Source organism: Motacilla alba, chromosome 21 (genome assembly GCF_015832195.1).
Source record: "Motacilla alba alba isolate MOTALB_02 chromosome 21, Motacilla_alba_V1.0_pri, whole genome shotgun sequence".
Lineage (NCBI taxonomy): Eukaryota > Metazoa > Chordata > Aves > Passeriformes > Motacillidae > Motacilla > Motacilla alba.
Genome location: NC_052036.1, coordinates 6,678,392 through 7,226,806, shown reverse-complemented (window position 1 = coordinate 7,226,806; position 548,415 = coordinate 6,678,392). Strand labels below are relative to the sequence as shown.

At 51.3% G+C, this 548,415-nt stretch overlaps 32 protein-coding genes and 1 long non-coding RNA gene across 59 annotated transcripts; 20 read left to right on the top strand and 13 right to left on the bottom strand.

The window, feature by feature from the left end:
* Positions 1–10,927: 10,927 nt before the first annotated feature.
* Positions 10,928–29,374, top strand: FHAD1 (forkhead associated phosphopeptide binding domain 1). 4 transcript variants are annotated; one of them, XM_038159610.1, is made up of 28 exons: positions 10,928–11,245; positions 11,446–11,652; positions 13,555–13,834; positions 14,902–14,990; positions 15,264–15,488; positions 15,807–15,930; positions 16,287–16,417; positions 17,149–17,214; positions 17,610–17,702; positions 18,094–18,183; positions 18,552–18,635; positions 19,377–19,529; positions 19,858–20,053; positions 20,377–20,447; positions 20,755–20,892; positions 21,725–21,832; positions 22,024–22,113; positions 22,299–22,512; positions 23,004–23,058; positions 23,452–23,567; positions 24,212–24,371; positions 24,694–24,802; positions 25,997–26,132; positions 26,412–26,539; positions 26,888–26,983; positions 27,579–27,799; positions 28,206–28,371; positions 28,640–29,374. In XM_038159610.1, exons 1-28 carry the CDS (start codon positions 11,150–11,152, stop codon positions 28,721–28,723), a joined length of 3,726 nt encoding a protein of 1,241 aa, XP_038015538.1. In that variant the 5' UTR covers positions 10,928–11,149; the 3' UTR covers positions 28,724–29,374. The 4 variants fall into 4 exon arrangements, with proteins under 4 accessions (XP_038015538.1, XP_038015537.1, XP_038015536.1 ...); XM_038159609.1 differs by having other exon boundaries at positions 15,261–15,488; XM_038159608.1 differs by lacking the exon at positions 10,928–11,245 and having other exon boundaries at positions 11,256–11,652.
* A 959-nt stretch (positions 29,375–30,333) lies between these two features.
* EFHD2 (EF-hand domain family member D2) lies at positions 30,334–35,020 on the top strand. The gene is made up of 4 exons (XM_038160003.1): positions 30,334–30,546; positions 33,483–33,630; positions 33,753–33,887; positions 34,026–35,020. The coding sequence occupies exons 1-4, from the start codon at positions 30,350–30,352 to the stop codon at positions 34,158–34,160; spliced, it is 615 nt and encodes a 204-aa protein (XP_038015931.1). The 5' UTR covers positions 30,334–30,349; the 3' UTR covers positions 34,161–35,020.
* A 685-nt stretch (positions 35,021–35,705) lies between these two features.
* Positions 35,706–37,320, top strand: LOC119710657 (chymotrypsin-C-like). Its single transcript, XM_038160002.1, has 8 exons — positions 35,706–35,776; positions 35,893–35,984; positions 36,062–36,159; positions 36,242–36,367; positions 36,484–36,620; positions 36,703–36,848; positions 37,008–37,160; positions 37,248–37,320. Exons 1-8 carry the CDS (start codon positions 35,737–35,739, stop codon positions 37,263–37,265), a joined length of 810 nt encoding a protein of 269 aa, XP_038015930.1. The 5' UTR covers positions 35,706–35,736; the 3' UTR covers positions 37,266–37,320.
* An 11,864-nt stretch (positions 37,321–49,184) lies between these two features.
* LOC119710663 (chymotrypsin-C-like) lies at positions 49,185–51,393 on the top strand. Its single transcript, XM_038160012.1, has 8 exons — positions 49,185–49,383; positions 49,500–49,591; positions 49,669–49,766; positions 49,849–49,974; positions 50,061–50,197; positions 50,280–50,425; positions 51,075–51,227; positions 51,325–51,393. The coding sequence occupies exons 1-8, from the start codon at positions 49,200–49,202 to the stop codon at positions 51,340–51,342; spliced, it is 954 nt and encodes a 317-aa protein (XP_038015940.1). The 5' UTR covers positions 49,185–49,199; the 3' UTR covers positions 51,343–51,393.
* Positions 51,394–51,410: 17 nt separating this feature from the next.
* On the bottom strand, positions 51,411–59,116 carry CASP9 (caspase 9). 2 transcript variants are annotated; one of them, XR_005259597.1, is made up of 11 exons: positions 58,686–59,116; positions 57,698–57,917; positions 57,255–57,335; positions 57,062–57,093; positions 56,350–56,526; positions 55,579–55,668; positions 54,768–54,915; positions 54,233–54,412; positions 53,945–54,054; positions 52,890–53,322; positions 51,411–52,747 (listed from the first exon to the last, which is right to left on the bottom strand). XR_005259597.1 is itself a non-coding variant. In XM_038160011.1 (10 exons), exons 1-10 carry the CDS (start codon positions 58,815–58,817, stop codon positions 53,230–53,232), a joined length of 1,263 nt encoding a protein of 420 aa, XP_038015939.1. In that variant the 5' UTR covers positions 58,818–59,116; the 3' UTR covers positions 52,797–53,229. The 2 variants fall into 2 exon arrangements, 1 of the variants encoding a protein (XP_038015939.1); XM_038160011.1 differs by lacking the exon at positions 51,411–52,747 and having other exon boundaries at positions 52,797–53,322.
* Positions 59,117–62,806: 3,690 nt separating this feature from the next.
* Positions 62,807–74,399, top strand: DNAJC16 (DnaJ heat shock protein family (Hsp40) member C16). Of its 2 annotated transcripts, XR_005259562.1 has the most exons (15): positions 62,807–63,057; positions 64,198–64,264; positions 65,119–65,449; positions 65,694–65,878; positions 67,019–67,123; positions 67,716–67,874; positions 68,220–68,350; positions 68,581–68,764; positions 68,939–69,121; positions 69,343–69,419; positions 69,661–69,741; positions 69,828–69,926; positions 70,363–70,533; positions 70,943–71,854; positions 72,079–74,399. XR_005259562.1 is itself a non-coding variant. In XM_038159600.1 (14 exons), exons 1-14 carry the CDS (start codon positions 62,807–62,809, stop codon positions 71,337–71,339), a joined length of 2,421 nt encoding a protein of 806 aa, XP_038015528.1. In that variant the 3' UTR covers positions 71,340–74,399. The 2 variants fall into 2 exon arrangements, 1 of the variants encoding a protein (XP_038015528.1); XM_038159600.1 differs by having other exon boundaries at positions 70,943–74,399.
* A 136-nt stretch (positions 74,400–74,535) lies between these two features.
* AGMAT (agmatinase) lies at positions 74,536–79,005 on the bottom strand. Of its 2 annotated transcripts, none has more exons than XM_038159602.1 (7): positions 77,431–79,005; positions 77,110–77,312; positions 76,303–76,351; positions 75,972–76,167; positions 75,456–75,635; positions 75,110–75,194; positions 74,536–75,002 (listed from the first exon to the last, which is right to left on the bottom strand). In XM_038159602.1, the coding sequence occupies exons 1-7, from the start codon at positions 77,799–77,801 to the stop codon at positions 74,929–74,931; spliced, it is 1,158 nt and encodes a 385-aa protein (XP_038015530.1). In that variant the 5' UTR covers positions 77,802–79,005; the 3' UTR covers positions 74,536–74,928. The 2 variants fall into 2 exon arrangements, with proteins under 2 accessions (XP_038015530.1, XP_038015531.1); XM_038159603.1 differs by having other exon boundaries at positions 75,573–75,635.
* Positions 79,006–79,135: 130 nt separating this feature from the next.
* On the bottom strand, positions 79,136–88,704 carry PINK1 (PTEN induced kinase 1). Its single transcript, XM_038159601.1, has 8 exons — positions 88,379–88,704; positions 86,192–86,491; positions 85,146–85,249; positions 83,342–83,524; positions 82,807–82,970; positions 81,717–81,844; positions 80,733–80,969; positions 79,136–80,326 (listed from the first exon to the last, which is right to left on the bottom strand). The coding sequence occupies exons 1-8, from the start codon at positions 88,448–88,450 to the stop codon at positions 80,066–80,068; spliced, it is 1,449 nt and encodes a 482-aa protein (XP_038015529.1). The 5' UTR covers positions 88,451–88,704; the 3' UTR covers positions 79,136–80,065.
* Positions 88,705–90,033: 1,329 nt separating this feature from the next.
* On the bottom strand, positions 90,034–92,375 carry CDA (cytidine deaminase). The gene is made up of 4 exons (XM_038159999.1): positions 92,147–92,375; positions 91,760–91,871; positions 91,446–91,503; positions 90,034–90,799 (listed from the first exon to the last, which is right to left on the bottom strand). The coding sequence occupies exons 1-4, from the start codon at positions 92,319–92,321 to the stop codon at positions 90,686–90,688; spliced, it is 459 nt and encodes a 152-aa protein (XP_038015927.1). The 5' UTR covers positions 92,322–92,375; the 3' UTR covers positions 90,034–90,685.
* A 2,104-nt stretch (positions 92,376–94,479) lies between these two features.
* Positions 94,480–96,154, top strand: FAM43B (family with sequence similarity 43 member B). The gene has a single exon (XM_038159998.1). The coding sequence runs from the start codon at positions 95,054–95,056 to the stop codon at positions 95,942–95,944; it is 891 nt and encodes a 296-aa protein (XP_038015926.1). The 5' UTR covers positions 94,480–95,053; the 3' UTR covers positions 95,945–96,154.
* A 1,153-nt stretch (positions 96,155–97,307) lies between these two features.
* Positions 97,308–100,741, top strand: MUL1 (mitochondrial E3 ubiquitin protein ligase 1). Its single transcript, XM_038159997.1, has 4 exons — positions 97,308–97,468; positions 97,567–97,654; positions 98,556–98,676; positions 99,387–100,741. Exons 1-4 carry the CDS (start codon positions 97,349–97,351, stop codon positions 100,105–100,107), a joined length of 1,050 nt encoding a protein of 349 aa, XP_038015925.1. The 5' UTR covers positions 97,308–97,348; the 3' UTR covers positions 100,108–100,741.
* A 2,172-nt stretch (positions 100,742–102,913) lies between these two features.
* CAMK2N1 (calcium/calmodulin dependent protein kinase II inhibitor 1) lies at positions 102,914–105,423 on the top strand. Its single transcript, XM_038160042.1, has 2 exons — positions 102,914–103,239; positions 104,072–105,423. Exons 1-2 carry the CDS (start codon positions 103,080–103,082, stop codon positions 104,140–104,142), a joined length of 231 nt encoding a protein of 76 aa, XP_038015970.1. The 5' UTR covers positions 102,914–103,079; the 3' UTR covers positions 104,143–105,423.
* Positions 105,424–115,780: 10,357 nt separating this feature from the next.
* Positions 115,781–137,425, bottom strand: VWA5B1 (von Willebrand factor A domain containing 5B1). The gene is made up of 20 exons (XM_038159598.1): positions 137,270–137,425; positions 136,696–136,918; positions 136,376–136,518; positions 136,009–136,140; positions 135,610–135,734; positions 132,485–132,661; positions 129,545–129,655; positions 128,881–129,083; positions 127,005–127,119; positions 125,289–125,474; positions 124,872–125,067; positions 123,723–123,910; positions 121,240–121,459; positions 120,741–121,058; positions 119,987–120,124; positions 119,302–119,430; positions 118,759–118,833; positions 118,328–118,397; positions 117,982–118,105; positions 115,781–117,775 (listed from the first exon to the last, which is right to left on the bottom strand). The coding sequence occupies exons 1-20, from the start codon at positions 137,412–137,414 to the stop codon at positions 117,065–117,067; spliced, it is 3,729 nt and encodes a 1,242-aa protein (XP_038015526.1). The 5' UTR covers positions 137,415–137,425; the 3' UTR covers positions 115,781–117,064.
* A 10,718-nt stretch (positions 137,426–148,143) lies between these two features.
* LOC119710610 (ATP-dependent RNA helicase DDX19B) lies at positions 148,144–160,582 on the top strand. Its single transcript, XM_038159893.1, has 12 exons — positions 148,144–148,288; positions 149,239–149,287; positions 149,653–149,706; positions 150,560–150,695; positions 152,498–152,590; positions 153,186–153,288; positions 154,231–154,345; positions 154,502–154,679; positions 155,674–155,911; positions 156,904–157,066; positions 158,135–158,326; positions 158,747–160,582. Exons 1-12 carry the CDS (start codon positions 148,232–148,234, stop codon positions 158,806–158,808), a joined length of 1,440 nt encoding a protein of 479 aa, XP_038015821.1. The 5' UTR covers positions 148,144–148,231; the 3' UTR covers positions 158,809–160,582.
* A 130-nt stretch (positions 160,583–160,712) lies between these two features.
* On the bottom strand, positions 160,713–166,463 carry UBXN10 (UBX domain protein 10). Its single transcript, XM_038159894.1, has 2 exons — positions 166,404–166,463; positions 160,713–163,638 (listed from the first exon to the last, which is right to left on the bottom strand). The coding sequence occupies exon 2, from the start codon at positions 163,631–163,633 to the stop codon at positions 162,779–162,781; it is 855 nt and encodes a 284-aa protein (XP_038015822.1). The 5' UTR covers positions 163,634–163,638; positions 166,404–166,463; the 3' UTR covers positions 160,713–162,778.
* A 3,030-nt stretch (positions 166,464–169,493) lies between these two features.
* LOC119710609 (phospholipase A2, membrane associated-like) lies at positions 169,494–172,240 on the top strand. The gene is made up of 4 exons (XM_038159892.1): positions 169,494–170,054; positions 170,745–170,889; positions 171,112–171,218; positions 172,089–172,240. Exons 1-4 carry the CDS (start codon positions 170,018–170,020, stop codon positions 172,232–172,234), a joined length of 435 nt encoding a protein of 144 aa, XP_038015820.1. The 5' UTR covers positions 169,494–170,017; the 3' UTR covers positions 172,235–172,240.
* A 1,427-nt stretch (positions 172,241–173,667) lies between these two features.
* On the top strand, positions 173,668–177,833 carry LOC119710607 (phospholipase A2, membrane associated-like). Of its 5 annotated transcripts, XM_038159890.1 has the most exons (9): positions 173,668–174,233; positions 174,622–174,674; positions 174,946–175,090; positions 175,201–175,307; positions 175,384–175,918; positions 176,319–176,375; positions 176,543–176,669; positions 177,150–177,256; positions 177,369–177,833. In XM_038159890.1, exons 1-5 carry the CDS (start codon positions 174,100–174,102, stop codon positions 175,506–175,508), a joined length of 564 nt encoding a protein of 187 aa, XP_038015818.1. In that variant the 5' UTR covers positions 173,668–174,099; the 3' UTR covers positions 175,509–175,918; positions 176,319–176,375; positions 176,543–176,669; positions 177,150–177,256; positions 177,369–177,833. The 5 variants fall into 5 exon arrangements, with proteins under 5 accessions (XP_038015818.1, XP_038015817.1, XP_038015814.1 ...); XM_038159889.1 differs by having other exon boundaries at positions 174,175–174,674; positions 176,555–176,669; XM_038159886.1 differs by having other exon boundaries at positions 174,175–174,674.
* A 1,948-nt stretch (positions 177,834–179,781) lies between these two features.
* Positions 179,782–182,005, top strand: LOC119710608 (basic phospholipase A2 caudoxin-like). The gene is made up of 4 exons (XM_038159891.1): positions 179,782–180,301; positions 180,446–180,593; positions 180,833–180,939; positions 181,495–182,005. The coding sequence occupies exons 1-4, from the start codon at positions 180,274–180,276 to the stop codon at positions 181,635–181,637; spliced, it is 426 nt and encodes a 141-aa protein (XP_038015819.1). The 5' UTR covers positions 179,782–180,273; the 3' UTR covers positions 181,638–182,005.
* A 1,512-nt stretch (positions 182,006–183,517) lies between these two features.
* On the bottom strand, positions 183,518–193,590 carry OTUD3 (OTU deubiquitinase 3). 3 transcript variants are annotated; one of them, XR_005259584.1, is made up of 9 exons: positions 193,355–193,587; positions 192,530–192,678; positions 191,651–191,763; positions 188,029–188,151; positions 187,136–187,261; positions 186,468–186,564; positions 186,047–186,228; positions 185,294–185,716; positions 183,518–183,795 (listed from the first exon to the last, which is right to left on the bottom strand). XR_005259584.1 is itself a non-coding variant. In XM_038159883.1 (8 exons), the coding sequence occupies exons 1-8, from the start codon at positions 193,528–193,530 to the stop codon at positions 185,543–185,545; spliced, it is 1,140 nt and encodes a 379-aa protein (XP_038015811.1). In that variant the 5' UTR covers positions 193,531–193,587; the 3' UTR covers positions 185,056–185,542. The 3 variants fall into 3 exon arrangements, 2 of the variants coding, with proteins under 2 accessions (XP_038015811.1, XP_038015812.1); XM_038159883.1 differs by lacking the exon at positions 183,518–183,795 and having other exon boundaries at positions 185,056–185,716; XM_038159884.1 differs by lacking the exons at positions 183,518–183,795; positions 186,468–186,564 and having other exon boundaries at positions 185,056–185,716; positions 193,355–193,590.
* Positions 193,591–194,978: 1,388 nt separating this feature from the next.
* Positions 194,979–198,952, top strand: RNF186 (ring finger protein 186). Its single transcript, XM_038159885.1, has one exon. The coding sequence runs from the start codon at positions 197,242–197,244 to the stop codon at positions 198,157–198,159; it is 918 nt and encodes a 305-aa protein (XP_038015813.1). The 5' UTR covers positions 194,979–197,241; the 3' UTR covers positions 198,160–198,952.
* A 1,680-nt stretch (positions 198,953–200,632) lies between these two features.
* Positions 200,633–239,689, top strand: TMCO4 (transmembrane and coiled-coil domains 4). 6 transcript variants are annotated; one of them, XM_038159836.1, is made up of 15 exons: positions 200,753–200,831; positions 203,408–203,465; positions 203,573–203,757; positions 204,159–204,333; positions 208,208–208,235; positions 210,092–210,224; positions 215,159–215,256; positions 215,779–215,922; positions 216,425–216,544; positions 217,860–218,024; positions 218,511–218,647; positions 220,114–220,198; positions 223,788–223,905; positions 226,776–226,893; positions 238,106–239,688. In XM_038159836.1, the coding sequence occupies exons 3-15, from the start codon at positions 203,579–203,581 to the stop codon at positions 238,436–238,438; spliced, it is 1,833 nt and encodes a 610-aa protein (XP_038015764.1). In that variant the 5' UTR covers positions 200,753–200,831; positions 203,408–203,465; positions 203,573–203,578; the 3' UTR covers positions 238,439–239,688. The 6 variants fall into 6 exon arrangements, with proteins under 6 accessions (XP_038015770.1, XP_038015764.1, XP_038015767.1 ...); XM_038159839.1 differs by having other exon boundaries at positions 200,754–200,831; positions 203,411–203,465; positions 238,106–239,689; XM_038159840.1 differs by lacking the exon at positions 200,753–200,831 and adding an exon at positions 200,833–200,851 and having other exon boundaries at positions 238,106–239,689.
* On the bottom strand, positions 208,248–246,724 carry HTR6 (5-hydroxytryptamine receptor 6). 3 transcript variants are annotated; one of them, XM_038159843.1, is made up of 7 exons: positions 243,906–246,724; positions 242,225–242,383; positions 239,701–241,964; positions 227,721–238,039; positions 209,520–210,195; positions 209,323–209,405; positions 208,248–208,595 (listed from the first exon to the last, which is right to left on the bottom strand). In XM_038159843.1, the coding sequence occupies exons 1-3, from the start codon at positions 244,626–244,628 to the stop codon at positions 241,572–241,574; spliced, it is 1,275 nt and encodes a 424-aa protein (XP_038015771.1). In that variant the 5' UTR covers positions 244,629–246,724; the 3' UTR covers positions 208,248–208,595; positions 209,323–209,405; positions 209,520–210,195; positions 227,721–238,039; positions 239,701–241,571. The 3 variants fall into 3 exon arrangements, with proteins under 3 accessions (XP_038015771.1, XP_038015773.1, XP_038015772.1); XM_038159845.1 differs by lacking the exons at positions 208,248–208,595; positions 209,323–209,405; positions 227,721–238,039 and having other exon boundaries at positions 210,071–210,195; XM_038159844.1 differs by lacking the exons at positions 208,248–208,595; positions 209,323–209,405; positions 209,520–210,195; positions 227,721–238,039 and adding an exon at positions 238,940–239,073.
* Positions 246,725–249,930: 3,206 nt separating this feature from the next.
* LOC119710632 (neuroblastoma suppressor of tumorigenicity 1) lies at positions 249,931–262,896 on the bottom strand. The gene is made up of 4 exons (XM_038159960.1): positions 262,712–262,896; positions 252,638–252,832; positions 252,345–252,456; positions 249,931–251,188 (listed from the first exon to the last, which is right to left on the bottom strand). Exons 1-4 carry the CDS (start codon positions 262,732–262,734, stop codon positions 250,934–250,936), a joined length of 585 nt encoding a protein of 194 aa, XP_038015888.1. The 5' UTR covers positions 262,735–262,896; the 3' UTR covers positions 249,931–250,933.
* Positions 262,897–274,043: 11,147 nt separating this feature from the next.
* Positions 274,044–290,697, bottom strand: MICOS10 (mitochondrial contact site and cristae organizing system subunit 10). Its single transcript, XM_038159858.1, has 4 exons — positions 290,585–290,697; positions 279,236–279,283; positions 278,552–278,661; positions 274,044–274,289 (listed from the first exon to the last, which is right to left on the bottom strand). The coding sequence occupies exons 1-4, from the start codon at positions 290,649–290,651 to the stop codon at positions 274,281–274,283; spliced, it is 234 nt and encodes a 77-aa protein (XP_038015786.1). The 5' UTR covers positions 290,652–290,697; the 3' UTR covers positions 274,044–274,280.
* LOC119710589 lies at positions 280,430–290,210 on the bottom strand. Its single transcript, XR_005259576.1, has 2 exons — positions 288,686–290,210; positions 280,430–288,549 (listed from the first exon to the last, which is right to left on the bottom strand). It is a non-coding gene; the product is annotated as an uncharacterized LOC119710589 (long non-coding RNA).
* A 9,567-nt stretch (positions 290,698–300,264) lies between the features above and the next one.
* Positions 300,265–359,305, top strand: CAPZB (capping actin protein of muscle Z-line subunit beta). Of its 2 annotated transcripts, XM_038159482.1 has the most exons (10): positions 300,265–300,407; positions 314,955–315,044; positions 326,182–326,303; positions 332,883–332,996; positions 345,665–345,806; positions 346,323–346,439; positions 354,170–354,235; positions 355,303–355,379; positions 356,485–356,597; positions 358,444–359,305. In XM_038159482.1, exons 1-9 carry the CDS (start codon positions 300,405–300,407, stop codon positions 356,585–356,587), a joined length of 834 nt encoding a protein of 277 aa, XP_038015410.1. In that variant the 5' UTR covers positions 300,265–300,404; the 3' UTR covers positions 356,588–356,597; positions 358,444–359,305. The 2 variants fall into 2 exon arrangements, with proteins under 2 accessions (XP_038015410.1, XP_038015411.1); XM_038159483.1 differs by lacking the exon at positions 356,485–356,597 and having other exon boundaries at positions 300,266–300,407.
* On the bottom strand, positions 358,697–367,442 carry SLC66A1 (solute carrier family 66 member 1). The gene is made up of 8 exons (XM_038159481.1): positions 366,975–367,442; positions 366,373–366,560; positions 365,602–365,731; positions 365,125–365,212; positions 363,953–364,101; positions 363,094–363,186; positions 362,505–362,690; positions 358,697–362,223 (listed from the first exon to the last, which is right to left on the bottom strand). Exons 2-8 carry the CDS (start codon positions 366,540–366,542, stop codon positions 362,125–362,127), a joined length of 915 nt encoding a protein of 304 aa, XP_038015409.1. The 5' UTR covers positions 366,543–366,560; positions 366,975–367,442; the 3' UTR covers positions 358,697–362,124.
* Positions 367,443–367,513: 71 nt separating this feature from the next.
* Positions 367,514–371,627, top strand: AKR7A2 (aldo-keto reductase family 7 member A2). The gene is made up of 7 exons (XM_038159464.1): positions 367,514–367,777; positions 368,577–368,764; positions 369,276–369,380; positions 369,894–369,990; positions 370,083–370,182; positions 370,492–370,621; positions 371,156–371,627. Exons 1-7 carry the CDS (start codon positions 367,552–367,554, stop codon positions 371,315–371,317), a joined length of 1,008 nt encoding a protein of 335 aa, XP_038015392.1. The 5' UTR covers positions 367,514–367,551; the 3' UTR covers positions 371,318–371,627.
* Positions 371,628–371,988: 361 nt separating this feature from the next.
* Positions 371,989–374,546, bottom strand: MRTO4 (MRT4 homolog, ribosome maturation factor). Its single transcript, XM_038159465.1, has 8 exons — positions 374,480–374,546; positions 374,112–374,170; positions 373,907–374,010; positions 373,753–373,834; positions 373,472–373,539; positions 372,989–373,140; positions 372,489–372,565; positions 371,989–372,287 (listed from the first exon to the last, which is right to left on the bottom strand). The coding sequence occupies exons 1-8, from the start codon at positions 374,505–374,507 to the stop codon at positions 372,138–372,140; spliced, it is 720 nt and encodes a 239-aa protein (XP_038015393.1). The 5' UTR covers positions 374,508–374,546; the 3' UTR covers positions 371,989–372,137.
* EMC1 (ER membrane protein complex subunit 1) lies at positions 374,169–386,636 on the top strand. Of its 2 annotated transcripts, none has more exons than XM_038159463.1 (24): positions 374,169–374,254; positions 374,623–374,780; positions 374,895–375,019; positions 375,219–375,284; positions 375,835–375,928; positions 376,542–376,670; positions 376,787–376,913; positions 377,236–377,385; positions 378,056–378,223; positions 378,556–378,627; positions 379,027–379,086; positions 379,283–379,405; positions 379,622–379,718; positions 380,398–380,514; positions 381,346–381,545; positions 381,775–381,924; positions 382,265–382,426; positions 382,612–382,731; positions 382,941–383,078; positions 383,405–383,578; positions 384,135–384,345; positions 384,821–384,905; positions 385,403–385,532; positions 385,716–386,636. In XM_038159463.1, exons 2-24 carry the CDS (start codon positions 374,680–374,682, stop codon positions 385,893–385,895), a joined length of 2,979 nt encoding a protein of 992 aa, XP_038015391.1. In that variant the 5' UTR covers positions 374,169–374,254; positions 374,623–374,679; the 3' UTR covers positions 385,896–386,636. The 2 variants fall into 2 exon arrangements, with proteins under 2 accessions (XP_038015391.1, XP_038015390.1); XM_038159462.1 differs by lacking the exon at positions 374,169–374,254 and adding an exon at positions 380,859–380,867.
* Positions 386,637–387,221: 585 nt separating this feature from the next.
* Positions 387,222–470,274, top strand: UBR4 (ubiquitin protein ligase E3 component n-recognin 4). 5 transcript variants are annotated; one of them, XM_038159457.1, is made up of 107 exons: positions 387,222–387,406; positions 391,409–391,506; positions 392,356–392,459; positions 393,104–393,233; positions 393,337–393,476; positions 393,809–393,911; positions 394,443–394,584; positions 394,671–394,795; positions 395,489–395,613; positions 395,834–395,893; positions 396,019–396,209; positions 396,445–396,544; positions 396,652–396,789; positions 397,255–397,372; positions 397,790–397,977; positions 398,555–398,714; positions 398,841–398,926; positions 399,906–400,075; positions 400,677–400,959; positions 401,555–401,687; positions 402,122–402,201; positions 402,672–402,800; positions 403,253–403,435; positions 403,607–403,729; positions 403,816–404,045; positions 404,675–404,799; positions 405,239–405,336; positions 405,460–405,617; positions 406,308–406,517; positions 407,054–407,155; positions 408,027–408,127; positions 408,318–408,516; positions 408,642–408,830; positions 409,325–409,388; positions 409,589–409,780; positions 410,364–410,434; positions 410,560–410,707; positions 411,161–411,388; positions 411,565–411,735; positions 411,830–412,012; positions 412,883–413,041; positions 413,648–413,800; positions 414,103–414,330; positions 415,107–415,264; positions 416,352–416,523; positions 416,675–416,876; positions 418,212–418,375; positions 419,237–419,453; positions 419,828–420,044; positions 421,382–421,414; positions 422,503–422,566; positions 422,980–423,114; positions 423,431–423,605; positions 423,836–423,973; positions 424,407–424,528; positions 425,107–425,218; positions 425,726–425,856; positions 425,993–426,170; positions 426,360–426,464; positions 426,933–427,088; positions 428,265–428,433; positions 429,258–429,354; positions 429,751–429,858; positions 430,337–430,453; positions 432,131–432,340; positions 433,041–433,190; positions 433,825–434,052; positions 434,145–434,223; positions 434,921–435,163; positions 436,042–436,210; positions 436,711–436,855; positions 437,504–437,589; positions 438,070–438,157; positions 438,664–438,857; positions 439,922–440,161; positions 441,518–441,656; positions 442,160–442,285; positions 442,442–442,570; positions 443,976–444,319; positions 445,027–445,117; positions 445,476–445,560; positions 445,703–445,830; positions 446,561–446,690; positions 447,177–447,334; positions 447,807–447,916; positions 448,444–448,585; positions 449,295–449,376; positions 450,286–450,459; positions 450,863–450,984; positions 451,843–452,040; positions 452,171–452,251; positions 454,447–454,534; positions 454,919–455,046; positions 455,463–455,570; positions 456,219–456,338; positions 457,013–457,203; positions 457,509–457,682; positions 458,158–458,257; positions 459,062–459,280; positions 459,522–459,635; positions 460,635–460,777; positions 461,047–461,172; positions 462,120–462,314; positions 464,085–464,309; positions 468,132–468,222; positions 469,045–469,207; positions 469,868–470,274. In XM_038159457.1, exons 1-107 carry the CDS (start codon positions 387,276–387,278, stop codon positions 469,930–469,932), a joined length of 15,540 nt encoding a protein of 5,179 aa, XP_038015385.1. In that variant the 5' UTR covers positions 387,222–387,275; the 3' UTR covers positions 469,933–470,274. The 5 variants fall into 5 exon arrangements, with proteins under 5 accessions (XP_038015385.1, XP_038015387.1, XP_038015386.1 ...); XM_038159459.1 differs by having other exon boundaries at positions 387,223–387,406; positions 426,957–427,088; XM_038159458.1 differs by having other exon boundaries at positions 387,223–387,406; positions 426,951–427,088.
* An 11,718-nt stretch (positions 470,275–481,992) lies between these two features.
* On the top strand, positions 481,993–524,992 carry IFFO2 (intermediate filament family orphan 2). The gene is made up of 9 exons (XM_038159911.1): positions 481,993–482,735; positions 510,152–510,212; positions 510,564–510,659; positions 513,236–513,376; positions 515,358–515,500; positions 517,944–518,064; positions 521,860–521,949; positions 522,564–522,694; positions 524,425–524,992. The coding sequence occupies exons 1-9, from the start codon at positions 482,134–482,136 to the stop codon at positions 524,528–524,530; spliced, it is 1,491 nt and encodes a 496-aa protein (XP_038015839.1). The 5' UTR covers positions 481,993–482,133; the 3' UTR covers positions 524,531–524,992.
* A 7,666-nt stretch (positions 524,993–532,658) lies between these two features.
* ALDH4A1 (aldehyde dehydrogenase 4 family member A1) lies at positions 532,659–546,173 on the top strand. Of its 2 annotated transcripts, none has more exons than XM_038160004.1 (12): positions 532,659–532,872; positions 534,240–534,333; positions 534,588–534,680; positions 534,785–534,832; positions 535,546–535,701; positions 537,925–538,074; positions 538,157–538,231; positions 541,154–541,341; positions 542,957–543,030; positions 544,431–544,627; positions 544,951–544,998; positions 545,664–546,173. In XM_038160004.1, the coding sequence occupies exons 1-12, from the start codon at positions 532,838–532,840 to the stop codon at positions 546,156–546,158; spliced, it is 1,653 nt and encodes a 550-aa protein (XP_038015932.1). In that variant the 5' UTR covers positions 532,659–532,837; the 3' UTR covers positions 546,159–546,173. The 2 variants fall into 2 exon arrangements, with proteins under 2 accessions (XP_038015932.1, XP_038015933.1); XM_038160005.1 differs by having other exon boundaries at positions 532,666–532,872; positions 545,697–546,173.
* Positions 546,174–548,415: the final 2,242 nt, after the last annotated feature.

The window sequence follows — 548,415 nt, the reverse complement described above, 5'->3', positions numbered from 1 at the left end:
AGGCACCAGGTTCCTAGGATAAAGGTGCAGCTTTGGAGCATTGGCAGCCTTGTAGAACTTGGTTGCTGAGTTGAGGTCCCAGATGGAGACAATAATTCAAAAGTTACAAGTAGGAGGGAAAAATTTTAAATCTCTGAGAGAAACTTGTATTCCTTACAGGGGTCTGGGAAAGGGGCTCAGCCTGGAGCAAAGGAGGCTCAGGAGGGCCCTTCTGGCTCTGCACAGCTCCTGCCAGGAGGGGACAGGCTCAGGCGGGTCAGGCTCTGCTCCCAGGGAACAGGGACAGGAGAAGAGGGAACGGCCTCAGACTGGGCCAGGGCAGGCTCTGGGTGGACACCAGCAGGAATTTCTACATGGAAAGGGAGCTCAGGCCTTGGCAGGGCTGCCCAGGGAGATTTGGAGTGTCCATCCCTGGAGTACCTGGACATGGTACTCAGTGCTCTGGGCTGGGGACAAGGTGGGAATCAGACACAGGGTGTACTCGTTATTCCTGGGGGGCTTTTCCAGCCTCAGTGATTCTGGGATTCTGAGACCAAAAACTGGTTTAAGTTCAGAACACTATTAAATGATATCTTTTATTCAGGGAAGCCCCAGACATGAAACACCTTATATAAGCAAAAAGCAAGTAAGCAAGAAGTGTATTCTAAAACCAAATCTACCACAAAACCCAGCAATAACATTTAAAAAATCCAAATTATTTCTAGCTTTTATTTCCTATACAGCATATAAACATGTGCAGATCCTTTCTTCACATTCTTGCCACCAATAAATAAAACAACAGGCAATGCTTTCATTTCAACGTGATTCCAGCACTGCAGTTTGGAATTCCTTCCTCCTAAAGGGAGTTTAAAGAATCTCAATACACAACCAGGGAAGATTTCCTTTGCTCCTCTACACCCATTCCCTAATCAGGACAAGGAACAGGCTGTTTTCTGGCTGTCAAAGTGTTCCTAAACACCAGGAATTCATCTTGAGTTACTTGTTGCAGTTCTGCTACAAACTCAGAGGTGTCCCTCAGAGGGAAAGGGATCCAACCCACTGGGAATGAGGGCTGAGAAAGGGGATAGCCTGGTGCTGCTCTTGTGTGTACAGGAGGCCAAATCACAGACAGGTATTCAGTCTTAGTTATTAGACATTAAATATTAGCTATTAAGTATTAGATATTAATATTGCCTACTAAAAGGTTGCAGAGGTACTGAGTTTCACCCAGTGTATTCAAACCCAGGCAAAACAGTGGGAAATGAAACCCAGGTCATTTCCATTCCAGTGTCACCCAACTCCTGCAGCACTGGAACCTCTCAGAGGAGTCACAGCCTCCTTGTTGGCAGATCTGCTCTGCTGGGGGCACCTGATCCAAGTGCTGCAGGACTGCAGGAATGTCCCCATGAGCTGGCAGCTGCAGTTTGGGTGCAGTGGGAGATAGAGCCCAGAAAATTTGATGGGTGAAAGTACATGATCCCACTATAGAAATGCACAAACTTCCCAGCTGGACATGCCTTGCGTGGGTTTTCCCACCTTCTCAGAAACAGATGGTGCAGGCAGCATTGGCACAGATCTCACACAGGTTGACCTCAGCAGCCAGGCCTGTCTGGGAGGAAGGAGGGATTCAGCCGGATGCCAGGAGAGCAGAGCCACCTGCCAAAGCATTTGGACACTCCTTTCCACTCCTGTTTTATTATTTTGAAGTCCCTTGAAGGTACCTCTGCTCTGTAAAATTAGCTCATGCTAAAACTGGCTTAAGGAATTAAATCAAAGCTGAATTCATTAGGATGGGAACGTCTGAAGGCAGGAGGACAAGAGGACGGGGAGGATTTCTTCCTAAAGTGTTCCTTCTACTGGACAATAGATAAATGCAATACAATAACATAAAAAGTAAATACTGCAGCAGCAGCAGGCCGTGGCACTTTGGACAAGGGGGAATGTCTTAAGCTGAAGGAATGTAAATTTAGATGGGATATTGGGAGGAAATTCCTCCCTGTGAGGGTGGTGAGGCCCAGAGCAGCTCCCAAAATCTGCTTCCAAGTGCATAAAAATCTGCACCTACAAAAAGGTGCCAAACACACTGGAGTTAAAGGTGCTTCAGGCACAGGTTCCCTGAACTGCAGGGTAACTGTCCCAAGCCTGGCTTTGGGCTGCTCCCCCTGCACACTGTCTCCTGCACACCAGCCACGCTGTGGGAGCGATTTGGGAGCCCCTCTGGGACCCCCCAGCCCCAGTGCCAGCCAGCAATGACGCTGCCAGTGCCTGCAGCCCCCACCCCAATCCGGTTCGCTCAGCAGGTGGTTCCTGAGGTGGCACTTGGGGACATGGGTCGGGGTGGCCTCGCCCGTGCTGGGGCAGCAGCTGGATGTGATGGTCTCAAAGGGCTTTTCCAACCTCAGGGATTCCGTGGGGCACTCAGGGACTGACCCAACCATACAGACAGGCACAAGAAGCAGTTACACATTGTGAAAAACACGTTCACTCTCCTGTGAAAATTTAAAAAGTTTAATAAGGACAATAGGACACAAGGACCATAGAGCAAAGGTTATTATGGCCAAGTGCATCTTGGCATCAGCCAAAGACCATACTGTCACCTTCAGGGATACCCCTTAAATACCTTTTCCCTTACATCAGCCTATTGCATAATCATAGATCCATATGCATATGCATAGACTAGTTTACATATTCCAGGACCTATTTTACATGGCCTCTCCTTGGGTCTGACTTTTTAGAGCATGTGTGTTTCTTGGCTGTGGTTTTGGCTCCTTCTCCTTATCACTTCCAGTTTAGGCCTTGGTCCACACACTCTTCAGACGGTGAGTGCTGATGGTTGGCAGATCTGTACAGGTGTCCTCATCCTGTGTTCACTGGATGTTATCCCATCCAAGCAGGCATTTTAACACAAGCATAGCTATTTCACTACTATGTCTAAGCTTAATTAACAACAGAAATAAAAATTATATCTTTATAACAAAGTAATTTTAACACCACACCTGTAGAATCCATTTTAATATTTGTGAAAAGCCAATATTATAATATGTATCTATAATACTCATAGATTATACTGCCATGAGCCAGAGCACCTCAGGGCATCATTAAGAGAGCACATAAAGAAGGAAAAACACACCTAGTTACACCACTCTGTGGCTTGCAAGTGGGGCATGAACACCACTTCATACTGATCTTGGCAGCCCCAAGGAAAGCAAGTATTAAGGAGGCACTGACGATGCCATTTGTCTGACACTCCTGCCCCAGAGCCGCAGCCCAGCAGGTCTCTGTGGCACTTTGAACTATTTGTGTCATTCAGAAGCTGCACGCCCCTAAAGCTGCCTTGGGAACACACAGTTTCCCACATGCCTTTTATAGTCCAAGCTGTATTTCCAGCACATTCCAAGACAGTTTAAATCAAAACGAGGTCACTGGGAGACAACACAGCATTGAATCAGGCACATCAGGAGACTTGCCAGGTAACATTCGCTGTGGGCCCTTGATGCCCAAAATCTAGGCAAGAACACAGTACCCCATAGGAGGCCTACAGAGCAGGCATTTGTTTATTCAATGCTGGGAGTGAGGGGGATGGCTCCACCACAAACTCACTCATCCGTTCTTCGCACAGCACTAGCTTTTATACTTTTTTTACTTGTGTGCACATTATACTTTCCTAACCTTCATAATGTAACATATTTTCTGATCACATGATTATGTAAGCACATGAGCGGTTTCTGCATGAGGTGATTGTCAGCCTCCTGTGGTCGTTTTTGATGAAGGCTCAGAAGTCTTCCTCAGGCTTGAACTTTTCACCTCTGTTTCTACACATGCTCTATAAGATTTTCTGCTCAGGTAGACAGTGGTTAGCTTTTTGTAGCTAGCTTGTTCTACTAAATTTGCTGATTTCTAAAAAGTGCTTCATTCACATACCCATTGTTATAAATACTTATTATGTTGTTGGCTTTTTGCAAATATTAGGATGAATGTTATATGCATAATGTTAAAAGAAATTTGCTTTTATTTCTGCTATTTACAAAAAACTTAGACATAGTAGTAGTGGTAGCTGACATCGTTCTGAGTGAACTGTCTCTTTGGTCAGGATAACATCCAGTAAATATGGAATGGGAACCCTGCTACTGATATGCCAGCTATCAGCATCTGCCGTCTGAAGAAAGTATGGACCAAGGCCTAAACTGGAAGTGATAAAGAGACCAAAACCACAGCCAAGAAACACGCAAGCTCTAAAAAGTCAGACCCAAAGAGAGGCCATGTAAAATAGGTCCTGGAATATGTGAACTAGTTTATGGATTTGCATACGGGTTATGAATATGCAATGGGCTGAGGTAATGGAAAAGGTATTTAAGGAGTATCCCCAAAGATAAAGGTGTGCTCTTAGCTGATGCAAAGATGCGCCTGGCCATAATCTTTGCTTTACTGTCTTTGTCTCCTATGGTCCTTTATTAAACTGTTTAAATTTTCACATGAGAGTGAACATGTTTTTCACACCTGTTACAAAGTAACTTCTTTCTGCATAGCTACACCTTTTTGCATAGCTCAAGCATTATCTTGTTGCGTCGGCACCACTTTCCATTCCCATCACTCCGTCTGCAGCCCCCTTGTTTCTCGCACACCTTGTTCTGTTCCAAGCGCTCCCGTTAGAAATGGATCGCTGTGCCCGGGATAAATCCCCTTTCGCCATTGGCCTGCAGGCCGCACCACCGAGAGCAGCGGGGCTGCGGCCCTGCCACCTCCTGTCGCCGTCTGTCGCCGCTCGCCTCCGCCTGCCCACCCGCTCCGGCTGAGCCACCACCCTCGGCCCCAGGCTGGCAAGCACCGCAGCAAGATCGTGCTCCAAGCTGAGGTAGGGGCTGGGTTCAGGGGGAAAGATGCCTTTCTGAGGAGAGAGGCTCCCTTCTGAGGAGACAGGCTCCTTTCTGAGAGAGGTTCCCTTTCTGAGGAGACAGGCTCCTTTCTGAGGAGAGAGGCTCCTTTCTGAGAGAGAGAGGTTCACCTCTGAGGAGGGAGGTTCTACCGCGATTCTTTGGCCTTCCCCAGGAGCCAGCCTAGCCTGCCGCCATCTCGGGAAGGACGGCCTAGTTCGGCCGGCTGGGCCGCCATCCTGAGAGTGGTGCGGCGTCATTTCCTGTACAATGTCACCATCTTGAGTGTGGCTCCGCGAGGGTTTTTTTTGTTTTGTTTTGTGGGGTTTTTTTTTTGGTTGGTTTTTTTCCCTTTCTTTCTGATCCGCCATCTTGAGTGTTGTGACACGTGATTCCTGTCGCGGCCGCCATCTTGAGAGTGGAATGACGCCAGTTCCTGCAACGCCGCCATACTGAGTGACTTGTCACGTGACTTCTTGCAGCGGCAGCCCAACGCCACCTGGCAACCGCGCCGCGGCTCCGTGGGCTCCCTGCAATCCTCGCCCGACACTGCCACCACAACCGGGACCCGCGCCTGGTGCTCCCACGCTGTTCCCGGGCACCACGCGGGCGCCAGGGCCGGTGAGAGGCGGCGGCCCGACGAGTCACTGCGCGTGCGCGTTTCTCGGAGTTGCGGAACCGCTTCAGAGCTGCGGCTAAGGCCGGAGAGCCGTTTGAGGTAGCGCGCATGCGCGCCTGCCTTGCGGCAATACCGCCTTTGGCCGGCAGGTGGCGGTCCCCAGCCGTCGAACGCGCCGCGCATGCGCAGTGCCCCGCGGCCGGCGCAGGCGGCAGCGCTCGAGGCCCAGCCGGGATCCCGGACTTGGTGATGCGCAAAAAGCTTCCAAGCACACAGAGCTGCTTCTGTTGCCTTCGTAGAGGGCATCTTTTCTCCTTTTGCAGGCCCTTTATTGTCTAATTTATATGTACAAAGGTTATATTTGTATTTTCAAATCTTATATCTGTCCATATTTAGAATTCCTTATGCTCTAAGATCCTTCGTATAAAACAGTAGATACGGGATTATACCTGGAAATCAATTCTTATATTTTTTTTTCTGCGTATATATAAAGAGATAAGAAAAGTTACCTTTTTTTTTTTTTTTTTGCACACGATTCGAGACAGACACCCACAGGTGAACACAGCGCGCACAGACAAAAGCAGCGGTGTGACCCAGAGACATAAAAACCTGTCTTGACAAAAAAACCATAAAAACCATAAAAACCATAAAAACCATGAGCGCAGCACCAGCGATGTCACCGGGGCCCAGCAGGAGCAGGGGCTGGGATCACCCATCCCCGCTGGGCAAAGGCCGCCAGGAAGGGTTAATTCTGGCACACGGGACAAGTTCCTGCAGCAAGGCTGCTCTGTCACCTGGGGACACTGCCACTGCCCCTGGGACACCTCCGGAGGAGCAGGAGGAGGAGGAGGAAGAGAGAAAGAGAGAAAAAAATGGAGGGAGGGAGGGAGGGAGGGAGGAAGGGAGGAAGGAAGGGAGGGAGGGAGGCAGGAAGGCAGGAAGGAAGGCAGGAAGGAAGGCAGGAAGGAAGGAAGGAAGGAAGGAAGGAAGGAAGGAAGGAAGGAAGGAAGGAAGGAAGGAAGGAAGGAAGGAAGGAAGGAAGGAAGGAAGGAAGGAAGGAAGGAAGTGGCGGAAGGAAGGAAGGAAGGAAGGAAGGAAGTGGCGGAAGGAAGGAAGGAAGGAAGGAAGGAAGGAAGGAAGGAAGGAAGGAAGGAAGGAAGGAAGGAAGGAAGGAAGGAAGGAAGGAAGGAAGGAAGGAAGGAAGGAAGGAAGGAAAGGAAGGAAGGAAGGAAGGAAGGAAGGAAGGAAGGAAGGAAGGAAGGAAGGAAGGAAGGAAGGAAGGAAGGAAGGAAGAAGGAAGGAAGGAAGGAAGTGGCGGAAGGAAGGAAGGAAGTGGCGGAAGGAAGGAAGGAAGTGGCGGAAGGAAGGAAGGAAGGAAGTGGCGGAAGGAAGGAAGTGGCGGAAGGAAGGAAGTGGCGGAAGGAAGGAAGGAAGGAAGGAAGGAAGGAAGGAAGGAAGGAAGGAAGGAAGGAAGGAAGGAAGGAAGGAAGGAAGGAAGGAAGGAAGGAAGGAAGGAAGGAAGGAAGGAAGGAAGGAAGGAAGGAAGGAAGGAAGGAAGGAAGGAAGGAAGGAAGGAAGGAAGGAAGGAAGGAAGGAAGGAAGGAAGGAAGGAAGGAAGGAAGGAAGGAAGGAAGGAAGGAAAAGATTGGTGCAGTGGGAAAGCACAAGTCTAGGAATGGGACAGAGAAAGGCAGAAAAGACAGGGACAAGAAAAAGGAACAATGAACAGCAATGGAGGGGAAGGGAGGAGAGTAGGAAGAACCCCAGAACCATTTAGGTTGGGGAAGAACTCTGAGATGATCCAAGTCCGAGCATTAACCCAGCACTGCCAAGTCCACCACCAAACCACCTTACATGAAGGCAGCATCACCTGCCCCACCTGGGGAATTGTGCCTGGAAGCACAGGAGGGAGCAGGACAGGCAGAAAGAGGGTCAATGCCATGATTTGCACTGTAAGTGAAGTGCTATTTATATTCCTTTTTCTTCTTCTTCTTTTTTTTTTTTTTTTTTTTTTTTTTTTTTTTTTTTTTTTTTTGGTGTTGAAAGATTTGGGAGAAAAAAAAAAAAAAAGAAAACAAAACCCGCCCTCGACCATAGGTAAATGCACCTCAATGCACACACACAAAGAAGAATTGTTCTGTGACAAGGCAACACCAACCATGCTTCCATCTCAGGGTAGAAAATGTCACATACCTGCATGTGGTCAGGACAACGGGGCCCAACCTGGATTCTTGTCAAATACCGAAGCAAAAATTTTCACTGCAATATTTCCTATGCGTCACATGCCTGGGGGAGAAAGATCTCCAGAATACAAGAAGTAATTATTTTTTTAAATTAACAACAGAAAAGCAAATTCAAAGGCTTTAAAGATGCAGACATTCCCTAATTTTAGACATAACAATGTATTTACTGTCAATTTAAATCTTCTCCCTACTTACCCTACCTTCTACTTAACATCTCTTCTTGTTTGTCTTGATGTAGTTTTTTAGGAATGTTGTTTTTAGGAATGTTTTACTGCTGCTTGTCTGAAGTCAGAAGCCTTTTTGGAGTTCTATAAATGGAACACATTTTAAATTTTAAATTCATAATTTAATGTCGAGAGACATCAAAAACTATCAAAATTTAGTGCAGCTACTTGCCTGCTCTTGTCACAGGGAGGACAATGTGAGGGGAAGGAAAGGACAACAAATGATTTGAGGGAGGGAACACCTCTGCTATAGAGGCGGGACCAGAGAGTTAGGGTTGTTTAGCCTGGAGAAGGGAAGGCTCCAGGACTTCAAATTCACAGAATCACAGAACTTTTAGGTTGGAAGAGACCTTTAAGATCATCGAGTCCAACCCATGTTCCAGCACCTCAACTAGATCATGGCACCAAGTGCCACATCCAGTCTTTTTTTAAACACATCCAGGGATGGTGACTCCACCACCTCCCTGGGCAGAGGATTCCAGTATTTGACCAATAATTGGTGGCCTCCCAGTGCCTCGTGGGGCTGTGAGAGTTGGAGAAGTGCTTCCAACAAAGGCAGGTAGTGATAAAACTAGGGAAATGGCTTTAGGATAGAAGAGGTTTGGTTTCCATTAGATATTGGGAAGAAATCCTTTACTGTGGTAGTGGTGAGGCCCTGGCATAGGCTGCCCAGGGAAGTGTGGCAGAAGAAACCCTGGAAGCATTCAAGGCAAGGTTAGATGGGACTTTGAGCAACCTGGTCTAGTGGAAGCTGTCCTTGCCCATGGCAGGAGGGAGGGGCTGGAAACAGGTCATAGTTCGGGTCCCTTCCAACTCAGGGATTCAGGGATTCTAGTGTGAAAACACATTCACTCTCCTGTGGAAATTTTAAAAGTTTAATAAAGGACAATGGGAGACAAAGATAGTAAAGCAAGGATTATGGCCCAAGAGCACCCTGTTATCTTCGGGTATACCCCTTAAATACCTTTTCCCTTACATCAGCCTATTGCATATTCATAGACCCTTATGCATAGTAAACTTTTCCCCAAACTAGTTTACATGTCCCAGGAATTGTTTACTCTATCTCCTCCTTGGATCCCCCTTTTTAGAGCATGGGTATTCCTTGGGTGTGGTTTTAGTCCTTTCTTATCGCCTCCAGTTTTTGGGTCTTGGTCCAGGCTGTCTTCAGACGGTGAGTGCTGATGGCTGGCAGATCTGTACAGGTGTCCTCATCCTGTGTTCAGTGGATGTTATCTTGTCTTTTAGATTTCCTGAATGTGGGAAATCACCTAATTATTTCACACCATTTTCCGAGTTAGTTACATGAAAAAGCATTTTAACATTTCACAGTATCTATTATAGTACTGTCTAAGTTAGTACATATCACACTGTGATTTAGAAAAGCTATACAGTGTATACCTAAACTGACAGATTATACTATATCAAAAGCAGTAATTACAAGTTGTACTATATCAGGATTTTTGTGATCAGTAATACCTTGCAAAACAAAAGTTGATGCATAAATGCGAAAGCCAATAGCTATATTTGTTATTTATATCAGTCATATGATACAACATATTGTTATAAACGTAATTGCCAATTAAATCGAATCAATAATTTGCGAAAGCCAAATTATGATAAAATAACAAAGTATAAAATTTATTTCGTGTTCGAATGATAAAATCTGGGTCAGCCACTAATCGATTATACAGAGTCTAGCCCGGGACTAGGCTCTGGGTGTCACACGTACACAGCTGTGAGCCCCTGTATGTGTCAGTGGTAGTGGCACACCATAGCCCTGTCCGAGTCCAGTTCTTACACTCTTTTTCTTGCCGCAGGCCAGGATGTCCTTTGTCCTTTTCTAAATCAAGTAAATCCCAAAGCTCCTCGGTTCCAGGATAATGCTATCAGATGGAAGACGGTCCAGTTCTTGGGAATAATTCATAGGCTTCTTGTCTCCTTCTAGACAGAACTTGAGAGCCGCGCTTACACTGCACAAAACCCATGTCCGGGAAGATATACAAGTTAAACAGTCCCTTAGTGGTAGTTCTTTGCATGTTAAGGGATTTCTCAGGAACGGACTATAGGCTTGAATGGATTACCATGGATATGTCATTTCCCCTGGCTATCTGTAGCCAGGTGTGCCACTAATGGCTTATTCTTTATTTAGTTAAAATTTCTGAAATCCTGTGCTGCTTCTCCTTCTTCACATGTAAATGCAGCAAGACTATGTGGTATGTGTATGACAACAGGTTTCCCAACACCTGAAAGCCGCTTTTCCTTAGCTTTGGGAACTTGCCTGGGCAAGCCTCCTGTGATAGTAAAAAAAACCCCAATCTTCTCATTACCAACCTTACCTTATTCCACTATGTTCACATATATAACTATATTACATTAATCATTTTATTCACCTACGAATTTTGACACATTTATAACAATATCATGTTATATCATATCAGTAAAATTTGACATCAGTTTCAATACAGATTAATACAAGAGCACAGAGCGACAGGACAAAAGGGAATGGCTTCAAACTGCTAGAAGTTTTCAGAGAAACTCTGATTTGCCAAATGTGTTACTTCTACTTCATAAAGGAGCACGATGAAATCTTGTAGGACTGGTGAGGGCAAACTGGGGGTAGTTGGTGGCAAGTGTTTTTTTTTCCTTTCTATTCTGTTGAAAAAGGGGGTGTGGCAGCCTAGGACCAAGGAATATTGATGGCAAAGTGCTGATGGGTGACAGCATCCACCTGACAGCAATGTTTATCCCCTTCCCTCAGGTTGCAAGACCTGTTTCTGTGTGTATGTTAGCATGACATGAAAAAGTAAAATGAGGGCAAAAAGTCCTAGCAGGAGGCAGGGCCTCTGTGGGGTTTGGGATATGCATTCCCACGTGTGTCCCCAGCTGATGGGATCGCTGTGGCCACGCCGGCGCAGAGCTGTGTTGTGCTGCCAGGACAGTTGCTTGGAAAACGAAGGGAAAAAAAACCTAAACAAATCGAAGAGGAAAAACTCACCCAGGCAGGCAGCAGCAGGCTCCGGCGTGGCCGAGGTTTCCAAGGCTACTGCAGCCACACTGCCAGCTGGGACACGGCTGCTTTTGAGGTCGTTTTGTACAATTTTTACTGTTTGAGTTGGTAGAGACACTCGTGGCTCAGGTTGTGTGTTGGGGGGGAAATTGCTGACTGAGAACTTACTTGTTTGGTGCAAGCCTTGCAAGTGGGGGGTTTGGGCAATGCGAGCTTTCCTGAAGGGCTCGGAGGGGTGTTTCCAGCTGAAATCCAACACCACGACCATCGGGAGCCACAGAGGGGCCGACATCGTCCTGCAGGTAGGGCCGAGGCAGCTGAGCGTCCTAAACCAGGAGGGGGATGGAGGGGAGGGAAGGGGATGTGCTGGAGCCCTCCGTGCAAAGTGTGGAGGTACCAGTTTGTGCTGGGATTGACGGCCAGAAAAGGGACTTGGCAAAGCAGGGATGAACCTGGAGCCACCTCCAGCAGCGTTCCCTGCCTGTCCCTCGCCTACTCCCAGTCTGCAGGGGTAGCAGATTGCCATGCAGCCCTGGAATTCTCCATCTCAGACAACAGCTTCATCCTTCAGGACTTCAACTCCCCCCATGGCACCTTTGTCAACAGCTGCCAGGTCCAGAACGCGGCCGTCAGGGTGAGGCCGGGAGACATCCTGAGCTTCGGCACCGCGGGAGCGTCCTTCGAGCTGGTGCTGGATGGGGCTGCCCAGGTAGGGGTGGGGATGTCCAGGGAAAGGTGCCCAGGGAAGGTGGGTGGGTGGGTGCTGCTGCCCAGGGAAAGCTTCAGAAGCAGGAACTCGCTCCCAGCTCATCTGGAGATCCTGAGGAAAGGTGCCAAAGGTGAGTGTCAGGAAAATCCACAAACGCAAGAAGTTTATGTCCAAAAAGGAGACAGAGGAGTCCTTCACCTTTATTTAGATAAATAATTCTCCCAATTTATCTCCCAGATAAATTATTCTCCCAGTAAAGGGAGAGAGTCCACTGGGGCACATGCCCCTGGGGTTTTCTCTCTCTCGGGGTTTTGGAGGGCACAGCCTCCTTTTATCCTAACACCTGGCCGCATGGTGCCCTCTTCCTTTTCCCACTGGCCTAGGTACCAGGAAGGTACAGCCTTCCCAAACCACCTACCACATATTTCCCCCTTGAACCTACTGTTTTACCCCAAAGTTCAGGAGTTCAGGCTTGTGCAGACACTTGCCTATCTCAGGAGCCAAGCTGTCTGGGCTCTGCAACAAACCTGCTGCCCAAAGTCAGTAGAGACATTAAGACCTATTTCAAAGACGTCAACACCCATACCTTCACCCATCAAACTGTTTGTAAAGACAGTAGCTCACATCTTTCCTGTCACAGGGGAGAAGGAAATGAAAGCTGGAGCTCCCTCTGCTGAAGAAACTCAGGCAGCTCGGTAGGAAAATGGAAAAGCACGGGACAGAGATGCATTAGCAAAGGAAGACCTGGAAAATGTCCTTTCCCTCTATTTGTATTTTATGTTTCCTCCCAAGCCACTTAACAAGAGAGAAGCTGAGTTTCAAATAAAACATAGAGGAACTGATAATCCCCAGAAATATTTTTATTATTTTGGCTCTTGAAGAATCCAAGATGCTGCCTAGGTAAAGCTAGATCACTGGAGCAGTGAGCAGTTGAATTCCCAAAGGCAGGTGAGCAGCTGGATTCCCAAGAGGAGATGAGCACAGGATCAGGTCTGCACAGCGATGCAGAGCCTTTTCCTCGCCTGGGATCCTCCTTTGGAGGGACAGCTTTGAAGCCTGACCCTGCTGCCTGCAGAGAGGGAACCACCTCGCTGTGAAGTGTCTGACAAGGGGAGGGATCTCTGCTCTGAGTCTGAGAGGAGGTGCTGTGCAGAGGAGCACACCCAGCTGGGAATCGTGTCCTGCCGTGCCCAGACAGGGGCTCTGTGCCATCCAGACAGGTTTTTGTGCCATCCCGCTGGGAGCCAGCACCATGGGCAGCAGAGTGAGCAAAGCAGCAGGGCTGGGATGTGCCCTGGGAGAAGGGAAGGTGCTGGAGGTGCAGGAGCCTGCACTGGGGTCTGGGGCTCTGTTAACAGCCAGGGGTTGAAGGACCCACACCCAGGTCCAACCCCGCTGGCAGATGTTTAATGCAGCCCTTGTCACTGAGATCTTGGTGGTGGCTTGTCCACACTGTCCTGGAAAGCTCTGCTCTTTAGGAGAACAGCACAGTGTCCTAATTCCCAGTCTGACAGGCCCAGCCGATGGGAAGACAGGAACACCATGAGAGGCTTTGGTTTGCCTGAGAGAACGGGAGAAACAAATGGGATAGGAACATGTGTGGGCCAGGAGAGCTGTGAAAGAAGTACTCCTGGATTGTGCAAATGATGTGCAGAATTAGGGCATTCGGATGCAGAGGGAAAAGCTCAAAAAGCAGAAAACCCCAATAATTACCTTCTGTTTCAGCAAAGCATCTGGATGCCCTGATTCAAATCTGATCCTTGCGTAACGGAAATGGGAAAAATCTAAAATTGTGCTTCTGCTTAGATCTGTGCCTGTGTTTTCCACAACATGGTACACATGAATCCAGGGCTAAAATATTTCCTAAAATCTTGCAGATAACTTGATGCTTTCCCACCATAGATGTCCTGTCCCCCTTTGAAACGTCGCATGGGGTGGAGTGGGCAGCTCCAGGTGGTTGCAGAGCCCAAACCCTGGACTCCTGCATCTCCTCTGTGCCTGCCCTTGCTGCAGGGGCAGCTTCCCCCTGACTCCCTGGGCAGTGGGGCCCCCAGAGCCCCTGGCCACGTGCCCCATCTGCTGCTGCCAAGGCGACCTGCGAGTGCCCGGGACAGGAGCACAGCCAGAGCCACCTCTCTGGACACCAGTGCCACCTCCAGCAGGACCTCTGCGGTGAGGCCAGGTACTCCATGATGCCAAAACCAGACATTTGTGTCTTGGTGTCCTCACAGAGCAACTTGATGGGAGCGGAGCGGAGCAGTGACAACCGTTGAGCTACTGGGTGCGAGTCATTGTCCCCTGGAGCTGTATGGCCCATGGATGGTCCTGGGTGGCATTTGGGTCAAGGAAGAAATGAGCTGTGCCATCCCAAGGGGAATGCTGTTGCCCTTGCAGAGGGACATTTCCTCTTCCTTTTTCCTGATGTGTGACCCAGAAGGGCCATGACCAACTTTATCTGCACCACTCCTGACTCCTGCACCTGTTCTTGACTTCTGTGTAAACTGGGTTTTTTCCCTCCTTCAAAGTGGCTGTCTCAAGTGAAAGCACATTAAAATAGATCTGTATCCAATGCACCCCTGGAAATAAAGTATGTGATAGAGCAGGGCAGAGGTGAGGGTTTGGGCTGGAGAATGTGACATTTGCCATGGATGTTGTGGCCTGGTGCACAGTGCTGTGCATTTCCTGCTGTAGGATTGGGATTTTTGAGCTGCCATAAGCACCACAAAGTCAGCAGTGAGGCAACACCATGCACTCCCAGTGCTGAACTGGAAACCTCAGTGAGGGCAAAGGCAGGGACACACACAGCCAGGGTAGCACAAACTCCTCTTTTTGAGAACAGCCCAAAGGATTTCAAATGGCAGTGAGCAGAGCTGATCCCATGTGGAAAGACAAAAAAGCAGAGCTTTCTGGGGGGCTGACCAGTGCTGAAAAATAATGGCAGCCTCTCTCTACTGTGTCTCTGCTCTTTTAGGCTGTTTTGGTTCCCAGAGGTGAATTAACTCTCTTTTCTGTACTGTTTTGGTTCCCAGAGGTGAATTAACTCTCTCTTCTGTGCAGACTGTTTGCAGTCTAAGTTTTTTTTGCAGTCTTTTTTTTTTGTTTGTTTCTCTGCTGGTTGTGAAGTGAGCTCATGCCCTGAATAGTGGCCACTGCCCTTGGAGTAGTTTTGGGACAAGGGAAAAGGGTGCTGCAGGGAGCATTTTTGCTGCCTGCAGCCACATCTCATGCTGATAATTTGCTTTCTTCCAGTCTCAGCCAGCTTCTCAGGTGATGGTGCAAGCCAAGGGAGAGCCCCTTCCCTGGGGCCTCGCAAGGTGGATCTCCTCCTGCAGGGGAAGGTAATGCTGGGAAGGGAGAGGGAGAGGGAGGAGCCAGCCCTGGTCCTTGGAGGAGCAGGTGAATCCTGCCAAGTGTCTGTGTCCCACCAGGAGTCCCAGCAGGGTGTGGGGGCTGCCACCAGAGCGGGTGGATGGGGACAGTGGGTGGCTGGAGGATGCACCAAGCCAGGGACAGCAGGTCCCTTGCTGATGGCCTTGAGTTGGTACCCCTGGACACGGGTCTGGAGTTTCTGTGGCTGCAGAGTGACCACTGGAACCTGGATCTGCCAGCAGGGTGAGAAGCTACTGGAGAAGGAAGTGGGTCACCTTTTTGGTTTGGAAACAGAGTTAAAGGGGAACGATGTGGTGATGAGAGACCTACAGGAGGAGATGGCAGCCATGGCAAAGAAGCTGGCCCAGGCAGCAGTGAGGAACGAGGCTGAGCTGACCCAGAAGCTGCTCACCTTCAACCAAGAGCTGGGAGCCCAAACAGAGGAGATCAAAGCCCTGAGGGAACAGGTACTGGAGGCTTCCATAGGCACCGAGCAGGGAAAAACACCTCTCAGGTATAGGTGTGTTTGTGGGGTAACACCCAGGTTTGGGCAGGAGAGGTTTGTGTGTCTGAAATCAAGGGAAATGAGGGAGAGAGGTTTTCCTTCCTTCCTCATGCCTCTGGCATTAGGATTTCAGCAGGAACAGCCAGAGCACATTTAGGATGGTTTTTGAAGATGCTGAAGAGCAGTCCAACCAAACCACAAGTGCCAGATGACCCTCTATGAAGGGGTAGCAGTCAGTGAATGTTCTGGTGAGGAGCACAGGTAAATCTGTGTTTTGCAGATCAATGACCTGCAGAAAGGCTCAAACCAAGTTTTCAGCCATTCCCTCCATGAGAGAGACCTGGAGATTGGGAGGCTGCGGAGGGAAAGTGAGAAGTTGAAGAGGGACCAGGCTTTGACTGCAGGTATTGTATCCCTGGAGCTTTGGGTCAGGGCATGAAGCAGATTAGGACTGGCTCTGGATGAGGAGCAAGCATTGGCCAAACTGTAGGGGCAACAAATTATTCCTAGTGCCTTGTGGGAAGGGACCCTAAAGAGCACCTCATTCCACCCCTGCCATGGGCAGGAACATCTTCCTCTGTCCCAGGCTGCTCCAAGCCCCATCCAACCTGGCCTTGGACACTGCCAGAGATGGGGCAGCCACAGCTTCTCTGGGCACCCTGTGCCAGAACCTCCCCACCCTCACAGGGAAGATTTTCTTCCCAATATCCCATCTTAATGTCACACCTGGGTGACTTCTGACCAGAGTTGTTTTCCTCAGGTCTGGTGAGCAACATGCAAAGGGAACTCCTGCAAAAGGAGCAGAAAATCCAGCAGCTCCAGCAAGAGACTGAAAAACTGAGTAAGGAAAACCGAGAGAAGGACATTCAGCTGGCCGTGGTTTCAGCCAAGGTTGGTAGCACCAATTAGGGGCTCAGTAATTTATGACCCCTTGCTTGACATGGGGATTAAGATGGGAAAGCAGGTGAGAAGGGTTGTGCTTCTCTCTGGTGAGGGTGGTAGCAGTTGTATCACTGGGATATAGTGGTGATGGTCCCATGACCATGTCTGGGTGCGCCAGGATGCCCACGGATCAGGGTCTCCTTCCCCAGCTGGATCTCCCTCCTTGCTCTGCATCAGGTACTGTGTGCCCTGGGCTCCTGTGAACAGAGTAGCTGTTTGTACACACAAAATATTCCTGCCCTGGTCCTCCCGAGGAGCCATGTCACTGTGCCAGCGGGCTCCCTGTGGCCCAGCCTGGATTTGTCCTTAAAGAAGGTGGCTTGTGCAGCAGCAAGTTGTTCCTCTGCATGAGCAGCTCCTCCTCAACTGGCAGAGCTGCATTGGGAGCATGATAAGGGCAGAGACTGTGTTGGCTGCAATGTACCAGGAGATCACAAGGATTGACTTGTGAATCCTAGAATTGCTGAGATTGGAAATGACCTGTAAAATCACTGAGTCCAGCCATTACCCCAGCACCACCAAGGCCACCACTAAACTATGTCCCCAAGTGTCTTTTAAATCCCTACAGGGATGGCAACTCAACCACTGCCCTGGGCAGCCTGTGCCAGTGTCCCATTCACAGCTGGAGCAATGGTATCACTGCCCTGATGGTTATTTTTCCTTGGTTCCATTCCTTCTAGTGCTCAAGAGTTAAAGAAGAAACAAAGCATGAATTCAGAGAGCAAGAACTAATCTCCTGCAGAAATGTGAGTCAAAAGTCACTTTGGGTAAGCAGTGGCTGCAGGAGCACATCAGCGAGGGAATAATTAACTGAGCATTGTAAGGGAGCTGTTTGGAACTCAGCTCCTGTCCTGAAAGGCACATAATGGGCATAAGACCTGGAGAAGTCCTGGATCTGCAACACTGGTTTACAGTGTGAAGGGGAGGGTGGGTGTGAGGGGGCTTGGGGGGGATGTGATCAGAAATCAGATTGAATTCCTCTTTTAAGCTGATATAACCACAGTAAATGCAGGTTAGAAGAGAATTCCAGTAAACAAAGCGAGTTAGATGGGCAGAAGATCTTGCTGATTGGTGGAGGTCATCCAGAGGGGCAGTGCCCAGCTGCCCTGGTGAGACCCCCACCCTCCCCGGGCTCTTGCAGCACATCGAGGAGCTGGAGCGGGACCTGGAGGGGCTGCAGGGGGAGATCCGGAAGCATGAGAGCTTCCAAAAGCAACTGGCTGAGAAAGCCAAGGTACCGTTGGTTGCAGGGGACACACAGAGGGCAGGTGCCATCATCCCAGGGGAGTGGGACAGGGACCAGCAATCCCTGGGAGCACAGGCTGGATGGGCAGGGCATCCAACTGTCCTGAGCTCTACCATGAACCCTGATGGATGAAGAAAAATTGATGGCAGAATGCCTTGTGTGGGTGAGGAAGTCAAGGATGGACAATATCCCAGGGACAAAACCCAGACAAAAAGTGCCGTGAAGGGTCGATGCTGCAACCCCACTCCCTGCACCAGGATTGCTGTCTGTCTCCTGGTATTCCAAAGGCACATTTGGATTTGTCTGATGGGAACAGTGGTTGAAATGCCCATGGCATGGTTTTGGATGTCACTCTGAGATGCCAAAGCTCTCATTGCAGGCAGAGGAGGAGCTGAAGGCAGGGCAGCTGCGGGAGATGGGGCGCAGGGAGCGCCTGCTGCGTTCTGACCTGCAGCGAGCTGGGGAGCAGGTAGGGATGGCAGGAATGGGAACATCACCACTGGGGCTGTGGGCAGCACAGGGATGCAGCTTCCCATGGAGAAGATGTGCTGTGGAAACAGAAACCCTGAGTCCTGAGCACCAAACCCTGGCACGAGACTTATCTTGTCATTGGGTGACATATAAAAGGCTTATCTAGAATTCGTGTGGGCAGCATGGACAATGTAGCAGTTTAATAGCATACAGAAAAGGAATCTCTAATCTTAGTTATGCTGTCTGGGAGCCACACCAACCTTCCTCAGTGCCCGGGTAATGTGCCAGATACAGACCTTTAGTGATCAGCAGAGTGGCTGTCAATGATTGGTGGTGTTTGTTTCCATGTGTGGATCCCTGCTGCAGCTGGAGTCCTTCAAGACCCGAGTGATGCAAGCGTGTTCTCCATCAGCAGCTGGCAGCAGGGAGAAACCTCTAACAGAGCAGCAGGTGAGTTTGGACACCAGCTCACAGAGGTGTTCGGAGCCTGCAAAGCCCGAGTGGCTCACGGCAGCTGCTGCAGAACAGCCGTGGTGCCTGCTCCATGTGCAGTAGGGCTGCAGCACCCAGGCTTCTCCAGAGGAGGATTTGTGCTGTGGCTGTCCCTGGTTAATGGCACTGCTCCATTGTTACAGCAAACCAGCCCCTGGCCGGGTAATAATTGGCACAGACTCCATGAATTCACAGAAGGCTGATCAATAATCTTTATTAAGAAACCCATTGCTCTTTTTATACCCTAGTTTGCTACAGGTAGCATTGATTGGTCTTTTAATTAAAATACCATCACCATTGGCTAATTAAGAAATCACCCTTTGGTAAACAAATCTCCACAGCACATTCCACATGTTCACAATACCAGGTGCAGCAAGTTAAGATAGGAATTGTTTCCCATTTTTTTCTCTGATCTTCTCACAGACTTTCCCAGAGTGATGCCTGGAAAAATTGTGTGTTTCTTTCTGTGGCCAGAGCTGCTGCTACACTCCATGACATGAAGGGGACACAGTTCTTTTTGTCTCCCAAATCTTGGAGTGGGAGGGAGTCAGTAGTCTGCAACAGGGACAAGCCCAGGAGTCTGACGTGGCTGCCAGTTTGCAGCAAGTCTCAGTTGTTGCTCTCTGAGACAATCCCTGGCCCCTCAGCTGGAAAACAGAATGAGTCTTATCCTCCTCTTTCTTCACCCACTTTTGCTAGGTGATAGAGAAGGTCAGGCAGATCTCTGATGAGAGCCAACAAAGTCATGAGAGAGAGAAGAGTCTGCAGAAGGAATTAAGCTCCAGGCTTGCAAAGGAAAGGGAGATGTCTGCAAACATCGAGGTGTTCAAGAACTCCCTGCAGAAGCTCCAGGTCAGCCCTTTAAATACCAAATGGCAGCTGGGAGATAGTGGCACAAGGTGTTTTGTTGGCCTGAGGAAAGGTCAGAGTAAGGATACAACCCTGAAACAAAGCATCATCCCTAAGTGTTCGTGTTCCCAGGAGTTTGTCACAGATTCTCCATAAAGCCCATCCTGTTCCACCCCTTGCCATGAGCAGAGATACCTTCCACTGGACAAGGTTGTTCCAAGCCCCATCCAGCCTGGCCTGAGATGTTCAGAAATGTTGTGTCATTTGCCAGTCCCTGAAGGCCACTGACAGTGGAGACTGGCTTGTTCCCCACTGGTTCCATTTGTTCCAGGCTTGCCTGAGGAGCCCCTGCAGCAGTGCCAGCCTGCGAGGGGAGCTGGGGCAGCTGGAGCTGTTGTGCCTGGATCCCTCTGTCTCAGCCATCAGGACAGCAGTGGTGGACATGGCACGTGGTCCCCTGTCCTGGCTGGAAGGTGCAGAGCAGCTCCTGGACACCATGGGGATGGACCTGCGCACCTCTGGCAAAGGTCTGTGTCCTGCTGGGCATCCCTGGGAATGTGGGATGTCCCGGCAAGCCAGATGTGGAGGAGAAAGTCCAGCATGAGCCACTCCTTGGGGAGAAAATCACAGAATCATGGAAATTTTAAGGCTGGAAAATACCTCCGAGGTCACCAAGTACAACCATGAAGCCTGCACTGTTCCCAGGTGCCACAGCCTAACATTTTTTGAACTTCCAGGGATGGTGGCCCATTCCAGTGCCTGGCCATCCTTTTCATGAAGAAATTTTCCTGGATATCCATAATATGGTGTGTGAGCACCCCACACAGTGAGGCTCTGTTGACTTTTGCAGGGCTGTTGGCTGGTCTCGGGAGCTTGTTGGAAAAGAGTCAGGAGATGGCACAGAGGAATCAGATGTTGCAGGTACAGAAATATTTATGCACGTAAACCAGGTGGATTTGAACTCTTTCTATGGGTAAATATGATGGCAGTCCCAGGCAACACAGCATAGCACCTGGACTGGGGATGTGCAGCAGCTGAGATCCCTGAGTCTACAGGAAATGTAAGGTAAGGGAGACAGAGCCCACTGTCAATGTGTCCTTATCCCTAATGCAGCAGGATGGAGAGGAGATCTCTTTTGTGAATTTTTTGTGAGTGAACACACACAGGAGGTTTATTTCTTGCCCTGCTGCTGACACACTTCTTTTAAAACCTCCATGTCTCCCTGTAGGAGCAATTAGAGAAGCTCGAGGAGCTGCAGGTAGAGCTGCTGCAGGAGCACACAAAGGAGCTGGAAGCAAAACATGAGCAAGACTTACAGATAAAAATCCAGCAAATTATCCTGGAAAAGGACAAGGAGAGCAAACAGGTATAGTGACATGGTTGGTGTTTCAGAAGAGGAATGTTATGCAAGAAAAATGGATGTCTGTAAGAGTGTTGGATAACAAGAGGAGGAACCTCTAGCTCCAAACTGAATGCAGTCCCAAGGAACTGGATATCCTCCCATATGGATCCAGGTGATGTAAACTCACAAAAGTATCCATGGTGGAACTGGGAAGCACCTGCAGGTAACACCAGGATGCACAGTTGCCAGTCAGTCACCAGGGGAAAGGAGAAAGCAAGGAGCATCGTGGTCCACAAGCTTAGGGAAACGTTGCATTGCTTCTTCTCAAGCCTTCTCTCCCTCCCTCCCTCCCTCCCCATGCTGGGGTCCTGTTGGCTCCTTTTTGGTTGGAAAAGGATATTCCTGTGGAGCAGGGGAGCAGCAGTCCCCCTCAGCCCCAGGGAGGCCCAGGCCATCACACCAGTGGCTCTGGTGTGGGATGCAGTGTCAGTCAGGGTGTGAATGGGTGTTTTGCCATGTGTGTGTTGTGATCATGGTGGCCTTGTAGGACAGTTTCCAGTCTGCTTCTGTGTCTGGCATCTTGGGAATGGTGCCAGAAACCACCTTGGGTCGTTTTCTGGTGTTCAGTTTTCTAAGGATTCAGGCAAGGAGCAGCCAAGCAGCTCCTGCCCAGTCTCTCAGCTGTGCTTTTGCCCAGGTGCACCCATCCTCTATTTCACTGAGTTACCTCGTGTCCTGCCAAGTTTTTCTCCAATCACCTGCCCCTGCTCCGGAGCAATGACCCTCCCTGCTGCTTTCCTCCTTGGAGCTGAGGTCTTTTTTTCCTGAAGTGAATCTGTGGTCTGTTGATTCACAGATTCTGGAAAGCGCTGTCACTGAGGAGAAGGACAAATGCAAGAAATCTGTGGAGGAAGAACAGAGGAAGATCCAAGAGTTGGAAAGCCACCTAAAAAGCATGGCTGAGGTGAGCATGGGAGGTGAAGCAGAACAGCTCACTCTTGGAATGAAGAAAAGGGAAAGTGTAGTGTAGTGCTCCAGGGGCTCAAATCAGTGGACGAAGGGGTTTCCCTGCCCCCCCAAATACACAGAGAGCAGCTCTGCAGAAAGAAAGGTGGATTCCTGGCTAACCTAATTACTGCAAACTTCCTCTGGTAGACAACAGCAAAGAAGGCAGAGGAGCAGGAACTCACAGAGGGAAAACTGAGAGAAGCTTTGCGTGAGCTGAAGGAAATCACTGCACAAGAGGTACTTGCACCGACCTGTGCAGGTGGAGGATGCAGTGCTGGAGAAGAAGGCTTCCCCCACCCCTGCAGTCCTTCCCTTCCCTCCCCTCCATTCTTGTGACCACCATCCAGGAGAGATGATGCTGATGGTGATCCCGAAAGAAAACCCCAGTGCTTCCAACCAAGCACCCACATCTTGTTTCCCAGGCTGTGTTACAGCAGCAGAACCAACAGCTCAGGGCTGTCCAGGAGGAAAATGAATTGCAGAGGCAGAAACTGCAAGAAGAGGTAGCAGGATATAGGGAGCAAAGCAGGCAGCATTCCCTGACCATCTTGGCTTTAGAGGACAGGCTGCTAGAGGCCACTCAGCAGCAGAAGGTGCTGGAGGAGGAAAAGGCAGCACTTGTGGAAAAGATGGAAGGTAGGCAAGGGTTGTATGGGATGTGCCTCTACCAGGAACTGGCTGGGTTAATATGAAATGTGTGTGGAGATGGAACAGTGAGTTTGCTGCTATAGAAAACATTGGGAAGATGTTGAATGAAGGTTTATTCCCCTGCAGGACAAGCTCTGTGAGACCCTGCAGAAGGCGTTTCATTGTTTGGTGGTGTTAGAGAACACTTTTTCATTGTTTGGTGGTTTTGTCAGGGCTTTGCCACTGGAAAAGGGCTCTTTGCCCTCTAAAATTACAAAACTGGTGTGCTTTGGGCTTCTCCAAGACAGAAGCAATCCCAATCAAAGCTGGATGTCAAGAATTGTCTGGTTGGCCTTGCAACTGGGCTCTCGGGGGCATGGGTGTCCCAAAGAAGCAGTCCTTAGAGCTGCCACATGAAGGAAATTATTTGTGTAGCAGAAGCAACAAGCATGTAAGTATTACAAAGAAGTCATAGGCCTTACTTTCTTGTGTCCTTTCAGCATCAGGAGATTGGCTGGAGATTTGTCCTGACGTGGGGTCTCATGTTTGTCTGAGGTGAGCAGCACTCGCTGATGGTGATCAGAGATGCTTGGAGAAGGGCAGGGACCACTCGGGAAAGCCTAAGGAAGTCCAACACCACTTGTCCCAGGATCTTTTTAGTCTGTGATAGGACTCGAGTCCCTTTGCTGGGCTGAAGTGATCCTAAGGGCATAGAGCATCCAAGTGATGCCAAATAGCACATGACAATCTGCCATCCCCTCTGGATGGCTCCAGGTGAGAGCAAGTGGTGTGGCCAATCCCACATCACAGGGTGACCACAGAGGACCAAAAGGCAGGTAAAAAAGAATTAATAAAATATTAAGCAGGAATGCAGCACAGGAAGGCATGCATGGGCTCCCTGCAATGAGGTTTCCCAATGGCTGTGATATCTGCCCTGATCTTTCCCAGGAAACTGCAAGAGGAGCTGGCAGTAGTGCAGGGCATGCTCCTGGAAAAGAAGGCAGTCATCAGCAGGCTCAGCAAGGAGCTGTCAGAAACCAGAGCCAGGATGTCGGACATGAGAGGTGGGTGATATGCACTGTGTGGCTGCCATCGTCCCCATCCTCCTCCAAGCACACACAGATCACAGGAAATTGATGTCACAATTCTCAGGCAGTGCTTTGTCCTGCTGGGGGCAAAGCAGGCAGTCTGTTCCTTTTGGGAAGGTGAATTTCTCCCCATCCTTGGCTATGTAATAGCAGTGACAATGAGAGAGCAGGGTAATCAGGGGGAGAGCAGGTAGACAAAACTGAGCTCAAAATCACACTGGTGAACATCTTGGAGCTGAAGATGTTCTAAGCCAGTGGACTGGGAAAGCCTTGCCTGGAATTCCTCCATGGGCAGGGCTGTGAACATGAGGACAGAGCTCATGAGGAATGTGTGGAGTCAAAAAATGCAAGTCAGAAAATGCTGGTGACCTGTCCTTCTTCAATCTGAAGGAAAATTGCCACAGCAAGGAATTGCCCTGGCTTGTACCTCTACAAAGAGACTGGCATTTAGGAAACTAGGATGTCCTGTAGGCATGGCCCAGGATCTGAGGGCAGCTGTCAAGGGCAGGACTCTGCAGGGATGAGTCCCATTGCTGCTTCCATGAGGATGCACCAGCTGCAGATCCCCCGGGACTGGGTGATGAGTCAGCCAGCATCCCACGAGGCTGTTCTGTGCTTAGGGGAGCTGAGTGAAGAGCAGAAGGTGGAGCTGGAGCACAGCCAGAGACAGCTGAAACACCGGGAGTGGGAAGTGAACCAGCTCAGGGAGAAGCTATCCGAGATGTCCAACCTTGTGGAGGAGAAGGATCAGGCCCTGAAAGCAGCAGCTGAAGAATTAAGGTACACCCTGACATCACCCAAGGCTTCACAGATACCACTCTGTGTGTCCATCACAGCGGCTGATGGTGTTTAGGGTTCTCCTCAGAGCAAAAGGCATGTGTGAGAGTATCAGGATGGAGCTCAGCTCTGAATCCATGACACAGGAACTGAAATGGGGCTTTAGTGGCCAGTAGATGTGTAACTCAGGCACTTGTATCTAAGTGAGTGTTCCCACCCACACCATGGTAGTCATTGGTGGGTGCCCGGGGTGCTGCTCTCCACAAGCTGTTTGGGTCACCCTCATCCATCATGGGGTCCCACAACTTCTTGTCTCTCCACACAGCCAAGCCCAAAGACGCTGCCAGGTGCTGAGGGATGCTTCCCAACAAACACTGGAGAACAAAGAGGATGCTCCCAGGACAGCAGTGCAGCTGAGTGAAGCCTCCCAGAGGGTGAGTCCTCATGGAGAGCACTGAGGTGTGGGTTTGCCAAGAGCACTGATGGCACGTAGCATCACGGTGAGAGCCAAGCCCACAGCTGCTCCATGCTGGCCCGAGGGTGGGATGGCCAGGCACACTTCCCGAGCTAGGTCTGCCTGTGATCTGGGGAACCCACAGCCCCCACCAGGCTGCTGCTGGTTAATGAGCTGATGTTTGCACAGCACTTTTGAACCACCAAGTGTTGTGCGTGCTAATGGCTGCGTTAATTGCCAATTAGAGGGGATAGCAACATGCAAGCATGCCTTCCTTTTCCCAGCTTGCTGAGCTGTGGATGCTGGCTGTGCAGGCGGTGCAGAACCAGTTCTAGGGTTGTATGTGCAGAAGTAGGGGCAGCTTGTTGCACAGGACAGGAAGAAACGCTCCTCCTGAGCCAAATCCCTGTTTGATTTTCCCGAGGCTGGAAAAGGGAAGAACTCGCAGGTGGTGGCAGCAGCAGATGGAGGGACTGTGGGAATTGTACATTCTGTACGGAGATGGTGGCAGCCAGCAGCGTGCCAGCGAGGCCGGCTGGCTGCGGGGGCCGGCTGTGACTCACAGCCAGCTGATGAGGGGCGGGAGGCACTGCCCATCTTGCTCCACATTCTGTGATGGGGAGGGCGAGATCCCAGTGCTGGGGGTGCCATTCAGGAGCGGGATGGGCAGAGATGTGGGGTGACGGCAGCCAGACTGGAGCTGGGGGTCTGCAGCCATCATCAGCCCTGTGGCCCTAGCTCCATCACAGATTTTTGGATGTTTGTCATAATGCGGGGATCTGGATGGGGCTGGGAGAGGCAGTGCACATGTCGAGAGTAATGTCCAAGTCTGTGTAGGGACACAGTCTCTGAAGTGCACCAGTGTTTGTGTGTAGATGGCAAATGCTCTCTGGTGGTGCAAAGGACAAGGGAAAAACACCAACGTGGCTGTTCAGAGCTGTGGAGCAACCCTCTCCTGGCTCTCCAGAGCATTTGCAGGGTTCATATCCTGACCATGGCACAGTAGAGCAGGAAGGAGGTATCTGACAAGTCTCTCATACCCATCCCAATCCATGGAGATGCTCCCCAGACTTTGTTCTTGTGCCAAGAGCCCAGTGTCCAGCAGCAAGGCTGTGTTTACGTTGAGTTTTTGCTGCGCCAGATGCAGACTGGGCAAGAACCTGTCTTCTTTCAGGAGCCACCATCAGACTTGGCTGAGCTCGGTGCAAAATGCCGAGGCCTCAGGCACGAGGAAACGATCCAGCGCCAAAAAGAAGGTTTGGCCGAGCTCCGGGAGAGAGTAAAGATGCTGGAGAAGAGACAGTGCTCAGGTGAGCAGGGCTCTCCTCGAACTATAGAATGGTTTGGGTTGGAAAAGAATTTAAGGACCATCTTATTCCACCCCCTACCATGGGACACCTGTCACTATCCCCCATTTCTCCCAGCCCTGTCCAGCCTGGCCTTGGGCACTTCCAGGGATAAAGCAGCTACAGCTTCTCTGGGCAACCCGTGCCAGGGCCCCCCCACCTCACAGGGAGGCTGGGAAAGCTGGGCAGCCTCAAAGTTGTGTGGAGAGTGGAACAATTTGGCACCTGCTTGTTTGTCTCCAGGTGCTGTGAAGAGCGATTCAGAGCCACTGGTGGTCTGGATGAAAGACTTACCAGAGAAAATAGTCCGACAAAGAGGTCTTGAGCTGGAACCTCCTCCTGTGTTGGGAAAAAAACTGAGGGCTGGCAAGGTAAGGAGGCAGTGTGTGGTTTGTAATGCCTGTGACTTTGTTTGGAAAGTGTGCCCTGGGAAAGGGAGAAAAGTTTTCCAAGATGCTACATAAGAAGTCGGGTTAGGAGATGCAGCCTGATGGATGGCAGGCAGTGCTCCTGCAGAGGGTGGCAGCTCCATCAGGACCAGGACATTGCCTGGTGCTGTTGGAGTAGCACCAGGGATGCCATGGGCTGAACGGGGTGGGAGGCTTGGGACCACAGCAATACTGGGGTGGTTTTCCCATGGGGTGAAAGGGAGGCACAAGGCCACTTGACCAAAAACTAGGCCCAAAGTGGGCTCCATGGGTCTTTCCCTGTCTTTGCAGGTTCCTGACTATGTTCCTAATGGGAGCTCATTAAGGATCACCAACAGCACAGTGAGCTTGGAAACGGCTGAGGCCGCAGACTTGGGTGAGAAGATGGTACGTCACGGATAGATGTGGTAAATGGTGTAGAGTGTATGTACATGCCCAGAGTGTATAGAGTTTAGATGTTTTTTGAAAACGTTTCAGAGGTATGTCACATCAGGATGCTGCAGGAATGTTGAAGATTACCTGCTCTGTGGTCAAGTTAAAGACATCCCTGTCCATGGCAGGGCGGGTTGGTTTGATGACCTTTAAATTTCCCTTCCAATCTAAACTATTCTATGGCCCAGAGCACACTGTGTGTCTGCCAGGACATCCTGGCACCCCAAAACATGCCGTGGTGCATCAGAGAGGCTGGGGAGCAATGGAGGGAGCCGCCAGGGAAGGGGTCCACAGGTAGCACAGCTGGTGGGTTGTGCAAGGGGGTTTCTTGCCTCCAAAAATGCAGGGAAACACCCAGCAGGGAAAACAGTCATCTTAGAAGAGGAAGCAATCCAATCCCAGTGAGCTGTGCAGCTGGGAATGAGATGCAAACCTACTTTCCTTGGGACACTGTCGTGTCCTCAGGAAGGCAGACAGAAAGCAGATGGCTGAGCAGCGTGATGGAATGCAGCAGACCTGGTAAATAATGCATTCACTCTTCTTCCCACAGTACCTTGATGTAATCGGTGCTCTGGGAAGCCTGGTGGAGATGAAGGAGCTGTCAGGAATGCAGCCTCTGCAGCACCTTCCTCAGGAGAGAAGGGCAGAAGTGAGACTGCAAAGACAGAAGGCCCTGGAGCTGTTGTACAGAAAGATCAGGAACCTCCAGGTTCGCCTGGAACGGAAAGAAGAAGTGCTGAAAGATTATGAAGGAAGTGTGGAGCAGCTCAGGTATGGGAAGTCAGGGTTCTGAACAAGACCTGGTCCTTGAATGCCAAGTGACAGGATGCTTGGGGCAAGAAGTGACATGACACTGCTGAGTCCTGTGTCGTCTGAAACCAGTCTGTGTCTATGGCCATGGTACAAAAGTCAAATGTCAAGAGGAGTGGGGAAAGGTCCTCCCAGTTCTCTGCAGTGGTACCTTCTGCAGCCTCACATAGCTGAGCAGTGTCAGAGCCAGGAAAGCCTTGACACGTTCCCTTGTCCTGGGTGGCTGGAGCCTGGGACAGCAGCAGAATCAGTGGGGGCAGAGGGACGGTGCCAGCAGGACCAAGAAGGCATGGGAGAGCACAGCTGAGGGTCAGGGTATTGGTAAGGGCAAAAGACTGACAGAATCCTCCCCTCCTGTTTTGCCCAGGCAGAGCCAAGCTTCCCTGCGAAGGTGCCAGGAGGAGATGTCCAACCTGGAAGATGAAGCCCACAGGGAGGCAGAAGAGAAGGCTCTGCTGAGAGAGGCTCTGGAGAGGATGCAGCTCCAGCTGGACCAGGAGAAGAGGCTGCGGCAAGCAGCCAAACGGCACAAGGTGAGAAGGCAACACCCAACTCCTGCTCTTTGAACAACAGCCAGCTCCACCTGTTGGGAACCATCCACGGAGTCCAACCATCCCAAGAGGCTAGAGGCTCCAGGTCCCCAGTGCTCAGCCCCATCATCGTGGCTGCATCCCTTGATGAAGTTGGAGGAGGTGCAGACACCTGTAGCGATGGGTTTGCACCATGTATGAGGGCGAGGGAGAAGAGGGGTCGTGCTGAGCTCTCGTGGTCAACGCTGTGTCTGTTGTCTCTGTTCTGCAGCCTGGAGCCACAAAGACTCTCTGCTTGGGCAAGCCGAAGGCCAAGGGGTGCATGGCAGGTGCTGTCAAATCAGGAAGCTCATAGGAGCAGCACCACGGGGACCTTCACTAGGTGGTGGTCTGTAGTAGGAACAGTCATCGCTGTGGACTCTGTCAGGGTGGAGGTGGCATGAGGTGAGGGTGTATTTTGAGGAAATCCAGTTTGTATCCTGTAGCTCCTGGGCACACTGGTGTGACTGTACAATGTAGGACCTTACTTTCCCACAGTCCATGTCCCATAGAGTGTGGCAGGATTTATGGCAGTGGAAAAGGTGGTGAGGATATATCCAGTGTACACGTGTGTGTATTTGTGTGTGTGAATACAGCCCAGTGACGAGTGAAGTCAGTTGTGGGGGGCATGTCCTGTCCTTGCTGAAGTGGCCTCAAGCACATGAAGCCAACATGGCTTGAAATAGCCCTTTGCAACTCCTGTGTCCTCCAGTCTCTGTCATGCAATGGGGAAACTGGAACACAAGGCACGATGTAGTACAGAATTCTGGAGTTCCTGGAACACCCCAGGAATGCTGGACCTGCCACCTGGGAAGGGGGAAGAAAAGGACCACGCCAGTACTGCAGCAGCATGAGGACAAGCTGGGGAGATGAGAGCGACATGCTGGTGGGGTGATGGCACAGACTCATTTACTGATTCATATCCTTAGCAAAGGTGAGAGCAGACCCTGGATTTTGGGGAGCAGCAGTGTTTTGGGGAGGGGGTCCCTGCAGGCAATAGGCAGCTCCAGCACATCATCCCTGCAGCCGCTCTGCCTCAGCACTGCTCGGAGCAGTCCATGTGCCAAGTCTTCTGCAGACCCCTTCAGCTGAGGATAATCTGGATGTGAGCAGAGCCCCACTGCGGTTTCTTGGTCTTTATTTTTTAATAGGAAGCAACACAGAGGGCTGCAGCGGGCTGATGCAGGGCTGCATCGTCTCTGGGCATGCAAAGCACCCACGGATGCACAGTGGCTGATCCCTAGTGGGCTCTGGGCATTGGTGTGGCCTGGTTTTCCTGCTCCCTGTGCTGGGAGAAGCTGGATGCTTCCCTGTCTGAATACCTGGGTTTACTTTGGGACAAAGCATGACCTCGTATGCTTGAGTAGGTTAAAGGTGCTGCCGTGGGCATCCTCTGCAGGTGTATCTGAGAGATGTTGGGCTGCTCCATGACTCTGTGTCTCTTCTCCATGCCACCCTTGGCAAACTCTAGGTCAGGAATGAATGGAGGTGGCAAGAGTACAGGTGGTTGTGAGTGCACCAGACTCCTCGTACCCTCCTTCGAGCCTTTGGATTCATAGTATCATGGGTTGGTTTGGGTTGAAAGGGACCCTAAAGATGGCCCGGGGGGATCCCAGCGGGGTCTGGTGATGCCGGTCCCTAAGGATCATCCCAGGCTGATCTCGCCGGGGGACTGATGAGCCCTGCCGATGCTGCCGGTGGAGGGGAGGGGGTCTGCAGGGACGGTGATGGCTGGTGGAGGGCGGCGGGGAGGGGACCCCTCCGGGGCCGGTGCAGGAGCCGGGCGGGCGCAGGCGGGCCGGCGGGGCGGCCCCAGGGGACGGCGATGTGCTGGCGGGGGCGGGCAGCCGGAGCCCCCGGGGTGGGCGCGGGAGCCGGGGGGCTGCAGCCCGGCCCCGGGGCGGAGCGGGGCGGAGCGGCGCGGCCATCCGGGCACCGCACCATGGCGGCGGCGGCGGAGGAGCCGGAGGGGCGGCGGGGCCGGGGGCCGCGGCCGGGGCCGGCGCCGGGCAGCCCCGCGGGGCGGGCGGTGGGCGAGGGCTCGCCCGGGGGCAGTGGCCGCCGCGTCTTCAGCCCCGCTGGAGAGTTCCGCGAGTTCTCCCGGCGGCAGCTCCGCGACATGGAACGGCTCTTCCGACAGTGAGTGTGGGGCACAGGGAGAGGGGGGGTCCCCGGATGGCAGCGCCGGGGGGGACGGGGCACACCGGGCATCCGGCGCCCAGGACATCCCGGTTCCTGCATCCCCGGCATCCCGGCTTCTGGCAGGGCAGATGTCCCAGTGCCTCCCGCCCCGTGCTTGCGGGCGGGACCCCCCTATTCCTTTTGAGAGGGACCCCCATGCACCCCAGCCTCCTGCGGGAGGGATCCCCCCGGCTCCTTATCGGAGGCTCCCCCCGCCCCAGACTTGTGCAGCAGGGATGCCAAGGCACCTCCAATTCCTTGCAGGAGGGATCCCCCTCCTGCCCCTCTCAGGAGGGATGCCAAGGACACCCCTCTCCTCCCAAAACCCCTCCCAGGATTGGTGCCGAGGACACCTTCTCCCAGCTCCTTGCAGGAGGCGTTCATGTGCTCCCCTAAATTCTCGCAGAAGGAGCCTCCTCTCCCCCATGAGGGGGTACCCTGGTGCTGAGGCCAGAAAAAGGGGTCTGAAAGAGGGGATCAGGGACCCTCACGTTCCTTCTGCCGCATCACTGAGGGATCCCACATCCCTGCAGCTCCTGGGGCCGCAGAGGCCAGGCTGGCGTGTCCTCAGCATCCCTGCCCGCGCTGCGTGGCGGAGCGTGACTCGGAGCACGAGCTCGGCCCCCGGCCCCTGGGAACGACGGGGGGGGGGCGGCTGGCACCGAGCCTCCAGCCCTGGAAATTTCCAGGGGGAGCCAGAAATCGGGGTGAGTCCAACCCTGGTCACGCTGGTATGCGCGGGCGAACGGGACAGCCCGGAGCATCCCCATGGATCCCGCGCTGGGTTGCTTTGTGCAGGAGGCGTGGACACAGCGCGACTCTGGGAAAGCGCGGAGATGTAGTACAGGCGGAGGCATGGCTGCGACATGCCAATACCCCTGAGCCCGTCTGGCACCCGGGGAGCATCCGCATCGGCGTCCTGGATCCTCTCGCTCGGACCCGAGCGAGGAGGCGGAGGAACTGGGGAATTGGAAGCGGTGATCCCCGTAACAGAAGGCTGGGAGGCTGCGTAGGGTGCAGGCACACCCTGTCATCGTCCCTGGCGGTGCACGGAGCCTCCCTGTTCCCCGTGTCCTCGTGGGGGGCCGCCACCCCCCGCAGCACACGGCAGCGAGCCGGGCATCGCAGCAGAAGGGAGCCTGCGGCGGGGGCAGCGGGCTCGGGGCCCGCGGGGGGACGGTGGCCGTGCCGGAGGCGCCGGTGGCCGTGCCGGGGTGCTCCGGGCGCAGATGGCAGCGCGGGTGTCGGCGCCGCGCAGGCGGGAGCGGCGGTCGGAGCAGGAGCAGACGTGTTTGCTCTGACAGCTGCGGCGTCTCGCTGCAGCGAAAGGAGCAGCGCCGGGGCTGCGAGCCACTGGGGAGGTTTGGGAGCTGGAGGGTTCCCAAGGGAAGGATGCTCTGGAGCAGAGCCCTGCCATACTGTCCTCGCTGCTGCTGCTGTCCTCGGGACGTGACATTCCAGCTGTAGAGGATGAAGTGAAGCAGGGAAGGGTTTTGGCTCTCCACAGGGGAGATGGTGCCCTTTGGGAGATGCAGGATGCTGGTATCCCAAAAAAACAGAGAAGGGGATTGAGAGAACGGAAGTGCTCTGCATCTGGGGAGCTGGTATGTGGGGGATGAAGTGGCAAAGTCAGGCCAGCCGACTCGCCCCTTGCAGAGAAACTCTGTGAGATGCAGGATGGAGAAGGACTTTGGACAAGGGCACGGAGTGACAGGACAAGGAGGAAAGTCTTCAAAAGTGACAGAGGGCAGTGTTAGTTTGGATACTGGGAGGAAGTTCATCCCCGTGAGAGTGGTGAGGTCCTGCCACAAGTTGTCCAGAGAAGCTGTGGCTGCCCTATCCATGGAAGTGTCCAAGGCCCAGTTGAACAGGGAACAACCCTTGGAACAACCTGGGAAGGTGTCCCTGCCCGTGGCAGGGGGTTGGAATGAAGTGGTCTTTAAAGTCTATTCTAACCCAAACCATTCCATGATTCCGTGATCCTATGCTCCAAGCGGGGTACTAGAGGCAAAAATCATGTGGGATCTGTACCCACAGCCCCACTCTGAGGGTGATGGCAGCAGTAGGCAGGGGTGAGCAGGACCAGCCCCATTTTGGGGTCCCTGGCAGATCAGGAAGGTGCTGCTGGAGACACGGACGGAGCCGACAGCAGCAGGGGAGGTACAGATGAGTCACGGACCTGCGGCATGGGGAGCTGGGGCTCTGCGTGGCTGCTGCAGTGACAAGATACCAAAAAAAAAGCCTTGTCACAATGGGTGCAGTGTGTAGCTGCCCACCTACAACGTGTGGAACTGTACAAAGCGTGGCTCTGTGCTGGCTCCCCGTGGAGATCCTGCTGTGCCACGCCAGCACGCTGCTGGCACAGCCCACGGTGCGCAGGCAGTGGGCAGGGGAGAGAACAGCAGGGTGGCTGTGGGGAAGCCGGAGGGGACTGTGACATGGCCACAGGCAGGAGTCTGAGGAGGGGCGTTCCTGACAGGTCTGTAGGTAGCATCAGTGAGCAGAGCTCACTGTGACTTAGGGAGCAGTGCCCAGTGAGCTTAGCCCCATGGATTGTTATCCCATGCAGCCAAGGGGAGCGTGTGCTCAGGCTCCTGGCACAGGGAGCTGGCAGCAGGCTTGGCAGCGTCCTGGCAGGTTCTCCTGCCAAATGCTGCACGGAAACAGGAATGATCCTGGATAATGCTCTGGGGGGTTATTAGCAGTTCAGAGGCAGCTCCCTGTGGTCTGGAGAGCTGCCGGAGACCATCAGTGCCCAAGTCCTTGCTGAGCCCTCTTTGCTTCCCAGCCAGTGTGAGAGCACACAGGGGTCTGCTGCTGGGGGTTCAGTGTGGGGGGCTGCGTGGGCTCCACACCCCGTGGTGATGTGTCAGGATTGTGCCGCCATCCTGCAGGTACGACGCAGGGAAAGACGGCTTCATTGACCTGATGGAGCTGAAGCTGATGATGGAGAAGCTGGGGGCTCCACAGACACACCTGGGACTGAAGAACATGATCAAGGAGGTGGATGAAGACCTGGACAGCAAGCTCAGTTTTCGAGAGGTGAGGGGATAGGAGGCTCCATGCTGGCAGGGAGATGTCCCCAGCCACTGTTCAGGCTGGTGAGAAGGTCAGCAGTGGCTGTGGTGGCTTTGGGGAGCCAATGCTACCATCTCCCCTTGCAGTTCCTGCTGATTTTCCGGAAGGCAGCAGCGGGTGAGCTGCAGGAGGACAGTGGGCTGCACGCCCTGGCCCGGCTCTCTGAGATTGATGTCTCCACAGAGGGGGTGAAAGGCGCCAAGAACTTCTTTGAGGCCAAGGTGAGGTAGGGCTCAGGAGGTCCGGTTGCAAGATGGCGACGCACCAGGGCAGTTTGGTGCTGGGTAGGGAGGAGGTGGAGATGTTGGGGTGGGCAGGAGAGCTTGGCAGAGGTCACAGCTGAACATTTCCGTCCACAGGCACAAGCCATCAACGAAGCCAGCAGGTTTGAGGAGGAGATCAAAGCAGAGCAGGAGGAGAAGAAGAAGCAGGCAGAGGAGCTGAAGCAGAGGAAGGCAGCCTTCAAGGAGCTGCAGTCCACCTTCACACAGTGACAGGGCCAGGCAGGACTGGTCAGCGGTGCCCAGACTGGCAGCGCTGCCTGTGCCACGTGCCAGCCGTGCCGGCAGCGACGCCCGAGCCGTGTGCCACCCGGGCTGCCGGCAGCATCCCGGCACGGACTCGGCACAGCGCCCACCTTGCTGGCAGAGCCCCATCAGCCCCAGCTCCCCCCTCCCCTCTTGCTGTGGTGTCTGTAGGTGTTGTTCGTGCCCCCCACCTCCCCAGCGTGCCCCCCACCCTGAACAGCACCCTGTTCTCTGCCCGCAGCTGCACTGGGGGTTGCTGCTGCTGAGTCCCAGGGGAGCTGTGTCCACAATGTCTGTCCCTGGGACACCTGTGCCCAGATGTTTTATGTTGTGAGTGCATTGGGAGGTTTGCACGTTGGGGGCTTGCGCACGTGGCCATGGTGGGTGTTTTATGGCCATGCTGGCTCAGCGTCTGTTGGTATTGCTATGTCTGACACCAGTGACAAAAGCCATGGCAAGGCCAGGTGCTGCTAGAGGGGCTCTGTGTGATTGTGTGTGTGTGATTGTGTGTGTGTGGTGCTGGGGGTGTGTGCCCACCTGGCCGAAATGGAGCCCCTCAGGAGCTGTGTCTCTCTTTATTTTGGTCAAAGACATACAGAAAGGCAGCTGCTGGCTTATGGGGCTGTATTATGGTTTTTTTATGTTGTGTTCAGCCTGGCAGGATGAGCATGGTGGCCACAAGTGGTTGCCATTGGTCACTGAGGCTCTCGTGTTTGTGGGTGGCTGTAAAAACCCACATCTGTCCCACGGTGTCCCCCGAGTGGCGGTATAGGGGGTGTGTTATGTTTTTTTTTAATTTAATCCCAAATAAATATTATATTTCTAAAGTGCTGGTTGCTGGGGTGCAGCTGTGGGATGGGCACGTCTGTGGCAGGGGCTTGGGTGGGGGGAAGGAATCTGGGGAGTGGGGTGTGACCGTGGGCCCGCAGTTCCCACTGCAGATGGTGGCACTGAACAGGGATGAGTCGTGGCTCATTGTGCCACCTGTATGGCACAATGGTTTGGGAAGCAGCAGGGGCCTGATCCAGGTGTGGGGATGTGTACCAAAGGCCATCAGCAGTGCTGCTGATACCTGCGCCTGTCCCACCCTATGGCACCTGTGGGGTTTTGGCTGGTCTTAACGATATCAAGAGTGAGATAAGGAGACCTTGTGCCTGGGGGGTGGTGGGGTGAGGGGGCAGTGTCCTGGGGGAGTGGATGCTCAGGGCTGGGGGGCAGCAGGACTGCCCAGCACCTCACTGGCAGCATCATGGGTGAGGGGCTGCCCAACAGCTGTGCCCCAGAAGGGACCGTGCCCCTTCCCAGAGCAGGGCCAGGTGTCCCCACCATGTCCCAGCATGGTGCCAGCACATGAGGGGCAGATGTGGCCATTCCCAGGTGAGAGCGATAAGAGCAAGCAATGGGGCTGAGGAGCCCCTGTGCCCACGGCGTGGGACAGTCCCCACGTGTCAGCAGCAGGCAGGGACACTCCAAGGTCTCCAGCAGGCTGGACACTATAAGAGGGGCGAGCGGCCCCACCACGGCACCTTTGCTCCGCACAACCATGCTGGGAGCCGTCTGTCTCGTTGTGCTGCTGGGCTATGGTAGGTGCAGGGGATGGGGAAGGGTCAGGACAAGGGAGACAGGACCATGGGGCCTGCCCTGGCCCTGGGCACGGGCACAGGCAGCCTCTGATGTCCCTTTGCCGGGTGTCACACAGCCTACGGGTGCGGCCAGCCGGCCGTGCCACCACAGCTGAGCTCCCGCGTGGTGGGCGGTGAAGACGCTGTAGCCCACAGCTGGCCATGGCAGGTGAGGGGGCACAGGGACGGGCATGGGGACAGGGATGGGGACATTGCTGCTCTGACCCTGTGCCTCTGCCCTCGCAGATCTCGCTGCAGTACACCCGCTTTGGGTCCTGGTACCACACTTGTGGCGGGACCCTCATTGCCCCCCAGTGGGTGCTGACAGCTGCCCACTGCATCAGGTGGGTGTTGGGGTGCTGGGGAGCATCTGTACAAGCAGGACGAGGTATTTGTGGGGACTGACACCCCTTGTCTCCCTGTCAGCTCTTCCATGACCTACCGTGTGGTGCTGGGCAAGCAGGACCTGTCAGAGGATGACGAGCCCGGTTCTGTGGCCGTGGGTGTGGAGAAGATGATCGTCCATGAGGATTGGGACTCCTACCTCATCATGTAGGGGATGGGATGCATCAGGAGTGGGTCGTGGGTGGTGTGGCCATGGACTCTTGTTCCCCTGGCCAGGGGCCCTGTTCTCATGGCCAGGGACCATGGTTCGTGTCTCCTTGCAGCAACGACATTGCCCTGATCAAGCTGGCAGAGGAGGTGCAGGAGACTGACACCATCCGTGCTGCCTGCCTGCCAGCTGCTGGCAAGATCCTGCCCAACGACTACCCCTGCTATGTCACCGGCTGGGGACGCATCAGGAGTAAGCAGAGGGTCCCGGCCGGGTCCCCTGGAAGGGGATGCAGGCACAGGGTGTGAGGTATGAGCTTTGGCTCTCATTGCAGCCAATGGGCCTCTGGCTGACATCCTGCAGCAGGCTCTGCTGCCCGTGGTGGACTATGAGACCTGCTCCAAGAGGGACTGGTGGGGCAGCCTCGTGCTCGAGACCATGGTGTGCGCCGGCGGTGACGGCGTCGTCTCTGGATGCAACGTGAGTGTGGCCACTGCACATGGTGGGTGCCCAAATGGTGTGGAACCGTGAGCACTGGAAGGAGAGGGGATGGAGCCATGGTGGTGGATGGCCAGGAGGGATGAGGGGAGTGTTGGCAGGTTGCCCAGGAGCAATGGCCCATACTGTCTCTCCACACAGGGCGATTCTGGGGGCCCCCTGAACTGCCAGCGCGATGACGGCATCTGGGAGGTCGAGGGCATCGTCAGCTTCGGCTCCGGCCTGGGCTGTAACGTGGCCAAGAAGCCAACAGTCTTCACCCGGGTGTCTGCCTACATCGACTGGATCAACGAGGTGGGTGTCCCTTCCTCTGCCCCCACACAGGGGCTGTTCTTGCCCCACTGAGGCTCTTACCGTGACCCCCCTGTGTCTTTTTGGCAGAAAATGAGCACGAACTGAGGACGCAGCATTGTGGAGATACCACTGTTGACCAAGATAAAAGCAAAAATGCTGAGCTGGTCTTGCTGTTTTTTTGGGGGATGGGATGTGGTGGAGCTGGGGACACACATTCAGGGCTGGGTCTGCTGATGCCAAGGTCCTGCTTGTGTGCTGGGGAAGGTGTCCCTATTGTGCAGTGGGGCTGGGCAGGACTCTGGGGAGGCTGTCGGGCACATCCTGCAAGATGCTTTCAGTCCTCCAGCCATGGCTGGTGCAAGGGGCTTGAGGATTGCAATTAGTTTGATGGGAGAGGGTCTGGGGTTTGTCCAGGTTGTTCAGGGGAGCTCCAGGAAACCCAGCTGGCCCTTGGGGACAATCTGGAGCACTTGGTAGCTCCGAGGGTGCTTTGGGGGACCTCACTGGCACTGCCTAGATGAGGGCTGACTTTCAAATGGGGCTCTTGAGGGCAATGGGTTGGCCTTGGGGAGCTTGAGAGTCTGACTGGTTTGGGAGGGGTCAGGGGTGCCTGCAGGAGCTCCCTTGGAGACAGAGGCCTTGGAAGTTGAATGGCACTGCCAGCTCCAACGACAGGACATGTGACATGGCCCAGGAGCAGAGCATCTTACCATGGATCTCCTTCTGTGGTAGCTGGAGGAACAAGGTGGGTGGTGGGCAGCTGACAGAACCCCCAGCAGTGGGGTTCCCAGGAGGAGCCCGGGCTGCCCTGGAGGAGACAGGGAAGTTTTCCAGGAAGAAGGCAGCGTGTTGGTGGGAGCAGGTGTGAAGGAGCTGTCTGGGAAGTGGTGGTGGGTGCCGCGCCGCCAGCTCCCCAAGCAGAGCCATCCATCACGCCATCATCCCATCGTGGCAGCTGGAGCCCAGCCGGGATCCTCACGGGGTGAGGAGCAGGAGGAGAGCGAGCAGGGATGGACGGCAGCAGCTCAAGCTCGGTGGGGGATGTGGTGGATGGTGCCTGGTTTAGGAGCCATGGTGCCGCTGGACCATTGAGCAGCACCATCACCAGCCCAGAGAGCAACACTGGCACCTACTCCGGGGCCCAAGAGCACTGGCACGAGCCCTGACACCGTGTGAGCCACCTGGGGACTCTCCAGGGACCCCTGGCAATTGTCAGCCTGACAAAAGCTTTAGCAGGTGAAGAGGGATGCAGGGTGGGAAATGGTGTGGATGGACAGGAAATGTGCTATGGCAAAGGATCACCCCAAAGGCATTTAAAGGCCTGCCAGTCAGATGATCTGTGGAGGTGGCTACTCTGCACAGCAGGATGGGGCCAGGTGCTTGGGACACTGGCGCGGGATTGCCAGCAGGATCTGCTGGCTTGGATGGAGAGCTCCAGGCTGTCCATGGGAAGCTGGGCAATGTGAGGTGCCCCTGTCTCCTCCGCATGTACCCACATGTGCCATGGGGACAGTTCTTTGGGCTGGGAGTGCAGGACCCTGGTGTCACGGCCTGTTGTGTGTGTACTCGTTGTGTGCCATCCTCAGAGGGGCTTTGGTGGACAGAGGAGCCCTGGACAAGGTCCCAGAGTGCCACAAGCCTCTCTGCTGGGGCGTCAGCCCTGCCTCACCCAGCCAGGCATGGGCACCCCCCACAGTGTCACCCCAATATCCTGTGTCCCCTTGCCCAGGAGGTGGTGAAGAGTTGTGATCCCTCTGGGTGAAGAACTTTTTTCTAACATCCAGTCTGTCCTTGGCCACAGCTCCAGCCGTTCCCTCGGGTCCTGTCCCTGGTCACAGAGAGCAGAGCTCAGAGCTGCCCCTCGGGACAGGCTGCAGCCTCCGGAGAGGTCTGACCTCAGCTTCCTCCAGCTGAACAAACTGGGTGACTTCAGCCTCAACTGCTTTTAATCTCTATAGCTGCATAGAGCTTAACGAATATTTGTTACACTTACATGTTAATTGTCAATTATTATATTCTGTTCATACAATTTATAACTGACACAGTAATTCTGCAGGTTAACCTAAAGAAGTGTAAGCTTTATTTTTATTAAATGTGGAACATCTTATGTACACTCTATAGGATGTGTCCATTATTAAGTATTTAACAATATAGGAGAATAAGGGGAAGTTTAAAAGAATACAACAAAACTTTGTGAAGTTCATAACTTTTACTCCACTGTTGAAATATAAGTACTCAGACAATCACTTATATTAAAAGTATGTGTTAAAAGTGATCTTTACCCACTCCTGGGAATGAGAGCTCGAGACACCCAGGGGCACATGAACAAACTCCCTTGACACTGAGCAGCATCCTGATGCTGATGGCACAGAGATAGGGAAGCACTGCCCTGACACATGGTGCCAGTCCATAACCTGGGCTCCCCTCAGGGGCATCCAGCACTGAAACACGAGGAGGAGGAAGAAGAGCAGTGGGGCCCATGGAGTAAGCTCAAAAGAGCATTTCCCCATCTCTCCCTGTGCCCTCACTCTCCTCCAGCTCCACCACACACTCCTGTGCCACTGCAGTGCTCCTGCTCTGCTCTCACCTCCACCAGGGATGTCCCAAGAAGAGACAAGGCACTGCAGTCCATCCACATCGTGGAAGAAGGAAAAGGACGAGACGGAGCCATGTGGAGACCCTGGGGGGCATTCCCTGGTCTAGGGAGACACAAGAAGCTTCCCTCAAAAAGCGGTTAGACCCCATTGCTTCCTTCCCCTGTTTCTATGTCTGTTCCTAAGTCCCCGAGCCACTCCTTCCCTATTCTCTGATTGGCCCTCATCTCTGTACTGCCCCAAAACCAAGGCAGCCCCCAGGCCCCTGCAGAGAGACGGGTGACCCTCCGTGTGTGTCAGTCTGGGGCTGCTTCCTTAGCCTGGACTTAGGCTAGCAGCAACGCAGACTGCTCCAGAGCCACCTCTGCCCAAAGGCAAGGACCAGCTCCCTGCGCCCCAGCCCACGGGACACCCCAGTCCCAAGGCTCCCTTGGTGAGAGAACTGGGGAAATAACCAAGGGGAAGTGTCGGCGATGAAGAGAGACGGGGAATTCTGATTTGGTGATCAGAATCTGATTTTAATAGATACAATTAGTGGCATATGAAAAATAGAATGGTGATTTAAAACAATGCGTTATCAATTTCTTAAATATTGTACTATTCCTTAGAGTCTATAGTGATTGGCAAGCTTTATTTTTTGAAGTGAGAGCTTTGAAAATCATTCCCGGGTATGATTTCACGTTCACTTTAAAAGGAGGTTTAGCTATTTTAAGTCCAAATTCAGCAAGTCAAAATTACTTGAGTATAGATTTGGTGTAGAAAAATTTCTCTACCAGTTAAGACCAGGACTTGGCCAAGTGTCCAGGCTTATAACTGGAAAAAATCTCCTTAATTTATTTTAGAAACCTCTTAGTAATAGTAGTTAGAAAAATAATATATGTCTTAGATATAGCTATACAAAGATATATGAAGGTTTGTAAAGTAGCTGGTTTTGTCATTTAGCATTAGTTAAATAGTTAAACATAGACAAATAGCAAATGAATGAAGTAATGCTTGTTATAAAAGTCAGTGAATTCACATCATAAGATTAACAGCATAATCTGGGTTACTAATAAATCAGTCTTTAAGAAATTGAGGTTATATTTTCCTAAACATATATGACATTAAAGCAAAAAATTAAAAAATAAAGCATTAAATAACTCATAACTAATAACATCATAATATGGAGACTCATTCTCTAGTACTACTTATAAAATAAAATAGCAAAAATTGTTCTTATTGCTGTAGTAAAAAAGCTGTATCTTGTAATTTAAATGAGCAAATTTTGACAAAAATTCATTTAGGCTTTATGTCATTCACTTGTATAGCAAAGGAATTATATCTTGTAATTCAAACAGGTATACTTCAACAAAACTTAAAATCAACTTCATTAATACTTAACCTTAATAAATATATCTAAAAGAACTTAAAGTTAACATCAATGAGACTAAACAAAAATTAATCTTAACAAGAATTAACTTATTTAAGCTCTATTATTACAAAAACATTATTGAAAATTTGTCAAACAGTTAAGCATTGTGAAAAATGCATATTATATGATTGGCTCTTTGCAAATATTAAAATGAATACTATATGTGTTATGTTGGAAAGTTATGCTGTATTAATCTCTCATAAGTAGTGTGGTAAATATAGTTTTTCAGCTATAGCATAATATTAAATAGAAACTCTGTGATGTAAGATACTTTTTGTAACTAGCTTAAAGGAATAGAAAAGATAGAGATAACAGCAAACAGACAACAAGATCCCAAGAAAAGAATTATTGCCTCCATAGCAGTAAGGCCCAGACTTTGAGGAACTAAAGAAGATTGATTTACAAGATGGGGGGGGAGCTGAAATTAAGCAGAAACACCCTAGTTTGAAAGAAATGTTTGAATCATGTACGAGATACATGAATATGCAATATGCTATTGCTTTTACAGGGTAATCCTTTGTTAGCAAGGTGTGCCTTTTGGCAGAATGCCAGTCACCCAGACATCTGTAATCCTTTGCTTTTTATTGTCTCTTATTGTCCAAATTTTTATTACTATTTTCATTACTATTTTATTACTATTAAACTTCTAAAATTTTAACACAAGTGAATGGCATTTTCCACAACATCAAAGTAAACAACATGCAAGTAAACAACTGTACTGAAATATTTACAATAAAATTACCTTGTTAGAACTACAGAGTAAAAAGCAAGCACTTAATAAAGCTGACAGTGGAGTTAAGTCTCAAATAATAACTGCAGATTTAGTTCAAGGTTTGTCTTGAATGTGAGCTAAAGAATCTTGAATTTACAACTTACCTAATTACTCTCAGTGAGCTATGCAGGTTTGCTGTTACTAATATGCAAGAAGACACCACCTCTATACAAACACCTTTGAATTCTTCTAGTAACTATCCTGTTAAAAATCACAAGTTGCAAGTTACTAAAATTAGAAGATAAATCTCAACATTGGCTGGTGCCAGGAAGGGGTGGCTGCACCCCCTGCAGCAGCTTTAAAGATTGCTTGTAGGACAGATTTATGTTTGGCTTAGTAAGAGTAATGGGATATAGAAATTGAAGGCTAAAAAAAAAAAAAAATTTCGTTATTGTTATGAATATATCAAAATTCATAGGTAGATAAAATGTTATACATTGATCTAATATAGTAACATTATAATTATAGTATTTAGAAAATAGATGGTTTGGTTATAAGGTTATTGTGAATGAAATAAAGCTGCATGAATTAAAAAAAAATGCAAAATGCTCAGGGAAAACATGCCCTGACTAGCTAACTAAGGCTGGGGGAGTGGTTCTTGTCTGAGGCTGGCAGGATTGGGAAACACATTCCATCTATCCATCTATAGTGTAGCCAGATTTACATATGAAGAAGTGAGGGAGGCTACACAGAAACCTGAAATCTCAAATTTAATCAGAGAAGGTGAGACATCAATGGCACACCTGGCCCCTGATAGCTGAAAAGATAGAATATTTTATGATAATCCTCCTAGCCGATAGTCCGTTTTCGGGAAATCCACTAGCATGTAAAAGGACTACCTGTAAAGGATTGTTTAACATGTATGTTCTCCCGGGCGGGGGCTGTGTGTATTGTAATGCGGCTTGTGAACACCCGTGTGGCAAGAACAAGGACCTAAATGAATTATTCCCGAAGAGCTGGAGACTGGACTGTTTGCACATCTGATAGCATTATCCTTGGACAGAGAAGCAAAAGAGACTCTTCTGCCTATGAAAAACACAATGGACGTCCTGGCCCCGGGCTAGAGAAAGAGTATAAAATCTGGACTCGAACATGGCATATCGTGGCACTGCCGGTCTGGAGCGTCAGGGAACCAGAACTGCGTCAGTCTGTCACCCAGAGTCAAAGACCCGGGCCTTGACTCTGTTCTTTCCAATTCGCGGCTTGCTAAAACTTGTTAATTCGATCGCAAAATAAATTTTGTATTTTTTATTATTATAATTTGGCTCTCTCAAATTATTATTCAGGCTTAATTGGCCTTTCATTTATAACAGTTATTTAGTACTAAATAGCTGCACCAAAAAATTCACAACGAAATGCATTGTTAAAAAACCACAAGCGACTGGTAATATACCAGTTTGACCAGGGCTAGGTGTCCCTCAGGGCTTTAGATCTGTATGAACTGTGGCTTTTGATAGCTGGGCTGCTCCTTCCAACGCTTCAAAGTGCCTGGGGTGCTTCAGCCAGGGACCATTGTGGGGGTGTGTGTGTCCCTAATGACTCCGATACAAAATCTGAATGCATAAAGATTCCCTTTAACGCATCCCTTCCCCACAAAACCAGGGGGACAGACAGCACAAAAAGTTTAACTGTGAGTATCTGCCCATCAGGCCCTGTTATTCGCTATTCCCACCCACGGGGGAGAGCTAATGGCCAATCACTGGGCCACTGGCTTTTTGAGATAACCGTCACACTGGCTCTTGTATCAGTGAGTCCTGTTAGGAGTGTCTCTGCCTTTCAGAGTCACTTTGCATTGGCACATGGGATGCTGAGACCTCTGGAAGCAAAAAATCTGCAGGACCCCTGTAGAACCAAAATCCCACCTCCCTCTGTTCAGTTATCAGGGATGCAGATAGGGGTGCTACCAGAGAGAATATGAGTTGGGCTATCGTAAATATTTTTCCCGACATCCAGGAGGAATGAGGAGGAGGACTCCATGTTGTCAGAAGGCTAATTTATTACTTTATTATACTATATTATATTGAAGAATACTATACTATACTAAAGAAAACAGAAGAGATACTTACTGAATGGTAAAAAGACAATAATGAAAACTCGTGACTCTTTCCAGAGTCCTGACCCAGCTTGGCCCTGATTGGCCAATGAGTCAAAACAACTCACACCGGAGTCCAATGAAGCAATCACCTTGGGTAAACAATCTCCAAACACATTCCACACGAGCACAACACAGGAGAAGCAAATGAGGTAAGAATTGTTTTCCTTTTCCCTGAGGCCTCTCACTGCCTTTCAGTGGAGAAAAACCCTGTATGAAGGCACCATGTTTAGAGAATGTGAATGCCACATTGGGCTATATTGCTTCCGACTGGGACTACATAGGGCAGCTGGGGAGTCCATGCCAAGAGTCAGAGTCAACAGCTCCAGGGGGAACTGTTGTGGTGCATTATTTAATTTGTTCTAGTTGAGTTGGTATTTCCGGGGTTCTCCCCTAGTTAGGTTATGGTTCAGCCTGGGGTTTCCTGCCTTCCCTACCGATTGGCCTCCTTCCCCCTCCCCTCTAGGTTGTCAGTCATATTCCTCCACCCCTGTTGCTATTGTTTTCCACTGATTCATTCTGTTAACCCCTCCCAGAGCCCCTGTCCGTCACCTGGTGGACCCGCATTCCTTTCCAGAACTTCTCCGCCGGGTGATTGGATCAGGGGCCAAGGTCCCTCCCCATTTGATTATCTATTCACTGGCCGGGACATCAGTTATATCTCTACCACCCCTCAAGTTCTCCATCATTGGTTTGTGCATTTATCCACCCCCAGGTTCCACCCCCTACATAAGTTACTGTTCCCTTCAACCTGGGTCCTTTGTTTGGTTGATTCCCCTGGAGGAATAAACTTCTCTGGACTGCATCCCCGACTCTGGACCATTCTTTTCCTGCCTTGCTTCCCTCTCCACGCCCCCGAAACTCCTGCCGAGGTGCTTTAAAGTTTTAAAACAAGTGATTGGTGTTTTTCACAGGCCTCTCCCTTTTCGAAACAGTCCTTTTGCAAATGCCATGATTTCCTGCACACGAAGAAAGTTTTGAGGTCCAAGTATTTTTCTTTAGTTGCATCCATTTATCACAAGGGTCAGGAGGGAATGGATCAGTCTCATAATCGGAGTCTATCAGCCCAGGATCGAAGGGCTCCCCCTCCTCACTGCTAGAGCCCCGGTCAGCAATATAAACTGCTACTGACTGTGAGAAAGGATGCCTCCCCCTCCTTTGTCTAGGCAGGGGTGCGGTTGATGGCTGCAGCTGCTCTTCAGTAGGAGAGGTGCCAGTTTCAAGCAGCAGAGCGAGGAGAGACAGAGCAGGGTAGGGCGCCGGCAGCATCCAGCCACTTTTGCTTTTTCAACGTCTTAAAAAGTATTCTGCAGGGCAAGAGTAAAAGTGACTTAAGGTCCTGCTTTGCCATGGGGGAGTCATGCCTGCCCAGAAGGGTGACCATGGTTCCATAGATGTCTCTCTCTTTGGACATTTCCTTTCTCATTTTTAGTTCCTTTTGTGATAAACAGGTGCGATTCGTGCTGATAAAATTGAAACGGTAATCAATATTGATACGGTAATCAATATTTGGAGATAACAAAATGGTTAAAAAGTAAAATGACAGGAAAACGGAGGGGAGGGGTCCGCTCCCCCCCTTTTCTCCTGCAGCTGTTGAGGGCAGGAAAAGGAGTAAGATAAAGCTTACTAAAATTATCTGAAAGAGAGGGAAAACTTGGGTGGAAATCAGGAACATGCTAATTTTATGGGATTTATTGCTTTAATGGTACTGGCTTATATAACGTTAGTTTTGGCTCATATTATACTAGCTTGGTACGCATGTGTAATCCAAAGGTGAAATAAAGGACACCTGAGGAAGAGGAGAAGCCCTCCTCAGACGACCCCAAAAGAGTGGTGCGACCGCCTAAAAAAGATGGTGGTGCGTGCGTGATGAAGAAGATGATGAGGGTGGAGATACAAGTGTGATGAATCAAAACTAGGAGGAGATGCTGATAATATACAGTATAAAAAGGGGAATTTTGGACTTGGCAAGCTTGTACGTGAGGTGGCAGGGGTCCCAAGGCCCTTGCACTCCATACCCCATGGTGAATTTTGCTTATGCATTATTATCAGAACCAGATTATTCCTCATTTTAACCAAATTATACTGCCAATATTTTGAGTGTATTCAATTTTATATATTTTAAACTACTTCATTAAAATTACTGCTACATCTAATTCTGTTTGGTTTTTTATTTGTGATTGGATAATTGGGCAAACATAACACTTTTTTTAGTTCCCCTGGCTCACCTGTCAGTCACAGCAGACAGGTAATTGTGGGCCCAAACGTGTTCTCTCACCACCACGATCAGTTCCAGGGGCTCGCCGACTGCCACCAGTCAGGCCGGTTCATTTCCTCACACGGAGGCACCAATTGTCGGCAATGGAGAGAGACAGGGAAGACTGATTCAGTGATCAGAATCCGATTTCGTTGTGGGATACAAACGCTTATATACTATGTTATAAATATATCAAAATTCATGTTTGAATAAATATGATTGTACTTAGGAGGGATATAATATATTAGGATACGTGTCCAGTCATGTCACCAGGTCTGACACAAAACCACTGAGCTTACAAAATCAGCCACAGGGATTGGGAAACTGGTTACCTCATACCTCATGGAAACACGGTATCCACAGGTGCACACTGAAAAGAAGCCAAAATTAGCAAGTGAAGGAGAAGCTGTGCTGCAGCGGAACTCCTAACTAAATCACGGAAGCCCGAGACACCAGCAGCCCATTGCGGCTGCTGCTAACCAGAGATAGTGTTATTCCTGATAATCAACTAAGCATGAATAGTCAGTTCCGAGAAGCTCACTAGCATGTAAAAAACCCGATTCCTGCAAACCCTATTCAACAGAGAAGCATTATTCAACATGTATGTTTTCCCAGACGCGGTTTGTGTATTGCGACGCGGCTTTTGTCCCGGGGGAGACCGGTATCTCCACATGCCAAACGGAGAACAAGAGGACTGCACAAATATTCCAGAGACTCTGGATTCTGTACTGTTTGTCCATCTGATAGAATTCTTCTACACCGGAGGAACATCGGGAAGCTCGTCAAACTAAGAAAAGGACAAAGGGAAAGTAGCTCCAGGCAAGAAAAGGAGTATAAAACCTGGACTGATTTGAACAAACTTCATGAACTCGCCAGGTCTGATGCGCGAGGGAGTCAGAACTGCGTTCACCCAGAGCCGAGTCCCAGGCTCGGGCCTGTTCCTTTCGATTTGTGGCTGGCAGAAATTGTATTTCGATACGCAAAATAATTTTTTTTAAATTATTATTATAATTTGGCTTTCACAAACTATTGATTCGGCCTAATTGGCATTTTACCTATAACAACTATTTTAGGCATACTAGTAATGTGTACTACAATGATTAGGTTAAAATCACATACACAAACTTATGCATGAAAAATGTGTGGTTTATGATTGGCTTTTTGCAAATATTGAAATGAATATTGTATGTGTTATGTTAGAAAGTTATGCTGTATTAATTTCCTTAAGTAGTGTGTTAAATATAGTTTTAGGTTATAACATAATGTTAAAATAGAAACTATGCTATGTAAGATACTTTTTTTAAGAGAACACTCGCACCAAGATAGCAGCCATAGGACACCTAAATCTTTCAGAGAAAAATAATTTATTGCTCTCTTATTGAATTCTTCCTGCCTCACTCAGCCCTGAAGACACCGTAAGGATTCAGAGGAAGAAGATGACACTGACCAGACAGAATCCTTTGTTTGAATGGAATTTATGCATCATGTATGAGGTGTATGAATGTGCAACAGGCTGTTGCTTTTAAGGGTTAATCCTCTGTAAACGTGGGTCCTTTTTTGGGCTTATTTTGCCCAGAAAGAGGTACCCAGACTGTCCATAACTCTTTGTTTTTATTGTCTCATATTGTCCTAATCCCATTTGTTCAAACTTTTATTAGTCTAATTATATTACTATTTTTATAACCATTTTATTACTATTAAACTTTTAAACTTCTGAAAAAAAGTGATTGGCGTTTTTCACATATGCATAATAAAACATCTCTTGCTTGCAGACTTTAATGGGATTTTCTTTTTCCCATAAACCCTGATCTGATGGAATCTTACTGCAATTTAGGTCTAATTTTCATAGTTCCCTTTGCTTTTGCCAAGGCATCCTGTTATCAAATCTCTTATCTTAACTAGGTCTGAAGTCCATCTTCTTGTCTAGTGTCTCCTAACATCCCAATAGGGAAGAGTACAGAGTCACCTTTCCTACAGGTAAACAGGTCCAGGGGAGATGGGATCAGCCCCAGCACCATGTGAACACCCAGGTGCTCTGTGCAGAAGTAGCCAACAGAGAACAGGACAACCCAGAATCTCACACTGCAGGGCCGTGGGGAAGGGGACACGTGCTCCTGAGTTCTTGGAAAACCTTGGGCAGAGGCAAGGCCATTCCAGCCACATCCTGGCTCCTGCTGGACCCCCTTGGGGTGCTCTGGGGGTCTGGCTCCCTCTGGCAGAAGTAGCCACACATGTCCAGGTGCTCTTCTCCATGTCCAGGTGCTCTTCTCCAGCCACTTGTGGGCACTGACTCCCACCACTGCCCTGAGGCACCAACCACTAGCCAAAGATACAAAGATACAAAAAGAACCCCCAAAAAATAAACTACTACGGCTTCAAACCATAAACACAACAACCCAAAATGACAACATAAAGCAAAGAAAAAGCCATCCAAATCCTCATGCATGCACTTGGCACTTGGCAGTCATACATGGCACAGCCACACACCCCCAGGCTTTCCTGAGCACAGAATGTACCACCGGCACTCATGATGATGCCACAGCCAAGGCAGCAGCCAGTAACAAGCACCCAGACACGCCAAGGATGGGCACGCAACGTGAACAAACACTGACAGGGACTCAGAGACACCCAGTGATGAGCATTTCAGGAAAGGGAGCACTTTATCCCTGGGGACTGAGGGGCTGCGGGCAGAGAGTGTCCTGGGGGAGTGGATGCTCAGGGCTGGGGGGCAGCAGGACTGCTCAGCACCTCACTGGCAGCATCATGGGTGAGGGGCTGCCCAACAGCTGTGCCCCAGAAGGGACCGTGCCCCTTCCCAGAGCAGGGCCAGGTGTCCCCACCATGTCCCAGCATGGTGCCAGCACATGAGGGGCAGATGTGGCCATTCCCAGGTGAGAGCGATAAGAGCAAGCAATGGGGCTGAGGAGCCCCTGTGCCCACGGCGTGGGACAGTCCCCACGTGTCAGCAGCAGGCAGGGACACTCCAAGGTCTCCAGCAGGCTGGACACTATAAGAGGGGTGAGCGGCCCCACCACGGCACCTTTGCTCCGCACAACCATGCTGGGAGCCGTCTGTCTCGTTGTGCTGCTGGGCTATGGTAGGTGCAGGGGATGGGGAAGGGTCAGGACAGGGGAGACAGGACCATGGGGCCTGCCCTGGCCCTGGGCACGGGCACAGGCAGCCTCTGATGTCCCTTTGCCGGGTGTCACACAGCCTACGGGTGCGGCCAGCCGGCCGTGCCACCACAGCTGAGCTCCCGCGTGGTGGGCGGTGAAGACGCTGTAGCCCACAGCTGGCCATGGCAGGTGAGGGGGCACAGGGACGGGCATGGGGACAGGGATGGGGACATTGCTGCTCTCACCCTGTGCCTCTGCCCTCGCAGATCTCGCTGCAGTACAGCCGCTCTGGATCCTGGCGCCACACTTGTGGCGGGACCCTCATTGCCCCCCAGTGGGTGCTGACAGCTGCCCACTGCATCAGGTGGGTGTTGGGGTGCTGGGGTGCATCTGTACAAGCAGGACGAGGTATTTGTGGGGACTGACACTCCCTGTCTCCCTGTCAGCTCTTCCATGACCTACCGTGTGGTGCTGGGCAAGCAGGACCTGTCACAGGATGACGAGTCCGGTTCTGTGGCCGTGGGTGTGGAGAAGACGATCGTCCACGAGAAATGGAACTCTCTCCTTGTCATGTAGGGATGGAATATATCCAGGAGTGGGGGGGGGGGGGGGCAACAAAGCTGGCAACCACTTCCTCATGGTTCATGTCCCCCTGTAGCAACGACATTGCCCTGGTCAAGCTGGCAGAGGAGGTGCAGGAGACTGACACCATCCGTGCCGCCTGCCTGCCAGCTGCTGACAAGATCCTGCCCAACGACTACCCCTGCTATGTCACCGGCTGGGGACGCGTCAGGAGTAAGTGGGGTGTCCCCGGGAGGGTCCCCAGGGGTCCCTGGGCAGGGAGTGTGCAGAGTGTGAGGTGTGACTGTCCTTGCAGCCAATGGGCCCCTGGCCGATGCCCTGCAGCAGGCTCTGCTGCCCGTGGTGGACTATGAGACCTGCTCCAAATGGGACTGGTGGGGCAGCCTCGTGCGCAACACCATGGTGTGCGCCGGCGGCGATGGCATCGTCTCTGGATGCAACGTGAGTGTGGCCACTGCTGGGTGGCAGCTGCCCCCAGCCCTGAGTAGGATTGAGAGTGGTGCTGGAGCAGTGCAGGGCAACAGGTTCCATGAGAAGCACAGGAGGGGTGGGGAAGGAGCTGCGGTGGCGTGTTGGAATAAATTAGCCAAGACTCCATGTTCTTCATGCAGATAGCCAACCCTTTATTCACAAAGCTCATATTTATAGGAAATATCAGAAGGCACTGTGTTAAACCTAATTGGTCAGCAATACAGTGAAATTCAGGTCACTAGCTGGTAAGCACTATTGAATAAGTCTACCAAATTTTCTCTCTCTAGATATGTTTCCGTCTTTCCTTTGTGGGTTCTCATGGGACAAATCTTATTGTTTACAGAGGTGCATTATTTGTTTTTCACCCTCAGAATAGATTGTTAAATGAACTTCTCATTTGCAAAATAGCTTCACATGGGAACTTGTAAATCACTTGTTAGCTGTACTGAGAAGAAACGACAGGCCAGCTTTGGCAATTTTAGCAGAGCAAGGTCCGATTTCCTAAGGCCTTTCTTTTATAATTCTTCTACCTGTCTGTGACAGTGGTGGGTGCTGTACAGGATGTGGGGTGTGCCACCAGGGTGCTAGGAGCAATGGCCCATACTGTCTCTCCACACAGGGCGATTCTGGGGGCCCCCTGAACTGCCAGCGCGATGACGGCATCTGGGAGGTCGAGGGCATCGTCAGCTTCGGCTCCGGCCTGAAATGCAACATGATAAAGAAGCCAACAGTCTTCACCCGGGTGTCTGCCTACATCGACTGGATCAACGAGGTGGGTGCCCCTTCCTCTGCCCCCATGCAGGTTGGCCACACTGCCCCTGCCCTGCCAGCAGTCTCACCATGAGCCTCCCCGTGTCTTTCTTTGGCAGAAAATGAGCGCTAACTGAGGACACAGCATGGAGCACAAGTACTGAGTGTGATAAAGGCAATAGTGCTAAGCTGGTCTCATGTGGTTCTTTTGAGGGGACGCGGTGGGGCAGAACCAGGGGGCTGTACCTTGTGGTCCTGGGCTTCTGCCTGTGTGCTGGGGAGAGCCCCCACACTGTGCAGTGAGGCTGGGCAGGCCCCTGGGGAGCCTAAAGTGGGCAGAGATCCCCCACAAGTTACTCCCAGCCAGGAGTAGATCCATAGCCATCACCAAGCCAAAGGGTTCAAGGCTTGACTGGTGGTTTGATGGGATAGTGGCTGGAATCTGGCCTGGTGGTCCTGGGGGGCCTCTAGGGAACTTGAGATGGGGCTATAGGGCACCTAGTTGGCCCAAGGAGGTTTTAGGTGTCTTGGCCGGTGCTGGGATGTTTCAAGGGATCTTGCTGGTAAATGGGCTACTTGATGGCAGCAGATTTATAATGGGGTGTTGAGGTAACTGGGTCAGTCCTGGGGGTCATTCCACAGCCCCACCACATTCCCTCCACCACCTGTGCTGCCGGAGCGCTCCCACTCTGTTCTCACCCCTGCCCTGGGGAAGGAGCAGCCACTGCAGTCCATGTTACAGAAAGGAGAAGGACAAGGCTGAGCCATCTCTACCCAAAGTCACCCCTATCCTAGTCCCAGTGCTTTCTTAGTGAGGGAAGCAGGGAAATAAACAAGGGGAAGAGTGTAGGGTGACCTTTCCTGAAGAAGAACAGGTCCAGGGGAGATGGGATCAGCCCTGGGATCACCTGCACACCTAGATGCTCTGTACAAAACTGGATAACATGGGACAGGGCAGCCCAGAGCCCCACTCCCCTGGGGGATGGAGAAGGGGAATAGAGAAGGAGACAACCATGAGCTCTCACAAACACCTGAGCACAGACAAGGCCATCACAGCCACACCCCAGCTCTAGCTGAACCCTCCTTGGGGTGCTCCAAGCTGCCCTGGCTTCCTCCTGCAGCACCCTCAAAGCACCTGAAATGCTCCCACAGGAGCATGGAAATACTCAGTAATTGAAAAAGCAGATTGGATATTCCCAAATTCCCTGGGAATCCCCAAGCATCCCTCAGCACAGACCTACCCTAAAGCCTCTGCACCTCCCAAGGGTGGCTCAAAGGATGCCCTCTCCCCTCAAAATCCAAAACAGATGCAGGATTTCTGACCCAAGGCCATCATGGTAGCAGCTCCTTAAGAACTTTACCTCTGCACTGGTATTTCAATGAATCCTCATCAGTTTTCTGCTGTAACTCCCAATTGACTCCTTGAAAGGATCAGGATGCTCCACAGGCTAGCACAGCCACATTGTAAATGACCAGACAGAGCAGCACAGACATGAGTGAAGGCTCCTACTCCTCCCACTTCAGAGGAGCCTTCAGGAGGTGCTGAAATGGCAATGAGGAGATGAAACAGACAAGGGAGTACAGCTAAAGATTTGCTCCTTTACCTGCATTTATTAGAAACACTGACTGCAAAACTCATCCCATTTCACTTGAACATCAGACCCTGGTCCCCTCAATCAGTTACCTGGATGGCACAGGACACAAGTATCATGATCAGCAAAGAAAAACACTCTGAGGCCAAGCATGGCCATGTCAGGATGAGTCAGAAGCGCTCTCCTCTGGCTCTGTTCTCCAGCAAAGGGACTTCCAGGTACATCCACATTTCCCATTGGCACAGCACAATCTCCATCTCATCTCCACTCCATCGCAAAGACAGCGCTTGTGGATCACATTTCTCCAGACAAACATCTGGACACACAGACAAAATCCCCAAGGAGCACTGACACCAAGTCATGGTGGGCACAGATTTCATTCAGCCACAGGAAGAATCTCCAGTCTTTGGCAGGGGGCTCGGAGCCCATGTGTCAGTGGCACGTGAAGAAGAATTTTTTACGGAGGAAATTGAAACATCCTGGGATCTGCTTGTACCTCCCCTTGGCAGAGACAGCGTGTGCCACCTGGGAAAAGAAGAGAGGCTGAGCAATGGGATGCTCTCCCCATCCCTGGGAATCAGTGGCTGCCATGCCAAGGTGGCCAAAGAAGCACCGCAACAACGAGGAAACAACAACAAGGTGATTCTGTAAGTCCTCTCTCCCTCCACACTGGATTTTCTCCTACCCATGGAGAACAGAAGAAGTATCTGGAGCACCTACACTTGTACACAACTTTGGTAATATTGAGTCAACAAGGCACACAAAGGAAGATGTTGATCAGCCAGACTCATTCCATATCCCTGTGCATTGTGCTCCTCCACCCCCAGGACAAGCTCACAGGAGCACCCAAATCTCATCAGCTTGGATAGGAAAGCCATGACATTTTTTAGCAATTTCTTCTGAAGGATTAAAGCCTACATTGCCAAGATTACTTCTCACTGGAGAAACCCCCAGTGATTTTTGGCAGATTGAGGCCAGGCACTTTCTTTGTAATTAAACCTCTCTGCAGTACCTCCAATGAGCCCATCCCTAAACTCAACACTCAATATCCTCACTCCTTTTTTGAGTGTAGGCCTCCATGCCCCAACTGATCACATCCCTGGCTATTTCCTTCATCAGCAAAAAGCAGAACAAAAAGGACATCTACCCTCACTAACATGCTGAGCAGGTCTTCTGAGTGGGCGTATTGCTCCAGCACACTGTCCAGCGTTTCCACATACCACGAGCCACTTGACTTCTCCCTCCAGGAGACAAAACCTTCAGAGAAAGAAGGAGAATATTATGCCAAAACCCATCTGCTGTTCTCATCCCAACAAGTTCCTGGCACTCCAACAGAGCTCGGTTGTCCTGAATTGCCCCTATCTTTGGCCATGAAGCTCCGACTGTTTTGCTAATTCCCCCACGCTCAGAAAAGGATTTGCACAGGCTGTTTCACCTGGAAAAGTTGAATAGGAAACCAAGATGTCGCTAGGTGTGGGCAAACTGGCAATGGCATCGGGCTCATCCATGTTATCCGATGAAACCCGAAACGGGGTCGCGTCCGACTCCAAGGAACCGCCAGGAGCTTCCTCTTCAGGCGAATCACAATCCACTACAAAGCCTTGATCCCTTTGTTCTGAAAAAAGCAGCAACAAGACAGCTCCTGACATTCATCCGAACCAAGAGATTCACAGTTATACATCTGACATTAAGAAAAGATGGGGAGAGAAAAGGAAAAAGGCCCTAGAACAAAGTAAGGCTTTTTGGCCATTCGGCTGCACTGGTTGAGTCAAAGTCATTGATAGTTTATACAAAATTCCTCTCTGTGTGTGAAGAGCTGGAGCTGCCTCTCAGCACATGGCAAGAGAAGAGGCAGCTGGTGTGAGAAGAAGCTGGAGAGAGGGGCAGTCGATGAACAGAAAGGGAGCCAAAGCCACAGCCTGACCACATCTCCGCAGCCCAACGCTACCGGAGCCAACACAAAGATTCACCTCCACCACAGGCCTGGATGAAGAACAGTTTGGGTTTTCCTCTCAAACTCGGGCAATTGGACCCATTGAAATAGTTCACAATCTTTTCTATGGGAATGGGTTTTCCATCCGTTCCGTAAACGCCTCCAGGAAACTGAATATGGCTCGTCTGCAAGAGGAAAATGCAGGAGCTAGTGACAGGGAAGGCAAGGCCAGTTCTAAGAGAGCCCATTTCCTGTCAGGTGCTTCACGGCATAAAGGTGCCAGAACAAATCCTGGTGTTTGTGGGAATCCCTGTGGCCAAGTCAGGGTGAGGGGACATCCAGGAGACATCTGAAATGCACTAAAACCCAGCAATCTAACTTCTGTTATCCAACTCATATCCCACATCCTCCAGCAAAGGAGTTCTTCATCCTCTGGTACAACGGGCACATACCATACACCACTTTCCTAAGAATGCTTCTCCTCATCCTTTAAGAACTGACTTGGAATAAACAGGCATTATTGCTAACAGCATTCCCTAGTCAGAGCTGGAGAACGGGAAGGACTGAATCACCACAGTGTGAGGCTGAGTGGGACCTCCCTGCAGTTCCAAATTATTAGCCCCAACTTCCAAAATGGAAAACACTTGTCCACCGACACCACTGGATCAGACCAGAGAAGATCCTGTTTTCTTTAACCCAGAATAAGGGTGTAACTCTTTGAAATGTACTGCAACGGCAGAACAAGGTTTTGACAGACCCCTTCCTTCTCACCCTGTGTGAGACCACAGGACAGGGAATGAACCCCTTCCCACAGCAAAGGAACAAAGGGTGAGATAGGACAAACCCACCTGACAGCCATGGGAAAGGATGACCACAATGCAGCAGTCCAAAGCACTGTGGTCCTGCCGAGACAGCTTCAGCAGCTCCAACACCATTTCCTGTGTGGAAAACATCACAATGAGGGTCTTTTGAACCATATGTCAGCCACAGGTTACTGCCAGGCCCTGTTCTAACTGCAGTGCCATGGATCCTGTCAACCTCTGCCACAGGATAACATGAGCCCAGAACAGCTGGCAGAAGACATTGGTAGAGAGTGAGTATTTCTGCATCTCTGCCCTTATTTAACACTGGATGCTTTAATCACACAGCTTTCTCACCTCTCTACACTCTTTACAACACAGCATCACAAACCAAAGGACATTTCCACATGATTTATCTGATGAAATCCACTGCTTCTCACTGGGAGCTGACGGGTGAGCAGAGAACCATATTTTACTTTCAGATGATCATGTTCCCCCTGACACTTCCAGTAACAGCCAAGGATGGCACAGATAGACATGACACAGCTGTCCAAGCTATCTCAAAAGCACAGCCTCACCAAATCCCTACAAATCCCAATGAGAATTCAACATTCATGCAGAAGGATGAAAATGTGCAAGGTCCTCTCCCCTTCTGCAATGGCAGCACAACAATAAAGCAAGAGGATGCAAGTGGTTAATTGTTTCTTTGTGGGAGGTTTTTGGTGTGCTGCCAACACAAGACACATCCCCTAAAGCATTCCCATTGCTTCCAGGGCTCACCTCTCATCCCTTGTGTCAGCAGGACACACCCAGCCTCACCTGAGCCTTCAGATCCCGCCGGGTCAGGACAGTGAAACGCAAGGCCTTGAAGCGCCTCTCCAGCTTCTCACAGTCAATGTCAGAGCCTTCTCGGGTGGACAGACCCGAGTCTCTGGAGAAACTGACGTTATTGAGGATCAGGCAGTGTCCGCAGGGATCCGCTTTCATCTCGTAATTCTGGCAGGGACATGTCACAATTAAACTCCCTCTTATCCCAAGTGCTTGCTGGCTAATCCAGCAGGACACAATGCCAGTGAGGAATGGGAGTCCTTAAAGTAGCTCATTTCACAGCTTTTTAATTTCTCTAGTCCTAGGATGGGTAGAAGCACCCTTTCTCCACATACATCTCATCAACAGCTGGGAAAAATAAACAACCCATTAAACTGGGGAAAGCCTTTGTGGAAAACCAGCTGCTGCTTTATCTGTAGCATGTCCAACAGCAAGTTGAAATTTCTGGGAAATTCTTTTAGGCATCATCATCAAACCTCACCAATAGGAGCCAAGAATTTGTGTTATCACTGTGGTAATCTTAAGGAGGATCTGGCTAATGACTGATCCATTCTGAGACCATCAGCCCTGTGACAGCCTTGGAGCAATTGCTCAGGTAAGACAAAGTGAGAACCAGCTCCTCCAGAAATATTGTCTGGAGTCACCCATGAGGCAGAGAGCTTTTGCCTAGTAGGGAACACCTTCAGCCTTCTCAAACACTAACCTGGTCACGGCTTCTCTTGTCAACAGCAGAACCTACAACACAAAACAGGCACAGGATTCAGTTCACCACACTCCACAACAAGATCACACTCCTAGAGTTCACATCTTTCCCAGCACATATGAATTTCCCCTTCCCACCACACTGGAAACGAGCCTTTGGCATGCTATGGCTCTAGGAGTGGAATGTGGCTTACCCCGGGCTGGCACAGGAGGCATTTGAGGTCTTTCACTCTCAGCTTGGACTGGGATAGACAAACGTTCATGAGGGGTCACATCTGTAATGGCATGGGACAAAAATACAGAGGATGAGTCTGAGCTCAAAAGGTTCCACTGCTGAAAAGCAGGACATACAGGCTGCCCCGAGAAGCTGTGGAGGCCCCATCCCTGGCAGTGCTCAAGATCAAGTTGGACAGGGCTTGGAGCAACCTGGGACAGTGGAAGGTGTCCCTGCTGAGGTGAGCTTTAAGGTCCCTTCCAACCCAAACCATTCTAGGATTCCATGATTCTTCCTACAGTCACCTCTACCAGGATAATAAAAATCATGACTTCCCAGACTCTTGCCCACAGTGAGAGGGATTCCAGCTGCCACCCCCCCTGCTGCTGTTTCCCAAAAACACACTACACTCTCAGCACTGACTTTTACGCTGTTTTTCCTCCCGCAACTCCAGCTCCACAGGCCTCAGGTCTGGCAGCTGTGATGACACCGGCCGGGACTCGCACTCCTGGATCAGCATCTCAGCAAGGTCGCCCTGCCCAGTGTCCTGCAGGATGGAGAGGAAGGCAGGGAAAGCCTGCTTCCCGCGAGTCTCCAGATCAATGATCAGCTGCCGGGCTTGCTCTCCTCGGCTGCCAGTGCTCTGCAGAGGAGAAAACCCAGAACAGGGGTTCGTGCAGTGCCTGGGGAGCCCTTCCAACCGCTCTGACAGGACAACGTTGGATCCACACCCAGGACATGGACACAGGGTAAATGACAGCAAAACAAGTGGAAATAGCCAGAGACCCCCACCAGACCCCCAGCCCTGACTCCCATAACAATGGTCACCACTGAGACACCCAACTTGATGAGGGGTCTAAAGGTAAAGGGGGAGAGGGAGCACCCCAAATCTGGCACCTGGGGACAAACAGGCACCCCTGGGCTGTCACCAGTGTGTAAGATGGGGTATAAACAGCCCCAGGCCTGTCACCTGTAACCAAGGGGGGAAAAACAAGAACACCTTAAGGGTGTCATCAGATTGCGATAGGGACACAAAGAGAAACCCCTATACCTGGCACTGGCTGGGGCTGGGGACAAGAAGGGACAAGCGGGGGGGGGGGGGGGGGGGGGGGCAGTTCTCGAACATCTCATCTGCATAAGGACCGTCCCCAGGCCTTGTCATCAGAATGAGGGGACACAGGGCCATCCCTCTGGGCCTGTCACCAGGACTAAAGGGACATGGAGTTCCCCTATGAGCTTGTCACCAGAGTGAGGGGACCTTGGACTCTCCCTTGGACTAGCGTCACCCTTCAGTCCTGTCACCAGGACTCAGGGGATGCAGGAACTACCCCGCCATGTCCGTCCCCTGCTCTCTGGAAACACGGACCCTCCCCGGGCCGCCCCGGTGCCCAGTGTCCCGCTCCCTGCCCACCTGCAGCTCCTCCAGCATCGGCCGGGTGAAGAGCCCGCGCTGCTCCAGCGGCTCCCAGAGCGGCTCCACCCGCAGCGCCGCCACCAGCCGGGCCCGCCCGCGCCGCAGCGCCCGCCGCTGCTGCTGCTCCATGGCCGCGGAGCCTGGGCTACCGGAGCGGGCTCTGCCGGGGCCGCCGCTCAACGCCCGCACCCACCGCCGATCCCTTACTGAAGCCGCCGCTCAATGCCCGGAACCGCCACTCAGTGCCCGGACCCGCCGCCGGGCCTTCCCGGACTTGCGGCTCTGCCCCGCACCCGCCTCTCTGCCTCGGACCCGCCTCCGGTGCCTTCCCGGAGCCGCCGCTCTGCCCCGGAACCGCAGCTCTGCCCCGGAGCCGCCGCTCTGCCCCGGAACCGCCGCTGTGCCCCGGACTTGCTGCTCTGCCCCGGAGCCGCGGCTGTGCCCCGGAACCGCAGCTCGCTGCCCGGAACCGCCGCTGTGCCCCGGAACCGCAGCTCTGCCCCGGAACCGCAGCTCTGCCCCAGAGCCGCCGCTCTGCCCCGGAACCGCCGCTCGCTGCCCGGACTTGCTGCTCTGCCCCGGAGCCGCCGCTCTGCCCCGGAACCGCAGCTCTGCCCCGGAACCGCAGCTCTGCCCCGGAGCCGCCGCTGTGCCCCGGAACCGCAGCTCTGCCCCGGAACCGCAGCTCTGCCCCAGAGCCGCCGCTCTGCCCCGGAACCGCCGCTCGCTGCCCGGACTTGCTGCTCTGCCCCGGAGCCGCCGCTCTGCCCCGGAACCGCAGCTCTGCCCCGGAACCGCAGCTCTGCCCCGGAGCCGCCGCTCTGCCCCGGAACCGCAGCTCTGCCCCGGAGCCGCCGCTCTGCCCCGGAACCGCAGCTCTGCCCCGGAACCGCAGCTCGCTGCCGGGAACCGCCGCTCTGCCCCGGAGCCGCCGCTCTGCCCCGGAACCGCAGCTCGCTGCCCGGAAGCGCCACCGCTTCGGAGTTCCAGAGTCACACACGGAGTCAGGCTGGAAGAGCCCTGCTGTGGTCCAGAAGGGTCATTCCAGAGCAAACGGAACAGGATTCCGTCCTTCTGTGTTTTGGTGTTTTGTTGGGGTTTTAAAAAATATCTCCAGGGATGAACACTCCACGCCCTCTCTAGGCACTGTGCCACCCTCACAGCAAAGTTCTTCCTCATGTTCACATGGAACTTCCCGTGCATCAGTTCCTGCCAGTTGCTCTTGTGCCATTGCTGCCCCCCCGGAGCAGAGGCTGAACCCTCCCTGCAGACAGGGACAGACAGAGACGGGGATGAGGACCCCTCTCAGCTGTGTCTCCTCTCGAGGCTGAATAGCCCCTGCTCCCTCAGCCTTTCCTCAGCGAGGGACATGCTCCAAGCCCTTCCTCACCTTCACTGGCAAGGACCCCAGGGTTGGACACAGCACTCAGGTGTGCCTCCCAGGGCTGGGCAGAGGGGCAGGCTCACTCCCTGACCTGCTGCCAGTGCTCCTCCCAGTGCACCCCAGGGCCTCTTGGCCCCCAGGACGCTCTCCTGGCTCTGGGACAGCTCATTGACCATGGGACCCCCAGGTCCTTCCTGCAGAGATGTCACGATCCACCCTCACAGACAGGATTGTGACGGTTCGTTATCTGATCTCAGGGTACAAAACGCCAACATGGCAAGGGGGTTTGCAGTAACAATCAAAATCAGTGTACTTTATTGAATAATCACAGCAAAATGCATTGGAGGGGATTGGGGAAAAGAGAGAGAGAGAGAGAGAAAGAAAGAGAAAGAAACCCTGCAGGAAAGGAAAGGAAAGACAGAGTAGGTATATCTACCAACATAGAGGCGATGTAATTCTTCGAGGTCCAGCCCAGTCGATGTCCAGTCGAGGAGCTGCCTTCACGTTGGGGAGATCTCGAGTTAGCTAGCTGACTCGAGGGTTTTTATTAGAATTTTCTACTGAAAGTTGGGAAGGAGGGGGGAAAGGATACAATAGTCTCATGATCTCAGCAGTGGGGCAGAGTCATTGTTTCCCTGGTTCAGTGGTCACTGCCTACAGGCAAACATTTCAGTTTGATCAGCTGTTCTCCCACACACACACTGCCCTCCTCCTGCTCCCAGGTTACAGGTTTCAGTCCTTGAGGAGAAAAGGAGTCTTTTCCATATAGGGGTTTTATGTCTCAGGCTTGGAGGGAATGGCTTCTCCCATCTCAGTCCATCTGCCACGGTGGTTGTACAGTAGATGAAGGGTCTTCTGTGGAGACCACCAAAGGGTAATTCCAGAAGAGAGTCCAGCCAGGCTTGGGGTGGAAAACTCCAGGCCATTGTCACAGCACGATGCAGGCGAAGGAAGGTCAAGGTGCCCCTTGTCCTTTCACTGGGAGCAGTGTAGCGTGAGGTGGACAAACGCACCTGGGAACAATAACTCAAGTTCCAGTCCCGGGGCCTTGGCAAGCCCCACCAAACCAGGATGTGCCTCTTTCGGTGGTCTGTTTTTTCACGACGATCGTGAGGCAGATGAGAGAGCAATTTTGGGCAGAGTCTTACAAGAGATGCTCCAGCAGGTCACCCATGCCTGTGCTGGTGCTTGGGGCTGTTCCTCCCCGGGGGCAGGACCCGCATTGCCCTTGTTGAGCATCATTAAGTTTCTCTCTGTCCGATTCTCCAGCCTCTCAAAGTCCTGCTGAATGGGAGCACAGCCTTCAGGTGGATCAGCCAGTCCCCCAGATGTCACCCAGCCCCCAACCTTCAGATGGATCAGCCACTTCCCCAGTTCCATATCATCACCAAACCTGCTGAGGGTACATTCCATCAGTCTGTCCAGATCATTGATAAACAAGTTGATTAAGACTGGGCCACTGGACCCAGTATAGATCTTCAGGGAAGCCACTGACTGCAGACTTGCAAGCGGATGATGTCCTCTGAGCTCTGCCACCCAGACAGCCCTTGATCCACCTCACCACCCATTCATCCAAGCCACATTCCCTAAGCCAGCTGTTGTGGGTTAAGCTGAGCTGGAAATTAGGCACTACGCAGCTACTTGCTCAACTCATCCCTTCTCTTCTCTTCCCACCCCGTGGAATGCAAAGGAGAATCAAAGTAAAACTTATATGTTGAGAAAATAACAGTTTAATAATTGAAAATAAAGTAAAATACAGTAGTAACGGTAAATTATAACAACAACAACAACAACAAAACAATAACAATAATAATAATAATAATGGGGAAAACAAGTGATGCACAATGCAGTTGCTCACCACCCACTGACTGATGTCAGATCCCCTTCCTGAACGCAGATCAGCTCCTTCACAGTCACTCCCCTCAGCTGATACACTGGGCATTCCGTGGAATATCCCTTTGGCCAGTTCAGGTCACCTGTCCCATCTGTGCTCCGTCCCAGTTTCCTTTGTGAACCTCCTCACTCCCAGAGCACGAGACAAGAAAGAAGTCTTTGACTTTGGATAAACACAACTTAGCAAAAAACCAAAATAGAATCACAGAACATGCTGAGTTGGAAAGGACCCACATGGATCATCGAGTCCAGGTCCTGCAGAGGACACCCCAAGAGTCACATCATGTCCCCTGGAGCTCCTTGAACTCAGACAAGCTCCGTGCTGTGCCCATTCCCTGGGGAGCCAGTTCAGTGCTCGAGCAACCTCTGGGGGAAGAACCTTTTCCTAACATCCAACCTAACCCTGCCCTGACAGAGCTCCAGCCATTCCCTGGGTCCTGTTGCTGCCACCAGAGCAGAGAACAGCGTGTGGCTCTCCTCCTCCCCTCCGAGGAAGGTGTGACTGGGATGAGTCTCTGCTCAGTCTCCTCCAGGTGAACAGACCAAGTGCCCTCAGCCGCTCCTCCTCCCCTCAAGGCCCTTCACCAGCTTCACTGTCCTCCTCTGGACGCTTTCTAGCACCATAACATCTTTCTTATATCGCGGTGCCCACACCTGCCCTCAATATCGCAGATGAGGCCGCCCCAGGGCAGAGCAGAGCGGGACAATCCCCTCCCCGGCCCGATGCCCCCCAGGACACGGCTGCCACCATCCCCACTCCGAACCCGCCCCACGGCACTTGCCACAACTCCTGAGCCGCCACGGCCTCCCCGCGGGCCTCGCCCGGAAGAGCTCGGTCTCCATGGGGACGGCGGGCGGGCGCGCCGGAAGCGGCGGCGCTCGGTGCGGGAGGGCGGCACGTCCGCTCCCTCCGCCCGCGGCCCGCCGGACCATGGAGCCGGGACGGGCCGGCTGGCTCCTGCTCCTGCTGCTGCTGCCGGCGCTGGGAGCGGCCGCGCCGGGCGAGTTCGACCCCTACCGCGTGCTGGGGGTCGGCCGAAGCTCCAGCCAGGCCGACATCAAGAAGGCCTACAAGCGGCTCGCCCGGGAATGGTACGTGCTGCCCTTGCACCCCCTCCGCCCGGCCCCGCCAGCGGATCCCGGCCTCGGTCCGGTGACAGCGCCGGGCCCCGCGGCCCGCGGTGGCATGAGCCGCCCCGCCTGGCTGTGCGCCCTCGCAGGCCGGCGGTCAGCCTGACACACGTAGATAGATGCTCCATGCCAGCGATACTGCTGTAAAACTCTCTGGAGTCTGGCTGCGGGGGGAGAAGTTTGCTTAGAGTCTGCTTACGAGGGGAAAAAGTTCTCCCAGAATCAGGCTACAGGGGGGAAAGTTCTCCCAGAGTCTGGCTAGGGTGAGAAAATTCTCACGGAGTTTGGCTACGGGTGGGGAAAGTTCTCCTGCAATCTGGCTACAGAGGGAAAACTTCTCCTGGAGTGTGGCTGTGGGGGGAACATTGTCACAGAGCCTGGCTACAGGAAAAAAGTTCTTCCAGAGTCTGGTTACAAAGGGAAAAAGTTCTCCCAGAATCAGGCTACAGGGAGAAAAGTTCTCCCAGAGTGTGCCTGTGGGGGGGAAAAGTTCTCCTGCAGTCTGGCTGTGGGGAGAAAAATTTCTCCCTGGGAACTTGTAATACACAAGGGTTGAAGTCTCAGCTTGATACCTGGATGTCCAAGGGCCATTCAGTCACTGTGCTGTGGAAGGGAAATGTGTTGGATGTGCAAACATCACACCCCTCTTGCAGGTGGTGTGTGGTGAGGAGCAGGCTTACGGCATAGAAACAAAATTAATAAAGCAGGCTTACCTGCAGCTTTTAGAGCCCATGTTGCTCTGTGTGAGACATCCCCGAGGCCATGGCAGGAGGTGATTCAAGGAAGAACCCAGCAGTTATGTAGGGCAGCAGCCAAGGGAGGCATTGCTAGGAAAGAGACACACTCCGTGTCCTGGACTCAGGCTGCTGGGGACGGAGCAGGCAGAGGGACAGATCCACAGGCACACGGCCCACATCCCACACGGCCCGCAGTGCTGCATTTTGGGATGGAGTTTGGGCAGGGACAGCACGTGCTGGGTATAAATCTGATCTCAGACTCAGGGATGTCAGTTCACACCCTTACTGCCCATGTCCTCCTCACCTCCAAACAGAGGCCACCAGCTCCCCCACTGACCCCTTTTCTTCTGGTTCTGCCCCACAGGCACCCTGACAAAAACAAGGACCCGGGAGCAGAGGACAAATTCATCCAGATTAGCAAGGCCTACGAGGTAACACATGCTTCCTGTGAACTCCTGGTATCATTAACATCAAGTGACCTTAGTTTTCCATACATGGCTTTGTGTTTTTCCAGTGAATTTCTGTGTGGGAAAGGTGCTTGACTCTGTGGAGGTGGACATTACCCACCCAAAAAATTTGCTCAGCTTTGTTGACAGAACCAGTGGGGTCACCAGCATGGTTTCTGCAGGTCTGCCCTGCTCTGCCTAAAAAGCCTCAAAGAAGGAAGGAGTGGGTATTCCCTAAGCCCTGCCCAGCTGACCAGCGTCTTGACTGTGTCACACATACATAAAAGCATTTCGGGGTCATGTAAGCAATGTTCATCATCACAGGGATTTAGTCACCTCAAATTATTCTTAGCAGTAGTTATTTGCATGTTCTGGAAATTGGTCGCTCCAGTTTGTGGCAGCCAAGCCCATGGAAATAAAAATAAATCCTTATTTCCCTGCTAAAAAATGCAGTTTCTCTGCAGGACTTGTGGCTGCTCAGTGAAACTTCTGTCATTTTCTGAACCCTCCAGATTCAAAGAGACACCAACAAAAGCCACTCCAGAAAAGAGTGTTTGTGCTCAGAACACAGGCTGTTCAGACCCGAGGAGCTGTTGGTGACAGAAGTGGGTACGGCAGCCTGGATTTAGGGGCTCCTTTTCTTTGGGCTTTGAGGGTTTTTTACCCTTATTTACCACAGTGAGCTGAGAAGGATGTGATGCTTATTTTTTCCACAATATTTAGCTGTCTGATTTGCAGCAAAGACTGCACATTCCTTACGTTATTTACTGAGGGATTACAGTCAGGGCAGTTCCCCCTCATGGTTTCAGGCAATCATTTTTCCATCATTTGCTTTCCAGATTCTCTCCAACGAGGAAAAGAGGGCAAACTTTGATCGCTACGGAGATGCTGGGGAAAGCCAGGGCTTCTCTCAGCAGCAGCATCGCCAGTTCCACCGCTTCCATGATGGCTTTTATTTTGATGAGTCCTTCTTCCATTTCCCTTTCAATTCCGAGAGGCGCGACACCTCCGACGAGAAGTATTTGCTCCACTTTTCCCACTACATCAATGAAATCGTGCCAGATAGCTTCAAGAAACCTTACCTCATTAAAATCACCTCAGACTGGTGCTTCAGCTGCATCCACATCGAGCCTGTGTGGAAGGAAGTTGCTCAGGAATTGGAGGCTCTGGGTAAGGATGAGGTTGTTGGGGTTGGGTGTGTGTCCCTCGCCCGGTAATGCTGCAGTGGTTTGCCTTCAGGTTTGGGTGACCCAGTTTAGACCTGTGGATTTCCTCAGGGTTTTATCCTAATGCTCTCCCAAACATTCCTAACTCCAAAGCAGGGTGCTGGGCAAAGGAGCAGGTCATCATTTTTGCACTGGGCATTTGGGTTGTGGGGGATCTTACAGGTGAACCTGGTGCTCTCCTTTTCCAGGAGCAGGAATTGGTGTCGTTCACGCGGGGTACGAACGGCGCCTCGCCCATCATCTGGGTGCCCACAGCACTCCGACCCTGCTGGGGCTCATTAATGGGAAAATAACCTTCTTCCACAACGCTGTCGTTCGGGAAAACCTGCGGCAGTTCGTGGAGAACCTTCTGCCAGGGAATCTTGTTGAAAAGGTAGGTTCTAGCAGGGGTGTCAGATGCTGCTGCTCTTCTCTACCTGGAGATCCCTCTCTCCTTGGCTTTTTTGGTGGTTAATCTGTTTAATTCAGGCTCCAAGCTGATCTGTGCACAAAGCTCCAAACCCTGGAGCTGCCAGAAGCGTTCCCACCCTGCAGCTCTGTAACACTAGTCTTTGAAAAGAGGATTCTGCTACTACATGGTCACACCAGTGATTCTAGTGGCAGCTGACCCCAGCTGTGACACCCCACAGCTGCCAGGGCTCTACCCAAGCTATCCCTAGGACAGAAACCTGCTGGATTTCACTTCTCTCCTGCTTTCTTGGCATTTCACCCAGCAAATTAGGAACCACTTGCTACCTCATAGGTCACATCTGCTAAAACTCACTGACAGAGTCCCGTTTGTTTTGTCCAGTTTTCCTTTGGACCTTTGAAATGAGCTGGCAGCATGAGCCCTTTCAAAGTCATAAGTAAAATCTCCTAACTGATAAAATATTCCTGTGTTTCAGCCTTCTGGTGATTTTTGACAGAGTCCTAAAATGCCCACCACCCCTGTGATGTGGCTGGGTCAGCCCCCACAGCACTCTCACCTGCCTGGCCTCTGCTCATGGCCTTGTTCACCTCACATCATTTTCCCTTGGGATCTTTACCAGCGGTCACCTTCCCCAACGGACTCTTCACTTGTCTTCTGGGTATTGGAGTTATTTGACTTCTTGCCCAAAAAATAGGGATTATTTCCCCTTCTACCGTAACTGAAGCCATTTATATCCTTTCTGAGAGGTAGCACCCTTGAAACAGAGCAGGTTTAGTGGAGCTCTCAGGTGTCTTTTAACCCTTGGGTTCCCATTTTTATGTATATATAAAGAATATGGTCCCAACAAACAGGAGAATAATAGTGATGTTGGCATTGACTTGGAATGGCATCAGCAGAGGCTGCAGTAAGTAAGATGGCTGAGGGAGGTCAAGAGTGACGGTTTTAATTCACTCATTAATCAGGAGTATATGTTGGAAAGACCAACCCACTGTCTCGTTCCTGCAACACCTAGAGAGCCTTTTCAGGCGCAGCCCTCGTTCAGACGCCTCATTGCAGTGTTGCTGGTGTCTGACAGTTCAGAGGTTAAACTGCTTCTGTCTAAAGATTACAGATAAAAACTACATCCGCTTTCTGTCCCACTGGAGGAAAGACAACAAGCCCCACGTGCTGCTCTTCGATCACATGCCAGTTGTGCCGTTGTTATACAAGGTAATGTCATTTCTTTCACTGCATTGTTGATTTGCTTATAAATCCAGATATTCCAAATTACAACACGCCACTGCCGTGAGTAGAGGTGGACTGATGCCTCCAGACACCACTGTCTGGTTCAAGGAGATAGCAAGGTGATTTGTGCAGGTTGTAAATGATGTGGCCAGGTGACCAGCTTTGTAAGGAGTCTGTTTCTTCATCCTGACACAGTTACCCTTCATTGGTGTGAAGGTGCAGTTGTGTTTCTAAGGTAGCAGCAACACAGGTGCACAGCCTTTGTTGGGAATGGGAGATGTTTGTGGCAAATCTAATTTGGGTTGCTGAAAATCCCATTTCCTAAGAAGGCCCTGCCACCCTGCAACGTATCAGGCTGTAAATAAAGCTGTGGATCCCTGGAGGCTCCTGGCACAATGACTAAGAGGATACAAAATTTGGTTCAGTGAGGGAGAGGAAGGGCTTGTACCTCTCACAGCACATCTGATGGCATTCAACCAGCAGGATGTATTCTTGGAGCAAAGTCACCACAGGCACTTGGGGGAGAAAATGCTTACTCTGTAACATAAACATGTGCTGGGGATTTCCTCCCGCCCAGCTGACGGCCTTTGCCTACCGAGATTACCTGTCCTTTGGCTATGTGTACGTCGGACTCCGAGGCACTGAGGAGTTGTCCAGCCAGTACAACATCAATGTCTACACTCCCACCATGATGATCTTCAAGGAGCACATCGACCGGCCCGCTGACGTTGTGCAGGTATCACTCAGCTCCAAGAGCTTAGGGAAAACAGGCACGGAGCTTTTCTGACCGAGCTGGTGATGAGGGGGTGGTCAGTGGTGCAGTTTGGAGGAAGAGTATTTGTTCTCAGCTTAAACTCAGGCTTTGGAGGAGGAGAGAGAGTGTTAGGACAAGGGAAGCTTGGGGCACTCCAACCTGTTGGGAGCGGGGACACGAGTAACTTCCCGGTCTTGGGGCCTCAAAGCATCTTGGGTGATTGCAGGGATGACCACAAGGGCTGGCAGCCTTCTCCAGGAACATCCAACAGCTTTCCCCTCCTCTTCCTGCTCATTTCCGACTTCTGCTTTTCTTGGTCCCTGCCAGGCACGAGAAATGAAGAAGCAGCTCATTGATGACTTCCTTTCCCAGAATAAGTTCCTCATGGTGGCCAGACTGACCAGCCAGAGGCTGTTCCAGGAGCTGTGTCCTGTGAAGAAGTCTCACCGTCAGCGAAAGTAAGTGAGATGTTCCCATTTGTTTCCCAAGGCTCTGGGGCTGCTCCTAGAATCACTTCTGGTTTGATTCTGCAGGAAAAGAGCAGTGACTGCATTGGATCATGCTCAATATCCACACTGTCAGAGAGGTTTGGGGCTCATCAGGATTGTTCTGCCAAGAGGAAAGGGGTTGGTTGTTCCCTCTCACCTCCAGACTGGCTCTTAATCCCACATCTCGTTGTGTCACCCAGGCACTGTGTGGTCTTGCTTACCGAGGAAGGAGAGAAGTTTGCCGAGGCTTATGAGGCATTTTTGACTTTTGCTGTGGCCAACACAAAAGACACGCTGAGGTTTGTGCACATCTACAGTGATCGGCAGCCGGAGTTTGCAGATGCCTTGCTGATGGATGAGGAGAAGTATCACGGAAAATCAGCTGTGAGGGTTTCCTTTTATTTTATTAATCCCTTCTTCTCTTAGCCTGTCATTTAATTGATGCTGTACCTTGATCTGACACCTGATTCTGGGAAGTGGTTTGAAATGAATCATATGTGTAGAAGAAAACAAAAGCCCCTTCCTCTCTGACACATGCCATGCTGTTGGCTCATCCAGGTGGTCATTCTGGAGAGACGCAATAATGCAGGGAAGATTGCCTATAAAGCCTTGGAGGAGGCCTGGCAAGGCAGCAAAGAGGACAACTTCATCCTCCTGGATCTCCTGGACCAGCTGAGAACAGACCCCGGCCTTCTGTCATCAGAGACCGTTGTGGCAGACCTGAATGATGAGCTCGCTCCTGTAAGTGCACAGCCTTTCCAGATGCCTGACATTCATGTTACCTTTGTGGATAATCCCATTATGGTTGTTCAGAGGCATTATTTATATTTTAAAACAATAAGGCAAAACTCTTAGAAGATTTCTTGCTTACAGAAGGAATCTCATGGCATGCTGTGAACCTGTTGGGGCTCTTTATAGCAGTTTTGTCATTTCATTTTTTGCTTTTCATTCTTTTCAAACAGACGTTCCTTATCCGATGGTTCTACTCCACCGTGGACTACATCTCAGACTGGTGGGACAGTTTGTTTCACAGTAACTGGTACGGATTGGGCATCCATTGTTGGTACTCACTATTTCCTTGTCACCTTATTTTAAAACAGATCCAATTTTAGCATCCTTTTGGGCGGGAGCAGGACAGTACTCAAAAACATGATGGCCTTTAAGACCCAAGAAACAAGCTGAGTTTCTGGGAAAGGCACACAGTGTTATCTGATATAGACAGGAACTGAAATTGAGGCAGAACTCACAGACCTGACTGCTGCTTGCACATCTTCCCTCAGGCGAGAAATGATGCCCCTCCTGTCCTTGCTCTTCTCTGCACTCTTCATTCTCTTTGGCACTGTTATTGTTCAGGCTTTCAGGTGAGTGTGCACCAAAATGCCCTCAGGGACAGCTCTTCAGTCCAGCCCCAAGGCCTTAAACACACACAAAATTACTTTCTCTGCAGTGATTCGAGTGACACAAGGGATGCTCCACCCTCGGGGAAAGAAGAAACGGCTGCAAAGACGGAGAAGAATGATGCGAGCTTCAGCAAAGAGAGTAACAGGTTCCCTCTCTAAGTTTTCCAGAATGTCTTCTGCAGAAGCATTGCTCAGGGAGCACCTGTGCAGGGAGGGTTAGTGAAGAGCAGAGAAGTGCTGAAGTTGCACATAGTGCAGTTGTTGTGCAGGGCAGTGCAGGCACAGCAAGGAAGGAGGACCAGTGCACAGCCAGGACTCAGCCAGCAAGGACAAGGGGACACTAATCTGCTTATTAGACAATTCCCACGAAGTTTGCCCATGACAGCATCCTCAGGGAGAGCTAAAGGTCTGACCCACTCGTTGAGAGAGGTGCAAACCAAGCTATTGCACCAGTTACATTGGCTTTTGCTACAGAGCACGGGGATGGCTCAGCATAATAGGCTGGCAAATGCACTCACAGTTTCTCCATCCTCAGTTGCTCCCAGTCCTTTTGCCCCCTTTCACTCGGTCTTTTTGTTGCAGCAGGATTCCCAAAAAGAGCTTTGTTGAGGTGACTGAGCTAACAGACATCAACTACACCAGTAACTTGGTGCGCCTGAGGCCAGGGCACATGAACGTTGTCTTGATCCTGTCCAACTCCACCAAAACCCCCCTGCTCCAGAAGTTCGCCCTGGAAGTCTACATGTTCACAGGGTAGGCTGGGCCCTCTCCCAGGCTCCTGTTGCTGTATTAACCACTTGTGTGATGCTGCTCTGGTGACACGTGAGGAGCGATGGTGGCTCCGTTGCCAGGAGTGAATGCCTCTGGTGATCGAAGTGGCCTCTGCCCTCATCAGTGGCAATGAGCCACCAAAAACCAAGCGGCTGTTCCCAGCCAGACTTGGTGGTGGTAGCCAGAGGGGTTGGGTGCTGGTGCCACTTTGACTGTACCTGTGTTTTGACAAATAGAAAGCACGACAGTGCTGCATACACTGAGCTGAAAAAGGAGCTGCGGCAACACAGCACTGCCCTGTCCTTGTTGACAATTCCTTACCTGTCCAGTAGGAATCCAGCCAGACCAAGGACACGTGCTAATCCCAGTATCTTCTCTGCTCTTCCCCCAGGAGCAGCTCTCTTCACTTCTCCTTCCTCAGCCTGGACAAGCACCGAGAGTGGCTGGAGTATCTGCTGGAGTTTGCGCAGGACGCGGCCCCCATCCCAAACCAGTATGACAAGCATTTCCTCGAGCGTGACTACACGGGCTATGTCCTGGCTCTGAACGGCCACAAGAAATACTTCTGCCTCTTTAAGCCTCACAGATCAGGGGACGAGGGGGGAACCCTGGGATCATGCGAGGATTACGATGCTTTACAACATGCGGAAGCCAGAGGGAAATCCTCCTGCAGCCCAGGATCTAGATCCATTAAAAACAAATTACACAAATTGTCCTTTTGGATGGAACGCCTTCTAGAAGGTTCCTTACAGAGGTTCTATATCCCCTCGTGGCCCGCACTAGACTGAGGAATTTTACAGAGATTCTAAGGGGACAAACTTTTTATGAAGATGACAAGGGACAGCTCTTTCCAGGAAAACTCAAACAAGCTTGATGAATGGACCTTAGGTTTTAGATGAACTTTCCTGGGGCCGGCAACTAGAACGCACCTCCCGTGTCCGGAGCCCGGGCACGCAGCCAAGCGCACCCATGTGCCCTCCACCGCCCCACCGTGCGTTTGGACGCTGTGCAACCGAAGAGCCAAGAAGTCCGTTTTGCCCCTCTCGTCCTGCCACGTCTGCTTCCCGAGTCACCCCCATCCCACCTCTTGTTTTACCTCGGTTAAGAAATCCGTGACTTGCCCGGGTCTGGACCAGCTGCGGCCGGTGACGCAGGCCGGGTCGCGGTACTCCCTCCCCATCCCCGTGTGCTTAGCCCATGGTGCATGGTGTAACTCTGGCAAGACCCTGCAGACCCTCCAGGCCCTGCCCTTCCGAAAGGCCTCCTCCCACCAGGCAGTGGTACTCTCTCGGCTTTCCCCATGGTAAGTGATGCAGAATCCGGTTAGGAGCATCTCCCTTGTAGCAAACCTTAGCTGGGATCCCCCCGTGGTGGTGTGGGCTTGTGGGCGATCTGCATGTTTCATGCTCCTCGTGTCATGGTTCCACCTGCAGCTTCACTGGCTGAACCATAACAGGGAGGGAAAGGGCACGGCCGTAAAATACTGTCAAAGTGTTGAGTCATTTAAATGTCACGTTGATTTTTCAGATGCCTTTTCTGCTTCTGTCGATTTTAGACGATGTATCCTAGAGCCATAACTTTACCTGCGTCCTCAGATTGTAGGCGTGAGCTGCTATGAGCCAGTAGATGTGTAAAAAACTCTACGTAGCTGCCAGGGAGTCACCTGGGCTCCTTGCAAACACCTTTCCAGCTGTAGTACAAACCAACCTTCCTTTGTATCAAGGAACCTCATCCGTCAACGATTGTATTCTTGAAATGTTGCCCCAGAAGTGCTGTATCATCAGACTGTTGCGTGTGTGTGAAGCTCCTTTGGTTTAGTTGGAGGTTGAGATGTTTGGTTTCAGCCTCTCACCCATTTCCTTCTTACCCCAAACCTCCATTTCTGCACGCTCAGGCTGCTCCCGTGGCTTTGTGTTTGTTTGCTTGGGTATTTCTTTCATCTTTTGGAGGCATTGGGGCTGTGTGAGGGTAGAGCAGCTGCACAGCCCTGTGTTTGGACGTTGCTTTGTGTAGCAGTGCCCCGACAGCTGCCTCCAGCACCACAGAGAAAGGGTGCCCCTGGGTATAGCAGAGGGAGGAAAAGCAGCAGCCTGGTGGCTGCTTAACACTCCTCAAGTTACCAAGTGAGGCAGCAGGGCTTCTCTTTGTGGCAAGGACTGAAATCCTGTGAGGTTTATTCTTCCTTTTCACTGCGCCGGGGCTGACACTGGCACCCAGGCCTCCTCGTTCCACGGATCTGGAACCCTGTGGCACCATCAGGCTCTAGCATTGCCAGATCACAGGGATGGGGGCCAGTGGCCTTTGCCACAGGGCTTGGAGCACAGAGCGCCCAGTGAACACATGGTGTTAATTCCAGACTCAGCCCTTGCCGCTTTAGTTACCATCTTAGCAGAGCAGCCAGTCAGTAGGAATAACTGCCAACCCCTGAGCTAGCTGCTGATCCCGCACAGAAGCTGGGAATGCTCCAGTCATTGCACTCCCTACATGCCCTAATTGCTCCCAAAGCCTTGCCTCATTGCATTTCCCCTTCCTGGGAGCAGACTGGCATGCTCCAACCCCCACAGGTACCTCAGATCCCCTGTAGAGCCTGCTTCAAATAAAGGCTGTGATGCTACAAACTATCCCTATGTGAGATTAGTTAATTCCAGCCCAGTGCACTCTGGGCCACAGAATGAGGCACTAAAGTAGAGGGAAGGAAGGAAGGAAGGAAGGAAGGTGATGTCTTCTTCCTGCCCGGGAGCTCCTGTGGAGCTCCTGTGAAGGCGCACAGGGCAGCGCTGACAGAGAGCAGAGAGGGAGTGAAATACCAGCCTGATGCTTCTAGACTTCATCTCCACCTGGCTGGAGCAATCACTGCAGCACTCCTGCACTTTCCCCACAGCTTGCCATGCAGGATGTGGTTGGAATAGTTTTTAGCCCAGAAGAAGGCTCCACATAACATCTTAAACCTTTGCAGTAGCAAAAGAATGCTCTCTGTCTCTCTGCTGTTTCTTCAGCTGATCAGAAACAAGGAGAAAACCCTCAACTCATGAAAAAAAGTGCCTAGTTATGCTTCAGCAAAGGAATTCAGCCCAACCCTGAGGAAGGGGAGAAGGCTTTATGGCCTTCACATCCATTGTGTGTTGCATGCTGCCAGAATCATTTGGTTTATTTTCTTTATAGCACAGGTAACCTCCCCTTTCAGCCAGGGACTGCTTGCATCAGTCCACCGGTGCTGGCTGGGGCTGGACAGGAGCACAGCTCCTGGATTTTTATGGAAATTTTGCCGAAGTTGAAGCAAAAGCCAAGCTGCTCTGCCCCCTGGTTTAGTTGGCTGCAGTGCCAGCGTGGCACCCCGGGTGTTTGCTGTCTTGAGACCACGGTCAGAGCTGCTTATCCCGGGATCTGCCCTCTCCCAGCAGCCATGAGCCATCACCCCATCATTTTCTGAACACTTGTGATTCTGTTCCACACGCGATGATTTGTAATCCAAAGATTGAGGAGATTGGGTCCTAGTGCACTTTCCTAGTGAGATCTGAGCGATGGCACAGTGCTCAGAGCTGAGGCAAAGGGATACAGGCCCCAGAGTGGAGATTGTTCCCAAACTCCTCCCTGTCCCTGTCTCTGCCCTTCACCCACAGCAACCAGGAGCCAGGACACGAGCGCAGCCTGACAAGTAGGACTGAGAACTAGGTACCTATTTTGCACTTTTGATACTGGGAGTGGGGGAATTAACTTATTTGGCAAACTTGTCTTTTTTATTTTTGGGGGGGGTTGTTTTGTTTTTGTATTTGTGATCAGGCACTGATGTCATTTTGTTTTAAGACAATTACAGTTTCGCAACCAAAATAAACTATTTTAATGTGTGATGAGGTGGCTCTGTGTCTCCATGTACAAACTAACCTCACCTCCATGTCCTCTCAGAAATTTCAGGAGCGTTAAACTGCTCCTGCCATAGGAAACTCCTGGTTATTCCACCAGCAGGCAATCTAGTCAAATATCTCCCTACTCTTACAGCAGGAGGCTCAGGCCCCCTTCGTGTCCTCCCTTCTTCTACATTCATTGTCCTGCTGCAACATCCTAATGGGACAAACCTTTCACCAGTGACAGTTTTTCCAGGAGCCCTGTGAGCTGGGTGAATCATTCCAGAGGCAAAATGTTATTAGCCTCATCTATGCCTTTCCTAGGCCAGCTCCAAAGCTCCAGACCCCAATTAAATGGGGTATCTAGCCTGCTCCCTACAGTTTCCCAGCTAAAAAATACCTTTTCTGGTAGTAAATGGCATTTATTTCATGCTGCAAAGCCCATGCTGGCTGCAGCTGCCTGAAGGGAAGGGGACATGGAAAGCCTGGCTGAGGGCACAGAGAAGCGTTGCCTCAGGGCAGGTGGGAACTGCCCTCACAGTGTCTTCACTCCTGGGAGGACACACAGCATCTCAAACAGTAGGTTTGCCCCTAGGAGGGCTGTATTGCCTAAGAAAACAAGACAAAAAAAAGGAAATCTGTGTGTATCCAACAGCTTTCACCCACAGCCACCTGTGCCAGGCACCTGTCTTGCCCTCAGGCACCTTCAGACTCACCCGAGACATCGTACATTGGTGCGACTTCCACAAGGTCACACCCCACTATGTTCAGGCCTTTGCAGCCACGAATAATCTCCAAAGCCTAGGGGAAAAAATGGATTTGGGATCAAGAAACACATCTGACTTAGCAGACCAGTCCAGGCTCTGCTTTCCCCATATTCTAGTAAGGAAACCCAACCTCTACAGACCAAATTATATCAGTTCCACATTTTCCTTCCTCATCACCATGAGGAAACACTTCCTGGCCTCCCTAAACTTCCACTTTGCTGTGCTGGTGAAACGACCTCCTTTAAAGGGAGCAAAAGAGCCTTTTCCCCCTGGGCAGGGCAGCATGTCCCCTCACCTGCACAGGTGTGAGCCCAGCTATCTCTGGGGTGCCGGTGCCCGGAGCGTAGGCAGGGTCCAGCCCATCGATATCGAAGCTGATGTACACTGGCTTGTCCCCCATCTGTGCCCTCACCTCCCTCATCAACGGCTCCAGGGACTTCATCCAGCACTCCTCAGCTGGGACCACGCGGAAACCCTGTGGGAGCACAGACACACAGGCACCTGCTATGGGAAAAGGGGGAGATGAGGAGCATCCCCTGCCCTACTGGGGAATATCTACCGGGAACAATCCTCATTCCAGGGCAAAGCTGCAGAAGTGCACCTGGAAACACCTTCCACTCCACACACACACTTCCTAACTCCCCACTCAGCTGACATTCAGTGAGCCGGGAGTGCTTGTCCTGCAGACAAGCCGCTGGCATGGATCAAGAGGCAAAAAATGCATTTCTTTCCCTTCTGAAGCCAAGTAAACGTCACTGACGTGGTATTTATGGCAGGGGGAGCACACAGCTCTGTGTGCGGATCAGTTTACCTGTTCCCGGCAGTACTTGTGGGGATCGGGGTCATAGGAGGAGCCTCGGATGCCGATCTGTACCACGCGGCCGCAGTCCAGCAGCCCTTCCTCCACACAGCGCCGGAACGGGCTCCCGTGGTAGATCTTCTGCCCCAGAGCCGTGTCTCCGGTGTCGGTGTGAGCATCCACGTGCACCAGTCCCACGGGACCGTGCCTGGTCGAGACAGGGTGGCCACGCTAGTCCTGTCCCGTGCATGGTGGCCCTGCCAACAGCAGGGACAGCAAACCAGGAGCCTTGCTGAGGCTCTTTCCCAGGTCCTTTCTCTCCATCTCCAGACTAGAAACTTACTTTGCCACCAGGGCCTGCAGGATCGGGTATGTTATGCTGTGATCTCCACCTGCAAGAAGACACAGGGAAGAGGGGGGCATACACTACAGGAGCTGCTCAGTGCTCATTGCTTTTGCTCCCAAGTAATTTTTTCCCTCTTTGCATTTATCTTGCACTTATTTATGCAGGGCTTCATTGCCAAAGGAAAACTAACACTCCTGTGCGCAGGTTGCTACCTCTCCTGGGTTCTCTCTTCTCCTGGTCTTCCTTCTAGGGAGGACCAGATATGCAGAACTGCCAGCAGGGGCAAACTGTGGAGCAGGATCCTTGATTTGGCTTATGAAGAGACATTTGATCAGCTTCTAGGATGCTGTAACTGGTGACTTGCCCCTCATTACTCCACACCCTCACTGGCTTCAGCAGCACTAATGCCTAGCACTAACAGCTGTGAACTTGAACATGCACCCAAATCAGGCCTTGTGCAAAGCCTGGCGCTCGCTCAGCTGGAGGGACACAAGGGACAAAACCTGCTCTTGCTTTGGGTCCTGCTCAACAGGACACCAAAAACACGTCACTGGTTTTATTTGCAGACAGACCCATCCTCCTCATTTTTGACTCAAAGGAAGAGGCATCACAGAACGTTCTGTTCAGCGGAGAGCCTGTGAATTCACCCATGATACAGCATACAATACACCCATACAACAGCCCAGGCAGGAAACAGATTCATCGCTCGCCTTCTAGCAAGCCTGGATTGAATGACAGGAGAAGCAGAGGGAGTCTGACAGAACCAGGACGCAGTGGCAGGACAGGGAGACACGGGCTCCTTACCCAAGGTGAGGGGCACACAGCCAGAGGCCACGATCTCCTGGTAGGACTCCCGGATGAGGCGGCAGCTGTCAGGCAGGTTGTAGAGGTTCACGTTCACGTCCCCGATGTCGGCTACCCGCAGGGAATCGAAGGGCGCCGCCCCGGTGCTGCCGTTGTACCTCCTCACCATGGCCGACTCGGCACGGATCTGACGCGGGCCGAACCTGGGCGATGACATGGCTGGGAAATGCCACCAGGCATTGTTCCCAGCACCCCTCTCACCACAGGAGAGCTGTGCTCGATGGCCAGAGGGAAGCATGAGCTTCCCTGGCTGGCCCTTACCTGGCTCCCGGACGGTTGGACGTGCCTGTGTCCAGCGGGACACCGACAAATGCCACGTCCAGTCCCTCTGCAGACGCCTGCACGGGAAGCCTCATCATGGAGCAGACCCCCACAGGCCGGGCCACGAGCAAGGCACTGGGGGGCACGTTGAACTGCGAGCTCCAGCAGCTAGGGGCTCTGCTCCCTGGGACCAGGGGCTGGAGGAACCCTGCAGACACACTGGCTGGGGAGCTGGAGGCGGCCAGAAGGGCCAGAGGCCGCAGGCTGTGGTGTGATGCGGTCACCAAAGTGGTCACAGCTGGCTTGGAGGCGCAGAGCCCAGCTCCCCGGGGCAGCAGCTGGCTGCAGGCAGCCCAGAGCAGAGGCCTCATCCTGACCCACACACTCCCACCCTCTCTTCCACTGGGAAGCAGCGAGGCGTGCTGTGGAGACCGTTCCCAGCTTGGGCAGAGTGCCAGCTGCCTCTAACAAGCCTCCCTCCAGGGATCAAAGTGCACCGGACACTCCACTGCCCAGGGAAGGGCAGAAATCCAGCCCAGTCTCCACATTCACCCTCCCAGCCACCCCCTTTCCCAATGGCATAGTCCTGGCAAACACTGGGAACAAACACAGCAGTGAGGGGCAGGAGCCTGTGCAGGGATTAGTGGGACAGGGTGGGAGGGACATGCTGGGAGATGTCCCAGTTTGCTCCCCTTGGGCATTTGCAGACAGACAGCACAGTAGCATTTGTTGCATTAACAGCCTGTACTTTTAACCTGCACTCCACAAAAGCACCCAGAATGCTGAAAAACCATAAAAATGTCTCGCTAGTGGAAGGCAGAAAGGAAAGAAAACAAAAGGGAAGTCTGACCTCAGCAGAACCACAGGGGGAGCAAAATGCAAGCAACAGGGGAAGCATTAACAGGGATTTAAGAACCCGAGGGACAAGCTGCAGGACAAGCATTTTAGGCCATTTTTGAGGACAGAATTGAAACGGTTTCCAGGGAAAGCAAGTTTCCAGTGAGTGCAGTTCATCAGTGCAGATAAAACCCTGCTTGGGCATATACAAACACACTTGATACAGGATGGCTCCAGCCCGTAATTCCACTCCCTACTTGTATAGAGACTGGACCTGGGAGGGAGAGGGAAAGGCACGGGAATGACGTTCATGGCAGAAACGGGGCTTAGAATAGAGATCCACCACACGGCAACAGCATTTACTCCTCAAAAGGCTCTGCAGTGTCCAGGGCATGGGACTCACTTCCAGACTCAGGCACACACAAAGCAAAGGCAGCAGAAACATACTGCAAGAGCTCAGTAATGTAAGAAACAGCAGCAGACACTTTGTTCGGTCAGATCAATGTTACAAAGGTCTTTTTTTGCAGCTTTCTCCCCCAAGAGCTCATTTCCCCCAATTCCCCAGGCTCTGTGCTCTTTGCTCCACTGGAATAATGTGCAGAAGCCTGAGTGCAGGTTATCATGTAATGATTAGGGGCATCAGCCACTGTCATCCACCTGAAAACTGCAGGAGCAGACAGTGATTTACCAGGCAGCAGAGTACGAAACACATCCCCACAGCAAGGTCTGTTCCCCTTTGGGAAACACCCCTTGGAGTAGAACACCGTGTTCCACAGTCAGCACTGGAAAGACCTGAATTTGCGTTTAAGACACCCTGGAACCAATGCTCCACAGCCAAAACTGGATTGAGAGAACCCACACAGCCACAGCCACATTAAATCTTTAATTTATTGTGCAACAAGCATAAATATATAACTTTCTCCCCAAGTTCCTCCAAACACAATTACAGCCATGATATTGAATGCTGTTTCATAAACATGGCTGTTGTTATTTAAAGATCGATGTCTCTGTCCTCCACACCAAAGGATATTATTTCATTGAAGGAAACACAGGCAGGTAAAAGAGCACAGCATCAGAATGAACTCTTTAAGCAGGGGCTGCTGCTCAACCTCACTTTGTTTGGCGCATTATCCCTAACTGGAGAGTCTGACTCAGCCTTGGACCCTGGGGCAGCCACCACCACAGAGCTACAACAGTTAAGAACAACGATAAGCGGGATTTGAGGATGATGTGCTTCCACTATCCTGCGTACAACTGCAAGGTTTTTAATGCTGCTGACGCTCACGTTACCAGGCAGCACCTCATCAGGAAGTTTTCAGGCTGTCATTTCACAGCTCAGAGGAAAATGAGTTTCCAACCACTGTGGTTAACCCAAGAACAGAGACTGCAGTTCCCTTTGTCAGCTTGGATTTCTGTGTGTTAAATTGTTTCTCTGTAAAATGCAGCCAGACAGTGCCTCCTCCCACTCACCTCTCTGAAAGGAATCTGCTTCACTCAACCCACAACTTACAAGTCAATTAATTCCCGAACGGGAGCAAAACCAACCACATACCTCTGGACACCTGCAAGGTCCACACTCCCACCCCCCAGAGGGTAAGGAAGCAAGGGCATCTCCTCTAGCAAGGACAGAAAAGCAGCGTGGTTAACACTTGCTAGAGAGAAACTCAAGCTCCTAAACACAGGCCTGCACCTTGTTCCCTAAAGCACTACAGGACTGCAGACAGAGAGAAAGGACAGGCTCCTATGTGCATTTAGAAAGTGCCATTTATGTGGGATGCTCATATTCCAGGTGGTTCCTTCACCCAGAGTGGCTTCTCCACGCCAACAACAGGAATATTGCTGCCCAGAGGTCTTCAAACTCGAGATTTGCCAAGAAGCACATCTTCATTTTGGTTTCTACCTGGCTTTTCTCTGTCAGCCTGTTGGTGAGCAGGGTGGCTGCAGACTGGCAGAGCAGCCAGGCAATCATCTGGTCAGGTTTCAGGGTCCTGGATGCTACAACACTCTTACCCCAGAGGCTCAGGTGCAGCACGTTCGCAGCCACTCTCGCAGACAACCTCTGCAAGAGGAAGGGGAGGGGAGATAGATTAGCTGATCCTGCTACACTCAGCCACATCACCAGCACAGAGCATGGGCACCTCCAAAACTCCCTGCCCCCACCCCGCAAAGGCAACACCCTCTGAATCAGAAAGCTCTTTCAGACTACTACTGTGTATATATATATATATATATATATATATATATATATAATGTGTGTAACCCTCCAGTGTGAGGTCTGGTCCTGACACAAACATCTGAAACAATTCAGCACCACTCAGCAAAGACTTTTTTGGCTTTGATCCTTATGTTGTCCTTTGATCCTGCAGTGAGATCCAGACTAACCCCTGCACCCACAGCCCTCCAAGGCAAAATGATCTGCCAGGGATAATCCCAAAGAGGATATCTTGAAGGCAACAGTTTCTTACCTTGTTGGGATCTCTCTGAAGCAACATCTTTATCACCTGCCTCACCTCGAGGGGCACATGGTTGGGCAGGCTTGGCAGCTGGTCCTCCTGGTAACTTCTGCTTTCCAGAGTGGAGTCCCCGTGGCCATAGAAAGGATTGGCCAGGCCCAGGATTTCGTAGGCAATCGCTCCAACAGCCCAAGCATCGGCTTTACTGTAGTTGATCACCGTGCCTGGACCAGGTGACGCTGTGATCACCTGCCACAGAGAGGGGGCTACTCAAATAAACAGCTCGAGTGCAGCCTCTGTGCTGAATTTCGATTTTTAATGCTCAAACCTGCATTTTCCCTGTAATAAACTTAGACACTGAACCCAAAGGTGGGTTGCATCTGAATCTGTGCTGTAAATATTCCCTATTGGCATGCTCTGAGCCTCTGGCACTGCTCAGCCTACTGGGATGCTGGGAGGAGTCCGAACACTGCACTGAGGCTTTAGCCGTTGCCCCTGACCAGCATTCCCAGAGTTCCAAGGGCTATCTCCTGCTGGAATTATGGAGACAGGAGACCTGCAGATGAACAACCAACACCACGGCAAGGTGCTCCAGGTCCAGCAGACAGTTAAGGGTGTCTTGGCTTTTATTATTTCTTATCATCAAAGAAATAAAAAGGAACTGTAAATAATTTCACAACCGTCTTGAACTTTAGCCAAAAGCTACTGTTGCAACTGCTGCATAAAACTCTTAATAGTTACACGGAAAGGGGCCTGAATAAAGATTAAAGAGTAAATTTGGGGTGGGGGGGAAAAGCTGATTATGCCTCTTAACACCAACTGATTACGTTTCACATGTTAGAGCTCAAGGTGCCTATTTGACATAGTTCAGCACAGATGTTTACCAAGCCTAATTCAAGATAGGACACAAACCTTCTGTGGCACCAAAACTTTTAGCCTCAACACCAGGACAAGCAGCAAACCAGCAGCACAAAACACTGCTACAGAGGGATTTACCTCAGGTGCCATAAGGCAGCCGTTGCCACCCCGATCCACGTAGGAGCTGGTGAAGGGCAGCCTCAGGCCAACGTTTTCATCCGCCAAACAGCAGCCAAAGTCAGTGATGACCAGCCAGGGGCAGCCAGCTGTGAACAACACAGAGCTGCCAGAGTTAGGGTTCAGTTTGGGAGGACCTGGCAGCACCAAACACCACATCATAGCAACACCCAGCTCACTGTCCTCTGCAAACTGACTGAGGGGGCATTCGATCCCTTCATCAAGATTGTGGGCAAAGACATTCAGCAGAGTGACCTGGTCTAGTAGGAGGTGTCCCTGTCCCTGGCAGGGGGGTGGAATGAGAAGAGCTTTAAGGTCCATTCCAGCCCAGGCCATTCCATGATTTTATGATTCTAAATCCTGAGCCCTGGGGAACAGAGAATCCTCTGTCGCCTCTTGGGCTGGTCTCCAGGAAGGCGGGGTGGATTCCAGTGGTCTCTCTGTCTTTCTCCCTGATACTCTTCAACCAAATTCTTCCACTCCTAATCACACAGACCCGCCTGCCTTCTAATGCTCCTGCCAATTTGAATCTCAATCACACCAAAAAAAGAGCTCAGGTAATTAAAACTGCTGTTAGAGGCTGACAGGAGAACATGTAGAAAAAAATGCTGCATCCCTTCCCTCCAAACCCATGTTTCATCATCCCAGGGTGCAGCACCATTAACCTGGCCAAGGGGTGGGATTTTAAGAGGCTCCCTGTACTCTTTGGCTTGAAAAAGATGACAGAACCAAGAGCCTGAAGCAAAGGCTCCTGCAGCATCCCAAATGTGGTGTTCCCGGATGCTCCAGTCAATGTTGGCTGTACTCATGCAATCCATCATCTCAGCAATACACTACGTCCATGTTAATGATCCGAAACCTCAGGCACAGACAGGATCGATGACTTGCTGCACTCACAGCAAATACTAAGCTAAAAACTAAACCTGAGATTATTCAAAAGGTTTGATGCTTCTTTCCCCAAACACGCAGCCAGGTGAGACTTCCCCGAATACCAATATGACCGAATCACTTCTGTGAATCAGCTGGCATTTATCCTCAGGGATCTATGTACCAGAATCAAATTCAACCAGGATGTTGTCAGACTTGAGGTCTCTGTGTGCTATTCCATGTCGAACAAGGTGGTCCACGCCTTCCAAGAGCTGTAGAATCATCACTGTGGAGAGGCGAACATCCGGAGTGTTCTCCTGCAGATACTGGCGCAGCGTGAAGGGGTAGCTAGGCAGAACAAGGAAAAAAAGGGGAATTAGCATCCTGGAGGCTTATCACCGGCAGTTCAACCTCAGTGTTGGCTCATCTCATTACTGATTCTACTCCATCTCTAGCAGTGTGAGCAGACTAGGGGTGAAGTTCAGACTTAGAAGGGCAGACAAATGGGGACAAACTCCACATTTCTCATTTTAATTTGGGGTAATTATTAAAAAGAACGGTTTGTCTTCATTGTGGAAGCACAGTCAGAACCTCAAGGACTTGGAACAGGTCCTGGGAGGCGTTTCCAAGAGCATACTCTGCTCTTTGGCAGCAGCCCAGACCTAAGCTTTGCAGGGACAGAGTGCCCAAGTCACGTTAACCAGCTTCTCTCCACTTACTTCTTCATCACCAAGAAGAGCGTGCGGCTGTGACCGATCCCTCTGGGGTTCAGGCTCAATGGAAGGACGTCGGGATAGTCAGCAAAGGCTCCAGGCAGCAAAGGGACAGAGGATGTGAATGCTCGGATCACCTGGATTATATTCGGATGAGGCTGCAGCTTCTTCCTCCCAAGGACAGGTTTTCTGTGCAGAGGAAAGACACCACAGATTGCACCAATCCCTCAGTTGGTTCTGATGGATCCCAGGCACATTGCTGTTATTGCTGGAACTACTTTTCATTATTATGGCCCGTCCTCCACACCAAAGGGTTCCCCAGCAGTGAGAAAACACGTTTTTTCTGCACTGGAAGCCTCATCAGAGAGAGATTAAAGCTGCACAGGGTGGATTATAGGACTGCACATTAAGCAAACAGTCAGACACTCACATCTTGGAATCCATTCACTGAGCAGGAGCATGGGCAGCAGTTTCATGGCCCATTTCTCAACCAGCATCTCAGCCCAGCACTTCCCAGGTGGATGCAGAGCACCCACAGCCTGTACAGACCCACTGCAGCCACGGGCATCTCCCAGCACCTTCTCCAGAGCTCAGAATCCACCCCAGTGCCTCCCAGAGCAAACTGAGCCAACCAAGGTGTCACAGGGGCTCTTCTGTAACTGGATTTCCCTCTTCACAATGGCCAAATAGGAAATAAGGTGCTTTACCTGCACTACAAACAGAGCTTTGATAAAAACCCTCACACATAACACGCAGCTTTCATTTTACTCAAGCCCCACTAACCCTTCTATGTTGCTAACACAGGCAGAGCCAGGTACAGGCTGCTTCTCCATTCAAAAAGAGCTACAGCAGCTCTAGAGAATAACACCCAACTGCAATTACTTTCTTAGACATAATAAAGGTCAACTTCACACTGGGAGTATCAATTTAGAGCCTCTATTTTATGGCAGAGGCAGGAAGCTCTCCCTACCCTGAAAAGCAGGTTACCTAATTGTCTGCAACACAGATCTCTCATCCCCTGAATGTCAAATATCCCTTTGGCTGCTCTACTGCATTCCCAGCCAGCCACGGGCACAGCATTCATTATTCATTTGTATTGGCAGCTGGGATGGATTTGAATTTTAAATCAGACAATCTGGGCTATGGACTCCATTATTTCAAATGGAAAAAAAAAAAGATGCATTTCTGAACAAAAAGATAGCTAACTTGAGGTAATTTAGAAGTTTCCGTGAGATCTTCCACCTTCATGCTGTTTGCTCACTTCCCACTCAGATCAAAGAGTTTGAACTAAGTCATTTCCACTTCCCGTCTCACCAGTTTTCCTGCACTAAAACAGTTTCAATCTCCGTCCAGCACGCATCTTACCTCAAACCAGTTCTCAAACCTCACAGTCAAATTGTATTACAGTGAAATCATTTATGTTTAATACACTCAAACTGTTACTGATTGCGGTGGTGCAATCAAAAAGCATCACAATGCACATTTAAATGGTGTTCAACCAGTGGCTCCTCCAGCCTTTACCTCAGCAAATGCCAGCACATTTCAACACAGGGAAGCTAAGACACTGTGAGACTAAGACCCACTAGACTCTGGTGGGAACCCAAATGCCCCCAAATTCTTGGTGCACCCTTCCAACCCCTTCTGGACCACATATTGAGCAATGCAATTCCCAGCATGACAACAAACTTAACAATCCCCAGGTTAACCTGCTTCCAGCAGCTATTCTAGAAAGCCCTGTCCACCTTCTTAACAGTACAAATTGCTGCAAAATTAATCAAGGGATAAAATCAGCACCTTGCCACCTCCCTACCTGCGGCCAGAGACAGCTCCGTATTCCCCGGACAAGGCAAGGCCTGTGGCTGGGACAAGCTCTCGGCCCATGGCATCAAGGATGGCTTCACTCGAGGAACCAGCCTGCAACAACAATCACACCCCATGTTGGTTTCGGCTCCGAAATCAGCCGGCACCAAAGCAAGCTGAAAGCAGATAATCCTGATGCTGGCACCATGTCTGGAGCTGGGTCGACTGAGACCAAATTCCAGGACCTCCCTCCCTTGAAAATCAAGGAAGGCAATTAACTACTTAAAGAGTTCACTAAGGGAGGCCACAAGGCCTTTATTTGCAGAAAGAAATCGATTTGTCACTTCAAATGCACCCTTGACCATCAGCAATCCAAACTACACCTTAGCACTCACTTTCAACTTCCAAACCCAAGTGGAAGAGCCCACAGCTAAATGCCAGCATACAACTGGAGACCAAGGGATTCCAGACGTTGGCATTTTGGAAGATTCTCTTGAAATATTCACTTGTCACATCAATGGGGAAAGCCACGTGGATTTTTTTAAACATGGAAGAGCCACATTGAGGAACTGGGTCTCCAGTCACCCAGGCTGGGAAGCACTGGAGCAGATCTTGGATAGTCACTCATGGCAAGGCGACACAGCAGGCAGGTTACTGTGCACCCTGAGACCACTGATTCTTCAGGAAGAAAACCCACCTCTGTCCTGACACTGACAGGACACCAATTCCTAAATCACTGGCAGTAGTGGCTTTCCCCTTCTTAGACCTTTCCAACAGAGCCAGCCTCAGAAAACCTTTTCTTCCCAAAACATCACCTCCATACCCAACAGCTCCAGCAGCAGCTCTCAGTGCCGATTCCAGAGGATGATGAATGCTAATTACCTCGCTCTGGGACTCTACACTAACACTCGACATCCCCAGTGTCACCTACCAACAGCTTTGTTGTGACACACTCATCCTGCACTCCATAATTAGTGCTTTCAACACCTCAGTATTAAACATTCCAGCCAGAATTCCCCAGCAACAGACACGGGGGATTCAGCGCCGACTCCTTACCGAAATGTTCCACATCATTTTGATAGCTAAGGGAAAAGCCCCTTTCGGTTGGTGCTTCACTACAGGCTCCTCTTCAGCCCCCTGGGAAGCTGAGGCATGGTCCTGCTGCGGGGCTGGGAGAGGGCTGCTCTCGGCAGGATCCCGAGGAGCGGGGCAGAAGGGAATAGCTGCCTCGTACACAGCGGCACTGCAGCCCTTCCCGATGGGCTGGCCGATGAGATACTCCTCCAGCCTGAAGCCCTGCCAGCGGAAGGAGCTCAGGGGATCTTTCTGTGGCTTGTTCTTCCCAACAAACACGGTCTGAAAGGAACATGAACAGAAAAACCCACCCAGTTATCCCAGACTTCCCTGGAAGCGAAGGAGAACTTGGTGTGCCAGTGGTATTACACGTCCTGGTGGGATGGTCCAACCTGAAAGTCTCAATCAGACTCTAACCACTGGGCTCAAATCACTGTAACCACATGAAAGATCATCTGTGGACCATACATTTTTGTGTGACACAGTTTACCCCGAAACCAGTCTTTTCTAAAGGTGCTCTTTTTGAGGGAAGAAGAGGAACCAGGAGGGGGAGTCATTTGCCAATCTAGAATATAAATACATTTTCTCAGAGAAGCTGTGGCCGCTCCATTCCTGGAAGTGTTGGATAGGGCTTGGAGCAAGCTGGGATAGTGGAAGGTGTCCCTGCCCATGGCAGGCGTGGAAAGGGATGAGCCTTAAAGTCCCTTCCAGCCCAAACCATTCCATGATTCTGTGGTTGTATAAAGAAAAGTTTAACTGAACACCTCTGAAAACAGATGCATTATTACACTTTTCTCCCTCTCCATAAACAAGTCAGGCAAACAGCATTTAAAAGAAAGTCCAATTAAAAGCAGCAACAGGAAAAGCAATGGCCTTTTTGTGGCAGTTGACTGTGAGGAAGAGTGAATCTAACATGGGAGGGAACTGGGGGAGGAAATCAAGAGATGTGGAAAAACAGCACAGAGGAGGTTGTTCTGGAGTTTCATCACAGTTCATGATCCCACAGGTCTGGTGCTGCCCCAGCTGTCACCATACTGATACAAACGAGTGGCCTTCCCCGTGAGCTGCAGCCCCAAAGCAGCAGTGACACCTTAGGGATGTGTCATCAAACACAGACCAGGGACAGCAAATGGAACAACCCCCAGCAAGGACAGAGTAGAGAAAGCATCCTCTTCAGGAGAAACATCAGGGAATGTGTCTGCTGGTCAGTGGAGCAGGTGACAGCTGGCTCTGAGCACCAGAGGTCTATTTTTACCCAGGAAATAAGTTCAGTACCATTCGTCCCCCATGCCCTGCCAGCACGGCCTGGCCCAGCACCACAGTGTCCCCATGGGGATCAACATCAGTGTCCTGGGACATGAAACCCCCATCACCAGGGCCCTGAGCCCCTCCCTCTGTGGAGTGACAGGGAGTGAGGGTCCCTTGCTTTTGAAAGTACCTGCTTTAGGGTCATGAAGGGCTGCTAAGTGAGAGGTTTCCCCAGGACGCTATTTTTGGGGAGAAGGAGGTGCCTGTAGGTCTGCTCCCAGCACCCCTCCTTTGGGGAGGTGCCTGAGGGCTGTTCATTGCAGCACCCCCCACCTTCCTCAAGGAGAGATGGGGAGATGTCTGGAGGGCTCCCCAGTGTGCCCTTCACAGGGGCTCTGGGGGGCCCCCCACAGCAGTGACCCCCCTTGCCTTCATGAGGGGTGTCTGAGGGGCTCCATAAAACAAGGCTGTCCCCTTCAGCAAGGGTGTCTGGGGAGCTCCCCACAGCAGTGATCCCCCTCCTCCCCTTGACAGGGGGCATCTGAGGGGTTCCTCACAAGAATCCCCCTCCTGTTTTGGATGATGTCTAACGGCTTCTCCAGAGCAATGACCTCCCACCACCCGTAGTGGGGGGTGTCTGAGGGACTCCCCAACGCAAGGACGCCCCTACCCTTCATGGAGAGAAGGGGTCTACGTGGCTCCCCACAGCACTGACACTCTGTGCTGTTCATGGGGGACGTTCAAGGCGCTGCACACATCAAGGACCACCCTCTCTCTCATGAAGGATGTCTGGAGGACCACGACCTCCTGTGCCCTTCTTGGGAGGTGACTGAATGCCTCCCCCGCGGCAGGGCCCCCCCCCCTCCCCTCACAGAGGGCGCACTAGCCGCTGCACAGGGGGACCCCCGGGCCGCTTCCCACCTGGATGTGGCGACACGCCGCCTCAGCCCGGCGCTGCTCCTCCAGGCGCGGCTCCACCAGGCCCAGCGCCATGGCCAGGGCCAAGCAGACGCCGCCGCGGCCCCGCCGCGCAACGGCCGCCAGCCCGCCCGCCGGGCCGCGCAGGAAGAGACGGCGGGCGGCCGGCAGCCAGGCCAGCCAGGGCCGCCATGGCGCGGGGGGCGCGGGGGACGCGGCGGGCCCGGGCCCGGGCCCGGGGCGGGGGGGCGCGGGGCGCGCAGGGCGGGCGGCACCGCGGGAGCAGCCGCAGGGCCCGGGCCAGCAGCAGCCGCACCGCCATGGCCAACGCGTCTGGGCAGGGGGCGGGGCCCAGAGCGGGCCAATGGCGACAGGCCGCGCCCGGAGACACGCCCACGGGAGCGCGAAACCACGCCCCCCGCACGGGACGGGGACGGAGCGGGAACGGGTGGGGAACGGGGCAGGGAATGCGGCATGGAGTGGGGCAGGGAACGGAGCATGGAGTGGGGCAGGGAGTGGGGCAGGGAACGGAGCATGGAGTGGGGCAGGGAGTGGGGCAGGGAACGGGGCATGGAGTGGGGCAGGGAACGGGGCATGGAGTGGGGCAGGGAAAGGAGCATGGAGTGGGGCAGGGAAAGGAGCATGGAGTGGGGCAGGGAATGGGGCACGGAATGGGCATGGAGTGGAGCAGGGAATGGGGCACGGAATGTGGTATGGAGTGGAGCATGGGAGTGGGGCACAGAACGGGCATGGAGAGGGACACTGAGTGGGACGGGGAATGGGGCAGGGAACGGGGCACAGAGCAAAGTGTGGAAACAGGCATGGAATGGGGCATGGAGACAGGCAGGGAGCAGGGCACGGAGTGGGACATGGAATGGGGCACAAAGCAAGACATGGAGCAGGCATGGAGTAGGGTACTGAACAGGGCATGGAACGGGAGATGTAGTAAGGCATGGAGAAGGATATGGAAGGGGAGATGGAGTAGGGCATCAAGCAGGGCATGGAGTGGGTCATGGAGCAGGGCACAGAGCACGGTGCAACCAAGGTAAAGCCTTGTGCAATGCAGGTCATGGATGCCACAGCTGGGAGTGCCTTGGCATGGAGCACGGCACTGCCCTGCAAACAGCCAGGACACATCCTAGTGTGTGGAATTGGCAAATCACAGAATCACAGACTGATTTGGGCTGGAGGGGACCTCAAAGCCCATCCAGTCCCCTGCCATGGGCAGGGACACCTTCCACTATCCCAGCTTGCTCCAAGCCCTGTCCAACCTGGCCTTGGACACTTCCAGGAATCCAGGGGCAGCCACAGCTTTTCTGCGCACCCTGCGTCAGAATCCCTCCCCTGCTGCCCGTGCTGTGGGATCAGCTCCACAGCTGAGGCACATCCAGCCTCTCATCCACCAGCATCTCCCAAGTCCTTCCCAGCTGGAGTGTTCTCCCTCCCCCAACCAGTAGGGATACTGAGGGGCAGCACCCTGCACTCGGCTTTGTTCGTGAGGTTCCCAGGGCACATCCAGCACCCCCCCAGCCCTGCCTGGGCTGCAGGACAGCCCCAGGACCCCACTCCCTGTGTTTCATCACTTGCTACAACAGCAGGAGATAAACCAGAACTGCTTTTATTTCACTTGAGCATGGCAGAAATGCTCAACCCAGTGCTGGCTGGGAAATGTAATGAATTCATTTATCATTGTATCAATATACAATCAACAAGCGGCATTACCCTGGAGACACAAAACCCTCCAGAACACCTCAAAACTCCTTGTCCTCTTCTTCACCCCAGACAGAATAAAAGCAAGGAAAACAAGCTGGGAAGAAAGGAGCAAAGGACACGGTCAATGCAATAACCATCCTATTCCAGCAATTCACTTAATCTGGATTGGGTCACTAATTACTTCTGGGGCTGATGGACCTTTTCCCTCTTGCTTTCACTTCTTTTTAGAGCTGAAGGATCCAGAACTTTCCCAAGCAATGATTTTGCATTATTCAAGAGTGATTTCTGTACCAAAGCCTGTTTGAGTTCTGCATCAATCCCATGTCCTCTCTCGCCTACAGGGATGTCTGGACATTTTTTTTACTAATAACAGGGAATTTCTATGATTTGATTTTGCCATTTCCTCGGGGCAAGGTGGAGCTGCAGTCTGCAAATCAACACTGAATTAGAAGATGAGACAGAGGAACAGGCAACTTAACAATATAAACACATTTCCCACTGCGTTGTTCCCAAAAAAGTTGCTTACAGGCTGAGAAAAATCGGGGAAAACCAATGCCCTCTGTGCCTAAGTGCAAAGGCTGGTGGTGGCCACGCTGCTCAGACCTTCTTCAGGTCCTCAGGGCCAAAGGAGAGTGGCAGCAGCTCCTCCAGCCTCTTGACAATGTAGGTGCCATCTGCTTTGGTCAGGTAGACATCCCAGTCTGTGCCAAACTGGAGGAGGAGAAAGAAGAGCCTGATGAGGGAGAAGAAGAAGGGAAGAACCTGCATTTCTTCCCCAAATTACTCATATACCCCTTTTTTTTCAGGTTCACAGGGAGCATCCCCCTCTATTACATGTATTTTGGGTTGGCTTATCAGCGTTAGCTCCCCCAGAGGATATTTTGGGCTCATATCCTGTGTTTTTACCCCACCAGTGTGAGCCCCAGTGCCTCTGAACCTGCTGAATCTGACCCTCGAGCAGAGCCCCGCGACCCATTAAATATTAACAACCCCAAAACAGGGTGTAGGGTCTGGGATTCCCAGGAGGAGGGAGATGCGAGCTGGACAGGATCTGTGGGAAGCTCAGCTTTTGCAGGAAACCCCCCCTCGAAGGCTTGCCACAGCAAGAAGTCAAGAGCAAAACCCTGCCCCTGGAAGGCAAGCTAATGAATTCCCCGTGAACACCCACCCAGAGCTGGAATACCCCTTTGCCAGGAGACAATGAAATCTGAGGAGCCTGGAGCCAGCCCTGGGGCTGAGGATGGGGGGGTTTGCACCCTCCTTGGAACCTCCAGGTGTTTTAGGGGGAGAGGCCTGGGGTCAGGGGATGGTGTCTGGGATCAGGGAATGAGCCACAGAGCCCCACGTGAGCTGTCACCTCTCTCATCACTTGTCTGCAGGCGCCACAAGGTGTGATGAAGTGGTCCCTCATGTCACTGCCAAAGGAGAAGGGCACAGAGTCCTGAGGTCAGAGGAAGGGAGAACACCTGCAGAAGACCTTCATGCCCCGATATCTACAGAGCCACAACAGACTTGCCCCCCAATTCCTCCAAAAACACTATGCAAAAAGTTTATTTCCCTCCCCAAACGATGGGGCTGCTGCAAAAGAAGCTGTCCCTGAGGAGCAGTGGGGGTTCCCCTGCTGGTTCCCCACCCCATCCCTCACCACTCCAGCTCTTGGAGTATCCTCACCTGGCGATGGCCATGGCCTTGAAGCTGGTGTGCCCCTCGGAGATGGCTTTTTGGATGGCACCGCGCTCAGCGCACATCCCCAGGCTGTAGCATGCATTCTCCACATTGCACCCTGCAGGGACAGCGGCGCCATCAGCCACCCCAAACCCCACCAACTCCTCTCTTCTCAGGGAATTGACACAGAAAAGCCATTTTCCCTGCTTCCCCTAATTATTTTCCCATCCGCTGTGATCTTTGGCTCGGTCCAGGATGGCTGCTGCCAAGAGGCGGCGGGGGAGGACACACAACACCAGCACCCCGGGATGACCCCACTACACCCCCACATGTGACCCAAGGCTTGCTGGGGGCTCCCCAAACTCCCCAGGGGGGTCTCAGATCCCGTCTTACCCGAGAAGATCTCCCCGCCGGCGGTGAGCAGTGCAGCTCCCACCGGGAACCGGCTGTACGGGCAATAGGCGCAGTTTTTGGCCTCCCGGCTGCGGCGCAGCAGGAGCTGGAGATGGTCACCCTGAGGCTGGCCCGGGGGGACAGCAGGGAGCGGGCGCTGCCCGCTTCTCTCCATTCCTGCAGCTGCCTGCCCTGCCCGCTGACGCCGCGGTTAAATATTTCCTCGGCTGGAAAATAGGCTGGCCCGGACGCCGGGATAACGCCCCAGCACGCAGCTGAACTCTGGGAAGCATCCTCAGGGGCAGCCCTGGCCCCCAAAGCACCGTGTTCAGGGATTCCCACTTCCTCTCCCTGCCTGCTGCCTCATTTTTTTCCAATTTCTCCTGTTTTTGTTATTTACTTCCTCCTTTCTCTGTCCCGGCAGGACATTTTTCCACCGCCATCCTGGAGGTTTTTTTCTTCCTCAGTTCAAAACTGGTTCTGTGGCTACAAAGGAAAATGTCCTTAAATCATTCCTGGGGGGAAAGAACAACAGCTCCTCATCAGTGAGATCAAAAGAAATAAATTAATGAGATTGAAAGCATAAAAAAAATTATCATAAAAAATAGTATTTTCCCAGGTCTTCTAACTACAGGCAGCAGGGGAAGCTGGCTGAAGACATAGGTGGTCAAAAGCCCAATTTTAGATGCCTTCATGCTGCAGCCCAAATTCAGTTTGGCTGGTGCTTCCATGGGAATCAGCCCACACAAGGTAAAGGGCTCCCAGGTGATCATCAAATTGCTTTTTAATTAAAGATTTCTCTATTTTTCCCCATGCCCAAGGAGCTTCCTGCCCCATTTTCTAGCTGCAAGGATGGCTGCCACAGCTCCCACGGTTTTATCACTGGGATTTTTGTCCAGTTGAATTTTGGGAGGATTTTGACCTTACCTGCTGGTTTTGCCATCAAATCTTGCTGCTGGGTCACTGCTGAGGAGCCACAAGAGGCTGGGAAGCAGGATCCAGATTGGGAGTGGCTTCTGATGGGGCTGAAACTCCGGGAGCTGAAACTGAGTATGGGACAGTGAGACCACCACAGGCACCCCAAGAAACCAAAGCTGGGATGCTGAGATCTGTATTATCCAAGGGATAACCAGGAAATCCACCTCCCACACACTGCCAGGGTGCTTGTTCACTCTGGAGCCCAGCAATGACAGCTCACTACTTGCCAGGGCAGTGAGTGACAGGAGGGGTTGGCAGCCCTGAACCAGCCCACAACTCTTTTTCTCAGCTTTCAAGTGCAAATCCAGGGTGTTTTCCCCTATATACAATGTGGTGCAGAGTCTCCCTTGCCCCCCAGAATCTGGGAGAAAAAAGGAAAACCAGTCCTCGGGTAACTTGTGGGATCAAACCAGTGTAGAGGGACACCACAGCTCTCCCCAAACCCCAATAATGTGGGATCTATAAATAAAGAAGCTTCCAGGGTGGGTTCACACCTGCCCTCTCAATATAAACACCAAGCAAGTAAACACAGTCCTCAACTCAGTCAACAAGAGCAAGAATAGAAATTATGAAAGACAGAGGCTAGCATGGGTAGAAATCTCCCTCATCAGCACTAATTCCCTAATTGCCATCTCCCCAAAACCACCCTTGCACTGCGAGCAAACCATACAGCCCATGCTTGCATCAGAAAAGCTGAAAAAAACAGACAAATTCATGCATTTTTTATTATTTTGGCTGCAAAATCCTACAAGGCTGTCGAGGCCGCGGCAGTGAGAGAGTAAGGCTGGTGCTGTCTGCCTGTGAAGCTGCTATTTTAAGGTTGTATTTGCTTCACTCAAACTGCAGAAAATCTGGGAAGCTGCTGGGAAATGGCTTCCTGTTCCCTGCAACACCCCACTCTGATTTTCTTCTCCAAGCAGACTAAAAGTGGGGGAACATGGTGTTATTCTACCCCTTTCTCCTCCCCATTTTTTAACCCCAAAGCAAATAGAACATCCTCAAGCCCAGGGGTCTCCCTGCTTTACGTCCAGGTGGCAAAAAAAAAAAAAAGGTGGAAATCAGGGTTTGAGCCAAAGGCACGGAATCCTGAGCAGCCCCAGACTCCACTGCAGGGCTGAAACCATGCAGTGCTCCCCAAAAATCCCCCCCGAGCTATGCCATGGTGAAATAACATTCCATTTCTCCTGGAGAGAAGCTGTCCTAGGGACTTGGCCAGAGATAAAAGCAACAGGTTAAAAGCCAGCTCAGACCAAAAGGAGAGGAGCAGCAAGGAGGTCTGACTGGCTTGGAAATAACAGGAACAAATGGGAGGTTTGGAGGAAAAAATGCCAGCAAACCTGCAGGATCTGCAAATCCTGGCACACATCCTTGTGCAAGGTACTGATCTGGGGGGAAAACCCCCACCTTTCTGTCGTTCCGATGTCAGAAGCCATCATCTGACCCTCCCAAAATCATCCCCCCACTCGAGTGGGAAATGAGGAATTTCCCCTGACGCCGGTGGGTTTCGGCGCTGAGGGTCTGGCTGCTGCATGGGGATGGGGGGCTTGATTCCCCCCCGGCTTCCTCTCCCTGCCGGGGCACGGAGCGGGCGCGCTCGGAGCCGGCGGGGGCCGCTCACCGGCGAGGGCCGCTCACCGGCGGCTCCCCGCGTGCTCGGGGAGGTGGAGCAGCCCACGGAGAGCCGCGTCCCCGCAGCCGCCGCCGCTCCCGCAGCATCAGGCGCAGGCGGCACCCGGAACGCGGCGGCTCCTCGGCTCCGCATCCTCCGTGGGCAGCCGGATCGGACACGGGGCCGCGTCCCGCTGCCGGGGTAGGGGACGACACCCCCTGCGCGGGGGGTGCGGGGACACCCCCCAAACCGGCTTCGGGGCTTGGGGGGGTGGTCCCGCTGCTTGCGAGCGAGGCCGGCATTAGCGGAGCGGAGCCGAGATGCTGCCCTGGCGCCGGAGCAAGTTCGTGCTGGTGGAAAATGAACGTAAGTGCAAAGGCAAGAGCCTGGGGCCGGGGCTGAGCTACGCGGCGCTGCTGGCCGGCTTCCTCCGCTCCTGCCCGGACCTGCTGCCCGAGTGCCCGCTGGAGCGCCTGGGCAGCGTCTTCCGCGGGAAGCGCCAGAAAGTGGAGCTGAACAAGGAGGACCCGACGTACACGGTGAGGTACCTGGGCAACGCCGTCACCCTGCACGCCAAGGGCGAGGGCTGCACCGAGGAGGCGGTGGGCAAGATCTGGGCCAAGAGCGAGGCGGGCGCCGGCGGGGCCAAGATGACGCTGACGCTGGGCCCTCATGGCATCCGCATGACGCCCTGCGAGAAGGGGGCCCGCCGGCCGGGCCACGCGTACCTGCTGCACCGCATCACCTACTGCGCCGCCGACCGCCGGCACCCCAAGGTGTTCGCCTGGGTGTACCGGCACCAGGTGAAGAACAAGGCGGTGGTGCTGCGCTGCCACGCCGTGCTGGTCTCCAAGGCCGACAAGGCGCGCGCCATGGCCCTGCTCCTCTACCAGACCTCGGCCTCCGCCTTCAACGAGTTCAAGCGCCTCAAGAGACAGAGCGATTTCCGCCACGTCCAGCAGCAGCTCCTGGGCGACGCCATCGTGCCCTTGGTGCCGCTCCGCAGGCTGCTCAACGCCAAATGTCCCTACCGCCCGCCGGCCGAGCGGGCCCGCTGCGCCCCTCGGCTCAGCTCCATCCTGGAGGAGGAGGAGGAGGAGGCCTTCGGCGCCGGGACGCCCTTGGGGGACCCCGAGCGAGCGGCCGTGCTGCGGCTGGCCAGCGACATGCGGGGGTGCAGCCTGCGCGGGCCCCGCGCCGCCGCGTGCTGAGCGCCGGCCGAGCACGAGGCGCCCTCGCCGCGCCCCGAGCCCGTGCTGGACCCGCCTCGGGGAGCGATCTGGACCAGACGGCGGCTCCGTTTGCAGGAAGAGCCATGGTGGGGGTGGGTTTGCGCCCCAGGGACCCCCCCCGGCCCCGCACATGAACCTGCTCTCGTGCCTCCTCCACAGCGGCCGTAATAATAAAATGAATGTGTGTTTTCTGCGGTGTGACGGCGCCTGTGTCTCGCCCGGACCCTGGTGGACGACAGAGTTAAGCTCGGCTCTGAGGCGGTTTGGGGGGTTTATATTGCGTTCACCCCTCGAAAGGCAAGCCAAGGAGGGGGGGCTGCGGGTCCACGGTGCTTTCCTGCGGCACCGAGGGCGGAGGAGAACTGCTCAGCGTAGTCATAGCAACTTGATTTTTTAAATGTAGAGCTGGGGGGGCGGCTGTGCCACCCACGTCGGGGGAGCAGTGATGGGGGTTTGGCCCTTTGGACCCCACTGGAGAGCACAACTTGCCTGCACCAGCACCCCCCCACACACACTCCAAATTAGCACCAAGGGCCTGAAGAGCAATAATTTACAAAAAATTGCTATTTTTTTCTTCCCTCTGCTGCTTTCCCAGAATAAGTGATGGTAAGGAGATGGCGGGGTGGGGGTGGGGGTGGAGGGGGTTTGTGTGCCCCCCAGCAGGGACATGCCACCCTGCCCTAGCCCTTTGAGGGGTGGGAGAAGCAACTCTGCAGGGTGGGGCTGGGGGCTGCGTCCTGAGGCTGAGCCCCCGCAGTGGGGGCCACGTGGTGCTGCTGCCCCACAGCCCAGGCAGGGATTGTAAGCCCTTCCCCAAGGTGCTGTAGGGCTGGGATTTGGAGAGATAAACCCTTCCAGCCACGGGGGGACAGGCTTTGGTCTGACCACTGTCCCCCCAGCCTTAGCAGAAGGTGAGATTTGGGTTGCCCCCCCAGCCCCAAGGTGGTAGGGGGGTACGGGGGATGCTCCCCTGCTGCACCCGGGGACATTAGGATTTGGGGCCAGCTGCCAAGATCCTAAGGGATGGCTGGGATTTGGGCTAATCCCCCTCAGATACTGGTGAGGCTGGAGTTTGATGTACCCAAGACCCCAGGGTGGAGGTGGGGGTAAAGGGGTGGGGAGGCTGCCACCTGTCCGGCCCCCCCAAACTCCCAAGGATGGGGTTTATCCCCCTAATGCTCCTTGGGGCCGGGATCTGGCCCGCCTCCCCTGACTCTCAGCCTCTGTGGGGGGGATGCTCTGTGTTGCCCCCGCGCCCCGCCCGGCCTTGGCGGACCGCGCGTCTCGATGGCGGCGCTGCGCCGGCCAGAACGCCGCTCGTGACGTCATCGCCAGGCGCCGGCGCGGCACGCGGTTGCCGTGGTAACGGCAGGCCCGGCGGCCATGGAGGGCGGCGGGCGGCCCTCGGCCGCACAGGCCGTGCTCTTGACCGCCAGCACCGCCCTCACCGCTCTGCTCTACTCCATCTACCGGCAGAAGGCTCGCGTGGCCCGCGGGCTCGAGGTGGGTGTGAGGGGTGCGACGGGGGGATGTACGTGCCCGGCCCCCGAGCTGCGGCCTGGTCTCGCCGGCTGAGCCGCGGCCTCTGTTTGCTCCCGCAGGGCGCCCGGAAGGTCCGGCTGGACGGGGACCTGCGGGCCGTGCTGCTGGAGGCGCCCGGACGCTGCGTGCCCTATGCGGTCATAGAAGGTAGGGTCGTGTACAAACACCAGAGGTTTATGTCCAAAAAGGAGACAGAGGGGTCCTATAACTTTATTCGAACCAAGGGAGAGGTCATGGGCATTTCCCATGAGATCTCTCAAATTACTAGAGGATGCAGCCTCCTTTTTATTCTCACTTCCCGTCTGCATTTCCCTCTCTCTTTCCCTATTGGCTGAGGCACTTGAGAGGTGCAGACTGCCCGAAATACCTGATACCTAAGACCCTCTTCTAATGTATCATCTCAACCCCCCCTTCCTTTCCCTTTTGTCAGTCAGTGGAATTCCTGTGGAATTTATGGTTCTTACCATTGTTTCTTTTCTCTCTCAGTGTCTAGTTTTATCTACCAGCAGACCCACAGTTTGTTTGTAAAGACAAATCCCTCATTCCTTTCAAGCAAGACCTGAAGTAGTGCCCCAAACTGGGGTGGGTGACACATCCCATCCCACAGCTGCTGCTTACCTGGAGATTTCATCCCCAGCTCCTCCTCCTGTGCCCATCAGGTCATTTCCCCCTGCCAAGCAGCCACAGACTCCTGACAGCAGAAAACACAGGCTCGTAGCCCCTTTGCCCCCATCTTAGAATTCTAGAATGGTTTTGGTTGAAAGACACCTTAAAACTCATTCAGTTCCACCCCCTGCCATGGGCAGGGACACCTTCCACTAGCCCAGGTTGCTGCAAGCCCCATCCAACCTGGCCTTGGACACTTCCAGGAATGGGGCAGCCCCAGCTGCTCTGGATACCCTGTGCCAGGGCCTGCCCACCCTCACAGGAAGGAAAGGATTTCTTCCTAGCAGCCCATTGAAGCCGTTCCCCATGATGCTGTCACTGCCAGCCCTTGTGCAGGGTTTGTTTCACGCGCCCTCAGCTGGCCCTTGGGTTCCCGTTGCAGGTGTGGTGCGCTCGGTGAAGGACACCCTGAGCAGTCAGTTTGTGGAGAACTGCAAGGGGGTGGTCCAGAGGCTGACCTTGCAGGAGCACAAGATGGTGTGGAACAGAACCACCCACCTGTGGTATGTGCTTGGTACCCTCAGACTCCTGTGGTGCCCTTGGGGGATCTGACATCCCGAAATGGCCTCAGGCACGGCCAGAGTGACCAAGTGCCTCAAAGCTGGGTCCCAAAGTAGCCCCCACAGTGACAGGTGCCATAATGGGGGGTCTGGCTGATTTTAGGGCTATCACAGAGGGGCTGGAGGAGAAGAGAGCATTGAGTAACCCAGCATGGGCTGAACTCTGATCAGCCCTACCTTGTTACCCCACTAGAGGATGGCATTTCCAAAAAAACCCACTTGCAGAACATGAATTAATGGGATATGGGTGATCCCCACACCCAGGGGACCCGAGGGGGGTCCCAGAACTGCTGAAACAGAGCCCACTGGTGCTGTTTAAGCATTTGGTAACACTTATCAAACTGGGATGTGTGACGTGTTGCTTCTCCTCACGGGATGGTTTGTGGCAGCTGAGAGTGCCACAGGGAGGTGAGGAGAAAGTAGGTGGGGATGGGGGAAGTGCTCACAACTTGTGGAGCACTGAGGTGAGGGTGGAGCGGCCTCGTGCACCCCTGGACAGTGCCGGGAGGGGAAAGGTGTTCTCCAGAGACCCCCATCAAAGAAGCTGCACTCAGGGCGTGTCCCATCAGGCAGTCCCCAAAACCAGCAGGCCATCCCAGACTGTGTTTCCCATCGGGGGCAGTCAGTTCACTTCCCCCCTTCTCCGTGCCCAGGAATGACTACGAGAAGATCATCCACCAGAGAACCAACACCACCCCCTTTGACCTGGTCCCTGCCGAGGACGGCGCCGGCGTCACTGTCCGGGTGATGAAGCCTCTGGACGCTGCCGAGCTCAGCCTGGAGACGGTGTATGAGAAATTCCACCCCTCTGTCCAGTCCTTCACGGACGTCATCGGCCACTACATCAGCGGGGAGCGTCCCAAGGGCATCCAGGAGACGGAGCAGATGCTGAAGGTGGGCACGGCCTTGACCGGGGTGGGAGAGCTGGTCCTGGACAACGCCACCATCAAGCTGCAGCCCCCGAAGCAGGGCATGCCCTACTACCTGAGCTCCCTGGATTTTGAGTCCTTGCTGCAGAAACAGGAGTCCAGCGTGCGGTTTTGGAAAATCCTGACGGTGCTTTTCGGCTTTGCCACCTGCGCCGTGCTGTTCTTCCTGCTGCGGAAGCAGTACCGGCACCACCGGGAGAGGCAGCACCTGCGGCAGATGCAGGAGGAGTTCCGGCAGGCCCAGGAGCGCCTGAGCAGCGCTGAGGGGGGGGAGGTTCTCAAAAACGCCTGCGTGGTCTGCTTGAGCAGCACCAAATCCTGCGTTTTCCTGGAGTGTGGCCACGTCTGCTCCTGCCACGAGTGCTACCAGGCTCTTCCCAAGCCCAAAAAGTGCCCAATCTGCAGGCAGGGCATCACCAGGGTGGTTCCCTTGTACAACAGTTAATCTTTTGTGGTTCTCGGGGGGGAGATTTTGGATTTACAGCTGCCACTGGCAAAGGGGTTTTGTCACCTCGCTGCTTGGGTGGTGGGTTTTCGGGAAGGGGAGGGAGCTTGAGGGAGTGGGTGCTTCACCAGGGGGGCAGAGCAGAGTCTGAAAAGGTGACTCTGCAGCTGATCAGGGCTCACGCTGTGCTCTGGAGGTGTTTTTGAGAGAGGTGATTCTTTGCAAAGGTTGAGGTGCTCAGGGGAAGATGCAGCTTGAGGCTCTTTTGTTAAGGTTTGGACTCACAAGGTTTGTGTCATGGTTACAGAGCCTGCAGCCCCTTACCCAGCTGATAAAAACTTTGGGAAAACAGAAATAAAATGCATTAAGGGTTCTGGGAGGCTGCAGAATCCCTGTGAGGCTGCCAGAGGGCTGCAAAGCCTAACAAAGCAGGAGGGGCTGTCAAGAGAGCTCGTACCAGGGGTTGTGAACACAGGTAATTCTGTGATTCCCCCCCCCAGAATGGCTTTGTCACACCGGGGTGTGAGGATGGGGATGTGAGAGTGCTGTGGCTAATGGCTGATGGCTGGGCTTGGCTTGGCTTGGTTTGGGATAGCAAGTGGGGTGTGAAGTAATAAAATAGGATGAAAAGTGTGTCTGTGTCAGATTATTGCGGGGAAGTGGTGAGGTTTGTCCTCCCTGAGGTGGACACGGTGAGCCTGGATCATCCCGAGCCATGAAGGAGGTTGGCTGAGGAGGGAACCTGTCCCCCTGCACCAGACATTACAGTCACTGCTGTCCCCTCATGACACAGGTGGTGCCAAACCCCCAAACTGACACAAAAAAACCCCTTCCCTGACACTCCTGTTTTGCCACAAATCCCATATGCACCCAAGAGGGTTAATGGACCCAAAGTGCTGCTGGAGTTAACATTTGCTGGGGAGGACAATTAAACATTCCAGGGGAATGAGGGAGCCTCAAGTAGGAGCAGTTGAAAACCCCAGGACTGAGGCAGTCCCAGGGCAGCCCTGCTCCAGGCAGAGCCATCCACATCCCCCAGGCACATTTAAAAGGAAACATTCCCATCGACTGGTATTTAAAAACCCCTGAATTTAGAGTGAAAATGATGGGTTGTTTCTCATTAAACATTAACCAGTGCAGCCGGGCAGTGTCCGAAGGCCATCCTGGCTGTGGGGCACAAATCCACGGCTGGATTTTGAGGAGGAGAAGGTCCCTGGTTATTCCAGGAGGAGAAAGGGCCGTGTGCCACCAGCTGTAGATGGCGGTGGCTGCCTGCAGGGCGAGGCAACCCGCGGAACAGAATCCCAGAGGGAACAGCTGGAACACAGCTCAAAAAGCCACACTGCAGCCCCAAAAGGCAGAAGACAGATTGAAACGGCAGAATCCCGTCTGCTGGAAGAGGTGTCTCTCCTCTTCAGGGGAATGACCACCCCAAAAAGCCTCATCCCCTCCCTGGGGACAGCGAGGAGGTCAATCCCCCTCAGACCAGTGCAGGACACGGCTTTGAGCCTCGGTGTTTTGCCCAGGAATGGAGCATCAGGCAAAGCCTAAAAATGCGCCTTGGAGGGGCTGTGCTTCCCCACTACCCCTCGCCTGCTGTTTCCAAGCTTTCCCTGAGATATCTTGGGCGTAGCCGCAACCTTATGTAAGGAGCTGACAGCTCGGGGGCGGGCAGGAGTGCAGGGGAGAGGGGCTTGTGCAGCTCTGGGGGCTGAGGATTTCAGCAGACGAGGGCTTTGGAGATGGGAGCAGCCCCGGGACAGCGCACCCCCACCCGGGCACCACCAGGCACCCTGTCCTTCCTTTCTGCTCAGCCCCAAAATGAGCCAGGCTCCCAATTCCAGAGAAATCCTGTAACTCACCCTTGCTCAAACAGGTTCTTTGCTGCTGTTGCTACCGTCCTCCTGCTCCCTTTTGTGGGAGATGCAACCACAGATGCCTGAACACCCCAACATAGCTGTGGTCTGTCCCAAAATGTTATCCCCAGCCTTCCCATCACTCGCTTTGCCAGACAATAACCCCAATGACCCACCCTGTCGTGGTAACTGCATAGAAAACCCCGTGGAAAGCTCAGAGACTCAGAAGTCCTCCTGCAGTGCCCCAGGAAAGGCTCGTGCAGGAACGCGTCCTGGGAGCCCCCAGCCAAGCACACCTAGTTCCCCCCGCTGCAGCCCCCCAGGAAGTGCCAGAGGCCCCCAGATGGCTCGGCAGGGCACGTGAGGCTGTGCCCAGGGCTCCTGGGAACTGGCGTTGGGTTCCCCAGGGGTGTGGAGGGGTCAGTTCCAGACTTTCCAGGAGTGGCTGGGGAGGGCTCACTCTGAACTCCCTAAACGTGTCTGTAGGGTAGTCTACACTCCCCAGATGTGGCTGTAGGGCAGCTCTGGGCTCCCCAAAAGTGCTGTGGGGCCACCTAACCTCTCTGAGGGTCCTTGTAGGGCAGCTCTGGACTCCCTAGGGATGCTGAGGGGCAGGTTGGGGTATCCAGAGGATGAAGCGGGGCAGCTCCAGGCTCCGTAGAGTGTATCTGCTAGGCAGCTCCGGGATCTCCGGGGATGCTGTGGGACACCCGGAGGATGCTCCGAGACATCTCCGTCCTCCGCGGGGAGCCTGCGGGACAGGCCCGGGCTCCCTGAGGATGCTCCGCGCTCCCCGGGGACGCTGCGGGGCAGGCGGCGGGGCAGTCCCGGGGATCCCCGGGGTGCGGGATCAGCCCGCGGGGCGGTGCCGCCGCCGGTGCCGGGGGCCGAGCCGGTCCCGCCCCGCCCCGCCCGGTCCCGCCTCCCGCTCCTCTATCGCCGCCGCCGCCGGAGCCGCCGCCGCAGCCGCGGAGCCGCGAGCAGCGCCGGCCGGGCCGGGATGTGACGGGGCGGCTGCCCCGCGCCCGCTGCGCCGCTGCCCCGGGCCCGCGGGCCCCGCGCCCCGGGAGGCTGTCGGGGGGCGGCGGCGGCGGCGGGTCCCCCCCCGCCGCCCCCATGTCGGAGGGGCCGCCCTACGGCGAGGGGCAGCTGGCGGGGGACGCGGCCGTGGGGCAGCTGCCCTTCCCCGTTCGCCTCCGCGGCGGCGACGGGCTCCTGGCCGGCGGGCAGGGCAAGCGGCCGCCCAAGCTGGGGCAGATCGGCCGCAGCAAGAGAGGTGGGTGCCGGAGGGACCGGGGCGCACCGGGAGCTGCCCGGGATGCGGGACACGGCCCCAGGGATGCGGCGGGATGCAGCGGGTATCCCGCGGGATGTTGGGCATGGTGTACCGGGAACCTTCTCCGGGGATGGGGGACACCGGGGACCGTCCTCAGGGACGGGGCACGATGACCGGGCTCCCTGAGGATGTCGGGCATCGCGTCCCGGGGACCTTCTCCAGGGATGCAGGGCACTGGGGACCGTCCCCAGGGACAGGGTATGGTGCACCGGGCTCCCTGAGCGATGTTGGGCATCGTGTTCCGCGGATCTTCCCCAGGGATGGAGCATCGAGCACCTTTCGGGGATGCAGGGCACCGGGAGGCGTCCCCGGGGAGGGGGCACGATGCACCAGACTCCCTGCAGGATGTCAGGCATCACGTCCCAAGGACTGTCACCGGGGTGTTGGGTAGCCGGGACCTTCCCTGGGGACAGAACATTGTGCCCTGGGCACTTCACCGGGTATAGGGCAGCAGGGACTTTCCTTAGGGACAGGGGACATTCCTTGGGGACCATCCGGAGGGCACAGAGGTGAGGGAACCTTCCTTGGGGACATGTCCTTTGCCAAGCGTCCCCAGGGACAGGGCACCAGCGCCGGGGCGTGCGATACTGGGGACGCTCCCTGGGGACGGGACACGGTGCCAGGTGCCCTGCGGCGTGTCGGGGCCGTGTAGCTTTGCCAGCAGCCACGCCGGGGATGTGGGACCCCTCCAACCCCCCCTCAGGGTGACCTTGGGCGGGGGGACCAGGGCGGCAGAAAATTCATCGCGCTTCTGTTTCTTTCTGCTTTCTAGTGGTTATTGAAGATGATAGAATTGACGATGTGCTGCAAAACCTCTCCGAAAAGGCCCCTCCCGGTGTTTAAAGCCTCCCTGGGGACGCTGGGCCGAGGCCCGGGCTGGGGTCGGTTTACAATGGCACAGGTGACCGGCAGAAAATAACCCCGAGCGCCGCGAACGCCGTCCGCGCCCGCCTGCGGTCCGCGGCTCGTCCTGCCCTCCGGAGGGCGGCGAGCGAGCCAGAGCCCAGCCGTGAATTCAAAAATGATACTAAATTAAAACATATCAATGTAATCGGGAAAATAGTCACCTGCTTGAAGCCCCCCACCCCGAGAGACGGACGGAGGAGGCGCGCCGCGGCTCTGAATCCCTCGGGATCGCTTCTCTCGGGCTGATGAACCTTGTGCCGCGCTAGATCGGGGGGTAAGAGGAGAGGGGGCAGCGGGAGATGGGGGGAGCGGGGGGAACAGCCCCTGGAGTCTCCCTCCGGCCAGGGCTGTTCCCAGCGGGCACCTTGTTTACATGATTTAATCTTGCAAAAATGAATCCGTGCACTTGGATGTACCACGCTATCCCCTTCTGTATGAGTTTCTTTTTTTATGTTGATGTCTTTGGATGTTGGGAAATTATATAAAATAGATATATATATATATATATATATTTAATTTTAGTCACGTTTTAAGGTTCTCGAGGGGAAAACCCAAAACTTTTATAAAGGAAAGGCCTGAAGGAAGAATTGCTGGTTTATTTTTTAAAGCTTGTACTTCTTGGTTGCTGTGAGCCAAGGGAGAGGTTTTATATGTACGGGCGGGGGGGCGGGGGGGGGTCGCTCAGCTTTTTTAACTACCATGCAGTCTGTAGTGTGGGTGATCTTGTTTTTTGGGTTTTTTTTCCCCTTATATTGTGGCAGTTTCCTCTCTTTAATAGACTGTATTAAAACATATATATAAAAGAAATTATTTAATGTAATCACAAGAGTGCCAAACACTTGGAGATGCTGGAGGGCAGCGATTCCCTTCCCGAGACGAGCAGCACTCGGAGCTTTCTGCTCTTTCCAGGGCTCGGTCGATCTCTCGTGGGGTTTTCTCTGACTTCTCTTTTCTAATCTTTCTTTTTAACTATTTTGCATGACGTGCATAAAAACAAAAGGGGAAAAAAAAAAGGGGGGGGGGGACAAAAAGCGCCTCTGGTGCCCGGGCTTGGTTCTTGTTTCTGTTTGCGATTGACTGACAGACCTCAAGGCAGGTTTTTCTTTCCTCCTTTTCTTAAATATTGTGTATGTTGCACTTTTATCCACTACACAGGGCTATTTCTGCAATGTCCAAATAAAAAGAAAAATGAAACAAAATGGAAAAAAAAATTATAAATGCGGATCTGCCGTGTTTTCCCATGGGCTGCCAGGGCCAAGCAGCATGAACATCCGTCCCTGTCCCCCCAAATAATCCCAAAATAAGTAAGGAAAACCTCCCCACTCTCTAGCACAGACCCCTGTTAATCTGAATACCTAATTATAATTAATATTTATTTGTGGGATTTTTTTGTTTGATGGGAAAACACTTCAGGAGCACAAATTTAATGGAAAAATTCAACGTTTGGTCCTGAGAGTGGCTGTTGGGAATGGGGAATAAAAGGTGGCTTCCCCTTCACTGGTGGGAAAAGCTGTGGAAAATGGGCATTTCCCTTCCAGTGTTGCCTCCCTTCCCCCCAAACCCCAAATACTGGTGTTAAAAAAGGCTATTATCCCTTCTGCCCACGCCACTGAGGGCACGAGCCAACCTTTGTGCCCGGGGAACAAGAATATAATCACAGATGGGAAACAGGTCCAGGGGTGGGATTTTATTGCAAAGAAAATCATATATTGCAATAAAAGCAGGATGTTGCTGAGCTGGGATTTGTACAGGATGACCTGGGGGGAGATGGATTAGTTTGGGGTGGCACAGGGAGCTGGGGTGTGAAGGCTGCACAATTCTCCCGTCCCCACCACCTTTGCTATTTATTGCTCCATTTTAAGCCCACACAGGCTCTCTCACATCCAGGATAGGACGAGGAGCTCTGTTAAATTGCTCCCTTGAAAAATCCCCAATTAGTTTCAATGTTTCCCCAGCGAGTTCAGCTCCGAGGTCGTGGCTGTGTGGGTTGGACACCGCACACACAGTTTTGGCGCCCGGATTTTCTGTGCTGGCAGACCTGCTGCACCTCCAAACCACGAGATGGCCCCCAGAAGGAAGGTTTTTTTCTCCCAGACTAATGGGTTTTGCCCCAGTCAGCATCTGGGGGTGAGCCCAGGGCTCTGGAAGAGCAGACATAGCCAGAGAGGAGCACAGCATCCCACATGTGCCAAGGACACAGCGCTTGGGAGCTCGTTAGACACAAAACCATGGGCTGGGTGCAGCACTGGGGTAATTAAGTTCACCAAAAAGCCCCTTTTATTTGTAAAAACCTGATCTATGGCTCTGCCAAACCCAACTTCCCACTTTATTCCATACATCAAAAGAACTCTGAGCACTTAAACCACCCTGAAACTCAGACCCGTCTATGGGTGCTCCAAGGACGGGACACAGGCACAACCCCTGGCTCCCCCCAAAAACACCTGGATGCCTGGGAGAGGCCGGTGATGATCCACAGAAAGCCTGAAGCCAGAGGGGGAAGGGAGGCTGAAAGAAGAGGAGATTCTGCTAAATTATGAACCGCTCTTTTATATGCATCTTTCATGCACGGCGCATAAATAATGGAGCAGGAGAGCCCGGCGAGATCGCGTACGGGAGGATGCGGGATGGAGGGGCGAGGAGAAGGGGATTCACGAGGAATGGTGGGGAAAGATGCGCCCAAGAGCCCGAGCCGGGCATCCCGCACGGCCGGGAGATGGTATTCTGAAGGAGGATTTAAGGATTAAGCTGGCCCCGGGGCAGGAGTTTATTGCATACATTATTTAACAGATGGCCCAACGCAGGCGGCGGCTGCCTACGGTCTCCCCGGTGACCTTGGCTGGGAGATGCCGGAGCCGGGAAGGGAGCCTGGTGCCATCACCACGCTCCGGTTACAGGGATCAGAGGGGAATAAAAAAACCAAACCAAACCCCAGAAGCCAGCACCCAGCAGCTCCAGAGCCAAATCCCCATGGAAACCGCAAAAATCCCCACCCAACCCTGCCCATATGGGCTGCTTGTTTTGGCAGGGGTGGGAAAAAAAGGAGGAAAAAATAAAATGCATAGAAAAGAGCCATTTTCAGGTTTATTTACCAGAGGAAACTTGGCACCTTTGGAAGAGCAGGGTGCGGGAGGGACGGCCGAGGTGCAAAGGTCCCAGTGACACCCAGAGCACTTGAGAAATCCTACTCCCATGCCCAAACACACACTTTAATCCCATTTTCCCAGGGATTTTGGTGTTGGGGGAAGGGGCTAACACAGTTGCTCCTGCAGCAAAGCCAACCCTGACCGCTTACACCCAGACCCAGGTGTATCTTCTTTCACCTCTAAAGCTGCTCGTATCCCACAGGCTTTGAGGCGTCAGCCCCTGGAAGCCCCCTGGCATGACACCAGTCCTGGGGGAACTCAAAGCAATGGATAACGATTCTGGGGCTGGATCAGTGTCCCCACCGCTCATTTCCCACATCACCTAGGCAGCAACTCAGAAAAAGAAACCAAAATTGAGGGCAGTGTGTTGCAGCCAGGGCAAAGCAGAGCAGGGGGAGTGGGTGAGTCCCCCAAAGCTCTTCCCAAAAGGACGCCCATGAAGCAACTGCCCAAAATAAATATTCTCTTTTTTTTTTTTTTTTCTTTCCCCTCCTCCATCAAAACTAGGGCATGTTAAACTAGGCCAGCACTCCTAAAGTAATTTATTTATCATGGCGGGGAGAGAGGAGGGACAGCATGGGCTGCAGAAGGGGATGCTCCATCCTGCCCCCAAATGCCATGGGTTTGGGGAATAAAATGGGTCAGTTCTTCCCTCTTCCCTTTTTGAAAAATCACAATTACTCAGAAGGAAGCAGCGTTAGTGACCTTTGGTGGAGACACAAAAATGGTCATTTCAGCGGTATCAAACCCTTTTTGATCCGTTGGCTCGACTGTTTTCACCGCTGGGGTTCATGTTTTGTACTGTGGCATTAGACAGAAAATACACTTTAGAAAAATGAAAAATGGAAAAAGACATGAAAGAAATTTTACCTTCCTTAAAAACTTGGGGTTTTTTTCCTGCTTTTTAACACAAGAATGAGAAAAACTCAGCGGCTGCCCAAAACCTCTCCATCCATCCCTGCCAGGGAATGGGATCCCCAAGAGGGATTTGGGATGCAGCACCATCCTGCTGGCTGCTCCCCCATCAGTCATGGCCTTGGAGCTTTTGGGGGGCTTTACATTTGCCTTTGGATCTCCCCATGGGAAGAGTGGCTTCTGGTGGGATGGACCCCCAGCGTTGCTTGTTTGGGGGGCTTGGGGGGCTGCAGGTCCCCCTTTCCTGGATCTTTGTCCCACAGCCACTAGAGGCCACTGAGGCTCTGTGCTCCCGGCTGATTTCCTCAGGCAGGACATTTGGACACACATTGGCACCCAAAAGTCTAAAACGGGCAAATCCCCAGAGGCAGCCAAACTGGGGAAAAGCAGGGCAGGGAAGAGCTGTCCCTGAGCTCTGTTGGTATCTCCGGGGGCATCCCCACACCAGGACCCCTCAGGGAACAGGGGCGCTTTTCCCAAATCTGGTCAAGCCACTCAGCTGCCCAGACTTGTGCTGAGCGCTGGCAGGAATTTTGTGTCCTACCCCAAGCTAAATATCTCCAGAGGACAGGGAAATGCTGCCTCACATGCAGCATCCTTCCTGGGCTCGCCAGGAATTTTATGAGGGGTCAAGAAGACACTCTCATGATATGGCATTCCTCACCTTGAGAATATTCTGTAAGAAAATCCCTGGATCCCTGCTGCTGCCGCCTCGGGGAGCCTGGGAGTGGAGCTGCCTGCCTCCCCGGGCTCCTCATTTTCATTTTGCCTGGAGTTAAAATTTTCTAGGATATTCTAAACAGCCGTTCCCACTTAGTAGGGAAACATCAGACATCTTCATTTACACACCGCTCCAGGTGTCAAACTGTTGCATGACAATAACAAGTGGGAGACACCTCACCCAAAAAACGAGAGAATTTCCAGCTGCAGCCAAACGCAGCAGCAGGTGCTCAGACAAAACCCAAACCTGAGAACAGCGCCAGGCTCTGCAACCTGGCCAAAGCCTTCCCAGATCAACAGTCAGTATTGAGAGGGGTACTGTATTTTTGGGGAGGTTGGGATGTCTGTGCTGCCTCACATTTGGGTATTTTCAGACCCTTGGTGAGCAGGTGAGAACGACCACTGCCTTCTCAGGGCTGCCTCAGTTCCCGCCTCTCTGGCTTTGGAAGAAGATTCCCTGCCACAGATTTTTCCAAGACAATTCCTCCCCTGAGTTTCGGCAGGATGTGCCTGCGATAGCAATTGCCCTGTTAAATTCGTGTTGGTAATGCAACACCAAGAACATGAAGGAGTACAAAGAAAACCGGAGGAATTTGGGCTCCCCTCCATGCTACAACACCTCAATTATTAATATATATAGTATTACATTATATAATACTATATAATATTATGTAATATATATGGTATTATATAATGCATACAATGGTGTATGTAATTATATATAATTTTTGCAGAGATAAATGTGACACCCCCACAAGCCCTTTCCTTTGCAGGAGTCCCACCCTGCTCACCCTTTCCCAGGGGCAAAGGGGAGCAAAGTGGGAACATCTCAGAGTCCCCGGAGCTTTGTGTGCACACAACTCAAAGCATCAGCCCCTTCTCAGGGTGGGGGGAATAAAAGAAAATAAAGGAAAATAACCAAACCACAAAAATAAATCCCCAAACAGCCCATGTGACACAAGACTCTGAAATACCCGGCGGTGAGTCACGGGTGTGGAGATGGGGCTGATCCAGCTCTGACTCAGCCCGGGCAGCCGGTGCAGCCTGTTTGTGTCCCCCCCACAACTCCTGTTTCCCATTTTTGCTCCAAACCTGCTCAAATATAAATAAATACTCTGTGACTAAGAGACGCGTGGTGGGGCTCAGCCTGCAGCAGCCCCTTCAAGCCCCCCTAATTCCTGGTGGTGCCACAAGGGCTGGACGCACCAGTATCCCACAAAAGCCAGGCCTGGGGACCACTGAAGTATTTAAAGTGTTTGTTAAAATATGTATTTTTGGAGGGGGAAACACACACACACACAGGAGGTTCTTGCTGATGCCACGTCAAGGAAGCACTTGGGATTTTCCAGCTAGCTCTAATTAATTAGTATTTTCTCAGCTTAGCATCATTTTAAACATGGAGCACCAATTCCCATCAGTCACAGACGAGGGAAGCCAACACAGAGCAGAGCCTGCCCAGGGTGAAGCCGCGCTCTGGGACACCACATTGGAGGGCAGAGGGTGCTGGTGGAGCTGGGATGAGACTCAGTTCCCACCTGGGTGCAATCCAATCCCAGCCCTTTCGAAGCCACAGCATCCTACAGCACCCCCAGAGGGGTGGAAAATTGCAAGAGATGGCTGGGTTTGGGGGAGGCGCCTTAGGAAAGCTGCTCTTGGGTTATTCCCACTGGATCTGGACAAATGCACGGGGGTGGAACATGCCTTACTATTTACAGCTGGGTTTAACCCCCCGGGATTCTCCAGGTTGATCCCAGCCTCATCCCAGGTTAGAGAACCATCCCTGTGCCGCAGGGTAAGGAAAGGCAAAAGGCAGGATCAGGAGAGACCCGGGCAGCATCCTCAGCATCCAGAACTAGTTTCCATAGCAACAGGTTCAGCCCCAGATCGTCAGCAGGTGCTGGGAAGCAGGAATAAAGAGGGAGCTCGGGGGGACCCCATGAGCAGCAAAAAATAGGGTTTGGTACTGAAAATCACTTTGCAACTCAGCGCCTCGGGAGCGAGGGGAGGCTGAGGCTGAGCTGTGGCCCGACACAAACCTTTGCTCCAGGACAGCCCTTTCAGGGACACTGGGGAGCTGCCCCCATCCCACCGCCCCTGCTCAGCACGGATCCTGTCCTGCCCCCATCCCACCGCCCCTGCTCAGCTCGGATCCTGTCCACCCATTCCAGGGGCGTCAGCTTTCCCAGTTTAATTCCCGGCTGGGCAGCCAGGAGCTCTGCTACACCCTTCCCTGGCTCTAGCCAGGAGCAAACAGCCACGAGACCCCAGAGCATCCATGCTACACTCCTGAACGCCGGGAAAACGCACACCCGGGGAGCGATCCGGAGGCAGAGCCCGGATAGGGATGCTCCGGGCGTGCGGATGCCGGCGGCCCCTCGCCCCCACCCCCGCGGCACAGTTACACAAGGCTCCCGGCGCTTGCATAAGCGGCAGTGGCGAGTGCAGCCTCAAGGAGAGAGGAGAAGCGAGCAGGAACCCGGGCCCCGAAGCCACGCCTCGGGATGGGATCCGTGGCCAGAGCCCGTGTCCCACAGGCGAGTCCCGTGGGTCTGGAGCAGGGCATCCTGCAGCCACTCCTAAACGAGGTGACACAACCCCCTGCGGCAGGACTGGCCGCATCCCTTCACCATCCTCGTGGATAGACCGAAAACAGCAGGAATTCAACCCTTAACAGCCGTAAAAAGGCTGTCAGAAGCCCCAAAGCCAGCGAGCAGCCTGCACACCAGCCCTGCGGGGTCCAATATTCACCTGCTGCCACTCCCAGGCCTGGAAATGGGGTTAGTCCCAGGAGAAAACAATTTTTAAAGCCTTTTAACCAAGCAGGTGCTGGGGAAGCATCTTGTGGGGCTTGGGCTCCCAGGGAGCCTCTGTGGAGCAGGACACCCATGGGTCAGCATCAGCCCTCGGCTCCCAGTCCTGCTCTGGGGGAACAAGCACTGCCTTCAAACCAGCACCCAACAGCACCCAGGGGTGCCTTTGGCCACCCCTGGTAGTTTGACTCAGGGCAGCTCACCCTAAAGCACGTTGTTCATGCCCTAAAATACATTGTTTCTGCCCACTGAAGTGCTTTGGATCTGGCTCAACTCCATGGCTGTCAAGGAGCATGTGGACAGAGAAGGTTTTAAGACCCTGCAATGCCAACCAAGTCACCTTTCCCAAGGGATTTACACCCTTTACAGGCTTCCTTTCCAGGATTCCTAGGTGCTGTGCCTGCTGCACTGAGGCTGATGTTTTGACTCCGATTCCTTCCCACCTCTCAACCCACATGCTCTCACTACCCATACCCTTTGTTTCCCTGGCTAGTGCAAAGAAAGGATTAAAAACCACAACAAAAAGCTAAGAAATCCTCTAATTTAATGAGCAGAGAAGCCCAAAAACCTCTAGCTTGGCTTTTTAAGTATGAACAATATCGTATCTGTGTCTTGAGGAGATTTAATAATTTTAACAATTAAAAGGGACCTCCCCAAGAGGCTACACGTGGAGGGCACAAGCACCTGCAGGACTCATGTGCATCCCAGCCCGCACAAATTTCCCATGGCAAAGGTAACTTTACAGGTGGCACAGAAAGAGAAAACCAGAAAAGGTCATTGCACAAGAGGGGCTGATTCTCCTGATTTAAATACAACCCTCCAAACCCACACTGCAAACCACAGGCACATCCAGAGCTGAAGCAAACACTCACCAGTGACCCTTGGGCAGTGATGCTGCTTCCTTGCAGGCAAGGGGAAAAACTTCCATCCTCCTTCTTTTTATAGGGAATGACTCTATGGGGACAGCAGCCACCCCAAAGGCACAACACTGGGACAACCAACTGGCAGGGTCAGATACCCCAGCTATGCACCCATCCCTCCTCTGAGACACCCCCCAAGCCTCAGCCTCAGGTCTTTTATTGCCTTCGGGATAACAAATCCCAAAATCTCAGTGCAGCTGCCCTGGGAGGGGAAACAACACAAAAGGACACAAGCCTCAGGTGCTTAGAGAGCTCCAAGCCCCAAGGTGAGCGTGCAACCACCTGATTGCCTCTGAAAAGCATTGTTAAGGTGATTCTCAGCAGAGGACACGTGTGGCACCCCCGAAGCCCCCCCAGAGTCTGTGTTGTGCTGGGGTGAGGCAGAGCTGCGGGAGGCAGCGAGGGCGATGTGTGAAATCGTGGGGCGGCCGGCAGCTATTTCTGCTCTGTGTCAGCACCCACTGACAGCACCACCCTGGGAACACAGCGAAGCTCCAGGCATCTTTGTTCCGAGTGAAATTCACCTGTGCATAACTGTACTTCCCCATCAACCCCCAGCACTGTGAGCTGTGGAGCTCGCTGGTTCTGGGACCAAAGCTGGGGGCCTTGGGGTTGAAGCGAGCTGCTGGCACCCTTGACATCTCCATTTAGGCTCCTGAGATTCCCCCTTATCTGATGGGCAGAAGCTTCTACAAATCCCTTCTCCTTCCTTCTGCTCGGGGTCACTCTATTTTTCCCCTTAATTTCTTGGGACTTGGAACAAGACCCGGGCAAACGCAACTGATTGTGTAACGTTTTGCTCAGAAAGCTTCTTAAACAGTCACATATTTCTATTGGATTTCCCTTGCCCTTCGCTGCTGATTACTGGAGTATTTATATATAAATAGAAGCTGTCTTCCCCATAATCTGCTTGTTTCTCCTAATTAACTCAGGGCTGCTCTCCTTGGGTTGCTCAGCCCTTGGGTTTTGGGGGTGCCAGCACCCAGCAGCACCCAGTGAACCCAAATGCGCCGAATTTCTGCTGAAGTTGCTTTTTTAGCTGGTTTTAAAGATGCAAACCCCTCCTTTCCAGACTTTATGTGCTCAGTATCTGCCCCATCCTCCCAACCCCCAGCTCAGGGAAGCACTCAAACGTGATTTCTTCATCTTCCTCCCTCCTCACAAAACTTTCTCCTAATTCAAGGAACATCTCGATTTGATAATTATTTTAATCATTATTACTCATCTTTCCCCTTTCTTCCCCCCCTCAAAACTTCGTATTGGGCCTGTCAATCACTTTAATAGCTGTTTACAACCTATCATCAAGTCTTGCATAACATCCACATGACTTCACTGAGATGCCTCGACACCCAAAAGCTGCCCCTGGGCTCTATTTCAGGAGTGATGGAGCCCACGGCACCAACTGGCGGCATCCCCCGCCAGCACGCCCGGGGTCCTGGGATGGGGAAAATCAAAGCCAAAGACATGCCCGAAGCAAAACTATTTTGTAGTTAACACAAGACAGCCCCACGCTGCTCCCCGGTTCAGGTTTTGGGGGTGAGGGTTGGTTTGGTGGGCTCACACCCCTCCCCAGCACCGCAGGGAGATGTTGCAGCAGTTTGGAGCGATCGGGAGCTGAAGGCATGCAGCATCCCACCCTGCATGGCAGCGGGTGCTCCCGGGGGGCTGCGGCTGCAGCGCGGCCTCTGCCCCCGCACTCCCCTCTCAGCGCTGGGACACACGCACACCAAACATGGCAAATTCTGTTTAAAATGTCGCTTTCTAGCCAAGTTCTCCACCCCGCGGCATCGCCCGTCGGCGGCGGGTTGGCGGGCGGACGGGGCAGAGGCGCAATCTGCGCTGGAACGGCTGCCAGCCCTTTTCCTTCGGCAGGCGACGGCTGGCTTGTGGGGCGGGGGGGGACACGACGGCTCTTTTTTAAGCTCTCCCGTCCTCCTCCTCTCCCTCAGATTTCATAACCCTTCAAAGCACGAAAAGGCTCCTCCGGTTCCCGGCTAATGAGCCCCGGCGGAGGAGGAGCGCGGTCCCGGCAGGAGGGAAGCTCGGCAGCAAAACCTCCCCACCGCGGGTGGGATGGGGCGGGGGGCACACGGAGGGGTCCCTGCGGGGTCCCACCATAACCCAAATTTGGCCAGTTCTCTCCCCAAAACGCCCCTTGGCACGAGGGTGCCCGGGATGGGACGTCTCTCCCTCCCCGTGCAGACGCTGCATGCAAATATTTATTTACACAGCATCAAGGGGTTATTGATTAAGCCACGGCTGACAGCTGTATTCAAACTAATTTCTCTTAATAAGGCACTTGTGGTCACCCCGGCAACAGCACCGGAGCACCCTTCTTTAAGGAAAATACTGACTGGGGTGAAAATCCCCTTGGGGGACAAGAGGGTGCTCTGAGGGGGCCTCTGGAGATGCTGGGGCTGGAGACACCAACCCCCTTCTTGGGAGATCTGCTCCATCCCCGGAGATGGAGTCCAGAGGGAGGAAACTGGGCTAGAAGTGTCTATTTTTTGTGATATATGTATAGATACAGAGGTCACCAAAAGCAGGAGGGCATCCAAGGGGGTCCTTGCTTGCCAAGGGGAAAATAAGGGATGGCAGAGCTCCTATGTCCTGCTTTGGATTGGAAAACACAATGGCTGCTTTATCAATTCCTGTAATTACAACACTAATTAAGGATGGTGTGGGATGAAGGCAGGATTTCTGTTTCCTTGCATTGACCAAGGTGACAGGTTAAACTATGCAGAGACAGACAGCAGATTTCTCAGCTCCATCTCTGCCTCAGAGAATAATCAAACCAAATTTCCCCTGGGTTTTAAAATCCTGGATGCATCAGTTTACCAAATGCTGTGCAATCCAGAGTTTGCAAAACACAACTCCCCAAAACTGGAAGGAAGCTCCTCATCCCCTCTGAAACCCAGACTCACACACTAAATCATCACAGGGTTTTTGGGGGGAATTTTACTGAACAGTGCTCCAACCAGCTGGGGTGACCCCAGGGAAACCTACCAAGAACCCCCCCCCCAAAACAAAGGACTCACACTGGGAAGTAGAGCAGGCGGTGATTTACTGGGACAACAACAACAACACTTCTGCAACAACAGAGAACACGACTGTGCCAGGCATGGGGCCGGCAAACCTGCAGCACCACTGAGCATTGCCACACCGGGGACCTCGGAGAGGTGACATCAAAGCAGACACTGGAGGGGTGCTTGAGGTTCTGGGGAACCCAGAGAGCTGACACTGAGAGCAGAGACCAGAGGGAAGCTCCTGAAGACCCAAGAGAGGTGAAACCGGAGCAGAGACCAGAAGGATAATCCTGGGGACCCCAGAGAGGCCACACTGAGAGCAGACACCAGAGGGATGCTCGTGGTCCTGGGAACCTTGGAGAGGTGACACCAGAGCAGAGACCAGAGGGGTGCTTATGGTCCCCAGCACTGGTTTCCCTCCTGTATCACCCCCAGACACACAGACACGAGAGAGAAGCCTGCTGGGACAGGCAAGGCTGCTACATGCCAAGGGAGGGAGCAAAAGGCAGTGGGTTCCGGACGGGCTCCACGGGCATCGCAGCCACTCTGGAGACAGTGGCACGCAACTCCCTCGTAGGCACTTGATCCTTCAATCCCGGGCACCCTGACTCTGCCCGTGAAGCTCCAAAGGCACACGTTGGCTGCAACGGATCTCACAAACTCCTGCTGGGATTGCAAAGAGCCTGAAGGAGCCCAGCACTGTGTGGATGGGATGGGATTTGGTCCCAGCCTCCAATTGGCCTGGCTTGTTTGTGCGTGGCTGGGCTCGATCTTCCTGGCTGTGACAGCAGGGCTGCTCTTCACGTGGTCCTTCCCAGCCCAGATTCCTTTTTATCCTTTTTAGATGAGCATGTTGTCAGACCTTTGCCTTCTCTGAAAGCCATGTGAGATGGCAGGAGCCAGGCAGGAGCCTCAAGAAAGCGGGGATTTGGGGTTGAGGGGCTGCAGTGGGGGCTTGGCAGTGATTCAGAGCTGGGAACAGGCATCTAAGCAAGGACAAGGAAAGTGGAGCAGGCCACAAGATCTGCCCTGGAAACTGGGCTTGGACCAGAAGAAACCAGAATCAGAGGGAACTGCTGTAGCTGGAAGTGCTGATCTAGTTGAAAATAAAAAGCATCTACTGCAGGCTACGGTAGATTCCCTCCCAGGGCAAAATCCTGACTGCTGAATGCAGGATTTTGCCCAGGCTGCTCTATTTGCAGGGTTTGCTCTAATAAACACACACATCCCCGCAGCAGAGGAGTTGAGCTCCTTGGAGGCATTTCCTTAAGGATGGATCCCTGCTCCTGTGCCCTCAGTAATCTGCCCAAGCCTCCCTCCTCCTCTTACACACTGCCTGGGTTGTAGCACAGCAGGTTGAACTCCAGGTTCTCATCCCAGTGACGGAGCAGCACAAAGAGCTGCTGGGCTGCAGCTTTCACCGTGGCCAGGCTGGATCCCTCCGGGAAGTCCTGCCCACACAGCCACAGGCTGGCTTTGGCAGCCACCAGCTCCCACTCGATGAAGTAGGAAGCTGAGCTGTGCTCCAGCCAGGCCAGGGCCACAGCCGTGGCCCACAGCATCCCCTCAGGCTCCGTCTGCTGCTGCAGCTCCACGTCACAGAGCAAAGCCTGGAGCTCGGAGCCGTCGGTGTCCCAGCCCCGGCCGCTGTCGGCGGGGGAGGAGAAGCTGCGGATGGTGATAGCCGGGGGGCACAGCTCCTTCTCGGCTTTCAGGGCTCTGGAGACGCTCTCGGCCGCGCTGCCCGACAGGTGCCGAAGGCGGCCGGTGTTCTCCAGCACTGCTCCCCCAGCCAGGTCTCCAGTGGTGGGGCCCTTCCCCTGCCCACTGGGGACCAGCAGCTGCTGGGAGCAATTCAGGGGTTTGTGCTCTGATGAGGAACTGTTCTTCTTGGTGCCGTAGGAGCCGGAGGGGCTGAGGGACAGGCGGTGGCAGGCGAAGGGTGATGTCCACTTCAGCTTCTCCATGGGGATGTTGACGGCGTCGCAGAAGGCTGAATTCAGAAGGAAGGCTCCACAGGCCAGCTGCTGGGCCACCTGCAAGGGATGGCGGGCACAAAGGGAAGCTCTGGCACCAACCACTTGTAGGTAGCTCAGGAAAAAGGATGAAACAGCTCTCCATCTCTGAGCAGGTCACTGGACGTGATTGTTAGAGACAGCAGGAGGAAGATTTGGGAGGATCCTCCTCTGCTCCCTTGCAGTGACCACACAACCCCAACAAGACCCAGGGAGGAGCTGCTCACCAGGGGAAGGTAGTCCATGCTCTCACTGTCACCCTCAGAGCTGGCTTTGCTCCCTCTGCTTGGAGATTTACTCATGAAGCCTTTGGCAGCTCGAACCAGCAGCATGGTTTTATTGAGGGTCAGCCTGTGAAAGGATGAAAAGGTGTCTGTGACCTCTGTGCTCATCCTGACACCCACCCTCCCCTCCAAAACCATCCCTGCTCCCCTGACACTGGCACCACGCTTGGCCCCAGTTCCAGCTGCTATCCTTGGGGGCCCCTCCTCTCCCCCTGGCTTGTGTTCACATCAGACCCACACGAGTGAAAGGCACCTGCTAAGGTCAGAGAAAGGTCGAGCTGGATCATACCTGGCAGCAAAGAGCCTCTCAATGGATTTTTGGGCTTGTGCAGAGGAAGCAGACAGGCTGTGGAGAGGCCCTGAGGAGAAACACAGTGCTGGGATTAAAAGTTGCTACAGGGGAGCAAAAGGGAGCAGAGTCAAGGTCCTGGGACATGGGCTTGTTTGGCTGCTGAATCTTCGGCAACACTCCTCCTCTCCCCTTGCCTCATTTTTCCTATATGGATAGTAAAATTCCTACACCTCTTAAAAATGAACCTGGAGGAGATTAATACCAAAAGCCACATCAAGTTCCATCCTTTGCATCTCAGAATGAGTCAGGCCCTGTGCTCACAAGCCTAGTTAAGGTCATACATTTTTATAAAATTCCCCAAAACTCAGCAGAAGGCCAAACCATGGACTCAGTGGAGTCGCACCAAGTGCCAGCAGCTCATTCCCTACCTTCAGGGACACGGCAGCGCTCCCAGGCAGATGAGGACTGGGTGCTGGAGGGTGAGGGGCTGCTCTCCTCAGCATCTGCAATCAAGGAACCACATCAGCAACAGCACCCAGCCAAAACCAGCACCTTCCCTCCCATGGCACGATGGGGTTAATGAGCCTCTCTGGGGCTCTGTTAATTCAGCTCCGGCTCTGACAGTGCCAGACAAGGTCCGATCCAACTCGTCTTCATTAGTGGAGGATTTGGTGACAAGTGAATGTCTCACATCCCCCCTGCCTCTAATTACACTCGTTTCATCCTTCGTGTTACCCGCGGTACGGCTGCCAATTAACTCCGAGCGCTGTCAGCAGCACCAGCTGCCATTTCGGGGCTTTGGGGGACACTGAAGCTTCCTCGCCATTGAAGGAGATGAGCCCCAGCCTGACATGTGTCTGGTGAGCACCGTATGCAAAGGGGAAGACAGAATTTAAAAAGACCAGAGAAGGTGTGCCAAACCACTGAGATCTCTAACACCAGGAAGGAGATAAAACCCCAGGCAATCTTACTCATGCTGTTAAATCCATAGTCTCCATTCTGGCCACATGCTGACTGAGCATGTCCAGGGGAGCAGCCACGATGCCTTCTGTTTCCTGAACTCTTCTGTTTCCTCTGGTTGCCTTGCTTGGATGTTGCCCCTTGGCACAAGAGAAGAGAATGGCCAGTGTTAGAGAGGGACTGGCACACGCAGGGTGGCAATGAAACCACAGAATGAGCTTGGTCAGGAACTGGAGTGACAGGACAAGGAGGAATGGCTTCAAACTGGATGAGAGTAGGCTTAGATGGGCTATTGGAAAGAAATTCTTTGATAAGAGGGTGGTGAGGCCCTGGCACAGGTTGCCAGAGAAGCTGTGGCTGCTCCCTCCCTGGAAGTGTCCAGGATGGACAGAGCTTGGGGCAGCCTGGGGTAGTGGAGATGGTGGCATGGGGTGGAATAGGATGAGCTTTAAGGTCTCTTCCAACCCAAAACATTATGTGATTCTCTGGTCACCTCTGGGTATCCAGACCTCAGAGGAGACCTTTTCCCTGGCCATGGGAAGAGGTTTGTGTCACCAAGAGCTTGGCCACGGCCTTGGGTATGGATCTGGTGCCAAATTGTGCTGTGGCTTCATAGGGATGGCCCTGAGAGAAGTTTCCCAGTGACACCTTTCCTGCCAGGACAAGGTTCCTCCCCCTGTGCCAGCCCCACATTACCTGTGTGGGTGTACTGGACCAGGGTGGGCAGGTAGGAGCCAGTGCTCAGGTCTATGGGCACGAAGGCTGTGTACTTGCTGATGATGTTACAGGCCTTGCTGGTGTGGACAGCGTTGAGCTGGAACCGCCGCCCAGACCCTGCCACGGGAGGGACAGCGGGGTCAGAGTCCACAGGCCCCAAGGGCTCCCCCACCCCTCACGCCCAGCTCCCAGACCCACCTCCATCCCTGGGGATCCATGCCCAGCAGGGGCCATAGCCCTTTATCTCTCTCAACTCTGCCAACTGCTACTCCTGCTCTTATTTTACAAGCCCAGATGCACTTCATGGAAGACAGGGTTGACACGGCCCAGGGACCCGTGTGGCCCACGGCAGTGATGTGTGGCTGCCGCTGGAGTTGGATGCCACTTCCTAGCTCCAAGTGACCAATTCCTTAAAAATAACCATGTTACCTCATGCATGAAGCAGAGGAATCACAGAATCATGGAACACACTGAGTCACAAGGGACCCTCAAGTCCAACCCCTGCTTCTGAGGAGTGGGAAAGAACATGAGCTCAGGAATGATCGTGTGCAGCAAGGCTGCAGAAGCAGAAGAGCACAAGGCAGCTGAAGGGGGCTGTTATTTGGGAGTTGTGTGAGACATTCCCTAATATTTCACCACCAGCAGCTTTTGTTTTCCCTCCAGAGGCTGCTGAGACTGCTGGAAAGCCCGCCTGAGGCTGGGCAGGGTCTGCCTGCAGCCAGCTGTGCATTACCATGCTCGATTTCACACTCCCTCTCGGCGAGCTGCTCCAAGTCCCGGATGAGTGACTTGGCTGCCAGGTGGTGGAAGGTCTCACTCCACAGGTCTGTGTCACCATCCTCCTGGCTCTCCCGCTCCCAGAACAGAGGGTGGATATCAAACGTGACTTCCCACTGCACAGGCTCAGTGTTCCTCAACCCCTTCACCACTGCCTTGCAGAGGGTCCTGGGCGAGCGCGGGGAGCCGCAGGCAGCGCCGATATCCAGGTCCTGGGGCTCCCAGTCGGAGGAGGTCTCTGTCTCAAAAGTGAGGGATGGATGTTGGGCAGGCTCTGCAGAGAGGGGAGATGTGGCTCATTAATCACCTCCCTGGGAGCTGAATTCCCCACTGGCACCACAAAACTGTAATTAATCCTTCTCAATTTTCACACGGTGGCATGGGGCGCTGTGCAATGGCACCAGACCCCGGCATGGACAGGTGAGGCTGGCCATGCCTCCCCCTCTCCCACTTACCCAGATCCCCGGGGCTCCGGCTGTCCGATGAGGAGTGCAGGCTCCTGATGGCATCGAGTGTTTCCAAGCCCCTTGCCGGGGCTTCCTGCAGCCCGTCCGGCAGTGCCGGGGGGGTGGCGTCGTGGCAGAAGGACACACAGCTGTGCTGGAGCAGGGTGGGGCGCCGGGCGCCTGTGCCACGGATCCTGGTGGCAGAGCCCTGCGGGATGGCCGGGAGGGGCTGTGAGCAGAGCAGAAGTTAGAGCTGGATCCCGCTGCAGCCAATGGCACAGACCTGCTCTGTGTCCTCTGATCCTGTCTACTCCCTGCTCAGATCTGCTCTGTCCCCTCTGATCCCATCTGCTCCAAGAATGGACCTGCCCTGTCCCCTCTGATCCCATCTGCTCCAAGAATGGACCTGCTCTGTCCCCTCTGATCCCATCTGCTCCATGCATGGACCTGCCCTGTCCCCTCTGATCCCATCTGCTCCAAGAATGGACCTGCTCTGTCCCCTCTGATCCCATCTGCTCCAAGAATGGACCTGCCCTGTCCCCTCTGATCCCGTCTGCTCCATGCATGGACCTGCCCTGTCCCCTCTGATCCCATCTGCTCCCTGCCCGAGCCCTGCAAGGGATACAATCACACAGGTCAGGTCCTTCCCTCTGCCCATCCCTGGCTGGGATCTGTGCCCAGACAAAGCCCTCCACCAGACCTTGGGGTGTCCCCAAGGGACTCTGGCCCCAGGGGCTCCTTCCCCAGACATACAGAAAGTGAAATATGAGTTTCATCCCTCCAGACATTTTAATGACTTCACTTGGGAACCAAAGAAAAGAAGAGAGACAGAAAGATCAAGGACCAGTTGCTTAGTAACGAAAGGAAAGAGGTGCAGGGGATGGGAGAAAGGAATTTTTATCTTTTTTTATTTTTTTTTTTAATGCGACTGTTTCTCCACTTTCAGGAGACATGAATCCCTCACTCCAGCACCTCTGGTGCCACATTCCACAGAGATGCTCCCCTCTGCAAGGTCTGGGTTTTATCCCTGTCCCCAGGGCTATGGGAAGATCCATCTAAAATAGACAGACTCTATATTCCTAGGACATCACCAGCAAGGAACAGAGGTGGTAGAATGTGGTGCATGGAAGGATACTATCTCTGAGTGACAGACATATATGACCTCCACCACCACCACCTAAATTTTGTTGTTCTATGACATCACCAGCAAAACTGGGAGCCAGGTGGCTCCAGGCATGATTTACCAAGCTAATATTGACACATCCTGCCAGACCCTTTCTGTTCCAAGCCTGCTCCTTCTCCTGCCCGAGCTCTCCTCCCTGCCAGAGGAAGCCAGCTGGGAATGGAGCTGGGGGTTTAAGCTGCCCGTGGCTGGTGCTGACCTTTCCTTCCCAGCATGGCAAGCGTGGAGATGAGCTGAGGGCTCGGCTTCACACCCCTGAAAATGTCAAGCCCTGGCAGCAGGACTGGGAGCTGGGAGAGCTGCTGGGAGCCCTGGCAGCAGGAGGGATAACAAAACCAGGCTGCATTTAATTAAGAGCAGGCTGCATGCTGTTAACCATTTACTGCCCCCCAGAAGGGAGTCAGTTCCACCCCTGCCCACACACCAAGGGCAGGAGGATGCTCTGGGGACCTTCCCAATATAGGGAATGTTGCCAGAACCCTTAAAACCTGCTTGTTCTTGGTCACTGATGCTGTTCACCACCCTCACTGCTATGGCCTGAGGGCAGAGGTCTCATCCCTCCCTCTGGAGCCCTGGCCCTGCTTTCCCCTTTGCCCCCTGATCTCCCCTCCCAGCCCTCACCCAGTGATCTCTAACCCACAGCAGAGGGGAAATGAAAGTCCCCGACATCCCCGCTCAGAGTTTCCATGGGAACACAAGTGCTGCTAGTCCTCCCAGCCCTGCAGATGCTGATTGCAGAGCAGAGCATCCCAGCGATGCCAAGGATGAGAGAAAGCTATCCTTACCCTTCCCAAAGATCAGCTGAAAAATCTGTCCAAATTCCACCTGCTGCAGGTAGGGGACAAATCCCTGTTCAGCAGATGTATCATCACACAGGTTCACATCTCAATGCTGTGTAAGGCAATGGATCCAGCTGGGAATCTGCTTTGGCACTGAATTCCTTTTACCTGCCAGGCACAGAAGTGCCACAGCCATGAGCAGGTCTGAATCCTAAATTGTAGAGAGGTAAGAAGGACCAGAGGACCAGCAAGGTGAACAGGCTGCTGATAGGAAGGGGAGCAGGGAAAAAGCAGGCTCCCATGGGGAGGGACTGCTCTGGGATATCAGGATGGCACTCTGCTCCCTGCTTGGCTCGTTTCCCCAGTGTTGTGATGTGCTGCAGAGCTGTATCTATTATCCATACCTACATCAATATTTTAGGGCTAGTGTGAGTCAGGCCCTTTCCTTCAGGCTCTTATCCACCTGATACTTTCCTCCTTCTCCTTTCTGGCTTTCACCTGCAGGCAAAGCCTCTCGGGGGATCACCTACCTGGAAATCCACCTGCCAGGGCTCAGGGCTGAGCTGCTGCAGGTCCTGCAGGTGGGTTTTCCGCAGGGGGTTTTTCACCAGGGCTGTGCCAGGATCACTGGCTGTGGGCACCTTCCTGCGAGGCTCGTGCTCGGAGATCTGGGTGGTGCTGTACGCCCGTCTCCTGGACGGAGCCTTCGTGTCCATTCCTGAATGGTGGGAGAGAGGATCAGCTCCACTCCACAGCGGGATCAGCCAGCAGCACCCCTTGGCTCGCAGTGCGAGGCAGGGAGCCCTCGCCAAGGTCCTGCCAAAGCTCAGGGGGCCACACTCAGCCCTGCAAAGTTTTAAGCAAAACAACGAAACCACAGAAGGAAATAGAAACACAAAATTCCTGGGGATGTCAAGAGAGCAGGTTGGGAAGGTTTTGTCTGAGGAGTTTTCAGCCAAAAAAAGCCTGACTGCATTTCTCCAAACCTCCCTGGAGAAGACAAAGGGTTTACTAATGAAATTTAATTAGTGCAGACACGCTCCTGTCAGAGCAAGACTTAAATTTGCCTTGGAAAGACACGATTTCTCATTGCTTTTGACAAGTTTGAGGGGATGCACAGTACAGATCCTCTTGGAATAAAAGGGAATAACATCCCATGAGTAACAGAGGTTTCCCCAGCTCCAGGGTGCAACCAGCTGCTTTATGCCACATGCTGCTGAAACAAACACCCAGCCAGGCTGTGGTGGGGAGGAGTGACACCCTGGGGAGAGGGCTTTGGATCCATTCTCCCCCTCTCCTGACTGGGAAGCTGCTTTGCAGGTACAGGGATGGTCTAGCAGAGTTACCCATTCGCTCACTCCACTCCTCCTCACATCACTTGGGAAGCTTGTAAATAATTTTGTGGCCAAAGCTAAAGCTGCTTTGAAAATCTCCAGGGAACCCAGCTCACCAGGGCTTCCCTTGATTTCCTGACAGGTTTGGATAAAACATCCAAACCAAATAGACTTGCTCAAGCCTCAGGAGATCTGTCATCTCTCCTGCAAACTCCTCCAGCTCTTTGCAGCTGAAGACGTGTAAATCAGGGAAAAAAATTGGGGAATTGGGGGAGCAGTGACAGGAGCTTGATTAGAGAGACACGGGCATCGCCCCCCCCCGGCATGTACAGAGGAAAATCTGACCCGTGTCCGTGTCCGACTCTCCCCCAGGATCTCTGCCCACGCCCAGGTGGTCGGGGGAGCGCTCGGCGGGGCAGGACCCCTCCGAGTCTCTGGAGTGGTTCCAGCTCTCCAAGCCTGCTCCCTCCTCCTGGGAGTGAAAGAAAACAGAGCTGCCCGACTCCTGGGAATGCATCGTGCTGTACTGCCGCCTCTTGTCCTGCGGGGAAGCACAGAGAGGGAACCGGTCCCATCACCGTGTCTGTCCACCAGCTCCCAGCTGAGACAGGCTGCACCTGCATCCTTACTGCTGCCCCACAAAGTCCCACCCATCACCTCCCTTAAGGACACAGCTGGGAAGCAGGAGACACCCCCTGACCATGCACAGAGCCAAGACTCTCGTGTACACCCCACCAGCCCCCGCTCCCGGGACACACTCACAGATCTGGGGTTGGAGAGGTACGGGGAGGTGTCGCAGATGACACCATAGCTGACCAGGCGGTCACCAGGGAACAGGCAGCTGCTGCTGACAGGGGACACCAACACCTCAGTGCTCTGAGGAAAGACCCACTCCACGGACACATCGCTCAGGGCCGGCGCCATTGCCTTCTTCAGTGACCTGATCATCTGCAAAGGGAATGGGGAGAGGTTCAACACCAGCTAGACATGGTGGGAGCCATGGTGCACGTGCTGTGTGCCACAGGGAAGGGGAACATGTCCTCAAACAATCCCATCAACTGATTCCTACCCTCTCCTGACAGTCTGCTTCCTGTTAGTCTACTCTGACATCCATCCCAGCACCCCCATCTCCTTGGCACAGTTATACTTGATAGAGCTGGGTTAACGGTTGGCCTTTTCCAACCTAAATGACTCCATGATTCCACGATTTTTTACCGTGAGCAGACCGTGATGGAGCACAGGGCTGATCTCAAGCATGCTGCCAGGCCAGAGCAAGGAGGGAGCAATTGGCCTGAGGGATCTTTCTCTGATGTGAGGCAGCATCCCTTGCTCCCCCTCCAGCACCCAGGAAATGCTGTCAGCCTTCACTGGTCAGAGCCCTAGCCCTGTCCCGAGCCCAGCACACACACACTGATATTTTTGGAACAGCTCATTGCTGGCACAAGCCACTGCCAGAGATCAGCAATGCTCTGCCAGTTACACATGTGGCAAAGACCAATATTCGTGAATACCTCATGGACAAATCTCCCACGGAGCCATCTAAACGAGCTTCCCTGCATGCCAAGGGATCTGAACACCAGATTTAGAGACAGAACGGCTCAAATATTCCCTATTGTTCCCTGCTTTTTCACAGGCTTGGGAAGACACACCAGGCTGTGTTTTATAAGGCCATTAACTGACACCTCAGACTGCTGAAGGCACCGAGCTGCACAGCCTGCAAAGCTCTTATTAATAGCTCTTATTAAACACCTCTCTCTTCACTGTCTTTGCTTTTAATTTACATCAGAAATGGTGATGCCATTCTGTTTTAGAGAGGTTTTTGTGTGCTCCAGGCTCCTGCAGAGGGTGGAGTTGCCGAACTCCTCCTTGAGAGATCAAGAAGGTAGGAGCTGGCTTTTTGGAAATATTTAGGAGCTAAAGACCCAATTCTCTCTGGGCTTAGTCAAGCAGCAGGTGACAGGCTGGGCTCTGCATTCACCAGGGGACAGAGCCATCACTATGCCAGATTTCAAGCACACGGTTTTACTCTTCATGGGGAGAGAGGGAATGGAGAGGCTTTAAAGTCGGCTTAATAAGCAAAGCCATCACAGCGCATTCCTCTCGCTCCAACCCCGAGTCCTTCTCGCCTGAGCAACGCCAGGGCTGAGCCCGACTTCAAAACTAATTGGCTGCTTTGATGCCGGTCCCACCGCCCTCGCCGTATCTGAGGCAGAGCTGCCTTTGAAGGCAGAGCTGCAGCATCGCGGCTATCGCGGCCCCCAGCCCCAGGCGGAGGCAAACACTCCCTCCGCTCCCTCCGACGGCGGCCGGACACGGATTTGCTCTCTCATCCCTTCCCGCTCGCCCACCTGCTGGAGGGAGTTGGGAAGGCAGAGCCAGAATGGGGAATGAACCCGCTGGGAGCCGTGGCCTCCCCCTCGCTGAACCAGAGCATCCTTACAGCCCCACGTGGTGGCCCCCGGGGAGTGGGGGCTGTACCTTGGGCTGCAGCCTCTCGCCCTCCTCCAGGAACTCGGAGACGCCCCTGGACACGGCAGCCAGACCCCGGACCAGCCTCCTGCAGGCGTTTGGCCCGACGCCGAAGCTGTAGCACCTGCAAAGGGACCGGGAGAATCAGGATCCAAAGGAAAAGCCACCCACCTGCCCCACACAGCTCACACACTCCCTCAGACAGAAACTCCCTCTGACTTTTTGCCACTGCTGTGTCCAGCAGAATAAACCAGCCCCTCTTTTAGGTACGTGGCAGGAAGGTTGAGAACCTCCCAGTGCATAAAGGGGCTCCAAGAGAGCTGGAGAAGCACTTTGGACATGGTCATGCAGTGACAGAACAAAGGGGAATGGCTTTAAGCCAAAAAAGGGCAGGGTTAGACTGGATATTGGGAAGAAATTCTTCCCTGTGAGGATGGCCCTGGCACAGGGTGCCCAGAGAAGCCGTGAACTGCCCCTGGATCCCTGGAAGTGTCCGAGGCCAGGCTGGAGGGGGTTTGGAGCACTCTAGGCTATGGAAGGGGTCCCTGCCCATGGCAGGAAGGTGAAATGAGATGGGCTTTAAGGTCACTTGCAGTCCAAACCATTCTGGAGTTCTACAAACTGCCAGCCCCTTCCTCTCAGCAGACCCCAAACCCCTTCCTCAAAGACCAGCCTTCAGCAGTGGCACTCAGGGGTTCCCAGCAGGATCTCAAGCCTTCTCATCCTCTGCAAACACAAACAAGCTGCTTTGCTCTCAGTTCAGCTCTTTTCCCTGCTGGCTGTGGTCAATAGCACTAATGATCCAGTAATTATCTCTGCTTGCAATGAAAATAAACATTTTCTCAAGGAAGGATGATCAAGCCAGGTGAGGCTGCTCCCCCCCACTTCCAGGTCTGTGAGTCAGGATTTGGTTTGGGCTGAAGGCTGGAAGTCGAGCTGGAGCCCAAGCAGGTAGGGCAGTGCTAGGTGGGGATGGATGTACCAGGAAGCCAGGGAATGGGAACGGGTGGGATTTGGCATTCAGGCAGGGCAGTGGACTGCTGAGAAAGAAAGCACCTTCAGCAGCAAATGGCATTTGCACAAGGGGCTTTTCTCTTGGAGGGTTTTAATCCTCAGCTGCCTGCAAATCCTAGGCCAGTCTCACACCCCTCCTAAATAAGGCTCTGATCTTCTTTTAAGATGGGCCATGCCCAGCACTCTCCCTTCCAGGGTCACCCGAGACCACGCTCCCGCTCTGATTGCATTTAACCTTCCCTTCCAGCTCTGCAAGAGCGAGGGGTGGAGGGGTGGGATGCCCTCTACACTAGGAAACAATCAGACCTCTGTGCAGTTACAAACCCACAGAGCAGCTTCCCTGATAACGCCAAAGTCTGAGAGATGGAAGAGGAATCAGGATTTCTTACATTTTTCTCATGTTTTGTGCCCCTTAAAGAGGCAGAGGAGAAACCAGAGCAGCCTGTGATCAGGGCTGGGAAGCCAGGCTGGGAGCTTGTGCACAATTAGCTGCTTTTTACATTGCTGCCTTTCAGCATATTCAATTCTGCACAGCCCCATCCTGGAAGCAGCTGGGGCCAGCCCCAGATGTGCTTTAAAAAAAATTTAAAAAAAGCAAGGAAGATTGTTGGCGTGTCAATCTCTCCTAGCAGGAAGCATCAGCCGAGAGCTGTGAAGTTGTCAGCTCAATTATCCTGCTTTTGATTGTTTAAAAAGCATCTGAACTTCTGGGATTCGTTCCAAACCCTTTGAGGTTCTCCCATGGCTCATAGCAGCAATCTCTCCTGCCTCTGTCTCTGAAGTGGGGACGTCTGTGAGATGGAGCTGTGCTCAAGGGGAGGCACATGCCAGCCTGTGCCAGGTTTCTGGCCCTGCAGGGGTGAGTCTGTACCTGGTGGAGCAGGAGTGGTCCCGCAGCAGCTCCAGAACCTTCCCAGTGTTGCTGATGGCCCCGGCCGTCAGCAGAAAGAGCAGCCGGGGGTGGCCCCTGTGCATGGGCTGGCGGATGAGCCACTGCAGGGGGGACAGGAGGTTGATGCTGCCCATATCAGCCTGGATCCTCCTGATGCTCTGGCAGGCAACGAGCAGGCTCTCCTGCCCAAAGGAACAGTGGAATCATCAGCACCAGCACCCTCTGAGCACCAAGGAGAGCCATAGTAGAGGCTGAGGGATTTGAGGCTGCTCATCCTGGTGAAGGCAAGGTTTTGGAGAGACCTTAAAGCCCCTTCCAGTGCATAAAGGGGCTCCAAGAGAGCTGGAGAAGGACTTTGGACAAGGGTCTGGAGTGACAGGACAAGGGGGAATAGCTTTAAGCTGAAGAAGGGCAGGGTTAGATTTGGTACTATAAGGAAATTATTTACTATAAGGTTGGTGAGGCCCTGGCACAGGGTGCCCAGAGAAGCTGTGGCTGCCCCTGGATCCCTGGAAGTGTCCAAGGCCAGGTTGGATGGAGCTGGGAGCACCCAGGTATAGTGGAAGGTGTCCCTGCCCATGGCATGCAAGATCCCTCCCCACACAAACCAGTCTGTGACTCTGTGAACTGTGGGTTCACCCACCTCACAATAGGCCTGGCTGACAGGAAAGAGGGTCTTGAAGGTGGATCCAAACCCAATGATATTGAAGAGACACGCTGGCATCAGGCTCTTGAGAATGACCAACAGGGCATCCTGAGGGGTGGAAAGCAAACAGACAGGAGGACACCTGGATCCTCCCTGGCTGCCCCAACTTCACCAGTAAAAGCTCTGCCCAGAGCCATGCCATCTTATTCCCTCTTTCACCTGACAGCAAACCAACTGGTTTTTTCCCATGCCTCCATATGACCCAGCTTGTTTCAAAGTCCCTTGATGATATTTGGGACCTGAAGCAGAGAGGAAAATGGGGAGTCTTAGGAAAAAAAAAGATAACAAAGAACTGAACAATTTTTTCTGTTTGTTTTTAAGGGATTCAATTTGTGCTGGCAACACAGTGCTGCAGCACAGAGCTGGTGGGTGAGAAGCAGAGTGTGAAATTGAGAAGTGTGACACGCAATGCATCTCAATGCCTAAACTTGCAGAAAATAAACAAACAGCTTAAAGTTACACAAAAGGAAAAGCCTCCCCCATCCCCAATTCTCTTGTATTCATAGCTGGCTTCAATTAAAATAATTGGGAGACAACAGATTTAAGCTATTTTCTTTACCAGAGGTGGTTATCTAACATGCCTATTCCTGGACTTTACATAAGGCAAGAGCAACTTGAATTGCCACAATGATATTGTGGACAAGTCCAGGACAGAGCTTGTGATCACAGCAACTGGGCAAGAGCTGCTTAAGGAGCTCTTGAACTTGTAGGAGCAATTATGTGGCAGGAGAGGAGGCCCATTTAAAGCAAAGTGTTTATTTAAAGCAAAATGTAAAGCAAAATGTTCAGGAGCAGCTCAGTTCTATTTAAATGCTGATCAAGGCAGACTCCTGCCAGTCTGCCGAGGGCAGCAGAAAACCTCTAGCCAGCCCCTGGAGGAGCTGCCAAGGTCAAATGAGCAAGAATAGCCTCCTTGAGTTGTCCTACCAGTGACAAAGACCAAGTGACCACAGAGGGACACAGTGAACTCCCTGCCTGGGTCCAGCAGAGATCCCAAAAGCTCCTCCTTACAGGCTCACAAAGTCTGTAAGACTCAGCAAAAACAGAGCTGGAGCACTGAAAATCAGAGGAATAATGTACAAGAACAGGGCTGCCCTTTAACAGGCTTGGGAGTACTTGAATCCAAGCTGTTATCTCAAACCTACGAGGATATATTTATACCACTGCTCCCAGATGGCTCCCAGGATGCTGGCTCTTCCAGATCTCAGTGCTGACATCCCATCTTGGAACTCATTACAAGGGAAAAAATACAAATTTCCAAATATTTCTCTTAAAGCACTTCCCAAAATGGGCAACCGATGCCTGCTTGCTGTTTCAGCAAGCAGAAAGATTTATTGCTTCTTATGGTAAATATTGATCTTGATCCTGTTGCACTCCATAGCTATATGGCAACTCAATAAGGAGGGATGTTTGCTTCTAGAAAAGTCAATTCCCAGTTATTAGTGCAGTTTTGCCAGAGAGCACCATCACAGCCTGGCTCTTCTCCCTGGCTGCATCAGGGTGGGAAAGGAACTTGCTGCAGGAAATTTAAATCCCTGAATTTCCCACTCCAGCTGCTTTGGACAGGTGCCCTCCTGCTCTGCACAGGCCCTTCCACCCCATCCCTGAGTGCATCCTGAGCCTGCACAGCTCCAAGACCTGTCACGCCATGCATCCAGCCAGCTGAGGATGATGCAGAAGGTTCCACCAACCTAAAATCCACCCAAACCCTCTCAGAACAGCTCCTGCTGTGAGGTCCCTGGCGTCTGCGAGTGACAAACAAGGACAGGTCCCTCAAAAGAGGGACAGTGGGTTGATATCTCCCTTGAGGTATCTCCTCCAGAATCTCCCTCAGAATATTTTTTCCTGAAGGGGAACAGCCTTTTTCCTGTTTCTACAGCCCTCCTGAGATGGGGTTTCCATTTCAGGACCAATCAGAGAAGGGCTCTGATCCTGCAGGTCCCCATCCAGCCTCCACAGAGGCTGCAGAGACTGTGGTGCCCAAACCCAGCCATACTGGGAGTTGGAATGAAAAAAATCTACCCTGGGAAAAGATTCTCAGACTCCTAAAGATGCTGGGGGAAGGGGGCACAAGGCAGAGATATCCTGTTCCCCTTGGGAACAGCCTCCCTATCCCAGGGGATGTGCTGCAGCCATCTGCACGTTCTCCAGCATCCCAATCCTTGTGCTGAAGGTGTCTGTCCTTCCTCTGCAGTTCCCATGGAAACTGGAGACAAATGGGAAGAGAGATGCACTAGAAGATGGACAAGTTCAGGAGTGGGTCTGTGGGAACCTCACAAGGTTCAGCAGACCAAGTGCAGGGTCCTGCACCAGGGCTGGCTCTGGGTAAGAGCCACATCTGACAGGGGAACCTCAGACCCACAAAATATCCTGACAATGCTAGTTTTTATTCAGAGCCCTCGACACAACTCCCATAACTATCCACCAAGCTGCTGGTGGTCATTTGTGTTTGGAAAAGGGATGTCTCATATTTAAATAATTTCTGTAGGTTCACAGAGATGCCCATCAGCAAAATCTCTCCTAATTCATGGTCAGCACCTTGCTCCCCTTGGAGCTCCCTGGAGATTTCCTCCTAGGCAGCCATCACCCAAAGCCCTTCTGGAGACAGGGAGAACTGGAAAAAGGATGCACAAAACATGCCAGCAAGAGAGGGAAAGAAAATAATTTTGCATTTTATGTGCTGATAGGAAGAAGCAGTAGAGAACAGGGGAGAGTAACCTTTGTTGCAGGTATCGAACAAGCGCCACGGCTGAGATATATATACAGCCTACAATTACTCCCCACGCCCTGATAATGAACACTTATGCTCTCAGCACCCCCACTGCTCTCTCTCATTCATCCCTGTTGACAGGCAGGTGCTTCCCCTCCTGCAGGTACCTTGACACGGCTGATGTTCACACCACTCATGCTCCTACTGCGGTCTACCAGGAAGATGAACTCTCCCTGGGCTTTCCGGAGGCCTGGCTGCACAGTCCTCAAGTCAGGGCAGAAGTTGAGCATGATGACAGGGTGGTGGGGGATGTCCTTGTTCAGTCTCTTCCTGATGATTTCCATCTGAAAGAAAGCAGGAGACAGCTCCAGAGGTTGATTTTGAGAGGTTGATTTCTCCACCCCATTTCAATTTGAGGGGAATCAGAGCAGGGCTCAAAATGCAAGTGCGTGGCCTTTTGTGGGGCAGAATCTGCTTGTTCAGAGGTGATAACACCAGGGTGGGCCAATATCCGGGTGTCCTGTTCTGTCCATACCCACAGTATTCACCATCCCTGCAAGTGTCCAAGGCCAGGCTGGACAGGCTTGGAGCAAGCTGGGATAGTGAAAGGTGTCCCTGCCCACGGGAGGGGTGGGGCAAGATAAGCTTTAAGATCCTCTCCAACAAACCATTCTGGGATTATATGGAGAAACTGCTCACTCAGACAAAAGCCTGGAGAAGAAATCAAAAGACCTCGCCCTACCCAGCACCTTGCAAATCTGATTCTCCAAACATTTCATTACATCCTTCCCAAAAACCTGGTTCATTAGCACAGCTTAGCATCCCACCGAGGCACACCAGAGGTTTTCTCCATGGTCACTCACTAATGAAGTGTGAGATGCAGCCCTTGATCTGCTGCATTCAGCACTCCAATTCATTCCTGCCACCTCTGGTTTGCTGCTTTTTCTGCCCATTTCTTTTATCACTTTTCTTTGTAGAGATTGAAAGGCTTTGGAAAGCTGAACCGTTTGCTCCGGCCATGGCTCGATAGGAACCTGCATGATCTCTGCACTGCACACAGCTCCAATGGCTCTCTGCATTTTCTCTCCTTCTATTTCAAGTATTCATTACAAATGGGATAAAATAAAACTGGTAAAAACCTCTTGTGATGGGTTTATAATGTGCTGTTACGTGTGTATCAAACAATGATGGGTTCATGGCCTCAGCTGCTTTGGAGGGAGCTCCAGGACCCCACATCAGCCCAGCCATGGCCTTTCATCCCTGGGTCTGAGTGTGGAAAAAACTCCTCAACAGCAGCTCGATCCTCAGGGACTTTGTTTGCCTCTTTTCTCCTTTTTCTGACTGCTTTTCCCGTTGGTTTCACAGGGAGTAAATCAAACCCCAGATAACTGGGCTTTTTTTCTCCAGCCATGAGTCACATTCCTCAGTCCATGAGCTGACGACCAGCCTTTGTTTTCTAAAACTCACCAGCTCCCTGTGGCTCAACACACACACAAGCTCTGCTTTCAGCTCCTCTGCCTGAGCGCAGCTTCTCTGACCCAGTGAAAAGACAGGTCCCACTCAGAGGAATAAGCCAAGCTCCCACTCATCCTCCTGCCTTTCCCTTCTATGCTATGGGGCATAAATTAATCAGCTGCTGAGAAATCAAAGGACTTTTTCCATTTCCATTTCCCTCCAGCCATATAACATTATTTTCTTTAACAACTTTTCCAGTTTATTGCATTCCAGACTAGAGTGTTCCTTGCTGCCTCTGTACAAATACGGAATCGTGGCCCTGGACCTATCCACAGAACTCCCTGGAATGCTCTTGGGTATCCATGACATAAATTTCCTGTGTGATCAGGATGAGCCCATACTTTGGGATTTCTCATTGACTGGAGGGAATTTCAGAGGCAAATCTTCAGTAAACAGCTTCAGTGGAGCTGCTACAGGTCAGCCAGAAAAGAAAACATCTCCTCACCTCCCTTCCATTCCCCTCCACCCATTATCCAGTTACAGTAAACTAATCAGATTTTGTTGAGTAAAGTTGATTCCAGTGTGCATCTATCCCCACCAACCTGCAGCTGAGAGCATCCAAGCCTTTTGCATAACAAACGGAGGGAGGAGAATCACTTATCATTTACTGCTGAAATTTCTGGGCTAATTTAATTTAAGCCAAGAAATGGCCAGTGTCCTGCTCTGAGCAGCAGCAATTCCAGCCCATCATCTACCCCAGGTATTCCAAGCATTTTCTCTGCTCCCTGTAGTTGTTTCCCAGTCCTCCTGGGGCACAGGTGGCTATCCTGCAGGGAAATGTCTCCAGAATGATCCCCCCTTAGATAATTTGACATGCTAAATGTGCAGAAATAATTAGGGAGCCATCCGAGGCGTAGCGTGGGAGTTTCATCTCGTTCCACCTGCCACACGCTGAACACAATTAGAGGAGACGCCTGCGGAGCCCCAGCCCTGCCAGAGAGAGCGGAGGGCAAAGGGAAGGGAGGAGAGGAGGGTTGACAAGTCTCTGGTGAAAGGAGAAATCTTAGCAGCATGGGAGGCACCCCTGCAGCAGGTCAGGGATGTCTGCCAAGAAGGACCCAGGATCGGACACGTGGAAAAGGAATTTAGGGGGAAATGAGCACAGGAGAGCCCTGGCTGTGTAAAACAGGAGCTGACACTGTCAGCCCCAGCTGGGGCCACACAAGCACAACCTGTCCCTTAGGGGAAGACGCCCACCCTGGAAATCCAGAGGGCTCTGAGCTGTCTGCTCCTCTCCGCTGATCCCAGACACACCAAAGAGTTGGGCTGTCACTCATTCCTTCAGAACTGCTGGAAGACGAGGCACAAATCTCAGCACAGATATTTTTCTCTTTGCTGCTCAGCAGAACAAAGAGAAGTCTCTCCTACCTTGTCTTCAGTTCAGCTCATTATTCCCAGGAAGATCACTTCTTTCTGTCTGACAGCTACCCAGAAACAGTAAACATTTACCGAGCAATTAAAAGAATATTTTATTCTATGTCATTGTAATAATTATAATACCCTTAATGCTATCACAATGCACCTCTCTAATTATGCTATGCTAGACTAGCACTAATTATACACACAATAACCATCTCAGAGCTCCTTCCCCTCTCAGTTTATCAGCAGCACTGCTGAATTTTCCCCTCTTCCTCCACACAAGCCCCTCTCTGAGGAAGGATGCAGCAAGTCTCATTGGGACAGCGTAATATCTGATGCTGGAAGCAGGGAATCATCTTCCAGCTCAGCTCCAGTCCATGGAAAGCCTCAGCTAACACCTGCAGCTTGTGTTTCTCACCTTTTTCTTGGCACTGGGGTCTTTCTTAGTGCCTTTAATGAAATCATTCTTCCCCTTCAGGTGTCGTTCGTACTCTGCAGGAGTCATGTCACCCTCTTCCATTAAGACGTGGGGCATGTGGGGCTCTGTAAATGCAGAGAATTGTGTGAAGAACAGCTGTGGTTACACTTTGGGCCTGGCAGAGATGCAGGCACCCTTGGTTGGGAAAATAGCAGTATCTGCGAGCTTGGAGAGCTCAGAAAACCCTGAGGGGGTTTTCAGGGGGGGCCAGGATTACCTTCTGGGAAGCCTAATGCTGACAATATTTGCAAAACCAGCACTAATCCAGCTGTCTCCAGACTACAGATGAGGATCCCAGGAAGGGGCAAGACCAGCAGAGGGGAAGCAGAGTCCACCTACCACTTGGATGGATCAGGATCTCCACGGGTCTGTCGAAGGTGTGTTTGTTGGCCAGCGTGATCACGATGCTCTTGGCAGAGCGAGCCGAGGGGTCGGCGTCTGCTCGGATCTCGTGTGTGGGGCTCTCAACTCCTGCCGGGGAAACCGAGGTGCCAGTAGGGATTGAGGATGGGGGGACACCAGGGAGAAGGGATGATAAGGCAGTAGAGGACGGGAACCCATGTTAGCATCAATCCTGTACTGGTAAATCCACCCCAGCACAGTTAAATTGCCAACACAAATTTACATTGAGGAGGAGGAGTGTGGACATTGCCTTGGGGAGGTGATAAATCAGCCTTGTGCAGCAGGACAGCCCCAGTATTCCTACCTGCCAGCAAACATGGCCCCCGGATCTCCAGGTGGAAGCTGAATTCATACTCAAAGGGGTTGGTGGGTTCACTGTCCAGCAGCTGAGTCAGGCAGAACCTGCTCCCTTGCTCCGGGCTCCCCAGTCTGCAGGGGTGCTTGTCCCTGATGGTGAGATGAATCCAAATAAACCCTGTTAAGATGTTCTATCCCCCCAGGAACTGCAGGTCTGCCAGAGGTAAAGCCTGCAGCCACTCTCCAGCCTCCTGCAGCTCCTGCTCATTCAGCCCTGCATTCCCCAGGATCAATCCCAGACAGAGCCCACCCCCTGGTTTTCCGTACGTTTTGAGCTGGTGGCTGGAAAAGCTGCTGGCATTCTCCAGGCTGGGCTGGGGGACCCTGGGGACACACACAGCTGGCAGAAGGACCCTCACCACCCCGCTGGGCAGTGTCTGCAGCTCAGAAGAGGTGCTGATGAAGATGGAGACACTTTCCAGGGGAGGAATCATGCCCAGGTTGGCCACAAAAACAATCCTCTCCAGGTCCTCATCCATCATAAGCCTTCCTGCACAGAGATTGGACCATGCCAGGCATTGCAACCATGGAAAATGCTCCTTTCCAGGCCTCCCACATCCCCCAGCCCTGGATCAAATACCCAATGTCGTCACCACTGCACACATCAGCTTTCTCTAAAGAGCCCCAGCTTCTGCATCACTCCTTTGGCTTCCCAGAAGGAGCAGTGCTTTCCAAGATGGATAAGACTGACACTTTTGGCATGAGCACCACAACCCCTCAGCCTCCCAAAAGGAGCCCCCTTGGTGCTGCAGCATACACCAGCCAGCCACCAGCCACTCCCTGTCACCTCCCCACTCCCCTTCTCCTCCTTTTCTCCCTAAAACACCCTCAACCCCCTCACCACTTCCATCACCAGCTCTTCCAGGGGGGAGGCTGCAGCTGTTGAAGTAGGTGTCATCCATCTTGGCTTTGTCTTTGATCTGCACTGTCATGGTGCGCCGGGACACGGCCGCCTCGAAGCCCACGACAGTTGTGCCCTCATCCATGGGGTACACAAAGAGACCTGCCAGTCAGGAAGGGTGTCAGCAACACCCACCTCTTCCCTGGACCCACCAGCCAGGTCCCTCTTGGCACATCCCAAGTGAGAAAAAAATTCAACTTGTGGGATTTTTCACACCTAAAAAGTTGTAGACTTGGACACAATACATTTGGTTGTGCTTCCCACCACCATCTAAAGGTTGAAAGCATGCACAGAAACCCAGCACTGCCATATCCTGACTTTAAAGTTCCCATTCCAAGCTTCACCCCTTAAAACTTGCCTTCCAAAGCCTGGGGGTCTGGGTTGTGGTAGGTGAGCAGGGCTGTCATCCCAAAGGCATAGCCACTGACGCAGGATGTCACCTCGGATGCAATGAGGGGCAGGCGGGAGAGGGTCACCCGGTTAATCAGCCCTGGCATCTTCCTGGGGGTCTCTGGGTGATGGTGGGGAGCTGGAGAGAGAAAGGTGAGAATGGATGTGGAGCCTCGAGCGCCCAAAATGTTTGCATGGCTCTACCACCTCATTCTGAAGCCCTGAGGACAGAAAGGTGAGTGACCTGGGACAGGATGAGAGCTGGGTTTGATGACTGCAGTGATGGGGATGGGGATGAAGCAAGACCCCGATGGGGAGACACAAGGCAAACCCTTGCCCCGAATCTCCATTGGCGCAAGGGAGGAAGTTCAGATGAAACCTCCCTGACTGGGGACAGACAGCCCTGGAGGTGCATAGTCCCCACCTCCCACACTGCTGGAGTCTGGGCAGAACAGGTTAACATCTTTTTCTGTCCCTCTTTCTCCTCATTATCCTCCAAACCAGCAACTTTCTCCAGGATAAGACTATGATCATGAGAGTTTTCCTTTCTCCTGGGGAAGGAAGAGTAGGCAGGCAGAGCCATAAATGTTCCTGCCCTCCCATGCCCTTGCCCATCCTCACCCTTGCTGATTACAGGGAACTGCCATTGCTCTGCTGTCCTGCATCTCCAGATCCTTCCTGCACAGGCTGACTCATCCCTCCCTGTGCTCAGACACATTCAGATGCAAAGTGACTCCTTATGCCAATTACATTCCAACTCTTTTCCCTAAGCAGGTTTTCCTCCATTACAGCTCCTCTCCCCCAGGCCTCAGGGTTTTAAAGGAGACTTTTCAGGTGGATTTTAGGGCCCCATCCCACTCCCCCAGGGAACCGGGAGAAGTTGCTAGGCAGCAGTTCTCCCTGGCTGGCTCTGCAATGCTTTATGCAGTGATTTACGAGGCCCGGGAGAAGCCAGTAGCACTGAAATACATCAGTTTCTCATTCCTGCGTTATTAAAACCCACCTATATATGCAAATGCCACAAAAGACATCAAGGCCACGAGCTCGATAAGTGCTCGATGCTCAGAAAGGACAAAGGGAGAGCCAGGGAGAGCAAGAAGGGCTGTCCAGGATGGGGGAGAGCAGCCAGGGAAACTGAGCACAGGAAACAGCAGCGAAGATGATGATGGAGGGCAGTAATCCCAAGGCACACCCCTGAATCCCGGCCAAAAGCCTTCAATTCCCAATTTAATCCACCCCTCCTTCCAGCACAAATGCTGCTCATGCCAGGACCTGCACATGGAGGTTGGGGATGCATCCACGGGGATGCAGCCCCCACAGTCAAGAGACGGATGGGGTTCCACCTGAGCCAGGGGAGGCCATCCAACACCAGGATGATCCAAGCCAACAGGGCCTGGGAAGTCAGGAGCTGGCAAGGGTTCACCTGCCACAGGGAGAGATAGTGATAGTCCCCTCACTTCAAAATGTGGCAGAGGCCATCAAGGTATCAGGAAGTGATTAAATACCAGGTGGGGGAGGAAGGAGGGAGAATGATTTTACCTTAGGGAAGAAATAATAACAGGAAGAAGCTCTCTAACAGCTTGGCACAACAGGAATTCATTATGGGACTGCCAAAGGGGTGAATTTGGGCTCCAGGAGCGCGACTTCAGCTTGGAACTGGGGACTTAGTACAGAGCCATAGGTGAGATCCAAGCTCCTCACATTTCCTGCCCTCATGGAAGATTGGGGACATCAGCTCTCATGGGAACCACTTGCCAGCAGGGATTTCTTCATCACCTGGGCCAGAACAAGCACTAAGGGACCCTTGATGAGATGCACAGCCCAGTGCTATGTCCTGTTTAATCCAGCCAGGAAAGTTGCACCTCTTCTGCAGCTCTGAGGTGGCTCAGAGGAGCCTGCCACCAGCTCTCACTGGTGTGCCAGCCAAAAAATCGGCCCCACAAGGACAGGGAGGGCCCAGAGGGCTCTTCCCGGCAAAAACCCTTTGATAGGGGATGCTGCCAGCAGAGCCATGGGGCTGCTCCACACAGCTTGTGTCACCAACGCCATCAAGTGACTGCAGCATGCAAAGGGAGAGCAGCAGAAAGGCTGGAGTGAGGGAGAGCAGCGGAAAGGCTGGAATCTCTCCCCTGTGCCACCCAGAAGCTCAGCACCGGCCCCTTGCCTGCTCCTCATCCGGCCTTTGCTACTCTGGGATGTGTGCTTGGTCTCTGTTCAGGCCACGGGGCCTGGACTCTCAGGATGGGACCTGGCAGGACCCTGCATCCCAAAAAAATTACCAACAGCTTAATGCTGCACAGGGTACCCCTAGACACACCCAGTCCTCAGCATGTCCCCTCACTGCCACCAAACGTGTCCTGCCTCCCACACACAGCAGGCATGGGGCAATCCCACAGACCTGGCGAGGTACCTCCCGACCTTGCACTGCATCTGGCATCTGAGGAAAAAGGGAAACCACTGAGGGTTACTACCTTCAGCCCTCAAAATACATCTGTAATCCCATCAACTGGGGAGCACCTCAGGGCTGGGGACAGACACTGTCCCTTGGCCAGCTGCACTCTGGACCTGGCACACCAGGCTGCTACTGAATGGATATTTTTCCCCCCCATTCCTTTGTAAGCATCCTTTCCATGGCAATCCACTGCTCTTCCTGGCCACGGAGGGGAGGGAGACACGGAAGTGTGATCATCCCACTCCAGACAATACCTTTGGCCAAACCCTGTGCCCGACTGACAGGGAAGGTGCTGATGCTGCTGCGATGTGCCCGTGACACGCAGGGAGCACAGGGCTGCGAGCCGGAGCACAGGCTCCAGCCCCTCACAGGGCTGCAGGTGTCTGTCCCAGCACTCCCAAGAGGCTGGGGCTGGATTTTATGGGATGGGAAAAGGTGTTTATGTGCCTGAAAAATGGGGGTGGTGCCTGAAGCAGTGCTTGGACCTTCCTGGGTGTCCGTCTGTGTCTCTAAGCACTGATGTGCCCTCAAAAAATCTGTCTGAGCACATGGAGTAAAGACAGGGGCAGAGTAATGCACCTCTGAGGTGTATTTTCACACATTGAAAAGGAAAATAGAGCAAAACTGTGAGCACACAGCCTGGCTTCTGGCAGGACCCGACTCCCAGGAGTGGTGTCCCAGCTGTATCACTCCACAGGATCTGTGGCATCCACAGCCGACAACAGGATAGGGAGAGTCAAAGCAGGAGCTGGGATAAAACCCAGCCCTGGGATAAAACACAGCTCCACCCAGCCCTGCTGCCTGAAGGGCAGAAATCAGTGGCAGCCCGGCTGCTTCTGCCCCCCAGGACAGGAAGGCTGCCGAGTCAAGCCCAGCCCTGGTGTCACACCTTGCATCTGACACATTTCTGAGCAGCTGAATCACTGTCCTGCCCTGCTGTAACCCCTGACCTGCCACAAGCGGGTTCCCTTGGAGATCTCGCCTTCCAGGTCGAGCTAGACCTGGGGCACATCCCTACTGCTCAGAGGACGCCTGGTTTTCTGCAGCTGGGTAAAATATTCCTTCCACGTCGTCTGTCTCAATCAACACTGACATCCAGTGGCTCGCCGGGATGACGACAGCCAGAGCACCCTGTGGAGATGTACAGGTGGACAGAGCTGGCCAAGGATGCCTGTTGCACCACAGCCTCACATCAGCATTCCTGGGAAATCTCCACGGGGAAACAAACTCCCCCCTGTTTACAAATCCAAGACAGGAGAAGCTTTACACTTCCCAAACTTTCAGGGCTCTCAAGTAGAGTCACCCCTGGGAATTCTCCCTGGTTTTCAGGGGCAGCAAGGCTCAGGGAGCTGCTGAGGGACCCCTGACTTCACCTACCTGATCCACATCACTGCAGGTCATGACTAAGACATGCAGGAGCCCTCCAGCTGCTTTCCCCCAAAGCACAAGGCTCAAACCTGGCCAGGAAATGGGATCAACCCCCAAAATATCTCTAGGAAGAGGAGGAAATGGTGTTTGAAGGAGCACCCATAGCACTGTCCTATCTGGAAGAGCCATGGATCCACCATGGCAGACCTGTGAGACACTCTCAACAAAAGCTGCAGGAACTGTTCTCCCATGTTCAGCCTCCCCTTGCCTCAAACTGCAAGCAAAATATCCTATTTAATGGAAAACCAGGAAAACAGCCACTTGCAGACCCCCAAAGGTGACAAGGGCCCCCACTGCCACAGCAGTGACAAGGATTGCTGGCCCCAAGGACACCCTGAGGCCTCAGATATGGAAACTGGGGAAAGGCTGGGAAGCAACTTCTTCTGCCAGAGCCCAGTGGATGCAGCCAGGTCCCCCTTCCCGAGGTGACACAGTGCCAGGCTGGGACATGACTGACAGCCCTGGCAGAGACAGACCTTGGGGACTGTGAGCCATAACTCTGGCAAGTGTCTTGGACCACCAGTCTGGCCCTAGAGTTGGGTCTCACAGACTTGGATTCCTGTCCCAAGCTCCTTCCTAGAGCTATTAGTCACACATTTCTGACATAAAGGTTAGTTAATGCCCACTTTGCCAGGCTCACAGCTGGGGGGAAGATCCCTGGGCTGAGCCAGAGGTGGGGTGTTAGCCCAGACACCCCTTAGCTAGGCTAAACCTACCAGGCAGCCTGCTTCCTGCTTGGGGTGCATCCAGATCCAAGGAGACACACAGGGCCCCCAGGAGCAGCACAGCCCTTCTCCATCCACCCCTGTCCTGCCCTGTCCCAGCCAGTGTGGTGGAGTCCAGCCAGGTCTCAGTGTTTTGACCCTTACCAGGGGGATCAGCCCCCCTCGCCCTGCCAAGGTCACTCCTCCTTCCCCTAACAGTGTGTCCACAGATGGGTTATCCCACTTGGCTGCCCAGGACAGCAACAGCCCATCACCCAGCATCATCCCCGCGTCCATCCCTGTCCTCTGCCTGCATGGAGATGGACACAATCACTACTAAAGTCTGTACAATTTTTGGGGACGGATGGGATGTTTCAGGACTCACCATCCAGCTGGGAAAAAGCAAGGCTGGGAAGCAGCAGCTTGCAAAGTGTGGGCTTGTGCCTGCACAAATATTATGACAGGGATCTCTTCAGCGAGCGGCTTTATGCTGGGATCGTGCACAGCCTTGGGAAGTGACACACACACACCCCTCACACCCACCCCTGCGGAGCTAAAAAGGTGCAGGAGCAACTGGAGAGTAGCCACTGCTTTTCTTACCTTTCCTGGGAGAGAGGAGGAGGAGAAGGAAGAAGGGGATGGGGGGGTTGGAGCAACTTCACCCACTCTTCCAGCCCCTCTGCGGCTGGGCTGAGGAGGGCAGGAGGGGCAGGAGGAATCCCGAAGGCGACAGGCGCGGCTGCGGAGCGCTGTCTCTGGAAGACAGAGGGAGAGGGAGATGAGGAGAGAGGGAAAGGGAGGGAGAGAGGGAGAGGAGCAAGCGCCGGGGCTTGGGGTGGGGGAGCGCTGCACCACCAGCCACCTCAGCAACCGGTGGCTTCACCCCCCGGACCCTCCCCACCGGGCAGCGGGGCTGGGGGAAACCGGGGAGTCCGGGGGATCCCGGGGGGGCGAGGAAGGGTCTTACCGAGCCGGCTGCAGCAACACGTGCCCCGGCGGGGAGGCTCTGCCCGGAGCCGGGAGGGTGTCTGGCTCCCCTGGGATGGGGGGCTTCTGGATCCCCAGGGTGGGTCTCTCAACCCCCACCACTGACTCAAAGTGTCCGGAGCTGTCTGGGTGACCATCACCATCACCATCACCATCACCCAGTGGAGCCATTTGTTTTGTCAGGGAGGTAACCATGACAATCCCCTCGAACACCCTGGCGGTTCCCCCTCCCCTCGCTCCCCTCCTGAGCCCGGGGGCTGCGGGGGAGAGAACGGGCGAGGGGCGAAGCCCATCCGGGCGGAGGAGATGCCCCTGAGCTGGGCAGGCGGGTGGAAAAAAAAAAGGCTGAAACTCCCCTTATCCATCCCCACGATTTATCTCCCCGGGATTTTCCGCAGCAGCTGCCGGGAGGGGAAGAACCCACTGCAATCACCTTTGTCATACCCTTTCTCTTTCAAAGGAAGGAAAGCACCCTAAAGCCCCCCAAAATCAGGATGCATCACTGCTCACTGGCCTCCTCTGCAGCCCTAGGCTGGATCTCTCTTCCAGCCTTGTGGTTGTTCCCATTCCCATCTCAGCTCCTGCACCCTCTCCTCCCCAGGAACACCCAAGCCCCTCAACCACAGCCCCCACCCATGGGGGTCTAGAAGGACCCTCCCCACAGGAGCAATGCTGTTGCTGAGGGATGACCCTGGTGGGATGCAGTCCCTGCCCTGAGCAACTTACATTTAAACCCAGGAAAAACAACTTGTAGAAAGGGGAAACTGAGGCAGCTGGGGGGACGCAGACTTGGACATTGTCCCAGAGCAGAGCTGGACACCAAGCCTGGGTCAGAGCATACCAAGGGTAAAGCTCCTCTTTCTCCCCTGGCCTCCAAGGACACATCCATACTGCAGGATCAGGATGATCAGACATGTGGCACCCCTAATAACCCATCCTCTTCCCCACGAACAATGTGTTTTAGAAGAAATGGCAAGAAACTCCACAAACAAATGCCTGTTCAAGAATTTTTTCCTAAGCCCAGCTCCCAGGGCTGACTTCAGCCCTGTACCTCCAGAATTTATGGTTCTTGCCAGACAAATAAGTCAGCCATGGAAAAACACAGGTCCCGTGTTCCCAGTGCCTGTAAATGTTTGTTTACCACGGCTTGTGGCTTCTGGGAAGAAAATAATATAGGCCAGAAGAAATCCTGGGATTCAAACCAACAAATGTGGTAGCAGCAGGGTATTTGTTTAGAAGATAAAGCAGCATCTGACATGGTGGATCAGGCAAGTATGAGACCTCAGGAAGACACACATGGAGTTGTTTTCAGGGGAATTAATATTTAGTGCTGATGCTGAAGCTGGATCACCACAGTGATCAAAAGTGCTGCTCAGAACAGCTCACAGGGGCCTCCAGCTGGTGTTTGCTCCTCCTCATCTTCTCCAGGCTGGCTTTGCCCAGGACACGCCACCATCGATGAGGGCCAGCCCCTCCCAGGGAGCAGCAGTGGGGAATGGGATGGGTATAAATGAGGCAAAACTGGGGAGGGGACAAGCTAAAAGTAGCATTTGAGGTCACCTAAGTGCCATCTTGAAGCTTGTGGCTTTACCCACCTGGGGCCGGGCAACAGCAGCACCTCTAACCACCACAGAGGAATATTTCCAGTCCTGGTTCATGCCTGGGTGGATTCTGGGACTGGCCAAGCATAGGACAGGCCTTCCAGGGCCATTATCCAGCTCACTCAAGTGTGCAAGTGTGGTGCTCTTGTGCTGGGAGATTCAGATGGGCTCAAAACTTACAAAAAAAAAAAACCCAGAATAAAACCAATACTAAACCAAATCTCCTGCTGGATGGACAGCAACAAGCACTTCCCATGATCTCCATGTGTGCTCTGTATGTAAATGCCATTTTCCTTAGCCTGGAATGCTCTGAAGGAACAAATAATCACTCTGTTGGGAGACTGTGATGATTAAAAAGTGATGACACAGGGCTGGGCAGGGATTGCCTCCTCCTCCTCATCTTTCTCCTCCTTCTTTTCCTCCCTTTCTTCTTCCTCTTCCTCTTGCTTGCAGCAGGTTTGTGTGTGGGCAAGGAAGACTCTGACCTGTTTGGAGTGTAAGGACCAGAGGTAACTTCAATGAAATTCCACCGTGCAACCTCCACCATTGTGAGCTCTCTCATTCCAGCACAGCCAAAGTCTGCTGGTTTAAATAAATAAGTGTTGTTATTTTATTGTAAAAGTTCTATACGGTTGTTTTTTTATCACAAAAGTTTTATACTTTTCCAGTGTTTTTTCATGGGCTGCTCTTCAGAGCACTGACTCTTTTTTCTTTACACAGTAGCCAACTGACTCAAGTTCCCTTCTCAGCCAGCTAACCCGCTCTTTCATGGCACTCTTCCTCTCACTGGTCACAGCTGTGGCCTGTTAAAGTCAGGCCTGCTCCTAATTTTTGGTAGTTGGCCAAGCTGCAACTCTTTAGGGGTGAAATTACTTTCTGCACTATCTTTATTTTCTTATATTCTATCCCCCCCACAAATAAGCATTTATTTAAACTAATCTGAATATTTATCTCATGTTTAAATGAATAAATATGTAATTGTATGACAGCAGAGTCTCCAGCAAAATCAAGCACCCTGCATGGAATGCACAGGAAACCCACACCTCCAGGAGCCCATCCCTGCTCCAGAGACTGAGGAGAAAAGTCCTTCCTCATGGACAGAACAGAGAAACACCCACCACAGTCACACCTCACTGACAGGCTGCACAGCCCTAAAAATCCCAAGGAATGATTGCAGCCAAGGTCAAGGAGCAGAAAGGAGGTGTTGGATGGATCTGCCCCCAGCCAATGTTGCCTGATCACAGTTGTCTTCTTCTCAGTACCTCTGTTTTCCCCTCTCTAAAATGGGACTAATCCAAATTAAATGTGCTTATGGGAGGTGTGTTTGCAAGAAAACATTAACCTGGAAGCATAAGCCTGTCAGCCTCTGGGATTTCCCACATTCATATTTATTTTTACCCTAATTAACTAATTAACGTCTCAGACTTGCCTTTGGCTGCCTGCTCTGTTCCCATTGAAAATCTCCTCGCGTTCAGCTCCAGTGTTCAGCATCCTCCTGTTGCCATGGGAAAAAACCACCATGATGTCACCTCTACAAAGTTCACCTGTGGGCCTGGGGAGGGATTCCCACAGATTGAGGGACGTGGGGCTACCACCTCCACGCAGGAAACTGAATTAGATGGAAAAGTATCAGGTTATGATATTTGATAACAGGGTTTAGTTTTAAGGAAAAAACCAACCACGGTTGGTGTGAAGAGAGAATAGTGAAGGGTCCAGCCCCACATGGGATAAGATTTCTCAGCACAGAAAGAAATAACAGCTCAGTTGGAAGTTTTAGTCTGTGGGAACAAATGAAATGTCGCCATTAAAGGGGAGGGGGAATATTGAGTCAGGGAAATAATCCTTGATTTGGGAACTTGTGGCTGATGCCTGCAGGCTTGGCCATTTTACTGGTTCTGCTGCATGGAATAAAAGCAAAAATTCAGACCATCCTTGAGAGCTGCTCTGTCAAACAAGGCTCAAGGAAGGGAATAGCAGCCCAGCGAGGAAATCCCACAGGCTCTTCCCACACTTCTATCATTTCTACTTTCCCTTTTACTCCTCTTTATTCCAGGACCTTTAAAGAACAGGTTTGATACCAGGTCTAAGCTGGCTCCTGCCCTACAGCAGGAGTCAGGACAGAAATGACTCTTGCAGCTCCTGTCACTTCTAGACCTCCATGACTCATTCCTCTACCTTGTTTTCACCTGCACCCCTGTTCCACAGACAGAGCTGCGGTTCCCTCACAAATGTCACAGTGTCTGTGTGATTTTCCCCCAGCCCTGGCTCCCAAAAGGACTCCATTCCATGGGAAACAGAAGCTGCAGCCTCACACCAGATGGCATGGCAGGGCCTGACCCCCAGCCCCAAACCAGACAGGGGGAACAGCCCCACCCCACCCCACATGGAGGGCCCACCCCCCAGGGATGGCCACATCACACAGGGGACTGAGCCCTACACCACGTGAGACACAGGCTGACCCCCAGATCATACCAGGGTCCTGATCTCAGCCCCACAGCACTCAGGGCACCAGGCCCCTGGCCACAGTGCCCCTCAACATACAGGGAACCTGACCACCCAGCCCCACACTGCACAGGGCCCACAGCCCCACACAGAGCACACAGCCCCACAGGGCACACAGCCCCACAGCCACACCCCACACAGGGCTCACAGCCCCACACAGGGCACACAGCCCCACAGCCACACCCCACACAGGGCTCACAGCCCCACACAGAGCACACAGCCCCACACAGAGCACACAGCCCCACAGGGCTCACAGCCCCACACAGGGCACACAGCCCCACAGGGCCCACAGCCCCACACAGGGCCCACAGCCCCACACAGGGCACACAGCCCCACACAGGGCACACAGCCCCACACAGGGCCCACAGCCCCACACAGGGCACACAGCCCCACACAGGGCACACAGCCCCACAGCCATACCCCACACAGAACACACAGCCCCACAGAGCTCACAGCCTCACCCCACACAGAGCTCATAGCCCCACAGAGCACACAGCCCCACACAGCACAGGGCTCACAGCCTCACCCCACACAGGGCACACAGCCCCACACAGCACAGGGCTCACAGCCTCACCCCACACAGGGCTCATAGCCCCACACAGCACAGGGCTCACAGCCCCACCCCGCCCCGTGCCCACCTCTCCCCACCTCACACACCCCGATGTCACTCCTCACCCCCCGTCCCCTCTCCCCGCCGCCCCCGGAACGCGCTGCCCCCGGAACGCCCGTGCGCGGCCGCGGTTCGCGGGGCCGGGCGGTGCCGGGGCGGTGCCGCGGGCGCGCAGGCGCCGCTCCCGCCCGGCGCCATCGCGGCTGCTGCGGCCACCCCGGGCCGGCCATGGCCACCGACTCGTGGGCCCTGGCCGTGGACGAGCAGGAGGCGGCGGCCGAGTCGGTGAGTGCGCGCCGGGGCCTGCGGGCGCTCGGGATGGCCCGGCCCGGCCCGGCCCGGCGCAGCGGCGCAGGGTCCCCCGGGCCGCGCGGCCCCCGCCGCCTCCTCACAGAAAAGAGCGATCGCAAAAACCCTTTTTCGCCCCATTTTCTGCCATGGGGGCAGGGAGGGCCCGGGGTATCCGATTGTCCCTGGGCTTGGGTTCTTCCTTTATAAGCAAAACGCCCGATTATTTTATTTATTTATTTATTTACTTGCCATTATTTTTTAAGTTTCTTCGCCTTCATCCATTTTTTGCCTATCCAAAGAGCAAAGACGTCCCTGCGGTCGCGCTCACCCTCCATCCAGACACTGCACCGCTTCAGGCACTCTCCCACCCAACCCTCAGCTCTGTCTTCCAGCATCCAAAAAATTCCTCTTTCTCTCATATATATATTTTTTTTTTTATTTAATGAAAAGATGTAACTTTGTACCTCAGAAAAGTTGTTTTCTGTTTTTTTTCTGTGCTTGGGCACAGAACACTCACTGAGGATGTGGGGAAGACCCTCGGGGCTGCTCTCCCTGCATATTTCAGATGGTGAAACAAACTCATCCTGGGGCAGCTTGTGCCGGCCAGGGCAGTGCACAGATCCTGTTTCCATCCTGGAATGCTGATTTTCTCCCATTTTACATCAGCAGAGTTACTGGGGAGTGGAGGCTACAGGACAGAAAACAACCCCTTCCCTTTGTTGACATTACAGTTTAAAAAACTTGTATTTCTGTTAAAACTCCTGCTTAGAAATAGTTGTATCAAAACTCTTGAAATCAAGTTCTTCTTGGGTCTTCATCCCTTCCACTTGAGCAGGGTTTGTGCAATACTTGATAAATCCAAAACTCAGGTTTTCCTGGCTGGAATTAGAATATAGGGAGCTATATTTGAATTGCTCTGATTTTGTGTTTTCCCTCATTTCTAGTTGAGCACTTTACACCTGAAGGATGACAAAACCAAACCAGATGCCAATGGTGAGTTCCAGCTGCTCAGATGGGCTTGGAAAGGGGGGAATGTTTCCCTGCGGGGGTTCAGAGCACTGCTGCCAAAGTAAATTCCTGATAAGTAATGAGATTCCAGAAGAGCTGAGATTAAACAGCAGCACAGATTAAATATTTTGGTGTCTCAGGGAGCTGTGTGAGCAAAATCTGTTGGTGTGGTTGCTAAACTGCACCCGGAGCTGGTGCTTGGGGTTCCTCTGCACAGCAGTGGAGCAGGGCAGTTCTGCTCAGGAAAATGAGCTGTTTGTAGCTTTTCCCTGGACGTTCCAGAGCTCTGGGGCTGAGGGCTGCCCCTGAGGCCTGAGCTCACCTGTGCCCCCATACCTGTTCCCATTCAGGTGCCGTTGTCAAGGCAGATGACAATGTGGAGAAGACGGAGGATGAGGAGAAGGGTAAGTGCCTTCCCGAAAAAAGCTTTGGCAAGGAAGTTAATTTAATTTCATTATAATTACCTTGATTTAATATATACTTAAAGTAAGTCTGCCTTAGGTCTCAGGACCACTGATCTTGTATCCTCCCCCAAGGACTTAATTGTAAGACATGTCCTTCCTCCATCACGCTTTTAAAGGCATTGTGTCCTGTAGTAACTTGGGAGACTCCTGGATTAGAGTGGAGAGAAATAAGGGGATAGCAGTTATCCTCAAGGCAGGACTGGATACAGGAGCAGTTGGATAACCTGGAGCTGGGATTGCTGTAGCCACCAACAAGTTGCATTTATGTAGTGGCTGCCCAGAGGTGGGCAAAGGCTCACATTCTTTCCGAAGGTGGTTTTAGGAGAAGATTTAGTAGCAAAACCCCAAAGTGCAGCAGTTTAACCTTGTTTGGATCTCTCTTATCCTCAACCCTTGTGTTTCAGCTCTGAAATCTTTTAAAGTACCGTTTATCCTCAAACCTTCCTTAAAACCCTGGGAGGTGTCTGCCCACATGTCAGAGTGAGGTTTGAGGAGGCCTTATCCTGCCCCAGGTAGATGCTAAACTAAAAGAATCTTAATAAGCAGAGATCTGGATGTGTTGAAGTCCCCCTTAGAACAGTGCTCACTTGATTTGTCTTCCTGGGTATCAAATGTGGGAATCTCTGGGACCTCTCAGTGTCTCCTTCAGAAGGTTTGGGCTCTTGAAGCCATTACACTCTAATGAAGAATTTCAGTATTTGGAGGGATTTTGTCCCTTTTAAGGAGTTCAGTGGGAGCGAGACCTGGAACAGGCTGTGACTGATGGATTCATGTTTTCCACCTCCTTTCCCAGAGGACAGAGCTGCCCAGTCCTTACTGAACAAGCTGATCCGCAGTAACCTGGTTGACACCACAAATCAGGTGGAGGTGCTGCAGAGGGACCCCACGTCACCCCTCTACTCTGTCAAGTCTTTCGAGGAGCTGCGCCTGTAAGTGCCTGCTGGGATGAGCCAGAGCCTTCTCTTCATGGAGCTGCCAAATCCTGGAATCAGATCTATTAAATAGGCTCCCTTATAACTGTGTTTTTCAGTTTGTCATGGGGAGCCTTGTTCTTAAACTCAGAGAGAGAGAAGTTTTGCTATAACTGCCAGAGCAGATGTGAGTTTGGAGCCCATCAGGTAGTTGGAACCTCATGTTCTGAAAAATTCCCTGGTTGCATAGGAAATACCACTAAAAAGTACATGGGTTTGTGTATCAGGTTACTGCCAACCTGTCATTCATAACTGAGTGTATCATTTGTATTATGTAAATGCAAGGAGAGTTGGTTTATCTGGGTGCCTGGTGGGGGTTTCCATCTGAAACAACAGCAGTGAACAGCACAAAGGGAACAGCTTATCTTTTCCAGCAACACTGGATTTATATACTGGAGACACCAGTATTTTCTGACTTCCTTCCCTTTGAAAACCTCTACCAGTGCAGCTTTCAAGGGATGACAACTGTGTTTAAGGCATGGTTGGTGGATATATGTATTAATATGCTGAAGAGTGCATTCTGTTGGGATTGTTGTGCCTGCATTGATCTCAGGTTTGTTGCTCTACAAGCTCTGCAGGAAAATGGGAGCTAAAGAGCTTCTCCCCCTGAAATGCCAGGATGTTTTGCTTTGTTAGTGTTTGTGGTTGAATGTCTGCAAAAAGAAGCTGAGGTCCTGCAGTGCCTGTTAGACTAATTCATTCCTGTGTTTCAAAAGGCAAACAATCCCAGGGAGTTAATGACAGGAACAGCCAGCCTAATTGAGTCTTCATTTTGTTATGACTCGGGGTATCCTTGGCAACTGGTGCAGAGTTGGGCTTTGTCTGTCCTTGCTTGGAGCAGCACAAGGTTACATTGTCAAAGAGCTTTTGTTCCAGCCATCATTGGAAAGTAATACAGGATTTTTGCAAAATTATGTTGTGTTAAATGGGAAGTTACCCTAGTGGGAAATGTGGGCAGGAGACCTGTAACCTGCTTGGAAAGGAGAGCCCTTCTGAGAGCACTCACAGCATCCAGGGAGCGCTTGGGGGTCATCAGCTGAGAATTTCCAGCACCATAACCCAGATTTAGGTTATTCTGGAGTCTCCTTGTCTCCACAAGTGTCTGCTGAGAGTAGAAAGCTCCCTGGAGAGAAAGCAGCACTTTAGAGTTTGCTGGCCAGCAGTGTCACCGCACAGTTCTGGGTGTGAGGGCTGGCTTGCAGCCACACATCACAAGGTGTAGTCACAGCAAACGGAGCTAATTATCCGTCATTTACCTGAGCCAGCGTTGCTCAGCTGTAGTACAGAATCCACACGACTTGCTGAAGTCCTTGCAAGAATCTCATGATCCCTTCATCCTGTTCCTCGTGCTTTGTCCCACGTTTGAGTCATCGGGGAGTGATAATTTTGGCACCAAGATTAGGCATGGCTAGAGAAATGGGACTGGCCTGAAGGACAGGATTAACACTTTCTGCTCAGTGATTCCTGGATTGTCTGAAAAGCTGCTTTGGAACAAGCCGTGCTGGCCTTAGACACAGGCTTTGCCCTCGAGCTGGGACAGGCAGGCTGACTTATTAAATCCAGGGGTTTTTGCACAGCTTCCTGTCTAGACTTCCTGCTGTCACTTATGGTTCCAGATGCTGACCGCAGTTGTTTCACGGGTGGGATTGTAGCAGAGACAGCTCTAGGATGTCTTCTTGAGGGTTTTTCTCACCTTTTTGTACACAAATGAAAACTAAATGGACTTAAATAGGTCATGATATAAAAATTTCTCTTTTCAGGAAACCACAGCTCCTGCAAGGAGTCTATGCCATGGGCTTCAACAGACCATCTAAGATCCAAGAGAACGCCCTGCCCATGATGCTTGCTGAACCGTATGTACACATTCTTCCTACTCTCTACCAGAATAGAAGGATTTGAAAGGTTCAGTGTGCTGCTCCTGAATTTTGGGTGGGAGGAGGGTGATGGAGAAACTCATGGTATGGAGAAAGGGTTCCCATGTCACGGTGTTTCTGTGGTTATTAACTATGTGACAGCAGGCCTGGATTTGTGATTTGGCTTTTCCTAGGGCTGGTACTGAGCATGCAGTGCTGTGGGGTTTGGGAGGTTGTTGCCATTTTCCTCATTAGTTTGGGAAGAAGTAATACGAAATGGCTCAGAAATCCTGGGTGGGTAGGAGTAGCTGAGGTGCTGATTTTCCTCTCCACAAGCCTTTGCTGGAACCTGTGAGGTACTGAGACACTGGGGAAGACGTGTGAAATGGGAAATTACTGAGAGATAACCACGGCTCTCTTCCCAAATCTCCATAATTGAGAAACGTCGAAGGAGAGTGTTGGGCAGGAAGTAGTTCCTGCCCCATGGAGTGTAGCTGGTCAGGTTGGCCGTGGATCCAGAGCAGGGGTAAATGTGACAGGATTCAGGTGCCTCCGTGGTGCTTCACCCTCTGAGCTGTGCCTGCTGTGCCCCCAGCCCGCAGAACCTCATCGCGCAGTCGCAGTCCGGTACTGGCAAGACAGCTGCCTTCGTCCTGGCCATGCTCAGCAGGGTTGAGCCTGGGAACAAGTATCCACAGGTAAAGTCTGTGGGATGTGGCTGTTCCAGGGCGTGTTTCACCCTGGCCGTGCAGTGCCATCTAGTGAAGAACCTGAGCTGCTGGGGGGCCTTCGGATGTAAATTCATGGCTTGATGGAGCCGTGGTGTTATTTCTTCAAACTGCTTAAAGGGGATGGAGGTTTGGGGATTTATCAAAATGCCTTCAGTGCAAAAGATTGCTCAAAGCTTGTTCCTGTCAGTCCTGCCCGTGCAACACACAGGATGCCATTGCTCTGTGAGTGTGTGAAGGATGAGATAATACAGATGTTACAATTCACGCTATCACAATCAGAAGCTAACTCTTTCTTAATTACAATACATTATAAGCATTTCTTAGTTTATCAGCTTTTATCACACCATACTACAAATACTTTAAAACTAATATTCTAAAATTACCCCTCATAAGTCTTACTACAATGTATCTCTCATAGTTCTATTTCTCCAAAATATCTACTCTATTTATTTATAAAGTAATTTTTTAAAACTTGTTTCTCGTTCCATTCCTCTCTCAATGTCTATCCTAGTTTATAACATTTTTAAGTCAACATTTCTTATCTCAAAGTTTACATACAAATGTATACTATGTGAACCTTTTATCAAACTTTGAGAATTTTCTACAGATCCATTTCCCACATGTGAGGAGTTAAATTTTTCTGGGAGGACTTAAATCAGAGAAATAGTGCAGGCTGAAGGGGGGTGGGTGAGTGGCTTTGGGGTGGAAGAGAAGGTAACTGTGACAACAGAGCAGACAGTGCTGAAGAGGGACTTTTAAAATCAGATTTCCTCATGAGATGGTTGAAAAACTGTTCAGCCACTTGCATATTTGTCTTGAAGAAAACTTCAACAAGGATTTTAAAAAGCAAGTGTGATACTGTTTCCCTGGATGTTGATCACCTCACTCGTTATCCTTCTGTTCCTCCAGTGTTTGTGCCTTTCCCCAACATACGAGCTGGCACTTCAAACAGGAAAAGTGATTGAACAGATGGGAAACTTTTACCCAGAACTGAAACTTGCGTATGCTGTCCGAGGCAACAAACGTGAGTAAGGGGAAACACCAGAAACAGGAATGAGGGAATGATGCTCCTCGGGTGCACCAGAGCAGTCAGGTGGTGAAATGGCTTGGTCAGAGAGGGCCGAAACATTTCCCTGTCTGCAGAGCCACCCTAGAGCAGCCCTTCCTTCTGTCTCGGCAGTGGAGAGAGGGCAGAAGATCTCGGAGCAGATTGTAATCGGCACACCCGGCACCGTGCTGGACTGGTGTTCCAAACTGAAATTTATAGATCCTAAGAAGATCAAGGTGTTTGTGTTGGATGAGGCGGATGTGATGATCGCCACCCAGGGCCACCAGGACCAAAGCATCCGCATTCAGAGGTACGGAGGGACACAGGGACAGCAGGGCTGCAGTTGGAACCAGTGTCCTCACCAGTGAAGCAACAAGACTGAAATGATAGATTAGCTCTAGTCCAGGGGATTCATAGAGGCACTGTGTCAGGGGATGACAAGCAGTTTCATTTCACAGAATCACACAGAATCACCAGATTGGAAGAGACCTTCAAGATCATCGAGTCCAACCCAGCCCCAGCACCTCAACTCAACCCTGGCACCCAGTGCCATGTCCAGGCTTTGTTAAACACACCCAGAGATGGTGACTCCACCACCTCCCCGGGCAGCCATTCCAGAACTTTATCACCCTTTCCATAAATAACTTTTCCTAATATCCAACCTATATTTCCCTTGGTGCAGCTTGAGGCTGTGTGCTCTGGTTCTGTCAGTGCTGCCTGGAGAAGGAGACCGACCCCACCTGACTACAACCACCCTTCAGGAAGTTGTAGAGAGTGATGAGGTCACCTCTGAGTCTCCTTTTCTCCAGGCTGATCACCCCCAGCTCCCTCAGTTGTTCCTCACAGGGCTCGTGTTCCCAGCCCCTCTCCAGCCTCGTTGCCTCCTCTGGACGCGCTCGAGCGTCTCAATGTCCTTCCCAAACTGAGGGCCCAGCGCTGGACACAGTGCTCCAGGTGCAGCCTCGCCAGGGCGGAGCACAGGGGAAGGATGACCTCCCTGCTCCTGCTGGCCACGCTGTTCCTGATCCAGGCCAGGATGCCACTGGCCTTCTTGGCCACCTTGCAGAATAAAAATCCTGTCCCTGGAGCAGGGTTTATTCCTTTCTAAGAAGTTAAGTCTGGATGCCTGTGGTCCATGAGGGAGTGATCATGGGTGGGTAAGATTGGTTTTAGTCTTTCCAGCCAGTGAAATAACTGGTACCAGGGTTATGGTTCTCCTTTGCCTGTAGCATGAATTCTATCAGGATATCAGGAGATGACAGTGTTGTGTGGGAACCCTCCCTATGTCTCTCTCTCTCTTCCAGAATGCTCCCCAGGGACTGCCAGATGCTCCTGTTTTCAGCTACTTTTGAGGATTCTGTGTGGAAGTTTGCTCAAAAAGTTGTTCCTGACCCAAACATTATCAAACTGAAGCGCGAGGAGGAGACCCTGGACACAATCAAACAGTATTATGTCCTGTGCAATAACAGAGATGAGAAGTTCCGTGCTCTCTGTAACATCTACGGGGCCATCACCATCGCCCAGGCCATGATCTTCTGCCATGTGAGTGCTTCCAGGGAATGTTAGTCCTAGTGACCCCCTCAGACTCTGCAAGTGCTAAAACCAAGGTAGACACAGTTTCCAGAAAGGAACTGAGAATGAAGTTGCCCTTTTTGGCTTCTCTGGCTCCATCTTTGAGTGAAATCCTGAAAGCCACATTAGCCCTGGCTGGTTTGTTTCCCTGGGTTTGTCCATCCAGGAGACAGCATTGGACTTTTTTATTCCTGAATTGTCATTGTTGTCCCTGAAGTGCTCTGAAGCAAAGGTCAGAGTAATGAACATACTTCCAAAACTCTAAACTGAAAAGAAAAAAAATGTAGGGTTGGAAAATGGATGAAAATAGGACATAATGAGGGTTTGGGAAGTCTTTTGCTTCTCTAGCTAATACAGAGCTGTTCCTGAGACTTCATTTCCCTCAGGTGATTGAGGATACACCTCTGGGATCTCACTGTGCATCACTGAGACTTGGTTTTCTTTTTCCAGAAGCTGCCATAATCATTTTTAGGGAAAAATCAGTGCTGACAGCACCGAACAGCCAGGCAAAGTGAGCTCAGACAGGATGAAAGTGTTCGGAATCTGCCACAGCAGTTTGCTTTTAGGCTGTCTCAAGACATAATTTGAGCTCAAAAATCTGTTTAATTCAAGGCTGTGCAGAGCCTCTGTGGGATTTCACAACTACATTCAGGCCTGACCCTGCCATTTTCCAAGCTGAGTAGTTGTGGTTTTGAGACAAGTTTGATGAGTTTTCAGTGTACACATGTAGTGTCAGTCTCCAGCAGAGTGAAGTCCAAGGAGCAGAGGACAAAGAAAACGTGTCTTATTTGATCAGAGGCTCTTGTGGTGGCTGAGGTGCATTGTCCTCCTTCTGATACAGTTTGTAAGGGAGACAAAAACTGAGTGGCCACAGAGCTTCCAGTGGGCCCTCAGAGAGGGTCATTGTCACTTTTCCAGCATTAAAACCCCCTCCCAAATGTGGGGCTGGCTGTGTGTTGCAGACTCGGAAGACAGCGGGGTGGCTGGCGGCAGAGCTGTCCAGGGAGGGCCATCAGGTGGCCTTGCTCAGCGGGGAGATGATGGTGGAGCAGAGAGCGGCCGTCATCGAGCGCTTCCGGGAGGGCAAGGAGAAGGTGCTGGTGACCACAAACGTCTGTGCCAGAGGTAGGATATGGAGGAATGGGGCCAGGTGATGCTCTAGGATTTTAGCTTTCATATGTTTCATGTATTTGTGATCCTGCAGTTCTTTACTGTATAACTCTAAACTGCACATACAGTGTTAGCTACTGCTTTCCTGTTTTGGGCAGACACAACAGTTCTTCTCCAGGCCTGGCAATCAGGGACACCTCACTGCCTCAGGCTTCAGGAAATTAAACAAAAGGGAGCTGGGGGGAGCAAGCCTGGGGTAAATGACTTCATTACCTGAAGCTGTAATTGAAAGATTAACCCTCAATATGCAAATGAACCAAATTTATAAAAGTGAAAAGTGAAAACCCGTGATCTGTTTTTGAGTGTGGCCCCTGGGGGGCTTTGTCTGCCTGAGATGTACCTGAAGGCCCTTCAGTAAATACAACCACTTTTATGCCCTTTATTTTGTCTGGCCTCTGTTTTCAGGTAGGCTGAAAAGGCATCCCAGAGAGGGCTGGAAGCAGCACTTCCTAAGATAACACATACCCCTGGCCAGCTCACAGGAACAATTCACATCCTCAGGTGTTCCAGTTGGGAGAAATTGGTGTCCTTACCCTGTGTGCCTGTGGGCAAACACAGGATTGCTTTTGGCTTCCTGCTGCTTGAGGTGGAAGAGTCCATCCTGTGAGAGTGGCACCAAGCCTGCCTTGTGCTGCAGACATTCAGGCTTTGCAGTGAACGTGTGCCCAAGTACGGAAAACTGAAAAACAGTGAAATCCAGTTTACTATCCCAGTAGGAACTTGTGGTGTAATTTGACATCCTAGAACAGTTAAGACAGGATTGTACTTGGAAAAAAACAAGTGGTCTTTAGAGCTTTGCAGGGAAGGAGAGTTTCTGAAATACTTAAGTGCTGGTACAGTTTCCAGAATATTTAAGTGCCTTTGCCTGTTTCAGTGGGACTCTCTTCCCTAACAGCTCCATAGTTTTTATTGCCACCCCGTGAGGGTATTGTGGAAAAGCTCAATTTCAGAGTGTGAGGAGGCTGTTCCTGCTCTAAAAAGATTTAAGTGAAGTTGTGTAACCCGATGTTTTCTTTTTGTCAGGGATCGATGTAGAGCAGGTCTCTGTTGTTATCAATTTTGACCTGCCTGTGGATAAGGATGGAAACCCAGACAACGAGACCTACCTGCACCGCATCGGCCGCACCGGCCGCTTTGGCAAGCGAGGGCTGGCCATTAACATGGTGGACAGCAAGCACAGCATGAACATTCTCAACAGAATCCAGGAACATTTCAGTACGTGCCCTCAGGCTTTTTCCTTTCTCTAAGCTATTGAATCACTGCAGAATTTGATTTGTTGGATGCTGAGCAGGTCTCAGGGTGTTTGTTGAGCCTTAAACGGGTGGCAGAGGTGCACAGCGGGAGTGTTTGGTGTAGCATCACTTGGGATTGTGACCTGCTGCCTCTGACAGGAGCAGAATAAATCAGGCTGCATTTGCTGTCTGCCTGGATAGTCCTTGAAGTGGATGTTCCAGGGGTGGGTAACACTGGAGTACCCAGACGGGCCTTTGATAAAAAGAAACAAGTTTTCATTTGTATTTTTAAAACCTGACTGAACATTTCCTGGTAAACCAGAACTCAGGTCCAGCTGAAGAAAGCAGCGTTCCCTTCTCTGCTCAGAGTTACGAAATCTGACCTATTTCTCTTCTTTCCCAGACAAAAAGATAAACAAATTGGATACTGATGACTTGGATGAAATTGAGAAGATAAATAACTGAAATAGCTGCTGGAACTGGTGTGTGCCCTGCTGTGGAAGCTCTCCCACTACAATTGGATCAGCGTTCGGATTGGCACAGCCTCTCAGCTCGTCCCGAAAAGGACTCTTCAAGATATGAGTACACAAAAATTACCTCATGTTCAAAATTGCAGTTGGACTTCAAATTGTGCAACTATGGGGAGGAAGAGGAAATGTTTACAGAAGCTTTTAACATTTCTTAGTTTAGCCTTAAAATGGGATGATCTTTGGAATTCTGAGAAATACACTTGCCAAAAGAGAGGCAATAGGGAATACCTAAAATTTTAAAAGGAAAAAACCATTATTTTCTTTAATTGGAATAATGTGCAGCATTTACCTGATCAGTTTAAATTCAACAGCTGAATATATAATGGACATAAGGAAAGGAAAAAAAATAATAAAAAAAGAAAACCTAAAAACCCCAAACAAGGCAGCTGGTTTTTGGCTAAATACTTAACTTGTACAAACTAGGATGTCGTTCTCTTTGGCGCTCCCCTGAGCTCTTTAAGACTCGTTTCTGGCTTTCTGATGGATTTGCCCTGCTTTTCCTTACAGAAATGGTCCTGAGGATGTCTCCAGTAGCTCCTACTCGCAAACACAGGTGCCGTGTCGCTTTGCTGGGCAGTATTTTCTTTTCCTTTGTCCTGGATTTGTTGGGATGGCCGCTCTCTGTGACGCGGGTGGTGGTGACACTACAGAAGTACGTCCCAAGTGTTTAACCTGGCTGCGGTGTGGGTGGGTGGGGTGGGAGGGGCAGTATGAAGGGAACTGTACTAACGGATTGCCTGATTAAATTCACCTCTGTGAATGAAATTCACCATGTCATTAAATGCACCGTGCTGTGAAGCTCAGCATGGGTAATGTACAGAGCTGTTGGGCTTCACCCATCAGATACGGGATTAAAAGAACAAACAAATCATGACAGCCTGGATTGACCAAAAAAATGTACCCTTAGTACACCAGATTTACCCGTTGCAGTACGTTTCAGTACCAGAGTTTTGAGTCAAATTGCTCAGTCAAATTGCAGGTGGGAAGTGCTCCATAGTGCAAAATAGGTTGTTGGTCCCTGCCCCGGGGTGTTCCATGGAGAAGGAAGGATTCACAGCTCCTGGAGAAGGAAGGATGACGCCTCCTGTGTGTTGGGACCACTCTTGTGCACACAGCTGGACACTGTGGGCATTCCCCCAGCCCAGTCTCCAGGAGAAGGAGGCTCCTGAACCAGAACTTAGGGTGCACAGCTCTTTGTTGGGGGGAATATGGGACATGCATGAGCAGCCATGGGCCTGCTACTCAGCGTGGGAATCATGTCAAAACAAATGTAAAAATTGTAAATTTAAACTGAATTGTTTTCTTTGCAATTTTGGCCATCATATTCTGTTCAAAGACAGGAATACGGATCCTTTTACCAAGTAAAAAAAGGCTCATTTAAAATGTACCTAAAATTTTAGGAAATTGTGCACCCTTTTATCAATTTGTATAAAGGCTTTAGTGAAGAAAAAAAAAACAGCTTAAAATTAAACTTTTTGTATTCTGGGGTGTATCTATTTTTATTCTGTTGGAATCCTATTTAAAGTGGCAGGTGAGTGAGTGCTTGCGTGTGGAGTGGAAGACTTGATTTAATCACCTACTTTCCTAGTACAGTTGAATGACCTGGTGACAGCAGAGTATTGGGTTGAATTGTCATGGAAGCTGCTGCTGGTCCTGTGTGCTGTTTCTAATGTACTTTTAATTGGAATTAAAGAATACATACTGAACAATCCCTTTGCTGACTTCTTGCTTTAATAACTTTGTTGGTGTTTAAAAGCCTCAGTAAGGACATTCTCAGCCTAAAGTCCTGATAAGTTTTATATTTGTGACAGAATGAATTTTAATGCTGAAATTCTTAAAAGATTCCCACAAAGAAGTTTGTTAAATTATGCCACACAATAAATTAGATCAGATAAATATTGTTCTTCCCCCTGTGCTTCAAGTTGCTGGTAAAATCTCCCCAGAACAGTTCTGAAGGGAAGAGAAGGAGAACTGAGGGAGAAAAGAGGTGTTTTCCCTGCACTGTGCTTGCCTAGATCAAGACTTGATACTTTTTGCCCATCTTTGGAGATGCTGTAGCCTGGGTGAGGTGATTAGAACCAGACTCATCCAGCTTTATCAGGAGGAACATCCTGCAGCACGAGAAACCCACCGTGAGCCAAGTTACTCTGAATTGTCTGGTTGTTCTGTTCTGGCTCAGAGCCCCTGTGCTCTCACAGCTGCCTGGTGGTCCCCAGCTCTGCTCACAGCTTGTCACTGATGAAGAGTGCTTCCTCCTTGGCTGCAAGCTTGTGTTGAGCACAGGCCGCAGATACAAACTTCAGGAAGGTGGTGTGGAGGGCAGCTGACCATCCAAAGGCTGATTTGGGCGGCCCCTGAGGCATTTGCCATCAAATCAAAGGTTTCTTAAGAGCAGGTGTGATGGATAAACCTCAGCTCATGTAAATCATTTCAAGTTCAAGTTTCAGGCTAAAAGGTTTTATTTAACACAGGATGGAAATACTCTGAAATACAGGAGTAACACAGTATGCTCAACAGGCAGAAATAGGGAATTAACTACCTAACCCTGAAGGAAACATGGAACACGGTCCCTTTTCCTGAAACCAAGTGAAATACTTTGTGGTTCCGATGAAGGCATCCGTATGTTTCCATACTGGGACTGCTGCTGAGTGATTCCCATCACCAACAGCAGCAGGGACCACTGTTCCATCAGATACTGGTTTACAAAGCTGCAGGACTCTGAACACTTGGTTTAGCATCAGGTACCACACTCACAGCCAGCACCAGCAATCAGCTTTCTGCTCCTGTTGTGTTTGTGCTCCTGGGCCGAGTTGGTTTGGCACTTATACTGAGCTTCAAAATAAATTTGGTTTGCCTCAAAACATTTAAACTCGTTCATCTGTGTGGCAAGTGGTCCATTGTTAAAAGAGATTAAAAACTACTGCCTTTGAAATTCCATTAGAAACTAGAAGATATTTCTCTTTTTTTAGCACAAGCACATTGTGTTTGCCTAAACCTGCCAAGTCACCCAACCAGCCTTTTAATGATGGTTTAGTAAAAGATGGCTTACTCCTTGAGCCAATTCCCAGCCAAATCCCATTAATATCTTATTTAAAAATTCTCAAAGCAGCACTTGCTCCTTGGACTAACTTCAGTGTAAAGGGGTTCAATGGAATGATCTGTAACATCCCTTCTTAACTATCCACCTCTTCTTACCTATGGATCACATGAGCCAAGTAAGAGAAGGAAAACTAAGGAGAAAATCCTGTTGCTCCCCAAGACAGCCAAAATAATAATTATTTGTTCTTAAAAAGATGATTTAAGAACTGGACTGAGGTTACCCAGAAAGACCGGAGTCCTCACAGCTATTTTACAATCAGTCTTGCAATTTAATACTTCACAATAACTCATTCATGTGTTATTACTGTTATTTCCAGATGGGTTTGGGGTTTGATCTCCTTTTCAGTCTCTTGAGAAGACATTTAGGATATGATAAGCTACTGAAGGTGGTCCTGAAGCTAAGCCAGTTCTGTGTCTACCTTCCCAAATGGTGTTTCTGCATTCAGAGAAGTGGTACTTTCCCAAAACAAAAAAAGGACAAGGGGAGAGGTCTTGGAAACCTGAGTTTCCAAAGAACATCAGGAACTTCAACAAACCAGAAAGGCTGAAGGTTGGTGGTGCTGAGGCAGAAATTTGTGATGGCACGGGTGACACAGGCTGTTCTGTGTGAATCAGGTTTATGCATCTGAAATACTATTTTCTGAAATACTATTTCAAGTGCTATTAAATATCCACAACTCTGCTTCCTGGGGACTTTGTGGGAGATAGAAGATTAAGAAGTAGGTGCAGGAAGCATCAGACTCTCGGTTTTTTGGAAGAAGCAATGCACCCCACTGAGCAGAAGGACCCACGGCGTCTCTGTGTGCCTAAAGATCTGCTGCATCGTGCTGCTCGTCCTGTCGGATGCACAGCACGGACTTGGGGAGGATCCTGCACTCCTGAAGGGACTTTGTAAGGTCAGAGAAGCTCCTCCGGGGCACCTCCGTGGTTTCAACGCTGCAGTGTTGGTAGTTGGCCAACAGTTTCTGTCCTGCCACAGCAAGGACCGTCTGGAGGCTGTCGGAGGGCTTGAAGTGGTGCTCAAATCTCTGCCCAGAGGGAGATCGGACAGCGAGCAGCACGTGCGGCTCTTCCGGGCTCGCAGGGGACACCCGGGGGCTGTCCTGCCTCACCTGCCTTCCCCCCTGCTCAGGGGCACAGCGCACGTGCGAGCTCTCTTCGGTGGGAATGCCACTTCTTGACAGTGTGCTGGCAGATCCCTGTCCCCCAGAAAAAGCCTTGATGGCTTTTGGAGCATCCTCCTGCCCCTCGCTCACTTCCAGCCGGTTGGTCCGTTCAGCCAGTGCTTCCACGGCGCTGCTCCGGCTGATGGAGGGGAGCACCCGGTACTTGTTCAGGGAGGAGGAGCTCTTCAAAGGCACTTGCTGCAGGAGCTTTGGGATTTTCCCAGGAGACACCTGGGCAGGTGGGAACGCCGCTTTTGTGAGCGGTGCTCTCCGGCTCTTCACCAATTCCTGGGGAGAGGCTGCCGGCGGGGAACACGGCACGTGGCACGGAGAGGCTTCCGTGCCCTGACGGTGGCTCAGACTTGGCCTCTGTCCCTTGGCAGATTTGGGCCTGGAGACATGCATGGTGATGGTGCTGGCCCACAGCAGAGAGGCTGTGCCCAGAGGGAAGTGGAGCTGAGCTGGTGCTGAGTCCTGGAAAGCCGCTGTGGCCATCGCACCTGTGGACAGGAACAAAGGGAAAAGTAACAGGAACTGGCCAGGAGATGTCAATCTCCCCGAGGCTCCCACGCTGTTCTGTGTGAGGTAATGACAGAGCAAATCTGGGGCATCACTGCGTGGGCATCACTGCAACCCTGCAGTGCAGTAACGGCCGAGTCCCAGAGTGTGGGAGATGTGTTCTTGGTAGGGACTGGCTTTGGCAGGAATTGTGTAAAGTTGACCCAGAGCTTTGGGGAGTTGTGCCCTTTGCCACTGAATGTAAGTTTTTGATGGAAAGAACAATTTCTTTCTTCTGAAGCTGGAAAGTCAGAGCAAATGGAGATGGGTGAAGCTCAGAGCACAGCTCTGGCCTTCTCACTGTTCCTGCAGTGGCAGATTCAGTTCCCGTTGTGGGATAAGACTGACTTCATATTTTAAAGGTATCTCAAGACCACTGAGATTGAAAAACCCTGATTCAATACACAGAAACTTGCTCTGACTCTCCAGTGACCAAAAGTTTGGTCCAAAAGTGTCCAAAATTCTCTGCTTAACAGAGAATGATTTACCTGAGGGAATGCCTGGAGCTCTGTCAGGGAGGTGTAGGTTGGATATCAGGGAAAGGTTCTTCCCCCAGAGGGACACTGGAAATGGGCACAGCACCAAGGCTGCCACAGCAGCATTTGGACAAGGCTCTCAGGGATGCACAGGATGGGATTGTTGGGGTGTCTGTGCAGGGCCAGGAGCTGCACTGGATGATCCTTGTGGGTCCCTTCCAGCGCGGGATAGTCCATGATTCTGTGATACAACCTCCACTGAGGAGGAAGCCACGTTCTGCTGCGTGTTTCCCAAAGGAAGCTGTGCCTGGAGCTCTCAGCTGTGCCAGGACAGCCAGCTCAGCCACTGGGTCACAACCTCACACCAACGTTTTGGAGAAGTGCCACAGGGAACCTCCTCTTCTGTTCCTGTGAGTTTTGTGGCAGCACTTACCAAGGGGGGGAAAAAAGGTCACCTTGGATTGCTTGGCATTCCCCAGAAATGACACAGTCACATTCAGCTGCTGTTTGTCCCCAGCAGTGCTTTGCTCAATGCAAACCTCAGGAGCTCAGCAAAGCCAAGGGCAAAACCTTACACCGGGCTGGGGCAATGCCAGGCACAGCTGGGCTGGGGCAATGCCAGGCACAGCTGGGTGGAGGAGGGATGAAGAGCAGCTCTGGGAGAAGAACGACCTGCAGAGCTGCCTCCAGCTCACGAGTCCCCCCGCACAGGAAGGACCTGGAGCTGCTGGAGAGAGTCCAGAGGAGGCACCAGGATGAGCAGAGGGATGGAGCAGCTCTGCTGGGAGGAAAGGCTGAGAGAAATAGGATTGTTCAGCCTGGAGAGAGAAGGCTCCAGGGTGACCTCATTGCAGCCTTCCAGTGCCTGAAGGGAACTGATGGGAAAGATGAAGAGAGACTGTGGGCAAGGGCCCGGGGTGCCAGAACAAGGGGAAATGGCTTCCACTGGCAGGGGGCAGGGTTACATAGGATCTTGGGATAAAATTCTTCCCTGTGAGGGTGGGCAGGCACAGGCTGCCCAGAGCAGCTGTGGCTGCCCCTGGATCCCTGGAAGTGTCCAAGGCCAGGTTGGACAGGGCTGGGAGCAGCCTGGGACAGTGGAAGGTGTCCCTGTCCATGGCAGGGATGGAACAAGATGTTCTTTAAGTTCCCTTCCAACCCAAACTCTTCTAGGATTCTATTCTAAACCAAACGGAGAGAACAGCCCCTGAGGACTTTGCCAGGGATGTGTTTGTTATTTAACATTTCATTTCTCCTCCAGCTCAGCACGGTCAAGGCAGAGTCCCAGCACACCCTGCCCAGCCCCAGCTGAGACAGACCTGTCCCTCCTGAGCCTCCAGCGGTAAGGGACAGGGACACTGGCCCAGGAGACTCATCCCAGCTTCCCAGGAGCCTGTGGGAGGGACAGGGGCTGTTCCTCCCCGTTGCTGCCGCTAACAAATAAACTCCAAGGCAACAACGCACTGAGGCGGAACTCCCAAGCGCCCGGGAGCACTTAGGAATATCCCCAGCGACTCTGCCACTTCCAAGAATGAACCCCCAACTAACCAACCAACCAACCAACCAAGCTGGCAGAAGCCCTGGCGGGGCCTCCGCGAGTGCCTGTACGCCCCAGCACGGCGCACGCCAGAGGGGACAGGCTGAACACACGGGCTCTGCTGAGGGCTGGCGTGGGGAACCACAGCCAGGGAGGGCTGCGCCCACGGTGCCCCCAAACGGTGCCCCCAGGGCCTGGGGGGCTGCGCACTTCACACCCTGACCCGCAGCACGCGGTCCCAGCTGGCCAGGCTGGAAGGGACAACGGCAGCTCATCCGGTGCCACCTCCCTGCCCCAGCATGGCCAGCCCAGAGCGCAGGGCACAGGACTGTGTGCGGACGGCTCTGGGGTATCTCCGGGAGGGACACTCCACAGCCTCTCTGGGCAATGTATTCCAGGTGTTTCAAGAAGTCCTTCCTCATGCTCAGGTGGAATTTCCTGGGCATCGCTCCCTGCCCACTGCCCGTGTCCTGGTGAGGGCCGGCACGGCCCCGGGCAGAGCCCTCGGTGCCACAGCCCGGCCGGGCCCGCAGCTGGGCCTGGGGCTGAGCCCACGGCCGGGCCCGCGGCAGGAGCGCAGCCCCGCCGGCAGAGCCCGGGCCTCTAGCGCGGCTGCACAGCGCCAGCAGCAGACCCGCTCCCTCCCCCGTGCCCGTGCCGGTGCCGGTGCCGCAGCGGCCCCGCTGTCCCTCACCTGCCCGCGCCCGCCGCACCGCGCCTCACCGCGGCCACCGCGGCACTCCCGGGAGCCGGCCCCGCCCCGGCCCCGCCCCTCCCGCCTCCGGCCACGCCCCTCCCGTCTCCGGTCACGCCTCCGGCCACGCCCCTCGCGAGCCGGCCCCAGCACCGCCCGGGGGAACGGGAATGGGAACGGGAATGGGGATGGGAATGGGGATGGGAACGGGGAAGGGAACGGGAACGGGGAACAGGGAATGGGAACGGGGAATGGGGATGGAAACGGGGAATGGGGACTGGGAACGGGAACGGCAATGGGAACCAGGATGGATGGGAACAGCGATGGGAATGGGAAAGGGTACAGGGAGGGGAACGGGGATGGATGGGAATAGAGATGGGAATGGGAGAGGGAATGGGAGAGGGAATGGGGATGGATGGGAATGGAGATGGAAACAGGCAGGAGTGGGGCAGTCGGGATGTCCCAGGGTGGATCCAGGGATGGGAATAGGGCTGGGACAGTCGGGATGTCCCGGGGTGGATCCAAAGATCGAGGGATAGACAGCTGGGATGTCCTGGGATGGATCCAGGGACGGACCCAGGGATGGGACTATCTGGGATGTCCTGGTGTAGATACAGGGATGGGCACGACCAGGCTGTCCCGGGTGGATGGAACCGGGGCTGGGAACGGCTGTGATGTCCCAGTGGGTCCTGGGGGTTGTCCCCAGGCTCAGGGACAGCTGTGCCCTGCTGTGGGCTCCGCACAGGGCTGTGACACAGCCTCAGGCCTGGCATGGCACAGGAGCAGCCCCGTGACTTTGGGAAGGTTCTGGAGGCTTTGTCCGGCCGGACAAAGGGAGGACAAAGGAATGGGGGGAGCTGGGGGTGGCTTGGGGACCTCTCACAAACTCCAGCCAGAGGTGACCCTGGTGCTGGGGTGTCCCAGCCCTCCCGCAGGAATTCCCATTCCTCCAACTCACCCAAAGCAAAACCACAACGGTGTCACCCTGCTGAAATACCCAAATCTTTGGGGGTTAGCCCTAACATTTTAAAACCAAGGTGCTACAGCCTGTCCTGAGCAAAGGCAGCAGGATGGCAGCACAAAACTGGGTTTAACCTCCCTGTGATTCAGTGACCACTGAATCAAACCAGACAAATAAACCTCAAACTCATGAATTCTGAGGAAAAAACCTTTTTAAAATTACACTTCACACACAAGATCACAAGGGGACCTAAAACACTTTTGCGGGAGTTTCTTTGCGCTGGGAAAGCTGCAGCTGGGAGGGAGGGGGACTTGTCCTGATCCCCTCTGGCTACAAATGATCCCTGAGTCAGTTTTCCTTCTGGGAACACCCCACATAACACCGACCTTTTCCATCTCCCCCCATTAATCCCTTTCTAAACCCACTCCTACTTAAGCAGCTGCTGCTCCCACTAACAGATGCCCATCGAAGGCAGCAAGAAACAAGCAATAAATTTCCACCATAAACTTGGGGTCTCCACCCTGCGGGGTGGGAGGATCAAGGCGAACCTGTGCACTAAAAAGAAATAAATTAAGGAGGGAAATAGTTTCCTATCAGCTCACCCCAGCCCAGGATGTTTAGCAATGCTGCAGATCAAAGCGCACGGGGTATTTGCACTTCAGTAAGGCCCTGAGCAAACAGATGGGTGGGTGATACCCAGCTCTCCTTGCTCCATAGAAAGGCTGAAAAGTTCCACATTTCCAATGGAGTAATAACTTCCACAGTTGGTTTTAAGCCCTCGTGTTTGTGGGTTAGTTAAAGACAGGGTTTAGCTTCATAGGGGCACTCCCCTGAATGGGTTCTCCAGAGAGAGGGAGGGCTTAAAATGAGGGGATTTGGTCAAAACCACATGTGGATCCCAAATCCACGTGATCCCAGCTCTCTGTTCTCCATTTATGTCTCTGGACAATGCTTTCCACACAGATTTATCAAAACTCTACAGCAAAACCCCAGATTTCTCCCCCCAAATCCAAGGGCCTGCAATGCTAAAGCAGGAGCAGCACAGACAGCAACTGCCACAGTGGGGAAAACCTTCTGCAATTTTGGAAGTATTTTGTGGAGGAGGGGGGAGAGGGATTGACTAATTTATTATTAGGGATGCCCTGGTTTTAAAAGTCAGGTGGGGAAAGCAGGGGTTGGGGTATTTTGGAGTGGTTTCTTGTGCAGATGGCAAGTGGGGAGGCAGGCGAGATGTCACTCCCCATCCTTAACAGGCCTGGATGGGGTTTTATTCCATTTGCAGCAGGAAATAAAGGGTCAGAGGGAAGGAAAACCCTGGGACAGACAGCTCTGCCACCCTGGAGGGCAGCTGAGAGGTGACATCCCTTGCAGCATCAGCTTTGGTGGCTCTCAGGAATTTCAACAAAGGTTTCTCTTCTTGACTCCAAACTAGTCTGGAGGTCATTTCTTTACAATTCCCAGCCCCAAATTCCCTTCCCCAGGAGCGTGGTTAATCCCTGAGGGTGGGGCCCTGCATATTGCCCGATACCTGCATCTGTGTCTGTGTTTGCTCTTGGCCCCACGGCTTCAAGGGAAAACAGCAGCTTTTGTTCCTTATCTTCTCTGGTTTTCTGTCTCCCTCGTGTCTCTGTATCATGTTTGGGTTATGGTAATTAAATAAATTGTATTCCCAAAGCATTCCAAGTGGGTTCTCATGGCTTTTCCAGCCTTTGCTGCCAGTGGTTTAAATTTCACAGACCCCTTGCCTTGAAAACCTGAGGGCAGAACAGGAAAACTGCAGACCCAGGAATTGCAATCCTGGCGTTTGCTGTTCTCCCTTGCAATTTGGCACAGCTGGATTTGGATGCAGCCATGGATTTGGGGGTCAGTTGCAAGGAAGGAGACAAGAGAAACCATCTTTGAAGCTTCAGGGGGTGAGTTGGCAAAACTGAGGAAATACTCAGCCCAAAGTGCTGTCTCTACACCTGGAACAGGGATTCAATGGCCTCTGAGGTGACATCCTGAGTGTAAATCACTTTTGTCCCACTTCTCCAGCCACCAAATCCCATGGATTTTAAAACCTTGGCCAAGGCCTTGACTGGCCTCATGCAGGGATGGAGATGGCCTCGTGCCCAGAGATGAGCAAGATGATAGAGGAAGCGTTGGTGCTCGCTGCAGTGGGAAAACTCATGTTTTTTGGGGGAGAGAAGGATGGGAATCAGCTCCCTGCTCCAGGCAAGCCTGGCTGAGGACAACTGACACCATCAGCACAGATAGAGGAGGGGGTGGGCCGCACAGGGATATAAACCCACCCCGCTGAGCTGGCAGCGCTGGAGCTGCAGGTCCAGGCAGGGTAAGAAGAGGGGATTTTACTGCCCTGGGGCTCATCAGGCTGCTCAGGGCGTGGGGGGAAGGCTGCAGGTCCTGAGCTGCTCCAGCAGCCCCAGGCAGGCCAAGCCACTGCATCCCTGCCAAGCCCCACATCCCCAAACTGGGACACAGAGCAGTCAGGATTCACTCGGGGATGCCTTACAGTGCTGCGCACCCACAGTGACAGCAGTGTCACCTGAGGCACTGCCCAGGTGCACCCAGGTCGTCTGGGCACTGAAGAAGCTTCTGTCCTGCCCTGGATCATCACCCATCCTTGTTGTTCCCTCTCCAGGGCAGCCCCAGGATGAGGAATCTCCTCCTTGCCGTGCTCCTGGCTTGTGGTAAGTGCTCTGCTGTCCCTGGCCAGGCCAGAATCCACCTACAAACCCTAAGTCTTTGTGCACAATTCAGGTTTTTGTTTAAATCTGGCAGTTTCTCTCTAGTGCAGTGCTCTCTAGCAGTGTAGAACTGCTGCAGTCCTGGAGGGTTGCTGAAGGGGAGCCTTTGGGATGCTGATGTCCATATTTCTTTTGGGAGGCCCTGGAGCCTGTTGTCACCTTTCCTGCCCGTGCCAAGCCCACAGCTGATCCTGGTGACGGGGGACTGCAGTTTGCAGCACGGCAGAGCCAGTCCAGAGGGCAGAATATCTTGTGTCAGACCAAATCCAGAGGCTGTAAAAGCCAGACTGAAGAAGCCATCCTCCCTGAGAGGAGGCTGTGGCTGTGGCTGCCCCAATCCTAGAAGTGTCCAAAGCCAGGTTGGACAGGGTTTGGAGCAACCTGGGATAGTGGAAGGTGTCCCTGCCCACGGCAGGAGGTGGAACAAGATGGGCTTGGCGGTTCCTTCCAGCCCAAACCATTCCGTGATTCCGTAATTCTGGAGGAGGGGATAAAGCTTCTCGTGGTTCCCATCCTGAGGGCACACGTTTCGGGCAATGCCGACCCAAGGCGATGCCCGTGCGTGGTGCGAGGCGCGGGGATGCCCGCGGGCTCCCTGCCCCGCTCCGGCCGCAGCCGCTCCTGTGCCCGCAGGGCTGCTCCCGGCCGGCGGCAGCGTGCTGGAGCTGGAGCGGATCATCCGGGCGGCCACGGGCAGGAGCGCCCTGCTGTCCTACAGCTGGTACGGCTGCTTCTGCGGCATCGGTGGCTCCGGGACCCCCGTGGATGCCACCGACCGGTGAGTACCAGAGCGGCCTCACCGCCCCCAGCTCCCAAAAAGCCAGCCCTCGCTGGCTGCCTCCCGGTGCCGGGGCTTTGCACCGTTCCCCAGCCAGGTCCCGCTCTTGCCTTGCCACCTCCTCTTGCTGGTCGCCTTCAGTTTGAGGCTGGACCTTCCCCTGGCGGCCAGGTGTGCCGAGGGAGGCTCTGGGGGCCGCGCTTTGACCTGGTGTCCCCGCAGGTGCTGCCAAGCCCACGACTGCTGCTACAGGAGGCTGAGGGAGGGCAGGTGCAGCCCCCTGATCACCCCGTACAGCTTCACCTCCAGCGACGGGCACGTCACCTGCAGTGAGTACTGAGCAGGCAGTGGGCAGCAGCACTGCCCCCAGCCCCAGCCCCATCCCAATCCCCAGCCCCAGCCCCATCCCAATCCCCATTCCAATCCCCATCCCAATCCCCATCCCAAACCCCAGCCCCATCCCAATCCCCATTCCAATCCGCATTCCAATCCCCATCCCAATCCCCAGCCCAATCCCAATCCCAATCCCAATCCCAATCCCAATCCCCAGCCCCATCCCAATCCCAATCCCAATCCCAATCCCAATCCCAATCCAAATCCTCAGCCCCAGCCCATCCCAATCCCCAGCCCAATCCCCATTCCAATCCCAATCCCCAGCCCCAGCCCCATCCCAATCCCCATTCCAATCCCAATCCCCAGCCCCAGCCCCATTCCAATCCCAATCCCAATCCCAATCCCAATCCCAATCCCAATCCCCAGCCCCATCCCAATCCCCATTCCAATCCCAATCCCCAGCCCCATCCCAATCCCCATTCCAATCCCAATCCCCATCCCAATCCCAATCCCAATCCCCAGCCCCAGCCCCATCCCAATCCCCATTCCAATCCCAATCCCCAGCCCCAGCCCCATTCCAATCCCAATCCCAATCCCAATCCCAATCCCCAGCCCCATCCCAATCCCCATTCCAATCCCCATCCCAATCCCAATCCCAATCCCAATCCCCAGCCCCAGCCCCATCCCTGGAGCCGGGCGCACACAAGAGCATCTCCTGGCTGAATCCAGCCCCGTTCCCGCCCGGCTGTGATGATTAGATGAGCATTGAGGGTGAGGGCAGGCTGGGGAGGGCAAGCGCCGGGACTCGCTGCTCTTTCCCTGCCCCCGGGGGAAAGGCGCCGCAGGGCTCCGTGTTTGCCCCGCAGGTAAGGAGCAGAGCTGGTGCGAGACAGAGACCTGCCTGTGCGACACCGCGGTGGCCTCGTGCTTCGCCAGCTCCCTGCACTCCTACAACAATTCCTACCGCTTCTACTTCAAGCTCAAATGCCAAGGCAGCAAGCTCCAGTGCTGAGGAGGGGGAATCTGCACACAGAGTTCCAGGGCTTGCCTGCTTTTCCCCAGCAAGAAAAGCTTGGGCTGGGGGGGCACTAAAGGCAGAGCCCCCAAGGCTCCTTGTGAGGTGCAGCTCGGGGTGAGAAGGGCACACACACCATGGATGGAGACCCACCAGTTCCTGGGAAGACACACCAGCTTCCTCTTTTTTGTCGCTTCCTCCTCTCTTGATTTAGTTTCCCAGCAAAGAAAACAGATACAATAAAAGGGATGCAAACTGTTCTCCATGGTGTTTTTCTGTAAGGGCTGCTGAGATTGAGGCACAGCAATGGTGGCTGCTGAGTTTGGGGAGCACTTCTGCATCCCACACCTCAGCCACACCATCTGCCTGACACCCCAAAACTTCCATGGACCCGACAGGGCTGTAATTCCCACATCTATCCCAATGTGGAGATACAAGTTTGGGGAACAGGCTGTCCAGAGAGCTGTGGCTGCCCCTGGATCCCTGGCAGTGCCCAAGGCCAGGCTGGACGGGGCTGGGAGCAGCCTGGGACAGTGGAAGGTGTCCCTGCCATGGCAGGGGTGGCACTGGATGGGCATTGGATGGGCTTTAGGTCCCTTCCGGCCCACACCAATCTGGGATTCTATGAATTTCTAACTCCTAGCTCAGAGGGCACATCCAAACAGCTTTGTGAGGAACGCTAACAAAACAGTCCCACCAATACAATAAGAGGCTTCACATCATGGGGATTTTTAAGTTGTATGTCATTTTTCTGTTCCTCTTGTCCAGAGTCAGGACAGCCTGAACCACAGCTCAGCACAGGGAGAAGCTCACGGGAGTATCCCCAGTATCTTCTGGGACGTTTGGCTTGGGGCACATGAGGATTTTACCAGGAATGACACAACTGCTCTTTTATATCTATTTCCTGCTATAAACAATTCCATAGAAAGCATTTCACAGAAACACATATGCAAACACACTAAAAGCAGGAAAACAATGTGAGGACATAAACTGATTACAAATGATTAATGAGGCAGTAATTAGCCAGAGGAGCATTAATGGGCTCTGAGCAATTCAGATAAGCACAAGGCACATGCCAGCCAGGGAGCATCACTCGTGACCCCAGAGACAAAGCAGAGCTGGAATCAGGGCTTGGCTGAAAACTTTGTCAGTGGAGGACAACAAAAAACTATTTTTCCAGCACAAAAGACAAAAGATAGACAAGTCACCTTCCTTCCCTAATGTCTCTCCCAAACCAAATCAGTCTGGGATTCCATAACTCTTGGAAATAAGGGTTAGAGAATAATCATCCACAGAGGACAGAAGATTTCAAAGCCTTGACCACATACACGAAGCAAGTGCTAATTTAGGAGGGCAGTTGATGACAATGGTTTCTGCAGGAGTGTGTAATGAGGGGTGGAAAAACCACAAGGAGATAAATAAAGGGAAGTTGAACTTTCTCACCTCAGAATACTCATTTTGCTTCTCTGTTTTCTCATGGTGGCTGAGGGTATAATCATCCAGTGTCTGCCCAGCCTCATGACTTTGGGAACTGCACCTGTGGAGATGCTTTCAGTGTTGCCCATAGACTTTGCCCAAAGAAGTGACAACTCTCCTTGGGCCACCTTACACCTCCTTGAAAGCCCCAAACTTGCTGTGTCCATGCCCAGCCTGAACCAGAGCTGTTCTTTTCCCTCTGATGTGGCTCCTTGGTGCTGGGAAGGGCAGAGGAGGCATCTCTGACTAAGGCAGAGCGTGTTTGCTTCCTCCTCAGGCTGGAAGTGACGCTGCTGTTCCACCTCATCCCACCCAGCACCAACCCTGTGCGTGGGGTACGGGGCTGGGGCATCAGGGGATTTCTGACATTCCTCAGAAGGGGAAGGATGGCACCTTCTCCTTTGCAGGGAAGCCCAGTCAGCAGATTTGGGTCAAAGGAGACCCAGGAAGATGAGAGCAAGCTATATAAAGCAAGCACAGCTGGCTGCAGGGCACTGCAAGCCAGCAGGGCTTTCTCAAGGTAAGTGGGGATGGAGGATTGCTTTCCTTCTTTTCCTCCTTTCACCAGAAGCTGTGGTGCAAGTGGGGAGCAAATGCCATGCTAGGAAGCAGGATTGAAGGAGATGCTGCCTGGGATGCCAGCCCAGAAGAAAAGCAGCAGTGCAGCCCTTGGCGGCTGAACATCCCTCCAAATTTTCTCCCTTTCTCCTGATTATGCTTTTTCCCACCTCTCCCCCATCTGATTCCCATCCCTTCCCATCCCTGATGCTTTGTGCTGAAACAAGGGGACATCTTTACCCCCTCGTTGCTATTAGTCCCCAGAGAGAGGGAGAAGCTCTGCTCCTGGATGATGAGGAAAGAAAGAAGGTGCTTGGTATAACAGAGAATGTTTTGGTTTCCTCTCCCAGAGCCATCAGAAGGATGAACTCTCTCCTCTGCCTCTCTGTGCTGTTTGTGTGGGGTAAGTGTCCTCTCTCGGTCCCAAGGCTCTCTGTGCAGTTACATCCATTGAAATTAGGACCAGGCTGGTGATTTCTCCACCTCTCCTCATCACCAGCTCTCCCAGACATGCCACAACTCTCCTGTGCCAAGCTGGGAACACATTTCCTCTCTGTTGCATTATAATTTCTAGGACAGCACCACCCTGGTGCCAGCTTGGGGGCTGGAGGGATGGAGCTGCTGTTGGAGAGGGCAGGGAATCAACGTGGTCCCCCTGATTTCCCCACCTCCAGACTTGTCCCCAGCCCACGGGAGCCTCTGGCAGCTGCACCAGATGATCTCAGAGGTGACGGGGAAAAATGCTCTTCTCTATTACGGCTTCTACGGCTGCTACTGCGGGCTGGGGGGCAAGGGGCAGCCCAAGGACGCCACAGACAGGTGAGAATCCACTTAAAAACCCCCTGCACAGACACGTTTTTGAATATTTTTAAATTTATGGGGTGAGAGGGAGAAAACTCCATGCCCTAAAGCTTTGATCTCCTGCGCAGATGCTGCCAGCTGCACGATACTTGCTATGAAAACCTCCTGAGGTACCACTGCGCTGCCAAGACACGTCCCTACCGCTACAACTGGCACTACGGCAGGCTCTCCTGCAGTGAGTAGGGCCCTGGAAAAGGGGGTGCCATCCCCCCCAAAGCCGGGGCTGACCCTGGGCTCCCCTCGTCCCGCAGGTCAGCGCTCCCGGTGCGCCTTCTTGTCCTGTGAGTGCGACCGCAGCCTGGCGCTGTGCTTGAGGAGAAACATCAGGAGCTACAAGAAACGCTTCCAGTTCTACCCCAACACGCTGTGCCGATGACGGGAGCCGGGATGCGGGACCGGAGCGTGCGCGGGTCGGCGCCGGGATCGCCCATCCACCCTGCCTGCGCTGACCACACCAGAGCCGCTGTCAATTAAATCGACGCGCAAATAAACAATGTTCTTGTTCAACGTCCCCGGCCTCCTGAGAGCCGCTGCTGGGCAGGGAGAGAAATCCCCGTAAATAATCAACATCTTCCCTAAACTTTCCAAGAAGTCGGTCTCGGCCGCTGCGTCACTCGAGGCTGCGGCCCGCGGGAGAGGAGAGGGGGGCTGGCCGGGGGAAGGGGCGTAGCACTCCGTGGGTTTGGGACTGACGATCCTTTTGGAGCTTCCAGTTGGAGCTCGCGGGCTGGACACGGAGGGCAGGCTTTCCCCGGGAGGACAGATTGACAGCGAGCAAGATCCCCGGTGAGCAGCCCCCCCCTCGCTCCGCTGCTCTGGAAAGAAAAACACGGGGAGATGTTGGGAGGAGGCAGCGAGAGGCCCGTGCCTGTAGGAAAAGTGTAATCGCTTCCCAATGGAAGCAGTGGGAGGCTGCGCTGCGCGGGGAGAGCTGCACTGGGTGCCAAAAGCGGTGCGACGGGAGGTGAGAAATGCTGGAGGGGTGCGACGGGAGGTGGGGGATGCTCAGGCGGTGAAACCGCTTGCTCTCGGCCAAGAGGCAGCAGCGCTGATGCGAGGGGGCACAGCTGCTTTCCTCCCTCCAGGTTTTGGGGGTCGATCCGATTTCAGAGGAAGCTTCTCACAGCTGCTCCTATCAAACTGGCCACGCTGCCTGGCTGAGCCTGTCCCCTGATTCTCCTCCTAGGCCCAGGTGAGAGGAAGATGAAGGTCCTGCTGGTGCTGATGATGCTCTTTGCCTGCAGTAAGTGCACCCCCGACCCACAGACGGGAGCCAGGCTCATCCCCAAACTCCTGTGCACTCCTCAGGGGGACTCCCAGCAAAGCCTCCTTCCCTCCCCAGTTCCCCAAGCCTCATTTCTGCACATAACTTACAAAAAAAAAAATAATCCCATTTTACGGTGACTCTAGGTGTGTTCACAGCTCATGGGAAGCACCCACGCCCATTCACACCAGGACTCGAGGGAAGCACCGTAGGAAACCTGACTGCCCATGGATGCTACAGGGGATGGGGCACCTCGAGGGCTTCAGTGGATCGGTACAGGCAACGCTGCCCCAGAGGGCCAACGCTGGTCCCAGAGGGCTAACGCTGGCTCCGGGGTAACCCCGGGGCTCTGCACCACCCCAGCAGCCCCCCGAAGCTTTGCAAAATGCAGACTGGGTGCTTGGCAGCAGCAGGAAGGAATCAGGTTTTCGGGAAGAAGGGAAAGTGATGCCGTGTTCACCCCTAACTCCATCCCGGAGTCGGCAGGGTGGTGCCAGTGACAACTGCCTGGTCCGTGGGATGATGGCATCAGAGGAGGGGGACGTTCCTGAAGCCAGGATGCGGGGCAGGGCTTGCACGGGGAGGCAGAGGCTTGGCGTGGGAACGGGCAGGACAGAGAAGCTTCTGGGCGATCCAGAGCAGGAGGAAGCAGAGCTGGCAGCTCTCCCGCCCGGCTGGCAGAGCCTGTGTCAGCTGGGGCAGCAGCAGCCGGAGCCGCATTCCCGACGAGCCCGGGCTCTCCTCCTCCCGCAGGTGCTGCCTGCTCCGAGCCTGCTGCTATGCCAGGCTGGCGGCGCGGCGCTGCCGCGTGGGACCCGTCCGGCCCCTCTCCGTGCCCCGGGCAGGGATCCCCACCTGCAGTGAGTGCTCGCCCCGGGGCTCGGGATGCCCTTTCCGCACCGTGCCCTCCTTCGCGGCGCCCTTTCCCGGGCTGCCCGGGGGAGGTCTCAGGGGCGCTGTCGGTGCCCGCAGGCTCGGGGACGCGGTGCCAGCGAGGCGCCTGCCGGTGCGAGCGGGCGGCGCGGCTGTGCCGGGCTCGGCTCGGCCGGGCTCAGCTCCGCCGCGCCGGGTGCCGGGGACGAGCCGGGCGCTGCTGAGGCAAGAACTCCCTTTGCGAAACCATCTCCGGGCTGATCGGCGAAGGGACGAGGCCAGCAGCGCTTCCCAGCCCTGGTGAGTCTCCTCCTCGGGGCCTTTTGGCTTCGAGGCGAGGACAAGAACCCTCCGGTGAAGTCGCGTCACGGCACGCGAGGAGGGGGAGCAGCGCTCGCTGATGTCCAGCACAGCAAAACAAGGAGGAGCGGACACCTGCCCCTCGTCCCGCTGAGGGGCTGGATGGGAAGCGTCCCCCTTGGCAGCCTGTCCGCTCCCTCCGCTTCCTGCTTCGCGGCAAATTCCCTCCTGTTGCTCCAAAATAAAACCAGAGAGCCCAAAGCACCGGTTCCCAGCGTGCAGTGACTCAGCTGAGCCCGGCCACCACCCCTCACCCTCAGACAGGTTTCCTGTGGAAGTACTCAGCAAAAATGACATTTGAGAGGTGACACGACTCGCCCCCGAACTGCCCCAATTCAGCTCTAAACCTTCAGGCTCTGAACATGTCCCGTTTTTCTGAGAGATGGAGAATGAGGCTGGTGGAAGGGCTGAGGGCAGGCACGATGGTGTGGGAGGGCCGGGCTTGGACTTCGATGATCCTTGTGGGTCCCTTCCAGCTCGAGATATTCTGTGATCCCCTAAATCTCTGCTGTGACAGCATGGCCAGGAGCTTGCCACACCCCCAGTGCTGAGCAAAACAGAGTTCTCACCAGAAAAGAATGTTTTGGCCCAATTCTGCAACAACCCTGAGCACATTCCTTAGGAAAAGGCAGCTCAGGCAGCAGCTGCTTCCCCCACTTCAGCATCCCCAGGTTTTGTGCCTTGGGGTGCTGACTCCGTCGGGTCTCCAGGCTCCAAACCGCCTTAGGGGGGCTCAGCAAGGAAATAAAGCCACAGAAACAGCAACAAAACACTTTCCTCAGGGGCTGATGCCCAGCTGGAATTCCCACCCTGGATTGCCCCATAGCTGAAATCAATGGCACCAGGAAATAGCCCTGAACTCAGGATGCTTCTGCCAGCTGCCACCCGGGAATCAGGGAATCCCCCCTGGAGGAGAGGAGGAAGGAGCCCTTTGCCCAGCAGCTGATAATTGCAGGGCATAAATCAATGATCAAATCCTCACCGAGAGCATGGAGGTCCCAGACAGATTGCAGGCTGGGACAAACTGAATCACACTCTCCCTTTGTAAATTCTGGGTGAATTTTAACCATCCATGAATTTTCCTGCTTGGACATCCAGCTGTACAAATCCATTCATACAAATCCTCTAAATGCTGATGTTTTGGCTCAGATGCTGCACTCCCTCAGAGCATTGCAATAAACTGGGCTGCAAGAGTTGTGGTTTTCATACTAGGAAACAAAATCCACAGCTTCCCAGGAGGCATTTGGCTTGGGGGGGCTTATTTCCCATTTGGAGAAGGGATCCTGCTAACCTGCCACAGGTAGAGGGGCTGGGGTGGAGAGGCTTCCAGTGGAGCTCAGCCAGTTTGATGGACAAGAATATCCCTTATTCCCCTGTGATAAAACTGGTTGTGGACTTGGAAAATCCTGAATTATGGCAAATTCTGGTTTAGCCAATTAACACCATCCCAGGGGACTACTTAAATTAGCCCAGAGAGCTGATGAGGCAAAGGGCCCATGCCAGAGGGGGAAGAGATTTTGCTGAGCTGAGTTCCCTTCTCTCAGTCAGCATCTCTCTGATTCCCACACAAGTTGCATCCTTGTTCCCTGCCTCAGTTTCCCTGCCAGGCCTGGGGGATTTCCTCCCCTGCCTCAATGCCTGCCCATGCTGGGGTTCCCCAAAAAGCACCACAAAGCAGCTGCAATCTCTGCCAGAAGCTATCTGCTAACTGATTGCTCAGTACCACCAATTTAATCAGACTCTCTCTGAGCAAACAACACAAGCAGCCTCTTTTTCCCCACCTTCCATCATACATCACTTGCATGTTTTATTCCCTGCCACTTGCTTTATTTTGCTTCTAACTAAAGGTGAACCACACACCTCATGCCATGAGGTATTTGAGAGCAAAACACAGTGCCCAGCACACATGGGGAGAGGGATGGAGCATCCCCACATGCAGGGGCATCTGAGCACTGAGAAAGCCCCACTATCAAGAAAGCCACCAAACATGGCCTCTGCTCAGGTCTATCTCCAGCCACAGCCATTCTGGGACCATGGGATCTTCCTCCCCTCCCAGTGCTGCATCTCACCCACTCTGGGAAGTTGACAGGGGAGGATACTTTGCACTGGCTGCATTTTCTCCCTGCCCAGCTAAGTCAGGATGGAAACAGTAAGACACAGAATGGTGTTTTCTAGACAAGGCATTAAAAAAAACCCTGTCATCCAGGAAGAAAGTGGATCATGGAATCACAGACTCCTCAGACAATCTCATTCCACCCTCTGCCATGGGCAAGGACCCCTCATACTAAGTGGTTCCTGTTCTCCCTCAAGTTCTCTCATTTTACTCAGGGAAGCACTGGGAATGCTGAGACACCCAGAGCCACGCACAGACTCAGCCCCAGGCTGCTCCACACACATCCAAAACCTCCTGCCAAGACCCCACACATCCAAAACCTCCTGCTGAGACCTCCACCATATAAGGCATCCCACAGCCTCCAGCAGTGCCAGGACACCTGCACAGCAGCAGGACCAGTATGGTGAGGATTGTCAATATTTGCCCACTTTGGGCTCCCCAGAGGAGGGGCCCTGCTGAGGGTGCACAGCCATAAAAGGTGTGACCAGCAGCACCTTGGGCTCACCAAAGCCCAGAGCCGCCACTGCCAGAATGAAGCTGCTCTCGCTGCTCCTCTTCTGTGAGTACCCCCCACAGCTTCCACCCCGGGAAAGCTCCCAGGCCCTGTCCATGGCCAGATGGGGATGGTGAAATTCCCATTTCTGCCGTGGAACGGTGGGATGGGAGGTTGCTTTTCCTGGTGCTCTTAACCCCCCTTCTCCAGTCCTAGGACTGGCCCTTGCCAGCTGCAACTTGGCCCAGTTTGCAGTGATGATTAAGCAGAAGACCGGGAAATCGGCGCTGGCTTACAACGGGTACGGCTGCTACTGCGGCTGGGGCGGCTCCAAACAGCCCCTGGATGCCACCGACAGGTACGCTGGGACAGGGATGAGCAGAGCCCCCGGCCCTCCTCACCCCCCTGGGTACAGCAAGCACAATCTCCTTCCTGCTCCTGAGGGTGGAAATAGCAACGAGAAAATTGTTGCTTATCCTTAAAGCCTCTGTAGAAGCGGTTCAGCAGCAGCAGCCGACAGCAAAGATGCTCGTGATTGATGTTTTACCATCCTGTCCCAACTGTCCCCTGCCCTGACCTCGGCTCTCACGCCCCCAGGTGCTGCCACGCTCACGACTGCTGCTACAAGAGACTGGTCGCCTCCGGCTGCAGCCCCAAAACGGCCACCTACAAATACATCTTCCGAGGAAACCAAATAACCTGCGGTGAGAGCGGGGCGGGGGCAGAGCTCCAAGCGGGGAGGCACAGCCACCCGCACTCGGGGAGCTTGACTGCCAACATCCCCTTTAGATCATCCTGGCCTGGAAATCGCACACAGTGAAGTGGGTGGAAATACAGGAAAAGTGCCAGGAATAAGGCAAATAAGTATCTGCTGGATTACGGTGAAGTTTAGAGCTTGGAGACTTCCCTGGGCAGGGGCCTTGTCCTTCCCAAGAGGCCGAACGCCAAGGGTTTGAGAGGACCCTCCCATGCTGGATGGGGACCTGGCACAGCTGCCCTGACTCCCCCAGAGTGAACTCCTTGTTCCACAGACCACAGCAAAGCACATCCCAGAGATCCAGGCAAATACCCACAGACACATCAGAGAAGGTGAAGTGAATGCTCCCTCCAGGGCCAGGTAGCTCCACATCCCAGACACAAGACCACCTGAGACACCCCAAACTCAACAGAGGGGCTGTGCACGCTGTGGGGACGGTCAAAAAACACCCCCTGACCCTCACACCCTTCACCTGCCTCCGTCCCCCCCAATTTTCTTCCAGGAAACGGGAACTCGTGCCAAAAACGGACGTGTGCCTGCGACAAGAAGGCGGTGGAGTGCTTCCAGAGGGCAGCTGGCTCCTACCGCAAAGCCTACAGGAACTACCCCAACTCCAAGTGCAAGGGCAGGACACCGTCCTGCTGAGCACTCCCGCCACGCTCCAGCTCCAAACCTGGCCATCAAACCATCAGAGCTCGGGGGCTCTGCCTCCCCTGTGGCCAGGCAGGACATGGCACAGCCCTGTGGCACCGAAAAGGTGTCCAGCACCTTTCCCCAGAGCCTTAGCACAGGGAAAACCTGCTTCCCACAGTTTAATAACTCATAAAAATGAGGTAAATCCTGCTAATAAAGATATGTTTCAAAATTGTGGCCAGTGTTGTGTTTTGGGACTCAGTGATGGAAGTGGTAGGTAACAGCATGGAGCTTGAGGGCTGATTTTTGAAGAAAATGTTCCTTCCTGCATACATTTTTTCTTAAAAAACGACCAGAAGTGACATTTTAGCAGCCAACCAGTAAATTTTAAGAGCTCCAGAGGAAAAAAAAAAAAAGCCCACAGAAACAGCAAGTGGCTGCTGCACCCCAACCCCAAAGCAGGCTCCAAGCCCAGCTTCTCTTCAGGAGCTCAGCCTCAATCCACAATCCAGACCCATCCCACTTCCAATGACTGTTTAAGCAATTAATGCTCACTGGAAGCACAGGGGAGCCCAGTGGTGGGGTCTCAGAGCCTTGGGTGGCTCTTTCTTGCAGACAGGTGTGTCCTTAAGCTGCAGCTCCATGCAGCCACCTTGTCCCACACCACAGCTGCACATGATCCCAAATTAGCCCTAATTACCTCTAACAAGCCAGGGCTGGCTGTACCCTGGGCCTTGATGGAGGCACCTCCAACTGTAATGCTGCCTCTGAGTTGTGATCTGCCTAAAATAAAGGCGTTTTAAGGGTAATTTATTTGGTTTCCACATCAGTGCTGAGGGCTCCTGCTTGACTTGGTTAAGTGTTTCACCACAAGCAACAGCACCCCTGCCTCAAGCTCCTACAGTAAATGTGGTATCTCTATAACTCCAAACCACTCATTTCTTCTCATTTTCTACAGGCAATAAGGATTCTAGAAGCTGAGACAGAGCCAATGCTGCTTTCTATGGCTGGTGCTTGCACCCAGGAAGCTCCAAGGAACCACCTCACAGCTCAATATCAGCACAAACCATCTTCTTTTATCCCACACTGGATTATGGGTCATTCTTCATGCCCAATTTCTCTCCCTTTCTGCAGCTCCCAAAGCCCTGCAGACATGGAGACCATGGCAAAGCTGTGAGATAAACAAGAAGGCAGCTCCTAAGTAGGAACAAGGGAAAGGAAACATGGAGCAGCAGAGAAACAAGGGCAGAAAACCCTTCCCATACACAGACGTGCTTATGGAGGTCAGCCAGAACCTGCCTAAATGCTTAAAACTTCCAGTTCAACTGAATTCCTGACCTGCAGGGGCAGGATTTGGGAAAATAAGTCCAGGGAAGATGATGGTGGGAGATAGGAGGCAGGGAAAGTGCCTTGCTACATCTTCCTGCTGTGTATTCGCCCTTGAGAGGCTCACAGTGGCCCTGCTGCAGCAACAGCCAAAACACCCTCATATTTGTCAGCCAGCTGCTAAGAACAAACAGTCATCCTCCTCAAAGCCCAAGGGAAGATCCAGGGCTTATTGTCCATCCCTGGCCCGTGGATTACGGAGCACTCAGCTCCACCAAGGAGTAAACACACACGATGTATGAATCACGGTGTTGTTCTGTTCTGCTTTCTTGCCTCCCTTCCTCCTCCCAGGAAAACCCACCATCAGTTTTCAAAGCAAATTCACTGCATAAACTAAGTTCTGTGAAGAATGTTGCACAAAGATTCCCTAGGGGGAAAAAAAATACATTGGGAAGGTGGGAATTTCAGTGGGAAAAACGTGAAACAGACAAAATCAGTTTTAACGTGTATGGATATGGAATGGCTGTGCAGGCACAAAGCTACCCTGGCAAGATAAAGGGAATTTGACTGGTTTGTCAAGATTTATGAGCCCAGCACACTAAGAGTTTATTTTAATCATATTACACTTGGAAATGAAAGCATTTTCAGCCCCAGATTTTGTTCAGGTATCAGAGGCCATGAGCTGTGGGCCAGTCTCTCCCTCTGCTGTTGGTGCTGCTGCTGCAGACCCCCCTTTCATGCTGCACACGATGGGGTGAGGTTTGGGTCCCCTCCTCGGCCTCCAGACCAACTCCCGTCACAGCTCTCAGGCTCCAGGCAACAACGAATGTCTTATCAGCTCTGGCTGCACAGGACAAAAACCCAATTCATAAAGATCAAACCTCTCACAGTGCACAACTGCAATTTCTTATCTTTTCAAACCTGCAGAACACACCTGCCTTTCAGACCAAAACACAGGACAGGGCAGGACACAGGTGACACAGTCACCTGCACTGCCTTGCCAAACCTGCCGTCACAACTTATCACACCCTCAAAGAACTTGCACTTTCTCCCCACTAAGCTGTGACTCACCTCCCTTTCCACTACAGTAAAAATGACTGTCTTGGAGAAAAAGGAATTCCTACACCACCAGTTCTTACAGGAGACCTCCTTTCTTTTTATTCTTCAAGTAACAGCAGCAGACCACACCAAGTACCAGCCCAGTTCTTGGCAGTTCAGTAAAAAACCCATAAATATTTCCATGCTGATTTATAAACTTTTAAGCACATAAAATTTTTCAAATGCAACACTCCTTCCTTTTAAAAAATCCCTTTCACCTCTGCCCTGGCTGCTGAGCTGTCTCCTGTGTGTAAGTGCACATGTGCTTTCTTCAAGCTTAGTGCTTGTTACAAGCCCAAAAACCTGAGTGGAGCTGAAGCACTGTGAGCTATAAATCAAAGGCTGATCAATCCCACAGTCATTCACCTCAATCCAAATTCTCAGTCCTACAGTGGAAAACATCACAGGAGTCAAGCTGTGCATCCTACTTGGTGACCTCACTAAAATGGAATTTAAGAAGAAGAAAAACCTACCCTGGAAAAAAGCTTGATTTATGATTTGAAATAGGCATGTTTCCCAGGGATCACTGCTGCTTGGGAGCTTCTTCTCAGGACTCGGTCCTTTGGCTATACTAATTTTAATTGGAGACTAATACCCATCCAGCTCCTGACTTGGACTAAAGCCCTGGTGTAACCCAAAAACTCTGGAACAGGGCAAAGGGGACAACTCTGCAGGTGTCCAAGTAACAACTCATCAGAAACTTCAAGCCTGCTCCTGTCACATTTTACTAGATTAGAAGAATCAGCTCTGCATTCTCATGAGTCCACTGGGATTATAGTTTTGGGGTTTTTTTCCCCCCTCCAGGTCTCATCTTAAAGGAGCTGATCCCAAACCTCAGCAAGCATGGATGCAGCAATCGCCATCTCCCTCCATGTATTCATCACTTCTGAACCTGCTCAGTGCAATGCCAGCAGCTCTAGTGAGATTAAAACTTGTCACTGCATTCCTGCATGGCAAACAAAAGAGGAATGTCATGTTTGAGACAGTGCTGGCTGACACACTTTGCTTTGGAAAGGACTCTGCGACTCTGTTTTCTCACTTTATTTGAATTTAAATAGAAAAAGATCCACCAGAAATATTCCTGAGTTGAGATTTGTTAAGAGATTGTCTGATACCCAGCAAGGTAAAATAAAGCTCCTCCAGGCATAACCAAAGAAAAGAAAAGAAAAAAAACCCAACAAAACCAGGCACATAAGAGATGTCAAAACAAATCTGACACCGTTGTGTGAAGAAAAGGTCCTCACCTTCTCGTAACTCCAAGATTATAGACATAAGTCTCTACTTCCTGTTAAGTTTAAACAACTCTTTTCACCACAGGTTGATGCAGAATCAATGAGCAACTGTCCTCCCCACAAGCAAAGGAAGAGGAAGTTCTTTTGTGTTTGGAAATCCCAGCAGAGATGGATTTTAAGATAAACATGGGTGCCTGGAAATTCTCCTGGGGGAATTCTGTCTTCATCAGTTTTATTTGCTTTTCTCATCAGAGCACTGAGTCATATGTTTAGGGCTGCCATGGCTTTGACCAGGGTGACATGGCTGGCCGGGTCTGTCTCTGTCCTGGTGTCTGCACTGTCCCTCTTGGTGGCCAGGACCTTCTGCCGGTGCCTCTCCTCCTGCCGCTTCTTCTTCTCCAGCCGCTGCTGCTCCTTCCTTTGCTTCTTGGCCACCTGAAAGGGAAGGATGACAACAAAAGTTCAAACCACACGTGCTCTGCTCAGCTGGGGAAAAGTAATAAAGGAGACAAGCAGATACCAAGGCAGCTGCCAGAGGACATTCCTAACTATTTATCAGGACTTTATTCCGAGTTGTTTAGGGAAGAGTGCTGCATGTCACCAGGAAATGTTTGTGGCAGAGCACTCACAGCTGCAGCAGTGACAAAATGCAGCGAGCAGAAGCTCTTTTTAACTGAAAGCAGAAGAGAGCTGCTGAGTAAGCAATGCTAAGGCACCCCCCAATCATCGGAGGGTGCTCACGTTGCTGCCAAACCCCTCACACACCTTTGGGTTTCTGCTGGCTCGGTTCTCTTCCTTGGATCCAGCTTGTCCCGTGTTGTTCTCTGCTTCACCTTGATGCAAGCTCTGATTTCCAAAGATTCTTGAGCCAGTTCCGTTCTCTTCCCACAGTGCCCTGCTGCAGGGGTTCTGCTCCCTGCCTGGGGGCTCCTGCTGCTCTTCAGTACCTGCCAACAGCAGAGGTTTTCCTCAGACATGCTCTACACCCAGGAGCTGTTGCATTGTCAGCCAATTCTTTTTCCCAGAAATCCTGGGGCTTTTTGGAAGCTGGACTGAAGCTGCCCTCACAACCTTCCTGAGCACAGAAGGCTGAAGTGGCAGCACACAAACCCCACCTCTCCTGCTCCTGTCCCCAACACCAACATCAAGGTCACCCGGAGCCCCAGGTGACAAACTGTGCACTCACCTATTCCTTCCCCTTCCTTCACCTGCAAGATGGCAAATATTGCAGATTCCACGTTGTAGTCCTCCACCTCAAGAATGTGGCTTACTAAATCCATGTCCTGTCCACAAGAGGGGAAGGAGAACACTGAAGAAGTTCAAATCTCTGACTTACATACACTTAACAACACCTGCACAACTGAGAGGGGATCATTCAGTTTTTATGCTTTTATGATCATTCAGTTGCCCTGTGCTTCATTTCTGAAAGGGTGAGGGGGAAAACCTTAAATTCCTGAAGCTATCAGAAAAAAGGAATATGCTGTTTTCAGTGAAAGCTTCCCTCTTAGCCCATTCTGTTCTATGCACCTGCACAGTGCCAACAGCCAAGAGTCACAGATTATCCAGTTATCTGGCATCTTCAATACCCCCAAAGGATTTCAGAACTTACAGGATTTGTTTCCAAGTGAATTTTTATGAGAGCCTCAAGACAAACCTTCCAACATTATCGGGCATCCACAAAAAAGTTGGTATTTCACCTGCATTTAAGAGTTGATTCTAGGATGAGATGCACCCTGATTGATGGCCACAGTACTCAAGTTTGTACAAGATGAGTGGTTTTTAGAATTTTTCCCAGGACTATTTCAATGTATCAAGGTTTGAACATTAGGCCCAGAAAGGCTCCTTGATACTTACTGAACACCCAGTTGCACTGCACACTTTTTGTACAGCATCTTCCATCTCCACCTCAGTCTCCTCTTCAGAGTCACCCTTCTGTGGCTTCACTTCCTCTGCCTTATTCGAATCATTCTTGCAAAGCATCTGAAGAAGAGCAGAGCCCAGCAGCTCACACTGATCACACACCCAGCAGATCACACAAGCATGCAATCCAACAAAGTCTGACATCCTAACAACAGTAATTATCATGGCACACTTTCCTCAGGAACATCCTGTGTCAAACCCTCTTGGAAACTGTGTAACTTCCACCATGGCTGAGAGCTTCCCACATCTCCCGCACTGCAGAACAAACTCCAGCGCACTACAACATCATGAAGCACAACAAATGAGCTTTTAAATGGAGTATTTTTAATATAACACCACACCTCAGCTGTGTGCAGAGAGCCTCAAGCACAGCACAACTACTCCTCAACATCAAAAAAGAAGATATGAGGAAGACAACTACATCTAGCTGTTGCATTTCCAGCACTTTCTTCCCTTCCCTCTGTTTTTCCATTTGAGATGCACGATTACATCATTTAGATGAGGTTGCTTCCAGACAGCCCACATCACAGCATCAGCTTTAAATTCACTTCCAGCCCAGAGGCTGAAATCCTCCTTCGCAGCCCCTCCCGAGAGAGCCAGCCTTTGCTCTCCCAGCACAGCACAGCAACCCAGCTCAGGGCTTTGCTCTCCCAGCTCAGGGCTTTGCTCTCCCAGCACAGCACAGCAACCCAGCTCAGGGCTTTGCTCTCCTAGCACAGCACAGCAACCCAGCTCCTCCCTCCATCCCAAACGAGAATGGAAATCAACTGGCAGCATTCCCCAGCCCTGTGTGTCACCCACAGCTGGCTCATTCCATCACAGCCCACCTCCATCCGAAGGTAGGCTGGAGCCTCCGAGTCATCGCTGAGCCTCCTGACGCTGTCGTAGTGCTCGCCGTGCCTGTAGGCGACGTGCAGCTCCCTGGCACCGCTCCTGTCTGTGCCCCGGATCTCAACAAAACAAACAAACTGCAAATGAGCATTTGCAATCGGCTTCAGCGCCTGATTTGTCAGAGTATTCGTTTTTTGCAGCGATGGCAAACACCGGGAAGGAAGCAAGTACATGGCTGCTGGAGCATTTCAAACAGGAAGAGAAGAAAGTATGAAAGCCAGATGTAAAATATTGGGTAGCTACATCAGAACAAACAAAACGTGGAATGAAAATATTTTTGTGGAAAGCTCAGAACTATTTCCTGAACTTTCCACAGGAGCTATCTGTTTTCTGGTCATCTTCCCAGAACCAGCTTCAGCAGAAGCTCCCAGGGAATGTACAATGTCAGTTTACTCTCAAATACGAGGGAAGAGAGGCCATTCAGTGATAGGAATAGTGGAAACAGTCACTCAGAGTAAATTTTGATTTGCAGGTGGGACAAGACGCTGTTTTAACAGCATTCCAAGCAGCTGTGTTTTGTTTTTAAAAGAAAGCAAATCCATGAAAACGTACTAACTCCATTCAGGAGCACTGTTAACAACCAACTGTTGCTTGGCTTTGTCAACACCAAGTTACAGCAATTTCCACAGAAAATTCCTGCTCTGTGTATTATCTGTACTGATGTGAGAATAGTTCCTACCCTGATTATCAGTGTCTCAAACTGTTAGATAAGAGCTACACAGCATTCCAGCTCCTGCCAGGAATGCAGAAAATCCCACTGCACTTGCAGACCAGCTTGGCTTGACCTGCCAGCCCAAGTTCACCCAACAGCTCTCCAGACGTCAGCAAGCAAAGGACCAGAACTCCTTGCTTTAGGGCTCCAGAGTTTCCCAACCCTTTTACGTCTGTGAACTGCCTTATCTCAGCTCCCAGACCACACACCAAGCCAACTTTCAGCCCTGTCTGCAGTCTGTGCTGCACTAATGACTTCAGGTTTTCCAACAAATAATTCTCCATTCATCTATTTTATACTTGCTCACCTTTAGGTTCCAACTCAACAATTGGTCATACTTAACTCCTGCTTTCTATTCTACTAAATTATTCAACTGCAGAAACGTGGTAAGATTTATTTTAAACACTTCTCTGCCAGAGCTTGAATAGGTATCTACCAAATCCCAAAGCTCTTGAAAGATTTGAACATTAGCCAATTTAGCTCTCATTAGGGAAGCCTCTTTCCACTCTGGAGTGGGCCCAGAGGAGGCCACCATATTGATGGAGAGGGATGGAGCAGCTCTCCTATGAGGAAAGGCTGGGAGGGAGAACTGGGATTGCTCAGCTTGGAGAAGAGAAGGCTCCAGGGTGATCTAAGTGTTACCTTCCAGTGCCTGAAGAAGCCGACAGGAAAGATGGAGAGAGACTGTGGGCAAGGGCCTGGAGTGCCAGGACAAGAGGGAATGCCTTCCCACTGCCAGAGGGCAGGGTTAGATGGGATATTGGGAAGGAATTCTATCCTGTGAGGGTGGGCAGGCCCTGCCACAGAGAGGCTGTGGCTGCCCCTGGATCCCTGGAAGTGTCCAAGGCCAGGCTGGACAGGGCCTGGAGCAGCCTGGGAAGTGGACACAGTGGAAGGTGTCCCTGTCCGTGGCAGGGGGTGGCATTGAATGAGCTTTCAGTTCCCTCCCAACCCAAACCAACCCAGGATTCTCTGATTCTATGAATACACTGAAACTGGTAAGTAAATTAGAGCTGCAGATTAAAAACACAGGGAAAAAAGCTAGCCTGTTATCAAAAAAGACAATTAATAAATAACCTACAAACCTCAGCTAACTTGAGTCTACAGTTAGACTCCATGATTTTAAAGGTCTTTTCCAACAATTCTATAACTTACAGTCACTATTAAAAAAGTTAAGGGGTGTTTAAAGACCAAAAAATTCCATGCAGAGATGCCGACCTGCAAAGAGCTTTTCATGATGGTACAACTACTCACAGTTCTCCTAACTCACAGCATTCTCAAGGGCCTGAGACAAGCCTTCACTAACAGCACTGCTCAGGCAAGGCAGAACCTCGTCACCAACTCTGTACTGACACCCTGGCATGGCCACTGAGAGGACATGAAATCAAGGACACCAAAATTGCAGTCAGTTATAACACTGAGGAACAACACATGAAAACCATCCCTGTGACCTCCCCTGAAGGTACTTCACCCACCTGTCCCTCTGCCCATGGCTGCCCATAAATGAGAGTTTAAATTGTTTGATTTTAGGAATCCACGTGAGGCTGTTTTAAATGTAGTTAAGACGTTACTGACAGCTTTCATCTGTTTTTTTATCTTTATTGCCCTGTTTAATCTATACACTTCATTGGTTATGTCTGTAAATAGAGGCCAGAAACAATCCTGACTTGAACACAGGTTCTCACTTGCTCAATGACCAGGCTGACTGAGCATGGACCCATTCCACTTGCCATGGAAAAACAACAAAAAAGAGAAAACAAGGCACCTGATGGATTACTTGTTTCAGTGCCCTCTGTCAGAGGAAACTACAGCTCTTTCCAGGACCTGATTAAACACCACTTTAAGGTTTTAAAATGTATTTAAAACCTCATTTCTCTATCTGTCAGAAACCTTGGCATTCCACATCCCACGCAGCTGGGAGATGTCAGATGGAGCTTCACTCCAACACAGTGGATGCCCTGCTACACCTTCATTTCCACCTTCCTGAATCTTATTGTACAGGTTCCTTAAGCCTAGCCCAAACCCCAGGGGCAGTGCAGCCCTTCAGAAGGACTCAGCAGGTTGGAGAGATGGGCAGGGAAGAACTGCCTGGAGTTCAACAAGGGCAATGCAGGTCCTGCCCCTGGGGAGGAACAGCCCCAAGCACCAGCACAGGCATGGGTGACCTGCTGGAGCATCTCTGCAGGAAGGACCTGGGGGTCCCATGGTCAATGAGCTGTCCCAGAGCCAGGAGAGCGTCCTGGGGGCCAAGAGGCCCTGGGGTGCACTGGGAGGAGCACTGGCAGCAGGTCAGGGAGTGAGCCTGCCCCTCTGCCCAGCCCTGGGAGGCACACCTGAGTGCTGTGCCCAGCCCTGGGCTCCTCAGGACAGGGGAACAGGGAGCTCCTGGGGCAGGGCGAGTGAAGGCTGCAGAGATGAGGAAGGGCCTGGAGCATCCCTCTGCCCAGGAAAGGCTGAGGAAGCTGGGGCTGGGAGACAGGACCAGATGATCTAGTGTGGTGCGCTCCAACCTGACCCGTTCCGGGATTCCTATCGGAAAACTCAGCTCAAATGCACTCTGACCTTCAGGAGACAGAGCATGGCACTGAAGGTCACAGCTTAAAACCCAAGTAAAATACTTTGCTGTGCCCCACATACCCATCTCTCATGCACTCACTATTTTCTTTCGTTTCCTCTCCTCCTAGCCAAAATCTCGAGAGTTCCCCCTCTTCAAAAACCAAGCACAGCTCTGCACCATGCCCAGATCATGGCAGCTAATGCTCTTTTTTAATAAATCAGGAATTTTCCACAGTACTTATATCCCTCAGGTAAAAATTAAGCAAAAATATAGAAGCTTTGTGTCTCACCTGCCACAGTGGAGTGTTGAGCTGATGAATAACCACATTTATTTGATTGTTCCTTGCAAAGGCCACAATAGCATCGTTGCCAGCAAAAGTACCAGGCTTGGCCAAATTGGCAACTAAAGGAAAAAACATTCACAAGAGTTGAAACCTAATTTCTGATACTTCCAAAAGCAGTGGAGGGACAACGAGGGGTGAGATTTCAACATGAGCCCAGGAAATTCTGGAAGGGAAATCCCACCTATGAAACAGTGAGTGCTGAGGCAAGAATTTGGCTGCAACATGAGGTAATGCATTTAAAGGACCACAGAAATCTCTAAAAAAGGCACTACACCCTTAGACCAAGCAAGGCCACTGGCTCTGATAGCTCAGAAGGAGGAGTGCCATGTACTGCATGACCAAACTACCTTTGTGCATCATCTCCATGGTGCCTGGCACATCAAAGGCTATATTTGTCTCTGGTTTGGATCTTCCCCTCGCTTCCCAGGAGGAAATACTGAATGCCAAGGAAGAAGAAACCCAAAGAAATCAGCTATTCACCAAAACAGCCAAATACCGACCAGTGTTTAAGGAGAACGAGATAATTTTTCTTAAGTTCCTTCTGAAAACACCCTATTTTTACACCTTGCCTTTTTGGTCTCTCTTGCCTTCTCCCAAAATTAAAGTGTCTCCCAAATTTAAATAATGTCTGGGACAAATTCAGTGTGGATTAAACAGCTCACCTTCCCACAGCATCACAACAGCAATAAACGTCAAGTCCCTGTTTCTAACAACTAGAGAGGAGCCCTAAGGTAGTTCTGGGATGAGGAAGTGCTTAGCAAGGAGCTGCTCTAAGGAGCTGCACGACACAAGGATGGCTCCCAGGACGTCCCACGGAGCCCATACCGTGTTTGTCAAAGGGCACATCGTCCTCCACGAAGGGCTCGAAGTCGCCGCGCTGCCTCACCATGAACTGCACGGTCTCCTGGCGGTGGCGCAGGTGGTTCCGGGAGTGCCCCTCCAGCTGGTCCCCCAGCGCCCGGAACAAGCAGTTGCTGCAGAGAGGGAAATGAGGAGCGGTGTGTCCGAGGCAGCAGAAGGAACACAGGTCACAGGGAAAGGGGCTGTGCTCATTCTGCCCAGTTTAGCAGGGCTGTGAACGCAGAGGAGCGCTCATTCCCGCTGCTCGGAATGGCTGGGTCTGAGTGACAGTGCCGTGGTAAAACCGCTGGGCTAAACTGTCCCACACTGACACCAGACAAGGGACATAAAGCAACGAAAGACAAACAAATGCCCCACTGAGCAACTTCTCAGCAGGAACGTTTACTACCTTTTCACCTTCTAGAAAAGAAGGGGGTGAAAGTATTCCATGAGAACATTTATGGACCTTCCTATGCTCAGTTCTGCCGGACACGGGAGCCCCCGGCCCCCTGGGCACCAGGGCTGGGACTGGCCGAGCCGTCAGGCCCTGCAGAACCACAGAGACCAGCAGAGATCCCTGAGGGGTAGAGCGGGGAAATCCTCACCCCTGCGGAGCGCAGGGCCCACTTCAAGCGGGAGGGGAAAATCCTCGGCCGCCGGGACACGGGCTCACCGCCCCGGGAGCGACGAAAGGCCTCAGCCCCGGGGACACGGGCTCACATCACCCGGGGAGGAGGAAGGCCTCAGCCTTCAGGGCTGGATGTCGGGAGAAACCCCGGGGTTGCTGGGGACACCCGTCGCGGCGCTCACCCATCTCCCGGCACCTCCCGCAGCTTGAGGCCGAGGGCCCGGAGCTGCCCGGCGAGGCCGCCGCTGTCGCCCGGCGCGGGGCGCGGGGCCGGTGCGGCGGGGGAATGCCGGGGCCGCCGGCCCTTCCTGGCGGCAGCGGCGGCGGGCCGGGCCTTGCCCGCCTGTTTGCGGGACATCCCCGCCGCGCCCGCGCCTGCCGCACCGGCGGATCACGTGACCGCGCACCGGGCGGCTCACGTGACCGCGGCGCCGGGAGCGGGGCACGTGATTGCCCGCCCGCCCGGGATCGAGGAGGAGGGCACGGGCACCGGCACCGGCACCGGCACCGAGCGGTTCCGAGGGGAAACTGAGGCTGCGGATGGAAAAGCGGCCAAGGGAAGAACGGCGCAGCCAAGCGCCGGGAGCGGCGTGTCCGCGGGGAAAGGCTGGGGAGGCTGCTGAAAGCAGCGCCACAAATCACCTGTGTTGTACCCAAAAGCTGCCGGATTCCGGCTAATTGGCCTCTGCTGCTAATTGCACTCCCCCGCCAAAGAGCATTTCCCTGCTGCCCGGCACAGCTCCCGGCCTGACCTCACGGGTGGGCGCTTTCTGCTGCCGCTCTGCCCCGGGACACGCCACCGCAGACCGTGTCTGCTCGGCCGCAGATCACCGCTGCGAAATGGAACTCGCAGCAAACCAGGGATGTGAGCAGATGGACTACCCGCGAGGTGGCACCAGGAGAACAGGCGTGACAGCAGCGGCAGGGCCAGAGCGGAGCAGAGACAGCAATGATGAATTAAATGTGATAAGCGTAATAAACTGAACCTCTGTGTCTTGCTTCCCTAGCACTGAGGGAGACGCCTCACAGGATGCTGGAAAAGGAGCACAGCAAGATGGGTGATTTGTGTGGAGCAGGGCTCTTGGGGAGGATTTCCTGCCATTGTCTTGCTCTTTGGCTTTTCCACCTGTCCCACAGGAACCAGTTAAAGGAATCACCCAGCAGCAGCAGCCACCAGGGCATCGCTGTGCCCGTGACTCTGATTTCCTCTGCTGGTGTTGTGGCAGAAACTGCCCGATGCTGTCAGAACTGCTGCACATCAAGTCCACAGGAGGCCAAGATGAGCAGAGGGCACCTCTCCCATGAGGGAAGGCTGCGAGAACTGGGATTGTTCAGTTTGGAGAAAAGAAGGCTCCAGGGTGACCTGATTGCAGCTTTTCAGTACCTTTCTCATCCGGGAGCTGACAAGATGGAGAGAGACTGTGGACAAGGCCTGGAGTGTCAGGACAAGGGGGAATGGCTTCCACTGTCAGAGAGCAGAGATAGATGGGATATTGGGAAGAAATCCTTCCCTGTGAGGGTGGGCAGGCCCTGGCACAGGGTGCCCAGAGCAGCTGTGGCTGCCCCTGGATCCCTGGCAGTGCCCAAGGCCAGGCTGGACGGGGCTGGGAGCAGCCTGGGACAGTGGAAGGTGTTCCTGCCACGGCAGGGGGTGGCACTGGATGGGCATTGGATGGGCTTTAGGTCCCTTCCGGCCCACACCAATCTGGGATTCTATGAATTTCTAACTCCTAGCTCAGAGGGCACATCCAAACAGCTTTGTGAGGAACGCTAACAAAACAGTCCCACCAATACAAGAGGCTTCACATCACGGGGATTTTTAAGTTGTATGTCATTTTTCTGTTCCTCTTGTCCAGAGTCAGGACAGCCTGAACCACAGCTCAGCACAGGGAGAAGCTCACGGGAGTATCCCCAGTATCTTCTGGGATGTTTGGCTTGGGGCACATGAGGATTTTACCAGGAATGACACAACTGCTCTTTTATATCTATTTCCTGCTATAAACAATTCCATAGAAAGCATTTCACAGAAACACATATGCAAACACACTAAAAGCAGGAAAACAATGTGAGGACATAAACTGATTACAAATGATTAATGAGGCAGTAATTAGCCAGAGGACCATTAATGGGCTCTGAGCAATTCAGATAAGCACAAGGCACATGCCAGCCAGGGAGCATCACTCGTGACACCAGAGACAAAGCAGAGCTGGAATCAGGGCTTGGCTGAAAACTTTGTCAGAGGAGGACAACAAAAAACTATTTTTCCAGCACAATAGACAAAAGACACAGACAAGTCACCCCCACCCACTGGTAGAACACAGAGCAGATAGACATGGAGCATAGATTCATCCCAACTAGTTCCAAACGTTTTATGTTAAGAGTGTAGTTGTCCCTCTTGGTGTCTGTTCCAACCTCCAATTGTCCCTCTTGGTGTCTGTTCCAACCTCCAACATCTGCAAGGTGTTTTTATATTGTTCTAGTAATTACAAATCAGGAGATTTTAAGACATTTCCATTTTGGACATGGGAACTGACAGAGCAAATTTGAAATTTCTAAACTAATGTAATAGTAGTAAGTCTGTTTTCTACTTTCCTGAGTCTTTTTAACAGCATGAACTTGGTTACAAAGAGTTATATGAAATGCAAAAGAAAATTTTCTTTTTAAAGATAAATGAGTCTCACAGTTCACCAGCCTACTTCCAGACATTCCTGCACTTTGATACCAGCTTCTGCAACTGAGAGATACTCAGGCTCCTAAAATTTGGGGTCATCCAAAAGTCCATCAAGCACCACCTCGTGCCACATCAGCAGAAACACAGCAGTGCTCAGGCACTTTGACAAAGTTTGCTTACGACAAACTTTCTGTTCCTCAGCAAATGAGAACAAGTTCTTCTCACCTCATCCCCTTCCAGCGAGTTCATGAGATTAGAGCCTTCCTGAACTCCTTGCCCTCCTCATCTGCAGTTGTTTCATTTCTTTCTGCTGCTCCTCTCTGGGAGGGAGGCATTGGGACTTGGGGGCACGGGCAGTGTGAGCATTCAGGTGCACTTGAGGCTACCAGTGTGGTACTGTGTGTCTTCTGCTGCTAACATTGACCTCATCTGGCTTTTTGGGATCAGTGATCTTTCCCTTCTTTCATTCCTTCCTTCCATGGGACTCTTGCTAAGAAACCATCTGTATTTTACTGCTCAAATAAAAAGGCTGAAAGAAATTAGAGACTGAGGGATTTTGTTCAGGCGTTTTTTTCAGATGAGATGAATATTCACAAAATCACTCAAGAAGGGCACAAGTGCACGAGGTTGTTTGGTGAACACCACAGGAGAGAAGATGGTCCCACCCTCTAGGACACTGGTCTTGCTTTTAGTTTTCTGATCTCTTTCATGGACTCCTGAGAGGCCCTGTGTGGGCCTCAGTCATGCTTTAGTTTGTACTGGAAACCTTCTGATGACTAAAACAAACAGGACAAAAGAGTTATCCTAGGCTGAAAAAAGAGATACCCTAGGATAAAGGAGCTAATAACAATTGGACATTCAACAGTCAAATTAGTAATTTCAGTGTCATTCTTCACTTCATGCTGTCCGGTAAGAAGTGTTTTTAAACCAAGAGCAAACTTCCTACCCAGAGAGGCCAAAACTGGTGATATATGTACTTTAATCAAAGCACTGCATTCAGCACACCAATGTCAGAAACAGGTAATTCCTCCAAGCCTGTCACTATCTAGCAGAGCACTGTTTGGAGAACGATGAAATTGCTTTCATCTAAGAGACTTCTAATTTAATAATAATGGTAGTGTCTGGCTGTCAGAGTGGTCTGCTAATGCCATGGAGTCTGCTTCCGGACAGGTATTGCCCACTGATATTATCAGTCATTGTAAACTGTCTTGGCTGGGAAGTCAATCATTAACTCTGGTCCCCATGTCATAAAAACATCATATTGTAAGAGCACGACTGGCTTAAGGCTCTCACCAATCAATCAGGCATACAGCAGGAATACAGCAACACATAAAAGGAGCCAGAGACTCAGGAAATCCTTCAGCTAAGGGGAGACAAGCTGCATTGAGGTTTATCTCCATGGAGAAATCCACTGACAAGCCAAACAAGGAAAACAGATTGTCAGCTGGAGTACTGCAGGCTGAGGCAGACAGTCCAGCGCCCGTGGCAGGAGGTGCTGCAGAAATGAGCGGAGCAGGATCTGTAACACAAAACTCAAAACGTGAAAAGAGAGTGGGATTCACTGAAGAGTGTACTGAAGAAATGGAGAAACCTTCAGGAGCAGAGAGAGACAGTCCTGCTGCCTTTAAACCAGCAGTTTTGCAACAAGACTCTCCAAACTCAAGGCCGCTTGCTGTGCTAACGGACACAAACTTTCCCGAAATGAGCACGTTGGACCTGAACCACCAGTGCTCAGACACAGCCACCCCGGACATGGACTGCATGATCTGCTTCAACAAGTACAGCATCTACAGAGTCCCAAAGCTCCTGGACTGCCAGCACGCCTTCTGCGCCGTCTGCCTCAAGCTGATCCTCAGGAAAGAGGAGAACAGCTGGACAATCACCTGCCCTCTCTGCAGAAAAGCCACCTTCGTGTCAGGAGGGCTCATCCGCACGCTCCAGAATAAAGAAGATATCCTGGAGCGCTTGGAGAACCTTGATTCAAACCCTGAGGTGTACATCTGTGCCCTAGGGCTGGACGGCAACAGCTGGACCCAGAGCAGCCAGGACATTTTGCACACAGAGGAAACCAGCCCAGCACACAGCAGCCTGGCTGTGCAGAGACTCCTGCTGCTCCTGCTGCTCGGGGTGATCCTCGCCATGCTCATCCTCCCCTTCATGTACTCAGGGAGGGTGAAATGGGTAATTTGTCTCCTGCTTACTTTGGGGTTGCTCATGTCTATGGTGCTTTGCTGCACTCCTAAATTCCACTGCAGGTGCAAGAAGGACTCCCCTGCCTCCTGTGACAAGGAGATCCATGTTGTTACTGTTGCCTGAAACAATTAACCTGCCGGTCCCAGAGATCAGGGACTGGGCCAAGGTGCATGCTGGGCACACCAGTGAGTTTTGGACTTAAAAACAAACTCTCAGAGAATAAATTCAACATTTGGCTGAGCTGGCTCAATGCCAATGCACACTGTTGTTAAATCTCATTACTGCAAACAAAATGAACTATTTATATGTTGATATTTATGTGGTTTTATACTTTTTTTTTTTTTTTTTGTAATTGTGTTGGTTTGCTTTTGCCATTTTGTTCATGTTTGTGTCCCCTCCTGATCAGCCCTGCAGGATGTTATCTGGAACACCTGGGAGGTGATGTCCTGCAAAACCCCGGGGGTTGCTGCTCGCACTCTGAAAACATGGACACCTTTCCTTGGGACAGAGTGGGAAATAAGGCTGCTAAATCAGGGAATGGGTGTTTGGAAGAGAGTTTTTTAAACCCAGATTATCACCTCAATCCCTGGCAGGGATGGGAAAAGGAGATGTCAGTTGATGTCATTTGAAGTTACACATAAAATTGGAGAGAAAGAGGCAAAATCAACACTCCAGATCTTGGTTTGTGGCTTGCAAAGGGCAAGGCTCAAAAACCTCATCACCCTCCAAATTGCCCACATTATTTAGCACTGAAATAGTTCCTCTCACCTTAATTCCTTTATCTGGCAGCCTGCAGGCCTTGTCTTCTTGCCCCCTTTACATTGCCCTAAAGATGCTCACAGAGGTGAACAGAAACCCACTGACTGCTGCGTCACACCACGCGTGATATTTTTAAATGGAATGTCTCCATTAAATTTAAATGATATTAATTGCTCATTGACTTCTTTGTTTCAATTCCTCATTGACAATTAATGTCAAAACAACTCCTAGTTTCCTTATTGACAGGAATTGCAGCTGAGAAAGTGTATTAGGGAATCTGCAGAGCCAAGTTGGTGAGTAAAGCAAAGCAGTAAAGTGTTGCAGTGTTCCTTCATTTAAAAAATACTTAGTTGCTAAGAAAATACCCTGAAACTCAACTAAAATTAAACTGAGGGAAAAAATAGATTTCTCTAGTTAAACTGTATGTTTAAGAGTGTCAAGGATCTCAGGAGACCTTGGATCAGGTAAATATTTGCGTTTGATAAGAATGGAAACTGATGTCCTGCAGTTGCTCAGTATATAAATACACAGAGTGTCTCACAGCAGATAAAACAGATTAGACTAAGAGGGTAGGAGCTCTGGTGCAGCTAAGTCTTGGAAAACACAGGTTTGTTTTCTGCTAGGAACAGGAGCCTTCAGGGAATATAAATCCTTTGGACTTTCTCATCTCTTTGGACAGCAACAGGCTTACTGCAGGATACATATGACATTTGCTAATAACCAACCAGAAAAAAAGCTGGGGAAAAAGGCAGGTAGTTTTAAACCCAAATACTATATTATTCCAAATATAAAGACTGGACCAGATATTTAGCACTGCACTGAAAATAATTTTAGAAACACTGGGCAAGTCTTAAAGTTCACAGAGAATATTCTTGTCGAGTTCCCTTCACCAACACCAGTGGGTGACTGGTACTGTAAAGGTCTGTAACAAATTAATTAATATTGGCCTGAACAGATTACTCGCAAGGGATCCTGCAAGAAAATGTATGTTTTCAGCACATGGGTGTGAAGAAATGAAAACAGAATGAACATGACCAGTGAAATCGCTTATTATGCTTCACCCTACCCTTCCAAAAGAATTGTTTTATTACACTACTTTCTACAGAGCCAAAAAAAAAAAAAAAGGTCAAAAGGAAAGGGCAGCATACAAAAGGGTGATTTCCAGGGCAAGACTGGCCCTCTGAAGGAATCCTTATGGAGCCACAGAATTACAGTGCAGCACCTTCCAAGTTTTCCTTGTTTTCCTTCAGCAGTTCCACTCAAATGTTTTTCAGCCTGAGAGCCACTAACACCCAGGTGACTCAGAGTTGACCAATGCTGGTGGCAGTCATGAGGCTCTGGAACCTGCTATCTTTTGAACGCATTCCCGTCTGACAAGATAATTAGGCTCAATAACCATGCAAAACTTTGAAGCGGCAATTAAGTTCATAGAGAAAAGGCTAATGGGATTATATTCCTATTGCAAAATGTAAAGGATTTCCTTGCACTCAAGTTTAATTCATGCCGGTCATTTTGTTAAGAAAGTTTCAGCTCTGAAGTCCCATTCCCTGCTTACCTTACCTGGCTAGCCCCTGATTTCAGACAGCGACTGTGTAATGCACTGTGGCCTGAGAGAGAGGGAATTCTAACGAGGAATGGGGCTAAGCAGCATCACCTCAGCCCTCGCCATCCCCTCAGCCCTCGCCATGCCCTCAGGCGATCCCGGGCTCAGCTCGGTTGGTTGGAGCATGGTACTGACAACACCGAGATGGTGGGTTTGATCCCTTCTGTGGGCCATTCACTTCAGGACTTGGACTTCATGATCACTGCGGGTCCCTTCCAGTTCAGAATATTCTGTGATCCCCTCAGGGCCCTGCACCCCCTCGGCCCAGCGCAGCTGCCGCCCTCCACGCACTCGGCTGTGCCGATGGCGCAGCGCCGGCGGGCAGCCCGGGCCGGGCAGGAAGGGGCGGGCGCTGGCGGCGGTAGTCGGTGCTCGGTTCCCGGTTCGCGGTGCTCGGTTCCCGGTGCTCGCTACTCGGCCGGGCCGGCGGCAGGTCGGGGCCGGGCCGGGCGGGTGGGAGAGGGGCTGGGCGGGGGCAGCGCCGCGGGCTGAGGGGCGAGCGGGCGGGACCGTCCCCTCAGGCCGCTCCCTTGCTCTGGCGCTGCTTCCTTCACCTCAGCGTAGCCAGAAGCGCCGCTTTCCGTAAATAAGTGCCTGTGTTGGAGCAGCAGAGACTTCAGACGTGAAGGACTTGTGGTAAACGTGAACACGGGCAGCTGTGGCGGTGTCCGCCCTCACAGCTTCCCCAGCTGAGGTGCTGCCTTCACGCTTCTCAATGTGCTGTTCCCTCTCCGCAGCTTTGCTCACTTCACTGTGAGGACATCGCTTCTCAGCCGCTGCTGTGCCAGCCTTAGGATTAACTGAATTAAACACGCTCACTTTTCCAACTACTTAAGGTTTGGGCTTCTCCGTGTCCCTGTCGCCTCGGGCTCTGATCCCTGTGGCCTATCCGTAACGCATTTATGTGTTCTTGCATTGAGACAGAACTGAATTGACGGCATTCTGTGTTTATACCTCATATCTAGAGATTAAAAGCAGAGGCTGGGGTGCTCCCAGCACCTCTGGAGCCATGTGCAGGTCCCCAAAAAATCTCTTTTGCCCAAATGTTTCCACAGTCACAGCGTTGTGTGTGATGCGTAACCACAGCTGGGCCGTGCTGTCTCCACTGTGCCTTACACGGAGCTCTTTGGCCAGCCCCGTCTGAATAATTACCTACAACCACTCCTCTGAAGTTAATGAGATGCCTCATTAACTTTGGGAGGTTGTGGAGATGATGGTTTGGTTGCCTTTGTCGCAGTTTAGTACGAACACGATGCCAGCCTATCTCTGTTTCCTCTTTCAGCTGCAGGGAACACATGTATCCTACAGCTTTAGATCCCCAAAGGAATTATCATTCTGCTTTCCAAACAGGATTGTGTCATGGGCTGTATAAAATACATCATTTCTCAAGAAAACAAAGGGCTTTGTTTGAAAAATGAGAGCTGGAAATGATAAAAAATTCTCTTTAAAGTGGCAGTTCACATTATGGCAATGCTGTTGATTGCTGAACTACATTGTTCAAGGCAGGGATCAGAATTCCAGTGCCATGAGACTTAAAAACTTTTGGAATATGTCTCTAACTCTCAATTCCCTCATCTTGGATTTGTGGCAAAACTTCTTGGCCCAAGTTTTCTTTAGTAAATCATACATTGCCCGTTTTTACGCTGTATGTCTGAAAATCCCAAGCCCATTTTTTCCTTCCTGTTTATAAGGAAAAAGATACCTGTGTAGAGGGAAGTACATTGATCTGAACATCTTCAGAGCAAAGCCTTCCAGAAACTTTCTCTGGGTATTTTAGCTACTCAGCACTCTGAATTATTTGTTGCATGCCAGGAGCCACTGTGGTGTTGCTCCATTATTGCTCCATATTTTATGTGATTAGGAAATTAGGTTAAACAATTGTACTGCTCATGGATCTTTTTTATCTGCTTCACTTTTCATATGAGCCCAAGTTAAGAAATCAATACATCCGTCAGGGAAGGGGGTTTTATTTTCAGTGCTGTCTCCCATAATGTGTCCAGAGGTGAGCAGACATGACAAATGATTGTAAAATTATTGAAACTTTAGCATTGGATTATTCCTGGGAAGATTGGTCTGGAAGTCTGGATGTTTCAGGTTTCTGAGTGGGAAGGCAGGACAGACACCTTTCCTAAAGGACCGTGACAGGTGGCATGCAGATAATGAATTCTCTTTTAAAAGAGCAGGTCCTGTTGAAGTTTTTTTTTTTTTTTTCTTTTAGGGCTCTAAAATGCTCCATAAATGGTCTGCATCACCTGGGAGTCACTTGTAGTGTCATGGGCTCCTAATTCCTATTTAGCCAGGGTGTAGAAGAAAGGAAACATTTTAATTTGAACAATAAAAGGAAATGGGTGATTTGGGCCCCTTAGAAACTGATTGGATCTTAAGGTAATCAGTAGAAATTCCAGGAGATGGAAGTGAGCCCTGGACCACGTTGTTACCCAGGTTGAATTTGAAATGAGTAGCTGTTGTCTGAGGTCTCAGTTTGCTGCTGGCACCATCAGGGGAGCAGCTGGAAGCCCATCACTTGGAAGTGTGCACATCTACACTCTAAAAAATAATACCTTAGCCCAGCTCACGGTCCGTGTGGTGCAGGGATCTTATTTTTAGGGAAAGAACAGTGGTAGGTTTTATAGAGGGGGAATATTACAAGCAAAGCACAGCAATGACCGTGGGACACATCAAAGTCCTTCTCAGAGGCTGCAGCTGGACTCTTCCCAATGCTGTCAGCAAAACAAACAGAAGCAATTTGGGCTGAGAATGAGAGAGGAAAATTATTTTCCAGGCAGCTGTACTGGTCCCTACACCAGGGGCAGAGCTTTTATTTTCATGTTATTTTTGCAGTAAATGTGGGACTGATAGGCCTGAACAGAGCCCAGTCCTTTTGCATCCCAAAAGGAACTTGTCCTTTTGCAGGTTGAAATATTTATTGTCAGCTAATTTTGTGCAAAGTGTTTGAAAATGGGTGAACTGTTCATCTGTGTCCTGTTCCTGTGTCTTCTTTGGTCACAGCAGTGTGTTGGGGGCAACAGACAGACTGGACCCGGTCAGACTTGACTGAATTCCAGCAGTAAGTGTGGCAGTAAAAAACAAAGTCAATTTGTCTCCTCACTTCCTGGTTTCCAACTGTTTGTTGTTGGTTTTTTTCCTACTGCTTTTTCCTCCTTGAACTTGCAGGTGAAAATGGCTGCGGAGGAGAAGTGGAAAGGCTGGGCTTCGAAACAGCGAAAGGAGGCTGAGCACGGCGGGGAGAGGGAGCCGGGCGTGCTCCTGGGCCGGCAGCTGCCTGAAGCCGGGAGATTCGCGTACGCGGCGCTCTGCGGGATATCCCTCGCCTGGCTGTTCCCCGAAAACGAGCAAAGGTACAAGTGGGGAGAGAGGCCTGGGCAGGCCAGGTGGAGTTTGGGTGGTGGCTCAGCCTGAGCTGGTATCACACTCTGTGCAGGGTCCTCTGAAGCTGGGGGAGTGGAAGATCTTTTCTGTCTTGCACCTGTAAGGCTTTTACAATTCAGCGCAAAACACATCTCTTAACACTGCAGACATCAAAGCATGTTCTGAAGCAAGGTCTAGTCCCACTCAGATTATTTCCTTGTTTATTTAGCCAGTTTGTTTAGCAATTCACCTTCTTCTGACTCCTGATGCTTTGATTTTTGTGTGAACTGATGTTTGAAATCAAGGACTGCTCAAAGCTTCCAAAAACACCCAGTTGTAGAGCCTTGAAATATCCAATTGTGAAGCCTTAACTGCTTCTGTTGCCTTACAGCTCCTTCAGGACAGAATTCATCAAGGGCTTTGTGAAGTGGCTGGACCTGCCTGATGCTGTCTTACCTGCCATGACAGCCTTTACTGATGGCTTAGGAGGTGAGGGCACAGAAACTTTCACTGAAATTTTGCTGAAGGATCCCATCTTGAAAGAAAATCCACTTCTCATCACCCAGGTAAGTCCAGGTGCTCCCCTCGCCCTTGTTTGCTTTGCAAAAGAGGTTTGTCATATCTGTCTGTTTGCAGCTGTAGTGCTGTTTGTGCAGTCAGGGAAATGAAATCAATATTTCTGATAGGCATTTATTTATAAGCAGCTGTGGGGGGACTGGCAGTCTATCCATAAAGACCTCATGGAAATGATGAACATGAAGCATGGTCACTGTCTGCTGAGTTGTGTCTTTGATGGTTTCACTCTACAGAACAGAGAACTGACAAAGTTTTTGCTTTGATTGTGTTACTGCAGTGGTCTCCATTCATACATGTGTTGTACAGATTTTTGTGACACCCTGAACACAGTAGACACGATTCTCACTTGTTTGAAAGCCCCTTCACTATGTATGTATCACAAACCACCTCCACACACATGCTTCAAGGAGCACTATTTCCAAAGTCTTTTTCCCAGAGTACATTTTGACCAGAAGGAAATGATCGTGACTTTATTTCCTTTCACTGAGGAAGTGAAACTGGGACTGCTCCATAATGTTCTGCTGTGAAAGCTGATGGAAAGATAAAAGAGGTGAAGCATTTTGGCAGCATTTGCTTTTTCTGGGGAAGATCTCTCTTCATCCATCCTCATGTTATGCCTTGCAGGGTGAAGAGAGCGTTAGGCTGCTGCTGGTGCCACACAGAACGTGGGCACTGTCACCCTGTGCCAGACACCGCAAGTGCACCCAGGGCTCTGATATTGACTGATGAAGGGCTATCACACGCTTACCTTGAGCAATGGCCTTGCCGAACAGCAGATGTGAGAACTGGGTTGTGTTAGGGGAGATAAGAGAGCAGTGAACTTCTCTGCTCACCTTGACCGGCTCCCATTTCCTCAGTCACCTTTTTCTCTCTCCTGTCAGTCCATGAAATGCCTCAGAGGATCTGCTCCTGGTCCAAATGTTCTTCCAGTGCCCGAAGTCTTACAATAGCACAAGGACGGCAACAGAGATCTTAATAATTTAGAGCAGATCTTCTAAAATAAAAGTGGCTCTTTGGATGCTGTTTCCTCAAATTCAATACATCCACTCTCATTCTTTCTGCCTTGATGTGCTTCCTGCATTGTTTCCCTCATTCTGTCTGCCTCAGGATGATTTTCTGCGTTGAGGCAGGTTTTCCTGCGTTGGTGCTGAGTTTATTAAGGATGAAATTTAGCTTGTGCTTGCTCCGAGCTTATGCTGCATGATAGTTCCATGTGCTTGTACAAAAGTGGCTCTGGATCAGCAGGAGCACATGGGATTTTGCCCTGACAGGAAACTGAGGATATCCCCTGGATTTTGGTGGAATACAGAAACCATAAACAACTTTGATCAGTTGAAAGCAAAGATGAGGAATAACTATCAGTTTAATGCCACAGTAGCAATCCCTTACACAGTCATCTGCATGTGGGCAAGATGATTGATTTTGTCAGAGGAGAGGCAGAATGAAAGACATCAGTAGAGCAAGGCAGCAGAGGTGTGTCTGGAAAAAAAACTGGTGTGTGGCAAACATCAACGATAAGCTGAGATCAGCTTTTTCCTTCTTACCTGGAAATAAACAGGCTACGGGACAAAGCTTTATGAATTATTGATCTTTTGCTTTATGGTTCTAGTGCTCCTTTGTATTCAGCTGCTGCTGATGCAATATTTACTGTTTATTAAGTATCTCCTTTAATTGCTCGGCATGTTCAGTGGCAGGGCCTTCCTGGCACTAATGCTGCATTTTTGAAGGTCCTTCGTGTCAAAGGAGCTGAAGAGATGATCCATGAAGTCAGGAGATGAGATGTGAGCTCACCATTGATTCAATGAACATCTGAGGATTATGGATTGTTATCTTTGTGTCTTTTGTGTCATTGCAGATGACTAACACACAGGCAGATGGTGGTAACTGAATCCTTTAAAGACAGCAGTCATAGAAGGCTATGGGTGTGGTTTGGGAAAGCAATGTAATAAAAGAGGTGTAGAAGCTGTGATAGGTGATTAGATGTTGAAAATTCTTATAATGAATATGTTTTTTCTCTCAACATACTTAGAATGCCCAGTTTCCAGTGGTTTCCTGCCCACATTCACTGTAATGTGGATTTGGGGCTCTGTGTTGTTAAGGAAATGGGTTTTGAACTTGCATCAACTCAGAAAAAGCTGGCAAAGACTGAAAAAAGACTCCCGTCTTTTGTAAGGCTTTTCAGTCATATGGGTGGTTGTCTTGTCATGCAGTTTTCGTGGAGATTCAAAACACTGACTTCACAATAAGGCTGCAGTATAACAACTGCTGCTTAGGGAGGAAAACAAACCAGTTGTGAACTAATCTAATCCCTGCTGGTTGGATTCCAGCTGCCTGCATGTGCAGTACGTGCACAGCCTAAACTGCAGCCTAAATTTGAGTGAGCTGACTGGCACGGATGCCATAAAAACAGTTGTTGCAGTTTATCACCTGTTTACTTACGTGCCTCCCTGACCTTTTGGAAGGCACATGTGTACATGTTTAGGCCAGATTTATTTGGGGTGGTTTGATACTGGGCAGACAGGACAGGACCTGAGTCACAGCTCCGGCTCCCTGAGCCTTAGGGAGAGTGTCTTGCCCACAAACCATCACCTCTTCCAGAGGCTGCTTATGGCACTCCGTGGAAAATTGTGGCAACAGGGTCACAAGCTTCACCTTATTCTAGACTCAGGGTCCTTTGCTTGGATGGCTTTTTGCTCAAGGCTCGCAGCCCTGCACCTTCTGCTGGGCTTTGACACCTCTGTGCCAATTCTTCCGCCAGAAATGCACCCCGAGAGGAGGTGATGGTGCCCACATAGTTGATCCCTGGGCACTTCCAGTACTCAGGCTTTGGGAAACCAGTTACATCCCTCCCTCTGTACTGGTGTCTCCAAGTCCCACACCCCACCAGCCAGCCTGGGGAGCAGTCTGCAGTTTGTCCTTCTTCTAGCTGGTTCAGGATGGTTTGTTCTGCATTCTGCACTTCTCTTGTGTAGGACTCTCAGGTTAGAGACGTTTTTACTCTACAAACTGTGCTTGGGAGCTTACAGGACTAATAATCATAAACTCTTTGGCAGCCTCCTACATCTTTGGCTGCATTTTTTTGTGTCCCCATAGGGCTGAAAGGATTCTGTGTAAAATTCAGCTGTGCTGTATTTGTGTGTAGGAGAGGAAAGCAGCTCAACTGAGCTGGTGCTTAATGTAGTCACATAAAGAGCTTAGAATTTGTCCAGTGGCAATAAAAGAGGAGAACACAGTTGTAAAAACACTGGCCTCTTTTTCATGGATTTATCCATAGAAACCATCTATTGAATTGATTTGTTTTTCCATTTTTTTAATGGTAAAAAGCCAACACAGAAGTCAAGTCCCTCAATCTTGACAGATGGCCGTAAATTCTGAGTTTTTTAACTCACTTAATCCAAAAGAACTTCATGCCAGTTCAGCCTTACTGCCTGAAGCTGTGAATTCCCAGAATGCCAAAGAAAATAGGGGCCATTAGAGGAACATTCAAACCTGTTAGTGATGTTGCATATGTGACTGTGGGGAGCAGAAGGCATTAGAGTGGGAGGATTAGAGCCCTGCTCCTCTAAACTTTGAAGTCTGGTGTAAGATCAGGATCATAACAAAATAACAAAAAATGTGGGATGCCTTAGCATATACCAAGCATTATCTGCTTCTGTCCAGCCCTTTGTACTGGTCTTCAGAGAATTTTGGACTGGTTTTGCTCTGTGCTGCCTCACTGAACTGTAATTTTCTGCTTCCCTCTTCTGAACTGAGCTGCTGCAGTAATTCAATCAATCTGATGGATTTTATGCCTCCATTTTGATCCCTCCAGACCTACATCATCAAATTTAAATTGAACATTCTTTTTTTTCTCTCTCTCTTTAGGACCTTTTATCATTCTCTCTTCAAGATGGTAAGTTTACTTTTTCTTTGTAAAAATAATATAGTTGAGTTTACATCTGATACTTTGAAGTGCTCAAAAAGGTACTATCCTATTTCATCTCAGCTTCCTCTCTGGCAAAAGCCGCACACTCCTTTCCTGCATCCCCTTCAGGAAAAACAACTCTTCATTTAGGAATGGTTGATAATACCCACTGGAAACTGAGCAGCTCTTCACCTCCTTACCTTCACACACCATACATTGCCAAGCAGATGTAAATGGTGGTGGAGTGGGGTGGTTTTTCTCCAATGGGAGAATCAGGTGATCGCTTCGTTTGGGAAGGCAGTAAAGCTGTTTTGAAAATCTCAGCCTAAAATATTTTCTGCTGGTTGCCTAAAAGAAAAAAAAATATCGGGGTATAAATTCCAGAGTGTCCTGTGAAGCCCATTATAAAGAAATGTGATTCTTCTCATATATTATATTACACATAAAACAATTCTCTGGCTTGCAATCCATTACATGGATTAGTCTGATAAAATTAATTAAATAAAGACTGTCTGCTGAACAGAATGTTCATTTCTAAAAGAAGCCTGGATTCTGTCACTACTTGCATTTTTTAAATCTCTATGTTTTAACATGTTCTCACAGGAAAGAGCTCACTGGTTGCTGATAGCCTGTTGCACTGCAGAACAAAACAAGTTTTGTTCTTGCTTTATTTTTGATGGAAAATTGACAAGTCAGTTATTGCAAAACCGCTTATTTTGTGAAGCTGGAATTTAGGAGAAATCTCTTTCCAAGCCTCACTGCCTTCCCACCAGGCTGGTGAGGAAGGAGCCCAGCAGTGTCAGCAGACAGAAAAAAGAAGGGGGCTCGTTCCACCTGCCTGGACTTGCAGGACGTGCCACATTTCGGGAAGGAGTGAAGATAAATCCTCTCCTCATTTCTCAACTACGCACAAACCTCATCAAGAGTGTCATTTAAGGCTATGGAATTAGTTTGTTATCTTGGTAATGATGGTAATAAACAATCTTAATAGATTGCCCAATGCCATATTTGATCTACGTGCAGCGGGTATCACAGACATTCTTTGTAATTGGGTCTTGCTGGTATCTTCACCCACCTTGAGAAAAAACAATTGTGTTTTTCATTCCAGAGTGCACCAAGAACCCTTTATAAAAGCCAAACATCAGGAAGTAGTAGGTGCTGCTGAGAGAAACACATGAAAAAAAGCAAGAGTTGGCACAAATAATTTAAAATCTATTACATTTAAGATGTTTTTTCTTCTAAAGTGTCTTTTCTTGAAGAACACCTACTTACAAAACCAGGAGTATTGAGTTCTGTTGTCTGCTGTTGTCTGAGTGCACTGTCCACTCCTGCATCTCCAGCAGGGAGTGTAAAAGCAAACATTTGTCCGTGGTGCTGCTGGAGGAGCTAGTGTGTAGCTTTTACACTCCTGAGTGCCTCTTGCTGCCACCAAAGGAGAAGATAAAGCTTTTTCATGGAGGTGCATTTTTACAAAATGCCACCTTCCTGCAGTGGTGCAGGTGAGGTGGGCTGTGCCCAGTTACCCACACAGACATGTTTGATATTTCCAGTTAGCAGTGGTCCTGCTGCAGCATTTCTCTGTTGAAAAGTTGCCAGCAGGCCTCTGCCGCAGAGAATGGAGACCAAAGGATCTGAGATCCTTTTCCTGCCACAGAGGCTTTACCTGGTGTGGTGCCTCTGTTTGCAGGGAAGAAGGATTTTCCATTTATCAGTCTCTTCTCATGTTTCTGGAAGAAAAAGAGGGCCTGGGGGACAGAGCTGCTCTCTGACATGTTCCTTGAGTACTCTGCTCCTTAACTAAACTGTGCCATCAGACTGATTTCCTGGGCTTTTCTCTCTTCAAGGATCCTATGATGCTCGAGCCAGGGTGTTGATCTGCCGTGTCAGCTGGCTGCTGAGAATTCCCTTGGAAGATCTGGAAGTCCTGGAGGAATCTCTGCTTGAGAGCCTGAAGGAACAAAAAGAGGAAGAGTCAGAGTAAGAACATTGGGTTGATATGGGATCAAAAAACACTGCCAGTGCTCAAAAACTTAGCAGTAATTACTTGTGCCTAAGTCCAGTCTCTGATTATTCCCCACATGGCTCTTACTGTAATAATTTATGGCTTGATTAGAGCCCTCACAGTACTGACAAGAAGAAAAGCTCAGCATTCTTAAAATCAGAGCTGAGACCTGGCCTTGCACACTGGTAAAGGCTGTTCTGCTCTGAGCTGCCTCCTTTCCTCTTTCCAGTTGCTTCTCAGAGACTGTAGATTTTGCAAAAATATATCACAAAGATCCTATTGTCTCTTGGCTCAATATCCTTCAGATAGAACTGCCTCTTGCAGAATGAAGTTCCTACAGATAATCAGGATTAGATCCTCAGCTGTTCATTGTCTCTGGATCTGTCTTTAAGCATCTGCAAGAGACAGCTGGATAACTCCTATTGAAGGGAGATTTCTGAGGGCAACAGGCTGAATCTTCAGATATGTACAGACCTGGCTCATAATTCTATGTTATTAACATAGGATTAATTCTTGGTATCTGTAAGAAATGCAGTATCTTTATATTCTTCTCATCAGGCAGGAATTGTGTGACAGTTTAGCAATATTTAAGGCAGTAAACATGTCCATAGTGGACTTTCAAGGGAAATATTTTCATCTGTCAACTCAGCAAACGGGTTATGAGATTACCCTGAATGCTAATAAAGTCTTTAATCAACACCTTTGCCATGGTTCAGCTCAGATGTTTACCATGGGGTCCAGCATGTGATGGGTATCTTCCAGTAACAGCTGTGTTTAAATAGTGCTTAACTTTATAGCACACTGTAAAAAGGGAAAGTCAGAATAATCTCAAAGATCGTGGACTTCTAAACATTTGGTGTGCAGGAGCAAGGGTTGGTATTAATGGGGACTGTTTTGCTGTAGTTTGTGAAAACAGACTCAGTGCTGGGCCTTTAAGCTGTGTCTGATGACAGTGAAAGGACAGTGTGGATTTCAAAGCCTGCTGCTAGCCCAGTGGGCTTCCTGTGTGTCTGCTGTGGGATTCCTAGCTTGTCCTTTGCCCAAATTGCAGCCAAGGGAGTAAATGTCTGTTGGATAAAAAGAAAAAGAAAAATCCTTATGGTGAGAGGAGCCCAAGACCACAGTGTTGTTGCTGTGCTTAAACAAGGCTGAGATTTGTGGGGAACCGATGACCCTTTCTTTGGTTTGAAGTCAGGAGTCAATGGGAAAAGGAAGCAAAATATAAACCTGTCACCACCTTGACCTCATGGATTTTGGGGCTGGGAATACCATTATGTGCTTGGGATGCTTCCAGCTTTGACCAACAAGAGGTTTTGGAACAGAAATAACCAACCAGGGGTTTGGCAGCTCCTGTACAGGTGTTTTTACTGATATTTGTTAACAGGGGGTTTTGCTCCTGCCTTTGCTGCTGTGGATATGTTGGATTGAGGCCCAGAACCTATGAGATTAAATGTACAATCCTGTAAAGAATAATGCTCCAACCACTTAAACCGTGTTAGTTGCACCAAATGTGCTCTGACCTGCAGGTGAGAACCTTTCTTTTGTACACAGTTATGTAAGAAACTGGAAAACACCACAACATTCGCTTGCTGATGTGTGCTCCTGCACCTTTCCTTATTGGAAAACCACCTGAAGTTCCCCATAACAATCTCTCTGAATATAATTTGTGGTTCAGGCAAGAAGCTGCACATCTGAGCTCAGTGAGGGTAGAGAAATACCAGAAGCAGCAGTTAATTACCACAGTGGATAAAAGCAGTCTGGTAATCCAGTGATAATGGTAATGGAGGAGCCATTAGGAAGCAGCTGCTGGCAGCTCCAGAAGAGAAGCAGTGACAGGCAGAACTTCTCCTTTTATTTACTGCGTTGGCAGGCAGGATTTAGCTGCCACTCTTTCTCCCCACATAACTCAAACTGCTCATTATTCCAACTGACTCCAAGTTAGACACGTTCCAGCTCTCTTGTCATTATTGTCAGCCTGAGACACAGTGCAGTGACTGTAAAAGCTGATGAACCTCATGTAGAACAGAAATTGCTGGGTATTGCCAGCTTGGGTATGGACAGCCTGGCTGCAGCACTCGTATAAAGAACTCCAGGAGCAGTTTTATCCAAAGCCAAGCATTCAGACTGGTGACTAAGGCACAAAGTAAAGCATTTGGAAAGGATGAGAGGAAATGGCCTCAGGCTGCACCAGAGGAGGTTCAGGTTAAATCAGGAGGAATTTCTTCATGGAAAGGGCTGTCAGGCATTGGAAGGGGCTTCCCATGGAGGTGGTGGAGTCCCCATCCCTGGAGGTGTCCAAGGAACAACTGGACATAGCTCTCAGTGCTCTGGCTGGGTGACAGGGTGGGCATTGGGCACAGCTTGGACTTGATTGTCCTGGAGATCTTTTCCAACCTCAGTGATTCCATTATTCTCTGATGGCCAAATCCTGCTTTGTCTGTGAGGTTGTAGAAGTAGCTGTGGCTGTGCAGAAATAGGAGAGGTGTTGCTCTCAGTATCTGGCAAGATAATGGAGCAATTTATATTGAGTTTCTTCATGCAGGATCTGCCTGATGTCCAGGGTATTGGTCCTAACCAGCAGGGGTTTAGGAGGAGTAGGTCGTGTTTGACCAACCTGGTTTCCTTTTATGACCAGGTGACCCTCCTGGTGGATGTGGGAAAGGCTGTGGATGTGTCTATTTGGACTCCAGCAAGGCCTTTGACACTGTGTCCCCCAGCACACTCCTGGAAAAGCTGCGGCCCAGGGCTTGGACAGGAGCACTCTGTGCTGGGTTAGGAACTGGCTGGGTGGCCAGGCCAGAGAGTGCTGGTGAACGGCGCTGCATCCAGCTGGCAGCCAGGCACCAGGGGTGTCCCTCAGGGCTCTGTGCTGGGACCAGCTCAGTTCAATGTTTTTATTGACCACGTGGATGAGGGGATTGAGCCTTTCATCAATAAATCTGCAGATGATACTAAGCTGGCAGCGTGTGTCCATCTGTTGGAAGGTAGGAGGGCTCTGCAGGGAGACCTGGAATGGATGGGCTGAGTCTAACAGGATGAAGTTCAATAAATCCAAGTGCTGAGTCCTGCATTTTGGCCACAATAACCCTTGCAATGCTATGGGCTGGGGACGGTGTGGCTGGACAGTGCCCAGGCAGAAAGGGACCTGGGGGCGCTGCTCGACAGGCGGCTGAACGTGAGCCAGCAGTGTGCCCTGGTGGCCAAGCAGGCCAGTGGCATCCTGGCCTGGATCAGGAACAGCGTGGCCAGCAGGAGCAGGGAGGTCATTCTTCCCCTGTGCTCCGCCCTGGCGAGGCCGCACCTGGAGCACTGTGTCCAGCGCTGGGCCCTCAGTTTGGGAAGGACATTGAGACGCTCGAGCGCGTCCAGAGGAGGCAACGAGGCTGGAGAGGGGCTGGGAACACGAGCCCTGTGAGGAACAACTGAGGGAGCTGGGGGTGATCAGCCTGGAGAAAAGGAGACTCAGAGGTGCCCTCATCACTCTCTACAACTTCTTGAAGGGTGGCTGTAGTCAGGTGGGGTCGGTCTCCTTCTCCAGGCAGCACTGCCAGAACCAGAGCACACAGCCTCGAGCTGTGTCAAGGGAAATACAGGTTGGATATTAGGAAAAAGTTTTTCACAGAAAGAGAGATAAAGTTCTGGAATGGCTGCCCGGGGAGGTGGTGGAGTCACCATTCCTGGATGTGTTTAAAAAAAGCCTGGATGTGGCACTGAGTGCCAGGGTTTAGTTGAGGTGTCAGGGGACAGGTTAGACTTAATGATCTTGAAGGTCTCTTCCAACCCGGCAATTCTGTGATTCTGTGATTCTCTCTGCAGACACCATGTTTGCAGCTGCATAAGGTAATGAGCAATAGTTTTTTGGAGGGGCTCTGTGAGCTAAGACAAAGTCTCCATGACGTGCAGGCCCACAGAAGTTCTGCCAGTGAGTGCAGTGACTCAGGGATTTCACCCACTGAGCTCCATTCCCCTCCTGCTGCGCCTCACATTGTTTGTCACTCGTGTAAAATTGTCTTAATCAAAATTACAGTGTGCTTAGGGGGTTCCAGGAAAGATTAAGCAATTATATGGATAATGAAAATCCAAAATTAGGCTAGGATTAACATGGAAAATATCCAAGTTTGGAAGCAAGATAAATTGTCACATTTCAAGGATTAACTGCTGTGTAAACAGGCCAGAAGGAACCTTCCTCTTGAAACAACTTATTCCAGTATTCTGTTTCTCCCACTTTCCTCTGAAATGGAAGTACTTCTTGTAAGAGAGAAAACAAAGACACTGGAGAGAAGTCAAAAGTAGTGGCTAATAACTGGTATTTGTTCCTTTTTGGTTTATTAACCTCTTTCTGATAAGCTTGTTAAAATACAACTTAAATGCACAGTGATGATTGTGTTTAATTCCTATTATATTATTATATTGTGATGTGCAATTAGAAAGCAGCTTGTAGTAAACACTGCATTTGGAAAGCAGTTTAATTGCATCTCTGTTTGTTAGCACAAATTACCCATATTCTCTTTTATTTCAAACACTTTTCCGTGTTTCTTATTAGCTTTCTTGTGGTTTTTTAGGAGACTTAGGCAGCATATAATTAATGAAATGCTTTTGACTTTTTGTTTCTTTCTTTTTCTTTACAAGCTTCAGCCCTGTTAGGAAGGGTTTTCTGAGTAAGTAATATCTGTTGGCTTTTGTCAGCAATTAAATTGTTTCAGTTTAAATCTGCGGTCCATTTAATCCATTTAAATCTCTAAATCCATGCTCATGAATCTCAGTGTGCTGTCACAGTCCACACTTGCGTGTTCCTTTTTACTGTTCCTGGGAGGGAAGTTACACTGAGGAGAATAAAAGCAGATTCTGATGCAGCATTGTTATCCATTGAGCTTTTCCCTTAGTTTTTGTACTTTTAATCCCCACACAGAACGGCAGAAGTCTCAAGAAAAAAGAAGGAAAGAAGGAAAAAGCTGAAGAGATACCTGCTGATCGGTCTGGCAACTGTTGGGGGTGGAACAGTGATTGGTGAGGCTGCCCTTGGCATTTTTGGGGCACAGCACCAGGAACAGAGAGGGGTCTGACTCCAAGAAAAGTATTTTCAGCCCCACAAAAATAAACATGAAAGAGTTAGCTGGAAAACTTATTCCAGTGCAGCTTCTCTAGCTGGGGGAAGTATTAAACTGAGGTTGTCACCCCTTAAAAATGTTTTCTGCTTTTTTGCTGTCATGTTATAAGAGGATCAGATCTTCAACTCTGAAATCCAAAATGTGAGATTAGATCAATGTTTCCTGAGCAAACAGAGCACAGCTCACCCCAGATCACCACATAGTCTTCCTTTGACTTTGAAATTATTCTTCATTCATCTGAAGTCAGTCAAAGAATTTGGGAAGAGATTCAGGGCCTGGGGAGGGTCTCAGAAAGTCTCTTTACTGGACATGCAAAAAGCTCTTCCAGCAGCAGTAGCAGCACTCTCCCAGCACAGAGGAGTGCCTGCCTGGGGGTTTTAAGGGATAATAGTTTGGTGATATCTCTTAGCTGTGTCCTCAGGTCTGACAGGAGGCCTGGCTGCCCCTCTGGTTGCTGCGGGAGCTGCCACGATCATCGGGAGTGCTGGAGCAGCTGCTTTAGGATCCACTGCTGGGATTGCTGTCATGGCATCCCTTTTTGGAGCAGCAGGAGCTGGTCTTACTGGTAAGAGAGTCACCACACCATTCTCAGCCGCTGGGGCACAGGATCATGTCTACAAACACAGTTAATGACCCCACTGAGGTCTCTGCAGAGTGAGGGAAGCGATTTGAGGTGCAATCCATGAGATTTTTGTCTCAGTGCTGATTAAGGTACTGTGTAGCCCCTCGTGACCAAATAGGGAAAGAATATTTGGTGTGTGGTTAATGAAGGAAATGAAAACTTCCTGCTTTGGGTTAGAAAGATGCTGCCATGGAGAAAAGCAGCTGTTACAGCAAAAAAAAAAAACAAACCCTTCTGCTGGATTCCCTCAGATCACACAAGGTCAGAAAGATCATGTTGGCTCCTTACTGTGCTATAAGTAATGCATGGGCTGACTGAGGGTTTTGGAAAGGAAAAAATCCCTCTCCGGATTACCCAATTAATTTCTTAACGAACTCCTACTTTAGCAGAGGGTGTCCTTTCTGTGCCATCTCTGAGCCGTGTGTTTCTTCCTGGCTGTGTGTAGGATACAAAATGAAGAAACGTGTGGGAGCCATAGAAGAGTTTGAATTCCTCCCACTTACAGAAGGGAAGCAGCTCCACATCACCATAGCAATCACTGGATGGCTGTGCACTGGTAAATATGGTAAGAACATGATGAAGAGGCTGAGAGGAGCTCCAAGAGCCGTGGCTGTGTTGTACACCAGGCTGTGTTTGTGCTCACAAAGCACCATGTCTGCCCCACATTTCCATGGCATGGTAACTGAAGCACATCCATTCTCACTGTAAGACTTTGCAACTCAATCTGCAATCCCAGGCAAACAGAGGAAAAAAAAGAGGGCATATGTTGGTGGTGGTAGTAGGACTGGGAGCAGCCATAGCAGGATTGTTTCTGATGGGAGCTGTTGCATGGTTTTTGCCAGAAAATATCTGTCTGGGAGATGATCGCCAGCATTAGTACAAAGTGTCTCTGAGACCTTATGTTTATGCACCAGGAATTAACAGAAAATAGTGTGGTTTTGCTCTCTCCATATCTGCCAGCTAATGAGGTTTATTGGCAAGAAAGTTCTGCCAAGTAAATCCTGTTAAGCACAGCACTCTGGAGGTGACTTACAGGGGAAACTTTGAAAGGTCTGTAGTGCTTTATTTTCCAGTGTAGCTTGTCATATAAAATATGTCACCTGTCTGCTAATGTGCTCAGCTTCAGCTGACTGAACAGCTGCCAGTTTATTGAGGAGCACCATCATTAACTCTGGATATCATTAATGCAGAAGGATGCCTTGCCCTGTTGCTTGCCAGGCTGTAGCTTGCTGTTACAGGGAAGTTCTCCTCACGTTGCAGTGCTGTGCTTTGGCTTCTCTCTTTGCTTGCCAGAGGTCCAAATCCTCAGAGTTGGAGGGCTCCCAGGCACAGTTAGAGAGGCAAGTGTGTCCCTGCAGGAACATTTTGTGTCTGTTTGCCCGTAAAAGGGAGTTACAGATCACACACATTCTTCTTCCATAACTAGCAATCTGCTAGAATGTTTTAAAGAACAAAACTAGGGTTGTCATCCATTTTCCTCCTTACAGCAGTGTCTGTCTGTGTACACACTCCTTCAAACAGAGGGACTGAGGACAGGAGTTTTATGGAATTTGCCACCTTGTGGTTTTGGAGCTGCAAGTAGTTGCCAATCAACGTGTCCCCAAATAAGACAGACTATGGTGGGGATCTTGTGTCATTTTGATCAGCAGCTGCCTCAACCTGACCTGCATTGTTAGGGGAAGAAACAGAGTGGGAAGGCTTTTAATTAATTAAGATGACAGTTCTGCTCTGCCCTTCAGTGTTGATCTTCATTAGTAACATTGCTAGAATATTCCAGTGTCCTGCAGGTTCTGTTCTGATCCTGTGTTGAGCTCCTCTTGCCAGGAGTCAGCCATTGTGTTCTCTCCAAACATGAATTCCATCTTTGCAACCTTTCCCAGGGAGCTTCACAGCCCCGTGGAGCAGCATGTTGCACTCAAGTGAGCAGTACTGCCTGGCCTGGGAATCCAAGTACCTGATGGAGCTTGGCAATGCCTTGGATTCCCTGCTGAATGGCTTTGTGAACATGATGGCTCAAGAAGCCCTAAAATTCACTGTCTTGTCAGGTAAGAAACTAAATCCTATCAGATCTGCTTGAGTGGCTCTTGTGCAGTTTCAGTGTTAAAGGAGCTTTCCTAAAGAAGGAATGTTTTGGAGGAGGCAGTGCTGGCATTGCCCAGCAGAAGTGACCTGAGAACCTCCTCTACCACACCTGTAATTTAGCTGTGCTTTCCTGGACTGCTGAGCCACCGTGTCATTACGTCATTCTGTTAAAGTTACAGCTGGAAACACCTCCCTTCACCTGTGACTTTCATTTCCCTCTATTATTACACATTTACTGCTCTACAGAAACGGCCCAACATGCGGGTTGCACGCACCCCCCTCCGTGACAGAACATCAGATTCTTGCTTATCTTTAGTCCAGCAAAGCATTTCTCAGCACAGCTATTAGGAAAGAAGAACTGAAAATGACATAAGCTCCTAGGCTTAGCCTTTAACTTCAGTGAACTCTCTTGCTTTTGATGTTTTCTAAGGAACCTCTGTGTTTTGCAGGGATTGTGACAGCCTTGACTTGGCCGGCGTCGCTCCTGACTGTTGCCAGTGTCATTGACAACCCCTGGGGAGTGTGCCTGCATCGCTCTGCTGAAGTGGGCAAACACCTTGCACACATCCTGCTCAGCAGACAGCAGGTAACTGGCCTCCATTATACAGGAGTAACAGCTGGAAGGCACTGGCCCAGGGAGGTGAAATTTTATAGTCATGCTGGTTAAATGGTATCTTTCTAAGGGGACAAAAATTAATAAAACAAAAACTCAGGGAGTGCTGCATGAAGGTGACCAGCAGATATTTAGCTTACTGGGGAAAAGGAGGAGGTCCCAAGTGAATCAGAGAAATCCTGCTGAGATTTGTTCCATTTAAGCTAAAGCTTTTCTCAGTGAGGGAGAAGAGATCCATGTCATAAATGACCCGTGGCTTAACCATGTCACAGCACAGCCAGGCCCACTCACCTAGTGGAAGTCAGAGAGCAAGAGGTGAGGATGGGTGAAGAGGAAAGGCGAATACAAGGTGTATATTTATGTATCATTAAGAGGCGCCTGCAAAACTACCTGAGAGAAAAGTGAGCGGCAGCCAATGCCCAGTGAGCTGTGGCTTTGTCTACAGAGAAGGGGAACGGGCTGGTACCTGACAGAAGTAACAGAAGTCTCTCTGAAAAGGCTTGAAAAAAGGCATTTCTGTCCCCCAAGAGCCTGCCATCATTTGCTGGGCCAATGCTGGTGTTGCTGGCCACATGTTTATCTGGCACCAGTCACTGCTGATCATAGAGGAGCCCGTGGCGAGCCGTAGCCCCAGCCATGTGTCCCAGCAAGATGGAACAGCAGAGGAGGAACAAACTTAATTTCTCATAAAAACCCAATCCTAGAAAACTCAATAAACTTTATTTCATACAAGCCCTTTCTTTTGCTACGGGGCATTTGTTCTTGCCTGTTAAGCATTTATTGTTGTGAAAACACACATTCCAGTGTGCTGGAGAGTCTAAAACTAGTTAATGAGATGTCTGGGGTGTCCATTGCACACCTGCTCCCTGGATATTACAAAGACCATTTTTCATTGATGTTGGGATTAGGCTCCCTTTAATCTTACAGAAATTCTTATTAGGCTGTCCAAAATAAAAGCTTAAAGCTTAAAAGCCACATCATCTTTTATAACCATCGCATGCCTGCTGCTGTCACTCAGCCTGAAATCTGGAAGTGGTCAGTATTTTTGTATTATGGCTTCTTCTTCTGTGTATTGAAACATTTCTAGGAAAATTTTGTTCCTTGAATAAGGTTCTCATTTGGAAATTTCAAACCAACAACAGCATCTGTTTTGGTTCTGCTTGAAACATCCCCTTTGTTGTAAATTCTGCTCACTAGATTGTTTTCAGTTGATTTTCTGAAGATCAAAACATACAAAATACAAATATGTAGCGTTCTCCATATTGAACTGGGTGTAACTTTGAGGTGACTTGGTCCCTTTGAAACCGACCAAATTGCTCCACTATTTCAAAGGTGATGCACAAGCAGGTGCTCTGTACCTCAGGCTCTCAGGGATTCCCAACTTGATCTCTTTCCAGAGAAAACACCATTTGGTGGCATTTTTTTCCCTCCTTTCTCAGGGCCAGAGACCTGTCACACTGATTGGCTTCAGCCTGGGTGCCAGAGTCATTTACTTCTGCCTGCAGGAAATGGCTCAGGAAAAAGGTAACATTCACCTTCTAACCATTTTTTCTTTTATTTTCCATACTCCTAGTGGAGAAATTTTTCTTTCAAGAGGAAGAACACAGCTTGGCTCTTTTAGGATAGGATGAAAACAAAGAAAAACCCCAAGGTTTAAATGCCTTTGGAGCCAAATCCTTCTGTCATTTCCCCCAGTCCAGCAGAAAAAATCCACTGTCTTCACTTGAGGAATTTCAGTGGGTCATTTTGGTCTGTAAACAACAATGTGCCATTTGTGATCAGTCTGGAGCTGCCCATGCACTGCCTGATCCCAGCAGAGGATGCTTTGCCTTTCTTGGGAGCTGATTCCCTGAGTCCTGCCTTCCATTTAAGTCTCTGAAATGCCACTGTCATCTGCTTCTTTCATGGTAATTTTCCCCCAAAGTCAAATATAAAACCATCTGCCAATTTATTACCCATTGTGGTTCTGTTTATTAATAGATTTCTATTTTTAATTTACAAAAAAAAAAAAAGCCCAGTAAAATCATTATGATCAGTTGATGAAAATTGTATCTTGGAGTTGAGTCAGCAGTGAGTGTGTGCAGCCTGCCTTTCCCCCACGAAGCAATTTAACTCATTAACCACTTACTTCACAAGAAATCATAACTAGGGAATTTTAAAAAGGAAAATGTCAGTAAATTCCAAGAAGGTGGGAACAGAGTCAAGTGAGGATGGAGAAGGTCAGGATTGACAGCTGTGTGCCAGAACTTCACTTCTGATTTAAGATAAAAGTCTTCAAATACAAGAATTCTGTTCTCAAAATAAATATAATCAAATCCAGAATAATCCTTATGGAGCTACACTGGAGCCAGAACCCAGATCCTAATCTGGCCCTAGATCTACACTTTTTGTGTCCTGAGAATGCCAAGGGCTGAGGTATTTCCAGGTTTTTATTTCAGTCTACAGGCTCTGGAATGACATGAGCCCATGGCTTAGGGAGGAAATCCTTAGAGGTCTGGAAGGTTGGCTGCCACTCCAAAGAAATACAAGTATCGTGGTGATGTATCAGAACAGCTCCCACCATACACTGATTTTTCAGTTCCTTAATTGAATTCTGAAAGCTGAGCTGTTTGTGAGATGAAAAGCAGCATGTTTAGCACAGATTGCCAAGGCGTTCTCACAGGCACATTCCAGAGCAAGCCACAGAAGGAGCAGAGCTGGGACCTGGGACAGCTGAGACTGATTTGGGTTTGGACTTGGATGTCTCACACGGAAGGAACATACGGCCTCGTCATGCAGGGCTCTGCATCCAGATGGCACTGGCATTTCTGAGGACAAAGAGCTAATGATGGATTGGCCAGTGAAACACCGTGGCAGGAACACAGATTCTGTTCAAATGCTTCTCTGCAAAGCAATGGAACAACCTTTGGATGCTTCATCACAGATCACTTCGGGAGCCAGAGCTCAGTAGATTTCCAGAAAATGACATTATGGCAGGAGCTGGAGTAAATGAGCCGTCAGAGACACGTTAGTGCGTGGGAGGATCATTGCTCTGATTTCTTCATCGTGATTCCCATGCCTTTTAGTAAACACTTAGCAATTAGCAAACTAATGCAAATTGATAATGGCTGTTTCCACCAGAGACCAAACCTTGAAATCCAGCTGTGTGTGACAGGAGTGAGGTGTCACACACTGGGTGTTTGGTACTGATCGCAGCTCATGTGACCAGTATCCCACTGGGCTGGGATCCCTGCTGTGCCCACTGTTGGGAATACTGCTGCCAACTCTGCCCTGGAACATCTGTACACAGCCAGAGCTGAATTCCAGTCCTGTTCTCCCTCCAGTCAGGACTGATGTGCTGAGGTGCTTTCCCTTTCCCAGTGGCACAGCAAAGCCCAGCCCCCAGGATTGGTTACGGTCTCTGGGACAGCTTCTTTCTTCCACACCTTTTCTGGAGAAAGCATCTTAATCAGGTTTGAATTTTGGCCTCTCATTCTCACTCTGTTCTCACCTGCTTGGACTTGATTGGAAATTTTCCTTTATAAAACTCCTTATTCATTAGCCACTCTCTATGAGGGTAAAGGGTCAATTAATTAATTTTTTTTCCACTGCTTTTACAGACTTTATTGTTCTTCATCATCTAAAAGATATACAAGCTGTGAAATACATTTCATTTATCTCGAGCCTCAGCTGCTCTGCAGGCCAGTGATCTGTTCCCAGGTTTCTATCCTGGCAAAATTCAAAGAAAATGAGCATTTTTCAGCCAAGGCTAAACATTTTTTTGTTGTTCTGAACAAGCAGTAAGCAGACAAAGGACTGGAGAAACAAAAGCTTCCAACACCTTGCCCAAATATTCAGGATCCTGATGAATTACCTGCTTGTTTATTCACTTGGCTCACACCATGGACATGAAATTTAGAACCTTGGTTGGGATGAGCTTCCTGCAAGACTCTGTGTTTCTTTTTCATTGCCCATAATTATGGGATCAGGGCTTTATTGCTCACAGATTACACTCACAAAATTGAATTGCTCTTTGCTCTTTTTGATTGGTGCAAAAATTGCTCTGCAATAAGAAATAATTCCAGGAGAGCTCATTTGGATTTTTCGGGCACGGGATTTACATGGCAAGCAGGCACTGAAGGCAGCTCCAATCCTTTACTGCTATCAGGGAAAGGAAGCTAAGTGATCTGCATTTGAAAAGTGCTCAGGCAGCACCTCTCCCTCAAATGTTGGGTTTAGCTCAGGTCTGTGGAGCCTGGTCTCCCACAGGTGCAGAGTATGGATTTGGAATGTTGTGCTCATGAGTCTTCCATTTAACTGCTGTGGCATCAGAGGCTTCATCTCTCTTTACAAAGATTTATGGAAGATACTGATATATTGTTCAGGAGTTTAGGAAAGTAGCAGAGCTGTCCAATATTTCTCATTCTGTCATTATTCCTCCTGAAATTGTCCAGCTGCAGCTCTCTGATAAGTGAGGAAGATTTATTATGCTTAAAAGTCAACAATGCTGTTCAGCAAATCAGGCCCTGGGCATTCAGGTTATAGCAGAAGGAAATCAAACCACTTTGATAGATCTTCACTGGGTATTGGCAAGTGTCTTCATTGTTGCTACTTCCAAATCAGTATTAACAATTTGGGATTTCTCCTTGCATGTTCAGGTCATGTTTTTCATAGAATCAGCTGTGGGAAGAGTTCCTCATGCTTCACATATGACAATCTTTGCTCACTCTGTGGGATCTCAGACCCCTTCACTTGTTCCAAAGCTCTGTGCAAACGCGCATCAGTGAGTCTGCAGAAAGACCTTTCCAGGGATTTCCAAACCTTTCAGAGGTTTGCTGCTTGAACAGCACCTTTCTGGGCAGAGGCCAGGCCACTTCTCCCTCCTGCCATCAGCTTGGTCCTTTGCACTGTCTGAGGATCTCGATTTTTCACGTTTACTAACTCCAGGTGAATTGTGGACACTTGAGATGTATGCAGAGTTTTATTTATGATCTTCCTTTTCATTGTTTCTATCTTTCAAATTGAAGCCACCTAAATGATGATTTTTGTGTAGTGCACATCTGAACACAATTCACATAAGAATATTTTCTGATCCATCTTCTAAATGTGAACTGTTCTGCTTTCACCTTGACAGACTCACAAGGGATCATTGAAGATGTTGTCTTACTGGGAGCTCCAGTGGAAGGAGAAGCCAAGCACTGGAGAGCTCTCACCAGAGTGGTGTCAGGCAGGATCATAAATGGCTTCTGCAGGTCAGTGTGAGCTCAGTGCCCGACCTTGTTAGCTGGAAATGGTTTGGGCCATTTATCCCTTTCACGTACATTGTGAGTTCTGGTGAGGATTGGTGAGCAATGCCAGAGCCTCGTCCCTCCAGGCCTCTGCCTCAGATCCATTTGAGATGGCAGCTTCGGGAGGCACCTGGAGGCTGTTTGATGCAGCTCTTGGCTCTTTGTGCCACTGGAAGCCCATGTTCATAGAGGGACAGTGTTCCACTACTCACAGCCTGAAGCAGCTGGGCCAGTGTGTTTGTGTGTGTAATCTGATATATTCTGGAGGCCCCTCAAATCTCAGCTTTGTGTGAAGGACTATAAATACAGCAGTTAAGTTTTCTGACTTAAAGAATGGGAATTAGAATCTATAAAATCTTTAAGATGCAGTTCAGTCGTGGCTGCTTATGGGGAAAAATATGTGAAAATCACAATGGAAGGGAAGGAGCTCAAGCAAATTGAAGGGTTTTATATCTGGAGTGGGTTTCTGGTCAAGAAAGTCCACATGAACAAGATATTTATCTTGCAAAGGAAGAATAACTGGAATAGCTGTAGCAAATTTAGTAAGGATATGAAAGAATACAAAGATTGCCTTCAAAACAAATACCAGCCCTTTAAAAGCACACTGAAAAATATTTTAGAAATAAAAGCAGACAACTGTTGTGCAGAGTTATGGGAGCTGCTGGGTGAGAAGAGGGAGGTTCAGAGGTCTGAAACAGCTTAAGCAGAAAAGCTATTAAGTAGTCAAGCTTCAAACCTAATGACTGTGTCTTGGAAGATAATTGAGGCAGGAACACTGCTTACCAGCACAATTAGATAAGGGGAAATTAAAACCAAGGAATAAGCGGGAAAGACTAAGAACATGGAGAAATAAATTGAGAAATAACCAGGCAAGAAAATTAGCAAAGAATCTTCAAGTCAAGACAGTTTATAAAGCTGTGAGCTCTCGGGTCAAGGACAGGTGAAAATGCTGCTGGTGTTTTCCATGCACATATCCATATGGATTCCTACACACGTACATGGAAGGTGAGGAAGTACTGTGTTACCGTGATTCTAACAGAGCGTTTCAACTTAGAAAGAATAATTAAATAAATTAATTTAAAGTATTCAAGGTTAAAACAACAAATTACCAATCCTATCTCTCAGCTAGACTGGGTGTGGTTGCTTTTGTCCTCTTTGGATCCCAGGATTTTCAGGGATGCCAGATGTAAACACCACCTGCAGTGTCTCTTCCTGTGCCATAAGGAAAAGCTGCCTCCCTGGGAGTACTCTGAGTTCCTCCAAGAAGCCATAAATCATAGAAATCATTGCATATAACTGAGTTTACTCAGAAAATATTGTTCCTGTCTGTGTTCTACAAAAAGAAATTTCACTGTATCACTGCTCAGTGTATCCATTTCCTATAACACACACACACAGAGACACACCAAAAAGATCTTGTTACAGTTTCTAAGCCTGCCTGTGACGTTGGAATAAAATACAGTGTGTGTGTGTGTCCAGAGGGTTATTCAGGCAACATGAGGGGCAGCTAAAGGAGGGAATTGAGAGATTTGGGGAATTTCTGTGAGGATTGAGGTAGAGAGAAAGATTATACAAACATTTTGTGGTAAGGCCTCACCTGATTCTGATTTCTCTGGTCTCTTGCTTGCACAAAGGGTGGCCTCATTCTGTCACTTCAGGAGTAACTCTATTTAGGTCGGATGGATTACACTGAATAGAATTCCTGTGAGATCAGATTTGAGCCCAATTGTTGAGCTTCAGTCCTTGTTCTCCTTTGGCTTTGGAATATGAGGGGACAGGGCGAGTGAGAGCCCTGTCGGCTCTTGGAGCTGTCCTCTCCCACTTAAACAGCAGGGCTGCAAATACCATGTGGGAAGCCTCACCCAAATCAGTTGGACTGGCTCAGCTTTTGAAAGAACCCACACCTGAGCAGTGTGAATGTGTTGTAAAGATTTTGCAGGCTCTGCGTAGACTTACGACTCCTAGTGTGGATTATTTGGGAGTAGCCAGGAATGGGCACCTTTGCCAGGAGCATTTCAGCTGCTGCCATCACAGGGCACAAATCTCACTCATGTCCCACTTAAATCTACTCTGTCGAGTACAGTGGCATTTCAGTACCCAGATTTTATGCTGTTGCTCAGCTCAGAAGAGTTTTGAATTTCCTTCTCTCCTCATGCTACAGTCTACCCTGAAACTGTCACAGTGACTTATGGCACTGCTTTAGAGTGGGAACAACCCCTTCCTAGTTCTGTCACTGAAGCCATGTATTTCTACAGTACCTATAAATCAGGAGCACTCCCAGGAGCTTCACAGTCAATATTTATGGCACAACATCAGTGTTGTAGGTCTCGTCACTTTTACAGCTTTATGGCCTGGAGAACCTATCAGTATGTTAAAGAGATGAAATACGTCAATGTGCAAACCCTGAGCAAACAGAAAAAAACAGAAGGGTCAGATTTTTAAACTCACTGCAGGTGAAGAGACGACAGCCATGGATCAGGACTCAGTTCAGATTTCCACCCTTGTGTCCCAGGAACCTGCCCTGAATCCAGCAGGTCATTCCTGGTGTGATTGCTGCATCACACAGACCTGCAGCAGGTCTTGGCCCAGTCATCACTGTGCTTCCCTGCACTTCCACTCCCCTCGTGGTCTCAGCAGTAACACACTGGAAATGTTCCTGGTCAGGTTGGACAGGGCTTGGAGCAACCTGATTTAGTGGAACGTGCCCCTGCCCATGGTAGGGGGTGGAACAGGATAAGCTTTAAGGTCCCTTCTAACTCTAACTGTTCTGGAATTCTTTGATTCCATGGCATTGGTTGGGCAACAAGATTATTCCCACTCTTCTCTGCTTCCAGGGGGGACTGGCTGCTGAGCTTTGTTTACAGAACCTCCTCTGTCCAGCTCAACGTCGCAGGCCTCCAGCCAGTCGACCTGGATGACAGGAGGATGGTGAACATGGACCTTTCCTCTGTGGTAAGTTCTCATATTCTCTTTTTTTTCTCCATCATTCTTTGCCAGCAGAACTGTAACTCCACACTGACTGTGCTGGGGAAGCTGGGGACTGAAGAGAGCCCCTCTAGGTACATTGTGCCTCTTTCCTGTCTTTGAGAGAACTCTTATCCACACTTCCCTCTGGATTTTGTTGGCCCAGCTAGGACTCAACACTGAGCAAAACAATGAGAATCTACCTTTCCTTTTGGATATGTTTGGGGGTTTTTGGTTCTGACATATCTCATAGTAGAGATAGAAAATGCTGTCACTCCTCAAGAAAGGCCTTGCTGTCAGAGAATCATGGAATGGTTTGGGTTGGAAAGAGCTGAGTCCCAAGCCCTGTGAGTGTAGGTGCCGGGGAGGTGGGATCAGCAGCTGGAAAACGTGGATCTCAAACACGCGCCCGCATGGCAGGTGCAACCCCACTATCTTATCTTGGTGGAGCCTTCCACTCTGCTCATGTTCAGCCAGGGACAGGCTCCTGGCCCTTGTACCTTGGTCCCCAGGGCTGCAGGAGCCGGAACTGGTTTGGAATTACGGAAGCTCTGTGATAGCAACGGTTGGTTTGTCAGATCCTGCTGCCTTTTCAGAGTGTGTGTCTCCAGGAAACAGGGAGAGATTCACTGGTATATCTGGGAAACATTTAGTTTCCTCAAAGCTGTCTGGTGTCATTAGTGATAAGCCACTGTTAGAGCATCTGGCAATATATCTAAGCAATATTCAACTCAATTATCTGAAACTCATCACCACGTTGTTATCTCTTCCACAGAAGTAGTGGGCTCTTCCACAGAAAACTAGGCAGAACTTACCTTGTGTATCCATATTCACAGAAATCTTGGACATGCCATTGTGTTTTTTCTATATCCTAATGTTTTAATTTATTGTTTACTCTCTGCAAACTGGAAGATGCCCAACACAAAGCTTGGGATACTTCCATGGTCGACTCTTCTTCCCAAGTGTCCCCACAAGCTGTCAGGGACCATCAGTGCTGCTCTGGAGCTAAAGGCACTTTAAAGAGCTTTTAGGTTTTTTGGAGCACCAGCTTGCTGAGCCTATAAATACCCAACTGTTCTCAACTCATTTCATTCATGATAACTGAGCTCTGCACAGCCCTTGGCAGCCCATGCAGGGCTTGGTGCTGAGCAGAGAGAACAGACACTTGGAGGAACAAAGCAGGGGCTTCCCAGGAGGAAGGGGTTTAGTGGAGCCTTTTAAACATGGCCCATCCATCTTTGCATCTCTCTGGGTTGTCAGCATTTCCACCCTCCCACATCCATTTTCTCACTGTCCCAGAGCTGCCAGGACTCATTTGCTCTCTGACATCTGTTGCTGGCATGAAAATGGCCCAAGATGCCAAGTGGTGGCACGGGGGTGACATTTCCTGTCAGTCAGTCCATGTCACCCCTCTCTTTTTGAGCTCTCTTCAGAGACCCTCCTTCTCATGACCCTCTGCCTCCTGAAGCATGAAACCCCCTGGAGCCCTGCACACTTTATCCTGGCTGGATCACAGCAGCTTCTCCACTCCCCTCAGAGGAGCAGGATTTACATTTCAGCTGAATGAATAAGGTTTGCAGAGCTGCTCTCTCCTCGTCTCCAGGGCTGTATGTCTGCATCCTGGCTGCCTGCTGCCAGCAGTCAGTCCCAGTGCTGCTCTCCTTCAGAAGGAATTGACACTTCCTTCATCTCACTGCAAAGCTTTGGGGAGGAAAAATGTATGTTAAGTAGATGTCATTGCCTTGATCCATTTTCCAGACCATGGGAAGAAATATAGTGCATTCTGGTAAACATTTTAGAAATAAAAGGAACAAGAATGGGGAAGGAAATATCCAGAGGCAATATTTTTTAAAGTGGCAAGAAAGCAAAGATGGATTTTGCTGCAAGTACAGTGCAGTAGCATAACAGAAAAACACAAAGTGATGTTTAGAGATATGTAGAGATACAGCTATTTTCTTTATGGAGACCAGCTCCACCCCTGCAGTTGCCCTTGTTGGAGGTCTTTGTGAGTGTCCTGCCAGGAGAAGGACAAGCTGTGATAGAAGAGTAAAGTATAGCTGATGCAGAGGAGCTCAGCATGAAGATATTATGAAGGCACCGTCAGTATTTTTGGCATCTCCTGGTCCATCCATAATGAAAACTGGTCTGTATCCAAACAGCTTGGTTCTCTTTGCTGTAGCACCAGAATCCTCAAAAGAGTGGAGGATTAGGAGCCCTCAGTATAAACAGCAATTCATCTCCAAGGGCTCCATCTCATGTCTCTCTTGATTAGTGTGGTTTTATCTGACTGTCAGTAAAAAGGCAAAGAGAAAAATATCCTCCCACTCAGCAAATGCAGTTATAAAATCCTTCCTCATGGTTACAAAGAGGCTGATTTATTCTGTGGATTTATTTGACAGCACCTGTTAGAGACCAAGGAGGTTGTGGAGCTGCAGGGGATTATCCTGATTGCTGTTTGTTCCCAGGAGAGTTTGTTCAGTGCAATCTGAATTAATACTTGAATATTGCAGAACTGCTGAAGGAGCACCTTCAGGGAGGCTCGGGAGTCAGCAGCAAGTCAGGAATGGGCAGTTTCACAGCAGCAGCAGTTAGGGGTGAACTTGCAGGTTTAGAGGCAGTGAGAATGCATGGCTGGAAGTCCAGAGGAGAGCAGGGATGGATCTTAGAATCGTGGAATTGGCGAGGGGAGAAAAGCTCTCAAGAGACCATTGAGGCCAGTCATTCCCCCAGCACTGCCAAGGCCACCACTAACCCATGTCCCCAGGTGCTACATCCACACGGTTTTTAAATCCCTCCAAGGAAGGGAATGCCATCCTTGCCCTGTACCAGGGCTGAACAGCCCTTTCCATGGAGAAATTTTCCCTAATATCCAATCTAAATGTCCTCTGGCACAGACTGAGGCCATTTCCTCTTGTCCTCTCACTTGTCACCTGGGAGAAGAGACCAACCCCCCACCTGGATCCACCCTCCTGTCAGCTCTCAGAAAAGGGACCAAAATTCCCATTAAGAGGGAAGACAGATTCAAGGCAGTCAGGTACATCAATACCATGAGCAGATGGAAAGTCTGAATTTCTTGAAATCCAATTGATTTGGCACTTCTGTGAGTCAGGCTTTTTTTCTCCAAACACATTAAATTGTGGCTTTTCCCACTGTATTCCCAAGACTTGCAGCAAAAAATTAATTGTGGTTACAAAATGTGGATTAATTAAGAACCCTGGGGAGTTGGAAAGGCAAAAAAAAAAGGATGCCAGTATGTCATTGCTCCTTTGTTTCACTTGTTCCCAGTGAGCAGTGCCACCTCCCCAAGGGCAGGATCAGAGGAACAAGAGCTTGGAGCAGAACTCGGGTTCAGGCAGCTGCCTGGAGGAGCTGGGAGAGCCCCTCTCCCCTCAGGGCAACATCCAGGGCCTTGTGGAAATAATTCCATCTGTCTGTTAGGCTGTGAGGTCACAGGGATGGCTTCCACGGCCCTGGAATCATCAGTGGCTTCATCTTCTGTGCTCCTCCATGCTGTTGATTTGGGAGCTCCAAGAATCCCACATTAAATACATATTTAATATGTTTTTCCTTTTGGGACACAAGCAGAGGGTGCTGGCAGTGTCACTGTGTTAGAACAGAGGAAGAAACTGAAAAAGCTTTTCCAAAAGAAAAGTGCAAAGGAGGCCATTAATAACTTGCAGTTTGTTTTTGCTTTGTGGCTGACAAACCTCAAAGGCTGATGTCCCTCCTCGCTCCAGCACACACGGACTGCTCGAGCTGGATGTGCTTTGTGGGAGCCTGGGGATGCTCAGCTGCTTCTAAAGGCAGAGAGAACCATTTTACAGGACTCATATTTCATAAGGTTGGTGCCCAAATTCCTAAATTCCCACAACTGGGAATTCCCACAACAAGCAGAGAGCCACAATTTCCTGCAGATCTACAGGAGGGATTTTCCCAGTCCCCCATGGTGCCTGGAACACATGTGTACCCTTCCACAGGGGATTCCACGTTATCTGTGGAGTGTGTAGAGTGCTCACAGCCCCCAGCTACCCTGGGCAGGGCTGAATTCCTGGGACTGCAGCATCTCCTTCAACTCCAGAAGAGCTGAGGGGACCAGTGCCACGTTTGAGTGACTCACAGGTGGTCTGGATTTCCATCAAATGCAGTCCAACAGAGGAAATTCACTGTTCCTTTGCAGAGCCAGCAAAGTTGTGGTGCCAGCACATCTTTCTCCCACGGAACATAACGACTGGCATCACAAATCACCTTTGACTGATTTTCTATTCCCCCTTAGAGCACTTTGCATGTGGAAATGGGACAGTTCCTGCAAGTGCAGGCGCTGCACCCCCTGTTCTTTCCTGGTTTGCAGTGGCAGGTCTGTAGCTGTTGGCTTTGCAGGCAGCTTTCCCCATCCCAGCCCTTTGTGGAGCAAAGCAGTGGGAGTTTTCCCAAAGTACTCTTCAGCTGGATTCTTCAGGAATGGCCACACAGAGCCCAGGCAGGTGAATTAAGGCTAGAAAATTCAGCTTTTAATTTCCTGTCTTCTGCTGGAACACGAACACTGATTCTGTATTATTTCTCTGCTCCCTTTGAGCACCCATCCTGACCTTCTCAGCTAACATGGAAACAAAATCCCAGTGCAACAGCCAATTAGAAGTGTTAAGCAGGGGGAAAGCTGACTTTGCTGACACCTTGTGCACATCATGTGTTTGAGATGCTGCAATTAGAGGAGCTGAATTATTGATAGGAGCTGAATGTCACTGAAATACCACGAAGGTGTCACTGCCCTGGTGACACTGGCAGAAGGGAAGGGCTTAAACCTACTGCAAATCCCATTGAGGTGGATTTATAGGATATCACATTGCTTAGGAGAGACGTGGCACTGCTCCACAGCTCTTGGAATTTTCTAAATGCCCCAGACTTCTTGCCCAGACACATTATTGCCATCAGCTCATGAGGGATGAGTCAGAACAGGTCATTGTCCCCAAAATCAGGAAAATTCCTTTAGTTAATCTCAGGTGACCTTGTTTTGTGGGGTTGGGCTGAGAACCTCGTTTGAAAGCAGCAGAGATGTTTGAGCTGCCAAATCTTGTGTTTTCCTGGAGGAAGATGGGGAGAGGAAGGGTGACAACCCCTTTGGGGGTCGCAGGAGTCACCCTCTGCTTCAGGCTGGTCCTGATGCATCCCTCTGGTTATGGACACCAAACCTCATCTCAATGTTCTTGAGTGGAATCCTGAAGAATTTTCCATAATCCTGGTGTGATCAATATGTCCAGCATTTTGGGTCACTAGTGGCCTGCTGTGGTTTCTAGGGGCAGACACCTGGATCCCCAAAGCTCTTTCTAGGAACACTCCAATTCAGTGTATCAATCCAGTCTTTATTTTTAGGATCTCTGGTCCTCCATGGCCCAAGACATTATGTCGAAATTATTTCCCAGTGATAATTATATGCACAGTTTATACTGGGTCTTTTAAAATACTGTTTGAACTATTGAATTTAAATAATTTCCACTTGGCTTAGCACTGAAAAATGAGTATTTAATTGTAGCTACCTTATAAATGAGTGGCAGTTGTTGGGGAGACCATCAACAAAAAATAGTCAACAGCAGCTCCACAAACAGCTGAGAAATCAATGGAAGAGCTGTTTCCTTCAGGAGGATGCCTTGGAGTGCATTACTGGCAACAGAGGGACATTTGTGAAGGCACATTTCCCTTGAAACTCTTTCAAGGACTCTTTTACTAATTCAGAATATTAATTCCCAGTTTTGTGCTGCCTGTTGTCACTAATGTACAGCTGGTCTCCATTTGTTCCTTAGACCTTCAGAACTTGATTCTTCCATTTGTTTCCTGGGTTTTCTTGTTATATTCTGTATTTTACTCTTCTCCATCTTTCTCTTGGAATTGCTGAAGGTAAATTGAGCATAAAGCTGGCAGAGATTTTCAGCAATGGATGAATCCAGCAAAAGCCAGTGATTACTCAGAATTTTGAACATTGATCACAAAACATATCAAAGTTTGATGGGAAAAACTCTTGGGAAAAACTCTTGCCTTGGTGTAGAATTGCCTGAGGGTGTCTGAGGGGAACATCCCTCAATTACCACCCCAGAAGTGGTACAATGACTGGATCAATCTGTTGTGGCTGAAAGATGATTGCAGGGAAAAATTACAGTCTGGCTCAAAAATGTCACTGCAATGAAAGGAGAACTTTTACCAGTCAAGTGAGTGTTGAAATTAGAAGAAAAATAAGAATTGAGTGCCTTATTCTGTCCACAAGGACTGTGATTGTGCAAAGGGGTGATGTGAAAGCAGAGCCTCTGAGCCTCAGCAGGATAAGTCTTTCTTTCCTCAATTTGGCTGAGCAGAAATAGAAACATTAAAGAGGAATAATGCAAATGGCATTGTCAGGATTTCCAAAATAAATTCAGCTCTATCAATTTTTCCTCAAATATATTTTTATTGGTTTCTCAAGGACTGCTGGTGCCCAGGATTGCTGCAGGTGCCAAATTCAATTGGTGAATTGAATAAATTTCTTAATAAATCCATTTAAATTGTAGCTTCTGAATTATTGGATGTATTCACTGTCCTCACTTAGACATAGTTTCCTGAGGATCCAAACAGAAGAATTTTGTTCCTATTCTAACTACATTCAGCAGAGCCTGTGTCAAGGTATGAATGTTTTCTGTTTCCTGCTGTGCAATCTGCTCTGTCTCTGGATTTTCCAGCTCCTCTGCCCAGGCAGCATCAGGGCTTTGCCAGAGCTGTCAGAAAACTGTGGGGAAACCCAGGACATTTTCTGCCAGGCTGAGAATTGGGATTGTTCAGCCTGGAGAAGAGAAGGCTCCAGGGAGAGCTCAGAGCCCTTTCCAGGGCCTAAAAGGGCTCCAGGAGAGCTGGGGAGGGACTGGGGACAAGGGATGGAGGGACAGGACACAGGGAATGGCTTCTACTGCCAGAGGGCAGGAATAGATGGGATAGTGGGATGGAATTCTTCCCTGTGAAGGTGGGCAGGCCCTGGCACAGGGTGCCCAGAGAGGCTGTGGCTGCCCCTGGATCCCTGGCAGTGCCCAAGGCCAGGCTGGATGGCGCTGGGAGCAGCCTGGGACAGTGGAAGGTGTTCCTGTCTATGGCAGGGGTGGAATTGGAGCATCTTCATGGTCCCTTGCAGCCCAAACCACTCTGAGATTCTGTGGATGCCCTCTGTCATGCAGGGTGTAGCCAGAGTCAGAATTAAGGCTTTCACTGACATGTGGGAACATCTGTGACCAGAGCAGCATGCCAGCTTGGCAGAGCTGACTGGATTTTGAGATATAGCCTGGCAGAGCTTGGGAGCCCTGCAATCCATCCGCCTGTGCCACCATTTGGGCTGTGTGGCTTCTGAGGCAGCATCCAGAACTGAGGAGTTTTTGGAAAGCAGCAGGAACATCTGAGCTCCTTTCTTTCTGCACCAACAGCTCCCAGACCTGGCAGTTCAGTTCAGAGCAGGGCTGGACTCCAGTGCTTGTCCTGGACATCACATTCACTGTAGCTTTGGGAAAGGGAGAGTGAAAAATAGCAATACCCAGAGGGGCTGAGCTGGCTCTGCCCTTTGATTTCACTCTGTGTGTCACACCCAGGGCAGGTGAGGGCTCTTGGGAGGTGAGCTGTGATTATCCACTAAGCTCCAGAACCTTCAGCTCACTCCAGGAACTCCTTCAGCCCCCATAAAATACCATTTGCTATGAAAACAGACGGTATTAGCCAAAAGGGAATCCTGAAGGATCCCCTCCAAGGTTGTTGCTGCTCCTGCTGAAATAACCAAGCTCTGCAGAGGTGTTTGAACTTAAGGGGATCTTTTACTGTGGAATGAAGTTGCTCTGTGAGCTTGATGGGCTTAAAACACATCAAAGCAGTGAAATTCTCAGGTGTATGAGTGACCTGTGCATTCCCCACCACGTTGCTTGCCTCCACAGTGATTCCCTGTGAATCCATGGGGGGTTTGGTGAGGGGGAGCAGGAGGAAGGACCAGCTGAGCTGCCCTGTCCACAGGGAGCCAAGGGGTGAGGGACACTCAGCTGAGCTCTGGCAGTTCCATAGCCCTGGAGAGCATTTGGAGCCACATGCACTCCCGTGTTGGCTGCTTGGGATGGGTGGAGGAGCTCTTTTTGAAGGACACTGGATGGATCTGAAGGTTCTTGGCTCTGGAGTGAGCAGTGAAGTGTTATCTTGCTGTACCAAGCTTGTCCCTGTGACGTCATTGTTGTGACATCAGTGTTGTGATATCAGTGTTGTGACTGAGTCGTGCCTGTGTCTGAGCCAGTGGAGAGCCAGGATCGTGGGGAATGTCTCCTTTCTCCTTGCCCTTCCTCTGCCCTTCCCTTGGCAGCACCTGCTCCAGGACACACCGAGTTCCTGGTGGTCAAACCAGAGAGAATCCGGGATTCTTAATCCTCTGTATCCAACAGAAACACTGCCCAGGCAGTTTAATCGTCACAACTGATTGTTCTCAGGGACTTTTTTGATACTTTTGGGTGGGTTTGCACTTGAAAACCTTTCCAAACGTGCTGAGTTGACTGGCTGATGGATCCCCTTGGGCAAAGCCATCAGCTTTGTCCTCTGGAGATCCCCAGTGTGGCACTGGAGTCCTGCAGCAGCAGTGCCAGAGGCAGCTGGCTCGTGGCTCCCAGTGAGTCAAAGCAATCATAAAGTCAAATGGTTGACTGATCCCAAATATGTCTGGGGCAAGTGACCTAAACAATCCAAATAAATCCTCCCCACTGCTTTCCTTACAACAAGCAAAAATGTATTTCCTCTGGTGCCAAGCACTCTTCCTTTTGTCCTACATTCCCCCTGCACTTTGTTCTCACAAATATAAATATAGTTCTTTATTTGCCTTTTAAGTTTTTATTGACAATGTTGTAGGTGTTCCCCTCCCATCTCCAGCACCACCTGCCCAGCAGAGGAATTCAGACTTTCAGATTGAAAATGAAAACAGGCTTTAGTGAGCTGGAATTGCTGGGTTTTCCCACCAGGATGGCTTTAAAGAGGCAAGGCAGTTTGTTTGCTGTTCTTTTGCTGGTGGCTCAGTGCAGCACAGAGAGTCCTCCCTCCTCTTACACTTCTCAGAGATTGCTCTGGTCCAGCTTTATGGAATCCTCTCCTCTGCTATCCTAGAGAGAGGAGTGAGCTTCTTTGGAAGAGATTGAGCAGAGCTGCAAGAGGGACAGACTCTCACAAGGTCTCAGCTTTTCTTTCAGCTGTGTGAGCTCCTCAGAATGGCTCATACCCAGCATCTCTCAGGGATCATGGTACTCAGGGAAGAGGAATTCCCTGTTGTTTTAGTGGAAGCTGCTGGATACTGAGGAGTAATGAAAATCAGTCCTTAGAGTGGCAGAGGAAATTTGTTCTCTCTGACTAATGACTCAGTAACAGCAGGCTGATCATTCCCAAGGCAGGGCAGGCAGATGGTGTGACTGGAGAGATTCTGAATGCAGCAATCCAAGAGCCTTCAGCCCCTGCTCCCAGTAACTCCAGTTCCTTCCGGTCTCTGCCCACTTTGCCCTAGGCCATGCTCATTCCTTCCTACAGCCCCCCTGAGTGAGAATTAAAAGGGTTGTACTTCTCCAGAGGACAATGTCCACAGCTCCCAACCCTTCCAGGGTTCATTATTTTAATTAACTAATCTGTTCAAAACATCCAGAGCCCGTTGAGCCATCTGGACAGATTTAAGTCACGTATTTGTATTCCTGATGTGCTGATTAAATCCTTCCGTTTGCTCCAAGCCCTCAGTGCAGCCAAATGTGCCCCTCCAAAGCTGCTTCACACAAACAGCTCAGGGGGTTGGATTTGTGGGGGAAAGGTTGTCTTCAGCTTTAGGAGAGGTGTGCTGGGAACCCTGGTACTGGCACAGCCCTGAATCCCACAGTGGTTTGCGTTGGGAGGGACCTTAAAACCCATCCAGTGCCACGTCCTGCCATGGGCAGGGACACCTTCCACTATCCCAGGTTGCTCCAAGCCCTGTCCAGCCTGGCCTTGGACACCGCCAGGGATGGGGCAGCTGAAGGATTGCTCTGGCACCGGGCAGAAGCAAGCAGGAGATGAGCAGAGGGCCCAGGGTTGGGGTCTTTACAGGGCTCTGTGAAAAGCTCTTGCCATCATCATCCCTTCCTGGATGACATCTCAGGGGGTGTCATCCCTGTGTCTGAGAAGCAAGAATCCTGGGACTGAGGTTATGGGTATTCCCTGCCGTGGAAATTTCCTACTTACCAGCAAGGTTGGGGAAAATAAAAGGACAAGACTGCTCTCTGGCTGGGTCAGGAAGGTTTAAACTGCTAAAAATGGGATTTACCAGCGAGGCTGAAGTATCTGGGGATGCTGTTGGTACAGCAAGCACTTGGGACACCTGGAATGGGAAAGGAATTTCAGCCTCTCCAGCCGCGTGGCCTTTAGCATCAAGAACAATCACATGCAGAGGCGATTTCCTCTCCTCCTGTGCCCTGATTGGAAGGAAACTCTCCAACATCCACCTCAGAAGGAGTTATCTTGTAGTGGAATTCATTTTACAATAAAACTGTCTGGGTTTTTACACATACTGTTGACCTTTATTTGGTATATGAACCCATAACTCCTAGTTTTATACAGGGCAAGATGGATCAGTGCAGCTTCCAGCTGAGAATTTCAGTGAGGTTTAATGACTCTGCCTTAATTTAAGTAAGGTAATCTTGGCTTTTACAGGGAGCTGAGGCACCTGGAGGACACCTTTTGCAAGAGCAGGCAACTGAACAAAGAGAACTCTCCTGCCTGGGTATCTCTTCCCATGGCAGAGCTCCTCCTTTACCCTCTTGGCACCCAAGATTTGGGGGGTGGTACTCAGCCAGGCCCAGGCTTTTAAACCTCTCAGAGGAAAAGTCATCCAGCACCAGAGTGTACCCCAAACACTGCAGCCACTTCAGGCTGGTCAATGGACACTTACCCAGTGGTGATTCCACCACTCCTGGAAACATTCAAAAAACATGTGAATGTGGCACTTCAGTACATGGGTTAGTGGTGGCCTTGGCATGATGGACTTGATGACCATAAACATCTTTTCCAACCTTAACAATTCCATGATTCTGTAATTTTTTCCAACTTCATTCTTTCCATCTGTCAGAGCCAAACCCAAGTCTCTTGGTGGTGGTGGCTGTTGGGATTAAGGACTTGGCTGAGCTGTGGGTTCCCCCCCTCACAAGATTCTTGTTCCCTGCAGGTAAATGGCCACCTGGACTACATGAAGCAGATGGACACGATCCTAAAAGCCGTGGGCATTAAAACCAAGGAATGCCAGCTGGAAGAGAAGGGCAGTGGCAGTCTTTTTTCCCCTCAAGCCAAGAAATCCCAGCGGGCAGCTGGCAGCGAGGCTCAAGGAGAGCAAAACACTAGGAAAGAGGAGGATGAGGCTGGGAGTGAGGCTCTCCCAGCTGGCTGTGCTCACCAACAGAATTCATCCAGCTCTGCCTTGGGAGAGCCCTCACCTCCCTGCCCAGACTGCTCACACAGCACAGACAGCAAGGACCAGGCAGTGGGGAAGGGAGCAAATTAGGGCAGAGCTGCTCAGCCAGCACAAAAACCGCTGTCAGCACATCTGTGGCACTGGGATTCCCAGAGGATGGAGCTGGCGGAGCTGCAGCTGCAGTTTCCAGCTCCTCCGGAGAAAAGTGTGGCACTGGCGTGGCACTGGATCAAAGCATGGAGCAGCCTCCCACAGCACATCCCCGAGGCGAGAGAGGGCTGATTCCTACCCGAGTCTGCACTGCTTCTCCGGAATCTGAGACAGATCCCATCCAAATCCTTGCAGGAAGCAGCTGCACCCCTCAGCACCGTGTCCCTGCTGTGACTGGGGGAAGCAGGTGGCTCTGAGGGGATTTTAAACATTTCACAAGGAAGACTTCATTATTAGGAAATTAAAACCATTTCTCCACTGGAGATGAGTTTGGTTTGAGGATCTTGGCTGTGTTCCAGGCTCTACCTGCCCCACGCTGGACGGATCCAGATCCACTCTCCAGCTCTGCTGACCAGGAGGGGAAAGGCTTGGGCTGCCAGGCTTCCTTCTCTGCCTGCTGCAGGTTTGCTGCCAGGGCACGGGCACTTTCCCATCTCCAAGACGGTTTCCCTGTCTCCAGGCTGAGCTTGGTGGGTGCTGGAGGCCCTATTCCTGTTAGAAACATGTTTGGGACCCTGGGGGAAAGCATCAGGAAAACCAAGGGAGTTTTGGATGGTTTATGAAAATTCCTCCCAAGTTCTCCAAGCCAGCAACCCACGGAGGCTTTCCTTTTGTGTCCCACAGACATCTCAAGCCTTAAAAGCTCCATCCAGCATCCAGACACATTTTTAATTGGCTTAGAACAACACCAATACTTGGCACAGGATAAACATGGAGCTGTTTGATTTCTACCTCCTTCCATAAAAGTGAGTTGGCTCCACTCTCTTCATCCCCACTCTCAGAGCAGAGGGAAGGACCTGGCTCTACATCCCCTGTCAGCACAGCTCCAGAGCCCTGTGGGAGTGATCCACACCTTCCATAAAAGCCCTTTTTCTGGCCAGTTTTGCTGCTGAGCCTAGGCACGTGCATCAGGCAGGATGTGGCAGGAGGGCAACCCCCCTCTGGGGTTTTATGTTTTGCCACAAGGGAGGGTTCAAACTCTCCCACCCCCATCTGGGGGGTGCTGTTTACTCATGAGAGGGAAAGTACTGGGATTGCACCTTCCAATTTTGGTTCAAACGGGGTTCTCTCCCTCCTCCTCCCCACTGACTCAGTGGCCATGTTAATCTCCCCTCCCATTCCCAGCTTCCTGCAAACCTTACCTGCAGATCATTCCTCATGGAGTCAGACACGGCTGGGTTTGGGGGTGATGCTGTAACTCAGCAAAGCATGGTGGTTTGGATACAGGGCCTGGCAATTCCTCTCCCTAAATCCAGCATCCCAGGTGGCTCAGACCTGCCCAGCTCTGACCTGGAGTGGTGGCTCACTGCAGAGACGGGAGGGACTGGCTGTGGGATGCCACAGAGATGGGGCTGTTCAGCCAGCTGCTGTTGGGGCTGTTGGCTGCCGGGTTGGGATGGGATTCCTCTGCTCATCCAAGGGTTTGTCCACAAGCAAACACCTAATTACACAGAACTGCCTGCATGAGACAGGAAGGAATTATTGCTTTTGAACATTTGGCTTGAAGAGGTGACTCTCCCTCTCTCTCTGTCCATCTCCCAAGGCTGATTTGGTACCTAACAAACTCCAGACTCCACAGGAACTTTTTCTGCTCCTTTTTAACTCGGGCTGTAGTCCAAGCTTGTATTTATATAAAGCCATTGTGGGAAGATGCACGTCTTGATCTGGGTGCTCAACACCAGCCCCAAGCTCCATCTGTGGCAAAATTGAACAGTTTGAGGTTTGAGCCTGTGCTCGGCCCTCAGCGTGTCCCGGTCATTCATCCCTGGCTCCCAAGGGATTTGTGGGAAAGAAATGCTGGGTTGGTCATACAAACTCCAGTTCAGTTCTGGAACATCCGTGGGCAACATGGAAAGAAAACTGAAAGTGGCCTGGCGTGTGGCTGCTTCTTCCAGCATCCTGTATCCAGGGATGCTCTGTGTCCATTTGAGTGTCAGGGAGTTCCAGGAGAACAGTCATGGAATTAGGCAGAAGGCTTGAAGTGAAGGGTCCAGGGAGGGCACAGCGGCCAACTGCCAGCCCAAAGGCACTTGAGAAAGAATTTACTAAAATAATTTCTTTTATTGACTTTTTGAAGTGCCCACTTGTCACATTTACTCAGTGTTCCCTCTGCTTATGGCTCTGGGGAGGGGGCTGGCATTGTCATTTCAAATACAATTTTCCTTTAGATTCTTATCTGAAGGAGGGGGGGAAAGTATATTTTCTAACTGCATCATCGAGGATGTGATGGATTGTTGGAGGGAAGTGAGATGGTCCTGTGCCAGGAGTGGGAAGCTGTGGGATGGAGCCTGTGGGAGGAGCTGATCCCATTACTACTGCGAGACACGCATGGAGCCACCGCGAGTCGCACCCCACACCCCCACTGAACATCCAAAAATTAGTGTTGGACATTCTGCACCAAATTCAGCCCCCACAGTGCAGCTCTGCGTGACAAGCCACAGCGGTGCCGCTGAGCTGGAGTGCACTGTGTGACAGGAACCTGAGACAGACACGACTCCAGGGAGGAGATCCAGCCCCAGCTCCAGGAAGATGTGATGTTCCGGGGGCTGAAGCAGCCCCAAACCTCAGTGTTCCTGCTGAAGCAGCTCCAAACCTCTTGCCCATGAGCCACAGGATGTTTTTCCACCATTCCCCCCAGTGCACTTGGAGGAGATCTGCTGAGCTCTGTGTGTGCAAAGCCAAGTCTTGGCTTGAGATTAGAGAGACACAGAGTCTGGAATCCAAGGTTCAGACTCACCAGAGATGGAAAGGCCACGGGAAGGGTTAAGGGATGGTGATGGTGAGCACAGGAGGGATGAAAGAGAGAGAGACAAAGCAGGTTAATTCAGCAGCCACACCTGGCTTTGCACGGTTTGATCCTCCTTGTGATAGTGCCGGGGCCACCATCCCCTCCGTGAGCTGCACCGTGTGCTGGAACTGGGAACGGGGAGACGGCTTGTGGCAAATCATCTCCCAGAGGGTTTGTGTTGGGCTCTGGGGATCGTTCCCAGCACACAGAGCTCTGTGTGCCCACTCAGGCCACGGGGGTGCCGAGCTGCAGCTCCGTGTCCGGGGGCTCCGCATCCCAAAGGCTGACGGAACGAGCGCCGGGGCCTCGCGGCGCCGGGAGCAGCCTGGGCTCACTCCCCGGTGCCCCGGAGTCGATGGAGTCGGTCTCAGCCTGCAGGGTAAGGACGTTCTTGAGGGAGGTGGCAGCGCGGGGCCCGCTGTTGGAATTCCTCATGGACAGGGAGATGGCGCTGGGCCGGGGCTCCGCGGAGCGCCGGCAGCAGGGCAGGAATTTGCCCATGGCCCTCTTGAAGTCCCTCATGAAGAGCGGGTAGATGATGGGGTTCATGGTGCTGTTGCAGTAGCCCAGCCAGGTGAGCACATCGAAGAATCCGGCCGGGACGCAGTCACAAACTGCCTGGGGGGACACAGCAGAGATCAGCAGCTTCCCACCTCAGCCCCAACCCAGAGGGGTTTCCCAGGCACACCAACATTCCCCTTTCAAAGGAAACCTTCAAATCGCTTTTGAAGGGTTTTTTTCCTTCCTATTGCTCCCTGGGAAATTGCATCCTTGGTGCTGGAGGTCCAGCAAGACCTTCCAGTGCCTCCAATTGAACCCAGCTGGATTCCAAAGGGAAAACTTCTGGAAACCCGACATAAAGCCCCACAGGCTCTTACCTGAGCTACATTGGTGACGAAGAAGGGCAGCCAGGCCACAAAGAACATGCCCAGGAGGATTCCCAGGGTCAGGCTGGCCTTCAGAGCCTTCTTGCTGTGCTTGTTGGTAAACCTCCTGCTCTCACTGCTGGCCAGGGGCTGGCTCGGGGCACGTGAGACCTGTGACCAGAGACAGGGAGTGGTGGGCAACTCTCCCTGGCACCAGCACTGGCCTCTGCTCAAGAAAAGTGGCATTTGGTGCTCCAGATCCTGCAAAAACCCTGCCAGTAATTCCCTTCTCCGCGGGGCAGTAGCTGGGCACACACCGTGAGCCCTGAAGCACAAATTAGGAAGGGGAAGCAGTAGAAACCCTCAACACTGAGGGTATGATTTTATTTACTGTAAAATAGCGTGTTTGTCATATGGGCTGCTCTTTAGAGAATAACTCAGCTCAGTCCATGTGAGGATAAAGCCTACCCTAAACAGGCAGCTCCAGCTGCTGATTACAGCAGCAAAGTAATTATGGTTTTTAAAGGAGGACATGAAACATTCAGCCTCCAAACACCATAACCCAGCCCTCCATCCCTTCCTGCAATCTAAAATTAAGTAATTATCTCAGCCCTCCCCTGTAATTAAATGATGCCGAGTTGCAACTCAGCTTCCGGCCCAGAAAGAGAACAAAAATCTCTAAAATTAGATAAGATGAAAAAGGTTAAAAGATGAATCTGAGGGTTCCTGTCTGAAACCTTGTTCCTCAGCCAATGTGGGTGTTCAAGGAACCTTTTGGGCCTCAGCTGAATGACGGGGGGATGGATGCTGCTCTTGCACGGCACAGGAAAGCCCTGAACATCCCCTGACTCTGTGGAGTCCAAAAACCTGGCATCCTGTGAGAAAACAAACACTTTATGATATTGTGTGTTTATTCTTTAATTCTCCTTTTCCTTTTGACCGTCTGGTGCAGCTTATCACGTGTGGGAGAGCTGGCCGGAGTCCTGGCTCTGCTCTCTTGGAGAGAATAAACTCAATCAAGGTATTTAAAGGCAATTAAGTTTGCCTTTTCCCTGTAGGATATGAGGTCAATAAAGCCTATTACAGGGAATTAAAGCTGTTAGATTTAGTGGCAATTACCTTCTCCTGGAGAAATACAAACAAGTGCAGCCACGTTTTTGTTATAAAACCCACACACTCCGGTTCCACCGGCGAGCACACGAGGAGGGGTTTGGCAGCTCCTGTTATAGAGCAGGTAACAAAAATAGAAGCTTCTGTTCAAAATAAGGTGCTCTCGGGAATCTGGCATTTGCTATTAGTTAAAATCCTTCTCCCCCGTATGTCTCACACCCACCACGGCCAAGATTTATGAGTGGAAAGTCAGATAAGATTAAACCCCTCGGGGATGACGCCAGCCAAGAGAGGGGGGAAACTGCGTTTATTTTGCACTGCTGAGCATTTTTGCCTGAATCTTATTTATTTCTCTGCTTCTGCTCATGCTGTTTCTGTGCTCATGAGCAGCTTCAGAGCTCTTCATTGCTGGGATGAGGAATGGGGCACCTCAGAGGATGTCAGGGAGGTGGATGTTGCCCAAAATCTCCCTCCCTGCAGTTGTCAAAGCTGCCTCCAACCCCAAGGCCATCCAGGAGGCAGAAACAGCCCAGGCACCCAAATTGTGGGGTCTGCCAAAGCAACATCCCTGTGGGCACCTTACCTGTGGCACGGCCTCGTCGGTGGCGGCCACGTTGGAGGCCAGGGAGGCCACCTGCACGGCCTGCTTGCGCGCTGCCAGCAGGATGCGGCAGTAGGTGAAGGAGATGGCGGCGGACGGCAGGAAGAAGGTGAGGCAGGAGGCCACCAGGGCGTAGGGCAGACTGACCAGCAGCCGGCACTGGTCCTCGTCCCCCCGGCCGGTGACGTTCAGGGGCCGCACCTCAAACTCCAGCTCGTGCCACCCCATCTTGATGGGCAGGAAGGAGGCCAGCGCGGCCAAGGTCCAGGTGGCCAGGATGAGCGCCAGCGCCCTGCAGGATGTCATGCGCAGCTTGTACCGGAGCGGGGACGTGATGAGCAGGTACCGGTCCAGGCTGATGACGCACAGGTTGAGGATGGAGGCGCTGCAGCACATGACGTCGAAGGAGGCCCAGAGGGAGCAGAAGTCCCCCCGCAGCACCCAGCGGCCGTAGAGCTGGTTGAGCATGGCCGGGGGCATCACCACCAGCCCCACCATCAGGTCCGACATGAAGAGGGACACCAGGAAGTAGTTGGAGGTGTTGCGGAGGGAGCGCTGGGTGACGATGAGGAGGATGAGTAGGAAGTTGCCCGCCGTGGTCAGCAGGATGATGAAGCAGAGGAAGGCAGCCACCCAGCTGCTGCCCACGAGCAGGGAGTGCTCCCCCAGCACGCTGGCATTGGGGGCCCCCAGGTCCCCCTCCATGCGGAGCCGGGGGCAGGGCTGGCTCTGGGCTGGGGACCTTCTCCAGCGTGGCCTGTGCTACGTGATCATCACCGGGGCTGGGGAAGGACGATCATCCCTCTCCGCTCTGTGTCTGTCCTTCCTTCTCCTCTCCTCCTCCTCTCCCTCTCTTCCCCCTCTGTCTCTCTTCACTGGCACTCAGGGCAGGGTGACATTCCCAGGAGCCGATCAGCAGGACCAAGGTTCCCTCCCCATTACTCACAGCAGTTCCTGTAAATCCCCCTGCTCTGGGATGTCCCTGGATGCTGCTTCTGGATGCTGGGGACGAGCTGGAAGGCAGGGCTCCCAAGATGCCAGGGATGGCAGGATGCTCTGGATACCCTGATGCTCTGGATGCACTGGACCAAGGAATAACACAACACCGAGATGCTCTGGATGCTCTGCACTTCAGATGCTGGGGATGCTCTGCGTCCCAGGATATCCCAGATGCCAGGGCTGCTCTGTACCCAGGATACCCTGGACGCTGGAGATGCTCTGGACTCCAGGATGCTCCAAATGCTGGGGATGCTCCGGCCCCCCGAGGCTCAGCTCCCGACCCCCAGCTGAGCTGGGCTCCCTGCAGAGCTCTGTCCCCAGGGTCCCGGAGCTCCCTCGCTGCTGCAGCTGCTGCAGCCGGAGCCGTCAGAGCAGCAGAGCAGCCTCAGGCGAGGACCGGGATGCTCCCAGCCAAGCCCGCCCGGGAGGAGGAAGATCCGGAGTGTGGAAGGGATCTCTCTCGCGGCAGAGGAGTGTCCGGCCCACAGGGAGGGGTGGGAGTGGTTGTGTGCAGGTGCCAGCCCGACTTTCACCTGCTGCTGTGGATGCACACAAAGGATGCAGAAATGCCGATCGAGGAGGTGGGGCCGGGGGAGAGAGGAGGAGATGAAATGAAGCTCTAATGAAAAAGGGATCTGGGCTAAACTCCACAAAGTGGCAGCTAGAGAGTTCCTGTTTCTGCCTTAAAGAGACAGCCCCGTGCTCTGCCATCCCTGCCATGTGTGCCAGCGCTGGAGCCCTGGCTGGAGGCACCTGGGCCAGCAGGTCAGTGGCCAAACCCGGCTGGCATCTCCGAGTTCCAGGGTCCATCCTCCACACTGGGCAATACAAAGCAAAATTTTGCAAAGTCAAATAAAAAAACAACAAACAGCTGCGCACAACAGCCCTCAGGCAGCAGCCAGAGGACTCGCTGGCTGATATTCCAGCAATCTGCAGCCAGGGATGGAGGAGCAGAGACAAGGGAGAGCCTGGCCCCTCTGCTCCTGGGTTATTTGGACTGACTCGGGGCAGCCCAGCCTCCTGCCTGAGGGGCAATCCTGGATGGCCCCACAGCACCTGCCCTTTAGCAAGAGGGAGGCAACAACGGAGAGGAGCCAGCTCAGAAAACCCTTCTGAGTCTCTGTGTGCTTCTGGGAATTCCACACTTCCACCTCCACACTCAGGGCAAACACCTCAGGGTGCTGGGCAGGGACTGCTTGGGGTTTTTTAATTACCCAGCTGCCCGAAAGGTGGGGTTTTCCCAACAAATGGCTGTGATTTGTGCCGGGAGAGACCAGGACTGAGGGCAGTGACTCCAGCACAGACCAGGGCTGAGGGTGTGCTCCTGGCACCCACTCTGTGCTCCAGGGCCATGCCCTGCCGGCTGCTGCCCGTTCCTCCCCAGGTGCCCACTAAAGCTTTCCTTAACACGCCTCCCTGGGCAGTTGTGCTGCAGATGTGTGGGTGAGAGCCAACTGTGCACACCACACCCCCAGCCACCCACCCCGGGACAGAAATCAGCTCTTTACCACGTCCTGCTTTTCCAACCACCTTTCCAACACATTTGTTGTGCTTTTCCCAGTGCCTGAATGGGCATTCCAGGCCTGGAAACCATCTGTGAGCAAGGCACGGGGAGGTGGAAGGCAGGGACCCAGCCCAAACACACACAGTTATCCCCTCAGGATCTCTGTGTCAGGCTGCCACTGGGAAACAGCTGCTGCCACTTGTGCCAGGACAGGCTCTGCCCTCCCTCTGCTTCCCCAGGACCCTGTCCTTGGATGCTCCCAGCCAAACCTCCTCGGCCACCTTAGTGTCACAGCGTGCTGGCAGCAGTCCCAGGGCAGCACGCACGTGCGAGGCTCTGATTGCAGCAGGAGGTTTCCTTAGAAAAGCCTTTGCCCCAGGAAACCCTCACCTCCCATCTGTGCTGGGAGCAGAGAGGAACCCCACCCTGAGCCCCCCCTGAGCAGCCTCCCCAGCCAGGGTGAGGGAAGGCAGCAGCACAGATTTTTCCCAGCTGGATGCGCAGTGAGGAAGTGATCCCACAGTGCAAAGCCAGCCTTCCTTCTCAGCCCTGCTGCACACCAGGAACGTCTCAGATTGCCAGAGCTTTTGCTTCTGAGGAGGAGATTGGATCAGAATCATGGAGTTGTGGAATGGTTTGGGTGTGGAGGGGCCTAAAAGCTCATTCCACTCCCAACTCCTGCCATGGCAGGGACACCTTCCACTACCCCAGGTTGCTCCAAGCCTCACCCAGCCTGGCCTTGGGCACTGCCAGGGATCCAGGGGCAGCCACAGCTTCTCTGGGCAGCCTCTTCCCAACATCCCCAGCACATCCTCCACGCATGGGAGATTTTGTACACTTGATTTAGGTGTGTTTGCTGGGGCAGAAAATCTGAACTGATTGAAACAAAATATGTTTTTTAAAAAAACTGCCTTAAAATGGCAGTTGTCCCTGCAAAATCCTACCTACCATTGTCCCTGCAAAAGCTTCTCCGTGCTGGCAGCTGTCCTGGCCTGTCTGTGCTCTCTCCCTGTGCTGCATTTCTGGACACATCTGCAGGGATCATGGACTCCACCATCTCTGCTCTCCAGTACCACTAGCAGGGAAAGCAAAACCAGGTTGTCAACAGCCACCCAAGTGTCAACATGGCAAAAAAAAAAAAAAAAAAAAGGGTGAGACAGGGAGAGTCAAACTGGGAGTTGAGAGACTTCAGTGAGGACATCTGGGTAGTCCAGGGCTGAACACAGAAATATCCAATCCTGCAATGCTCTCTGAAGATGTCCTTCCAGGCTGTAGCTGGGATGGCTCCTTGGTTTTGAATTTGGGCAGATGCTGGCTAGCTACCTCAATTTATGGTTTCATCTGCACACCAGCCCTCACTGCCTGCCTCCATGCCTCCACTGGAGCTCAGCTTGTGTGGAATGGAGGTGGAGACATCCTGCTCCCAACACCTTGAACAGCAGCTCCTGGAGGTTACAGGAACAGCCCCCTGCTGAATCCAGCTTGTTTCCTCTGTACACCAGTAAAAGGGCCCCGTGACGGTGCTCAGTGACCACCACAGGTTTCTCCACCTTTGTCTGGCTCTCAGGTAAAGCTCCCTTCCTTGGGAAGACACTCCGCAGCCTAAAAATATTACAGGAACACACAGAGCACCTCTAGCCCTGCCAGGTCCTCCCTGGTCAGCCCAGCCCCTCTGCTGTGGCAATTCCTGCCTAATACAAACCCTCTCCCACTTCTCAAAGCACAGACCTGTTCTCCCAACCTGTGCAGAGTCCCCAGAGCCTCATGGAGGGGGGCAATGAGAGCTGAGCTCAGTGAGGGGCAGTGAGAGCTGAGCTCAGTGAGAGGCAGTGAGAGCTGAGCTCAATAAAGGGGCAGTGAGAGCTGAGCTCAATAAAGGGGCAGTGAGAGCTGAGCTCAATAAAGGGGCAGTGAGAGCTGAGCTCGATGAGGGGCAGCGAGAGCTGAGCTCAATAAAGGGGGCAGTGAGAGCTGAGCTCGATGAGGGGCAGCAAGAGCTGAGCTCAATAAAGGGGGCAGTGAGAGCTGATCAGTGGAGGCAGTGAGAGCTGAGCTCAGTGAGGGGCAGTGAGAGCTGAGCTCGGTGAGGGGCAGCGAGAGCTGAGCTCAGTAAAGGGGGCAGTGAGAGCTGAGCTCAGTGAGGGGCAGTGAGAGCTGAGCTCAATAAAGGGGGCAGTGAGAGCTGAGCTCAGTGAGGGGCAGTGAGAGCTGAGCTCAATAAAGGGGGCAGTGAGAGCTGAGCTCGATGAGGGGCAGTGAGAGCTGAGCTCAATAAAGGGGGCAGTGAGAGCTGAGCTCAGTGAGGGGCAGCGAGAGCTGAGCTCAATAAAGGGGGCAGTGAGAGCTGATCAGTGGAGGCAGTGAGAGCTGAGCTCAGTGGAGGCAGTGAGAGCTGTCTGCTGGCCCAGCACAGCCTCTGGCCCCTCCGGAGCTGCTGGACCTTCCCCAGGGCCAGCCTCAGACCAAGGAGCATCACTGATCACTCCTCAGGGCACATCCACGCTGCCCCGGCTGACACCAGTGGGACCAGAGGTTTGCAAAGGCACACGCTGCCCTGCCCCGGGAACGCCCGATCCTAATACCCTTGGGAAGAGCCCGCTGGCTCCAGCCAAGGTGCCCCAGCCCGTCCGTCCCCCCGAAGGGATGTCCGGTCCTGTCCGAGCTCGCCTCCCGGAGCATGCCGGGGCCCGTGAGCGTGGCCGTGCCGGGCAGCACGGCGGAGCGAGGCTGGCACCGGGAGCACGGCGGAGCGAGGCTGGCTCAGGGAGCGAGGCTGGCACCGGGAGCACGGCGGAGCGAGGCTGGCTCCGGAGCACGGCGGAGCGAGGCTGGCTCCGGAGCACGGCGGAGCGAGGCTGGCACCGGGAGCACGGCGGAGCGAGGCTGGCTCAGGGAGCGAGGCTGGCACCGGGAGCACGGCGGAGCGAGGCTGGCTCCGGAGCACGGCGGAGCGAGGCTGGCACCGGGAGCACGGCGGAGCGAGGCTGGCTCAGGGAGCGAGGCTGGCACCGGGAGCACGGCGGAGCGAGGCTGGCTCCGGAGCACGGCGGAGCGAGGCTGGCTCCGGAGCACGGCGGAGCGAGGCTGGCTCCGGAGCACGGCGGAGCGAGGCTGGCACCGGAGCACGGCGGAGCGAGGCTGGCTCCGGAGCACGGCGGAGCGAGGCTGGCTCCGGAGCACGGCGGAGCGAGGCTGGCACCTAGCGGCAGCAGCGCCGGCAGCTCGCGTGATCCCGGAGGTGCCGCAGGATCCCACACAAGCGGGACCCACCACGCCCGGCCACAGCTGGCGAGCAGGCTCCCCGGGCAGGCTCCCCCAGCCACATGCAGCCCATACGCTCAGTATTTGGGCTCGGTTTTCCTTCCAGCAGCTCCCTCCTCCTTTTCCCAGCTGGAATGCAGCTCAAAGCTGCGGGAGCCACGGCTCTCCCCTGCCCCGGAGCCTCCGGCACCGCTGCCTGTCCTGGCGTCAGCGCTGCCAAAAACCAGACAGGCATCAGAGCGCTGAGCGGTGGAAGTCGGAACTAATTTATTTAAGAAAAAAAACCCCAAAACTTGTCAAAAGGAGGGGGAGGCATTCGATTACAAGCTCTGGAAGCTTTTGTCGGGACAACACCAAGGAATCAGCTTTATACAACAGAGAGAGGGGGGCAGCAGAGGCCGTGCCCACCCCGACCCCCAGCCCTGCCCAAACACTCCGTGCACAGGGACGTTCCAGCCCTCGGCCCCTTCTCCCTCCACCACCATGAAAGTTCAGCAGGGAGAGGGGGGACAGGGGTGGAACCTGCCCCGGATTCCCCTCAGCTCTTGGCCTTCCCCTGCAGCCCCAAAACGTGAAGCCCCAGCACTCATGATCCAAGTTCCTCACCCCCAGGGAGCAACGTGGTGGTCCTGGGGACAGCAAGGTAAGGGTTGTCACCACCATGGTTCCCAGTGCCCTCACGTACAGCTCCAGAGGCACATCCTGGGGCAAAACCCTCCCCAAGAGCCACCTGATACAAAGGGTTGGGCTCGGACCAAGATCCAGTGGATGCCAGGAGCATGTCCACACTGAGCCCTTGTGGGCAGGCAGGGGGAGAGGAGGCAGGAGGGTTGCTGCTGATCCCACCACCCCAGAGAGATGTGGGTCCCTCCTGGGACTGTGGAGAGGCTGCTTCCCTTCCTCCTCCACGCTGGGCATGAGGAGAACCCAGCAGGACTCAGAGGGCTGCCCCCAGGGCTGGGGGTCTGCAGAGAGCCCCGCCAGCCCAGCCCAGCCCCTGCTCTCAGCCAGAGCCCCTCGTGCCACTCCTCTCAATATATTATCATTATTATTATTATTATGTGCATCCGGGAAGGCCGAGCCCTCGTGTCTCAGCCTGCAGCTCCAGCCTCAGCCCTGCCTGTGCCCCGCGGTGTCGGGGGTGACGCGAGGGCAGCGATTTGACAGGAAAGACTCCAGCACCCCCCTCCCTCCCCAAAGCCCGGCCCCAGCCCTCGCACAGCCCTGCCAGGACAGTCCACACGGGTCACTCCTCGCCCTCCTCCTCGTGGTGGTGGTGGCTGGAGGCTGGTGGCTCCTCCAGCTCCTGCTGGTGGTGGGGGTAGTGGTGGGGCGCGGGCCCCTCGTGGGGCATGTTCTCCTCAGCGTTCAGGTACACGTTGAACAGGGCTCCCTCGTGGCTCGGCTCCTTCCCACAGGCCTGGCAGCTGCAGTGCAGGATCTTCTCCACCAGCTTGTCCACCCTGGGGATCTCCTCGTTGCCTGGGCAGTCCAGTGTCACCTGGGCAGCGGGACAAGGACACAGCGGGTCAGTGCTCAGGCTCCCGTGGTGGGAGGTGTGACCTGCCCCAGACCCTGCAGAATTAGGGTGGTTTTAGGCCAGATGTGATGGGTTTCTACCCACAGAAACAAACCCCTGGTCAGTCTGCAAGGTGGGAATTCCCTGGGAATATCTTGTTCCAGACACTCATGGAAAATCACAGGAGCATCAAGGCTGGAAGAGACTTTCAAGCTCATCAAGTCAAACCATCAGCCCAGCACCACCACAGTCACCTCTAAACCATTGAATCGCTGAATCATTAAGATTGGAAAGGACCTACAAAACCATCAAAACCAACCTATGACCCATCCCCACCTTGTCACCCAGCCCAGAGCACTGACTGCCCTGTCCAGTCATCCCTTAGGCACTTCCAAGGGACAGGGACTCCACCACCTCCTTGGGGAACTTGTTCCAAAACCTGGCCACCCTTTCAGTGAAAGTTTTTTCTTATATCTATTCTGAACCTCCCTTGGTGCAACCTGAGGCCATTTCCTCTCCTCCTTTCACCTGAGACATGGCAGGAGAGACCAACCCCACCTCAGTGCCACCCTTCAGCACCGACTCCAGCAGGACTCAGCTCTCAGGCACTGCTGGCACTGGAGGATCCGTGAGACAGCAAAGGCCACCCACAAGAGCTGATGCCAAGCAGCCCGGGTAGTTTGGGCTAAAGCCTCTCGTCACATGTGAAAGGGAGGCAGAGAGCAGAGCCAGTTCCCTGGGCTCTGGGCTTCTCTTGGACCTAGGTTTATGGCTCTGCCAGGATCAGAGGTGACACGGAACTGTGAGGTCTGAGGATGAACTTCTGGACATCAAGCACAGCCAGATCTCCCAAGGGGGTGCAGGTGGACAAAGGGAGCAGGAATGTGGATAAGCATAGGGATAAATAATGCAGGGACTAACAGGGAGTGGTTCTGCAAATAGAGGGATAATGGATCATTCAGCAGAGCTTCCAGCAGCTCCTTCCACCCAAGCGTCTCAGGATGGAGATGGTACAGCCACCTGAGAGATTCCCTGGAAGGAAACTATGAGTGGGAAAAGCCCAGAGAAGGAGGAGGACTGGCCCTGAGGTGGTGCCAGAGCAGAGCTGAGGCCCCATGGAGCAGAGCAGGATACTCACAATTTCCCACATGGACTGGGCTGGCATGCAGGAGTCGCAGTGAACCAGGGACTCTGTGGACTGGGGGAAGGTGTTGGGGACGCTGTAGCTGAAGCACTGTCCCAGACAGGCCCTGCAAAGACAGCAGGAGGGGTGGGGCTCAGGGTGCTGCTCTTCCCAGCAAAGCAGAGATCTGACCTTCCCCTGAGACAGAGGCAGGACACCATGCCTGGCTTCCTGTGCCAGCCACAGTCCCCAGAGGCACTGCAGTGCCAGCAGCTGCCTCTAGCCCTGGGCTGAGGGCAGATCTGTACCTGTTCTGGATGGATTTGGACTCGCAGCCGCTGTGCCCCACGATCTGGGTGATGTTCTTGGCCTCACACCAGGCACTCTTGTCTGGGAAGAGGGCGAGCTTGTTTATGGGCGGTGGGGCGGCCAGGAGCAGCGCTGGGAACAGGGCCCCCACCACGAACCATAACATCATGGCCAGCTCCGCCAAAATCCTACACCTGCACACGGAGAGCAGAACGTTAGCGGCAAAGAAAACTGGCAAAGCAGCCCATTTCTCCTACCCCCAGGAAGTTCTTGGTTGTTCCAAGCACAGGTCCAGCCCCACTGGACCTGGTGTGTCCTGGTTTGGTCTTGCAGCATGCAAACTGGATTTCTTTCTGCACAGCATTGATGCTGTTTCCTAATGCTATGTCCTCAGCACTGCGAGTTTCATTGTACAAGTCTGCTGTAATTAGATCACACTGCTGTATGTATAACCAATTTCTCACATCTGCTAATCAACCTATTCACTTCCTTTTGCTTCCCTTCCATGACGATGCCAAGGGCCCTGCTCTTTTGTCAGCCTGCCTGGGGGTTTAAGCAGGAGCCTTAATTAATGTCTTCAGCTGTGATCTGGAAAATGCACTCTCTCACAGACAGTTTGGATAGATCCCTACGATCCCCTGCACAGCCACTGCCAGGGCCAGGACAGCTCCCAGGACTCTGCCCAGGGACTGGGATGCACTACTCTGCCTCTTTCCTCTTCCAAACGAGCTCTGGGCCAGTCAGATGCCTGCCTTGCCTCTCCCAAGCTCTGTGCCTGGAACAACAGGCTTTTCCTCATTTCCCACCCAAAGCTGGTCTGGGAGAAGTTTGCAAACCAAAAGTGTCACCGCCACGAGTCTAGCCAGGCTGGAGAAGTCCCACACCACAAAAATGTTTTTATTTGAGGAAGGAACAAGCTTTCCCCCTTCCTTTTCTGCCACCTGGGAAGCCAAGGGCGGCCTTGCCGGGCCCCTCTCCTCCTGGGAGCGCGCAGCAGGTGTCGCTGCGAGGCAGCAGCACGCAGGGGCACGGGGAAACCTCAGCCCAGAGGCTGGAAACCCGCGGAGAAGAACAATACCACGTTTATTTATACAGAGCCACTCAAATTCTGCCCAGGGTTATTCCGAGGACGGGACAAGGGGGGGCCTTGTCACAAGGACAGACCTCGCTTGCAAAGGTGGTGGGCTTGGAGGTCGCTGCCCACCCCCAGAGAAATCCCCCCGAGGTCTCCTTGCTCTGCTCTCCAGCCGAGGTGCCTGAATCAACACCCCCAAGTAGCTGGGGAAAGGCAGATGGAAAAGCAGCACAGAAACAGGGAAATTTTTTTCTGTGTGGGGTTTGGATGGAGTCATGGTGAAAGGCATTTATACTTCCTAAAATATTTGTTAGAACCATGTTATTTGTTATTTCCTTCTATTTATTTATCCAGACGACGATCCACAGCCCACACTGGAAAGACTGCTGTTGATTCCCATGGCTCCTGGGCCCAGCCCTCTAACACTTGCTGGGAAGGAGAGGAAAAATGCCCTGCTCCTCAGGAGTCCTCATCCACACCTCCTGGGCTGCAGGACCATCAGATTTATCTAAATGATTGAGACGATCTCCTAAGCACTCAGGGATTTCAAGGTTGTTTTGGGATTTTGCCCTGTTATCCCTCCACTGAGCTCAACCAACCTCCTGGATCTGAACCAAGAGAAAGACCAGGAAGATTCTTCCCCGTCTCCCATCCCATGGCACACAGAAAAGAGCATCCTCACTCATGGGATCTCTGGAGGAATCTTGTGGGGTCTCTGTTAAATTTCCTCATTTTCTGGTGATACAAGAACCACGGTAATATAATGCAGCAGCACCTGCAAAGCCCTGGCTTCATAATCCTCCCAGCACTTGTGGGATGTGGATCCCATGGCTCCCTGGTGGGAATACCTGCACAAAGGAGACTCTGCAGGTGTTGGCTGGAGATAAGCAGAGGGTTTTAACTCCTGAGCTTGCACTGCCACTAATGAGAGTTGTGGGGTTAAATGCATCTGTCCTGAAGAGGACTCTTGTGCCTGAGGGTTTTTTCCCATTTCACTGGGGAAATTCTGCAGTTTCTGAAGGAACATGGCTAAGCTGCACACACACTCACACACACTTGGTTTGCTTTATGAAACAAGCATCACTCATTCCTCAAATGCCAGCAGCTCTGTGCTGAGGAATCCTGCTCCCAAAGGCAAGTCCGAGATCAGAGCTGGGATGTGACCCAAAGAGCAATCACAACCCCCCGGGGAACAACCCAAATTCCTCTGGAGTCAGCACACAAGTTCACTTCCACATGCCCGATTAGAGAGCAATTTCCTTATTTCCTAAGAAAGGTGGGGTTTTTTCAGGTTTCTGTGCATCTCTACCCAGCTGCGAAGAGGCAAAATTCCTGTCTGTGCTGGCAAATCCTGCTTCCTGGGGTCTGTGCGCCGTGGAGGTGTTTCTGCTGCTCAGAGCATGCCAGAGGCACGAGGGATCCTCTCCCAGCATCTGGCCTCCCGTGGAGAAGATGAGTGAGGCTGTGCTCTGCTAAAGCGCAGGACCTGGCCTGGATTCAGGAAAGCACTTAAACATGTGCCGAAGGCTTCTCCTTTCCCGAGCAGGGTGTGTTTGAACCCAGGGCCCCCACGGCTGCCGTCCCCCGTGCAAGGTGGGGTGGAAGAGTGGGTTGTTGGGGAATTCTCAGCAGGGGAAGCGGGCACCCCTTTGGAGCTGGAGCAGTTCCAAGAGCCCCCCATTCCTCGGGATACCCTGGCCCCCAGCACTGCTATCCCCCTAACCTGCAGCCTTGAGCACACCTCATCCCCAGCACATGGTGTTTTCCTTCTCCCAGGAATGTCCTGCGGCCCGCAGGGCTACTTTTCTAGTAAGTAACGAGGTTTATGCCAGTGCCTAGGAAAACATCTGATGCAGCTGAGTTTGGGAGGGAGCCGGCCGGGAGCAGCGCGCCCATAGCTCAAGGCAGTCATGCGAACAGAGCTGCCACCAACACCATTCATCTGACAGCAGCCACAGCCACGGAGACAAAAGCGGCGTGTTCCTTCTCCCCCCTGCCTGAGAAGGGAAGGGAAAAAGGAAGACGAGGCACCCGAGCAGGTTTGCAAACTCCCGATTAAATAAAGGCATTGAGCACATTCCTCCGTGACAAGCTAAATTACACGTTGCAGCCCGAAAGGAACAAGTGTGTTCCCCGGCTGACCCGGCGGGAGCAGCCACTTCCCGGCACACAGGGGCTTCTTTCTCTTCCCCCAACCGAGGCACATTTTTTCCCCCGCTAGTCAAAGCTCTTCAAGCAGAAAGTTCAGCTCAGTTCCGGCAGAGCCACCGGCCCGTGAGGGTCTCCCCCCGCTCCCTCTGCAGGGAGCCGCATGGCAGCTTCCTCGCCGCCCCTCCGGCAGCATTTGGGAAATAAATGACTCAGCCCTGAACCTGGCACATCCCAGCTCCCGACACAAACAACTTCTCAGCGCAGGCACAGCTGCGGCCTCGTGCTCCGGAGCCCTTTTCCAGCCCGTGCCCGAGGGGCTGAGGGGCAGCTGGGGCAGGGTCCCACCCCAGCACCCCGGCAGAGCGGGGGTCCCGCCGACAGCTCAGCTTCCCAGCGTGGAGATCTTCTGGTACCACCTCAGATGTTCTGTGTCACCTAGAAGAGCCCCTTCCTCCCATCCCATCAATCCCAGCTCTCTCAGGAGTCCCCCCAGCAGGACAACACCAGCGCCTGGGAGCAGCTGGGAAAATCTCCATCGTTCCATGGGCTGGAGGACAATCACTGGAATTACCTCGGAGGCCACGTTCCCACCATCCAGCCCACAGCTGTTCCCAGACATTTGGAAACCAAACACTTCTGGAGGAAAATAAAACAGATCTAATCAGTTTTACCCTCTTTTTCCAGTGGGAAGTTTACACCATAACACAAGACGAGCTTGCAGGTGGACATGGGGAACGTTTCATGAGTTGTTTAATGTGTTTATAGGTATTTTTCTTATCCAGGATCTTGCAATTCTGCCAAATACAGAGAACCACAAACACAGGTAGGTTGTGCTCAGGGCCACACACGAGGCACCACAGGCTCCGAGAAACAAGAACCCCCAAAGCTTTCCAAAGATCACTGGGCCGAGGCTGCCAGGCTGTGAGCACAGCGCAGACACGGGGCCCGCTCCGCGCTGTGCCTCAGGATCCCGGCCCTTCTGTGACACACAAGCTCGCAGCAGAGGTGGACAAGGGCAAGATTTTGGCTCCTGGTCTGGGTCAGAGCTGGGATCCCTCCCCTGTCCTGCCCCTCTGCACACAGGGCTGTCCTTCCCTTCCAGCTCCCCACCCAGCCGGGCTCTGCCCTCGCTGGGCCGAGATGCCAGAAGTGACCCCAGGCTGGCGTGGGACAGGAGCCACAGCACTCTGTGTGCCTCTGGTTATTTGAGCTGTTTGACAAGAGCTGCCACGCAGAGCAGAGGAGGGCCCAAAGACACGCTGTGCCTCAGTTTCCCTGGTTGCAAGAGCAGGGGCAGGGGAGCAGCAGGTGAGCCGATGGGCGCAGGGAGCGTGGGAAGCACAGGGAGCTGTCTGGAGAGCCCCCGGAGAGAAGGGGCTGCCCGGGCAGGAGGGAGGGCTGGCTGCCAGCAGCCCTCACCCCACATTCCTCGGTGGAAAGGGCGGGGGGAAGCACAGGGCAGGTGGCAGCCAGGTGGGGACAGCGCGGGGGGGAGTCACACCGGGACACGGCGCTGCAGGGCAGGGGAGGGAGCTCTGCAAGGACTCGTGTGGGATTACTGCTGGGTGCGCAGGTGGCCAGGAGAGAGCTCACTGCAGGAAATGCTAAAAGGAAAATTATTATTGAGGCACCTAAAAAGATGTAAAGCCAGAGTAAAATGTCTGCTTGGTGGCAGCTGGAAAGAAACATCCCAGAAAGATCCAGGGCACGGCTCTCCTCAGGCACAGGATTAGGGCTGTAACTGCTGAACACCACCGGGGATTGGCTCTTAGGAAACTCAACTCAAATAATATTTGCCTACATGGAACAAAACAACTTGTAAGGCAGCATTATTAAGAGGGAAAGCTTAAATCTCAACTGCAAAAAATTGAGAAGTTACTGTGTATTGAAAAACATCTATCAAAACAACAGATGTTATTTAATACCTGTTCTTATTTAATACTTCCCCATTTTTGAAATTTGCATTTAGCTAAAACCTTACAATTTTGGGGACCCTTACTGTAGTGTCTGTAACAGCCCAAAAGAATCTGATTGAGGTATGATATGGGCAGGGGAGAGGGAAGAGAACTCTGCACTGAGAATGTCTGGAGATAATTCTTCAGGACAGCAGGACACAAGAGTGCTTAACTGAGCACAGAAATCTCTCCCGAGCTCAGAGCTCCAGCCTTGCTTCGCTGAGCTGCAAAATCTGGGGAGAAATTACAAAAAAATAAACAGGGAACTACCACAGGAAGACATTTGATATTTAACAACCACAAGAATCCATCCTAAGAACTTTTTGATAGTGGAGCAAAAGCTGTGTCGTTTCTCACTGTGGACCTGGCTGTGTCTGCTCCTTTCAGAAGCAGATGTTAGAGCTTCCCTTTCTGTAACATATTAATTTCCACTCAAGCATGGTTGGGCAAGTTGCAGAAATAAAGCAGAAATAAAGAAAAGCAGAGCAGCATTTTTAAAGCCTTCTGCCCTCCCCACATTGGCCAGAATGTGAAAAGATGTTGGTACATTGGGAGTTTTTATCTGGCTCCTCAACCATGCACTGAGCTCTTGGGAAACTCATTTTTTGCAGCTGGAAAAAAAAAATCCAAGATGCTTTACCTAAAAAAAAGTCATTGGAAATCTACCTCTGGACTTGGGCTTAGGATGAGGTCCTGAAGGAGCTCTGCTGGAAAAGGGACCCATTAATGGCCTGTAGAAGAGGCAAGAGTCATATAAACTGTTTCTGGTCGTTTATTTCAATTGCTCCATTTCTTCAGCATTAAGAACAATCACGGCCAGGAAAATGCATCAGCCTAAAGCTCAGGAACACATCTGGCCCCACACCTCCACTGCCCCTCTTCCTGAAGCACGTGGGACTCTGCAGCCCCCAAGAGCAGCTGGAGGAGTGGGATGGGAGCAAGGATCAGCTTTGTGGGGAGCTGGAAAACGAGCCTGGGACCAGATCAGCTTTGTGGGGAGCTGGAAAATGAGCCTGGGACCAGATCAGCTTTGTGGGGAGCTGGAAAACGAGCATGGGACCAGATCAGCTTTGTGGGGAGCTGGAAAACGAGCCTGGGACCAGATCAGCTTTGAGGGGAGCTGGAAAATGAGCCTGGGACCAGATCAGCTTTGTGGGGAGCTGGAAAACAAGCCTGGGACCAGATCAGCTTTGTGGGGAGCTGGAAAACGAGCATGGGACCAGATCAGCTTTGTGGGGAGCTGGAAAACGAGCATGGGACCAGCTTCCAGCAGCGTCGGCTGTGGGAGCAGCACGCTGGGCAGCCTCAGCTCGCTGGGCAGGGGGTCCAGGCTCTGCCCAAGCCCTGCACGGGTCAGGACCGGTCTGGAGCCGTGCCTGGAGCATTCCCAGCCGGATCGGACCCGGTGCAGCTGATCCGAGCACCAGGCGCTTCCCAGCACAGCTGGGAGCAGCATTTCAGCCCGAGGCTCGCTCGCATGCCCGGACCTGAGCGGGGCCCGGCTGCCTTCTGCTTCTCCCTGGAGCTGGTGCTCCCCACGGAGCCGGGCCGAGCCCAGAGCCAGCCCGGGCCGCGGGCATCCGGACGGGCAGGAGGGCGGTAGGTGTCCAACAGCTCCTTCGAAAACATGGATAACAGGGATTGTGCTGCTCTCTCCAGTGCTGTCCCTGACCCCTGCGAGTTTCTCACCCAGCGTGGACAGGGAGGATCTCCTCCTCCCCCGGCACATTCCCCACCGGGAGCCCGAGCAGCTCCCCGGAGCGGCGGGCTCGGTCACTCGGGTCCCGGTGCGGCCGCAGCCCGTCCCGTCCTTGCGGGAGCGCAGCCGTCGGGAGGGCAGGAAAACCCCCGGAGCCTGCGGGACGGGGCCCGGGCGCCGCTGGCTTTTCCCCGGGGGCGATCTGCGGGCAGGCAGCGGGCACTGCCCCGGGGAGAGCTTCTCCCAGCAGGGCCCGTTCTGCTTTCGCTTAGAGTGAGGTAAACTGGGACCGGCTCCTCCAAATGACTCCACTGGTGCAAATGAGATCAGAATCTGGCACCGCTCGTCTTACTCAAAACAAGCCTAACTGGAACCAGATAAAACCAGTTCCAGTGCAGAGTGGCCACCAGGATGATGATTTTTTTAATTCCTGCAGGCAGCGAGGGGAGCTGTCTCGGATGCCAACCACGCTGGCTGTCGCCTGGCTCGGTCATTCATTACCAAACTTGCATAAAATCCCAGCGCAGCAGGGTTGCGCCTGCAGGATCAGGTTCCCAGCTGCTGGAGCAAGAAGGGGAAAGAGCAAAGAAGAAAAGAGCTTGTGGATGGAGCTGTGGATCTTTCAGGATCCTCCCTGCTGTCTCCCTCTCCCTTCGTACCCGTTCAGGCCATGTCTTGGTCACAGCAGCAGAATTTCACTGACCTGATGTGTTTTTGCCCTCTTTTAGTCTCCACTTTACACCACAGGAGCCTCCTCAGTTCTGATGGCACAAACCCAATGTCTGTGCTGTTTACCCGTGGCACTGGCCAAAGCAGAAATACACATGGAAGTGCAAGGCCAGAGGGTTTTGGAGGTAATGCAACAGCCCACGGCCCAGCTGGTATTTTCAGTCGCTACCAGGGCTGACCTCACACTTGACATTTAGACCATTTCTCCAAAAGCTGAAGGATTGGGCCCACAAAGAAATCCCACTGTGACCCCAACAGCACTCCCTTCCCGCCTCTGGACAGGTTGCCTGAGCTCTGTGTCAGAGAAGAAGGAGGCTTAAGCCACATCTAAGAGTGACCCGAGCAAGGGCTCCATCCTGACGCCATTTCCAAGGCTCAGCTCCCCAGGGCTGCGATCCTGGCTGGAACGGGGCAGCAGCCCAGCCCAGCTCCACAACTGCTGAGATGGGTGCTGGGCTGTTCCCTTCCCACTCTCGGTGCTAATTTATGTCCAGGAAAGCCCTGGCCCCCACGGCCCTCCCTCCCTAAACAGCGCTGCACAAGAAACAAAGGTCTGGAGAGCAGCGAGCACAGCCCTGCCAGGGCTAACAGAGGACAGACCACCCCTCGCTCTCGCTCCAGAACTCCCCCAGAAGGACAATTTTATCAGCTGTTCAGGTTTTTAAGAGACTGATTTGAGCGGGTGTGAAGTTTCTTTGCCCTCAGTCGAGCTGGACCCCTGTTACTGTGCTCCTTGCTTTGTCACAGGGGATCTCCGAGCCCGTGCGACCACAGAGGAGGGTGGTTTTTTCCAGCAGACTTCAAAACAAAAAGAGCAGGAGCAAGGCTGAAGGACAGAGCAAGAACCTGGCTCTGCCCGCCCCATGGTCGGATATGGGATCTGGCAGAGGAACTGCTAAAGCTTTAATGGGAACAACACGGAGTTTGGGCAGGAATAACTGCCCAGGAGTTTCCTCTGCTCCTCGGGCAGGTTTCCCATGGCTGCACCAGCTTAATCCGCCCTCGGCAATGCCAGTGCACGCCACAAGCAAAGCCACTCCAACGCGGGCAGCTCTTCAAGGCTCCTTGAAAAGCACTTTGGCTCAGGGCCCGATCCTGCACCTCCAGAGCACCCAAAATTCTCTCCAGCTCCACTGTTTTCCTTGCCCCAGAAAGACGAGCAGGCACTCGGGAAGGCTTTGCTCGTTTGCCCTTTTTGTGAGACCACAAACTCCCCGAGCTGGAATCCGGCACTGGGAGGTCACGCCAAGAGCCCGGATTCTTCTCAGGGCTGTTTGCAAACACTTGGGATTTTTATACTGAAGGCAAATTCCATTTCCCATCCTGCGGTTTGCAAATTTGAGGCGAGCAGCCTTTTACGAGATGGGAGACTGCCTTCAAAAGGCAGAAGTGCCCAGTGTATGCAGCTGATTTTTGGCTGGCTGGACATTGCAAAGAAGGCGCTGAGTTCTTCGGTTAAAAACACAAGGGAAAATCTGTGTCTCTCCATATCACTAGGATCTTTACCACTTGTTTCAGCAGGGTGCAGATTTCTCCCAAAAAAGCCCGCATGGAAAAGCTACCGTGTCCTAAATCCACCACCACTTCACACAGGCTGAATTTTTTATTTGATGGTTGAATTTTTAATTTTTAAATTTTTTAATATGTAAAAGTTAGATTGTGGAGTGAAGCAGAACTTGCTGGTGCCCTCGTAAGAGAAATGTTAGTAGGAAATAGGGGATTGTCCAGATCAACTTTAATGCAACCCGAAAGAGAGCTAAAGCATGTTCTGTTCCCAAAACACCTACCAGAGAAAAAGAGAAATCCCCCCTGGTCTTAAAATGCAGAGAATATTGTATGGAACAAATAAAAACTGCTGCAAATACTGAGACAAATTGAAATGCTACGCTGGGGCTCAAAAAACAGGTAGGGATATATCGGATATAAGCTTTGCAGTAAGTGCCTAAAGAATTTCCATGAAACAAGGATGTAAATTAATCCCCGGGATGAGCTTTTCAAGGAACAAAAGTTTACTGCTTTGCCATCGGGAAAACTTCTTTCTTTTATGATCGTTGAACTACCCTGCGTCCGCTGGTGGTGTGGTTAATCGATACTGAGCGTTCCCGTTCTTCCCTCGGCACTTTTGTTTCAAACCCCGACAGGGATGGGAAGGAGGGAAGGAGGGAAGGACTCTGTACCGCAGATGTGCGACCGACACAGCGCGGCTCCCCGGCTCCCAGGCTTTTATTCTACTCGAGCTAAAGCGGCGGTGGAAATAGTTTAACGATTGCAGAGCAGATCCCCCCAAGTCCGCCTCATCTGCAACCGATTTCTGCCCGTGGCAACATCCTCATCCTCCCGGCCATCCATCACCGGCGGGCGGGAGAAGAGAAGCGAGAGGAAAAGAGACGGAAAATCTGGTGGGGGGGAAAAGCAGCAGGTTCGGGGCGGGGGCGGGGGGCACACAAAGCCAAGGGCTACTCACCAGCCAGGCGACGGCGGGCGCATCCCATGGGGTCCGGGGCCCGGCGGTGCCCGGCGGCTGCCGCATCCCCGGCGCGGCGGGGCGGCCACGGAGGGAGGCGCGGGGCGGGCGGGAGCTGCCGCCTCCCTCCCCCCCGGTGCCGGGCTCCGGGCGGTGCCGCCGGCCCCCGCCGCTCGCGATTGCACAATCGGGCTGGGAAGGGAGAGGAGGGGAAAGGAGGGAGGGACGGCCGGCGGGAGGAGGGAGCGGCAGCGGCGGCTGCGGCAGCGCCCGCCCGCCCCGCCGGGCTCCGGGCGCACCGAGAGCCCCGCCGAGAGGAGAGCCGGAACCACAACCACCCGGCACGGAGCTCACCCACCGAGCTGGGCCGTGGAACCCCCGGCAAGTGCTCGAGCTAACGGGGAGAGCCCGCTGGAAACGCCCGGGCACAAAACGAGGGGGCTCTCTCGGCCGGGAGAGCCTGAGGGAATGTCCCAGCACTTGCTCCTGCGGTGGCATAAACAATCTGGACTGGGCTCACTGAATGCCAACAACTCTTATTTAGACATAATTCGTGATAGAGAATCCGTGGGGCAGGGTCCCGGCTGCAGAAAAGACTTTGGGAAAGTTCTCCAGCACTAGAGACGACGGTTTTCTCTTTTGCTTTTCCTTTCTTTTCCCTTACTCTTTCTCCTCTTTTTCTCTTTCTTTTTTCTTTCCCTCTTTCCCTTTCCCATTAAAAACAGCCAAATCCCACCCCAGTGAAGCCCCATTCCCGGCTCTCGTTCAGATAGGATAATTGCTGGAGACCGAAGGGCTCTGTTTCTGTTAAGGCACAATTCATCGGAAGAGGCCCCACATTAAACACTACCCAAATCAAAAGATACCTGCCAGGCTTGGCTGGGCTTTGGCGGCTGCTGGTGGTGCGAGGATTTGCATAGAGATCAGAGAAGCAGGAAGGGGAGATGGCAAGAAGCAACAGCTGTGCTGGGAGAAGTGCTGGTGGTGCCCTGGCAGCAGCTGTGGGGAGAGGCTTTGGGGCTGGGTGTTTGCTGGAGGAGGTGCAGGCTGCCAGTGGAGGAATGGTTTCCTGCTGCCCAGTTCCTTCCAGCTCCAGGATAATAGGATTTGTAGACAGGGTGGCAAATAGCTGCTTCCAACATCACTTTCTTATCCTGCTAAACGCAACCTACCCAGCTCCGAACTGCACTGCACTTCTCAACTCCAAAAGTGCCAACAAGAGGAACAGCCTCTAGCCATGACCACGCACCCCAACAGGAGCCAAAATCTGGCTTCCCGGCATTTTCACCCACTGCTGAACCCAGGCCCTTGACCAATGCTCTACCTGCTCCCCAGGACTAGCATGACCAGCAGCAAACTCCTGCCCAGGAGGCTGCTTTATTCTGAATAACATGAGTGAAATAAGAGACATCTGAGGCTTTGCAGCAAGTTCTCACAAGGAAAAGTAAGATGTAGATGCAACCAGCTACACAGCAACAGACCATGGGCACCGTGGTGAAATTCAGCCGAGTGTTTGCGGTCCATGGTTCAGTATTTGGATGGGGTTTGTGGGATCCTCAGCACTGGGGTGGGATTGTTCTACAAGGAGCTGTGAGCCAGCATGCAGTTCATTCACTGCTTCCTACTATTCATCCCTGTTCCAGTTCTGTAAACAGCATGAAAGGGAGACAGCAATCAGTGAGTCTGGGGGTGGGGAGGCAGGAGGAGCAGGGCTCAGGTTTTCTGGTGTCAGGAGGAACAAGCAGAGGTGCTGTAGGACAGAGCAGCTTGGCTGGGGGATGAAAGAAGCTGCTGAAAGGTTGTCAAAGCCCTACGCCAAGACTTTTTCCCTTCTCCTTGGCAATGTGATATCACAGCCAGAACCAGGAGTGATGACCTGATGCCTGCAGATGTCATTTGAACAGACTGAGGCACAGAGCAGAGGCAGCCGCTCTGCGGGGAGGGAGAGCAGGGAGGGAAGGAGCCGAGCTCAGCAGCCAGCCCCTCTTCCCTAGCCAGGGGCTCTGCCTTCAGCAGCAGCTTTGGGCTCTTGCTGCACACATCACCCCGTGGTTTACCAGCTCCCACTCCCCTCAGGCTCGGGGGGGTTTGCTGCCTGCCCCCAAACAGCTGTGCCAAAGCGCAGTGATGTTTTCACACAGCTGCACAACTCCTCGCTCTCCCTCAACAGCCCACTCCACGCTGGTTTTCCACCAGGTACACACAGGATGTGTGTACAGGATGTTTTGTCCCCAAAACATCCACACACCCACCCCCACCCCCCCTCCCCAGCCCTTTCCCTGTTGCTGGACCACCAAGGCTTTGTGCACTGGGACACAGCAAAGCCAGGACGTCCCTCCTCAGCCACTGTTGCTCTTTTGGGCTGCTGACAAACGCCCACAGCGCCAGGGGCTCCCCGCTTGTCAGGACAGGACCTGGCACTGTGGGCGTGAGAATTAAAAGGGTGTATGTGTAAGTTAAAAATAAAACTATTTATTTTATTTGTGTCAGTGCGGAGTCCAAAGCTGCCACAGTGGGAGCCTAGAAACATGGGGGGAAAGTGGGTGGGAGATGAGGGGGGAGAGAGTGTGTGTGTCCACCAAGGGCTGCAGTGGGGGGAGAATGGCCCTGCACATATCCCACAGCGGGGCCTGAGTCCATCTCCTCCCCACCAGTGCTTTGTTCACCATCCCTGAGATAAACACACGGGGTCCAAAGAAGGGCTCTCAGGGGATAAAGCAAGCCCCTTGCATGACCCATGAGGGACTTGGGGGCCTGATGTCTGGGTCTGCCATGGACCACCCATGTCACACCAGCCCCTTTCACCTCTGCATCTGATCTGCAAATGTGTGCAGAATTGCACTGCTGCTCCCTGAAATAAAGACAGCTCTTTATCAGCTCCCTTCTGAGGGAGGCTGGGTCAAAGTTGGTCAAGGCTAGGCTGGATGGGGCTTGGAGCAGCCTGATTCCGTGTGAGTGGCACCCCTGCCCTTGGTCTGTGCCAACCCAAGCCACTCTGGGATTTCATTCCATGATTCTCTCACCAGACCACCACCTGCTGGGGTTAAACTCCAGTTTCTTGGTTCCTAAATAAACAAGAACACACCTCCAAGATACCAGGACCCCAAACTGCGGGGGGTAAGGGCATACACACCCTGGGTGAAGGGAGCAGCACTCGTGCCAGAAGAGAGACACAAAGATTTAACAGCTAAAGAACCTGAGGGATGATTTCCCATCTCCACCTCAGGCAGTGGCGGCAGGAAGGGTGTGAGGGCCACATCCTCTCGCTGCTGCCAGCACAAACCCTCACATCTGCGCAGCCCCAGCACCCGGGGACAGGGTGAATGTGGCCTTACGAGCACAGTTCTTGCTTCCTGAGATTCCCCCGAAGCCCGAGGGTACAACAGCCCCCGCCGCTCCTTCAGAGCCCCGGAGCACTCCCTGAGCTTCACACCGTGCAGGGAGGCAAGGAGAGGCTGGAGGGAAGTTCAGCCGCGGCTGAATGTGGAGCAGCAGCCTCCATCGGTTCAGGAGCCCAGGCTGGAGCTCTGCGCTGGATCCCCCGTGCAGGCAGGGGAGAGGCAGCAGTCCCGGAGGGATCTGCCTGGGTGGATTGGGCTGCAGGGCAAGACCTGGGGACCGACCCGGCTGGCAGGGACGGCTCAGGAGTGAGGGAAAAGGGTTTCTCATAGGGCCCATTAGCAAACATCTGGGCTCAGCACATGAGCTGGAATGCGGCTCGGCAGCGGGGTGCTGCTCTCCTCCCCGGGCCCGGGAATGCAGCTCCTGCAGGCTGCCGCTCGGGCCAGCCGCTGCCTCCAATCCCATCAGCCTCGCCTCGCCTCGCCTTCCACGGGGGCTGCGAGAGAGAGAGCCCCGTTCCCTCCCCTCGGTCACTGGGATTAGTGGTTTCTCTCTAGAGCTGTGCCAATGCATTTTGGGGCCCTGGGGCTGCAGTAAAAACGTTCCCCTCCCGTCCCTGAGCAAGTCCGAGTGTGTTTACTCGCTCCATTTTCCACCTTGCCCAATCGCTCCCCGCTCCCAGGCGCTCCAGGCCCCTCCATCCCTCCCTCCCTTGCTTCCCCAGCGACTCAGGTCATGCACAATCCTTCTCTCCTTCAGTTCATGTCTGCAGGGGCAGTTCTGAGCAGACAGGGCTGGGAATAAGCTGTTGGGCTTCATTTGCAGGTGCCCTCGTCCCTACGAGTTCAAGCAGCTTTTTTTCCTTTCTACTTCAAAAATAACCAGTTTCCTCCACCTCCATTACAACCAGTTAAATCCCCTCTGATAACCATCTTATTCTCTGCTGCACAACTTCCCCCTGCTGCAATCACTCAGAAGCTCTTATTATATTAATTATTTTTCTTGCAGCACTGCCTGAAGGCCCCAGCCAAGCTCAGGCCTCGTCACAATAGGTGCTTGTGTGTGTTCAGAGACAGTTCTGGCACCAAAGCTCCTCCAAACTGTCAACCAGCAGGACAAACTTAGAACATCCACATGTGTGCAGGGAACATTTTGCACATTACTGAAAGGAAACCAGCACCCGCCTGAAAGGGGGTGACTCACAGAGCAATATCGCGCTGCTCTCGCATGGGAAGAGCCTCACGCTCAAACTCTCTGGCCTTGAAGAAAAGCACCCAAAATCAAGACCTTAAAGTGCCAGTTTCTCAAAATCCTGCTACAGCAAGCGTCAGTGTTGTTTAGACTTAGGATGACTAAGAAAAAAGAATATATCTGCATTTGTTAGCAGATTAAAGCCCTCAGCTCACAATCCCTCCACCTTCCAAAATACAAATGCAAATACTATTCTTAAAGTGATAATATTATGTTCATAATTTAAAGGGTCTGGTTCATACCATCAGAAATGTGGGACCCTGAGAAATCTGCTTATTGCCTCCCTCTCCTCCTGCCCTGGAGCAGGATTGGGATTTTTGAGACTAATACTGCAGCTGATGAGGAATAAAATGAAAGTGGCCATGAGTTCTCAGCTTATCACAGCTTTCCTGAACAGGCTGAGACATCTGTGATAGACCAACTTTGCATCATTCGGGTTTTAATTTTGGCAGCAGTGGCTGCTGCAGTGCACACCAAGAGTTAAATGTGAAGCCCCAGTGAAATAATCGTGGGCTCATCCGGTGCTCGGAGGAGTCACAGTGACCTTGCCTCTATCTGCCAGCCTACCTCTATTTATACCTAATATGGATATAAAATCCATGACTTTGCAGATAGTAAACTGGAGCCTCCCACAAGCATGTGGCCTGCTAGGATGCTCTCAAAGATTTAAAGGAATTATTTCTCAGGCCTTAAAAGAACCCAGTGCAGCCACTTTGCCTGCCCAGCCTGTGGTGCAAACAACAGGACGATGTGGGCTCTCCCCGCAGCCATCCCAGTGCACCTCCACTCCTGTCCCAATAACCCTCCTGCAGCTCCAGCCCCAGGCTGCCATCCATCATCCAAAGATGTATTTACTGATATATGAAATACCCCATCTCTCGACAGATTATCTAGGGAACCATGGCATCTTCAGAGAGAATGAAACAAAAAATGGGCCCTGTGCCTGGAAAAAGGAGCGAGGGAAGCGCACACCATCAGCCATTCCCTCAAACAAACCCAAGGAAAACAGTCCAGAAGGGAGGAGCTGAGGAACAAAGCAGCAAGGAACAGCACAGAAATAGGTTGTCTTCCCGCTGAAGTCCACACCAGGGACATCTTCAGGGAGTGTCTAACAAGCAGGGTCCTCCAGCTAAAAACACTCTGCTTTTAGTTCAGATTAAGCCACGGGACAGAGACCAGGAATTCTGCAGGCAACCTTTGTGGCCTTACAAGTTTCAGAGAATTTACGGCCAACAAACGCAGTTGGATCATCAGATCTGAATCCGTGTGTGTTACAGTCATTTGATTTCACCCAGTCACTCCCAGGTGGAGCTCAGTAACTTCTATTTAAGACGTCAGGAGTTGGAAAATCCTCCCATGGCTCATCCCAGTCTGTAATTCAGTGCCTCACTGTTCATCTGCACGGGTCAAGCCTCAGCCTCCAGCCCTTGCTTCTGACTGTGCCTCTCCCTTTTTGCAGCAATCCCTTCAGTTCCCGGGGTTCAATAATCCCCTGGCTGTGCCATCTCCAGGTAGTATCAGTGTTTTTTTCACCTGGATGCTGAACTTCACTTTAGTCTGGGCCAAAATCTACATTGCCCCACTTTCTTTTTCACTTACACGGCATCCCAACCAATAGCAATTATTTCTCTGCCACCATTTTATATTTACTTCCAGACAATAAGTTAAAATTAAATCTACAACCTGTGCCATTGCCTCGCCACCCTCACAGGGTAGAATTCGTTCCCAAGATCCCATCTAACCCTGCCCTCTTGTCCTGGCACTCCAGGCCCTTGCCCACAGCCTCTCTGCATCTTTCCTGTTGGCTCCTTCAGGCACTGGGAGGTCACAGTTAGGTCACCCTGGAGCCTTCTCTTCTCCAGGCTGAACAGTCCCAGTTCTCCCAGCTTTCCCCACGGTGGAGCTGCTCCCTCCCTCTGATACCCTTGGTGCCTCCTCTGGACTCTCTCCAGCAGCTCCAGGTCCTTCAGTCCAAATCCACAGGGAATGCACAGCTCAGGGGAGCAGTCATGGGTTTGGGTTTAGCTGTTTATCACTGCTAACAATTTCAAGTGCAGCACTGAGGGGGAGGAAGGATATCCTCTAAAACCTCTAAAAAGAAACACACTCCTTTGCATGATTTATGGACTGAATTTGAACTGATCAGGGTGTGACCTTTTCCAGGAAGGGGCATCCACTCCTAACGCGGAGCTGGAGGCTTTACAAGCACCACCAATAAAGCCTAGAGATGAAGAGTGATTTATTAGTCACCAGCAACTTTCTAAGCATCTTTATAAGCTCCAGGAGGTGGGTATCCAGCACCATGAGGAAAATGCAGCTCCAGCAGCCTGCAGTGCTGTACAGCAAAGTGCTGACAGCCAGAAGGCACGAGAGCACGGCCATCCACAGCTGAATTTCCATAAACTATGTTCCCATTTAGTTTCAATCTCAGTTAAGCATTTCACTGTGGGTGGGCTATAGGCTGGACTCTCGGAGCAGTACAGACACAGTGCACATTGCATCCAGCTGCCTACAGAGCTGGCATGCCAAAATTTGCACCAGTCCTACTTCCAAAGGCAGGAGTGGGGTGGGAGACGAGGAGAAAGTTTATTTCTTACTGGGGGTGTGTGTGGTATGGGGGTAGGTACCAAACCCCGCCAGCTCGGAGTGAAAGAAGGGTCAGCAGGGCCTCGCTGGGTCAGAACCTGCTGAAAAATGGGGTTTTCCCAGCAGGTCACTCATGGATCAGGGGTTCCTCAGGTCCACAAGCCTCTCCCTTCCAGCTCCAGCATCACCTGTACCTCGTGGCACATCACTACCACAACAACCTGTCACCTTCAGTCCTCTTGTGCACCCAGTATTTGCATTTGCAAACCAGCACCTTTGTAATTTCTTTTGCATTGCTCCCAAACTCAAAGGGAACCCAAGAAAAACAGCTGGGAAACCAATTCCTCCTCCTTTGGAGAATCATCCATGTGAACTCTCTGGAAGAGTTGAGTTACACCATCACTGCTCTGTTTCCACTACTGGAGAGGGACTTTGGACATGGGTCTGAAGTGACAGGACAAGGGGAATGGCTCCAAACTGGAAGAGTAGGTTTAAATTGGATACTGGGTAAAATTCTTGCCTGTGAGGGTGGGCAGGCCCTGGCACAGGCTGCCCAGAGCAGCTGGGGCTGCCCCTGGATCCCTGGAAGTGCCCAGGGCCAGGTTGGACTGGGCTTGGAACATCCTGGGACAGTGGAAGGTGTCCCTGCCCACGGCAGGGGGTGGCACTGGATGGGCTTTAAGGTCTCTTCTAGCCCAACCCACTCCATGATTCAATGGTACTGGAATGCTGCTGTCTCCTTGATCCCCCCTCTTTCTCAGTCTGTAGCCTAAATTCATATTTAAGGTAGATTTACCAAGGCATTGCCTTTCTCCTGGTATTATGTTTATGTTCTGCCTAACACAGCAGTGTCCTTGTCCATGAGGCACAAAGGACCAGGAATACATTTCAGTATTTTCTCTGCTTATCAGATTCAGATTATCACCAAAGTCAATACTGAGGATCACAGTGGTTTGCACCTACTAGTGATTCCATAAGATATCAGCCTCTGGACAGTAAAACATCATTCCTAACTTTCTTAGGGATTTGCCAGTAAGGATTTGGAGCAATTTGAAAATAGCAAAGGGTGGCACTAGCACTTTTGGAGTCTCCCAGTCTGTGAAGGGCAGCCTTCCCCTGAGACTCCACCTCCACGTGAAAAACCAGTTGGGAAGGATGGGCTGCTGGACTCCAGTCAGAATCCTGGCTGCACACCACATTCCCTGCACGACTTATCCCTGACCTTGCCTCCAGCTTCTCCCATCTCTAAAACGGGAATTACAAACCCTCCTACCTCCCTGCAGCCCATCTGTTTAGTTTGTAAATTCTCCAGGGCAGAGGCTGGTTTTTGTTTGTGTGTACAGCACCACATACAGCCAGGTCCTGCTCTTGGCCACGGCTCCAGGCAGGATTGGAACACAAAGCAATGACAGTATCTTGATCAAACATGAACAACTCGGATAAACAATAGAAAAGCAGCTTGATATTTTTTTCCCCGCTGTCTCTGCTTTTCCGTGACTTGTTTATTCATCTCAAAGCCTCAGCAGACATCTAATCAAGCTGTTAAAGAGGCAGATTTGTGGTCAGTCGAGCACTTGGGGAGTTGTTAAACGTTCAAAACCAGTTCTAGTCAGCAAAGAGCTTCTTTTTTTTTCCCCTTCTCCTGGGTAGTGATATGGTTTCCTTACTCACTGTATACTCCAGTTACAATTGGGATACAAGTTCTCTCCTAAAAGGTCTCATTAAGTTTGGGTAGGGACACCTGCCTTTTTCAGCCCTATCTTGTTTGCACTTTTTGGTCCTGATCCAAATCACGCCACAGCTGAGGCAATGATTTCAGCAGGCTTAAGAAAGAAGGAAAAATGTGATGGTTTCCAGATGAGTGTATTATACTAAATTTAACATGCCTTTTGGTACTTAGAATTTCCACTTTTCCCCCTTCCATTTATGCAATTAGAAATTAAGCGTCAGGAAACCATTCCTACTCCAGCCTCAGCTGGGAAGGGTACAGGCTCCTTCCCACAAAAGGAAAAAGGAGACCTGTCCTCACAAGAAGATATTTTGCACAGCTTTTTTTTTTTTTTTTGAACATGGACAAGTTCAAAAATAGGTTTGGGATAATACATCTTTAATTAAATAAAGCAAAATAAATACAGACTCTTCACGTGGTAGTTGTATGCGCATATACATATATATATAGATATATATACATCAACACAGACAACAAGAAGCAAGGCAGCTGTGAAGAAAACCAAAAGGTTAAGCTTTTATCCTATTTAAAGAGCAATGACAGATTTAAATTCCACTTTCAGACTTGTGCACTTTTTTCCACACTCACCCATGTTGACTTGATCACCTTTGCTCTGATTGTTCTCACTCTAGCAGTGAAGGGCACGCTGGGAATTGGTATCTACAATGGATATCTCTGAGTTCCAGGGCCAGAAGAACCACCTGACCACAGGCCACAGCAGGCCACGGTAAGAATTAACTCTAGGAAGTCACATTTGAGCTGAAGCAGAGCATGTAAGGGCAGGATGACTTGTTACCAAGGACACCAAATAAAAATTGAACTCATCATCAGCCGGAATGACAGCGCAGAAGCTGAAGCTTTCTCTGCACGCTGACAGTCACTACGTGTAGAGTTCCCACTGCCTTTGGCTCTCCTGGGTCTTGCCCAGGCTGGTGCTCCTCTCTGCAGCAGATCCCTTTGACTTCCCAGACTGCAGCACACACACAGAGAACTCAATAAAACCCCTTTCCAAACCACAGAGGAGCTATGGCTCCAAAGTACATAGTTGAAATTAAAAATTGGGGCTGGATAAAATGATTCAAAATTGGGAAGAAAGAAAGATATCCTGTTTTCAATAAGCTGTTTTGACCTGACTGATGAATGCAGTCCGGCAAGGGAGGAGGTGGAAAAACAAGGACATGCTGGAGCAATGGTCCTGGATGGTATCATGCTCTGACAATCTTAATGCTGCTCTGGCACTGGAGCTATTTTATTTCACAAGTCCTTTGCTCCGGGCGAGCTCCTCAGCGTCTGTTGACTCTGGGCACAGCTCAACACGTTCCTCCAGAGCGCAGGATCCACAGAGCAGTGCCCAGGAGAGGTGGGGATGCAGGGCTGCAGCAGCACCCACACCTCAGGCCTGGAAGATAAGGAGGTTCTCAAGCCCTCTGAACTCCAGCTTACCCCTCGGTCCATCCTTTCCTGGCACGGTTTAAAAACAACTATAGCACAACTTGTTTTCCTTTCTCCTATTTGCTGTGCAAAATAGGAGGAGTTGTTCTGTCACTCTCCCATCCATCAGCACTCACCATGCAGCACAACAGGCTCTCAGGACAGGGAAGTTCTGCATCAACCTACGCCATTCCATTCCCTTTCCCTCTTGAGACACGCACTCCTTGTGCTACGCGGACACCACACAAGTGTGGGACAAAGAAAAGAGATCCTTGAGAGTCATCTCCATAGCTAGAAAATGGTGCTGAGTAAAGCAGCAGTGCAGACAAGCTGCTGAGCCAGGGGAAGAGCAGCAGACAACATGCCAACAAGGCAGCTCAAGGACTGGGGTGGACGTAAAGAAGGGAGCGCTTGGAGCAGTGTCTTGCCAAGGCAATGAAGAGCTTTAAGTAGTTGTGACCCATTGCCAGACACTGAAACCTCTCCGCTCTCCCACAGAAGAGGGGTGCAAAAACAATCAGCCTGAAGGGTGAGCTGAGAGCCAGATGGCACGAGGATGTGTTTAACTCACCCGCTGTCCTGGGACATTTCAAACGGGGGTCACTCCGTGACCCAAAGCTACAAGAGACAGCAGGGCCTTGCTGCATCCGTCACACAGTTTGGATTTATCCGTTTGGATTCTGCCTCTTCTGAGGACAAAATTCCAATTTTAAAGGGCAACTGTACAAACAGGACATAGGAGTATTTATATTCCTCTCCAAACACCGACACAAGCAGCAGGGGTCTAGTGGGTGATTTATGAGGTGGGAATGCTTCTTTGAACTGGATGGTGGATGGGGGTTGCTCTCAGGAGTGGGGAGGAACAGAGGAGGGCTGGTTTTGCTGAGGAGCTCTCCCAGTGGCCCAGGTGGTCCCAGCTGCTGGCTACTCCAAATGAAGTTCTCTCCTTCCATTCTCCCTCTCTCTCACTCACATACAAAGTCAACACACCAGAGAAGGCCATTTTTCTTTTATTTATTTCCCAGAAGAGCTCTTCCTTGCACTTTTCAGACACGATACAAAACAAGCAACAGAACTTTGTTTCATAGACAGAAACAGTTTGTTGGAGTATAAAGAGTTACTGGTGATCGTTACTGAAGAATGTTGGCTTATTCCAGGGGCACTTCAGTATTCCTGAGGAATAATCATTGATTTCTCCTTCCTTCCCACTGGGATAGTCTTAGCCATTAGTCACTGTTCCTGTAAAGCAAGAAAGCTTATATTATTAAAAAGCCATTTGGTTCCTTACATGGAAGGTGCTGCAGGATGCAAAGCAAGTCACAGAGCTCTGTAACACCTGCCGAGGGTAAGGGAGCGTTTTCATCCTTTGCTAAAGCAAGAGGTTGTATATGGAGGAATTAAGCAGCTTTTTCCATGCCAGAAGCATAGCATGTTTTCACGCATAACCCTCTGTTCTGACAAACTGGGTACTTCAAAAAACCCCACATTATTGATCAAGTTAACTATTCACAGGCTGAAGAGAAATCAGACTGAAATCAAAGCCACAAAGAGCAAGAGGAAAGGCTGCAGTTGCTTTCTTGTGTTCTTGCACATCAGTATAAATCCACATTACTATCAAAGTACAGGACGGTGAGGTTTGGGTGATAACACAGGCTAAATAACCTGAAAACTAGGATATTTTCCATTTTGCAAGGAAATCTAGGCTGTGTAATTCACAGCCATAGCATTTTAAGCCTTGAAATAATTGTGACATTGATTTTAAATTCTGCTGAAGTCACAGTGAAAACTACTTGATCAAATTACTTAAAGAACCTCAGAATATTCTGACCACAAATTAGAACTCTGCTGCACTCTAAGTATTCTTTTGGTCTAGATGAATGGCTCCTGCACTGGGCTTGGGGTTTCCTGGTGGAATTTCTAACCCAAAGGATAGGCAGTGTGATAACCCAAGCTACAGCCACAACAGCTGCAAAGTCACTAGGACATCTCATTATTCAGTATCCTGAAGGTCCTCTGTCCTTTCTCATTCTGACTCAGGACTCAGAATTAAGAACTTGATCCTGAAGAATCAACAATCCCAACTGGGTAAAGACCTGAGTAACCTGGTCTGACCCCACAGCTAACCTCCATGACCTCCCTGAAATCCTTTCCAACTTGAGTTCTCCTGTGAACTTGACATGCTCAGAAAACTAGAAATAATTTTGACCAAGTTAATCCATATTACATTTCTCTCCAATAAAGGCAATTTTCTTGCAGATTCTATCATTTTGACAAGTTAGCATTTGAACAGAACTCAGTTTTGTAAAGAAAATCCTATGAAGTTTAGTTGTAACAAATTTTTCCAGGAAAAAAACCAGATGAGTGATAATGCAACAATATCTTCCGTGTTCCTAACCAAGAGAAATGAAATAATTTTGTTGTAATAACCCTGGAGCCATTACCCATGACATGACACTTGGGAGGGAATTAATGACATTAACCATTAGATGGCTTCGTCCATGTTTTCCCTCTCTCAGCCTCTTTGTGCCAGAGAAAGTCGTGGAGACAGTGCACTGGAAACTATTTGTCTTGTGCCATGCAGGCATCTGAAGTGTCCTTCCAGTTACCTCATGCTTCCAAGGACCACCCTGCTCCAGATTAGTCCTTAATCCAAAGAAAATCCCTTCCTAGGGTGACCAGACACTGTTTTCTGCTGCCCAACATCCCTAGGAACAAGCATCCTTGAATGAAAAATGCTCTCTCAGAACATGTGAGCAGCGCATTTATCACTCCCATGAAGCCACAGACATGTCACTCCAGCTTTTTTTTTTGGAGACATAAACTGGAGGAACACCCTCAGGATGGTGTGGAGTACTAACACATTTTAATGTTAACACATCCAGCCAAAAGAGACACAGAATTTTGATTCTGGGCAGTAGCTGGCAATGCTGATCAGCTGCATCCAAGTCAGTTTCTCTATACTGCTCTCCAAAAGATGTTATTTGTTGCAGAATCTTGTTACTATTTCCTTTTAACAGGCAGCTGGAGAGAATATTTGTAAGCAGCTATGTCTGCGAGGGCTGCAGAAGGCCGGGAAAAGCTCATCTGCCAGTAAATCCAAGAGGACTGGGCTCGACTTGCAGCTCTACAAGCACCAGGAGAAGCCTGGAAATGCCTGCAGGCCTCCTGCAGCAGGCAGAGCAGCCATACAGGAGGGATTTCTGCACTCTGTGTCCTGCATGAGAAGCTCCTGGCAGAATATTTTACCTCGGTACTTTCTGCAGTGCTAAAGTAACTGTAAATATGTCCTGGTGGATGCCCCACCACCAGCGGCACTGAAACCATTTACCCATGCCATGGCTCTGTGGATCCAAACACACACACACTTTCCTTTTGTTTCCAGGTGCCACAGTGATAAATTACCATGAGAACAGCCCCAGCTCTGGCACATGAAGAAATTAGGAAAACACTAATGGAGTCAGTTTGTGGACTGGTGCACTGCAGCCAGTTTGTGACTGCACAAATGGTTCCTGCTAATTAATCCATTCTTAAAAATTTTACTTCAGCATGGTAAAATATTTTAAAACATTTTACTTCAGTGTTAATACTGAACTCATTGAATTTATCCTCTTCAAAACTGTTTACAGGCTACATTTTTTTCCAGACTAACTACTGCATGACTACACAGACAAACAAGCCACAAAACTTAAAAATGATCAGTGTCTTCATATTGAAAAAAAACCCCAAAACCCAACAGAAGACCAAAGATCTGCTTCCACAGGCAGATCTACCCGACATGCCTGATGTGACTCTCAGTTTCTTCCCAGCTCATCTCTTTTAAAGTCTGAAGAACCTTAATACTACTTTAGTTTTTGTGCTTTTCTGACATGTATTTTTATTGTGTTTTCAGGTTGTAGGAAAAGCTAACTGCAGGATCTGTTAAACTAATTCCACTTATTCAGTCTAGTAAATGTACTGTTAAACACACCAGATATTAAAGAACAGGGTAACGTTCCAGCTTTGGCAACACAAGTTTCTTCCTACTAGCACTCCTTTGGGAAAGGCAGAGGGATATCCATGTAAATGGATAATCTGACTTATAATAAAGCAGTCACCAACCAATGGTAGCTCGCATTGTGTGCTGGTTTTGCACAGCCTGTTTTTTGGTAGCCTGCGGGGCCACAGAGGTGGCCACAGAGGTGGCTTCTGTGAGAAGCTACTGGAAGCTTCCACCATGTCCAGCAGAGCCAGCCCCTGATGGCTCTGAAGATGGGCAGGCTGCTGGCCAAGGCCAGGCCAATGAGATGATGGGAATGCCTCTGTGATGATACATTTAAGAAGAAAACCAAAACAAAGGTGCACAGCTTTTCTTCACCAAGGTCAGTGGGGAAGGAGGGGGAGGAGGTGCTCCAGGGGCCAGAGCCGAAATTCCTCTGCAGCTGTGGTGAGATCAGACTGAGCAGCTGTGCCCCTGCAGCCCCTGGGGACCAACGGGGGATGCAGAGATCCATTCACAGCCTCTGGGGATCCACGGGGGATGCAGGGATCCACCCCCAGCCCCTGGGGACCAATGGGGGATGCAGAGATCCACAGGGGATGCAGAGATCCAGCCCCAGCCCCTGGGGACCAACAGGGGATGCAGAGATCCACCCCCAGCCCCTGGGGATCCACGGGGGATGCAGAGATCCATTCACAGCCCCTCGGGACCAATGGGGGATGCAGAGATCCACCCCCAGCCCCTGGGGATACAGAGATCCATTCACAGCCCCTGGGGGTCCCCGGGGGATGCAGAGATCCACCCCCAGCCCCTGGGGATCCACGGGGGATACAGAGATCCATTCACAGCCCCTGGGGGTCCCCGGGGGATGCAGAGATCCACCCCCAGCCCGTGGCAGAGGTGCCCACACTGCAGTGGGTGGATGCCTGGAGGAGGCTGTGTTCCAGTGGAAGACCCCATGGGGAGAGGGCCCCTGTTTCCAGGCTGGAGCAGCCTGTCCTTGGAGGACTGCACCCCGTGGAAGAATGACCCATGCTGCAGCAGTTTTGGGAGGGACTCATATTGCAGCAGTTTTGGGAGGACTGCTGCTCATGAGAATGGACCCACACTGGAGAGGTTCATGGAGAACTGTCTCCCGTGGGAGGGACCCCAGGTCTCACAGGGGAAGGGCTCCTCTCCCAGAGAAAGGAAAGAAAACCTTGGGTGATGAACTGACCAAGATCCCCACCCTCCTGACCCCTGCACTGTGGGTGGGAAGGAGAGAGGGGCTGGGGGGAAAAAGGGGTTTCAAGGCCTTATTTTACTTCTCATTATCCTCCTCTAATTTTGTTAGTAATAAATTCACTTTGCAACTTGAACTTGTTTTCCCCTCGAAGTGTTTTTCTCCCGGTCCTTATCTCAACTCATGAACCTTTGGTTAATTTTTTTCTCTCTCCTCTGCCCAGCTGTGACAGGGGAGGGTAATCCAGGCTTTCCTGGGTACCTGGCATTGTGCCAGTGTCAAACCAGACATGTTGATACTTACTTTTACAAATTTACCATGGAGAAGATATGGAGACTGGAAGTCGTGTTGACAATTGGAATAAGCCATTCCTAACCCCATCCCCGACCCAAATGCAATAGGCCATGTCTTTCCTGTGGAAGAGCAAGCACAGAGGAAAAAGCGAAGTCAAGGAAAGCTGTTTGTTATAAATTGTTCTACACGCACCAAGAAAAACCGAATTACTGGAAGATGCATTCTAGACACTTTCAAGTTCTAAAATCCTCCAAAGCAGTCCACTACAGAAGAAGAGTAACAGTAACACATGTTTAGAATTTAACAGAAAGTAATGTCTGAATTCAAGGTATCACCGAAACCTATTCTGTTTTAAAGCACAGCTGAAGAACTAAGATCAGTTCTAAAGCCCTGGTGAGGCTGGCATAAACTGAAGTCTAGACACATGTCTCCAGTGATTTGGCTCAGGCTCTCCTGCCATTCCAGAATCTGAGCTGAGCACAGGAGGAGCTCAGGGAGGTGCCATGGATAACAACCTTGTTACAACAGCTGGAAGTGTTGGGAACTCCATTTCAATGGAAAAGACAGGCCAAACAATGGAAGAATTGGTCAAACAAGCTGATTACCTTCTACATGCCTCAAAAGCGTCTAGCTGTACCTTCAACAGATGGACAGTGGGAAGCCAGGCAGCCAAGATTAATGCAGTGTACTTACTTTTGAAGAAGATGACTGAGAAAACAATTCCTAATCCAAATCCAGCACCTGTAAGAAGAAATGCAGTGGGTGAGGACAAAGATAAAGCAAAGTCATGGAAAATGATTTAGTTCTTTACAGTAAGTCTTTATTCCAACTCAGGAATATCAGACTATGAACATCAGCCTGTGACTATCCAGCTACATGCTATTTCAGCACACCCAACCAGAGAGTTCTTACATAACAAATCTGAAAAAACCAATTCTTGTTTTCTTAAGCCAATTCACATTAGAATCCCAACATATGTAATAAGTACATTATCAGAAATATCTGGGGAAAAAAACAGACTCTCATCCTGGGGAAAGTTCCTGAATTTCTGTCACTATCTACAATGTGGAATTAAAATTTATTTGGCTCATTGTCAGCAAATGAGAAGCACTTTAAACGAAAACTTATTGTGTCCTTGAGCTTCAAATTCTGCAGATGAATATCTCATTGTATTTCGTTTATCTCACTACTTTAAGTGCTTCAATGTGTGTCCCGAGGGCAGCAGAACTTTGAAGCTTTGTGTTACCCTATACCTTACAAAGAAAGCTCCAGGCTGCTTATCTTTCACATCCCCAACATTCATTATGGAGCATATTTAAACACATTAGGAATGAATGACTTTTCACATCCTTATATTATACACAGAAATAACTGCAGCAGTGGAAACAAAATTATTCAGCGTCACTAAAAAAACTCAGCATATTCAAAAATAATCTTTCGCTTTCCTTGGAAGGTGAGCTTATGATTTTGTGTAAGATGTCAGACAAGTCTGTAAAACTCCTCTCAGGACCAAAAGAAATCACAGTGAAAACTTGCAGCTGAGTGGGCAAATTCTACCTTTAATTATGTCCACTGAGAAGAATAATTTTAGATAAGGCACGGAAGTACAAAAGTTTGAAAAAAGAAAAAAAAAATCAGTCGTGCACATCCTCATTAAAAACCAAACCAACAGCTTCAGATTTATTTTGCAGCAAACACATCCTGTTATAGGTTTCAACTCTCTCCTTGCAATACAAGAAATTAAATATTATGAGTTTGTTAATTAAAATGCATCCTTTTTTAATATTCCTAAAAGCACATGGTCCCGTTGAATGCATTAGTAAATGGGTTGAGTACAGAACAGTGCCAAGGAATCCTGTACTCTCGTGGCATATGGGATGCTGTTTCTTTTTTTTTTTTTTTTAAGTTTCCTTGTGCTCTTCAAAATTTTTTCCTTGTAAAAAGTGCATTGATAGTTTCTATTGAAGAACAGATTACTCAAAGCATACTTGACATCCTCAGTACATCAGGGTGCACCACCCTGTACCTTAACTAAGCATCCCATGTATTTTGTTGATGATAAGCCCCTGAATATTAGGACAGAGGTAAGCAAACATGATCTGAGCAAAGCGCCCCACGTTCACTCTCTGTTAGGACTCTGCTCTCCGTACTTACTGAGAGCTGCAAAAGGGTTTGAAAACCCTCTTCATTTTACTACAGATCTGCAGTTGTGCCAGAGGTAACTACTTTACCAGGTCATTACAACTTCGGAGTAGGCTTACAAAACACGCAGGAAGAGCTCTGACCGCCCGCCAAGCAATCCTGACATAACTGCCCCAGACACTTCAGAGCCCGAGCGCTGCACTGAAGGTCAGGTTTTCACCCTAATCATTTGCACAGCTAAGGCAAAGTCTGGGATCCTCAGGTGTCTGCTCAGAGCCCCAGGGTTTTGTGCCTTTCAGACAGTAGAAGACACTCCTTGGAGCAGCTCATTCAGACTCGTGCACTGAGCAATGTTCATCTGCGGCCTGGAAGAGACATCAGGCCTCCCTCAGAGGCACAGCTCACCCCTCTAGCCCCCCAGCCCCCTCCCAGCAGAGCCTTCCTGCCCTACCTTTGCTGTAGTCCAGCTGGTGCTGGCTCTCTCACGGTGTTCATGCCACCGAGGATAATCACTGTCTTCCAGGATCCATCCCACGTGGGGCCCTGGGCTGGATCCTCTGCCAGCCCGTTCCCACAGCCCGTACTGAGCTGGCTTGCTTTGGGCTGTTGCACTTGGGGGCTGATGAGGACTCGGTGGGGGGATTCTCTCTGCTCAGACTGTTTGGAGTGCCCAGCTCAGCAGCCTTGCCACGAGGGAGCAATCCTTGTCCTACAGTTCCTGTCCTTGGGAAGATCCCCTCTGCCAATCCAAACAGCTTAGCTAATCAATGAGAAATGATTTACAGGATGACAAATCCTGCATCATCTCCATGCATAGCCTGGGCAGTTTCTAATGTCACCACATTTTCCATGTTCCCAGTCAAACCCACATTCTTCTCACCAGCCTAGTGGTGAACTGCTTCCTGTCTTGTCTTAACACAACCCTGCACTAAGGAAGCAGCTATAATTAATACAGTTTCTTTCCATTTACTTCCAAAAATTATCATTATCTCGTACTCACTTCACCTCCTTCAGATGTTCTCTCACATTACAGCCCCTCTGTAATGGCTGCACTCACATGCCATCAATGCTGCTTCCTGTTGGCCATGGGGGAAGCTACAGGATACACTTAAAAGGTGAAGAATTTATTATTTATGTCAACTGCAATTCAGACTAAGTCTGAAACACAAACTAGGCCTTCCCCCACACCAACACCACTGTTAAACAGATGTGGTCCAGCGTGACTGGCTCAGGAAAAACTACTCTGTCTTAAGAAAGCTTTTACTGAAGCAGCTTGTTTGAAGGGATTGTTTTCTTCATGCAAATGCATTTTGATGCATTTTTACAAGGTATCACTGCACTTTATTCCAGCTGTAAGGAGTCTAGAGCAACAATGAGTACCCAAAAATGATGGGAGGATAGCTAAGACCCTGCTTCAAGTAATGAAAATGCTACAGAGAAGTGAAGGAGGGGATCTTACAGCTAATGGGTTCTGGCCTTCTGTGCCAGAAGGGAACTTGAGAAACAAAGCCAAAAAAGCACCTTAGCTGTCCTAATCTGACAGACAGCTCGGGTCACCCCTCTCCTGACTGAGGCACAGCCTGTGCTCAAAGCCATTGTGATCACAACGTCCTGTCCATTAGGAACACCAGCTCTGCCCCTCACACCAGCCACTGCATGTACAGCATTTGCTCTTTTCTACTTGGTTTGAACAGTTAGGAGCTGGTTTTAACTTAAAATCAGAGCCTTCAGCTACATTTAATTCCTTAGCCCTCTTTCTGCGGGAAGTTTGTCACTCATCTTCATTCCACTAGAAAGTATTTGTGGTTATGTGGTCATTTCCTGTGTCTCCAAGACCAAGGGGGAGCAAAACCATCTTGCCTCAGGAGCAAAGTAATGCATTTCACTTTAATTCTATATAAAGTTACACCAGAGATAAACAATGGCAGAGCTGATGATGAGTTTTACAGGTTTAAGTTCTCACATGCTCCATTTCCTCTTAAAGAGGCAACATGTCGCTTCAAAGAGCCTCCCACCTGACCAGGGGACGCTCCAGCTGTTCCTCCTAAAGAGCAGCACCTCTAGGCCAGGCTTTAACTTCATAACAATAAAACATGAAAGGTTTATCTTACAATAAAAACAAACGAACATGGAAAAGCAAAGGGCTTGATCCACGCCAGGCACATTTTCCCTCCCTTTCTTGCCTGACAGACTCTTTGGAGGAGAAGGCCACAGGAAAGAGTACAACCCATTTTTCACCTTCTCTGACAGTTTAAAATGTTTAACTAGAAAAACAGCCTCTTCCACCCCACATTCATCACTCCAGCCTAAACTCATTTACAGTGTCAACAGGGGACAGGACACTTGTGTGGACACCTCAGCCCTGCTCCCCGCTATGCAGCGCAGCCACACGGAATTGGCATTAGGCAGCAAGCCCAGGCACCAAAACTTCTTCTTTCTCCTTTTTTTGGCTCCTACACCTTCCAAGAAAAACGTCCTGGTACCTCCAATCAATCTAACATGCAGGAGAGCACACGCTGTATACCCTACAGGACATCATAAAAGTGTCTCGGAGAGAAACACAAATCTTCAGGATGGGCTCCTGCCCGGTAAGAACATCTGGGAAAAGCTCTTTCTATAAATTTAATCAGCAGTCACTCCAACAGTGATACTACACGGTTCTTTCCTAGGCTACCCAAGTAGCTGCAGGCTGAGGCAGCTACTAACACAGCCACACCTAGATGTACTTTGCTTCAAGAGCTTGAAACTTAAAATAGAAGGATTAAAATATGCTCATTGACATCTGGCAGATGTGCTGCTGTTACTATAGCAGCTGGAAGGTTTTCAATTACTTAATCCCAAAATGAAAACTGTTCTTTTCCTTCGCCATTCCACACACACTAATACAAAACTGAGAGCTTCAGCCTCCAATCCCACTCTGATAAAATACATAAAGAATTGCTTTGTAAAAATGTGGAGGGAAGTTGCCTTCATACACCAGGGCCTTCACAGGGCAGCACTTAGCACCAGTTAGAAATCCGAGACCATGAAATCACTTATTTACGGAGAGAATTAATTTCAAGCAGACTCTTTGCAAGGTCTTAGTGGCAGGAATCAGATTTTCTTCAAACACCAACTTTGAAGCTTTCATTCCCATCTCCCCTGTGGTGTGGATTGTTTGCAGAGCAGACAGAAAAATGAGCATGGACACTAGAAGAAAACACAGTGAAATTATATACCAAGTACCCAAGAAAGAAGCAGAAAAAAAGAGAGTTTTGTTTTATACTAGCATCTGACTTGGAATTTTTGATTATAATGATATTTGGATATTAATATTTTGTTATTCCAACATGCTTTCAGGGGTTGCTTTCACCCTTAAGCACTCAGGGTCAGGTCAAGTGCTGCTCCAAGGCACACCCGGGGTAAACACCAGCACTGCTGCAAGGCACAGGCAGCAGCACCACGGGTCTGTGATGTCCCAAGGAACCACAGTGACACTGTACCAGAAGCTGCAACCTCACACCACAGACTGGTGGATGAACCCAGACACCTGAGGGCACAAACGTTTTCTCCCTCCTTTAAAGGGGGAAAGGGACAGGAGTGGAAGCTGCTCTATGATGACACAGTGCAACTTCCCTGTGAAGGTGAGGAGGTCCTGCCACAGATTTCCCAGAGAAGCTGGAACGTAGAAGTGTCCAGGGCCAGGGTGGACTGGATGAGCTTTAGATGCCTCCCATCCCAAACCATTCTGGGATTCTGTGATCAGTGATGCACCAAGCTTTTAGACAAATCAGGGCTGTGCTTGCTTTAGAAGCTCCTAGATAAGAAATCAGCAATTTTCTCATAACACAGAAAATATCCCTCTGCCAGGAAACTTTACCTTGTCTTACTGCAATTACATGTTCTGCTAATAAAAACAGTAACACTGCTGAGAAGAAAGATTTAGCAGGAGTAAACACCACTCTCAAGGCTTTTGCAGACCAGCTGTGAGGGTTGGCAAGGCTGCTGCTTCACACCCACCCAGCACAGGCTGGCCAGTACTGACGTCTGCTGGCCCAGCTCAGAAACAGAGGCAACTGAGAGCAAGAAGAGTTTCAGGGGTGTCTCACCGGCAGGAATGAAGAGAAAAGGAGCCTGATCCTTCTCAAACCTCTTGCTATTCATTTACTATCGCTAAGGATGTGCCAGCAGCCCTAAAAACATTTTCTCAGAAAACTGTTTCTGATATAAAAAAAACAACAAAGTCTTGTTCCCACGTACTGCTCTAATTCTCAAGGACCAAACTTCAGGATATCACTTGGCTACAGTCTCTTTCCTCTGGGCACTGCCACCTCCAAAAAAGGCAGAGCTGGCATCTTGTCAATGCACTAAAGCAGAGCTTCAGGAAGTCGGGGCCTTTTGGGCTCGTTTCCCGTGGAGAAGAGCTTGGAGGTCTGGGGTTTGCAGAGGCTGCAGATGGATTGTCACAGCTCTTCTCTCAGGTTCCTTTGCTCCAAGGGCCACCAAGAGCAGGCTGGAACAGCTGGTGGGGCACACCCCAGCAGGGCACAGCTCCCTGACTCACCCAGAGCCAGCCAAGGGAACAGCAGGGCACAATGCACTTAGGAGGAGACCTGGATTCCTAAAGAGTTTCCTGTCTTTTTCTTCCAACAGAAGATAATACCCCCTTAATCTGTAAATGGACATTGTATTCAGAGCTCTGCTAACATCATAACTAAAAATTGCTGTTAGATTTTGGACTAAAAGCCTATTCTGAGAACAGCACTGCCCACCTCTTCCAAGGAAAACATTTTTTATTGTCTGTACTGCCTCCCTGCACAGCCTGAGCCATGAGCAGCTCATATTTACACTACTTGGTCTGCTGCAAGACACAACTAGTAGAGCTGGATCTTCTGTACAACCAGGAAAAATAACTCGGGGTTCCAACAAAGCTCACACAACAATGCAGCTGTGTGCTCACATAATATCCATGTTCTCCAGCACTAAAAACAAAATCCCAAAGGGGTTTGGAACAAGCCTTCTGGCCTGGTAGCCATGACTGGATGGCCATGATAACAGCTGCCAAGCAAAAAAACACTTCAAAACAGGAATTTCAGGATTTTTGTATATTTAGACAAAGTTTAATCCAGTTTTCAGAAAGTGTAATCAAGTTTTATCATTATACAGGCTGACTTTATCCTATTCATAGCCATGTGAAGGATTATTTAAAAATACTGACATTGCAGTCCATACAATGCTTCTTTCTGAAATATTCAATCTGTGGAATGACACAAACAATACAATTTCATCCTTGCCATTAAGAGAACAACTATTCAAGCAGGCCAGATGATGAAAGGCAGAAGAAATCATGTTAACAGTTGCAGAATTCAAAGTGCCCTTTTCTCTTAAAAGAAATCCCTATTAAATGGAAATTAGAAGCATTTTATTTTCAGATGTCAAAACAGAGGATTAGAGGAAAATGAAATCACTACACTGGGTTATTTACAAGCTTCCAGGCTGGATTTTGGTCAATCACAGACATACATCAAAACATTTCTCTCCTGAAAAATAAATTAACTTCAACACAGCAACTTCACACACACAAGTCAAGAAGCAAACAGCTTCCCTAGGATTACCTTCCAGTATCAGGAAAATTACAGCCTTCAACTCATTTAAAACAACAACAGCTTCAAAACAAACCAAGGCATGAGGGCACATAAACCTCCCTCTCTTCCACACTACTCTTTATTGCCTCTGTCCCCTGGTAACAGCACATAATAATAATTTGTCCAAAATTACAGCCTTTCAACAAAAAAAACCACCTCTGTCAATCTTCTGTGAGTAATTGTCCTTCCAAATAAACAGCCATGAACTATCAATCAGTTAAACAAACAAACCAACCCTTTGAACAGGGTTTGGAGCCTGCAGGATGGAGGAAGACCACGGCAGTGTTTACTTCATCACCCCTCCTCTGCAGAGCTCTACTGATGAAAAGGAAGAAATGGCTGTGAAGGCTGGAGACGACACGGGAACTGAGGAAGGTTTGCAAGCTAGGAAGGAAAGGAAAGCCAGGCTAGTTCAAGCCTCTGTTCCCACCTGCCAAACAAACAGGTTTTCTGTAAGAAAGTAACAAGTAGCTTTCCTGCATGAAAATCAGTATCAGAATTTTAAAAAGGAACAGACAGTTAAATTATTTAAATGACTGCCTCGGTGAAAAGCCCTGAGGATGGTGCAAAGCCAGAGCCAGCAGGACCCGGACTGTCTGTCAGAAACCCCCTGGTCAGCTGAGAAAGCACAAGCCAGTCCTCTGCACACTGAGCTCACAACTACCTCTGGAATGGAAGAGGAACAAAACCACCTGGATATAGCCTCATCATCAGCAAAACAAATAAATATCATGCTAATAAAAACGAGGTGACCACAAGCTCCACTTAACAATGGTTTAATGTTCTGAGCAGGCATAAAAAGGTTTACCTACTCTTTGAAATGAAATCCTGTCCTAACAACGCCTGACAACATCCTCTGTTTGGAACCAACAGGAAAAAGTTAATACTAAATTACAAGATCCACACAGGTAGCGACCAAGAGCTCAAAAACATAATACAGCATTTCAAAAGATGCAACACAAGATAAATATTTCTTTTGGAAGCTTTAGTGGCAGGAAATCAAATTTTTTTCAGGAGCCTGGTCTCCAGCTAAAACAGTATTGCACAACTACAAACAGAGCTAAGGACAAACCCTGACTTACACAGGGATCCTGATGGGCTAAGGACAGGCAGCACAGCCCCAGCTGCAATTCAAACCAAATTTTTGCTAATAAAGCCAGCCTGGCAGCTCAACCTCTCCTTCTCCCCTTTTCTGTCTCCCATGTCCCACCAGCCCCCAAACTAATCCACAGGAGTTATCTGTACACAGCTCTCACAGCCACTGGGAAATGTCCTGCATGCAAGGCTCCAGAAATTCAGTGCTTTGCCTTATTTAGAGAGACTGGAATGGGAAAACACTGGGCTAATCAGAATGTTTGTTTTTCCCCAGCCATTGGCTGGGAAGATCTCCCTGGCTGTAGCACTTGGGAAGGATGTAAAGGAGTGTTTGGGAAGGAAATCGTGGCCACAAAAGGGAGAAGTCTGACAAAAAAGACGTTTACCAAGTCCTGTATCCAATGTAACAACTATATCCTCAAGTAAAAAAATTTATTTTCTTTCCAGTACAACAACCACCCTTGATAATTTATACTGGAAACTCCAGCAAACTTTGCAGTAATATTACAAAACCAATCAACCCAACCGCTCAGAGTTTTAATGTCCCTGCAGAGAAAACAATCATTCCCACTGGGATACCACGGAAAAATGTGTGCCGTCAGCACAAAACTCACGCAGGAGGTTGCCAGCACAAATGCTTCAGCTACTGATCAATTGTAAAAGCACACAAACCAGAAAAGTGCCCTCACACACGAAGAGGGCCACGCATCTGAGCCCAGCCCACCGGGTTTGGTGAGAAGATAAAGAGATGCAGCACAGGTGTCCCCTTTGGGCAGCCTGATGAAAAACCTGAGTTTGCCCGAGATCTCTCCTCAGCATCCTCACAAAGCCAACGCTGGCAATCCTCAGACTGGAGCCCCAGTGCACAAAGCAAAGCAGGGTCTCGTTCTTCTGTCGCCCCTTCAGGCTGGAAGAAAACCCCAAACGGAGACGAAAAGCCCACAGAAGAGCCAGGAGTGCAGGTGACAGGCACCAAGCTAAGGGCTGCACACACCTGGAGGACAGGGCTGTCCAGAGGGACCTGGACAAGCTCCAGGAGTGGCCCATGGGAATCCCATGAGGTTTAACAAGAGCAGGTGCTGCACGTGGGTCAGGACAAATCCCAGGATGAATCCAGGCTAAGGGATGAAGAGAGCAGGAGCAGCCCTAGAGAGAAGGACCCAGGAGTGCTGTGGTGAGAGCTGGGCACGACCCAGGCAGAAACTCCCTGTGCCGATCCCCCAGCGTGGGCAGCAGGAAAGGGGGGACCCAGCCCCTGTGCCCCACTCAGGTGAGATCCCACCTGCAGAGTGCCCCAGCCCTGGAAGGACCTGGAGCTGCTGGAGAGAGTCCAGAGGATGCACCAGGAAGATCAGAGGAATGGAGCAGCTCTGCTGGGAGGAAAGGCTGAGAGAATTGAGATTGTTCAGCCTGGAAAAAAGAAGGTTTTGGGGTGACCTCATTGCAGCCTTCCAGTGCCTAAAGGGAACTGACAGGAAAGAGGGAAAGAAACTGTTTGCAAGGGCCTGGAGATACAGGACAAGGGGGAATGGCTGCCCAATGACAGAGGCAGGATTATGGTCGCATAAGGTGAAAAAATTCTTCCCTGTGAGGGTGGGCAGGCCCTGGCACAGGGTGCCCAGAGAAGCCGTGCCTGCCCCTGGATCCCTGGCAGTGCCCAAGGCCAGGCTGGAAGGGGCTGGGAGCAGCCTGGGACAGTGGAAGGTGTGCCTGCCCATGGCAGGGGTGGGACAAGATGAGCTGTAAGGTCCCTTCCAGCACAAACCACTCTGGGATTCTGCGAAACCAACCCCGTATCCACTTCCTTCAGCCTCCAAGGCAGAGGATGTACAGGACTCTGACATGTACAGCTGCAGTGTGGAACAAGTTCTTGTTTATAATTTGGCATACTTAATATTTTATGATAAAGCAACCAATTCTATGGAAACATAAACATGTCCAGATATGTTTGTCAGACAAACCTGAGTAGAATTTCATAAGGAAAAACACTGCTCTGGAGCACTTGACACTTTTCAAAGGTCTGTTATAAACAATGGAAGTTTCAGTTTACTTAAAATTATTAAACATCTTTTCTAATGGAAAAGTATTATGCAACTAAAACCCCTGAGTTCCTCATCAGCTTTCAAGCAGAAGGCCGCTGCTGCTACAAGAAATAAACATTCACATTTCCCAGATATTATTTATGGTTCTAAAAGAGACATCTGCACCAACATGGAACGACATGTTGTGTCAGACACTGCATTTCTTGCTCTACACACTGCACTTGAAGATTCACGCATTTTGTGAAGCCACAAGCTCTGCCTGGTGTCACTCTGCAGCCAGTCACAGGGTGAGCATGGTACTGCCACCACAGCCACCACCACCCTTAAAACTCACAGCACTCAGTGAACCTCGGCAATGCTTTGCTGCAGAAAACCGAGGCATGTGCATAACTCTCACTTTAAGGACAAATAAATACGGGGAAAAAACCAACAGAACGGTTCCCCTGCTTGACGAAAAGGCAGAGCTCCAGGGCTGGGACAGGGACGGTGCTTCTCAATGTCACACTCCACACGCTGTAGTAAGTGACACGTGCCAAAGCCCTCAGCGTGTCACGCTGCCTATTGCTTTTAATAAACGCAGCCCCCTCGCACACGGAGCGGCGTGAGCAGCTCTGCCCAGACTGACTCCAAACCCACCGGCGCAGCAAAGCCGAAGGCGGCCGAGGTCGCGGCACGCCAGGAACCGGTCGTGCCTGCCCGCCGCTCATTCATTCCGGCCGGGAGGCCGCCCCGATTTCCTACGGAGCCCAGATTTCCCACGGAAACCTCTTACCTTCAACACAGGGAGTAGCCAGAGGTCAAACGCGCCCGGACCGCGGTAAGCCGGGGCCGGGCCGGGGCGCAGAACTGGGAGCGGGCCCGGCAGGGGTCCGAGCCTACGGCCAAGGTCACCTTGCCAGGCCCGGGGCCGCTGGCTCTACCCGACGCCGGGGGCAGCGATGAGAGCGGATCCTCCGGACACCCTGAGCCCCTCCCGGGCTCGCAACCGCTCTAAGGCGAACCTGGGGCGCCGGGGGACAGTGGCCCCCGCGCCGCGGGGACACGCCGGCGGCGGCTCTCCCAGGCTCGGGGAGCCCGGGGGGGACCATCACCGCTCTTCCCCGGGCCCTCCCGCTCCGCCGTGTCCGTACCACCCTTACCCAGCTTGACGGCGGAGTCTGCCACACACCGGTCCCACTTCCTGCCCAGGTCGCCCTCCGACGCCATCTTACCCGTCCCCTCACCTCCTCCCCCGCGCAACTCTCGCGAGACCTGGTGCTCCACCTATCGCACGCACCGGCCGATCTCGCGAGATTTCCCTGTCGTAGCCATGGTAACCAACTGGAGGGTGTCATGGCCGCCGCGCCCGACCTTGGGCTCGGCCCAAAATCCCCTTTTTCCCCGTAGGATCCGGCCCAAACGCCATTGCCCCCCGTAAGACCGGGCTCGCCACGTCCCCAGCCCGTCCCGGACTCCATCGCTCCGTCTAGAGCTCCCGCTGTGTCCTTGTTAGTCCTCGTCTCCCTCAGGCTATGGCAGCGTCCCTCCCTCCTCGCAGGCGCCTGGGTTGGGCCCGCGCCCGCCGCCCCCCTGCCCGCAGGGCTCTCGCCTCATCCATGGTAAGAGCCGGGCTGTGCTGCAGGGCCGAGTTTCTCACTGCAGCGTTGGGTACAGCACTGGACACACGCTCCCGTCTAGGTTTCTCCTATCCTACATCCTGCGCAGCTCCCGCATCACCTCAGCCGGAGGAAGAACACTCCGGGAGGGTGGCAGAGCTCTGGACAGGTGCCCAGGGAGGGCGTGGAGTCTCCTTCGCTGGAGACATTCCAAACCCACCTGGACGCATTCCTGTGTCACCTGCCCCAGGTGTGCCTGCCTTGGCAGGGAGGTTGAAAAGAATGATCTGCAGAAATCCCCTCCAGCCCTAATAATTCTGTGATTTTTACTCTCTGGCCTCGGCTGCTCTTCAGGGCCTGAAATGAGATACAGGTGTATGACAGCTGGTGTCAATCCCTGTCAATATCCCAGGAAGAGCAACCTGGGCCTCCCACATTCTTGCTTGTTTGAGAAAAGAAGCCAAATAATTTCAGCAAGATCATTCAGTCCCAGTCAAGAAGTTCTTCCACACAGCAGGTTGATAATGAGAATCACAGAATTGCAGAATGGTTCGGGTTAGGAAGAATATTAAAGTTCATTCAGTCCCACCCCCTGCCATGGACAAGGACACCTCCCGCTGTCCCAGGCTGCTCCAGGCCCTGTCCAGCCTGGCCTTGGGCACTGCCAGGGATCCAGGGGCAGCCACAGCTGCTCTGGGCAGCCTGTGCCAGGGCCTGCCCACCCTCACAGAGAGGGATTTCAGCCTTGTATATAGATATATAAATATTTCCTAATTTTGGAGGAGGAGGTTGTGGGAAGAGTTCCCACTGCCTTGTGGGGCGTCAGCCCATCTTGCAGCCTGCTACAGCTTTGTGGTGCCAGCAACAACTCTGAATGTCTTCAAACCTACTAGAATGAATTCTTGTGTTGCAAATGGTGTGTAGGTGCCTGGAAGGCATTCTCTAGAAGCCTTGTGAAAAACTCCAGGGTGTTTGTCAAGTGCTAATGTCCCCGTTCACACTGGGAGGCAATTTTTAGCTGTGATTACTTGTTTTGATTTCTTCAAGTTCAATTTTCTTTATCGAGGTGCAGGAGGCTCTGCTGCTTCATAAAACTGGGAGTTCTTTTGCAAGTCAATTACAGACTAAAGCCAAAAACAGAAGAGAAAAATTCATGAAGTTGGCAAAAATTTCATAAAGTTATAGTTGGTATAGGTCTTTAAATTTATCTTAAAAGTACAGCTGGTTCTGATCTAGAGTCAGGATGGAAAGGTTTTACTTTTCGTTAGCTTGGTTCAATTCCTTCACATATCACAGAACAATCACAATTAACCATTATTTTCTCTTTCTTATAAAATCTAAATGGCTTTTAAAAATTTATTGTAAAAGGCACTGTTGAAACTGAGCCCCTGGAGGTTCAAGAGGTTTCCCTGGAGAAGGCAGCCCTTGTTCTGGAAGGGGATCTTGCTTTCCTCTTCCTCCCCCTGCAATTTGCTCAAATCAGTCTGCATTGCTGCATAGTTGGTATCCAAAATAGAACCCTGCATCGAGTTACTTATAAAAATACCAACGTGATCCAGCAGTGTTTTCCCCAGATAGCTACAGAAGTGCTTTGTGAAACCACTGCCCCAGCGGTGCCAGCTCCACCCTCCCGTTTCCAAACAGCTCTGGAAAATATCATGAGGGGAAAGATAACTTGAAGCCTCCAAAATAATTCTTTAATTTTCATCCTGAAAATTAAATTCCAGAAGGCAGCGTTTAAAACCACCCCAGAAATGTGCTCTTCTGTTGGCAAAAACAAGCGCTCGGTGCGGGCCAGTGTAGTCTCACTTCACACTTACTCATTTTCAGGCTGCTGGGCTCCCTGGAAAACACTGATTTTTGGGATGAAGGAAGCACTGGTGAGCAGCTGGATTGTGAGGCACTTCATAAAGGGTTGTGTTGCTGTGTCTCAATGGATCCTGACAGCCTCACCTCAGGACCTGGTGCATTAAACCCTTTCCAAGGGGATGGAATAGTTCAGGGTAATTGTTTTGAATGTTCAGCTTCCTTTGGAGAAATCACTCTGCTGCTTTTAAATCCCAGAGTCACTGAGTGATCGGAGAGGGCTCTGGAAAACGTTATCCATTAAGGATCTAGAGCATATTCTCTGTACCCCTTCCCCACCCCAGGGAAAAATTAAGGCGGGAGGGAATGTGTCCAAAGACAGGCTTTTCTTTTCATTGCCATAGTTACTTGGCAGTTGGACCCTTGCAGTGTAGTATCAAGTATTTATTATGGTGGGACTCCAAGGTGATGTTTGGAACATGCAGTTTTGAAAAACCTTCTTTGCATGTTACAGCCAGCATGTGCTGTCCCAGGATTCCTTCCCTCCCTTGTGCTCTCCTCTCCTTTCTTTCCAGTAAATAAGTGTATGAATAAATGGAGGAAGTGAAGCCAGAAAGCTTCAAAATGAGCCCTGTATTTCTCTGGTGGAAGTCACCCTCTAGTTGAAGTAGGTTCAGCCCTTGTATCCCCGGTTTTGTTAACAACACAGCTGGCTGAGCTGTGTGTGGAATTAAATACTGCTCACTGGAGTTAGACACTGGTTGGGTTTCAGCAGAAGGCCCTCAGATAAGGCAGAGGCAGGACTGGGATCTCAGATGAATAAGTGCCATTATTATTCTTCAAAATTGCTGCTTCCTTGGTGTCCAGTGGAAGATCCCTGCAGAGGGCATGTCAAATGCTGTGTCCAGTTCTGGGCCCTCACCATAAGGACATGGAGGGGCTGGAGCCTGTCCAGGGAAGGGAACAGAGCTGGGGAAGGGGCTGGAGCACCAGGAGAGGCTGCGGGAGCTGGAAAGGGGCTCAGCCTGGAGAAAAGGAGGCTCAGGGGGGCCCTTCTGGCTCTGCACAACTCCTGCCAGGAGGGGACAGGGTCGGGCGGGTCAGGCTCTGCTCCCAGGGAACAGGGACAGGAGGAGAGGGAGCGGCCTCAGGCTGGGCCAGGGCAGGCTCAGGGTGGACACCAGCAGGAATTTCCCCATGGAAAGGGTGCTCAGGGCTCAGAAGGGGCTGCCCAGGGAGGTTTGGAGTGTCCATCCCTGGAGGTGTCCAAGGAAGGCCTGGACATGGCACTCAGTGCTCTGGGCTGGGGACAAGGTGGGGACTGGTCACAGCTTGGACTCCATGGGCTGGGAGGGCTTTTCCAACCAGAAGGGTTCTATGGTTCCATTGCTACACTTGGAGGTGAGGAGCTCCTCTGGAACTGCACCAGCTGGAATTCAAACCCTTTTCAACAGAACAGACTTCCTTTCAACTGTTACCTCTGGCTTGTCCATGGAGCAGGATGAGTTTTTGTTTCAAAAGTTCCCAGGAAGTTTCTTTTTAATCTTGAACCTTCCCCAGCATGAGAGTATCACCTCTTATCCTATTTTTTCAAAGACTCCTAAAGCATCCCTTGTGTCATTTCCCCACTGGATACTAATACACTCTTGCTCTCCTCTTTTCCAAAGAATACACATACAGCTTCTCCCATAGATTTAAATAACATGAATCACCTCCCACACATATATATTTTATTTATTTTTCTGCCAAGATCTGCACAGGAAGGCAGCAGTGTAGGAGTTTTCTGCTTGTAATGGTTGACACAGCCTCAGTGTGGGCCCCCACTCCCTGTTTCCTGTGCTTCCAGAACAATTCTTTCATGTCACAGAGAGCTCAGACCTGGGTGGGAGCCTCCAGCTCTCAATCTCCACTCCGGTGTGTTGGGTTTTTTCCTCCAAACATAAGCCACATTCACCAACAGACACTGGTGCTTCTCTCTCTCTTTGAAAGCCTTTTAGCTATCTGAGCAGCAGCACCAACAAAAAAAAAGTCTGAAGAGAAAGAAACCCCTCCTCAGCAGGACTTTGCCCTGAAATGGGAAAGGTGCCAGCAACTCCATTAAGTCTCCTGTGCTGTCCTTATTGATTTTCTGTGGACAGCAGTCGGATGCTGTGGGCTGAGCAATCCTCTGAGGCTGAGCGGACTTGCATTAGGGGGGACAGCTTGTGCTGCAGTGAAACATCCCTCAGGCTTCCCATGGGGACCTCATCCACGTTCATTAGCACCTTCTGTGCTGCTGCTGCTGGATTTCCACGCCACTTTGGCTGGATTCAGTGTGTGGTGCTGCTGGTTCCAGCTGTCAGGTATGGCTGGTTGGAGCAGAACTTGGAGAAATGGGACAAGATGTGTCACAGCTCCTTGTGCTAATTCTTCTCTAGGCTGCTTTTGCCATGAGTGTGAAGTTTGCCCCAAAAAGCTCAGCAGGAAAGCACTTGCACGGAAACACTGACCTGAGTATTTGCCAACTCTGAAATTCCAGGCAAAAGCAGTGCTCTGACATCTTGTGTCTTTATTTTCTGTGTACTATTTTGTGATCATTTTTTAGAATAGTAGAAAGAGAAAACTTGTGCTGTATTGATGAGTTTTTCTAATGAATAAGCCCATGAACAAGTGCTGGATTTTAGCCTTTAGTATGTTTTTCCATTCGTCCATGTCTCTGGCTAATTCCATACAGATTCTAACTACTGAACCGTGACCATTGTATTAAGAAAGAATCCAGGCAGGCCCTTACAATTCTTTTGGCTGGTATATTAGCAGGCTTCAAATGAAGTGCAACGTGTCAAGGAAGAAGTAAGGGAATGGAAAGTTTTGTTTCTTTCTGCTGTATTTAATCAGCTTCTCCTTGATTCTTTTTTAATGAAAAGCCACAGACATTATTGCTAGTTAATGACCACGTTTGACAAGAATGCCCTCAATACTCTCTTTGCTCAGGCTAAAGACTCTGTCTCTCAAGTTTTCTGAGCTGGAAATACAAAGTTAAAGGAGCAGCTGCAAGAAGAGGAATGAGCAGTGGATAGGTGGAGAGGATATGCAGCTAAGTGGGATGTGCTGGAACGCGAGGGCTCCCAGCAGTCCTGCAGTGTATGGACACCTTGGGCTGCTGCTGGGTTTATCCTTTCCATTAACCAAAGGAGCAAATCTGCCTGGCTTCTGGTGGCGTGGAAAAAAGTCTGGTTCAACATTCTTAGTGCAGGGAGGGGAATGCCTCAAACCTCACACTAAATGGGTGATAGGTTGTTTTTCATTAAACCTGGTATTTGGAGTTACTCATCAGTTCGTGCAGGAAATGGGGAAACCCTAAAAACTTTTAAATTCCAATAATACGCTCAGCAAAGCTGCTTTGGATTCAGGATGGGGGACTTTTTTATTGTTTGTGTGCTATTTTGACACTGTGTACAAAGATCTCCATAGTGAGAACTATCTGTGGCTTGAACATGGAATTCCAAGACATTGGGTGGTGTTGTAGGTACCTTTTTCCTATATTAGTTTCCAAGAAACACTCGGTTTTCAGCCTCAAACCAAGTGATGCTGCTGTTTTACTGACTCTGACTAATAAAACCCAGCAAGCTAAACTTTACCATTGCTGGAAGACTCTTGCAGCAATAAATTCAATTTATGAGAACTCCTAATAAAAGTTTACATATCTTTCAAGTGCTGTGAAAGAAAATGGGCAATCTGACAAAAAAAAAAAAAAAAAAGTCAAGATGTTTCTTTCTTTATTACAAAAAATGACTATTCAGTGAAGCATGAAGGTTTTCTCTCAGACCTTGTTCCTCAGCATGTTCTCACAGTCACCCTTGGTCCTGGATAAATGCTGGAATAAACAAAATAAATAGCATTTCACCATGCTTGCAGGACAAAATAAAAACCACATCGTGCTGGACCACAAATGCTTCAGGAAGTTCTGGCTGAATGTGAAAAGTACTTTGTAATGCTAATAAGTGTTTATCCTTTTGCTTCCTTGAATGGAATCAAATGTACAGGGAAAGCACATGGATTTTAGAGCTGCTGATTGCAGGATCAAAAGCCTTGTTATTAATTGCACATGAATCTGATGTCGTTGGGCCGTTAAGATGTCAGCTGACATCATTGTTTGCTTCCTTTGTTTATAGACCCTCCTTTTGGAGAGGGGCATTGCCTGCAGAGCCCTTTGGGGTGCTCTTTCCTGTGGGTGGGTGATCCATGCCAGCAGGTTTGGGAAATGCCTCGGGCTCAGGTAACCTACCTCACAGCACTTGGATTATGGAATATCCCTGAGCTTGGTGTCAACCCCTCCACAAATCCCAACAGCAGGTGGGATGGTGGTGACAGTCATGGACCTTCTGCCTGCTGGGACCCACTCCCCACACCAAACTGCAGCCTGCTCGTGAGAGTCTGGTCCTACATCTTAATAAACAAACAACAAAAAATCCCTGAAACACGGCCTGCTATAAACAAGCAAAGCAAACAGCTGGTCTTCATTTGAAAAAAGATGTGACATCAATTTCAAAATGAATCTGCAGATCTTCTTAATGCAAATATTTTTGGGAAAACAAAAAGCAGCTGTTTATTCTTCTTTATACCTATTAGCAGGAGAACAAAATCCAGGTTGCTTGTATTTCTTCCACTAAGAAAAACATCCTCTTGGCCTCGACATTCATTTAGAGCTCAGTTTGTTTGAATATACTGGGCTGCCTAATACTGCTATTGCTGTGCTGCTCCAGCAAGCAGCTAGGGGCTGTTTCTGTTCAAAACGAAAAGCTGCTCCAAGTAGAGTTTTCATTGAGTACTTTGCATGACTTTTGTCACAGAAAGAGGGAATTTTAGAACGGGCATTTTCAAATTTCTCAGTTCTGGCCTCCCAGCCCTGAGGAGCATTAGATGTGTGGATCCTTGGAAAAAGAATGAATAATTTGGCCTGTGTAATGAACAGGTTTGCTTTTCTTAATTACTGCTGGGAGGCAGCTCGGAGGGAATGCAAGGACTGGAGGAGGATCTGGGAACTGCAAAATAGGAGCCATTTGGGATTGCTCCATCTTACAAAGCAGATTGAAGGAGGTTAGGCTGAGGAGTAGTGGCAAATAACTGAATTTGGACTCTCTTGAGTCTTTTGAGGTCATGTGGCTGCTCTCCCAGATGTGGAAGGATAATTTCCCACCTTTGGGGTTGTTTGGTACTGGCTCTTGATGGAGTTTTATGTGGTTTTGTGTTTCTGTGAAGTAATACAGCTCCTGTTTTTCCTGACATCGTTCTACTGTTTTCTCTTCACCCTTCCGGGCTTATTTTGTTTCTGCCACCACTGAGAGCTGTTCTGTCTGCTTGGGCTCCATTGTGGTGCAAACCCATGTGGTGCAGTCCTGTCTCCGGCTGTTGTAACCCGATCCATGGCCAAGCTGTGCACTTCCCTGGAAATCGGGGCTGTGACAGCCATGGGAAAAGCACTGTGGTGACTGCTGTGTCTGTGACATCCAAGGGAAAGCCCTGTGTGTCTGCTGTGTCTGTGACATCCAGGGGAAAGCCCTGTGTGTCTGCTGTGTCTGTGACATCCAGGGGAAAGCCCTGTGTGACTCCTGTGTCTATGACATCAATGGGAAAGCCCTGTGTGACTGCCCTGTGACATCCATGGGAAAGCCCTGTGTGACTGCTGTGTCTGTGACATCCATGGGAAAGCCCTGTGTGACTGCCCTGTGACATCCATGGGAAAGCCCTGTGTGACTGCTGTGTCTGTGACATCCAAGGGAAAGCCCTGTGTGACTGCTGTGTCTGTGACATCCAGGGGAAAGCCCTGTGTGACTGCTGTGTCTGTGACATCCAAGGGACAGGGCCTGTGTGACTGCTGTGTCTGTGACATCCAAGGGACAGGGCCTATGTGACTGCCCTGTCTGTGACATCCATGGGAAAGCCCTGTGTGACTGCCCTGTGACATCCAAGGGAAAGCCCTGTGTGACTGTCCTGTCTGTGACATCCAAGGGAAAGCCCTGTGTGACTGCCCTGTCTGTGACATCCAGGGGAAAGCCCTGTGTGACTGTCCTGTGACATCCAAGGGAAAGCCCTGTGTGTCTGTCCTGTCTGTGACATCCAGGGGAAAGCCCTGTGTGACTGTCCTGTCTGTGACATCCAGGGGAAAGCCCTGTGTGACTGTCGTGTCTGTGATATCCAAGGGAAAGCCCTGTGTGACTGTCCTGTCTGTGATATCCAAGGGAAAGCCCTGTGTGACTGTCCTGTCTGTGACATCCAAGGGAAAGCCATTTTTTCACCCCGTGTTGGCATTTCCAGCTGCTACAGCAAACCCAGGGAAGGGCTTTTGGCTCCCCAGGGCCAAGTCTGCAGCTCAGAGAGTCCCAAAGGAGGTTTTTTGGGGTCCTGGCAATAAAACTGGGGTGAAACACGGCCTGACCTGTTCCAAAAGAAGCTGCAGAGGAAGCTGTCGGTGCTTAATGGATCCTTACGTTTTCCTGGGATCATTGTCTGGTGTAGCTCTGAGATTCCCATATTGAGGACAGGTCGGGAGTCTGGAGTTGGGATGTCCTACCTGAAATCACTGTAGTGGGAATTACTCCAGTAATAGGAAAAAATGCTTTATTTTGGGATGGTCTGAGCGAAATAGAAATGTTTTATTAGTACATATACCTTGATTTTGGAGATCCTCCTTCAGGTCACCTCCAGGGGACTCTGCCTTGGTGGGGGGTTGGATTAGATGTCCCCTGAGGTCCCTTTGAACCCTGACAAATCTGTGATTCTGTTATCCCTGGCACAACTGCCTGAGTCCTGAAGGCCTCCAACCGTGTCAGCATCTGCCTGGCGTCCAGCAGGTACCTCCCAGTCAACACAGAACACTTCCTTTTAGAAAGAATTAATAATTCCTTTTAAAATAATTAATGATGTCCTTTAAAAATAATTAATAATTATCCCTAGCCTTAAGCAGCTGCAGGCTGCTTATTCTTCCACATCACTTTAGACCTGGCAGATGCATTACAAGCATGTGTAAAGTGCAGTTTACCTGTGTAAAACGCAGTTTTAGGGTTACGAGTTTGCTACTCGTTACCTCTTCTGGGCGGCGTTTGCCGTAGTACCCACCTGCCTCGTGCTGCCTTTCGTTTAAACTTAAACAAGTGCGTTTAAGGGCGCCTCAGGGAGAGACGTTCCCGCGCAGAGGCTCCGGGACCGACTGAGAGCCGGCCCCGAGCCGCGGGCGCGCCCCCCGTAGGCCCCGCCCCCGAGCCCGTCCCCGGGCTCTGATTGGCCGCGGCGCTCACCCCCGCGCCGCAGTTGGTGCCGCCGTGCGCCGCGTCCCCCCCGCGCCGGTGGCGTGGTTCGCTCCGCCCCGCCCTCCCGCCCCGCCGCCGCGCATCCATACTTGGCGATGGCCGGCGAGCCGCGCGCTGATTGGCGGAGAGCGGCGCGGGGGCGGGGCCGGCGGCGCTGACCCGGATGTTCACTGCCGGGCGGCGGCGGAAGCGGACGGGCCGCGGCGTCGAAGCGACAGGGACGGACCGGGAGGCGCCGCCGTTCTACCGCCCCGCGCACCCGCCCAGCCGACATGGTGAGAGCGGGCCGGCCCCGCGCCCCCAGCCGTGGTCCCCGCCCTTCCGCACAGCCCCCCTCCCCCCCGCGTCGGACCCCGCGCCCACACCGCCCCCTCGCACCGGGGGGCCTCGCCCGGCCTCCCCCGGGCGGCGAGGACGGACGGACGGACGGACGGAGAGAGGGACGGCCCAGGCGGTGCTGCCGGGACGCAGGGAGGGGTGGCCCGGCCCGAGGGCGCTGGCGGGGGGGCTGGGGCTAGCGGAGGCTCTGCCCGGCGCTCCGCAGGGCCCGGGGGCTCGCCCGGGGCTCCGCTGCCCGGTCGCAACCAGATCCCCGGTCCCGGGCCGTGCTTCCAGAGGGAAAGATGTAGAATTACACGGGGAATGGTTCCGCTTCGGCGGAGAGCGGTGCCGCCCGGGTTGTGCGAGCGGCGGGGGCAGCGGCGCTGGCCGGGCCCGTGGCTGTGGCTCCTGTGCCCCGCTGGGAGCTGCCCCGGCCCTGCGTGTGCTGGCATCGCCTGCCGCTGCGGAGCACGGGAGAGCCCAGCGCCGCCCGAGCAGGGGCCACAGCCTGCGTGCTGCTCCTCCCCAGCGCTGGGAACTTGCTTTCCCACGGAGAAGCTCCAGTTTCCTCAGCCGGGTGGAATGATCTCTCTCGCTGTGTTTCCCGAATGCATTAGCCCGGGGCGCAAACCCTTTCGATTTCGCTTTGGCGCTGTGCAAAGGGAGCAGCCTCCAGGAGCTGGCCCAGGCCTTGCTCTGCTCCCTGCCTTACGGACCGGGGCTTTTCCCGAGCCTCCTCAGGCATGGAGTCACTTGTAGGGAATCACATTGCTTTATGCTCTTGGGGATTTGTGATTCAGGTTTCCCAGCGTGACAATTCAACAATGTTCGAATGTGTTTAGCTCACAAAAGAGCAACCCAGACCCTGGCTCTGCAGCAGTGTAAAGGCTGTTTAACCACACGAGTGTAATCCTTTACTTCTTGCCTTCATCTATAGGAATTTCAGAGGCAATGCCTTATGTTCTTTCTCTGGAGCTGGAGGCCCCTGTATCATGCAGGATAAAGGTTTTAATGTCAGGTGAAAGGTGAAGAACAGTTATGATCAAAGTTCTGTTCCGTGTTGGTTCAAACAAGAGCAGGTGCTGTAGCTGAGTCCTGGCAGCATGGAGCATCTTATTCCAGCTGTGTGCCTAATTTTAACCCACTGGCTTCTGTGTGTGCAAGACCTGACTGTGGAGTCTCAATCTGGGATTCCAACAAACTAACCTATGCCACTGCAAAAATTGTCAACAGGAAGAGAGCTCAAAGAAATCAAGGAGGCTTCGTGGAAAGTAACAACAGTGATTCCAACTTCTCTGAAGGGGATATAAAAGCGTGCTGTTAGGAGAATCCAGTCAGGGTTTAAATGCAACTGTGCCAGTTGTTTGGAGGAGGTACGGCACAAATCCTTTGGAAATTTCCTGAGTGTTACCAGCTTTTGCTGCCTTCTGGTTTTTTCATGTTTAGTTGTGGAGACCACTGGGCGTAGGAGAAATTGGATCAGAACTTCCAGCACTGTGTGGTTGTTTCCAATGCTGAGTGGACTCCAGGGATGAACCTGCAGCCTCCATGTTACAACTCATGTGCAAACCCAGTGTTTAGGGTTCTTCCAGGATCTTTGATTTTAGTGGTCTGAGACCAGAAGTGGAGCATTGAAAGGATGGAATGGCCCTTCCATTGCAGAACAGTTGGTATGGTGCAGGATATTGGGTGGAACACCTGCCTGGTACCTCAGGGTTACCAGTATCTGTGTAGAGCAGAGCTGGGAACCTTTGCCTCCTTGGAGAGCTCAGAGCTGTGCCCACATTTCAGTCAGGTGCTCTGGGAAACAGGGCAGGGCAATACATGAAGCTTGAAAACTGCCTGGATGGATGGTGTCTCCTGTGCTAAAAATAAATGGAATGCACTGTTCAGGGCAAAGCAGGACTTGGGAGAGTGGATCTGCTGAGATTTCTGGAATTGTGGGTTATGAATGGATGGAATCCAGTTACTCTTTGTGAAAATAAAACCCTTCATTTCCAGGTTATGTAAACTGGCCTGATCATGTTAGCAAGGATTTCCTCTGCTATGCAGCTCTTGAGGAAAAGGAGGAAAATTTTAGCAAAATTTATGGTTTAATCATCCATGAATTCAGACTGTCTAGTGTAGTGCTGGCTGGGCATCATCCACCTAGGATTTGTGAGGCAGATAAGGAGCAGTGAAGCACAGCTCAGGTTGTGTGATGTGACAGTGACACCAACACAAACCTCGTGTGCTGCTCAGGGTCACTAAGATTTTCAGGGTAGGAGTTGTTTGTCTGGGATCAGAGCCCATCAGTGACCTGGTCATGTCCCTTTTGGACCTCCACCATGTGCTGTGGGGGTGTGGGGACATTTTCAGTACCCACAGCGAGTCCTTTGCACTTCGTGCCTTTTGAGAAAGACCAGCTTCAGCTGTTTTGTAGAGTCTGTGTTGTATTAGGCAAGCCAAGTGTGTGAGCTTAGCTAAATGTTATCTTAAACGGCGAATGCCCAAAATAATCAAGTCAGAGGATATCTCTGGGAGAGGGAATAGTGCCATTGCAGTGGTGCTTAATCTTGTGGTCTGTTGGGGAGGGGAAAGCGTTCACCAGCTGAAGTTGTTCAAAGAGGATTTCCTCATATGGTAAATATATATGCTGATATGGGACTAGTTCACATCTGGGAGTGAAACAGAATGAAAGTGCAGCTCAGCTCTTTTGGGGGACTATTTTTAGTCCTTATTAGTGGAGTTGAGTTGAGAAATTACTTTCTTTGGGAAAACGACAATGCTGCCCGTTTCAATTTCTTCCACAGCTGTCAGCTTTGCTTTCCATCCATCCCTTGGCTTCCCTGGGTGAAGGATGCCTGGGGAGCTCCAGTTGCTCATGGTCATCCAGCACTCCCCAGTTTGCCATTGGTGCATCAGAGAATGAGGAATGGTTCGATCTGGAAGGGACCTTGGGGCCCGTCCCATTCCATCCCTGCCATGGCAGGGACACCTTCCACTGTCCCCTGCTGCTCCAAGCCCCATCCAGCCTGCACTTGGACCTCGGGCTTCCAGGAGTCTGGGGGCAGCCACAGCAGCCTGTGTCAGGGCCTCCTCACCCTCCCAGGGAACAATTCCTTCCTTCCCACCCATCCCTGCCCTCTGGCAGTGGGAAGCCATTCCCTGTGTCCTGTCCCTCCATCCCTTGGCCATAGTCTGTGGCCATCCTTCCTGTCAACTCCTTCAGGCACTGGAAAGCCCCAGTCAAGTCACCCCAAAGCCTTAAAATTCAAATTTAGGCTCGGGATACTTCTGTAGACTGGATGGGCAGTGCCAGTGCCCATGTTTGTCTTTGTGCCTGCCCTATGTGGGGATGTTTGGTCAAATCCAAGGAGCTCCTTACCCTGCAAAGTGAACTTGTAGAGAAGTGTTTTGCTGCAATTTGTCCCTTTTGAGCTGGTTCACACTCTGATAGACCCATCTCAAGGTAAAATAAAACTATTTTCAGTGCCTGCTGAAGGAAGAAATTTTACTGGAGAAGTGAGAGTTTCTGAAAGGTGCCTGTACCTAGTTTAGGGCTGTGGAATCCCAGGATAATTTGGGTTGGAAGGACCTTTAAAGGCCATCTGGTCCAGCCCCCTCTGTGAGCAGGGACACCTTCCCTGGAGCAGGCTGCTCAGAGCCCTGTCCATGCTCAGCCCTGTTTTACCCTACTTTGATCCAATGTGCTTTAATAACATTTCTTTCCAGGTGAAGGAGATGATTGCAGAAGTAGAAGATACTCAAAAGAGATGCTGATCTTCTGTTTTTATCAATATGTTTTAGTCAGTCACTTTCTAAAGTGATTCATAAACTGATTTTTAAAGTGCATTATAAAATTTCCTGCTTTCCCACTGATTCATGCTGGGAGCCCTGAAGAATTTAAAAACCCTCAGCCAAATAAATTTTTGTGTCTCTCCTTAATGCAAGGAGAAAGGCCCAAAGCTTGTGTATGCTTCAGTTCTTCCTAAGTCTGCCATTTCCAGGAATAAGGGCAAAAAAATCTGACTTAAAAACATGGGATTTCAAATTTGAATTTCTTTGCAGCGCAGAGGCTTCATCCCTGAAGGAGTAATTAATATGTCTGACCAACACAAGCTTTTCCCAGGCTTCCTGCTCTCTCTAGTTGGGCTTTCGCCCAAATCATGTTTGCTGATAGGTTGTGGTAATTAAAAAGCTTCTCTAACTTGAAGATCAGGAGCTCAGGCCAGTGCAGTGGGGGTGTGGCCACTTCAAACTGGAGTGTAAACTGATCTTTTTCTTCATCTTTGGTGTGATGCCTTCTTAAATATTTAATAGTCTGTGACTGAGGGGTTCCTCTGAGAATTTACCAACTACTGTAGTGGTAACCTGGTTAAGGTGTGACACTGGGAGGGTGTGAAACTCTTGTGGCTTGAACTCAATAATTCAGGGGTCCCGGACCTGATCCAGTGGCCAAAACTCACTTAGTCCTGTGTCCTAAAGCAGGATGGGAGCAGATGTTGCAAACAGGCTGTCCTGGGGAGTTGGAGCTCTTGCCTGTGTGGTAGATGAGCCATTTGCTTTCGAAAGTTCCTTGGTGTGGCACGAGGGGGAATGTGGTGTTGAGGAAGTTTTAAAGCTCTGGTAGTTGATCTGAGAGGGTTTATCATTTGAGGAAGGGGCTTTGCTTGTTTCTCAGCTAAATCATTGTAATTCCCCCCTGGAATGCCAGATGCAGTGGAACCCTGTCCTTCTCCTGTGGTTTTGATGCAGTGAAGTTTTTAGTGAGGAGTTGAAAGCAGGATCTATTCTGTTGTTTAGTGCCCAAAATGATCTTCTATTTAGAATTACTTTAGTTGCATTAGGTAATACCTGGTGCTGTGTTTCCTGGAGTGGTGGTCTGAGCCTTGGCACCGAGCACTAGATTAATTTCCTTGTATTATCTGGTGCTGCTGTTTTGCCCTCTCTCCCTCCCTCTCGTAGGCTTTAGAAGGAAATGTGCAACTTGCTTTGAGCTCCTGCCCTTTGTGCCACACCTCCAAGCTGGGCCGAAGAATTAGGGAATGGATTTGCAGGCATTTGACTTACCTGGCTGCCCTGCTCACTAGTTGCCTGCTTTATTCCTGTTCTATGCACATTAAACCTCACTGGTTCATATTTCATCAGTGGGCCTGCATTATTTCAGTGCAGGCTTGGTTTGGGAGCCCTGGCTCTGGGCTTAGCCCCTGGGGACTGGGGTCCAGGTGTTGCAGCCCTGCTGCAGAGCGTGTCCTTCCCTGGGTCTGGAGGGGACGTGTCCTTCCCTGGGTCTGGAGGGGACGTGTCCTTCCCTGGGTCTGAAGGGGACATCCTCCACACAGAGCGGAGCCGAGCCCTTTCCTGGTGCACTGCCTTGGAATTTCAATCACGTCCTTGTTGCAAAGTGGGTGTGTTACGAGCCTGGGTGAAAGCAGAACTCAGGATCTCACAATTTTAGCAGCATCAGCTGAAACAAGGCTGAAAACAGCACTTAAGAGGATTTTGTGCGGAAGGAGAAATGTTTGAGACTGCACTGAAGACAGAAGCTTAGTGGTTGCCTGAAGCCACCATAAATAAAATACTCTTTATTCTCTCAGGGAATTTTGTTTGTGTTTCTTTAGGTGATGCTTTCTCTCTCTGCCATTAGACAAACTGCTGAGTTTGGAAGTGATGTCATGTTACCTGCCTTCCCTGGACATTTTTGCCTCTGTAAATACCAGGATTTAAAAAGCTTCTGCCAGCCCAGGCAATGGGGGCCTGGCTGCCAGCCTGGGCTTGCAACCTGAGACAGGCTCGGGAAACAAGAGATGGGGCTTTTGGTGTGTTAATTCAAGGGAGGAGAGAGGCATGAAATGGAGGAATGAGGTAAAATATCAGCTGCATTGTGCTGACTGCAGCTGAATTTATCCACCAGGTGCTGCCACCCTGCACATCCAGGTGTCATCAGGAGAGGTTTGGGTGTGATCTTGGCTCAGCTTTGATGGTGCTCCACTGGCTGGCCAAAACCAGCTTCACATAGCCATGAGTGCAGGCAGGGCTAATCCAGAGCCTGGTAAGGTGCAGAGTGGCCAGATGGAATAACTGTTAACTTCATGTGGGAGTGAGGGAAAAACGTGATGGGGATTGAAGCTGGCACAGGTGAGCCAGGTGAGCCCTGCTCCCACAGAAAGTGCCACCACTGCTGGGAATGGTCACAGAGCCTGGGTGCAGCTGGCTGCCTGTCTGCAGGTGTGAGGGAGGGTAGGTCAGGTCGGTTCAAAAGTGATGAGGAAGGCATGAAAAGCCTGCGAGGATGGGCAGGTCTGGGAATTACAGCAAAGGAAGGAATTCTGGCAGCTGTGAATATGTTGTTAGGTGTGATATTCCTATGGCCTGTAGGTATGCAAAACCAGGAGCTTCCTGGTTTAAAACTTGAATTCCTGGGGCAGAACTGGACTGTTGGGAGCTCTGCAGGGCAGTCACTGGGGTATGTCATGTGAGACCCAAGCAGAAGGCATATTAACCTACTTTTATGACCTTTGAGGAATGGGAGAACTTACAGGGAAGATGGCTAATGAGAGATCCTCTCTGCCTCCTGCCTGCCCTGCCAGGCATCCAGTTACTTGCCAGAGTTATCTCCTGAATTTACAACCCTGGCTGCAGCCTCCAGGAGCTGGAAAGTGCTGAGTTTGCATCTGAAGCCAGGCAGCTGTTGGTTCCACAGAGAGCTGGGATAGAGCAGTCCTGAATTTGGGATGTTGACAGTGTGTTAGTTCTGCTGTCAGTAAGCACAGGATGTTTGCTGTCACCTTCAGATACAGTGCATGCTCCCTGCTGCTCTGCAGTGTGTATTTGCTCAAATGTTTCTGATGTGATTTCTCTCAAAACTGAATTTAAGTTGCAGTTGACTGGAAGGAGAACCTGGATCTGTCAGGCCAAGACCAACTTTCCCAACTTTGCTCTTTCTGCACAAAAAAAACTTCTCCATTTTAATTGAGCAGTTCTAAAACTTTTGTGACCAGCCTGACTGGAACATGGAGCAAACAGAAGTGCATAGAAGAAAAGAGCATTTGAAAAGGTCATTGGGCATTAGGAGGATTAAAAGAAAGCATCACAAATGACATGTTTGCAGATGGTCAGGATGGCAAATGGCAGTGCTGAATCTCAAGAACTGTATTTGTAGTAATTATAGTTTCAATTAAAAAAAATGAAAGAAGTGACCCCTGTAAAAATCAGGCAGCCCTTCTCTAGGGATGGATTGGGGCTCTTCCTCAGAAGATTTGAGTGGAAGGCAGGAATACAGTGTGAAAAACAGGTCACCAGACTTGTGAACTGACTCAGACCTACTGCATTGGGTGATTTCAAAACCTTTTGGGACACAAGCATGCTTGTGTTCATCTCTCCTGGTAGTGAAACCAGGTGTTGCAGCTGCCTCCGGAAGAGTTTGCAAAAGCAGGCCAAGTTCTTGTCTCTCGGTGCTGTGCTGTAATGGGTTGTTTGCTTTTTGTTTAGCTAAGATTTCCTATCTATAGTTAGAGCTAACAAAGAAAATGTTTATTTTTGTGAAATCGAGACTTGAATTGGGGAAAAATCCCCCATTGTACAGTAACATTAACCATAAAACCTGTTGGCAAAGTTGGTCAGTTCTACGGGCAACTTCAATGTCCATTTGTTAGAAGTTAAGCATGGTTTTTCTTGCAATCTGCAACTTTTATCTGTAGCCCCACTTTCCTCTTTCATGTGGGGCTAACACATTGCAGAGTCACTCTGCCACAATTTATTGGGAAGTGACTTTTTGCAAACTTTATGCTTCACAGGAATTCTTGGCACCAGATGAAAGCCAGTAAATTGCATTGTCATGTTCAATGACAAGTTTAATAAATAAAACATTGTTTCTGTTACCCAGAAGACAAATGCTAGTGCAGAAATCATTAGTGATCCTGGCAAAAGGTTGGGATGAGTAGCTGTTCCCAGAAAGCCTTGGTGCTGCTCCATCCTGCTCTTCTGGTGGTGTGTGATGGCTCTTTTCCTTGGGCACATGATGGAGACTTGCCCTGGATTTATATAAACTAAAGAGATACATCAGTTTGGAGAGTTGACCCAAGTATGTGCCACCTGGAAATACATCCTTGCTGGGAAGGAGGTGCCAAGGAAATGTTAATTTTTCCTGTGTGCACCTCTGTAGAGGTGCTAACAGGAACTGCATCTGGTAAGCAAACACCTGCAGGGGTGGAAACCACCTGCAGAATGTGCTCCTGGAGATGCCTGATCCTGACTTGTAAACAGTTAGGGAATTACAGACAAGTGCCCTGCTCCAGGCTATCAGGGGTTGTAGTTCCTTCTCCCTGGGTGTAAAATGTTCTGAACAACTGGTTGGTCCATGAGATCAGGCTGCAGGCAGCTCTGGATTATTTAGAAGCTCGCAGATGGGAGTGCCTTCAGTGTATTATAACCCACTTGCTAATTGTTTTGGAGTTGGGTTGGGATGTTGGGGCTTGTCCTGTGGGCAGAGAACTGGCCTGGTTTGGAGGTGGGAATGAGGAAGGGAAATCAGGTACAGCTGATAGCAAGGATGCTTGGAAGAGCTGCTGGAGGGATGCTGAAGGGATAATCAATGATTTGGCAAAACACCGATCCTTGAGCTTGTCTGGAGGAGAAGATCTCTTTGGTAGCTGCCCCTAGAAGCCCATTGCTACTTCTTTAATCTGTGCAGGACTTGCCCTGGCTGTGTTGGCAGCTTGAAATGGTGAGAAGTGTCCCGTGTCAGCAGCACTCTGCTGCCAAAGAAATGAAGTTGCCTTGCCTCTCTCCTGCCCGGATTATTTTCGTTCCTCTTCATGAGGCTTCAGGGCAGGTGTATGAGCTACTTGTTCCTAGAGAACCTTTTTAAAGAGGTCCTTCTTGTCCCTCTGAATTTCCCTTGTGTTCCATTCCTGGAGCAATGGAGGACAAAAGCTGCTCAGTGTTTTTGGGTTTTTTGGCTGTGTTTGCAGTGTGTACAACAGCGACACCTGAACTCAGAAAACAAGTTGAGAGGGTGTGTTCAGTCATTAACTGGGGCTAGTACTGCTGTGTGCTCAGTTGTACTCAAAAGTTGGAGCACTGCAGAATGAGATGAATAATGTGCAGGAAAATGTCTCCAAGGAGGATTCGCTGACTCAAAAGCTGTGACGTGACTTGTTCAATTGCTCTGTAAATAAATACAGATTACAGCGGACCTGGGGGAGCCAGAGCACAGCAGCTTCTGCTAAAGCCTTCTGATCCATCACTTCTTGCTTTTATTTTAATCTCTAATCCTTCTCACTTGGTATTCATGGAACGAGGGGTGTCAGCACTTGGGCTGTTTGGTCTTGACCACAGCAAACTGGGCTGAGCTCGTTCCTGAGCTCGTTCCACGTGGTCAGAACTGTTAGAAATAATAAAAGCCACTGCATCCATCCCAACCAAAACCAGACAAAGGTAAAAGTGGCTGAAGAGAAGGAGAATGAGGTCTGCATCAGTGTCTTGTTTTTTAATAATCTTTGACCTTTTATGACTGTCCACAGCAGAGTCTGTGTTCAGGTTTTATTACCTTTGATTGTTTCCCAACTGTGCTATTGCTGTTTCTCCCCAGCACACCTTGCTGTCACAGAGCTGTGATTTATGAGTCCATTACAAATGGTTTTAGATAGGATCTGCCAGAGGAAGGTTAATAGTCAAGGGAAAAATCATGTGGAAAAACAGATTGTGAGGAATATGTGCAGCTGATGGAAATGTCATGAGTGCAGAACTTCTCTGGGCTTTCCCAGGTCAGACAGTTCCCATCTAATATCCTAAAAAGTGAATGCTGACAGCTGAGAAGGGAACCTTGCAACTTTAACATACTACTGTACTTTTTATTACCCAAGGGTTACAATAATTCAACCCTTGCTGCAGCTTCTAGCAGTAATACTATCCTATTGTGTAATTGGAAAAGGGAGTCTTCTGCCCTTGGAGCTCTGGAAGTTGGCAGGGATTAAAATGACAAGCAGGAGGGGAAGCTGGGTATCTGTTTCAATTAAAAAAACTTAGTGTTGTAGTACCACAAAGCTGAAACATTAGTCAGACATTCCTGTTGGGAGAACTGACAGGAAATATGTGATTTACCATCTTGGGTATGTCTGCCGCTTGAAAGGAAGGAAAAAGAGTAATTTGCTGGTTGTATACTTCTTTGTATACTTCTGGCCCTGGATTAATTTACGGAGATATTTTGCCTGCAGACTGACCAGTGACCGGAGTGATCTGACGTGTGGTTGCTTTGAATTGCATGGCATTGAGCAGATGTTCTGGTTGCAGTGTCTCTTGAGGTTTTTACCTTATATTTTTGCTGTCTGAACATTGAGATGCTACTTGTACTTTGAATTTGGGTAACCTTTCAGATGCCGGTCTTGACTGGAACTTGGGTGTGAAGTGTCTCCAAGATGTTTATCTGTCACATCAGGGGTGTGGCTTTTTCACCTGCAGTAATTTCTAGGTCCCCCAGTTGTTCTCAGCTGATGTCAGAGATGGAGAAGGGGGTTGGTAGCACCATCATGCTTGGGGTAGAAACGTTGTACTGGGTTTGCTGGTGGAAAAGGTTTGGTGGCCCAAAGTATTATTATTGTGAATTATTTCCAGGAAGGGCTGAACTGGGAGGAGCTTCCATTGCTGTAGCACTGAGCTGTCTCTTGGCTCTGGGGCTTGCAAGTGGGGCTAGTACAGAAATAGAGCACAGAAGTGAAACCAGCCTGGGTTTCTGTTTGAAAACACTGCCCAGCTCTGTGCTCAGCAGTAACAGGCTCAGACGAGCAAGAGTGTCCCAGCAGAGGTGTGGAGGGAGATTTAATCCACAGGGCTTTGTGATAAAGGAAGCAAATTCCTGCTGACTGCGAGATCAGGAGCTTTAAATGAGTCTTTTACCTCCTTTCAAGTGGAGTGGCCTTGGGATGGGGAGAGCTGCAGGTTTGTGTAAGCCCTCCTGGAAGATGGAATATAGGTCAAGTCTCAGGTAACTGGCCATGGAGAACTGTCCATTGCCAAACTTGGGAATAAAGCCTGTGGAGTTCTGTGTGTGCAGTCAAAAGCACGTGTGAAATATTTTAGAAATGCAGAATACCTGTAGTAACTCAGCCAAATGCTGGTGTCTGTTGAAAAGAGCAAACAGGTGAACACTTCAGTGAAGTGTTTGTGGTTCTGCTGGAGCTGGAGAGGCTCTGGATGTGCCTCCTGGTGCACATGAGCGTGTTGGTCAGGTGCCAGGGCTGCCAGGAGCAGCTCTCTGCTTTCGGCTTTGGGTGGTGTTGGCTCAGCTCCTGTTTGCTGGTGATTCCAGCACACAGTACCCTGTGCCCCAAGGAGCTCTGGGCTTTAGACATGGCAAGTGGGAGTCAAAAGGAAGTCCAGCTTGTTGCCTGTTTCATTTTTTGTGATTTCCATACCTCCAGTAACTACCTGGGATTTTTTATTTGTGTTTTCTGCATTGAATGACACCTGCCCATACTCAGCCTTTAAAATTAAGGTGCACAGTTGTGCCCCTTTACAACTGCACACTTATACAATTTTTAAAAATTTTTTCAGCACTGTTTTTTCTGATTTGAGCTTTAACACAGAGTGCCCAGATGACCAGAGACCTGTGGCTATTGTGAGAGTGCTTCTCTTCTGTAAATAAGCTAAATACAGCAAAGAGACCAAAAAGAAGAGGAGGTGCAGACAAAGGAAGCTGTAAAATAACGAGTACAGACATCCTCATAACCTTTTCCCCTGGGGCAGTGCCATGGGAATGCTGTAACAGGTGCTTAAGTGGAGATTCTAGATAGGCAAACATCTTTAAAAGAAACTTATTAAAGAGCTTTCATCTAAGCTAATATTTTTAGTCTTTTGAGATTCCTGTGATCTCTAAATCCTTCAGTGACTTCAGCTGTAATAAAACTTCATTTAGAATTTCTGTCTGAACTCCCTGCTCCTCCACAGGAGGTTCTGGGATGGATGAAACAGGAATGGTGGAAAAGGACCTCCTATCAAGTAAACACGAAGCTCATTAAGTGCTGCAAGCTCAAAGAGCTTGGCTTTGGGAGCAGCCCAGCCTGGGAGACAGCCTGTCTGATCACCTGCTCAGAGAGCAGCAGCCTCTTCTTGGGTAAAGGCAAAATTGCATGGAAATGTTTTGTCTGGAGGCCTGCTAAGAAACCTGGTCTTCAGCATGTGATTTTACAGAAGAATTAAGCAAATGGGAATCCAGGACAGGTGAAGTTGAGAGAGGTAGGTGGGGTTTGGCATGTCCTGAGTTCCCCAGTGCACCTTGCTCTCACACAGCTGTGGGGAGGCTCTGGGGGGTTTCAGCACCACTGATCTGGTGCCGCTCTCAAAACTGCAGTGGCAGCACACGCTGGGATATTCACCCTCTGTAAAACCAGGGAGCTGTGTGTGCTGCTGCTGGCACCTGGGATGCGCTCCCTGTCCCTCTGTGTGTCACTGCCCACTGTCACTGTGTGTCTCTGCTCCATCTCCTCCAGCTGGGCAGAGGCTGAGCCAGAGGCTGCCTTTGAGCCAAAGGCTGGGTTTGGCCACACACCTGGCTTTTAAATCTTCACCTGCAGAGAAAGAACCAGGAGCAGAAGATCCTAGTTCACTTCCCTCTTCAGTTCTGAAATAGGATGTACCAGATGTCTCTGATACCCCAGAGTACCACTTTGCTCTGTGATTTGTCAGCTTGTGTTGTCTTTTTGACCATTCCAGCTGGATTTATGCTGGATTAAAGTTGCTGTATAACCATGGATTTAGGGACACAACTGCAGCAGAACCTGTCTTTATTTTTGTGCATTAAGATATCTGCTGGCAAGCTGTTTAATTACCTAAATGCTCTGTGAGAAACTGAGGAGTCCTGCTGCTCAGCCTTGCTTTTCCCTCCTGGTACCAGGGAAGTACACTGCACCAGGCTCTCTATGGACCTGCATATTTTTGTTTTTCCGTTGCACCCAGCCATGTCAGCTGTCAGTGTGTCAGCTGTGTCTGAACCCCTTCGAGGGTCTCTGCCTTAAACAATCCTGCTCATGTCTTTTACAGCTGTTACTGAATATTTTGGGTAAAAATGGTCACTCCAGGTTCTCTTGGTTAATCTATAAACACTGCAAGTGTGCATTCTCCTCCATGCAGTGTATTTTAATTTCAGTTTGCCTCCCTGTAAAATACTTACTCTGGGGTTGCAGCTTTAGTGGTGGTTTTTAACATCCTTCCCTAGGCTTTTTCTGTCCTTTAAACAATTCCAGCTGGCAGAGGGGGACAGAGCACTTCCCTGAGTGTTCCCATGATCCACAAGTGAGGAGCACGCCCCTGTGACAATGTGCCATGTTTCCTTCCTGGATGCAGGAGGTACAGACAATACTTGGGAAGAGAGATCCCCTCCTGGGCATGGCTGCAGGAGCTGGGCAGGCACGGGCCACCTCCAGAGTCTCTGTCCTTGGGGTCTGAGAGTTCAGTAGCTAAAAGTGAGGAGTTCCCTTCCCATGACCATCTAATGAACAGCTTCCTAATGGATGTCCACTAAACTCCCTCCTTCCCTCATTCCACAGGTTTGGCTTAATTGCAGGAAACTTGACTTCCTGTTTCTCCCTGTCCTGGGGGCTGCTGTGCTGGATAATGTGATAATGGAACTGTGTTAGTATTGAAGCTCTTTTTAAATAAGACTTCGGGAGCTTGACAGGATGCAGGAGAGTGAAATTAAACCTCAGCTCGTGGGATTTGGGTGGCTGGAAATGGCAAAGAGAAAAAGGAGGGGAGGAGCAGTGGGAACAAACTGGTTGTGCTTCACCTGACCTGGGATCAAAGGAACTTGTGCAGATTTTGGGTGCTGTTAGGTCAGCAGGAAAGTGTCTGTTTGTGTTTGTTGGTGGAAAGGACAGATAAAGGTTATGTCAGGACCGTGGCTCAGCTCCTCAATTGGCTGGGGCACATTTTCTGACGCTGAAGTGAAGTTTAAGGTTGTTTCCTTGTGTCAGAATTGGTGTGAGACCAGCTGCAGTGAGCCCTTTGGAGAAAGCTGCTGTGTTAGCTCTAAATAAATGACATCCCTGATTTCTTAGATGCAAGCAGCTCTTGGTGTGTGTTTTATAGGAAGAGGAAATAATTGATAATGCTTTATGTGCATGTTTCATTCTGGTTTTCTGATAAGCTGCAGGGGAGAGGGAGCTCTGTAGTGGAACAGAGTTTGTTGTCTTGGATGCTGGTTATCTCAAGCTGATCAGTGCAAACGGGGAAGTGTTAAACCTGCTTTGGGAGAAGGAACTTTCAGTTCCTTAACCCAGGTTATTATTGAGATAGTGGGGAAAAACAACACATGAAACACTTACAGAAACATTGGAAGGAGTTTGGTGAGGTAAGGACTGCACTCCTTTCTATCAACTGCACAGTTTTAAGTTGCCAAGTCAATAATCCACAACCAAATGTAATGAATTTTACTTGTATTAATGCAAAGCACGCTGCTGCTGGGAGCTGTGCGTTGTGTTTCCTGTCCACGTTGTGACCAAGGGCTCTTCTTGTTCCTGCAGAGTGACCAGCAGCTGGATTGTGCCTTGGATTTGATGAGGCGCCTGCCTCCGCAGCAGATAGAGAAGAATCTCAGTGACCTCATTGACTTGGTGAGTACTGCGTGCTGTCCCCGGGAAGTGGCTGTTGCCAAAGGCTTGGTATGTAAGGGCTTCTTCTGGGGCATCTGGAAGGTCTGGTGATTTGTCTGTCCCCTTGTCTTTGGGCAAGGTTGAACAAACAGCCATTGGGCAGGCAGTGTCAGGAATCCAGGGCTTGTTTTGGGCTGTGTGTGCAGGGACGCTTAGTGTGTGTGAGCAGTCATTAGCAGCTCTCCTAATGAGCTCACCCCAGGTGCCAGCTTGGAGGCTGCTGTTTGAATTTGGGACAGTGTGTGCAGATGGATGCAGGCCCTTGCACCTGGGTATTATCTCCTGATAAACAGCCTGCTGTGTGGAGCTCTGGGAGGTGCAGTGGCTGTGCTGCCCCACACGCTGCAAAGACACTGCTGAGAATGTCTGGGCATCTGGAGAACACCCAAATCTATTTATAATTTGTGCTCTCTCAGATGTTCTGCAGTCTAGTGTCAAAAACCAAAGCTGGCTGACCATGTTGTGCCTGATACCTTTTTTTCTGCTTGTCCCTGGAACTTTTGTTGTCCTTTACACACTGCTAGGGAGGAAAACTGATGTAAGAAGGATTTCTAGGCTCCTTATAAGTTGCACATCCTGTGATGCACATTTGGGCTGTAATAACCTGGTCAGTGCTAACTGTCCCTTCCAACAGTGTGTGGCACAGTTGCCTCTGGAGTAGCTGAAGGTGTTACTGAAATATGGATTTAATCTGTACAGGGTCTCCTTATGAAAAACCTGGATTCTATTGTCCACTCCAAATACATGGCTTATTTCTGACCTAAGCTTCTAAATTTGTGCAGAAGAGCAGCTTTTCACCAGGTTGGGAAGTGCTTCTAAAGCTGGTGTTGGTAAGCTGTGGTCAAAAAGTTGTGGTGACTTAAATGTATCAAACTCCAAACATTTCTTTTACTTATATAAGCCAAGGTACAGGTAAGAGAGCTCTGGGGGTCAGGAAAGAAATTATTCCCTGCAGGAAAGGATTATTTCTCTCTCTTGAAACCATTTAATAATTGGCTACATCTGTGCCCCCAAAACCCTTGGCAACCTAGAGCATCGTTTTTGTGGCTGTGGCTGGAGGTTGGACACAAGTAACTAAATTACTGATCTGATCTGCTGTGACATGGTTGGTTTTGTGATGAAATTGGGAGGACTGAGTGGGTGTTGGGGTCTGAGCAGCTCCCAGGACCACTCAGAACAAGGAGTTGTTTGGTCAGCCATGGTAAGCTTGACTGTGTAATTGGTCTGAGGTTTTTTAATGACTCAGAAAATTGCTGGGTACCTCTAAATGCTGGAATTACTTTTGGATGGTGCTCATTAGTGCTCTACATGCTTTCCATCAGCAACACGCTCCCTGGGCTCCTTTTCATAGTGTAACATGAACCAGACCAGTTTGGGGCCTGCTAGGAGGAGGGTCTGTGTCTCCCACACGAGGCATTGCAGCCCCTCCTCTAGGGCTGAGATGAAATAATTTATTAAATCCAGCATGATTCCTTTATTGTTGAGACACCTGTAGACCTGTTCTGCAGCCACTCTCAGCCTGACCTCCTGGAGTCTGCACTGGTTAGACAAGAGCAGTGTGTGCTCTGCCACCTGTAAATAGCTCCAGAAACATCATGAGCCAGACTGGAGCAAATAGATTTTTGACCTTTTTTTGGCAAATTTCATCCCGACCTTTACATCTGTCATTTGGATTCTGCTGCTTGTCCCATTAGCAGGCAATAACCTCCTTGAGAAAAAAGGACAGACTCCAAATGCACAATGAGCATGAGCAGGTTCATTAAACTGAGGGGAAGAATTGTAACACATGGCACCCTGACTTCTTGGCTTCCTTCTGCTGGGTTTCCTTGCTCAGTCCACTGCCACAGTGGAGGAGGTGGGAAGGGGAGGCCCATGTCAATATTTGGAGTGAAGTTTAGGGTATTACTTGAAGTCTGTTTGCAGCTCAGTGTGCCATGGTCTTTTCATGGGATTTAATCTCCAGACTGATGGTGGCTGCTTGCTTAAGATCCATTGAAAGGAGAGAAGATGGCTCAGAAATGTCATTGTATGTAAAGAGTTTTCCAAAACCGACACAGTAAGGAACAGGCATCTCCTTCCCAGAGTCCCAGAATGGTTTGTGTTGGGAGAGACCTTAAAGCTCATCCAGTCCCACCCCCTGCCATGGGCAGGGACACCTTCCATGAGACCACTTCGCTCCCAGCCCCGTCCAGCCTGGCCTTGGACACTTCCAGGGATCCAGGGGCAGCCACAGCTTCCCTGGGCAACCTGTGCCAGACCCTCACAGGAAGGAATTTCTTCCCAATATCCCATCTGACCCTGCCCTCTGGCAGTTAAAAGTCACTCCTAGGCTGATATTCCTGCTGGGAAGGATAACCACACTAGGCTCCCTCCCTGAGGTCCCTCTTACTCTGTCCATGTTCTGCTGCTTGTGGCTCATGCAAGAGCATCTTGGTACCCAGCTGAATACATGGAGTGTGTCCAGGACTGTCCATGACTGCCCCCAAGTGTTGTGCTGACAAGGGAAGTGGCCCAAACTTGAGCAGAAGTAAAAGGGTGGGTGGAAGAAGAGAATTTTTGGGTCACTGGCCCTCATCAGCCCAGACACTTTTCATTCATTAGCAAAACAGTTTGTGGTTTGCCCTTTCACCACATCTGTTGTTGGGTTTTTCAGACTGCTGAGGCTTCAATTAGAGTTCATTAGAGACCTTGTCAATCACAACCCTCCAGAAGTCCTGCCTGAAAGAAGCTGTGCGTGGTGCTGGAAATGGGCCTTGGCATGGAATGCTCTGCTAGGGGTTCAATTAGTCATTATTTGTAAATACACTACTCAGAGGCTGTCAAAATGTGCAAGAGGACTTCTGAATCTCTACAAAGTTTGCTATAGGCACATGCCTTTTTAAGGACAACAAATTTCAATTAGTTGGAATAATTTTCCATGGAGCTCCTCTAGAAACTGTGAGCCTTGGAGCATCTACCTGTGGGCTAAGTCCAAGCTGAAAGGAAGTTCCCAAAAGAGGAGAGAGAAAGGTGATTGTACTTCTCTTAAATGGGTTTGTTGTGAGGATGCTTCAGGTCAAAGGTTGGACTTGATGAACTTCAAGGTCTTTTCCAACCTAAATTATTGTGTGCAGTGACTGTGCTTGGAGCATTAGTTCAGATGTTAAGTGTGTCACAAAAATGCTGTGTCACCTCCTTATTGCCTCACGCTGTCCAGGAGCTGCTGATTCACTGTGCTTTGCAGGGAACCCTGTTGTGTATCACATCAGTCCTCATCACCTGCTGGAAGGGGGACTCTGAGGGTGTTCTCTGCTTGGAGATGTGTCCTGGGATCAGCTGAGTGAAGTTTTGTGTGGCTCATGAAGTCACTCTTGAGTGTCAGGAGGTGTGAGGGAGGGAAGCGGGTAGAGCTCACTTTGAGTGGCTGAGCAGCTCACCCTGAAAGGTCAGAACAGTCCATGGCAATTGCTCTCCTGCTTCCTTTCTCTGAAGGTCAGCTGTACAGAAAGTCAGCCCTCTGTGCTTTTAGCTGTGCTCTTTCCAGAAATCCCAAAGAAGGATCGGCTTCTGGGCAGTGCTGCCATGGAGGGCCCTTTCCTGGGACATCTTGGCAGCCCAGGACAAGGTGGGTGAGTGGTGTCTGGGGTTGCAGCCTCCAGAGTCCTTGTGGAGTATTTTCTTCAGACAGGTTCAGTGACGTGTCTTTGAGGGCTGAGGTGGCAAAGGTGGAAGGAAACTGGATTTATTGTCCTCATGAGCCATGTGCAGCAAGTAACAGATCTGTGACAGGATTGCCTTGATGGCTTTGACTCGAGTGTGGAAGTTGATGCACTCTTCGTCTTGGTGAGAGTTAAGCAGATTCCTTTAGCAAGTACAAATTTCCTGCTGAATGTTTAGTTTGGATGTTGGCCTGGGTGTGTATAATACAAATTAGATGAAGAATCTAGCTGACTCAGGAAAATCAGATGCCTGGCATGAAGTGGGGACAGAAAATGGTCCTCACAGGATGGACAGGCTCGCCAGGAGAGGGAGGGAGGGTTGCTCACATCCACAGCTGTCTCCCTCTCCACCCCCAGTAAGGCTGGTATTGAAGCAGCAGTCCTTCCCAAAAGTGAAAGCTTTCTTGAAGAACAGAACCAAGTAATGCTGCCATTGAAGATTAAAGTGAGAGTTCTTTATAGACACAGCAGTCATAACTTTGCTGGTTATTTTTTAAGGTTCTGTTTGCAGTTAAAGATCTGGGAGGTGATCAGCTCTCCTTTCTCATCACAGGGGAATACTGAAGTGTTTTTAGTAGAATGTGTTAGAAAATCCTGGGGTGATGAATCTTAAAATGTATAAACTTATGATTTTGAAATATTTGAGCACAGTTCAGGCTGTTGCTTCATGTGAGCTCCAGGCAAGTCCCAAATCTGCTTGCATGCCTTCTGTCACTGAAGATATATGAAGCTCCAGAATTTACCCCCAGGCAAACTGCACTGCTTGGGCTGCACAGACCATAAAGAACATGAGAATGTGACTGGAGCTTTTTGTGTTTGGAGTCCAAGAGCCTGAGCAGTGTGCAGTATTGCGGGGAGAGATAAAATAATTGGATGCAGATGGCCAGCTGAGCGTCTGGTGAGGCTGGAAGATGTTTTAAACAAAAAATCAGATCCAGTGAAAGCTGAAATAGAAGTGGTGGAAGCAGAAGTGCTTTGACAGCCCTGTGGGCTCAAAGCTGAGTCTTTGACCTGCTGTTCTGCCTGGACTTGCTGACCTGTGGGATGAGCTCCCAGAAGCCAGGCAGGTTTCTAAGACAAGGATTATTGGCAAAAGAAAGGAGCTCTGGCTTTCTGAATAAATGTATAGTGGTTGAGAGCCAGTTCTTCCATTTGGTGAGTGGCTGTAAGCAGGAGCTTTTCCAGCCAGCAAAGATTACCTCTGAATATCTGGATGGTAGTTAGAGATAGCAATTAATATATGTAAACTGTTAATGTGATGCTTGGCTTAGAGCTAGCAACCCCACTTCCTGGCATGAGAAAAGGGAATTTCAATTCTGGCCTTATAGCACTTATTCTTTCTATTTTTAAGCATTTTTGTCTTCCAGGCTCCTGCCACTGCACTGCTGGTGTTAGAGACCCTTAAAATACCTGTTTAAATATCATTTGAAGGGGAGTGTGTGTGAAGATGGAAACCTCCCTAACCTGTCTAAGGGATGAAGGGGAAAGCTGGGATAGAGAAATACTGCAGAGAGTACATCCTGCATATCCCTAAATTGTTGCTGGATGTCTCCAGCCCCAGCTGGACCCTGACACAAGCACTCAGGACCTCCCGAGATAACTGATACTCTGTGATGGCTCCTGGGACTGGGGCTGGTAATAGGATCCAGGAGCCTTCACCTGCAGGTCACAGGCACAGCCCAGGGCGCTCTGGCTGTGCCTGCCAGATGGCTGCCTTTTGTTTCAGAAGGGCAATCCAGCAAAAGCCCTGTTTTATCCTGCAAGGCGCAGGAAGAAAGCCAAGGGTCCTGTTTTATGAATGGTTCCCACCTTTTTAGATGTAGTTCCTTGAGCTGAATTAAAACATTCTGCAATTAATGTGACATGTCTGCTATGACACAATTAGCTGGACAAATCTGGATTTGCAGCCCTGTTAACATCTGTCTTTTTTCCAGAAAAGCTCATTTGGCTTAATTTTGGTTTTGCCAGTTCTTGCAGTGCCGGAATTCAGTGCAACTACATGAATAACACTGAGTTGTTTCCAGTGTCACTTTTATCTTGTCTGAACACAAAAGTCCATTTCGTAAACAAAGCTTGATGGTTGTGTGGCCTTTGGACCTGTGATGGATCCAGTTAAGGTTTAGCACTGTGTGGATTTGTGGGAGTGACTTCACTGGTGGCTTTAGGCGCAAGATGAGTGGAGCCGGGCTTCTTTCTTGAGCTTCCACAACATTCACTAGGCTGTGCCTGCCTTCTGCAGAAACAGGAAATTCTGGGGCTGAAGGGACTCTGAAACATCAGAATAATGCTTTATTAGATGAAGGATCTGAGCTGGAGGTGTGCCAGAAGGGTTGTTTTGTGAGAGGGTCAGGGAGCTTCCAGAGCCTCTTCTGTGTTTGAGTGGTTTCCCCAACCACTGGAGCAGCTCTTTTGTCCTCCTTTAATGTTGAAAGTTCACAAGTGATAAAAATACTCACCTTCCTCGTGGGATGGGGCTTTCAATTAAAAACTGCTCTCCTTACAGGCATGTTCAGATACCTGCAGGTTCAGACACCTGCACCTTGCAGATGCAGATTCAAAACAAGATGCATCTGAATGACTCCTTAGCTAATTGAAGTTTGCCTCATCTTCCCAGAATTGTAGAAATGTTTGGGTCTGAAGGGTCCTTGAAGATCACCCAGTGCCACCCCTGCCATGGCAGGGACACCTTCCACTGTCCCAGGCTGCTCCAAGCCCCAGTGTCCAGCCTGGCCTTGGGCACTGCCAGGGATCCAGGGGCAGCCCCAGCTGCTCTGGGCACCCTGTGCCAGGGCCTCTCCACCCTCACAGAGAAGAATTTCTTTCTAATTTCCAAAGTAAACTTAATCTCTTCCAGTTTGAAGCCATTCTCTCTTGTTCCTTCAGCTTCTTAAAGGAAAAAATGTATAATCTTTAATTTTGCTGCATTTAGCAGTTTTCCAGTGTGTAAGGTTCCTGTGGAGGTCAGTAACACTGACCTCTGAATAAACATGGAAAAAGACTCTTTCTTAGGACTGGTACACCAGGAATGTTGCTGTGTCAGTGGTAGATGTGGTACATTTCAATCAAGGCTGCAGAAGATCTTAAACAGCCACCTGGGTGTACTCAGCTGGAGTGGACACAGCCAAAATATTGGCTGTCCTGAGTGTGTGAAGTGCAGAATTTGATGCAATTCAGTGTGGTCAGTGCAAGGATGGGGGCTGTGTGTCAGACATGGAGAACTGAGGTATTACTCCTCTTTCCTCTATGAATTTTGTTTTTAGATTTTGTTTAAAAATACTTTAAAAATAATGCAGAAGCAAGTGTTTAATTGCTAATAAGCTCCTTGAACCAAGAAGCGAGTCCAGAAGGAATGACTGAGCTTAGCTACTCCAGAAAGGGTATGGTTTCCACTTTGGCACAAGTGATTATTTGTCTTGATAGCAGAGCAGTTGCCTTAATTAAAACACTGTCCACATACCTGGGCAGCTCTGCTGGAGAGTTTGGTTACACAGGACAACAGGATCCTTGTTCGACACGTTTCCCTCACTTTCTCGTTCAGGTTTTCTTTCCTCTGCACTACACATCCTTTGTGTATCTCCTTGGAAAAAAATATCCCCCAAACACTGTGCCCTGTTCCGTCTGAATGATGCTGCTGTTCTTCCAGGCTGAGCCCCTGATCTCCTCCTTTTTTTCTTTCCAATTTACATTGAGGGTGGTCTCACTTCCTGAGTAGCCAGAGCCACCAGAAGAGATGGCTGAGAGCTGATCTGGGGGATCAAGGGTGCCCTAGGGCCAGGTGACATTAATGCTGGCCTTTAGCTGGAGATACAAGGTGCAGATTGTGTTCTGCATGTGACCTTGCAGGGCTTGGAGTGGGAAAAGATTGTGTCAGAACAAAGGTGGGAGCCCAGTCTTTGCTTAGAAAAGAACCTCGTCCTCCAGTGTTTGCAGCACAGTGACATTTCTTTGTAGTGCAGTGATGAATGGAGCCAAATCACTGCTCTGGTGTTTCAGTTTGCCCTGAGGAGTGGCTTAATTCGTGTGTTTCTAAATTGAAGTCAAAAATCCACATGTAATGACTGCTGTAGATAAGTGCTCAGGCACCTGAGTGAGTTTTGGCTCTTCAGTTAACACAGAACAACTTTAAGAAGAAAAATTAACAACACAAATCCACTGTTGTTGAAAACTCAGAACATCAGTTGCCTTCCAAGCAGAGTTGCCTTAGCTGGGAATCAGAAGATAAACTGAATCCTGCAAGAGTCTGAATGTGCACAACAGTAATTTAAATGTTTTTTGTAAGATTCAACACTTGACATGGAAAGAATCCAAAGGGCCTAAATTCAGAAGGAATCACAGTCTCATGAACATAAACCTGAAGCGTTTAAAGCTGCAAATTACCTTGTTCAAATTACTGCCTTTGCCTTGTAAGCAATTTTCAAGAGTAGAAGTGGAAAGGCAGTGTGCATAAATTGTAAATTCATTCTTAGGAAGTACAGTTGATGTAATAAATGGTATAAAATTACATTCTTGGGGTAACTGTACCACACTTGGGTGCTTTTCCAATAATTAGAATTACACTAATAGTTCCATCAGCTGGAATATCTATTCTGTTTATAAGTACTGTCAGAATTTTCTAATATTTCCAAACTAGATGAGTGGCTTTTCTTCTGTTTTATTCTGAAAGACGAGAAGGGGAAAAGAATAGATTGCCTGAAGTGCAATGGAGTGTCGGTACCAAGGAGATGGGACATACGGCTTGTTTTCCAATGCAGTTATAATACAGCAACAGTGCAGTATTATATTCTAGTGAGGGTGGGATATAATGCAGTCACTGTTATGGCTGTAGGAATAACCACAGCCCTCAGAAATTGGGAAAGAGATATATTTCCGAATATATCACGAATATTTGTTACCAAATCATCCACAGATTAGTTTAGCTCAGTAGATTGCATCTTAAAACAATGGGTTACAAGTTCCTTCTAATCAGTTTGGGATTGTGCTCTGAGCCCTGCAGAAACCCCACACCAGGCATGTGCTGTTCTTAAAAGAAAGTTAAATCTAGAAGTTACTTGTGAGGGGTTTTTTATAAGGGTTGTAAATTCAGCTTTTCTTCGGGGGAATCAGCTCGGCCTCGGGTTGGAGTTTCTTGTGAGGAGGCTTTGTGTGGATATTTGGGGTTTGAGGAGTGCGCAGCGAGGCCTCTCGTGCTCCCTTACCACACGTGTAGTGTAGGCTGTTCCCAAAGAGCCGGAGTGGAAACAGAGGCTAGGGAAAAGCTGCTTGCCCCCAGTTCTGTTTTCATCACTATTGCTCATCCCAAAGGCAGGTCAGAGGCAGGAGTCTGTTCCTGGCCATTTCCCTGTGCTGATCGCTGCTGGCCGAGGGATATGTTCCACTGGTCACCTCTGCATCCAGCTCCAGGGCTGGGCTGCTCTGGGCTGCCTGGGCTCTAGCTGAAAGTCAGGCAGGCAGATTGAGTAGCTCAGCCCAAAATGAGTGGTTAATGGGGAGGAGAAGGAAGGGACAGAAGGGAACCAGACGTGCTCACATACACAGATAGATCATTTCACCTGCCTTGTGCCACCACGCTGCTGATTTGGATCAGCCCTGGGAAGTATTTGGGTTGTTTGGTCTCAGGAAAAGGAAGAATTTCCCTAAAAGCTGCTGCTGCTTGTCCACTTGAGTTGACCCAGGAATGTGTTGTGCTTTTGAGGCCTCCTCAGCCAGGCCTGCAGGTACCAAAGGAGGAGCTCCCATGAGAGCCCTGAGCTGGGTTAAATCCTGAACTGCCCTGCTCTTGGTCTGGGCTCTGCAGTTCTCACTCATGGCCATGTTACAGTCTCTAGAGACCAAAATAAAAACACTCAGATGAATATTTCAGCTTTTTCAGCACTTTACCAACCATGTCTTGGTTTGCCTCTGATTTTTTTGTGTGTTTAAGGATTGATTTTGTTGGTCAGGTGTTGCATCACTTGCTGGTCTCATCTTAGAGCCATGGAATGGTTTGGGTTGGAGGGACCTTAAAGCCCATCCAGTGCCACCCCTGTCATGGGCAGAGACACCTTCCACTGTCTCAGGTTGTTCCAGGCCTGTCCAGCCTGGCCTTGGACACTGCCAGGGATGAGGCAGCCGCAGTTTGTTTTGTCATTTCCATTGAGGATTTTTTTTTTTTTTGATCTTTCACAGTCACTTTGGTTTATGTGTGTCCCTGCTCACTCTGTCTGTCATCCTCTGTGTGTTACTGCCTTGTACTTGGGATTAGGAATGTTTTTGTTCCAGGCAGTTTGATCTCTTCTGTCCTGTCTAGTGCATTAAAATAGTTTTGGGGCTGTTGCACCCCAGATTTGTTTTTTCTCCTCTAGGCTTCTTTCCTTTGAAATGGTGCTAATCCATTCACAGGATCAGTGGCTTGAAGAGAAGAAAGCACATTTCCATGTTTTCTTTATTCCTCCCTCCCCTTTTCATTTCTTATGAGTTGTGAATTCATCACTCCATGATTCATTTTGCCCTTGATTGCCTTTTGTCCTCATGTCTCACTCAGGTTTTCATCTCTGTGATGCAGAGTGATATGTGGAAGAGATTCCACACAGCTTCTTTCTTTCTTGTTTTATTAGCACATTGTTACCAATTTGATCAAGAACTTACCAGTTGTCCTGTGGTTTTGTTGTGTTGTTGGGAAAGGGCATTTTGCTTCAGTCCATTTCTCTGGCAGTGAGATCTGGACTGTTGTTCAGCAGCAAACACACGATGCCCTGGTTGTTTGATGCCAGCAGCTGCAGGAGTGATTGTTGGTGGTCCCTGGGCTGCACATGACCTGAAGTGTGTGCAAGGAGTGGAGCCTCATGTCCCTGCTGGATGTCACAGGCCCTCTGCCATGCTGGAAGCAGAGCTTGTCCTTGTCCACGTGCAGGGCAGGGAGGCAGTTGGGTCCTGGATCCATGGAGGGCCGTGCTGGATGCAGGAGGTCACACAGACACGTTTATTCTCCTTAGCCAGCCTGGTCATGCTTGGCTACTGGAAACTGCTCTGAGCTTGACCCAGAGCGGGAGCTTGGGAGAGCTCGCTCCAGGGTATGGATGGTGGATTCCTTCAGCAGCTCCCTCATTCCCACTGCACTGGAAATATTTACCTTTATCCACCAGCCCTGGACAGTTGCTGCCCTGGCTGCCTTGGCACAGAGGGAGCGTGGAGTGTGTGTGTGTTGAGGTGTGCTGGGCCACACCAGTGCTTTGGTAATGAAACCCGAAATTATTGGAGGTGGGAGCCCAGGGGTGTGCTGCAAGTGAAGTGATTCTTGAAGAGTTTTGGCTTTGGGACAGATGTGGGCTGTTAATAACAAAAGCTGTTCTTAGGGGTGCCAGTGCCTTCCAGCCATAATGTGTTGCCCTCTCTCCCCTCCCTGTTGTTTCTCCCCCCTGCAGGTCCCGAGCCTGTGTGAAGATCTCCTCTCCTCTGTGGATCAGCCCTTGAAGATTGCACGAGACAAGGTGGTGGGGAAGGATTATCTATTGTGTGACTACAACAGAGATGGGGACTCGTACAGGTGAGTTCCCAGCCAGAGCTGGGGCTGCCTGCTGCTCTTTAAATGACATCCACGGGCAGGGCTTGCAGACCCTTCTCCCTCTTATTTTCAGCCAAAAAATATCAGTCATTTAAAGATTTAGAGCCCAAAATGTGCTGTTGTTACCATGCTAAAGGGGGTGACTGATGCATTTCTCTTTGTTTTCTGTATTCTGGGTTGAAACCAGTCAGTTCTCTAGCAGAAATGGCCTTGACAGGAAATCAGACCATTGCAAAGTTATAAAATCTCTGGAATGGATAATGACAGAAAAGAGATGATGCAAGCTAATGGGTTTAAACAAAACCATCTTCAGCTTGTACAAAACAGGGTGGATTTGCCAGCTGGGAAAGGCTCTTTCACTCAATATTTTACAAGGAATTGACTGACTTTGGACTCAGTGTCATTAGTTCTATTTGAAAATCTTGGCCCAAGTTTTTACTGAAGAATAGGAATCCCCGTCTACCAAAATAGCTGATATATTCTGAGGACTGGAGACAAAACCAGTGAAAATACTTGAACCCTATAAGCTGTGTATAATTACAGTATAATTAATTTTGAAGCAGGAGAGGCTGTAATACTGGAATGGTACAATCAGGTTTCAGTATTTTGGCTGCCACATTGAGCACAGTCTCTCTTTTAATGTGTTTTCCTCTACCTTGCCATTAGGATGATGTTTTTCATTTATGTTTAAATCATCCCTTCCCTTTCTCACATTGCCTGACTTTCTTAATGGCTGTAGTGACAGTGGCAGAGTTCCAGATGTTTAATATAAGAATCATGAGTTTACAGTCCAGAAACCTTTGTGACTCCTGCTGCACTTTTATCCTTTCCCTTAACAAAGGGTGCTGGGCTGTGAGGTAACGACCCCACTCATCTCCTGCTCTGAATGAGCAGCTCAGCCATCCTGCTGCTTCTGGGGATGATTTTCAGGCTTCCACTTGTCTCTCCTTTCATAATTTACATTTTAGTGCTTGGAATTATCTCCAGGAAGAATCTCACTTTGATCTGTGTGGATTTGATGTAGTGTTTTACATTCATCTGGCCAGAATGTTTCAAGAATTGTGTTTCAAAGTGGAGTTTCAGAAAATATTTTTTAACAAATCTTTTTTCTTTGGCTCAGGCATCACTGCAGAAGCAAGTGAGCTTGTAGAGGATTCAAGATGAATTGGTTCAGTTGCTTTGAGTTGCAGGAAAGGTCCCTCTCTAAAGTGAAGCACGTGTGTGTGGATGATTTACACAGAGAACATGCTGAGATACATTTTGTCCTAGAAACAAGAGTTGGAGAATGTGAGTGGATGCAGAGTTTGACAGTGCCTCTGGATTGTGGCTGAGTGTAAATCCTGATGAGTCTAAAATATAACCTATTGCAGGACACCAGCAGGTGAGCAGGACCCAAAGGTGGAGTGTCACTCACGTTTTTTAGGGCACTAATCTCATATTTAGAAACTATTCCAACCTTCCACAGAAGAACCTGGTGCCTTCTATAAAAGCATTTTGCATTAATTTTGTATGCCCCAGCTGGTTAGATCCACGTTAGCAGCTATTTGCATGTAATCAGTTCTGAATCAGTAGATAAAATAGGAGTTTGGAGCTTCTGCCTCGCCGTGAGATGTACCCACACAGCTGCAGCCCCTCTGCAGGAGATGCAGGCAGATGCAGGAGGGGAGATTAAAGCCTGAATTTCTTGTGGATCTTTCAAGAGGTGCTTTCTCCCTGGAGTGGTGATGTTTCTTGCAGCCCTTTTGCATGCTGCTCAGGCTTCTGACGTGGACATCAATCACCAGAGACACAGGGTGCTGGGAAAGGCACTGGTTAGACAGTAATGGGACATTGTGCAATCACTTATAACCCCTGTGTTTAATTAGGGCACATGACAGCCCTTCCTCTAACGTCAGTGTCACTCTTGCCTCTGAAATTTGCTCCATCTCTTTCTGAGAAGGTATTAAACAGCTACAAGGAAGCAGGAGGAATTTGGTTTTTAAAATCACTTTGAAATTTTCGGGACTTATTAAGTAATGAGGTTTCAGAAAAGCTCTTTCATTTGTTCCTCTAGAACAGGCACCATGTGTTAATTGCTGGCAGGAAAGAATCCTGCTCCTAAGGCTTTTGATTCAGGCATTCTGGATTGAAGTGATTCTTCCTTCTGGAATTGATTGGTCCCAGCTCTGATTCATGAAGTAAATTCTTTCCTTCAGCACACAGCAGAAGCCTTTGAAACCCCAGCAGCACTGCCCTGTGCATGTTAATCCCATTCTGTGCCTGTGTCCAGACACTGCTTTGTACCTCATAAAATCTGCAGTTGTTACTGGGAAGTGCCTCTTACACTAATTTAATCAATTAGGCCAAGATCTAGGAGGAGTTCACTGGGCTTTTAAAAGCTTTTGATATTTCCACAGCCATTTTCCAGAACCACGTCCTCGATTAGAAGTCCCAGGGAATCTTATTCCCTACCTGACACGTGCTGCATCCCCAGTTCCTGCACACTCCAAGCTAAACACCTTTCCTTCCTATTGGACAGGTTGCTAATTGCATTTCTTTCAGCAAGAAATACTTTTAATCCAAGTATTTCCAAGCATTCCCTGGTCAACTGAGCCTCGCTGTCCTTCAGCAGGAGAGGTGGGGCTGGGTAGTCAGGCTCTCTCACTGGGAATCCAGTTTTATAGGGCTGGGTTTTTCCAGTGGCTTTGCAATTTGACTGGGAATTTGCCTGGAAAAAAAGTTGCTGTGGGAAGTGAATATCCTAATGCTTAGCCCGTCACAGTTTAGTCTTTCCTTATGTTTAGACAGACTTGGTTTGGTCCATGTTGAACATGGATCAGACTAGAAGGTGCATTTTTGGAGTCTCCTTGGATCTTCATAAATAGATAATTTTTATTTTCTTCATATTATTAAATCCTGCTTGTGGGAGTCTCACAGGTACTTCTGTGAGTGCTCCTGGAATAACAAAGGTTTGTGAAGGATATCAAACAGTCATGGAATCACATTGTGAAGGCAGACTTTTATTAATTTTATTTTTTAATATTAGACTTCAAGGTCCCTGACTTTGTCCATACATTTCCACTTGAAGCGTGTTTGATCACTCTGTTAAATGGAATCCTTATGGGGAATTTGGGGCCAACAACACTGAAACCTGTTAGCTGAAACACAAACCATTCTCTTTTGGGGAAATTAGAGGTCTGACTTTTGAAATTTAAGTGCTTGTCCATCTGTCTTTCTTCAAATAGCCTCCAGTTAAGTGTTTAAATGTGTTGTGAGTGCATTTCCACAAAAACAAAAACTACAGGGCTGTGTTAGGAGGTTGGTTTTTTTTTTGTTGTTGTTGGCAAAGCTGCAGCTGGCTCCAGCTGGAACGGGATGAAAATGCCACAAGCTGCTGGCTGGAAGGGTCTGTTCTGGCTGCCCCTCAATGCCATTCCTGCAGCCAGGGGAAGAGGTTTGGTGTTTGCACTTGGAGCATCTCCCATGGTTCTGCAGGAGCTCCCTGCTCACCCTCTGCAGCAGCTGAGCCACCTGGGAGCACCAGGGAGGTTTTATGCGAGTCTGTCCCAGATTCCAGAGATTTTAGGTAAAGAAGTGAAGAGAGAGCTGAGAGGGGACCTCATCCCTGTGTGTCCCTGTCTGCAGGGAGGGCTCTGAGCAGGGCTCTGCTCCCTGGGACCCAGCAGTGGCATCAGAGGAACAGGCAGGGACTGATCCCAGGGAGCTCCACCTGAACATGAGGAAGGAGAACTTCATACACTCTGGGACACATTGCCCAGAGAGGCTGTGGAGTGTCCCTCTCTGGGGATGTTCCAGACCCATCTGGACTCAAGCCTGTGCTGTGGCTGGCCCTGCTGGGGCAGGGAGGTGGCACCAGATGAGGCCCTGTGTGCCCTTTCAGCCTGACCCGGCTGGGATCCTGGGGCTGGTCACTCCTCTCCAAATCAACCGCCTTTTAAGCAGCTGTTTAAAATCACAAAACCCTGGAATCACTGAGGCTGGAAAAACCCTCCAAAACCATTGAGTCCAACCTTGACCAGTCCCCACCTTGTCCCCGGCCCAGAGCATTGAGTGCCATGTCCAGGTCTTGCCTGGACACCTCCAGGGATGGGCATTCCAAACCTCCCTGGGCAGCCCTGCCAAGGCCTGACCCCCCCTTTCCATGGGGAAATTCCTCCTGGTGTCCACCCTGAGCCTGTCCTGGCCCAGCCTGAGGCCATTCCCTCTCCTCCTGTCCCTGTTCCCTGGAGCAGAGCCCAACCCTGCCGGCTGTCCCCTCCTGGCAGGAGTTGTGCAGAGCCAGAAGGGCCCTCCTGAGCCTCCTTTTCTCCAGGCTGAGCCCCTTCCCAACTCCCTCAGCCTCTCCTGGTGCTCCAGCCCCTTCCCCAGCTCTGTTCCCTTCCCTGGACACGCTCGAGCCCCTCCCTGTCCTTCCCTGGACACGCTCCAGCCCCTCCATGTCCTTCCCTGGACACGCTCCAGCCCCTCCATGTCCTTATGGTGAGGGCCCAGAACTGGACACAGCCCTGAGATGAGAACCATGACCTGAAAACATCACCTGGGTGGATGTGGCACAACAACTCTACTTTCCCTGGTTGTGACACAACAACTCCACTTTCGCTGGTGTCACCTTTCCTGTCAGGTGTGGTTGGCAGGAGTGAAGAGAGCAAAGCAGAGGCTGGGCTTTGTGCTTTGCATCACACAGGTGCCAGACCTCGCTGCCTTTCTGAGAAACAAATGACAAAGAGAAAAAACCTTTCCCTGTGGCCAGCACTGGCACCTGGTGCTGCAGCCAGGGGCTGGGAAAAGTGAGTGGGGAAAGGGGAGAGAAAGGGTAGAGGTGCTTTTCTTTGAGCCAGCAGTCATATGTGTAAGTTGGTTACTCCGAGGGGAAATGAAAAGCAAAATGCAGTTTTCCAGAATGGGAGTTATAAAAGCCTCAAGCAGATGGGCAAAGGGTTCCATTAATCTTTTAATACCAAATCTTTCATTAAAACCACAAAAATCTCTTCCACACCTGCAGAAATTGTAGTAAAACCTGCAGCTTTACAAACCCTGTTAAATCCTTCAAACTGTTCAAAGGATTTTCTAATGTTATGCTAAAGGTAGAGTTTATTTCAAAGCAGAGTAGTGGAGGAAGATGTGGACCTTAGTCATAGCCAGCAGTGTTTGGCTCAAATACTGCCAGATCCCAAATAAACTACACAGTGTATTTGTATTTGCATGAAAATAGTTTTTAATATTTAATGTTCAACAGCTGAAGTCTTATTGTTGAATATATAAGAAGGAACAGGTTGAAACCCCAGAAAATTTTTTTTCTATAGAAAACCTGAAGCCAGGGAATGGCCCCCAGGTGAGTTTTGAGGGCTCGGTGTCCCCTTTTTGCCAGTGTTTGAAATGGCTGTGGTGAGTGCAGTTCTTACAGTTTGATTGCTCTGGGCACCTTTTGGGTTTTTGTGGAAGTTCATCATCTGTGTATGAGGTCAGACCCACCAATCTTAAACCTTTCAGAGCCATGGAATATCCTGTGCTGGAAGGGACCCCCAGGGACCATCCAGGCCAACTCCTGGCCCTGCACAGACACCTCAACAATCCCTGGGAGTGTTGTCCAGATGCTCCTGGGAGCTCTGGCAGCCTCGGGGCCATGAGCAGGCTCTGTCTCCTTGTCTCGGTTTGATCAGACAGGTGTCTGCCAAGGAAGGCAGGAGCCTCCCCTGAAATGGAAAATGTGAACCCTCTCCCTCTGAATTGTTATCATTTTGAAATTAAGGGGCTCTCAGGTAAAGATATGGGAATGGGAATAACAGTTCTTTACTAGGAAAACTAAAAATACAAATATAATAGTACAGGGCCTATTCTGCCAGAGTCAGAGCAGGAGCTGACCCCCTGTGGGTCAGGGTGGTGGCAGCAGTGCCATTCCATGGTGGCTCAGCCCTCCTGCAGTGCCAGCTGTGCTTCTGCTGGAGCAGGGATCCTGCACAAGGGGGGAGTTTCCCTCTGGAGCTCCAGGGCTGCTGGAGATGGGCCTGCTCTTCCTCTGGGAATGCAGGGCAGGAGAAAGCTGCTCCTCTGGGAATGCAGGGCAGCAGAAAGCTGCTCCTCTGCGAATGCAGGGCAGCAGAAAGCTGCTCCTCTGCGAATGCAGGGCAGCAGAAAGCTGCTCCTCTGCGAATGCAGGGCAGCAGAAAGCTGCTCCTCTGGGAATGCAGGGCAGGAGAAAGCTGCTCCTCTGGGAATGCAGTGAGGAGAAAGCTGCTCCTCTGCGAATGCAGGGGGCAAAGGCTGCTGTGCTGTTCCCAGGCTCAGATTGTATCCAGGTAGGAATGCTTGGCTCCTGCCCTGGGCAGAGCATCTGCCATGGGATGATGGAATTTGATCAGCCATGCAGGGACACTCACTGGCCATGGACAGCAGAGATCTCCTGGAGGGAGAAGGTTGTGGGAGAGATAAAGAAAACTGCCCAATGAACAGAGATAACTGTCCCACAGATAGGAATAGAATACACACCCCCATTTCCAACCCAAGATACTGTCTGTTTTTCCTGTTCCCTGGTGTGACTGTCCTTTCCTTGTCTCCCTGCAGGTCACCATGGAGCAACAAGTACGACCCTCCCCTGGAGGACGGTGCCATGCCCTCGGCTCGCCTGCGCAAGCTGGAGGTGGAAGCCAACAATGCCTTTGACCAGTACAGAGACTTGTATGTCAGTCCTACCCTCTGAGCCCTGTCTGTCTGTCTGTCTGTGTCCCCTGGGGCAGGCTGGGAGGGGAGGCAGTGCTGAATTTGTGATGCCAGGCGTGATCAAATCTGTCAGCTGGTGCCAAAGGCAGATGCTGAGGTGCTTTCCCACCTCCTTCCCCCTTTAACAGATTGATGCTGTCTCTGTCCTGGCATGACCTGGCTTCTCTTTGATCTCTAAGTTCTGTCTTAAACCATCTGCGTTTTCCATTCCCTCAAGGCTGTACTCTCAAAAAAATCTCTATGTGCAGCAGCAACTCTCACATCTTCCAGTAAAGGGACAGGCACTGAATGCTGAAGTGCAGCAGTTGGGCAGGGATTAATGTGCTTCTGCTGCAGGATGCTTGGTTCAGGCCCTGTCTTATGGAAGAGGTGTAAAACAAAGGAATTAACAGAGCACGTGTGAAATCAGTGTAGATTAGGCAGTGGCTTTTTAAAGCAGCAAGAGGAAGCTGTCTGGGTGAGTTACCAGTTGAACAACTTTTCTGTAAACTGGGGCTGTGCTGGTCCTGCACTGAACTTACCTCCACGTCCCTGGGATGTGATCAGGTTCAGCTGTGGGCTCTGTGGTCTCCTAAGCAGTGCTGGGGTGGAAAGTGATGCTAAAACTATGCAGCAAGTGAGTATTGGAAAGCCAAATGAACATCAAAGCATGTCCTTCACAGGGACACTTTCTTAGAGAGGTGCCTAAAGCCCATGAAAAAAGTGAACAAACTTCATTGCTGCTTCATGTTGCCTGAAAAGGGAGATAAAACACAGCCTTAGATGTAGTTCATCATGTTACAGTGCTGACAGAAGCACATTAAAAGGAACTTTTCTTGCTGCGTTCTGTGGCTCAATGTAAATGCAGCCTGTCCAAATGTGTTAAGCATCACACTTCTGTTACAGGTATCAAATCTTTACTTCTTTTCCTGCATTATTTTCATAGCTCTCCAACTTCTCTTGTAAGTAACAGTTGTTATTGGTATCTGAACTGCCTGGAAGAAAGGAATTTTGCATATTCAGCAAAGCCAAATTTGCAGTTACTCCCCAGATGCAGAACAGAGCAGGACCAATAAGATTTTTAATACCCGGAGACGAAAATGAGGAGGTTTATGGAACCAAGGTTGTCTTTTTAAATCCCTCTCTGCTCAGATGACCATGAAGTCATGGCTGGATACAATAACTTCTTTAAACAGCTTGAATTGGCTGAAGGGAAAGCGCAGGGCAGGTTTCTGACTGAGGTGAATGTGCTGAGCCCTGCTCAGCATGGGGTACAGCAGTACCTTTATATAACAGTCTTCATGTATTGTGTGGAAGGAAAAGGTAAAATTGTTCCAAATTCCATCTTTCTGTTTGTCAGTGCAGGTTTTACAGGCAGGAATGGTCAGAGGGGATCCAGGAGGGATCACAGCCAGGAGGACAGGTCAGACTATGGGCACAGGTGCCAGCACAGAACACTTCAGTACCTGTTGTGATCCCAAAAGTGCAGGAGGAAAAGAGGACAAGGATGGCTCAACGTTTGGCTGAGCAGTGTAAAAAAATTGTGGCATTTGTGGAAAGAATTTGCAAAGTTAAGGAAACTTAACCTCAGTGTCTGAAGGGTTTGTTGTGCTTAAAATCAGGATTTGTACTTTACCTTCAATAGAGATGTGGAGAGAAACAGGCTTTTGTTCTTGCAGTTGGTCTCTGTGGTTTTCTGAACAAGACAATTGGATTTTTGTGTTTTGACAGCAGAAGCTTAATTTTTACTTAGAGATCAGAGGGTGGAAATTCAGAGGTGGCATCAAATGCCAGCTTCTCTCAGTGCTGCTCTTGCCAGCACATTGGGTTGGGAATGACTGCAGCCATTCCTCATGGAGCAGCTGCTGGAGCTGCCTGGGCAGGGCTGTGGTGGAGGGCTGGCAGTGGCAGGGATGTCACTCCATGGCAGGGCTGTGGTGGAGGGCTGGCAGTGGCAGGGATGTCACTCCATGGCAGGGCTGTGGTGGAGGCTGGCAGTGGCAGGGATGTCACTGCCTGGCTGCTGGAGCTGGGAGCTGACCCTGGGAGTGCCTGTAGAGCCAGCAGTGGGGCTGGGCCAGGCAGAATCCATGGAGGTGTCACTGCCCTGGCAGTGTCACTGCTCTGGCAGGTCCTGCACTGGGGGGGGAGGGCACAGGGCATCCTGGGCCAGGAACCAGTGTCCTTCCCAACTCCAGAGCCAGGCACAGCAGAGCTTTTCCAACACTGGGAGATACTTCAGGCTCCTTGATGGATTAATCAAAGAGCTAAGCATGCTGGCAGCCCTCAGGACTGTATCTTTTGTGGAAATTCTGGTTACTCTTATATGGGGAGATCTATTCCAGATCCACCCTCCAGGCACAGGAGGCAGTGTGCAGAAAATCTACATTTTGAGTTGACCTGCAGCTTTCATTGTTTCTGCTCACTCTGGTGAGGTTGCCTGCCCATGCAGATCCTTCACAGGGGTCACCAGACTAATTGATACTTCATATTACAAATTCTTAAAAAATGCCAGTTTAAGTGCAGTGGCTGCAGATGAAGAGGATAAAAATGGTGCTGAGGGAGAAGCTTCAAATCTGACACATCAGCTCCTCACCAGCGGTCTCTTAAGAGGCTTTTCTGTCCCTCTGTGGGGCAGAGAATGTTCCTGAGCTGCATCTGTAACCACAGCTGCTGTTTTATGGAAGAGAGGTAACAGTGAATACAGAATTAATCACAGCACTCACAGGGAACACCAGATCCAGCCTGCCTAAATTTCCTGGGCTGTTCAGGCTTTTTATTCCTGTAATGAGAGTTTCTGCTGGGTTTTTCAGAGCAAGTAGTGGCTTTGTGTCCAGACTTGCTAGACAGCTTCTGCTGTCCCAGGTTGCTCCAAGCCCTGTCCAGCCTGGCCTTGGACACTTCCAGGGATCCAGGGGCAGCCACAGCTTCCCTGGGCACCCTGTGCCAGGGTCTCCCCACCTTCACAGAGAGGAATTTCTTCCCAATATCCCATCTGACTCTACCCTCTGGCAGTGGGAACGCATTCCCTCTTGTCCAAAGTCTCTCTCCATCTTTCCTGTTGGCTCCTTCAGGCACTGGAAGGCCCCAGTCAGGTCACCCCAGAGCCTCCTCTCTCCAGGCTGAAGAACCCCAGGTCTCTCAGCAGTTGTGCACAGGGCTCACTTCACTCCTGAGCTTCCAAACACACCTGGTGCTGCTCATCCCAGCATCTATAGATAAATGGGCACTTTTGGGAACATCTCCATCCCACTCTGCTCTCCCCATGTGGTCCCAACCTCTCCTGGATCAGCTCCCTTTTTACCTTTAACACAGAAAGTGCTGATATCTCACAGAATTCATCTCAGGCCTCTCCCAGCACTTCAGATTGCTTCACTTCTTCCTTGTGTCAGTCCCATTTGGCCCACACACCTTTCCTTTTTAGATTTCTCTTTTCATCAGGTGTGGTAAGTCTCCACCTACGTTCAGTGAGTCACTGCATTGTATTTGCCATTTCCCAAGGGGCTGGCACCTGCTGCCGTGGGTGTTTTGAGGGAAACAGCCTGTTACGGGTTTGTTAACAGTTTGTGTGGAATAATCCAGTCAGATTTGCATGATGGGGACCTTAAAATTTAATTTTGTCCCCAAAAGCTTAATGGCCACTGTGACTGCAGTGTGAGAACGAGTTTGGGGAAGTCTTGTAGTATTGCACGAAATAAAATCATGTCAGCTGGAGAAGAACTGTTCTGCTGAACCTTCAGTGCCTGTGAACCAGTGCTGAACTGGCCTTGTCTATTTAGTGCAGACTACCTTTAGTATCTCTGGAGTTTCCCACCCTTCCTTTCTGGAGGTATTTGGGTTAAAGAGGAATTACCCCAGGTTTTAGTTCCCTCTCTGTCCTCTGTGTTAAACAACAAGCATGTTTCATGGTTATGTGTTTTACCAAAATCCATGTCACTTTCCCAAAAAACAACTGTTCCATTTCCATCTCCTGCTGCCAGGTTTAACTCCAGCAGTGCCTGGAGCTAATGCTCTGGCATGTTTGTGTTCAGTAGGTTATTATTCCCAGATGGAAGTCTAATATCTTACACCACTCAGTTAGAGCCTTGGCTTTCCACTTCCAATATGGTGAAGATAATTTCTTCCAACACATGGTTGTAATTTATTGCCCTTTGCTTGACGTGTGTGTGCTTGATTGAAATCAAAGCATAATGAGGACCAGGGCAGCTGCTTAAATCTCTCTATTTTAGATTCTGCCTTCCCTTGTTTTGGGTTGGAGATAATCAGGCCTTTAATTAAGTAATCTAATGGCTCTTTGTTGTCTGGAAGAAATAATTTCTGAAGTGATTAAATAGACCTCCCCTGGGAAGGATGCTGCTGATCTGTCTGCAAACAGGATGAGTTTTGGCAACTTTGGACTGGTTTAGTGACTGACATACATTTAGAAAGCAATTCCTCCTTTTTTCTGTGGCTTAAATTGGATTTATTGGTCTTTTGATTTTTAACAGCTTTAGAAAAAGATAAAACATCATCGTAATCATTCTGCTCCTTAAAAATGTTTGTATTGATTAAGATTTTGAGTTTCCTCAGTAGAGTGAGAATGAAACCTTTTGAACTTCTGCTTCTGTCTCTGTTTTGATGTTGATCCATTTTCAGTTTGTTATATTAGAGCTCTGGACCAGGAATTTGGTAGGAGTGGAAGGAGGTCTGGGAGAGGATTGACCTCTGAAATGTCTTTGTTGTGTGTAATCCTTTTATTATTGAATTTTGATTGGAATCTGGTCCAGAATAGTTATTCCAGTTTTGGACAGTGTTAGCAGTGCTGAGGGTGGCACCGCGGGCTCTGCTCTTTGCAGCGTGGATATTCCTGTCCTGTGGATAGAACCCAGGTGTTCCTTGCAGCCAGCTGAGCATCCAGTGCCTTTCCCTGCTCTGGAGGAGGAATTCCCTGGGCCATGTGCCTCAGGAATGTGTGGGTTGAGGAGCCTTTGGCCAGAGTTTGGGCAGGTACAGCAGCGAAGTCCCAGTGACAGATGAGTTTGCCCTTTCATTTTTAGAGTGCTCAGGGCTGAGTGTATTTTTTATTTTTATTACTCTGTTTAATCTCGTGGAACAGCCTGGCTTTGCTGGCCTTCAGGGATGTCTCATTTTGTGCCATCATCTGTACTGAGCATGCTCAGATGTCCCATAAACTGCTGGATAGTTCAACTTTCTTTAGCTGTTTTTACCCTTTTTCCTAGTTTATTTTGGATGGTGTGCTTGAACAACCTCTGGCACTGCCTTCGTTCACTTGTCCTGATAAGAAAAAATGGAAACCTCTGTTAGTGCTGCCCTTGGGCTGTGGCTGTTCCTGAGATCTGCTGTGGTGCCATTGGAGTTCTCCTTCCTGACAGACCCCGAGAGCCTCTCAGAGGAGCTCAGGCCAGCTCACAGGTTACTCTGTGCTTCTCCAGGGTTTGTAGCAGCTGCTGCACTCATCTGTTTGACCAGCTCGGCTGTGCTTTCCGCGTGGAACAGCCCCAATTCCACCAAGTAAAGAACACATGAAAGAGGTGTGACCACGGGGTTGCTTTCAGCCTGCCCTGGCCCAGGGTGCCCAGAGAAGGAAACTGTGGATGCCCAACCCCTGGAAGAGTCCAAGGCCAGGTTGGATGGGGTTGGAGCTCACCAAGGGGTTTGGCAGCCGTGAGCCCTTTATGAGCCCTGTCTGTGTTCACATGCAAACCTGGGCTGCCTGAACTGGGAGCCCCTGGAAAGCTTTGAAGTGACTTTATTGCCATCAGCTCCCTGTTCCTCATTACTGCTGCAGCCCTTTGTGCTGCCTTTCTCCTGGGCATGGCAGTTCCTGGGGCTTGCACAGCCAGGGCCCTGCAGATTGAATCCAGATGGGTTTGTTGTGCATCCCAGCACTAAGGAAACTGCCTGTGCATCCCTCTGCTGCCTGGGGATCTGCACGATGGGGTGTGACAGCAGGATTGTGTCATCAGGGGGATTCTTGCCTCGGGTCAGCCTAATAAGGGTGAGATGAAGTCTCCTAAGACGGGTCTAAACCACCAAGACTTTCTCTGCTTTCATGTCTGTGTGCTTTTACTGTTACAGCCATGCCGTTTTCCCAAGGAAAATATTTGGATGTAGAAAACAGAGCAGTGTTGGGATCCCCTCCTCAGCGTGCCCATGGGCAGCTCAGAGCAGAACTAATATTGAAGTTGTTGATAAATATTAGAGAATATTCTTAGAAAGAGGGGAAAATTAAAGGTACTGGCATGCTGGAAAATGAAATCAGTTGCTTTTCATCTGACTTTTTCTTTGGGAGTTCCATTTTGGAGCAGCTCTGCACACATTGCATTCTTATCTTCTGAATTGGAGATGTTGGGTGGAGGAGGAGTTTTTCCCTTGGGTTCCCACGGTTCTCTGTAATTACATAAAAGCTGAACACTTGGATTAGGAGGTCAGCATTGATGATGCAGCACTGTCCTCAAACACTGCTCTCTGAAGGCTTTAAATCCCTAGGAAGAAATGACTTACATTTAAAAAGGAGATGAAATTTTAAACTGTCAGTTTATTGTGATCTGGAATTTTTGAACTGGTTGTCTCTGATAATACTTTGTATTGTATGGACAGAAATTTACCTCATGCCCTCACAAATGTACAGTGCTTTAGTGATGGAATTTGAGGACAGAGCAACTTAAACAGCAGCAGCCTTCTTGTGGCAGATCTGATACAGAATTCTGTTACAGAACTGATGTCACGTGAGATCTGCAGCCTCCAAAGATTTTGCCAAACTTAAACCATGACACAGAAGAGTTCTGCTGTCTCTTCCCGTGCTGCCCATGTTTGGATTTCAGCTGGCAGAGTCTGGAATGTGGCAGACTGGGGGTGGCTGAAGCAGTGTCTGTGCTGCCCAGGGATGGCCATGGGAGGAGGGTTTGGAAGCAGGGGAGCTTCCTGCTGTTAATGAGGCAGTCCCTCGTTTGGACACATTCCAGAGTGACCCCTTGTCCTGCTCTTTAGGTGGCTGATGGAACAGTTTCCAGGTGACTTCTCCAAAGGGATTTGGTCAGTAATTTCCATCTGCCAGGAGCACTCGGATGGGAAGGAAAACGTGAGCAGTGCACTTTTCATTAAGTAATGAAAGGTGCTAGAAAGCACAAACTGGGAAGTTCTGGGAGACTTTTAGCCTTCAGAATCCCATTGTTTGGATACTGTTGTCCTTCTTGCAGAGTTCCTGCACCTCACAACTCTGCTGAGCAGTTTGAGTCATGCTGCCGTGGTCCAGATGTGTGCTTTTAAGTTCAACTGGCATTGAAGTTACACATACCTAACTGGATTGGTATGTTTGCTCCAGGGATTTTTGCACCTGTGTATGCCGGAAAGAATTCCTGTAAAATACCTGTACAGAGCCCCCAAGCATAATTTGGGCTGAGTTCATCAAGTGGGGTGTAAAATCCCTGGGCTGTGCACAGACATTGTACCTTCTTCACTTTAAGTCCCTGGGTGGGATTGTGGAAGGGCTCCACAGTTGTGCTCCTGGGGCCAGGGAAGGAGAGAGGATCTGTAACTCCCCTGGACTCACAGCAGTGGGAGAAGTGTCACATCCTGCTCGTTCCTGGTACCAGCCTGTCCTTCCATTAAAGCATCCTGAGCCTCATCACTCAGCAGCTGGAGGGAGGCAACAATTATTTAGGGACAGCTGATCTCTGAAGAATCTGTTCCTCCTCCTTGGGGTGTGAGGTTGCAGGGCATTTGTTGAACCCCTGAGCAATGCTTTGGATTTGATGAAAGGTGGGTTGCTCAAATTTGCCACTTCCTTCATATTTCTGTTGTGATTCCTGTGCTGGTTTGAGGTGGCAGGGGAAGGGCTGGGTGGGAGTTGTGCCACGTCACTTGCCACTCCAGTCTCCCGTTCCCAGGAGAGTTGGAATGTGCTTCCTCACCTCAGCATTTAGGAAATGTTTTGGGTTGCTGTGAGACACCAGCTGCTCATACTGTGACTTCAGTCATTGTCACTCTTGTAAAAACATGTGAGCTGAATGCTCAGTATTTTCCTTTGGGGTAGGATTTTTAAATGCCAGTTTTCTTGGAAGTCTGTTGATGTAAATAGCTGGAGGCTTTTCCCTTTCTGTGCTGAACTTCTGTAGTTGGAAGAAATAACTATGTGACCTTTAGGGAATAAAAGAAAATATATTTCTCTGCTTAAAATGAGCCAGTTTGAAACCCTGTGCAAGCCTTTGGAAGGTCTGCAGAGCCAGGCTGAGGTTCCAGGTGTTGGTGCTTTGGCATCAGGGGGTTGGGAGAGCCATAACGCCACAGACTTTTTGTCTCTGGCTCTCAGCTACTTACTGGAAAATACACAGATGTTTTTATGGATGAGCGATTTGGTTCTGAGGTGTAATTGAAAGTCAGAGGTTGTTTTTATTGCTGTGTGGTGGAAAGTCATTTTCTCCACGCAGTGTCCAGGATCTCTTGGTGAGGCTTGGAGGAGAGGAACGCCATCAGGAGGGTCACGGGGCCTTCCTGGGCTGTCCTTCAGTGGGAAAACAAAGTGATTAATCTGCCCTCCTTCCCTAAGGGCTGTGCTGGAAGCTGGGGGGATTTCCTCCCCTATCACATCCCTCTTGAAGTTGCAGCTTTGTTCTGGCCACAGCCTCTATTTCATGGGTACAGCTCCGGCTCCTTAGACAACTTTCCATCCTGCGTCTCCACCCGCTTCAACTTCAAACACTTCATAAAGCTTTGGATCACTCTTAGCTTAAATATTTTCTTTTATTCTTGCATTTGTAAAGTAGGTCAGTCTTAAGTGTGACATTTTTTGTATAAAACAGCTTTTTCCAGGAGTTCTGTGGTTGATGAGTAACAGATATAAAAACTCAGTGTTTGATCATGACATTAAAACTATAATTGATTTTGAGTGAACTGCTGTTCTGAATTCTGTAAAGAGAATGAATGATTACTTTGGGCCTTTTGCCTTTTAGTCACCTTCCTTCGCCTTATAAAAAGTTATCCTCCCAGAGACAGAACACTGGCTGTCCTCTCCAAGGACAGGGATGTCACTTGGTCTTGATGGTCTTTTAAGGTCCTTCTAACTGAGCCCAACTATGATATCATTTAGCAGTGTTTTCCTTGGTAATAAAGGGATATGACAACCATAAAATGATTTTTCATTGTTTTGTAACAAAGTTTTGTCTGTAGGTAAAGCCTGATTGAGCTTGATTGAAAAATCCTGGACTGATTGGTGTCCTTAGGCAGAGACCAGTGATTGCTTTGCTCTGAAGCTGTCCTTTGAGAATGGTTTGTCCCTTAGGGTGTTTTTGAGGTACCACAATAGGAATTCCTCCTACTTGAGGCCTCCTGAACATCCCAAAAGCATCTGCTGGTTGCTTGGATGCTTTGGGATAGGGCACTGTAGCCAGCTGGGGGTCAGTCTCTTCTTCCAGGTGACGAGAGGAAATGGCCTCCCAGCTTGTGCCAGGAGAGGTTTAAGTTGGATATTAGGAAAAAAAATCAGGGAAAGGGTTGTAAAGCATTGGAACAGGATGTCCAGGGCAGTGGTGGAGTCACCACCCCTGGAAGTGTTCAGGAAACCTGTGGGGCTGTGGGTTAGTGCTGAACATGGTGGTGCTGGGCTGATGGTTGGGCTTGATGACCTCAGAGGGCTTTTCCAGCCTCAAGGATTCTGTGATTCCAGCGTCCAAAGAAGACAGATTGCCTTCTCCAGCCACAGCTGTGCAGGAGGATCAGGGCCAGGGACATCCACAACAAGACACTAAGGCAAGAGATGTTTAATGCAGGAGCTGTAGTGCTCTGCTGCATGTGACTCTGGGCTGTGCTCTGCCTTGCCCATCCATTTCTTTAACAGAGAAGATCCCAGTTTGTGTCTTCCTGGGGCCTTTTCCAGGCTGGTTCCTCTCCTGCTTGGATTTTAGTATGTGCTGCATTTCAGCCCATGGTGAAGGGGTTTCTTGGAGGAAGCCCAGCCCTCCTGCAGCAAATCCAAGTCCATGAATGTCAATTTAAATTCTTCCCAATCTACCATCCCGTTTTCTATTATGGACCAATTAGCCTGTGGCACGTCTTTATTTTTATTTTAAAAAACCGGGAATGATTCCCTCATACCCAACTGTGACTGCTGAGGTTCAGAAATCCCACTTCAGAGCTATTTGAAGGTGAAATGCAGTGTAGTGATCAGTTCTATATATTTTCTCCCCATGAAGGAGGAGGGGACTGGAGCCTTTGGATAATGTATATCCTGGCGTGCCTTGGATTCAGTCGCTGGCATTGTCGTTCCAGCCTCCAGTTCCTGGGCCTGGCCGTGGCAGAGCAGCTTTATTGAAATTGCATGTTGGTATTTAAAACAATATTAATACTATATTTGATTCATTAGATCTCCAAAGGCACTTAAAGCGTTTCCATGTGTGCGCTGTTGGTTCTGGCGGGAGGTTCTTCACATGGTTTTATGTGGTTTCAGACAACATTTTAGCACATTCTTAAAATACCCACAAAAGCCTTTATGTAAAATCTCATAAAGGTGAACCACATAAAAATTATTTTTTTCCTGTTTCATGTCATTAGGATCAAAGTACAGTAGGTAAGAATAAATTTCCCAAAACCTTGTTTCGGTCCCTCTCTTAATTAATGTTTCATGCTCATAGCAAGGTCATAAAGTGGGTAATGGGGAAACTGTCTGTGCACACTGTAATGTTCTCAGTGACTGCCAGCTCATTTTGAGTGAATTCACTGATTCTGTATATGAAAAAGGATATATTATATATATATATATTTTTTAAGCTATCTGACTCTGAGAAGGGACAATTGCTGCTTCTCTCTGCCCTCTGATTCCCACTGGCTTAGGTTGGAGCTGAGGTTCACTGCAGGACTAGAATTCCCATTAACTGCATTAACCAAAATCCGTTTGTGAATTCCCCAGGGGATGTAAAAAGGGTGTTTGCTGGTTTGTTAGGTTGAAGTTGCCTGTTGGAAGCCTGGCTTTAGTGTGGCCGGGCTTTGCTTTCTCAGTGCTGTGTTATCAGTGGTTGGCAAGTGCCCCAGGACAGTGGGTCCTGAACTGCCTGGGCTGGGCTTGGCAAGGAGAGGCAGAGCCACCCATTAGAAATAAAAGGCTGTGGTGAGTTTATGGGAAATTATTTTCCCCTCCTGAGGTCAGCATTGGTTTGGGTAAAGGCTTGGTTGTCTGCAGTTACAGGAAATTTGGGCTCTTTGGTGACTCTGGCCTCTGGAAACAAGGTATTGAGCTGATCTGTGGGTGCAGAGAATGTGCTGGAAGTGTTGGAAGTGTCACTGGAGTTCACTTTTCTCCAGACTGCTGGCAAGGGAGAGGTTAGTGTGCTTTAATCCACGGTGCTTAGGGGTAATCCATGAACTCCAAATTGCAGTAAATTGCCTTTTAAGCACATTCCCAACTAGAAGGCTCAGGGTTAGGAAGGAGGGAAGCACAGAGGTGGGAAGGTTTGATAATTTTTTCATGTTGGCCGTGAGGGATGATTTCCTCTCTGGCAGAAGAGGAGTGAGTGGTCACTCCCAGGTGTGTGTGGCAATCAGAGGCAGAATTCAGACAGGTTAATCTGCCTGGGAGCTGACAGTCCTGGCAGCTCCTCATATCTTTGGATGATGAGATTTTGCCCTCCTGCAGGCAATGAAAAGCCTGACTATCAACATTTCGTGTTGTTGATGAAGTTTATGAAGTTTCCTCTCCTCTTTTCTCGTGATCCTTGTGTGCCATGGTCACCCCTGAGATGTGAGAGTTGTGTGCCATGAACGAGTATTTATTCTTCCCTTTTCCTTCATCCTCCTCATGGCTTTGGTAGCTTGAGAATGGAAGGGGTAAAATGCTGTGGGTTGCAATTCCAGTTTCCTAGAAGACAGAATTACTCCTTTCTTCCAACAGATGGATTGTTTACCATTTTTTTATGAAGTGCATTTTCCATCTGCACCAGAGTCACCCAGAGGGAGTGGGGCTCTACAGATTCCATTGCTTGGTTGGTTTTCTGACTGTACTTTCAGCAAAAGACACCTGAGATTGAGGCAGTCTGGCTTATTTTCTCTTGTTCCCCATACCTGATGCTGGAATAATAAAACCTCAATAGCATCTCTGCATTTCTGAGATCCCTGCTTTCAGTTCAGCTCCCTCTGCAGTAAATCAATGTCAGCTTCATGCAGACTTTTGAGGCAGCAACATAAAGTTACTAACTTGCTCCCTTTTGTCTTAATTAGTGAACTTTGCTGTAAAGAACTTCCAGGTTTTGCCAATAGCAAGGGAGAAGAGGGGAAAAAAAGACCAGATTGTAAAACAAAGCCTTACTCTCAGCCCACTTTGCAGCTCATGCTTTTACCAGCTGTTGTAGGTAATTGGAATCAGAGGAATTGTTTGCTCAAGTCCTGTAGAAATCTGTAAATAGCTCTGGTTCTCACCAGACCTTTATTCTCCTTCAGAGACATGTGCAGTTGTTTTGTAATTAAAGTCTCTGCATTATGAAGTGATTTGAACTGCTGTGTTTCTGGGTGTGTAACTGTGAGAGTGTGCTGTCTTGAAAGAAAAATCAAATCTGTGTTAGGACTTAGAAATTCTGCTTATTTAAGATTATTATTATAGATATCTGATTCTGGCTTGGGTCCTGCTTGTTTTTAACTTGCCTTTGTGTTGCATCCTGCAGGTATTTTGAAGGTGGAGTCTCCTCTGTCTACCTCTGGGATCTGGATCATGGCTTTGCTGGGGTGATCCTCATTAAGAAAGCTGGAGATGGATCAAAGAAGATTAAGGGATGCTGGGATTCCATCCACGTGGTGGAGGTTCAGGTACAGCCTCTGGGGCAGCTGATACACCCCAGTGAAAACAAAACCCAGTTAATTCCAGACAATTAAGGAGCACAGGTGTTCCACTGAACAATGCAATACTGTGTCAGGGCTGTAAACTTCTTTCCCTTGTTAATTTTTGAAAATGCCCCAAAGCAATTTGGATAGAGATAAGTCAGGGCTGTAATCAAAAAGAATCCCAGAAGAATTGAAAGTATGTTACTTTCTGTGCATGTGATCCTGAGATGTGGGGGTTTTTTTAACATAAAGAGCTACAGATAAATATCACTAATTGGGTAATAAAAACAAGGTATTAGGAGAGTGAATTGCTCCAACTAGATTTGCTTTGGAAAATTAGAGGAATGAGCACACTTAGAATTGTCTGTAAGAGACTGTGCTGCATGAATGGGGTTAGACTTACCTGGCCTGTTGCTTGTGGGGTGTGCCAGGCCAGCCCCATTTAGGTGCAGGAGGGATTTTAACCTGCCTCTGTCCCTTTTTGTTCCCTTGCACTTGCAGGAGAAGTCCAGTGGCCGCACTGCCCATTACAAGCTGACCTCCACAGTGATGCTGTGGCTGCAGACCAACAAAACTGGCTCTGGTACCATGAACCTGGGGGGGAGCCTCACCAGACAGGTAAGGCTGTGTCCTCAGGCCTGGGCAGCCCTGGCCTCACTCCAGCCAGCAGCCCCAGTCAGGCACAGAGCCTTGGTTTTGTGAGGTGTTGCATAAACATCTCTTCTCCTGCTGTTCCACAGCCCAGTGGAATGGTGAATGTGGTGTGTAATTAGCAGAGAGCCCCTTGAACTGGGCTTGACACACTGGGGCTTGCAATTAAAAATACAAAACATCCAGCAGGAGTTCAGACTTGCTTGTAAGTCTCAGTGTGTCTTTTGGTATTCTGAATTTTTATTCTTCCATGTGTGTTGCAGATATTTTTATCTGTAAGATTTGCCCACTTTCTCACTGGAAGATTCCAATAGGATTATAAAAATACATGATGACTTCTTTTCTTGCTCTCTTTTAAAAGCCAGCTAAACCACTGAGAACAAACCTGTATTTTGCACTGACAGTAAGATTTTTTTAAGGACATCAATTACATGGTATCTTCCTGTAGTGTTTTCTCCCTGTAGTACCAGAACACTGATTTTAAAAAATCTCCTGAAAAAATAAGATAAATCTGTCCTGAACATCTGGGGGTTTTGTGCCAGCATTAATGACTTTGACTGCTTCCTGAGAGCTGCTTTTCACCAGGAAGGTGCCAGGCTGGCAGATCTCAGCAGTGCTGCAGTCCCTGGCAGGCAGGATCTGCTGAGCTGGGCTGCCTTGGATGAGGCTGCTTCTGCCCCACCACCTGCCAGGGTCTTCTGCCTCCCTGCTGATGAGCTGGGCTTGCTTTGGGCTCTGGAAGTCAGTGACTCGAGGAGAGTAATAAACTGGAGGACAGGAGGCACATTGTAAGGTCATGAGTGACTGGAGAGATTGGCAGCAGCTGAAACTCCTTTATGAGCCTTCCCAGGGCAGACTGGGGCTTTCCATACAAAGGACAATGCAGACTCTGTTCAAAACCTCATGGTTCTGTACAGGTTTGAGCCAGGTGAAGCCAAGGAGGGTCTGGGATTGCAGAGAGGGACTGAAATTACTGGGTTAGTCTTGCACAGCTTGCCCCAGCCTGGGTGATTTTTCTTTCCATGTTGTTGACATTGAAGAAGCTGATGGAAAAGCAAGTGAAGGAAAAAGGCATCTGGAGACAGTTTTGAGCCTTTTATTTGACTCTTTTTGCAGTAATTACACCCGAGTTATGGTGACCCGGACAAATATTTAATCCCAGGCCTTGCTAATGCTGTAAATCAGAGCTGTGAAGTGCAGGCCAAGGGCTTGACTCTGGCCATGGCCTCTGGAGCACGGGCTGTGCCAAGGCAAACAAGGCCTGTGCAGAATGGGTGTCCTCAGTACACCTTGGCCTGAGTGCTGGGCCGTGTTTGGTTTGACTTTCCCTCTCAAAGCTTCAGTGGGGAGATCCATGCTTCTGTCATCATTTCAGCAGCAGAACATTGGATGCAGATGCTCTGCAGGAAGCCAGGGCCGGGTTCAGTGTCAGGAGCAGTGCAGCAGTGCTGGGGTGAGGATGCACAGCTCCTGCACAAACAGGAGCCTGGGGGCACAGCCCAGCCCGGGCTCTGCTGCCTGGGGATGGGACAGGACCCTGCAGACACTGCAGTCTCCACACTGCCTGCAGCTGTTCTGTGTGAGGAGGAGCAGTTTGTGCCCAGCTGAAATTTACCTGCAGCTGGACTAAACTCCTGAGTGCAGGGCTTGGACTTGGCTCTGAATCCAGTGTGCTGCATCACCCAAGCTCTACAAGTTTTAGTTCTCCTTTTTTGATCAGCCTTTTATGCAGCCTGCAGAAAATGAGCCACCAAGAGTTGTCTTTAGTTTCCTCTTCACTTTGACAGGTATCAGTAATGTTTTGAAAAAACTTTGTCCGTGGTAAATTTACACGGTTTTGGTCAACTCAGCATTTAAGCTTCTTGGCCACCTTTGATCCTAAAATGAGAGTAGCAGATGTCCTTGTGTTTGACAGGAAGCTTTTGAAGTGTTGGTCATAGCCTGGCTCACACCCTGATGGCACAGCAGCCTCTCAGTGCTTGGACAGGGAAGTCTGCTCAGAGCCATTCCTCCAAAACCAGCTTGGCCTCCTGGCTGCAAACAGGGCATTTGCTGAGTGCTGATGGGGGGATTAACTTGGTGGCCAGAGGAACAGCTCGGGGAGTGCCACGTGGTGGAGCTGAGCTTGGAGCTGCAATAAGGCTCTAGAAATAGCTGGTTTCTGCAGTCTCTTCCTGGAGGTGAGATTGTTGCCCTGCATCCCACACAACCAGGGGCTTTTGTTGCCTTTGTCAAGGCCATTTGGAAAAACTCTGCCCGTCTTGAATATCCCCAGGCTCGTTCCTGTAAGGCTCCCACTTGGGCTGTTCCTGAATGTTGCACTCAATTTTGGAGAAGGATTTTTCCCTCTCTCTTCAAGACACTGTGTTTGTTGCTGTGGCTGCCCCTGCATCCCTGGGGGTGTCCAAAGCCAGGCTGGATGGGGATTGGATCGGCCTGGGACATTGAAAGGTGTCCCTGCTCATGGCAGGGGTGGCACCTGATGGGCTTTGATCCTTCCAACCCAAACCCTTCCAGGGTTGTGGGATTCTCTTGGAGTGTTCCTACGGCTGCCTTGGGGCCATGTCCTGGTCCCTCCTGGGTAGAAGATACCCAGAGGTCACATCCCTGCCATGTGTCTGTTTTATTTATACACTGGGAGTTGACATCTCTCTTCCAGTGCCTTGAACTACTTTTCCTTGATTTCCCCAGTGCAGGTTTTTGTCTGCTACAATAAGAGTTGTCTCTGTTTCTGGGAAGAAACAAACATTTTACATTTGTGAGTGGACAGAGTCAGGAAAGGGGGAGGCATAGAGGATTCAGCCTGTTTTGGGAAGCTGAAAACTCCCCTTGGTGTAATTTCAATTTACTTGACCTGGTGCATTTTGGAATTTCAGGCTTTTGCTGTATCGGTTCAATTACAGAATTTCAGATTCTGTCCTGATCCAGTAGAGGAATGGGTGTTTCTGCACACACAGGAGCGTGCAGCACAAACCCCTGTGTGTTGTCACATCCACTCCTTTATACAATTTACCTGTAGGCACAACTGCTTCATGTGTGTGCAGGGATTGATTTACCTGGAGAGAGTGAGGTCAGTTCTTAGCCAGCTCCAGGCACCCAGGATCCATGGACTGTAGTTCTGGCCTGAAAACTTTGGGAGAGTTAAAGCTGAGGTGACATCTTCACACTGGAGCCTCATTCGCTCCTGGCTGCAGGGTGCCTCTGTGTGGCAGAGACTCTTCTTTGCCCAGGGGGTTTGGCTGGAATTTTTAGGAATAAATGTTGTTCTACATAAATACTGCCAAAGAGGACGCAGGGAGCAGGGCTTGCAGGGAAATGAAACGTGCCAGCAGCTTTTCAATTACCTTGCACGTTCTCTGGGGACTGCAGGTACCTCCCAGCCCTCCTGATTGAGGCCAGATGTTTGGCAGATGCTTTTCCCTGGCAGCTTTTGGGCTGCTGTCCCTCTGTGTGCCTTGGAATCACTTGTGTCGCTCGCACGGCTCCGGGCTTGGGCTGCTCTGAGCTTTCATTAGGCTGCACTTTTATTTAAGGTAAGAGCAGCTGTGGGATCCTGTTTCACTTGGTGCAAAGGAGATGCGACAGCTTCCCCTCTCCTGGCAAACAGTCAGCTCTGCACTTTGCTGGATGGGCTCCTGCAGCCCCTCCATGCAGGCAGCTCGAGCAGGTGCCTCCCGAGGCGTCCTCGTGCACAAAGAACCTGTGTGTGTTCCCTGGGCCAGGATGAGCCTGAGGAACTGACTTTGCTGAGGAAGAATTGGCTCCAAACCTATAGTTTATTTACATTGGGAGACGTGGGAAGGGGAGGATGTAAAGTCACGGGGAAGTGAGGCCTGAGATTTGGGATGAAAGGAGCACAGAAGATGGTTTTTGAACTTTGAACACTCTCTAGCGAGGGCAGAAGGTTTTGCAGAGCTGGATGAAGGCTGGACTGTGCAGACAGAGCAGTCCTGCCTGCAGGAAGAGCTGCCCTGGCATCTGCTGCTGCTCAGTGAAACCCCAGCAGAGCCATTCTCCGTTTATCATCCAGGGAAATCCCTGTGCTCAGCAATTTGGAGACTCGTCCATTTCCATCAAGGGCAGCTTTCATGGAAAAGCACATCCCACCGACTTCCAGATGTTGTAACTTTGTTTTTCTACCAGTGAGATCTTCTTGTGATCCTTGAGCTCCCCCTCAGCAGTTTCAGTGTCCTGGAGTCTCTTGAGTCACCAGCTGAGCAGTGTTTGGGTGCAGGGACAACAGGGATGTGCTGACAGGGGTTGTCCAGGGAATTATTTCTGCCTCACTTTTCCATCATGAGGGTGGGCAGGGCCCTGGCGCCTCTCAGGCTGCCCAGAGCAGCTGTGCCTGCCCTGGATCCCTGGCAGTGTCCCGGGCAGGTTAGACAGGGCTCAGAGCCACCTGGGGCAGGGGAAGGGGTCCCTGCCGTGGCAGGGGTGCAGTGGGATGGGCTTTGGGGTCCCCTGTGGATTGCCCGTGGTTTTGCCTGGACAGTTTGGCAAAGGGAATGGGAAGTTTGGTTACACTGGTGAGAGCGAATCTCTCTGGAGGGGTGGGCTCAGTTCTCAGCTGATTCCTACAAAGCTGCAAGCCCTGCAGAGATCACAGCCTCCACTTACCGCTTATACTTTGAAATAAGTGCTGGAGGGGCAGGCCAAATTTTGCCTTACTGATATCCAAATAATTCCACATATTTTCCACCTGGAGCCTTCAGCCTGCCTGTGGCTTTGGGAGCCCTTGGCACACATTGCTGTTTGTGTTTCATTAGAGGGATTTTCACTTTGCTCCGTGGCCAGAGCAGCTGTGGGTGTTGTTGGCTTTTCAGAGCAAAATGGAGGATGAGTTCCCTTCTACCTTCGCTGGTATTTTCAGACACTTTCACGACAAAACAAAGTGTTTGTCCAGCTTAAATGTCTCTCTTTATAGTATTCCTCCAAATAATGTTTACAGAAAGCCCAGACAGCTGCTTTGTTCCGTGCGGGAAACATCCCGAGTGAGCAGGCAGCCCTGGAGATGGCCCAGAGGAGTGAGCTTCCCTGTGAGTCACACTGCAGCAGATGGCTGGGGGAGCCAGGAGGGGAGCCAGGCCCTGGGTCTGCTGCAGGAGGGCTGAGACTGGGCTGGGACTGAGCTGGGACTGGGCTGGGACTGGGCTGGGACTGAGCTGGGACTGGGCTGAGACTGGGCTGGGACTGAGCTGAGACTGGGCTGAGACTGGGCTGGGACCGAGCTGGGACCGAGCTGGGACCGAGCTGGGACCGAGCTGGGACTGAGCTGGGACTGAGCTGGGACTGGGCTGGGACTGGGCTGGGACTGAGCTGGGACTGGGCTGGGACTGGGCTGGGACTGAGCTGGGACTGGGCTGAGACTGGGCTGGGACTGAGCTGAGACCGGGCTGGGACTGAGCTGGGACCGAGCTGGGACCGAGCTGGGACTGAGCTGGGACTGAGCTGGGACTGGGCTGGGACTGGGCTGGGACTGGGCTGGGACTGGGCTGAGACTGAGCTGGGACTGGGCTGGGACTGGGCTGGGACTGGGCTGGGACCGGGCTGGGACCGGGCTGGGACCGAGCTGGGACCGAGCTGGGACCGAGCTGGGACCGAGCTGGGACCGGGCTGGGACCGGGCTGGGACCGAGCTGGGACCGAGCTGGGACCGGGCTGGGACCGGGCTGGGACTGGGCTGAGACTGAGCTGGGACTGGGCTGGGACTGAGCTGGGACTGGGCTGGGACTGGGCTGGGACTGAGCTGGGACTGGGCTGGGACTGAGCTGGGACTGGGCTGGGACTGAGCTGGGACCGGGCTGGGACCGGGCTGGGACCGGGCTGGGACCGAGCTGGGACTGAGCTGGGACCGAGCTGGGACCGAGCTGGGACTGGGCTGGGACTGGGCTGGGACTGGGCTGGGACTGAGCTGGGACTGGGCTGGGACTGAGCTGGGACTGGGCTGGGACCGGGCTGGGACCGGGCTGGGACCGGGCTGGGACCGAGCTGGGACCGGGCTGGGACCGGGCTGGGACCGGGCTGGGACCGGGCTGGGACCGAGCTGGGACCGAGCTGGGACCGGGCTGGGACCGAGCTGGGACCGAGCTGGGACTGGGCTGGGACTGGGCTGGGACTGAGCTGGGACTGGGCTGGGACTGGGCTGGGACTGAGCTGGGACCGGGCTGGGACCGGGCTGGGACTGAGCTGGGACTGAGCTGGGACTGGGCTGGGACTGGGCTGAGACTGAGCTGGGACTGGGCTGGGACTGGGCTCACCCCGGGGTTTGGCTGAGCCCAGCAGGCAGGTGGGGAGTGACAGAGGGAGGATGAGCTGCTCCTGAACATCAGCCTGTAGAGGGAATTCCCCCTCAAAGCAAATGCAGCCCTTATTTGAGCAGCAGAAGTGCTGCTGCTTGAGCCTGAGCAGTGCCAGCCACCGGAAGGAACCTTTAAAAACCCCAACAACTCAACAAAACCCAACTGTTTGTAGGACATGGCTGATCTTGACTCTGCACTCCATTAAACAGCCTCTTGTAACATCTGGCTTTCCAGAGCACATAAAAATGTTTTCCTTCTGGCAGCAGTTTTTATGGAGATGTAATAATATACGGGTTTTAAAAAAAAAAAAAATCTATTTTCAGATTTTGCTTCTTAACCAGAGCTGGGCCTGTCCAGGTGTGGAGGAGGCACAGCAGGGAGCCTGTGGCAGTAACTGCCCCTCTGCCAGCTGCCCCACATTTGGGCAATTTGCTGATGGTTCCTAGCTCCCCATGGTGTGTGGATGTGTTTGTGTAGATCAGGTTTGCATTGTCCCTGCTCTGCAGCTGGACCCCTTCTCCAGGCAATGTCTCCATTCCATGTAAACAGTCTGAAGGCAAAATTAAACGTCCTGCTGCTCTTTCTCCCCCTCTTCCAGGTTATCTTTTGCCTTCGGGGGTCCGACTAAATTACACGCTTCCCCAAGCCTGTTACAGCCTTGGCTTATTAGAAGAAACCTGTAGCTGGCCCAGATTTTTAAACTCTGCCCTGAGGGAGGGATAGGAGCAGATGGATAAGAGAATTCAGTGGGATTAGTAAAACCCTTTGAAGACTGTTCTTCCCACTGCATTTGTCTCCCGGTGTTGTTTTCTTGCTGTCTCAGCAAATCTTGCTGAGGTTCCTGGGTCTGATGTTCGTTGTTCAACGCTTGGCTGTGTCTTGGCCACAGTTTTCCCCTCAGGAGCTGGGGAGGATGGACTTTGCTTAGCACACAGGCCGTGGAAGGCCGTGGGATGGGTGCTCCACCAGGCACGGCCAGGTGGAATCAAGTGAGAGCTGCAGCTGCAGCTCCCAGTTCTGATGTTGGGCTGGGAGATCTCAGCTGGTTCAGGAGCTGTGTCCTGTCCAGGTCCTGCACTGGGGCTTTGGTGTCGCTGCACTCCTGAGATGTTCCAGCTCTGAATTTCTCCTGCAAAGGACACTTGGCTGTTCTGTGGTGGGGAGGGAGTGGCTCTTGTGGGGCCTCTCTGCAGCTGGGGTTCTTTTCATTCCTGGCTTTTTATTCCACTACATCTTCGCTGCCAGCACGTGCCTGTGGTAGTGCTGGGAGCTTCTCAGCACGTTCTCCTGTGTTTGCACATGGGGGGAGTTGGTGACTCCCCCTCTCCCAGCCCTGCTGGACCCTGCCCTGCCCCCAGATTCCCTGTGATGGATGGATCTGTGCTTTCCTTTCCAGATGGAGAAGGATGAGACTGTGAGTGACTCCTCCCCACACATAGCCAATATCGGGCGCTTGGTAGAGGTGAGTGCAGCTTCTCCTGCCCACATTTGGTCCCATTCCTCAGAATCTGTTGCATTTTTCTTTAGAAAGAACTTACTGATTCCTGTTGTTGCTGGGTGTGTGGTCCTTCCACCTCCTTCCTTCCCTCCCAGCTGTCTGTGGGTACAAAGCCACCCTCTGCCCCTTGTCTCCTGCTCAGCACCGCAGTGAGTTCCTGGGAAATGGATGTTCCCTTCCTGAGCACAGTGAACAACTTCCTACCCTCAGATTTGCTTCTGCAGCCTCTTCTGGGGACAACTATTTCTAGTCAAGTTGCTGCACAGCACTGTCCCTTGGACTGGAAGTTCAGTGTGTCTGAAGTGCTCAGGAAACCCCCTGGAACTGGGTTTAGTGTTGGGTTTTGTGGCAGCTCAGTGCTGGAAGCTCAGCACAAGGGGTGGAGCTGCTCAGAAGGTGCAGCACCACTTTGCTGTTTCACTGCACTGTCCTGACTGAAGGTGTTCCAGATTTTCTTCATTGTTATAGCCAAGAAAGGAGGAAATTCTCAACTATGATGCATTTTTAGGGAACTGGGAAATTAAAGAATGGCAGCTACTTCTTTTTTGATCCCTTTTAAAAGTTGTTTGTTTGAGTGAAAGCAATGAAAAAGAAAAAGCTGCTTTGTTACAAGATCTCTCTCAGAGCTCTGTGGTGCAGCTGTATGAACAAGTCAAGAAGTCACAGTCAGCCCTGAGCACAGAGCTCGGGGCTGTGGGTTATCCTGTAGGACTGCCTGGGCTCCTGGAGCCCGGCCCGTGCCAGGGAGCTGCAGGGGAGGTCGGGGTGGTGCGTTTTCCTTCTGCGCAGAGCTGGAGAGGAGCTGCCCTCTCGTGGTGCAGAGAGCTCCCTAGCCTGGAGAGAGGCACTGGGAGGAGAGCAGGAACAAAGCCCCCGAGCTGGGATGGGAGCAGGGGCTGGCTCCCGGGGCTTTGCTGGGGTCTGAGGGCTGGCAGTGCTGCAGGGGCTGTGCTCAGAGAGGGCCTGGTGCTGCAGCATCCCTGCAGACAGCTGGGGGGACTGAAGAGCTGCTGTGCTGCTTTCTTTTCCAGGACATGGAAAACAAAATCAGAAGTACACTGAATGAGATTTATTTTGGAAAGACAAAGGACATCGTTAATGGGCTGAGGTAAGGGACCTGCAGTGCACGGGGGACCCTTTGCATCCCTGCAGTGCCACCCCAGCCTTGAGCTGCTTGGTTTTCCCCTCCCCGTGCTGTGGGACAATTTTTGTTGTGTGGAGTTCAGGGAACTCTTCTGCTGCAGAAATCTGAAGCAATGTTTTAATCCCTTGTTCCCTCACCAGGAGCAGCCCAACTAACACTTGTATTTTTGGATTATTTTTCATTCGTTTTATTCTTCACAGTCCCGCGAGCTGTACTTCAATTCTGTCTTCTCTTTCTACTGTCCTTAAAAATAGTCCCAGAATTAAGTCATGACATGAGTGGCTTGTGGTGTTCAGACTTTGTTTTAAATTCTTTCTTTCTCTCAACACCACTGGTCAAGATACAGTGTATGACAAGAGATTAAATTCCCTGTTCCTTTCTGTGGGGAAGCTCTGCTGTGCTGTTCAGCCCCTGCTCATTCCTGGACTGGAGCTGGACATGGATATCCCAAGCTGGTGATTCTTATGCTCACAGGGGAAATCACTGCGATGCCCAATCACTTCATTTTAGAGCACAGAGAGACCTCCCAGCACAGTGTGGTAATGTAGAATAACCAAAGGGCATAAATAAATGCTCTGCTCTTCCCTCACACGCTGAGATGTGGAAGAAGAGAGAAAAATGGATTTAATTAAATATTGGTGCTGCTGTGTGGGCTGAGGGAGCAGCAGGACCTGTGGGAGGGGTTCTGGGTTCTGCTGCTCTGGGTTCTGCCCCAAGCCCAGGTCAGAACAGCCTCAGTTTCCTGTGTGCCGAGCAGGGTTTGGCCAGGAAGCTTTTATTAACATCAGAGGGAATCTGTAATAGAGCATTTCTCTTGTGAACGTTGCCTCGAGCTGTTGTGGTTGAATCTCTGCTGTGTCTCCCCATCCCTCAGTCTGAGTCCTGCCCTGTGTGCAGCCCGTGATGGAACCTGGAGCACCTGGCTTCTCCAGCCTGTCCCTGCTCCTTCTCACCTGTGTGTGTCCCCTTCTCCTCCCTGGAGGTTCCCAGAGCCCCAGCTCTGTGTTACCAAGTTCTTCTGACTGTTCTTTTCCCTGTTTGCTCCCTGGTTTCCCACTGCTCTCTGTAGATCTATCGATGCTATTCCTGACAACCAAAAGTATAAGCAGTTGCAGAGGGAACTTTCTCAAGTGTTGACCCAGCGCCAGATCTACATCCAGCCTGATAACTAAACCAATCCAGGTACCCCTGCTGCCTGTGAGGTGTGAGCCAGCACTAAACCAGGACTCACCAGCCCAGCCCCTGCATGGTAACGGGAAGAACTAACCCCTAATCCACAGGGAGCAGCCAGCCCAGCCACCCGGGCTCTGGCTCAGTGCTCTGGTTCTTGTTTCCAGTGTTTTCTCCTCCCCTGTGGAAACCTCACGCTCGGAACTGGGGCAGGATTTACCACTTTGCACTCTGGCTTGGGAGCAGGAAAGGAGCACGTGGTCCTGTGCCTGGAGTGCTGTGGGATTGGGCTGATTCCATCCAGCAGCCCCAGGACTCTGTCCCTTGGGCACCAGCAGTTTTTTACACCTGTGGTACGCCACTTCCCTGAAGAAATTCCCTGTAATCCCAGTGAACTCCCTGCAGAGTGAAATCTTGGGAGTGTCACACTTTGGAAAAAAAAGATTCTGGTTCTTCCCATGACTTCAGAGTAAACATGTGCTCGCCACACACCTTCCCTGTGAGCCTGGTGGAGTTTGAGTATCCTTGGAGCTTGAGACACAGTCCTGCTCAAGCTCACTGGGACACGGCCAGCCTCCCCCTGCTCGTGCTCTGCACAGCCTCCAGAGGGATCTGCTGCTGTGCTCGTTTGCTCTGGAGCTCCGAGTGTCAGGGCAGTGACTAACCCTGAGCCACCTTAACCCTCCACTCCAGTTCCTAACGAGTTACAGATGTTGTTTCAAACACATTCAGCTGACGAAGGGGGAAACTCACTATTTGTTGATAGTGGCCGAGAACCACTTCTTCAGCCTATGACCAATGCAAATATAAATGTATATGTTTTTATTAAAGCAGCAGAAGTCTCCAGAGACAAGAGAATGGATATACTATTACAAAAATGGTTGGAAAATCACCACCTCAAAGAGCAGCCTTGTTTACAGGAGACAGCAACCAGGGAAAATGAGGTTGCTCTGAATCACAGAATCCCAGACTGGTTTGGGTTGGAAGGGCCCTTAAAGCTCATCCAGTTCCAACCCCCTGCCATGGGCAGGGAAATCTTCCACTATCCCAGGTGCTGTAAAGGCTGTGAAATGTGGTTTAGGTGGGGAGAAGTTCTGCCCAACTGGATCCTACCACTTCTCTGTGGTAGCCACTCTGGAAAACTTTGGTCCTGAATAGAACCCGTTCTATCAATTTATTTAAGAGGGGCCTTTTAAAAAGTGGAAATTTCTTATTTTCTTATTGAAATTGGAGGTTCCTCCACAGGCATCTCCCAGGGCAGCGATCCCAGGTGATCCCTGAAAGGTGGAGCTTCTCCTCTGTACTTTCAGGCAAAGGAAAGCCCTGCAATAACCTTGTGACAGTGTCTCTGTTCTTCTTCAGCTGCTTTGATCGCTCATTCCTCAGGGAAGGTACAAAAAAAGGCAAATTTGAGAGCAGAACCTCCGGCTGCTTTTCCCACCGGTGCAAAGGCTGGCGGGGGTTCCGAGGGGACCCTGGGTGAACAGTCCTGCAGAAGGGTCAGAGCTGCCCAGCCCGGCCCTTCTCTGGTGGGGTTGGGTTTTCTCTGGAGCTGGGGGCAGCGGGAGCTAACCCCCTTGGCTGTGGGGCGCCGGGCTTCTGCAGTCTGTAACCCTTGGGGCTCTCCCTGCGGCAGCCGGGGCTGAGCGGAGCTGCTGGGGAAGCCTTTGGTGCCAGTCCTTGCCAGAGTGAGTTTTGCTTTGTGTTCTCACTGAGTGGTCACTTCTGCTTCCCGGGCTCCAGCAGGCAGAGCTGCGCCCGGGCTCAGGGGCTTCTCCTTCCTCCTGCCTCCCAGGACTGCTCCCAGCCCTGCCCTGCCCTGCGCTGCCTCTGACCCCCCTTTCCTTCTTCCCCACAGGTCTGTGCAGACTTTTGCAGACAAATCAAAACAAGAAGCTCTTAAAAACGACCTGGTGGAGGCTTTGAAGAGGAAGCAGCAAAGTTAAAGTCCTGTCAGTGCTAACCAGCCATGCCATGCACTCGTTAGATTCCTTCCTAGAGAATCATCCCCGCCCTTTTCTGTTGGTCACGTCACGATTTGCATCCAATACTCTCCATGCAGCGCCATCCTCTCCCCATAATAAAGCTGTACAAACTTTTTCAGTCTCTTGAGGCCTACTTTGCACCACATTTTACTATTGAGACCTTAGGCTATATTTCTGTAGAAGTCCATGTATTACTTTTTTCTCCCCCCCCTTCCCACCCTCCCCCATTTATATCATCACCACAGATCATTGTTTGTCTTTTCCTCCCTCACCCCTCCTGCCTTTTGTTACATTGGTGTAAAAAATGTAAAACAAAAATTTATTAAATACTGTGGTGTGTGAAAGAGGAAGAACTGGAAAAACAAAAAAAAAAAAAAAAAGAAAAATAATCTATTCCACGTATGTTTGGGGGCTGGGCACAGGGGCTGGCTGGAGGGAGGGAGGGAAGAGAGGCTGTTCCTTGGGCTTGTACAATACTGAGTAACCCAGATGTGCAGGAGATGGTGATTTCAAGACCTGCTGAAAGTTCTGCTCTTCTATAGCCTGGTTCCAAGGCGCTTTTCTGTCGATTTTTATGGAATGCAAAAGGGGTTTTTGTTTTGATTTTTTGTTTTTTTTGTAAAGCTTAAATTGAATCTACATCTGATACTTGAGCCTCCATACTAAAAATGGAAAAAAAAGAAAAGAAAAAAAATACTAAAACAATAAAAACAACAAAAAAAAAAATCCCAGGAAGATGTTTGTGTGATCGTGTCCTCCTTGTTTCTCTTTCCTTCCTTGCAGGGTTACTTGGGGGTTTTTTGTCCACATCCAGAAATGTTTGTCTGGAAGGGGGTGTGATGTCCCTCTGCTCTTTGCCTTGTGTTACTCACTCTGTGGCCCTTGCAAGGTGCAGGACTGATGCTCCAGGCATCCAGCACACGGATATGCAGGTGTATCCAGGGGAGAAGGGTCTGCCCGGCTCTGCTGGCTGTGCTGAAGTAGCCTGGGGGCTCGCGTGTCCAGCCCTGGGCAGAGGGCTGTGCTGGGGTGGGTGGTTCCCTGCATCACCTGTGACCTTCCCCCAGCGTCCCCTCCTGAGCCCTTGGCGGGCAGAGGGACCTGGCCCAGCTTTGGGGTCCCTGCCTGCTGCACGCTGTGGTTGTACCAAACCTAATCCTGGGGAAGCACAGAAAGATCTGCTGGGCTCTTCCTGCCCCTGGCTCTGGGAACTGCCCCTCTGCAAGTGGGGACTGTTGGCATTAACACTGATTAATTAACGTGCTCCACTTTGGTTTTGTACCACGAGCTGTGCCCCAGCCAGACTCCCGCACGTGGCCAGAGCTCACCCAGAGCCTGCAGGGGCTCCTGTGGGACACGGGCTGGGAAAGGCTGGGAGCCCCCAGGGAACACTGGCATTTGGCTGTTGTCTCACAGGTCTGTCCCAACACAAACCTTTCCTGAAGCTGGAGATGTTTGTGTGAGCGCTGGAGCCTGGGGACGGGGAGACTCCTGGTGAGGTTTTCGGTTATCCTCTCCCTCAGGGGAGGTTGTTCCTGCTCAGCCTTTTCTGCTTTAACATTTGCCTCTGCGAAATCCTGAACATGGGGACAGGGCTGCAGCAGCGACGTGGAGGGATGGGAACCTCGGAGAGCCTCAGGAATTCCAGCCACCCCGAGGTGGCAGTGGGTGTGGAAGCTCTGGGTGCAGCTGCTCGCCTTGCTCCATGCTGCCCAGCCCAAGGAAAGGCAGAGTAAATCAGCTTTGTACCCAACGCGTGCTTCGGGTGCCCGTGTGGGGACAGACGTGTGACACTCCACATACAGAGATCTATCCATGCTCTCCTCCTCACAGCAGAGGTTCTTTGTCCAGATTTAGGATAAGTCAGTATGTTACAATTATTCGGTGTTGTGAGTGGCACAGAGGAGGGATTTGCTCATGATTTGGATTAAACCAGGATATGAATTGTTCTACAATTCCCAGGGAAAGACAGGACAGGAAAGGCTGCTGCTTCAGGATGAGGTGAGCAGCCCCTTTGCCTGTGAGTTTGGAGGGCAGAATTGTTAATTAATCCAGTAAAAACTCACTCACTTGGTGCAAGGGGCTCAGAGAGACTGAAAAACACATCTCCTTTCTGAAGACAGCTGGGTCAGGCCCAAGAACTGGCCCAGCTTGTGTTTCCAGGAGCCTGCTGCTGCAGCTTGGTGGGCACTGAGCAGTTGGAATCCCATTTAATGTGAGATCCATGGATTGGTGTCCTCAATGTGAGGACAAAGCAGAGTAACTTCCTTGGGAAGGACAAAGGGCAGGGACTGGCTGAGGAATCATAAATCAATGAGAATGGAGCTAAAGCCAAAAGGGACATGCTGGTATCAGGAAGGGAGCTGGAGAGGGGAAAGGGAAGCAAAATGAAGAGCTGATAGGAGCTGCAGGAAAAGGGAAGCTCTTGTTTTCACAAGGCCAAGCTGTGATAGTCTTTCCTGAAGGGTCTCCAAGCTTTGGTTGGTTTTCCTCATTTTCCCAGGGAGACTGAGCTGCTGATCCCCAGCAGGAAGAGCTCAGCCCAGGGGAGGGAGCCGGGCTACACCTCCCCTCTGTCCTGCTGGGGACACAGCTTTTCCCAGCCCAGCCCTGCTTCCTGTCCTTCCCTGCTCGAGGAGCGCTGTGCTGAGTGCAGGGCCCCAGAGGGGGATAAACTCAGCAGTGTTGCAGCAAACTCAGCAGTGCCAGCTGGGGATAAACTCAACAGGTTGAGGATAAATTAATCAGACTGAGGATAAATTCATCAGACAGAGGATAAATTTGTCAGGTTGAGGATAAATTTGTCAGGTTGAGGATAAATTCATCAAAGATAGAGGGCAGGAACTGAAAACCAGAGTGAGCAGAGAGGCAGCTCTTCTGCTGGGGAACAGCAATGGAGCAACTTCCCCAAGGAATCCATGCAATTAAAACATGGGTGAGGCAAAAAATGAGAAGTCAGAGAAATGGGACTGTGAGACTCATTAGGAAAGAGGCAGGAGCTGCCAAGTAAAGCAGCAAAATGAAACCAAGGGAGGCAGGTGGGGAAGGACATGTTTTATAGATGGGTGAGCCGTGCTAATTAAAATAGGTGTGGATGGAACACTTCGGTTCTGCTGCTCCTTCCCCACTGGATCCAGCCCTGTCTGTCTTCCAGAAGAAGCTGAGGGGGCAGTTGTGAGGTCACAGGGTGCTCATGTCTGTGGCAGGTCAGTCACCCTGTCCTCTCCCCACGTTTTTCAGCACCAAGGAAGTTCCAGATCGCCCTTGGCAGGTGCAGCAGTGACCAGGCTCAGCTGTGGGGCACCGGAGCAGCAAAGAGCAACTGAGGTATCCAAAAATTCCCTTTTGTCCTGAAAGCATCATTGGTATCAAAGAGGCACCAGGTGTCCCAGCAGCGTTCTCTGCCACCACCTTGGCAGCACAATGTGTCCCCCCTGGGCTTGGACCTCTTCTGCCAGGAGCCACCAGGATGGAGGGGCTGGTCTGCCCAGCCCTAACGCCACCTTCCTCACGTGCATCCTCCTCCTCCTCTCCCTGCAGGGCAGGTCCCTCTGTCAGCTCTCTGGGCTCTCATCCGGCTCCCCCAGCAGAGCACCCCTCTCCTCGAGCGTGCCAGGCCGGCCTTTCCGATAGGCCAGGAACTGGAAGGAGATCTGGGGAGAGGTCAAGGCTCTGCACACTCGCAGGGGGGATCCCGGGACGCACTGGGTGTCAGCACCCCGAGTTTGTGCCAGGAGAGATGGGAGGATAGGACAGGGAGCTGGACAGGGACAGGGAGCTCAGCGCACACCAGGGGCTGAGGCATTTCCCAGGCAGTGCAGCAGCACAGGTCTGCAGGGAGCAGCACCACCCCACCCTTCTGCCCAGCCCTGCCCGCTCCACTCCCTGCAAAGCCCTGCTGGCAGGATGGGGTCCCAGCCAAGGGAAAGGATACAACCACGTCGAGGGCCAGCACGCCCAGGCTGCCCACGAGCCAGGGCAGGTGGTGCAGGATGTAGTCACCTTGGCCCTGGCCTGGCTCCGGGTTCTTCAGGAGGACACTGAGGCCGTACAGGGAATTCCCCAGCATCACCAGGGCAAAGAGAGAGTAGGAGACCCCACTGGTGGATTTCCTCTTGTACTGGGAAAAGAGGAAGACAAGAGGAGCTTGGGCACAGCTCTCCTAAATCTATCTACAACGTGCTCATGCCCTCCCCCAGCATCAAAAAAGAGGTGACTCAATGCTGAGAGTCTTTTAGTTCCCCTTTGGCTTGTAAATTAGACTAAACGAAAGCCCCACCCTCAAAATATTGGTAGTTTAAAGGGAGAGGAGAAAAATAAATACAGAGAAATAGTCCCTTATGGAATGATCAGAGATGGCGCCTGGGACCTTTGAGCAGGAAATAGGAGAACCCCCGCGGAGAAAGGAGAACCCCAGGGAGAAAGGAGAACCCCAGGGGGAGAAAGGAGAACCCCCCCGGGGGAGAAAGAGACTCCCCAGCCCCTGGGAGTGACACGCGAGGAGCCCCGCGGTGCTCACTCACGTTGGTGCAGATCTGGGGCACTCGGGAGCACAGGTAGAGCACGGAGGAGATGGAACCGATGGTAAATCCAATGATTTCAGTCCTGGAGAAAGGCTGCAAGGCAGGGGCGGGGACAGCGACAGGGACAGCCCCGGTGCTCAGAGCCCCAGCACGGGCACACCCAGCCCCCCGTGTGCCCAGCTCCCCTCCTCTGACAGCCCGCTGACATTTACAAGGGATAATTACATGTCCCCTCGCCACAGGAGAACAGCCAGGGCAATCTGTTACATCGGGAATTGGGGTTATTTGCTTTGCTCAGAGAGGTCCTTTTCTATTGCCAGAGCAAAACTATTCTACAAATCAACTTCCAGTTTCAGCCAACTGAGTTACCTTGCTGCACTTTCTTGCTTGTTTGATTTTCAGTAATATATATAAATGTGGATAATTGGAAAAAGAAATAAAGGGGACAAGTCTTACAAATTTCTTGAACAGAGGAACCACATTTTCTGGAGACTGTCTATCCCAGGCAGCTACCTGAGATAAAATCTGTTTGCAGAGGTGTGGGAAATGTGAGGTTTGCTGACTCTTCAGCAGGCCCACAGAAGTGATTGAAATGTGAAGTGAAAACGCCCTGAAATGTCTGAAATCCTGCAGCAAACTGTTCCTGAATTTTGGAGGAATCTTTGGAAAAGTTCTCTTTCTAGTGCCATCTTCTGAGACTCTAACAGTCTCCTGGAGAACAATTTGGCCCTAAAATGGGAACAGCCCCTAACCCCAAAACACGTGGTGGGCTCCAGGGTGGTTTTTGGGATCACAGCACCCAGCAAGGCATCCCCACCCAGACCTCTATCCCATCTCCCAGATTTAGGAGCTGGCTCACCTTTGGTCCAAGCTCACCCCCAGGAGTTGACAGCAGAGACCTCCCTTTGAAAGTCCCTGGAGCCTCGGTGCTGGCACTGCCCAGGAGGGAGAGGCTGGACAGGGACCCCACCGAGAGGAACACAAAAGCTGCATTGATGGGAGCAGGGACTGCAGAGAGGCAGACAGAGCCTGATCAGGGAGAGCCCTGCAACCCCCACCAGCCCCAGCGCTGCCAGGACCTCCCCCTTATCTCACCAAGGGACTGAGCAACCTCTGAACTCCCCCTTATCTCACCAAGGGATGGGGCGGTGGCTGCTGCGGGTGACTGATGTGATTTATCTCCCAGTGATGGGCCCTGTTTGTACCTTATCAGGGAGGAAACTGCTCCTATCTCGGTTTCTTCAGGTTTAGGGCTCCACAGAATCATCCTCACTAGAAGATTTCACTGTCTTAAGTCACTCCCAAATCCCTGCCAGAGCAAACCCTGCTGTGGCTTATTTGTCAGTAGTAATTTATTATTTTTCAGTAATTTTTAGTGATTACATTCAGTAAGCAAGCTCTCCGGCTTAACAAAACCACGTATCTCATGTCAAATACCAACTGGCTAAAATCTTTACATGTCTTTACTAAGTTAAACAATCACCCCAGTCCCAAGGAGCCTGTTTGGGGTTCAGCAGTGCTGGAAAGGGGATTTTCTCCATTTTCTCTGTCTGTTTAAACTCTGCAAGACCTGCTCAGGTTCCCTTTTCACTCCAGTTGAACAGACAGGAACTTCCCTGTCAAGTTTTGGCCCCGAAACAGTGGGAAAACTTCCCCCTTTCCCTTCCAGCACTGCCCGAGTCAGGATTTCTGTGGTTCCCAGCTCTGAGGTGGAATCACCATGTAGCTGTGGGGGGTTTATTTGCTTCTGTGCCCCCTGAGGCTCATGGGGGGTTGTTTTCAGCCTGGACATCGTGGGGGCTTGGGGGTTGCAGGGCCTGCAGAAGCCCCAGGCCCAGCCTGGAGCTGTTTGTTGGCTTTGGCTCTCCTAGGGGCTCAAATTACCCAAGGAAAAAAAACAACCCAGCAAGCAGTAAGAGGCATCATCTACGAACTGTGCCTGGAATCTCCCCACTCCCAGAGTGCCCTGGAATCCCCCCGCTCTGCTCCCAGCGCCCAGGGGAGCAGAGGCCCCACCGTGCTTCAACTCACACGCTCTGCCCCCGTTCTTCACCCGGTAGTAGCAGTAGAGGGAGAGCATGGCCAGGTCTGCCAGCACGTAGTAAATGGCCGTGTACACCTGCGGGGAGGGGACGTGCTGGGGACACCCGCGGGGACCTGGGGGGCTGGGAGTGTCCCGGTGTCCCTGGGGGAGAGGGGAACGTCCCGGGGTGGAGAAGGGAACAGCCCCAGAGGGAGGAAGGGAGTAACTCAGAGGTGAAGAAGGGAGCATCCCTGGGAGAGAAGGGAAAACACCAAGAGGGGAAGGAGGGAGCATCCCTGGGAGAGAAGGGACCACACCCAGAGGGGAAAGGGGAGCAAGCCCAGAATGGGAGAGGGGAGCACTTCTAGGGGGCAAAGAGGGAGCATCCCAGGCAGTTTGGGTCTCCGGCTCCCAGTGTGGATAAAGCAGCTGCCAGCCCCCCCCTCCTCCCTGGAGCTGGGGTGTTTGAGAGCCGGCCCCGGTACCTGCAGGGGCAGCTGATCAGCCAGGAAGGAACCGATGAGGTTGAGGAGGTCTCCGCCCAGCCATCCCAGCAGGAAATAGATGGAGAGAGCCTGGTCCATGATGCCCGTTCTGCAGGCCTGGTAGAACTGCCTGCAGAGCATTGGGCAGGGGAACAAACATCACCTCTGCTGCTTCTGCGCTACCTGGGAGCCATCCCTAGGATTCCTGTGGATCCCAAAGCAGTCACGGGAGGAAAAGCAAGGCCACACGCTTCCCTGGCCCCAGGTAGAACTCCTGAGCCCCACCGGCGCTCACCGAGCGCCCTGTGGGAGGAGCAGGGAGGATGATCCCAGCTGCAGGATCCTCCCCTCTGGTTTCGAAAGAACAGTGACTCCTCACGTGCCCCTCTGCCACCCTTGTGTCAGCACTTCCAAGAACCCCAGGGCTCCGGGGGACATTCCTTCTGCAGTGTGACCTGTCCTGCCGGCCCGGCACGTCCCTGACGTGGGACATTCGGGCTGACAAGCACAGCAACGGCACCGCGGCCACCGCCGGGGCTCGGGGGCTGTGCTGCCGGCTGCCCTCAGCCGCAATCTGCCGAGCCCTCACTGCTTGTGCCGCGGGGATTTGCAAACTCCGGCACCTTGCGCTTGCCAGGTGTCTGCCATCCCCGGGAAGGGCAGCGCGGGACACGGGGGCGACACTCGGGCATTTGGGAGCGGCACTCAGGGATTTGGGAGCCATACCCAGGGATTTGGAAGCAGTCCCCAGGGGTTCGGGAGCGCACTCACGGGAAGGCGGCGGCGATGAAGCAGCCGATGGAGCCCAGCCCCAGGACGATGCTGGCGACATCCCTGCTGTCCTGGGCACACTCATTGAACACATCCATGATCCAGCGGGAGCCATTGGGACAATCAGAGAAATTCCCAGAGGGGAGACCCCTCCAGCGCCGCGCAGCCATGGAACCGCTGGGATAACGCTGGGGGAGAGCGAACAACACGGGGAAAATGTAATAACACTGGGGAACGAAAGATCTGTGGGAGGAACAGGTCCGGGGCTCCTCTGGGTACTGGCTCATGTTGGAAAAATGCATCGTTAGTGGATAATTCACCTTTACTGGGTTTGCTGCCAGCCGGGCACAAAGGAGAAACAGAAGAAATGAAAGAAGCAGAAATAAAGAAGAAAGAGAAGAGGAAAAAAGGAGGAAAAGAAGGGGGGAAGGGAAAAAATAAAAAAAGGAAAGAAAAAGAAAATTAAAAGAAAAAATAAAAGTAAAAAAGGAAAAGGAAGACAAAAAAAAAAAAAAAAAAGAAAAAACAAGAAGCAGAAGAAAATGAGAAGTGAAAAAAAAGTGTGGGGGAGAATAAATAAAAGAAGCCGAAATCAACCCAACCTGTCCTCGCAGCACCGGCACTCGCCTCTTCACCGACGCAGTTCGGAACTGTATTTTTCCTTGAAAACCTGCTCTTTTTGAAACTTGGGCTGTTTTTCTTTGCAAATCCACGACTCCTCAGACACCCGCCGGGTTTCCCTCGCCGCTGTCCCAAACGCTGCCCAGTTTCCTTTGCTGCTCTCGCAACCCCTGCCGGCTTTCCTTTAACGCTGTCCCAAACCCGGCGCCCTCCCCGGCCCTGCGGCTCCTCGGCCGCTTTCTCAGGAAGTTGCCGGACACCGGCAGTTTTTCCCAGCGTGAAATCAGCGAGCCTTTTCACGAAGTCGCTGCTATTCCCCTCGCGGGTTCCCTGCCTCTCCCCGCCGCTGTTTTCCCGAGCCCGGCGCGCCCGGGCCCGCCCGCCGTGTGAGGGGCCGGCCGCCGTGTGAGGGGCCGGCCGCCGTGTGAGGGGCCGGCCGCCGTGTGAGGGGCCGGCCGCCGTGTGAGGGGCCGGCCGCCGTGTGAGGGGCCGGCCGCCGTGTGAGGGGCCGGCCGCCGTGTGAGGGGCCGGCCGGGCGGGCCGGGCCGCGCAGGCGCGATGGCGGCGCGGGCGGCGATGGCGGCGGTGGCGGGCGGCGGGGCCCGGCCCGCGGTGGTGCTGGGCGCTATGGAGATGGGCCGGCGAGCCGGGCCCGAGGCGAGCGCCGAGCTGCTCCGCGCCTTCCTGCGCCGCCGACACCGCCTCGTCGACACCGCCTTCATGTACGCGGGCGGCGAGTCCGAGCGCATCCTGGGCGCGCTGCTGGCCGGCGGCACCGAGCCCGGTAGGGCGGCGGAGGGCGGGCTGCCCTCGGGGGAGAGGGGCTGCTCGGGGCCCGTGGCTGAGGAGAGAGGGCTGCCCTGAGGAGAAAGGTCTGCTTTGCCAGGCTGACACTGTCCTTGAGGAGAAGGGACTTGGCCAGGACTCCTTGTGTGAGGAGCGGGGTCTTTCCAGAGGAGAAGGGATTTCTCCGAGGAGAGGGGACTTGCTGGGAACCGTGCCGTGAGGAGCGGGTCCTTCCTTGAGGAGGATCGTCCCTGAGGACAGGGTCTCATCTCTTCGGCCAGGCTGACACTGTCCTTGAGGAGACGAGACTTGCCCAGGACTCGTTCCCTGAGGAGCAGGGTCTTCCCTGTTAGGCTAATGCCCTCCCTGAGGGGATGACGCTTCTCTGGGGAAAGAGAAGGGTCTTCCCTGCCAGTCAGAGGCCATTCCCAGGGACAAGGGCCCTCCCCAGAGTCCATTCCCTGAGGAGAGGGATCTTCCCTGCCTGGCTGACTCCCTCCTTGAGGAAAACGGACTTGCCCCAGGCCCATTCCCTTAGGACAAGAGTTTTCCCTGCTGATGCCATGCTTGAGGGGAAGGGACCCCTGTACTAGTGATGGCCCCCAGACCTTGAGGAGCAGAATTTCCCTGCCTGGGGCAGACCCTCAGTCCATGCAGAGAAGAGCTTCCCCTGCCAGGCTGATGGGATTCCTGAGGAGAGGCACCTTCCCTGAAACACCTCAAACACTTAAGTCACTTATCCCCGCTCCCCTCCTTAAGGTGAAAACATCCTTGCTCATTCCTTCTCTCTCTGCCAGTGGAATTGGCCACCAAGGCCAACCCGTGGGATGGGAAGACGCTGAAGCCGGAGAGTGTGCGCTCCCAGCTGGACACGTCCCTGGAGAGGCTGCAGAGGACGAGTGTGGAGCTCTTCTACCTCCACGCTCCTGACCACGGCACCCCGGTGGAAGAAACCCTGCGTGCCTGCAACGAGCTGCACAAAGAGGTGAAGTGCAGAGTTCAAGCCTGGATGGTCCTTCATTCCCTCCTTCCCACTGCTTTTTTAAACCAGGGCTGCTTGTTGTGCCCGTCTGCAGTGCTGGGTTTGTGCTGCTCTGCGAAAAGGAGACAGAGTCCAGGGCAGAGCTGAGCAGCCGCTGCTCTTTGTGTGCTCACGTGGTGCACTTTGTTCCCAAGAGCTCTTGGAACATCTGGACTTTGCTTGCAGCCCTGTTAACAGTCTGGATTAAGATTAGTGCTGGTAATGGGTAAAGAATTCCTGAGTTTTGTTTATCTGGTTATACCATTTAAACTAGAAGGTGTGAATTCCAAATGAACAGAAAATGGGGAACAATTTTTGTCACATCTTAATAATGTCCGTCAGAAAAGGTGGACAGGAATTAACCCTTCTGGACTAAAATTTGGTGACTGTCCTTTTCACTGTAGCCATTTTGTGCTGTCTGGGTCCAGATGAACTTTGAAACACTGGAAGTGAATTCCCTTTTATTCCTCTGCAGGGGAAGTTTAAAGAGCTTGGCCTGTCAAACTACGCCGCATGGGAGGTGGCAGAAATCTGTGCCATCTGCAAGTACAACAACTGGGTGATGCCAACTGTGTACCAGGTAAGGGAGGGGGGAAGCTTGGATTTGGGCTCCCCAAATCTAGGACCAGGCCCACTGTGCCAGATAGAAACACAGAAGGAATCTGCTGCAGTTAGTCTGGGAAGTCACAGACTCATTGAGGTTGGAAAAGACGTCCAGTCCCAGCTGTGCCTGGTGCCCACCTTGTCACCCAGCCCAGAGCACTGAGTGCCACGTCCAGGCCTTGGACACCTCCAGGGATGGGGACTCCAACACCTCCCTGGGCAGCCCCTGCCAAGGCCTGAGCACCCTTTCAGTGAGGAAGTTCAGGAAGCCGAGCGAGGCTGCTGCTCAGAAACAGCTCAGCGTGTTCATGGCTGGAGCCAGTGACTCCCCTGCCGTGGAACTTCAGTTATGTGCGGGTCTGTTCCTAAGCAAATCATCCCCTTGTGTGACCTGAAGCCGCTCTCTGGGATGGGTATTGCCAGGGAAGGGTGGGAAAAGGCAGCTGCTGTGCCCTGAGCTGTGTTTGAGGCTGTCTCCCACCCTGTGCAGGGAATGTACAACGCGACCACACGCCAGGTGGAGGCCGAGCTGTTCCCCTGCCTCAGGCACTTTGGGCTGCGCTTCTATGCCTACAACCCGCTGGCAGGTACAGGGACAAGGCCTTGGGACAAAACTCTGAGGAATGGGGGCTCTGCAGAGCCAGCCCATCCCCAAACCTGCTGCTCCCTTCCCTCCCAGGGGGGCTGCTGACCGGCAAGTACAAGTACGAGGACAAAGACACGCGCCAGCCCACTGGGAGATTTTTTGGGAATGACTGGGCTCAGGCCTACAGGGACAGGTATGTCCTGAGTTGACAGACAAGCAGGAACGGCTGCATGAAAAAAACACTCTAATAGTCAGCTGAGAGGAAGCAGAATTGACCAAAGCTTGGGATTATGTCAACGCACGTGGTTGGGGCTGTGGTGTGTGACTGAGCTCTGCAGGGTGGTTTTTAGGCTCAGCTTCCTCACAGCTCCCAAGGGAGACTGCAGAAGTCCTCAGAGGCTACAAAGAGTTGTATGAGGCTTCCTGAAGGCCTTTTGATTGGAATAGAGATGTACCATTGACTAGAGGTTCCAAGGGCAATAACAATGATTTTTTTTGGCAGGTACTGGAAAAAACACAATTTTGACGGAATTGCACTGGTAGAAAAAGCTCTGAAAGAGGCTTATGGCTCCACTGCACCTAGCCTGGCATCTGCTGCACTGCGCTGGCTCTACAACCACTCCAAACTGCAGGTGAGAGCTTGACCTGGGCACTGCTGCCAGCACTGGGCACTGTTGCTCGGCTCACAAACAGGGAAGTTTCAGTGTAGGTGTCTTTTAATCCTGTGGGATTGTGGCATTCCAGAGTGAATATTGCTGTACAGACTCTGCCAGGCAGAGAGAGTGAGGCAGCTCTGCCTTTTCCCATGTGGTCAGAACTGGAAGCTTCAAGTGGAAGATTTTAGGTGCCAGTTACTGGGGTCTTGGCTTCCCATGCACTCAGCTTCCCTGCAAGGAGACGACTCACCTGTCAGTGGACTAGGAACCTAATGCTTAATATTCCTGATGTTCCCTAAATGTTCCTGTAGCCCATTATAAAGTAGGATTTGGCAGCTTCTGAGGATTTGGGGTGACTTGGCAATGTCCTGGCCTTGTGAGCAGAATTTGTGGTGTCAGTTGCTTATTTCATGGATGTTCTTTAGTGGAAAGAAATGCTTTGTTTGGCCCACAGTGGCTCGGGAGGTGAACTTTCTTCTGGGATCAGCGACACCTCCCATCTGTTCCCAGGGCTCTCTTGGAGATGCAGTGATCATTGGGATGTCCAACTTGGAGCAGCTGGAGCAGAATCTCAACTACAGCGAGGAGGGTCCCCTGCTGCCAGCAGTGGTGCAGGCGTTCGACGAGGCCTGGAACCTGAGCGCACACGACTGCCCCAACTACTTCCGCTAGGGAGGGAAGGCTGGGACACCGGGCACAGGCTCTGGAGACTCGGGAGAGGTACTGCCCACCCTGCCCTCCCATCCACGGCTGGAGGGCTGCAGGTTTTTCCTGAATCAGTGAAGCTTTGTAGGATCCACACCCGTGCCTTAGTCCTCCCTCCCAGACCCTCAGCTCCCCCAGCACAGCCTGTGATTCAGGATGCAGCTGATCAGGAAAATGAACACCTTAACGAGGTGAAGGTCGCTGTTCTGCTTTAATGTGATCTTAAATAATTACATACAAGAATAAAACCTCTTTCTAGCGTAGAGCCCATCTCTGACCTGTGCCTGGAATCTCTCATCTCTTTGGCAGCACTTGGGGACTTTGAATCACAGAATATCAGGATGGTCTGGGTTGGATGGTCCTTAAATCTCATCTTGGGAGTGAGGTGCCATGCAGGGACACCTTCCACTATGCCATCCAACCTGGCTTTGGACACTTCCAGGGATAAGGCAAAATTCCAAGGGTTGAGCTAAGGACCTTCTTCTCTGGCAGAATAACAAACCCTCAGCATCTTTTCCATTGTGCTATATCAAAACTCCATTACATTTATGCCCTTCCTGCCCAGTTTTCATGTTTGAGCTGGCACCTCCTCAGATCCCAGGATCCACCATCACTAACAGGCAGCCACAACAACCATCTGAAGTTTCACATAGATATTTATATAAATATAAAAAAAGCATAGTTAGGTAATTTTCTATAAAGATCATCCCAGTCCAGGTGTACCCAAGGAAGGGAAATATCCTCCTTTTTTTTGTCCCTAAAACAGAACTGTGTGGTGTCCAAGCTGTTAGTCCTCATTGCTGCCATCATCATCATCATCCTCCTCTTCCTCCTCCTCTGCTGCATCTCCCACGAGCTTCTGGAAGTCTCCTGTCTCAGAATTCCATAGAAACTTCATGGTGACTTTAAATTCTGCCATCTCGTAGCCAAAGAGTTTCTAGGAGAGGACACAAATCTGTCATTCCTGCTTTACCGTCTCTGTGCCCAGCCTAGCAAAACAGTAAATTCCACTGCCAGGGGGAAGTGGAGCAAAGCAGGAACCAAAGTAATTGCTGCTGCAAAGTAATTGCTGCTGGGTTTTAGGAGATGTGTTCATGAATTATTTTGCGTCAGGAAGCAGGGCTGCTGTGTTACTCACCAGCACACGGGCCTGTTCCGGGGTGAGAACGTCCCCTTCCTTGCACACTTCATAATCCGAAAGCAGCGTCACCACTCCTGCAGAGCAAACCCCCGGAAATAGGATCCCGGGCACTGGGAGCTCCCCTGGAACGTGGGGGCAGAGCCAGGGCTCCCTCCAACACCACCCCTCGGGGCTGACACCTTCCCATGCAGCATCAGTGCACCCCAAGGAGATGGCTGAGATCAGCTCCAAAACCCCACAGCTGGTTCCTGAGCGGGTTAATCCGAGCTGTTTCCACTGGAAAAGGATGGCATTCTGCAGAAAGCTGGGGGCTTTACTCAGCCTTTGACATGAGTTTGGGAACAACAGCACAAGGACAGAAGAATTTCTAGCCCCAGCCCAACAAGGACAAAGGTGTCCCTCAGGTTTTCTCCAGCCCCAAATCCTGCTCTGTGTTTAGCACTGTCCAGCAGAGATCCCAGCTGCACAGCCAAACCCCTGAGCTGGCCCTGCTGTACCTTTCTTCAGCGCCGTGGGCAGCCCCAGCTGCCGCAGCTGCGGCTCCATGGAGTGGGGGAACTGCTCCAGGGGCCCCGTGTCCAGGCTGACCCCGTACGGAGCCTTGTTCCCAGCACGGGCAAAGTCCAGCTCCCGGAACTTGGAGAACCACCTGGGACAGAGGTGGGCAACAGGAGCTTCAGCTGGGGGAGGAACACCCCTGGGCTCAGATAGGGACTGGGGCACGGCCTCCCTAGGATCTGGTGCTACTTAGGGAGGTTGTGGCTGCCCCTGGATCCCTGGAAGTGCCCGAGAGGGTGGAATGAGGTGGGCTTGAAGGTCCCTGCCACCCCAAACCCTTCCATGATTGCACCCTGCTGTCGCAGGAGGGGCTGACAGGGATGAGTGGAAATGGCCCGTGAGACCATCCCTGCTCTAAGGGAAGCAGCAGGGACTGTTGGGGTTTTGTGGCAACAAAAAGGCTGTGCCAGGCTGGTACTCACTCATCCACCTCGTCCCTGGTGCGGTTGGTGAAGAGGAGCCCGACCTCCCCTCTCAGGTGTTTGCTGACCTGGAAGAAAGGAGCATCCATGGGGATTGGAGAGCAGCAGGGACTCACCTGCAGGGGCTCAGTCCTGCACTGCTGCACTCAACAGAGCCCTCGTGGCAGACATGGATGGGTTCAGTTAACGCCCCCACAGAAGGATGACCCCGGGATGTTATTCCAGGATGTGGAATGCAGCAGGTGAAGCTCTAGGACACCCAGAGGAAGCCCAGCAGGTACCTTGTGCAGGTTCTCCTTGTACTCGCTGCTCGGCTCCCGGCCCAGCGCCACCATCATCACCTTGTTCTTCCCGAAGAAGATCCTGCCAGGAGGAAGATGTCAGCCCTGGAGCTCACCCCTTGGGCATCCCCACCCCGCAGCACTCCCTGCCCACCTGCTGTGCTTCCAGGCGTTCCGCACATCCTTCAGCTTGTTATTCCTCATGTTGGCCACGGAGAAGACGAAGATGTACTTGTAGGTGTCCACACAGCGCCGCAGCTGCGGGGAAGCCGTTACCGGGACCGGGACGGGCACGGGGGGCGGGGGGAAGGGGCAGGGCAGGGGGAGGGAGCAGGGAGAGGAGTCCGGGCCACACTCACCTCGGCGATCAGCGCCTGCTTGGCTTCCAGCCCCTTGCGGGGCGTCCGCGTCAGGGACACTGCGGGGAGCGGAGCGCAGAGAGCGTCGGGACGGGGCGGGGACGGAGAAGGGAACGGGAGACGGGCAAGGAGCTAGGGATCGGGTAAAGGACAAGGGAAGGAGCAGGGGAGAGGGAAGGGGGCGATGGATGGGGTCGAGAAATGAGAAAACGACGGAGAAGGGGACGGTGAAGGGGATGAGGAGAGGGAAGGGGGCGATAGCGGATAGGATCGAGGAATGAGAAAGCGACGGAAAAGGGGACGGGAATAGGGGTGGAGAGGGATGTGCCCGGGCAGGGTGCCGGGTCTCGGCGCGGGCCCGCTCCCACCTTTGCGGTCCCGCTTGGACTTGGGCATGGTTCCGCCGTGCTCCGAGGCCCCCGCGCCGCGCGCGGGCTGCCGGGAGCGGCCGGGGCTGTCCCGCGCGCTGCCTGCGCGCTCCCCGCGGCGCTGGCGCCCTTTCCCCGCGCAGGCGGCGGCGCGGGCGGTCTCGCGGCGCAGAAGGCCCCCGGGCGCCGGGGCCGCTGTCATGGCGGCGGGGCCGCTGCCGCTCCCGCTCCTGCTGCCGCTCCTGGTCCTGCTGCCTTTGGCCGCCGCCGTCTACGAGGACCAAGTGGGCAAGTTCGACTGGTGAGCGCCGGGGTCCCGCCGGGTTGGGTCCCCGTTCCCGCGGACAGGCCCCGGGCCCGCCGCGCCGCTCCCGCCCCCGTCCCATTTCAGCGGCGCTCCGGTTCCCTCTCGCAGGAGGCAGCAGTACGTGGGGAAGCTCAAGTTCGCCTCCTTGGAGGCCTCGCAGGGCTCGAAGAAGCTCGTTGTGGCTACGGAGGAGAACGTGGTGGCCGCCCTGAACTCGCGGAGCGGCGAGATCCGTGAGTGCGGCCGCTGCGGGGCCGAGGGGCGCTGCGGGGTGCCGGTGCTCTCGGAAAGGTTAACGCTGCTGGGCGGGAGGGCTCAGCCGGCGCCTCAGAGCCCTGACGAGGGCTGGCTCTGTGAGCAGCCCGAGTTTAACCCCTGTCAGTAGCGCCTTTGCGGGGACAAATGCCCTCTCCCTTGGTCGGTCTCTTGCAGTGTGGCGCCATGTGGACAAGGGCACCCCGGAAGGAGCCATCGATGCCATGCTGATCCACGGGCAGGGTAAGGGCTGTGGCAGATGAGTAGTGCCGTGATTGACTCTTACAAGTAACAGACAAATGTCATTTATATATCTTAAGAAAAGTCTTATGGATTTTTAGTTATGTTTTACCCCCTCACGTTGTTGTGAAGGGATAGCCGGGGTTGGGGCATTTGGGGGGGTTGGCTTGTCACTATGGAACACCTGACCTCCAGTCAGGGTTTGAGGAAGAGATCTTCACCACTGGGCAGTGAAGAAGGCGTTGATGGACAGCACTTTGGGAAGGCCTAAAGGGTTAAAAGGCCAAGCCTCCATTGTGTGGGTGAGCACACGGTGGGCACGCAGTGACCTTTTCTCTACTCGGTCTTCTGTTGTGTTTTTGATAAGGTTTAATAAACCTTTCTAAATTTCTGAAAAGTGAGTAGCTGTTTCTCCCAGGGGCACGTGCCGGGGCTGCAGGGCTCCTGGAGTGTGGAGCCAGCCCTAGAGCACAGGCTGGGCGTGCAGAGCCCGTCCCTTTGTTGGCCCGTGGTGGGTGCCAGCGCTGAGTTTGTCCCCTCCCCTGCTCTCCAGATGCCATCACCGTGTCCAACGCTGGACGGATTCTGCGCTCCTGGGAGACCAACATCGGGGGCTTGAACTGGGAGACCTCCCTGGACACTGGCAGGTGGGATTTCCTGTCTGCAGGGGTTTCTTCTCCATGTAGGGCTGGTCTGGGAAGGAAAAAACAGATCCTGGACTCGGTCTGGGTTTGCATTGTAGAGAAAGATTAGTCAGCTGCAAAGGTTCCACAACAAATTTTGTGTGAATTCTTTGTGAATGTCTGAGAATCACTGAGGTTGGAAAAGCCCTCCCAGCCTATGGAGTCCAAGCTGTGACCAGTCCCCACCTTGTCCCTAGCCCAGAGCACTGAGTGCCATGTCCAGGCCTTCCTTGGACACCTCCAGGGATGGACACTCCAAACCTCCTTGGGCAGCCCCTTTTGAGGCCTGAGCACCCTTTCCATGGGGAAATTCCTCCTGGTGTCCACCCTGAGCCTGCCCTGGCCCAGCCTGAGGCCGTTCCCTGTCCTGCTGTCCCTGTTCCCTGGGAGCAGAGCCTGACCCGCCCGACCCTGTCCCCTCCTGGCAGGAGCTGTGCAGAGCCACAAGGGCCCTTGTGAGCCTCCTTTTCTCCAGGCTGAGCCCCTTCCCAGCTCCTGCAGCCTCTCCTGGTGCTCCAGCCCCTTCTCCAGGGTAAAATAGGAAAAGAATTCCCTAACTGCTGCTGCCTGTGCTCAGTTTCCAGGGGGCTGCCCTGGTGGGGCTCCCTGAGGCAGTGAAGTACGTGGCAGTGCTGAAGAAGGCAGCCCTGTCTCTGCACTACCTGTCCAACGGGCACCAGAAGTGGGTGGAACACCTGCCAGAGAGGTGAGAACACCCCTAAGGAGAGGTGTGAGCCCCTGGCACGAGGCTGCACCTGCCTTGTGCTTCTGCAAACTGCAGTGTGAGAGGGCAGTGCTTCATGCTTGCTGCCTGTCTTGCAGTGAGAGCACTCAGTACGAGCTGCTGTACTCCCGTGGCACCGGAGTGATCCACGTGGTTGGCATCGTTCCCCAGAGCCACCTGAACGTGCTGACCTTCAGTGTAGAGGATGGAGAAATCACAAGACAGGTAGGGGAGCCAAAGTGCTGGATTTGATGTGAACAAATGCACTTCCAACCCTGTGGTGTGGTGGGCAGAGAAATCAGTTGCTGTGCCACAGAGAACCCTCCCTTTCCCTGAGGCGTTGCCTCCACACCAGGGATTTCACAGCTGAATGCCCTGAAGCCAAACGGAGCTAGCCTGGCAGCTGTTAGCCAAGATTATCCATAACCCTCAGGCTGACGGGTAGTTTTTCTCAGTAGTGGCTGAAAATAACTGACTTTAGGTGCTGCTGTGTGCGCGTGGTGCTGCGCAGGCTGCGTGCTGCTGAGCTGGCTGTGTCTCTCTGCAGGTGAGGGTGGCAGCCCCGTGGCTGGGCGCCCTGCAGGGCCCCTGTGCCGTGGTGGGCGAGGCCGTGCTGGTGTGCGTGGACGCGGCCGCGCGCTCGCTGCACGTCTGCGCCCTGGACACGGAGCAGGACATGAGGCACGTCCCTCTGCAGGTGAGCGCTGCTGCAGGAGCACTCCTGTCATTCCTCACCCAGCTGGGCTGCTTCCAGCTGCGGCTGGTTCCCTGGAGTGACAGCCTGGTCAGAGAGAGAGAAAGCTAGATAAGTTTTCCCAGAGCTGGCCTGGGAGCCATGAGGGAGCTGGAGAGAGAGAATTCTAAACCATCTGCACCTGGTGTTTGTAATAAGCTGTATTGCCCGTTTGTTTACCAAAGGGTGGCTTCTTAATTAGCCAGTGGTGATGGTGTTTTAATTAAAGGACCAATCAGGTCCACCTGTAGCCAATCAGGGTATAAAAAGCAATGGGTTTCTTGAAAGTGAATTAGCCTTCTGTGAATGTCTTGAGAGTCTGTGTCACTCGTTACCTGGTCCTGACCCATTATGGTGACATCTCCCCAGTCTGTTGGTGAACTGGGGGATGATTGGAGATGGGGGGGGGGGGGGGGGGGGGGGGTGGTCATGCTCTAGAAATTGAAGGAAGGGTGGGAAAGCTTTTTGTCTGTTCTTCCTTCTGGATCAATGTCTTCTGAGCTGTGCTCCAATGGAGCCTCAGCTCCTGCTCTGTCCCCTGACTCAAGGAATCTCTGACTGCTGCTGAGGGGAAGGAGCTGTTGGTCTCAGTGAAGGACAGCTCCCCTAGCTCATGTGCTTGTCTCCCCTGCAGTCCCTGGAGCTGGAGTTTGCAGATGACTTCCAGGCCAGGATCTTGGCCACTCAGCCCAGTGTGACCAGCGCCTCACGGACTCAGTTCTTCCTGCAGCTGTCCCCGAGCCACTTCTCCCTGCTGCAGTACAAGCAGGGGCTGCTCAGCCACCTCCGGGACTTCCAGCAGGTACCCGAGAGAGATGTACCAGGGACAGGCCAAGTGCAGCTGAACATCCTTCACACTGCGGGCCAGCAGGTTCTAAAAGTCTCAGTAACTCTGGGCAGCATGGCTCAAAAACCTGTGGCAGGTCAACTGCTTCCATCTTTATGTGAAGTAGGATTTTTCCTGTTCTTGAGTTGGGGGAAACTGTGCAACTTAAAATTTGGCTGTGACAGTTCACCTGCTCTTAATTTCACTGCGGTTTTATTTACTTCACAAGTACTTTTTTGGTGGGGTTTGGGGGTTTCTTGAGGATGTTTTTTAATGATTTCGTGCTTTTTTTTTTTTCCCTTTTCCAGGCAGCTCTAGTGAGTTTTGCAACGACCGGGGAGAAGACAGTGGCCGCTGTCCTGACATGCAGGAGTGAACTGGTGAGCACAATTCCTGTCCTCTGGGGATGTGCACTGGGGCTGGGCTCCACTGGTGTTTCACAGGCCCAAGGATGGGGAGCCCCCTGAGGAAGAGGAGGATTTGATAAGTTTCAGTGATAACACAAGCAGGGCTTGATTATGCCCAGCTCAGTGAATATCCTGTTTCAGGAAGGTGGGCGTGTGACAAGGAATTGGCTTTCCTGCTCCACAGAGGACTTCAGGTCTTGGGGTTATCAAACATGCTTTCATTTTTATCAGAAACAGAATAGAACAGAACAGAGCTGTTTCCTGCCTGATATCACAGGCAAGCTGAGATTTGTCAGGCAGTTGAAAACCTAATTTTTTTATCCTTTACTGGTGTCTGAAGCCATGTTACATCTCCTCTCATCCTTACTTCAGAAACCTGGAAGCTCCGATGGCCTCCATGCTGGCAGCACTCTGGAGGATGCCCGGAGGCAGGTATGGGGTGCTCTTCTTCCCAAGTTCTTGTCAGTCTATTTTATTCCTTCACCTGCAGGAGCAGAATGACAGAGGTCTTACACCAGTTGTACAGCCTGAAAATGTCTTGAAGCCCCAGTTTTTGCTGGGCGTGGAATCCTGCTGCAGGATTTGGTGTGGCGTGGGTGTAACCCCTGTTTTCTCCCCGTTGTTACAGGATTCCTTAACCTGCTCCAATCAAACCTACAACATAAACCTCTACCTGGTTGAAACTGGGCAAAGATTGTTGGACACCACAATCACCTTTAACCTGGAGCAAGGAGGGGCCAAGCCACAGCAGGTGAGCAGGGAGGAGTCATTTCAGTCCCTGCATTGCTCCCCCTTCCTGGGTTTGGCAGGATGGGAGCCCTTCAGCCAAGGGAAAAAGCATTCCAGGGATTACAGCATCACTTTGCTCTAGTTTCACCTGATTTCTGCTGTCTTCAAGGAGATGATGTGATCGTTAATCTTGCTGTTTTCCTTGCCTTTTTTTTGGTTTTGTTTTGTTTTTTACCAGCTGTACATCCAAGTTTTTCTGAAGAAGGATGACTCTGTGGGCTATCGAGCCTTGGTGCAGACAGAGGACCACATGCTCATGTTCCTCCAGCAGCCAGGTGACTTCCAAAACCAGCTTCCTCCCTTTGTAACGGTCGCCAGGAGAAAATTCTGTGTCCTCAAGGATTGTATTTTATCATTACTTTCTTTGGAAGCTGAAAAAATTAATTAAACTCTCCTGAGTTCCACCAAAGACACAGGAGACTTTCACCCTCACCTGGACAAACAATTCTGCCCTGTTTTGTGTGGGCAGAGCCTTTGGATTTCAGGAAGTTTCTGTAAATTTCAAAACTCTTTTTGAAGGATGAGAGTGTAAGTTCTGGTGTAGATCTTCCTCAAAGATTTTCAGAAAAGGTCCTCATGGCAAAAATGTTTATTTGCAGAAAGGGTTGAAAGTCCCATCTCAGCGACAGGAATTTTGGGGCTCTAAAGGATTCCAGGAGTTCACCCTGTGAATCTCTTGTTTTAAATAGACTCTATGACTGGAACCCTTTTAATGCACCAGATTGCTTTTACTGATCCTGTGGTTTTCTTCCCAGGAGTGGCTCCTTTTGCATGAAGTCTTTGTCTTTCATGAAATGATTGATTTAATTGTAATAAATATTTATAAACTGTTTTGCATCTCATTTAAAGGTGATTGCATTTCAGGGTTGCACTGAAAGATGCTCTTATGTTGAGTGAGTTAGTTCCCAAATGTTAAGTTGATTTTTCCAATATTCTGTCCTTATTTCTTTTCAGGAAAAGTTGTGTGGAGTAGAGAGGAGTCGCTGGCAGAAGTGGTAAGCTTGGAGATGGTGGATCTGCCTCTGACAGGTGCACAGGCTGAGCTGGAGGGAGAATTTGGAAAAAAAGCAGGTGAGTTTAACAGAATTACCTCTGTGAGTTTGTTTTCCTTCCTAAATTAATGTGTTTATTGTTTTCTTTTACTCTGAGCTGAGAGATTGATTTAAATCTCTACTGATGCCAATTAAAATGAGCAGCAATAAATCCTTTTCTGTCTAAACTTTGGAAATCCAATCCAGATGACACGGTTATATTACCTTGTTACATTAAAAAAAAAAAAAACAAAACAGCCAGCAGCAGTAGGAGGGATTTTGGTCATGTTTCCTAAATGTTTCCTGTGACTCTTTCTGGAAAACTTGTTTCCAATAGCTTTTTTTTTTGCTTTGTTTTGTCTTTCCTTGCTGTCCTGGATGCAGCCATCCAAGGTAACCCCATCCTGCATGGAGTGTGCTTGCTCCTGCCTAATGCTTCCTGGTGCCACTGGTCCCCCCTGCTTGCTCTCCTCAGGGGCTGAAACAGAGCTGAAATCCAGTGTTTTGGTTACTTTAGGAAGTTGAATACAAACCCTGATTGGGCAGAATTCAGTATTTTTAATTGCTCTGAGTGCAGAGGGATTTCTGTAGAGGTGGGGGAGCTGTAGGTGGGCACAGTGAGAAGGAACACAAAATCCTCTGCATGAAGGTTTGCTTTCAGTGGATCAGGGCATATTTTGGAATGAGTGTGGAGTGGCAAAGGTTGGTAAATGCCAGAGTCTGTCCCAGAAATGGCAACTGTAACTTACTGCAGAGGGGGAGGCGAGGAGCTAGCCCAGGTTTATGCATGGCAGCGTTTGACACACAGTTTCAGCTCTGGGGTGGGATGGGTGTGTTTTCCCTCCTGCTGTCACTGTGGTGCTCCTTGCAGATGGTTTGCTGGGAATGTTCCTGAAAAGACTCTCATCCCAGCTCATCCTGCTGCAAGCCTGGACTGCCCATCTCTGGAAGATGTTCTATGATGCCAGGAAGCCCCGGAGCCAGATTAAAAATGAGATTAACATTGACAATTTGGCCAGAGACGAGTTCAACCTCCAGAAAATGATGGTGATGGTCACTGCCTCGGGCAAGGTGAGGAGGCCAGGGCAGGAATCTGTTTCCGGGCTGGAGCAAAGAGTCTCAGCCCTGTTTTTAGCCAGGCTTGGGCAGAAATAATGGGAAGATGCACAGGATGTTTGTGGTGGCTTTAAAGGGGGACTAAGACTCAGCTTTCTTTGGGATATGACAGAGAAGGATGTCACCTTGAATGATGTCAACCTAAACTTTGGCTTTCCTATGTTTCCCATGTGTTTTTCCTCAGCTTTTTGGCATTGAGAGCAGCTCTGGCACCATCCTGTGGAAGCAATACCTCAGGAATGTGAGACCAGGCTCCTCCTTCAAGCTGATGGTGCAGAGAACAACAGCCCATTTCCCTCACCCTCCACAGTGCACTCTGCTCGTCAAGGACAAGGTGAGGCCCTTTCCTGCCCCTCCACTGGGCGTGGAAATCTGCCCTTGGACAGGGCAATCAAACCATCTCCTTGGGCATCACCTGCTTGTCACTGATGAGGGGATGGCAGGGGAGAAAGACCTGGAGGGAAGCAGACACAGAAGCCTAGGCGTGATCATGGTTATTATAGACAAATGCAGGAGAAGTGTTTGGACAAATGTGTGTTTCCAAACAGAATATTTTCAGGATGGAGTAGCTGAACATAGGGTATGAATAGTCAACACCAGCAAGTAACAGTTAAAAAAACACCCTTTTTTTTTGGACTTAAATAAAAAGAGGCAAAACTTACCCTGTTTTGCAGGAAACCAAGATGAGTTTTCTGTACGTCTTTAACCCCATCTTTGGGAAGAGAAGCCAAGTAGCTCCTCCTGTTCTGAAACGTCCCATTCTCCAGACTTTGCTTCTGCCTATTATGGATCAAGACTATGCCAAAGTGCTGCTCCTGATTGATGATGAGTACAAGGTAAATTGCTTTGCCTGAAGGCAGTTAAAAAATGTCATTGAGCCACATTTCACACAAAACTATGAGGTTATTCTGGTAAGACAGACCTTATCTTGATGAATATGTTAGAAATAATCTTTCTGGTTCATTCTGGGTTGGATTTTTTGTCTGTATCAGTTTTTTTTAACCTAATTCTTCATTTCCAGGTTACACCTTTCCCAGCCACTAAAAACGTCCTTCGCCAGTTAGAAGAAATAGCCCATTCCATCTATTTTTACCTAGTTGATGCTGAGCAAGGAAAACTCTCTGGATTCAGACTGAAAAAGGTATGGAAGGCCCATTGCACTTCCTGAATGCCCTGTGGGCAATGGCAGATCTCAGTTCCCTTCACAGAGCTTTGCTCAGCTGAACCTTCAGCCTCAAAATGTGCCAAAGAAACCTGGGAGGTCCCAAAGCAAGGGAATGTGTGTCCTGCTGGTGGAGATGGTGTCCTTGGAAGATGAGATCCAAGCTCCCACATGCTTTTTTCCTGCAGGACCTGAGCACAGAGGAGATCTGGGAGGTGGCCATCCCCACAGAGGTGCAGAGGATTGTGACTGTCAAGGGGAAGAGGTCCAACGAGCACGTGCACTCCCAGGGCCGCGTGATGGGCGACCGCAGCGTCCTCTACAAGGTGCTGCTGCAGCTCTCTGTTGGCTTTTGTTGAGGGCTTATCCCGTGGGAAGATCCTGGTACCATTCCCTGCTGCTGCATTGGGATGAGCTGCCCTGTGGTGCCAGTTTTTCTTCATGGGCACCAGTGTCTCGTGGAAGAAAGCTCATTTTGATGTTTTAATGTGGCAGTTGAGTCAGTCAAAGTCTGAAATTGTGGAAATGGCAGCTTGATTTCATGAGGTGATTTATGTTAATTTGTTCACAACATGCCCAGTGCCAGATGAAGAGAAGGAAGGAGGTGTCTGTGGCATTGACGGGGTCTCAGGTGTTTCTCCTTCATCCCTAGTCCTTGAACCCCAACCTGCTGGCCGTGGTGACCGAGAGCACGGACACGCACCACGAGCGCACCTTCATCGGGATCTACCTCATGGACGGGGTCACGGGCAGGATCATCCACTCCTCCGTGCAGAAGAAGGCCAAGGGGCCCGTGCACATGGTGCACTCTGAGAACTGGGTGGTGGTAAGTTGCTGCTTGTTTGGGGGTGCCCCTAAAATCACGTGCTGGACAATACTGAGGTGATAAAAAGCGGTGACCTGCAATGAAGGTGCTTCATTGTGTGAACATGGCAGAATACACGTGTAATGGCAGACTCGACAGCTTTGTCAGTTTAACAAAGTAGCATACTTAAAGAAATCATCTGGTTAGAGGGACAGTAAATGAAGTAATCCCCCCTTTCAATTCTGCCCCCATGGAAGCCCCCCCTAGCTTCTAGCTCCCCATTTGTTATGTCTGTGATGGATGGACAAAGTGAGGTGTCCTTGGCTCACTATATAGCAAAGACTAAATAAGATTCCCCAAGCAAGGTTTGCTTATTGTTCTGAAATCTAAGGGAGGGGTAGGAAGGTACTACAGTTACTTAAGGAGCTGTGTAACTGTATAATAGTAATCTACAGAGCTACAAATACATGGAAAATGTATAAAAAGCAAAAATTTGTTTGGCATGGAGGCGGTTTAGTGACCACCCTTTGTGATTGCCCTGGATATTCCCTGATGCTCCTGAAACTCCTGGTTGCAGTACCAGTACTGGAACACCAAGGCCCGGCGCAACGAGTTCACGGTGCTGGAGCTCTACGAGGGCACCGAGCAGTACAACGCCACAGCCTTCAGCTCCCTGGACCGCCCCATTCTGCCCCAGGTCCTCCAGCAATCCTACATTTTCCCCTCTGCCATCAGTGCCATGGAGGCCACCATCACCGAGCGGGGCATCACCAGCCGCCACCTGCTCAGTGAGTGCCTGCGCAGGGAAAGGGGAGCTCTGGAATCCAGCAAAATGCACTTTGCTGCCAGAAGGTCGTGCCTGGGGGTTGTGCTGGACTCCTGCAAGTGCAGGGATAAGCACCAGGAGTGTGTCTGTGTTGGCTGTCAGAAAATGCTGTCAGGGATGGCCATGAGGTGCCAGACTCTTGCCAGTGGTGCCCAGAGCAGCAGTAGCCATAAACTAAAACCCAGTGACCTTCACCCCAACACGAGGAAGAACTTTTCCTTGAGGGTGGCAGAGCAGTGGCACAGGTACCCAGGAAGGATCTGGGGTTTCCCTCTCTGGAGACATTCCAAACCCTCCTGGGTGCATTCCTGAGTCACCTGCTGCTGCTGACCCTGCCTGGGCAGGGGGGTTGGACTGGGTGATCCCCAGAAGGCCCTTCCAACCCTGGCTTTTCTGGCATTCTGTGATTTTTGAGATGCTTTTCCTTTAATGCACAGTTGGGCTTCCCTCTGGGGCCATCCTGTCCCTTCCCAAGGCTCTGCTGGACCCTCGGCGCCCGGAGATCCCCACGGAGCAGAGCAGGTAGGGAAGGATGGGAACCTCTTCTCTGGGCTCTGGGGAGGGCTGGATTTTGTGTGAACAGGAGCAACTTGTCCTGCCTGGACTCTGAGGAGTCTTGGCACAGAATGAGGGGAAGCTCCTTCAGGTCAGAAGTTGGACTTGATGATCTTGGAGGTCTTTGCCAACCTGAAGGATTCTGTGCTTCTGTTCCCAGTCTGTGATGATGGGATGCATTTGCCTGTGTTACAGCAGGTCAGCAGTTAAGCCAGCCAGGTGTCTGTATTCTCAGGGAGGAGCAGTCAGAGGAACTGGATTTTTTGGAGTTACACTTACTTGTAAAACTTTGCCTTAGATTGACCCAGCTGATACATTTGATTTCATCCTGCAGCAATAATGAATCTGCACTCAGAAAAGCTCCAGATTTGCTGGTTTAGGTTAGCTTTTGGTAATCAGGAGACACTGGGGGCATCTGCCGTGTGCTGCCTGGCTGGGGTTTGATGTCTCGTGGTGCCTTGCAGGGAGGAGAACCTGATCCCGTACTCACCAGATGTGCAGATCCACGCCGAGAGGTTCATCAACTACAACCAGACCATCTCCAGGATGAGGGGGATTTACACAGCCCCCTCTGGCCTCGAGTCCACGTGCTTGGTGAGACCAGGGGGGAGGCCTCTGTGTGGAATTTGGGGGTGGGTCTGAATTCTGTGACTCCCGTAAGGCAGCTGCTCACAGCGTAACCATCGCTGCTTTCCGTTCGAACTGCCACCCTGAGGGGATCTTTTTGGGATTTTGTGTTCCAAGCTGCATCCCCAGCTCCTGATCTCCCCGCTGCAGGTTGTAGCCTACGGGCTGGACATCTTCCAGACCCGGGTGTACCCCTCCAAGCAGTTTGATGTGCTCAAGGACGACTATGACTACGTGCTGATCAGCAGCGTCCTCTTCGGGCTGGTCTTTGCCACCATGATCACCAAGAGACTGGCCCAGGTGAAGCTGCTGAACAGGGCCTGGCGCTGAGGGAGCCCAGCCTGGAGAGCAGCTGGACTGGGGTCCCAGCCCCCCCAGGGATGGATCCTCTGTGCCATTTGGCTGGAAGATATTTGTGAGGAAAAGCTGCTGGAGGAGTAAAACCTGCACTGCCCGCAGGAGCGTCTCCCGCGAGGAGAAACGGAAGAGAAGAGACTTTTTTAGTCTGATCTGACTGAAAAAGAAGCTCCCAAACCTCCCTTAAAGCCCCAAAATCAGTGTCTCCCTGGTGTTGGTGAAGAGAATCCTGAGGATGTGTGTGTCCTGCTCATCCTGGGCTCTCCCTCGGTGCCAGCTGTGCCCCACATCTGGCAGCAAGGAGAGTTGCTCCTGCTGTGAGGAAGAGACCTTGGGTGATTTCTGTAGGAAAAATCTTGGGATTTGGGTGTCTGGCAGTGGGAAGTGGCCTCGTGGAGCCACTGACAAAGCTGCAGAGCAGGGGGAAGATTTTGAACTTAAATCCTCTCCATGTTCTTTATTTATTATGACAACGTCAGTTCCTTCCCATTTGTTTCTAAAATCTGCTGCTTTTTTTTGTATTCAGTGCTGGGGTCAAGGCAGGGGGGTTCAGGGGCAGGAGCCTCTCAGTGTTTCCTTTGGGCTCACAGCTCTGAACAGTGTAGGTTTTAATTGTTAAGGTCCAGTTTGGCAGAGAGTTTGTCCCCAGGAGTGACTGTGTCCCCCCCACACCCCCCAGTGTCCAGATCCCAAAATAAAGCTGCGGAGCAGGGAGTGGGTTTGGGCTGCTGAAGTGTTTCTTGGGCTATTGGAGGGGCTCGGGGGCTGTTTAGGGGTCTTTTGGGGTTACTTAGGTGAGATTTTGCGGGGATATTTAGGTGGGTTTTTTGGGGCTGTTTAGGTGGGGGTTTGGGACTATTTAGGTGGATTTTGGGGCTATTTAGGTGCGTGTTGGGTGGCTATTGAGGTGGTTTTTTGGGGCCATTGGGGTGGGTTTTGGGGCTGTTTAAGTGGTTTTATGGGACTATTTCAGTGGGTTTCGAGCTACTGAAGTGGGGATTTTTTTGGTATGTACGTGGGGGGGCTGTTTCCTTATTGCAGTGTTTTGGGGGCTCTTGAAGCGGGTTTTTCGCTGCGGCAGTGTTTTCGGGGTTTTTGGATGGTCTCTCGGGCCGCTCCGCTCCCTCCCTGCCCCGGGGCAGCCGCGGGGGCGGGGCGCGCGCACGGCGCACGCGCGAGGCCCCGCCCCGCCTTCCCCGCGCCGCGCACGCGCCGCGCGCCAAAGTTGCTGACTCACGCAGTGCGCACGCGCCCGCGCCGCGGGCCAATGGGGCGGCGCGACGTTGCGCGGTCGCCGCCCCGCCGGCAGGGGGCGCTGTGCGCGCCGCGGCCCCCGGCCCAGCGCAGCCCAAGATGGCGGCGGGCGGCGCGGGGGCCGCGGCCGGGCCCGGCTGGGACGTGGCCGTGCGGCCGCTGCTCTCCGCGTCCTACTCGGCCTTCGACATGAAGGAGCTGCCGCAGCTGCTCGCCTCGGTCATCGAGAGGTGAGCGAGCGCGGGCGGGGGCTGCCGCCCCTCGGCGTCGCCCGCTCAGGGGCAGCGCTGGGGGTGCCGCTGCGGGAGCGGCTGAGGGGCGCCTGAGGCGGGGCCCGGCCGGGTGTGAGGGGCCCGGTGCCGGGCTCGGTGCTCGGCGGGGCTGCGGCTGCCCGGCCAAAGCCCCGAGCTCCGTCCCCGGCTCCTCCCGTTGTCCCGGGGCCGGAGCTCTCGGAGGTGCCCTCGGGCCCCATAACGGGCTGAGGGTGCTCGCCCGGCCGCCGCACCTCGGACAGGCGCCCGCCGAGAGGCTTCGGGACTGTTCTTGTGGTTTTGCTTTTGTCCAGGCGTGTCACGGTTTGCCCGGTTGGGCCGTGGAAAGTGTTGTCTCACGGGGCTCGGGAGTGACCAGACTTCCCTCTAAGTCTTTTCCACTGCAGTGCTTCTCCTATTTTAAGTCGAAATAAAACAGAACCAAATCAAGTCTGCCTTGTCTTAACCACAGAGATTGGAGTCAGAGCATAAGGGTACCCACTGTAGCTACTTAATTCAACTTACAGCTTGATTTATGATCTAAAACACGAGATGTGACTGCCCCAGCATCATGCTCAGTTACAGAGATATAACCCCGGCCACAATAAGTTCTTAGAAAACATAAAATAACCAACGCACTGAGGAAGTTGGTAAAATAATGCCATGTGGTGTTTTGTTTAACGTAGAATGGCTGAGTGTGCAGTGGGTGCTTCAGATTCAGAGTTAATTGGAGGAATTCTGTGCCTGCACACACAGAGCAGTTGTTCCCCCCGGGAGCTGCCCCCTCGGTGTTGAAGGGTTTGGACAGTTCTTTGGCCACTCTTTGTTTTAGGGACCATTCCAGTGTCACTTTTCCCCGGGCAGCTCTGCTGTCCCTGTGCCTAAAGTTCATTAGTGGAGTGTTCCATCAGAGTATCGCAGGGACACTGGAGTGGATCCACTTGAGTTCTGGGAGAGGGCTGTTTCCTTCTTTAGAGGCAAGCTTGTTTCTGTTTTCCACTTGAGACAGCAGTTTGTTGCCTCCAAGCAGCTGTGCCTGGGGCTGGAGTTGTGTGGCTGGTGGTCTGGCAGGATTTGGCCTCTTGCAGGATGGTATTTTTTTGTTTCCTGCCTTGGTGTGGTGTGCTAAATGACAAAGGAATAAATACAACTTGTTCGTGTCTGGAGCTGTGCCTTTCTGTGCTGAACAAGAATCTATCTTTAGATTTCTCACAGAAAATCTTTTATGTGTTCAAGTTATTTTTAGGAGGCAGTTGTTCAGCTCTTGATGGTGTCAGCCAACCCCAAAGTGGCTGGATTTCCCCGTAAATAAACTTGGTGTGGTGACATTGAAATCAGCAGTATTACTCTTTTCAAAATAAAACAATAAACTTCGTTTTTTAACTACTCTGGTATTTCATTTATAAGTTTAAGCCTCATCATGTTACCAGTATTCCTCTGTTAGCAGGTGTCTTCAAGAATTGACAGAAATTAGGCCCTTATTTGACATAAATGATTGAAATTCTGGCTTGGAAAGGTGCAGTGGAGGGGAACTCCAGGTCTGTGAAGTCTCTGCAGGCTCGTTTTTAGGGAAGGGGTTCGCCTGGAGCAGTGCTTCCCCAGGAGGAGGCTGCTTTGTGCCCTCTGCCCCGAGGACAGGCCCTGTGCGCGGCTGTGGGGACAGGGACAGGCCGTGTGCGGGGCTGTGGGGACAGGGGACATGCCGTGTGTGGGGCTGTGGGGATGGGCACAGGCCGTGTGCGGGGCTGTGGGGACAAGGACAGGCCATGTGCGGGGCTGTGGGGACAGGGACAGGCCGTGTGCGGGGCTGTGGGGACGGGCACAGGCCGTGTGCGGGGCTGTGGGGACAAGGACAGGCCGTGTGCGGGGCTGTGGGGACAGGGACAGGCCGTGTTTGGGGCTGTGGGGACAGGCCGTGTGCGGGGCTGTGGGGACGGGGACAGGCCGTGTGCGGGGCTGTGGGGACAGGGCACAGGCCGTGTGTGGGGCTGTGGGGACAGGCACAGGCCATGTGCGGGGCTGTGGGCACAGAGGACAGGCTGTGTGTGGGGATGGGCACAGGCCGTGTGCGGGGCTGTGGGGACGGGCACAGGCCGTGTGCGGGGCTGTCGGGATGGGGACATGCTGTGTGCGGGGCTGTGGGGACTGGGGAGCTGAGCTGAGACAGGAGCTGGGGTTTGGTGCTGATTAACGTGTGCAGTGACACTGAGACTTCTCTCAGCCTGAGCAGTGAGCTTCCCTAGGAAGCAAAACCCCTCTAAGCAATAAAGCACAGTACAGAGGCTGAGAAGTCATTATTAAAGCTCACTGTGTGCCCAGAATAACTCTCCAGCACATCCCAGGTTGAGCTGTTATCTTCTGTCCATGGTTATTTGCAAGGATTGATGATGACTCGACTGCTGCCTTCCACTTTGCATTATCATGACATCCACAGTGTGTTTAAGTCAAACTCTAACTTCCCGTTGCCCAATCCCTATCTCGTGCTGGATTCTGCACCTCTGTGTTCTTTACACCCTCTGGGCACTGTGTGGTGCACAGCTTGACCTATGTGGTAATTTAGGAGCTGTCAGCCTCTCCTGTACTCTGTTATTCCCAAATTGTTCTCATTTATTCTCTTAACAATGCTTACATACATCTACTGCTGCTGGCTTGGAGTTGGGCCTGAGAGGCAGGTGAGCAAAATGAGTTTATGAAAAGGAGAGAGCGCAGACTGCTTTGCATCTTCAGTCCCTGGGCTCGTTCCTCACCAGAGCAGTTCTGGCAGGAGAGGGTGAGGTGAGGCCTGAGGTACTGGAACTTGGTTGTAGGATGCTGTTGAATATATTCCAGTAAAGACTCTCTTAATTTTCTATTTTTCTATTTGTATTTCAGCTTTTTAGGCAGACTAAATAAAACTACAGAGCTGACAAGTATTTCTTGCCGCTCGTTTTTGTGGAGAAATGGTTCTGTTCCAGAGTTGTTTCTGTTCTGTCTGCACCTCCTGTTACAGCTGGAAATCATGGCTTAGGGTGCAAAAAGGGAAAGTGACTAGGCATAAACTGGGCTTGGTTCAGGTCAGCAGGGAATGGTGCAATCGTGGTTGGAGCTGGGTACAGCCTGTGCCGTGGGCTGTTGCCCTCTGCTCCCCACCTGCCCTCCAGGAATCACCTTGGCCCAGAGGTGGAGAAGCCTGGCTGGGTTTGGAGAGACAGAGTGAAGCTGGGTCTGATCATCTGTTCTTCCAGCTTGCTTGTTTCACTGCATGAAAACGTGAAAGAAAGTAAATTGATTGATTACGAGGCAGATACGCACATCCCTTAGTCTTGTCACAGGAAAAACAAAAGCAAAAAGTAGGTGAGGAGGCAGAGCAGTTTGTGTTCTCCGTGTCGGTGCAAGTGGGATGTGGTGGGACACCCTTAAGGTGTCACCTCTGCCATAAAAGGCTGATCTCTGAGGCCAGTGAGTGTAGCTGAGGAGCCTCAGGGCTCTGCCTTACCTGCCCGGATCCCTCCCAGGTGGTCGCAGGTGCTGTGCCTGTGTGTGCTGTGGTTCTGCAGTTGCCTGCTTTGATCCCTCTGATTTGTAGCCGTGCACAAGCTCCGGTTGCCTCGGTGCCGTGCCGGGAAGGGAATGCCTGTGCTCCAGGCCTGGCAAATCCTGCCAGCCTTAGCAGAGCACACAGTCCATGCTCTCTGGGCAGCTGAGTTTAGAACAACTTAAAGGTTAATGAGCCTCTGGCAGGGATTGCGGCTGGTAGAGCCTGACCTGTTATGCTGTGGAGGAGAAACACTGGCAGCACAATATTTCCTTACGTTTCCTGTGTGGGCAGTGATGCTGATGCCATGACCTGGCTGCTGCTGGAGGACTCGGCCCTGGGGACGCGAGGGTTGTGTTCCCAGAGCTGTCACCTTGCCTTGCCCCTGTCTCTGGACGCGTTGGGGTGCTGAGTGGTGCTGCTGCTGTGCTGGGTCTGGCTGACCTCTGTCCCCTTCTCCATTACAGTGAATCTGAGATCCTGCACCACGACAAGCAGTACGAGCCTTTTTACTCCTCCTTCGTTGCACTTTCCACACACTACATCACTACCGTGTGTGGTCTCAGTAAGTGTTCCTTTGCTTCTCTTGCTCCTGCGTAATGACTGGATGCAGTAAAAGTAAATCAGAACTGTTGATTTTTGTATTTGTTTTTTGGCCTCTTGCTGAATCAGGCTTTAGGGCCAACTTTGCTGGCTTTTGTACCATGAAATGTCGGCTCTGATGGAAAGGGAAGCTTGTTGATGGCAGTATTTGGCCACCAACTCCTGGATGGCATTGCCTTTTTGGCTGCTTATTCATTGACCTGATTTAATTTTTGGTCAGGTGTTTAAATCAGTGTTCAGGATTTTTAGATTATCCTTCAGCAGTTAGAGCACTGCTATCCCTGGAAATGTCCAAGGCCAGGTTGGACGGGGCTCGGAGCAACCTGATCTAGTGGAAGGTGTCCCTGGCCATGGCAGGGGGTGGGACAGGATGGGATTTAAGGTCCCTTCCAGCCCAAACCATTTAGGGCTTCTGTAGTTACGTTACTGTGTTGGAGTTAATGATCAAAACATTGTGACTCAAAATATTTTCTGTTATTTTGGCTGACAATTTAGCAATTTCAACAAAAATTTGGCTTCTTGAACTTGTTTCATGTTCTTCAGAGCTTCTGTCAGCATTAAATAATGTTGCTGGGGAAACTGCTTTATCAGTCTGAATTCCCCTGTCTGGCAGAAGGAATTATCCTCACTTTGCTGACATTTCTTGGGTTACATTGTGATGAGACCGAGTTTATATTGCATCTGTGTTAGGCAGGAGAGATTGAGTGTGTCCCCACACTGCAGAGCATCCTGCTTTATTGACACCATTGGGAGCTTGTTACACTGGGCTATTTTAAAACTTACTCCGAGTACAAGGGTGTGCTTTTTTCAGTACCCAGAAACCAGTTGCAGTCCGTGGCAGCTGCCTGTAAAGTCCTGATTGAATTCTCCCTGCTGCGGCTTGAGAACCCAGACGAAGCATGTGCTGTTTCACAGGTGAGCACAGGATTGCACCTCCCGGGCCAGCCTCAGTGTGAGAGTGGACTTTGGGCTCTAATTCTGAAATACCTGCTCTAATGTTGAATGCATAAAGCAAAATCAATGAAACTCTTAAAATAAGGTGTACACTTTGGTAGACTCTGATTCCTGCCCCTTTGCATTCTATATGCTGAATCAGAGCTTGCTCACAACTCAAAATAAAGGTGACCTGAAGCCTTGGTTAATTCAGTTCGTTTCCTGCACTCCAGTTTGGTTTTGTGCAACAGCCTGGGTCACAGCTATCTGTTGAGTTTTTAAAGATGTTTTTCGCATGCTTGTAGTTCTGTCTTGTGGGGAATCTTAAATATATTTGAAAGAGGGAAGACCTGTGAAGAGTGTTCCTGTAATGATGTGTGTCACAGCAGAGAGAGCTTCTCCAGGTGTTTTCCATGGGAAGCACAGGCAGTGTCAGTGGCCTGGATTACCTGCAGTCAGGGATGTGTCTCCATCCTTGGGGAGATCAGAATGGCTCAGAGCTGTTGCAGTGGCCTCACCAGTTGAATTTGCATTACTCTTAATCCATTTGCTTAGAGTAAACGATATGGAGGAGGGGTTGGAATTGATAGAGTTTAAATGGTACTTGATGTCTCTGTTTTCTGTAGAAACACCTCATTCTGCTGATCAAGGGGCTGTGCACGGGCTGCAGCCGCCTGGACCGCACAGAAATCATCACCTTCACAGCGATGATGAAATCAGCCAAGCTGCCTCAGACTGTCAAAACCCTCTCTGATGGTAGGGAGGGGCTTCAGCTGAGTGTGTTTCACTGCAGCACTGGAGTTAGGCACAGAAAATCTGAGGTTTGCTGTCTGAAATGGGGTTGTTGTTTTCCCTGCAGTTGAGGACCAGAAGGAATTGGCCTCCCCAGTGAGCCCAGAGCTGAGACAGAAGGAAGTGCAGATGAACTTCCTCAACCAATTAACGTCAGTCTTTAACCCCAGAGTCTCATCATCACCATCAATCACAACAGATACACAGGTAAAAAAAACCTCTAAAACAAAACCAGTCTGAATTTCAACACTATTAACGCAGTGCAGGGAGGGACAGAGGGCTCTAAGTGGTACTTTTCGAGACAGGTGTAAAGAGAAGTACATAAATCCTGCTTGCATGGAATAAATGGCAAACAACCAAATACAGGTTGTGCTGCACTGGCAATACTGGATTTGTTTCCTCACGGAATGCAACGTTCAGTGACATCCTGGCTGTTTGGAGTTGTGCTGCTGATACACCTTGGTTCTCTATCAGAGACTTAGAGAAATACTGTGTATTTTTAGTGCTTCCATAATATATTTGGTATGTGCTTGCTTTAGGTGGAAGGAGAGAGCGAGGATCAAGCTGCCACAGATCAAACCTCTGCAACAAAGACCAAGAGCATATTCATTGCTCAGAATGTGGCCAGCCTGCAAGAACTTGGTGAGAATCAGCTTTCTAGCTTGGGGCCAAAAAAGTACTGGAAAAATGTCTCTCCAGTGTTACATCTCACAGCTCTGAGTGGGAAGAAACTCTCTGACCTAAAGGGTTCCCTGAGTTGCCTGGTCAATCACCAAGGGAGGTTGTGGCTGGAATGGACTTTTTATTGCAGAGATGAGCTCAGTGTATTTGTGTTCGGAGGGGTAAATTAGGTGGACAGTATGAAATACCTTATGGGATGGATTGTTGAGTAGATGTGGATTAGAATCACAGGATTGTTGTGTTGAAAGAGACCTTTGGGATCAAGTCCCACCAGCTGCAGCTGGTGTGTCCTGTAATGTGGACACAGAGCTTTGTGACCCCCGTTTACAAGTGTGGGCTGCAAACTTCAGCAGCTGCTGTTGTAAAGCACTCTTTATCCTATTGCCTCATCTCTGGTGGCATTTTCTCACCACCAAGAGCAGTTAAGTCAATTACTGAGGGCCCTTAGGGCTGAACGAAGCAGTGACACAGCCCTGCTGCTGTGGTTGGCAGGCGGCTCCGAGAAGCTGCTGCGCGTGTGCCTGAACCTGCCGTACTTCCTGCGCTACATCAACCGCTTCCAGGACGCCGTGTCCGCCAACTCCTTCTTCATCATGCCAGCCACCGTGGCCGACGCCACAGCCGTGCGCAACGGGTCAGTGCCACCCCTGCCTGGGCATCCCCGCGTGCCAGGGGAGGTCGCCGTGTCTGCCCAGGGCTCACCGTGTGTCCTGCCTGCAGGTTCCACTCGCTGGTGATCGATGTCACCATGGCTCTGGATACTCTGTCCCTGCCCGTGCTGGAGCCCCTGACACCCACACGTCTTCAGGATGTGACTGTTCTTGCTCTTAGCTGTCTCTATGCAGGTGAGTGGATCTCCAGTAGTTTTTTGGAGCTTTTGGCTGTGCTTTGTTACCTGCATGTTCGAGACTCAGCCCACAAGTAGCCTTTATTTCTCGTGAATTTGAAGCTCTGCAGCACATTGTGGTGATCGGGTTAATATTGAAGTTGTTACTGATATGTTCTGCCGCTGTTCTGTCAGTATCTAAGAAATGACTGAAAGAATGACTGTTCCTGTCAGTATCTAAGAAAGACTGACTCAACATTTTCTTAACAGCCTGTAATTTCTGCTCTTTCTTTTTATATTCAGAGCATAATACATTTTTTCTTTAGGCTTCAGCTTAATTTGTCATAGCCCCTAATCAGCCTTGTTTCCCAGGAGTGGTTTAAGCACACCAGAATCCTGAGTGTTTAATTGGTGTGGGGGAGACTTTAGGGAGCTGTGGCACTCAAGTCTAAAGATTGTCTTAAAAATGCTATTGAATTACATGGTAAAACATTACCTCCTTTAACTGCTCCCATGTGTTTCTGTAGGGGAAGACTTCACTCTTTTGAGGGTACTAAAGATTTTTTAATCTTTTGCTGTAATACTGAGCATTCCCTGCTCCATCAAGTTGATGGACACATTCGGTACCATTTGTCCTAATGTGCTTAATAAGAACATTTTGTCCCAAGACTGGCTCTTCCTTAGAATGTCCCCTGCACTTGTTTTCCCTGAGGTGTGAGCGTGGCCACCTGCATGGCCATCCTGCACGTGGGCAGCACCCAGCAGGTACGAACCGGGTCGACGAGCTCCAAAGAAGAAGATTATGAAAATGATGCTGCTACTATTGTACAGAAATGTGTAAGTAAACCACAGAGTGTTCATCATTTTCCTCCTCAGCAAGCAAAGAGCGCAGAAGTTGTATTTATTTGCATTGCAATACACAGCCATGATTTTGAGACATAGCCATTGCTGGTAAACTAGTTGAAGGGATAGGGGGTAAAATACAATTACGTTTGGAGTTTTTATTTTTGTTGCTGTCTGGTGGGGTGCCTTACTATGGTTTTGGCTTTATTTGTAGCTTGAAATCTATGAAATGATTGGACAAGCCATCAGCAATTCACGCCGTGCAGGGGGGGAGGTAAGATTTCCATCTCAGTAACTTATTCACCCTTTTTGCGCCGGTATTTTGGCATTTGGATTTACGGTGTTTTGTCTTTTTGGTGCTTTTTTCTCCCCACTTCCCCACGACTTTTGGCATGATAGCATTATCAGAACTTCCAGCTGCTCGGGGCTTGGTGTTTGCTGAACAGCCTCTTCCTCATCTTGAACCTCAGCCCTACGGCCTTGGCTGATAAGGGGAAGGAGAAGGATCCCTTGGCTGCTCTTCGCGTCAGAGACATCATTGCTCGCACTAAGGAGGGCGTGGGGTCTCCCAAGCTGGGACCTGGCAAAGGGTATGTGACACCCCTGCAGGGAGCATTGTTCAGGGGTCTAACCAGCTCCAGCAAGCACCTGTTGCAGGGTCTTGTTGGTCTCGTGAAATTTTATCTCTATTTGCAATTCAAGTCCCACATCTTGGAAAGAAGAGAAGTTGTTGTCTCCAGTTTAGCAAAGCAATCACTTTATTGAAAATTTATTTATTTATTATTTTCCCCCTGAAATGACATTCTGTCCTTTCTGTTTCTGCAGGCATCAAGGGTTTGGGGTGCTGTCAGTGGTGCTGGCAAATCATGCCATCAAATTACTGTCATCTCTTTTCCAAGATCTGCAGGTGGAGGCGTTGCACAAGGTATGCAGGTAGCACAGACATTGTCCTGAGACATTCTGCCTTCTCCACTTGGAATTCTTCTACCAATTTCTTTTTCTTTCAATTCAATTTGAAATTCTGTCCTCCAGGGCTGGGAGAGCGACGGCCCTCCAGCAGTGCTGGATATCATGGCTCAGAGCACGTCCATCCAGAGGATCCAGCGGCTCATAGACTCTGTGCCACTCACTAACCTGCTGCTGACTCTGCTCTCCACTTCCTACAGAAAGGTAGGAACTGGCACACAGCTAGAGAACTTCTGGAGCTGAGCCACTCCAGCACTTAACAAACTGGGCCTGTGCTGAGAACATAAAATTCTTCTTTCAAAAGTTGTCAGCCAGGGCCTTCCTCTTTCCTCTTTTCAGAAATGTAAATTTGACAAACTTGTGCTAATGGAAATGCACTTTTTCATGAGTTCAGTGGTACTTGTGATTTTAGTGGGAAGATTAATAAAAAGCTGCATTGGTAACAGATGATATTGTATTAGAACTGTTATTTCAAATGTTGCTTACAAACTTGACATAGATTGTTTATTTTCAACCATCCTGTGTGGTTTTTAGTACAACTTAAACCTTGAAAAACTAGTTGAGACAAATTTGCTAGAAGAAAATTAAAAGGCATGAGGAAAGTTATTCTTATTTTCAAATTATTATATTTTATAATCCCAGAATTGTCCTGGTTCTGCTGTTCTTTAGGCCTGTGTCCTGCAGCGCCAGAGGAAAGGCTCCATGAGCAGCGATGCCAGTGCCTCCACTGACTCCAACACTTACTACGAGGATGACTTCAGCAGCACTGAGGAGGACAGCAGCCAAGGTAGTAGAGTTTGCAGCAGCTCAGGATTTTACACTGCTTTTCACATTTAATGGAAACCTGGCTACTGTGCTGTTGCCTTCTCAGACTATGAGTTGTAACACTGAAAATACAGAGCAGTTTGTGAGGTCTGTGTGGCAGAGCAGTGCTGACTGCACTCTTTTGTGTAAACTGAAGCCTGAGTGGCTGGGATTTGACAGTATTTGCTTAAGAGGAGAGTGGAAATAATTTCATTGTGTAAATTCCTGCTGGACCTCTGTGAAGGGGATTTGCCTTGTGATTTGGACAGAAGAAATGAAGCTAGCAGATGCCTTAAGGCTGCTCACTGAAATTCTGTTTTAGGCCTTTCTCAGGCTGGGTAGTTTCGTGAGGTGTTTGCTTTTAACAGTATGGGTTTGTTGTTCTTGCCCTGTGTGCTAGATGATGACAGTGAGCCAATCCTGGGGCAATGGTTTGAAGAGACAATCTCTCCCAGCAAGGAGAAAGTGGCCCCACCACCACCCCCTCCACCCCCTCCTTTGGAGAGCTCGCCGAGGGTGAAGAGCCCCAACAAGCAGAGTGCTGGGGAGAACGGGAACATCTTGGCCAGCCGCAAGGACCCCGAGCTGGTACGGCCAGAGCTTGGCCCTGGGGAGCTGGGGGGGCTGGGGCAGGCACTGCTGGGCTGGGGCACCCTGCTGCTGCCAGGGACTGCTGTGCTGGAAACAGCAGCTGCTTCTGGTGCACTGCTCGGGGAATCAGGGAGCGTTATGGCTGTGGAGAAGGATCCCTCTCCCTCTCCTCTCTGACGGAATTTCTCAGGATTTTTGCTGCCAGAGAAGCAGAGGCTGGAGATTGTATCTGTTTGGGTTCCAGAGGGAGAGGGAAAACAGGGGCAGAGCTGCAAGAGCTGCAGCAACTTGCTGATAGAATGCTTTTAGCTCCAACTCCGTTGGGTAAAGACAAAAGTAAGTAATGCAGTGGAGAAGTTGGAGGCCTCCAACCTTCTCAGAGAATTCTGGAATCAGTCCTGATGCAGACCACAGTGCAGGAATTGCCATTAGTGGATTGCCATTAGTGCACCTTTCCTCCACTGCAGGGGGGTGAGATTTAAGGGGCTTGATTTATTTTGCTGGTGGTTGTTTTTGTTGAATGTTGTCCCTCTGCTTTCGTTGTTTCTATAGTGTGTTTCTCTTTTCTTTTCAGTTTTTGAGCCTAGCTTCAAACATTTTGAACTTTATCACTTCTTCTATGCTGAACTCCAGGAATAACTTCATTCGCAACTACCTGAGCGTGTCCCTGTCGGAGCAGCACATGGCCACGCTGGCGAGCATCATCAAGGAGGTGGACAAGGATGGCCTGAAGGGTGAGTGAGCAAACCTCTCTGGTAGGGCTGTACAGCCCAGAGGTGTCTCTTTTTTTTAGTTTCATGTCAAAGTTTTGAATACTGGAGAGCAAAGGTAGTAAGTGGCTCTCGATCCCTGTCTTACAGGCACGTCAGATGAGGAGTTTGCTGCTGCTCTGTATCACTTCAACCATTCCTTGGTGACCTCAGATCTTCAGTCCCCTGCCCTGCAGGTGAGCTGGGATTGAATGCATAAATAAAATGAAGAAGTGTTGGTGTCTGTTTATGCCTCTATATGGGTTCTCCACATCTTGAGTAGTGTGTTGGTTGTTCCATTTGGCCTTGAGTATATTCTGCAAAACAGGTTGGAATATTTTGAGTCCCATGATTTGAATGATCTTTGCAGTCATCCAGCACAAAACATCCTGCACAGTGTAAACTTAACATTTAGAGTTCAGACTAATCCACTAGACTCTGAAGGTGATGAAAGCTGAGAAGGAAATGAGTTTGTGTATTTTGTCTTGGAGAGTTGCCTCCATCCATGAATTTACCAAGAGACATTCCTGCAGATTTGCTCTGCTGTCAGGACTGATGCCAAAAGGCCTTGGAATTTCTCAGGAGAGAATCAACTTAATCCTTTTGCTTTCATGTCCTGACTTTGTAGCCTCTAGGTTTATTTGCTGGGTCATGGGCTGACCTGACTTAACCCTGTCATGGAGGTTATGAACCTGCTTCACCCATCACTGAATTCAACCCCTATACTTAGTGGGTTGTTTTCTACTGTATATAAAACACTCTGTTGTTTGTTAATTTTTAAAAGCAGTTGCATTTTTCATCCGTCTGCCTTTTTATTACATTCGAAAAGAAGCAAATATTGCTGTGATCAGTCAAAGGGCTGTTCTTGCAGATTCACAGATACTGAACACAGTAGCATAGTCTCTCCTGCTCTGATGTTGCAGTGAATGAGAAAAACTCATTAATGCCATTTTTTCTGCCTTGGTGTTGAGGCTTTGTTGTGTTTAGGTGGTGAAGTGACAGCTTCGAGTGTCTCTCAGTAGCTCTGCCCTGTATCTGAGACAGGAGAGGCATTGCTGTGTGAGCAGAGCTGAGAGCCCTGCTGTTTGTTGTCAACTATATGCTCAGATCCTACTTTTAATTAATTGAAGCATCAGACAGGACTTGCCTCTTTCCAACAAGCCTGTTTCGTTCCAGAACACACTTCTCCAGCAACTGGGAGTTGCCCCTTTTTCTGAAGGTCCGTGGCCTCTCTACATCCACCCTCAGAGTCTGTCTGTGCTGTCCCGACTCCTCCTGATTTGGCAGCATAAAGCCACTGCCCAGGGAGATCCTGACGTTCCAGAGTGCCTTAAAGTCTGGGAAAGGTGAGATCATTTTATGTTAACTGGAAATCGGTCATCTCTTACCTCTCTCATTTCCTGTCAAGTGAGAATTCTCTGGCCCCAGCATTCCAAGTGTGTGTGTTCACTGATGTGGGATCTGAGTGGTGCTGCGGGGAGCAGAGGGTCAGTCTGCTGTGCTGGGGAATCCTTCACCCAGTGCCCAGGATATTTTTCCTGCACTCAGGAGGCTGAATTGCAGCAAGGCTGGCTGTAAAAAGGGAAGGAGGATCTCTTATTTTTCAGCAGGTTTCTGATAGGTCCTGCTGGATGGTGCAGAGATTGTTCCTCTCTGCCATTACCTGGCTTTCACTGATAGGGTTTAGGTGGTTTAAAGCTCTGATGAAGAGGTTTGAATCACCCCTTCTCCCTTTGAATGATTGTTCCTGTTTTCCACTAATATGTTTGCAAGTGATTTAATTTCTGTAGGTTTTACTGCTCACACAATCTCATTCCAATACGTAACATAGTGAACATTTGTGAAATTGCCAGTATTAGAACAGTAAGCAGAAAAATAGAATTATTTCTAGTTAAAGAGATTTTAAAGAGGGATCTAAACTTGGCAAACTTCCTCTCCTGTTACCAGGTTTGTGGGCACCCTGAAGCAAAACGCCTTGCAGGGGACTCTCCCCAGTGACACAGAAGATCTGAATGTGGAGCATCTCCAGCTGCTGCTGCTCATTTTCCACAATTTCTCCGAGAGGGGCCGCAGATCCATCATGATGCTCTGTATCCAGACCATTGTGGAGCTGACAGCAAACATGGAGACCCAGCAGTGTTCTGTGCCTCTTATCGTGGCGCGGCTGCTGCTGGTGTTTGATTACCTGCTCCACCAGTATTCCAAGGCCCCTGTGTACCTGTTTGAACAGGTGAGGTTATGACATCTGCATATGTAATTGATCACCCAGCAGGAATCTGTTATTGGCTCTCATTTGGTGTGTTCCTTCCACGACCCTTGTGAGTAAATCAGTTTTGATGTTGTTACCAAACCTCGGAGTTCCAAGGAATGATTAATTATGGCTGGTTCCTAGCAGCAGGTTCAGTTGGAGTGTAAATTCCTGGTGTGACTGGTGTCTTAATAAACCCTAGCAAGGACAGGATGATTGTCCCGCCATATCTTTAAAATCTCGAGTATTTGGCTCTTTATTTCACAAATACCTTTTGTACTTCCTTGATTTAGTGTTTGACCGTGGAGGTTTTTGGGACTGTCCTTGTTAATGGGACAAGATGGTGCTTTGTGCCTGGCTTTTCCAACTGTGGGAAGCTTGGCCATGGATTGAAACTGCTCAGTCCAGAATAAAAACCATCAGGGAGGGTCCAGGGCTTCCCCCAGAAGAGTGGAATATTGTGTTTTGAGTAGGACTGTTTCTATTTTTTGTTTCTTTCTCTGTGGGGTGGTATTTTCCCCTACCCCTCAGTGACATGGATGCCATGGGTGAGTTTTTGTTTGTTTTTTAAATTCAGGTACAATATAATTTGCTGACTCCACCCATTGGCTGGGTGAGTGGATCCCAGGACAGCAGCAGACGAACATCTGTCCCGCTTTATCATGGCTTTAAAGAAGTGGAAGAAAACTGGACCAGACACTGTTCATCAGGTAAGAAAGAAAATGTAAGGAGTTTTTTATTGCAAGATTTGCTTTTATAAATAAATCAGAGCCTTTCTGTGCCTGGGTTTGAGCATCTTTTCCTGCTTTTAATGGCCATAGTTACAATAGATAAAAATACATCAAATACATCTAATAATGCAAGAATTGTTTTATGAAACAAAATTCAAAGTTGTTCTCTCCTAGGAGTGTGCAACAAGTAATTAAAAATAAGCGTGTGTTTATTTTGCCAGGATTGTAGGAGTAGGAAAGCTTTGGCTGCCTATACCACAGGTTAGAGCACCTCTAATGTGTCATGGAGCTGGCTTGGGATCTGCTAGTGGTCATACAATGCAGAAGGTTGTGGGGGTGGAGGAGAGGATATAACAACATGTGACCTGTTTAAACTGCCACTTTGAAGGTTGGTTTTTGTTCTCACATTCCAGACTCTGCCCCACAGCCCAGGTTCTACTGCATCCTGTCTCCAGAAGCTTCTGAGGATGATCTGAACCGTCTGGATAGCACGGTATGGCACTGCTGGTAGAGACTTTCTGGAGGGCCATAGGGGTTTGCCAAGTGCCAGGGAAAACAGACAAGAAGGAAAGACTTAATTAAAAAGAGGAGCCAGGAATCTCTCACTAAATGGAGAAGAGTGGCCGCATAAGATAACATGGGATTCCTTGTACCCCTAGTCGGGTGTCAGGGCAGTCACTGTGCAAAATCTTTGAAGATCTGTTGTAGTACTTGCAGGAATGCTTGGGATTCAAAGACACAGTAGAGTTGTTTTCTCATCACTTTGCTCCAGGTTCTCCTTGGGTTTTGTTGGCATCAGGGTTATGGGTTCTCTCTCCTGCCTGCTCCTTATCCCCAGTCCATTGATCCTCAGTCCCAATAGAACCTCTCCCTGAAGTTTATTTTGCAAGGTTTTGGGCTGTAGGTGTTCTGAATGCTTGAAGAGCTTTGCAAAGCAGGGTCCTGATTTCTCATCTCCTGCAGGTGTGTGAAGTCCTTTTCTCCAGGGCTACAAAGTACGATGAGCTCTACGCAGCCCTCACCTCATTACTGGCTGCTGGCTCCCAGTTTGATACACTCAGGAGGAGGGAGAACAAAAATGTCACTGCACTGGTAAGACTGTCTGGCTGCCTGTGTTGAGGAATAACAAGTTTTTAAACTTAGTATTTTCAAGCAAAGTATTTAACCAAAGTATTTTGGACTGTGCTTGGAATAATGAGGAACTTAAAAATCTCATAGCTAACCCTAGTGTTTGTGGTGGCTGCACGTCTCTTGAGCTTTTAATTCATAATGTCCTTCAGACTTCCTGTAAGTCCATGGTAATTCCAGGAGGTGTGGCTAGAACACGATTAAACAGGAGAAAATTGTATCATTTTTCCTTTTTCTTTTCTCACTCCTGTGTTGCATATTTTATTGTTTAATATGACATAAACTCAGTCCAGAATGTGTTCATCTATTTGGCACATCTGCAGAAGTGTGGAGTCCCTGAGGAGATATTTCAGTAGCTGTAATGATGGAGACTGCAATCTTTCTGTACTAATTTTTCCAACTGTTCCTCTGTTTAGGAAGCCTGTGCCCTTCAGTACTACTTCCTGATCCTGTGGCGGATCCTGGGGATTTTGCCTCCCTCCAGAAACTACATGCACCATTTGGCCATGAACACTCCCGAGATGAGTGACTGTGACCTCTTGCACACCCTGCGCTGGTCTTCCCGCCTGCAGATCCCGTCCTACGTTGTGTGGATCAAGGTACAGCCTCAGCTCTGTGGGGTGTGCAGGGTGGTGACAGTGACAGTGTCAGTCCCTCCGTGCTGACTGCACATGGGATTTGTTTTGGGGGAGCTTGTGCCTGTGTTTTCTCTACTGGTTCATTCCAGAGCACTGTTCAGGTGTGATGGATCTGGGTTTTGGCATTTGTAGGATCACCTTATCAAGCAGGGCATGAAGGCTGAACATGCTGCTCCTCTCATCGAACTGACCTCCAGCAAGTGCATCTCAGTGAAGTATGATGTGGAAATAGCAGAGGAATACTTTGCTCGACAGGTGAGGTGTGGGAGTGCAGCTGGACATACAAACTTCTGCTTCTGTGGGATGATCTGCACTTACTGTTCCATCTCCTGTGTTTCCAGATCTCTTCTTTCTGTGCTGTCGACTGCACAACCATTCTCCAGCTGCACGAAGTCCCCAGTTTACAATCCATTTACACCCTTGATGCTGCCATCTCCAAGATCCAGGTTTCTCTAGATGAGCACTTTTCCAAGTCAGCTGCAGAAACTGATCCCCACAAGTCCTCAGAGATAACCAAGAACCTCCTCCCTGCTACACTGCAGCTCATTGACACTTATGCTACTTTTACCAGGTACAGTCCTTGGGATTTCCAGCAGGAATACAATTTCCTGCTGTGCTTTGGGCTTCCTCTGCATTTTGTGTGTTGTTTTCTTAGAAGTGCCTGGGAGTTTTATAGGCTGAAGTAATTGTTTTGTGTCCTCTAGAGGGTCCATTGCTTTAAAAGAAGAATAACAAGTAGCTTCTCAAGCCACACATAGGACTTTGTTGTTTCTGAGTAGCCTCCTTGTCTGATCTTCCAAGGCTTCCTTGCAAGTTTGCAAAACCAGCTTTTCCTCCAAAGATAAAACCACCCTCTAGGATAGTGCTACTTAAGGTTATTTCTCTGGCATAATACCGAGGCTGTCAGACCATCAAGAAAGAGAGGGGGGGTTAATTCTTACATGAAGAAATCTAAATTCTTCTAAACTCTCATTAGAACCTGTGTGGAAGAAAGCAAAAGTAAATCAGCTTTTTCTTTTTGGGCACTTCTCCTGGTAAGTAGCTTAGGGGAGATAAAAGCCCAGAAGTCCCTTAGTGGTGTGAGATGAAGTGTGGGGCAGAACTTCAGAAGTTTGTGTTTTATCTGTCACTCCACTGGCACTCTCAGTTGTGAGCCGCAGAGCCGGTTGCTGAGGTAAATCCCCTCCCTCCTGCCTGCAGATCCTACTTGCTGCGGAGCCTCTCGGAGGAGGCTTCCCCGGACAGCAGACCCTCCGAGGAGAAGCTGCGGGGCTACGCCGCTGTCCTGGCCATCGGCTCCAGCCGCTGCAAGTCCAACACTCTGGGTGAGGGCCAGGGCAGTGCTGGCTTCAGGGTGCCTTCCCCGTGGGTGCATCTTCCTACAGTGCTTCCAATACCCAATTTCAAAGTGGTCTCCACTGCTGTTCAAATGACGGAGTTGTGCTGCCAGCAGCACGCTGCAAAGTCTCTTCAGTACCCTGCCAGCTGAAACAGTTGGGCAGACCTTGAAAGGATCATTATCTTGTGAGCTCCTCTGGATCAGTGAAATGTTTGTATATCCATACTGGAGCTTGTGGCATGGAATAACAAGGGGAATTATGAAATGTTGGTATGCTGAAGATTTCTATGAATGAGTATTTGTGCCATGTTTTCTGCAGTTTTAATGAAGTGAAAGAAGCTGGGATGCTCTTAAACAGATAGGGTTGATTTTTGCTTGTAGACTTTTGAATCTATTCAGTGCCTGATTGTTCTGTGTAACTGCAGGTCCAACCCTTGTCCAGAACTTGCCATCAGCTGTGCAGACGCTGTGTGAATCCTGGAACAACATCCACACCAACGAGTTCCCCAACATCGGTTCATGGGTGAGTCCAGCCTCAGGGCCTGATGTGGTGTGAGTGCAGCTGCAGGCATTGCTGGGAATGGGGGCAGTGTGTGGCTCTGTCCCAGATCCAGGCTCTGATGTGTGTGTGTGTGTCCCTCCCCAGCGCAACGCCTTCGCCAACGACACCATCCCCGCAGAAAGCTACATCAGCGCCGTGCAGGCTGCCCACCTGGGCACCCTCTGCAGCCAGAGCCTGCCCCTGGCAGCCTCCCTCAAGCACACCCTGCTGTCCCTGGTCAGGCTCACCGGGGATCTCATCATGTAAGTCAGGCCTTGTGTTACACTGTGTGTTCCACACACTGCTGGCTGCTTTGCTCTGTGTCCTCCAGGGCTGGCTTCGGGCTGTGTCTGTGTGACACTTACTGACCTGGTCCTGCTTCTGACCTAAACCTTCCAGTTCAGTTCCAAATACCAAATGAATGACAGACAGTCTTTCTGTCTTCTGTGGTATCTCCAAAGGTCCAGCTCCCTGAGGGAAATATTTTTGTCAAATATGGACTTGAAGAAGAGGGGATATAAACTGACACGATACGGGTCTAAATAATTCATTTGTGACTTGTTATCATTCACTTGGGTGAAGTTTTTAATGTTTAAGGAAAAGTGAAATGCCATTTTTTTTCCAGGGACTTAGTCTAAAGTACTCTGAAACCAAAAAGTAGTTGTTGACACTGCAGACAAGCCCCAAAGCCACCATATATGATAGTGGGACTGTCTAGGCAGATGCTGGAACTGTATATATGCAAAAGTAACATGTAGAATTTTCCAAAGGGTGACTTTTTTTCTGAGGGGGAAAATGGCTGGGCCAGTGTTTTTACCCCACCTTTCCAAAAAGGGTTTAATCGCTGACTTCCATCCAGAGTTATGCCTCACTTCATGTGAATTCTGGTTTCTGGTAGGGATGATCTGTGATACATCATGCAGAGAATTAACTTGTGTCCTTTTCTTTTCAAGCTGGTCCGATGATCCGAACCCGCCCCAGGTGATCCATTCCCTGCTGCCCCTCCTTCTGGAGACCAGCACAGAGAGTGTGGCAGAAATCAGCAGCAACTCCCTGGAAAGGATCTTGGGCCCGGCAGACTCCGATGAGTTCCTGGCCCGTGTTTATGAGAAGTTGATCACGGGGTGCTATAACATACTGGCCCATCACTCTGACCCAAACAGGTAACAAAGCTGTGTGCAAAGCTTGGCTACAGCAGGATTGCTTCTGGAACAGAAAAAAACAGCTTATTTTTATCTGTTGAAAGCTTCTGTACTTGTATACTATAAATATGAGATGTTTTTTTCACATTACCAGAATTGTGGAGTGGGGGTGAGAGCAAGAGAGAATGGGGAGGAGTAAGAGTAGAAGAGACTTAAAGTGTAAAAGGAGCAGCTCTTTATAGGAATTTGTGTGTGAGGTGTCAGAGAGGTCTGGGTTATTTTAGGTTTCTGACTGGGACTTGCCTTACAGCATCATGTGTCCCTTTGTTCTGACTTGGTGGATTTGTTGGTGTTTATGTAAAGTTATTCATCAATTGTTTTTCTCCTGTCAGTTGGAAGAAGAGCTGCTTTCAATTGGTGGAAAAATTACTGGATTTGTAATGGCAAATAGTCACTTCTGGCCTCTCAGAACTGTTGTGGTTGTTGAAATTGTTTCTAGATGTTCTTATTTCATCCTCATGTATTTGATCCTTATCTATGCCTCTTTTAATCCTCAGTGGCCTGGATGAGTCCATCTTGGAGGAATGTTTGCAGCATCTGGAGAAACAGCTGGAGAGCAGCCAGGCCAGAAAAGCCATGGAGGAATTCTTTTCAGAAAGGTGAAGTCACCATGGAAGTTGTAGCCCAGGGACTTCACTTCTTGTCCTTGTTCTGTTAGCCTGTCAGTGTAGACACCAAGGTGATGTTAATGCCATTGTACAGGAAAATACAGACTCTGTAGAGCCAGGATATCCTTCAGGACGTTCAGGAGAGTGGGAAGAGACTCTCAGGGGGAGAGGACCTGGATCTTTGTCCAAATCAAATGCTCAGCGAGGCCTCACAGTAATGATCAGTGGGGAATCTTGCAGGATGATTATTCTGTCAGAGCAGGTTCCTGACAGATGCTGCTCTGAGCTGCAAAATCCCAAATTCAGTGTTTCTGTGGGGCCACGGGTTGATAATTTTAAGAGTGGGGGAGGGGAGGGGTTGGCCTGACTTAGAATCATAAAGATAAATTGTGCTGGCAGCAGCCTAGAACAGCTAGAACAACTGTGATAGAAACAGCCTAGCACAACCACAGTGTTCTGAGTATGAGGCGAGCAAGAGGAAAGGCTTTCCATCAGAAAGCTGACCTTGCCTGGTTTTTCTCTCTACAGGTTGAACAGTTCAGAATGAAAGCAGCCTGGTGGCTGTACATTGCTAGTATGGAAGGGAAAGATAAGCAAGAAAATCTGTTTTGGAGCCAGTTCAGGCCCTTTTGTGACTGGATATGTAGAGAACACTGAAATGCTACTGAGGAGCCCATTTATGAGTTTTGGTCTGAGCTGGGTTTGTTGTTTGGCTGAAAGCAGTTTCTGTGGTTTGGCTGCTGAGCAGTGCTAGCACAAACTCCTTCCAGTCTGAAATGTGAGGGCAGAGAGAAGTGGAGCCAGTGGAAAAGGGGAATGGGCTGCTCTTTAAAAAGCTGATTTAATTCTCCCCTCTGTACAGCGGAGAACTGGTGCAGATCATGATGGCAACGGCCAACGAGAACCTCTCGGCCAAGTTCTGTAACAGGGTGCTGAAATTCTTCACCAAGCTCTTCCAGCTGAGTAAGTGCCAGTAGGATCTCCTCCCTCCTGCCTTTTCCACTTCATGCTGTTCTTGTATTGTCTGAGATTGGAAGGTGCTTGGAAGAAAATCTGTGGGAGGGAGCGGGATCACAGCTTCATGCTTTCAAGGAAAGCCATTTCCACACGTGTTCCTTGGAGCATCTGTCACTGACAGTAACTTTCCCCCCAGCTGAGAAGAGTCCCAACCCCAGCCTGCTGCGCCTCTGTGGCTCCCTGGCCCAGCTGGCCTGTGTGGAGCCCGTGAGGCTGCAGGCCTGGCTGACCAGGATGACCATGTCCCCACCCAAGGACTCGGACCAGCTGGACGTGGTGCAGGAGAACAGGCAGCTGCTGCAGCTCCTGACCACTTACATTGTTCGGGAGAACAGGTAAAGCACAGCCTTGGTCCTGTCTTGTGTGTGCTCTGCGTTCCTCTTGCTCTCCAGAACAATCTCGTGTGAGTTGCTGCTGGTTCTTTGTGGTACCTGTGTGAAACTCTCCTCTTTTTGCTCAGCCAAGTGGGGGAAGGCGTGTGCACTGTTCTGCTCAGCACTCTGATACCAATGGCAACGGAGATGTTGGCCAATGGGGATGGCACGGGCTTTCCTGAGCTGATGGTCGTCATGGCAACTTTGGCCAGTGCAGGACAAGGGGCAGGACACCTCCAGCTTCATGGTGCTGCTGTGGACTGGCTGGGCAGATGGTAAGAGTGAACTCTGTACTGCTGATGCTTCATTGGTAGGGTTTTTTTAAATTTATTTTCTATTGTTTTGGGGACAGAAATTTGTGTTTCCAGATAATGCCTTCTCTCTTAGTTTATTGTTTGTTGTTTGGGATCTAAAGTGTCTGAGGGAGGCAGATCCGTGTCCATCTGTTCCAAACAATCATGTTTTGTTTCTTGACTCTGGGTGGTTTAGTTACTGCATTTATGCATTCCCTGTTGTTAATCTAAAGCAAACTGAATGCTTAAAGCAGTTGGTCAGGACTGAATTTGTACTTCTCAAAGGCTGTCAGCTGAAGTGAGGGGTTTTGGACTCCCCAATCCAGGAAGTGTTCCAGGCCAGGTTGGATGGGGCTTGGTCCAGCCTGGGATAGTAGAAGGTGTCCCTGCTCATGGCAGGGGTGGGATGAGATGGGCTTTAGGATCCCTTCCATCCTAAACCATTGTGTAGTAATTCCCAGTGTTCTGTGTTGCAGCAAGAAATACCTGTCTCAAAAGAACGTGGTAGAGAAAATGAATGCCAACGTCATGCAAGGGAAGGTAAGGCTTGTGCTGGTGCTGCACTTGCAGGAGTGACTCCCAGGCATGAGTTCAGCTGTGCTGGCTTGGTGGGACAAAACCTGGTGGGAGTTTTAAAGCAATTTGGCCGGGGGGTGTCTGTCCTGTGTTCATGCCCTGTAGCAGCTGTTGTGGGCTGTGAGCTCTGTGGGCTCTGATTTTCCTTGCCTTCTGCTCCCCAGCACGTGACAATCCTGGAGTGCACGTGCCACATCGTGTCCTACCTGGCCGATGTCACCAACGCCCTGAGCCAGAGCAGCGGGCAGGGCCCCAGCCACCTGTCTGTGGACGGCGAGGAGCGCGCCATCGAGGTGGACTCCGACTGGGTGGAGGAGCTGGCCGTGGAGGAGGAGGACTCCCAGGCTGAGGACTCGGTAGGCAGCAGGCACAGTGGATGCTCCAAAGGACAGGAGGGCTTATTCGGAACCTCCCAAATCACCCAGCTTATCAGTTGAGATTTTGTGTTCTGAGTCCTTCACTGAGTGAAGGACCCTGCATGTCAGGCCTGGAGGAGAGGATCTATCATTCCTGCCTAGATGTGTTGACTTTGTGATGTCAACAAAAATTTAATATTTATTTTTTAATTAAAAGGAAGAAATGGAATAAAATGGGTTTGTTCCTACTGGTTGGCTGGCAATTACTAGTTTTTGTATCAGTAAGCAACTTTGAGTAATACTTTAAGTGCTGTTGGGTGGTGGAAAAAAGCTGTTAGGGTATCTTCTTTATTTTTTGTATCAGTATTTTTGTTACTGTTTCTTTTACTTGTTAACCATTTCACGTTACTACAATGTGTCATCATCTCTCTCCATGTGGTTTGATACCAGCTGCCTTCTAGCTCAGTGTTGCTAAAATTTGCTATTAAAATGTACCTTTGGTTTCTTGGGAATTTATTCTGTACATGTGCTTCACTGTAGCTGCACTTATGACACTTCCCTAAAACAATTCTCTTCTGTATAGGATGAAGATTCTCTCTGTAATAAACTCTGTACCTTCACCATCACACAGAAAGAATTCATGAATCAACACTGGTAAGAATCTCAAGCTCGTGTTCAGAGTTTCAGCCTGGTATTTCTGGCCATTGAGAATGAAACCAGTGTAGTTTGTGAGCCTCAAGGCACTGCCTGTCAAAACTCACCTGGCTTATTTTGAGCAGGTACCACTGTCACACATGCAAGATGGTTGATGGAGTTGGTGTTTGCACGGTTTGTGCTAAAGTTTGTCACAAGGATCATGAGATTTCTTATGCCAAGTATGGATCCTTCTTCTGTGACTGTGGAGCCAAGGAGGATGGCAGCTGCCTGGTAAATTCTTTATCCTTCAGATTTTCAAGTCCTTTGCAATTTTCTGTTCTGTAGTAAGTTATGTCAGGATTGTGTATGCAGGAGTGCTGAGACTTAGAAGGCTTTGACTTTATAATGAACCCTCAGAATTTACAGCTTGTCCGGAAATTGATTTTTTTTGCACCAAATAAGAGCATTGGTAAATCTGTGTCCTAGTGACTCCTGGGATTCCACCTGCCTTTACAGAATTTGCTGCACAGCAAAGAATACCTTTTTCCATGTTTTCTACTAGCAGCAAATGAAATAATTATATCTTAAATATGGAAAGTTTTTAATCCTTGGGTGGAGAGTCACATGCAGGATGTTATTTCTTTAGAACTGTGCTCTGATTGCTGCTTTTCCAACCTGCGTTCACGTCATCAGTAGCCAGCTTGAGCCTGGTTTGGGATTTTAGCGTTACTCTGTCATTCCCAGGCATTGGTGAAGAGAACTCCCAGCAGTGGGATGAGCTCTACCATGAAGGAGTCAGCCTTCCAGAGCGAGCCCCGCGTGCCCGAGAGCGTCATCCGCCACGCAAGCACGTCCCCAGCTGAGAAGGCCAAGGTCACCATCAGCGAGGGCAAGGGCCCTGACGAGGAGAAGCCCAAGAAGAGCAGCCTGTGCCGAAACGTGGAGGGCTGTCGAGAGGAGCTGCAGTCCCAGGTATAATTGTCAGCTGCTAAACAGAGATGGGTTATCATGAGGGTCTTGGGCAGGCTGGGTTGGCTGTAAGCTGAAATGAGAGGGTCAAAAAGGGGTGTCAGGCTTTAACCAGCAGTTTATGTGCAGCTCCCATCAGGAGCATCTTGTTCCTCATTTGCCTGATCTGTTTCTTGTAGGCCAACTTCTCCTTTGCGCCTTTGGTGCTGGAGATGCTGAATTTCCTGATGGATGCCATCCAGGTCAACTTCCAGCAGGCTTCAGCCATGGGGAGCAGCAGCCGTGCCCAGCAGGCTCTCAGCGAGCTGCACACTTTGGACAAATCAGTAGAAATGACGGATCAGCTGATGGTACGGAACAAAAGGAATTAACAGTGCGGATGGGGGAGTGGCTTTTAAACAGAGACGTTCCAGTGACACTCTCTGGATGCTTTCCCTGGCTCAGGTCCCCACCCTGGGCTCGCAGGAAGGCGCCTTTGAGAACGTGCGCATGAACTACAGCGGGGACCAGGGCCAGACCATCCGGCAGCTGATCAGCGCGCACGTGCTGCGGCGCGTGGCCATGTGCGTGCTGTCCTCGCCCCACGGCCGCCGCCAGCACCTGGCTGTCAGCCACGAGAAGGGCAAGGTGAGCCCCCACACGCTCCAGAGGGAAGGGGAGCAGTGCTGGAGCTGCTGGGCTCCTTAGGGAGGGGGAACAGTGCTGGAGCCACTGGGTTCCCAAGGGAAGTGGAACAGTGCTTGGAGCCACTGGGTTCCCAAGGGAAGTGGAACAGTGCTTGGAGCCACTGGGTTCCCAAGGGAAGTGGAACAGTGCTGGATTCACTGGGTTCCCAGGGAAATGCAGCAGTGCTGGATCCTGGGGTTCCCAAGGGAAGTGGAACAGTGCTTGGAGCCACTGGGTTCCCAGGGAAAGGGAACAGTGCTGAGGAAAAGGCAGGACTGTGGTTTGTTCTGCCTGTCTTGAGATCTGGTGTGAAGTGTTGCGTAGCTATGGAGAACCTCTTGTAGGAAAAACTGTTAAGGAAAAAGAGTTCCTTCAGCAGGAACAGTGAGAACAGCTCACTGCCATCACCCACCTCACTGTAGCCACCTGAGAGGAGGCTGGAGTCAGATAGGGGTCCATGATTCAGTGAAAGGACAAGAGGAAATGACCTTAAGGTACGCCAAGGGAGTTTCAAATTAGTTGCTATAAATAAAAATTTGTTTGCAGGAGTGGTTGGTTAGACATTGGAATAAGTTGCCCAGAGAGGTGGTAGAGTCACCAACTCTTGAAGTGTTCAGGAGGTGTCTGGACATGGCATTTTGGGATGTTGTTTAGGGGTGATTATGGTGGTGCTGGGGTGATGGTTGGACTCAGTGATCTTGTGGATCTGTTCCAGCCTTGATAATTCTGTAGTTGTGATTCAGAATCAACTGAATAACTGTGGGATCTGGAATTGAAATGCCTGACTCCCCCCAGTTACAGTCAGATAACTGAGCTCATTCTGTGGTGCAGATCACAGTGCTCCAGCTCTCAGCCCTGCTGAAACAAGCCGACTCCAGCAAAAGGAAACTGACCCTCACCCGCCTGGCATCGGCGCCCGTCCCGTTCACTGTGCTGAGCCTGACTGGGAATCCCTGCAAGGAGGACTACCTGGCTGTGTGTGGGCTGAAGGTGAGTGCCTGCCAAGCCCATTTCCAGGGAGCTGCAAGCATCAGCTGAAAGCCAGCTGTGTTTGTTTCCTCTGAGGAGTTAGCAGGGAGCTGCCTCCAAAGTTCTGTCACTAATTCAGCTCCTGATCTACTTTCCTATCAGATAGATAAGGTAAAAGAAGCAGGACCTGGATGAACAATATAATTAATGAGACAGTGCCTCAAAATAGTATTTGTTAATGTATTTAAGCTGATTTTGTTTTAAGAAAAGAGCCAATGTTTGGCTCTTGTCTTAAAACAAAACACACCCAAACTTCGTGTGTTATAACTAGTCTGTAACAATTAGTGTTCTTTGGCAAGGACTCCTCTTTTTGGTATTCCCCCAAATTTAGATTCAGCATTCCCAGTGCAGAATCTACAGATGTGTTATTTAGCTGAGAAAAAGCTGTGTTCTCTGTAGCTTTTTCTTTTCAAATCTTCATGTTATTTATCTTCAGTGCAGGAAATTGAGAGTTAAATTCTCTGAATCATTATTTGCCATTAGAGGAATACTGACTTTTGAGTCCATTCTTGGCTTCAAATATTTGTGAACACTTTACTATTTAACCAATTTTCTCCATTACTCCAGGACTGCCATGTGTTAACGTTCAGCAGCTCGGGATCAGTCTCTGATCATTTGGTGCTTCATCCCCAACTGGCCACTGGGAATTTCATCATCAAAGCCGTGTGGCTGCCAGGATCTCAAACAGAGCTGGCCATTGTCACTGCAGATTTCGTGAAGGTATGTCTGGCCATGAGCTGTTGATGATACAGCTTCTGGCAGACATCAGAGTCTGGATCCTCAGGGAGTTGCATGTGGAAGAATGTGGTAATATTCTTAGAAATGAATTGGAAATATAAAATTGGAATGTTTCTTGCGAGGAAAAGCAAACCCAAATAAGTTAAAGAGAAAAAAAAGCCCCAGACTGTAACATCTCCTGGGGATTCCCTCATCTCAGCTCTTGTTCATTTGCACCATTTTGTATCATAGCAGTTAATTACTGCCTTGATAATCATTGTAGTTAACAATGGTTCTTCCTACAGATTTACGACCTCTCGGTAGATGCCTTGAGTCCAACTTTCTACTTCCTCCTACCGAGTTCCAAAATCAGGGATGTCACTTTCCTGTTCAATGAGGAGGGGAAGAACATCATTGTGATCATGTCTTCTGCTGGCTACATCTACACACAGCTCATGGAGGAGGCCAGCAGTGCCCAACATGGGCCCTTCTATGTCACCAACGTGCTTGAAGTCAACCACGAGGACCTGAAGGTGACTTCCCTTTCTCTCTTTTTTTGCATCTTCCATTTGAAGGCAGAAGTTTCCTTCTTTTTTTACTTCTCCTTTTAAGCCCCCTGATCTAGATCTAGGAGCTTTCTCATTCCTCTAAAGAGAGAAATATCCTTACAGTAAAAGGAGGTGGGGGTGAAAATTAAACCCCTTGATCCTTTCATCTAGAAAATGGAGCATGTTTTCCATGGCTGGCTCTGAAGTCATGCCCAGCAGGATTTCTCAGCAGGGAAATGGCTTCAGAGCAGTGCTGTTCTCAGAGCAAGGCACTCCAAAGGTACAGGAGCAGAAGGGATAAATCTCCATGGCTGGGGCTGGAGAGCTGCAGTCAGCCTTTGTTTCTTCTCTTGAGGATGACCTTTAAAATCTCTCCAGTGTTTTTACCCCAGCCTGCTTCAAAACAGGAATAAATGGGAAGGAGGCTCTCAGGAAGGTCTTTTATGAGCTGGGCGTCCAGGGGATGCTCCATGTGACACTGTCACACAGAGCTGAGGCTCACAGCTGCGGGAGCTCAGGGTGTTACCTACAGCCTCCGGGTGTGCAGGCTCAGCATCCCCTCCCAGAGCCTTTGAAGTGTCTGATGGATGAGTTCGCCCAGGAGTTCAGCTTAGAAAATTGTCATTTAGGGCTCTCTTCTCTCTCTGCTGGGGAGGAGGGGCGGCTTTGGGAATAATTCCATCGTAAATTTAAAAGCTTGACAGAGTGTGTGGGGATATTTGTGTTTATGTTAAATGTTGGCATTTCTCTGGATCCCCCAGGACAGCAATGGCCAGGTGGCAGGAGGGGGGGTGTCAGTCTATTACTCCCACGTGCTGCAGATGTTGTTCTTCAGCTACTGCCAAGGCAAATCCTTTGCAGCCACCATCAGCCGGGCCAGCCTGGAAGTGCAGCGGCTCTTCCCAATTAACATCAAGAGGTGAGGATTCTAGGGGACACTCCCTACGTTTTTATTTCTTTCTTTTTATAATAAATATTGCTTATTATTAAACATCCCAGCTCTGAATGGCCAAACCGTGTGGTGAAAATTCCCTGTTGGCTGATGATTTCTTGCTACTTTTCATGGTCCTTCTGTCTTAATGGACTTGGATGATCCTTGTGAGTCCCTTCCAGCTCAGGAATTCCATGATATCCCAGATGCAGGATGATTAGACACCAAAGCTGGCTGTTTCAGCAGTGGGCCACGCATGCATTTTGTCCTCCCAGCAGGATTTCAGAGCAGAAGGGTGTCTGCAGAGCAGTGGAGCTGCCCAGAGTGAGCTGCAGCCTCTGGAACCGATGGGATTATCCGCCCTCACCGAGGCGGCCGAGAAGGAAGCCTTTGTTTCCTTTCAGCACCACTGCTGCAGTGGACCTTGTGCATTGTGCATGTTAAGGCTGATTTTCAGACTCCCTTGAGGAAAACCAATCTCTTACTCTGTGAATGGGGCAAGAAAAAGACAGTTCTATTGTGTGTTCTGATACGCAGTGCTGGGCACTCAGGCCACAGACTCTTCACTGGCCTGACACAAAGCCAGTCACGAGTGGGCTCTGAAGGAGGGTCAGGTTCCGAGAGCTCCTGAACTCCAGTTGAGTTTGGCTTTGTCTTTTTGCAGCTCTGTTTCTACTTTTTCTAGTGAACAGATGCTTACTCTCCTGCATTGGTCTTTGCTTATTGCTGCTGGGTTTGTTGAAACATGAAACTGTTCATCCGTTCAGATAAAAACATTGCTGGCAGCCATTTATAAATTGCCTCCTTGATTTGGGGCATAAAATGCAACACTAAGCCTGTTTTTCCTTGAGTTTGCAGGGTAGGGATCAGGGCTGAGGACTGGGATGCTTGTGGTTTCTGCCCACTGTGGTGCCTGATTCAGGATGCTCACCTGTAAACCAAACACTGTTCATTGATGCAGTGCTTGAACCCCTGCTCAGGACAAAGTTTAACTCATTTGAGCACAGTGAAATTTGTGTGGTTTTCTTTGTGCTGCTCCTTAAATGAATGTCATTGTGCCCTTTGTCTCTCGCAGTTCCAATGGTGGCAGTAAGACTTCTCCAGCCCTGTGTCAGTGGTCTGAGGTGATGAACCACCCTGGCCTGGTGTGCTGTGTCCAGCAGACCACAGGTGTCCCATTGGTGGTGATGGTGAAGCCAGACACCTTCCTCATCCAGGAGATTAAGACCTTGCCAGCCAAAGCAAAGGTTAGTCAGGGTTCCCTGTATTTTTGACTCTTAAAATCTGGTTTCTTGTTGTTCTGTCAGCCAGATCTCCAATCTTGGCAGCTTTTCTAATGCAAAGAGTTTGTTCGTCCAAGTGAGAGTTGCCAAGCCCTTCCCTTGCCTTGCCTTGCAGATCCAGGACATGGTGGCCATCCGTCACACGGCCTGCAACGAGCAGCAGAGGACCACCATGATCCTGCTGTGTGAGGATGGCAGCCTGAGGATCTACATGGCCAACGTGGAGAACACGTCCTACTGGCTGCAGCCCTCTCTGCAGCCCAGCAGCGTCATCAGCATCATGAAACCCGTGCGCAAGCGCAAGGCAGCCGCCATCAGTAAGGGCTGCTCACGTCACCTTTGTCACTGATTGTCCTGGATTGCAGGATAAGGGGGTATTCTATCTGCCTTCTCTTAGAGGTGTGGCAGTTGTCTTCTGTTAGTAGAACAGGATCAAGAACAGGACCCAAATCTGTCTTGGATTGAACAGACAGGTGTCTGCTAAGGAAGGCAGGAGCCTCCCCTGAAATGGAAAATGTGAACCCCTCTGCCTCTGAAGTGTTATAATTTTGACATTATGGGGCTCTCAGGCAGAGATACAGGAGCAGGAATAACAGTTCTTTATTAGGGAAGAAAATAAAAAATAATAAAATAAACAATGTCGTAATACAAAACAACACTGACAGAGTCAGAACACAACCTGACACCCTGTGGGTCAGGGGGGTGGCAGCAATCCCATTAAATGGTGGCTGCAGCCCTCCTGCAGTGACAGATGTGGTTCTGTTGAAGCAGTGATCCTGTAGAAGGGTGTAGTCTTCCTCTGAAGATTCAGTGGTGGTGGTGTAGATGGGCCTGGTCTTCATCTGGGAATCCAGTGGGAAAAGGCTTCTCCTCTGGGAATGCGCTGGGAAAAGGCTGCCCTGGTATCCCAAAAGCTCAGATTGTATCCAGGTAGGAATGCTTGGCTCCTGCCCTGGGCAGAGCATCTCCCCATGGGATGGTGGAATTTGATCAGCCATGCAGGGACACTCAGTGGCCATGGACAGCAGAGATCTCCTGGAGGGAGGATTGGGTGTGGAAGAGATAAAGAAAACTGCCCAATGAACAGAAGATAACTGCCCCACCTCTGACAGATGGCAGATAGAGTACGCACTTATCTTGCAATCCAGGACACTAATGGAGATGTAAAGACTGATCTACATCATCTAAATACTTAGAAGACTCATTCTGACAATTATATAAGTTCTGGCTGAGTGGATAAAACGTTTCCATAGATGGATGTTGGAACCCTGGTTACTGAGAATTTTAGGCTTTGTGCGCTGATAGGCGCTGACCCTCAAGACAACACTACATTTGACCTGAAGTCGTAGAGAAAGCTTCCAAAATTAAATAATAAAACGAGTATTATTAGTGCATAGTTTAAATAAAAGTGTATAATAACACATAGTAGAAAATTTAAAGTTTTAAAATACAGTAATATATATAAAACAAGATAGAAGTTTTAAGACAGAGACTAGTCCTTCTTTTTCACCTTCTTCATAAGTTTGATAGTAAAAAATCCAACAGATGCATATAGAAATACTTTCCAAAGGAGGCGAGTTGTTTCTGCAGGTTTTTTACAACTTTGCCTGTTCAGAACATCTTTTGTCATAAAGATCTCTTTCCCCTTCTAGCAACTCGCACATCCAGCCAGGTGAACTTCCCCATTGACTTCTTTGAGCACAACCAGCAGCTCACAGACGTGGAGTTCGGGGGCAATGACCTGCTGCAGGTGTACAATGCCCAGCAGATAAAGCACCGCCTCAATTCCACCGGCATGTACGTGGCCAACACAAAGGTGAGTGGGGCAGTCTGGGGACTCTCCTGGGCTTCTGGGTGACATTACTGTTCATGTTGTCACCATGCCTTGCCTTAAAGAGTCTGCTTTGTTCAAATGACCCCGCACAAGTGCTGTACCTGGGGGTACTGGTTGACAACAGACTGAACGTGAGCCAGCAGTGTGCCCTGGTGGCCAAGCAGGCCAGTGGCATCCTGGCCTGGATCAGGAACAGCGTGGCCAGCAGGAGCAGGGAGGTCATTCTTCCCCTGTGCTCCGCCCTGGCGAGGCCGCACCTGGAGCACTGTGTCCAGCGCTGGGCCCTCAGTTTGGGAAGGACATTGAGACGCTCGAGCGCGTCCAGAGGAGGCAACGAGGCTGGAGAGGGGCTGGGAACACGAGCCCTGTGAGGAACAACTGAGGGAGCTGGGGGTGTTCGGCCTGGAGAAAAGGAGACTCAGAGGTGACCTCACCTACAACTGCCTGAAGGGTGGTTGTAGTCAGGTGGGGTTGGTCTCTTTCTCCAGGCAACAGGTGTGAGAACGAGAGGACACAGTCTCAAGCTGTGTCGGGGAAATATAGGTTGGATATTAGGAAGAAGTTTTTCACAGAAGGAGTGATAAAATACTGTAATGGCCTGCCTAGGGAGGTGGTGGAGTCACCATCACTGGATGTGTTCAAAAAAAGCCTGGATATGGCTCTTGGTGCCATGGCTTAATTGAGGTGTTTAAGGCATGGGTTGGACTTGATGATCTTGAAGGTCTCTTCCAATCAAGTCATTCTGTGATTCTGTGGTTCTGTAATTCAGTAAACATGGAGGCACCTCTGTACAGTGTCCTTGGCTTCAGAGGGAGTTTTTGAGCTGTGGTTTGTTCTCTGCAGCCTGGGGGTTTCACCATCGAAGTGACCAACAACAACAGCACGATGGTGATGACGGGCATGCGGATCCAGATCGGCACGCAGGCCATCGAGCGAGCTCCCTCCTACCTGGAGATCTTCGGGCGCACCATGCAGCTCAACATGACCCGCGCCCGCTGGTTCGACTTCCCCTTCACCCGCGAGGAGGCCCTGCAGGCTGACAAGAAGCTCACCATCTTCAGTAAGGCTGCGTGCACTGCTTGGTCTGACCAGCTGATGGGTTGGTTTGGATGGGATGAAGCTGCTTCACCTCACAGCAGGGAGTTGCCGCAGCCCATTTGTTTGCCCTGACTGCAAAAACTGTCTGAAGGGGGAACCCTGAACATTTGGTAACTTTATTTATGGCCCACTTTCTTGCTGCTGTGAGTGAACATTCAGTAGTTCAGCTCAATGATTTTGTGCTGAGGTAAGAGAAGGAAAGTGGCCTTGCAAAGGAGATGGCACTGTCAGTGGCTGTGTGTTAATGACAGTGTCATTGCTGTCCTGGTCCTGTGAAATGAGGCTGGTTTGTACCCAAAAGCAACAGTTTTTAAGAAATTTCTCTCATTGCTGCAGTTGGAGCCTCTGTGGATCCTGCTGGAGTCACCATGATGGATTCCATAAAAATTTATGGCAAAACCAAAGAGCAGTTTGGCTGGCCTGACGAGCCCCCCGAGGACTTCCCGTCTGCTTCCGTGAGCAACGTTTGTCCCCCAAACCTCAACCAAGGGAATGGCACTGGGGACGCCGAGTCAGCTGCCCCTGCTGCTGCCAGTGGGACTGTCCTGGAGAGGTATTTCCACAGTCTTTCCCTTATCTCTCCTTGGAAATGGGTTGTTGTTGTGACGGGCACTTGGGTGCACTTGTGTGCTTTTCCTGACTTGGAGAACTCGAGGGAATTAGTGAGTTGTTCTCACTGCCTTAGACAGCAACAACTGAAAACAGGGATTGATTATCTTGGTAGGAGGGTTTGTGGTGGCTCTTGGTTGATCTGGTGTAGTAGATGGGTAGATCTGTGTGCTTGCTTGTGCTGCCTAGTTCATGTTTCAGCAGTCTCGAGGAGCTCAAAGCAATTTCTGTTGCCATGGTACATTCTCTCATTTCAAGTTGGCCTTTTTTTGGTCTCTAGAGCTCACAAAGGTCAGGCCTCTCTGAAGTTAAGCTCAGTTTTGAGGAGGGCTTTATGTGTGACCCTGCTTTAGGCTTGTGGCTCCCACCAACTTGCCTTGTAGCCCACGTGCCTCAGGCTGAGCTGTTGTGCTGGAGAAGGTGTTGGGTTTTCCCCCATATCCCTGCTGAGAGCCAAACCCCAAGGGTGACCTGGACATAAATTTAGTGAATAAACAGAACTTGTGTTCTTTCTTATGTCCACGCTGTGTTTTCCTTTGAACTCATACAGTCTGTATGGTAAGGATTGTAAAAGCAGCAAAGACAGGAGAGAAACAGCTCAAAGAGGAACTGGTACTGCTGAAAATGAACATTTCAGAGGAAACAATCACTGCTCAGCTGTGAGGAAGTGGTGGTTAATTTTGTCTGACTGAAATTCTCTGGTGGAGGCTCAGGGCTTGAAGTGCCAGTTAGGCCCAGTTGAAGGACCTGTTCAGCCAACCTTTAATATTTTGTCTAATAGTTCATGGGATTTTTTCCTGTGTTTATTTTCCCTTTCCTTCCCTCCTCTGCTGTGACATCCCCACAAGATGTCCCTCTCAGCTCAGGCATGCTCTCTGTTTTTTCGGAGCAGTGGGATTATATTCTAAAAATTCGGATATAAAAAACTGTTCTTCCTATTTGGTGTTACCTTCTGAAGGGTTCTCTGGAGTAGGAACAGCTGATGGCAGGCGGGAGGCAGCTTTTCTATCCAAGTGTGGTGTCTGCACTTGAATTTAAGCCTGGGTGGTGCTTTAAGTGGTGCTTGGCTTCTCTGTGTGAGGTGACCTGGCTCATCTCTGTCTTTGTTTTGCTCCAGACCAATGTGTGCTGCCCAGGTAGAGACCCTGCTTAGACTGACGCTCCCCCGGCTTCCTGATTTCCCCATTTAATTTGCCTTTTGCTTAGAATGTGTTCTAGGGAGTTTTTCTGTGAGCTTTACACATTTTTATTTTTTTTTCCTTTTTCTTTGCTCCCCCAAAGTTCTGACACTGAGTCCCTAACCACCCTGGACCGGTTAGTATGGCATCCTTTTCTCTGCACGAGTGAGTGTGTGTCAGAGACAGAACACATGGTGTGGCTTTTGGTGACTGGGTTTTTTTTGTTTTCCAAGTGACATTTGCTTCTTTACATTCTGGTCATTGCATGGCAGATGGTTTAGCAAATGTAAAGATGAGGTGGTTTGCAGATTTTTGCTGTACACAGCATAACTGTTGCTTATTTGACAGACTCCTCTCTGCTTTGTTCCTTCCTTGTGCCTTCTTATCCCACTTCTGTTCCCTCCAAGCTTTATGAGGGTGGCTGTGGGGAGGGGGATGTTATTTATCACCACCAGACCAGACAATTGTTCCTTCTACCTTCCAATCCTACACTGCTATTTTTCCCCTTAATGCTCTCTCTTCCCTGCATTTTCCTGTATCTTCCTGCTCCTTCTGGTGTGTCAGATGGCATTTCAGGTAGTTCTACCTGGGGGCATGGAGTGCTGCTACAGGGACTTTGCTGCCACTTGTAAATCAGGATTTCCCTCGGGACGAGTGTTTTCCCAGCCTGCTTGAACCTCAGCATCCCTCACTTGGGGTCACCCCCAGTGCTCTGACTTAATTTTCCTCTGGAATATTTTGTGCTGAAACTCCAAATTGGAAAGAGCAACCTGTGTGAAAATAGCAAGCGAGTAGAACGTTGCTCCCTTAGCAAAGTCGGTTCCGCTTTTTCCCATGTGTCATAGCCAGCCTTGATCTGCAGTCATCTGTACGTCTGGGGGCCATGGTGAATTGGGACTGTCAAGACAATCCAAGTTATCCCTGCTGCAGGCTGCGTAAGGAAATGTTTTATCCTCTTTGGGAGAGAAAAGCCCCTGTCTTTCAGCTGTGGATTATTAAAGCAGTCCTAAGTTTGTCTGTGAGCGTGAGCCAGGTTTAACTCTGGTCTGTAACACAATGAAATGATATGCATGGTGCCTGTGGCAGGTTTTATCATGCTTTGATTTTGTACTTGGCATTCGTTAGCTGTCTCTGAGCTACTCATGACTGTAGCCCGCATAAAGCAAAGTGCTAAGGAGAGAGAAGGGTTGCTGTACTCAAGCCTGCTTTCCTCTCTCCCTCCAGGCTAGTAGTGAGTTCTTTAGAAGCGCTGGAAAGCTGCTTTGCTGTGGGACCAGTCAACGAGAAGGCAAGTAACTTTCTGAATACATTCCTGAGCTTTGGAGCTGGGGGAAGGAGGGGCGAGCTCAGCACTACCTCCTGCAGCCCCGGGGGCCTGATAGGAGCAGAGCCGCATCCCTTTTGCTCAGAGCACTGATCTGAAAGTTGCCTTAGCCAAAAGCGTTTGAAACTAGTTTAGAATGACAATTGGCATTTGCATTTAGCGCTGGTGGGCTTTTTGTGCTGCAGAGTGACCTCGTTTACAGAAACAGCAGGGTAGGAGCCCATAAATCTCAAAAGTACTTGTGTAGACATGTGAAGCTTTCCCTAAATGTCAGTGGCAAATGGAGGGAAGCTATCAAAAGGGTATTGAGGGAAGGGAGCTGTAGGTACACTGAGTGATGGTAAATATACTGAATAATGGGGTTTGTCTGTTCTTAGGAGAAGAATAAGATTGCAGCTCAGGAACTGGCTACTGTGCTGCTGTCCATGCCAGCCCCTTCCAGTGTGCAGCAGCAGACCAAGAGCCTGCTGGCCAGCTTGCACACCAGCCGTTCAGCCTACCACAACCACAAGGTACTGCCCAGGGCATGGATTTGGGGGCTCCTGGAACCTGCCAGGTCATGGCTGAAGTGCATCAGAGCTCTAGAGAGCCCTTCCTCCACGCAGCACAAACCTCCTGTCTCATCTCCCTTTAGCTCCGGCTGCCTGCCCTGCTGGCTTCTGTGTTTCACCAGAGTTGTGTGATTCTGTGACCTTTTAGCATTGGTTGCCCTTCCCTAGATGAGGAGTGCTGGATTTCCTCAGGATCTGTCCCGTGGCTGTGCTTCAGCTGCTTTCTCATGCTGCAGTCAGTTGTTTTTCTTTGCCTGTGTTATCTCTCACTCTACAGGATCAAGCGCTGCTAAGCAAAGCCATTCAGTATTTGACTTCCTCAACCAAAGAAGGAAAGGACCTTGATCCCGAGGTATTCCAGAGGCTGGTCATCACTGCTCGGTCCATTGCTATTATGAGACCCAACAATCTGGTCCACTACACGGAATCAAAGCTGCCACAGCTGGAAACAGGTAGATAAGTCTGTAATTTTCGCTAAGTTTCTGTTGCGATAATTGAAGCTGTGCTGGGGTGTCGGGTTCAGAGTGGCAGAGACTGTATTTGACACATTTGGTAGGTGTGTGATACCCTGCTGATGAGAACATCAAAGCCTCTGAAAAAAGCCATTTCAAATAAACTTGGTGTTACCCTCGTTAAGGTTTTCCCCTGCACATTTCTGAGAGGTGTTTTTTAATCTGTGCAGAGAGTGAAGAAGGGCAGGAGGCTCAGAAACACGTGGAAGGAGAGGGCTGCACCTTCATTACCCAGCTGGTGAACCACTTCTGGAAGCTCCATGCATCAAAACCCAAAAACGCCTTCCTGGCTCCTGCCTGCCTGCCAGGTGCGAGAGCTCTTCCTTTGCTATTGGCAAGCCCGTGGCTTCTGAAGGGGTTTATTTGAAGTTTGTAAGCAGAGAACATGGCTTTTCAATGCTAGTGCTGCACTGAGGGCTTTGTGATGTGGAGCTGCGGATTCTGCTTCAAAGCTTTTGTTCAGGGGCACGTGTATTGTGCCAGGAAGAAGGGACTGATGATTGATTTACCCACATTTGTCTTCGTGGGTGGTGGTAGAGGATATTCAGTGGTGCTGGTGTATGGAGTTCACAATATTCCATCAGACAGACAGGACTGGCTCAGTCTGGATTGAAAATCAATATATTTGTGCTGTTAACACTGTGCCTTGAAGTCTGCAAACAAAAGATGCTTCCTGCAGTGCCTCACTCTGTGCTGAAATACAGAGAGAGCTGATTTCAGTCCTGCTTTTATTCCTGCTAGGTCTCACTCATGTTGAAGCCACAGTCAATGCTTTGGTGGATATTATCCATGGATACTGCACGTGTGAGCTGGACTGTATCCATACTGCATCCAAGATCTACATGCAGATGTTACTTTGCCCAGTATGTCACCTTGTTCTTCTCTGCCTCAGCCTCTAATTGCACCAGGGGAGCCCCCTGGGTTGGGCATCTAGAAAAATTTCTTAGTGGTAGGGGTGTTCCAGCCTGCCACAGGCTGCCCGGAGCAGTGGTTGAGTCCCCACCCCTGGAGGAATTTAAAAGTGTAGATGTGCCACTTGGGGACATGAGCTGGGGGGATTGGCAGTGTTGGGTTTATGGTTGGACTTGATCTCAGAGGGTTTTTCAATCTGAATGTTTCTATGATTCTATAGTGGGGGAAAAATTAAATGTGGGCAGAATGCGAATACATAGTACAGACACAAAATACAGCCAAAAACACCCAGCCAGAAGTGAATGGAGAATTCTCCCTCTCCTTTTGTTCTAGTAATGTTTGTCATGTGCTGCATGTGGGATTACAAGTGTGTTGCTTTGTGGCTCCTGAGGGAAACAGGGAGGTGACTCGTGTCCTACATGAACCATGACTGACAAGAGTCACAAGTGCATTTTTAGCCATCTTTCCAAATGCTGTGAAAAAGGACTTCGAGCTTAAGGAGTGTAATGATGAACTGTTCACCCTGCAGGACCCAGCAGTTAGCTTTTCCTGCAAGCAAGCTTTGATCAGGGTGCTGAGACCCCGGAACAAGCGGCGACACGTGACCCTGCCATCGTCCCCCCGCAGCAACACCCCCATGGGTACGCCAGGGCATCCTCTGCTTAAACCAGCATCGCCTTCTTGACTGCTCACAAAGGACAAGAAAACAAAGTGGTCTTGCTATAAACCGAGAGTAAAAAAGACTAAAATCAGCCTTTTTCCTTTATTTTGCTCTCCCTCGCCCCCTAAACCCCTTTTTATTTAATAAACTCTCACCTTTTCATTGATATTTTGGGATTCACAAAGGAGATCTCTCTGAGATATTCCCCTTTCAGTGATAGGAAAATCTGATCATTTTATCTAGAGTAGTAATCTAGAGTTAGTATTTCTGTGTATGTTTTCAGATTCTAATAAATCAGTCAAAGATGTGTGCAGGTCAAAATTATCAGAGCTCCATCCAAGAGAGGTTTTTCAGTATTGAAGCAAATTGTAGGTGTCAGGAGTCTCTTGGTAACTGAGGGTAGTTTGGGTTTTTTCCCAGCATTAGCCGCCTGGTTTGGGATGGGATGAGGAGCTGGGCATTTATGAACTCCTGCTTTGCCACTCAGGAGATAAGGATGATGATGATGATGACGATGCAGAAGACAAGCTGCAGAGCTCTGGGATAGCAAATGGAGAGCACATCCGACAGGAGAGCCAGGAGCAGAGCGAGGTGGATCACGGGGACTTTGAGATGGTGGTGAGTCCAGAGCTTCTCCTTGGAGCCTTTGAAGTGTGCCAGGACTTGAGTTAATTTAGTTCTGATGAACCTGCTTGTAGTGCTCCCTTAGTGGTCGTGGTCTGGGGAAAGCTCTCACTGTGTTTCCTCTCCATAGTCCGAATCCATGGTTCTGGAGACTTCTGAGAACGTGAATAATGGGAATCCTTCTCCTCTGGAGGCTCTCCTGGCTGGAGCAGAGGGATTCCCTCCCATGCTGGATATCCCTCCAGATGCAGATGATGAGACAATGGTGGAGTTGGCTATTGCCCTGAGCCTGCAACAAGATCAGCAAGGTCAGATGTGGGCACTGTTGGCAGGCAAAAAGGGGATGGAAACTGGGAAAATTGGGAAAGAAACAAGGCAAAGCTGTTGGTGTCATCACCAGTGAACCAAAGATACCGGAACAGTGAAATGTACGGAAAATGCCAGAGTTAACTTACTCTCTCTAAGAAAGATGCTCATAAGTTGTTCTCTGCTTGCAGGGAGCAGCAGCAGTGCCCTTGGACTGCAGAGCTTAGGACTGTCTGGCCAAGCTCCCAGCTCCTCCTCTCTCGACGCTGGAACACTCTCGGACACAACAGCATCAGGTAACTGTTCACTGCAAGGCATCTTCTTTTTCACATTCTGACCTAAGTAATGCCTTAAAATTGGTTTGCAAATACGGTTTGGAAGAGCCAATTATTACCTTTGGCTTCTTGTATTTCTGAGAGTGTACTTACAGCTTTTTCCTGCTTTGATTGACTCTCACTGTAGACTTCTGAGGAAGTTATTTCCTCTCTTTAAACTAAAGCAGACAAAACAAAGCATGTGCTGTATTTCCCTTGCATTTATAAACAACCAGACATTGTTCTTTAAGTAACTGTGCATGCCTGTGTGTTTGATAGAGAAGCTTTCCTCTCGGGATATCTCCCCTCCACTGCTTTAACTGTCCTGCTGGTCACCCCCAAGCTCCCTTTCCGTTTGTAGCCGTCCCCAAGCCCAATCCCTGCAGCCTTTCCCCGGTAGCGCGAGCGTCGTTTGCAGTTGTTCCCAGGCAGTGTTTTTACTTGTAACAGCTCTCTTTATTCTCTTAGCTCCAGCCTCCGACGATGAGGGCAGCACGGCGGCCACGGACGGCTCCACGCTGCGGACATCGCCCGCGGAGCACGGCGGCAGCGTGGGCTCAGAGAGCGGCGGCAGCGCCGTGGACTCGGTGGCCGGGGAGCACAGCGGTGAGTGAGCCCTCCTGCATCCCCTGCTCCCTCCCTGGTGCACTCCTGCTGCAGCCCCTGCTCCCTCCCTGCTGCACTCCTGCTGCATCCCCTGCTCCCTCCCTGCTGCACTCCTGCTGCAGCCCCTGCTCCCTCCCTGCTGCACCCCCTCCTGCACTGCTGCTGCACCCCTGCTCCTTCCCTGCTACCACAGCCTTGCCCACCATGGGAGCCTGTGGGTGATCCCTGGTACAGAGGGAATCTCAGTTCCCAGTGGCTGCTGCCATCTGTTGTTTTGTGGGTTCTGCCCCACTGCCCACAGATGGAATGTTGTCTGCTTTTCGTGGTTCTCTGGAAGTGTGGAATCCGCAGTAGATGTTGCTGGGCTGTAATAACAGAATCATTGAATCCCAGAATGGTTTGGGTGGGAAGGCACCTTAAAGATCATCCTGTACTAACCCCAAGGCAGGGACACCTTCCACGATCCCAGGTTACTCCAAGCCCTGTCCAACCTGGCCTTGGACACTTCCAGGGATGGGGCAGCTGTAGCTTCTCTGGGCAACCTGTGCCAGGGCTTCATCACCCTCTGAGTAAAGAATTTCTTCCTAATATCTCATCTAATCCTGCCCTTGTTCAGCTTAAAGCCACTGCCCCTGGTCCTGTCACTCTCTCCCTATGTAACAAGTCCCTCTTCCTGCTTTTCATAAGTACCATAAGTGCCCAGTACTCTATAAGGTATGGGAGGCCACAAAAGGTCTCCCTGGAGGCCTTGCCTCTCATAATGCCTAGAGCAAGACTGAGACAATTCACTATGCTGCTGGTTAAGTTTGAATGAGATAGGATTAATTACTCTCTTTTTAGTTTGGGACTGATACCCAGGAAAAATAATCAGAGACTCTTATAAAAAAATTGTCTGATTGTCCACACTGCCCATCCCAGCATTGTCTGACTGAGTTTGAATTACTGCTCTGGGACCAGTTCAATTTGGGCCACAAAGATGAGGATGGCAAAGAAAAGATGTCTACAAATGCATCTTCAGCCTCTCTTGTGGCTTTCAGAGGAGAACCAAAGCCAGCATCTACTTGGAACCACGATTCACTCCAAAGTGCAGCTCAGCTGTGGTGGTGGGTACGCAGCAGGCAAGGTGCTTGTTGAGTTGCTGAGGTTGTGTTTCCCTGTTTTCCTGTCCTTTGCCAGTGTCCGGCCGGAGCAGCGCCTACGGGGACACCACGGCCGAGGGCCACGCGGCGGGGCCGGGCAGCGTCAGCTCCAGCACGGGGGCCATCAGCACCACCACGGGCCAGCAGGAGGGAGAGGGCTCCGAGGGAGAAGGGGAGGCAGAGGGGGACGTCCACACCAGCAACAGGCAAGAGACTTTGTTTCCTCTTGAGGAAGAACATCTGTGCTCTGGGGGATGTTTGCAGAGGAGGAGGCTGCGGGGCTGCAGTGCCAGGAGCGTGATTTGTGACTGCTGGCTAACCAAAGTGGAAAGTCAGAAACACAGACTAGAGCAAACTGCCATTGCAAAATCATGGGATGTCCTGAGGTGGAAGGGACCCACAAATGTCATCCAGTCCAACCCCTGGCCCTGCACAGACATCCCAGCAATCCCACCCTCTGCATCCCAATGTTGTCCAAATGCTCCTGGAGCTCTGGCAAGCCTCGGGGCTGTGCCCATTCCTGGGGAGCCTGGGCAGTGCACCCTCTGTGCAATCATGATGTGGTGTGATAAATACACCCAGTGTGTGTCCCACAAAACTGCTGCCTCTAGGAAGTGATGAAAAAATGCTGCATGAGTCTAGTTAACACAGCATCACTGAAATCTTGGGAGCCTGTGAAATTCACTGTTAGGACAAAAGCATGTGCAAGTGTCCTTAGGGAACATGGGCAGCTTTTCATTCTGTGGGAGCAGGTGCTCAGTCCCTTCTCCAGAGCAGTGTGGAGCTGATTTGCAGGATGTTCCCATGCAGTTGCAGTCCCTGGGTGGCCAGGCCTGGGTGGTGTGGCTCTGTTGTCAGAGGTGCTCTGCATCTTTGGCATCACTCCCCTGAGAAGTCTGAGCAAGTCCTGTCCTCCCTGGGAGGATTTGATGGCTTAGGGTTTCTGGGGCAGATTGCAGTGCTCTCCTGGAGACCCTGCTGGGTGTGGTGTGTTCTGGGCTGTGTCTGATTACTGCCTCTGGATCCCCAGGCTGCACATGGTCAGGCTGATGCTGCTGGAGAGGCTGCTGCAGAATCTGCCCCAGCTGAGGAACGTGGGGGGAGTCCGAGCCATCCCTTACATGCAGGTGAGTGAGGAGGGCTCAGAGTTAGGCCCAAATCAAACAGTTCAGTCACTGATTTCTATATGCACTTGCCTTTCTCCTTCCTGACCAGTCACAGTGTGAGTCCATCTGTTGCAAAACATTCCTTACCCACAGGTTTTTGCTGGACTTGTGCCCTTACTCAGTGTGACTTTACAGCTGACCGGGGAGCCTGAGGGCTCCAATCCTTCAGCTCCAATGTGTTTGGGAAGGTCTTGTGGGTTTATGCTGAATGTTCATATTAGGATGTGAGGCACAGGCTGGATTTGGGAAAGAACACAAATAAATCAAGATAGAATCCGTGCTGTTTTGTGAAAGATAAATAGTTGTCTTGATAATGTGGAACCTGCCCTCTAATAATTCTCTGGCTGCTCTTCCCAGGTTATTCTGATGCTCACAACAGACCTAGATGGAGATGATGAGAAAGACAAGGGAGCTTTGGATAACCTTCTGTCCCAGCTGATTGCAGAGCTGGGCATGGACAAAAAGGTAAAGTGCAGTGTGGGCTCATGTTCTGAGTTTGCTCCTTCTAGACAGGGTTTCTTTCCTTGGAGGAATGAAATGTTTGGGAGTCAGAAGCATTGCTGTGTGGATGTGTTCAGGCAGTTTATTCCTCTTGCCTCCTTTCACATAAGGTAGAAAATGACATGAGTGGAACTCCCACTGTTTCCTGGGTCTGACATCCACAAATGAGCATGAAAATTTGTTTTGCTGGAATTAAACTCTGAGAAGAGCCATGATGAGTAAATGCATGATTGACATATGTAGCTTTTCATTGGTGTGGGATTGTTCTCTGGCAGCCAGGCCACTGCCTACCCTTCTGTTGAGGCATTTGTGCTGCTTTTTCAGTCTTACTGCTTGAGCTTAAATTAGAAATGCTTCCTGAGGATCAGAACACTGAACTTGAGAGGCTTGGGACACTGCTCAGCTCTGGGATTGAGCAAGCAGGATGTGTCTTTTCCTGCAGGATGTGTCCAAGAAAAACGAGCGCTCCCCTGTGAACGAGGTGCACTTGGTGGTGATGAGGCTGCTCAGTGTCTTCATGTCCAGGACCAAGTCAGGATCCAAGACTTCCATTTGTGAGGTACATTCTCCAAATTGCTTCGTCAGGGGATGATTTTCTCCCCCTTTACTCAGCTCTCATAAGACCCCACTTGGAGCACTGAACACAGTTCTGGTGTTCTCAACATGAGAACTCATGGAATTGTTGGGGCAAGTGCAGAGGAGGCCATGGAGGGGACTGGAGCACCTCCCCTATGGGGACGGGCTGGGAGAGTTGGGAATGCTCCGCCTGGAGAGGAGAAGGTTGTGTGGAGACCCCACAACACCTTCCAGGGTCTGAAGGGGCTACAGGAAAGCTAGAGGGAGACTTCTCATCATGAGCTGGAGTGACAGGCCAAGGGGGAAAGGGTTCAAACTGAAAGAGGGGAAATCTGGGTCAGATATTGGGAAGAAATCCTTCCCTGTGAGGGTGGAGATTGCCCAGAGAAGCTTTGGCTGGCCCTGGATCTGTGCAAGTGTCCAAGGCCAGGTTGGACAGGGCTTGGAGCAATGTGGGACAGCAGAAGATGTCCCTGCCTATGGCAGAGGGTGGAATAGGATGAACTTCGAGGTCCCTTTCAACCCAAGCCATTCTGGGATTCCATGATGTGCTTGGGGAACTTTTTTCATCAAAAACAATGTAAAAGCTGCTAACTGAAATGACAAGTGTAAAACTGAATCATCCTTGAGAGTGCTTTGGAAACATTTATAGGGAACCTGTAGTGTTACTGAACTCTTGTGGAAAAAGAGTTTTGAAACTGGGGCTGGAGGAAGCAGCCGTGTAAAGACAATCGGATGCTCTCGTTTTGTGCATGGTTCCAGACTGAGCTCAGGGCAGCACATTAATGATGTTACTTAAAACGGTCTGGCAGATTTTTCCCTTGCATCTCACCAGGGCTGAAGGGGTTAAAGGGGATTTGTAATGTGATTATTGGAAAGCAATATGCTGCTGTGTCAACGTAAAAGTCGCTAAGAGGATTCCTTAGATATTTGTTGCTAAAAGGTACAGTAATAAGGCATAAAAAGCAGTATGTGTGGTGGGAAGGAGATTAATAAAAAAGCATAGAGGTTAAAAAATTTAGTCTGAACTGCATCAAATTTTAATGAGCTTATGAGCTGTGGGGTTTGTTTGGATTTACAGGGCTGCTTTAATAGTTTTATTTACAGTAGCTTTTTCTCCAGCCTTTGTTACTCACTTGAGCTTCCCACAGAAATCAAAGCTCCTCGTCTTGCAGAATGCAGGTGGAGCAATACCTGGGTGGAGCAGAGCCTGTGAGCGGCAGCTGCAACAGGGACTCTTTCTCTACCAGGATTCACGCCCAGCTGGCCAAATCCCAGATAAACAAATAGAAATCCCAACTTAAAAAAAGAAAAAGAAGGGGGGAAAAAAAGAAGGGAAAAAAGCCCTAGTCGTCTAATCCACAGCAGAGTGGCCTCTGGCACATGTGTCGAGGGGAGATTAGACTTAAGAGGAGATTTTATTTGTTTTCCTTTACTAAGCACTTGTTCAAAAGAGTCTCTGTAAATATTTGAGTTGCTTTTCATAAACACAAAAAAAACCCCAACCTCAAACAAACCCCAAACTTAAAAGCTGCCTGCGAAGTTTCATCCAGACCTGCTCTCTTGCCCACATAGTCAGCAGGTGCTCAGGGCTGCCCCAGCTCTCCCCGCTGCAGGTTCCCAGGTGTGTTCCTGATCCAGCTCCTTCCCTCTATTCCAGGCTTCCTCCCTGATCTCCAGTGCCACAGCAGCTGCCTTGCTGAGCTCTGGTGCTGTTGATTACTGTCTGCACGTGCTCAAGTCCCTGCTGGAGTACTGGAAGAGCCAGCAGAACGACGAGGAGCCTGTGGCCACCAGCCAGCTGCTGAAGCCTCACACCACTTCCTCTCCCCCTGACATGAGCCCCTTTTTCCTCCGCCAGTACGTGAAGGTGAGTCCTGCCCTGTGCTGGGAGCTGTGCAGGGCCTGCACTGAGAGGAGGCTGCGCAGAGCTGGGAAAGCAGCCCTGCACAAGGGGTTTGCACTTAGAAGAGCAACCAAAATCCATCCTGTAGCTCAGAGTTACAAATTGGAGTGCTCCGAGTTCTCAGAGGGCAGCCCAGCATCTCTCCCATCTCTCACTGCATCCCTTGGTGCACTCCTAACCCAGGAGTTCTGTGGAGGTGTTTCTGGAGGAATTGTTAATTATCTTGAAGGGAAGCTGCTCCATCCAGCCTGTGACTCCCTGTGCTTGGCCCGCAGAATTCCTGAACTTAGTGTGCCAAGGAAGTGGAATGGTGGATGGGAATTTCTACAGTAATTCCCAGGCTTGTTCTACCACTGTGGTGCCGTTATGCCATGGTTTGGTGTTTGTACAGGTGCAAAAAGCCTGATTAAATGTAAGAATGTCTCCTAAGCTGAAAGCTCCTGAGTTGAACTGCTTTATTACTTCAGGCCAGCTTAGTGCATCCTCCCAGCTGCCATCCAGTTCAAGGCCTTGTGCAGGTTCTTATGCATCATTTGGGAACGTTCTTTGAGCTGCAAAGGGGCAGAAATCCCTTGGTTTTAAAAAATCAGCAAAAGCACCCCGTCGTTCATCATGGCACCACACTGGGTGTGCTCAGAGCCTGAGGGATTTCTCTTGCTGCCAGGGTCATGCTGCAGATGTTTTTGAGGCCTACACTCAGCTCCTGACAGAGATGGTGCTGCGCCTGCCCTACCAGATCAAGAAGATTGCAGACACGAACTCCCGCATCCCCCCACCCATCTTTGATCACTCCTGGTTCTACTTTTTGTCTGAGGTAAGCAAGAACATGATACACCTGCAGATTTCCGCAAGAAAACTCCAATAATGATTTCTTTCATGGGAGAGATGAGCTTTTGCAGAGCTGATCTCAGCTCCATCTTGTATTTTTAATCCCCTTGAAAGAAAGTGGACTGTTGACTTTGTGTGTTCCTGTTGAACAGGAATCTGTAGGAAAATATACATGAAAAATGAGGTTGCTGTTATTTCTTGAAACTCAGTGATTGCTGCCACAAAGCTTAGAGAGAAAACCTGCTGTGAGATGGAAAAATGTAACATCATGCTCAGCTGTTGGTACTTGGGCCTTAAGAAAGAAATCAGGAAGATATTTAGTGTTTGTCTTTTCAGTTTTCTTCCTACTTTACATAACAAGTTATCTTACATTTACACAAGTATGAGTTAGGATTTCTTAATTAGCCTTGGTTGGGTGTTTATTTGAGGTTGGAGATGACAAGGGATGGTTTCCAGCAAGTGGTGCAGTGCTGCTGTGCAGTGTCTATCCTGCCTGGGACTTACAGGATTAAAGCTGGGTGTAATCATCTCCCATCTGTTTACTTTTTGGAAGAAAACACTCATTTTTGGTGGCCACTGTGGCCCTGGTGAGCTCACCCTGCCCTGCCTTCCCTCTGCAGTACCTGATGATCCAGCAGACGCCGTTCGTGCGCCGCCAGGTGCGCAAGCTGCTGCTGTTCATCTGCGGCTCCAAGGACAAGTACCGGCAGCTGCGGGACCTGCACACCCTGGACTCGCACGTGCGGGGCATCAAGAAGCTCCTGGAGGAGCAGGGCATCTTCCTGAGGGCCAGCGTGGTGACAGCCAGCTCGGGCTCTGCCCTGCAGTACGACACCCTGATCTCCCTGGTAAGGGCAGGAGCAGGGAAAGGGCCTTGGGGTGGTGCTGGTGTGACAGGAGTGCTGATGTGCTCTTTGATGCCATCCCTTTGTGCCTGCAGATGGAACATTTGAAGGCTTGTGCAGAGATTGCCACGCAGAGAACAGTGAACTGGCAGAAATTCTGCATCAAGGATGACTGTGAGTTCTGTCTCTGCAGCATCTGGGGAACAGTAGTGTCGTGGTTGGGATCGAGGTGGCTCAGATGGGGATGCTCAGCAGAGAAGGGGAGACACAGCTGAGGATTTTGCTAGGACTGAACTGTTTCCAGTACTAATTATCCCAGTGCCCTAATTGCATCCGGTCCTTGGCTAAAAAGCAAAATGTGGTGTAATGGATAACTTAGAGGAACAGGAGATCTGTGTTCTCTTGCTTGTGCTGCCATTGTCCCAGAGAGTAATTTGGGATGAGCCACTGTACCTGGTGTACCCCAGTGTTAGGCTTCTATGTTCCAGGGACAGGACAGTTCTGGGAGTTTGGTTCTTGTGTACAAAGGCTTTTGGTTTAGGCTGCTTTTTTTCCTTTTTTGTTTCTTTCTTTTCTTTTTTAGTTCAGGCTTTAGTGGCATGGAGCTTTGTCAGGGCAGGGTTAGGTTGAATATCAGGGAAAGGTTCTTCCCCAGAGGGTGCTGGCACTGCCCAGGCTCCCCAGGGAATGGACACAGCCCCGAGGCTGCCAGAGCTCCAGGAGCATTTGGACAATGCTCCCAGGGATGCACAGGGGGGGATTGTTGGGGTGTGTGTGCAGGGCCGGGGTGGGATTCAATCCCTGTGGGCCTTTTCCAGCTCAGGATATTCCATGATTGTGTGATTCAAACATTTTCCCCTTTCCTCCGCAGCGGTTCTCTATTTCCTGCTCCAAGTCAGCTTCCTGGTAGACGAAGGAGTGTCCCCGGTTCTCCTGCAGCTGTTGTCTTGTGCTCTGTGTGGCAGCAAAGTGCTGTCTGTGGCTTCATCCTCTGGAGCTTCCAGCACCTCTTCCACCTCTGCTCCGGCAGCATCAGGCTCCGGGCAGGCGGCAGCGCAGAGCAAATCCTCCACCAAAAAGAGCAAGAAGGAGGAAAAGGAGAAGGAGCGAGAGGGTGAGGGGCAGCTGGGGCCTGTCCTGTGGTTTTAGGGAGCAAGTCTGCTCCTCACAGCCTTTCTTACTCTGTTCAGAAAGAACTGGATGATAAATCCTGCTGTTGGGAAAGGGTCATGGCTCGTGGCAAAGGCACCCACAGCCACAATCTAGGGAGAGGAGCAATTTTCCCATATGTGGATGGCACTAGAGCGAAGCAGTGTGTCCTGAGAGTGGGGCTGAAATCACGTGCTGAGGACATCCCAAACCTACTGTGTTTATGGCCTTGAGTGGGTTTGAAGTTGTCTAATGGTGTTACCTAATCTAGTGATGAAGCAGCTTCCACTTAACTTGCCTGTCCTGGGTTGTAGGAGGCTGAAAGGCTCACGAGGATTAAAACAAATCCTGGGGATGCACACCCAGTTAGCTGTGCTCTGCAGTGATTGTGTTCAGACTTGTTTCCTCTGGCTGCTTTGGAAGCGCTGCTGGAGCCAGGGCTGCTGCTTAATGAATATCCACAGTCCTGGGAAAGTAATTAAGCTTCCCTATAAAAGTCACGGGCATAAATTCTCTCTTGGCTTTTCTTCAAGGAACCGCTTTGGCTTTCACCATCAGATGGTTCTCTGTGAGTCTTTTCATTGCCTCATGGTCAGTCCTTTTCTTTTTATCAGGATGTGTAGCACATTTCTCACGTCCTCACTGGCAAGTTTTCCTGCAGTTTTTTTCCTGTTAGTCAGGAGTGCTGGGTTATATTTTTGAAAAAGACAGGAATATTAAACTTTCTTGTTACCTGAAACATAATAATTTGTCCCCATTATCCTGACTCTTTGAAATAGGAGAGTGGCCTGCCAGTGAGGTGCTGCATTTATCTTCTCCCTAAAGCCTTCCCTGTGTCCATAGGTGAGGGTTCAGGCAGCCAGGAGGACCAGCTGTGTACGGCCCTGGTGAACCAGCTGAACAAGTTTGCTGACAAGGAGACCCTCATCCAGTTCCTGCGCTGCTTCCTGCTGGAATCCAACTCCTCCTCAGTGAGGTGGCAGGCCCACTGCCTGGCCCTGCACATTTACAGGTGAGCCTGGGGCTGGCTCGGGGCCAGAGCCTCTCTCTAAGGACACTGGAGCCTGCAGGTGTTGGGCCCCTCTGGAATTGCCCTCGTGGTTTGCAGTTACTGGGGCTGGAGGTGGAAGTTGTGACTTACCCGTGATCAATCTCAATTGTCACCTGCAAGAAGCACTTTATTTCTGTCTGCAGAATCTGACTCCTGTCATGACCAGGAGCAGGTGTTTGTGGGCAAAGTGAATTTCTGAGGCAGATCTAGACTGCCACCGTGAAAAGTTGGGAGCTGTGTGGGGAAAGGAGTGCTTTAGGGGGCTGGACTCCTTCAGAGCTCCGTTCAGTTGTTGCAGGACAGCTGCTTTTGTTTTGGAGTGCTGGAAAGCAGGTGGGTTCAAGGGCTGGTGGGATTTAGCTCTGTGAACAATGCAAGATGATGGTTTCCCACTTGGGTGGACTGGAGCTCATGTTCTCCTTCTGCACAAGAACCCTGATTGTCTGTGATCCACCCAACAGGAACTCCAACAAGTCCCAGCAGGAGTTACTGCTGGATCTCATGTGGTCCATCTGGCCAGAGCTCCCAGCCTATGGAAGAAAGGCTGCCCAGTTTGTAGATCTCCTGGGATACTTCTCCCTGAAAACACAACAGACTGAGAAAAAGGTACAGTGACATCCCAGAAGGGAGGTACAGCATCCCAGGTGCTCATTTATGATACAGCTGGCACAGATTTTCTGTCAGAAGAGCTTCTGCTGGAAATTTTTCATGTTATTAGAACTTTAATGTTAAAAAAAAAGCAGGGTCCTTAAAGAATTTGGAAGTATGGGGTTTTGTGTTACTGTTTTGGTGGTGAAATTGTGCTGGTGAGCTTTTTATTTATTGAGAAAAATACCTCTTTCCCACAGGAGGCTTTTGTGGATCTGACAGCTCCAGTTTATAGATTTTTGATATTGCTACTCCTAGAAATCTTTTGTAACCATGGTTTTTGAGCAAAGGAAGTTGTGGCCTCTTTTAGGGGATCAGTGGGATTGAGTACCATTGGTACTTGCATGAGTATGTTTAAAGAGTGGGGAATGCTGTAAAAATCTTGGCAGGCATTTGCAGGGATTGACTGACAAACAGCACTTACTGTGTAAATCTCAAATTTTAGGATCAATTACAGCCCTGGGTAATGACTTAAACTCATAAATTCCTGTGGGTGTGGTGTGTACTTCTTTTGGGCACCTGCAACACCACAAGATGAGGATATTTGTGTCTGTGTAGCAATAAAAGCATTGTTTTGAAGACTGTCTTTGCCTGGTTTTATTTCAGCTGAAGGAATATTCCCAAAAAGCCGTGGAGATCCTCCGGACTCAAAACCACATTCTCACCAACCACCCCAACTCCAACATCTACAAGTGAGTCACTTCTGCCTTTGGTCCTTGTCACTGAAGGGCTTTCAGCTGAGCTCCCTCCTTGCGGGAATGCCCAGGGATGGTGGTGGGGATGGGCCCTGCTGAGCTTCTGTGCCTGCTGGGCTTGGGAGAGCAGCAGAGTCCTTTCTGCCAGATGGAACCTGATGCTGGGCTCTATCAGCAGGGCTTGGCTTGAACTCTTTTACTTTCACTGTCAGTAAATGTTATGAAATCTTAGGCCCAGCTGGAGAATAGAGATTTGCAGGTTTGAGTGTTATGTTCTTGGTCGCACCTTGGCCATTGACAATTACAGTAAAAATGCTTAGTTGAAAGCTGTTATTTCAAGTGTGATTTACATTGTAACAGTTCTGTTACACACTGGGACTGGGAAATGGGGGAAATTAAAATGGTTCTGGTTAAAAGGCCTGGGTTTAAAGCAGCAATTGCCCAAGTCCATGTGTGAATGTTGTTCCCTTGTTCCAGCACATTGTCTGGACTCGTGGAATTTGATGGCTACTACCTGGAGAGTGATCCTTGCCTTGTCTGCAACAACCCTGAGGTGCCTTTCTGTGTAAGTAACCCTGGAATCACACAGCCATGGAATATCCTTGCTTGGAAATGGCCCACCAGGATCAAATCCAACCCCTGGCTCTGCACAGAAGTCCCAACAACCCCACCCTGGGCATCCCTGGGAGTGGTGTCCAAACGCTCCTGGAGCTCTGGCAGCCTCGGGGCCGTGCCCATTCGCTGGGGAGCCTGGGCAGTGCCAGCACCCTCTGGGGAAGAACCTTTCCTGATCTCCAGCCTGACCGTCCCCTGGCACAGCTCCAGCTGCTCTGCATGACACCAGCATTAACTGCAGTTATTAAATTCTTTCCAGTTGTGGGGATCCCAACCCTTTCCAGGTGTGGTTTCCCATGCCCCTGAGGTTTTGGGGTGCCCTCAGACAGGCAGTGTGTCCTTGGTTTATCTCCCCAGTACAGCAGGGATCCCAACCCTTTCCAGATGTGGTTTCCTGTGCCCCTGAGGTTTTGGGGTGCCTCAGACAGGCAGTGTGTCCTTGGTTTGTCTCCCCAGTACATCAAGCTCTCGTCCATCAAAGTGGACACGCGCTACACGACCACGCAGCAGGTGGTGAAGCTCATTGGCAGCCACACCATCAGCAAGGTGACTGTGAAGATTGGGGACCTGAAACGAACCAAGATGGTGAGAACCATCAACCTCTACTACAACAACAGGACTGTGCAGGCCATCGTGGAGCTGAAGAACAAGTATGTTCATCAAGTTTTGCGTGCAGTCTCTGAATCAGATTCGTTCCCTTGGCTTCTTGTTTTTCCCAAAGTTCCTCCTCAGATTATTACTCATCACTCTCAGCCCACATTGGGTGGGATTGTTCTGAATCCCCTACAATTGTTGAAGCAAAGATCCAGATTTCCTCTGAAGCTTGAAAAATGTCTGTAAAATTTGTGGATTCCAGTTTTGTCCAGCCTCGCTTTTAAGCACCTGACTTAATTGTGTGGGAACCAGTAGTAATACCGAGAGCACTTCATGGGTAGTTTGACTCCAAAAGGGATTTGGACTTTGCAGCATGTCCAGGAATGCTGAAAGCATTAACATTGTTTGTTTGAAGCCATAGAGCAGAATTAAAATTAGAAGTTGGATGGTCTCACTCTCAGCTCTGCTTTACCTACCAGAAATGGCTCCTTTTCAACACGCTCTGTCTGGAGCCAGTTCTGCTTATGTGTTTCCCCCTCTTACTTCTTGAGATGTTCTCACCAGAATCAGATCTCTCTGGCTTAGGGATTAATCTGTGCCCGCCGCTTATTGCTTATTTGAAGTCTTAATCCTCTGTGACATCACAAGTGGCTGCTGTGGAGAGGATTATGATGTCACAAAGAGAGGATTCTGACTTCAGGTTGAGAATAAGCAGTGGGAGCAGATGAGATCTTTAGGAAATAAATATCCTGTTTTCATGCAAATGTCCTTACTAATAAAAAAATGGGGGTGAAAATCCCTAGAAAATGTCTGTAGAATTAAAGTTTTTCCATGAGGCATCAACAGCTCTTTAATCCCAAACAGTCTCTCTCTATGAAGAGGATAAAGGCTTAAAATGTATTTCTGGCTACATATCATGTCAATACAGAAGCTAAGGAAACGAATCCTAGAACTGCTCTCCATTCATCCCAGTTAAAGGAGATTTGGAGCCGAGACGGTTGCATTTGGCTTTTCCTCACACGTGGGTGGGGAGGGAACTTCCCTCTGGAAAACCTTCCTCTCCTCTCCTTTCCTTCGCTTTCCTTTTCTTCCCTTCCTTCCCCTCCCGTCCCTCCTCCAGGCCGGCACGCTGGCACAAGGCCAAGAAGGTGCAGCTGACGCCGGGGCAGACGGAGGTGAAGATTGATCTGCCCCTGCCCATCGTGGCCTCCAACCTGATGATCGAGTTCGCCGACTTCTACGAGAACTACCAGGCGTCCACGGAGACCCTGCAGTGCCCGCGCTGCAGCGCCTCGGTGCCCGCCAACCCCGGCGTGTGCGGCAACTGCGGCGAGAACGTCTACCAGTGCCACAAGTGCAGGTCTGTGCGTGTCGCTGTGTGTCCCCAGTGTCACCGTGCGTCCCCAGAACACGTACCAGTGTCACTGTGTGTCCCCAGTGTCCCCAGAGCATGTAGCAGTGCCGCGAGTGCAGGTCCCTGAGTGTCTCCAGTGTCACTGTGTGTGTCCCCAGAGTCCTCGTGTGTCCCCAGAACATCTACCAGTGCCCAAAGTGCAGGTCTGTGGGTGTCACTGTGTGTCCCCAGAGCATGTAGCAGTGCCACAAGTGCAGGTCCCTGAGTGTCTCCAGTGTCACTGTGTGTGTCCCCAGAGTCCTCGTGTGTCCCCAGTGCCCAAAGTGCAGGTCTGTGGGTGTCACTGTGTGTCCCCAGAGCATGTAGCAGTGCCACAAGTGCAGGTGTGAGTGTCCCCCAGAGCCCTCCCGGGTGCCCCACACCCCCTGCCATGTAAATCCCCCATTCTGGTTAATACAAGCACACAATCAAATTAGTGGAGAAGTATAAAACAGGCTTACAGGGATTTAATGTAATGCAGGCTAACAAAGGGAGCCTGGGAGCACAATTCTCAGCCAGCTGAAGTTTCACATCCAGCCCTCGAAGTTCACACCACAGAATTCCCCGGAGCAGGTTATTTTTGGCCTGCCTGGGCTGGAGGCTGGAGTTCAGCTGGGGGATTGCCGGGCTTCCCCCAGGATCCCTGGCTGGGCTGGACAGACAGTTCTATTCATGGCTTTTGTTGTGCTCTCCTCATTCAGAGCGGGCTCAGGGGTAATTTACTGTGTGCTATTCACACTTTACTACAGCCTTAGAAATCCTTCTCTTTTGTCACTTTTGTCTCCTTATCTGGTATCTCTTTCCCCTTATTGTTGTCCCTATTCTTCTCTAATTCTCATGGGATTCGAGGTGTTTAGCGGGCTCTTTCCTGGTGATTGCTGGTGTGTGGAAAGGTTTCCACATCCTTTCTGGAATTCTGGGAGATAAAAATCAGGTCTGGCTGCTGCCCTGCTCTGCAGTGGGGTGAGAAGTGCTGCAGCCAGTCCCACTGCAAAGCCCAGACCCTACAAACCAGATCAGTTCCTTCATCTGTGTTCTCCTAAAGGACGCAGTGTCCCAGCCTGACTTTCTACCGGGAATTGCTGTCATTAAAGTGGAATTGTTAGGAACAGTTTCTGTTCCTGCTTTTTCCAGTCAGAAAGTGGCACTGCTGGGAGGACTTCTTTTGCTGCCTGATCTGTAGGTTTTGATTCTCAAGTATTTCCCTTGCCCAGGGCAGTCTGGTCACCGAGGTGTTTTTAGTCACCCATCTGTTTTACCTGAGTCCATTCCTATTTTCCATTGCCTTGAGCTGCAGGTTTTGAGCTGCTGCCTTCCTTCCAGGTCCATCAATTACGATGAGAAGGATCCCTTCCTGTGCAATGCCTGTGGCTTCTGTAAATACGCCCGCTTCGACTTCATGCTCTACGCCAAGCCCTGCTGCGCCGTGGACCCCATCGAGAACGAGGAGGATCGCAAGAAGGTGGGGCTGCCAGGAGATCCTGGAGCTCTGGGCCACTGTGGGGACAGCAGGGCTCCATCCCCTGCCAAAATCAGTGCTCCTTCAAGGCTCCTCACTGACCGATGCGTTCTGGGTTTGTGCCGTGCTCCCCCAGACAAGTAATTCTTCAGACAACATCATTCAGTGCCTCACTTTTGAACTGACTGCATCTCTTTGCCTTGCTGTAGAAGGGGATGGATTTGGGTTCTTCTGTTTGCTTCCCATCCCACGTGAGGAACCCTGCTAATGAATGAAGAACCCTGTGCACTCTGTGTCCTGTCCCAAAGGATCAGTGTGCTCGGTGTAGTGTCACATTGCTGATGTAGTGCTCATTAGTGTCACCACAGTGCTTCTCAGGGCAGAACCAGGCTGCAGGGTCACAATTTAGTGATTTTTCCCCCCAGAGCAAAGCAAAAGAGAAGACTTGGAGCTTGGCTGTAGTTCTGAAGATGAAATAAGAGTTTCTTTTCCTTTTCCCTTGGTAGGCAGTGACAAACATCAACACTCTGCTGGACAAGGCTGACAGGGTGTATCACCAGCTGATGGGACACCGCCCGCAGCTGGAGAACCTCCTGTGCAAAGTGAACGAGGCAGCCCCTGAAAAGCCCCAGGTAACCAGGGCCAGGTGGAGCTTGCACAGAACTCAGGCTGGGGACACACTGGCCTTGGCTCTGCCCGAGGCAGTCCGTGCCTCAGGTGCTGCTCTGCTGTTGTTGTTTTTGTGTGGAGCCCCCCTTTGTGATTCCTCTTTGCTTTCCCCGTTCCAGGACGAGTCGGGCAGCAGTGGAGGGATCAGTTCTACCTCAGCCAGTGTGAACAGGTACATCCTGCAGTTAGCCCAGGAGTACTGTGGGGACTGCAAGAACTCCTTTGATGAACTTTCCAAAATCATCCAGGTACTATGTGTTTTGGTTTGGATTTGGGCCAGGTGTTTATTAGGGAAAAAAAGCCCAAGATGTTGCCATTCTTCATTTAATGATATCATTAACAGCAGGTGGTCAGCTGCATATTTTCAGGGGAAATAGTAATAATTTCTAAAAGCTATGTATTAATTACTAAAATTTCAGCTAGCTTGTGAAACTGGTTTTCTCAGCAGCTACATCATGAAGAGCAGGAGACTGAACAGATGGTTAATTAAAGAGAATTGAATTTTTGCATGTATCCAAGTGTTTAAAAACACACCAGTCTAAAAGGTGACCTACAGAAGTGTTTTATAATTAAATGTATTTATTTGTGCTCAACAAGTCACATAAACACTGGAAAACCTGGTATATCATGAATGTCCTTTTGGCTGTGATTTTTAAGCATATTAAATATATTTGGCTCTCTCTATAAATAATAAATTACTCTGACTTACCCTGCCAGTATTAATAGTGACTAATACTATGGATTTGTCACATTTCCAGTGTTATATTGCATGTAGTATAAACAGCAGGGAGGATAAAGTGATAAAGCTCTGGAATGTTCTGCCTGGGGAGGTGGTGGAGTCACCATCCCTGGGTGTGTTTAACAAAGCCTGGATGTGGCACTGGGTGCCAGGGTTGAGTTGAGGTGCTGGGGCTGGGTTGGACTCCATGATCTTTAAGGTCTCTTCCAACCTGGTGATTCTGTGTGATCCTGTGATAAATGAGAGTTAGGCTGATATTCCTTATGGATTTCCCAAGTCTCCTCTTGCCATGAAGAATTTCAAGTTTGGAAACACTTTGTTAAAAATGTCAGGAAAATTAATCCACAAACACCAGAGGTTCATGTCCAAAAAGGAGACACAGGAGTCCTTTTACTTTATTCGAATAAAGGGAGAGGCCGTGGGGCATTCTTCTGGGGTCTCTCCAATTTTTGGAGGACAAAGCCTCCGTTTTATCCTAATATTCTGGCTACATTTCCCTTCTCTCTTTCCCCATTGGCTGAGGTACTTTGGAGATGCAGACTTCCCAAAACACCTGATACTAAGATTCCCCTCTAGTGTATAACCCTCCCTTTTAATTTTTAATTCTTACGGAATTTAGGGTTTTTCCGCATTGTTTCTTTCATCTTTCAATATCCAATTTCATTTATCAGCAAACCTAAAGTTTATTTTTAAAAGCAAATATCTTTTTCCATTCATCAATCACTGGAATCCTTCCCATTGTTTCTTTTATCTCTCGGTGCTGGTTTTATCTAGCAGCAGACCCACAGCTTGTTTGTAAAGACAAATCCGTCATTCCTCTCAAAAATATTTCTCCCCAAAATACTCAGTGAAAGTAACCTGCGTCTGGGAGTGGCACTGTGTGCCGGCTCACAGTTCCTCCTCTGTGTTCCCAGAAAGTGTTTGCCTCCCGGAAGGAGCTGCTGGAGTACGACCTGCAGCAGCGCGAGGCGGCCACCAAGTCTTCGCGCAGCTCGGCGCTGCCCACGCTCACGGCCAGCCAGTACCGCGCCCTGTCCGTGCTGGGCTGCGGCCACACCTCCTCCACCAAGTGCTACGGCTGCGCCTCGGCCGTCACCGAGCACTGCATCACCCTGCTGCGGGCCCTGGCCACCAACGGCGCCATCCGCCACATCCTGGTGGCCCAGGGGCTCATCCGGGAGCTCTTCGACTACAACCTGCGCCGGGGCGCGGCCGCCATGCGGGAGGAGGTGCGGCAGCTCATGTGCCTCCTGACCAGGTGAGAGCTGCTCTGGGGAGAGCCTCGTCCTCGGGAGGGATGCCTGAGGGCTTCAGCTCTTGTATTTCCCATGTGTTTGTGACCCTGCAGCTCTTCAGAGTGGAGCTCCACGCTCCACACGCAGTGTCAGCTGCTGCTCTCCCGTTTGGGGCACACACAACAATTCCTCTCCAGGCCGGGCAATCAAGGACACCTCACTGCCCCAGGCCCCAGAGACTGAACAAAAGGGAGCTGGGGGAGCAAGCCTGGGGTGAATGACTTCATCACCTGAAGCTGCAATTGGAGGATTAACCCCCAATACGCGAATGGACCAAAGTTAGAAAAGTGTGCAAACCTGTGCCCCACGGTCCATTTTTGGGTGCAGCCCCTGGGGGGCTTTGTCTGCCCGAGATGTACCTGAGGGCCCTTCAGTACTTTTTATTCCCTTAATTTTGTCTGGCTCTATTTTAAGGTAGTCCCAAAAAGGCATCAGGAAAGCCTCCTCAGGAAGGGAAAGCCTCACAGGGAGAGTTACCTTAGAATCACAAAGTGGTCTGGGCTGGAAGGGACCTCAGAGTCCCACCCCTGCCATGGGTGTGTTGTACACCAGCAAAGTGTAACCCCCAACTCCCTGTGCACTTGTTACCAGCTGAGCTGAAACCCCCGGAGCTTTTGGCATTTAGTACAAGCAGAGCATAACGCTGTTGTCTTTTTCCTCCTGGAATCAGGGACAATCCAGAGGCCACACAGCAAATGAATGATTTAATCATTGGGAAGGTTTCTGCAGCACTGAAGGGACACTGGGCAAATCCAGACTTGGTGAGAGACTCCAGTGTTTTCCTCTTTCTTTGTTCTGCCCCTCTGCACTGCTGGTGTATTCTAATCATTGCATCTTCTCTCTCATGGTCTGTTTGTAAGAAAAGAAATTGAGTTTCTATGGGAAATGACATAAATGTCAGAGTACAGCACAAAATTTGGTGTACAGGTACATGCTGAAGTTTCCTCAGGCAGTTCCCTCTGTTGGCTTTGCTTGTACCTCTCCAGCAGGTCATGTACCCCCAGGTGTGCATGGGACTAAGCTATCTTAGATCCATGTGTTTTGAACCTGAGTTTATTAAAGCTGAGAAGGCAGAAGGGAGTGGGGCACCCCCAAGAGCTGGAGCACTGTGTGTTGCAGGCGAGCAGCCTCCAGTACGAGATGCTGCTGCTGACAGACTCCATCTCCAAGGAGGACAGCTGCTGGGAGCTCCGGCTGCGCTGCGGTGAGTGCAGGCACCCGCCCAAGGACCAGCAAGGGCAGCAGCATTTCCACCTCTAAACCCACTTCAGGTGCTGCCTAGAGCTGTGGAGGTGTGTCCTGTCTGCAGCTCTCACAGGATAATGAACATCCCTGTCTGCTTTCAGCTCTCAGCCTCTTCCTGATGGCAGTGAACATCAAGACTCCAGTGGTTGTTGAAAACATCACCCTCATGTGCCTGCGCATCCTCCAGAAGCTCATCAAGCCACCTGCTCCAACCAGCAAGAAAAACAAGGTACTGCCTTGAGGCTGAGCAAAACATTGAGAATTTGCTGATTGAAGTCTGGCATGCTCTTCTCAGTGAAGAATTTGTTTGTGAGGAAGCCGGGACTTGCTTTTCCTGGTCACTGTTCCTAGGGAAGGACAAGCCCTGTGACTCTGGTCTTTACACACTGCAAATTACAGATTTTGTACATATACTTTTGTACAAATACTTTGTATTTTTCAGTGGGTTTTGGTGACTTTGACCACATCCGTTGAGGGTTTACTGTTTTCCCCTCAGACCTGAGGCATGGGGAAAGAGCTACTTGGAAGCAACAGCTTGGTTATTTTGGGCAGGCTTTGGGCTTTCAGCAGCTTTGTAGAATCAAGTACCTAAATTTGAGAGAATCAAGTACTTTTGACTCAGATTTTTAAACACAGAGCTACAGTTCTCATTAAAATATATTGATTGATTGCTGTTGATTTTCATTTAGAATTAGATTTGCAGGAGAGAAGGTATTTTTGTGCTTTGATCTGCCTGTCTCATAATCACAGATGGATGTCAGAGATGGGTTTACTGATATTTCAGTAGGAACTGGAATATCTCTCTTAGTTCACCATTAGCAGACACTGTATTACCCTGCTGCTGTCCAAGATCTGCATTTGCCTCTTCATGGCCCAGCCCCAGTGATTCACCTCAGGAGTTGCTCTTTGGGAGCAGACTGTGGCTTTCTGAAGAATCACAGAGCTTTTTGATTTGTTAGGATGTGCCCATGGATGCTCTCACCACTGTGAAGCCTTACAGCAACGAAATCCATGCACAGGCTCAGCTGTGGCTCAAGAGGGACCCCAAGGCATCGTACGAAGCTTGGAAGAAGTGCCTCCCTGCCAGAGGTAACCCCTGTGCCTGTGACCTGCTGCAGTTCTGTGCAGGGACATGTGTGTCCCCAGATTCAATAAGGAATGTGCTTCTGTTGAATTGTGTTGGCTTGTGTCCCTTGACATCTGATTCCATCCCCACATTTAGTCCTTGGAGTTGTAGCACTGACTTTTCCAGGCTGTGTGCCTCAAACTCTAAACAGAAAATACTCTGTGCCCAAAGAGAATCAGGGACTGTAAAAAATGAAACTTGTTGCTTTCTTAAATTGATACCAGCCAGCTGGAAAGCTGATGGGATTCCTTGAGAGAGACTCTGGGATTTGCATGAGGCTTGGACCTGAGCATGGCTCCACACAAGAGTGAAAATGGCAGCAGGAGGAGATGGGAAGCATTTAGTTCCCAGCTGGAGTTTGGCGAGTTCCAGTAGGAAGACAAAAATACTCTGGCAGTTTGCAGTTCATGACTGCTGACAGTTCTCTTGGGCTCTGCTCAATATTGCAGGTGCAGATGCCAACGGGAAAACTCCCAGCAAAGCTGAGCTTCACCAGCTCTACTTGTCAGAAAAATACGTCTGGAAGTGGAAGCAGTTCATGAGTCGCCGGGGGAAGAGAACTTGTCCTCTGGATCTCAAGCTGGGACACAACAATTGGCTGCGACAGGTAAAGGTGGGGAGAGCCCGGGGCTGGGCTCAGTCACACACTGTGGGTGGCTTGCTGCAGCTCCTCTGCAGGGGTGCTTGGGGAGGCTGGCACTCACTGCCTTCAATTCCAAGTCAGGTTTGCAGCTGTGCTCCCTTAGAAATGCTGCATCAAACGTTGATCTGGGAGTCTGTGGGTTCTTAAACTCTGAACCTTTGATTGCCACGGTGCTCCTGCCTGCCTGATGAGCTGCGCTTCTGCGGGTCCTGGAGCAAAGCTTTGCTTCCTGCGTGTGTGGACTAGCAGGTCCATGCACTCTTTAAACACTTTGGTGCTGAGCAGAGCAGGAATTGTCACAGAACCAAGTGTTGGGAGAACAGCAAAACGCTGCCACCGGGTCACCCAAAAGCCCCCATGTTGTGCCTTCCTGTGAGATGTCACAAGTTCATCTGTGCCCATGGGTCTGACCTGGCTTTTCCTGCCCCTGCCCCAGGTGCTGTTCACTCCTGCCACCCAGGCTGCCAGGCAGGCTGCCTGCACCATCGTGGAGGCCCTGGCCACCATCCCCAGCAGGAAGCAGCAGGTCCTCGATCTCCTAACCAGGTATTCCTGTGCTGCCACACCTGGCAGCTCCACGAGTGTTTGTCTTCAATTCCCATCAGAATCTCTCCCTTCTTGCAGCTTTTCTCACACCTCTCCCTTGTATACCTGCAGTTCAGGGGTCTTTCTGAGCTGGATTTTTCAACTTAGTTAGCTGGGAGGGTGTAGGTTTAGGGAGAGTTGGGGTTTGCTGCCTGGCAATGAGCTCCTGCAGTCTGTACTTTTTCCAGAAGCAAGGATCAGCTGTTCAGCTGTGTGGCCAACATTTCCCCTGCCTCTTCAATGGCAGAATAACAGGGTGAACTCTTCCAGCTGCTGTGACATAACTTACCCCAGCTCATGCTGATAGCACAGTCAACTCCTTTTTGGGACAAATATTAATTTAGCCAGCAAGTAATGAATATCAGTGATGCTGTTAGCAAGGACAACAGGGAGGATGGATTTCTTTTTCTTCCTTTCCACAGTGTCCTTGAGCTGGAATGCCTTTTGTTGCTGTGAGGGGGTTGTCAGCTTGTGTTTCTCTTTCACAGCTACCTGGATGAGCTGAGCATTGCTGGTGAATGTGCTGCTGAGTACCTGGCCCTCTATCAGAAACTCATCAAACCTGCCCACTGGAAGGTCTACCTGGCAGCCAGAGGGGTTCTGCCCTACATTGGCAGCCTCATCACTAAGGTATGGATTTGTGTGCAGGAAATGACCTGTTAGCTTGGCTTTTTTTTTGCTTTTGAAATTCCATCCCTTTCAGCCCTGTTGCTGACCCTCCCAAGGTTCTCAAGTTCACCCTTCTCAGTGCTGTTACCTCTGAACAGAGGGAGCCACAGGGGTTTTAGTCCCAGCTGGAGAATTCCTCAGCACTTTAATTAACTGCTCTGGGATTGTACATATTGCTGCACTGCCTTGGCACCAGAGTAGAGCTGGAAGCTGTTGTGCAGCTCCCAGGCTGGGCTCTGAGAACCCTTAGGGACAGGGAAAGATCAGGTGTGCTGCCATTCCTGGAGAAATGGGAATTACAGCCTTTGGAGAAGCAGCACTCTGGGTTTACAGTGTTCAGAGTGGTGTGAGTTTTCTGTGGGGGTCTCTGCTGCACTCCAGAGGGGCAGGTGGCACTCTCCGTATCAGTGGTGGCTGTCAGTGCTCCTGGAGGGCCACTAGAGCCAAGCAGTGGTAGCAGGAAGGTGCAGGGAGAAAATGAGAGGGGTATTTGTGTCAGGTTTCCTCTCCTTTTCCCCTTCCCTCCCTGCTGTTGCAGTTGTGCTTTCTGTGTGCCTGGCTCAGTTTCTGTGCTGAGTTCTTTGCACCCTGTGTTAGACACCCCCATGGTTATTGGCACTGAAGGGCCATCTTGGCCTAACGGGCTGTTAATTATTTTAATTACTTTCAGGAAATAGCTCGTTTGCTGGCCTTGGAGGAAGCAACACTCAGCACGGATTTGCAGCAGGGATATGCCCTGAAGAGTCTCACAGGTATTCGGTGGGCCTGCAGCAGGGTTAGAGCTGTGTGATCATTGTTCTCTAGCAGCCTGTGGCAGAATTTCAGAGAGATCTCATTCAGCTGTGTTGCCATTGTCAGCACTGGATTTTTGCCATCGATTTAGCACTTAATCTCTAAATGGATTTTTCCATATTTTTTTGTGGTCAGTAAGAGTTTTAAGCTGAACTGTGGTAACATACCAGGCAAGCTTCATCATTTCACTTTATTACATAGTACAGTCCCTGGCACCGCTGTAAACACTGCTGCTTTATTCCTACCTGGTGTTCCTACCTCCCTATTCTCTGGGAGCTTTTCTTTTATCTTCTAGGGTGTATACCCTTTTACAAAAATTTGTTGGAAATGGAAATGCCTCATGAGCTAGATCATTGTTTTTTGTATCCTCTTTCACATTCTTCAGCCATTAGTGGGTGAATCCATAAAGCCTGGCTTCTTGCAAGAAGCAGCATGTTGATCAGTGTGTCATGGGAAAGAATCCTTGTGTTTGCTGATTCTTTACTTTATTGTAGGAGTGACCGGTTTGGTGATGTCACTGGTAAGTCATTTCACATCATCAGAGGTATTAGAAGTATTACAAGAGGAGCAATCATCTGCTTTTGGAATAGCTTGTGACAGGAAAATGCCAAAGAATGCAGAATTTTGTATCAAGCACACAGGAAACTCCTTAGGCCCTTTCCTCATTCCCAAGCTATTTTTCATATGTTACAATCTACAAGCCAGGCCAAGCCTTTTGCCTCCAACCACCCAGTTCACAGGAGTGAGCTTTAAACCCCAGACTGATGGCAGCTGGAACAAGCCATTTTTATTATACTGTGCCCTGTTTGCTGCTGTGAAATTTAGAAATCAAATTCTCTCCCACCTGCTGAATTTCTGTGTCTTTCTAGGTCTTCTCTCTTCCTTCGTGGAGGTGGAGTCCATCAAAAGGCACTTCAAGAGCCGGCTGGTGGGCACGGTGCTCAATGGCTACCTGTGCCTCAGGAAGCTGGTGGTGCAGAGGACAAAGCTGATTGATGAGACCCAGGACATGCTGCTGGAGATGCTGGAGGACATGACAACAGGTAAAACCACCTCTGTTCCATAAATCCAGCCTTGGAATCAACCAAGATGGAAAAGCAGAACAGCCACACAAAGATCTTCTCTAAATCACTGCTGTAATCAGGGGGGTTTATGGCTTCCAGTGTTTTCTGTTGGTACAGGGCAGTTGAATAGCATTCCTAGTCACCTCTTATTTTCCAGGAATCTCAGCCTCCTCATTTTTATGGGGCAGTTTTACTGCAGCCCAGCCATGCAGAGTAACCCTACCAAATAAATACCTTCCATCTTTCACAGAGTGGATTCACAAAAGAAGAGAGCACCAAATTGTGGGGCTGGCTGCAGAAGGATTTACTGTGTGTGCTGAGTTCAGGTGGAATCTACAAAATTGGCTGCAGTGTCCATTTTAAAGCTTCATTTTCTTGGCAGGCACAGAGTCAGAGACCAAGGCGTTCATGGCCGTGTGCATAGAGACTGCCAAGCGTTACAGCCTCGATGACTACAGGACCCCAGTGTTCATCTTTGAGAGGCTCTGCAGCATCATCTACCCCGTGAGTGGGGCAGGGTCACACTGCCTCTACAGAGCCCTGCAATGCTTTGGGAAGGGACTTAAAGATTGTCCAGTGCCACCCTCTGCCATGGCAGTGACACCTTCCTTGATCCCAGGATGCTCCGAGCCCTGGCCGGCCCAGCCTTGGACACTTGCAGGGGTCCAGGGCAGCCAAAGCTTCTCTGGGCACCCTGTGCCAGGGCCCCCCCACTCTTCCCAATATCTGACCTAAATTTCCCCTCTTTCAGTTTGATCCCATTCCCCCTTGGCCTGTCACTCCAGTTCCTGATGAAAAGTCCCTCTCTGACTTCGCTGTGGTCACTTCAAGCCCTGGAAGGTGTTGTGGGGTCTCCACCCAGCCTTCTCCTCTCCAGGCTGAACATCCCCAGCTCTCCCAGCCCATCCCCATAGGGGAGGTGCTCCAGTCCCCTGAGCAGCTCTGTGGCCTCCTCTGCACATGCTCCTACAGTTTCATTCCTTTTTTTGTTGAGGATCACGAGAACTGTGTTCAGTGCTCCAGCTGGGGTCTCATGATAGAGGAGGAGAATCACCACCAGCCACCTCTAGCAGCCCTAGATGTGGTTCCTTTTTCCCAGGAACAGCAGTGTCTGCAGTCATGATTCACCATTAGCCAGTGTAGACCTGTATCCCAGTGTATCCCCTTTGGGGGGTCACTGTTCAATTCCCTGAGGAACTTGGTTATGCAGTGATCCTGGATATCCTTTGAGTGTGGCATGCAGAGCAGATGCGCCAGTGGGGAAAGGACTGAAGGTTTAGGAACATTCTCCCATTAAAATGCAGGAATGGGAGCGTGGCTGGGGAAAAACTTATTCGCTCTGTCTCTGCTGCTGCTCTTTAGGAGGAGAATGAAGTCACTGAGTTCTTTGTCACTCTGGAGAAAGATCCCCAGCAGGAAGACTTCCTGCAGGGCAGGATGCCAGGGAATCCCTACAGCAGTAACGAGCCTGGCATCGGGCCCCTCATGAGGGACATCAAGAACAAGATCTGCCAGGACTGTGACCTGGTGGCTCTGCTGGAGGACGACAGTGGGATGGAGGTGAGAATTTCTTGAGGTGGGGATTTCTTGCACAGACCTGTGGGATGCTGGTTTTGGGCAGCTGGTGATTGCTGGGGTGCTGATGTAACAACCTGAGCTTGTTCATGACTTGTTCTTCTCTCCTTTTCAGCTTTTAGTGAACAACAAGATCATCAGTCTGGATCTGCCTGTGGCTGAGGTCTACAAGAAGGTGTGGTGTCCCACAAACGAGGTGTGTGTTACCTTTGTACAAGTTAACAGCACAGAGCACCTGTCCTTCACAAAAACAAAAAAAATGGGGAAAAATCAAAATCACACGCGTCAGGATTTTTTTCCTGGCATATAATTTATTGGGTGTAACTGCTCAGCAACTTCTGGTGCTCTGTTAGGACAGACTGTGCATGGCCCTGCAACGTGAGTGATTGCAGAGCACTGCCCCAGGTGAGCTGTGTCCTGTGTCACACGTGACTCTTCCTGAGGAACAGCCTTCCCTGTGTTCCCCTGGGGAGAGCTGAAACGTTTCACTGCCTTTCAGAGCACATTTCACACTCCATCTGCACACAAAAGTTTTGTGTGTGTGCACACAGGGACACCAGACTGCTCCATCAGTCTGTGCTTGGGGCTGAACCCAAGTTATATATGCACAGAGCATCCAGTGTTTCTCCATATTGGCACTTCTGCTCTCATGTTTTTCATCAGGATCTCAAGCACTTGGCAGATTCATCCTTTTTTGCTTTTCATAGTATGTGTCGTGTGTTTTTCACATGAAGAAATGAACCCAGCAGTCTTAAGGGTCCAGTCTCCATGTCATACTAAGCTTTTTCTAGAGGTGGACGTGGTCCAGAACAAGCTCTTCCCTTCTTTCCTTGTGACCATTAAAATAAACTCCCACCGAGACCATCAGGCTCAAGCTTGCCCACTACAAATATATTTTTAGAGGCACTTGAGATCATACAACAAGACTGATTTGCCCAGCATTTCTTGATCATTCCTCATTTCCTCCTGGCCTCAAATCACCTTTGAAACCTCAATTTCCTGAAGCCATTTGTGGGAAGGATTCAAACAAAGTGCCAGTTAGCAGTGAATGATGATAAAATGGGTCTCATTAAGCTTTATTTCAGGAACAAAGCCTTCAGTACTGCAAAATCAAGCCCAAACCTTGTGACAGTGATAATTTTTTAGCAAGGTACCAACTTGGAAAGGGAGACGAGGTGCTGGTGTTAATCTGTGAGTTCTGATTTGAATTCTGATCGAGTTATTGGTGGGAATGTTCCCCATGCTGCCCCTGGAGGAGCTGTTCCCGTGGGATGCCGGGCTGGAGCCGGCTGCAGCTCTCCCGGGAGGGAAGCAGCTCTGCTGGTGAAAGGCAGTTTGCTCAGCATTCCTGTGGATGAACAGCTTTCATCTGTCTTCCTTTGTGAGCACCTCCTGGAGCCGCAGCTCCCGTTCCCTGGGAGCGACAGGCTCACAAGAAACGCAACCTCAGGCCCCTTTTTGTTTCCCTTGTCTCTCAGTGGCTTTTTTTGTTCATCTGCCGTTTTACCAGGGCCCCTGTGGTGTTAATTGCTGGTCGCCAGCGTGGCCTTTGAGCAGATCTTCCCCCCGGGGCTTTCCCTGTGCTTATGTATTTGCTGTGACATTAAGCACTGCTTATTCCACATTAGGCTTAGCACGATCCCTGACAGGTTTTCTCTTGCAAGGTCTCCTGCTCCCAAATCTGGGATTTTTCTTTTCTGCTTTTTATTCAGACCTATGGATTAAAAATGGAAAGTTTCGTGATATGCTGTCAGTATTTCCAGCTGGAAACGCATCTGGAAAAGTGTCCCTTTCTCAGGGTAAAAGCACAGCTTTTTGGCTGTATCAGTGATGTACTGTCTTACTGAAAGCTCATTAAATTGCCTTTTACTCCTCTTCCACTTGCCATGACTGCAGATTTTATCTGTTTGAAAGCTTTCATCCAATTAGCCTGTCCTGCTTCATTTCCTGGGCTGTGCCTGTTCCCCGTGTTTGCCAGGTGTGCTGTGCCATACCCTCGGAGGAGAGGTGGCCACGGAAAGCAGATGTTCCTCTGCAGATGAACCCATTTTCCTTGGCTGCATCTTTCACTGGTGCTAAAGGAAAGCTGGAGGAGATGGAAGGGGGAAGCGACTGTTAGTTTATCACCAGTCTGTCAATTAATTGGCAGTGCCAAGAAAAGCTGGGCAGACCAAGGGATGGGATACTGATGTTTTTGCAGGTGGCTCTGCTGTTGTTTTTAATTCCTATCAGGAAGGGGAGAATGAGTGAAAGATTTCTCTGTGCTACCATCATCAGGTGGAACAGCACGAGGCAGAGCTGAGGCTGGAGTGTCTGTACACACTGAAACCAGAACCAGGCTTGTGTACAAGTGTCCAGAGACAGAATGAATAAAAAGCTCTGCTCTTGCAGGGGGAGCCCATGAGGATCATTTACCGCATGCGGGGGTTACTGGGAGATGCGACGGAGGAATTCATCGAGTCCCTCGACTCCACCACTGGTAATGCATTTGTCTGCTGAAAGCTGGGATTAGATTTGAAATCTGAGGTTTGCTGCAGAGCAATGACATTATTATCCTCACAGCAGTGAGCTTAAAGTTGATTGACGTTGCTTTTGCTGCATTTACCTGCTTCACCTCGAGTGAAGGAGGATTTTAACAGTGCTTTAAAGCTGTGCTTCAGATGTGAGCACTTGCTTGGCACGAGGACCATTCTGCCGAGCCTTTCTTCATATCCCTGCTCTTAATTCTTTTTGAATTCAATAAACTGAAGTGACTGGAATTGCTGGGAAATGTGTGCTGCTCTGCTCTTCATTTCTGCTTCCGCTGCTTGAGTGTGTCCTGCTGTGGCTGCTGCTGTCCTCACCACTTGTGTCTGTCCTGCAGATGAGGAGGAGGATGAGGAAGAAGTGTATAAGATGGCTGGGGTGATGGCCCCATGTGGAGGCCTGGAGTGCATGCTCAACAGACTGACTGGCATCAAAGACTTCAAACAGGGCCGGCACCTCTTAACCGTGAGTCTGCCTTTGGCACCAGGGTCAGGAATTATGGGGTGGAAAATTGCACAGACATCCCTGAGGTTTAGACAATCTCCCTTGAGCTGGAGCAGTTCTTTCCCTCTCCTGTCCTTTTTGGGTAACAATTCCTTACAAAACTTAAAATGTCTAGAACCTAAAGAGTTGGTACAACCAAATCCTGTCTTGTTGGAGGAATTGTTTTCTGCCTTGGCCTTATCTGAAAACCAAAGCTGTCCTAAGATAGATATATATAGATAGATATAGATATAGATGTATGTGAAAATCTGTGGTGTATTGTATCCCAGAAGTCTGGAGATCAGGTGTATTATTATATTAAACTTCTACTTTAGTTTCAGAAAAATTCCTCCTCATTGTGAAGGTCCCACAGAGAATCCCTTTGCTGTATTTTGCAGGTGCTGTTAAAACTCTTCAGTTACTGTGTGAAGGTGAAAATAAACCGGCAGCAGCTGGTCAAGCCAGAGATGAACACTTTGAATGTCATGCTGGGGACTCTCAACTTGGTAAGGACAGCCTCAACTTCCAGAAGTGTTTTTTTAATGGACTCCAATGAATTTCAGCTACTTGTCACTGCCCTGCTGCCTTGTGACTGCCTGTGCTGGCACTGCAAGTTATCCTTTGGACATTCCTTTGCTTTTATGGGCAGGAGTGTAGGGGTTAAACCAGCTGGTGTTCCAGTGCCCCTTCCCACCTCAGACCAGTGACTGCTGCTGTTCCAGTGCCCCTTCCCACCTCAGACCAGTGACTGCTGGTGTTCCAGTGCCCCTTCCCACCTCAGACCAGTGACTGCTGGTGTTCCAGTGCCCCTTCCCACCTCAGACCAGTGACTGCTGGTGTTCCAGTGCCCCTTCCCACCTCAGACCAGTGACTGCTGGTGTTCCAGTGTCCCTTCCCACCTCAAACCAGTGACTGCTGGTGTTCCAGTGCCCCTTCCCACCTCAGACCAGTGACTGCTGGTGTTCCAGTGCCCCTTCCCACCTCAAACCAGTGACTGCTGGTGTTCCAGTGTCTCTTCCCACCTCAAACCAGTGACTGCTGGTGTTCCAGTGTCTCTTCCCACCTCAAACCAGTGACTGCTGGTGTTCCAGTGTCTCTTCCCACCTCAGACCAGTTCCTGCTGCTGTTCCCCTGAGCGCTCCCTTCCCTTGCAGGCTCTGGTGGCTGAGCAGGAGAGCAAGGACAGCGGGGGAGCAGCAGTGGCAGAGCAGGTGCTCAGCATCATGGAGATCATTCTGGATGAATCCAACGCGGAGCCCCTGAGCGAGGACAAGGTGAGTGGCTCCTTTCCCTGGGGTTCAAGGCTTGCACAGCCCTGCTCACAGGGATGCTGAGCTCCAGGAGCTGGAGGGGAGTGCTGATGGAGTCTGACCCTCATTACACTTCTGGCAGGTCTTAGCAGGCCTTGGGGAAGGGCTCGAGGAGGGCCCTGAACCAAAAACACTGCAAGGCTGCGTCAGGATGAGTCTTGCATGGCTGGGTGAGGGTTGTTAGGCACTGCTTGGATCCTTTCCTGCCTGCTTTGGGCCACGGGCCAGTGAGAGACAAGAAAAGACACAGCTTGGCCTTGTTTTTTGGAGTGTTTTTGTATGTGTTGAAAACACGATTGATTTTCCAGCTAATTGAGAATAAAACTGTATCTCAGCTAGACTGAGAACAAGAAGAGCTTCTCACTTGTCTTTTGAAGCTGTGGGTGGACAAGAATCTGGTGTGCTTTGGGCTGGAATTATTAGACTTTTGGCTGGAAAATGCTTTAACAGCACGTGGAATAAACCAGGTGTCAGCTAGAGGGGTTGGTGCAGCCACTCCATGAGACCTCTGGGAACGAGACTGGGTTTGATTTTTATCAGGGACTACCCCTTCACAACTGGAGTAGTCCACCAACTCCCAGAGTGAGAATTTTCTTGTAGATTTATTAAATATAAATCCTGCTGCTCTTGCTTCACAGGGCAACCTCCTCCTCACGGGGGACAAGGACCAGCTGGTGATGCTGCTGGACCAGATCAACAGCACCTTTGTGCGCTCCAACCTGAGCGTGCTGCAGGGGCTGCTGCGCATCATCCCCTACCTGTCCTTCGGGGAGATGGAGAAGATGCAGATCCTGGTGGATCGCTTCAAGCCCTACTGTAACTTTGATAAGTACGTTGGCACAGTTCAGCTAAAAGCACCTGAAATGGGTTCTACTGACACACCTCTGCCTTCATTTCCTCATTGATGCACTGCAGTCTAATGCCAGGCTTCAGCTTCAGTTCCTCTTTCACTTCTAAGCCATTTTTGAAAGAAATGTGTGAGCTCTAGCTTGAGAAATAGGTCTTCAGAGAATATTTGGAGGTGACAGGGGCCTGAGTAGCTTTTCTGAGTCTCTGAGCTGGGGCAGTTACATCATTCAGTGATAATGTCACTGAGAATTACAGGCAGAGTTACTATTTCTTCTCTTTGTTCAGGTATGATGAGGAGCACAGTGGAGATGATAAAGTTTTCCTGGATTGCTTCTGTAAAATAGCAGCAGGAATAAAGAACAACAGCAATGGCCATCAGCTGAAAGATCTCATCCTGCAGAAGGGGATTACACAGAATGCCCTGGATTACATGAAAAAGCACATTCCAAGTGCAAAGAAGTAAGAGTCACTATTTAATGTGTGTGGTTAACGTGTGTGACTGTCCTGAACATCCTCCTCATCCCATCGCCACAATCTCCCAAGAAATCCAGGAACAAGTGCCCATTCAGGAGCATTCCGAGCTGTGATGCAGAGGTCTGGTGAGGCTGTGCATGTATAGGAATGAGCTAAAAACCCTGATCCCATTTGATACCCATCCAAGCTGATTTCTTGGATATCTCAATCCTTGTACTTCCTGCCCGCTCCCTCCTGTTGCACAGCAACAGAATTTTTGCTGTTGGTAGCCAACTCATGAACACAAATCCCCAGGCTCAGAGTTGGCACTGTGGCTGTGCACAGCATGGAAGTGGGAGTGTGACTGTCCCTTCATTAATGAGCTGAGGAGGGACACGGGGGAGGGAGTGTTCCCTGCAGCCTGGAGCCATGCTGCTGTCTGGGACATCCCCTCAGCTGCTGCCTTTTGTCTTCCGTGCAGTTTGGATGCAGACATATGGAAGAGGTTCTTATCTCGACCTGCACTTCCTTTTATCCTGCGCCTGCTCCGAGGCCTCGCGACGCAGCACCCTGCAACACAGGTGAGGCCAGGGCACTGTCACTGCTCTGGGCCTGCAGCTCAGCAGTAATTCCTCTAAGAGCTGATTCTTCACTGATTTTTGGTGGGTTTTGTTTTGCCATCCTCACCATAGTTGGAACAGTTTTGCTCACAACTTTTCTCTGCCGGAGGGTTTTGGTTCGAGTCTAAAGGGAATTCTCTTTGGGGGATAAAGCAGAGAGAAAATCTAGTTCTCCTGAGCTTACCTCTTAAAAGAATGTGAAATTCTTCTAAGAATTGTTAATTCTGTTGGGAATCTCAAAGTAGACATAGGTGTGGAAGCTGTTCAGGTATTCCCTGGGCAAGTTCTGCCTTTGCAGAGAATCCTCTGAGTTTTTGTGTGTCACATGACAAGATTGGGAGCATTTGTTGTGATGCCCTGAGCCTGTTCTGGGCAGCTTCAGGCATCATCTGGAGAAGTCAGAGATTCTGACTTGAATATTTCCTCCTGCTGTGTGGCGTGAGATTGACACACCAGGGTGAAAAGAAGGTTATTATTGATAAGCTCCTCAGGACGTGATTGTTGGTGTTTGAAGGCATCAATGCAATGTCTTATCACAAAAGAAATGTTTTATCCAACATCCCCATGTGAGCTCCTGATAATGACCAGTGGAGAGGCAAATTGCCCCAGACTTATACGCAGTTTTCGGTCTCAGGAGCATTAAAAAAGGAAGGAACAGTTGTTGCAGCTCAGTGCTCTGCCCAGCTGTCCCTGTGTGATTAGAGGGGACAGTCACTGTCCCGAGTCCCCTTTTTCTGAGCAGTGCTGTGTTCCCATCCCCACCAGGTGCTAATAGGAACAGACTCCATCTCCAACCTGCACAAACTGGAGCAGGTGTCAAGTGACGAAGGCATTGGGACGTTGGCAGAGAACCTCCTGGAGGCTCTGAGGGAGCACCCCGAGGTGAACAAGAAGATCGACGCCGCGCGGAAGGAGACGCGCGCCGAGAAGAAGAGGATGGCCATGGCCATGAGGCAGAAGGCCCTGGGCACCCTGGGCATGACGGTAATGGCTGGGTGCTCTGCTCCCTCAGGGGCTTTCCTTCCTGCCTTGCTCAAGCTGCCTCAGCAGGAAGTGTGTGAAGTGATTTATTGATGGATATTGCAGAGCTCCAGCCCCGCGGTTTGCCTGGTGCTGCCAGGAGGGAACACAGCTGCTGGGAGATGGGATGGGCATCCAGTGCCAGTGGTGGGCATGGTGTAGTTTGTCATTGTTTTTAATCTGCTTGAGCTTTTCTCTTTTCCAGACAAATGAGAAGGGCCAGGTGGTGACCAAGACTGCGCTGCTTAAACAGATGGAGGAGCTGATAGAGGAACCAGGACTGACCTGCTGCATCTGCCGGGAGGGATACAAGTTCCAGGTAGCGGGAGCTAAGAGTTCCAGGTCGTGGGAACTAAAAGTTCCACATAGTGGGAGCTAAGAGTTCCAGGTAATGGTGACGGGAGATTGAAGTTTCAGGTGAAATTTCACACATTCAGAGCCCTCTCAGCTCCTAAGGGGACTTGCCAGTATCTGGTTGCACAAGTGCTGGCACTGGAAGATCAGGAAGTCTCAGGGTTGGTTCTTGAGATCAGTAATTCTAGAGGTGGCTGGGAAGTGGAAGTGTGTTTTCAGTGAAAGCTGGAGAAACACAGGACCAGTTAAAGTTTGAGGTCAGTATCGATACAAGGAACCCTGAAACAGGGAATAACATGCTCTGACTCTACGATTCAGAAGGTTGAACAAATGCTTTATCAAGCTATATTATATTATACTACATGCTATACTAATGCTATCTATACTAAACTATACTGTACTAAAGTAAAACCTGTGACCCTTTCCAACAGTCATGACACAGCTTTGACATAATTGGTCAATCAGTCAAAACAACTATCACCAGTGTCCAATTAACAAATCCCTTTTCAGCAAGCAATCTGCATAACACATTCCACATGTGCCAAACAACAAATGCAGCAAGTGAAGATAAGACTTGTTTTCTTCTTTCTCTGAGCTTTCTCACTGCCTTCCCCAGGAAAAATCTTGGGAGAGAGAATTATGTCTCTCTCTGTTCAAAGAGTATGTGAATACCACAAGGTCAGGACTGGGAGAGGTTTAATTTAGTGTGGTGTGGAAAGAGCAGGAGATGCGTCCTGCTGCAGAGCTGAGTGCTTGCTAAGGCAGCTGTGGTGTGGAAAGAGCAGGAGATGCGTCCTGCTGCAGAGCTGAGTGCTTGCTAAGGCAGCTGTGGTGTGGAAAGAGCAGGAGATGTGCCCTGCTGCAGAGCTGAGTGCTTGCTAAGGCAGCTGTGGTGTGGAAAGAGCAGGAGATGTGCCCTGCTGCAGAGCTGAGTGCTTGCTAAGGCAGCTGTGTGTCCTTGCAGCCCACCAAGGTGCTGGGGATTTACACCTTCACCAAGCGCGTGGCGCTCGAGGAGTTTGAGAACAAGCCGCGCAAGCAGCAGGGCTACAGCACAGTGTCCCACTTCAACATCGTGCACTACGACTGCCACCTGGCAGCTGTCAGGTACGTGCTGCCCGCAGCCCCCCAGCCTGGGGCTGGAGGCCTTTCCAGGTGGTTTGGGATCACCGTGGAACTCGGGCTGGGTGGGCTGGGTTGTTGATCACTTTGCAGGGCTTCTCCATCAGGGTCTGCTTTAACGCTGCTCAGGCCTGGACTCTGCCAAGTCCAGCATTGAGAGAAGCTGTGGAATTGTTATTTTTGGGATGTTTCCTTAGACAAAAGCTTGCGTCCTCCTGACTTGCCCGGTGTGCTGTGTGTCTTTGTCCGTGCAGACTCGCTCGGGGCCGCGAGGAGTGGGAGAGTGCAGCCCTGCAAAATGCCAACACCAAGTGCAATGGGCTCCTGCCAGTGTGGGGGCCCCACGTGCCAGAGTCTGCTTTTGCCACGTGCTTGGCACGGTGAGTACAGACGGGTTCTTCCCCAGCTGGTTGCATCTGCGTGAGTCAGATCCTTGCCACACACTCCCCTGAAATCTTGGGATCACAGGTGGTGCAGCTGAATCTTGATAAAACGGAGCCATTTCAGGTTCTACCATCAAGAGTGAACCTCCTAAAAAAGTGCAAGTGTCTGTTTGCTCCTTGGCTTCATGTAAATAATTTCAGAGCCTCCTTAGCCCCCAGTCACAGCTGAAGATGCAAGGTTGATCATTTGGGGCCCAGTGAGCCCCTGCTGTACAAAAGAAACCTTCTGACACCAGTGGATTCCTTGGTTTAGATTTCCAGACTTCTCTTGGATGGTACTCAGGTACTTGAGCACCTGTCTGGAGCAGATGGAGATGCTGATGTCAGGATTCTGGTTTGTAATGTCACATTAGAAATTTTGAACCTGACAGGGGGCAGGTTTAGATCAGATATTGGGAAGAAAGTCTTCCCTGTGAAGGAGTGTGCACTGGCACAAGATGCCCGGAGAAGTTATGGATGTCCCATCCCTGGCAGTGTCCAAGGCCAGGGTGGACGGGGCTTGGAACAACCTGGGACAGTGGAAGGTGTTCCTGCCCATTGAAGGGGTCGGGACTGGATAATCTTTAGTGTCCCTCCCAACCCAAACCATTCTGGGATTCTGTGGAATCACGAGTGGCAACATCCTGGAAGCATTTCAGCCAGGGAGCTGTATCCCAGGTCCTGGGCATGGGAAAACAGTATTGATGGGTGGACAGATATCTGCAGATGGAATTGGATTTGCCAGAGTGAGCTGAGAGCCTCCCTTTGGGGAGGTTAATCCAAGGTAGCAGGGCTGCCTTTGTGTAGCCTGTTCCTTTTTAAAGCTTTTCTGTGCCATCCTTGCTGGGCTCCTGGGCTGTGCTGTGGCAGGAGGAGCTCTGTGACAGCTCTCTGCTGTTTTGCAGCCACAACACGTACCTGCAGGAGTGCACGGGGCAGAGGGAGCCCACGTACCAGCTCAACGTGCACGACATCAAGCTGCTGTTCCTGCGCTTCGCCATGGAGCAGTCGTTCAGCATCGACACCGGGGGCGGCGGCCGTGAGAGCAACATCCACCTCATCCCCTACATCATCCACACCGTGCTCTACGTGCTCAACACGTCAGTGCCACCCCTCCCTGCCCTCCCACAGCTCTGCCCCTGCTTTCTGCACGGGCCAGCAGAGATGGGAAATCACACCAAGTTTTGGGAGGGTTGCACACCCTAAGTAGGTTGTTAAGGATTTGCATTGTTGGGAGTGAAGCCTGGACATGCCGGATAACTGGGAACCTATTGAGTAAAAGCAATTGGGAATTAGCTTCTCTTTCCATTCTACATGTAATTATTACCTCTGGGGTGAGCAGCAGGGTTATTACATTAAAGAAACTCTGCCAGCTTAATTTTCTCCTGAGCAGGCAGAAGAGACGCTGCGATGAGATAATTATTAGTTGAAAACTTAACCCTGATACAATTTTATTCAGCGTTCAAATAACACAGGTTTGTTTCCGGATTTGGCATCCTGGAGGAGGGTTCAGGTCCACCAGATTTTCCTGATATTTTTAATTTTTGGTGGGAGTTACCTTTTTTTTTTATTTTGCCAATAAACAGCAGTGCATTGGCACTGCACTGAGGCTGCGTGACCACATCCATAGGCACCCAGATGCTTTGGAATACATGAGCTGGTTCTGATCCTGCAAAAATGGGATGCCCATGTATATCCTCTATTTGAGGAGTTAGGTATTAGTAAGTAATACTAATTAGATGAGGGTATAAATATTAAAATACACACCAAGGTCACTCCAAATGCAGTGCAGTGAAATCCCTCTCACTTTCCCGCCTGGAACTAATCAAGGTTTTGGCTGTAATACAATTTTTCTTTTGTTTTTAATATCTATCTCCAGATCCCTGTGCTATTGTTTTCCCAGTCCTTTGGGAGACAAATAAATGGAACTATTTGTTTCATCTTGTTAGGCTGCTGTTGGCACCACAGAGCCCAGAACCCGCTGGGCAGACGTGAAAAAAGGCCTTCTGTACTTCCCAGACAGAATTTTTAATATTAAATAGAGAAAATAAAGAGCTACTGCTTGGCTCCCAGCTGCATCTTTCGGCAGGTGGAAAGGTCACACAGCCCTGACAGCTTCATCTGCTGGGATGTTGCTTGATGCCTGATAGGGAGAGTTTATCTCACTTCAGAATCACAGGTCTGACCTGGCTGGCAGCCTCTGCCTGGTGCAGTAGAGCCACGGATGTGGCAAAGGGTGATGAAACTTCCCAAAGTCTCCTGTGACACGTGCTTTCCACTGTCCGTTCTGGGGTGTCAGGACTCCTGGGACACTGGAGCTCTGAGGAAAAGGAGGAGAACGATCAAATATTTATATAAGCTGGCAGTAAAGTGCAGTGTCTTTTGGGTTTGAATTTGGCCTGTATCTTCCCAGGGGTTGCTTTTGCAGCAGAGGAATTTTATAAATGGATCCAGGTGTGGCTGCAGGAGCTGCAGTGGCTGTGTGGTGTCCCATGGGAGTTGGCACCACCCCAGTGGCTGGCCTGGCTGGCCTGGTTCCATCATTTTCTGAGAAGAAGGGAAGAACACCTCTACAGTGGTGTTACCTTCCACTGGGGCAACAACAGCTGTTTGGCAAACCTCTAGTGCCACCCACAACTCCAAGGAAAATGTGTTTGTTTCACTGGGAGCAGGTCCTCAGCCAGGGATGAGTTTGGGGGAAGCTGGTGGTGCCCACTGGGAGCAAATCCTCAACCAGGGGGTGAATTTGGGGGAAGCTGGTGATGCCCAGCTGGCTGCTTGTGCAGGGTGCCCGGGCAGCACCCCAGGGCTCCTGGGGAGCAGAGGCTGAGCCCTCTGGAGCAGCCTCTCAGGCTTTCCCTGTGTTGCAGAACCCGGGCGACCTCGCGGGAGGAGAAGAACCTGCAGAGCTTCCTGGAGCAGCCCCGCGAGAAGTGGGTGGAGAGCGCCTTCGAGGTGGACGGGCCCCACTACTACACCGTGCTGGCCCTGCACATCTGTCCCCCGGAGAGGTGGCGGGCCATCCGCGGGGACATCCTGCGGCGCCTCCTCGTCACCTCCCACGCCCGCGTGGTGTCCCCGGGAGGGGCCAGCAGGTCAGTCCCTCCCCTGGCTGGGCACGCAGGCACAGAGCTTGTGTCACTGTCACTGAGCCCCGCGGGTCACTGTTACACCCACTTGTGTCACCATCACAGAGCCACTTGTGTCAGTGTCGCATCAGCTAATGTCACTGTCACACCCACTCGTGTCACCATCACAGAGCCACTCGTGTCACTGTCACGCCTGCTCACGTCACAGAGCCACTCACAGCCGATGGGGAGCGTGTGTAGTTTACACCAGGTGTTAACTCCTCTGAGTAACCTTTGCACTCAGTGTTGTGGAGCTGCAGCGTCCCAGCCTGGCTTGGCTTGGTTTGGCTTGGGAGGGACCCTGAAGACCCCCCAGTGCCACTCCTTGCCATGGCAGGGACACCCCCCCAGAGCCCAGGGACACCCAGCACAGCCCAGGTTGCTCCAGGCCCCATCCAGCCTGGCCCTGAGTGGCTGCAGCTGCCCCCCAGGGCAGGTCTGAGCATGGAAACCATGCTTTTCCTTCTTCCTCCCCCACCTCAGCACTCAGCCCTGAGCTGGCTCTGAGCTGTGCCTCATCCCTCTTTGCCTCCCTAAAGAAGCTTCTTCTGGGCCCTTTTGATCAGTGCTCCAGCCTCCCTCAAATAGAAAAATAGAAATAGAAGTCAAATGCCATTGCTTTTTAAAAAGAAAAAAATCAATAGCAGCTGTCAGGCACTTGAAGCACAAGAATAAGTGGCTGTGCCTGCCTGACAAAGGCACAATATTTGCAGAGAGGGAAAGGGAATTCCAGTTTCTGAAAGGATGATTTGAAATAGCTGTCATAATTAGGAATCAATTCATTATTATTCTAAGTCGCCTTAAAGGGCATTTTTATGCTGATGACATTAATTAGGTGTTTGATAAAGTCATTACATTGTAGTTACACAAACCCAGCGTGAACCAGTGCTCTTGGAAAAGGCAGAGAGCCCTGAAAGGGGCTCCTCCATTGATCTCTGCTGCTTTCAGGCTCCCCTGGCTCCTGTTTCCTATTTCCTGCAGCCTGTCTGGATCCTGGGGGGTCTGACAGACCCACGGGATGTCCTGGAGGCTCAGGGGGTGCAGCTCTTCCCCTGGGCTGGCAGAGCTAAGCCCAGGGTGGGTTTGCTGCTTTTTAAACCTCCCTAGATGTTCTGTTCCTTCCCCAAGTGCAGGTGCTGTAACAAATGCATATTGGAACAGGCAGAGCCAGGAACTTCAGCTAAAGCATCCAATCTCTGGAATTTCAGGGGAGCACACTCAGAAATAGTGCTCAGGAATTATGTCAAGGTTTATTCAAGGGCTTTCTTTAATCTCTGCAGACTAAGGGAGCACAAAGCCTCCCTCTGATAAAGCCTCTCAGAAGTAGCAATATGGCAGTTCTGATTTCCAAGCTCTGTGCTTATTTATTCTTGTGGAAAATCAGGAAGAGGGCGATGGATGGTGAAAGGCTCTGCAGATGAGTGCCAATATCTTGAATTTGTAGGCTGAGGCAGAGAGGAAGCCACTGGCTGTGACACCAGGGTAACGTCTGCATGCAAAGCATTAAAATCAGCATTCCACGTTCAGGATGTTGTCTGGGAGCAGCTCCATTTCCAGAACACTGGAGTGAAGGCTGGGGACACCCAAGGACTCACTGCTACCTGTGCATCTCAGCAAGGGACAGGAGTCACTGCAGGAACCCCCAGTGCATCTCAGCAAGGGACAGGAGTCACTGCAGGAACCCCCAGTGCATCTCAGCAAGGGACAGGAGTCACTGCAGGAACCCCCAGTGCATCTCAGCAAGGGACAGGAGTCACTGCAGGAACCCCCAGTGCATCTCAGCAAGGGACAGGAGTCACTGCAGGAACCCCCAGTGCATCTCAGCAAGGGACAGGAGTCACTGCAGGAACCCCCAGTGCATCTTAAAAAGGGACAGGAGTCACTGCAGGAACCCCCAGTGCATCTCAGCAAGGGACAGGAGTCACTGCAGGAACCCCCAGTGCATCTTAAACAGGGACAAGAACCACTGCAGGAACCCCCAGTGCATCTCAAAAAGGGACAAGAACCACTGCAGGAACCCCCAGTGCTTCTCTAAAAAGCTGAGGATCTGCTTGTTATCTGAAACCTCCTGGGAAGGGGCAGGAGTGCTCTGCATTCCCTCATGCCAAGGCAGCAAATCCCACACATGGGGAGGTGCCCATCCAGCTCCCCAGCTGGGCCAGTCAGGGTCACACAGATTTGGGGAGAATTGAGCCAGAAAGGGCTTCTGGCTCTGCCAGGAGTGATGGTACCACAGGTACCGGGGGGAGATGCCCAGCACCTCCCTTGTTTTGGAAACACTTCCTATTTAAACCCAAAGATGAAATTCCCAGAATGGATCCCAGCTCTGGGTTTTTGTAAATACAATTTACAGATCCCAAAGAACTGAATCAAGTGTTCATTGTTACTGAACCACAAATTCTGGCTAAAAAAATCCTGTAGATGTTTTTCAGCATAGCTTTCATCTGGAATTTGGGAGCAAAAGACCATTTTGATTGTTTTGCCTTTGCTCTTTGCTGTGACCTTTCTAAAACACTCCAGAGGGAAGCAAGGCTTCCCCAGTGTCTGTGTCTGGCTGTGTGCTGGCAGTCCCTGTCCAGCTGCAGGAGTGAAACCCAGCAGCTCCTCCACGGAGCAGCCGCTCCTGAAGGTAACTACCAGCCCTAAGCCACAAGGGCCTTTTAGTTTTCAATTAAAGGAGCAGACTGCAATTAGATCAAACCCATTCACATGAAAGGAAAAGTCTGTCTTGCAGTATTTGGGAGGCCAGAATTAGCCTCGCTCTGAGTTGCTCTTCATCCCGTGGAAATTTAGTCACCTTTACTAATTGGTTTTCCTTTAAATAATTAAGCTGAGCTGCCCGAGCAGGCTGCCACCTACTAAGATGTCTGTTTTAAGGGCACAGACACACACAAATGGAGCCTTTTAATAAGAGCAGCAAAATGTTCCTTTTTCCCCCAGAAAGCCCCGATCTGGGGCAGGTTGCAGCTGGGAACCCCTGTTGTGTTGCTGACTCACAGCAGCAGCTGAGCTGGACCTGGGTGCATAAAAAATGTTTTTTTGTTTTTCCAAAGCTCTGGAGTGTTGAGCAGGAAGCAGCACGTGGTGGGGCAGATGTACCTGAGGAGCACAGGCACAAAAATTCCAAACCCATGAGAGCTGCTGGCAGGAGGTTCTGCCTTGCCAGAACCTGTTTGTGATTAATCCTGCAGACTTGGGGAGCTGCCGTCCCAGCACAGCTCTGCACCTTTTAGGGCATTCCTACTGCTCCAAACCCAGGTGCTGGATTTCCAGAAGTCCTTTCCTGGCAGGAGAATAACCAAGGATATATTAAATGGAAATTCCTCCATTTCTTCAAGGACAAGAGATTTGCCTCAGAGTCTTGCAGAAATGCTTTTATGAATTAGAAGCACAAAGCTGTTCTGTCATTGATACCCCCTGGATTTGGTCATTCCTTCAGGAATCTGCTGTTCTCCAGCAGTGAACGCACAAACAAGGGCTGTGCATTGTTTTTTCCCACTCTGCTGTTGATTTCCTCTGTAGTCTTGCCCCTCCAGTTCCCCCTGTGCTGGTTTCCTTCCTGTGGAAGGTTTGACTGCCCTGCTCACTCACACAGCTGGAGCTCAGGGGCTGCCCAGGGAATCTCAGGTGCCCAATGTTTCCCGGCCAGGAACACCCAGCAAGGCCCACTCAGAGCCATCCCTGCATGTCCCTGGGGGGCTCTGGCTGCTCCAGCTGCCATGCTGTCCATCAGGGGGTTATCAAAGCCCCCTGGCAGAGGGATTAACTCAGCCTGATTCCCTCCCCCAGACTGGCAGACAAGGCGGTGAAGGAATACGCCACGTACCGCTCGGGGCTGCTCTTCTGGGCACTCGTGGATCTCATTTACAACATGTTCAAGGTAAGGAGAGCACTGCAGGTCCTCTGCAGCACCTCCAGCTCAGCTCCACTTCAGCTTTCTTCCCTGAGCCGTTCCATGAGTTTGAAATAGAAATCAAAATTTGAAACCTCTTTCTCCAAGGTCCTTGGAAATGAAACTTCCCAGAATCCCAGGATGGTTCGGGTGGGAAGGGACCTTAAAGCTCATCCCATTCCACCCCTGCTGTGGCAGGGACACCTTCCACTGTCCCAGGCTGCTCCCAGCCCGTGTCCAGCCTGGCCTTGGGCACTGCCAGGGATCCAGGGGCAGCCCCAGCTGCTCTGGGCACCCTGTGCCAGCCCTGCCCACCCTCACAGGGAGGATTTTTTCCGTCTTTTTTCTTCTGCACCTTGTAAAAGCAGAAAGGCCACAAGAAGCTGCCTGTGCTCACTGCACCCCTTGCAGTTCAGTAGCTGAAGAAGTGAGAGACTTCTCCAGTTGGCAGCACTCCTGTATTGTGTATTTGCTTACTTTTCCTGTTCATTGTTCATGGAAGGAAGGACATTCCAGGCCATGCCAGGGAAATGGTTGGGTGAGGAAGGAGCCAGGGGCAGAAAGAAACCTGCAGCTTCCACAGAGGGTTCAGTGCTCAGGGTGAGAAAATGCCTGGGCCCTTGTTTCATTCTGCAAAAAAGGATCATGAAGCTGCAGTCAGGGAATTCCTTCCTCTGTTGGTTGTTTGTGAGAGGCAGGGATGGAAATCCAGGAGCAATGGGAGAAGGCACCAGGGTTTGCAGTAACTTTTTTTTTTTTTTAATGAAATCATTCTTTTTGGCCTGATTTGGTGTGTTTGTCCCCTGTCAGAAGGTGCCTACCAGTAACACAGAGGGAGGCTGGTCCTTCTCTCTGGCCGAGTTCATCCGACACAACGACATGCCAATCCACGAGGCTGCAGACAAGGCCCTGAAAACCTTCCAGGAGGAATTCATGCCAGTGGAAACGTTTTCTGAGTTTTTGGATGTGGCTGGTGAGTGTTTGCTTGCCCTTTTATAGGCTGCCTTGTGCAGCTGGTGGCTGGAGCCAGCAGCATTCCTGACACTGCTGCAGCTCGTGGGGAGGGGACAGGGAGAGGAGGGATCAGCACTGCCCAGCCTCAGCCTGGGCTGTCCCCAGACTGCTGGGACACACACCTGAGCAGCCCCAGGCAGGAAAACCTCCCCCCTGGCCTGTTAAACATCTGTAGCACAGCTGGAAGGTGGTTTGGGGGGCTCTGTGCTTGAAGGCTGGTGAGCACATGTGACCAGGCAGCAGGTGGGTGCAGCCAGAGTTGCTCCCCAAGGATTTTGGTACCTCCAGGAGTCAGGAGATGCTGAAAACCTGCAGGGAAGCTGGAACTGCTCTTTCCTCTCTCAAAATCTGTGCCCCAGGCCAGTCTCTCACTGCCCGACGCGGGGAGCAGAGCTGGGTCCCTGGAGCTGCCCAAGAGCAGCTCCAAATGGATTTAGTGTTTGGTTAAATTCACATTTCAGTCCCTCCTGCACATGCACCCAGCAGGGTTTGTCCTGCTCGTGCCCAGCCCTAAAATAACCCTGCAGCTGTCAGTAGCTCACACATGGCCCAGCACAAATCCCTCCTAGGGAGGACAGACAGGGGCTGATTCTTCTCTCTTGCCTTCTTCTGTTCAAAGGACTCTTGTCAGAAATCAATGATCCCGACAGCTTCCTCAAGGATCTCCTGAACTCCATCCCCTGAGCCGCCAGCACGGAGAAGCTTTGGGCAGAGCCTCCATTGCTTGCCTTCCACCCCTCTGTGTCCCTCCTCGTGCAGTCTGTCCCTTTCCCAAGGAGTGCTGCAGTTTTTTGTTGGAATATTTTTTGTTTTGTTTTCCTTTTTTTTTTTATTTTCTACAATTTTTCTTCATGGAGTGATTCGGAATTTAGATTTGTTTTATCTTGTGTTTCAGCGCTTCTATCTGTAAAGCCTTGTGCATTCAAGCTGTTTGAAAGAACTTGTACAGAGAGGAATCCAAACCAGTAAATCCTAATGCTTTAGTGTGCACCTCTTTGAAGTTAAATAAACCGAACAAATGGGTAAGCTGGGCTTGACTAGTGCTTGAACCAGGCAGGAGCCTGAATGCCAAGGTGTTCCTCACGTTTCCCTCCAGAGCTGCTGCCCTGTCCAGCCCTGGGCCTGCTCAAGGAGCCCCAGGGAGCAGGAGGCTCCCAGAGGGAGCAGCTGGGCACTCCCTGCTGACTGGCAGGGTCTGTGTGGGGCTGGAGTCTCGGGGGCTCTGCAAGGACAAGGTTCCATCCCTCCCCTCCCCTCCCCTGGGTGCAGCAGCAGCTCCGTGTCCCCTCCATGGAGTGTCCAGGGCCTGTCCTGGCTCCCTCCCAGGCTGGATCCAAAGCTCACTGTGCCTCTGATGGATGGCCCCTCTCTGGGGGCTGCTCCCATCCCCGTCCCCTCTCTGGGAACCCTTCAGCTCCAGCCAGACAGCCCCCCCAGGCCCTGCACAGCCCCCCTGCATGCCCCGCTCTGCTCCCAGCCCTGCTCCCAGCGCTGCTCCCCACCTGCGCATGCTGCTGCCTCACCTGGCACAGTTCTGCTGACACCTGGTGAGGCTGGAATCTAATAAAGCTTTCCCTGGCTTCCTCGTCTCTGTTTGAACTTGAATTTCCTAGCACAGTCCCAGCCCAGAAATAGCAATAATAATAATAATTTTAGAGGCTGAATAACTCACCAGCCCCTTTGGTGCCTGTTGTTAGTGCAGGGATTGGCAATTAGCTGAGGGGTGAAGGTGCAGTGTTTTTGTTCTCACCTCCGTGTGGCTGATGTCACTCCTGGCAGCTGGAGTTGCTGCTGAGGAGGGAACTGGGCAGGAAATGCCCCGGGGAGCTTTGCTTGGTGTCCCACAAGGGGCTGTGGCTGTGCTGGTGGCTCTGTCTGGCCCTGTGAAGTGCAGGAGGGGCTGCTGTGGAGTTGGCTCTTTGGAGCAGCAATCCTGCACCTCTGCTGCCCTGGAACCACATCAGAGAGCAAGCACAGCTCTGGGAGCCCTGCAGAGCCAGGGCCGGCAGAACCCGCTCCAAACTGCAGCTGGGCTGCTCAGGGTGGCTGCAGAGTCACTGGGGGAAGCCTGGGCAGCGCCAGACCCCCCCAGACCTGCCAGAGGTGCCCCAGTGCTGGGAGCAGCAGGAGCAGCTCCCCGGAGCCTGGTGTGTGTGGCTGTGCTGCTCCAGGCTCTCAGCACTGGGGCCCCACCGCGTTCTGGCTTTGCCGTTTGTGGAGCAGGGAGTGGGGAAGGTGTGGGAGCTGGCAGGAGCGCCGGGCTGCCTTCCTTCCCTGCTCAGGGTCTTTCCTGACCAAAGCAGGTCTGGTTCCCTGCAGCCACAGCCTCGGGGTGCCCTCAGCTCCTGCCCAGCTCTGCCAGCCTGCCCCGGGGAGCTTGGTTCCCTTGGCAGGACCTCCAGCCAGGGAGCCCCAGCACAGCTCAGGCTGGAAATCCTGGTGTGCTCCTCTTGTGCTGGCACAGATCTTCTGCAGAACCGGATTCAGCTGCTGCAGGAGCTGCTGGAGCCCCAGGCAGGCAAACCCCTGGGTTTCTACCCCTCGGCGGGGTCAGCAGATCTCAGAGCACCAGGAGCTCAGCGTGGTCACTGCTCAACGTTAGTGACATTGAGGAGGTGGCACCTCAGAGGGACGTTTGAAACTGTGCTCTTGCAAGAAGCTCCCCAGAGCTGTCCTGGGTGGTTTGCAGAGGCCCAGAGATGTATTTTGGAAAATAAAGATGGTGCAAGCCGTGGCTCCCTGCCCAGGGCTGTGGTTTAGGGACAAGCCTGAGCCGAAAAGAAGGGGGGATCATCCTGACAGTGCCTGGGAGCAGATTGGCCTGGGGGGGACTGAAGGTGACAATAACGACCCCAGCAGAGGTGGAGAGGAACAAGAACAAGAGAGAAGTGTTTTGGAAAGTTTCAGCTGGTCCAGGCCACACAGAGAGGCTCCAGCATTCTCAGTGCTGCACAAAGGCAAAGAACTCCAGGCTCCAAAATCCCCTGGACTGGGGCTGAGAGGTCAGCAAAGGCTTTGGGGAGTCTTTGGGGTGTTAGGAATGAGAAGACTGAGGGAAGATGCCTCAAAATGGATGAAATTACTCAAAGTGATGAGCTGAACCATGAGCTGAACAACAGAGAGTTAACCCCCTCTCCAAAAAAATTAATTTATTTGCCAAAGCCATTATTTGGGGGAAAGAAGTCCTTTGTGATGCAGGAGAGCCTGGATGAGCTGTGGGATTGCTTTGAACCTGACTGTGGGCAGGAGCTCCCCGAATTTCTGACATCCCTGCACTGGGTTGGGCTCCAGGATTTAATTAATGTGGGGATTAATTAAATCTGGGGAGAGCAGGGACCTGCTGGCCCCCACCTGCTGCAGGTGACACAGAACCCTGACCCTCCCTGGCTATTCTGTGGTGCTTTCCTTGTTCTGCTGCCTCCTGCCCTGTAATTCCCTTTTCCAGCTCTTCTGGAAGAGCAGCACAGCTGAGGGCCCTTCCCTGCTCCTCTCTGCCTCTTCCCAGCAGCCTCCAGCCAATCTCTCCTGCTTTGTCTCTGCAATTCCCTGGAAATGTTTCCAAACGAGCAGGGCTGGAGCTGCTGCCCATGAACACAGCGAGCTGCAACGTCCAGTGGCTATTGTATGTGCAGGGAATGCCCTGTGGCAGGCAGGGATGGTGCCTCTGCCTGCCTGTCCTCAGGAGGCTGATTTATTACTTTATGGCACTGGATTGTGTTAAAGGATGCTGGACTGAGCTGTACCAGAGAATACAGAAAGGATACAGACAGAATGCTGAAAAGCAAACCATGAAAACTCGTGACTCTCTCCAGATCTGACACAGCCTGGCCCTGACTGGCCAAAGAGTGACAACAACTCCCAGCAGAACCCACGGAACAATCACCTGTGGGTGACCAATCCCCAAACTCGTTCCACACGAGCACAGCACAGGAGAAGCAAATGAGAGAAGAATTGTTTTCCTTTTCCCTGAGGCTCCTCAGCTTCCCAGGAGGAGAATCCTGGGCGAAGGGATTTTTCAGAGAATGTGAATGCCACAGCCTGGACTTTTTCACGTGGAGGAAAAGGGATTTTCCTCCCTGGATTTGAGTCTGTGGCACCTTCCAGGACACGGCAAGACCATGGTGGAGCCTCGAGGGACGTGGTGGGGACGTCTTGGGCCTGCAGTCCCACAGACCTGGATGGAATCCCACATTTTCCTCCAGATTCTGCAGGACTGATGGTCTGGCCACCCTGCAGGAGCCTGCAGGCTCTGGTTGCACACAGGAAATCCTGCAGGGTAAATCCTGCAGGGCTCCCTCCTGGCCTTTGGGCCAGCCCAGGTGCAGCTCAGGGTGGCTCGGGCTCAGTTCACAGCCCAGGGACCCTCCAGGCACTGCGTGACAGAAACGAGCACAAAGCCACTGAGTCCAGGCTCCCGGATTCACTCCTGGGGTGACCAGGCAGGTCTGGAGCTGCTCTGGGGAGAGGCCACCCTGCAGCCCAGGAGGCTCCCAAAACACCCCAGAGACCTCCCGAGGTCGGGGTGGTTTGGTAGGAGCCCCCCTTGGGTCGCGTTTCTGTTCCCTGGTAGGAAAATCAGGATTGGCCTTGACTCGTTTGCTGCATGGCCACGTTCCCATCCGGGTGGGGATGAGTCACAGCTCACGTGTGAGGAGTCAAGGATCCAGGGAAAAACAAGCTCTGAGCTCACAGGAGGGCTGGAAAAGGGTCTTGGGTGGGTTGAGGACAAAATCACTTCAGGGATGTCACCCCCAGCAATCCAAGTTGATGGGAAAAGCCAGGGGCAGCCACCTGAACCTCCAGGAATAGTTACTCCCTTGTTTCCAGAAGGGACAAAAATAATGATTAAATCCCTATTTGCAGACTTTTTTGCAGGATTGATCCCAACCCTTCACATCAGCAGCTGGGGAGGAACCAGCTCCAGCCCTTTATCCAAACCTGGGATCAGCAGGGCTCCCACTCCTCTCCCAGAGGGGAATGTGTCAGCAGGGGAAGATGCCTTTGGGTAAAATTCTCCATCAAATGGTACAAAGGACGTGTGGAGGGCAAGCCCCTGTGCAGTGTTTTAACCCCAGGCAGGCTGGGGACCTTCAGGCATTGCCCCCAAAAGGTCCCATCCCGGGATGGGGAGGTTCTGGGGGGTGTGAGGAGGTCTGGATGTGCCCCTGGGAAGATTTTATTTCCCTGGTGCTTGTTAAGCCTTTCTTGAGCAGGATCCTCCCGTGCTCAGTGCTGTTCCTGCAGCCAGGCCCTGTTCCTGCAGGTCCCAGATGTGGAGTGGGAATTACAGCCTCTCTCCTGTCCCACAGGGATTTTCTCCCTCATCCCACTGTTCCACAGAGCCCAGGAGGGATCAGACACGTTCCTGCTCCCTGATCCTCACACTTGGATGCTGCAGAGCCTTCCTGCCCCTTCCCTTTTCCCTGGGAGCATCAGGACCTCACAATGGATCTCCTGCTCCAAACATCAGAGATTTTCTTCTGGAAAGGAGCCCCCACCCTGGCACTCCTCAGCCTGACTCAGCCCGGTCCCTTCCCTTGGGAAACTCAAACCCTCTGTGGGTGAATCATGGGGCTGTGGGAGAACCCAACCAGGCTGGTGCAGCCCTCCAGGCCCTGGGGGATCCACAAATGCCCCTGGAGCTGCAGGAGAGGTGGGAATGATCTGAGAGCCCAGCTCTGCTTCTCCTGGGGCTGCTGCCATCACCCCCAGCCCGCCCCACAGGGGGAATATGTCGGAATTGTTTTGCCCCTGGAGAAGCAGGATAACACTTCCCTACAGCCCTTCTTCTCCAGTGGGTGTGGGATATTAAACAGGGCAAGTATTAAGTAAAAATCGGAAAAATTCAGGTGTTTGTGGTTTAAGTTCAGCTTTGACATACGGAGAGAGGCTGAACTTTAAAAAGAAACAAATATCAAGAGCACCGTGTTTAGTCTTGGCTGCTCTTGCCAGGGATGTTGGATCTGACACCTTTCCCATCTTTCCCTGCCGTGGGGGCTGCGGGGGCTGCAGAAGGGAGAAAGGAGATGTTTGAATTTGGTGGTGGAGGAGGAGGGCAGGGCAGCCAGGGACAGCCTCTCATGAAAGGGCTCTTGGGTTCGAGTGCCTCAGAGGAGAGATCCCTGCCCTAACGATGATAACCCAATAATTACTGTTATTAGCCACAGTCCCGCTGGTTCTTTCCCAAGTGTTGTGCCAGCAGCACCTCAGCCGCCCTCAGCACATGCCCTGGGCAGAGTCAGGGCTGTCCCCAGCCCGAGATGGGAGATTGGGATGGGAAAGGGCCCAGGGTGCTCCTGGGCAGACTGAAACCCTCTGGGGCTGGGCACCAGGGACAGCCCCGAGTGCATCCCGTGCTCAGCCCGGCGGGGTTTGGGCGCTGTCCCTGCGTGTCCCCGGCTGGAGGAGGCCACCCGCTGCCCCAGTGTCCGTGTTTGGGACACCCCGGGGGTTCCATCCCCGCAGCTTCCCCCGGCCGCTGTTTGTAATCCCATTTCATGAGCAAACAGGGCAGCGCCGCAAAGCCAGCAGCATCCTGTAATTATTGCTAACGTTTGACGGCAGCCAGCCGGTTGCCAGCGGTGACATCAGACACCCGAGGGTGGCACACGGGAGCGCCAGGTCGCTGCCGCGGCCCTTCCTGCAGCCGGTTCTGCTGCTCTCAGCAGCTTTCTGCAGCTCGGCGGCTGCAGCAGCGCTCCCCAGCCCAGGGCTGCAGCCGCGGGGGCTCCACCCGAGCTCCGCTCCCGCGGGAGCAGCGCAGGGAGCTGGGAAAGCCGGGAGGGAACCGCTCCAAAGCGCCGTGACTCACGGCGGGGACACCGCGGGGTCGGGCAGAGCATCCCCGGGGCCGGGGGGAAACCCGAGCGCTCCAGGGGAGATGTCCCGGTGTCCCTGTGAGTGCCCAGGGTGAGATGTCCCCTCCCCGGGACGGACCCCGCTGTCCCTGCTGGGGCACAGGAGGGGAGGCGGGAGGGAGGTGCCGGGGGATGCTCGGGCAGTCCCGGTCCCACATTCCCGATCCGGATCCCGTCACAGCTCCCGCCGGGAAGCTTTTCTTCTCCCTGTGTCCTGCAAAACCTGTCAGGCTAAAAACCCACGGTGCAAGCAAGGAAAATAACCAGCTAATGGCTTCTGGAGAAGAGGCTTAGACCGGGAGTTAAAAATCCCAATTCAACTCAACCCCCCTCAGTGCTCGGAGCTTTGCGTGCCGCTCAACCCAGCAAAGTTTGGGGCAACAGCGAGAAAGGAATCATTTATTCTGTGAATTTCAAATCCTCCTGCACTTGGATTAATCAGCCCTGCTGCCTTCAGAATGAGGAGTTTGAGCATTTTGGGAGGGCAGCGCTCGCGTGGGCACGCCCGGATCCCGGCAGAGCATCCCGCGATTGTCCCGGAGCTGCTGCCGGAGCAATCCCCGCCCCGGGGCACACCTGGCTGCCTGTCCGGGCCCATCCCGCATATTTGCCGCCCTACTCAAGGCGGATGAAATGTTTGGTTCCTAAGGAAGCAGAGAGCGCTGCCGCCGTCTCCACGGAAATCGCGGCGTGCCCCGACCGCGGATGCGCCGCTCGGCACCTTCATCTCCTCCGCCTTTCGGGGCTGCACCCGGGGCTGCGGCTTTGTTTGCAAAATATTGACACCTCTCCATGGAGGAGATCAGCCCGGCCGGGCGGGAGGTGCGGATGTGCTGAGCCCGGTCCCTCCCGCGCATCCCCAGTTTGGGCTGCTGGGCTGTGCAGGAGCATCCTCGCTCCTGGGCTGGGTCTGTTGGGTGCTGCTGACGCCCACAAACCCCCAAATGCGGGTAAATGAGGTTTTTGTGAGTGCAGGAATGAACCCGCACTGGGAGGAGATGCTGGGGTTCGGCAGCCGCTCCTCTGTCCCGTCAGCGGCCGGGACAGGGAGGGGACAAAGCCGGGGAGCAAACACGGCCTGGGGAGGAGAAACCTCCTTTAAAGGCAGGAAAGGTGCGGGGAGGAGAATCTGCTGCTCAGGGGAACCCATCCCTCCCACGCACTGCCAGCAGCAGCCCCACAAACGCTCTCTGTCCCCGCAGCGTGCCCGGTGTAATCCCGGCACCATCCCAAGGTTCCTGAACGGAACCACCCGGGGCCGACCCGGCCCCTTCCCGGCCGGTGACACCGCGCTGGGCACGGCCCTGGTGGCCCCCCGGGCGTCTCGGTGGCGCCGAGTCCCCGCAGAGGCGCCGGGGCTGTCCCCGGGTGCTGCCACCCCGCCCCTGCCCAGCCGAGCCCCGCGGCCGCTGCGGGGACGGCGCTGCTGGGCTGGGGAGGCTTCGCTGCCAAAACCGCGGCCGGGACGAGACCGAAGCCACCCCCTGCTGATGCTCGTGCCCCATCGCGGGCTCTGTGGCGAAACCCAACCATTTTGGGGCGGGCTGTTAAAGATTCGGTCAAACACACACCCTCAGCCAGGAAAGGTGCGAGGTGAGAGCCCCGGGGAGCCACCCCAGCCCCGGGTGCAGCCCCGGCCCCGCGGGGTGCCAGACAGCAGCGTCGAGGCGGAGCTGATGCCTCAGGATTTCATAAATTGATTTAAGATATGTTTATTATTTGAAATTTGTATTTGCAATTTGTAATTTGTAATTTGTAATATAACCCTGCAGCTCTTCAGGGTGGAGCTCCACGCTCCACACGCAGTGTCAGCTGCTGCTCTCCCGTTTGGGGCACACACAACAATTCCTCTCCAGGCCGGGCAATCAAGGACACCTCACTGCCCCAGGCCCCAGAGACTGAACAAAAGGGAGCTGGGGCAGCAACCCTGGGGTGAATGACTTCATCACCTGAAGCTGCAATTGGAGGATTAACCCCCAATACGCGAATGGACCAAAGTTAGAAAAGTGTGCAAACCTGTGCCCCACGGTCCATTTTTGGGTGCAGCCCCTGGGGGGCTTCATCTGCCCGAGATGTACCTGAAACCCCTTCAAGAAATAAATAATTTGCCTTGATTTTGTCTGGCTCTGTTTTCAGGCAGTCCCGCAGGGCTGCAGCCCGGGGCATGGCAAGGGGCTGAGGGAGGGTTCAGGGGCTGCAGCCTGACCTGATGTGACAAAATCCTGGCCCAGCAGAACCCCCTGCAGTCACTGAGGGGCATTTTGGGGGCCTGGGGAGTTTTGTGGGTGTTGAACCAGAGGAATTTTGCTTGTTTCAGAGGGAGGTTTGTGCAAACATGAAACAACCCCCCGGTGATGCCACCAGCCCTGGGAGCAGCCCCTGTAGCACCCTGGGGTGGGTTTGGGTTGGTGTCCTGGTTTAGGGCAAACTTGGAAGAAAACTTCCAAAGGGTTTCCTCTAGAAAAGCAGATTCAAGCAGCTCCTCCCCTAACTGGTTTGGGAAAATATTTTCTTGGAGAAAAGTGGAAAAAACCCTTTTTATTTAAAGGGCAAAGCATTCACCAGCACAAAAATTGAACAATATTAAACAATAGAACCTCTCACTGCTTTGAAGAGATAGCAAACTCACTAAGTCCCTCGTGGGCTGTGGCTTCACTCACTCAGTCTCTTATCAGTCTCTTATCAGTCTCTTGTCAGTGCCTCCAGGCCCGGCTCGGTGCTCTTCAGGGTGTTCAGTCCAGAGCAGGTTCAAACAGGTCCAAAGAAAACCACGGTCCAGGGAACTTCTCTGCTTCGGTGAGCTGAAACTAAGAGCAAAGCAGAGCTCTGTCCTGCCGTCTGTCTGTGCTGCAGACAGCTCAGCCCAGCAGCAGGATCTGGGGGAGCAAATGCAGTTTCTGAAAAGCTCTCAGAACCACTCTTAAAGGTGCAAATCTCGTTTCTGGGCTAAACAGGCCAATGGGGACACAAGCATCATGAAGTCATCCCAGGGCAGGCAGTTTGACTGGAAAATGGTGACTTTACCAAGGAAAAAATAACTTTCCATGAGTGCCAGACTGACACAGCCTCAAAGGATGCAGCCAGCCCCAGAAAAATTAACTTTAAAAATCAGAGCCCATTTTTAGAGAGCAGCCCTGAAAATGGTCACCGAGGCTGGAGAGTGCAGGTGCTGCCAAAGGGAAAAGAAAATGAGTGCAAAACCAAATCCAAGGGCCTGGATACCCCAATCCCTGCTCCAGCCTGGGTTTGGGTGGAGCAGCTGAGAGCAAACCCATCAATCAATCAATCAATCAATCAATCAAACAAACAAACAAATGCGTGTTGTTATTATGGTTGGCATCGTTGGGGTGGCCACGGAGAGTCCCTGCTCTCAGAACCAGCCCAATTTCCCTTTCCAGAGCCCTTTTCCTGCCTGTCCCAATAATCAGGGCTCCCTCATTCCCTTATCCTGCAGGAATTCCCTGCAGGAACGTCCCCAGCCTGGCACGGGCTGTGCCACAGGGCCCTCCCAGGGTGGGCGTTCCCATCTCCCCTGCCAGGGTTAATTAATTTCTGCCATTAATTAGGGGGATGCAGGGAGGCCGCAGCCCAGCAGCACCGCGGGACCCTGGGGGTGACCACGGCCGGCCCAGGGAGGGGCTGGAGCTCATTAGCAGAAGGACTAATTAGATTGAATGACCTCGGGATGGGGTGCTGGTGGATCCAGGGAGATGCAAGATCACGGGGCAGGAACCAAACCCTTCATTGCCTGCTTTATCACCCCCTCGGGTGCTCTCCTGCTTCCCAAAGGGGGAAAAGGATAACAAATGAAACCAAAGCTCAGCTGGATTTTCCCGGCTGCCGAGCACGGGCTCTGCAATCCCCCGGCTCCCTCCAGCACCACCAGCGAGCTGCCAGACCCAGGGAAATGCATGAGATCCTGCAGGGTTTGGGCTGGAAGGGACCTCGAATCCCATCCCATCCCATCCCGTCCCACCCCATCCCACCCCATCCCATCCCATCCCATCCCATCCCATCCCATCCCATCCCATCCCACCCCCAGGTGGTTCCAAGCCTTGGAATTTCCCAGGTCTGGGACAAAGCCGCCCCGGGCGCCGCTGCCCCCAGCAGCTCGCTCAGCCCGGGCGGTTTGAGGCAATTCCTGCCTTTTCCAGGAGTTCCGTGGCTCTGCAGGGTGGAGGAGGGTGCGGGGGGAGCCCGGCTGTGCTGGGGACACCCCGGGGTGCTGAGCCCCAGAGCCGGGCCGGGCTGCGCGGGCAGAACCCCGCGGCCGCTCTGAGTCACGCCGCCAGGGCAGCGCCTCCGCCCAGAACATTCATTTTATTTTTCTTTCCAGGAGGTGCTGGCAAAACACGGGTTAGCAACACAGTACCAGAGCCCTTTGAAGAGCCCTGGTTTCGGTGCTGAGCCGGGCTGGAAGCGCTGGTGGAGTTTCAGCGAGTGGGGTTAAATAAATATAAATAACATAAATATAAATATAAATATAAATACCCTATCAACATATATTTATATATTAAAATATAAATATATAATATGAATCTAAACATATGTAATGTATATAAAATATAGAAATATAAATACAAAATAGACGTATAAACATATAAATATCTATAAAAAGATAAAATGTAAAATATAAATCTAAATAGATATGATATATAAAAATATAGAAATATAACTACAAAATAAAAAATAAAAATAAAAACAAACATAAATCTATACGATAAATATAAGTATTATAAATATAAATATAACTACAACCAGCAAGCCCCATGGTTTTATTTCAGAAATGACATTTGGGTGAGCAGTGCTCCTGCAGCTTTACACCGTCCCGACTGAGTTGTTCCCGTGTTTCCCTTGCATCATTGCCAGCAGAGCAATGCAGTGATCACATCATTCAATTAAACAATATCCTTTGATTGCCCAGCGCTCCGGGAGCAGCAGTTGGGAAATGTTCACTTAATAACTTAATTATTATAATATCAGCATTCTTTAGCAGCGAGGCAGGGCTCTGCCGTGGGATAACTAAATCCAAGGTTTATAATTCAGTCTGACCTGACCTAACATGGGATCACAGTGCTGAGGGATTGGAATGGACCTGAAAGATCTTCTGCTGCCATGGGCGGGGACAATTCCCACCATCCCGGCTGCTCGAGGCCTCATCCAGCCTGCCTTTGAGCGCTGCCACCTTCGGGGAGCCACGGCTTCTCTGTGCCGGGCTGTGCCAGCCTCACGGGGCGCCCACTGTCACATTGCTGCCCTCCATCCACTGTCACATCGCTGCCCAGCATCCACAATCACATCGCTGCCCAGCATCCACAATTTCCCCTCCTTCCCTTCGTACCCGTCCCCCCTGTCCGGTGTCCCCAGCTCCTGGTGCCGCTGCTCCCCCGGGTTCCCTTCGTCCCCCGCACGCCCCGGGAGGAGCCGCGATGTCCCCGCACCCCTTCTCCTCTCCGGGGGACACTCCCCGCTCTCCCGCCCGGCTCCACGGGGATCGGCCGGGGCTCCACAGCCCGGCGGTGTCCCGGCAGCCGGGGCCGGGGCCGGGTTTCCTCCGCTGGGCGTTCTCCCGTCCGTGCGGGGACCCCCAAAATTCAGCGAGCCCCGCGCTGCGGACACGTGGAGAGAGCGCTGCGGCACCGCGGGGCGGGGCCATGCAAATGAGACATTGTTATGGAAATGAGAGGCGTGGTTATGGAAACGGCCATGAATCCGACAACGGGGCGTGGTTATGTAAATGACACGCCGGGTATAGAAGTACGGGGCGTGGTTATGGAAATGAAGGCGTGTGTATGGAAGTAGGGGGCGTGGTTTGGCGCGTGGGCGGAGCCTCGGTCCCGGCGCGCGGGGTTGAGGCGGGGCCGGTCCCGCCCCGCGCTGCCGCCCAGAGCCCTCAGAGGCGGCGAGCGCGGCGGGGCCGCACAGACAGCCCCGGCACCGGCACCGGCCACGCCGCTCCGCGCCGCCGGCCCTCCGCCACCCCGGCTTCTCCATCACCGCCGGACCCTCCGCCACCGCCCCGTCCGCCATGAACTCGCTGCTCTTCGGGGAGATGGCCCGCGCCTTCTCCCCCACCGCCGCCGCCGCCGCCTCCTCCTGCCCGCTGGGCCCCGGCGGCGGCGGCCCCGCGGCGGCCGGGGGGGGCCCGCCGGTGACGGCGGCGCTGCGGAACGACCTCGGCTCCAACATCCACCTGCTCAAGGGGCTGAACGTGCGGTTCCGCTGCTTCCTGGCCAAGGTGCACGAGCTGGAGCGGCGGAACCGGCTGCTGGAGAAGCAGCTGGCGGCCCAGCAGAGCGAGCGCGACCGCCGGCTGCGCTACAAGACCTTCTCCCGGGACCAGGCGGTGCAGACGGACGGCGGGACCCCGCCGCTGGTGCCGCCGCCGGGCCCCGGGCACGGGGCGCTGCCGTCGCCGCCGCACTACGGGCGCCTGCCCGGCACCATCTGGAGCTACACCCAGGTGCGGCGCACCGGCGGCGGCGGCCTGGAGACCGTGCAGGGCCCCGGCGTGTCCTGGGTGCACCCGGACGGCGTCGGGGTGCAGATCGACACCATCACCCCCGAGATCCGCGCCCTCTACAACGTGCTGGCCAAAGTCAAGCGGGAGCGCGACGAGTACAAGAGGAAGTGAGTGATGGGGGATGCGGGCGGTCCGCGCTGCACTGCGGGGAAACGGGGCCGGCCCTCCCCGGGAGCGCTCGGGGACAGCGCGGCGGACGCGGGCACCGCGCTCCCCCTGCCCGGGGGTCGCTGCGGCCGGGGAATGCGCCCCGGGGGTACTGGGGGCTTATTTTCCCGGGGAGGGTGGGGGTTGAACCTCCTTTGGTACCCAGAAAATTTTGGGATCCATCCCTCGAGGGATGGAGAGCCTGGATCTTGCAAGGGGCTTTGTCAGCTTAACTTAAAAAATATATACACACACACACACATATATACGTATATATGTGTATATATTTTTTTTGTTTGTTTGGAAGGGAAATAATCCGTTAGTAATATTGCATCACATAGTTACTCCTAAATTTAGCTCGCCTTCATTTTTTTTGGTCTGATTACTCCAGTAGTCGCTTGTGTGTGCCAGCTCCCCGAAATTAGCTCAGTGCTGCAATATTTGGGTTGCAAATACTGCAGGGCAGGGTTTGCGCTCCGAGACGTTGCTCGGAATTAGCCAAAACAAAAGCCTTTGTAAGGCCCGCTGCTCTGGAGGTGTCCCCTGGCCTGTGGCGAGCCCTGCGTTGGAATGGTGATGGATGGCGTTCCCTTGGATTGCTGTGGCAGAGATGGAGGCCAGAGGGGAAAAAAATGTACTTGGGCTTCTGCGGGGAGATTCCTGCATTGTCTGAGGAGCTGCTGTCCTTCGGGGCTGCCGTGGGCTCTCTCGGCTGCAGTTTGGGCGGTTTTAGCCTCCAAACGCATTTCCTGCTCACCAGGCCGGGGTTTTTCCTGCAGAGCCCCCCGGATCCGTCCTCATTTCCCGCATTTCCCGGCCCCGTGGCCTGTGGAGCCTGGCCGAGCCCCTTCTGCCCGGCTTTGCAGACTGCAGTGAGCTCCTGCTCCCCTCAGGTCGGCGGCAGCTTTTGTAACACCTCCCCTGGTGAAGTCACCCGCTCAGGGACATTTCCCGGGCGGGTTTGGTGCCCCGGCGGGGCTCCGGGGCCTGGCCCTTGGCCGGTGCCTCCCCCTGGAGCTCGGGTGCTCTGGCCCTCGTGGCTGGAAAAAAGGAGCTGGGCTCCGTTTGCCCGGAGCCGTGGCTGCCGTGGTGGCCCGGGCTGGTTTTGGTTTCTGTGGCCGGTGCCCAGGAATGGGAGGAGCAGGGAGCACAAAAAGTGGTGCTGGATGGGGAAAGGGGATCCCACAGCAAGTGGGGTGTGGGTTGTGTCACCAGAACTTGGGGCTGCTTCTCCTTTTTCCATGGATACTTGATTTATTCCTCCTTCTGGGGGAAGAGGAGGCTTGTGGGCCTTCAGGTTCAGCCTTTCTGTTGATAGAAAGTTGATTTTTCTGCTTTTACTCACTTGTGTAAAGCACATTTTCCTCCCAGTCTGTGTTCTTGCACACTCAGGGGTTGCATAAACCAGATAAATTCAGCAGAGCAAAGGGGAACCTCAGATCTTGTTCTTGCCCTTGAAAGATGTTTTCCTTGTGGGGAAAAAAAAAAATGTAATTAACAGGTATCAACACGTCCCGTTGATGTTGTGTCTGCAGTGTGGGTTTTATGGACGCTCGTTTCTCTGGAACTGGATGGAGTTGGTCCCTGTTCTCTGGACCTGGAGTTGGTCACTGTTTGTGACCTTCAGTCCCACATGGACAGCACACCCTTGTTTAGGGGGTTTGGCTTTTTCCTCTGGGCCTTGAGCTGCCTTGGGCAAGCTCGGGGGCAGGGGTGTGCTGTGTGAGCTCCTCCTGGCACTCGGGGAAGCAGCTGGGATCCATGCCCCGAGCTCTGGTGCTGCAGCGTTTGTCAGCCCCCCTGCGGGGCTTGGATGGAGTTTGTGCAGGGCTGGGCTGCCCTGGCACCTGTGTGTGTGTGCCGGCACTAAATGCACTCTTTGGGGCTCCCTCCTCCTGCTGGGATCCCTTTGATGCTCCGGGTTTATTTAGGGAGCCGAGCTCCAGGCGGAACAGGAGGAGCCTCGTGCCTGTCTCCTGGTGGGGCTCTTGGGGCTCAGGGAGAGCTGGGCACGAGCACAGGCTCCCAGCCCAGGGGAGTGACCAGGGAGAGAAGGAAGGAAAATAAATGGAAAGAAAAGGAAAAGAGCCTTTTACTGCTCAGTCTGAGAGCCAGCAGAGCCCACAGCCTTTGTGGAGCAGCCAGGCCTTGTCACCTCACCCAGGAGAGCAGCCCATAGCCAAAGATCCTTCAGCAGATAGTGATAATCCCATTTATCTCCTGGGGCAAGGGAGGCTTTTCCCCCTTTCCAGGGTGGCCACTTGGCCCAGGAGGTTGTGGCTACCAAATGTTTGTGGTTTGGAGCATTTGGCTGTGAGGAAAAGCCAGGCAGGGGATGAATGGGACCCCAGGGCAGTGCTGGGTGTGCAGGCTCACCTCAGATCTCTCTGTTGTTGGTGTCCCACCTGGGAACTGGGAAAGGCAGGGGTGCAATCCAGAGGGGAAATAATCCCTTTTGTTTCCTTTCTTCTAAAGGAAAAGCAGCCTTGCTGCTGTAAAATAACGGTGGGAGACCATCCAGGAGGTTGTTGCCTATGAAATTCTGCCTGTGCAGTTTCTTGGATTAGCAATGGCTTCATTTGGGGGAAATATGGTTAATTTCTTTGTTCCATTCCCTCAAATAATTTTCCTTGGACGTTGTAACACAACAAACTGGAGCTCTAAGAGGGCATAGTCAGTCAAGCACACTGTTCATCTTTTACCCTGGCTTTTGTTTGTGTCTGAAGCAAAATGAGGAACCCAGCAGATATTTCAGTCCAAAACTGCTTTTGCTTTTTCCTCCAGGTGATGATATTTTACTCAAATGATGCATAAATGTGCATATTTTCTACTTATTCTGCTGCCTTAATCTCATATTTTTTAGCAATGATCGTGATTTTACCCAACATTATGACTCCAGTAAGGGAGTCAACAACTGGCGGAGTTTTAGACGGAAAATGAAGTTAAATTAATTTTCTTTATTTTTTTTCCAAGCTATGCTTGTATTTAGAAAAGCGTTTGGACATAGATCTGACCTATTGTTACCCTTTCAGCAGGAAAAAGCAAAACTGTGTTTCTGCAAAATTGCCCTTCTGCAGTCAAAGCAGCTCAATAAAAAACACTTTAATTGCAAACAGAGCAGGGCCACATTTTTAAATTTAAAACACTAAGGTGAAGTGATTTTTTTTTCTAGGCAGAATACTAATACTACTAATAACAACAGTGACAAAAATAGTAATAGTAATAATAATAATAATAATAATAATAATAATAATAATAATAATAATAATAATAATAATAATAATAATAATGATCAGCCGTGGTGCTTCAGCTGCTCTGAGGCGGGACGAGCAGAGCGGTTCCTCCGGGAGCAGGGATCCTCTGGGGTCCCGGTTCTGTATCCATGGGGGATCCCTGCGTTTGGCCATCCCTGGCTGGGTTCGGGCTTGGTCCCCTCAGGTTATTCAGGAGGAAGATCTGCCTTTGGGGGAGCAGCTGGGGGCGAGCCCAGCCCTGGCCCGGCTCCTCGGGGATCTTTGTCCCGGTTTTGGGACATTCGGGAGCCTCAGCAGCCCCGGCGGCGCCGCAGGGAGAACGAGCGGGATTCTCCCCAGTTAGTTCAATCCTGTTAATCGCTGACCGGGGGGCTCTGCCGTGACACGTGCGAGGTGTGGCGGTGATGGCCGGGACGTGTCCCCGCCCCGGCTCCCCGGGCTGAGGTGTCACCGTCCCGGAGATGCCTCCGGGAGCCAGCACATCCCCGAGCGAGCGCTGGGACAGCGGCGGTGCTGTGACAGTGACAGTGGTGAGTGATGGTGCTGTGACAGTGACAGTGGTGGTGCCACTGTGACAGTGGCAGTGGTGATGGTGCTGTGACAGTGACAGTGGTGGTGCCACTGTGGCAGTGGTGATGGTGCTGTGGCAGTGGCAGTGGTGATGGTGCTGTGGCAGTGGCAGTGGTGGTGCTGCTGTGGCAGTGGCAGTGACAGTGGTGATGGTGCTGTGGCAGTGACAGTGGTGATGGTGCTGTGGCAGTGGTGCTGTGGCAGTGACAGTGGTGCTGTGGCAGTGACAGTGGTGATGGTGCTGTGACAGTGGTGATGGTGCTGTGGCAGTGACAGTGGTGATGGTGCTGTGGCAGTGGTGATGCTGCTGTGGCAGTGACAGTGGTGATGGTGCTGTGATAGTGGTGGTGACAATAGCAGTGCAGGTGTGACAGTGATGGTGCTGCTGTGATGGTGACAGCGGCGGTGCAGCTGTGACAGCAGCAGTGCAGGTGTGACAGTGATGGTGCCGCTGTGACAGTGGCGGTGCCCCTGTGGCAGTGGCAGTGCTGCTATGACATTGGCAGTGCCCCAGTGGCAGTGGCAGTGCCCCAGTGACAGTGCAGGTGTGATATGGCAGTGCCCCAGTGATAGTGGCAGTAACAGTGCAGGTGTGGCAGTGGCAGTGCCCCTGTGACAGTGGCAGTGTCCCTGCGTGTGGCCAGCCCCAGCCAGCCGTTCCCTGCGTGGCTGTCCCTGCGCCCAGCCCCAGCCCCGGGACAGATTTGTATATTTATGGTTCCACGATTACTCTTAATTGCTGCAGATATTGAGTCTGCCAGATGTTGGTTGTCTTTTCCAGCACGGGCTTAGCTGGTGCTAAGAGTTGAACTGGAAATAATTGTTTTACCTCAGGATGGTATTTCACTGGGAAGATTAATAAAGTCCACTTGGAAAAGAGATTATCTTAAATTTGCTGCAGCTGGGAAGGACAAAGATTATCATTGTCAAAGGCAGCGCGCGTCAAAACTCACTGGAGCTTGTTTTTTTTAGAGAAGGGAACTTAATAAAAATGTGCTTAAGATAAGCCCTGGAGGAATGTCTGAGAACTTTTTAGGCTAAAATATCAGCAGTAACAAGATGCAAATGTTCTGCATAGACCCAATCAAAAACAAATAATTTTTTCATCTCCCTGGAGGAATGTAACCAGCGTGGCAGACCTGTCCCTGCCTCGATTGGTCACAGGGCTGGCAGGAACAATCTCTGTGGAAAGCCACCTCTTTAATTCTGCTATTCCTGCTTTTCTTTTTCTGTTTTAGAGGGATAATTATTTTTCAATGTGGCTTTTCACAGAAATTCCGGATTTTCCACCGCTTCCAGAGTAGTGGAAAATCCCTGGTCTGGGGGATTTTTGGCCGCCTCTTACAAGATGTGAAGTTTGATATTAAATGCTGGCTCTGCTGAAACCTGAAACTCAGGCTTGAAAAGCCCCTTTTTCCCTGGCCTGGGAGAACGTCAGTTTTCCTTGGGGAGAAGGGATAAAATTGCCTGATGTGAAAAAAACCTTGGCTGTGTGGCACAAATATCCAGTTGTAATTGAGTGGAAAGTGGCGCTGCTTGGAGCTGTGCAAGTGAAGCACCATAAGAGTAATATTTCCTTAAACAATTCCATCTTGCCTTCTGAAATGCTGCTGCAGAGACACACATTTAGGGTACCCACGGGTGCCTCTCACAAATCTCAGGTTTATGTATTTTTTTCCTCATGGTACAGCTGGAAACTGGGACTTCTGGGTTGTGGGGATGCAGGAGAAGGTTTGTGGGGAGGGGAGGGTGTTTCTCTTTGATCCTGATTCCTAGCAGTGCTCCACGCTGGGGCTGGGGCTGTGCTTGGAGCATTTAATAGACAAAGAAATCTCTGTGTGTGCCTTCAACTGGTTTGTAATGGGAGGGCTGAGTGTGTTATGACTGACTTGAGGGAGCTGCTGTTACTCTGAACTTTGTCTTTAAATTAGAATTAAAAGAATGAGTTTGTAGATGAACTCGGTAGGGAGTAAAAACCCTCCCCCTTCCTTTAAAACTCCTGTGGTTGGAGTTTTAAAGGAAAAAACTTCTCTGTGTTTCTCAAGGAGAAGCTTCCTCTGCTGCAAGAGAACCACAGGACTGTGTGTGCGTATGTTGAATTTACCTTTTGATTCCTCCTGTGACTCACTCTGGGCTTTCTGAAGGCAATAAACCCCCAGGTTTTCAGAGCACAGCTCAGCTCTGAGTAGGTCTGGGAGCAAACCCCTCACATACCTCAGATCTTAAACCCAAAGAATCTCTTCAGATGCTGCAGCGTGGGCTGAGGTGGAAGCAAACACAGGAACCAGTGAGAGCCAGTGATTTCCAGCTCTTCTCCTGGGCTTTGCAGCAGAGATGCCTCTGGAGTGCTGGACTTGGGGCCAAGAGGGCTCTGCAGCCTCCTCCAGCTCAGCAGCTGCTCGTTTGTGGCTCAGGGTTTGTGGTGCTGCTCTGCCAGCTCTCGGGTTGGTTTCCTGCATCTGCTTTTCTCTGACTAAGTTTACTTTTTTCTGTGCTAGAAATACTCACAGGAAGTTGTTTTTGGTCCTGCAGGGGCCCTGTGGGTCCCTTCCAGCTTGGGATATTCTGATTCTAAATCTCCATCTTGGTGTTTAAAACCAGCTCTTTTAAAACCAGCTCTTTTAAAACCAGCTCTTTTAAAACCAGCTCTTTTAAAACCAGCTCTCTTTTTTTTCTTCTGTTTGGTTGGATGAGAAAGGAAGAGATTTCACCCAGTTTTTTTGAAGTTTAAAAGCTTAACAGTGTTTGGGTGTGCACTGTTCAGAGTGGCTGAAACTCCTGCATAGCCTTGTGACCTCTTCCTATAAAAAATTACCTTGCTCCAAGAACCCTGGAGGGATTAGTGAGAAGTGATAATAGAAGGCAATAAATGATAAGAAAAGGCATGAGACTGATAGGGCTTGGGAAACAGGGAAGTCATGGAATCACAGAGTGGTTTGGGTTGGAAGGGCCCTCAAAGATCCAATTCCAAACCCTCTGCCATGGCAGGGACACCTTCCACTGTCCCAGGCTGCTCCCAGCCCTGTCCAGCCTTGGGCACTGCCAGGGATGCAGGGGCAGCCCCAGCTGAGTGTGTTTTTCTCACATTTCTAACCTTGAACCTCCCACTCTTACATCTGAAGGGAAGGAATTTGCCTCCACTTCGTGATAAATTTGGAATAAAGGACAAAAATATTATTGTGGTAGGGCAATAGCCTGGACATACTGAGAGTTTCTTGAATTTCAAACGTGTTGTCAAAAATGCCTTAATTTGGGTCGGCCTCTTCTCGCAGGGAGCTGTGACAGGAGAGGAAACAGCCTTGTGTGGCACAGCAGAGCTTTGGATTGGGTACAGGGGAAATTTCCTCGTGAAAAAGCTCCCAAAGCCCCGGCAGAGGCTGCCCAAGGAGTGGTGGAATGTCCATGGGAATGTTCAGAAACTGTGTGGATGTGGCACCTGGGGATGTTCTGGCTGCCTGCTGGTGCTGAAGGGATCGTGTAGGAGGGTGGGATCTGGTTTTGATGCCAAAGAAATAAAGAACTTGTCTGGTGTTTCCTAAGCCCTGGTGTCACCTCGTCCAGGAGCTCTTCTGGTCAGCTCATTATCAGATCATCCTGGATTTTTCCAGGTGATTTACCTGACTTCGGGAAACTTGGGAAAGATTCTCCAGTGCTGTGGCAGGAAGTGGCAGCTGGGGGACACACACATTTTTACCAGCAGTGAATTACCAAGGCGCTGTGTTTGGAAAATCACAAATTTTAAAAATTAAATTCTCAGCCGTGGTTTCGAAGGCCCGGGAGCCTCTCCCGTGCCCCTGCTGCTGCTCCCTGTGCAGAAATGACATCAGCTGTGGCTCTGGCTCCCTGCAGGAGGGGAGGGCTGGCAGAGAATGGAGCTCTGTGCCCGCTAACGAAGTGCCCAGCTCGTTAGGGAGCCCGGCCAGCGGCCAGCGCCCGTCACCGCCGAAATCCCAGCGGAGAGTCCCTGCAGCCCTTTGTCCCTGCGTCCAGCACTGCCCCATGTGACTCCTCCGGCTCCCTGTGTCCCACTTCCCCAAAACCTGGCTCATTTGGATCCCTGTCCAAGGGGAGTGTGGGACTCACCAGGTCACGTTGGCTCTTTGTGCCTGGGCTGCTCCTTCTTGCTGGGGACAGGTTCAGGTGTCCCTGGTTTGGCTTTTTCTGCCGGAAGCAGCACCATTCCTTGCTTTGAGCTGGAATTGCCCTGTGTGTGATCAGAGCCTTGCACTGCTGCTGGGTTTCATCTTCAATCTGAGGCTCGTTTCAGGGGGTTTGTTCTGAATTTGCACTGAAATCCAGTCCAAAACAAGGCTTGGTGTTACAGTTTGCATCTCAGTTCCATTAACTTCCCAAATCTCTTGGTTCTGTGGGCAAACCACTTAAAATTTCCCACTCTTCAGAGTTTGGGAGCAGGTGAGCTTCATCCAAAGCTCTTTGTTTGGCGCTTGTGGGCACTCGGGGTGCCTGGCTTTGTTTGCTGTGTGTGCACAGACATCAGCACCTGGAGGAGTGCTGGAAAACCTGACAGCTCCAAGATCCTGGACTAAAAAGAGGAAGAATGAACTTGCTCCTCTTCATGTGGGCTGGGGAAGTTGGTAATTTGCAGTGGCTCACGCAGCCAGGGAATGCTGAAGGAAGTGATGGTTTACAGCAGGGCTGCATCCCCTTCCCTTCAGTGCAGTGACTCAGGCTGGAACCCCAGATCAAAGGGACCCTGCCTCAGGACTGATTCCAGATCTGGGATTCCACTGCAGCTGTCTCTGCCTGTGCATTCTTACAGGTGAAATTGTATCTCTGAGGGGAGAAAATACAACTATGCCATTTTTATTTATTTTTTTATAAATGGAGCTCCCTGTGACACAGAGCACTGAATTGAAATTGAGCAGGCCCATGTCAGATCAGTCACAGAATTTGACCCTGACGAGTCACATCTGGTTAAAGAAAAAACCGGGCACTGTGTAAATTTACTGAATTCCATAAATTTGCAGGGGGTGCATTAATATTGAATCACAGTGGGGATATTTTAATATCAGTATTTAATATTTCAAACAGCTGCTGTCATTAAAACTGCTACAAGAAATCCTCCCTCTCGCAGGCAGAAGAGAAATCTTTATTTCCCTCCCTTGCATACGCTGAAGCACTGGGCAGTCTGGAATGTTTTCCCAACTCTTTTATCAAATTTTTCTCCCAAATGACTGTGCCAGAATCACCTCACCTTTGGCTCTTCCTTCTGCAATTTTTATTTATTTATTTAATTTTTAAATTTTTTCCCCCTCTCTTTTTTATTATTTTGTTTCAAGAAAGGGAGGAACGGGGAGCACAGAGCAGTTAAAAATTCCTTAATGTCCGGGGAAATGCATTCCTGCTAATCTGTATTCCCCCAGCACAGAGCTGCTGGCTGGCAGCAGGAGGGCAGCTTTCCCTGTTCAGGGACAAAGTCACCCTGGGAATGCTGTCCCACACGCAGAGGGACTGCCTCCCCTCGGGCAGCACAGAGAAACCTGCAGATAAACCCCTTCTCCTTCCTCCCCCTCCTCTCCGGTTGTCATTCTGTCGAGGATGGGTGAATAAAGTGATTTATAAAGGCTCAGAAGGTAAAGTGTTGAGTTTATTAGAAACCACACATTCTTCTATAGATAGCTACGATAAAGGTGGGCTTGACTGGTCTTCAATCACTACTTTTTACACTATTGCTTAATTAGGAGCAACACCCTTCTTGTAAACATCTTGCAATGCACAACACTCTCCCTTGGGGGTTTTCCTTGGGGGCTTCCCTTGGGGTTTCCCTTGGGGCCAGGGGATCCCTCTCTCAGTGGGTGTGCAATGCAGGCAGGCTCTTCCCTGCTCCCTTTTGGTGGCTGGAAGAAGGAATTCACTGTTTTTCCCCTTTTATTTAATGGAGGGGAGGGAGGGAGCCTGGTGTGGGGCTGTGGTGCAGCACTGAGCTGCTCTGGGTTTGTTTCAGCCCTAACAGAGGTGTTCCCCTGTTTCCAAAGGCAGAGCCTTTTCCTTTTCCCAGCCTTCAGTGGAGCATTAATTCCAGTTTGCTCTTTCTCCTATAAAATTCCCAATGAGATTCAGCTCCAGGCCTGTGGGCAGGGATTTATTCCCTGGGGGAGCTGTGGTTTGGGGGGTTGGGTCCATGACTCAGCTCCATCCTCCTGTAATTGTGGGGCACTGGAAGGCAGGGGAATGAGGTCACTGCCTCAGTCACTCCAGCTCTGTTCCCTGGCCTGTTACAGGGGGGAAAGGCTGGCAGAATTGGGATTGTTCATCCTGGAGAAGCTCTGGAGTGACCTAATTGTGGCCTTCCAGTGCCTGAAGGAGCTGCAGGAAGCATGGAGAGGGATTATTTACAAGGGATGGAGGGACAGGACAGGAAATGGTTTTAAACTAAGAGGGACAATTTAGATGGGATTTTGGGAGGGAATCCTTCCCTGTGAGGGTGGGCAGGCCCTGGCACAGGGTGCCCAGAGCAGCTGTGGCTGCTCCTGGATCCCTGGCAGTGCCCAAGGCCAGGCTGGAACCACCTGGGACAGGGGAAGGTGTCCCTGCCATGGCACGGGTGACACTGGGTCAGCTTTAAGCTCTTTCCAACCCAAACCAGTCTGGTTTTCCATGAAAACCATGTCTGTACTGGAACTCTCCTGCTGCCTTCCCTTCCCCTGTACAAATACCCCAGGGCTGCCCCTGCCCTGGCTGTTTGTGTCCCTCACTGCTAAAAATTCCAGTACTGAACAACTCCAGTTCTTGGAAATCTGTGCAACTGAGGCAGCAAAAGCACCTGTTTTGTTTGTGTGAATTGAAGACCGTTCTGCCTTTATATAAATATTTCAAAATGCCTCATCTTGAATTTTATACCCATGCTGTCCCCTTTATTCATTTGCTCCCCTCTCAGTGGCAGGCTGCTGTGGATTAATGGTGATTCTGTCGTCCCCATGGTGAACTGGAAGGCTTTGTCAGTCTGCCCCTTGTGCCAGAGCTGATGTACCAGCGAGCAGGGGGTGCTTTCTGCTCCTGGGAGGGCTGTTGGCTGTTCAGGTGCCACTGCAGCCCTGGAGAACAGTTTGTTTCTCACCTTGTGTTAACGTTTGTGTTGTTCCAGTTGCTGCACATTAAATACCTCTCCCTTTGTGGAGGCAGTAAAACTCTAAATGCAGCTATGGGAATGGATCTATAGGAGCTCTGCAGGGCTGCTGGGTGTTCCTCAAGGGCCATCGGAGCCCTTGAAGAGCAGTTTATTTCTTACCCTCTGCTAACATTTGTGTAGCTACAATCTTGGCACTGCACAGAAAATATATTTACATTTTCAAAGGTAATCAAGCTCTTCAAATGCAGATAAGGGAGTGGATCCATAGGAGCACTCTTGGGAGTGTTGTGTGTTCCTCAAGTGTCTTCGGAGCCCTTGAAGAGCTTTTTATTTCTTCCCTTGGTTAATCCTCGTGTTCTTACAGCTCTGACCCTGCACATGAAAGCTACCCTTCAATATATTTACATTTTCAAAGGCAATAAAACTCTGGAAATGTAGATAATGGATGCATAGGAGCGCTGTAGGAGTGCTGTGCATTCCCTACACTGGCAGTGGAGCCCTTGAAGAAAAGTTTATTTCTTTTGAGGTCAGAACCTCCACAATGCACATAAAAGCTGCACTTAAATATATTTACTTTTACAAAGGTCATAAAGCTCTTCACTCAGAGATAATGCATGTGTAGGGCAGTGTTGGGAGGCTTTGCTGTGCCCTAGGTGTGTATTCCACCTGTCTTCCTGACTCCTAGGAGCAGATAAGCTTTATCTCATTGTTTTCTTTGTTCTTTAGTAGGTTCAGTAAAAGTATTTAGGGCTGAGACAGAGATTAGGGTGAGCCGAGCTCTCAGTTTTGAGTTTGGCTGTGTTTTGAGGCTGGTTCTTAAAGGATGTGGTGGAAGAGGGAGATAAACCCAAAGACAAGGTGAGGAGGGCATGGGCACTCCATTATTTTTGCTGCTTCAGGCTGAAGAGCTGCAGAGGGGAATGAAAATCGTGCAGTAATGAATTCCAGCAGGTTCCTTTCCACAGAAGGGTGATCCTGATCTATTATCACTTGGTCTTATCAGGGCCTTTCCCAGTGACTGAGGTGATAACAGCAGTGTGGCTGGGCAGGGAGGGCTATTTATAGACAGCATTTACTCACGGAATCAGAAAGTAAATAAAGGCCTTTTATGAGAGAGGATGTTCAGCACCAGCGTTCTGAGCCTTGTGCAGGTTCCATTCTAAGAGCTGAGCTCAGCCCATGCACATTTCATTACACAGTTCAGTGCTGCTTGACAGGACAGATCAGCTTTTCCCAAAAATGGGGGATTTGCCTGAGTGCTGGGCTGGGAGGAGATGGGAACATCCCTGGGTTCATGGGCTGGTGTGTGGCTGGAGCTGGTGCTGTCCCTGGTGGGTTTGTGCCATCCCAGGGATTTCTTTCTTTTAGGTGATGTGTCCCTGGGAGCAATCCTTCAGGAAGGCTGTCAGCCGAACTGGGATGGCTTTCCAGGTCTGGGAGTCAGGGGGACAGCCCTGGTTTGCTCCCAGGGTCACACTGAGACCTGTCCTGGTTCACCCTCCTCCCCAGAGACCTCGCTGGGAGCCTTGGTGGGACTCTCCTTGAAGCAATTCCCGTGCCAGGGAATCCCAGCTCTGTCTGGAGGGAGGAGACCCACGGCCCCACTCAAAACATCCACGTTCCCCTCTCCAGCAGACTGCCCTGAAGTCACGAGGCAGTTGTGAAACAAAATAATCCTCACCCTACATGGGCAAGCTTTCCTGTGCTCACAGGCCTGGTGGACAATCCTCGGAGCTGTGATGGAGGAGCCTTGCCCAGGTCATGTGCAGCAGCTGAGACAATGCACTGTGTTCCCTTGGCGGCCTCCAGGACAGCTTTCACGAGCTGTTTATAGGGGAGAGAAAGGAAAAACATGCCACAGAAGTTTGCCCGGACTTTCCGACAGCTTAGATCTTATTATGGCCTTAAATCCCTCCTGGAACTCCTCGTCTGAGCTGTAGGACTTTGGCCAAGTCTCTGCTGGTGCTGAGAGGCCTCGGCGGCAGTAGGAGGTGAGAAATGACAAAGGAAGTGTCCTGAGCACCATAACAACACAAATGTATTTTGAAAAGGGTGATGCTGTGTATTAGAGCACGCTCTTATGTCACCTCCTCGGAGTGGCTGCCAGGCTGGAGCTGTGTGGAATTATCCGGCTCTGTTACAGCATGTTCTTGATTAGGATTTCAAGCCTGGTTTGTTGTGGGTTTGTTTCTCTCATTCTTTGTGCTCCTGCCCAAGATCCCTCTTCTGTACTAATGTTTTTATCAGCTCTGGAAGTCTCCTGCATTCTGGGGATTAAAAAAAACACAAACTAGAAAAAAGAACCGAGAATTCAGGGTAAAAGAAGAAGGAAAGGTGAGAGAAGGGGAAATACAGGTATATGTGGAAAAATATGGGTTCTTCTCGTGCTACTTAAAGAGTTGAGGGAGATCCTTGAATATCAACTCAAGTCTTGTGTTCTGGATTTTATGTTGAAGCTCTTGGGATGCTTGGCCTCCAAGGTGAGTCCTGCCAAAGCCCCCTGGTGCTGGCAGTGCCCTTCAGGACCTGTGGGATTGATTACTGGGTGTTTTATGTTCCCCTAAGATTCATGTTCTGAAGGGGAGGTGGAGGAAAAAGAGTTTGAAGTGGGGGGAGATGAAACAGGGTGGGACCCCCCGCTTTGGAAACCTCAGGACATCGAGGCCAGCCACATTTCTAGTGCAGGAGCTCCAGGTCACGTTTGGTGGCAGCTTGCAAAGAGCTTTTATTTCTTACAAATATTTGCTTAACACCAAGTTGCAGGGCATGGTGTCCTCACGTGGCAAATCCTGCATCTTAGCAAATTATCAAGGCTCTGTTGAAGGCTGGGATAAGATTTTTGTAATATTCATTTTTTAAATTTCAATTTTTTCCCTGTTACACTTGGGCCGGGCATGCCAGTGCCCATCTCCTGCTGGCTTATTCCATTTGAATAACCGAGGAGCACGAGGCAGTTCCCAAGTGTCCCCAAACAATGGCTGGATTTTGCAGCCGTTATCCCGTGACTCAGCCACGATCCCCCTTCCCCCCAGCCACGATCCCCCTTCCCCCCAGCCACGATCCCCCTTCCCCCCAGCCACGATCCCCCTTCCCCCCAGCCACGATCCCCCTTCCCCCCAGCCACGATCCCCCTTCCCCCCAGCTACGATCCCCCTTCCCACCGCTGCTCCAGTTCTGGTGGGAGCTCCCTCGGAAACAGCGCAGCTCCAGCGTGCAGGAGCTGCTGGGCTGGGCTGGGCTGTGCTGTGCCACTCTGTGCTGGGCCGTGCCATGCTGTGCTGAGCTGGGCTGTGCTGTGCCACTCTGTGCTGGGCCGTGCCATGCTGTGCTGAGCTGGGCTGTGCTGTGCCACTCTGTGCTGTGCCATTCTGTGCTGGGCTGTGCCACTCTGTGCTGTGCCATTCTGTGCTGGGCTGTGCCATTCTGTGCTGGGCTGTGCCACTCTGGGCTGTGCCATTCTGTGCTGGGCCGTGCCATTCTGTGCTGGGCCGTGCCATTCTGTGCTGGGCTGTGCCACTCTGTGCTGGGCTGTGCCATTCTGTGCTGTGCCATTCTGTGCTGGGCCGTGCCATTCTGTGCTGGGCCGTGCCATTCTGTGCTGGGCTGTGCCATTCTGTGCTGGGCTGTGCCATTCTGGGCTGTGCCATTCTGTGCTGGGCTGTGCCACTCTGTGCCATTCTGTGCTGTGCTGGGCTGTGCCATTCTGTGCTGTGCTGGGCTGTGCCATTCTGTGCTGTGCTGGGCTGTGCCATTCTGTGCTGTGCTGTGCCATTCTGTGCTGTGCTGTGCCATTCTGTGCTGGGCTGTGCTGTGCCATGCTGTGCTGGGCCGTGCCATTCTGTGCTGGGCTGTGCCACTCTGTGCCATTCTGTGCTGGGCTGTGCCACTCTGTGCTGTGCCATTCTGTGCTGGGCTGTGCCATTCTGTGCTGGGCTGTGCCACTCTGGGCCGTGCCATTCTGTGCTGTGCCACTCTGTGCTGTGCCGTGCCATGCTGGGCTGTGCCACTCTGTGCTGGGCTGTGCCACTCTGTGCTGGGCTGTGCCATTCTGGGCTGTGCCATTCTGTGCTGGGCTGTGCCATTCTGTGCTGGGCTGTGCCACTCTGTGCCATTCTGTGCTGTGCTGGGCTGTGCCATTCTGTGCTGTGCTGTGCCATTCTGTGCTGGGCCGTGCCATTCTGTGCTGGGCTGTGCTGTGCCATTCTGTGCTGGGCTGTGCCACTCTGTGCCATTCTGTGCTGGGCTGTGCCATGCTGTGCTGGGCCGTGCCATTCTGTGCTGGGCTGTCAGTAATGATGGGCTGAGCTGCCCGAAGGGATGCCATGGCAGAGTTACAGGCTGCTTCCTCCTCTTTGTGTGCCCCTGCTCTCTGGAGCTGCTTTTCACCTTCCCTACAAGTTTCTCACATTAGCACTTGCCCCAGAAGAGTTGGAGATGATTAACAGTCAATTTGATGCCTTAGGATTTAGCTTTTCTGTTTTCAGACCCTGTACTGCTTCAGTGTAGAACTCTGAGCTCCACAGCCTGTTCTGTCAGCTGCTGTTCTCCTGTTTCATTCAGACTAAACCATTCCTCTCTGGGCCTGAAACTCACGGACCCCCTCCAGCTCCAGGCCCTGAAAAGCAGAAACAGAATGAGTTGGGGGGCAGCAAACTGGGGGTAAATGACTTAATCACCTGAAGCTGTAATTGGAGCATTAACCCCTGATATGCAGATGGGGTTAAAAATTTATAATTGTCTGAAAAACTCGTGCCCATCGTCCATTTTGGGTGTAGCCTTGGAGGCTTCTGACTGCCCAAGGGGTATCTATTGAAGGCCTTTAATAAATGTTCACTTTTATTCACTCAGTCTTGTCTAGCCTCTGTTCTAGGCAGCCATCCCAAGGCATCACATGGGTGAAATGGGATTTAAAAGCACTGGATGGGTTTCTTCTTCCTGCTCTACTCTTGCAGGCTTGGCAGAAAAAACTCCTTCAAGGTGTCCAACTTCTGCCTCTGGTTTGTTCGGGGCTGCCTGGGCCTGGCTGCCAGACCCTCACAGTGAAATTTAACCCCCTGCATGCCAGAGGTGGGGAGAGAAACACAGAGCATTTTCTAAGGACAGAGAATAACTGGGTTTGGGACTTCTGCGTGTAATTTAAAAAAATACTGACTTAAATCAGTGCATTCTTTAGGCTCAGCAGAGAATAACTGGCTTTGGGACTTCTGCAGGAAGTTTTAAAAAATGCTGACTTAAATCAGTGCATTCTTTAGGCTCAGCATCTCTATCCTTTGCCCTTTGCTGAAGTTCTGTAGGAGCCCAGGATCTTCTGCTGCCTTAATGATTCTAAAGCATCTGCTGCTGAGTTTTGGTAGTGTTTTCTTCAAGGAGTGTGGTCATCAGTGAGTTCATTCAGCTGAATCTTCCCAGCAGTTTTTCATATTTGCCTGTGCCACGGTGTTGGGACAAAACACCTGAACGCACCCCACACTAAATCCCATGAAATTGCAGCTCGTCAAAGGCGGAGCTGTAAAAGAAATGTAAATAAACGTGTGCTCATGAGGGGCTGTGGTTAATGCGGGGGTTTGTAGTGCTTCTGTTTGCTGGAGGTTCCCTTCCGTGGGAATTCAGGATTTGATGATTAACTGTAGCCAGCAGCACTCCCAGCAGTGTCATCCTGTGCTTTTCAGATTCCCTGTTCGCAGAGGAGTCGCAGGAATGACTTTATCTGCAGTTGTGCCAGCACTTGTACAGCAGTGGGAGCTTCCGTGGGGCTGTTCCCTGAGCTGTGCCCAGCGCTGGCTTCGCAGGCCTGGAGAGCATTCCCTGCATCCCTCAGTGGCACGGGAGATAAGGATTTGGTAATGTGCATCGAGCAGTGTGCAGCTGCTGTTGGGGAGAAAACAGTTTGATCCGAGTGGAGCTGAAAACCAGTGTGGTACAGAGACTGCTGGGGCTCTGAATACATGAATACAGTTTGAGTTCTGTGTAACTTCCCCTGTCCCTTCCATGCAGGGGTTAGAATAAATGGGTCTTTAAAGTGCCATCCAACCCAAACCGTTTTCCTTTCCCTCTTTGTTCCCCAGTTGTGCCAGTCCATGAGTTCCCAGCAGCACCCTGAGACCCCTCAGAGAGCATCAGCACAGGAGAAAGCCTTGGAAATGTGATGCCATCCTCCCAAACTGAAACCAGGATGTGCCCAGTTTAAATTTGCCTTTTGCTCTTAACCAGAGTCTGTACAGAGAAAGGGAAAAAATAATTGGCTAATTCCGTTTTTTGGCAGCTCACGTGTCCCTGGGGTGTCTCTGGTGGCTCCAAGGCTGTCTCAAACAAACGAGGGCCAGTCTCAGAAACTGGGAGTTTAAAGTTCATCACCATGTTTCCCTTTTTTTCTTTTTGACTTCCTAGGGGTATCTGGCTTTGGAGAGGTTTCTCTTCTCTGTGCTGCCCATTTTCCCCTTCCCCACTGATGTTTTTGTCCAGCGTTCCCAATGATGTTTTTCTCATTGAGGACTTGTTTGTGCTTGTTCTCTTGGCTGCTTTTCCATGATTTCTGAGGGATTTCCCTCTCCCCCAAAGCAAAGGCCCTGCAGACCTTTCCCAGGCTGCTGTTTCCCACCAGGTTCTTTTGTTGGGATCAGTTCTGGGTTCCAGGAAATGGCTGGGAATGGGAGGCAGAGCTGGATAAATTCCTCTCCCCTTCCCTGGCAGCTCTGCCTCCCCAAAACCTGCATTTCAGCTGTCAAAAACTGCAGCAGATCCCCTCTGCAGAATGATTTGTTCGTGCTTAAGAGCCATGCATTTGTTCAGGGCTTGTAAACACTGTCAGCAAGGTTTTGACAGCAGTGAAAAATGAATTTAAGTTGCTGGTGCAGAGGGAAAATAAAACCAGCTTTGGCTCTGCCTGCAGCCTGCCAGGGGTGAAACAGAGGGAAAAAGTCATTCCCTGTGAGGCCCTGGCACAGGTTCCCAGAGAAGCTGAGGATTCCTGACCCCTGGAAGTGTCCGAGGCTGCGTTGAACAGGGCTTGGAGCAGCCTGGGATTGTGGAAGGTGTCCCTGCCATGGCAAAGGGATTGGAACTGGATCAGCTCCAAGGTCCCTCCCAACCCAAACCATCCTGGGATTCTGGGAAATACAATCCAGCCTGGTCTGTTATTTCTTGTGGTTCAGTGCTGGGGCAGGTTGGGCACAAATGTGCAGAGGAAGAGCGAGAAAGCAGAGTTTAGTTCACATTCTGTCTCCGTTCTGTCTCCATTGTCACATCACAAATTACAGCCTCAGCCTTTCTTGCACACCTGGCGGTGTCTTATCAGCCAGAGCAGTTCATGACTAACCCCAAATCCTTTCTCTGCAGGAAACAATGTGTTCCTGCCGTGGCACAACGGTGGGAGGTGTGATAAAATGTACATTTAATTACACTCCAATTTCTTGAGTGGATATTTTATTTATAAAGACTGCACAGGCAGAGGCCTTTTGTGGTTTTGCTCCTCAGGATGTAACTGCTCTGGAGCAGCTCTGATTTCCTGAGCTCAGGAGCAGCAGAAGGGCCAGCCTGCAGTGGACAGATGCTGTGAGCTTCCATGTAACTTTGGGAAGGAATTAACTAAGGAATTCATTTCCATGGCCAGGTTCTCCTCAGGAGCGTGTACTCCTGGCCATTGTGGGTGGGAGTTGTGGCTTTGGACGATTCTCATGGGTTTCACCTGGTAAACAATGTTAAAAATCACTTACAGCTGTGGAATAGGCACATCAGTGATAATCAGGCTGCGTTCTGTTGCCTTCAGCCTGATCTTTCTCTCCAGGAGAATAAGAAATGGGATTAGGCAAGGGAGGAGTGGGCAGCAGAAAGAAGAAGCTGAGATGTACAAATCTTGTCTGTCCAGACTTCTCCTACTTGCAGAAGCTTGGGACTCTCCTGTGGAATGGTTTTTAAACCAGGCCAGTGATCAGATTTTCCTTCACTTGGCTGGGTGTGAGACTGAACAAATGTCAAGTCCACCATCAGCAGCAGGTCTGTGCAAGGCCAGGGCATCTCGTGGGGGTTTCCTGCCTTGTGTGGAGCACACTGAGAGCCCCCCAGAGCAGCCTCACCTGTGCTGGGCCTGTTCTGAGGGACTTCCTCGTGTCCTTGGGAATGCATTTCTGGGCAAGGGGCTGGGCAGGGACAACCAGAGGGACCCTGAGCTTGTCCAGGGTTCAGAAGGCAGCTGCAGCAGTGCCCTCCCGGAGCAGTGTGCTGGCAGGGATGGGTCACACAGGAGCGGTGACTCGGAGCCCTGCAGGGTGTCACAGTCCCTGCAGATCCTCCTGCTCTGCTGAGAGCCCCATAATTTTCCTTCTGAAGGAATGCAGGCACAGCTGCTGCCTTTACTTGATGTTGTTGACCTGCGGTGTCATTAAACCCGGGTTTTGTTTGAACAGCCCGTGTGGGCAGCGAGGAGACACAAAGGAACCTGCAGATGATTTTTATTGTGGTTCCACTGACAGGCTGGAGCATCTTCCTCGCTGGGTGTAATCAGGGGCTGTAATTAGGCAATGTTTTCCTGTAGAGTAACTCCTTTTAGCAATTTTCTTCACAAGGAATTGCTGTTCAAAGGTCTGCTTGCTGCTTTAAGTAGAGCCCAGGTGTGGAATAAGGCTTTAATATTAAACCTCTCCTTTATGGGGAAACACCCGACAGGAGCAGGGCAAAGGGGGCAGGTTCTGCTCTGCAGAGATTTGGTGTCTCACCACAGAGGCTCAGGGACAAACTCCCCCATGGCTCTGATGTTTGGGAAGTTTTGCTCTGCAGAGATTTGATGTCTCACAATAGACTCAGGGATGAACTCCCCTGTGGCTCTGATGTTTGGGAATTTTGATGCTGGAATGGTTTTTGGCAAAAGAGCTTCTCTGGAGAGGGTGTTGCAACAGGCAGAAACACAACTTCACTCAGTGCTGCATCCTCTGTTCCAGCCAGGCTCTAATGGAATCAGCCCTTCCCATTAAATTAATATGTTCTCCATGGAGCCCATCAAGTAACATTTAATTTGCTTCAATGAGGCTGGGCATGTGGGATCAACATGATCAACGCTTGGGATAATCGGGAGGAATCCCTGTATTGTGCAGCATCTTAAAAATGCTCATTTAGACAGAGGTAGCAATTGTGAAGAATCTAATTGGTTGATGCAATTTTATGTCTAATCTAGTGCAAAATGAAAACTGGAAGGAAAATGATCTCTTAGGCAAGGATTCCAAAATCAGAGAGAATGGTGAATTGTTCATTTGTTTTGGGTTGGTTTGTTTTGGGTTTTTTGTTCGTTTGTTTGTTTTTATGTTGTTTTTTTTTTTCTTCTTTTGGTCTCTTGTTTTATTTAACAAGAGCCAGGAGTTTGTGGTTGCCCTGTGCCTGGAAGTGTCCAAGGCCAGGCTGGATGGGGCTTGGAGCACCCTGGGGTGGTGGAAGGTGTCCTTGTTCATGGCAGGGGGGCAATGGGATAATCTTTAGGCTCCTTCCAACCCAAGCCACTCTGGGATTCCATGGAAAGTGAAGAAGGCTTCACAGAGTTCTTTTTTTAACATGAAGTCCATCTTGCGTGGTTCAGACCTGTCGAGCTCCTGCAGCTCTTTGTGTTTACAATCCCAAACTCCCTTCCAGCCCCAGGAGGGGTTTGCTGAGGGGGCAGAGGTGGCTCTTCCCGTGGCTGACAAAATGGTTAAATGGACCTGGCACTGCAGCAGAGCTTTGGTGTCACGAGGGCTTCTGTGAATCTGTTTGGAAGGTCTGGAACACGCTCCTTTGCCATCCCAAGCAGCCAGACCCCTGCCCAGGTTCCTGCCTTGGCTGATGGCAGGGTTAAAGCATGGATCCCTTTGTGTGGGGTCAGCTGTGTTCGTCCGGGGGCTGCCAAGTCCATGGCAGTGCCATCGGTGCCCAGCACAGTGTCCCCCTGAGCTGCTGCTGGCTGCTCTGTGGCTGTGGGATGGCATCTGTGGGCACATCCTGCACCCCTGCGCCAGGCCTGGGCAACCACCAGGGGCTGAGCGCTGCCAGCGACGCGCCCAGCGCGGCGTGGGGTCACACGGTGCCAGCGCAGTGTGGGGTCACACGGTGCCAGCGCAGTGTGGGTCACACGGAGCCAGTGTGGGGTCACACGGTGCCAGTGTGGGTCACACGGTGCCAGCGTGGGTCACACGGAGCCAGTGTGGGGTCACACGGTGCCAGCGCGGTGTGGGTCACACGGTGCCAGCGTGGGGTCACACGGTGCCAGCGTGGGGTCACACGGTGCCAGCGTGCGGTCACACGGTGCCAGCGCGGCGTGGGGTCACACGGTGCCAGTGTGGGTCACACGGAGCCAGTGTGGGTCACACGGTGGCAGCACAGTATGGGGTCACATGGTGCCAGTGTGGGGTCACACGGTGCCAGCACAGTGTGGGGTCACACGGTGCTAGTGTGGGTCACACGGTGCCAGCGCAGTGTGGGGTCACATGGTGCCAGCGCAGTGTGGGGTCACATGGTGCCAGCGCAGTGTGGGGTCACACGGTGCCAGCGTGGGTCACACGGTGCCAGAACAGCGTGGGGTCATATGGTGCCAGCGTGGGTCACACAGTGCCAGCATGGGGTCACACGGTGCCAGCGCAGCGTGGGTGTCACGCGGTACCAGCATGGGTCACATGGTGCCAGCATGGCTTGGGGTCACACAGTGCTAGCGTGGGCATGGCCTCATGTGGGCATGGCCTCGTGCTCAGGGCTCCTGTGGGTGCCACACGGTGCCAGCACAGGCATGGCCTCGTGCTCAGGGCTCCTGTGGGTGCCACACGGTGCCAGCACAGGCATGGCCTCGTGCTCAGGGCTCCTGTGAGTGCCACACGGTGCCAGCACAGGCATGGCCTCATGCTCAGGGCTCCTGTGGGTGCCACACGGTGCCAGCACAGGCATGGCCTCGTGCTCAGGGCTCCTGTGAGTGCCACACGGTGCCAGCATAGACATGGCCTCGTGCTCAGGGCTCCTGTGGGTGCCATGTGGTGCCAGCACAAACAGGGATCCGTGCTTGAGGCTCCTGTGTGTTCCGCACGGTGCCAGTGCAAGCATGGCCTTGTGTGGGCATGGCCTCATGCTTGATGCTCCTCTGGGTGCCATGTGGTGCCAGCGCAGACACAGCCCGTGCTCGGGCTCTGGTGGGTGCCACACGGTGCCAGCACAGACGTGGCCTCGTGCTCGGGCTCCTGTGGATGCCAGCCGGGCACTGGAGCTGCCCAGCCCCGCTGGAGCAGGGTGAGAGCCCAAGGCTGATCCTGGGAGCAGGGCACGGCCTCGGGGGCTTTGGTGCTGGGAGCATCCTTGGCAGCCATGCTGTGCCAAGGGAGGTGCTCCTGTCCCCCAGGAGAGCAGGGCTGGGAGCAGCTGGTGCCACTCTGGGGTGCTGCAGGGAAATGCAATGGTTCTGTTCCCTGGGGTGCTGGCTGTTCTGGGTGTTGGTGTGTTTGGGAACTGTTCCTGTCTCCGTGAGCGTTTTATGGGTACTGCTCAAACCAACACTTCAGTTTCCCATTGTGGACTTAAACCCGATGGCTCTGGAGCCCTTCCCTTCCCTTCCCTTCCCTTCCCTTCCCTTCCCTTCCCTTCCCTTCCCTTCCCTTCCCTTCCCTTCCCTTCCCTTCCCTTCCCTTCCCTTCCCTTCCCTTCCCTTCCCTTCCCTTCCCTTCCCTTCCCTTCCCTTCCCTTCCCTTCCCTTCCCTTCCCTTCCCTTCCCTTCGTTCCTTTTGGGGATTTTATTCCCTCCACGACCCTACAAACAAGGGTCTTCCTGAAGAGTTTTGCTTATGGAATAAATACTTTGCAATTAAGTATGACTTGATGAATGTTTTATTCCTTGAGGAAGGGATATTTTTAATGAAAGAATAATCCAGCTGATACCATCAGGCGTCATTAATGATCAGCTGCTCTGTTTGTGCCTTTCTGCCTTGAGCAAAAACATTCTGGACCCAGCATGTTTGTACCTGGTGCCTTCTGTGAGCACGGTGTTGGTTGGTTAAATCAAACCAGGCGTCTAAAATCCCTCCGAAAGGCAATTACTGACCAGCTCTCGGCAAGGTAAACTTGTCTAGAACTGACTTGCTGTTCCAAAGGGGTTTTTGTGAATCTGCTGCCCTTCCCTGGTCTGTGTTCCTGAGCTGCACGTGGCACTGGGACAGGAGAAAGGCAGAGGATCCGTTCCTTGGGAAGGCTGAGCTAGAACAGAGACTGGACAGAGCTAAAGAATAGAATAGGGATTTATTGAAAGGATCTCCCCAATGGATGCACCTTGGGCAGCACAAGAGCCCAGCCAGGGCTACACCCAAGATGAACCAAAATGGTCACAAAATGAACCCAAGATGAACCAAAATGACACAAAATGAACCCAAGATGGTCCCAAAACACACGACTGGTCACAGGGTCTCTCACTTTTATCAGTTCTGCTCCATTTGCATATTGGAGTTCATTGTCCAATTCAGCTTTAGCCCACGCAGTCCCGTCCTTGTTTTTCTCTCTCCAGCCCGCGCTGTTTGTGCTCCTGGGCTGAGGTTTGGATCATTTGTCCTTGGTCCCAGCTGGAGCAGGAATTGTTTTGTCTCCCTGCTCAGCATCCCCTGGTGTGAAGCTCAGCCCCACACACTGGAGCAGCACAGAACCTGAAAACCAGGAAATCTAAACCTGAGCCACCAGGGCAGAGTGTTTTGGGGCTCGTGCCAGCGCAGGGCTTGGTGCAATTCCATCAACACTGAGGCTGGGAAACCTGGGGAAGCTTTTAAGGGCTGTTATCCCGAGGTGTCTCCATCTCTTTCCTGGGAGCTGGTGGCTGCTCTCCCAACTTCCGAGGGAGCAGAGTTGTGCTGTGACTCAGCTTTCCAAGGACACTGCTTGAAGCGATGCTAATCCTGCTGCTCCCGGGGTTTGTTTGCCGAGTATCCTTCCCAGGGAGCCGGGCTTGCTTTGTTCTCCTCTCAGACGGCGAGGCAGGGAATGACGGAATGGCCCTGGAATGTGAGAATGTGATGTGTCACATCTGGGGAAAAAAGGGCTTCAGAAAAGTCAGGCTTGCCCTTTATTTGCGCGTTGATGGGACTGAAAATCCTTGGAAGGTGGGAAAGAAAGGGAAAAAAAAAAAAAAGCCTGGCTTAGGCATGAACAAATTCATGTAGCTGATCTTTTTTTAGAAGAAAGAACTAAAAATGTAATAAAAAACCCCAGAGTCTGGTTTGGAAGGCAACGTTTCTGAGTCAGAAAAAGGATTTTTGGATGCAGCTGGAAACGATTGCAATTGCTGCATGTGAGCCAAGAAATGAAGTGTGTTTGGGGAGCAGCAGCAGTTCCTATCCTGCTGCAATGGGAATGCTGCTGGCTTCCCAGCAGTTTGGGTATTGCAGAATTGTAGGATGGAGGAGTCTCCTGGGCTGGAAGGGACCCACAGGGATCAGGGAGCTCCTGCTCCCCTGCTGCTGTGCAGAGCTGGAGGTGCTCCCCTCTCCCTTGGGATGGAGGCGGCTCCTGGAGCTGTTGGGGCCTTCTGTGGCATTTTGGGCTGCAGCCCCTGGCTCTGTGTGCCAGGGAGCAGAGGGGCATCCACGGCTGCTGGGGCTACAGTTTGACCTCAGATGGTAACTGAGGAGAGAATTAGTGATTAATGGAAATGACCAGGAGAATAATGGAGTGTGGTGAATAATAAAGGCAGCAGAGCCATAATTAGCATCCTCTCAGTGCCCTGACTCCTGGATTTTGGGAATGTGCAGCAGCACAGCTGCCAAAGTCCCTTTAAAGTCGGGTGTGCCGCAGCAAACACAGGATGATCGCAGAATGAGCAATCTTCTTATTGTCTCACCTCCCTGGAAGTTGAGATGCACAATTAATCCTCCTCTCCATTGTCATCCCCTGCCTTCCTGCCTGGCTCTGTCCTCTCTTCACTGTGAATATTCTCCCGAGGTTTAAGTGTGAGGGGAAAGTAAGATTGGCATTTTGAGCTGGTAAATGAGGTTAATCAGCTTGGTGGTGGGTGGGAGGAATGTGCTCTGGGGTTAAGAATTTGATATTAATGGTTAGCAGGACCCTCCTTGCCAGACCTGTGAAAATTCCCTTCAGTCAGGCAGGAACTTTGAAAAAATCTGGTTAAAAACTGGTTGGAACTGATTGAAAATCACCTGATAGTTTTATTGTTGCTGTAGTTAAGAGAAACGGGGACTGTGGGAGGGTGTGTGGAAGGTGGCACCTTTCCCCCTCTCCTGGAGAAGACACTGGTTTGGGTTTGCTGGGCAGGAATTAGGGCTGTAAATCTCTGCAAAAAGCACCAAGCAAAGAAATGGAGCTGCTGGGATCCCTGCAGGATGAGGAAGGTCGGTCTGAGCAGATGTGGGATGTGGAATTCTGGCAGCTGCCGTGGCTGACCTGCTGGGAGGAACTCAAATCCTTTCTCCTGCCTTTTGGCAGAGTCAGGGAAAACACAGACATGACGTTCTCCAAAATCCCTCCCTCCCTCTGCAGAAGGCAGGGTGAGGAGGCAACAATTCAGCAGGAGGGCTGGATGCAGCCAGGATCCCTCCTCCCAGGAGTTCAAACCTTGAGAAGCAGCAGATCAATTTTTGCAGTGTCTGCTCGACTCCATCCACCACTGGCAGCAGAGGCAGGAGGGATGATTGCCCTGTAACAGGAGAGGCAGCTCACAGATTGCTGGTATAATTGCCTGCTTTAATTAATTTCACCTTCTGCCTGTGATATTAGAACGTGAAAGGCAAAGTTGCTATTTTTATAGCAGTGCACATGTAATTAGTACAAAACGCACCCAGGGCGTGGAAATCCGAGCTGCAACGTTTGGTGACAAATGCAAATTCCAGCCTAAATATTTTCCCCTGCTTGGCAGTGAATCCATGCTGGGAAAAAGAAGCACAACAAGTCCTCCTGCACAAATGCAGCTCTCACAGGCTGCTGTGCTGGATGTTCCTGCCCCCCAGCAGCAGGGAAGAGTGGCTGGGGTGGGAATGTCCTTGGAGCTGCACCGTGTCCTTCCTTCCCTGCCCAAACATCCCGTCTGGTCCTTGCAGCTGGGGTGAACTCTGCCCTCTGAGGGCAGAGCTGTGCCCAGGGGCGCAGTGCTGCTCTGGGCATCAGATCAGCCTCCACGGGGCCATCCTGCGTGAGCCATCCATCCCTGTGCTCTGTGCCTTGGAAAACTGAATCCCTGTGTTTGGGTGGATTTAACCACTGTGTTTTCTTTGATTCCGTGGATTTCTGGCCTCACAGTTCCAGCTGAACTCTGAGAAGCGTGGTGGTAGCAGCAGAAATGGTTGTGATGGCACGTGGAGAGTCTGTTCACAGGATTCTTTTTGATTTGTGGTATCCAAAGTTTCTTTTCCAGGAGGGTAATTCCTGTTGTCCCAACAGACAGGCAGGTCTGGGGTGGCACTGGTGCCTGTTCAAAGAGGGGCACACGCTTGGCTTTCCCTCTCCTGCCACATTCAAACCATGTCTATGGATGTGTATCAGCATTTTTCCAGAGTGTTTCCAGTTAAAATTGTCAGATTCGGGGTTTGCTGTGAAGGGTTTCAGTGCTTAAAAACAGAATTAAAAAAAATATATACAATACAATATAAAAATGCAATCTAAAATACAATACAATATAAAATGCAATTATAAAAATAACTGTAGGACCCCAGAACGATTTGGGTTGGAAGCAGCCTTAAAGTCATTTTGTTTCACTCTCTTGCACAGACCAGGCTGCTCAAAGCCCCATGATGACCCCAGACACTGTGTGAGCTTTAATTTAACAGTTTCAGCTCTGTCTCCTTCCCTGCCACCCCCAGCACTGAGGGTGGGCACCCAGCACTCGGAGACTTGTTGGAGTGTTCTCCTGGCAGCTGGAGGGCTGGGAAGCGGCTGGGCATGGAGATTAGTGAGGATTTGGATACAGAAGGCACACAAACACATGGACTGCTTGGACTGAACTGGCAATTTGTAACATTTTTGATTGACATAACTTCCCTGATTCTTTCTGGACCAAAAACTTCTCACCTCATTTGTGGCCAAATATCAAATGAACTGAACGAGGGGAAATACAGGTTAGAAATGAGGAAGGAACTGTTCCCTGTGAGGGTGGGGCCTGGCACAGGGTGCCCAGAGGTGCTGAGGCTGCCCCTGAATCTCTGGCGGTGTCCATGGCCAGGCTGGAACACCCTGGGATAGTGGAAGGTGATCTTTGAGGGGATGGATCCCTGGAATGGGATCTTTGAGCTCCCTCCCAGCCCAAAGCTCTGTGGCTCTGGGATTCTGCTGTGTGTGAGAGCAGGAGGAATGCTGCTCCCAATAAAAGCGGAGACAGCTTTCCTTCCCTCACAGGCTCCGTGTTCTGTTTGAGGGAGACCATCTGCTCTGCATTTCCAGTGACTGTCATCCTCCCACAGCCATCAGAACACTTTCGATTCTGGGGGGGAAAACCACTTTTCCCTGTAATTAACCCTTTGCACCTCTTGTCTTTCAGATGGGAAGAGGAGCTGACCAGAAGGATGAGCCTGGAATCCATGGTGGAAACCTTGAGAGAGGTGAGCTTTGGGCAGCGTGGGGTGAAAGGTGCTGGGGTTTCTGCAGCTCTCCTCATGCTGCTCAGCATTTTATTTGTCTTTTAATTAAAAATTTGCCTTCTGGCTAAAGCAGCTGTGGGGCTGTAGAGAGCAGTGCTAGCGCTGGGAAGCTGGAGCAGGAAATGATGACGTTTGTGACAAAGTTTGTGACAAAGTGGGAGGAGGGAGTGGAATTTACAACAGAGGGTGACAATTAAATTTCACTAAAGAATGAAGTTCCGTTCTAACCCCCTTTTTAACCAGCCTGCTCAGGCTGAGTGGGGAGCTGTGCTGGGCTCTCCCCTCTCACCCCCCGGGTGTTTTCCCTTGCAGGAGGCCCAGGAAGCAGAAGCTCTCCAGGAGGAGCTGAATGAGAAGATTGAGAGGCTGAAGGCAGAGCTGGTGGTCTTTAAGGGTCTGATGAGTGATGTAAGTACAGAGGGCCCTCTGTGGCTGTGTGTCCATGGCTTCATCCACAGCCAGGTGATTAGCGAGTGCTGCTGTGTAATTAGCGAGTGCTGCTGTGTAATTAGTGATGGCTGCTGGGATCTAATGCATCAGACAGATCCCCCTCCCCTGCTTCCTGTCTGGTCTGTGTGGAGATGCATTAACTGCTGCTTACCCATTACCAGGACTCTGCCCTCCCCTCCCTCCCCACAGCTGCTGGGCAGCCTCGGATCTGGGAGAAAAGGGTTGGAAAAGTCCCAGACTGGGGAGCAGGCTCAGCTCTGAGCAGCTCCAGGAGCTGCTGGCACGGGGACTTCGAGTCATGCAAAAAAATCCTGTTCCTAAAGGAACATACTGTAAGGGATCACAGACTGCTTTGGGTTGGAAGGAGCTTAAAGATCATCCTGTTCCACCCCCTGCCATGGGCAGGGACACCTTCCACTGTCCCAGGCTGCTCCAGGCCCTGTCCAGCCTGGCCTTGGGCACTGCCAGGGATCCAGGGACAGCCACAGCTTCCCTGGGCACCTCTGCCAGGGCCTGCCCACCCTCTCAGAGAAGAATAAGTGTTTCCCATCTCCCTTAATGAACTCTGAAAAGATGAATCCTGGTTCAGGTATTGGCTTTGCTTCCAGGGCTGGTTCAACCTCATGGCTTAAAAAAAAGAAAAAAAAAAAAAAGAAAAGTCTTGTTTTCTCAGGAATTTCCTCATGTCTCATTAGATACTGAGCTCTCTTCAAAGCCAGAGGATCTTTTAGGCCCTGAGTGGATAAAATTCTTTTATTTAGAAGTGAGATCATGCAGATATCTGGACAGATAATCCAGGTGAACATTAAGGTGCCTTTCCCAGTAAGTCTGAGGTAGTGCTGAAGCCATTTGTCTGAGGAATAAACCCTGTTACGCTGATTTATTCTGTAATTTTTGCACACAACAGCCTTCTCCTGACTTCACAGAAACCTGCAGAACCCGCTGCCAGGTGTCAAATCCATTCTCTCAGGGCCACTAGATCTGCTCATGGGAAATTTGGCAATTAGCTGTGTGTCCTTCTGGTGGTTAATGAAGGGTGGCCGTGCGGGGTTAGAGCCTGGAAGGGAGAGGCTGCTGGGGCTGGGGCCTGACTTCATGCACCCAGGAGCTGCTGTGTGTGCAGAGAGGGAGGTGGTGCTGCAGGCAAACATCCTCTGGGCTCAGGGAAAGTGCTCTGGGCAGGCTCTAAGGGATGAAGGGAGCCCGAGGAAAGCCCTGGGAGTGCTTGCTTTGAGCCTCACTGGGCAAATATTTAGAGTAGAGAAGTGCAAAATGTTGGCACGTGGCTCTTTCCTTCCTGCAGATAAGGATCAGCAGCTCAGTGGGTGAGGTTGTGTTGAGAGTGTCAGTGTTGAGAGATTTATTTTCCTCAAGTGTCTGGAAAACACAAATCTCCAAAGGTGGTTCACAGGGGCTGGAGAAGACTCTGTGTGAAAATTTAAACCAAAAAACCCCAAACTCTAAAGGTGGTTCACAGGGGCTGGAGAAGACTCCGTAATAATTTAAAACTAAAGATGGTGGGGAAAAGCAAATCAAACCAACAAAAAGCCCAACGTTTTCTCTTAGAAAGGGGATTTATTGTTTAAGAATGGTCTGCAAAGGGTTTGTCCACTTTTGTGTCCCAGGTGGAAGCATTGCTTGGGAGCGGAACTGTCCAGGAGAGCAAGTCTCAACTAGGATGAAAAATATGCTTTGGGTTTTTTTTAATGTTTCTTCCTTCATAAGGAGCCAGATGTTCTGACTGAGTGGGAGTATCTCAGAAATTAGAGCTACTACAAGGCAGTATTTTTCAGGCAGAAATTTTCATGCAGAACTTTTGCTGGGCTGGAAGCCAGGTTAGTGCCACTGAGGGGTGTTCTCTGTGCCAAGGTTTTCATGGATCTCTTTGGATCCAGTCACGATTTGCTGGTCCCATGCTCTGTGTGCAGTTGCTGTGGAGTCTGGATTCTGGTTTATCAGCAGCTTCTCTGTGCAGGCACAACTTCTGTGTCTTAAAGAGGGGAAGTGTTGCATCCTCACCGGGATTTACAATTCACTCTGCTCTGCACATGCTTCACAGACGGGTGCTCTCCATTTTTAAAGTGTTATTTATGGACTCCCAGAATGGTTTGGGATGGAAGGGACCTTCAGGACAATCCAGCCCCACCCCCTGGCCTGGGCAGGGACTCCTTCCACTGTCCCAGGGTGCTCCAAGCCCAGCTCGAGCACTTCCAGGGCCGGGGCAGCCTCGGCTTCTCTGGGCATTGCATTGTCCCGCCCTTTTCCTGACCCACCGAGGCTCCCCTTGCCACACTGAGCAGTTGTTTTGGGGTGGGTGCAGGGTTTTTTTTCAGTGGCAAATCCCTCTGAGTTGGAACTTGGTTAGAATCAGGGGTGAGCTGTGGAGTCCTGAGACTGCGCACGCTCTGCCTGCCCGAGGACAGCGTGTGAGGTTTAGCACTGGTGTGGCCTGGGGTTCCAGAGATACTGTGGGGTATCTCTTCTTGCCTGAACTGTCTAATAATAGAAGATAATCCCTGCTGTCCTTCCTGCAGCCCATGACAGACCTGGACACAAAGATCCAAGAAAAGGCCATGAAGGTGGACATGGACATCTGCCGCCGAATCGATATCACGGCCAAGCTGTGCGATGTCGCGCAGCAGCGCAACTCGGAAGACGTTTCCAAGATTTTCCAGGTGATTAGGCCCGAATTTTCCATAGGGCAGGGCAGGAGGGAGCAGTGCTGAGCAGTGTGGTCCAGGTCATTTGCCTTTTCTTCAACTCTCTCTCCGTAGCTGTATTTCCCCTGCTGTCTGTCAGGGCAGCTCTGCTGCAGGAGCTGCTGCAGCACCAGGAGCACAAAGTGCAGAGAGTTTAACAAAAAAAGGAGTCCCAGGATGATCTTTAAGCTGATCTGTGAGTCTGATGTTAGTCTGTACTGAATGCAGGGAAAAAAAGCAGTGTTACAGGGTCTAGGTTTGTATAATTCCCCCCTCCCATTTGTTCCTTTCACAAGTGACAGGTTTTAAGCTCGTGGAACTGTCATCTGAATGTTCTTATTTCTGGCTTGAGCTCTGTGGCCAGAAATAACATTTCTGTGATGGTGAGCTCTGGCTGCTCCAGTTGCTTTCCTTGGAGCTCCTTGGAGCTCAAAGGAAAGTCCTTTAATTTGCTCCAAAAGCGAGCGGTGACAGCACTGCTGGATCAAGGCTGTCACTCCCAGTGCAGCTGGTCTGGTCACAATTGCAGTTTCAGCTCTGATTAACCCACCTTCCTTCTGCTTCCATCTAAATGTGTCTTGTGCAGGCTTTCAGTAAATCTGATGCTTTTCAGTGTGCTAAGTGCTGTCCAGAAACCCTGTAAAAGATCCTTGTGGGCTCTGCTGGTGAAGCTGCTGAAAAGTTTGATTGTTCTCCCCTTGTGTTCCCCAAAAGACTCAAACCTCCTCAGAGGGGAATTATTTCTCTGGCAAGCTGAGCCACTGTATGTTGCCAGTGCCTCCTTCTTGTCTCTGAGGAGAATTGCTGAGTCTTTCTGCTCAGAGGTGACTGCAGAGCACACTCCTGGTCAGGCCTGCAGGGGTTAAAATGACCAGGAGAACAACCAGGAGAACAAGGCCAACAAGAGATGGTCTGTGTGCCAAGAAGAGGGAAAACTGCAATGGGTTGGGAGTGGATTGTGTGTTTGAGGTTCTGGCACCAGCTGTGTATCCCGTGTGTCCAACCCTCTGGGATCCTCTGGGATCTGGGAGCATCCTGTGTGTTCCCAACCCTCTGGGATCCTCTGGGAGCATCCTGTGTGTTCCTGACCTCTGGGATCCTCTGGGATCATCCTGTGCGTTCCCAACTCTCTGGGATCTGGGAGCATCCTGTGTGTTCCCAGACCTCTGGGATCCTCTGGGATCATCCTGTGCATTCCCAACTCTCTGGGATCTGGGAGCATCCTATGTGTTCCCAGCCCTCTGGGATCCTCTGGGAGCATCCTGTGTGTTCCCAACCCTCTGGGATCATCCTGTGTGTTCCCTCTGTGCCCCTTGCAGGGCTGTCCCTTGAGTTCCCTGAACTTCATTTCTTGGGGGCTGTCCAGGCTTTTCCATGGCTCAGCCAACCCTTCTTGTGTGCTGAGGATTCTCAATCTGCTGCTGCTGGGGTGGGGCTGGCCCTGGAATAAAAGCTCTCTGGAAATTCCTCCCTGGAATAAAAGCTCTCTGGAAATTCCTCCTTGGAATAAAGGCTCTCTGGAAATTCCTGCCTGGAATAAAAGCTCTCTGGAAAGGTTTCCTGTCTGTTCCTTGCTGGGGTTCTGTTCTGGAGGCCACACCTGTGGTGGTGGCAGGAGAGGGAGAGTTCTGTCACTGCTCTCTGCCCGGGCACTGCTGCCCCTTCTGCTTTGCCCCGGCTCATCCCAGCCTTTCCCTGGCTCATCCCAGGCTCTGCATGGCCCTGGCAGGTGCCAGGCCGGGCTCAGTGACTGTCCCCAGAGTGCTGGCAGCCTGCAGCTCGCTTTGCTCTCCCCAGCTGCTTCCTGTGCTCCATGCACGCTCCTCAGGCCGGGCAGGGAATCCCGGGATCCCGGGAGCTGCCGGGCAGCCGCACCCACTGAGCCCTAACCCCTCTCCTCTCCTTGCACCCCGATTCCCCCCGAGCCCTGCAGTCACTGCTGCTCTCTGCACCCCAGGTGGCTTCCAAGAAGAAGGAGCGGAAGCTGCCGTCGGACGAGGAGCTGTCGGAGCAGGACGCGGACAACGGGAGGTTCTCGGACGACGAGGTCAGCTGCTCGCTCAACATCACGGATGAGATGAAGAGGATGTTCAACCAGCTGTGAGTACCCCGGGAAACTGCTCCTGACAGGCAGCCTGAGCCTGGAATCTCTGAGCTGGCAGCGTGGCACAGGCCAGGAGGCTTTGGGGAGGTTCAAATAAAACTATCAGATTTCTGCTCCTCCCTCAAGTGGGAGGAACTATAGAGGATACAGACTGGTTTTGCTATTCTGGGTTGCTGCAAAAGAGGAAAAATGCAACAAACAGGAGTCAAAACCAGGAGTCTGTTCTACATCTTGGTCTGAATATTTGATTTCTGGAGTTTGCTGCTGCTTGGCTTGATAGAATTTGAACTGAAAGCTCAGCTTGGGGTGGATACAAATCTCTCAAGTTTTTTGGGATGTTTTTCAGTTGGGCTGCAGGCAAATGGGAGTGGTGGATCTGTCTGGAAGATCAGTGGACAACCATTTATAGATGTCAGGAATGTTGGTGTTGTCAGCTGATGCTGCAAAGTCCAGTCTCCCACACTGGAAGAACTGGAGTTTATTTTGTCTAAAGATTTACCCCTGAACTAAATCTTTTTGCCTAAAGCTTTACCCCAAACCAGAGCTTTACCCCAAACCGCATTCCTCCCAGGAAGGAAGTTTGTGGCAGCCCAGGAAGGACTCTCAGCACGTGGTGCTGTCTGAGCAGTTCAGGGAGGTGGCTGGAGGTGTGCCTTGTGTCCCCTTCTCCCATCAGGGCCAGGGTAGGGGTGGCCACAGCCTGGTGAGGCTTTTTGGGCTCTCTGCTGTTCTCTTTTGGCCAAGAAGAGCCCTGAGCAGCACCGTGGGTGTGACTGCAGCACCCCAGGGGATGGGGGGTGTCCCCTGCCAGCTCCTGCAGTGACAGCAGAGAGCAGAGCTCCCAGACAGAGCCCAGGGCAGGACAGGGCTTGTGGGGGGGAGCACACGAGGGGTGGTCTGAGCAGCGCCAGCTCCCCCTCTGCTGTCAGACACTGCCAGGAGTTCTGTTTCAGGGGAGCATTTCCCCCTTCTGCCTGAATCCCCTGTGTGGGAGGGATGGGTTTTGCCAAAGCTGTGATGATCCCCCTTGATAGGGCTCCTTTCAGATGTCTTTAGGCCCTCAGTAATAATCAGTGTAATAAATACAGAATTTTGACTTCTCCACTGCTAAATTCAGTGTGACGGCAGGCAGTGTGTGGATTTTTTAAAAAAGCAAAAAGTTAAATGTCCCTGCTAGGTTGGTCATGCATTTAGGTTTTAATTTTGTTCCCAAACCTGCCCTGTGATACCCAGTTGGTTTTGGTGCTGCTAATGAAATTCTTATCTCCATGTCCTATTACCCGTGGCACAAAGTGCTACAGGAGCCTTGTTCTATCAAGCCGGGGTGAGAATGTTGGTGGGGATGGGCCTGGGATCTTTGTGAAGCAGTAGATAATAGCTTAGAAATAGATCGAGGAGCTGGTGTCATTAACAGAAACAAAACAACTTGCTTTTTAGCTGCAATGAACCTAATTTTTAAGAATTAAGTAGCACAAAATCAGAACTGCAGTGGATTTTTTATGAGGTCAGCTCAGGAGCCTTTGTGTTCTCTGACCAGGACAGATCTTGGAAAAAGAAAACAATTTGAAGAAGTGGAATTGCAAAAGGCACAATCATGAGTGTCCGAGTGTTTAAAATGATGTTTTTACAGTGCTGCTGATCCAGACAAAGCTCCTGTCCCTTGCCGAGCTCTGCAGCCTCCCGGGACAGCATCGGGCTCCTTCCTGAGATGTTATCAGCTCAGAGGAAGTGAGCTAAAGCCGTAAAAATGCATCAGCCTGGAATCCAGGCTGCTCAGGGAGAAATTCCAGCTCTTTGTCGGGGCTCCTTAACCTCCATGGGGAGCAGCTACTGCTGTGTGCTCTGCAACTTTCCTTTATTGCACAAGGTTAGAGCAGATAAGGGTGGGAAAGGCCACTCCTGCCCTGTGCTCTGCCCTCAGCGGCTGCAGCAGTGTCTGTGCTGCTCTGCACATCTCGGGGGCTCCGCCTTTTCGTCCTGGTTCCTGCCAGCCCTGGTTCTTTCCAGCCCCTGTGTGTTCCAAGGCTGCAGGGGAGCCCTTGGCAGAACTCCCCCGTGGAACCTGCGCGGGTTCTGAGCCCTGTGACATCCCCCGAGCTGTGTTTGGGCTGCTTTCCTTGGGAGGAAAGAGCAGCTCCAAACCTTTCTGTGGTTTTGCAGACGGGGGAAACCACTGTGCAGCTCCACCTGGAGGGCAGAGCCAGGCCCTGTGCTCCAGCAGCAGCAGCTCCAACAAGGATCTTTTATTCTGCCGTGGGGTGGCAGGGAGCCCAGCAGAGAGGGGCCTGGGCAGTGGCACAGGCTGTTGGTAGAAGCTGTGAGGATTTCCAGCTCCATTGTCCCCCCATTCAGCTCTCATAGCCCATTTTTCTAGACAATTAATTAAAGGACAGGGAGTGGGGCCGGAGTGCTTTGGGTAATGGCTGTTTGTTCTCTCAGCCGTGAGACCTTTGATTTCGATGACGACTGTGACAGTTTAACGTGGGAGGAGAACGAGGAAACGCTGCTGCTGTGGGAGGACTTCACCAACTGCAACCCCTCCATTGACCTCCAAGGAGAAGTGAGTTCATTCCCGTTATTTTCTCCAACTCTTCCCTGCAGAAACTCCCGCAGCTACTCCTTTACAGCCATTTGAGCCTGTGGGTGTTGGACTGGTGATCTAGTTTGCCGCACAGACTGACTTTGATTTTAAAATCCTCTTAGTGCTTCCTCTCTGTGGTAGATTTGCAGTCTGTGCAATCACTTTATTGGCCAAACTTTACTTCCTTGGCTCCTTCAGACTGAGTATTTAAAATACTGAGTGAGAGGTGAAGGATCTAAGGTGTCTGTTCCAGGACCAGCAGGGAATTTGTCACCCTTCAGAGCTTTCTCTAAAGCTCTGGGCTGACAGGAGGGACGTTTAGATTTGATTTTATGAAAAAATCCTTTCTTGTGAGGGTGCAGAGGCCGTGGCACAAGGTGCCCAGAGAAGCTGTGGCTGCTCCATCCCTGGCAGTGCCCAAGGCCAGGCTGGATGGGCTTGGGAACAGCCTGGGACAGTGGAAGGTGTCCGTGCCCATGGCAGGGGGTGGAATTAGGTGATTCCAGCCCAAAGCAGTCTGTGATTCTGTGATCTTCCACAGCACCTCACTTTCTCTGTGAATTATCATTCCCACTTTATTGTGACAACATGTGGAGTGCGGGGCGTGGGGCTGCACAGTTGTTCCTGTGGGGAGCTGAGTGGTCTGGGGAGGTGTTGAAGGGTGTAAATCCCATCCCAGACAAAGAACCTGTGGTTGCAGGACCACAAAAAGCCCCAGGGATCCTCTGGATCCGTGAATCTTGGGCTTCCCTCTGCCCAGTCAGTGGGGATCTGCTGGTAGTGGTGGATAATGAACAGCTTCCTTTTAATCCTAAAATCCCAGGGAAAGGCAGCTAATCCAGACACTCCAGAGCCTTCTCAACCCAGCCTGGAGAGGGCTGGGAACGGGCTAGGAATGACAGGGAATGGCAGGGAATGTGCTGGGAATGGCAGAGAATGGGCTGGGGATGGGCTGGGAATAGCTGGGAATGGCAGGGAATAGCTGGGAATGGCAGGGAATGGGCTGGGGATGGGCTGGGGATGGCTGGGGATGGGCTGGGGGTGGCTGGGGATGGGCTGGGGATGAGCTGGGGATGGCAGGGAATGGGCTGGGAATGGCTGGGGATAGCAGGGAATGGGCTGGGAATGGCTGGGGATGACAGAGAACAGTCTGGGAATAGCTGGGAATGGCTGGGAATGGGGCTGGGAGTGGCAGGGAATGGCTGGGAATGGCAGGGAATGGGGCTGGGAATAGCTGGGAATGATGGAATGGCAGGGAACAGCCTAGGAATGTCTGGGAATGGCCGAGAATGGCTGTGTCACTGTATCCTGAGCAGCACAGGGTGGGAGGTGGGAGATGATCCCGCTGCCTCCTGGCCAGGGAAGATGCTGAGGCAGCAGCCTGGGGGATGTCTGGCTGCCAGGCCGTGTTCCTGTTCCACCTCCCCGTTCCTGGATCAGCCATCCGGAGCTCGGGGAGCCTCTGGGGATTACTGGGAACTGCTGGGACTGCAGAAAGCACAGCGAGATGGAGCAGAGAGCGGCACAGGGATAACAGGGACAGGAGAGCAGCACAGGGATAACGGGCAGAGAGTGGCACAGGGATAACAGGGACAGGAGAGCAGCACAGGGATAACAGGGACAGAGAGTGGCACAGGGATAACGGGCAGAGAGTGGCACAGGGATAACAGGGACAGAGAGTGGCACAGGGATAACAGGGACAGAGAGTGGCACAGGGATAACAGGGACAGAGAGTGGCACAGGGATAACAGGGACAGAGAGTGGCACGGGGATAACGGGCAGAGAGTGGCACAGGGATAACGGGAGCAGGAGAGCGGCACAGGGATAACAGGGACAGGAGAGCAGCACAGGGATAACAGGCAGAGAGTGGCACAGGGATAACAGGGACAGAGAGTGGCACAGGGATAACAGGGACAGAGAGTGGCACAGGGATAACAGGGACAGAGAGTGGCACGGGGATAACGGGCAGAGAGTGGCACAGGGATAACGGGAGCAGGAGAGCGGCACAGGGATAACAGGGACAGGAGAGCAGCACAGGGATAACAGGCAGAGAGTGGCACGGGGATAACAGGGACAGAGAGTGGCACAGGGATAACAGGGCAGAGAGTGGCACGGGGATAACAGGGACAGAGAGTGGCACAGGGATAACGGGAGCAGGAGAGCGGCACAGGGATAACAGGGACAGGAGAGCAGCACAGGGATAACAGGCAGAGAGTGGCACGGGGATAACAGGGACAGAGAGTGGCACAGGGATAACAGGGCAGAGAGTGGCACAGGGATAACAGGGCAGAGAGTGGCACGGGGATAACAGGGACAGAGAGTGGCACAGGGATAACAGGGACAGGAGAGTGGCACAGGGATAACGGGGCAGAGAGTGGCACAGGGATAACAGGGACAGAGAGTGGCACAGGGATAACAGGGACAGAGAGTGGCACGGGGATAACGGGCAGAGAGTGGCACAGGGATAACAGGGACAGAGTGGCACGGGGATAACAGGGACAGAGAGTGGCACAGGGATAACAGGAGCAGGAGAGTGGCACGGGGATAACGGGCAGAGAGTGGCACAGGGATAATGGGCAGAGAGTGGCACAGGGATAACGGGAGCAGGAGAGTGGCAGTGATAACGAGGAGAGGAAGAGTGGCAGGGTGATAACGAGGAGCCTCGTGCAGGAATTAATGACAGCTGATTTGCATACGCCGGGCGTGCCTGGCTAAGCACAGCAATAGCGCCGAGCCCAGGCCCCGCGCAGGGAGACTCTAAAGATTTTAAGAAGCTTAAATCCTTCTAAATGAAAATTATACAAGGAAAGGGTAGATTTGGCTTGTAGATGGAGGTTCAGAATAAAGACTGCTCCGGCTGTGCCTGCTCTTTAACATGTGCTTTACATGCCTGAATCTTCCTTCCGTGGGTTTTATTCCTTTCAAGTTCTTACACGCTGCCCTCACCACCTTCTTTTATGACCTTCCTCCTTAAAGCTCTTCTGCATATAAAAGGATCAGCAGGATGATTCTTGTAACTCCAGGCTGGATAGCCTGGTGTGGGTACCAGGAATGAGCCCTGTAAATCTGCCACAGATGTGGCCAGAGCACGGAAACCCCATTTACACTCATTGGTGCAGTTGTGCTAAATTGAGGAAAACTGAGGTGGTTGAAGGCTTGAAAGAGGGAACAGTGACATTGTGGTGTCTTTTTGGGCAGCACCAAGCAGCTCTGTGTGTTTGGGAGCCCAGACTGTGCTGTCAGTCCAAAGGAGAAGCTTTCCTGTGGGACAGCATTTGTTCCTGCTTTATCCAGCAGTGCAGGAATTCCAGTGGGAATCCGTGCGTGCGCTGCAGAGTGATGATATGTAACTGGGAAATGAGAATTCCAGTGCAAAGCTGGGAGTAGCAGCGTGGTCAACACAGGGAAAATTAAAAGTTTCATGGCTGGAGAGCAATTCCAGTCTGTCCAAGTGTGATCAGGCTTTGAAAGGCTCAGGAAAATCCAGGAACTTGGTGCTTTGGAATGCAGCAGGTGCATGGGTTTAATTGCTGGAGCCTTGATCATACCTCGCCTTTGTGTGTCCAGAGCTGTGGTCATGGCACAGAAACGTGTTTTCCTGGTATTCCAGATTGAAGAAGAATATTCCTAGTCTGTGAAACAGTGTCTTTAAAAAATCAGTGCAGGAAGGAACACAATAACCTGCATTTCCAGGGAGGTTAAATAAAATCTTCAGTTCTCTCCTGAATTCCTTTATTTCCTTGCTGATTTTTTGTGTCCTCCTCTCCCCTGCAGGAAGAAAACCTGGGAAACTTGATCCACGAGACAGAGTCTTTCTTCAAAACGAGAGACAAGGAATACCAGGAGACAATAGGGCAGATAGAGGTGAGGAGGGGAGTTGTTCCTGGTGGATGGACACAGCACAGCGCTGTGCTCTGGGGTGTCCCAGAGGGAAGCAGGAATGTCCATATATCCAACAATGCAAAGGCATTTCCCTCTGGCATGCCCTGGGGATTTTCCTAAATGCCATTCTCTGGGCTATTATTGCTCCATACTTCAGCACTGAGCATAAATCTGAGGCCGGTGGAGAGAGAACCTGCGGAACAAAGGGAGCAAAAGGCAGAGTTTTTCTTTTCCCCCTTTGTTCTGCATGTCCACCCTCACCCTGGGAAACGCCTCCCGGGACGTGGCCTCACAGGTTGCCAGAAACAGCAGCTGGAGCTTCTCAAAATCTCTGTCCTGCCTGGAGCTGCTGTCATTAATGACTGCCTGTTGACAAACAAGGTGCCAAGAGCAGGAAAAGCCCTCCAGGGCTGTTCGGAGCCAGCGTGAAGCTCTGATTGCCCTTCCTGGGCTCGTGGATGCATTGGCAGTCAGGAGCAGTGAGCTGAAATGTGCACTGGGGGGTGTTTGGGTGGGCTCTGGGCAGCTGAGGCAGTGTGAAGAGTGCAGGAAAAGTGGGATTGCTCCTCCTCTGAAGCTGATTGTTTGCCCTTCAGCTGGAACTGGCCACAGCCAAGAGCGACATGAACCGGCACCTGCACGAGTACATGGAGATGTGCAGCATGAAACGGGGCCTGGACGTGCAGATGGAAACCTGCAGGAGGCTCATCAAGGGCTCAGCTGACAGGTAAGGGCTCCTCTGCTGCCCCAGGAGCTCCTTCCTGCTGCACTTCTGCATGCTGAGAATTTCAGCCTTTCTGTGCTGCCAGGCACTGACCCCCAGGAGAGCACTGCACTTCACCTGGGGCCATGGAGAAGGCTTCCAGAATTGATTGGTAGCACTGGGATTGTGGGTGTGGAGTTGGTTAGAAGTGTGTAATATCACAGGGTGGAAGACTTAGAGTTTGGGGTTTTAGAATATAGTAATAAATATGGAGCAAGATGGAGGTTTTGGGGTGGAGGCTGCTCCTTCTTCTTCACCTTCTTCTTCCTTCTTCTCCATGGGTTTGGGTGATGTTTTGTAACTGGACAGAAAAGTCTGCATTGTGGACTTTGAGGGATCAGTTATTGGGTTAAAAGTGAAATTAATTTAGGTATAATTTCTTAATTAGATAGTTTTACCTTAAAAGACCTTTTGGCAAAAGATTGTTGGCCATTTAGTGCCTTGTTGGTGAAGAGCTGCAGAACTCCCTGCTGTGAGACAGTAACACTGATAAGAAATAATAAACACCTGAGTCTGAACACAAGCTAGCAGCTCGAGTGCCTGCCATCCTGACCTCAGCAGAGGTAGGAAAAGAAGCTGGAAACCAGCACATTCCCTCCCGGGTCTGATGCTGCAGGGGCACCTAGAGCAGGGGTTGGACACTGTTACAGGAATAAAGTAGGGATTTATTAAAAGGCCTTCAGAGATACACCTTGGGCAGTGCAAGAGCCTGGCCGAGGCTGCACCCAAGATGGACCATGGGGGATCAGTTTTCACACTTTTATAAGTTTAGTCCATTTGCATATGAATTGTCCAATTACAGCTTCAGGTAATGAAGTCACATTCTCCCAGTTTGCTTCCCCCCAATTCATTTTCTGGGCTGCAGCAGTGTCCTTGGTTCTCAGGCTGGAAAAGGATTGTTTTGTCTGACTCAACTGTGAGGAGAACTTGCTAACACTCTGATAAAGTTCAGAGTTATGCACTAATGCAGCACAGAATCTGAGAAATAGGAAAGCTAAAACGTAAGGCATCAGTTCCTGCCAGCCTGGGCTAAAGGCAACACTGTCACTTGATGGCCTTGTCCTTTGGAGAATCTTGTGTCCCAGATCAGCCCTGAAAGGGGGCCTGAAGCAGAGTGTGGGGTCCTGTTCCTTGGAACAGCCCCAAGGGTTCAGCAGCAGCTCCTACACACAGGGAGCTCCAGCTCAGCTGGACTTCCAGTCTTTAACATCTCAGATTTAGAACTCTTAAAACCCCAAATTAAATCTCGACTCTGGACTTACATGAAGAACTTGTTTTTTAATCTTCTCATGTGTTAAGAACCTTACACTATGAGGGATTTCTCTTATCTCTTGCTCAACCCCAGTAGAACAAGATGATAAACTTTCAATTTTCAGGGCTCTGGGTATTAGGGATGCTGAGAGTCTTTGCTCTCCATTTCCCCATCAGTAAACCTGGGACAGCCTCTGTGGTTGAGCAGGGGATGGCTGGGGTGGCACCTTGATTTTTCTACTGATATTTCTGTAAACCCAAAGTTTAATGTTATTAAAGGGGTTTTTGAATAGCTTGGGGAAATTCTGATGTTTAATGTGAATAAAGAGGTTTTTAAAAGTATTGGGAAGGGAAAGTGGCTGTTTTCTTGTAAGACTTTTTTTCTTCCTTCAGTCACGGATATTTAACCTTTTGGCTGCGCCTTTCCCTGTGTTTCCCTGCAGGAATTCTCCATCCCCCAGCTCTGTAGCCAGCAGTGACTCAGGAAACACAGATGAAATTCAGGATGATTTGGACAGAGAGACGGACGTGGAGCCCATGGTCAGCTGATAGCAAGTGGGAGCATTCCAGTCAAGGGGGAGATGGAGAGAGAAGATTCCAAACCAATTGCTGGGGGAAAGGTGAAAGACTCGAGAGCCCCTGCAGAGGGACTCTGAGGACTCACTCCTACACGCATCCCCTCCCAGCCAAGGATTGGTGCTGTACATTTCTATTGTTCTACAAACCATAAATGCAGAGTCCTGTGGGAAAACACGGTGTTTTAATTGTGCCTTTGCCCCAAGCTGAGCCACTTTGAGCTCCAGTGGAATATTAACAGCAGGTGTTTTTATAAAATATATTATTAAAAAAAACACACAGACAACCAAAGCTGGTGGCAGCAGAGGATGGTGCTGCAGAGGCTCTGGGTACTTCAATAAGCTGCTGGTTTTATTGAGCTGCTGCACTGATTGGCAAAAAGAGCAGCAAAACCAAGACAATTGCGGTGCAATTACCAATGTCTGGCACAAGAAACAAAAGAATTGCCTCCAAATCGAACTGCAAATGTTTAAAAATAACAGCGGGCTTTGAGACAGCTTGCAGGGTGAAGCAGTTCTACAAAATTCAGAGGGTTTTCTTCATCCCACCTTTTGGGGTGAGGGAGCCTTTGGCATGTGTCCAAGGTTTCTTCTGGACTCCAGGACCTGAAGGAGCAGGACTCAGCTCGGAGGCAAAGCAGGGGGGCACAGTAGGGGTCACTGGGGGGGACTATCACTGAGTAACTACTATGCAAAAACAAAAAAAAAAGCTCGCCTTATTTATATGGAATGTTTGGTCCCTGCTGGGCTACAGTTATCCCTTGGGAAAAGGAAAGCTAAACCCACATTTGCACACTTAGATGTCTGTAGAGCTTCTTTTGAGGTGGAATGTCGTATCACAATGCCTTTGTTTCCAGTGGTTGGGTTAGGAGGGGAGTCAGCCCAGGTTTGTCTCTTTTTTCAGGGTTTTTTTTTTAGTGTTTGCAGATTTTCCTTTGCAGACAGAGAGATAACTCCATTTTCTGCTGCTTCCATGATGTGTAGAGCGGGGTAGGTGAGGCATCAGGATAAACTGACCTAGGTGTATGTTGGAGACAGGACTTTGGGAGAGCTCCAGACCACTGTTCTTGGTGAAGGCTGAGCACTGGGAAATGCTGTAATCCTTTTTAGGGCGTAGTAAACTGAATCCCAAAGTGCTGCTGCCCTAGAACTGGGGAGGAACAGCCACTTGCTTTCTCTGTGAGAAAGTGGCAAGACCTTGGCTTTGCCCATCTTTCTGCATTTTTACCCAGGAGAAGCAGCATCAAAGACAGATCACAGGTGGTGGCTGAGGAAACTCCAGCCCCACCGAGCTCTTCACAGTTAAAATGGGAATTGTAGCACCTCAGCCAGGTAAAAACAGGGTATAAACCTCAGCCAATAACTTTTTTGTTTGTTTTTAAACCAAGATTGAGAGCGTAGTTGATACTGCCCAAAGCCAGCTGTGGGGTTAAGCAGTGGTTGGAACTCAGAGTAAATGCCAAATGTGTTTGTTTTGCCTGCCAGGAAGTGCTGTGCAGGAGCAGTGCTAGGGCTGGACAGGGAGAATCCTGATTTCTGCACCCTCTCAGTGTTAGGCCAATCCTGTGAGCTTCCCAGTGCTGCTCTCAAGCCTCTGGATCTCTGGAGTTGCACTGCAAGCCAGCAGCCAGTGTGCAGATCCTGCTGCTCCATTCCAGAGAGCACGGGTCTCTTGGAAAATGGCTCATTCCTGGCTGGGAACTCCTCAGTCTGGCATGGCCACGGAGAAGGGCAGGGCCTGGGGTGTTCTGGTGGAACTGTGGGCACAGGAATGTTTCCCCTCCCGTGCTGCTGCCTGGCTGTCAGCTCCACCTCCTGCCTGGACACAGCGCAGCTTTGAGGGTCAAAGGAGCTCCCTGCCTTTTCCAGGCTGGGAAGGAGGGACCAGGCTGATCCGTCAGCATCCACGGTGTGCAGGGCACGAGCCACAGCCGATGGCTTCTGTCCAAGCCCATGGATCCAAGGATACTGCTGTGGTGTCCTTACTGGTGGCAGTGCTCAGTGCAGATAGGTGACAGCTCCTTGGGTCCTGGGGTGAGGGGCTTTCCAAAGCCTGGTCTGTCCTGTAAATAACTTTTCTCTGGAAGAGAAACCTCATTCCAAAGTGCTCGTTCCTGTTATTTCTTAGGTGGCCAAAGTGGTAAATGTGCTGTTCACTAGGGCTGCAAGCTGGGGGATGGGTGGGTGGGGATTTGGGGTATTTTTTAGGCTGGGACTGCATGTTTGAAATCTGCAATTTGAAGGGTTTTGAAGGGTTTTGAACTTCAGCTGCTCCCGAGGAGCCTCTCCCGAGGCTGAGGAAGCGTCTGCCAAGTCTGGATGTCTGTGATGCTTCAGTGGCCGGGGCAGGCATTGCTCAGCACAGTGAATCAGCTCCTGGAGCCTGCCCCGGCTCCCTTCCTGGCTCCCTTCCTGCCGGGAACGCTCCCGGAGCTGCCCCTGGCTGTCCCCTCCCAGGAATGCTCCTGGAGCTGCCCCTGGCTGTCCCCTCACCCAGGAACGCTCCCGGAGCTGCCCCTGGCTGTCCCCTCACCCGGGAATGCTCCTGGAGCTGCCCCTGGCTGTCCCCTCACCCAGGAATGCTCCTGGAGTTGCCCCTGGCTGTCCCCTCACCAGGGAACGCTCCTGGAGCTGCCCCTGGCTGTCCCCTCCCGGGAATGCTCCCGGAGCTGCCCCTGGCTGTCCCCTCACCCGGGAACGCTCCTGGAGCTGCCCCTGGCTGTCCCCTCACCCGGGAACGCTCCTGGAGCTGCCCCTGGCTGTCCTCTCTCCCAGGAACGCTCCTGGAGCTGCCCCTGGCTGTCCCCATCCCGGGAATGCTCCTGGCACCACAGCCCCAGCAGCTGTCGGGGTCGTGCTGCCTTTCCACTCTGGGTTTGTTATTTTTTATTAAAACTGAGTGTCCCGGTAGGAAGGGGGCTGAGTGTTCCCAAAGCCAGGAGCTGTTGTTGTGCTGAGGGCAGGGAATTCCCACAGCTGGAATTGGGGTGCGGGGTGGGGAGCAGCCCCTGCAGTGGGGGCTGAGGGAATTCCCACAGCTGGAATTGGGGTGTGGGGTGGGCAGGAGCACCCGCAGTAGTGCTGAGGGAATTCCCACAGCTGGAATTGGGGTGCAGGGTGGGGAGCAGCCCCTGCAGTGGGGGCTGAGAGAATTCCCACAGCTGGAATTGGGGTGTGGGGTGGGGAGCAGCCCCTGCAGTGGGGGCTGAGGGAATTCCCACAGCTGGAATTGGGGTGTGGGGTGGGCAGGAGCACCCGCAGTAGTGCTGAGGGAATTCCCACAGCTGGAATTGGGGTGCAGGGTGGGCAGCAGCACCCGCAGTAGTGCTGAGGGAATTCCCACAGCTGGAGCTGGGCTGTAGGGTGGGGAGCAGCACCCGCAGTGGGGGCTGAGGGAATTCCCACAGCTGGAATTGGGGTGCAGGGTGGGCAGCAGCACCCGCAGTAGTGCTGAGGGAATCCCCACAGCTGGAGCTGGGCTGTGGGGTGGGGAGCAGCACCCGCAGTGGGGTGGGTGAGAGGGATGTGGGGTGTAGTAGAGGGTGTAGAACTCACGTGCACGGTGGTGAGTGTAGGACAGTAGAGGTTCCCATGGGTGTCGATGTCTTTCTTGTAACCACATGTAATCCATTTTTAAGGAAGAAAAGGTGTTTTCATACTCGGGGTCGGGGTTTATTTTCATTTAGGCTGGGCCAGCCTTTTGGGGGCAGCTGGGGTGGTCCTTGGGGGTTTCCCTGGGAGGTCGTTGGTTCCAAGTCCAGCCGTGCTGCTGCTCCTGCTCCGTGTGTGTGGCACCACTCCAGAAACCAGATCAAAGCTTGCCACAGAAAAAAAAGAAAAAAAGGAATTTAATTGTAAAAATGCTGGAAATGATTTTGATGACCTCTTTCTTTTTTCCTTTGTAAAGCTGTAAATACTTTATTTTTGTTTTCTATTCTTAATGCGGTGTCATATTGACACTTTTTTAGATTTACAGTCAGAAAATCCTCCTCATCGTTTCCCATTTTTTAAAAGGGGATTTCAAGGAAGCAGATTTTTTTGCTCGCTAGCAGTGTAATAATAGATCAAATTCCTAAACTGGGTTTGTACAAAAATGTTTTCAGTAAACAAATGGCAGTTTGTGAATGCATGTTGTTCAAAAATGTCCAAAGAATAATGTGGTACAAATGTTTTAAAGAATAATGTGGTACAAACATGTTTTTCAAAGACTTAGTGATGATCATCTTAGTTCACACAAGGAAAAAAACAAAAGTCTTTTAAAAAAAAATGTTTTGGGGGGAATGTCATGAAACTCATCTAAGCTAAATGTGTAATCTATTTATAAAAACACAGTATATATTCTATTTTTATCAGAGGTTTTTAAAGTGCAAACAGATTTCTGTTGGCAGATGCAATCGTTCCCCTGTAAAGTCTCTTCTGCTCTGATGGGACTCCCAAATTCTCTGATGGTTCCAAGAGTCAAGGTGGAAATAAGCAGGCCAGCTTTGGCTGTGGAGCACTCACAGGTGGCTTCCTCCAGGGGAGGCTGCAGCTTCAGCATCTCTTCCACCTCTGCAGAATTGTTGCTGTGATTTTATTCCCTTCCCTGAGATTTTATTTCTTTCCTCTGACTGGGAGGGTGCTCCTGGAAGGGGTCGGGACCTCCCGGATCCCTGGAGCGTGGCAGGACGGGGGTTAAACTCTGCCTCAGCCTGGATAATAAAAAATAAAATATAAATTATTCTTGTACCTGTAGAAATTTGGATTAACTCAACAAAACAAAACAACAGATGGGAATCGTGCCTGAATATGCATCCAGAGCTGTTTCCTAAGTGAGATTATATTAATTTTCCTTTCCATGATCGTTGCTGCCAGCAGAAACACGAGCTGGCTGCGGAGGGCCGGGGGTGCTCCCGGAGCTGGTCCCGGTGTTTCCCTTGGCTCTGGGAACACGGGGAGGATGTTTGTGTTGGAAGAGCTGCAGAGCTGCGAGGTTTCACGTTGGAGTGCTTCATTTTAGAGCTGAGTGTTTAAGGAATGGTTTATCCTGGCTAAATGAAGGCATCCCAGCGCTTGCACGAGGCAGGAACACCGCAGTGAGGATTTCCCACCCCTGGCTTCAGGACTTTCGGGGGTTTTGTCCTTCTGCTCAGCTGCAGGGGAGCACACAGCTTTTAACGCTCTTTGCCCTCGGGGTTGCCACCCAAACGCTGGATTTTAAGCTTTTTTCGGGATGTAATTTGTGTCCCTGTGAGTTTTAACCGAGAAACAAAATTACCAACGAGGCAGCAGGCGGCGTCCTGGTGGGAATAACAGCAGAGGGGAGCTGAGGGCACTGCCTGCCAGATTCTCCGTGGAATGGGATGCCAGCCCCTCTCCCTGCAGAGGGAACGCTCAGGGCTCGGCCAGGCCCTTGGCAGAGCAGTGAGGAAGCACTTGAGCCTTCCCTTCTGTCTGTTTTCCTGTGAGTTCAGTGTCCTCAGACCCTTCTGCATTTGCAGGAGCCTTTCAAAGCTTCTCTTTTGAAGGAGCAACAAATTGTGTTTAAATGTGGGTATTTGATTGCAGAAACCACCATTCCCCCCTAATCTGAGGCACTCCAACAGTGAAGCACTTGGGAGGGGGGTGCTTGTCGGTCTGGCCAGCTCCCTGTTTTGGGAAATGATGATGTGAATGCTTGAAACAGCCCCTGGGGTGGCTTCAAACCGGAGTCATGTCTGTGGCAGAACAGCCCAGAGTACCACGGTGCCACAAACCCGGTGGAGCTGCCCAGACTGCCACCCCCAAAACCCCAAATTTTATTGGAGAGGGTTTGAGGGCAGTCCAACCTCAGTCACTAAAACACTCCTTTGTGTAACCTGGTTTCGCCAAAACTCTCACAATCCAGTCCCTAAAACACCTTCCTGTGGTTAAAGTAAATGTAGCGACCTTCTGCCAAAAAAGATTATTTATTATTTATCGTGTTCCAGTGGGGGGTATTGATGCCTCTTCCCTCCTGCTGTGTCACTTCTTGTCGGTTCCTCTTTAGGTCACCTAAGAGTTTCTTTTATCCCCACGACAACGAACTACTGATGGTGTGGGAACGCCCCTGGTTACCGTCCCTGTGTAAATACTGTGCTTTATATTCTGTATATTAGCTAATTTTAATGGAAAAGACTGGACTGATGATGCTGTTGGATGACCCCAGGTGGGGAAAGGCCGGAGGATGACCCGGCTCCCGGCCGTGGGGCTGGAATTCTGTGCTGGGAACCCGCAGCAGCTGGAATGGGACACCACCAGTGGATTCGGGACCACGAAATGCTTCGAGAATCCAATCCACGGCAGGAGGAGCCCTGAGAACGCCCTCAGCCAGAGCCAGAACCACTCGCCCTCCTCTGAGCTCGGTGGATTTGCTCCATTTTCCTTTTTTTAGTGCCAAAACCGACCCCACCGTCCCCTCCCCATGTGCTGCTGCGGTGTCCAGCCCGTGTCCAGCCCGTCCCACCCCTCCGTCCTGCCCGGCTGGGGCTCAGCCCACGGTGCCCACGGAACAGGTCCCAGTCGGTCTCTGGTGACGATGAAAACCACAAAAAACTATAAAATAAATACCAAACTCCTGGTTGAACGGCTCCGCGTGTTAATTCTTGGGGTGGAAAACGCCTCTAAAGCAGAAGGATTTGGGTCTGGGGAGGGAGGGACCATCCTCGTCTCTGAAAATCCGCTCAGCCCAGGTGATCTGGGGTCCTGAAATAGCCCGAACTCCCCTCAAATTGGGGTCCTGAAATAGCCCGAACTCCCCTCAAATTGGGGTCCTTCAGCTGCAGCTCTTGAAACGTGACTCTGCTTGGAAATTGAAGTGCGCCCTGCACACCTCCGCCTCCTCCGGGCCTGTGCCCCAGGCAGGCCCCACCTTTGGGTTTAAATCACCCCTTTTTAGGGTAATTCTCAATTCCCAAAGGGATTCTCAGTTGCTTTCTCTTTCTCCCCGCCCAGGTCCTCTCCGGCCGCAGCCCCAGCCGTGCCTGTCCCCGGGCCGCTTTTGCTGTTGTTTTCCTGAGTTTCCCTCTTTGAAGGGATTTTTGTTGCTGTTTTCCCGAGTTTCCCTTTTTGAAGGGATTTTCGTTGCTGTTTTCCCGAGTTTCCCTTTTCTAAAGGATTTTCGCTGTTGTTTTCCCGAGTTTCCCTTTTTGAAGGGATTTTTGTTGCTGTTTTCCCGAGTTTCCCTTTTTTAAAGGATTTTTGTTGCTGTTTTCCCGAGTTTCCCTTTTTGAAGGGATTTTTGTTGCTGTTTTCCCGAGTTTCCCTTTTTGAAGGGATTTTTGTTGCTGTTTTCCCGAGTTTCCCTTTTTGAAGGGATTTTTGTTGTTGTTTTCCCGAGTTTCCCTTTTCTAAAGGATTTTCGCTGTTGTTTTCCCGAGTTTCCCTTTTCTAAAGGATTTTCGCTGTTGTTTTCCCGAGTTTCCCTTTTTGAAGGGATTTTTGTTGTTGTTTTCCCGAGTTTCCCTTTTCTAAAGGATTTTCGCTGTTGTTTTCCCGAGTTTCCCTTTTTTAAAGGATTTTTGTTGCTGTTTTCCCGAGTTTCCCTTTTTTTAAAGGATTTTTGTTGCTGTTTTCCCGAGTTTCCCTTTTTTTAAGGATTTTCGTTGTTGTTTTCCCGAGTTTCCCTTTTTTTTAAAAGGATTTTTGTTGCTGTTTTCCCGAGTTTCCCTTTTTTTAAAGGATTTTCGTTGCTGTTTTCCCGAGTTTCCCTTTTTTTTTAAAGGATTTTTGTTGCTGTTTTCCCGAGTTTCCCTTTTTGAAGGGATTTTTGTTGCTGTTTTCCCGAGTTTCCCTTCTTTTTAAGGATTTTTGTTGCTGTTTTCCCGAGTTTCCCTTTTTTTTAAAGGATTTTTGTTGCTGTTTTCCCGAGTTTCCCTTTTTTAAAGGATTTTTGTTGCTGTTTTCCCGAGTTTCCCTTTTTTAAAGGATTTTTGTTGCTGTTTTCCCGAGTTTCCCTTTTTTAAAGGAATTTTGGCTCCTTCCCGCGCCCCGCCCCCTCCCACGTGCCGCGCGCCACCGCCCCCCGCTCCGGGCGCAACCATCACCGCGCGGGGGGGGACGCGCCGCTGGGGACACCCCACGGGCACCCCGCGGGCGGGGGTGGGGGACACGGCCAGCACCCTCACACACAGCGAGCGGCGGGAGCGGGGCCGCTCCTCCAGACCGCCGCCCCCGGGCGTTTATTAATTTATTAATTAATCGATGGTTGTGTCTCCTCCCCGCCTTCCCCTCCCCCCGCACGGTGGGTGGTGGCGGCCGCGGGCCGGAGCGCGGCGGGGCCGGGATGTGGCGGCGGCTGCGGGCGCTGAGGGGCTGCGGGTGAGTGCGGGCTCCTTCCCTTCCCTTCCCTTCCCTTCCCTTCCCTTCCCTTCCCTTCCCTTCCCTTCCCTTCCCTTCCCTTCCCTTCCCTTCCCTTCCCTTCCCCACGCGTGGGGCGGACTCGGGCTCCGCTCGATCCGCGCTGCCGCTCCTGCCATCCCGGGGAACTCTCCCGCTGCCCGCCCCAGGCACTGCCAGCCCTCAGTTCCCCTTGTTTCCCTCTCCTTCCTCCTTTTTCTGCCCTTGTTTCCCTCGTTTTTCCCCTTTGTTTTCTCATTTCCCATCCGTTTTTACCCGTTTCCCACAGTTTACCCCTTGTTTTCCCTTTTACCCTTGTTTTTATGTCTTTTCCGCTGCTTCCCCCTTGCTTTCCTCCTTTTCTCCCTTGCTTTCCTCCTTTTCTCCCTTGCTTTCCTCCTTTTCTCCCTTGCTTTCCTCCTTTTCTCCCTTGTCTTCTCCTTTTCTCCCTTGTCTTTTTCTCTCCCTTTTCCCTTCCTTTCCCCCCTTTCCCTCTCGTTTTCCCCTCCTTTTTCTCCCATGTCCCCGTTTTCCGGGCATTATCGCTGAGCTGGACGATGTACCCCGCTCGTGGGGCTGGGCTCTGCCAAGCTCCGGCTGACCCCGGGGCGCTTCGCGGTGCCCGTCCGGCCTTTGCCCGCTGGACTTTGCCGGGAGCCGGCGGGGCGCTGGGAGGCTGGGGCAGCCCGGCTCGATCCGGAGCTCGTCCCTCAGAAATCCATCCTGTGCCTCGTCCCTTAGAAATCCATCCTGTGCCTCGTCCCTTAGAAATCCATCCTGTGCCTCGTCCCTTAGAAATCCATCCTGTGCCTCCTCCCTTAGAAATCCATCCTGTGCCTCCTCCCTTAGAAATCCATCCTGTGCCTGGTCCCTCAGAAATCCATCCTGTGCCTCCTCCCTCAGAAATCCATCCTGTGCCTGGTCCCTCAGAAATCCATCCTGTGCCTGGTCCCTCAGAAATCCATCCTGTGCCTGGTTCCTTAAAAATGCCTGTCCCAGCGCTTTCTGATGAGCGAGAGAAGGGGTGCGGGGCTGGGGGCGAGGGCTGGGCTCGGCTCCCGGCTCTGGCATCCCCATCCAGCGGAGCAGGGGCTTGTTTGGGGGGGCAGCCCGGGACCGTGGTGTCCCCAGGGCTGGGGGCACCAGGGATGGAGGAGTCCCCTAGGACCGAGGTGTTCTCTGGGATCGAGGTGTCCCCCGGCACTGAGGTGTCCCCAGAGACTGAGCTGTCCCCCGGGGATTGAGGTGTCCCCCGTGATGGAGCTGTCCCCGGGGCTGAGCTGTCCCCACGATGCTGGGGATGGAGGAACGGCGGAATTGCAGCGGTTCCTGTCCCGCCCCTGTCGCAGGCGGAGATGGCAGCACCGCACGGCCATCCAGGTGACCAACGAGCCCATCCTGGAGTTCAAGCCGGGGAGCCCCGAGCGAGCGGCGCTCCAGAAGGTACCAGTGCCAGGATTTGGGGGTTTCTGGGGCTGGGAGGGCCCCGGGCTGTGCTGCAGGGCAGCCCCAGGCTCTCCCTGGTGTGACAACCCCATCCTGCCCAGCTTCTGCTCCTTCCCTGTGGGCACAGCCGTGCCTCCTCTGGGCAGCCCGTGCCCGGAGCCTGTTCCCAGTTCCCTCTGCCCGTGGGAAGGGGGGTGGAGGGCAGCTGGAGGGGATGGGAGCTGCTCCCAGCGCGTTCTCCTCTCTGCCAGGCCCTCGCTGACCTGAAGGGCAAGACCGAGGACATCCCGTGTGTCATCGGGGGGGAGGAGGTGTGGACCCCCACGGTGAGGTACCAGCTCTCGGTGAGTCGGGGGGCTTCTCACTGAATGGGGGAGAACGGAGCAGGGGGGTCCCTGCAGCAGGATGCTGGGACTGGTTCCTACAGAGCCTCTTCTTCTCTTCGCAGCCCTTTAACCATGCACACAAGGTGGCCAAGTACTGCTACGCCAGCAAGGTGAGCGCACCTCCCTGTCCCCCCTCTTCCTGGCTGCTTTTTTGGGGAGGCAGCAGCACTTGGCCTTGGTTTGGCAAGTGAAATGCATTTTGTGAGCAGGGAGGCTCCAGGAGCCTTTCCAAGCCCCAGGGATCCTGGAACAAACCCACCAGGAGCTGCAGACTCGGGGTTGTGATGGCACCAGTAGTCTGTGCCTGGGGTGGGTGACCCCTCGCTTTTCCCTGTGACCTGGTGGGGTATTTGTGGGGTCCCCAGGATGAAGGAGGAATTGATGAAATCTGACTCCATGTTCTTAGAAGGCTAATTTATTATTTTATGATATTATATTATATTATATTAAAGAATGCTGTACTAAAACTATACTAAAGAATAGAGAAAGGATACAGACAGAAGGCCACAAAGAAGAATAATGAAAACTTGTGACTCTCTCTCCAGCCTGACTGTGATTGGTCATTAAGTTAAAACAATTCACGTGAAGCCAATCAAACAATGACCAGTTGGTAAACAATCTCCATACCACATTCCAAAGCAGCAAAACACAGCAGAAGCAATCAGATAATTATTGTTTTCATTTTTCTCTGAGACTTCTCAGCTTCCCAGGAGAAGAAATCCTGGCGAAGGGATTTTTCAGAAAATATGACAGTGACAACCTGCTGGTGGGGAGGAACCTGGAGAGGCTCCTCCTTGCTGCCTTTTCCCCTTTGCCTCCGCAGGAGCTCATTAACAAAGCCATTAACGCTGCCTTGGCAGCGAGGAAGGAATGGGACCTGAAGCCTGTGCAGGACCGGGCCCAGATCTTCCTGAAGGCGGCCGACATGCTGAGCGGCCCGCGGCGAGCAGAAGTGCTGGCCAAGACCATGGTTGGGCAGGTAGGGGGCTGGGATTGAAAAGCCAGGTGTCTAAGGAAGGCAGGAGCCTCCCCTGAAATGGAAAATGTGAACCCCCTCCCTCCGAATTGTTATCATTTTGAAATTAGAAGGCTCTCAGGTAAAGATATGGGAATAACAGTTCTTTACTAGGAAAATTAAAAATACAAATGTAATAGTACAAAAAAAAAAAAAAACAAAAAACCCCACCACTGCCAGAGTCAGAGCATGCCCTGACCCCCTGTGGGTCAGGGTGGTGGCAGCAGTGCCATTCCATGGTGGCTCAGCCCTCCTGCAGGGCCAGCTGTGCCTCTGCTGGAGCAGGGATCCTGCACAAGGGGGGAGTTTTCCTCTGGAGCTCCAGGGCTGCTGGAGATGGGCCTGCTCTTCCTCTGGGAATGCAGGGCAGGAGAAAGCTGCTCCTCTGGGAATGCAGGGCAGGAGAAAGCTGCTCCTCTGCGAATGCAGGGCAGCAGAAAGCTGCTGCTCTGGGAATGCAGGGCAGGAGAAAGCTGCTGCTCTGGGAATGCAGGGCAGGAGAAAGCTGCTCCTCTGGCAATGCAGGGGGCAAAGGCTGCTGTGCTGTTCCCAGGCTCAGATTGTATCCAGGTAGGAATGCTTGGCTCCTCCCCTGGGCGGAGCATCTCCCATGGGATGATGGAATTTGATCAGCCATGCAGGGACACTCACTGGCCATGGACAGCAGAGATCTCCTGGAGGGAGAAGGTTGTGGGAGAGATAAAGAAAACTGCCCAATGAACAGAGATAACTGTCCCACAGATAGGAATAGAATACACACCCCCATTTCCAGCCTAAGACAGGGGTGCTGGAGGAGCTGGGCTGAGCCGGAGGAGCAGGGCAGGATGGGCTGTCGGGGTGGATTTTGGCAGTGGGAATGGCGGGAGGTGCTCTGTGAGGGGATCCAGGCTGATCCTCACTCCTTGCTGCTCCTGGGAGCGGGATCAGTGTGAGGCCAGGCGGAAGGTTCCCATCCTTGGGAAGTGAGCTCGGGAGGGGCCCCGCACCCAGCACTGCCCCATTGCCGCGTTCCCCCCGTGCCCCATTGCCTCGTTCTCCCGTGCCCCATTGCCGCGTTCCCCGTGCCCCATTGCCGCGTTCCCCCCGTGCCCCAGTGCCGCGTTCTCCCGTGCCCCATTGCCTCGTTCTCCCGTGCCCCATTGCCGCGTTCCCCCCGTGCCCCATTGCCCTGTTCCCCCCGTGCCCCATTGCCCTGTTCCCCCCGTGCCCCATTGCCCTGTTCCCCCCGTGCCCCATTGCCGCATCCCTGCCGTGCCCCATTGCCGCGTTCCCCCCGTGCCCCATTGCCGCGTTCCCCGTGCCCCATTGCCGCGTTCCCCCTGTGCCCCATTGCCACATGCCTGCTGTGCCCCATTGCCGGGTTTCCCCGTGCCCCATTGCCGCGTCCCTCCCGTGCCCCATTGCCGGGTTCCCCCGTGCCCCATTGCCTCGTTCCCCCCGTGCCCCATTGCCTCGTTCTCCCGTGCCCCATTGCCGCATCCCTGCCGTGCCCCATTGCCTCTTTCCCCGTGCCCCATTGCCGCGTTCCCCATGCACCTTTGCCGCGTTCCCCTGTGCCCCATTGCCGCGTTCCCCCCGTGCCCCATTGCCGCGTTCCCCCCGTGCCCCATTGCCGCGTTCCCCCTGTGCCCCATTGCCACATCCCTGCTGTGCCCCATTGCCGGGTTCCCCCGTGCCCCATTGCCTCGTTCCCCCCGTGCCCCATTGCCTCGTTCTCCCGTGCCCCATTGCCGCATCCCTGCCGTGCCCCATTGCCTCTTTCCCCGTGCCCCATTGCCGCGTTCCCCATGCACCTTTGCCGCGTTCCCCTGTGCCCCATTGCCGCGTTCCCCCCGTGCCCCATTGCCGCGTTCCCCCCGTGCCCCATTGCCGCGTTCCCCCTGTGCCCCATTGCCACATCCCTGCTGTGCCCCATTGCCGCGTTCCCCTCGTGCCCCATTGCTGCGTTCCCCCCGTGCCCCATTGCCTCGTTCTCCCGTGCCCCATTGCCGGGTCCCCCCGTGCCCCATTGCCCTGTTCCCCCCGTGCCCCATTGCCGGGTCCCCCATGCCCCATTGCCGCGTTCCCCGTGCCCCATTGCCGCGTTCCCCATGCCCCATTGCCACATCCCTGCTGTGCCCCATTGCCGCGTTCCCCGTGCCCCATTGCCGCGTTCCCCCGTGCCCCATTGCCTCGTCTCCCGTGCAGGGCAAGACCGTGATCCAGGCGGAGATCGACGCCGCCGCCGAGCTCATCGACTTCTTCCGCTTCAACGCCAAGTACGCGCTGGAGCTGGAGCAGAGCCAGCCCCTGAGCGTGGACATCAGCACCAACTCCATGGTCTACCGGGGGCTGGAGGTGAGCTGGGCCCCCGTGCCCCCCGTGGGTCACGCTGGGGGACAGGACGCTCCCCATGTCCCTTCTCCCTGTGCCTCCGCAGGGCTTCGTGGCTGCCGTGTCCCCCTTCAACTTCACGGCCATCGGGGGCAACCTGGCGGGGGCTCCGGCACTGATGGTGAGTCCTGGGGGACAGGGGGGCAGGGTCACAGGATGGGGTGGCAGGGCGGGGTGACAGGACAGGGGGCAGGGCAGGGGGACAGGACAGGGGGACAGGGGGCAGGGCAGGGTCACAGGACAGGGGGACAGGGCATGGGGGGACAGGGGGGCAGGGTCACAGGACGGGGTGGCAGGGCAGGGGGACAGGACAGGGGGCAGGGTCACAGGACAGGGGGGGCAGGGGGACAAGGCATGGGGACAGGGGAACAGGGCAGGGTCACAGGACGGGGGGCAGGGTGGCAGGGCAGGGGGCAGGGGGATGGGACAGGGCAGTGGGGCAGGACAAGAGGACAGGGCAGGGGGACAGGACATGGGGGTGGGGTCACAGGGCAGGGTCACAGGATGATGGGACAGGACAAGAGGACAAGCTAACAGGGCAGGAGGGCAGGACAGGGCAGGGGGACAGGACAGTCCCAGGAAAGGTTGGGAGAGGGATCCCAGCCCTCAGGTTCAGCTGGGCTGGGGTGGGCAGGGAGGGAGCTGAGCCCACCTGGGGCTGTTCCACAGACACACCTGGGGCCTGTTGAAGCCCTTGACCCGATCAGCATTTAGGCTTTAATTAAAACACCCCAGTGTCTGGATTTCCAGTGCGATGGGAGAAGTGCTGGAAAAGCACAAACTGCCCAGACCTGCCCTTGCGGGGTTTTTGTTCTGAAGCAAGGTGTCTTTTCCTTCCCAGGCTGGGTTTGGGATCTGGGAATAAACGCAGCAGGGGTTTGATTTCCTACCTGGGCTCGGGGTGCTGTCGGGACATGAAAGTGTAACCAATTTGTAGCTGCTCAGATTCCTCTGGGATGACACTTTCTGGGCGCAGTGGGTGTGTTAGGGCCAAGGAAAGCAAGGGCAGGCCGTGGCTCTGCCATTTAGCACTGAACTGGCAGACAGGAGAGCCCAGAACACCTGAAAAAATGTGAAAAAAATCAGAGTATTGGTAGAAAGCATTTCTGCACATTCCTATTTGTGTCCCAGCCCATGGAGCACAGGAGCTCCTGCCTCTGCAGGGTGGATTTTGGGGAGAGACTGTAATAACCTGGTGAATTTGGGCCAGGCATAATTAATTTATTGTTGTACTGGGAAAGAAAGAAAAACCAACAAATTGTCCTCAGCTCTTTGCTAATTAGGCTCAGATTTCCTGCTGGCCCCAAAGAGGCTGGAGCTTTTAATTTGGGAACATCACATTTGAAGCCATATTTGAGGGAATCATTTGAACCTGTCACTAGGGCAGGAGTGGGGGGGACGAGGACAGGGTGAAGCCCCCTTGGAGCTGGGAGGATTTCTGGGGAGAGAGGTCCCTTCCTCCCCCTCCAGGACCAAGGGACACCCCTGGCTTTGGGGGATCTGGGGATGAGCTCATCCCAGAGGGGGTGAGCCCTGCTGGGACGGGACAAACCTGTGCTGGCAGCTCTGAGTGACAACTGGGGACATGCCGTGGCTCACCCAGCTCCCCCTGCTCGTGTGGCAGTGAATCCCCCCAGGATGCTGCAGGGGGCTGGGATCCCCTGCCCTGGGCTGGGAGCAGGAGGCAGCAGGACATCAGCAGGTGCCTTGGAAAGCTCAGCAGCAGGGGGCACCTGGAATTAAAGTTAGGGGAAAATGCTGCTTAATAGGGGAATGTTAATTAGAGCCCAGTGTTTGTCACCACGGGGGTTAGCCTCTGGAGAGGTGCATGCAGTGGTCCTGGGAGTGGGATTTCCCCGGGGTCAGAGCAGTCCAGGCTGCTGGGAATGCAGTGCCCAGCCTGGCCTGGCTTTCCCAGCTGCCTGCAGCTTCTGCAGGGCTCTGGCAGTGTTTGGAGTGGAGGGGCCCGGGGGGGCCGTGCCCAGGGGGGGCTGTGCCCAGGGGCAGCTTTTCCTGCACAGCAAATCCCTGGAAAGCAGGAGACAGGAGTCCAAAACTCCCCGTCCAGGGCTGTGACCCCGTGCAGGGGAGGCTGAGCCGTGTGACAGGGACACGGGGCGGTCACAGGGAGGCCGTGGGGCCCAGGGGGTGGGGTGGCACGGGGCCAAGGGGGTGTCACCAGTGGAGTTCTCCAGTCCCTCGTGCTGTTTGTGCTTGGTTAATCCAGGCAGGAGGTTTGGTTTCACTGCCCTGCCTGGCACAAACACCTGCAGGCCCTGCCCAGGGCTGGTGGCAGTGCTGGTGACATCGGGAGCACGTTCCTGTGTCCTGAGGCAGGAACCAGGGCCGTGTTTCCAGCTCCTCTTGGGGAAGGCTGGCACAGACACCTGGTGAGAGAAAAGGGGGGGATTTGTGCCCTCAGCTGAGCAGGGCACACCCAGTCCTGCCCGAACAGCGCTGGCATTAGGGTGGTGCTGCCTTTTTGCCAACCTGGAAATGAAACTGGAGATGATTTTAGGAAGGGGGCAATACAAGAGCAGATCTCTATTTGAAGGCCTTCAGGGGCAGTTATGGAAAGATGTCCACAAAAGCCCACCCCACGGGATGAGGACATTTTTATAGGTTTTAGGAAATCAGCGCAGTTGATAAAAAGCACCAACTGGGAGGACAGGTGGTGATGCAGTTCCCCCCGGTCTGGAGTTCCCCCTCAGCACTGGCTGTGCTCTGCCCATGAAATATCCCAAAGAGTTGTCCTCACCTTTGGTTCCCAGGAATAACCGAGACAGCACCGGAGCTTTGTATCCCCTGGGGCTTGGAGCTCTGGCATTTTTGTCCTGCTGCCTCGGGAAGGCCATGGAAAAGTACTGGGAAGTGTGGTCACTAATACACCAGGCTCCAGAGCCACACGTGTGTGTGGAGAACACGTGGAATAACAGGGACCACAGAAAAGAAATAAAGGCTGCGTGTCCCCGCGAGGTGCCACCGCTCTGGGACAGTTCCCGGGGAATTCAGCCATCCCTGCTGAGGTGTTCTCTGTCCCCAGGGGAACGTGGTGCTGTGGAAGCCCAGTGACACGGCCCTGCTCTCCAGCTACGCCGTCTACAAGATCCTGCTGGAGGCGGGGCTGCCCCCCAACGTGGTGCAGTTCGTGCCCTCGGACGGCCCCGAGTTTGGGGACACTGTCACCAGCTCCGAGCACTTCTGTGGCCTCAACTTCACCGGCAGTGTGCCGTAGGTTGGGGACAGGGGCAGGGCGGGGCTGGGGCTCCTCTTGGCGCTGGGAAGGGCTGCAGCAGCTGGCAGGGCGTGGCTGCACGGTTACACCCAAAGGGGGGCTCAGAGTGGGGACAGAAAGGGGCTGAGGGGTTTTGGTGCTGGGGGGGAGTGGTTTTAGCTCGGGGGCTGAGCTCTGAGCACAGGAACAGCCAGAGTGGTAGTGACACTCCCAGGGGGGCGGTGGGTTTGGTTTGTACCCCAGGTGGGTTTTGTACCCCAGGTGGGTTTGGTTTGCCCCCAGGTGGGTTTTGTACCCCAGGTGGGTTTGGTTTGCCCCAGGTGGGTTTGGTACCCCAGGTGGGTTTTGTTTGCCCCCTCAGGTGGGTTTTGTATGCCCCCCAGGTGGGTTTTGTACGTCCCCCAGGTGGGTTTTGTACCCCAGGTGGGTTTGGTTTGCCCCAGGTGGGTTTGGTCCTCTGGTGGGTTTGGTTTGCCCCCCAGGTGGGTTTTGTACCCCAGGTGGGTTTGGTTTGCCCCCCCAGGTGGGTTTGGTCCTCTGGTGGGTTTGGTTTGTACCCCAGGTGGGTTTGGTACCCCAGGTGGGTTTGGTTTGCCCCCCAGGTGGGTTTTGTACCTCAGGTGGGTTTGGTTTGCCCCAGGTGGGTTTGGTCCTCTGGTGGGTTTGGTTTGCACCCCGGCTGGCTTTGCTCCCTGGGCTCTGGCTGTGTCCCATGCGGTGCCAGAGGTGCTGAGGGTCCCTGCAGGGGCTGTCAGACTCTGGGACCCTGCCCCAGGGCCAGGCCACGCTCGGTGAGCAGGGGGCTGGCCAGGTGGGGAGCTCACAGCTCGTGTTGTGTTGGTGGCTGAGCCTCCTGCTGCGAGGCCATTTCCATTTTTATTGTTTTCCAGCTGAGGGGTTTGTCACAGTGAGGCCTGAAGGGAAGGGGGGAAAGGGGAGGAACAGAAACTTCTGGATGCTCACTGCGTGCCCTTCCCTGCAACAGTTTATTTTTAAAGCTGTGGAGCTGCTGTGTGGGGCCTTTGTTTGATACCTGTGCTCCCAGTCCCACTTCCCTGTGCAGGGCATCCCTTTTTTGGAGTGTTTCCCATCGGGGCATCCCTTTTTTGGGGGAGGTTTTCCTATCAGGGCATTCCTTTTTTGGAGTGTTTCCCATCGGGGTATCCGTCTTTTTAGTGGGTTTCCCATCAGGGCATTCCTCTTTTTGGGGGATTTCCCATCAGGGCATCCCTTTTTTGGGGGAGGTTTTCCCATTGGGACATCCCTTTTTTGGGGGGATTTCCCATCCCTTTTTTTTGGAGGGTTTCCCATTGGAGCATCCTTTTTTAGGGGATTTCCCATCAGGGCATCCCTTTTTTGGGGGGGTTTCCCATTGGGGCATCCCTTTTATGGGGGGATTTCCCATCCCTTTTTTTTGGAGGGTTTCCCATTGGAGCATCCTTTTTTAGGGGATTTCCCATCAGGGCATCCCTTTTTTCGGAGATTTCCCATCAAGGCATCTCTTTCTTGGGGTATTTCCCATCTTTTTTAGAGGGTTTCCCATCAGGTCCCATCCCCCCGTGTGCCTCTCCGTGTGTGCAGAGCCTGAGCAGCTCCTCCCTGCCGTTGCAGGACCTTCAGGCGCCTCTGGAAGCAGGTCTCGGAGAACCTGGAGCGCTACCGCAACTTCCCGCGCCTGGCCGGAGGTACCGGCCCCCCGCACCTTTCTTGGGGTTTTTTTTGTTTGCTTCATAGACTCGTAGAATATCTTGAGTTGGAAGGGACCCACAAGAATCATCGCAGCCCAGCTCCTGGCCCCGCACAGGACAGTCCCCAGAATCCCGCCCTGTGCCTGAGAGCATCTTCCAAACACTTCTGGAGATCTGTCAGGCTTGGTGCTGTGACCACTGTCCTGGGGAGCCCGTCCAGCGCCCAGCCACCCTCTGGGTGAAGAACCTTTCCCTAATATCCAACCCAAACCTCCCTGATACGGCTCCAGGCCGTTCCCTCGGGTCCTGTTCCTGGTCCCCAGAGAGGAGAGATCAGTACAGTGCCTGCCCCTCCTTTGCCCCCAGCTGTAGACTGCAGGGAGGTCTCCCTTCGGTCTCCTCCAGGCTGAACAAACCAAGTGACCTCAGCACTCCTCGTACAGCTCCCCCTCTACACCTGTCACTGTCTTTGCAGCCCTCCTCTGGATGCTCTCTGATAGATTTATGTCCTTCTCATATTGTGGCACCCAAAGCTGCCCAGGATTCAGGGCTCGGGGGCAGCTCCTCCTCTGCCTGGGGAGGAGAGGGGCAGCATTCCCATCTCTGAGGGCAGGGGGTGCAGGAAAGCCATGGATATTCAGAGCTGTGGGAGTGGGATTTTAGGGTGGGGAGGTGGTGGTTGGATCCCATCTTTTGGGGTCCCAAAGTTCTGGAATTGAGGTTGGTCCCTTTTCCCTGGGTTTTATCTGCCTGCTCCAGGGTTGTGTCCCTGTGGTCACAGCTCTCCCTGCCCTGGTGCCTTTTGGGGCTGCCTGAAAACAGAGCCAGACAAAATCAGGGGGATGAAAAGCGGGTGTGTTTATTGAAGGGCCCTCAGGTACATCTCAGGCAGGGGCTGCACCCAAAAATGGACCGTGGGGCACAGGTTTGCACACTTTTCTAACTTTGGTCCATTCGCGTATTGGGGGTTAATCCTCCAATTGCAGCTTCAGGTGATGAAGTCATTCACCCCAGGGTTGCTCCCCCAGCTCCCTTTTGTTCAGTCTCTGGGGCCTGGGGCAGTGAGGTGTCCTTGATTGCCCGGCCTGGAGAGGAATTGTTGTGTGTGCCCCAAACGGGAGAGCAGCAGCTGACACTGCGTGTGGAGCGTGGAGCTCCACTCTGAAGAGCTGCAGGGTCACAAACACATGGGAAATATAACATATATTTTATATATAATATACTTTATTATATTATATATAACCATCATTATTTATATTTTTTAAATATTTATTTATTTATGTCATTATATATGAACATAAAATAGACATCAGTCCCAGCCGGCGGGGAGAGCCCCAGGCACATTTTGGGCTCTGCCCCGCCCTGGCAGCTCCTCCCGTCCCGTTTCGGTTTTGCAGAGTGCGGAGGGAAGAACTTCCACGTGGTGCACAGCTCCGCGGACGTGGGCAGCGCCGTGAACGGGACCCTGCGCTCGGCCTTCGAGTTCGGCGGGCAGAAATGCTCCGCCTGCTCCCGGCTCTACGCGCCGGCCTCGCTGTGGCCCCACATCAAAGAGAAGCTGCTGGAGGAGCACGGGAAGATCAAAGTGGGAGATGTGAGCCGAGCTGCCGGGCTGCTGAAGGGCTTTGCGGCTCAGCGGGAGGCTGATGGGATTAGGGGCTGCGGGAACTGGCTGCTAATTCCCATTGAACCGAGCTTTTCATCCCCGCCCGCTCCCCCCACCGCCCCGCAGCTCCTGGCCCTGATTAGAAATTAACTTGTAGCCGCTCTGCAGGGAGGGCCGGGCCGGCTCTTCCCGGAGACCGGAGCTCCTGGGACGCGGGGAAGGGTTTTTGGGGGAGTTGCGGCTGCCCCTGGTCCTGAGGGAGCTCTGGAGTGCAGGGGGTGCTCTCATCCCCTCCTTTCTGCCTCCCACAGCCCACCCAGGACTTCGGGACGTTCTTCTCGGCCGTGATCGATGACAAGTTGAGCCCAGAGCAGCCCCAGGGCGGGGGTTGCTGCAGAAATGGGGACAGGGATCAGGGTGAGCCCAGAGCAGCCCCAGGGGACAGGGATCAGGGTGAGCCCAGAGCAGCCCCGGGTCGGGGGTTGCTGCAGAAATGGGGACAGGGATCAGCTGGAGCTGCCTGGTGGCTGAATGTTGTTGGCCCTGCTCGTGAGAATTCAGGAATTTTCCCCAGAAGTCGTCCTGGCTGTGAGGGTTTTGTGTGCATTCCCTGCTCCTGCTCCTGAGCCGTGTCCTGAGAGGAGTGACCCAGACCCCCTTACAGACCCCAAAACTCCCTTTTAAATCCCCAGACCCCCCAATGCCCTTTCAGACCTCCAAACCACCTTTCAGACTCCAAAACCCACTCTTTTCCTATAATTCCTTACCCAGACCCCCTTCCAGACCCACAAAGCCCCTTTCAGCCCCCAAACCACCTTCCAGAGCCCAAAAACCACTCATTTCATGTCATCCTGTCTTCCAGACCCCCTTTCAGACCCCCAAATCCCCTTCCAGATCTCAAACCCCATATTAACCCCTCTTCCAGACTCCCAAACCCCCCTTCCAGAACCCCAAACTCCCCTTTTCAATCCCCAAACCTCCTTGCAGACCCCCAAACCCCCTCATTTCCCAAACCCCCTTGCAGCCCCCGAACCCGTTTCGTGTCCCCTGTCCCCAGTCCTTTGCCCGGATCAAGAGGTGGCTGCAGCACGCCCGCAGCTCCCCGAACCTGACGGTGCTGGCGGGCGGCGGCTGCGACGACAGCGTGGGCTACTTCGTGGAGCCCTGCATCGTGGAGAGCAGGGACCCCCGGGACCCCATCATGAGAGAGGTGTGTGGGGACCCCACCCCAAATCCCTGTGGAACTCCCGGGACCCCACCCCAAATCCCTGTGAGACCCCTGGGACCCCATCATGAGAGAGGTGTGTGGGGACCCCATCCCAAATCCCTGTGGGACCCCTGGGACTCCATCCCAAATCCCTGCAGGAACCCCATCATGAGAGAGGTATGGGATCCCCACCCCAAATCCCTGTGGGACCCCTGGGATGCCATCCCAAATCCCTGCAGGAACCCCATCATGAGAGAGGTATGGGATCCCCATCCCAAATCCCTGCAGGGTTCCCCGGGACCCCAATCATGAGAGAGGTGTGGGGGATCCCCATCCCAAATCCCTGTGGCGAAACCTGGGATCCCATCCCAAATCCCTGTGGGGCATCCCGGAACCCCATCCCAAATCCCAGATCCCATCATGAGAGAGGTGGGGATCCCACCCCAGATCCCTGTGGGGCAATCTGGGACCCCATAATGAGGGAGGTGTGGGGGATCCCATCCCAAATCCCTGCAGGGACCCCAGTCATGAGAGAGGTGTGAGAGATCCCATCCCAAACCCCTGTGGGACCCCATAATGAGGGAGGTGTGGGGGATCCCACCCCAAATCCCTGCTCTGGGGAGCGTTCCCCCAGGAATGGGGTCCCGGATTGGGGTGGGGCAGCACCTGCTCCTTCCTGGGGCTGATCCTGGGCTTTGGGCTTCACGAGAGATTTTGGGGCCCTCTGGGAGATTTTGGGGTTGATCCTCGTGGGGTGTGCTGGTTTTTGGGCTCACAGGAGATTTTTGGGGTTGATCCTCGTGGGGTGTGCTGGTTTTTGGGCTCACAGGAGATTTTTGGGCTGATCATGACGGGTTTGGATATTTTTGGGGCCGATCCTCAGGGTGTGTGGGGTTCTTTGGGCTCACTGGAAGTTTTTGGGACCATCCTCACTCTGTGTGTTGCTTTTTGGGCTCCCACAAGATTTTGGGGCCAGTCCTGGCAGTGTGTGGGATGTTTTTGGGGCCAGTCCTGGCAGTGTGTGGGATGTTTTTGGGGCCAGTCCTGGCAGTGTATGGGATGCTTTTGGGGCCAGTCCTGACAGGTGTGTTGTTATTTGCACTGCACAGGAGATTTCTGGCCCAATCTTCGTTGCTCCCGGGGGATTTTGGGGCCAATCCTCACAGGTTTTGTTGGTTTTTGGGGCTGATCCTCAGGGTTGTGTCATTCTTTGGGCTCACAGGCAGTTTTTGGGGTAATCCTGACAGTGTGTGTTGGTTTTGGGGCTGATCCTTATGGGATGTGCTGCTCTTTGGGGTGATCCTGTGTTGCTTTTTGGGCTGCACAGATTTTCAGGCCAATCCTCATTGGGTTTTTTGGCTCATGGGCAATTTTGGGGCTGATCCTCACGGTGTGTGATGGTTTTAGGGGCTGCATAAGAGAATTTTGGGCCAATCCTCATGGGGTTTTTTATTTTTGGGGCTGATCCTCACGGTGTGTGATGGTTTTTGGGGTTATCCTCATGGTGTGTGATGGTTTTTGGGGTTATCCTCACGGTGTGTGATGGTTTTTGGGGTTATCCTCACGGTGTGTGATGGTTTTTGGGGCTGCACAGGAGAATTTTGGGCCGATCCTCATAGGGTTTGTTATTTTTTGGGGCTGATCCTCACGGTGTGTGTTGGTCTTTGGGCTGTGCAGGAGATTTTTGGGCCAATCCTGATGGTTTGTGTGGGTTTTTTGGGGCCAATCCTGATGGTTTGTGTGGGTTTTTTGGGGTTGATCCTGACAGTTTGTGTCATTCTTTGGGCTCCCAGGAGATTTTAGGGCTGATCCTGATGGTTTGTGGTACTTTCTGGGCTCCCAGGAGATTTTGGGGCCGATCCTGATGAGGTGTGTGGGTTTTTTAGGGCTGATCCTCACAGGGTGTGTGGCTTTTTTTGGGGCTGATCCTCATGGTGTGTGTGGGTTTTTTGGGCTCACGAGGGATTTTTGGGCCAATCCTCACAGTGTGTGTCGGTCTTTGGGCTGTGCAGGAGATTTTGGGGCTGATCCTCATGGTGTGTGTGGGTTTTTTGGGGTCAATCCTGATGGTTTGTGTCATTCTTTGGGCTCTCAGGAGATTCTGTGGCCCATCCTGACAGGGTGTGTGGGTTTTGGGGCCCATCCTGACAGGGTGTATGGGCTTTTTGGTGCCCATCCTGATGGTGTGTGGGTTTTGGGGCCCATCCTGATGGTGTATGGGTTTTTTGGGGCCCATCCTGATGGTGTATGGGTTTTTTGGGGCCCATCCTGATGGTGTATGGGTTTTTTGGGGCCCATCCTGATGGTGTATGGGTTTTTGGGGGCCCATCCTGATGGTTTGTGTTATTTTCTGCCTCCCCAGGAGATCTTCAGGCCCATCCTGACAGGGTGTGTGGGTTTTGGGGCCCATCCTGACAGGGTGTATGGGCTTTTTGGTGCCCATCCTGATGGTGAATGGGTTTTTTGGGGCCCATCCTGATGGTGAATGGGTTTTTTGGGGCCGATCCTGTCATGGTGTGTGGGTTTTGGGGCCCATCCTGATGGTGTATGGGTTTTTTAGGGTCAGTCC

Excerpts from the sequence above, each read along its gene's own strand:
- RNF186 (XM_038159885.1), top strand. The coding sequence starts at position 197,242 with ATGGAGAAATCCACTGACAAGCCAAACAAGGAAAACAGATTGTCAGCT.
- MICOS10 (XM_038159858.1), bottom strand. The coding sequence starts at position 290,651 with ATGGCGTCGGAGGGCGACCTGGGCAGGAAGTGGGACCGGTGTGTGGCA. Across the intron at positions 279,284-290,584 it reads AGACTCCGCCGTCAAGCTGG|GTGCTGGATTTGGATTAGGA; the intron begins GTAAGGGTGGTA and ends TTCTTCTTACAG. Across the intron at positions 278,662-279,235 it reads CTCAGTCATCTTCTTCAAAA|GAAAGACATGGCCTATTGCA; the intron begins GTAAGTACACTG and ends GCTCTTCCACAG.
- LOC119710608 (XM_038159891.1), top strand. The coding sequence starts at position 180,274 with ATGAAGCTGCTCTCGCTGCTCCTCTTCT. Across the intron at positions 180,594-180,832 it reads CCCCTGGATGCCACCGACAG|GTGCTGCCACGCTCACGACT; the intron begins GTACGCTGGGAC and ends TCACGCCCCCAG. Across the intron at positions 180,940-181,494 it reads AGGAAACCAAATAACCTGCG|GAAACGGGAACTCGTGCCAA; the intron begins GTGAGAGCGGGG and ends ATTTTCTTCCAG.
- LOC119710610 (XM_038159893.1), top strand. The coding sequence starts at position 148,232 with ATGGCCACCGACTCGTGGGCCCTGGCCGTGGACGAGCAGGAGGCGGCG. Across the intron at positions 150,696-152,497 it reads TCTTTCGAGGAGCTGCGCCT|GAAACCACAGCTCCTGCAAG; the intron begins GTAAGTGCCTGC and ends TTCTCTTTTCAG. Across the intron at positions 153,289-154,230 it reads CTGGGAACAAGTATCCACAG|TGTTTGTGCCTTTCCCCAAC; the intron begins GTAAAGTCTGTG and ends CTGTTCCTCCAG.
- CASP9 (XM_038160011.1), bottom strand. The coding sequence starts at position 58,817 with ATGGAGCAGCAGCAGCGGCGGGCGCTGCGGCGCGGGCGGGCCCGGCTG. Across the intron at positions 57,094-57,254 it reads GCCTCCTGTGCCAGCCCGGG|GTTCTGCTGTTGACAAGAGA; the intron begins GTAAGCCACATT and ends TTTGTGTTGTAG. Across the intron at positions 54,916-55,578 it reads TCCTTTCCCATGGCTGTCAG|ACGAGCCATATTCAGTTTCC; the intron begins GTGGGTTTGTCC and ends TTCCTCTTGCAG.
- LOC119710607 (XM_038159889.1), top strand. The coding sequence starts at position 174,428 with ATGCTTTTTCCCACCTCTCCCCCATCTGATTCCCATCCCTTCCCATCC. Across the intron at positions 174,675-174,945 it reads CTCTGTGCTGTTTGTGTGGG|ACTTGTCCCCAGCCCACGGG; the intron begins GTAAGTGTCCTC and ends CCCCACCTCCAG. Across the intron at positions 175,308-175,383 it reads CTACGGCAGGCTCTCCTGCA|GTCAGCGCTCCCGGTGCGCC; the intron begins GTGAGTAGGGCC and ends CTCGTCCCGCAG.
- CAMK2N1 (XM_038160042.1), top strand. The coding sequence starts at position 103,080 with ATGTCGGAGGGGCCGCCCTACGGCGAGGGGCAGCTGGCGGGGGACGCG. Across the intron at positions 103,240-104,071 it reads GATCGGCCGCAGCAAGAGAG|TGGTTATTGAAGATGATAGA; the intron begins GTGGGTGCCGGA and ends TCTGCTTTCTAG.
- TMCO4 (XM_038159842.1), top strand. The coding sequence starts at position 203,579 with ATGGCTGCGGAGGAGAAGTGGAAAGGCTGGGCTTCGAAACAGCGAAAG. Across the intron at positions 218,648-220,113 it reads TCCTGCTCAGCAGACAGCAG|GGCCAGAGACCTGTCACACT; the intron begins GTAACTGGCCTC and ends CTCCTTTCTCAG. Across the intron at positions 223,906-226,775 it reads ATCATAAATGGCTTCTGCAG|GGGGGACTGGCTGCTGAGCT; the intron begins GTCAGTGTGAGC and ends CTCTGCTTCCAG.
- LOC119710657 (XM_038160002.1), top strand. The coding sequence starts at position 35,737 with ATGCTGGGAGCCGTCTGTCTCGTTGTGCTGCTGGGCTATG. Across the intron at positions 35,985-36,061 it reads CCCACAGCTGGCCATGGCAG|ATCTCGCTGCAGTACACCCG; the intron begins GTGAGGGGGCAC and ends CTGCCCTCGCAG. Across the intron at positions 36,621-36,702 it reads CGGCTGGGGACGCATCAGGA|CCAATGGGCCTCTGGCTGAC; the intron begins GTAAGCAGAGGG and ends CTCTCATTGCAG.
- AKR7A2 (XM_038159464.1), top strand. The coding sequence starts at position 367,552 with ATGGCGGCGCGGGCGGCGATGGCGGCGGTGGCGGGCGGCGGGGCCCGG. Across the intron at positions 369,381-369,893 it reads TGATGCCAACTGTGTACCAG|GGAATGTACAACGCGACCAC; the intron begins GTAAGGGAGGGG and ends CACCCTGTGCAG. Across the intron at positions 370,622-371,155 it reads ACAACCACTCCAAACTGCAG|GGCTCTCTTGGAGATGCAGT; the intron begins GTGAGAGCTTGA and ends ATCTGTTCCCAG.
- MRTO4 (XM_038159465.1), bottom strand. The coding sequence starts at position 374,507 with ATGCCCAAGTCCAAGCGGGACCGCAAAG. Across the intron at positions 374,171-374,479 it reads GTCCAAGCGGGACCGCAAAG|TGTCCCTGACGCGGACGCCC; the intron begins GTGGGAGCGGGC and ends CGCTCCCCGCAG. Across the intron at positions 374,011-374,111 it reads AGCAGGCGCTGATCGCCGAG|CTGCGGCGCTGTGTGGACAC; the intron begins GTGAGTGTGGCC and ends GCTTCCCCGCAG.
- ALDH4A1 (XM_038160004.1), top strand. The coding sequence starts at position 532,838 with ATGTGGCGGCGGCTGCGGGCGCTGAGGGGCTGCGG. Across the intron at positions 534,833-535,545 it reads AGTACTGCTACGCCAGCAAG|GAGCTCATTAACAAAGCCAT; the intron begins GTGAGCGCACCT and ends TTGCCTCCGCAG. Across the intron at positions 544,999-545,663 it reads CGGCCGTGATCGATGACAAG|CCCCCGAACCCGTTTCGTGT; the intron begins TTGAGCCCAGAG and ends ACCCCCTTGCAG.
- EMC1 (XM_038159462.1), top strand. The coding sequence starts at position 374,680 with ATGGCGGCGGGGCCGCTGCCGCTCCCGCTCCTGCTGCCGCTCCTGGTC. Across the intron at positions 375,285-375,834 it reads CATGCTGATCCACGGGCAGG|ATGCCATCACCGTGTCCAAC; the intron begins GTAAGGGCTGTG and ends CCTGCTCTCCAG. Across the intron at positions 381,546-381,774 it reads TGGTCACTGCCTCGGGCAAG|CTTTTTGGCATTGAGAGCAG; the intron begins GTGAGGAGGCCA and ends GTTTTTCCTCAG.
- MUL1 (XM_038159997.1), top strand. The coding sequence starts at position 97,349 with ATGGAGGGCGGCGGGCGGCCCTCGGCCGCACAGGCCGTGCTCTTGACC. Across the intron at positions 97,655-98,555 it reads GCCCTATGCGGTCATAGAAG|GTGTGGTGCGCTCGGTGAAG; the intron begins GTAGGGTCGTGT and ends TTCCCGTTGCAG. Across the intron at positions 98,677-99,386 it reads AACAGAACCACCCACCTGTG|GAATGACTACGAGAAGATCA; the intron begins GTATGTGCTTGG and ends CTCCGTGCCCAG.
- VWA5B1 (XM_038159598.1), bottom strand. The coding sequence starts at position 137,414 with ATGGATGAGGGCACAACTGTCGTGGGCTTCGAGGCGGCCGTGTCCCGG. Across the intron at positions 136,919-137,269 it reads AAGAGCTGGTGATGGAAGTG|GAAGGCTTATGATGGATGAG; the intron begins GTGAGGGGGTTG and ends ATCTCTGTGCAG. Across the intron at positions 127,120-128,880 it reads GACCACTCCTGCTCCACCAG|GTGCTACAGCTTCGGCGTCG; the intron begins GTACAGACTCAC and ends GTCCCTTTGCAG.
- LOC119710663 (XM_038160012.1), top strand. The coding sequence starts at position 49,200 with ATGGGGCTGAGGAGCCCCTGTGCCCACGGCGTGGGACAGTCCCCACGT. Across the intron at positions 49,767-49,848 it reads ACAGCTGCCCACTGCATCAG|CTCTTCCATGACCTACCGTG; the intron begins GTGGGTGTTGGG and ends TCTCCCTGTCAG. Across the intron at positions 49,975-50,060 it reads TGGAACTCTCTCCTTGTCAT|CAACGACATTGCCCTGGTCA; the intron begins GTAGGGATGGAA and ends GTCCCCCTGTAG.
- SLC66A1 (XM_038159481.1), bottom strand. The coding sequence starts at position 366,542 with ATGGCTGCGCGGCGCTGGAGGGGTCTCCCCTCTGGGAATTTCTCTGAT. Across the intron at positions 365,213-365,601 it reads CTGATCAGCTGCCCCTGCAG|GTGTACACGGCCATTTACTA; the intron begins GTACCGGGGCCG and ends CCCTCCCCGCAG. Across the intron at positions 364,102-365,124 it reads GAAGAACGGGGGCAGAGCGT|TCCCTGCTCCCATCAATGCA; the intron begins GTGAGTTGAAGC and ends GCCTCTCTGCAG.
- DNAJC16 (XM_038159600.1), top strand. The coding sequence starts at position 62,807 with ATGGGGACGGCGGGCGGGCGCGCCGGAAGCGGCGGCGCTCGGTGCGGG. Across the intron at positions 67,124-67,715 it reads TTGTGCCGTTGTTATACAAG|CTGACGGCCTTTGCCTACCG; the intron begins GTAATGTCATTT and ends CCTCCCGCCCAG. Across the intron at positions 70,534-70,942 it reads GAAGTCTACATGTTCACAGG|GAGCAGCTCTCTTCACTTCT; the intron begins GTAGGCTGGGCC and ends CTCTTCCCCCAG.
- EFHD2 (XM_038160003.1), top strand. The coding sequence starts at position 30,350 with ATGGCGGCGGCGGCGGAGGAGCCGGAGGGGCGGCGGGGCCGGGGGCCG. Across the intron at positions 33,631-33,752 it reads GCAAGCTCAGTTTTCGAGAG|TTCCTGCTGATTTTCCGGAA; the intron begins GTGAGGGGATAG and ends CTCCCCTTGCAG. Across the intron at positions 33,888-34,025 it reads AGAACTTCTTTGAGGCCAAG|GCACAAGCCATCAACGAAGC; the intron begins GTGAGGTAGGGC and ends TTCCGTCCACAG.
- UBXN10 (XM_038159894.1), bottom strand. The coding sequence starts at position 163,633 with ATGGCCACAGCGGCTTTCCAGGACTCAGCACCAGCTCAGCTCCACTTC.
- OTUD3 (XM_038159883.1), bottom strand. The coding sequence starts at position 193,530 with ATGTCCCGCAAACAGGCGGGCAAGGCCCGGCCCGCCGCCGCTGCCGCC. Across the intron at positions 186,565-187,135 it reads GCAGTGCAACTGGGTGTTCA|GACATGGATTTAGTAAGCCA; the intron begins GTAAGTATCAAG and ends TCTTGTGGACAG. Across the intron at positions 185,717-186,046 it reads GAGCCAGCAGAAACCCAAAG|GTGGCCAAGAAGCAAAGGAA; the intron begins GTGTGTGAGGGG and ends CTTCCCTTTCAG.
- IFFO2 (XM_038159911.1), top strand. The coding sequence starts at position 482,134 with ATGAACTCGCTGCTCTTCGGGGAGATGGCCCGCGCCTTCTCCCCCACC. Across the intron at positions 482,736-510,151 it reads CGCGACGAGTACAAGAGGAA|ATGGGAAGAGGAGCTGACCA; the intron begins GTGAGTGATGGG and ends CTTGTCTTTCAG. Across the intron at positions 522,695-524,424 it reads ATCAAGGGCTCAGCTGACAG|GAATTCTCCATCCCCCAGCT; the intron begins GTAAGGGCTCCT and ends GTTTCCCTGCAG.
- FAM43B (XM_038159998.1), top strand. The coding sequence starts at position 95,054 with ATGCTGCCCTGGCGCCGGAGCAAGTTCGTGCTGGTGGAAAATGAACGT.
- AGMAT (XM_038159602.1), bottom strand. The coding sequence starts at position 77,801 with ATGAGGCCTCTGCTCTGGGCTGCCTGCAGCCAGCTGCTGCCCCGGGGA. Across the intron at positions 76,168-76,302 it reads CTGCAGGCCCTGGTGGCAAA|GCACGGTCCCGTGGGACTGG; the intron begins GTAAGTTTCTAG and ends TGTCTCGACCAG. Across the intron at positions 75,195-75,455 it reads CTGGGCTCACACCTGTGCAG|GCTTTGGAGATTATTCGTGG; the intron begins GTGAGGGGACAT and ends TTTTTCCCCTAG.
- LOC119710632 (XM_038159960.1), bottom strand. The coding sequence starts at position 262,734 with ATGCGCCCGCCGTCGCCTGGCTG. Across the intron at positions 252,833-262,711 it reads CGCCCGCCGTCGCCTGGCTG|GTGTAGGATTTTGGCGGAGC; the intron begins GTGAGTAGCCCT and ends CTCCGTGTGCAG. Across the intron at positions 251,189-252,344 it reads CCCAGTCCATGTGGGAAATT|GTGACACTGGACTGCCCAGG; the intron begins GTGAGTATCCTG and ends CCCGCTGCCCAG.
- UBR4 (XM_038159457.1), top strand. The coding sequence starts at position 387,276 with ATGGCGGCGGGCGGCGCGGGGGCCGCGGCCGGGCCCGGCTGGGACGTG. Across the intron at positions 412,013-412,882 it reads TCAGCCACGAGAAGGGCAAG|ATCACAGTGCTCCAGCTCTC; the intron begins GTGAGCCCCCAC and ends TCTGTGGTGCAG. Across the intron at positions 415,265-416,351 it reads TTCCCAATTAACATCAAGAG|TTCCAATGGTGGCAGTAAGA; the intron begins GTGAGGATTCTA and ends TGTCTCTCGCAG.
- PINK1 (XM_038159601.1), bottom strand. The coding sequence starts at position 88,450 with ATGGCGCTGGGCCTGGTGGAGCCGCGCCTGGAGGAGCAGCGCCGGGCT. Across the intron at positions 85,250-86,191 it reads AAATGATGTGGAACATTTCG|GCTGGTTCCTCGAGTGAAGC; the intron begins GTAAGGAGTCGG and ends TTGTTGTTGCAG. Across the intron at positions 81,845-82,806 it reads CCTGGTTGAATTTGATTCTG|CTGGCTGCCCCTGGCTGGTC; the intron begins GTACATAGATCC and ends TGTTGTTCACAG.
- LOC119710609 (XM_038159892.1), top strand. The coding sequence starts at position 170,018 with ATGAGGAATCTCCTCCTTGCCGTGCTCCTGGCTTGTG. Across the intron at positions 170,055-170,744 it reads TGCCGTGCTCCTGGCTTGTG|GGCTGCTCCCGGCCGGCGGC; the intron begins GTAAGTGCTCTG and ends CTGTGCCCGCAG. Across the intron at positions 171,219-172,088 it reads CGACGGGCACGTCACCTGCA|GTAAGGAGCAGAGCTGGTGC; the intron begins GTGAGTACTGAG and ends TTTGCCCCGCAG.
- FHAD1 (XM_038159607.1), top strand. The coding sequence starts at position 11,305 with ATGTGCTGGAGCCCTCCGTGCAAAGTGTGGAGGTACCAGTTTGTGCTG. Across the intron at positions 15,489-15,806 it reads TCAAAGCCCTGAGGGAACAG|ATCAATGACCTGCAGAAAGG; the intron begins GTACTGGAGGCT and ends TGTGTTTTGCAG. Across the intron at positions 17,703-18,093 it reads AACTGGCTGAGAAAGCCAAG|GCAGAGGAGGAGCTGAAGGC; the intron begins GTACCGTTGGTT and ends CTCTCATTGCAG.
- CAPZB (XM_038159482.1), top strand. Across the intron at positions 346,440-354,169 it reads GGGGGAGCCTCACCAGACAG|ATGGAGAAGGATGAGACTGT; the intron begins GTAAGGCTGTGT and ends TTTCCTTTCCAG. Across the intron at positions 355,380-356,484 it reads GACATCGTTAATGGGCTGAG|ATCTATCGATGCTATTCCTG; the intron begins GTAAGGGACCTG and ends TGCTCTCTGTAG.
- CDA (XM_038159999.1), bottom strand. The coding sequence starts at position 92,321 with ATGGAGAGAAGCGGGCAGCGCCCGCTCCCTGCTGTCCCCCCGGGCCAG. Across the intron at positions 91,872-92,146 it reads CGGCGGGGAGATCTTCTCGG|GGTGCAATGTGGAGAATGCA; the intron begins GTAAGACGGGAT and ends CTGTCCCTGCAG. Across the intron at positions 90,800-91,445 it reads GCAGACAAGTGATGAGAGAG|TTTGGCACAGACTGGGATGT; the intron begins GTGACAGCTCAC and ends CTCCTCCTCCAG.
- HTR6 (XM_038159843.1), bottom strand. The coding sequence starts at position 244,628 with ATGGAGGGGGACCTGGGGGCCCCCAATGCCAGCGTGCTGGGGGAGCAC. Across the intron at positions 242,384-243,905 it reads CCGACGAGGCCGTGCCACAG|GTCTCACGTGCCCCGAGCCA; the intron begins GTAAGGTGCCCA and ends CTCTGGTCACAG. Across the intron at positions 241,965-242,224 it reads TCGTCACCAATGTAGCTCAG|GCAGTTTGTGACTGCGTCCC; the intron begins GTAAGAGCCTGT and ends GTGTCCCCCCAG.